The sequence below is a fragment of the Doryrhamphus excisus genome, chromosome 16, assembly GCF_030265055.1.
Source record: "Doryrhamphus excisus isolate RoL2022-K1 chromosome 16, RoL_Dexc_1.0, whole genome shotgun sequence".
Lineage (NCBI taxonomy): Eukaryota > Metazoa > Chordata > Actinopteri > Syngnathiformes > Syngnathidae > Doryrhamphus > Doryrhamphus excisus.
In genome coordinates, this window is record NC_080481.1 from 1558153 (window position 1) to 2100000 (window position 541848).

The 541848-nt window shown below is 42.2% G+C and overlaps 34 protein-coding genes and 1 long non-coding RNA gene across 72 annotated transcripts in view; 20 read left to right on the forward strand and 15 right to left on the reverse strand.

Moving 5' to 3' along the window:
* The first annotated feature begins 8287 nt into the window (after nt 1–8287).
* LOC131104468 (receptor-type tyrosine-protein phosphatase V-like) lies at nt 8288–15434 on the forward strand. 2 transcript variants are annotated; one of them, XM_058051677.1, is made up of 11 exons: nt 8288–8416; nt 8628–8698; nt 8936–9035; nt 10836–10926; nt 11011–11087; nt 11183–11317; nt 12523–12645; nt 12720–12880; nt 12968–13103; nt 14776–14837; nt 14967–15434. In XM_058051677.1, the coding sequence occupies exons 2-11, from the start codon at nt 8694–8696 to the stop codon at nt 15145–15147; spliced, it is 1071 nt and encodes a 356-aa protein (XP_057907660.1). In that variant the 5' UTR covers nt 8288–8416; nt 8628–8693; the 3' UTR covers nt 15148–15434. The 2 variants fall into 2 exon arrangements, with proteins under 2 accessions (XP_057907660.1, XP_057907659.1); XM_058051676.1 differs by lacking the exons at nt 8288–8416; nt 8628–8698; nt 8936–9035 and having other exon boundaries at nt 9263–10926.
* A 957-nt stretch (nt 15435–16391) lies between these two features.
* On the reverse strand, nt 16392–23996 carry LOC131104245 (transcriptional regulator QRICH1-like). The gene is made up of 12 exons (XM_058051226.1): nt 23756–23996; nt 22900–23189; nt 22724–22819; nt 22231–22371; nt 21360–22142; nt 20183–20366; nt 19951–20105; nt 19766–19880; nt 19439–19547; nt 19203–19351; nt 19038–19128; nt 16392–17596 (listed from the first exon to the last, which is right to left on the reverse strand). The coding sequence occupies exons 2-12, from the start codon at nt 23152–23154 to the stop codon at nt 17410–17412; spliced, it is 2265 nt and encodes a 754-aa protein (XP_057907209.1). The 5' UTR covers nt 23155–23189; nt 23756–23996; the 3' UTR covers nt 16392–17409.
* Nucleotides 23997–25579: 1583 nt separating this feature from the next.
* On the reverse strand, nt 25580–32942 carry qars1 (glutaminyl-tRNA synthetase 1). The gene is made up of 23 exons (XM_058051203.1): nt 32746–32942; nt 32328–32478; nt 31988–32097; nt 31847–31922; nt 31691–31755; nt 31071–31124; nt 30568–30628; nt 30413–30487; nt 30233–30318; nt 30070–30156; nt 29907–30006; nt 29758–29836; nt 29446–29685; nt 28324–28416; nt 28114–28251; nt 27912–27999; nt 27683–27829; nt 26913–27014; nt 26729–26821; nt 26524–26651; nt 26385–26451; nt 26181–26306; nt 25580–26085 (listed from the first exon to the last, which is right to left on the reverse strand). Exons 1-23 carry the CDS (start codon nt 32854–32856, stop codon nt 26035–26037), a joined length of 2328 nt encoding a protein of 775 aa, XP_057907186.1. The 5' UTR covers nt 32857–32942; the 3' UTR covers nt 25580–26034.
* Nucleotides 32943–34133: 1191 nt separating this feature from the next.
* Nucleotides 34134–36642, forward strand: ogg1 (8-oxoguanine DNA glycosylase). The gene is made up of 7 exons (XM_058051606.1): nt 34134–34362; nt 34451–34779; nt 34857–35036; nt 35160–35338; nt 35414–35561; nt 35655–35704; nt 35779–36642. The coding sequence occupies exons 1-7, from the start codon at nt 34253–34255 to the stop codon at nt 35968–35970; spliced, it is 1188 nt and encodes a 395-aa protein (XP_057907589.1). The 5' UTR covers nt 34134–34252; the 3' UTR covers nt 35971–36642.
* A 3067-nt stretch (nt 36643–39709) lies between these two features.
* On the forward strand, nt 39710–55133 carry LOC131104763 (proline-rich transmembrane protein 3). Of its 2 annotated transcripts, XM_058052267.1 has the most exons (4): nt 39712–39885; nt 48563–49325; nt 49395–49646; nt 52777–55132. In XM_058052267.1, exons 2-4 carry the CDS (start codon nt 48614–48616, stop codon nt 54762–54764), a joined length of 2952 nt encoding a protein of 983 aa, XP_057908250.1. In that variant the 5' UTR covers nt 39712–39885; nt 48563–48613; the 3' UTR covers nt 54765–55132. The 2 variants fall into 2 exon arrangements, with proteins under 2 accessions (XP_057908251.1, XP_057908250.1); XM_058052268.1 differs by lacking the exon at nt 49395–49646 and having other exon boundaries at nt 39710–39885; nt 52777–55133.
* Nucleotides 55134–58024: 2891 nt separating this feature from the next.
* On the reverse strand, nt 58025–62528 carry LOC131104349 (cytosolic sulfotransferase 3-like). Its single transcript, XM_058051420.1, has 7 exons — nt 62390–62528; nt 61814–61942; nt 60269–60369; nt 60061–60187; nt 59894–59991; nt 58272–58446; nt 58025–58137 (listed from the first exon to the last, which is right to left on the reverse strand). The coding sequence occupies exons 1-7, from the start codon at nt 62526–62528 to the stop codon at nt 58025–58027; spliced, it is 882 nt and encodes a 293-aa protein (XP_057907403.1).
* Nucleotides 62529–69297: 6769 nt separating this feature from the next.
* LOC131104253 (cytosolic sulfotransferase 3-like) lies at nt 69298–73592 on the reverse strand. 2 transcript variants are annotated; one of them, XM_058051241.1, is made up of 8 exons: nt 73383–73412; nt 72281–72419; nt 72060–72188; nt 70477–70577; nt 70225–70351; nt 70045–70142; nt 69805–69979; nt 69298–69718 (listed from the first exon to the last, which is right to left on the reverse strand). In XM_058051241.1, the coding sequence occupies exons 2-8, from the start codon at nt 72417–72419 to the stop codon at nt 69564–69566; spliced, it is 924 nt and encodes a 307-aa protein (XP_057907224.1). In that variant the 5' UTR covers nt 73383–73412; the 3' UTR covers nt 69298–69563. The 2 variants fall into 2 exon arrangements, with proteins under 2 accessions (XP_057907224.1, XP_057907223.1); XM_058051240.1 differs by lacking the exon at nt 73383–73412 and adding an exon at nt 73425–73592 and having other exon boundaries at nt 69299–69718.
* A 411-nt stretch (nt 73593–74003) lies between these two features.
* Nucleotides 74004–81312, forward strand: wdr46 (WD repeat domain 46). The gene is made up of 14 exons (XM_058052319.1): nt 74004–74140; nt 74274–74366; nt 74882–74965; nt 75042–75154; nt 75251–75338; nt 75448–75509; nt 75783–75887; nt 75990–76140; nt 77302–77537; nt 77679–77832; nt 77920–78070; nt 78664–78854; nt 78923–79036; nt 79120–81312. Exons 1-14 carry the CDS (start codon nt 74084–74086, stop codon nt 79237–79239), a joined length of 1719 nt encoding a protein of 572 aa, XP_057908302.1. The 5' UTR covers nt 74004–74083; the 3' UTR covers nt 79240–81312.
* On the reverse strand, nt 80087–82797 carry b3galt4 (UDP-Gal:betaGlcNAc beta 1,3-galactosyltransferase, polypeptide 4). The gene has a single exon (XM_058052320.1). It carries the CDS (start codon nt 82625–82627, stop codon nt 81521–81523), a length of 1107 nt encoding a protein of 368 aa, XP_057908303.1. The 5' UTR covers nt 82628–82797; the 3' UTR covers nt 80087–81520.
* A 1496-nt stretch (nt 82798–84293) lies between these two features.
* Nucleotides 84294–93908, forward strand: nr2c2 (nuclear receptor subfamily 2, group C, member 2). 3 transcript variants are annotated; one of them, XM_058052284.1, is made up of 15 exons: nt 84294–84666; nt 86028–86054; nt 86234–86327; nt 86407–86607; nt 87603–87708; nt 87801–87980; nt 88279–88435; nt 88525–88615; nt 88726–88871; nt 89695–89854; nt 89949–90070; nt 90171–90310; nt 90600–90737; nt 90837–90942; nt 92033–93908. In XM_058052284.1, exons 3-15 carry the CDS (start codon nt 86259–86261, stop codon nt 92205–92207), a joined length of 1791 nt encoding a protein of 596 aa, XP_057908267.1. In that variant the 5' UTR covers nt 84294–84666; nt 86028–86054; nt 86234–86258; the 3' UTR covers nt 92208–93908. The 3 variants fall into 3 exon arrangements, with proteins under 3 accessions (XP_057908267.1, XP_057908266.1, XP_057908269.1); XM_058052283.1 differs by having other exon boundaries at nt 84295–84666; nt 85970–86054; XM_058052286.1 differs by lacking the exon at nt 84294–84666 and having other exon boundaries at nt 85995–86073; nt 86242–86327.
* Nucleotides 93909–94504: 596 nt separating this feature from the next.
* On the forward strand, nt 94505–96232 carry mrps25 (mitochondrial ribosomal protein S25). The gene is made up of 4 exons (XM_058052643.1): nt 94505–94746; nt 94833–94939; nt 95013–95100; nt 95225–96232. Exons 1-4 carry the CDS (start codon nt 94613–94615, stop codon nt 95415–95417), a joined length of 522 nt encoding a protein of 173 aa, XP_057908626.1. The 5' UTR covers nt 94505–94612; the 3' UTR covers nt 95418–96232.
* On the reverse strand, nt 95064–102302 carry LOC131104931 (rabenosyn-5). The gene is made up of 12 exons (XM_058052629.1): nt 102170–102302; nt 101600–101832; nt 100275–100409; nt 100093–100193; nt 99969–100014; nt 99729–99890; nt 99348–99607; nt 99190–99260; nt 99032–99118; nt 98851–98953; nt 98661–98765; nt 95064–98580 (listed from the first exon to the last, which is right to left on the reverse strand). Exons 2-12 carry the CDS (start codon nt 101754–101756, stop codon nt 97474–97476), a joined length of 2334 nt encoding a protein of 777 aa, XP_057908612.1. The 5' UTR covers nt 101757–101832; nt 102170–102302; the 3' UTR covers nt 95064–97473.
* Nucleotides 97470–104515, forward strand: LOC131104937 (uncharacterized). Of its 3 annotated transcripts, XR_009119850.1 has the most exons (6): nt 97472–97581; nt 99468–99568; nt 101318–101506; nt 101607–101898; nt 102210–102324; nt 104319–104515. It is a non-coding gene; the product is annotated as an uncharacterized LOC131104937 (long non-coding RNA). The 3 variants fall into 3 exon arrangements; XR_009119848.1 differs by having other exon boundaries at nt 97470–99568; XR_009119849.1 differs by having other exon boundaries at nt 97470–99568; nt 101318–101487.
* On the reverse strand, nt 103148–104735 carry trh (thyrotropin-releasing hormone). Of its 2 annotated transcripts, none has more exons than XM_058052640.1 (3): nt 104585–104735; nt 104285–104516; nt 103148–104072 (listed from the first exon to the last, which is right to left on the reverse strand). In XM_058052640.1, exons 2-3 carry the CDS (start codon nt 104508–104510, stop codon nt 103504–103506), a joined length of 795 nt encoding a protein of 264 aa, XP_057908623.1. In that variant the 5' UTR covers nt 104511–104516; nt 104585–104735; the 3' UTR covers nt 103148–103503. The 2 variants fall into 2 exon arrangements, with proteins under 2 accessions (XP_057908623.1, XP_057908625.1); XM_058052642.1 differs by having other exon boundaries at nt 104285–104496; nt 104585–104730.
* Nucleotides 104736–106230: 1495 nt separating this feature from the next.
* tmcc1a (transmembrane and coiled-coil domain family 1a) lies at nt 106231–164187 on the forward strand. 7 transcript variants are annotated; one of them, XM_058052631.1, is made up of 7 exons: nt 106231–106312; nt 133881–133939; nt 134225–134604; nt 157607–157864; nt 157969–158663; nt 160636–160771; nt 162209–164187. In XM_058052631.1, exons 3-7 carry the CDS (start codon nt 134350–134352, stop codon nt 162521–162523), a joined length of 1659 nt encoding a protein of 552 aa, XP_057908614.1. In that variant the 5' UTR covers nt 106231–106312; nt 133881–133939; nt 134225–134349; the 3' UTR covers nt 162524–164187. The 7 variants fall into 7 exon arrangements, with proteins under 7 accessions (XP_057908614.1, XP_057908617.1, XP_057908613.1 ...); XM_058052630.1 differs by lacking the exon at nt 106231–106312 and adding an exon at nt 126101–126191; XM_058052633.1 differs by lacking the exon at nt 106231–106312 and adding an exon at nt 126199–127311.
* A 2602-nt stretch (nt 164188–166789) lies between these two features.
* On the forward strand, nt 166790–268322 carry plxnd1 (plexin D1). Its single transcript, XM_058052627.1, has 36 exons — nt 166790–168230; nt 173618–173794; nt 180974–181105; nt 181682–181782; nt 191620–191749; nt 193865–194042; nt 196417–196525; nt 204638–204737; nt 208380–208478; nt 211015–211104; nt 211286–211385; nt 215028–215185; nt 220627–220772; nt 226090–226195; nt 230081–230220; nt 231473–231652; nt 231814–231898; nt 231986–232255; nt 238091–238237; nt 242381–242495; nt 244303–244410; nt 247069–247181; nt 248726–248830; nt 249678–249808; nt 251373–251571; nt 251644–251790; nt 253703–253859; nt 254233–254336; nt 256044–256107; nt 258990–259024; nt 259509–259613; nt 259710–259873; nt 260441–260588; nt 263790–263930; nt 264012–264086; nt 266732–268322. The coding sequence occupies exons 1-36, from the start codon at nt 167022–167024 to the stop codon at nt 266846–266848; spliced, it is 5685 nt and encodes a 1894-aa protein (XP_057908610.1). The 5' UTR covers nt 166790–167021; the 3' UTR covers nt 266849–268322.
* On the reverse strand, nt 267599–274469 carry LOC131104934 (rhodopsin-like). Its single transcript, XM_058052639.1, has 5 exons — nt 273875–274469; nt 273625–273793; nt 271193–271358; nt 270542–270781; nt 267599–270467 (listed from the first exon to the last, which is right to left on the reverse strand). The coding sequence occupies exons 1-5, from the start codon at nt 274233–274235 to the stop codon at nt 270333–270335; spliced, it is 1071 nt and encodes a 356-aa protein (XP_057908622.1). The 5' UTR covers nt 274236–274469; the 3' UTR covers nt 267599–270332.
* Nucleotides 274470–274653: 184 nt separating this feature from the next.
* On the reverse strand, nt 274654–298727 carry ift122 (intraflagellar transport 122 homolog (Chlamydomonas)). Its single transcript, XM_058052628.1, has 29 exons — nt 298351–298727; nt 297775–297841; nt 297614–297698; nt 297452–297530; nt 297285–297361; nt 297125–297191; nt 296888–297034; nt 294848–294923; nt 293590–293781; nt 293119–293257; nt 291794–291996; nt 290977–291114; nt 290722–290886; nt 290419–290616; nt 289358–289498; nt 289144–289197; nt 288712–288873; nt 288019–288185; nt 286164–286335; nt 284275–284377; nt 282007–282147; nt 281823–281920; nt 279623–279726; nt 278407–278572; nt 278127–278241; nt 277930–278055; nt 276251–276327; nt 275954–276118; nt 274654–275850 (listed from the first exon to the last, which is right to left on the reverse strand). Exons 1-29 carry the CDS (start codon nt 298392–298394, stop codon nt 275764–275766), a joined length of 3555 nt encoding a protein of 1184 aa, XP_057908611.1. The 5' UTR covers nt 298395–298727; the 3' UTR covers nt 274654–275763.
* On the forward strand, nt 298701–302275 carry mbd4 (methyl-CpG binding domain protein 4). Its single transcript, XM_058052638.1, has 8 exons — nt 298701–298843; nt 299083–299195; nt 299281–299873; nt 299953–300018; nt 301475–301609; nt 301687–301836; nt 301914–302017; nt 302141–302275. The coding sequence occupies exons 2-8, from the start codon at nt 299095–299097 to the stop codon at nt 302213–302215; spliced, it is 1224 nt and encodes a 407-aa protein (XP_057908621.1). The 5' UTR covers nt 298701–298843; nt 299083–299094; the 3' UTR covers nt 302216–302275.
* Nucleotides 302276–304640: 2365 nt separating this feature from the next.
* On the reverse strand, nt 304641–313878 carry LOC131104617 (protein disulfide isomerase Creld1). 2 transcript variants are annotated; one of them, XR_009119807.1, is made up of 12 exons: nt 312752–313878; nt 311864–311995; nt 310708–310790; nt 310440–310550; nt 310158–310249; nt 309250–309429; nt 309067–309162; nt 308902–308985; nt 308725–308820; nt 307066–307206; nt 305194–306989; nt 304642–305117 (listed from the first exon to the last, which is right to left on the reverse strand). XR_009119807.1 is itself a non-coding variant. In XM_058051979.1 (11 exons), exons 2-11 carry the CDS (start codon nt 311981–311983, stop codon nt 306769–306771), a joined length of 1224 nt encoding a protein of 407 aa, XP_057907962.1. In that variant the 5' UTR covers nt 311984–311995; nt 312752–313878; the 3' UTR covers nt 304641–306768. The 2 variants fall into 2 exon arrangements, 1 of the variants encoding a protein (XP_057907962.1); XM_058051979.1 differs by having other exon boundaries at nt 304641–306989.
* A 155-nt stretch (nt 313879–314033) lies between these two features.
* On the reverse strand, nt 314034–324167 carry LOC131104616 (interleukin-17 receptor E). 2 transcript variants are annotated; one of them, XM_058051978.1, is made up of 17 exons: nt 323862–324167; nt 322038–322053; nt 321831–321920; nt 321643–321722; nt 321444–321521; nt 321158–321260; nt 320734–320882; nt 320629–320658; nt 320438–320504; nt 317800–317981; nt 317673–317720; nt 317535–317580; nt 317307–317458; nt 316333–316398; nt 316197–316248; nt 316012–316119; nt 314034–315028 (listed from the first exon to the last, which is right to left on the reverse strand). In XM_058051978.1, exons 1-17 carry the CDS (start codon nt 323952–323954, stop codon nt 314151–314153), a joined length of 2238 nt encoding a protein of 745 aa, XP_057907961.1. In that variant the 5' UTR covers nt 323955–324167; the 3' UTR covers nt 314034–314150. The 2 variants fall into 2 exon arrangements, with proteins under 2 accessions (XP_057907961.1, XP_057907960.1); XM_058051977.1 differs by having other exon boundaries at nt 320590–320658; nt 323862–324165.
* A 330-nt stretch (nt 324168–324497) lies between these two features.
* Nucleotides 324498–340392, reverse strand: brpf1 (bromodomain and PHD finger containing, 1). Of its 5 annotated transcripts, none has more exons than XM_058052010.1 (16): nt 340081–340392; nt 338298–339082; nt 337941–338130; nt 335964–336251; nt 335022–335539; nt 334743–334932; nt 334516–334647; nt 334301–334429; nt 331877–332246; nt 331477–331767; nt 331115–331360; nt 329223–329370; nt 328870–329003; nt 328659–328774; nt 328428–328582; nt 324498–325565 (listed from the first exon to the last, which is right to left on the reverse strand). In XM_058052010.1, the coding sequence occupies exons 2-16, from the start codon at nt 339035–339037 to the stop codon at nt 325382–325384; spliced, it is 3831 nt and encodes a 1276-aa protein (XP_057907993.1). In that variant the 5' UTR covers nt 339038–339082; nt 340081–340392; the 3' UTR covers nt 324498–325381. The 5 variants fall into 5 exon arrangements, with proteins under 5 accessions (XP_057907993.1, XP_057907989.1, XP_057907991.1 ...); XM_058052006.1 differs by having other exon boundaries at nt 331115–331387; nt 340081–340346; XM_058052008.1 differs by lacking the exon at nt 340081–340392 and adding an exon at nt 339815–340038 and having other exon boundaries at nt 331115–331387.
* Nucleotides 340393–340647: 255 nt separating this feature from the next.
* On the reverse strand, nt 340648–372995 carry LOC131104556 (serine/threonine-protein kinase WNK2). Of its 8 annotated transcripts, XM_058051865.1 has the most exons (30): nt 372540–372995; nt 371547–372302; nt 360497–360669; nt 360191–360411; nt 359587–359744; nt 358363–358451; nt 357556–357775; nt 357199–357457; nt 356920–357035; nt 354565–355575; nt 354175–354369; nt 353150–353557; nt 352787–352945; nt 352425–352468; nt 352078–352237; nt 351878–351994; nt 351629–351796; nt 351491–351542; nt 350703–350798; nt 349106–349851; nt 348972–349029; nt 348364–348431; nt 348122–348259; nt 347616–348016; nt 347229–347476; nt 346870–347088; nt 345454–345552; nt 343506–343550; nt 342842–343110; nt 340648–342767 (listed from the first exon to the last, which is right to left on the reverse strand). In XM_058051865.1, exons 2-30 carry the CDS (start codon nt 372120–372122, stop codon nt 342507–342509), a joined length of 6774 nt encoding a protein of 2257 aa, XP_057907848.1. In that variant the 5' UTR covers nt 372123–372302; nt 372540–372995; the 3' UTR covers nt 340648–342506. The 8 variants fall into 8 exon arrangements, 7 of the variants coding, with proteins under 7 accessions (XP_057907848.1, XP_057907846.1, XP_057907845.1 ...); XM_058051863.1 differs by having other exon boundaries at nt 347616–348259; nt 354577–355575; XM_058051862.1 differs by having other exon boundaries at nt 347616–348259.
* A 13632-nt stretch (nt 372996–386627) lies between these two features.
* Nucleotides 386628–396473, forward strand: ccm2l (CCM2 like scaffold protein). 2 transcript variants are annotated; one of them, XM_058051277.1, is made up of 11 exons: nt 386628–386848; nt 387720–387887; nt 387975–388058; nt 389642–389825; nt 389889–390442; nt 390511–390640; nt 392262–392325; nt 393197–393353; nt 393474–393612; nt 393754–393901; nt 395599–396473. In XM_058051277.1, exons 1-11 carry the CDS (start codon nt 386819–386821, stop codon nt 395732–395734), a joined length of 1794 nt encoding a protein of 597 aa, XP_057907260.1. In that variant the 5' UTR covers nt 386628–386818; the 3' UTR covers nt 395735–396473. The 2 variants fall into 2 exon arrangements, with proteins under 2 accessions (XP_057907260.1, XP_057907261.1); XM_058051278.1 differs by having other exon boundaries at nt 395602–396473.
* Nucleotides 396474–398783: 2310 nt separating this feature from the next.
* cables2b (Cdk5 and Abl enzyme substrate 2b) lies at nt 398784–420943 on the forward strand. The gene is made up of 10 exons (XM_058052182.1): nt 398784–399449; nt 408014–408109; nt 410224–410301; nt 411797–411899; nt 411986–412154; nt 415240–415337; nt 416877–416983; nt 417117–417236; nt 418542–418626; nt 418738–420943. The coding sequence occupies exons 1-10, from the start codon at nt 398797–398799 to the stop codon at nt 418882–418884; spliced, it is 1656 nt and encodes a 551-aa protein (XP_057908165.1). The 5' UTR covers nt 398784–398796; the 3' UTR covers nt 418885–420943.
* Nucleotides 420944–421999: 1056 nt separating this feature from the next.
* LOC131104438 (uncharacterized) lies at nt 422000–429556 on the forward strand. 2 transcript variants are annotated; one of them, XM_058051607.1, is made up of 6 exons: nt 422000–422972; nt 423101–423418; nt 425111–425431; nt 425537–425629; nt 426493–426530; nt 426651–429556. In XM_058051607.1, exons 1-6 carry the CDS (start codon nt 422936–422938, stop codon nt 426783–426785), a joined length of 942 nt encoding a protein of 313 aa, XP_057907590.1. In that variant the 5' UTR covers nt 422000–422935; the 3' UTR covers nt 426786–429556. The 2 variants fall into 2 exon arrangements, with proteins under 2 accessions (XP_057907590.1, XP_057907591.1); XM_058051608.1 differs by having other exon boundaries at nt 426654–429556.
* A 2886-nt stretch (nt 429557–432442) lies between these two features.
* LOC131104169 (monocarboxylate transporter 1-like) lies at nt 432443–450733 on the forward strand. Its single transcript, XM_058051057.1, has 5 exons — nt 432443–432624; nt 441370–441700; nt 447793–447936; nt 448016–448825; nt 448917–450733. Exons 2-5 carry the CDS (start codon nt 441484–441486, stop codon nt 449189–449191), a joined length of 1446 nt encoding a protein of 481 aa, XP_057907040.1. The 5' UTR covers nt 432443–432624; nt 441370–441483; the 3' UTR covers nt 449192–450733.
* An 815-nt stretch (nt 450734–451548) lies between these two features.
* Nucleotides 451549–459393, reverse strand: avpr2ab (arginine vasopressin receptor 2a, duplicate b). Of its 4 annotated transcripts, XM_058051055.1 has the most exons (7): nt 458577–459389; nt 456527–456810; nt 454884–455129; nt 454671–454817; nt 453361–453577; nt 453061–453285; nt 451549–452979 (listed from the first exon to the last, which is right to left on the reverse strand). In XM_058051055.1, exons 1-7 carry the CDS (start codon nt 458704–458706, stop codon nt 452795–452797), a joined length of 1434 nt encoding a protein of 477 aa, XP_057907038.1. In that variant the 5' UTR covers nt 458707–459389; the 3' UTR covers nt 451549–452794. The 4 variants fall into 4 exon arrangements, with proteins under 4 accessions (XP_057907038.1, XP_057907037.1, XP_057907036.1 ...); XM_058051054.1 differs by having other exon boundaries at nt 453061–453577; nt 456527–456832; nt 458577–459393; XM_058051053.1 differs by having other exon boundaries at nt 453061–453577; nt 458577–459392.
* Nucleotides 459394–460248: 855 nt separating this feature from the next.
* On the reverse strand, nt 460249–466193 carry LOC131104834 (isocitrate dehydrogenase [NAD] subunit gamma, mitochondrial-like). Of its 2 annotated transcripts, none has more exons than XM_058052391.1 (12): nt 466057–466193; nt 464703–464750; nt 464496–464510; nt 464300–464397; nt 463754–463869; nt 462845–462905; nt 462539–462671; nt 462334–462467; nt 462161–462263; nt 461949–462095; nt 460585–460740; nt 460249–460499 (listed from the first exon to the last, which is right to left on the reverse strand). In XM_058052391.1, exons 1-12 carry the CDS (start codon nt 466123–466125, stop codon nt 460398–460400), a joined length of 1182 nt encoding a protein of 393 aa, XP_057908374.1. In that variant the 5' UTR covers nt 466126–466193; the 3' UTR covers nt 460249–460397. The 2 variants fall into 2 exon arrangements, with proteins under 2 accessions (XP_057908374.1, XP_057908375.1); XM_058052392.1 differs by lacking the exon at nt 466057–466193 and adding an exon at nt 465943–466018.
* A 1220-nt stretch (nt 466194–467413) lies between these two features.
* On the forward strand, nt 467414–484337 carry fam120c (family with sequence similarity 120 member C). Its single transcript, XM_058051468.1, has 17 exons — nt 467414–468961; nt 472383–472629; nt 472781–472863; nt 473107–473235; nt 473358–473460; nt 473771–473844; nt 474090–474364; nt 475243–475387; nt 475461–475544; nt 475629–475800; nt 475884–476133; nt 476260–476374; nt 476449–476658; nt 477595–477832; nt 478791–478926; nt 479053–479116; nt 479200–484337. The coding sequence occupies exons 1-17, from the start codon at nt 468446–468448 to the stop codon at nt 479449–479451; spliced, it is 3093 nt and encodes a 1030-aa protein (XP_057907451.1). The 5' UTR covers nt 467414–468445; the 3' UTR covers nt 479452–484337.
* A 5782-nt stretch (nt 484338–490119) lies between these two features.
* On the forward strand, nt 490120–493528 carry hsd17b10 (hydroxysteroid (17-beta) dehydrogenase 10). The gene is made up of 6 exons (XM_058051469.1): nt 490120–490192; nt 490600–490764; nt 491032–491196; nt 491269–491397; nt 492503–492611; nt 493120–493528. The coding sequence occupies exons 1-6, from the start codon at nt 490169–490171 to the stop codon at nt 493308–493310; spliced, it is 783 nt and encodes a 260-aa protein (XP_057907452.1). The 5' UTR covers nt 490120–490168; the 3' UTR covers nt 493311–493528.
* A 338-nt stretch (nt 493529–493866) lies between these two features.
* Nucleotides 493867–499346, forward strand: sarnp (SAP domain containing ribonucleoprotein). The gene is made up of 11 exons (XM_058051464.1): nt 493867–494002; nt 495150–495249; nt 495422–495465; nt 495563–495633; nt 496053–496104; nt 496722–496795; nt 497348–497385; nt 497467–497492; nt 498187–498255; nt 498340–498426; nt 498510–499346. Exons 1-11 carry the CDS (start codon nt 493970–493972, stop codon nt 498549–498551), a joined length of 636 nt encoding a protein of 211 aa, XP_057907447.1. The 5' UTR covers nt 493867–493969; the 3' UTR covers nt 498552–499346.
* A 660-nt stretch (nt 499347–500006) lies between these two features.
* On the forward strand, nt 500007–505830 carry ccnt1 (cyclin T1). 3 transcript variants are annotated; one of them, XM_058050659.1, is made up of 9 exons: nt 500007–500222; nt 500889–500970; nt 501060–501188; nt 501689–501749; nt 502312–502374; nt 502461–502506; nt 502665–502828; nt 502943–503013; nt 503104–505830. In XM_058050659.1, exons 1-9 carry the CDS (start codon nt 500050–500052, stop codon nt 504343–504345), a joined length of 2031 nt encoding a protein of 676 aa, XP_057906642.1. In that variant the 5' UTR covers nt 500007–500049; the 3' UTR covers nt 504346–505830. The 3 variants fall into 3 exon arrangements, with proteins under 3 accessions (XP_057906642.1, XP_057906639.1, XP_057906641.1); XM_058050656.1 differs by having other exon boundaries at nt 502312–502373; nt 502451–502506; XM_058050658.1 differs by having other exon boundaries at nt 502312–502373; nt 502454–502506.
* A 147-nt stretch (nt 505831–505977) lies between these two features.
* Nucleotides 505978–513598, forward strand: kansl2 (KAT8 regulatory NSL complex subunit 2). The gene is made up of 10 exons (XM_058050660.1): nt 505978–506076; nt 507550–507810; nt 508011–508183; nt 510403–510517; nt 511505–511668; nt 511756–511919; nt 512053–512149; nt 512747–513000; nt 513079–513285; nt 513361–513598. The coding sequence occupies exons 2-10, from the start codon at nt 507557–507559 to the stop codon at nt 513418–513420; spliced, it is 1488 nt and encodes a 495-aa protein (XP_057906643.1). The 5' UTR covers nt 505978–506076; nt 507550–507556; the 3' UTR covers nt 513421–513598.
* A 305-nt stretch (nt 513599–513903) lies between these two features.
* nckap5l (NCK-associated protein 5-like) overlaps nt 513904–541848 on the forward strand; it is a 40185-nt gene continuing 12240 nt past the window's right edge. Inside the window, exons 1-8 of one of the 3 annotated variants that reach the window (XM_058050655.1) lie at nt 513904–514073; nt 528859–528943; nt 536115–536255; nt 537467–537535; nt 537625–537663; nt 537741–537860; nt 539050–539142; nt 539306–541848. The exon at nt 539306–541848 is cut by the window's right edge and continues 231 nt beyond it. In XM_058050655.1, the coding sequence (XP_057906638.1) occupies nt 536115–536255; nt 537467–537535; nt 537625–537663; nt 537741–537860; nt 539050–539142; nt 539306–541848 (3005 nt within the window). In that variant the 5' untranslated portion in view covers nt 513904–514073; nt 528859–528943. Of the gene's footprint in view, nt 514074–526812; nt 527310–528858; nt 528944–536114; nt 536256–537466; nt 537536–537624; nt 537664–537740; nt 537861–539049; nt 539143–539305 lie in introns of those variants that run through there. The other 2 variants (XM_058050653.1, XM_058050654.1) reach the window with 2 other exon arrangements.

The following is a 541848-nucleotide window of genomic DNA, read 5'->3' on the forward strand; positions in this document are numbered from 1 at the left end:
CCGGTAAATCTTCAATATTGATGAATGAAAATCATGTTTTTAATCAAATACCATATTGTCATGTATCCTCATCAGAATATTGTTATATTATAATAACATAATAATGTAGGCGAGTCCGCGCCCATAAGAAAAAAGGTAAGAATAAGTACATTTGCATGAACGTGATGACAGAAAATCCGAAAATCTTGAATGCATCTACCTCTTAACTATATGTAAGTGTGTGTGTGTGTGTATGAAAATAACACACTCATCTATCTATACTTGTCTTACGTGCTTCCAATTGAAGGGATCTTTGGCGCCTCTGCAGTATTTGCCGCTTTTGCAACCCCCCCCTCTCTGTGATCTCTCTACCTGCTTTGGTTTACGGCTGCTTTGAGGAACATACAAAGGAAAAAACGGTACAAAACAGTTGGACGGCTTCAATCAGACAGTTGGCTGAAACCGCACAAGAGAGAGGCAATGGTGATGAGCCGCTAATGACTCAAAGATGATGAAAGCGAGGCGCCACATGTCGACTTGCAACAATGCACCAGTGAATTCGGAGCTTGTTTGACGGCACATTTTGTCAAAACATGTCAAAAGGAAAACTGAATCACGGTTAGGATCAAATAAGGGATGGTCTCCCCCCCCCACCAGGCAGGCAGTCGTGGTGTTTAGAACCTTATGCAAACATCCTGTTGACGTAATAGTCATAATAGGTGGGACCTCACAGACCTCTTGGGTATCATTTCATTTTCTACCGCTTTTCCTCACGAGGGTCGCGGGGGTGCTGGAGCCTATCCCAGCTGTCTTCTGGCGAAATATAAAATAAATATAAAATAAAACAATGTTTGCATTAATGATGTGCCGGATACTTGTTATAAAACTCGTTATGAATGCCTCTCATTGCCTTTGAATGCGCAGGGCCCACTGGACTGCGCATCAGAGGACACAATGTGCGTCACCATGTAGACCACCTATTTTAGGAGAGATATATAAATAGGAGAACATTCATTCATTCATTTTCTACCGCTTATTCTCACAAGGGTCGCGGGGGGTGCTGGAGCCTATCCCAGCTGTCTTCTGGCAAAATATAAAATAAATATAAAATAAAACAATGTTTGCATTAATGATGTGCCGGATACTTGTTATAAAACTCGTTATGAATGCCTCTCATTGACTTTCAATGTGCAGGGCCCACTGGACTGCGCATCAGAGGACACAATGTGCGTCACCATGTAGACCACCTATTTTAGGAGAGATATATAAATAGGAGAACATTCATTCATTCATTTTCTACCGCTTATCCTCACAAGCCTATCCCAGCTGTCTTCGGGCGAGAGGCGGGGTACACCCTGGACTGGTGGCCAGCCAATCACAGGGCACATATAGACAAACAACCATTCACACTCACATTCATATCTATAGACAATTTGGAGTCGCTAATTAACCTAGCATGTTTTTGGAATGTGGGAGGAAACCGGAATACCCGGAGAAAACTGGAGAACATGCAAATTCCACACAGAGATGGCCGAGGGTGGAAACAAACCTTTTCTTTTAAATAACCGAACACACAGCCAACATAAAACGACAAAAATAAAATGGCTCTCACCCTGGACACCATTGTCTCGCCTCTAGACGTAACATGTCTGTTCCCATGACAACATGTTTGGGATGTCACCTTTAAAAGGGGACCTATTATGCTTTTTTCCACTTTTTCTGACCTATAAATGTAGTTAGAATTTTGTATCCTCGTGTGAAACGATACCAAAGGTTTGCACATCTGGAAGTGAGCCCTTAAAAGACGTTTAGGATGGATCTGAATGCTCGGTTTCAGATCGTTTTGTGACGATTCATAAAATAAATCTCTGTTTATTATCAATTTTTATGACGCTAAAATTAGAAAGTGGGGTTCGGCAGCTGTCCGGAAGTCCTTGGGAGCGATTTGGAGTGTGACCAGATGGCATGCCTGGGTTTAGGGTTGTGGATGGGCTTAGGGTCACAGGCGATGGTGGGTTTTGGGTTGAGATTGGTGTTTTGGTTAAGGTTACATTAGCGGTTGTGCTTGAGGGTTTGATTTCGAGTCAGGGTTAAGAAAAGAATCGTTCATAAAACATCATGTATTCTCCCAATTAAAAAAATAAACAGGAAATTATTCAGAAAATGAAAGAAATGATTCTCTCTGCAAAGACAGTCAAGGACAGAACCGATCACAAACATCACCAGTCGGCAAATTAATGACATTAATTCACTGCAAGCGTATTTAATTGCCCGCGCTAAGTCAAGTGATGTAAACAGTATTGAGCAGACAACACTGACATGCAAATACGTGAGCTCTGATGGGATTTTTTTATGTTCATGAAATCATTTACACACACATACACAGTACACATATGGCAAAATAATCATAAATACAGCTTATATAACTTATGATCAATCCAGGCTGCACGGTGTAGAAATCCTCCCCCTGAGGACTCTAAGTGGGTTTCGAATAGAGGATAAGGAAATCTTAATGAACCAAATCACAGAATGAGAACCAGATTGTTTATTCCTGACAACAATACCTAATACAAACGTCCGGCCTTATCTGCAGTCCCTGTATGCCTACAAGTAAGCGGGTCTTTGAGAATCAGATTGTTTATTCCTGACAACAATACCTAATACAAACATCCGGGCTTATCTGCAGTCCCTGTATGCCTACAAGTAAACGGGTCTTTGAGAATCAGATTGCTTATTCCTGACAACAATACCTGATACAAACATCCGGCCTTATCTGCAGTCCCTGTATGCCTACAAGTAAGCGGGTCTTTCAGAACCAGATTGTTTATTCCTGACAACAATACCTAATACAAACGTCCAGGCTTATCTGCAGTCCCTGTATGCCTACAAGTAAGCATGTCTTTGAGAATCAGATTGTTTATTCCTGACAACAATACTGAATACAAACATTCGGCCTTATCTGCAGTCCCTGTATGCCTACAAGTAAACGGGTCTTTGAGAATCAGATTGCTTATTCCTGACAACAATACCTAATACAAACGTCCGGGCTTATCTGCAGTCCCTGTATGCCTACAAGTAAACGGGTCTTTGAGAATCAGATTGCTTATTCCTGACAACAATACCTAATACAAACGTCCAGGCTTATCTGCAGTTCCTGTATGCCTACAAGTAAGCGGGTCTTATTACAGCGCAGCTGCAAAAAAAAAGCACCCTTCTTTTCCCTGCTTGGCCTTTTATGCTAGGTTAATTGGCGACTCCAAATTGTCCATAGGTATGAATGTGAGTGTGAATGGTTGTTTGTCTATATGTGCCCTGTGATTGGCTGGCCACCAGTCCAGGGTGTACCCCGCCTCTCTCGCCCGAAGACAGCTGGGATAGGCTCCAGCAACCCCTGCGACCCTCGTGAGGATAAGCGGTAGAAAATGAATGAATGAATGATCAATCCATGTCAATTTCAGACTTAGAAATAATGTACAGATATAAGCCCCACCCATTTGTTGTTAAACCACACCCACTTCCGGTTTATGTGTGAAGAGATACAGATAGTGGTGTACTCACTCATCCGTACTCGGTAGGTCACCAAAGTGCTGACTACAGCATAAAACCAACATTATAAAAACACAATAAAAGCAGTCATTCTTTGGTTCCTCCTCATCTCCTCAGTTTTGACTCCATCGCTGTGGTGATCCATCATCTGCTGCTGTGCTCCTCACCGTGAGTTTGGGGGCAGCCAAGAAATGTCTGCAAAGCTTTAATTTCGGATCGCTGGGCTGCACTAAAGCAACAATGTGGATCTAATGTTCTGTTCTGCTGTACAAAGCCAATCTACTTACTGAAATAACAATCTTAATAGAAATTTGGGGGATATTAAATATTCATGACAGTATGCAAATATAAATGAAGGACCAGAAGAGGGTAGAGATTTTGGGGCTTCTGTGAAATCACATAACATTGGGGCTCATTAACCATTTATGATGATGTTTATTTTGTCAGCACCTGTCAGTTACTTTACCGCAGGGGTCTCAAACACGCGGCCCGCGGGCCAAATGTGGCCCGCAGGACACTAGTTTGAGGCCCCCGCCTTGATATGAAAGTTTAACGTCAGTGCGGCCCGCGCAAGTTTGATATGGATGCTGTATGGTATCATGTACCCAGAAAAAATTATTACGTTTGATTCATGTTCATGTTAAAGGTTAAATAACTGTTAATAGTTATCCTCACTATCCGTGTGGAAGTGGTAAGTTTTTGGCGATTTAAGTTGAAAGGAAATAACTTGAAGGCTACCGTTTTAGGTCGCTAGCTTTCTAGTTTGCGAGTTAGCATGTGTCTCAAGACGCTGCAGTTGCGCAATATGTTGTAAATAAAAAGAGTATAAATGCGACTATAGTCGTGTTTTGTCATGTCTACAGGGCTCTAATCATGCTTTGTTCATTTTAATCTGAAAAAAATCATTTGTCTACCCACCAACTATATGTGCTTTCTTAAGTTTTTATTATTTGCCGTTTTATTATTATTATTATTATATTTATTTATTTATTACTGATTGATTGATTTTCTTTATTCTTGATTTGTTTATTTATTTTTCATCTTATTTTGTGCAGAAAAATAACAATTAAGATATTTGAGAACAGTGGAATGTTTTATCAGAGCTTTTATTGTAGAAAATCGAAACCAAAGCACTGAAAAAGTTTGTATATTTTTCTGTTTTTAATAAATGCGTTTTTTTTTTTTTTTTTTCTCGTTTTTTTGGGGGGGAAAACCTGATGCGGCCCAGTCTTGCCCGGACCCTAGCTTGCCCGGACCCTAGCTCCAAATTGAGTTTGAGACCCCTGCTTTACTGACTGAGCGATCATTACCATTGGACTGGGAATCAGCCTCTACACCCTCCTCCCCCCTCCCACCCCAACCCAAATATTTTCACACAGCAGTCACAAAGAGTGGGGCTTTGCTTTGTGAACATGTCCCTGCTGGAGGTGCAGAATAAAAATAAACATATAGTAGCTGGAAAACAAATATACCTGTTATATATATACTGGGTTTTTTTTCTATGGTTTCTATGGCATCCACCTAATTACAAAAACAAGTATTGATTTAGAATAAAAAGCCAAGCGGAATGTGTTGGTATTTGAGACTGCAGTATCCCCGTGAAACCAAGAGCAGTGGTATTGCTCATTATATATATATATATATATATATATATATATATATATATAGAGCAAGCTCGTCTCTCTTATATACACACAAATCAGCGATGAGTCACCATCATCGCACCATCACTGAGGAACACACATAAAAACCTGTTCCACTGTCACACATACACAAAACACACACCTCCACAGTGCTGCAGTGTGTGCACTTAAAAAGCCCGAGTACAAGAGAAGCCAAGGTTTGAAGTTAAGTACATGGATTATAGCACATCAATGATATGGAGCATACACATACATTATTGTTATTATTGTTATTATTGTTATTAATGACCATTTTATCCAAATCACTGGATTGTTGGCATAATAAATGTATTATGTCGAGAAAAACTTTATTATGTAATACTAGTTTGTTTCTAGATGGAATGTACACCAATGCTGGCTTCTAAATATTTGCAATAATGCCTTACATTGATGGGAACACTAGACCTCAGTTTGCTTACACTGCCACCCAACGGCTAAAGGGTGAATTGCATATAAATGCTGCAAAGTATGCAGTGTACGTATACAACAGGGGTCTCAAACTCTGTTTACTTGGGGGCCACTGGAGCTAGGGTCTGGGTGAGACTGGGCCGCATCAGGTTTTACAAAAAAACCCAAAAAAAACGTATTTATTAAAAACAGAAAAATATACAAATTTTTTACACAAAAATTTAAAAAACTTCGCTTTGGTTCCAATTTTCTACAATAAAAGCTCTGATAAAACATTCCACTGTTCTCAAATATCTTAATTTTTATTTTTCTACACAAAATAAGATGAAAACAAATCAATAAACAAATCAAGAATAAAGAAAATCAATCAATCAGTAATAAATAAATATAATAATAATAATAATAATAAAACGGCAAATAATTAAAATTTAAGAAAGCACATATAGTTGGTGGGTAGACAAATGATTTTTTTCAGATTAAAATGAACAAAGCATTATTAGAGCCCTGTAGACATGACAAAACACGACTATAGTCACATTTATACTCTTTTTATTTACAACATATTGCGCAACTGCAGGGTCTTGAGACACATGCTAACTCGCAAACTAGAGAGCTAGCGACCTAAACGGTAGCCTTCAAGTTATTTCCTTTCAACTTAAATAGCCAAAAACTTACCACTTCCACATGGATAGGGAGGATAACTATTAACAGTTATTTAACTTTTAACATGAATCAAACGTAATAATTTTTTCTGGGTACATGATACCATACAGCATCCATATCAAACTTGCGCGGGCCGCACTAACATTAAACTTTCATATCAAGGCGGGGGCCTCAAACTAGTGTCCTGCGGGTCTCATGTTTGAGACCCCTGGTATACAACATGTCTGATTAGTGGCTTATTAGTGGACACATTGTAACACACAGTATTGAATACATTGATCCATTTTACGTCTGCTGAGTTGTTTACTGTGCAGGTGCGTCTTGTGTATTGCATAATAACAACATGTACTGTACAGTAGTCAATATTACACTCTGTTCTGGGGCTGATGTATTATTCACCTATTTCAACTCTTCTGTTCGTGACACAGTATTTCAAAAATAACACAACTTCCCAAATACATTTGCTTGAAGTTAATAATTATAGCTTTTAGCTATGTTATGTTTCCCCTCCCAAGTGGAACAAAAACTGGTGAAATAAAGGTTCCTAAGAGGGGAAACTAACCTAAACTGCATGTAAATCAAAACTGGGTTCTGTTGACTCTCACACACTCACAAAAAAAGAAAACCAGAACAGAGCAGCAAATGGTCCTTATATACCCGCCCAGCCCTGCTGATTACTCAGACCTTCAGCTGGGGGGGGAGGTTAGGGCACCACAGGTGCTTCCACTTCCACTTCCACTCCTAACGACATTCTAAGGTGATTCTTGTGGGGAAAAAACAAAACTCATAACAGCTATATCAGTAAATAATTATACTAACTACTGACAGAAAGGCGTCAACAATAACCCATTTTGGCAACAAAGGTTGTGTATTTTTAAAATCCACTGTTTGCATTATTTGCAATTACCACTTTAGACGACATATATTTATAACACAATAAAAATGGGATTGAGAATGCTGGAATGAGTCTAAAGTACAGTAAAATGGATCCCAGATGCTGTTTATTTTGAAGGCTTTAACAAACTGCCTGTGGCCTATTGCCTAATTTTGGAATATAATATGTGGAATTACAATTATTCAGTAAGCATTACTTAAAATAAGCTTTGAGTAAAGAGGAAAAGCTAATTCGTGCAACGCAATTTTGTTTGTTGGTTCAAAGCAATTTCAAATTAAGTTGTCATAACTAAGAAAGACGAATGGAAAATGTTGTGTTGATTTTTTTGTTGTGTTGAGGCTAAACATTTATTTTTTGAGTGTAGACAAACAACCATTCACACTCACATTCATACCTATCTATGGACAATTTGGAGTGGCCAATTAACCTAGCATGTTTTTGGAATGTGGGAGGAAACCGGAGTACCCGGAGAAAACCCACGCATGCACGGGGAGAACATGCAAACACAGAGATGGCTGAGGGCGGGATCGAACTCGGGTCTCCTTGCTGTGAGGTCTGCGCGCTAATCACTCAACCGCACACATACATGAATAGAAATATATTGTTTGTAAATTAATACTTTTTTGTGTTAAAAACACTAAGTCACACAATATGACATGTCTTAGTAAGTTAATAAGAGTGTTGTATTATTTATATTTACACTAGCGACTTCAAACTGTAGGGAGATACCAATTTTGCTTCTTTAGGAACTAGCCTCAGGTTGGATTTTTTTTTATTTTTTATGAAAGAAAAGGGCGCTTAGATGTTTTTATGTGTTTGTTTTACAGACTAGCTCACAGGAAGAGAACGAGGCCTCCACAACATTGCACCAAAACACATCGTTTCTTCAGTGTGACTACGGAAAATCAATGCAATATGTAGTAGAAATTCTTGGGTGTAATCAATATGATTCATAAGATGATGATTTTCCAGGAACCACGACAAATATGCATAAATATCATCACGATGGAACACTGTGAATTTCCCAGGAGGAACGACATCGCTGACAAACAGCGCTACCCTTCATTTCCTCAGAACTCCAGTCTCCACCCTTTGCTCCACCCTCCTCAAGACTCCCCGCCTCAAACTGGGCCTGGAGGAGAATTATTAAAAGCAGAAGTCTTACAAGACTTGGAACAGTGTGCTTGTTTGTCTTCGTTCGGTGGCCGTCGGAAAAAGCCTCAACAGCACGGTATCCAGAAAGGTAATGGTTCAACAACAATACAACTCGAAACCTTTTGTCCTTAAAACCGGGACAGTGTTTTTGTGTGTTTGGGGCTGGGAAGTCGTTGGAGCAGGTTTTGGTTCTTGCTGGGGCAGTTTCCTAGCAAGAATGCAGTTGTGTTTCACAAAACGTTGCTGTGGGACGGGGTCATTTTCTACCCCAATGATGTTGACGTTTGCATTTTTGACAGCATCCATTCTGAAACTGGTAATAATCAGCACACTGCAGAAGCTGGTGGTCAAATGCAAGACAAGACATGAGGTGAGACCGCGAGAACTTAGCATTTTAAGAATGTGACAACGTAGAATTGGATGGATGGATTTTTGTGTTGTCATTATTCAGTGGTTGTGAAAAGTAGAACTAATTAATTCCACTGTGAATGGTTGTTTGTCTATATGTGCCCTGTGATTGGCTATATGGAATATGGAAAATCAACATATCAATATATATATCAAATCAATATATGGAAATCAAACACTGAATATTCCTACTTTTCAGGTTACAGACTTTCTCAAGAGCGCAGATCCTCCAGGAGTTCGATTCTGCATGCCAGGCACTCTCTGCCTTCAACAACAGAGGCTTTAGACAGGAATTTGAGGTAATTGTTGTTGGGCTGCATGGTGGTCGAGTGGTTAGGGCGCAGGCCTCACAGCTAGGAGACCATAGTTCGTGACCATGTGTGGGTTTTCTCCGGGTACTCCGGTTTCCTCCCACATTCCAAAAACATGCTAGGTTAATTAGCGACTCCAAATTGTCCATAGGTATGAATGTGAGTGTGAATGGTTGTTTGTCTATATGTGCCCTGTGATTGGCTGGCCACCAGTCCAGGGTGTACCCCGCCTCTTGCCCGAAGACAGCTGGGATACGCTCGTGAAGATAAGCAGTAGAAAATGAATGAATGAATGTTCTCCTATTTGGTGATGACAGAGAAGAAGTGGTCTACATGGTGACGGACATTGTGGCCTCTGATGCACAGTCCAGTGGGCCCTGCACATTGAAAGGCAATGAATGAATGCTTGGCTACTTTATTCAGATGTTTTCCAAGGAATTTTTTCCCTCCACAAGCTGAACAAGAAGCATTTTAAGTCTTAAATCCGACTCTAAATTGTCCAGAGGAGTGAATTTTGAGTGTGAATGGTTGTTTGTCTCTATGTGCTCTGCGAATGGCTGGGGGTAAGTCCAGAGTGTACCCCGCCTCTTACCGGAAGACAGCTGACATAGGCTCCAGCACAAGGACAAGCAATGTAGAAAATGGGCGGATGGATGGAAGTCTTAAATTCCAGCTAGGAGACCAGGGTTCAATTCCACCCTCGGCCATCTCTGTGTGGAGTTTGCACGTTCTCCCTGTACATGTGTGGGTTTTCTCCGGGTACGCCGGTTTCCTCCCACATTCCAAAAACATGCTAGGTTAATTGACTCCACTCCAAATTGTCCATAGGTATGAATGTGAGTGTGAATGGTTGTTTGTCTATATGTGCCCTGTGATTGGCTGGCCACCAGTCCAGGGTGTACCCCACCTCTCGCCCGAAGACAGCTGGGATAGGCTCGTGAGGATAAGCGGTAGAACATGAATGAATGAATGTTCTCCTATTTGACGATGACGAAGAAGAGGTGGTCAACATGGTGACGCACATTGTGGCCTCTGATGCACAGTCCAGTGGGCCCTGCACATTGAAAGGCAATGAATGAATGCTTGGCTACTTTATTCAGATGTTTTCCAAGGAATTTTTTCCCTCCACAAGCTGAACAAGAAGCATTTTAAGTCTTAAATCCGACTCTAAATTGTCCAGAGGTGTGAATTTTGAGTGTGAATGGTTGTTTGTCTATATGTGCTCTGCGATTGGCTGGGGGTAAGTCCAGAGTGTACCCCGCCCCTTACCGGAAGACAGCTGACATAGGCTCCAGCACAAGGACAAGCAGTGTAGAAAATGGGCGGATGGATGGAAGTCTTAAATTCCAGCTAGGAGACCAGGGTTCAATTCCACCCTCGGCCATCTCTGTGTGGAGTTTGCATGTTCTCCCCGTGCATGCGTGGGTTTTCTCCGGGTACTCCGGTTTCATCCCACATTTGACGATGACGGAGAAGAGGTGGTCAACATGGTGACGCACATTGTGGCCTCTGATGCACAGTCCAGTGGGCCCTGCACATTGAAAGGCAATGAGAGGCATTCATAACGAGTTTTATAACAAGTAAGGACAGCTGGGATAGACTTCAGCTCTCCCCGCGGCCCTCGTGAGGATAAGCGGTAGAAAATGAATGAATGAATGAATGAATGAATATTCCAAAATGACAGGAATATTTGAATATTCCTGTAATGTTGTGTACTTTACCTTTATAAGAACCAAAGGTTCAGCTAAATACTTCACCTTTCTCGATGTCAATAATGTCTTTTTAAAGGAGCTAAGTGATGTCGGTAAAGGTCTTTCATCCAAAGTGGGGGACTTAGAGGCTAACAGAGAAAAGAACCGCTATCCGTACATCTTACCGTGTAAGTACAGAATAAACATAAACGTATGTTAGCCAATCTTTGTGTTCACCTGCTTTTCATGTTGTCATTCCCATGTGACTACAGATGACCACTGCCGGGTGAGACTGTCCAGTCAAAACTCCTACCCTAACTCTGACTACATCAATGCCAATTTTGTACCAGTAAGAGCTCGTCCACGACCTGACCTACGATGATGACTTTGTGGTTTGACTTCAAGTAATTTCTTCCTGGATAGTTACTGTGAATTTGTACACAGGGTGGAGGATCAGAACGAGACTTCATCTGCACCCAGGGTCCAATGCTCAACACGATAGTTGATTTCTGGAGGATGGTGTGGGAGCAGAACGTTAGGATAATTGTCATGGTGACAGCTCTGAGACACAAAGACATGGTGAGACATATTTACTCTGTCTTAAGATCTCTCTTAATATGTAATATGGTAATGGTAATGGTAATGCTAATGCTAATGCTAATGCTAATGGTCTTATTTCATTTGAACATGCATCAGATTACAATTGAATGCATCACATAATCAGTTCCCAGTTCCACATGTCCAAAAGGAGTAGGAAGAAGCAAAGCTTATTAAATCCTACCCCTCCATCTGGTACTTTTACATCTCTTACAAGTATGCCTTCGTAACCTGTGGAACATTATTTTAGGACAATATGTCAAACATGGGCTGCAGGGTGATTGAGCGGTTATCGTGCAGGCCTCACAGCTAGGAGACCCGAGTTCAATTCCACCCTCGGGCATGTCTGTGTGGAGTTTGCATGATTTTTCTGGGTACTCCGGTTTCCTCCCACATTCCCAAAAACATGCTAGGTTAATTGGCGACTCGCTTGCTGACGGAGAAGAGGTGGTCTACATGATGACGCACATTGTGGCCTCTGATGCACAGTCCAGTGGGCCTTGCACATTGAAAGGCAATGAGAGGCGTTCATAACGAGTTTTATAACAAGTAAAGACAGCTGGGATTGGCTCCAGCACCGCCGCAACCCGCGTAAGGAAAAGCAGTAGAGAATGAATGAATGAATGAATGAATGTCAACCATAGGCTGCACAGTGGATGACCTAGGAGCTAGGAGACCCGAGTTCAATTCCACCCTATATGTATAGATATGGATGTTGAGTGTGAATGGTTGTTTGTCTATATGTGATTGGCTGGCCACCAATCCAGGGTGTACCCCGCCTCTCACCCAAAGACAGCTGGGATAGGCTCCAGCACCCGCCGCAACCCTCGTGAGGAAAAGCCGTAGAGAATGAATGAATGAATGTCAAACATAGGCTGCACAGTGGATGAGCGGTTAGCACGCAGGCCTCACAGCTCAGAGACCCGAGTTCAATTCCACCCTCGGGCATGTCTGTGTGGAGTTTGCATGTTTTCTCCGGGTACTCCGGTTTCCTCCCACATTCCAAAAACATGCTAGGTTAATTAGCCACTCCAAATTGTCCATAGGTATGAATGTGAGTGTGAATGGTTGTTTGTCTATATGTGCCCTGTGATTGGCTGGCTCGCCCCAAGACAGCTGGGATAGGCTCCAGTATCCCCCGCAAGAACTGAATGAATGAATGTCAAACATCTGCTTGAACGTTGCAGGTGCTATGTGACAAGTATTGGTCTCTGCAACCAGGAACAGTTTACCACGGATCGTTCCAAGTGACAACAATGACTCGGAAACAAGGCCCGGACTATTTTACCTCTACCATTAACCTCAGACAGGTTAGAGACATTTATCTTCTCCTTTGGTTGTTTTTACTTGTGCGGCATTAAAGGCTGGTGTTTTATGTTTTTAGCAAGACTGTCCCACAGATAGGATCATAACCCACTACCACTATCCGTCCTGGCCGGACCGCGGCGTTCCCACAGATCCGTCCTCACTCTGTGCCTTCACAGACCAGGTGCGGCAACATTTGAATGCTATTCCGCGTCTCGGTCCGGCTGTCGTGCACTGCAGGTTTGACCTCCGACCTTCTGTTTAACATGACGTACGCTCCATGCCAATCGGAATCAGCTTATGGTTCCTGTGTGCTGTGTGTATCAGTGCAGGCGTTGGACGATCGGGGACATTTGTCACGCTGCTGTGGCTAATGCAGCTGTGTGTGAGGGGCATCCGGCCCGACATCCGAGCCGCCGTGGCTGACCTTCGACTACATCGAATGTGGATGGTTCAGAATCTGGTTCGTTATGTGCTTAAACACAAGAATGAATGAGGAACAGTTAACATTAATGTTACACATAAAAACATAAAATGTGCTGAAAAAGAGCTAAAATGTGGAACAGTGGAACGTAGGCCTTGGTTAGCATCCGCCTTGGTTAGAATGTTTTTCAGTTCATGTAAAACCAGAATTTTGACTCAATTTGCGTGGATTCTTCGGTTAGCGTACAACATGACACACATCTTGCCATGCTGTTAATACACTGGATTAGTCCAACTGTATTCTTGATGTATTTTTAAAAATCACAAAACCTCCTTCCTTGTTAGCATGTATAGCTCGCTAAACAAAATAACCTGTCTATACATCAGCAAAACACGTCGACAAAACACGTTTTTTTAAAATAGTTTTGAAAATTTTAGCTTGATATGCATAAAACAATTCTAAACGCATATAAATGACATATTAAAGGGATAATTTCACTTTATCATTTATCGTTATTTACATTGAAGACCCAATTGTTCCCAAAACCTATTATACATTAGCAGTCAACAAAACACGTTTTTTTTTTTATAGTTTTACAATTATAGCTTGACATGCATAAAACAATTCCAAAGGCATATAAATGACGTATTAAAGGGATAATTTTATAAACTTTATCGTTATTTACATTGAAGACCCAACTGTTCCCAAAACCTATTATATACATCAACAGTCGACAAAACAAGTTTTTTTTTTTTAATAGTTTGGTAATTATAGCTTCAGATGCATAAAACAATTCTAGAGGCATATAAATGACATATTAAAGGGATAATTTCACTTTATCGTTTATCGTTATTTACATTGAAGACCCAACTGTTCCCAAAACCTCTTATACATCAGCAGTCAACAAAACACGTTTTTTTCAATAGTTTGACAATTATAGCTTGACATGCATAAAACAATTCCAAAGGCATATAAATAACATATTAAAGGGATAATTTCACTTTATCGTTTATCGTTATTTACATTGAAGACCCAACTGTTCCCAAAAACACTATATTTTGGCATAAATTGCTTCTTGAATTCAACAGTATTTGAAACCTTTTCCAACTTTATATGGCTCCATTTTGGGTAAAAAAACAAACAAACAAAAAAAACAATTGAATGGAAGAAATAATTTATGGTCAAACAGCAAACTACCATATTGTGTAACCTTAAAGGTTCGTTTATCCCTTTCATAAATTATATGTATTTTGAACTGTAATTGTGAAACTATTTAATTTCTAACACGCTTTGTTAACATATTTGACTTTTTTTTGAAGGGACTAATTAGATTCATATTATTTCTTATAGGAAAATTCCTTTCGGTTAGTCTGACTTTTGGATCTCGAACGATTTAATGACACTAACCAAGTTAGTTATACTTTCATGTGTCTTTCTAAAAATGACAATAATTTTAATGACTGAAAACAAAATGCCACTATTAGGCTTTACTACTGCAATATTGAATGCAACATTGACATGTAGTTGGTATCTCAAAAGGTAAACATAAATGAATGTTGTCAACAAAGGAATGGAAGGGTGACTGGAAATCTGATTTATCCCAGAATACGCATGCCTTGTACTTTGTACTTTGAAGAAACAAAAGCATATCTTTTGTTTTTGACTGTGTCACAAAAGTTTCTTATCGAGCCCCTCTTCCTGTGTCTATTAGGAGCAGTACATCTTTGTTCATCAGTGTCTGCTATATTGGATCCGAGGGGGAGCATCTCCAGGGTAAGAACAACACAAACAGGAAATTTGCATGTCCAGCAAACATGAACTCATATTTCAAACCCCCTGGAATTGGTTTGTCAATCACACATTATGACCTTTTTTTTTTCCATTGATTCTTATTTTTACCAGCTTTATTCAATCTGAACATGCAAGTCATGAGGTGAGGAGAAGAAATCGCCATCACGGACGAAACGCTCCACCACACCAACAACCTCAGAGCACATTTCACCAGATTTTACAACCTGGGAAGCTACTACGGCGACTGCTACCTTCTTCATCACCGCTAAATTCAGGATCACATGCTTTGTGAGAGCCGTGGTTGGCATGTTGGCCACGCAGTCAGGAGATCGGGAAGACCTGGGTTGGAACGGGAGGGTTTTCTCTGTGTACTCCAGTTTCCTCCATGCAGAAACATGCATGTTAGGTTCATTGGGCGAGTCCATAGCTATGAATGTGAATGTAAATCAGGGGTCTCAAACACGTGGCCCGCGGGCCAAATGTGGTCCGCAGGACACTAGTTTGAGGCCCCCGCCTTGATATGAAAGTTTAATGTCAGTGCGGCCCGCGCAAGTTTGATATGGATGCTGTATGGTATCATGTACCCGGAAAAAATGATTACGTTTGATTCATGTTCATGTTAAAGGTTAAATAACTGTTAATAGTTATCCTCCCTATCCGTGTGGAAGTGGTAAGTTTTTGGCTATTTAAGTTGAAAGGAAATAACTTGAAGGCTACCGTTTAGGTCGCTAGCTCTCTAGTGTGCGGGTTAGCATGTGTCTCAAGACCCTGCAGTTGCGCAATATGTTGTAAATAAAAAGAGTATAAATGTGACTATAGTCGTGTTTTGTCATGTCTACAGGGCTCTAATAATGCTTTGTTCATTTTAATCTGAAAAAATAATTTGTACCCACCAACTATATGTGGTTTCTTAAGTTTTTATTATTTGCCCTTTTATTATTATTATTATATTTATTTATTACTGATTGATTGATTTTCTTTTTCATGTTATTTTGAGTAGAAAAATAAAAATTAAGATATTTGAGAACAGTGGAATGTTTTATCAGAGCTTTTATTGTAGAAAATTGGAACCAAAGCAAAGTTTTTTTTAATTTTTTGTTTTTAATAAATGCGTTTTTTTTTTTTTTTTTGGAAAACCTGATGCGGCCCAGTCTCACCCAGACCCGAGCTCCAGTGGCCCCCAAGTAAATTGAGTTTCAGACCCCTGATGTAAATGATTCTTTGTCTATATGCGTCCTGTGATTGGCTGGCGACCAGTCCAGGGTGTACTCCGCCTAAGTCAGCTGGGATAGGCTCCAGCATACCCCTAGTGAGCATAAGCGGCATAGAAATAGAAAAATGTACCACCTTCAGCTGGCTGAACTGCCACTGATAAGGAAACCAAAGAAGCAGCAACATGGAACCTGCCAGGCGGGTCAAACCCGTTCCCGAGTTGCAGGTGTCATGAGAACAATGTGGCTCCTATCATGCGTACACGTCCACGGTTTAGCTTCTCATAGAACATCTCAGCTGCCAGGCACAGAACATATGACAAGTTTTTCCAAATGGTTATTTGTGTAAATGTTTTATACCGTCACTTTTATTGAGATTTGTTCGGGGAAAGGGGTTGTCACTGTGCATCTTTTTATTCGTACACAATGTCGGCTACCAGTAGTTATGGATGCATGTGGACAACTCATACTGGACTCACTAGAAAGGCAAACACTTTGTATAGCGGCTGTACAAAGAAAAGGTTATTTAAAAAAAAAAAAAAAAAAAAACACAGGCACTACCAGTCTCCTTGGACACCAGGACAGATATATATTTTACATTATAGAACATTAAGGGCTTTATCACCTTCATCGGTCCTCTTTTCCTTAATAAACTCATTTTGTAAATGAATCTTCTGAATAATTTCGGGCTCTGTGATTGGAGGAGAGAAAGCAGCATCCCATTGATGACCACATCACTGGTCATCACTACAAGTCCTTGAAGCTGCAGTCAAGATGGAGATGGTTCTATTCCAATGATCCATTGCTGTAGCACAAGCAGCATCCCTCGGAGTTTCAAGTCGTTGTATGAACTCGACTCAAGAAAGACAAACATACGAGTCAAGAAGCAGGGATGTCACACCGTTTAAAACTACTGCGCCATCTTGTGTCAACTGCGAGCGACGTAGATAATAAAAGGCAAGGCGCAAAAAGCAAAACATCGCCAAAGAATATAGGAAATATATTACAGTTTTGTTTCCAGAAAGCATATAAATAACTAACGCAGAGTAATGGTTAAAAATAACAATGGTTAAAAATATTTAAATTAATAATGAGCAGATCAAGTACAATCATCCTTTGGCTAAGTAAAAAAAAAAAAAAAAAAGGTGAGGAACTCCTGTGAGTCTTGATCGTGTGTGGTATGTACATTGCACACGGACAAGATAGTGTATATAGAGCCATAACAGGAACAGGAACTTGAACATGCTGCCCTTAGAGCCCACGAGAGGGTTTGAATAGAAAACTACTAGTGATTGAAGACAATGAGGAGTCAAGGTTCATGGTGCTTTGTTCTCCGGGGCCACTTATTGTACGCTGTCCGACATGTGAATGGCTTCATGGATTTCACGGACAACAAGAATTCGGGCCAGCATCTGCTCCAACTGCTCTTTAGGGATTGGCTGAGTTGAGTACCAGATGGGGCTGTTTGGAGCCACGACAGGCTCCGGAGTCAGGTAGAAGGTGTCGTTACGTCCTTTGGCACTCTGCGGACTGACGGAGAAACAGAAGGGACACATGAGCATCTAACATTTATGGTAATGCTAATGGTTTTATTTCATTTGAACATGCATCAGATTACAATTGAATGCATCACGTAATCAGTTCACAGTTCCACATGTCCAAAAGGAGTAGGAAGAAGCAAAGCTTATTAAATCCTACCCCTCCATCTGGTACTTTTACAATGAGTAACTGTTATATTTGTTCACTTCCTGTTTTTTTGAGGTGATATGAGCATCCAATGCCATAATGTGTACCATAGTAAGTGCCAATATAGAGATATATATAGCACATCATGACTGGTTCAAGACTCATTTATTCAAATTTCATATTTGTGTGTGTGTGTGATGTCCATGAATGCCACATGAGGCAGAACTCCACTGAGTGAAGTAACTTTTTACCTCTCCGCCAGTCCCAATTTCCAAATTATATTACTCAGCATTTGACAGATTGTTGCATGTCAAGATAAGAAATGTACGGATGTTTGTTAAAATGTCGACTGTCAAAATATTTGTCCCACTCCACAGAGAAGTCTGTCTGAATCCATTTCAGGGATTAAGGTAGGTAACAATGGTTTTCCTAATGAAAACATTTACCTAAATGTCAATGATGGCATCATGTATTCTTAAATAAACATTGATTCATTTTCGCGAGGGGTGCTGGAGCCTATCCCAGCTGTCTTTGGGCAAGAGGCGGGGTACACCCTGGACTGGTGGCCAGCCAATCACAGGACACATATAGACAAACAACCATTCACACTCACATTCATACCTATGGACAATTTGGAGTGGACAATTAACTTAGCATGTTTTTGGAATGTGGGAGGAAACCGGAGTACCCGGAGAAAACATGCAAACTCCACACAGAGATTAGCGCTAACCACTCATACGCCGTTCAGCCTCTTAAATAAACAATACATAAATAAAATAAATCTGTATTAATAAATTAATAAATATTCACCTAAAGGAGTAAATTTCAATATGGCAAAGTATTACAATATTTAACATTATGAGAGAAGTCGCAAGTGTATTAATTAAAATTGGGCTAATATGGTAGACTCGGGCGGTGAAGTTTGCATTTCTATTTTAAATAGACCAAATTTGATTTAAATGCTAAATATGTATTTTTGTATTTACCAGATTTACTCTATTTGAGATATGTGATTGTGTTTTCTACATAAGTTTAAAAACTACATAAAAACCGTTTGTCAGACACCCCCCCAAAAAAATCCTGCTATTTTGCTAATATGGACATATTAACAAAGCTAGCAAGCTCATTTGTTCCTTTGTGGAGCATGTCATCCCAATGTAATTTTCATTTTAAAAAAAAACAGACATTGATATAAACCAATATATTATTTTCCGGCCCATAATATCGTGGGGAACCCTGACATTCTCAAGCCGAAATAACCCTGACAGTTTTGTGTTTTATTTACCATTTGAAGAGGTAGAAATCATACAGCTTGATGGGACATCGCAGAGGATTTTCTGAGTCTTCCAACTGCTCTGAGTACATGTCATCGGAAACTAAAAACAGTAAAAAAAATATTTTGTTTAAAAATGAGACATGATTTCCTCAGGTGCGAGAGGTGCACTCTTACCTTTCTGTCCTGTGAACCGTTCTGTTGACTTCAGATATCGGATGCTGGTGTTCTTGTCTTTGGGATTGTTTAGACTCTTTCTGGTGTGTCTTAACACTTTAGAAAAAGCAACCTTCAGATGCTGGTCGACTGACTTCAGATGAAAATATCTGTAAAACATACAATGAAAGATATGGTCATTTTGCATCAGAAGACATAGTTACTATGTAGCAGCAAAAGGATCCATTACAACTCACTTAGTGTTGAAGAACATCAAAGTTGTCAGCAGCGTTGAGGGCGAATGAGCCCCCAGCTGTTTACATTCCCACAACATCTCCTCGGTCACGTGACTGGGAATGATATAACCTGGTGGTAGGGAACACTATGAGGATACAGTGTGCTACTGCTGAAGAAGACTGTACAGAAATAGATGCTCACGTAGAAAATACAGAGAATGAAAAACGCCCAAATAAGATGTTTGCTCACATCTACTTTACACCTCATTCAAAATATTTTTTAAAGTGAATTCCACAATTACGTTAACATCAGCAAGACCAACTATAAATCCACATTGTTGTTCTCACCGAGTGGGTGAACTGTTGGCATCCAGGGTTGGAGAACCAGGTGTAAACTTTGAGCAAAGCGAGTGTAATATTGGTCTGAGAAGATGTCATCCACACGACTATTATCAAACAAATACTGCAAGAAAAGAGTATGGTTAAAAGTTGTAGTCGATACAAATAGATATATTCTATTCAAGCAAACCTACTTTTTGTATACACAGAAATACATAGTAAAGAACATCAGCGTCATAAGGCTCTCCTTCAAGCCCCCGGGCCTCTGTGGTCATTAATGAGAGTCCCATGCAGAGCTCAGCTACAGCACACGACACCAAGTCCTCCTGGAAGCGCAGTGCTTGGCGTCCTGAAACATACAGACATGCATCTCAGTTAGAGACACCTGAATATAGTATTAACATGACAATGAAGACTTGTACTCACGGCCAATTGGAGCTAGTTTATTTTTATTTTTATCCGATTTGTCCAATTCTGCGTTTTTCCGTTGAGCCCAGGCACGCCAAAGATCCAGTCCCTCTTCTGGTTTGAGTGTGGCAGGGAGCAAAAGCTCCTGAACTTGAACTTGCTGCGGGCCTTGGCCATCGACCTCTGCTATCACTGTCTGACCCTTAAAAAAGGTGAACAAGCAGACGATATTATCTTTGTTAATAATAGCAAGTAAGGTTGGTGTTTAAGGAAGATGGAGGAACGGCGGAACTGGGCTTGTTTACATTTATAAGTCTTATCACAGGAAGACTCTATATTATTCATTCATTCATTCATTTTCTACCGCTTTTTCCTCACGAGGGTCGCGAGGGTGCTGGAGCCTATCCCAGCTGTCTTCCGGCGAGAGGCGGAGTACACCCTGGACTGGTCGCCAGCCAATCACAAGGCACATATAGACAAACAACCATTCACACTCACATTCACACCTATGGACAATTTGGAGTCGCTAATTAACCTAGCATGTTTTTGGAACGTGGGAGGTAACCTGTGTGGCCAATATGCTACCCACTTGTCCACCGTGCCGCCAGTGTGACAGGGCACATATAGACAAACAACCATTCACACTCACATTCATACCTATGGACAATTTGGAGTCGCCAATTAACCTAGCATGTTTTTGGAATGTGGGAGGAAACCGGAGCATCCGCATGCACATGCACAGGGAGAACATGCAAACTCCACACAGAGATGGCCGAGGGTGGAATTGAACCCTGGTCTCCTAGCTGTGAGGTCTGCACGCTAACCACTCGACCGCCTGACTCTATATCATATGTAAAAAATATTGCCCAACCCACAAGTGTCACTCCTCCATCTATACATAGATTGTATGTATATTCAAATCGAATACGACTGTCAGTATACTTCAAAGAAGTATATTGTGTACAATGTGTACTTAGTTCTCAAGAGCGCAAATTATGAGTGTTGTGCTGCACCAAATAGATTACTGTTGTTGCTCACAAGAAATAACGATCACAGTATGTACCCAATCCCAATCAAGAGTGCAACCTCAGGGTACCAACAGAGCACAGCATTTTACCATACTTCTCAGTGTAAATGTAGTACTTTTGCAGTATAAAGTGTGACACAGTATGAGTAATGAAAAAAAGTTCTGTACCTGTAGCTGCTGTCCTGTCCCATCCTGCACAGATAGTCCCTGTGTGTGCAACACCTGCTGCTGTGGATCCCAAATGAGGGACTGCGTAGCATTGGAGTAGCCCTGCACCGCAACCGGGATGTGGATATTTCCATTCATTAGCTGGGCAGGGAAAAGCGTGTTTGCAGCCAACGTATGCACCACTTCTTCGTGGCCTCCCATTCCTCCAGCGCTGGTAATGCTGGAGACGGCCTGAGCGGTCTGACTTTGACTGGAAGAGCTTTTCAACTTGTCATTCTCGACCGTGACTTGTGTTGGCATTGTTGTCATGGTGGTCGTATTTGTCCCTGCAACCTGCACAGTTCCATAGGCTTCCTGGGGGATGGCAATGTGTGTGACCTGTTCCCGACCTCCGGCCCCAGAAGGAGCAGAATAGACGGGAATCGTCCAAGTCTCCCCTGTGGGACTGGTAATAGTGCCAGTAGCACTGTAAAGATGGGAGCTGTCCACTGTTAAGAGGTCTGGCCGCAGGGAGACATAACTCTGCTGCTGACCCTGTCCTTGGGGAATTGCTAGAACCGTCGCCACCTGCTGACCGGGCAGGGCATAAGAGACGGTGATGGGCATGTCCACCTTGCGTTTCTTAGCTGGCTGAAGGACGCCCGCCCCTTGGGATGTGGCACCAGCGGTGCCAAGAGCCCTCCTCTCTGTATTGTCCTGTTGCTGAGTGGGAGAGAGGGCCCCCACTGTTTGAATCTGGATCTGTTGTCCCCCTGCAACAGCTGCCACCAACTGTGCCTGGAGCTTAGAAGGAAATTGATCTAAATCGGTTAAGTCTGAAATATTACTTGCAATTGTGACATGAAAGCGGTATGCGCGTACATGTCAGTACCTGTTGGTGCTGCTCCTCAGTTAGATCTCCTGGCTGAATGAGCTGAGCTGTCGTCACGCCTTGAAGCTGCTGATGGGAACCAGAGGGCACTTGGAGGACTTGACCCAGCATCTGACCAGCCTGCTGTCCTTGAATCTGCACCTGAAATATGATAATGGAATGGCATTTATTGTCATTATACAAGATGTACAACGAGATTGGAGAGCTTCTCCTTTCAGTGCAGTAGTCAAGTTTAAAAAAAAGTATATAAAAGTAGAGTAAAAAAGACAATTTAACAAGCTATATACAAGATATCCAAAATATACACATAGTATTGCACAGGAGCATATGCAGGAGCAGACATATTGCAGATATATTAATTTTAGTGCAACGATAAATGGGTCATACTGCAAATCATGACTGGTGTATACAGATGAGTAAAGTCACATATGAGTGTATTGTATCAGTTTGGTTAGTTGATAAAACTAAGTGACGGAAGACAAAAGCAACAAACCTGTACAATCTGTTGCTCTGTATTCTGCTGAACGGTTTGCGGCTGAGTTGTTGACTCCTGAATCGGTTGCTGCTGAGGCTGAACGTGCACCTGAACCTGCATCAAAAATATGGAGCTCTACGCTGTTTACTTGTTATTTTTTTCCATTACTTAAAACATGAGAATGAATTACTTACAGGGCAGGCCAGTTCCAGAAGTGACCCCGCCACTTCAGTGCTGTCTGTATAGATGCAATTAGCCTCTTGCTGATACACCATTGTCGTAGTGGTTGTTGTAACATCTCCACTTTGCTGGCTGAACTCCTGCAATGCATCTGGACCCTTACTGGCCAAAGACTCCAGAAACTCTTTCATTCGATGCTGGGGGATGCTCCGAGCTTTCTGTCGCACAAGCTCCTCATAAGTGCCTGTACTATCCAGGGAATTATTCATTGTTGCCCACAGGATCCACTTTTATAAAGGAGAAGCTATGAAGGAAAAGTTGATAAATATTGAAGGTTTATCAAAACGCGAAACATTTTTTTAAAGAAAGATTGCACCTTAAATGAGTAATTAAGCAAATGTTATAACAGTGTGCTGCACAGCAGTGTTCGATTTCGTCTCCGACACATAGTAATAGGAAAGGGTTAATTCTTACTGCGTGTAGACAAGCTGGGACAAAAGCGCGGTCAGTTTCCAAATCGAACACAGCAGTCATAGGAATATATGTTTAATGAACGTCTTTCAGGGTGCAGTCAATTCGCAAGAAGTATGACAATGTATTTCTATATGTCATTATTGCAATGTTATTCTTGCAGCGTACACGATAAGCTATCTTAGCCAACTGCACTGCTAATGCATGTTGTTTACTAAAGATACTGCCATATATAGGAAGTGGAGCTAGCTCAGCCATGAACTGCAACATGCTATTTACTCGGCTACGACAACACAGCAGTGCGTTGATGCGACATTTGTCTTTTGTAATGCTACACATCTAGTGCATTTTATTTTAGCTTCACTGATAGCAGGCTAAGTATACAAAAGCAATACCTACCTCTCTTCCTCAACCGTGGCGAGTCTCAGGTCACTCACTTCTGTACCCACGACGCAGCGCCACTTTTCCTAAGCACACGGAAGCTAAATTTTACTTTTGTGCCTCTTTGGCTTTTTCCTTTTTAAGTTTTCTTGCTATTGCTAGTTAGTTTTTTTCTTTTTCTTTACCACATATATTTAGCTGGGCGCCATCTTATAACAGTATCTCCAGACCAATAGGCACGCGATTTGTCAACCTGCCTTGCTATCGCGGGATTTCCCGCCGATAGTCTCACGGTATTTCGGAGTGGTGACGTTCTTCTTTAAAGACGCAATACATACTATGTGTACCAGACACGAACCGCTGGATAGAAGTCTACCTTAAAACCCTCGTATACCAAGATAGTCACTCCTAGTGGTTCAGTGGTTTCTGGAAGTTTTAAGGTCGTCCTTTTGAGATGCCGTGGTACTCAGGAGTGAAACCGACAAGCGCTTAGCAATTGAGGGTTAATTCCGACGCGGTACTTGGTCTGCACCAGGCAGTGACTTCATATGTGCATATGAAGTACACGTTTACTCCAGTAAACGTTCATTTTTGCACTGGTGTCCACAAACTACACTGACACAAACAATCTTGTCGGCATATATTAATATGTTAATATATTTGCTTGTTTTATATAATGCTGAGAGATGACAAGTTATAACCATGAACCATAAATCATCAAAATAGGGCAAGATACTGCAACAATTACACAACTATTATCAGTGTATGTGTTAATGAATGGACACAGCATGTATAGCAAACTATGCAACGTTGTTTTGAGTATTTTTTAGAGGGATTCATAGTCGAAATAGGTGTGTCCCAATGACTGTGTTGTAAACTAGCTGAAATTGACTAGTTTTATTGTGTTATAATGCACACAAAAGGGAAAGAAATGTGTTCATGTTTCACATAAGTATTGTGAATGATGGGCAAAATTGTGCAAAAAGTGCAGTTCCCCTTTAAAAACACCATTTTATGAAATGTTGCACAGCATGTTACGAAACAAGTCTACCAAGTCACTTTTGATATTAATCAAAAGCTGAAGAAATAAAGCGGAGGTATTGTGACAAACGCAGAGTCGGTTTTGCACCTTGTACGTGAATGAGGTCCTGTGTGTCTGACGCTTGCAGAATCTGTCTAGGTCAGGGGTGGGCAAACTACGGCCCGGGGGCCACATCCGGCCCGCCAAGTGTTTGAATACGGCCCGCCCAATCTTTCAAAAGTATTTAATTTAAACTCAACATACAACCTGGCATCATGGCCTGAGCCAACCTTTTGATGGTTGTATCAATTTCGTTGTTTGACATGGTCTGTTGTTTACAAAGTGCTCCTGAAAAAAGAGACACAAGCACATAATAATAATAAAAAATAAAATAATAATTATTATATTATTATTATAACAATTATGATTATTATATTTATTATATTAATGCTAATTATTATATTAATTATATATAATAATATTGTTATATTTGCATATTTTACATAATAATAATATAATAATTATTATTTTAATTTTATTTTAATTATTATAATATTTTATTATTTTTAAAATATTTAAATATAAATATAAAATAATAAATAATAATAGCAGATTGCATGACAATTTTACAGATACAATAATACCAGGTGGACCGTTACGTGTAAAATATATAGTCTGCCCCCCCGGAAATTTTGTTATAACAATGCGGCCCGCGAGTCAAAAAGTTTGCCCACCCCTGGTCTACGTAGATGCAAATTAAAAGAAACCAAAAAGTCCAGGATGTTGACATGTGTAGTGTTTTGTCATTTAATTATTTAAAACCAGACAAACTATTGTCTTCTTACAATTTTTTTTATTTTGCCTGATACATGAGCACCGTTGTGACTTAAAAAAATGCTTTCCTGTATTTGATAACATCTCCATGTCAGAAGAGTCGTGACAATACCATGAGGTACAATAGATTTTTGATTACTACATATTGTATAAAATCAAAGAGGAAACACCAATTTAAAATATTCATGAAGTGACAGACTGGCAAAGATTGACATTTATGAAATACTTACATATTTTGTCACAGATTTCTTCAATCAGGGTAAAAAAAAATGCATGTGAAATGAATGAAGTTCAACTATGGTCAGTATCCCATATGTTTAAATCTCAACCAAAACAGTACGTGCCTTGCTGGCTTTATACGTGATGTGGACCAAACAGATGTTTGGCGTGTATCGGTGGGCTCTTGGGAAGCAGAACGCATAACTTGATCGCAGTCAGACACTTAAATCTTCCCAGGGTCCTCTTTGAGAGTAACCGTCCTGTTAAAGACCAGCTGCACAGATGGAAAAGACAGTCAATTAATTTCATTATATGAACGTTATATTTCATATTATATTTAGTATCTGGTGGCAGTTTCAGTTTTCATACCTTGTCCTCTGTGCTGTCAGGGTCCAGAGAGAAATAACCAACTCTCTCAAACTGGAATTTGTCAAAAACTTTAGCTCCTTTGACAGAGGTATCAACGAGGGCACTGGTGATCACTTGCAGCGAATTCTACACAAAAAAACGTTTGATTAAATTTAACCACCGATATGAAATTAGGAAATCCAATCCCATCAGAAGGTCACTCACAGGGTTGATGTCACTCAAGAAGCCATTGGGCACCTCAGCTGGGTCCTCGGGATGTTTGTGCAGGAATCTGCAGAGACGACGAAAGGACTATAATTATCTTCATCGTCACTAAAACTGATTGCGATAAATGACAACTTACAGTTTTTCATAGATGCGCACTTCACACACGAGCGGCTGGCAGACCCAGTGGATAAAGGCCTTTGGTTTCTCAGCTTTATCGGAGCTACAGCAGCTTACCTCCAGTTCTACCACTTTACCCTGAGCATCCTAAAAAAAAACATTTGTCTCTAAACAAGTCAGAGGTATGAAGTGTTGGAAAATAAGTAAAACATGCTGAAACGTACCTTGATGACCTTCTGGACAGAGATAACAAAACCAGCATGCCTTAGTCCTACAGGCTGTTCTGGGGTTAGGCGCTTGTAGCCTTTCTCAATCACCTGAGGGGTAAAAAAAAAAAAGTCTACTATCACTTTCTATAAACATGCAATGTAATGGCACAGTTAATGACTCGTATTCTATGCGTCTAACCTCTCTGAAGTCACTCTGTTCAATGAAGATGGTGCTTGTAAAAGGCACTGTGTGGCTTCCCTTGGCCTCGTGAGCAGGAAAGTCTGGCACTTGTATGTTTGACTGGAAGAGACAGATGAGAATATAACATCCTGAAGACAGAACCTTAGAGACATAAGTCCCCGGGTACACTACAAAGGACAAAATGTTTGGGTCTCCTGACGTTGTGCAGCTATAATGGCTTCTGCTGTTGAAAAACATTCTATGAGATTTTGTTGTCTCTTTAGGGAATTCTTGTCCATTTAGCCAGAAGAGGTGTTTAGGTCAGGAGTCACCCGTGTTTGATGAGAGGTCATGCATATGAGGTTCCCTAAGATGATCTAACAAGTTATGCAAAACAATTAGCGATATTGGAGGTGAAGATGCTCAATGTGGAGGTCCTCGGCTGGTAGGGTTATACGTGGTCTATATGCGGACAGTTGGATGTACTGATAAATTCTCTGAAATGTCTTTGGAGAGGTCTTATGATAAAGAAATTTAATTAAATTCAGGGGAAACTGCTCTGGTGGACATGTTTCATCAAAAACGTACAACATCTGTCACAACCCTACTATTTGGAATCCACTACACTGGTCAAGGATGTAGTTTTAAACTATTTTTCTTTAGTGAAGGAGGGGGTAAAATGACTTGTTAGTGAAGGTTGCCGACTCCTGGTCCAGCCCAACCAAAGATAGATTAGGACGTGTGCTAAATAATTTTGTCCATGTTATCCATTTCATTATTGAACACACCTTTACGCCCTCAGGAAGGTCGACTATTGTGACTTTGATCGGTTCCAACACAGCCATGGCTCGCGGGGCCGTCTCATTCAGCACATCCCTCACACAAGCTTCCAGAAGATGGGGCTCGGTCGTCGTCTGGGAAACTGTGACTCCCACCTAAATGGAGAGGTTACAGAAGCTTACAGTCAATCAGACGTGAGTCCATTTAACGATACCCGAATTGATTATTATTTCTTACCCGAGCACAGAAGTTGTTAATTGCCACTGGTGGGAAGCCTCTCCTCCTAAGAGCAGTTAAAGTAAAGAGGCGAGGATCGTCCCAGTCTCTGCAATCAGACACAATATGTCAAATCATTTGTTAAATTTAACAAAATAAATCAGCACATACTGATTGGTCAACCCTATTTTGAACTTAAACAAAAACATAAATTCCATTTTACCTGACTGCGCCACTCTCTACCAATTTGATGATCTTCCTCTTGGACACGACAGTGTAGGTGAGGTTCAGGCGGCCATATTCCCACTGAACAGGGCAGTATAGGTCCAGAGCATTACATAGCCAATAATAGGATGATCGCCTAGTAATAAAGAAAGCAGATTGGAGAAAAATGAGGGCCCATTTCAGAATTTTCAGAAATCTTTTTGTTTACCTGGCCTGAAACTCTTTGGTGCATAGCGAGTGTGTGATATTTTCAATGGAGTCACACAGGCAGTGGGTGTAGTCGTACGTGGGGTAGATGCACCTGAAAGGTAACATTCAGAAATCAGGACTTGAGTTTTTTTCTTCAATTTTTAAAAATATATTAGAAGGATAGACCTGTCATGAAAACAAATTTTGCTGGTCAATAATTGTGCTACTATTTATATGATATTCGATAATTTCAACATTTTTTTAAAAGAAAAAAAAAAAACTTTTTCATTAAAATTGTCATTCAAAGATTATTGTGTCATGTCACGTTTGAGCCACTCAAGTCCATTAGCTACGAATCAAAAGAACCACACACACACACACACACACACACACAGCAACATAAGTGGATAATAAGTGGATAAAAACAGACAATACACTACCAACGTATAATGCAGAATATTAACCAACTACTATGTGAGCTCTAGCCATGTGCTTTCCGGCCTTTTTTTTTTTTAAACAAAAACAGCAAAGCACTCTGGGAAACAGCGACACTACACAATATATATCTTAAGATAGTCTCTTAAGAAAAAAAAAACACTTCAATAAAACCTACATACACTGTTATGTAGTATATTGTTATGAGTATATTATTGTAGTAAACTATCGTAGCAGGTCATATTTGAGATGTGTACAATAATGGTTATGACACAACTAGAGTGAGTTTTGATGGTGGCCATCTTTTTACGTATGCGCATCACCGCTTCTTGTGCATTACAAGGTGTACGACAACGCACACGACACTGAACGCGTACCATTTTGGCTTGCAAACTATAGCCTTTGTGCCTTCATTCATATTCGCGTCTGCTTTGCTAACTGCTAGCGCTCGTGTAGCCACGCTACAGGCACAAAGAGGTTTAACGGCAGAGAAGATGCTCACTCTCTTCTGTGTTCATTTCATATAGAGCCAATGCGCTCAGACACATGCAGAGTGAACCCTCTTGTCATTCAGTCTTTGTAGCACAGAGAGACTAACTGATGACGTGCATACTCTTATATATACGCCAATTTATCGAGGTCTCATATTCACCAAACTGTTCGCTATATCGATTATCATGACAGGCCTGTCAAGGTGTAAGTCTACCATTCATCTCCTGTACAATGATGCGGCGTATATTTGATTCTGTACGCCACAGGGTCCATTTTCCCGTCCTCCATAACCATCTTCATCCTTAATGTAGCTTCACCCTCGGCAAACAATCCTTTTTTCATCCTTTCAAACAATACTAGCGATTCTTCAACGGGACGATCCCGCCACGGTGACGGAGGAGCATTATGGCCTTTGAGTTCCTCCCCCTTCTGGTGGCACACATACGCATGACCCCTATCAAAAAGACAAGAGTGAGAATCTTCCAAAGCAAGTTGTGTTTTCAGGATTGGACTTTCTGACACTCGCCTGCGAATGAGATCCACGGCAAGATCGTACAGTTGTTGGAAGTTGTCAGATGCATGTGTGACTGCATAGGGTGTGTAGCCTGTGGAAGACAATGTACAGTTAAAATAACTTCTGCAAATGGAAAGATCTGTAAAAGCGGAAAAACTCACCAAGCCACTCCACCATGTCTTTGATGGCAGTGAAGTATTTCTCCTCCTCCTTCTCTGGATTTGTGTCATCATATCTCAAGTAACAAATTCCATTGTTTGCCTGGAAATGAGTGCAAGTTTAAGAGGAAGGCATTGTTTTGCACCTAAAGTAGAATAAAGATACCTTTGCATAACCAAAATTAAAGTTAATGGCTTTGGCGTGTCCAATGTGAAGAATACCATTTGGCTCGGGTGGGAAACGGGTACGTATCTAAAGAGAGAGTTAAGACATCAGTCAAGATCTATCATTATTTTCAGGTTTTGGCTCTTGATCAATATGATCTCACCTGTCCACCAAAGAGCTCCATGTGCTTTTTGAGCAAGTTCATAGTGTTGGGTGTAACCACGTAGCCCTCCGTTTTATAGTTCTCTCCTGCAGATTTGTTAAAAGTTACAACGGGTCACAATTTGTTGCCATTTTTGAATATAAATACACAAACTCATATTTTGTAATTTCCCCTCCTGACCTGGTTTATGGAACTTTAGGGCCTCCCCTCTGAGCTGCTCCATTAGGGACTTTCCTTCTATAGCTGTATCCTCACCTGAGGAACCAACACACATGACACATGGTTACAAACAACACAAACAAACAACAACAAAAATTTACTGCAGTTGCTCTTACCATTCAATACTGCCTCTTCTTTTTTGGCCTTCACTTCATTCTCAGGTTTAGCTTTCTGGGGCTGTGTGGCATTCCAAGAGAGAAGGAAACGTTTGTGGAAAAGGGTTTTAGTGAGACAGTATCATTTGTATTATTTGACACCCTTTCATTGTACACAAAAATGTACAATATTCAGCCCCTATAGAGTACTCCTGTATTCATGTGAGGAAAAGACTAAAAATGACAGGCACTCTGCAAACTTGCATCATCCATAATTCACTGGGATTGGTTGAATTGGTGCTTTGCGAAATCATGGTGGCTTAAATTACTTATGTATCAACTGTACTCATGTATTTTAATTTTTTTTAAAACACATTAATTAAATAACATGTCTTTTTGTTGTTTTCTGGACTAATTTTTTGTCTTCTATTGAGCTACGGAGGGACGATAGCGATGGCATCAGCTGCTCCGAAAGCCTGATGAAATACTGAATTTGTTGTGTTTCAAAATTCTTTGTGAGTTACCTTAGATTTCTTCTCCAGGTCAGCTTCAGTCTTGGGTCCCAAGAGGTGCAGGACCTTTAGAAACAAAACAAGACTTAGTTTAAATAAATTGATCACGTAAATACTAAAAGGGTGCTCTGATCGATCGGAAACAGATTGATATCAGATGACGGTATCGACTTTGGCCAATACTTGCTTTAAAACATCCCCTCTGTTGATGAACTGTGCCCCCGCTGCAGTAATGTCGTGTGCGGGACTTCCTGTCTTTGTGAGAGTGGTATAACTTTTGCACCCTGCAAAACGCGCCTCAAAAATGTCTCACCGGGGTGGCGCTTTGAAAAGCTTTGATTGGTGTGACATTTGGGGCCGAACACTTGGTAGGGTGTGGTGAGTTTGAGGCTTTCGATGTGATCATCCGTCCCGGTCCCGACACGCTGTACTCGCGAGGGTAGGCAGAAGTTGGGGATGAGTACGTTCTCAATACGGAATTGGGAGCATGCAGACACTATGTAGAACTTTTAGTGCAGGAGGAACTTTGATTGTGTGCGGGGCTGCGACAAACTCCGGATGACGTGTGCCGCGCGATGAGTGTGATGAGTGAGCGTTTCCGCTGCGTACTCACTATCGCTTTTTAAACCTACCTGCATGTCCACCTCATTTTTGAGAGCTTTCCCATCAGCCCATTTCAGAGCAAAGCGCACATCCCCTGCAAAGAATAAGAAAAAATGAGATACACATGCAGTGTATTTACCTGACTATTTTTAGAAATGCCCGTGTAATTAGACGAGTGATTCTACCCATTAGCAGGCCCATGTTGAAGTGGTATCGCTCCTTTACGAGCTGCTCTTTGTGCTTCTTGATCACAGACTCCACCTGCACAGGAATGCGCCGTCACCCAAACACGGTATGCATTAAAACATGCAAACTCCTGTACTTACTGCATCTTCAATCTGCTCTGGTGTTATAACCACGCCCACTCCACAGGCTTCATCAAAGTCACTCTGGCTTAGGGGGTCCTGGGGGTGAGTCTTCACAAATTCTAAAGCAGCTGTGGATTCAATAATATTTTCGAATGAAAACAGTTCAATGTGCAGCAGGTTGTTTAACTCATTGCATTTTGCATTATAACTCAGCAATGCGAATTGTTATTATTAAGAGCATGCTGTATAACTGGTCATTAAAAAAACTATTGAATTGTTTACATGGCTGAGGTGATCATACAGGTGAGTGACATGTTGCAGCATGTAAAAAAAAAAAAAAAAGAATGTATGGCATTACCTGCAAGTTGTTGCTCTGTGCATATTTTGCGCTGAGCTATATTTTCTGTCAGAAACCCCAGGCGTTTTGGGTCTTTGAGGCGAGAGGCCAAGCTGTACAACAATGTCCCCATGGCTTTATCCACTTCTGTTGCTCCACGGATATTACAGGCCTTTGGAAGTAATTCATTGACAGCAGACAAGAAATAATGAACTACAATTAATAAAAGTTAATATTGTGATAAAAATGTATTTTTTGAGATTCAGTCATATAATTGACACTGAAGGAGAGGACGTGGTAATCAAGGCAGTTGTATGGCAATCACGCAAAGTAGTAGAAATTAAAAATCACAGTTTGTTTATAGACACAAGGAGAGCTTCGAATGCGTGGCTGTCACAGCTGTCCCTGTTGAGAATTCGAAAGTAGACGTGTGTCAAACCTGAGTAATTGCGTTCTTCAGGGCAGAAGTGAGAGGTTCGTTTTTCAGCGTTTCCTTCGCCTTTTGCTCACTGAGCCCAACGGAAATGAAAAGTGTCGTCAAATCGCCCATTTCTCCACTTTTTCCAACAAGTTCAAGTGAACACTCGCACGCCGTCGCCACACACGAATGCCGCTGGCCGGGAGAGACAAGCTTCCGGTTCTCGTCAAGGGGGAAAAAATACGTGCAAAAATATTACCCAATAGGAATGAGCGAGATTGGATCGCATCAGCCAATCGTGTAATCGTTTAGTTAAAGTACCGCCCCCGAAAAGAACGTAGCCAATCACAACATTTGTGTTGACATCTGTCAGGACGGAGTAGCAAGGATCAGAGAAATATTGCATCAGATTCCCATTTTAGACATTTTATATAGTAATAATCGTGAATATAAGCCCAAAACACAGTTATTTTAGAGGCAATTGGACCAAGTGAAAGGAAAACAAACTAATTGTCTTTCTGTACCGTTACTCCTCTTAAACGTGCCTGTGTAAGTCTGTGCAAGATTTTTGTTGTTGTTTTGTTGTTGTTAAAAAGAGCAATTTAAAGGAAAACTTCATTTTTTTAAATTTATTTTATCCACTATCCACAAATCTTGTGAGGCAAATGTCTTTCTGTTTTCTGCATGTTCTAAAGTGAAATGATTGCGCCCAAAAAAGAAGTTCCAGCAATATTTAAAATTATGATAATACACCAACATACTAAAGTACAAAGTACTACATTATTATCATTATTATCGCCATAGCACTTGTTAGCGCATGGTCACAGCATGTGTATAAAACGATAAACCATTGCTGAAGATTTTTTTAGAGGGCTTTATAGTCGAAATAGGTGTGTCCTATGATGTGCATTGTTAGCTCCCTCATGCTAACTGTTTTTCTCTCTTCTCACATGTTTTCTCAAATTGTAGATGAATTTTGTAGGGAAAAAAATCCTTCAACAATGCATCAAAAATGGCTGACTAAACAAAACCCTATCTCACAGGTTTTGTTATATTTTGAAATTTTCAAATGTCTTGCTTAATCATTTTAAATCATTAGTCCAATGAGAGATATCGTCTACTCTGATGAATGAAACATTTTCCTAACAAAAGAACATTATTAATAATTATTAATAATTTCTAGATTTATTGTTATGTATGTGAATATGTATGTGTGTGTGTGTGTGTGTGTGTCAATACTATTTTGTTGCATTTATCTGGTTTCAGTTTCAAGTTCTGTCTGTACAGTACAGAAAAAAAATATTTTTTTCTTTTTTACTTTAATCTTTTATTTTATTACTGGAAAAGCGATTACATCATACTTGGCCAATTATTTAGTTTCGAGAATTACAAACCTCATACCGTCTACAGGAAAGCAGAAAACTTCCGGTGTGACACCATTAACTTCCGGTTCACTGGATGTGGTAAACAAATAATGAATTTAAGCCACATTCACATTCATAAGTATTGCCAATAAGTACCCAAAGTTATGGCACGACATGCAATCCTGTCATTGGGAGAAAAAGTGTGGAAATCTATAGCCTGTGAGAAGTCAGGACTGCGTCTGGATCTCACTCTTGCTTGTGGACAATCATTCCGGTAGGAACTATATATATATAATATCAATAATAGTTCTTTTTTTCAGTTTTAGCCACATTCAATAAGATTTACCACCGTATTCCCATAGTTGGAGAGAGACATCCGAAGGCCACTGGACTGGAGTATTTGGAGGACGAGTGTGGACTCTAACCCAGACAGAAGATACTTTGTGGTACCATGTGTACGACAAAAATGGTGGCGTTTCCCACAGTGAGGAAAACAAGCCACAGATGAAATTAGGAGGGATTGTAAAGAAGGAAGAGAAGGAGTCAGTGTCTGTAACCATCCAGAATGACGACGAAGAAGAAGAGGCAATGCTGAGAGATTACTTCCAGCTGAATGTGAATCTGGAGGATCTGTACAGGAAATGGGGAGCAGCAGACCCCCATTTCAAGAAAATTGCAGACATCTTTACTGGTCAGTGTGTGCTTGCATGCAATTACTTAATTATGACTGACTAAAAGTGATTTTTTTTTTCCACTGTCTTTCCACAGGGGTGCGAATGATCCGCCAGGACCCCACCGAGTGTCTCTTTTCATTCATTTGCACTTCCAACAACCATATCTCTCGGATCCAAGGAATGGTGGAGAGGCTGTGTCAGGCCAGGGGGGACCTGCTCTGTCAGCTGGATCAAACATATTACTACGACTTTCCTTCTTTGTCTGCATTAGCAGGTACAGTACAGTTGCTTCTTCTTGCTTACTTATATTTGCTCTGTTATGCTCTGTCACACAGGAAATATTCATTAGCTATTTTTGGTTGCTGTATAGCAATAGCATCATTTTTTTAAATTTTAGACAGCAGTGTCGAAGCTTGCCTGAGGGAACTTGGCTTTGGATACAGAGCTAGGTTCCTGCAAAATAGCGCAAAGCAGATTTTGGACAACCATGGTCCTAATTGGCTTGAAGGTCTACGCAATGTCCCATATGTGGAGGCCCGTGATGCCTTGCGTGCCCTCCCTGGAGTGGGCACTAAGGTAAAGCAGCAATATGACTAGTTATGTTTGTTATGATCATCTAAAATAGAGCTTGTGCTGTGTATCATCCTGCAGGTGGCCGATTGTGTATGTCTGATGTCCTTGGATAAGGCTGACGCCGTGCCAATTGACACACACGTGTGGCAGATTGCTAAGCGTGATTATAAATACACTACTGTCAATGAACCAAAAAGCATCACTGAAAAACTTCACAAAGATATTGGTTTGTGTTGTTTATAACTTAAATGTTGGAAGTATCTACACAGGTCAGACACACCGAATAAGAAGTTAATATTTGGTTCTACTTGTACAACAGGGGATTTCTTCAGGAAGCTGTGGGGTCCTTATGCTGGCTGGGCGCAGTCTGTATGTACATGTATTGTTGAACATGAGTGTGTATTCTGGTTGTCCATTTTAACCACAACCTGTCCATTGTTTAGGTGTTGTTCTGTGCAGATCTCAAGAAATTCCAAAATCTGAAAGAAAGGCCGCATTTGAGGAAGCCAAAGAAAGAGTCAGAAGGTGAAAGTATGGTAACATGCCAAAAAACAAATAGGACTCTGCAAAATGGAACTGTGAAGAAAAGGAAACCCGAGACAGCATTTCACAAGAAGGCAAAATTGAGTAGGTAGTATAACACATTTTTCTAAATAAACATTTTTGTAAAGTTTGTCTTAGTAACATATTTAGAGGATGAGTTACTACAGTAAACCTCGGATATATCGGACTCGGATATATCGGAAATTCGTTCACAATGGACAGATAAAAAAGAACCAATTTTTCTGTAATGCATTTCCAATAAAAATTCATTGCATATATCGGATTTTTTATAACGGATTTCGCCTATTTCGGACAAAATCTCCAGTGCCGTTCCAATGCATTTCCATTAAATTTCCCTCGCATATATCGGATGGCCGCATCGTGGCGCTCCGATTCGCCGAATCGTGACAGGCCGCTATACGACGTCATTTGCAGCGTTTGCAGCGTTGCCTGCGCGCCCAGGTACATTGGAAACATAGTCAAGGAAGTGCCTTTTTATAACGGATAAAATCCGATTTACGCATATACCGGATATAAATCCGATATATGCGTAAAACGGACATTTTCCGGTATACGCATATAACGGATTTCGCTTATATCGGACAAAACCAGTGGGAACAATTGAATCCGATATATCCGAGGTTTACTGTACTTTTTAATACTAATATTTAGCCTCATGATATTTTGTAAATGGATGTCATTATGTAACTTGAATGTCCCATGAATGTAATAATTCGGCACTGTGGTAAGTTTTGAAATAAACATTAAATAGCTTCTACACTCCTTTTTTTAATATTATATATCCACATTAAAACACACAATTAGGCTGCACGGTGGTCGAGTGGTTAGCGCGCAGGCCACATTCCCCGCTCGGGCATCTCTGTGTGGACTTTGCATGTTCTTCCGGTTTCCTCCCACATTCCAAAAAACATGTTAGGCGACTCCAAATTGTCCATAGGTATGAATGTGAGTGTGAATGGTTGTTTGTCTATATGTGCCCTGTGATTGGCTGGCCACCAGTCCAGGGTGTACCCCGCCTCTCATCCGAAGACAGCTGGGATAGGCTCCAGCATGCCCGCAACCCTCATGAAGATAAGCGGTAGAAAATGAATGAATAAAAAACACAATTACTGCAATTTCAGAATTTAAGTGTAAATCACAATAGCACTGCAGTATTCAGAAGTGGCCACTAGGAGGCAGTATGGATCAGGATATACAGTTACTGGATGACTTTGCATGTTAATGCCACATATGGGTCATCATTTGCTTTGTCCAGTCTATTTTAAGAGCACATTAAGGGCAAGTTGGAGTGTTTTACTTGGGGGGTATGTGGTCTGCCACAATCTATGCCATCTTGTGTTTTGTGGTTATGTCAAACATAACGATGCTAATAATGCGTATGTTGTGTGTCATAGTGTAGTTTATAGGTCAGCTGGTCTCTTCACAGCAGACATGATTGCTGACTGTTATTGAGCACAATAACAATATATTGGTATAAATACAGTCAAATGTGGTAATATAATTAAAAATAAGGTTCCAGATTGCATCAGGTGCATCATTTATGCAGCTGCATGTGTCACGTTTATGTGGTACAACCATAGGCGTTTATTTCTGGAAGCGTGTGTAGCCATGTGTGTTAATGAATATGTGAGTCAGCGTTCATGTTCGCTCTTGTTAAGCTGGACACAGGCTGGGGCCCTGCTTTGGGGCAGAGTGAGCCCAAAAACAACAAGAGCGTCAAGAGAGTAACCAAATTGAAACAAATAAGGGAGGGTTTGATGAATGTATGCCCGTCTATGAATTTCAGAGAATACACACAAAACTGCGCCTTACTGTATGGAAGTGATGTTTTGTCCCCAGATGGAGGATATCTGCTCATCTGGCTGTGTTTTGTAGGGTGAATTACTTGAATGAGACCAGAATGGCTGAGAGACAGAATCCTCGTTGGTTTTCATGGAGAGATTAATCGGTTTATTGCATTGAGATCCCCTAAAATGGTCATGACATTCACCATCGAGCTTTAAAACGGTTGTCATTACTGCTGGATAGTAACACGTATGTTCCAGTGTCAGACACATGTATCAGGCATGTGTGCGTTCACCTTAGATGGGGTTACATTTGTGAAACCTTTTGGAGAGAATCTCCACATGGAGCTTTCGACGTTGGCATATTAAGTTCTCAGCTATTCCTGATAACAAGTTTAGGCTTATTTCCCTAAGGTGATTAATACTTTCTTCTATCTGATAGAGATAAGGCTTGGCTGGCAAACGATGAAGGTTTAGTGCCTTGTAGAGCTGAGGAAGAACCAGTTTTGTCTGTTCCAGGGTTGAATTTCACAGAACATATGCCAAGATCAATTTAAACGACTCTATGGAATGTAGACGAAGATGGTAGAAACATAAATAAATTCATTCATTCCTTTATTTTCTACCGGTTATCCTCGCGGGGGTGCTAGAGCCTATCCCAGCTGTATTCGGGCAAAAGGCGGGGTACACTCCGGACTGGTGGCCAGCCAATCACAGGGCACATATAGACAAACAACCATTCACACTCACATTCATACCTATTGACAATTTGGAGTGGCTAATTAACCTAGCATGTTTTTGGAATGTGGGAGGAAACCGGAGTACCCGGAGAAAACCCACGCATGCACGGGGAGAACATGCAAACTACCCACACAGAGATGGCCGAGGGTGGAATTGAACCCTGGTCTGCTGTGAGGTCTGCGCGCTAACCACTTGACCACCGTGCCGCCTACTATGCTTATATTTTATGATTTATTATGGTTTAATGGCGGGGCTGCACGGCGGTCTAGTGGTTAGACCTCACAGCTAGGAGACCAGGGTTCAATTCCACCCTCGGCCATCTCTGTGTGGAGTTTGCATGATAATGGTTGCATCAGGTTACAATGGAATACATCACATAAATTAATCCACACTTCCACATGTACAAAAGTGTGTGTACACCTCTTGCCTGAAGACAGCTGGGATAGGCTCTAGCATACCCATGACCCTAATGAGGATAAGCGGCATAGAAAATGCATGGATGGAATATTTTTGTATAGGCTGAATAGCAAATATGTGGGGATCCACTTGTACTATTACTTCTGCATAGGCCCTCCTCCCCCCCACTTGTAGTATGTGTACAGTATTTCAGATTAGATTGTACTTTATTTATTTAGATTTTTAAATGTAACCTGCCGATTTCCATCCTTGCCATCTCCTTCATGTTCAAAGCCCTGGTGGAGTTTTCTGCTGGCTTAGATACAATGTAATGGCATTAGGGCAATCCTGTGTCATGCACATGTTATTTTGGGATTACGCTGTACAGTGCACAGAAACTAATAATGACGGCCATGGCCGCCTGCTGCGTGTACTGCACGATACCAACACAAGAGTAGCTTCTATGAGGTTTTATCACACAAAGTGTGTATTTTTATTCCCATAGCAGGAGTGTTATTATTGCACCACAGAGGACAAGTAGACTGTGGGTGAAGAGCAGGCACAGGGCCAAGATGCAGCATGAGGATGCAGTATGATGGAGGGAGGGGGGGGGGGGGGGGGCAGCTCATATTTCTCACCTGCAACCATATGAACCAGTATGCACCAAAATGTTTGCTTGTACTAAAAACAACACAAAAAAAACACCCTAGTTAGTAGTTTTGTTGCTGTGTGATGACGTCAGTGGTAGTGTGTTATCACGTTAAAACTGCATGTTATATTGTCTAACGGACATGCAGGCTACGGGTAGAGGTGAGCAGGGATGGAGGGAGGGGGGACACACGGGGAGAGAGATGGGCGTTCTGAGGGGGGCGTCTCTTTTTCTTGCTCTCTTTATCCTTCAACCTCTCTCGCTTTTTTCCTCAGCGCATAAGAGAGGGCTGGGTGTCGCAGCAACACACAGCGGAGCACATTCACTTCTTCTTGCTCCAATCATCGGCGGACTATGGATGTCTTCCCCGGCAGCTAACATCCCCGAAGCCGGAAGAGCGGCAGCACAAGTAGCAGGTACGTCCACCGGTGACTTAGCTTCAAATATTTATATGGAGTGCGGCGTCCCTTTGCGCAGTGATCCACAGTGACGAAGCGTCGTGCCTCAAGTGTAGTACTTCGTGTCCAATGCCCCCCCCACACACACCACCACCATACAATAGTATTTAACAGTTTGCTGTTAAGTGTGATGATATGTATATTCGCTATTAAGGGAAACACGTTGAATTGCGTGACAAGGGAAGGCGTATGGGCCTCCAAATATAATAGTGAAAACTAGTAACATAGTAATTATTAAAAATATCTGAAATAATGGGAAAACTGAATTAAAATATTTAAAAAATAATATTAAAATAATTTATATTATATTTATATTTTATTATTATTATATAATATTGTGAAAAATTATTTAATATTGGAAAATGTGTCCTCTATTTTTAAAAATTATTTTATATATTTTAATTTTATTATTTTTTTATGTTTCCAAGTAGTATATTAGTAGTATTTCTTTTAAGAAGTTAGTGTTTTTGTGCATGCTGTAGATATTTTTAACAGTTAAATACTAAGTAGTTGACTGGCCACCAGTCCAGGGTGTACCCCGCCTCTCGCCCAAAGACAGCTGGGATAGGCTCCAGCACCCCCCGCGACCCTCGTGAGGAAAAAGCGGTAGAAAATGAATGAATGAATGAATGCTAAGTAGCATACTGTAGCTAGTGTGAAGTTCTTTGTGAGAGTGAAATTAAACCAACAGCGCCCCCGCTGATTAAAACCAAGTAATGCACTTTGTCTCCAAAGCTTCAAGAGATGATTGAAACTCATTTCAACAGTATTGGTGGAATTCATTCATTCATTTATTTTGTACCACTTATCCTCACAAGGGTATCCTCACAGGTATGCTGGAGCCTATCCCAGCTGTCTTCGGGCGAGAGGCGGCGTATACCCTGGACTGGTCGCCAGCCAATCACAGGGCACATATAGACAAACAACCATTCACACTCACATTCATACCTATGGACAATTTGGAGTCGCCAATTAATCTAACTCTACACAGAGATGGCCGAGGCTGGAATTGAACTCCGGTTTCCTAGCTGTGTGGCCGGAGCGCTAACCACTCGTCTGCCGCGCAGCCCTGGCGGAATTCAATTCACCTCAATTAATTGAAGTAATAAATAAATAATGACAGTGCAGCAGCGGGGTAAGAGCAGTGGTTAGCTCATCTGCCTCATAGAAAGGAGAACTCAAATATGTTATGAAACATATCGATGTGGAATTTACACGCGCTCCCTGGGCTTTTGTGGGTTTTCTCCAGGTACTCTGACTTCCTCCCATATTACAAAAAAAATAATGTTAAAGGAGAACTGCACTTTTTTGGAATTTTATGAAACATGAACACGTATTTCTTTCCTTTTTTTGTGCATTCTAGCGCAAGAAAATGAGTAAATATGAGCTAGCTAACAATGGATATCATGACAAGTACATACAGTATTTTGACTCTAAAATACATTTGTGTTTTGACGTTTTCACAAAACCCCTCAATAAAACGGCAACAATATTCCACTTACATAACGGAATTCTATACTATCCAAGCTACACCGATATTGTTATTGTAGCAGCTAACACGAAAAACTATATTTATCTGGCAGATTAATGCAACGCCTCACTCGGTGCTCGTGTCAGCGTCACTTAAAGACGGAAGAGTGGATACCTAGCTCTCAATTCACGATGAAGATTGCTTGTTTGAGGACTGGAGCACACATCAATGCTAATGGACCAGCATAATTTTCATGCTGGTCACCAGCAAGGTCTCAATAATGATGCTGGTCTACCAGCATGATCTTACGAGTGAAGCTGGTCCACCAGCAAGTTTTCTTTAAAGGGGACCTATTATGCTCTTTGTTAGAATATTCTCTTCTCTTGCCAAAGTCTTTGATAATGTGTCAGGGCGAGTGTGGGCAACATAGATGGATCCCAGGATGCACACACAAGGTTCAAACACAGTTCAAATGGTTTTATTACCGATGCAAAACAAGGGAGAAAAAAAACAGGAAGTGAGAGCGATGGTGAAACAGGGGATTCACGTGGGAAAAACAGAAGACGAGAAAACCAACCAAAAGAAAGCATGTAAACTGGTTATTCCGAATGTTTCAGAAACCGGAATATTGACCTTAACTGGAATATTGGCTGCATGTAAACAGAGTGATTAAGTTTCAGTAGTCTTCTTTCTCTTTTGGCTTTTTCCCTTCAGGGGGTCAACACAGCAACTCTGTCTTAGGTTTCAATAGATTGAATGGAAAACTAGCAAAAAATAGTCAAAATAATAAGCCAGGAAATTGAAACGAAACTGTGGAGATAGCTGTGCACTTAAAGCAGCAACAATTGGTAGTACTTTTATGTTCAGTTTACACAAACAGATGCATAACAGGTTGTATGCTGTTGTAACATATCCACACAAAGAGCTTGTCTGGTATCAACGTGTGGAGGATTCCTATTCAGGGACATTTGAACTCATCCTGCAGGGAAAGGAAACTGGGCTAATGTGCTACTGGACGTCATACAGAACCCGCCAGATGAACTCAATTCACAAGAATAACAACACACCCTGATCCTGGCAGGACAAAAAGGCTTCATCCTTCCCGAAATGCAACTCAAGAAGTTTTCTTTGATAGTCCCGCCAGAGTTAGGTTGTCTTCTAAGTAAAGGGTGTATGTAGTAAGACGATGTAAAATATTCCATACAACCATGCATTTGCATTGAATTGCATCGTTTAACTACAATAATGGCTTACCTGGGGCAAAAGTTCAATATCTTATAAGATTACAGGCATTTGTCAGTATTTCTATGGCAAATATTTTCCCCGCAACACTTCATCTAACACCTTTTATTGCGTCCAGCTGCAACAGAGTGAGAGTTGTCACTCACGCCCCTCTACAGGGCTAGTAGTACTTTAGTACTTGGGATGTGGCTAATGTCTTTTCCTGGCCGTGTTTTGTGATTGGATATGATTTAGCAACTGTCTCGCCTGTGGTGCGTCACTGAGAGTGTGGGGCAGGGGTCGGGAACCTTTTTGGCTAAGAGAGCCATGAAGGCCAGATATTTTAAAATGAGAGCCATATACATTTTTTTAAACATTGAATGCAATAAAATGTGTGCATTTTTATGTAAGACCAACAGTTTTACATATAATGGGCTCTAATTACATAGACCAGGCACACTACCCCACGCCAATGGGGTGTGGCCAGCACACTTTCGTGAGCAGCGCAGTGTCTAATAATAAATCAAATACTTGTTGCCATTAATACAACTTCTGCTGCTGCATGGTTTTGAACCATACTCCGTACATGTATTTCATTCTTTTGGCCATCTTCGTCAGAAGGCTTGGTTCTGCAGCTTTAGCTAGGTGACTATTTGACTAAAGGAGGAAAGTTTATATTTACATGTTGACATCTCAATGACCGAGACTACCGCATTACCCAGTAATAATCGAGTTTTGGTGTTTGACCTGGAAAATATCATCAAGAAAGATGGATATGGTCAGCCGTATTGCAGTAGAAAATAGATATATAGATAAAGATATATGCATAAAAAAGTTGTTGATTTTGAATATTATTTTTAACAGTCATTTCTGTGATGGTTTACTTTACTTTACTTAAATGTTAGCAAAAATGCATTTTTATTGTGGTAAGAAATGCTCGAGAGCCAGATACAGTCATCAAAAGAGCCCTACCTGGCTCCCGAGCCATAGGTTCCCTACCTCTGGTGTGGGGGGTGCTAATTATTTGAACACCTGAGTATACAGTATGTATTCTTACCGGATATGTGTAGACAACAAAGGCAAAACTTCTATATACGTAGGATCACTGGTGGATGAAATATTTGCCAAATGGGATGGAGTTAGTTGTAGCTCTGTGTGTGTGTTACCCTCCACTCTGACCTTTGGCTTTTGATCTGAGGCAACAATCTGGCAACTGGCAAGAATCAACGACATCCCCTGATCTGAACCCCCATCTGGGCAAGAAAAACTCAAAACTCCATAGACGTCAAGTGGGCAACATATGACACATTATAAATGTATTCAAATAATAATAGTCCAGTTCATAGATGACGTGACATCAGGAGAGTTAGTCAACCGCGGGATGATCATCAACCAAACGGGGTCTTCCGTGGTAAAAACAGTCCGATTCTGTTGGGTATCAGCTCTGCTATTTTTCCACATATTAAACAGATGAACAGAAACTGGATTATTAGCTGCATGGAGATGACCCAATCTGTAAAATAAATAGGAGAACCCGGAGAATATTATTGAGGCAATCCACATGTTATTCCAAGGTGTGGAATTTTTAACGGTCATACAGGGCCCGGGAACCCCACCCCCCACCCCCACCCTTACATACCAAGATAACCACACATACTCTCCCTCCCATTTCCCCGCTCTGTGTGGTTCTCACTTGCTTCATACGCCACTTCACAGCCTCGTGTGTCCACCTGCGTGAGGCCGTGCAAACAAGTCGTGGATCTGTGTGGCAAATGGACGGGCCGGCAGTAATACTTAAAGTGCTCTGTTTGGGCCGTGGAACCGTTACACACAGCCGCTTTCATGTAGTACGTTCTTTAGCTTTTTTATACACAAAAACCGTCTTGTCACAAGATAACTTTATTTAGATGTAATATATATTTTTTTTTTTAATTCAAAAGTTTTGGAGCTGCTGTTGCTTTTCCCAAAGACTCGCTCCATGTTCCTCCCCGTCCTTAAAGAAGCAGCTCTCCCTTTAAGCCGACTAATTTTCTGACCGTGACTTCTAATCCCGATGTCACCTTGATAACGAAGAGTCATTTAAGGAGATGGGCACTCAGTCAAAAACACTGCGTTGGAAACCTGCATGCACAATATCTACTGTATGTACAGTATCACTATCAACTCATCGTTTTTTGTCCATAGTTAACTCATAATTAATCACCTTTTTATGTGTAGTAAGTAGGGATTTGAATCTGTTTGGGGTAAACCAACCACAATAATAATTTACATCAAATTTTATGTAAAAGAATATACATTTTGGCAACATGGACCATTTTCTATTGAAAAAAACTCAGTTAGAAATCACACATTTTGAGGAAATATTCATATTTAACGTCTTCTTCTTTGTCTTTGGGCTTTTCCCTTCAGCAAATCAATCTCCTCCATCCAACCCTGTCTTCTGTATCTGTCTCTCTCACGTCCTCCTTCACGACATCCGTAAACCTCCTCCTACCTGGCAGCTCTAAACGCAGCATCCTTCTACCAATATATTCACTATCTCTCCTCTGGACATGTCCCAACCATCTCAGTCTGGCCTAAAGGACTTTATCTCCAAGGCCTCTAACATGTAATGTCCATCTCATGTACTCCTTCCTGATCCTATCCATCCTGGTCACTCCCAATGAGAACCTCAGCATCCTCATCTCTGCTACCTCCGGTTGTGCTTCCTGTCTTTTCCTCCTTTTAGCCGAAACTCTTTTATCACACTATGACACTTTTCTCCACCCCTTCCATCCTGCCTGCACACGCTTCTTCACCTCCTTTCACAATCTCCATTGTTCTGAACTGTTGACCCCAGGTACTTAAAATTCTCCACTTCTCTCCGTAACCGTAACGAATCGTGATACAAAGCACCCATTTATCTATCCGCTGTACCATATATGCCAATCAACACTGCCTAGTCATTTTAATACATTATCATAAACTTTACATCTTTATTGAAATGATGAAGAGAAATGATGTAATCTTGCAGGGGGGTTTTGTGACTTTCATCATTCCATCTTGTTTGCAAGCATTTCCTGCTCGGGATAATGAACGTATTGTACAAGAGTGAGTGACGACATCTCCACAACATGCGATCCCACCCACCCCCTCTCCCCCTCTGCAAGTGAATGAGCAGAATGATGTGTTTTTTGGCCCCAGGGGGGTCAACATGATAAAAATAAATAGACGGGCTGCACCCATCTGCCTTCTCCCCCCATGGACTGTCATAGAGAGAGACACTGTCTTCTATGTGAGACTCTAATTTGTGTTCTGATGTAGGCTGTGTAAAAATGTGTAATTGGTGCACTCCTACTTATAAGATTTTATAATATAGGACCTTTAGTGGAGTTAGGAGACCAGGGTTCAATTCCACCCTTGGGTATCTCTGTGTTTAGTTTGCATGATCTCCCCGTGCATGCGTGGGTTTTCTCTGGGTTCTCCCACATTCCAAAAAAAACATGCTAGTTTAATTGGCGACTCCAAATTGTCCATAGGTATGAATGTGAGTGTGAATGGTTGTTTGTCTATATGTGACCTGTGATTGGCTGGCCACCAGTCCAGGGTGTACCCCACCTCTCGCCCGAAGACAGCTGGGATAGGCTCGTGAGGATAAGCGGTAGAAAATGAATGAATGTAGTCCTATTTATATATCTCTCCTAAAATAGGTGGTCTACATGGTGACGCACATTGTGGCCTCTGATGCGCAGTCCAGTGGGCCCTGCACATTGAAAGGCAATGAGAGGCGTTCATAACGAGTGTTATGAATGTGAGTGTGAATGGTTGTTTGTCTATATGTGCCTTGTGATTGGCTGGCCACCAGTCCAGGATGTACCCCGCCGCTTGCCCGAAGACAGCTGGGATAGGCTCCAGCACCCCTGCAACCTTTGTGAGGATAAGCGGTAGAAAATGAATGAATGTTCTCCAATTTATATATCTCTCCTAAAATAGGTTGTCTACATGGTGACGCACATTGTGGCCTCTGATGCGCAGTCCAGTGGGCCCTGCACATTGAAAGGCAATGAGAGGCGTTCATAACTTGTTTTATGAATGTGAGTGTGAATGGTTGTTTGTCTATATGTGACCTGTGATTGGCTGGCCACCAGTCCAGAATGTACCCCGCCTCTTGCCCGAAGACAGCTGGGATAGGCTCCAGCACCCCTGCGACCTTTGTGAGGATAAGCGGTAGAAAATGAATGAATGAGGACCTCTAGTGTCCTAATACTTATTTTCCATGTATTGAAGTTCCCCAGTGGCTCTTTATATATTTTTTCTTTTAACCATAACACCCCTCCTGCTCTATATATAATCCCTCACTATTTGTCAGGATTTTGTCCCTCCATCCCCTCAAGGTACCCTCTGTTGTCAGCTTCATTCCATCACTAAATCTCCTCCACATTCTTAGCCACCTTCACCTGCCTATACATCCTATCAAGGAAAGGACTTTAATCTCCACATTGTTAAAACTACTACCTCTATTTTTGCATCACTGAGATGAGATTATACCGGCTGAATGGAGGAGAAAAGGAAAAGAGGAAAGGAAGGGAGTTGAATTGGATAACAGTCAACAACCGGGCTTAAATGAGAAGAAGTGACCGAGACCGGAAGGAAAATAAACATTGAGGCTCCTGTTATTGGGTGGAGGTGAAGGACTTATATTTCTGCACTCGTTGACATTTGCCTGGATTGCTGCTTTCCACCGCATGGGTTGATGTAAAATGGTGATTCTCTGATCATTGCTCTTTGGCGTCCTACTTAGTAACTGTTTGAGCCATCATTTTTTCCTAATTCAAATTGCTCACATGTAAAAAAAAAAAAAAAAAAAAGCACATTATATGAGCTCATCAGGCAGAGAGCCGAGGGAGTCGTAGTAGCTCTTATTTGCTTTTGAGTCCAGAGGCCTAGACACACAAACATTTCTGCTCCTAATATTCCATGCTGAAGTTGCAGTGTTCATTCTACTGCTCGGGGGTTTCTCCCATTGTGAGTCATAGATAGAGGCTTATGTAAGCTACATGCTAAAATAAGAGAAATGATAAAAGGGTAGTGCAGCCGGTATCTGTTTAGCTACATGAAGATTTTTAATACTTGAGGGTCATAGTGTTTCTTTGAGTATCACCATACATGACAATGATATGTTACACAGCAAGTAGTATTGCTATTCTTGTTACAAGCCAGAATACTATCAAAATTGTAGTGATAAAAAGACACAGCATAACAAAAAAAACAATGTGAGAACTAAAAGGGGTTCAAACAGATACAAAATACAATACATTACTGGTCACATAATACACAAATATACAATAACATGTGTACAAATTCGTTTTCTTGTCATTAAACATTTATTTACAATAGTGCAAATAAACTTGCCACATTACATACATTTCCATCAACAAACAACCAATACATGTGCAACACACTCATGATTAACATTAGCTGGTACAGCAAACTGTAAACTAAGACGCTAAGAGACTGAAACGAAAATAATACACATATATTATAATAATAATAATAATAATAATAATAATAATAATAATAATACACATATACTGCACCTTAGGGAATTATAGAGATGATCTTTAACTTTTAGCACCTATTAGCTTTTGAGCTCTAAATAGCGTGGCAAACAACGGAGCTTATTTTCTATGGGTGTAACGACTAAACGTGCACGTGTGGGAACGACGATTCCACAGACAATTAGTTCCGCCTCATTAACTTATATGCACCTAGGTAGGAACCAAAAACGAAAATAGGTAGGAACTTAAAACTGACAGCATTACACTAACTGCTGTGTGTTAAAAACCATGAAATCATACACCTGACATTACCCTGCATGACGCTGGTAACAAGACGAGAGGAGTTTCACTAACCTGACCTTAACTTGACCCCTTTTTGTTTTGTTTTTTTTTCCTGTGTCAGCAGAAGCCAACTGTGAGGATGATGTAACCAGAGTCGCTGCTCACTACTCAGGCCATGGCTTTCATGCTCCTCCTTTTATTAAGCGTCCTCATCGCCTCCCTCCCTTCCTGTGATGCCCAGGTCATCATCGGCACATCCTCTTCCTTTTCTCCCCTTCATCTTCCTAAAGACTCTGAACCTCCCGAGGAGACGAATGGATCCCGGTCCTCTATGACTCACAGCGGACACACTGTGCCAGCTAAGGTTACACCGCGGGATCGGTTGACAACAACAAATACAGTGCAGCAAGGACAAAGAATACAACCGACTGCCTCCGCCATGTCAACCCTTCCCTCTCAGATACAAAGTGGTGGAACAAATATGAACCGACGCAGCATCACCAGACCCAAGATAGACCCAACTAACCTGATTCTCAGTGATGGTTCAGCTAAGGAAGAATCAACCACAAAAGGCTTGTCAGCACCTGTGCTCACTTTATCCTCCGGCGATCTTTCCAATAAATCAGTGACAGCCATCAATCCACTTGCAGGAACAAAGGATGTGCAGGGGCTAGGATCAGGAAGTGCAACATTGATGCTTGAAAAGGAAGAATTACTTCCTCCTGTGCCGACATCCGAGGATGTCATGGCGCATTATAAACCACAAACACAGACTAAAAGATCCGAGGGACAGAATTCATCAGCTGTGGAGACGCGTGTGTCGGCACCGACACCAAAAACTGGATCAAAATCCTCACAGGCTACACTTCCTGTATTCGTAACAACAGGTGAGAAAGATCTACAAATTCATATCTGCTCTTATAAATGACAATTTATGTATTTGCTTCCAATTTCAGGTGATCCTACTGCAAAAACCCCTCCTCCGAAACCCCACTCGGGAGTTGTAGTGACTTTACACACTCTTTCCACTACCACACTCTCACAGACTCCTGCACAAGCAGTCACTAATACAAGGAAGAACAGTTCACATTCATCGACAGAGAAAGCAGCTACAACAACCACAGCTAGCATGCTTACAAATAAACACAATCAAACTGCACATGTGGGAAAAAAAGGAACAAGAACGAGTGTGCAGCCAGTACCAAAAGGTGTGTATTTTAATACTTTGTGGTAAACTAAGTATTTACCTGGAAAAAAAAAAAAAGTGGCGAGGTGATATTTTATGTGAGGTATATACATACACAGATGGAAAAATTATAAGCAGGAGCAGGAAGTCGTGAAGAAAGTGGAGTAATAACGGAATCACAAGCAGTTATGCATACATGAGGAAAGTGGGTTCAGAAAAAAAAAAAAAAGGACTGCCGGGAATACAGACAAGAGAAGCAATGGGTAGGGTGAATGTGGTGAAAGAAATCGGTCCAGAAATGTAGCGAGTCAGTTGGGTAATGAAAAGCAGCTGTATAGAAAACGAATCAAGGGAGGGATTGAGGAAAAGCACCTCGAAAAGGGAACGTGTGACATACGGGCAGAACGGAAAGGAAAAACATTGCAACGACCTCGACGACAAGTCTCTCCTTCTGGAGAAAGTCCGTGAAATGTTCCGTAATGTTAGCGTCTGTACTTTTGACGGCTGTCAGCATTTTGGATCAGTTCGTTGATGTTCGTCGCGAGCGGCGACTCTACGGTAGAAGGAAGTTAAGCCTATCCAGCTGTGCAGTCTGGAATGTCTGGATCACTCCTGGAAGGAATAGGCTGAAGGAAGGAAGTTGAGCAGTTTGACATAAACAAAGAAGTGTTAGCCTTATGAGTTGTTCAAGTAATGGGATGAACTGAGACAAAAGATGGCTAATTCAGCCCCCCCGACCCCCCCTCCCCCCACCATCCATCATACTTAACATATGTGGAGGAATACAGAGATCTTGGAATTAAGGAATTAAATATGGAAATAGCTGCACGGCGGATGAGTGGTGAGCGCACAGGCCTCACAGCTAGGTGACCCGAGTTCAATTCCACCCTCGGCCATCTCTGTGTGGAGTTTTCATGTTCTCCCCGTGCATGTGTGAGTTTTCTCCTGGTATTCCGGTTTCCTCCCATATTCCAAAAACATGCTAGGTTAATTGGCCACTCCAAATTGTCCATAGGTATGAATGTGAGTGTGAATGGTTGTTTGTCTATATGTGCCCTGTGATTGGCTGGCCACCAGTCCAGGGTGTACACCGCCTCTCGCCCGAAGATAGTTGGGATAGGCTCCAGCACGCCCATGACCCTCGTGAGGATAAGCGGTATAGAAAATTAATGAATGAATGAATGAATATGTAAATGTGTTATTAAATGTGTCATTAATTCATATAATAGATCAATACATCCATCCATTTTTCTATACCGTTTATCCTCACAAGGGTCACGGGGGGTGCTGGAGCCTATCCCAGCTGTCTACTACACCCTGGACTGGTGGCGATCCAATCACAGGGCACATATAGACAAACAACCATTCACACTCACATTCATACCTATGAACAATTTGGAGTCTCCAATTAACCTAGCATGTTTTTGGAATGTGGGAGGAAACCGGAGTACCCGGAGAAAACCCACACATGCACGGCGAGAACATGCAAACTCCACACAGAGATGCCCGAGCGGGGAATCAAACCCATCCAACATTTGTTTGTGTTACGGCCTCGTTTTTGACAGTTCCTCCAGTTACATCATAATGCTTCCAACCATAATTTAATCAGGTTAGAGGTTTCATTAGATTATTTCCTTTTTTTTTCCTTTGCAGAAATCATATTTATACACAAGGTGATTAGCAACTGTACCAGATGGTTGTAAGTCATTACTAAAGTCATTACTATGATGGTGAATTGTACGCCTCTAGTGGCGTAAACACCACATCTAATGTACACAAAGCCCTGGCAGATGGCTATTTGTGTCTACTGTTGCTGTTAGGACCCAGCAGAGGCTGACAAACCTGCTTTTCATTCAGGTTTTCAGTTGTGGATACAAGCATTAAGTTCATGTTCTGGTAAAACAAGCATATTGGTTTTGTTTGGATTGAAATATAAGCTATGAAAATATCTCACAAGTATCTCTCACAAGAAATAAACCTTGGTGACCCATAATATAGCCAGTAGTACATTTAAATATTTACACTTATAATATGATCTCAAGGAAGAAATAAACTCTTCTATGCTAGGACTACTTTAAAAAGCCATAGCATTTCAGTATGTGGAATCAAACTATGGAATGGATTGAGTAAGGAAATCAAACAATGCACAACGATGAGCCAATTCAAGAAACAATACAAGCAGTTGATGTTTGCTAAATACAAGGATGAAGAGTCTTGAACCAGTCATGATGTGCTATATATATCACTATATTGACACGCACTATGGTACCCATTATGGCATTGGATGCTCATATCATCTCATACTTCAGTACGAGGTGCATTATTAAAAAAAAAGGGGAAAAAAACCCTTAAACTGTATTTTGGAAAGCAGGAAGTGAACAAATGTAACAGTTACTGATTGTCATATCACCTCGTACTTTGGTACAGGACAAAAATGACTTTTTTTTTAATTAAAAAAATTACTTTTATGTCTTTGTATGGTCATATCACCTCGTACTTCGGTACGTGACAAAAATAAAAACAAACAAACAAAAAAAAATTTTTACCAAAAAATTTTTTTTTTTAAACTTAAACTATATTAGGAAAGCAGGAAGTGAACAAATATAACAGTTACTTATTGTAAAAGTACCAGATGGAGGGGTAGAATTTAATAAGCTTTGCTTCTTCCTACTCCTTTTGGACATGTGGAACTGGGAACTGATTATGGGATGCATTCAATTGTAATCTGATGCATGTTCAAATGAAATAAAACCATTACCATTACCATTACCATTACCATTACCATTACCATTACCATTACCATTACCACTGCATGTATGGGATCTGTATTGATATCGGCAGCATAAAACCCTGATAGGAACATCCGATTAAATGTGATTAATTCTGAGTTAACTATGGACAAAATGCAATTAATCCTGATCAAATATCAATTGCCAGCCCTTAGATAGATACAGTAGATTGGTTGTTCGTTGTGTGTCCTGCGATTGATTTGCGACCAGTCCAGGGTCTACCTTGCCTCTCGCCTACAGTCAACTGGGATAGGCTCCAGCCTACCCCCGCGACCCTAGTTAAGCACAAGCGACATAGAAAATGGATAGATTGATGTATTCATTCTGTATAATAACACTAATACTTTTTTTTGTCATCCCCAGCGACCTCGACGTTCCTGCCGACCAGCGTTGCACCGGTTACCCAAAATCCCCAAATCTTTGAAGAAGAACCGCAGAAGAACCGCTCCATTTTGCTGGGTCATCCTCATCAAGCCCCTCACTCCACTTTCAACCCGTCCCCTTCTCCCAGCACCGACCTGTCGCTAAACGGCAGCCGCATCTACTGGGGCGACCTGAGCAGGACTTTGGCTTTTGCTTGGGAGCTTCATGTTTACGGCTCAGCTTGCCTTTTCCTGCTCTTGTTTGGCGGATCCGCACTGGGACTCATGTTGTCACCTGGGTCCAACTGTCCTCAACGGGGGGCTCTTGCTCTCGCCAATGCGCTTTTGTTTCTGGTTGGAGGACTCAGGGCATCTCTCTTACTGATTGATCCCTACGGGATGCAGAAAACCCTTCCCCGCTCCGCAGTTGCGGCCATTTATAACTTGCCGCTACACTTACTGGTATGGACCCAGGCCGCCCTGGCCCTGCTGGCCTTGAGAGTAACTGGAGTAAGAGTTTTACCTCCAACGTTGGAGCGCCCCCCCCTGGTGGCTGTGTTGGCTGTGCTGCAGTGCACTCTGCTGCTGGCAGCAGATCTTCTCTCCCCAGCGCTGTCACCCGTGGTCCCTGTTACCCTGCAGGTTTTGTCCCTGTGCTGGGGTCTTGGTCTCTGTCTCGGATTCCTATTCTACGTGTTTCCGCGCATACGTTGTCCTGCCGTTCCTCACCCTGGAATCACCGAAGAGGCCAGGAGGAAGGCTTGGACAGGAACCAGGAGAGAAGGGGTGATTCTGGGAAAAGTGCTGGCAGTTTGTGCTGTTTTAGGGGCGCTGTGCTGCGGGCTCCACGTTCATGCCACCCTGTGGCTCTATGGACTCCTCGGAGACCGGATAAGCTTCAACTGGGATTGGTGGCTGGTTCATTTCTGGGCCAGACTCCTGGAGCTGGCCTGGGGGTTATCGCTGCTACTCTTAGCTTCATGGGTCTTCTGGAGGCCTCAGTGTTGTCAGCAAAGCCAGGAAAGTGGAGCAGGAGAGAGAAGAACAACAGGTGAGATGCCGTCACCCGGTCATTCTGGAGGTTCTTCTCATCGACACACATGCTGGTCCAAGATAGTCCAGAGTTTGACAGGGAAGCCTTGCAGGAAGTCTGATAGTAACGGCGTCGGAGGAGGAGGTCCAGCCGAGGTTCCTAACAATTGGCCCGGCCAGGAACGTTCCGGAGCCGACATCACAAAGAGTCTAATCAGGAACCAGAACCACGAGCAAAGCATCTCCCAGCCGCAGTGTGTCAAAGATAGCAACCGGGTCCGAAACCACCGGGGCCACTCGGCTGAACGTGGCGTATCTGATGGCTCCGCGGGTTCCTTGCTGAGACTGCAGGCGATGGGCCTGCCTCCGCAGCGCTCGGTGAGCGGAAATCTGGACCAAGACCGGGACACCTCCCTCTCGATGTGCGAGTTCGACTTAAGGCCCCCGTCGCCCATTAACCTCACCCGCAGCATTGACGAGGCGCTGCACAGAGAACACCTTCTTGAAGGTGGCAGCCTCTTTCATCCTTTAAACTTAACCTCACAACCCCCCTACCCCGGATCGGGGCTCAGTCCTGGGGCCTGGCTGCGCAGGAACAGTGACCCCCAGTTTTCTGAAAGCAGCGACGCCCCGACAGAGTCCTCCATGCCTTTGGGGGGCAGCATTCTCAGCAGCGTACCCAGCAGGCAAGTGACTGCTCCGCCCACGCCCTCCCATCAGGGTCACAGGTGGGCTGGGAACGAGCTGGGGAACGTTCCCTCGTCAGTGTCCTGCCCCGTGTCGCTTCATCCGTCGAGAACATCAACAGGGCAGCTGGGGGAGAACGGCGTGGACGACACGCGACCTTTCATCACACCGGACTCGGACCGAAGGCGGGGCGGGGCTTCGCGTAGTTACCTTGAGGTCAGCCGACACGACGACTCTGCTAGCGTGAGCAGTGAAATTATTGACTTATGAAGCAAATATTACACATTAAAACTCCCATCAAAGCACAGATATTGGAATAATTAGACAGTATGGCAACATCCGCCATTTTATTTACTTTTCTTCATTGCTCTGGGAATTTTATTCATTCCTTCATTCCTTCATTCATTCATTCCATCATTCTAACTTTTATGTAGTGTAAATATGTGCCATATTTATTTGAGTTCAATTGGCCTTCATGTCCTATCAAGGACACGATGACGCTAACTATTTTTAACATGCTACTGCTGTCCTCTTTGCTTTAGAGCTGATAATATATTGATAACGTAAACAAAGTTCAGACATGCAGATGCCATAAATGCCGTGCTTCCATGCTCCATGGTATATATGTATATGTATATATGTATATGTATATATATGTATGTATGTATATATGTATGTGTATATATATGTATATATGTATGTGTATGTATATGCATGTATATGTATGTATATGCATGTATATGTATATGTATGTATATGTGTATATATATATGTATATGCATATATATGTATATGTATATATGTATATGTATATATGTATATGTATATGTATACGTATATACATATATGTATATATGTATATATGTATATATGTACATATATGTATGTATATGTATATAGTATATGTACACATATGTACGTATATGTATGTATATGTATATATATGTACACATATATGTATATGTATGTATATGTATATATATGTACACATGTATGTATATGTATATATGTACACAGATATGTATATGTATGTATTTGTATATATATGTACACATATATGTATGTATACGTATGTATGTATACGTATGTATATATGTATATATATGTACACATGTATGTATATGTATATGCATATATATGTATGTATATATATGTATATGTGTGTATGTATGTATGTGTATGTATGTATGTATGTATGTATATGTATATATGTATATGTATATATACATATATGCATATGTATGTATGTATGTATATATATGTATATATACATATATGCATATATGTATATATGTATGTGTATATATGTATATATACATACACACACGCACACACACACACATATATAATATACATTATTAGTCCTATAGGATGACATTTTATCCTACAGTATTTTCTTGCATCTGTTACAATACAATACAATACAATACAATACAATACAGTACAGTATAATACAATACAATACAATGCCTGTGACTGCATTTTACAGGAGTTAGTTAGTAGTATTGAATTTACATGAAGCACTGTTGGACTCGCCGACTGCTTTGGTAAATTTAAAATATGAAGTATTTTACTACTTAAGAGAAACGTATCTTTCAAATACCGTAAATTGGAACAATGTAAATATTGTTATTTTCATGTGAAATGAAGGTATATTTGAAAGTCTTATTCGTCACTGTGAAAGACAATCAAAAGTGTTTTTGCTGATGAATTGTATCAGATGTTGACTTTGTTCAGATGAGTACAGATCAGGATAAAAAATATTGATGCAGGTATTACAAAAATACCAAATTAGAGTTTTTGCTTGTATGTGTTTATTGGAATATTACCTTTTCCCGACTGATTTCAGGTTCTGATTTAGTTTCCACTCACTGGTTGTTTTGGAATATCATTCAATGTCTCTATTATGTATCATATCATATCATATCATGACCCAAGACAATAATCTGCAGCTCTTCCCACCAATACGTAATAATTGTTATTTATGGTATTTTTAGTCCAATGGCCTTGTGTTGTGGTCAACATTCCAAACAATCTGTAATATTTAGTTGTGTTGCTATTTGATGTTATTATATTTCTTCCTGACCAAAGTGGAACATCCAAGTGTGTTAAGTGTTGCCCCCTCGGCAAAACATATGTGCCATAGAAAATGCACTCTGTGTGCTAACCCTGGTGTGTAGTCACAGTGGAGAGATTCAGTATTTTTGGCTCATTGAGCATTTCTTATCTTCATTTTTTGCAATTGTAATTTATGTCTGCATTCAAATAAACATGAAAAGGTCAAATATCACTGTTGTGTTTGCTATATGTGACCGCTAATTTGTTTTTATGTTACATTATACAACATGGGGCGGCACGGTGGTCGAGTGGTTAGCACGCAGACCTCACAGCTAGGAAACCAGGGTTCAATTCCACCCTCGGCCATCTCTGTGTGGAGTTTGCATGTTCTCCCCGTGCATGCGTGGGTTTTCTCCGGGTACTCCGGTTTCCTCCCACATTCCAAAAACATGCTAGGTTAATTAGCCACTCCAAATTGTCCATAGGTATGAATGTGAGTGTGAATGGTTGTTTGTCTATATGTGCCCTGTGATTGGTTGGCAACCTCGCCTCTCACCAGAAGTCAGCTGGGATAGGCTCCAGCATACCCCCCATCACCCTAGTGAGGATAAGCGGCATAGAAAAAGCATGGATCGTTTTCCTTCAGTTAACTTCATTAAGAGCTGCACGGTGTTCAAGTGGTTTGTGCGCAGGCCACACAGCTAGGAGACCTGAGTTCGATTCCACCTTCGGGCATCTCTGTGTGGAGTTTTCCTCCCACATTCCAAAAACATGCTAGGTTAATTGGCCACTCCAAATTGTCCATAGGTATGAATGTGAGTGTGAATGGTTGTTTGTCTATATGTGCCCTGTGATTGGCTGGCCACCAGTCCAGGGTTTACCCCGCCTCTCGCCTGAAGACAGCTGGGATAGGCTCCAGCACCCTCCGCAACCCTTGTGAGGAAAAGCGGTAGAGAATTAATTAATTAATTAATTAATGTCAAACATAGGTTGCATGGTGGATGAGCGGTTAGCGCACAGGCCTCACAGCTAGGAGACCCGAGTTCAATTCCACCCTCGGGCATGTCTGTGTGGAGTTTGTATGTTTTCTCCGGGTACTCCGGTTTCCTCTCACATTCCAAAAACATGCTAGGTTAATTAGCGACTCCAAATTGTCCATAGGTATGAATGTGAGTGTGAATGGTTGTTTGTCTATATGTGCCCTGTGATTGGCTGGCCACCAGTCCAGGGTGTACCCCGCCTCTCGCCTGAAGACAGCTGGGATAGGCTCTAGCATGCCCGCAACCTTTTGTGAGCATAAGCGATAGAAAATGAATGAATACCTTCATGAAGAAAATAATCTAAATAAAAGAAAATGACCAGATATGATGGCAGCAAAGGCAAATGTTTATTACAGTACCTGCATTTTGATTGGATACCACCAGCCTATTGAAAGAAAAACATCAGTAGAGTCGGTTTCTTCAGTTTGACATCTAAACTTCAGTGCGGAACTGCAGTGCGGGGTTCCTAATTTTCTGCTTGTAGTGTTCATCACACTCTTCACTCTGGGCCACGGTGAAATGGTTCTTCCAGTCACCGACTTTCCCTTTAAAGGCAGCAATCAGGAATCAGGAATCAGGAATCAGGAATCAGGAATCAGGAATCAGGAATCAGGTATCAGATCAATTTGACATGGTTGCAAGCGCTCAGCCAACTCGGTCTAGTTGTCTCATTCTGTACCTTTTCTCATGAAAGGAGACAAGGTCAGATTCATCAAGGGAGCGTTGGTAAAGTTGGTCAGCTTGTTGTCTTTCATGCTGTCGAATTTGACAGCGGAGATGATGCGCTCCTTCTCCTCCGCTGAGGGAGTCAAGTCCAGGAACCTGCACAGCTTGTCGATTTCTTCTGCCAAGTTCTATGCACAGCAACACATGTTGTGTTAATTTGACAGAACGCTCAAAGAAAGGAGATCAAATAGAACTTTCAGGTGTACTTTGGATGGTTAAACAAAACTGGGCGTTTTGTTGGGCCCACTGGACTGCACATCAGAGGCTCAGAGGTTCCTGACAGTCACATTAAACACAGCAGCAGGCTAATCCAGGCATTGTGCTTGTGATCCACCTGCATTCATGCTCTGTTGTCGGCAAATAGGAGAACTTTTCATGGTAAATTCTCGGGATCTCGTCATCCTCCTTGAATGTACTCCATCTTTACAGATCACGTGAACAATATAAATCGGATGGGCTCCATGCTAGGTCGAGTGGGACAACGCCCACCTAAGTAATATGGTAAATATTACTCTAATTTTGACACCTATGAAGTTGTCCCTCGCCACATTACATCACTCATCTTCAAAAATACTTTCATTAACAAATCATGCAGTTTTGTGGTTGTCTAAGGTGTATTATTAGTCAAACTGTGTATATTTAAGCAAATGTTATTTTGCCTTTGGGGATCATTAAAGTCTGTGTAAGTCCCTGGCGGGTGGCGCCCCCTAGGGGGGTATATTTAACATGGCTGCTTTCTATGAAATTAGGGGAAACAAGGGGAAGTGTATTCCCCCACACCATAGCAGTTTTTGATCACCTCGTCATGAATCTTCTGGGGCGTCTCTTCCTGCCACCCACAACACGGTTAACCTCCAAAAAAGTGCTACTTGGTCGACTTGGTGGATTCAGCCATGCGGGTCCGTGTACAGTAGAAAAAATGTTTCAGTTTTTGGTGGCTTGGTCAACTCGTCAGTGTATTTTTTGAACAGTGAAGGTGACCTCTGCAGTGATTATTTGTCATTTGGTCTCCAAAAGATGGTGCGCTGCAAAAAAAGTTGAACTCAAAATGAACTAAAAATACAAATATAAGGTATTCAGAAGATGCATTCAAGGACATGAGGCTCTATTTACGTAGACCATGCGCTCCAACAGGGTGTGGTCAGCACTGTGATCCGGCGCACCCACGCCTCCGTCCCTCCCACCGACGCAAGTGGCAAAGAGGGAGCACAACCGAGTGTAATCTTAACCAATCGAATGTGGCCTTTAAATGCGCAGGGCCCACTGGACTGCACATCAGAGGCTCAGAGGTTCCTGACAGTCACATTAAACACAGCAGCAGGCTAATCCAGGCATTGTGGTTGTGATCCACCTTTATTCATGCTCTACTGTCGAAAATAGGAGAACTTTTATGGTATATTCTCGGGATCTCCTCATCCCCCTTGTAAGTACTCCATCTTTACAGATCACGTTAAGAATAAAGATCGGACGGGCTCTATGCTAGGTCAAGTGGGGCAACGCCCACCTAAATAAATGGCTTGTCCCCCCAAAATAACAAAAGAAACTCTACATATGAAGAAACAGACGGTTTCTCACCTCAGTCAAATCTTCATAGAAAATATAATGAAGATTGGGATATGTTTTTTTCTTCTCCCACCAGCCGATTACGTGATCATGCCAGGGTCCGTACACCACTGAAACCACATGACAATGCAGTCAGGTACGATGAATAAGAAAACAAAACGTTTACACTTTGACCTCACTATTCCCATCCATGAATCTTTGCAAAAAGCCTTCCCAGTTTCCTGGTGCAGGATGGATGCTGTTCATGCGACAGAAGTGGAAATGGGACACAGCGACATCCTTGGGGTTACGAGCCACATAAATGACCTGCACCGAGAGAAAGATGTCTCCATCAGTCCATTACAGATCGTATATATTCAGATTTTGTGTGGTGAGCCGACGCTTTACCCGACAGTTACGCTCCCAAAACGTGTCTGGTACAAGCTGGACCGGCAGATGAGTTTTAATGAGACGGGGAGTGATGGTGAGCTGGTCTGCCAGGTCTTTTCCTTATTGAAGGAGAGCACAATGGGACGCCATTTAAATCCACAAACACGGTCATGTGGGAGGGGTGTGGAGGGTGTCATAATAATGATAATAATGATAATAATGATAATAATGATAATAATGATAATAATGATAATAATGATAATAATGATAATAATGATAATAATGATAATAATGATAATAAGGATAATAATGATAATAATGGTAGTAACTACATGATAATGGTAATAATGATAATAATGATAATAATGATAATAATGATAATAATGATAATAATGATAATAATGATAATAATGATAATAATGATAATAATGATAATAATGGTAATAACTACATGATAATGATAATAATGATAATAATGATAATAATGATAACAATGATAATAATGATAATAATGATAACAATGATAATAATGATAATAATGATAATAATGATGATAATAATGATAATAATGGTAATAACTACATGATAATGATAATAATGATAATAATGATAATAATGATAATAATGATAATAATGATAATAATGATAATAAGGATAATAATGATAATAATGGTAGTAACTACATGATAATGGTAATAATGATAATAATGATAATAATGATAATAATGATAATAATGATAATAATGATAATAATGATAATAATGATAATAATGGTAATAACTACATGATAATGATAATAATGATAATAATGATAATAATGATAACAATGATAATAATGATAATAATGATAACAATGATAATAATGATAATAATGATAATAATGATGATAATAATGATAATAATGGTAATAACTACATGATAATGATAATAATGATAATAATGATAATAATGATAATAATGATAATAATGATAATAATGATAATAATGATAATAATGATAATAATGATAATAATGATAATAATGATAATAATGATTATAATGGTAAAAACTACATGATAATGATAATAATGATAATAATGATAATAATGATAATAATGATAACAATGATAATAATGATAATAATGATGATAATGATAACAATGATAATAATGATAATAATTATAATAATGATAATAATGATAATAATGATGATAATAATGATAATAATGGTAATAACTACATGATAATGATAATAATAATAATAATGATAATAATGATAATAATGATAATAATGATAACAATGATAATAATGATAATAATGGTAATAACTACATGATAATGATAATAATGATAATAATGATAATAATGATAATAATGATAATAATGATAATAATGATAATAATGATAATAATGATAATAATGATAATAATGATAATAATGATAATAACTACATGATAATGGTTTCACTGTTTCAAGTATACTTCAAGGTAATCAAAGGGAATCGCAACATGTTTACACTTACACAATTCACTTCAACATGCACTGTGAACTTCACCATGATGGAGATCACCGACATGTTCTAACCTTTGGGGTGACCAGGTATGCAGAGCTCCAGAAACGGTACTCTGATGTACAGAGGTAGGGACGTCTCTTCCTCTGGATGCGTCTTTCCAAAGTATAGACGGTCCAAGAGGTAGCAGACCCATGTGGTTCCTGGGGGGAGAATAACATTAAATTCAGTATAGCGTATATTAGAGCTGTCACGATACACTCATTGGGAGTGACCAGGATGGATAGGATCAGGAATGATTATAAATTGTGCGTGTACCTTAACTCACAAGTTCCAACTAAATGTGGCAATAACTGGTACTTGTGCTCATTGAGAGTGACCAGGATGGATAGGATCAGGTATGATTATAAATTGTGTGTGTACCTTTAACTCACAAGTTCCAACTACATGTTGCTGTAACTGGTACTTGTGCTCATTGAGAGTGACCGGGATGGATAGGATCAGGAATGATTATAAATTGTGCGTGTACCTTAACTCACAAATTCCAACTAAATGTGGCAATAACTGGTACTTGTGCTCATTGGGAGTGACCAGGATGGATAGGATCAGGAATGATTATAAATTGTGTGTGTACATGCTTACAATCGTACCTGATTTAGGATAAGTGGCGATGACAATATCATCCGCTTTGGCCTCGAAGTTCGTCACATTGTCCCAGTTGTCAGTGAAGTATTTTGTCATTGGGATGCCATGGAAGTCAAATAGTTCTGGGCGAGGCGGCGTCTCCATCTAGTCTTCTTTTTAAACACAATACGAACATCTCTGTAAAATAGAGCTATCATCATGGCCGCTTCCTATTGATCAACAGGGTAGCTGCACATTTTTACTGTAAAATTACTTTAGTAAACATTCATTTTCTACCGCTTATCCTTACAGGTGTCGTGGGGGTGCTGGAGCCTAGAGGCGGGGTACACCCTGGACTGGTGGCCAGCCAATCACAGGGCACATATAGACAAACAACCATTCACACTCACATTCATACCTATGGACAATTTGGAGTCGCCAATTAACCTAGCAATTAACCCGGAGAAAACCCACGCATGCACAGGGAGAACATGCAAACTCCACACAGAGATGGCCGAGGGTGGAATTATAAAAATAGCTGTGAGGTTTGCGTGTTAACCACTCAAACACCGTGCCGCCATTTTTGCAAATATTATTTTTTAAATTATATTTATTGTAAAATATTTAATGATTTGAACCTATTGATGCATGGATGGATAGGATCAGCAATGATTATAAATTGTGTGTGTACCTTAACTCACAAGTTCCAACTAAATGTGGCAATAACTGGTACTTGTGCTCATTGGGAGTGACCGGGATGGATAGGATCAGGAATGATTATAAATTGTGTGTGTACCTTAACTCACAAGTTCCAACTAAATGTGGCAATAACTGGTACTTGTGCTCATTGGGAATGACCAGGATGGATAGGATCAGGAATTATTATAAATTGTGTGTGTACCTTAACTCATAAGTTCCAACTAAATGTGGCTGTAACTGGTACTTGTACTCATTGGGAGTGACCAGGATGGATAGGATCAGAAATGACTATAAATTGTGTTTGTACCTTAACACACAAGTTCCAACTAAATGTGGCAATAACTGGTACTTGTACTCATTGGGAGTGACCAGGATGGATAGGATCAGAAATGACTATAAATTGTGTTTGTACCTTAACACACAAGTTCCAACTAAATGTGGCAATAACTGGTACTTGTGCTCATTGGGAGTGACCGGGATGGATAGGATCAGGAATGATTTTAAATTGTGTGTGTACCTTAACTCACAAGTTCCGACTAAATGTGGCAATAACTGGTACTTGTACTCATTGGGAGTGACCGGGATGGATAGGATCAGGAATGATTTTAAATTGCGCGTGTACCTTAACTCACAAGTTCCAACTAAATGTGGCAATAACTGGTACTTGTACTCATTGGGAGTGACCGGGATGGATAGGATCAGGAATGATTATAAATTGTGTGTGTACCTTAACTCACAAGTTCCAACTAAATGTGGCAATAACTGGTACTTGTACTCATTGGGAGTGACCAGGATGGATAGGATCAGGAATGATTTTAAATTGTGTGTGTACCTTAACTCACAAGTTCCGACTAAATGTGGCAATAACTGGTACTTGTGCGCATTGGGAGTGACCGGGATGGATAGGATCAGGAATGATTTTAAATTGTGTGTGTACCTTAACTCACAAGTTCCAACTAAATGTGGCAATAACTGGTACTTGTACTCATTGGGAGTGACCAGGATGGATAGGATCAGAAATGACTATAAATTGTGTTTGTACCTTAACACACAAGTTCCAACTAAATGTGGCAATAACTGGTACTTGTGCTCCACACAGAGATGTCCGAGGGTGGAATTGAACTCGGGTCCCCCGTGGAGCCCGTAAAATTGTTTACTCAAAAAAATTTAGTAAACAATTATTTACTAAAAAAATATTTTTTAAACAATAATCTGTAGTAAACAATTGTTTACTGCACATATTTGATGAACAATGTGGTGCGTTATGCGGTGCTGCACGCCCGCGACAAAAACGCCCGTGATTGCTTGTGTTTAATTCACAGATAAATGCATAATGCAAAAAAACTTTTCCTGTCTTTGACTTTTAATGCGTAACGCCTTCTCGCTAAGTTGTCTGTTCTGCTACATCTTGTTCTCTCACAAACCAGGTATGCATGAGGTGTGTCCTCAAGCACCATAGTTATTATTTATGAGCGAGAGCAAACAGGAAGCAGTAAATCTATTCTGTGGTGGGGTAGTTTTAGTGAATTCATGTATGTGAAAACACTAAGAACTTGTGTAAAAAAAAAAACACACAATCGGACATTTCGCCTGTTTGGTCAAATATTCAATGAAATGTGAAATTTGAACATATTCCAGATAATTTAAGACTTGTTTTTAGGCCTTAAAAAAACAAATGTTATATTTTATAAATTAGACTTTTTAAGAACACGTTTATATATATATATACATATGCAGGAGAAGCATACGAAAATACCAAATTTGCAAAAGAACAGTTCCGGACAACTGTTGGGGGATTTTCTGGCTTTACCGGTTTGTGCAATATGAATGTCTTAAAGGTGCGGTCCCTCTCCTGATGATCCAAACCACACTGTTTTTCAACCAAAAAGCAGCAGATAGAAACACCAGCAGATAGCATATGTTACCGATGGAGTTGTATCAAAGAATACATTGAAGAAAATAAATGTCGAAATTTGTCACAATTTGAAGTGAAACTAAAAATGTGTTTCATTCAGGGAATGAAAGACAAGGAAAGTTTTCCAAAAATGCACCTTTGCACCCCTTGCATGTTTTTTTTTGAGGGTTAGCGCTCGGGATGAGTGAGTACACCACTATCTGTATCTGTGTCTGTTTACTCATTTAAATTCAGTATTTGTACTCGGAGTGGGCGGGGCATTAACCGGAAGAGGGTGTCATTTAACCAAAAATGGGTGGGGCTTACATCTGTGCATTATTTTCAGTCTGAAATTGCCATGGATTGATTAGACGTTATTGTACTGTGTATGTGTGTAAGTGATCTGTAAGACATATTTTTTTTATGATACGCATTGATGGCAAACTAAAAAAAAAAATTTAGCATTGTATTTTTCAGAAAAAAATTAGCCAAATTAGACGAGAGCAGATGGGAAAACAAAAAACCAAAATACTCAGTCTGTAATACTCTGCACTTACAGTACATGCATACACTCATACACACCCCGAACGTACAGAACAAATGGTCAAATGCCAGCACCGAAATAAAACCAAAATAAAGCAAAATAAACTGCCAATGTGTCTAATAAACGATATGACAACAAACGTGGTAAAACCTGTTGGATTAACAGGATGTTGACAAATTTAACAAATTTTCAACACTGAACTTTAATCAGATATGTTGATTTTGAAACATCGGGTATTGAATCTACCAAATATTACCATAATACCCAAAATTAACAATTTTTTTGCCAATTATATGACACAAATTGCCTTAATCTAGTCCTGTCAGAAATGATCTCACCTGGAAAGGAAGTTGAGATGAACGCAGGAGTAACTACCAGCATAAATCCTAATTAAGCAAAACAGAAGAAACAGTTAATATTTCTTATTAGACAGTTTAAAAAAAAAAACACACACAAAAAAAAAATGTCATATCATACCTCCACTCACACTCAGCAAGTTAAAGTTACTGAGGTGTTCTGCAAGCAAGAGCACGTTTAAATTATTCGTCGAGCCACACCTTTTTTTTCAGCAGTTTGTACAAAGTAGTTGAATATACACATTTGACGTATGTGCTGAACCTGGGGGCTACAGACCCCCTCCCTCCCCCAGACTAAATTCTACATAGGCAAGTTAGGCAAGTCCATAAGTTGGTGTAAGTTAAACCAACAATGTGGTACTTCACAAAGTACTATTAAGGAACTGAGAAGTAAAATCTCAAGGTGCACAAGCATCTAAAATACTCAAACGCTGCAATTTTAAACACGCAAATGAAATATTAAGTTTGCACAACATAAATAAAATGTAGGGATTCCAGATGTGAATGTTCAGTAAGAGAGGAGTAAAAGAGTAAAAGAGTCTACTAAGGAATGATGAGCATTTATTGAACGAGCCTGCTATGCACGCAACAACAATTACATGACACCACACCTTCACGTTCCAGCAGTACAAACCAGTTCAAAATGTAAGTTCACACTATATATATATGAACTCATATGTTTTGGGAACAAGGACACCAAAACCAGAATTCCTAACGTAATCAAAGTGCTGCTTTGGTGTCTGTAATCATTCAGTGATTTTTATCAGTGGCAATTTATGCTTTATAGACATTTAGAGGTGAGGATTAGGTATTAAGTCATTAGGTTCTTTTGTGTTTACTCTTCAGATTACAGGACTTTACGGGGCGGAGCTACGGTAGCAGATGTCCCTCATCGTCTACATCAGGGGGTCCCAAACAATCAGGGCCCACTTGAAAATCTAAAAAAAATGTCAGCGGCCCACCTTTGTCCTATAATAATAATAATCATAATTATTATTATTATTATTATTATTATTATTATTATTATTATTATTATTGTTATTATTATTATTATTATTATTATTATTAGAGAGATTATTATTATTATTAATAATTATTAATAATAATAATTATTATTATTATTATAGGACAAAGGTGGGCCGCTGACATTTTTTTAGATTTTCAAGTGGGCCCTGAGTTGGTACAGTCTGGGACCCCCTGATGTACATAATAATAATAATAATAATAATAATAATAATAATTATTATTATTATTATTATTATTATTATTATTATTATTATTATTATTATTATTATTATTATTATTAAATAATTATTAAATAATAATAATTATTATTATTATTATTATTATTATTATATTTATATTTATATGTTATTATATTTATAATAATTTATTTATGATAATAATTATTATAATATAATAATAATGATAATATAATTATTATAGTAGTATTATTAATATTATGATTATCTTGTGTATAAAATATATAATATATCATAATACTACTAATATATATGTATATATATATTAGTATTATTATTATCTTGTATATAATATATATATATATATTAGTAGTATTATGATTATCTTGTATATAATAATATATATTAGTAGTATTATGATTATCTGGTATATTTTATACACAAGATAATCATAATACTACTACTATTAATAATTATATTATTATTATTATATTGTTATAATAATTATTATTATCATAAATAAATTATTATAAATATAATACATAATATAATTTATATAATAATACTTATTATTATTATTATATTTATATATATAGGTATATAAATAAGATAAGATAGTCATAATAATACTACTAATAATTATTATTATTATAAATTAATAAATAATAATAGTAATTATTGTTATTATTAGTGGTAGTATTATTATTAATTTTTTATTATTATTATTATTAAGTTTCATGATTGAAATGAAAGCAGGGGGATAAAGGAAGCCCAAACTTTTAATCTGTGGTGTGCACACAAGACAGAATTAATAATATTTAATACATAATTTTCATAACTGCATCCAAGACTGGCATGATGACCACAGAGCGACGTTCCAATCATAATCTGTATAAGGTTCCTAAGGTTCCTCCTATTGTGACAGGTCAATAACACTCAATCGGTTATTACTTTTTTTTTTAATCGTGCATTAAATATTTTACAATAAAAATAATAATAAAAATAATATTTGCAAAAATGAATCACATTTTTAATGACCTCTCATGGCCCACCTGCAGTACCACCACGGTCCACCAGGACAATGTTTTTGTCCTGTTGATTTCCTGGCCACTGTCCCATTTTATGTTGTTGCGCTGCAAGATCATTTCTTCTCACACTGGTTTTGCTTCTTGCATACCAGGATCCGGACGTGTACCACAAGCCCTCGGGTGCAAGGATGTATTCCCACGTTTACCAGGACCTGTTGACATGGAAGCGGCATTGGAGAAACCTGTTTTGGAGACAGGGGTGGCACAAGCCCCAAGCAGATAGTCCCAGCACAGCATAGGTTGTTGTAAGACATCATTAGCATATTAGCAGAAATATTTGTAGTATTTGTTTTCATCAAATTCCTCTGTAAAATACGAGTGAATTATTATCACCGCCCAGAGGAGTATTTTGAGTATTGTGAGTATTGTGTTCACTGCCTTTCTTCCAGCAGCACGATGTCATCTGGACGGGGCGTTGGACTTGATGACTCGGCACAATTGTTGACCTGGCGTGTCACATTCAGGAAGCGGATGGTCATCCAATCTGTGGTTCCTCGAAGGCGGCCCCCAGGTTGGCAAGGTCTTAAGCTGGACTGGTCCCTCTCCTATAGCTAATAGTATGCTGTATGCTATGGTGATCTGTTGCACTATTTACATACTGTGTACTACGAAGACTTTACTGCAATCTTTACTATGGGTGACAGTGTGATAACTGTGTAATTGTGTATTATCAATGTCAGCAGCTAAAATATTGAGTACTACCTCATTTATACCATACTAAGAAGGTTGCTGATTAACTGATTGACCTGAAATAGTCAAAAAAAATTCAAGTTATTTCCTTTAAACTTAAATAGCCAAAAAATTACCACTTCCACACGGATAGGGAGGGTAACTATTAACAGTTATTTAACCTTTAACATGAACATTAATTTTTCTGGGCACATGATACCATACAGCATCCATATCAAACTTGCACGGGCCGCACTATCATTAAACTTTCATATCAAGGCGGGGGCCTCAAACTAGTGTCCTGCGGGCCACATTTGGCCCGCGGGCCGCGTGTTTGAGACCACTGTCTTATACTCAATAGTTTGGCCTTGTGAAAGCATATGTTGATGATGTGAGTGAATGTACAGTGGTATGAAAAAGTTTGGGCACCCCAGATAATTTTCAAAATATTCCTTTATGAATAACTGGTTGTTTGGATCAATCAGTTAAATTTTAAAAAAATATTTAAAATAAATTAATTATTAGTTAATTAATCCAGTTAAATATATGACATAGCAGACCAAGACAGTAATAGATGAGAAGTGAAATTAATTTTTTTAGGATTTACAGAAAGTGTGCAATAATTAGTTAAGAGTTAAAAGTACGCAGTGCATACATTTGATTTGAATATTTAGTACTAATTATTGGAACACAAACACTTATTTGATAAGCTCATTGACCCTTGACCTTCACGCACAGGTGAAGGCAATTATGAGCATGGGAAACTTGATTCGGTTGAAACAGCAGCGATATCAATTTCAGTGCGGAACTTCAGTGCGGGATCTGTCATTTTTCTCTTGTAGTCTTCGTCAAAGCGTTCGTTCTGAGCCACAGTGAAGTGGTCCTTCCAGTTAGCAACTTTTCCTGCATGCGGGCATCGACAATACATCAGTATGATCTCGTTTCGATATCATACAAAATACATACTATTATTTTTTTGATGCAATTACCTTTCCGCATGAAGTGTGAAATTTTGAAATCCATAATTGGAATTGATGAGTGGTTGGCCATGTTGTTCTTTTTCATATTATCAAATTCCACCATGCTAATGATGCTTTTCTTCTGCTCCTCTGAAGGAGACAAACCAACAAAGCTGCAGAGTTTGTCCATTTCACGTCCGGTATCCTGCAAATACATTGTTTAATGAATGAAATCTGGCACGAGCAAAAGCCAAAAAACAAGTTCAGTACCTCAGTTAGATCTTCATAGAACATGTAATGGATCTTTGAATATGTCTGCTTCTTCTTCCACCAGCCGTTCACATGATCATACCAGGATCCAAACACCACTGGAAAGCAGAAAAAAAAATACATATGAAGACCGTGGAGTAATATGTATCATTCATTTATAATAATTTATAATACACCTACATTTTCCTTGCATAAATCTCTGGAGGAATACGCTCCAGTCTCCGGGTTCAGGCTCCGCCATGTTCATGCGATCAAAGTGGAAATAGGAAACCGCACTGTCTTTAGCGTTACGAGCCAAATAAACGATCTACAGAAAAAGAAAAAAGGATTTTTTTTTGTGAAACAAATGTTACGCATGCTTTAAATATTTCTGGGAAATATGTATTGTTAAATTCCCTTAATGTTACATCACGTGAATAACAGACAAATTACCCGGCAGTTTTGCTCCCAAAAGGATTTTGGCACAAACTGGACTGGAAAATGAGTTTTGATAAGTCGAGGTGAAGTGACGAGATTTTCTGCCAGTTCTGTACCTGTGGAGGGATACAGACAAGAAGGTGACAAATCATAACTTTTCAAATGTCATCACCAGAGCCATAAGACAATTAAGCACCTGCTTAGGGCCCTGTGACCACTAGGGGGCCCCCAAGAGCAATTAACGTTTTCATTCATTAATTAAAGATACTTTTTTTCCCCACTTGCTCCAAATTATATATTGTAGCGTTGCGTGTGTGTTGTATTCCGGGCTGTAGTTCCATGCATGGACGCTGGAGGGCAGTCATGTTTAGCTCGCGGTTTTGGAGCGGGCGTTTTTGGAACCAAAGAAGAAGAACGAGAGGATAAAAAGGGGGAAGTTCGGTTGCCGTGCGCCGAGTTAGTTAGTTAAGTCTGCAACAGGCCAGTAAGTTGTTTTTCATGCTGCCTGGGAAATAAAAACCATGCAACGATAGAGCCATCCTGACTGTCGTCATTCTACGACGTTACAATATTTTTAGACATGTTACCGACTGTTGTTTACATTATACAGAAACTATATTTATGTACATAACTATAAAACCGGAAGTCCCACACATGGCAGACATAGTTCTTCTTGGAGGCGGCGGAGTGAAATTCCATTTTAAAGCAAGTATCAGTCTATGTCGATACCGTCCTTTATCACTGATATCGGCCGATACCGATCCGTGCCCGATCGATCGGAGAAGCCCGAGTTACAATGTTCTATTTGAATAATGGAATATTTTAAAATGCTACATGTGGTTGTGACCACTAGATGGCGGTATTTTGTGTATGATGAGTTTTGAGTGTTTATTGCTCCACAAAATATAAGAAGACTAACGGGTTGAGTACATATGCATGTACTTCTGTGACATTTAGAAAGGCTAAAATTAATATTTGCATTTTATTACTGATGTTTGCTTCAAAAAGTGAGCATATCTACCATATTCCTTTGGTTGAAAATCTATATTGCTTATAGAATAACTTTATTTTGTTTGTTTTACAACTTAAATAAATTTTTTTTAAAATATTTTTGTCATTATTTCTGTAAGGTTGATGCTGGTTAAATTATATTGGGCCACATGCCAATGAAAAAAAAAAAACAGTGGGACGGAAACGCCCCCCATGCTGCACTTTGGACATCCCTGTGGTAGGCTATACATTCAATGCTAGCTAACGTTAGTAGCTAAAGTTTGCCAAACTTTTACTATCATTAGCTGACAACCAAAAGAACATGTTCATGTGTGTGTTTTACATCAGCATAACATGCAAAAATCAAATATGTGCTTAACTAATTCAAATATAATATAAATATAAGTATTCAAATTCATGCTTTTATACTACTTATTACTACTCATTACGGTTACAAGGGAGCTGAAGCCTATCCCGGCCGACTTCAGGCAAGAGGTGGGGTACACCCTGGACTGATCACCAGCCAATCACAGCACACATATGGACAACCAATTAGCTATAAATAGATGTTTTTGGACTGCGGGTATATTTTAGTATATGAATTTAACCTTTTGGCACAGACGGGACTGCCATCTCCAAAAAAGGCACTCTGTCATAGATTGACATGGACGTGTGGCGCTCTGGAGAGGTTTGGCCAAAATGAAGGAGATCTAGGATGCAGGAGACCCATGTGGTTCCTAGAGGAGAGCGAAAAAAGCCGATGTCAAAGCCGTTTTATTACAGTGTGTACATTTCTAGGAGATTTACATGCTTATGTTTGTCAGGTGACCTGCTTTGGGATATGTCGCAATAAGTATGTCATCCGGCCTGGCTTGAAAGTTTTGAACATTGTCCCAGTTGTCTGTGAAATAGCGGGTCATCGAGACTCCGTGGAAGTCGATCAGTTTTGGTCGGAAGGATGAATCCATCTTTGAAAAAAATACAAATAATCAAATTGGTTATAGACAAAAACAGACACTTTTTTTTTCAGTTTTTACACTTTTGCATGCAATTGCTGCAGATGTATATGACATATTTCAAGTTATTATCTATGTTAACTCCAAACAAACATTCCAAAACTTGAGTCAACTATTTCTTTTCTCTCCTTTCTGCTGCTAGAAGCGATGTTATTGTCCAGCCCCTTCCAGCTGCATAGTTTGGACAAAATTCAAAAACACATATAACATTTCTATTGAAAGTCTTCAACAACTTAGCAAGCTTACAGTATTTATAATTTCTCAGATTTGCATGTTTGTTTGGGGTTTTTTGTGGGGAAAATGCAAGTTATACATGGTTAGCGAGGTCGACTTCCCCTTGTGAGTCTTGGCGCATTTCCAGAAATTCTTTCTGTGGTCGTTCAGCGGAAGCAATGGGAGGGAAAGCCCATACAAAAACACCAAATACAAACCACATCCTGTGTACAGCAAAACATGTAGCAATATTTTACCATTGTTATTGTCCGTTCTCGCACTAAAACTTTATTAGTTTGTCTGAATTACAAAGAAATGACCGTTATAATGGGCCGCTCCACAGCTGGACTCCATCTGATATTTATAGCTTATGGCTAATTCAGTCATGGACATTCATCCATAGATGCCACACATCCAGTGGGTATGCCCATAGTCAACATCACCGCCATATTGGATGTGGCAAGGCTACATGCAAGTGCTGTAAATATACTTACTTTATAAAAGTTTTCTACCGCTTATCCTATTCCTATTCCCACAGTACAAATATTGTTTGTTTGCATACAATATTAATTATGAACACATTATAGGCAAATCTCAAAAACAATCATTGATAACGTTTTCTAGTAAAAAGTATGATGAAGAAAGAGGCTCAACAAACCCATGATTTGTGCTCAATATGCAGCTCAACAAAACTTAAATTACCTGAACATAATTCAATGTTTGTAATGGTGTTGATAAACTTACTTGCTAAAGTCCGGTCCTCTGCTTTGTGCTCGATGCGCGTTCACGTAAAATGAGGACTGTGACGTAATTGTATTCTACTTCCGCTCAAAAACTGAAGGGAAAATAGTATTATTTATGGAGCCACCGAGGGGACATGGAGGGGAAAATGATGTATAAAAAAGAACGAATGTTTGCGAGACCTTGCGAAACTTTACTTATGCGAGAGAAAGCAAAACTATTTACATTAAGAGCATTGTACTTGTTGTGTTGACAGCGGATGTTTGAGGTGAAATTTCAAATTAAGAGCAGCACATTCGTTGAGTTTTTGACATGACTGTTTACTTATAGGACAAACAGTACCCAGAGTGAAATAATCCGATGTATGTATAATCAATGTATTTCCTTTCATTTGCCAGTACTGAAAGAGATGTGTTTCGAGCAACATGAACTCGGACCGGATGTTGAGCGTTTTATTTTCAAAAGACGACCCAATCTGAACCATCACTGAATTGAAAACGTATTTCAGTATCGATTTATAGTTCTACGATTGTGCGAAATTAAATTAGGCATTTCCACCTCTATTATACGCCTTGTATTTACTTAGTATCCGATCCATAGTGCATTTCCCAGAACCGCTACTACCAGAAGTGACGTCACCACAAGGCGACGAACACACAAAGATGGCGGCTGCCAGCGAAAATACAACCAAAGATTTACACGCGGTGAAAAAGAAAACGGTAACCATAGTTAAAATATGTGAACGCTGTAGTCACTGTTTAAGTCGATGGTTGTTGTCGATTGAGCTAGAAATACTTTTGCGATATACCTTGACTTAAAACCATAGCATCTAAACTTACTTCTTTTTGACAGACTCCAGTTCGTTACTGGCACCAGCTGAAAGATGGCAAGGAAAAAGGAGAAAAGAAGAACAACCAAGGACGCTGGAAAAAAATCATATCCGGAGTAAGACTGTTACAGTGTCCTGTCGAAATGCTTACCATGTGCTTTGATATACGAAATGATGGTTGACTAATACAACAAAATAGCAGATTGTCACACCAAAATGTAAATGCATCATTGTCCTATTCAACATCAGTACCAGAACCAAAACATTCAATTGCTAGTAATTATACTGTATTTTAAAACGGTGGCAAAATGGTGAGCAGTATTGATGTATGCAAATGTGTACAGTCTGTATAAAGTACAGAAGGTAGGTTCAAGTACTGCAAAGCTTATTTATTCTTTCAGCTGGAAATAAATACTGCAAGCCGTGATTTTATGGGGTGGCTAACACACCCTTAGTGTCTGCTTCAATATGTTAATAAATTATTCAAAATGTGTGGTCTTTTTAAAAAATTGAATGAGGCACATATTGGCATATATTATTATTCTGTGATTGTATTTCCCAGCTCCACTTTTGTTTGTTTGTTTGTGCCCTTAAATATTTGTCTTAACCAGTTCTCATCACGCTCTTTCAGAAACGGGATGTTTTCCCAGGATCCGCTCCTATTCCAAAGGCCAGGATGAAGAAATTTGCCAGGAAAGAGAAATCGAACGAGCAGGTCAATAATCTAAAACTCCTTCTGAATACGCCAGTTTAGCCGTTTCCTGTTAATCACATAATTGTTTTTGTTGTAGATCTCAAGACACTTTTCCAAGCTGAAAGCTGCCGTTGCTCAATCAGATGAAACCTCAGAATTGGCTCAAAAACAAGCAGCCCGGTTTGACCTTTTACTCCCGGAGGAAGCAGGGTAAATCCATTCAAGGTTTCTTCATGTCTACATTTTTCAGACTTTAGTCTGAAAATATATATATTTTTAAAAGCTGCTACAATTTTTCTCTATCAGATTTCTGGAAGGAGACGAAGGCGAGGACACGTGTTCAATCTCACAGTGTGACATTGCAGAGGCTGTGGATATAACGTCTGGGGCTAAGGTGGGTAATGCCCTTCTGTGTGTAGTTGGTCTTGATTGTGGTCGATAGAATTTGTGACCCTGAAATTGTGTAAATTGTATTTAAATATTTATTCTAACTTTGTTTGCAGTATTTTAACTTGAACCTGGCTCAATTTGGACCGTATCGGCTGGATTACAGCAAGACTGGACGGTCAGTGCCCCACTTTCTATTGACATATTGTGACAGTTTTTTTAACGTATTGATGTGATCAGTTTTTATCAAATAGCACAAGGCAAAGGAAGGTCGCTGGTAGTGTAGTGGTACTCACAGCTGACTTTCGTTTTAGTACATCAACGTACATACAGTTAAACACCGAATTCTAATCAAACTTTTGAGTTAAATGAATTTTATTTAGTAAATAGGTAGCTTTTGTGTACATGTTCATATTCTTGCTCATTCGTGCTCATCAATGTTTTGTTTCAGTCACCTGCTTCTTGGTGGAAGGAGAGGCCATGTCGCTTGTCTTGACTGGCAAACCAAACAGCTAATGTGTGAGATAAACGTGATGGAGTCCATCAATGAAGTTAGGTAAGGCTTTTGTAGATTCACAAGCACAAAACTCATTCATTCGTTCATATTTTGTCCAATTCTCATACTATACAATAATTGATATAAACCTGCACATTTCAGATGGCTTCACACTGAGAGCATGTTTGCGGCGGCTCAGAAGAAGTGGCTGTACATCTACGACTCAAATGGAATAGAGCTTCACTGCATTCGCAAATTCAACGATGTCCTTCGCATGCAGTTTCTGCCCTACCACTTTCTGCTTGCTACAGCTGTAGGTTTTTGATGTTTTATAAATTAGCACAAGCACTGAAATGTACACTAAAAGGACAAAATATGTCAGAAACTGATTAAGTTATAGTTTAAAGGGGACCTATGATGCTTTTTCCATTTTTCTGACCTATAAATGTAGTTAGAATGTTGTATTCTCGTGTTAAGCGATGCCAAACATTCAGATAATGAGATTTGTGCATTTGACAGTTAGCCCTAAAAGAAGTTTGAGAAGGCTAAAAATGCTAGGTTTCAAAAGGCGTGGTAAAACTTCCCCTTTGTGATGTCACAGAGGGTGTACTTCCTTAAATGGGCGTAGCTGTAAGCCAGCAAAGCTCTCTGCCCAAGCTCTGCTCCTCTGTTCACTTGCTAGCAATAGCTCGTACAGGAGTTCCTGATTCCCTACCAGCAAAACAAATGCATTTAATCTGTCAACAGCATTTCACACTGGACTGTTTTGTCAACATGGGCCAGTATGCAGCTAGACTAGCAGACTAACCTTCCAATGTTACTTGGTCGTGTTGAAGAGTCAGAAGTGCAAGCAGCAAGTAGTCACGGAGCAAAAGCCCTAGCATACGGGGAGCGGGGTTGCTAATAGCCGTTTCCCACCACAATGCATTCGGTTACTAAAAGTTACTTACCATTGAGAGACGTCTTGAAGTAACCACTTTTCTTTAGAAACGTCGGACTGTCCAGTCTTTGCTTCCAGATCAGATCTGGAATCTAACACATACATGCTGTATGTTAAAAGCCCACATTTTAAAAAGATACATCACCGTTCATCAACTATATCGTTTACAGCTAGTGACCACAGAGGACTGGCCGTGGGTGCAATAAATTAAAACCGACTTTTTGCGGAAAATCCACAAAATCCAGAGAAAGACAGCCGAATAGGTGCAGATTCTATAGAACTATACAGCTTTGTGTGGAGGTTATTGTGTGTAGCTGCTCTACAGGAGTCCACAACTCTATACAAAGAGCCGCAGCTTCCATACTAATGCTCTTCTGCGGAAAATGGACAGAAATTCCAATAGACCACCATCTTGTTGAAAGAGTGGACGCTGCAAAGGGGGCACAACACCATATTTTATTTTTTTTACTTTAGTGTTTTTATTCTGAAAAGCTTGCCGTGATGTGTTGTGGTGAAGTTGTTGTCTGTGTTTAGAGCGCTACAGGTTTCCTGCAATACCTCGACGTGTCTGTGGGTAAAGAGGTGGCGGCCATCGCCACCAAGATGGGGCGCCTTGATGTGATGTGCCAGAATCCCTACAATGCCATTATCCACCTCGGCCACCCTAACGGCACAGTCAGCTTCTGGGCGCCCAATCAGAAAGAAGCCGTCGTCAAGATGCTCTGTCACCAGGGTGGAGTACGCTCTGTCACCGTGGACAAGACGGGAACGTGAGTCACAGATTTTGTCACGGCATTGCTACAGAGGCTCACTCTGCCACGGAATTATATTGTGGTATAACGGTAGCCACAATCTGCAGTTTCTTCCATATCCGCTAGAAGACACCATTGTCATGTGATCTGTTTTGTCAGATATATGGTGACATCAGGCATGGACAAAAAACTCAAGGTGTTTGATGTCAGAACATTTAAAACCGTCAAGTCTTACTTCCTGCCTGGCGGAGCTTCATGTTTGTCACTGAGCCAGCGAGGGCTGTTGTCCGCAGCCACGGGGGATGTCGTCCAGGTCGGTCGCACACCGCGTTGCATGAGCGGCCAACACTTTTCACCGATATTGTCGCTAATTTTTTACTGTTAAATCTCCTTCCTGCAGGTTTACAGGGACGTGTGGGCTTCTGAAACCGTGACTAAACCCTACATGGCTCACAGAGTGCGGGCGCCCGCTTGTGCGCTGCACTTTTGTCCCCACGAGGACGTGCTGGGGATCGGGCATGGACATGGCTTCACTAGCATGCTGGTACCAGGTCTGACCTGCCTTTGATTTATACTGAACGTTAAGCCTTGGAACAGATGGAAATCATTCAAAAAGTCCAATATTGGTCAAGCACGTTCTCAGTAGTAGTCTCTCGTAGTCATTGAGTGACGTCCGTTTATGCAACAACGGTTTTCAAAACAAAGGTCTGAACTTTATTTACAGAACAGACTAGCTCATATGAATATCAAATGTGCGTTGGCTCAATTTGCTATCACGTCAAAGATGACTCCTATAGAGTCACACATTAACGCCAGAGCGTCCAAATTCTGCACCTCTTTCTGCAGTTTCTATGGACTTCTGCTTCCGACCCTGTTGAATTAACTCCACTCCGGGCCCTCCTTTAGATACGCCCACTTCACTGTGATTGGTCACACTCTCAAGTATTCCCGAGAACTTCTCGATGCGTATATTGCAGGCAATCTGCAGCCCATATAAGGAAGTCTGGATCACATTGACATCAGTAGAACTATGCATAAACGATTCATGCAGAGCCATCCCAAACTACTTTCATGTCTCACTTCCAAATGTGCAAACCTCACGATCCCGTCACATAATATTTACATTTCTTGCTTATTTTTCCAGGAGCGGGCGAGCCGAACTTTGACGGCCTGGATTCAAATCCATTCCGCAGTGCTAAACAGAGGCAGGAATGGGAGGTCAAGGCCCTGCTAGAAAAGATCCACCCTGATCTCATCAGTCTGGACCCCAGAGAACTGGGGAAGGTGGATGTCGCCACCTTCCAGCAAAGACACCAAGACCGAGTGGAAGCGCTGGTCAGTTCCAGGAGGTTCAAAGCGTTAAGATACAATGTTGTAGGCGCTAACCGTTTTTGTTTCCTCAGGGCTTCGATCCTCTTGCCAAAGAAAGATTTGTCCCCAAGCATAAGAAAAAAGGTCGCAGCTCAACTGGCAATTTGGAAAGGAGAAAGAAACAAGTGGCTCACGGCGAACAGAGGGTGAGAAATCGCATTAAATCCAGCGTCTTTCTGCTTTGCGTCCACTGAGTCTCGACATTGATCAACTTCTTCCCACCTTCCAGACTCTAATAGCTCAAAGTATGGAGGACAAAATGAAGATACAGAAGGAAAGAAAAGCAAAGCAATTGAAGGCATCGGCATTAGCAAGCCAAAAATCGTCTCTGGACCGATTCAGGAAATAACAGCGGACGATGCATTTTGGCTGCCAAAACCAGGTGACGTCCTGTGAGCATCCCTTGTATGAGAACAAAACACATCATGTCCCAAAACCAGATAGAGAAAATTAATTGGATGAGGAATGTTCATTGGTAATCAATGTTGAGTGCTGTGGTGGTGGGGGGGGGGCGACCTTTTTTTAATGCCTTTACCCCATGGCGCTTTTTTGTCAGCATGGGCGGCTATTAAATGGCACGTGCTCTCCTGACCTTGACCGTGTTTTCATACGTGAACAAACCGGATTTGTCAGATAAAAGAAGACAAGATTGAAAATTAGTACAGAAAATAATACAGCTTGGCTTTGTAGGTTGTGGGTAATACCACAGAAGTATTTAACATGGGCTAATTAACATCTAACAGCCCCACCTACATGATACTAAATACTGTATGTTTTGCCTTGGAAAGTAGACATTAAAACCAGACACCAGATCACATCTCACGTGTTAATAATATATAAATACTATTTTTTTAAAATCTAATTCCAATAAAATTCAGCATTTTTATAAAGTTAGAATACTCAAGGCCTCATACTTCTATCATTTTTTTTATTATTGTGATTGTAGTTTATTTTAACGGCACAACCAAGTCACAACATAAAGTCATGTAAAGGTGTCAGTAAGTATAAGTCAAAGGCCAGCCACACCTTCATCACCTTATGAGGACTTTGACAGGCTTTCTTGTGTTTCCTGCAGCTGGTTAATTATTAATTATTGCACACTTTATTTTCAGTACTCGGAAACGTAGCATATTGAAACCTAGCATATTGAAATAAAGCAAGGAAACGAAAATACCAAAAATGTTTATTAACTGATTGCATTCCATTCATCATATTTCCTGAGTGTAAACATATTCTCTCCTGTCGTGTAGAAAAGCTGCTTCGGTTACATTAACCCCACCTCATCAACGCAACGCCGAGCTCATGTTTACCCTTGCCGTAAAACACATTATAAATACTGCTGAGAGTGAGACGAGAGGGTATCATGTTATTTCTCTTCCCTACTGCTTCTAAAGTAAGATTTTCTCTTTTAACATTCTATTTAATTAAAAGTATACTGTGCTTACACGTACTTGATACAGATATCACTTTAAACAGTTAATTACATAGTACATACATGGTCACATTTTGCTTGTCCGGGAAACATTAAGCATTAAACAAAAATAAGTCAGTGCTTTAAAAGTCGACACAATTCCATTTCCAGTTGAGATGAAGTACAACGTAGTACATGTTACACGTATGAAGGCATGCAGCCTACAGGGGTGACATAATTCTATTACGTAGCCAATAAAGCCAGATATTGTTTGCCATTGCTTCTTTTTAGCAGTTGTGCGACCTGCTAATACTTTTTTCCTAACCTTTTACAATTTTTAATCAAACATCAGGGGTGCAATAATACGTGTATCGGCATCAAACCGTTCGACGCAGGCATCACGCTTCGGTATGTAAGAAATCCGTGCTGAAAGCTCAATGTATCTGCGATCGACTACTATGGCTTAGGTTGCATTGTCAAGCGCTGAGCTGTGCCTTGTACTATTTTTATTGGTAATTTCAGTCATTCATTCATTTTCTATCACTTATCCTCACCGGGGTCGCGGGCGTGCTGGAGCCTATCCCAGCTGTCTTCAGGCGAGAGGTGGGGTACACCCTTGACTGGTGGCCAGCCAATCACAGGGCACATATAGACAAACAACCATTCACACTCACATTCATACCTGTGGCCAATTAACCTAGCATGTTTTTGGAACTCACCGGAAAGAACCCATGGAGAGAGATGGCCCAGAGTTGAATTGAACTCCTAGCTGTGAAGCCTGCGGGCTAACCACTCGTCCACCGTGCAGCCTTATACCAGCCATTAAATTCAAATTAGAAGAGGCAATTTTGTGAAAATATTGAACCTTAAGACAAAGGAATCGAACTGCGATTTGTGTGCATCATTGCGCGCCTGTAAAACGTGTTCTTTAGCTCTCATTATGAAACTTGCTCAAATCAGCAATGCCAAATAAATAAGGTAATCAATGCTAGTCACTCAGTAGTATTCATATTGTAATGTCTACTTTGGTCACTTATTAATAAATATGGTAATATTGTGTGCCAGTGCAAAAACAAAAGATGCTGGGATCACATTTCCAAGCTTCTATGACGTGTTCCTTTTCTGCAGAATATTTTATGATCTTACAAAAATAGACATTTTTTCATGTTTGCTATTAGCAGCATAGAACTGAAGCGCAGCCCCCCCCAATACGTCCCGGTCACAAGAGGCCGAGAGCCGAGCCCAGCAGCGCCCTGACTTTGCACAAGCTGAGTGACGCTCGCATGCTCAGCCAAGGGCAGGGCGGCGATGCGTGGATGTCAGCCCAGTAGTGCAGCATATCTCTGGGCGGGACGTGGTGCACAGACACCATGGCCTGATAACAGCAACGGCCGTACGGTACGCCGGGGCCACCGGAAAACAGGGGGCAGTGCGTGGGCAGTATCCCGGCTGCCTGGGCGCACAGACCCACAAACACGTCTTCGGGGGGGAGAGGCGTCGATAGAGGTGATGCCGTGGCTGCCAATGATATTTTGAGCAACGCAGAGCGGGACAGAACATAAGCAGTACCGCTGCAGTAGTCTGGGAAAACCGACAGCGGGTATGCCCCCTCAGGGAGGTACTGCTTGCTGTCCGGATCGCGGTTTGGGGCCACACGGAGATGTACCCTACCCAGGTATAAGTCTACTTGTTCGTAGGGGCTGTGGCTTTTATTCAGGAGGTGCAGCAGAGCACTGGGATTGAACATGACATCATCATCCACTTTAGCCATAAAATGAGCCTGGGGGCAGAAGCGGCGGACCCAGCTCTGCATGGATAGAGTCTTCAGTGTCAAGTTGGAGTAAGTGTCCAGGAAGTGCCCCTGAACCAGGTCTCCTCGCTCCCTGGCCTCCTGAATGAGCAGTTTGGCCAGTATGGTGTCAGATGGCACACCTAGCATGAAGAGGGTCATAACCCTGAGCCCCCTCACATTGGTTTCTCCACCCCATGTGTCCCTGATGTTTTGGCGTGCCCTCTGGTTCGCGGGAGCGGTGGTAACCATGGTGATGAGGTAAGGCTTTGCACGCTGGCACACCAGAGGACTGGGCATGAGCAGGAACTCCTCGGGTCTGGTGGGAGGGGCGCTCTGCGGGGGGAAGACGCCGGCATGCGGCTCCAGCATTGCATTCATACGAATGGACGTGATCCAGGACTCGATGACGTCTATGATGAGCAACGCGAAGACGGCTACGCTCAGGGTGGCCGCGCAAAAAACCGAGAAAACGCCAAAGCGGCTACTCCGTTTCCCGAACCGAGGAATACATGCCCAGAGCCCTCTGACGATCATCGTTGCTCGCTGCTGTGTTTCCGCAAAAAACAGCGGCTCTCCTCGGTCTGTCCCTCCTCTCTCCTGCTTGCTTGGGAGCAAAGCCGGTGCGGATCCTGTCTGTGGATGCTGCGGTCGCCCTCACTCGAGTGGGCTACGCGGCTGCGCACGATCCTGCAACCTGCACTCGAATCGATTTCAGTACATGTCATTTAAAAACCACACCCACTTCCGTACTTGTGTTAAACGGCGACACTTAGCGGATGAGTGGTGGTACTGCAAGAGAGCTTCGCCTTCAACGTAAGGTCATGCATTCAACCGACCTTTTATGACTCAGTGATGACCCTTGTGGGACTAATAAAGGCATAGCTGATCTTACCTCTGGTATTGCATCAAAAACAATAGGATATTCATGAGGTATCACATGTAAAACACAGGGGTAAGTTTTGGCTTCTTACTTCCTGTTCTTCCCAGCTCCATTTGAAACCCTTTCTTAAGTTTCCAATAAATGTCATCTGTAAGACTAGTTCTTTAAAGGGAAACTATTATGCTAATTTTTCAACCCTTTGTATCGAGTTGTGTTTTCCTGTACAGCAGCTACACACAATAACCCGCACAGAAAACTGTTTAGATTTTCCAGAATCTGCACCTATTCCAGCTGTATTTCCTTGGATTTGTGCTTCCTGTCTGTTTTAATTTATTCCACCCATGCCCACTCCACTGTGATTGGCCACACACTCAAAGTGCTTCCTATAATGATAAACAATATAAGGAAGTCCGCCCTCTGTGACATCACAAAGGGTCAGTTTTACCACGCCTTTTGAAACCGAGCATTTTGAGACATCTCAAACTTCTTTCAGGGCTCACTTCTAAATGTGCAAACCTTATTATCTGAAACTTTGGCATAGTTTAACACGAGAATACAACATTATAACTACATTTATAGGTCAGAAAATTTGATAAATCTAATCTGTCCGCCTTGTTGACTGTATTTTTCTCAAAAGCGCATTGATACTAGCTCGCTAACACGATGCCTCGCTAATCGCTAGTTTCAGCGTCATTTACAAACGAAGGCGTGTATACCTAGCTCTTGATTTCGCCACAAAGACTATGGATTCATAGTCAAAATAGGTGTATTCCAATGACAGCATTGTAAGCTAGCTGAAATTAACTAGTTTTCTTGTGTTATTATGCACAGAAAAGGGAAAGAAATATGTGTTCATGTTTCACATAAGGATTATGAATAATGGGTAACATTTTCCCCAAAAGTGCAGTTTCTTTCAAGATACACCTTTTTCTACCTTTGAAAACAATAACAGGATACTTTTAATAATTTATGGCACTTCTCATGATTGTGCTCACAAAACATGCTGGTTGATTTGGAAGCCATTTTGGAAAGACAGAGCTTATATTTCAGGCCTCCCCTCAGAAAACATAATACAGTTGGTGTCCATCCATACATACATACATACATGCATACATACGTACATACGTACATATATACATACATTGTCTACACCCTGAAAAACTGCTATGGGAAGTTGGGCTCACACTTTGAAATATTTGTTGGACATACTCCAACAAATCATGTCACTGTAAAGAAGATGGTTTCCTCTTCAAAGCACAACAGGTTTTTATTCTTACAGTGTTTTGCATGTGAAATAAGTCCATGAAACTTGTGCAAAAATGAATGGCTGGGTCTGAGGAGGTGAATAATTCATATTTTCTCCCTCTGCCAGTGTGTTTTAATTGCTACAGTTTGCCGTTTGAAACAAGTAACTGTAATGTGGTCAATTACAAGGTGGACAAAGAGAAAATAATTGCATGTGTTTGTAATGCGAGCTGCAACGAGTAGACATGATGACGTCATGGCTGTCTGGCTTGCCCGCGCTAGTGGGAGGTGTGCGAAGACTCGACCGAGGAAGAAAAAAAAAAACCTCCAACCAACAACGCGCTGATGGTGCGGGGTCACGAACTATGACCTTTAACTGCACGAAAACAAAACAATTATTTTATAAAATTGCCGAGAGCCCCAATTCTCCGTTCGTCCACTCTTAGAGGTAAGTGTCTGTCTGGGTTTTTTTTTTAAAAGCATAGAAAGCCGTGGGGTATAACGCTTGATAAATGAGCGAAGATAATCTCCCGGCTTGTACGTTAGCTAGCCGATGCTGGGTTCCATTCCTGGTAGTCTCTGTTAGCTCGCAAATGACAGTGGAAGACATTTGCTAGTGTACATTGAACTGACGTGTATTAACACACAGTGTGAGGCCACTTGAATACATGTTCGCTACAGCTCTGGTTGTGTTATGCTAGCTTAGTGAGCTAATGGTAGACGAACTCGACCTCTTTACCTTTGCCTTCCCGGGCACAGGAATTGAGAGGAAATGTCTTGGGACCTTTTCACCTTATCAGCGATTTGAATTCCTACCAGCAACATCGTCAGTAATCGTTTACGTATTGAAATGAAAAGACTGACATATACTGTACTCATCATATATATATATTCGCCTCCTGTGTTATTGGCGTATTGCCAAATTCTCCATTTTGTACTGTTGTGATTCGCAGTGTGGAAGGGAAAGGAATTTTTGATGGACTACTGTCCGACCAATCACAAAGGAGCGTGTAGCTCTAGGCCCCACCCCCTATTCGTTTGATTGGCGATGCTGCTACTACAGTTCTTTGTGTACCAATTTACAGTCAACCCTCAATGTAATGTACCTGCATACTTTTGTGATTACTGGTACTTAACTGCAAATACTAGTGGTATTTGTGACCCCTCAAAGGCAATTTGAGTGATGACTGTTCCGCTGAAGACACAGTATTTCATTAAAAGTGAGTCCACACCTTTTGGAACCAAGCTTCTTTCAGGAATCACTTCCAAATGCGCAAACATTTCACAACTCATTATCTGAAACTTTGGCATCATTTATCACGAAAATACAACATTCTAACTACATTTATAGGTCAGAAAAGTGGAAAAAAACCACAATAGGTCCCCTTTAAAATATTGAATTTTTGACCAAATTTCTTGAGATACTGAATTTTCGTGTTTATTAGCTGAAAGATATAATCATCAAAATTATAAAGCAACACATTTCTAAAATACTGTGTAGTAAGTCTATGGAGTTAATCGTTATATTCTCTGAATAGACTGTTTTTATCTTCAAAATGTTTCCAGATTTGTCATAGATTCCAGATTTGAATGCCAGTTGGAAATGGTTTGTCGCCTACCCAGTTCACCATTTCATTAATACATAAAATCAGAAATCGATCATGATACGCCAGCACCAATATTGTCTCATCACGTTGTTATTGTACAGTTGTATTGGGGATTAATTATGCACCTTGCATCGTTCCAAACAGTCCTCACTAATGACCTTACATCATCATGACGGCCAGCCTGAATCTGCTCTCTCAGCAGAAAACAGACTTTGAGCACAAGGCAGAGGTGAGCATGGCTTCTAGTATGGATTGTTTCATGTGATTAGTTTTGATTTAATTAACATTTTGTGTTTTATTGAGACTAGCTTCAATGTTTCAACAGTATGCAAGATAATTAATGCTAACTGTGTTTGTATATTTTGCTTGATGACAATCAAGAGTGTTAAATTGTCTGTCACAATATAGGTGTCATTGTCCGCCACTGTCGGTGATGAGTCAGTCACCTCAGCGCTTTCAGGTTGTTTCTCGTGAGGCTTCGGCAACGTCACAGCAGATACAGGTAATGTCACACTTTAATAGTTTATTTCATTATCCACCTTCATAATTGTTTACTCCACTGCCGCACTCTCCATTATCAGATTGTAACTGAGCAGAAGACGGGTCCGAAGATTCAGATTGTGACAGTCATGAACCCTTCTAGCGCTCCCAAGCAGCGATTCATTTTGACCACAGCTGATAGCTCCGGGGCAGGCAAGGTTATTCTGACCTCTGCAGACAACCACAACACCAAGCAGCTCATCTTTACTTCTGCAGACAGCCTGATGCCCGGAAGGATACAGGTGAAGTTTCCATTGTGAAATTGTCTCACGTGAGAATAATACCTTAATGATAATTTATTCATTCATTCATTTTCTATCGCTTATCTTCACGTGGGTCGTGGGGGGTGCTGGAGCCTATCCCCAGGTTAATCGGCAATTAACCTAGCATGTTTTTGGAATGTGGGAGGAAACCGGAGTACCCGGAAAAAACCCACACATGCACGGGGAGAACATGCAAACTCTACACAGAGATGGCCGAGGGAGGAATTGAATTTGGGTTTCCTTGCTGTGAGGTCTGCGCGCTAACCACTCGAACGCCGTGCAGCCCATCATCATATACGTATATATACGCATACATTCATTCATTCATTCATTCATTTTCTACCGCTTTTCCTCACGAGGGTCGCGGGGGTGCTGGAGCCTATCCCAGCTGTCTTCGGGCGAGAGGCGGGGTACACCCTGGACTGATGGCCAGCCAATCACAGGGCACATATAGACAAACAACCATTCACACTCACATTCATACCTATGGACAATTTGGAGTGGCCAATTAACCTAGCATGTTTTTGGAATGTGGGAGGAAACCGGAGTACCCGGAGAAAACCCACGCATGCACGGGGAGAACATGCAAACTCTACACAGAGATGACCAAGGGTGGGATTGAACTCAGGTCTCCTTGCTGTGAGGTCTGCGCGCTAACCACTAGACCCCCTTAATGATAATGTTCATGTAAAAAATCTGATTCTTCTTTTTGGTGATCAATGGTAATAATGTGGCATTCCTGAATGACTTACCATTTTTCCAAGAACTCGTCCCAACGTTCCAATTTTGTCTGTGGGAAATAAGATTCCAGTCCAAACCAAGTCTGAAAAGGCAGAGCTACTGTTGGGGGGCTTGTGGTGATTGCCTGCACTCATGATGTTCTCTAACACACTGCTCTTGCTCTACCTATCCCTAATACTGACATTGCATCCCGATAACGCTTGACAGTAACAGCTGTATCTCTTTTCCCTCAGATTGTCACAGATCCATTGTCAGTGGAGCAGTTACTTGGGCAACCCGGTGATTTGAGTCGGGCACAGACAGTGGAGTACTGCGTGGTGTGTGGAGACAAGGCTTCAGGTGCACACATTTTTTCATTTTATTTTTTTCTTTGTATCTCTGACATCCATATCAGTTGTCCAAGAACACACAAAGTCACTCTCGCACTTCAGGCCGTCACTATGGAGCCATGAGTTGTGAGGGCTGCAAAGGTTTCTTCAAGCGGAGCGTGAGGAAAAACCTGACCTACAGCTGCCGCAGTAAGCAGGACTGCGTGATCAACAAGCACCACCGCAACCGCTGCCAGTTCTGTCGGTTGAAGAAATGCCTTGACATGGGAATGAAGACTGAGTGTGAGTCCGCTACTCTCAAAATACGAGTCAGGTTTGTTTAGATCAGTGTTATTAAGAGAGGGAAGAGGTTCCATTCACTCTTCTCGTGGCCCTCGGCAGCTCTCAAGGGGACAGGGAGAGTGAGGAGGAATTGTTGGCCACCAATAACCTGTCCTTGAGCAAAATGGAAGTGTTTGTTTGTGATGCAGCTCATAAAGTAAAAAAAAAAGCCTTAAAAACAATTTATAAATGTAATATATTTTTGGCGCAGCTCTAATTTTATGATGAAAAGAATATATGTTCTGTTTTTTGTCCCCAGCTGTTCAAAGTGAAAGGAAGCCTGTTGAGATCGTGCCCAAAGAGAAGCATGTCAACTGTGCTGCCTCCACCCAGAAGATCTACATCCGTAAGGATATTAACAGTCCGCTCATCGCCACGCCAACGTTCATCTCAGACACAGAGACAAATGACTCCAGGTTGGTTCGTCGGAACCTGACTTCACATATATAGTATATGTTCGTTTGTATTTGCTAATGTGGTATTGAACGCTGCATGTTATATGCAGATCAAGCATGCCGGACCAGGGGATGCTGGTTAACATCCAGCAGCCTGTCATGTCCAGTGACGGAACGCTGCTGTTGACGACTGACTCAAAGGTACAGCGCTACTTGTACTTGTACTTACTTGTAAGGATATATTGCCTTTGTTTGTTGTTGATATGCTGTATTAGTAACTGACTGAACTTTCTGGTTTTATTCGTCGTTAGATGGAGTCCAGCCATGGCGACTTGGGGACGCTGGCGAATGTGGTGACATCACTGGCCAACCTGAGTGACTCATTGAAGCAGAACTTGAAAAATGGAGATTCATCAGAGCGCCAATATGTGGAGAATAACACTACGGAAATAACACGGTCAGTCCTGGAAGCAATTCACGTGATTAGAGTTATTATTAGGAACCTCCCAGGGCTCTACATTAAATTAAAAAATGACTTGCCCATGGGGAATCCTTAAGGTGAGAACTACTTGCCCGAACTTGCCCCATGTAAAATGAAAAGACTGCCATAATGATATCATATATCAATATATGCTGATAATTCATCAGATAATAGTACTGATGCATTGTATTTGGAGGAATATCTGAAAAATGGTGGAGATGTATGTTAACATGGCATGCCATACTACCTTACACATCGTAGTCGTAGTAAGCAGTACTTGTTTAGGAGGTTCATCAGTTTTTGTTGTTTTCCTTCAGAAGTTGTTGAAGAATTAAACGATGTTGGCAGGGACGCCATGATAGATGTTTTCCTAGTCAAACAATCACTGATTGGTTGATCGCGAACAACAACGGGTGTGGGTAAAACGCGGACTGTGGACTACGGACTGCGGTCTAAAGAAACGATTCTGATTGGTCCATTTCAAGATTTGCAAGGATTGGTTTGCGAATTACCACCGGAATTACGCAGTCCATGTTTTACCAACACCCAATAAGAACCGCTTTAAAAAAACTCTTGGCAGTATGGCATGCCAAAGTGCACTTGCCCGACGGGAATATCACTGATTGGATTTACTTGCCCCAATTTTGTTTTAACTTGCCCCGGGCCATCGGTACATCGTTATTGTCGAGCCCTGCCTCCTCAAGTGGGGCCATAGTTTTTGGTAGTGTGCAAAATCAGACAATACTAACTAGTATGCCAACGTGCAGCCTTCTTTGATGTGGAATAATCTTGTGCACAGTGCCTTTGACACCCTGGCCAAAGTGCTCAATCCACCCGAAGCGGTCGTGGCTGATAAGTGTGTTAGCGGAACAGCCTTTCAACTCATTGGCCGAGATCAGGAAACAACAATCATTGAGGTTGAAGGGCCGCTGCTCACAGATGGCCATGTCGGCTTTAAGGTAGGATCGTACATCTCAGCAGTATTTGCAATAAAAATAGTTTCTATGGAAAAGGAACCTGAGATGCCCTTGTCTATTTCCGTCTTACGTTTAGCTGACCATGCCCAGTCCCATGCCTGAGTACCTGAATGTGCACTACATCTGTGAATCGGCCTCCAGGCTCCTCTTCCTCTCCATGCACTGGGCACGATCCATCCCTGCCTTCTCAGCTCTCGGGTGAGAATGTACTCCGTGCACCGTTTGGTCAAAAACACATCAGCAGCAACGGTGTGGAGGAGCCATCACGCTCTAGTTCACTGTCATGTCTCCGTCTTAGTCAGGAAGCAAACACCAGTTTGGTGCGAGCCTGCTGGAATGAGCTGTTCACTCTGGGTCTTGCTCAGTGCGCTCACGTGATGAACCTGGCCACCATCCTGGCTGCCATCATCAACCACCTTCAGAGCAGCATCCAGGATGGTATAGACCACCGACCTCTTCATCTCACAGTAGGACACACACACAAAAAACATCATTTGTAGTTGCCTCCTTCCAAGCTATGCAAAAATCACACAAATATGTTGAAGAAGAAAGAACACAGGATAAAACATAATAATCTTAATACATATCTCATGAATGTCATAGATGAGCAGAGGTGTCATTTCTCACGCCAGTTTAAAACTGGTTCTATCAAACAACACTATATGATATTCTGTCTCTTGCTTGTTTAAATAAAGTTGAAGTTCATACAAACATTATTGTTTTGCAGACAAGATGTCAGGGGAGAGAGTGAAGCAGGTGATGGACCACATCTGGAAGTTCCAGGAGTTCTGCAACAGCATGACCAGGTTGGAGACCGATAGCTATGAGTACGCCTACCTGAAGGCCATCGTGTTGTTCAGTCCAGGTGAGTGTTTTTTTTTTTTCTTCTCATTACGGCTGTCAATAACCAAATGGTGCGGATTTGAATACAAAATAAACAACATCAATTCTACGGCCCCATCAGATCACCCAGGTATGGACTGCAGTAGGCAAGTGGAAAGGTTTCAAGAGAAAGCCATGATGGAGCTGCAGGACTATGTACAGAAGACATATCCAGAGGACACATACAGGTACAAAGGGTCTTTACACCTTTTAGGAGTTCAAAAATTCAGCCTTGTTCTACGGCTGGGCGATATATCGATATTTCTTTTAAGCACTATATCAAAAAGTATATTGTCCATATCGATGTAGACTGGATCTGATGTTTCAAGATGGCAACCGTGCAAGTGCAAGCTGCGTTTTTAGTATTTAACAGTGCTTTATTTGTTACTTTATTTTTTTTTTGTGCCATCCCGAGCTATGTTCATCTTGTTACATTTGTAGCTTTGCCGCATCGTTTACACTTGGGAGCAGCTGTTAGGTTCGAGCACCTCTTCGCTACACCAAGAAAGCGGAGATACGGAGGAAGAGAGGCTGCACGGCGGGAGTGAAAAGCAAAAAAAGACTTTATACCGGCTTTTTAATCAACCACGTTTACCGTCTGTCATCATGGAGAACGTCTAAACGTGAGATGGAAGCGCTAACGGTGCTAACCCGGCTGCAGAGATGATTGCACTGAAGATTTTATTATTTTAAAAAGAAAATATGCAATTTTATTTCAGCGGCTCTTTTTCTAAAAGATTGTTTCCATTTTGCACTTTTTACGCAAATATTAGGCTTTGACTTTTGTCTAAACTTAGTTTGTGGGAAAAAAATATTAATTAATTCATTCATTTTTACAGCTTATCCTCACAAGTTTAGCGCGCATGCTGGAGCCTATCCCAGGTGTCTTCAGGCAAGAGGCAGGGTACACCCTGGACTGGTGGCCAGCCAATCACAGGGCACATATAGACAAACAACCATTCACACTCACATTCATACCTATGGAAAATTTGGAGTCGCCAATTAACCTAGCATGTTTTTGGAATGTGGGAGGAAATCGGAGTACCCGGAGAAAACCCACGCATGCACGGGGAGAACATGCAAACTCCGCACAGAGATGGTCAAAAGTGGAATTGAACTCGGGTCTCCTAGCTGTGGGTCCTGCGTGCCAACCACTCGCACATTGTGCAGCCCCGGAAAAAAAATATGGGGATATATAAATATATCGGGATATGAGTTTTGGTCCATATCGCACGGCTCTTCCAAGTTGGAAAAAACTGCTCCTGTGTTCATCTCCAGGTTGACTCGTATCCTGACTCGTCTGCCAGCACTGCGCCTCATGAACTCCAACATCACAGAGGAGCTCTTCTTCACTGGCTTGATCGGGAACGTTTCCATTGACAGCATCATTCCCTACATCCTCAAGATGGAGACGACCGAGTACAGCAGCCAGGACGCTGACCCCACAGACTGACAACCTCAAGAAATGGCCACTTCAGGTACTCTGGTGTCCCTCCAGGGTTGTTTGTTGAAGCCCTGATGGGGTGTCCTGCAGTGGCCTCGTTTTCTGTAGTCACGATTTACAAGTCCCTCTGGGTTTATAGACATAGCTAATAGAAAAGCTAATGCCATGTCAACCTAAATTGGTCTTATTGGATTATTCTTTCACTATAATGACATGCATGCCTCATTGAAAATGAGGTTCATGAAATATGATATTTAAATTTCCCCCCATCCCTGCATTTGAAATGTACTTTATTATTTGTGTAGTACATACTGGTATGCAATACCTGGTACTGTGCAGTTTTTTTTTGTGGCGTTATGTAATAAGGAATAGAAATATGCATTGCAATGCCTTTTACTCGTGTGTTTTATGTTGAATACATGGAACTAACAACTGGAAAGAGAACATCCATCAGGTACTCGAATCTACTCAATGTAACAGCAGCAGACCTCAGTCTAAGTGTAAGTAAAGTGCTTTAATGGCTCATTTATGTGATTAGTTCATGTATTTATTCCATATTGTACTTCTAGCTTTCTCTCACACAATAAGCCAAATGAGCAGATTAGATTGTCTTTATGTATTTTTTTTTATTTCTATAAGAAAGTTAAGATGTTTTTTGTTGTTTTTATGTTTATGTACACTTTTTATTTGTGGCCTACCTTGAATATTTTGATGATATCCTGTGCAATCACCTCATCACTTTTCCCTTTATGACAATCATTTGTTTACTCCCGAGCTCATCAGTGTCGCTCTCTTTTTTTATTTATCAAAAACATATTGTTTTTTTTAACAAGTATTACATACATATTTTGGTGTTTGTATTTGTACTGTGCTCAGTACACGTCAGTCAACTTGAGTGGTGTTCACTCGCATCCATTCGGACTAAATTGAACCTTTGTGTTTTTTTTAATGTTTTCTGAAACAACTTTGCTTGTTGCATACTAAGTGTACTTAAAACAATTTTGGGCGGGTATCCCTAATTTTAAGAGTAAAAGAAAAAAGGAAATATTTCCTAGGAAACAAGACTGTATTGCATTGTCCTGAGGACTTTATATGCAGCAGCTTCAAGCTTGTATAACGATTGATAGAAAATGTATCCATGAATGAGAATGGGAATCCAAATAAGTGAAATGAGTTTGTAATGTGGAATATGTTCATTGTAATTTGGGTTGAACCCCATTTCAACAGTTTGTAAAGTTGTATGTGGAAATTTAACTTTTACATGTAATTTCATTAAGATGAGTGCATGTTTGTTTTTAAGCAATTTTATAATGTTCTTGCAGTCTGCCCTATTAATCAACATTTTTATAGTGCATTGCCGTGCATGAAGAAGTGGCTAATTGCATTTTATTAAATGCTGTATGGAAAAACGTTGGATTAAATGTTGTGACTTTAACATATTACAATGAACACCTCCACTTTTGAACATATTTGAGATTTTTTTTTTCATCTTTGCGGTTTGACTATTCCAGGGTTAACCGTTTCTACAGTGTATGTTCTGATTTTTTTTTTTTGCTCACGTGTTAGTTCAAAATGAGTCATTTTTTGACCAAGATTAATTGCAACTTTACATGTCTACCTCACAGACGAAAAATGTATTAACTGAACTCCTGTATTAACATTCCGGTCTCTGAGGCTGGCTTCGTCAAAGCCACACATATGAAAGAAAATAAAACATTATTCATCAAATGTGTCTATCACATTTATAGTTCATTTTGACTTTACACTATAAATGCAGTAACCAATGGACCAACTCTGGTTGTGCCTCCCATAACGTAACATCTGTTTTAATTGAAATTCATTTTTAGTGTTCATCATTAACGAAGAATAACAAATTGAAGGATTAAAAAGTTACATAATAGGCAATAATAAATATTATATTTATCTGGATATGGTATGGTACATTGAAATTTGAGATTAATCCATCCTCATTAGTGTAGTGGGGGTATGCTGGAGCCTATCCCAGTTGACTTTGGGTGGGGCTCGCCAGCCAATCACAGGTCACATATATCATTCACACTCACATTCATCCCTAATTTGGAGTCATTTAACCTAACATGGAGAATAGGTGGACGTTTGGGGTTTATACATGCTGTATAAATTTATATAACAATAAGTGTATACATTTATACATTTGGTGGGGTTAATACACACCAAAAGTTGATTACCAACCGCCAGTAAAAAACAATAAGAAGCAGAAGCAGCAACACCGCCGAAAGGGGGCGGTAATGCACCAAACTGATGGATGTCAACCGCCATAACACCGAATAAGATTCGCGCTGTTGACGTCATCAAAACGCGCTGAGAAAACTATGCTCGAACGACTCGAGAGATAAGCTACGAATGGTAATTTGTATCCAAATAAATAGTCGACAATGCCTATGAAAGGAAGGTTTCCGATCAGGAGGACTCTGGAGTACCTCGGGAAGGGCGACATCATCTTTAAAAACCGAGTGAAGATCATGACGGTCAACTACAACACAAGAGGAGAGCTCAGCGACGGGGCAAGGTCGGTGTTAACATAAAGTAGAACTCCAGCGTCGTCAGCTTGCTCGTCTCTTTAAATTGCCTCTTTTATTTTTTTTTGTTTCGCAGGAAATTTGTTTTCTTCAATATTCCTCAAATTCAGTACAAAAACCCGTGGGTCCAAGTAATGATGTTCAAAAACATGACGCCATCGCCGTTCTTGAAATTTTACCTGGGTTTGTTGCCTTGGTTTTTTTTTTTTTTATAACCCGGAAGCTACTTTGATCTGACATTACTTATCTTCTCTAGATGATGGTGAACAAGTGCTGGTGGATGTTGAAGGAAAGGACTACAAAGACATTGCACGACACATAAAGAAGATTTTGGGCAAGTCAGAGTAAGTATAATGAAGGATGTATTCTGTGCTTCATTACCGATCAAATCATTAGGTACAGCATGCAATTCCATCATGTCCAATACAATAGCAGTAACACATTTATTCTTAACACTTCCTTGCCCAGGACCACGTTAAAGGCCGAGGCACAAGCCAAGATGCAGGCCTCCAACCCTGCTAACTTTGGGCCAAAGAAGTATTGTCTGAGGGAGTGTATCTGTGAGGTGGAGGGCCAGGTGCCTTGTCCTGGAACCACACCTCTGCCTAAAGACATGACTGGCAAGTATCGTTCCCAGATGAGTGCGGAACAAGAGAGCTGAGACAGAGAGACTGGTTCTCCGCTGTAGGAACCGGTGATGTTATCTGATCTCCCAAGTAAGAGCAATCTGACATCATGCTTTGAGTTTGTATGCGATGTTGAATCCAGAAATGTGGATTCGCATGTCGTGACTTCATCCGGTAATGTGCACATCATAAAAACAACATACAGGTGGTCCTCGGGTTGTAAACTGTACCATTATTAAGACTCACATTGCATACAGAACATTACAGGAACAAAACACCAAATACAAGAATTAAACTAATAAAAAATTAGCATCTTGATAATAAAACCGCTTGGTTATTACTGTTGTTATCAGATGATCACTGACCTGGCAGGTATGTCTACTGCAGTGTTAATATTTGACCGATGTCCAACAGTCTGGGATCAAAACAGTGACACATAATTCCATGAACTGAGGACCACCTGTAGTTATATTGAAAAACAATACCGTATTTTCCGGACTATAAGTTGCACTTTTTTCATAGGTTGGCTGTTCCTGCGACTTATACATTAAAAAAATTGTTACATAAACACTGAATACACCTTTTCTGTTTCTGTTTATTTTTTTTTATAAGCATTGTGTTAGCATATCTTACACCTATTCAGCCTGTTCTCTATTCTTTTATTGTTAGAACTTGCCTTCCAAGAGGACATAATGTCTGTTTTGGTCAAGTAGTTTGTAAAATAAATTACCCGCAAAAAATGCGACATGTAGTCCAGAAAATACGGTATATAATTTTTATATTGAGGCAAAAAAACAACAACAATTTTGTTTAGTTTTGCTCTGATGTTAATAAATTTGTCCAAATCTTATCAGTCTGGCATTTTAGCATAAAACATAATAGTGTGAGTGATAATACTTGGCATTCATTCAGTGTTCATGCATCGCAGTAAAAGCAGTACGTTTGTGCAATGTGCGGCCATACCGAGCTGGAGGGAAGTAAACACTGGACAGATGCTAGTCACACAGATCACTTGACAAAAAAAAAAAAAAAAAAACCTCGGTTGTGACCTCGGCTTTGGCTCTGCACTTTAGAAAGCGGACATACACACAAAAGTGACAAAATATCCCCCCCAAAAAATCTAGTGCGGTTAATCACAGAGACGTTGTTTAAAATGTGTCAAAACTGGTCATAAAACGGACACCAACAACTTGAAATGCAATTGGATATCAGTTGGATGACATCACCATCAAAGTACTTGTATATAAAGAGTAGTAGTCACATTTTGTGTAGTGTCTTGAGGAGACGGGGGAGTGTGTGAGTTAATGTCATGATTCCGATCATCCCTTTTAGACTAGACCAGGGGTCAGCAACCCGCGGCTCCAGAGCCAAATGTGGCTCTCCAGTCTCTTTGTTGCGGCTCCCTTTGCAATGCTTGAATATTTTTTAGCACTTGTGTGGTGAAAATGCACGTCTTTGTTATGAGTTTACAAAAATCCAACTTTGTGTGAGACCATGAATGCATCCTGACTGAGTTCTGACTGGTGACTGAATGAGCAGACAGGATGCTATCCAGTTCTCTCTGACAGGTTAACATGAAGGGAAATGAGTAATACTTTGAGTTATTTGAGTTATTAATTATTAATTATTATTAATGAGTTATTTGACGATTCTAAAAAATAAATTAGAGCTCATTTAAAAACAAAAGTTTATCTCCAGTACTAGTAAGAGTAGTCCAACTCGACTTTTTTTTTATCTGAACTACTTTGACACCCCCAAATTCCCTCCAATGTTGTTTTAAACATACAACGTTTTGCGGCTCCAGGCTATTTTTCTTTAGTGGGCAAGTGGGTGAAATGGCTCTTTTCATAGTAAAGGTTGCCGACCCCTGGACTAGACCCTGAACTGGTTGCTAGTAATTCACAAGGCAACACACGATTCCTTTGCTTCAAACAGTCTTTTCCAAATATGATCACAATTGTGCAATATTGTGGCATTAAAAGTGGTTTGAAAACCCCGCAGAATGTGGACAGTGGTGAACCCATCTGTAGTGCTCCAAACAGGGGCCTTTGCAAGGGGATTTGGGGTAAGGGGGGTAAGGGGGGGAGCATGTCACTGCTTGTTTCTCTTCTGTTCCTGCAGAGTGTGCTGTAGCTCTCTTAGGTTTTCCGACAACAGCTCCACTTCATCAAGCCGACCGCTGAGTTTGGCGTCAAAAATGTAAGCCCTGATGTTGTCGATCTGCTGCAGCAGCAGCTCTTCTTCTATCATGTCCACGTCGGGTGGCACCTCATCATCATCATCATCATCATCATCACAGTCAAAGGGGTTGGTTGAGGTGGTCTTTGAATCCTCGGAGGCCTCAATGAAGGGGTTACCGCACTCTGTATCGTCTTCCTCAAAGGGGTTACCGGGAACGTGATCGGCCTGTGTGTCGTCGTCATCGTCCTCATCATCATCAGCCTCGGCTTCATCAAAAGGGTTGTATTCTTTCTTTTCAATGGCCACTTCTTTGTGTTCCCTCTTTACGTCCTCACTGAAGGGATTGGACGGATCCTCCTCAATTGGAGTTGAGTCCTCTTCATCAAACGGGTTACGGGAGGTGCTGTTCTGGCTGTCTCCACTGGGGGGCGTTACCTGGCCGCCTAAGCTTCTCAGTCTCTGAGATTCCTCCTGGTTTGAAGCAGGGAATGCATTGATGGTGTTCTCATCTTTGGGTGTTAAATCATCTTCTCTTGAGCCTGCTTGCAAGCTATCACTGGGACTGATATTCAAAGTTCTCTCCCAGGTGAAGGCTGCCTGAATGGGGACCACAATGGGACCCCTGTGATCCCTGTCTTCCTTCCCCCAAGCCCCCAGACGGCTCAGCTCATCCTGCTGCAAGGTCTCCTCTTCGGCCAGCTTCTGAGAGAGCGCGATGGCGAGGCTGGTCTGCTGCTGGTCATATTCATCCTGCAGCTGACGCAGGTTCTCTTCCAGCATGGCCACCTCGTCTGTTCTCTGGGCTTGACGTGCCTGCCGAAGGAACGACTGGATGTTGTCGATCTGCTGCAGGAGGGGGTCCTCGAGCTCGCTGCGTGCATTGCCAGACTCAGAAGAGGGTAACCAGCCTCCGGCTTTGGTCATGAGAGGTGCTCTGGTCACTTGAAGTTCTCCGTTGGTGCTGGACAGATGGTTCTTTTCAGACTCCTGCCTCCTCTTCAGGGCCTCCTGAACTGTCTGTGAGCCAAAAGAAAATAGAAACACAAGTAGCATCGCCAGTAAAATGTCCGACAAAAAGTGTGTGATTTCCATCTCACCAGTCTCTCCAGCTGGAGTTTCTTCTCTTGCTCCTGTTTTCGCTTTTCTTTCAGCTCTTCGTATTTCTCTTTAGTCGGTAAGGACATGAGCCCCAAAAGCTTCTCCTATGAGGAAGATCAAATGAATGGTATTATTTGTATTAATAACACAATGATTGATAATGTTATTTTTCTGAGCGCTTGGCTTCACCTGGACAAATAGTGTGGCTGTGTAGCGGACCATCCTCTGCAACTGGAGCACCTTCGGATGTGGCTGTGGTTCGTCTTTAATTCCCAGAGTTAGAATCTTTTTACTGAGAAAAGAACACAAAGGGCCAGGGTGATGAACGGTCTTGAAGAGTTCCATTTTCAAGCATAGGACACATTTCTACCTTAGAGCATCAATCAGTTCGTAGTATTTCTGTACTTCCAGTCGAAGTCCACCTGCTGTGTCTAGACTGTATGTGGTCTCCCCAGCACTAAGAAAGAATGTCTTTGACATTAAAATATTGTCGGGAATTGCAACGTGATGAGCCTAAATGGATCTTACTTGAGAGACTCCGCAATTTTGATGTACTCTGGAGCCTTTTCATCCACCTTCTCCATGCACATCCTCAGCCTCTGACAAAAAGACAAACAGGAAATATGAGGGTGACAGAAAAAAAATCCAAAATACTACATTCCTCATATTTTAATACAAAAACCGACCTCATAAAGTTTGACTATATCAGGCACAAATTCTTTCTCCTCCAATTTCTGCTGCCTCTTCAACAGCATGTCCATACAATGATGACAGCAGCGAATCCTCTCGTCGTCCTTCTCTTCCAGCATGGAGGTGACGCTGCTCAGGCTGCTGATGCTGCCTCTCCTGGACCCCATACCACTGCTGGTGCCAGTCGGGGGAGACTGGGAGTGACTGCGGCCCCCAGGTACACTCAGAGCCTCGTGTGTCCCACTGATGAGCCGTTCTATAAGAAAGCCAATAAAAAAGAAAGTGCCACTTTATATTTTCATAATGACAACAATCTAATAAGATGCAGAAAAGTTATGTAGTTCAACACAAGTATTTTTTTTTTAGTTAATACATACGAGCAAGAGGTAAGGGCACAAACTCCATGCACTTCCTGCACATAATGGAGCCACACAGACGACAGTGGTGTCTTCTGTTCCGAATGTTGAACTTGTTTCCACAGTCGGGACAGAAAGGGACATCGGAGTCATTGACCCAGGACACAACTGACTTCTCAATGGCTGTAAAGGAAGACACCGTTATCAATACTGAATTCCAAACATTTATTTAGAGTACACAAACTTGCCACTTTCACAAACCTCTGATTTTTGCCGTGTCTGTGTTGGTTCTATCGAAGGATGTTAGCTGAAAGGACATGTTTTTATTTGAGCGAATTGGAATTCCAGTGGTGGGAAAAAGTATGTTCTGAGGACGCAAGCGCACCTTTTCCAGTCTGATGATCAGCTTGTTGACCTCGATGACGTAATGATCTATCCTGGCAGCACGTTGTTTCCTAAAAAGGTCCAGGTGACTTCTTGTTGCTCCTGCAAAAGAAGGGCATATTTATCGACAATCACGAGACACGTGTATTCTAATTTTTTTTTTTGTGAGTTCGAAAGTCTCACCAAGCTCCTGAGGCTCCCACATGTATGGGTCCACTCCACCATAATAGAATGACTCATAACTACTTGCATCTTGTCTGTCATCTCCATCCCTCTTCAGTAGCTTGTCTTTGGCTTTAATTGCCTTCTGGACCAAACCTATAAAAACGCAGATATTTATGATTTATTAAAATATTGACCCCAATATATAAGCTTAATAACATCTTCGGAAGGTTTGAAGCTCTGAACAATAACCTTGTGAGGAAAGCTACCCCCCTACCCCGATGAACAGGCACTCGGACTGGATACCACTGCAGTGCGGACCGTCCTGAGGAAGGTCAAAACGGAGAAAGCTGCAAGCTCTGACAACATTCCAGGACGACTTGATCAAGGAATGTGCAGACCAGCTGGCCCACATGCTCAGAGACATCTTGACACCCAACACCTCATTGACCCAGGCTGTCGTTCTACCGTGTTTCCAGTCAAGAAACCATCCGTCACATGTCGAAATGACTTTTGCGCCATTGCGCTCACATTAAGGACCACATCACCTCCATACCCGCCCTGTCATTCGACCTGGTTTGCAAATTGGAGCCCCTGGGCCTCAAGACCTCCCTGTGCAACTGGACTTCCTCACCGACAGAACTAGTCTGTCCAAGTAGGTAACAACACATCCAGAACACCGGCTCCCCCCATGGATGTATCCTGAGCCCCCTGTTAAGCCCCGGGTACAGCAGCAACCACATCCTGCCAACAGTTGTGGTCATTCAAGACAACAATGAACTGGTTTACAGGGAGGAAGTGCAACATCTTGTGGACTGGTGCCAGGTGAACAACCTGGTTCTGTACGTCAACAAAAACAAGGAGATCATAGTGGAGATCAGGAGATCCAAACCCAGCCACAGTCGCCTCCGCATCAACGACGCAGCTGTAGAAGTCGTGAGCACAACCGAGGGTGCATATCACACACAACCTCGTCTGGTCGCTCCACACCTCCTCCTTGTTAAATAAGCATTTTCTGATGAGAAGAGCCTCCCTCCTCATCCTGTCCTAACCACCTTCTACAGAGGGACCATCGAGAGCTTGATCACCAGCTGCATCTCCGTCTGGTTTGGGAGCTGCAGTGAGTGGTGAGGACAGCGGAGATCATCGGGACCCCGCACCCCCAACCACCCATCCAGGACATATCCAGAGCCCACCGGATCATCTCTGACCCCACTCACCCCCAGCATGGACCGTAAGACCATCTATCTCAGGTCTATAAATTATGATTAGTACATATGATCTGTTGCCCCGAACACAATAATATCATATTCAAACTATAACCACCAGCACAGTAAACCACCTACTTTTCAGTTGTCCTCGAACGTGGCCGTCATCCCCAGAATGCTCCTCTTCGTAGTGGCCTTGGAGCTGGTAGAAAGACTGCAGGTCCTTCAGGCACAGCGGGCAAAGGAAGCCCTCCTTCACCTCACCTGTGGCCTCAAACGGGTAACTCGAAGCCATGATGGCGGAGGCCAGTGCTGTTGTCTACTCCTTGTGCCACAGGAAGTGCAAGGTGTGCCATGATGGATCCATCACACTGGAAACCAACGATACAAGCGCAAATGGAGCAACTAGTCATTGACACTTGCTTATGATCGCTAATGTAAGTAACGACCCCCGTTGTCATACAAACTACGTCAGATATTTCTTTCACACACTGTGAGCGACAATTTACTGATTAATTGTTATATACATATCAAGAAACCGCAGTTGTGTTGGCTAAAACGTAGTTAACATGTTGGTAGTAACGTTAGCTTAAAATGCTAACGAGGAGTCTTGCTATATCTCGCTGTCACCGTAGCAAATAAACAGCACGGTCTCCTCACGGCAATATTTAAACTGAAGAATAATCGCAATGCACCGTTTATACTTACATATACACGATTCAATAACAGTTTGGCTTCTGTTTGACAGCTCAACATCAGTGGCAGCGAACCTTGGTCATGTGACACTGGCGGTGGTAGTACGGAAAGCAATGAGGAACAAACTTACCCGAACTCGGAACAAACGCTACGTAAATAAAATACCGGTAAGTTTTAAATACATTTATCATTTTACATTTATCAGGACTGACTTTTGGATGAGAGATTTCTGCCCTCAGCCAGGAAACTGAATGGGTCGTAGTTGGGTCCGCCATCATGACATATTGACCCAAAACATGTGACGTGTTGGGAGGTTCATGGCTGGTGTTTTTTTAGATTGTGTTCTTACCTTTTTTATGTGTATAATATATACTGTGTAAGTACATTGTATATTGCAATTGACCTGTATGTAAATCTAGCTCTAATGATGGCTTTTTTCTCTGTGAAAGCACAGCTGACAAGCCTTCCAGCAAGTACTAAATTCTGATATTCGGTCTTTTGTTGACATTGGTAAAATAAATCTACCATAAAAATAGGTATTGTTCATGTCTTTGTAAGGCTATTTTAAAAGACAACATTTAATACAACATATATATTAAGCCCTTTATGGGAAGCTGTGTTGCATCTCTGCAGTTCCTGGTTCTGGGTTTGATGCCTATATTGTACATCGGTGATCCAATAATCTAATTCAAACAAGCTAGAAATGTTCCTTTCCATTGGGGTGGCCAATGTGAGACCATCACTCACATTTAGGGGTGGCCAGTGGGGTGGCCGGAGAGTGACCAAGGGTGGCCACGGCCACCACGTTGCATGGAATGACTCTCACACAAAAAAAGCAGAGGCAGAAAATCACCTCCTATAATTGACTCCGATCAACATTTATAGTCATACACTTCATGAATTTGATTTTTTATTGTTTTGACTGCACTTGTTGCCGTCCGCCTTTAGGAAAAAATGTAGTCAAAGAAGTTAAAATAAACTTGGACAAACTATATTTGCATTGTATTTATTAGCATTTACATTTCTAAATAGAAAGTAAATAAAATAACTTGTTCTATTTCTCAATGCATCCATTCCGACAGGGATGCCTCACAGAGACACGCCTTGTCAGCATCATTGTGGACAAAAAAAAACAAAAAATATATATGACGAATCAGTCAATAATTATGATAATTCCTGATGAATCATCCACCCAACACTCACTCTTTAATTTACAGTCCTACAAGTATTACATTTATCCACAAGTTCTCCAAAAAACAGGATTTAACACAAAAGGAAACGCGGCTAACGTTGTTTACATTCTAAGTTACATAGACATTTATATGATTTTACAAATTCTAACGACTCTACTCTCCGTCCACGAAATCCTCCCCGGGTGCAAACCTTTTCCCCGGGTGTTGTCTCTTCTCCTCGGTGTGCTTCACACTCATGTTGTCTAAAAAATCGAGAATCAGATTCGTCTTGGCGCATCTCATAGGGTCCAAAACGCCTTCACACGGACTCACGGTGGCAAAATCTGGATCCGAATGATCCCAAAACCGTTTCCCGGGGTGCTGACGCTTGTCCAACTCTGTGCGGTACTCCTCCTCCTCATCTCCTTCTTCTTCCTGCCGCTTACCGGGGTGCTGGCGCCGGCTGCGTAACGCCGAGTTGCGCTTGCCTGGGTGCTGCCGCTTGGAAAGTTCACCCAGGACGATGATGGGGGCGCCGGAAAGGTGTCCGCTTGTGGAGCGCCTCCCCGGGTGTTGCCTTTTTTGCAGCTCCAGCAGCGAGCGCATGTCTTCGTCGCGTTTGCCCGGGTGTTGTCTCCTTTCCACGCTCAAGTACTCTTCATCACCGTCATCGGATGACTCGCTGTATCTCTTGCCTGGATGCTGCCGCTTTGTTACCCATTCTGGTTGAGAAGAAAGTCCCTCTGCAGGGGGGAGTGGGGGGGGGGGGGGTAGGGTGCGTTAGTCTGTTTCAAGGGCTGTAAAAAGTTGAAATATGTCGTGCGTAATTTCCCATTTAAAACGTATACAACCGATTATTTGTATACGTTTTAAAATACCATGCAACCACATGAATTATTAACTGTGTATGTATTCAAAAATATTTATTTGTAAAACTAATTTAGGATTTGCTCACCATATCCGTCTTCTTCTCCCTGCATCTTTTGCAGGATAGAACGCAGTAGAAGGCTCTCTGCTCCATGGTGAAGCAAATCGTCTACAGTCCTCTGGTCCGGCTCCTCCTCAACAGATATGCTCTGTCCTCTACATACCATCTTCAAGTTGCAAACCAGGACAGAAGCCAGGATGAAAAGACATGTGGACTTCATGGCGGGACACTGGCGTAGCCTTGCGGGAGACATCGAAAACTGAGGCAAGTCAAATGTCTCTCCGGAAAGATGAGATGTTTTTATATGTTGAGAAAGCAAAAGCTCACCTCTTAGGTCCTAGATGCTCCTCTTGTAGTGGATGGTGGTGAGCATACGTCTCGTGGATGGATGATGTCGGTGACGGCGGTGGTCACTGACTGACCTGTAAGGCCAACGTTGTATGTGTGCACAACATCGCCTCTCGTCTTTTATATTTGCTGCTCTCTGTCGTCACGCTTGCGCCGGAGTCCTCTTTCAGGATCCCTCATCCCCATTGATGTCATTGAATGGTGCGCAGACGGTAATCCTATGAGGGCAAATGTGTCATTTGATAAGCAAATCAGTCATACTGAGGCAAAAAAAACAAGGTTATCATATCTTGTTAAGTCAGTCCTAAACATTTGGGCAGTTTTACTCCATGTTGAATATGAATTGATTGCCACTTATTACATTTGTTTTTAATTTATACTCAGCCAATTATTGGGATACTTTATGCCAGGGGTCTCAAACTCAATCTACCTGGGGGCCACTGGAGCTAGGGTCTGGGCAAGGCTGGGCCGCATCAGGTTTTCCAAAAAAACCCCAACGCATTTATTAAAAACAGAAAAATATACAAACTTTTTCAGTGCTTTGGTTCCGATTTTCTACAATAAAAGCTCTGATAAAACATTCCACTGTTCTCAAATATCTTCATTTTTATTTTTCTGCACAAAATAAGATGAAAAATAAATAAACAAATCAAGAATAAAGAAAATCAATCAATCAGTAATAAATAAATAAATATAATAATAATAATAAAACGGCAAATAATAAAAACTTAAGAAAGCACATATAGTTGGTGGGTAGACAAATGATTTTTTTCAGATTAAAATGAACAAAGCATTATTAGAGCCCTGTAGACATGACAAAACACGACTATAGTCACATTTATACTCTTTTTATTTACAACATATTGCGCAACTGCAGGGTCTTGAGACACATGCTAACTCGCAAACTATAGAGAGCTAGCGACCTAAACGGTAGCCTTCAAGTTATTTCCTTTAAACTTAAATAGCCAAAAACTTACCACTTCCACACGGATAGGGAGGATAACTATTAACAGTTATTTAACCTTTAACATGAACATGAATCAAACGTAATAATTTTTTCTGGGTACATGATACCATACAGCATCCATATCAAACTTGCGCCGGCCGCACTAACATTAAACTTTCATATCATATCAAACCCGCATGTTTGAGATCCCTGCTTTATGCATTGTAACAGCTCATAATCCATTTATCCTCATTAGAGTCGCGGGTATGCTGGAGCCTATCCCGGATGTTTTCCGGCAAGAGGCGGGGTACACCCTGGACCGGTGGCCAGCCAATCACAGAGCACATATAGACAAACAACCATTCACACTCACATTCATACCTATGGACAATTTGGAGTCGCCAATTAACCTAGCATGTTTTTGGAATGTGGGAGGAAACCGAAGTAAACGCACGCACGTATGAGTAGAGAATCGAACCCAGGTCTTCCCTATCGCCTGACTGTGTGGCCGTGCGGCCCTATTCTCATTCTTGTAATCCATCCATCCATTTCTATAGCGCTTCTATACCACAAATTAATGTTCAGTGTCCATGTTTTTTGTTTTTTTGACCCCTCTCCATATGAATTAATGACTTACATACTGTTCTTTAATACTGACCACACGTGTTTGTTTCTGTACAGAATAAAGAGAGAGCCCCACTGAGCACACCTGAACACAAATGGAGACAGGACAGAGTGTTCCACTTCCCATCTTGGCACAGGTCAGAGGTGAACCCGTATTTCCAGTCAGCACGACATTTACTCGAGTGATCCCTTGAGAGCGGTGATCTTATTACTACTGTAAGCTGTGGTGCATAATGGTATGCACGCGCTAAGGTACATGTCCCATACGATCTTATTCATTTTGATGACATTAACTGTTGAATTGCCGGGATTGCTCGCAGAAAGTAACCCACCGATGTTGAGTCGAAACAAGTCAGAAACAATGTGATAGTAAGGATGTGGAATCGCATCCCCGCACCAGTGAAGTGCTGCGTTAACATCCGCTGTGAACTGACTGCCTAATACTGTAATGTCACGCTTTCGATGTGCTGTCACGTCCAATACTTCAAGCCGGTCTGGACTCCCACTGTGTCAAACACGGAAGAAATGTTTTACTGAGTCTTATTTTACGTGGATCATTCCCCCTTCAGATGATACACTCTGATCAAAATCTTAAAACCAGGTGAACAATTGCTAGAATATACGTCAGTGGGGTTTTAAGTAGAGCTAAAATATCAATGTCAGAAGGGGGAGGGAGACAAAAACATTTCAAATTTGTGATTTAAAAGGAGGTGGGAGGTCACAAAAGACCCCACAACAACATCCAGAAAACTGCAGGCCATGCTTGCCTCAGTTAAGGTCAGTTTTCATGACTCAACCATAAGAAAGACACAGGGACACTGAGTTCCAAGATGAAAACCACATTAAGGCTGGTCTCAATTTGACCAGAAAACGTCTTGATATGTGATGTGAAATACTAATATGGTCTGACAAGATATTTCAAAAAAAGAGCATCATACCGACAGTAAAATATGGTGGTGGTAGTGTGATGGTTTGGGGCTTTTTTTTGCTGCTTCAGAACCTGGAATACTTGCTGTGATAAATGGAACCATAAATTTAGCTGTCTTGTATTTAAAATGTATTTTTGATATTTATATTTAGCATTCAGATTTAAATGTGATGTTTTGGATTTGATTTATTACTTATTCTTATTGTTTCCTGTGGGACTATTAATTTTGAAAAAGGATCAGTCTGCCAAGATATTTCAGAAAAAGAGCATCATACCGACAGTAAAATATGGTGGTGGTAGTGTGATGGTCTGGGGCTTTTTTTTTTGCTGCTTCAGAACCTGGAAGACTTGCTGTGATAAATGGAACCATAAATTTTGCTGTCTTGTATTTAAAATGTATTTTTGACATTTTTATTTAGCATTCTGATTTAAATGTGATGTTTTGGATTTAATTTATTACTTATTCTTATTGTTTCCTGTGGGATTATTAATTTGGAAAAAGGATCAGTTCAACTTAATTTTCAAAACCAACTTACGTGGAAATGAAATATTCAAAAGTTAAGTGCAAGAAAATTAAAATGTTACTACAGAGAAAAAAAATCATAAAAAATTAAAAAAGGAAAGGATGTACATGTCAGGAGCTCAAATATTGCGACTAGAGTTTTGAACTATTTTAGTGCTTTTCCGACTACACCTCAGGAACAGATCAGAACAGCTTGCTGACACCCTCAACTTTAACGTTGACAGGCGAGAGGTACAGATTCTTTTGAAATAAACTCGTTACAAGTGCTGACAGAACGCAAAGCAGTTGCCTAGCAACAATGATACCACACCTGGAAATCCGGGTCCAAAACCAGAAACAGGGCGAGTCCGTCAGTCGGATAAGGAGGATGCGCCTCAAATGTAACTGATATGAAATGATTATAAACTGTTAGGAAACTAGCACAAATAAGACAAGACGTATATATATATTATGTTGAAATGGTGGCGGTGGAAGTTCAGCAAAGACGAGTTCAATGTTGAACTCTAGAACCTTAAAGTTGCTCCACTCGGTGATGACTGGAAGTGATGTCGATGGTGACAGCAGCTTGTGTAAGAAGCAGACAAACAGACAGCAGGTAGACAGAGCAGACAACAAAGTGACAGAAAAGCCACACGGTCCATCGTGACACGGACCTGGCAGGATCACTGAAGTAGGGAATGAATGGCAGCTTACAAGGTCCAATGCTTCAGATGGCTTGTGTGTATTTGTCCTGAACCGAAGGGGGCAAAGTTCTTGTCTGATGATGAAACCTTTGTTGATTGGCAATCATGCTTGCTGTGTATACTGTATGTGGTTTTGGGGTGAAGTACCACAGAACATAATATCAGTACATTTCATAATTATGCGGACGAGTTGTTAGCATGTTGGCCACACAGTCATGAGATTCGGAAAACCCGAGTTTGAATCTCTGTGTGGAGTTTAAATGTTCGGTTTAAATACGGTTTAAACACGGTTTAAATGGAGTTTAAACCATGTGTGGTGGCGTTTTCTCTGGGTATATTATATTGTATATGTATGGACAGGCTGCACGGTGGTCAAGTGGTTAATGCCTCGGCCACACAGCAAGGAGACCCGAGTTCGATTCTACCCTCGGCCATCTTTGCGTGGAGTTTGCATGTTGTTTTCTCCGGGTACTCCGGTTTCCCCCCACATTCCAAAAACATGCTAGGTTAATTGGTGACTGCAAATTGTCCATAGGTATGAATGTGAGTGTTTTTCAAACTTTATTAGAGCCCTCTCGACATGAACTAACACCCCTACAGGCATCTTTACGCTCATATTACTCGATAACATAACATAACTAGATTGGGTTGGGCTGCACGGCAGGTGAGTGGTTAGCGCGCAGGCCTCGCAGCTAGGAGACCTGAGTTCAATTCCACCCTCGGCCATCTCTGTGTGGAGCTTGCATGTTCTCCCCGTGCATGCGTGGGTTTTCTCCGGGTACTCCGGTTTCCTCCCACATTCCAAAAACATGCTAGGTTAATTAGCCACTCCAAATTGTCCATAGGTATGAATGTGAGTGTGAATGGTTGTTTGTCTATATGTGCGATGTGATTGGCTGTTTTTTTTTTACAGTTAAAAGACTTTCTACAAATCCAAATAATCTAAAAAATAAAAATAAAAATAAAAATAAAAATAAAAATAAAAAAATTAAATAAATAAAATAATCATGTCATTCTCCATTTGTCGTACCTCAAAATTGGTTGCAGTCAAAGTCATTCCACTCCCCCCTCAGTAAAATGGGATTTTGCATTGTTTATCATTAGACGTCTGTGTCTTTAGTTGTGTGTCTGCTGCACGGAGAATCCTATTATTTCTCAATAACCTGCCAGGTGCTGTGTGTTCCTTCACCCGGAGTCCTGATTAAGAGAGCTACGACCGCACAGTACGCCTCACTGATCATCGTCCGCTTGCACACATGCCATCGCAGTTCTCCGTGATCCTTCAATATCACGGCCGCTTGCAATGACACAAGGAAGAGAAAGAGGCTCTATAAAGATTTTACAACACAGTCCACAAATAACATGCAACATGCCAAATGTGGCCCGCAGGACACCAGTTTGAGGCCCCCGCCTTGATATGAAAGTTTAATGTTAGTGCGGCCCGCGCAAGTTTGATATGGATGCTGTATGGTATCATGTACCCAGAAAAAAATATTACGTTTGATTAATGTTCATGTTAAAGGTTAAATAACTGTTAATAGTTATCCTCCCTATCCGTGTGGAAGTGGTAAGTTTTTGGCTATTTAAGTTGAAAGGAAATAACTTGAAGGCTACCGTTTAGGTCGCTAGCTCTCTAGTTTGCGAGTTAGCATGTGTCTCAAGACCCTGCAGTTGCGCAATATGTTGTAAATAAAAAGAGTATAAATGTGACTATAGTCTCTAATAATGCTTTGTTAATTTTAATCTGAAAAAAATAATTTATTTATTTATTAATAATTTACAACTATATGTGGTTTCTTAAGTTTTTATTATTTGCAGTTTTATTATTATTATTTATTATAATAAATAAATAATAATAATAATAACCATTATAACCATTATTATTATTATTATTTATTTATTATAATAAATAAATAATAATAATAATAATAATAAAATGGCAAATAATAAAAACTTAAGAAGAAAATCAAAAAAAATCAATCAATCAGTATACTGATTGATTGATTTTCTTTATTCTTGATTTGTTTATTTCCATTGGCCCCCAGTTAAATTGAGTTTGAGACCCCTGCGCTATACTGTTTAAATTGTACACTTAATAATAATACATGTTTTATTCCGACCACAGTTTTACGGATTATATCTCTCAGAGGTTCCACCCAAGTTCTCTTTAAATGTACAGTTGTTTACTTCTTTTCTTTGGTGCATTGATTTATGTCTTGCTCACTTTGAGGCAAACCATCTTCAGACACGCCAGTTTGAACTCGTCCGTGTAGCTTTTTTCAGCTCTCGGTCTGAGGTAAACATCAGGGGTCCATGCCAAAGATTGCTTGATTGTGTCTTTTTATAGCGGACTGTTCGATTGACGGGCTTGATGAGCCTAACAAGACATACTTGTTCCACCCCCCCCAACCCCCCAGTAGGAATATGTGAAAGCCACCACTCACGGGAGGACAAAGCTGTCTCTAACTAGCATGTTTAGTTCGTGATAAAGAATAAGAGATTTCTAAAACGGAAATTAATACGAATAAAAGAAATGTAACTTTTTGCTGTGTCAGGATGGGAAAGACCACGTGGACTGTCAATCATTACATTGTCCCTGGGTGCACCAGATGGTGGTCCTCGCTATTGACCTTTTCCCAGGAGAAGGGAGCGGGGTCAGACTATCCGCTCGGTGGGTTGAGGTCAAGCCGTCGGTAGACAACAAGATGCACCTGCATCGGTGCTAATAGCATTCCTTCCATTAAGTAGGATTCAATCCGTTTCCTCATAACCATTGTCCTCTTGCTTCGACTTTGTTAATAAGGTTGTCTTCTGTCCTCCGCAGCCGTCGGCATTCTATCTGAATTTGGGCTGTATTGTATCACGGTAACATCCCATGAATCAGCGCTCTCCTGGGATGACAAAACAGTCGTTTACAGTAAAGAGCAGCCCTGACAGGCTCATTCATCCCACCAATCTAATTGTCCACGAGCAGGAATGAAGATGTAAAGTGTCTCTGTGCTGTTTGGGGAGTCTTTAAAGGTCACGGTATAACTGTTATTTGAAAATCAGGGACTAAACTCTTGTTTAAAAAAAAAAATTCCACAGAATCGAACAGCCCTTTAAGTGAGACGGATGAAGAAACAGAATCTTCCATCCTTAAAATAAATCAATTACTCCTAAGTTTAAATATTTAAAGTATGTCGTTTGGTGACTGCAGGGACGCCGTGAAGGAACAAAAATGTGTACAATGAAATATATTTTTACTTTGCAGCTTTATATTGTTACAACAAAGCAGATGGTTACCTAATATTTCTTGAAACCAAACACCGGACCTCATACAGTAATGGTAATGAATGCTAATGGTGCCATACACGGATACAGCTTCTGTCTCTTGCATGTCTCCCAACACCTTTTGTTAGGACAATTAGCATTTTAGCGTAAAGCCTTGTTGCTTTTTAATCTAATTTATTAGGAAACTACAGCGCAGCTTGCAGTGCATTGAACATAATTCTGCAATCTCTGGAACGCAGCCAGAACGACCATCGATTTCTCAGTCACCTCCTTTACCTTCAGCCATTACTCGATGGGAAATTCAGAACTTGAATGAAAAAAAATACGGAAAAGACGTTATGAGGTGATTATAGACAGATACAATGGCCAATACGGATTCAAAGAGAAAAGTAATTAAAAAGAAAAAAGTTCAATAACTTGCAGATAACCATTAAAAAGGACTTTTTTTTAGCTCCTCATGGTTACGATGACTATGCTTCTTTGGTCACAGTAATCTTCAAATTTGTCACAAACTAGCGTGTACGGTATTTGGACCACAAGATGCAGAGAAATACACAAAAAATAGTGGGAAAAAAAGTGTGCTACAAACATGACCTCCATAGAGACAAAAATAATACAAAATTATGAAATAATACAAAAGTCCAAACAACAAAAATACGGGTCAAAGCCACAAGGAACAATCTGGCACTGAGCAGGTGCCGTCAACCATCTTAAAGGGGACCTATTATGCCTTTTCCCATTTTCTGACCTATAAATGTAGTTAGAATGTTGTATTCTCGTGTTAAATGATACCAAAGTTTCAGAAAAAGAGGTTTGAGTATTTGGAAGTGAGCCCTGAAAGACTTTTGGGATGATTCAAAACGCTTGGTTCCAGAAGGCGTGGTAAAACTGCCCCTTTGTGATGTCACAGAGGGCGTGACTTCCTTATATGGCTGTGGCTATAAGTCAGATAAGCTCTCTTCCCTCCCCTAATTACTCCTAATCTCTTTACTTGCGGGCAATGGCTCGTTGTTTACAATTCCTAAAGACGCCACCATCAGGCACAAGTGGTTGGAGTTCCTGATTCTGGACACACTGGACTGTTTTTTGAGGACCAGTATGCAGCTGGACTAGCCGACAAACTTACTGAAGCCCTACGCCTTTCCGATGTGATTTGGTTGTATGGAAGAGTCAGAAGGCACTTTTCTGTGTAGCATTATAGAGTGTGCATACACAAAGCGGGGTTGCTAATAGCGGATATAAATCCCCGGTCTCAACCCACTGTACTTTCAAGTGTTGGTCAAATTTGGGGTTGAGTCACCGACCAGTTATGAAACCATAACTCTCATATTGTTTTTAGTATGACAAACCCCCGAGGATTCTGTGATCCTGGGGTGTCCTTGGCTCAGTCAGCACAACCCAAGTTAACTGGACAGGTGGGGTCTGGGGGGCAGGATCCTGGCAAGAAAGGCTTTTTTAAATGTGGGTATTCTCACTGGTTTTTCGTCAAATATTTGTCAAATATTATAAGAATGGCCACCTGATACGCAAACGATTTTATACAGTAAACCTCGGATATATCGGACTCGGATATATCGGAAATTCGCTCACAACGGACAGATAAAAAAGAACCGATTTTTCTGTAATGCATTTCCAATAAAAATTCATTGCATATATCGGATTTTTTTATAACGGATTTCGCCTATTCCGGACAAAATCTCCAGTCCCGTTCCAATGCATTTCCATGAAATTTCCCTCGCATATATCGGATGGCCGCATCGTGGCGCTCCGATTCGCCGAATCGTGACACGCCGCTATACGACGTCGTTTGCAGCGTTGCTTGCGCGTCCAGGTACATTGGAAACATAGTCAAGGAAGTGCCTTTTTATAACGGATAAAATCCCATTTACGCATATACCGGATATAAATCCGATATATGCGTAAAACGGACATTTTCCGGTATACGCATATAACGGATTTCGCTTATATCGGACAAAACCAGTGGGAACAATTGAATCCGATATATCCGAGGTTTACTGTATAACATTATAACATTGTTACGTAGGACTGATATTCACCAGCTATGTCCAGCAACCGCTAAAACAACCCCATTGTGACCACCCCCCTGGGACGTATCAAATACATAAATAGGGAGACTCCACACTTAAAATGAAGAAATGAAGAAATGGATAGATAGATTATAGGTGAAACATCTCCAACAAACAAGTTCCAGTTGCCTCAATTCAAATGTTGTGGTTACCCGGATGACTGAGAATCTACACAGGTATTCAGTCCTGTTAAGTTCAAAACACATAAAAATGTGACACTAAAAATAAATCCCGGTTCAGTCCAAAAAACCCCCAAACTATTTAGTATTCTTGCAGTGTTTTGCCTCCGGTGTCTTTTTATAAGTCCTGTGAATGGGGCTTTTGGCCCTAAGGACACCCAGATGATTCTCTGCACTTGATGTAATTTTGCTTTCCCAGATAATAGCTTTGTGATTAGGTTCAGACGTCCAGTCTAAGGCTAACACTTTAGCGCACACGCCCAGCGAGATTGATCCTCACTCGGCAGTCAAACTCTAATGGACTTTTGGAGTGCAGAGTTTTGATGATGGCGCTGGGTTCGTTTTATAAGCGGCTTCAACAACAGCTGCACATTTAACTTGAAAATGTGATCACTCTAAACAATGACGCGCACACACACACACACACACACGTGGCTCATTTCACAGACCCCGACCGGTTTGGATTCCAGGACTCTGGCTCTCTGGTCTCCTGTCAGTCAGATCGCTGACCCGATGGCACAGCCTTTATTCCCCATCCGACAGCGATGGAGCACAAGCACGTCGAAATACAGTGACAGGGTGACTCACCAGACCAAAGTGGATTCTTTAGAGACACTCTAAAAATACACGCAGTATTAGGATAGAAATCAGCTTGGAAAGTCTCATTCTCAAGAATAGTTACCTCCTGCGTGTGTGTGCTTCTTTATTATATACTTTATCAGACTTCTTTACCTCTTTTGAGATACCTTTTATTTTTATTTATTAGCATATGAGGCAAGATGGATTTCTCATACCTATATTTTCATTCATTCGTTCATTTTATACCGCTTTTCCTCACAAGGGTCGAGGGGGTGCTGGAGCCTATCCCAGCTGTCTTCAGGCAAGAGGCGGGGTACATCCTGGACTGGTGGCCAGCCAATCACAGGGCACATATAGACAAACAACCATTCACACTCACATTCATACCTATGGACAATTTGGAGTCGCTAATTAACCTAGCATGTTTTTGGAATGTGGGAGGAAACCGGAGTACCCGGAGAGAACTCCACACAGACATGCCCAAGGGTGGAATTGAACTCGGGTCTTCTAGCTGTGAGGCTAACCGCTCACCCACCGTGCAGCCCATGTTTGATATTCATTCATTCATTCTCTACCGCTTTTTCCTCACGAGGGTCACGGGTGTGCTGGAGCCTATCCCAGCTGTCTTCGGGCGAGAGGCGGGGTACACCCTGGACTGGTGGCCAGCCAATCACAGGGCACATATAGACAAACAACCATTCACACTCACATTCATACCTATGGACAATTTGGAGTCGCTAATTAACCTAGCATGTTTTTGGAATGTGGGAGGAAAACCGGAGTACCCGGAGAGAACATGTAAACTCCACACAGACATGCCCAAGGGTGGAATTGAACTCGGGTCTTCCAGCTGTGAGGCTTGTGCGCTAACCGCTCATCCACCGTGCAGCCCATGTTTGATATTCATTCATTCATTCTCTACCGCTTTTTCCTCACAAGGGTCACGGGGGTGCTGGAGCCTATCCCAATTGTCTTGCATGTATTAGCTGCATTCAAGTATTAACAATATGTATATTTATATGTGTTGGGTGCTGGAGCCTATCACAGCTGTCTTCGGGCGAGAGGCGGGGCCAGCAAGTCACAGGGCACATATAGACAAACAACCATTCACACTCACATTCATACCTATGGACAATTTGGAGTGGCTAATTAACCTAGCATGTTTTTGGAATGTGGGAGGAAACCGGAGTACCCGGAGAAAACCCACGCATGCACGGGGAGAACATGCAAACTCCACACAGAGATGGCCGAGAGTGGAATTGAACCCTGGTCTCCTAGCTGTGAGGTCTGCGTGTTAACTACTCGACCTACCTATATTTTATTTCTTAAAAAAAGATGATTATGGGTTCAAACCTGTGTGAATTTAAAAAAAAAAGAAGAAATACAGCTGAATAGGTGCAGATTCTGGAAGACCTAGAATGCTTTATGTGCTGGTTATTGTGTGTAGCTGCTCTATAGGAGTCCACGACTCAATACAAAGGGTATAAATTGAGCATAACAGGTCCCTTTTAACAATTACCATCACAAAAAAATAATGATTATTTGAAATGATCTTCAGCTAAACATTTCCTCGCTACGGCATAACGTTTCCCGACATAAAAGATGATTTGGACGGCAGTGTTGTGACATCAGCAGGAGAGAATTAAAGCGTGGTTGTTATTCTGTGTGTGTGCGCGTGTGTGTGGGACGGCTGTGCGCTGTAATAGAGAAGAGCGAGCATCAGGCACATTCACACTGAGGCAGCATGAACTTGCAGCAGAACTCCACTGAGTCCTCTCTATCTGTAATCAGTGGAGCGTGAGGGGAGTCACACCCTCTTCCTCCATGGAAACAAGCTCATTTTCCTCTTCTTTTTCACTTTTTCATTCACAATATCTGCCATTTAGTCCCAATTTTGGCTCCTTGAATCAGTATTCAGACGCTCTTTTTATTAATGCAAATTCAGTTTCCACGCCGCTTTTCCTTATTAGGGTCGTGGGAGTATGCTGGAGCCTATTCCAGTTAGGCGGGGAACACTCTGGACTGGTGGCCAGCCAATCACAGGGCACATATAGACAAACAACCATTCACACTCACATTCATACCTATGGACAATTTGGATTAACAATTAACTTGGCATGTTTTTGGAATGTGGGAGGAAACCGGAGTACCCGGAAAAAACCCACGCATGCGCGGGGAGAACATGCAAACTCCACACAGAGATGGCCGAGGGTGGAATTGAACCTGGGTCTCCTAGCTGTGAGGCCTGCGTGCTAACCACTAGTCCACCCAATATCATTCATTCATTCATTCATTCATTTTCTCCCGCTTTTTCCTCACGAGGGTCGCGGGGGTATGCTGGAGCCTATCCCAGCTGTCTTCGGGCGAGAGGCGGGGTACACCCTGGACTGGTGGCCAGCCAATCACAGGGCACATATAGACAAACAACCATTCACACTCACATTCATACCTATGGACAATTTGGAGTGGCTAATTAACCTAGCATGTTTTTGGAATGTGGGAGGAAACCGGAGTACCCGGAGAAAACCCACGCATGCACGGGGAGAACATGCAAACTCCACATAGAGATGGCCGAGGGTGGAATTGAACCCTGGTCTCCGATGTGTGAGGTCCACTAGACCGCCATTGCCGCCGCAACAGGAACTGTCGATAACAGACGATAATTTGATATTAAATATATTGATATTTGATATTTTGAGGGTAATTAAGGTGTAAGACCAGCGGTGGGCAAACTGCAGCCCACGGACCACATCAGGCCCACCAAGCATCATCATCTGGCCCACTAAGCATTTTCAAATTGTTTTTTAAAACCTTTAACAAAACGAAACTGTAACCGGCACCATGACTTTCAATGCCATAATAGCATTGAAATATCTACATATCGCCCTGTGATTGGCTGGCGACCAGTCCAGGGTGTACACCACCTCCCGCCTGAAGATAGCTGGGATAGGCTCCAGCACCCATGCGACCCTCGTGAGGAAAAGCAGTAGAAAATAAATTAATATCTACATATCTACACAGAATACCCATACAAAAAAAAAAACACTGGACTACCCAGCATGCTTTGCGGGCATTTGGAAAGAATACCTTGAAGCTACATGCTACATTTAGCTCTTATTTGTTGTTTATCACCTACTTAATAGTTTTGTTTATTTATATAATTCATTCATTTGCTGTGGATGTGTTGTTTTTGTTTTGTCGCACCGTGAGCAAGTATGCCGTTCTGTTTTATAAAAAACAGAAAAAAAATTTCCACCACCGCCATTTTTTTTTTTTTGTGGGCCCCAAGTCAAAAAGTTTGGCCACCTTAAGTGTTAAACCAAACAACCAAAACAACAAAAGAAAGTCATGACATAAAATGAAAGCAATCGTTCGTTTGCTGCCCTAATTGCTACACAATTAGAAGAGAAAAGGTGTGCATTGACAGTGGCAGGAAACTAGTAATGATCTCGGACAGAAGTGCTTGACGTGTTTCTCTCTCCTCACACACAAACACGCACTCCTATAGACTAAACATGCGGATTGTCTTTGCCTCCTTTTAATGGACTGATTAATAGCCAGCCTTCGCTGTCGTCAATGGAAAGGCCAGACCTGTCTTTTCGAATCCAAACAACCCTGCACGAAATTTAAGTTCACATTCATTTTAATTTCACAAGGCTGAAAATCAAGCCAGTAAAAAATACCTAAAGAGTAACAAAAAGCGCTGCTTAGAACCAAGCAGGAAATTATTCTTTGCAAAAAAATACAAGGTTTGATGCTGCTGGAAGAAGCCAAGTGGGGAAAAATACTCACAATACGAGTATATGCAAAGGCCCAGAAAATAGATAGATAGATAGATAGACTCCCTTTATTGTCATTGCACAAAAACACAGTAGTGAAATTGCCAACGAAATGTCGTTGCCTGGCTCCCATATAATAACAGACACAAAAGAAGATAAGTATTAATAAATAATAATAATGTGGAGAATAAATAGACACCAAATATGAACAACATAATGTAAAGTGCAGCGTGAACAGTAAATTGCCCAAATAATTTAAATAATTTAAATAAATAATAATAATGTTAGTAAAGGTAGAGGGGCCATCTTGAAAAAAAAAAAAATAAATAACACACAAGCAGGGATAAATGAGGCTAGGGGAAACAGGAAGCAGGCAAGGAACAGGCAACAATCTGGCAACCGACAACCATCTTAACTCATTCAATCTCAGCCATTTTTCAACGATAAGAGCCATTTTTTATTATTTTGACAGATTTTTCAAGGCACACAGAATATTGTGTTCAAAGATTAGACTTTAATATTTGATCAGAAAAAAAGTTTCTAATTTTTTCCATTCTTTAGTCGTCAGTCGTACAACATAGGTAAGCTTCAGCAAATATATCAGTTCTCAACAAAAAAAGAGAGAAAAAAGTATTTTTGAGAAAACATACATTTCAAGCATAACTTTGCATACTTTGACCCAACAATGCTACAACATAATCAACACAAAAAACGGTTGTGTTACATGAATATAAGAATATTTATTTACAAATATAACACCATGAACTAGTTACATTTTTTGCATGCGTCGACATTTCCCTTCATTGCATAAGCTCCATCACAACACGGCTTTAAGCCTTGTCACTTCCTGGTTTCTGCCAGCTCTTTTACAAGGCAAAAATGCTGGCCGTGTGTTTATAAATAAATGCACTTTTGCCACATTGTGGCCGCTTTTCCGGCTTTAAACTGCACCAAACGTGCTCTTCTATTGTGGAGTTTCATCATCACCTCTATGTGCCTATTCGCTACCAAAGACTCATTTGTATTTGGAATCAGTTAAGAAGGCTAGGAACCCTAATTGTCTGCAGATGCGCTCCAGCTAGCAGCTAGCAACTTTTGGGACCAACCAAACCTGTAAATATTTGGATTATTTTAACTCTCTAAATACCCACTTGATTCAATTATGTCACTGCTTTTTGCAAAATGATATATTTTCCATATCAGAAAAGTCAAAGATAAGGCTGAACTCTACACTGTCTTGGCTTTTAATTGCTGTTCCCATTATGAAGTGTCAGAACAGGAAGTTCAATTCCACTGAATCTGGCTTGAACTGAAATGGAAGGTGTCCTATTACACGTAGCCTAGAGAGAGCGTGTCACATAGCGAGTGAATATGCTATATTAGCCACTTTGTCCCCGCTCACATCTTGTCTGTCGTGGTGAGAACCACCAAAACCAGATGACCACATTCACACCAAGAAAAAAAAAAAAACACAGCGACATGGAAGATTCAGGAAGTAGTCAAATGTACAGTAATGAGCAATTGGATTTATATTGGTCCTTTCAAGATACCCAAAGAGCTATACATTACATTTATATTGACACTAATGTTCATTATATTGGTTTTATGCCAGATGCATGACTTTTGTTCCTCCATAATCTCTCATTAAATTATCTCAAATCAATATGCTGCTCCTTGTAACTCCAAACGTTGCACTCAGGGGTTAAAAGCCAGTTCAAAGCAGTTGGCAGAAAGTACCAACTAGAGACCAATAATACTTTACATTACCACCAGTCATCGCAATGTTTCGGGTAAGAGGATGCATATTTACCCTGTACACAACTTGGGATTTATGCAGTAGCATACTTCTACTACTTGCTGTAGTGTCCCATCGGAATCCACTGATTACACAATATTGTGGGTTTTCTCCAAGTACTCCGGTTTTTACCCCCGACATTCAAAAAACACGCATATTTGGTCATTTTCTACTGCTAATCCTCACAAGGGTCGCGGGGGTGCTGGAGCCTATGCCAGCTGTCTTCGGTTGAGAGGCGGGGTCCACCCTGGACTGGTCGCTAGGGCACATATAGACTGTTCAACCATTTATGGTTGTTTGTCTCTATGTGCCCTGTGATTGGTTGCCAACCAGTGTACCGTCAAGAACGTGGTCTGGAAACCAAGATGCAGAGGCAAGACTTTGCAACAAAATTTATATATTTATTAAACAAAGTGTGTCCACTCAGGGAAAAAGTACTTAAATCTACACAAGTTCAAGAGCAAAAAATCCGAAACCCCAAAACACTGTAGTAAAAGGTTGAAAACGAAAAACACAGATGACTAAAGATCAGCGGACAAAAAGTACAACAGAGGATCACCAAAAAACGAAGAGTTAAAAACCATTTAGCAAGGGAACAGAGAGAACATACGTGCAGCATGAGCTACCTGTGGCGGCTTCAGGGACAATCTGGCGTTGTGCTGGACAGTGAGTGCAGCTTAAGTAGTCCACGAGATAATAAAACACGGGTGTGTGTAGGAGCGTCCCGTCAGGGTGCACTGCAAGAAAAAGGCAGCATGGCGACAACAAAGATTATGACAGTACCTCCCCCCACCCCCTCTTATAAGGTGCCATCTTGCAGCTTACCTGATTTACCAGGATGGACAGAGTGGAAGTTGCGAATGAGATTGGGGTGGAGGATACAGGAGCAGGATACCCAAGGGCGCTCCTCGGCTCCATATCCCTCCCAATCAACCAGGTACTGCACCCCGCTACCTTGACTTCTCACGTCTAAAATCACCTTCACTGTGTAGGCAGGTGGCTCAGCCGGAGGTTGTGTCAGGTTTGACACATGAAATGTGGAAAATTGGGTGTACCTTAAGTGACGGCGGAATCTTGAGCTTGATGGAGATAGGGCTGATGATGGAGTTGATGACGGAAGGTCCCACGAATCTAAGTGCCAACTTCCGGATGGAGACTGCCGGCGGTAAATCACAGGACGATAGCCACAACTCCTGGCCGACTTTGTACTCCGGTCCCGGGATTCGGTGGCGATCTGCCACCCTCCGATTCTGGACATTGGGCTGATGATGGAGTTGATGACGGGAGGTCCCACGAATCTAGATGCCAACTTCCTGATGGAGACTGCCGGCGGTAAATCCCAAGATGATAGCTACAACTTCTGGCCAACTTTGTACTCAGGTTCCGGGACTCTGTGGCGATCTGCCACCCTCAGATTCTGGACATAGGGCTGATGATGGAGTTGATGACGGAAGTTCCCACAAATCTAGATGCCAACTTCCTGATGGAGACTGCCGGCGGTAAATCCCAGGACGACTCCCACAATCCCACAACTCCTGGCCAACTTTGTACTCAGGTTCCGGGACTCTGTGGCGATCTGCCACCCTCAGATTCTGGACATAGGGCTGATGATGGAGTTGATGACGGAAGGTCCCACGAATCTAGATGCCAACTTCCTGATGGAGACTGCCGGCGGTAAATCCCAGGACGATAGCCACAACTCCTGGCCAACTTTGTACTCAGGTTCCGGGATTCGGTGGTGATCTGCCACCCTCTGATTCTGGAGATAGGGCTCATGATGGAGTTGATGATGGAAGGTCCCACGAATCTAGGTGCCAACTTCCTAATGGAGACTGCCGGCAGTCAATCCCAGGACGACTCCCACAATCCCACAACTCCTGGCCAACTTTGTACTCAGGCTCCGGGATTCGGTGGCGATCTACCACCCTCTGATTCTGGACAGCCGAGTGTCTGCCCTTTGAAGGTATGCCTGGACAGCGGGCACTGCCCTTTCTTAGGCTGGAAGACAGTGGCGGTTGGTAGCTGAATGCCGCTTTGAATGGGGGCATACCTGGTACCTGAACCAAGCGGAAGGGTGCCGGTGGTGGACGCAACATAGTGTAGCCTCCAAGTCCTGATTTGCCTGCTGTGTCTGGCCGTTCGTCTGTTGGTGGTACCTCGACGGCGCCGCTAGCACCTTGCAAAATTCTCTCCATATTTGTGACAGTGGGGGCGGGGGACCACTGTCTCACACAATGTCCATAGGAATGTGATCAACAATGTTGAGAATGACATTGTTACCGTTGCGTACAGGAAGTCTGGTGATAAAATCGAGAGCGATATCGGACCAGGGGTGGGGACGGACCATCAGTCACTGAAAAAAAACAGCAAGGCGACGATGTGAGGGCTTGCTCCTGGCGCAAAGCATAATAGGCCCCTTTTAAATAATGGTATTGTAGCGACCTAGCATATATCTATAGTGTTTTACTTTATTTTTGTTAGCGATGGCTACATATGCTAGCTCATACTCTTTTAACTTTGATTGTAAAATATGTAAAGCGCAATCTTTAATGTTGTCCTTTGAAGAAAAAACAAGCATATTGCCTGAGGAGTGCATTTTAGTCCATATTTCTTTCTCTATAGTTAATAAGTAAACAATTGACCTCTGCATTTAAAAATACCCAGGACGTTTGAATGCAATTGTGCATGACACCAGCAATACACCAAAGGAGTACTCATCACAGTGAAGGACCCGAGACACTGCAGGTGAAACTAGATGTTATTGAAATGGGATTCAAAGTCAACGCAAGATGTCAAATCAAACATATTTTTCGTCATTCTACAGGTATATCTAGTGGAAATTAACTTGGGGGGGGTTACATAGTCCTTGACCCAACAGCTCATTGTGCTGCTGTACTTCCCAGTGAAAGATAAGCCAAGCATGTGGCCTAATTAGCAAGCTGAACACAGCGTAGACGAAGCAACACTTGACCTTATCAACTCCTGAGCGATAGTTGCATGCTTGGACTTTAGAGTGTATGCATTTATTCTAATAAGGTGAGAATATTTTCATTATTGAAAACCAGGACACTCAACTCAAACTCGAAGTTTGCTAAGTTCAATTAGGGATGCCCCCGATCACGTTTTTTTTTTTTCTGTCGACCGCGATCATCCGTGAGTGAAATCGGCCGATAGCAATACTGATCACATAGATTGTGGAAATTCATTTTCTAACGCTTTTTCCTCACGACGGTCGCGGGGGGGAGGGGGGGGGGGTGCTGGAGCCTATCCCAGCTGTCTTCGGGCGAGAGGCGGGGTACACCCTGGACTGGTGGCCAGCCAATCACAGGGCACATATAGACAAACAAGTATAAAAAGGGTGTGGCAAATGAGGAAAAGGTTGCACACATCTCCTGTAGAGCCGCCCAATTAGGGAACCCCGGAATCTAAACCATAAACAGCAGAGGCACTTAAGAGATTTATTAACTTTAATTACTGCTTATTAAAGCTTATCACAAGCACCTTGATATAAAGCAGGGGTCTCAAACACGCGGCCCGCGGGCCAAATGTGGCCCGCAGGACACTAGTTTGAGGCCCCCGCCTTGATATGAAAGTTTAATGTCAGTGCGGCCCGCGCAAGTTTGATATGGATGCTGTATGGTATCATGTACCCAGAAAAAATTATTACGTTTGATTCATGTTCATGTTAAAGGTTAAATAACTGTTAATAGTTATCCTCCCTATCCGTGTGGAAGTGGTAGGTTTTTGGCTATTTAAGTTGAAAGGAAATAACTTGAAGGCTACCGTTTAGGTCGCTAGCTCTCTAGTTTGCGAGTTAGCATGTGTCTCAAGACCCTGCAGTTGCGCAATATGTTGTAAATAAAAAGAGTATAAATGTGACTATAGTCGTGTTTTGTCATGTCTACAGGGCTCTAATAATGCTTTGTTCATTTTAATCTGAAAAAAAATAATTTGTCTACCCACCAACTATATGTGCTTTCTTAAGTTTTTATTATTATTATTATTATTATATTTATTTATTTATTACTGATTGATTTTCTTTATTCTTGATTTGTTTATTTATTTTTCATCTTATTTTGTGTAGAAAAATAAAAATTAAGATATTTGAGAACAGTGGAATGTTTTATCAGAGCTTTTCTTGTAGAAAATCGGAACCAAAGCAAAGTTTATTAATTTTTCTGTTTTTAATAAATGCGTTTTTTTTTTGTTTTTTTTTGGAAAACCTGATGCGGCCCAGTCTCCAGACCCTAGCTCCAGTGGCCCCCAAGTAAATTGAGTTTGAGACCCCTGATATAAAGTGTTCCCAAATACGGAAGCATTCACTTAAGCCTAAGCCTTCTTGTCATAAGACTCTTTGCCAGCAACTGATCAAGAAGAAAAACACTAAATATGACCAGAAAAGTGAGTACAATGTTGTGAAAAGCTCACATTCAAAAATGGAGTCACGTCTCCATGTGGGGAATCTCAAAGAAAAGGATACAATCCCTCAATCCGCAGGCATTCCCTTGTGGGCCCTGCAGCTGGGCCCTCAGCAGACCCAGGATCGATGCCTGCCTACTATCCTCCACTCCCATGTTCTGAACCCTTCATTAGCAGCCAGGCCTGCTGCTGTGAAGGCTCTAATTGGCAAGGGCTACTGAGAGCCGACATCCTCATCCGCAGTGCATTCAGTGAAAGGGTCGCTGGCATCAGCCGCTCATACTAATTTTTTCCATTATCCTTTGCTCTCGGAAAAAAAAAAAAGCAGCCTACCTGGTGTTTGCGTGCTTTTGATATTATATTTCTGTATATCGATGCTGCGTTTGGTTACTCTGGCTAATGCGCGTATGCACAGGCTTTTTTTGTGTAACACTTGTTGACAGCTCACTTTCTGGACATGTTAGCGTGCTAATGTTTTCAATTCCGCAGGATGTTTTTCCACGTGAACTTCTTGTTGTCCGCTCTGACGCACTCACCGTGAGCTTCCAAAAACAGAGTTTCAGACACAAATAACTGATCTGTGTCTTTCCCATCAGAGATGTCTTAGTTTCCACTCAATTCTGAATCCTACTTGATGTCATTTTGTTCTAATTAATATCATTGGGCGTTTTGATTAAGCAATCAAACCGATTTTCACCGTGGCGATAATAATTTGAAGGGTCAATTACAATCTGTATGAGTCTAATTGGGGCTATGATTTCTAGACAGGAAGTGCAAAGTGGATAAGAAATGTCAGACAGCCAAACTATCAAAATTGATTTTCATAACTTTGACACTATTTTCTGACTAATAGCCCTTGCATTTCAGATAAACACACATTTACATTCAATTATGTGGTGTCAATGTTTACAATCTGAATCTCACACAGAGTTGAATAATTACAAATGATGACATAAGATTCTTAGCAGAGCAGGTAATTAAAAAAAGAAAAAAATGGCAAAATTTTTTCAACATGTTTAAAGTTGTTACAGATGTTATCTCAGCTCATTTCATTAATCTATTATGATATTCATGTGATTGTAATAAGAAGGTTTATATAGATAACTAAATATTAAATTCAATTAAAATATTTTCTTCAATAATTCTCAATAGTATTTCAATTCAGGGGAAGCATGGAAAAAATATTTCAGTAGGGGCTGAGAGAAAATGTTGCAAGTCAAAAGCAGTAGATAGTCGAACCAGCATGTCTGCACCAATGCTTCCATCCAGTGGTCAAATGAGAAATAATGTCATTTGCTGGTATAGAAACAGTAGTTGTTCCATGTCGCCCCCTGCAGTTTAATTTAAAAGGTTGTTTTGATTGATTTTGTACACAGGGTTTACTTCATAAAAAATATGATATATTGGTGTTCCTCTACTAAACCTAGCTGAATGGCTTTCACACATAATGGTTATATTGTTATTGTTTAATTACCTACATGCTGAATATAATAATAATAATAATAATGTTGCTTGTTAATCCTTAGTAACACTGTAAAAGAGGACAAATATTAAAAAATATTTTAATTTTATCATTTGCAGTTATTCATTACAATGAAGATGGCATAAATTTGCTGAACGAAGTGAGCCCTCTTACCAAGCCATTTCTCTTTACGTTCTACGTAATGACGTCAGAGCACTATGGGCGGGCGGACCGAGTAGCGGACGCACAGTAGAGCATAGGTGCTTCTAGCTGGACGTCACCCCCAACACTTTTTTTTAAACAACCCACGTAAGTGTGCATATTAACAGTTTTGGATCGATATATTTCTGGGATATGTGTGCGGGTGAGTGTGTGATGAGCTAGGAAACACAACCAGAAATACCTGCTGTTGATATTTTCTCGTGTTAGCTGCTGTGTGGGCTTAAACTGACTAACGGGACTGTCAACCTGAGAGCGTTAATACTCATCGGTGTTTTCCCACCGACTGTACCGACAGGTCCCGGGGTCACTTAAATTGCTTTATGTGTTGTTATTTTCAACTGTTTTGATCATTCGCTATGTATTTAGACGTGTGTTTTGTAAAAATATATTTGCACTGCATTGACGTGTTTACGTATGAGGTGTTTACTTTCTGTTAGACAAACTCCTGAAGTCAATGAAACTGCCATAGTGAACATGTTTATGTCGAGTTAGCTCATATCCTTTGCGATTACTGCTTGTTGCCACTATGTGGTGCTAGTGAGGCCGCCTGCACGTGTTCCTATGAATTAAGCTTCACTGTGTTTAAAAAGCCATATGTCATACTGTGGAAGCTTTGGACATTTATATTATTAATGTTTTAATAAAACGGAAAATATAGTGCTAGGTAACATAACATGACTGTTGTGTATTGGGGGGGTTTTGCGCACCCTGTCTGATTCCATCTTTTCATCCCTGACCTGTGAGTGTTTTCTCATGTACAGCACATGTACATTGTACACAGATTGAGGATGTGAATGATCTGCTGTGACGTGAAAACTAACTGAGTCAGTCCAGAGTTGCTCCACTCACGCTTCAGGGCACTATACTAATGCAGCCATTCATGTCTCACTCTGATGGTCAGACCACCACGATGACGCTGCCCTCCACTCCGTCCCCTACTCCTCCTTCTTGTCCTTTTCCCCGCCGCACTCATGTTGTTTTTCCCCCTCCTGGGTCTAATTTGAGTGTATGCATTTATATTGATGTGAGTCTTGTATTTAGAAAAAAATAGACGATCTTCACAATCACATGCAATGAAGATGTGTTTGTTCTATAGAAAAGATCACAAGATGAACATCTTGCTGGGTGTTTGACTGTCAAAGGGTCTAGTTAGCTTCAGGTACTGGACTGTAGATACTGACTTGGATGGCCGGATGACTCTTCTATGGTATGATTACATCTTTATGTCTGATTTTGGATGTGTTGTTATTGCATAATTGCATAACATTATTGCATATAATGCACCAGTCAGCTGTGGTTATGTTTTCAGGCTGGGACCAAAAGCATATGACAACTGGTGGATATGTTTTTATATGGACAAACATGTCATTCATTCATTCATTTTCTACCGCTTTTCCTCACGAGGGTCGCGGGGGGTGCTGGAGCCTATCCCCAGGTTAATCGGCATGTTTTTGGAATGTGGGAGGAAACGGGAGTACCCGGAAAAAACTCACGCATGCACGGGGAGAACATGCAAACTCCTCACAGAGATGACCGAGGGTGGAATTGAACTCGGGTGAGGTCTGCGCGCTAACCACTAGACCGCCGTGCAGCCCATCATCATATATATATACACATACATTCATTCATTCATCCATTTTCTACCGCTTATCCTCATGAGGGTCGTGGGGGTGCTGGAGCCTATCCCAGCTGTCTTCAGGCGAGAGGCGGGGCCAGCCAATCACAGGGCACATATAGACAAACAACCATTCACACTCACATTCATACCTATGGACAATTTGGAGTGGCTAATTAACCTAGCATGTTTTTGGAATGTGGGAGGAAACCGGAGTACCCACGAAAAAACCCACGCATGCACGGGGAGAACATGCAAACTCCACACAGAGATGGCAGAGGGTGGAATTGAACTCGTGTCGCCTAGCTGTGTGGCCTGCACGCTAACCACCGTGCAGCCCTGATATACATTTAAGATGATTTTATCAACACTGCCTGTTGCCATCGTGGTTGAGCAAACTAGCAAGCTACTCCTCCCACAGCGTTGATATAATTTAATGAACCAACTAATTAACATTATGTACTTTAATTACAATGTAGTATGCACAAAGTGAGAAAACTGTGCAGTCTTTGAAAATCAAGGGTCGCCCATCTCCATTGAGCTCCACGGAGCTCCAGTGAAGCTCAGCCTCCCTAGTCCTTCCACAAAAGTGATCCCAAACTTGGAATTCATCCGCTTAGAGGATGAATGTTTTATGGTATCTTTTCTGGTCGTGCAGCTCCATGCACACCATTTCATCGCTGCGGTGATGTGAAGCAGAAGTGACGACCGACTGTGGGTCCCGTCACATTACACAGAACCAGGCTCTACCGGTACTGAAGCACCTTTGTTTAAGAGACAGCAACCTAATGAATCATTCACCATGCGCGGAGGCAGGTTCGCGTTGACTGCGTCTTCGCTCAGACTCTAACGTCTCATGACTTCAGGGCCCGAGTCTGCACTCAAAGGACAACGGCAATCATCTAGAAGAGCATTCGATACACGTCGAAGTGGTGACCATGTGAACCCGAGAGGTGTTTAACAGTTGGAAGAAGGTTGGCCGACGGCTCATATTCCATCGTCAACTGTCAACAAGCCGGGAAGCACCTACACTCCATCTGAAATCCCATACCGGAGATGGCACGAAAGGCGCACGCGGATGGAATTGGAAGGGGAATGTATGACGGGGTGGCGGGGGGGCACAATACGCTTTAGGTGGCTGAAGTCTGCAACTTCACGGGCTTGCAAATCTATGGACAGCAATCTGCGGAATCATGTCATTATTTGGAATCAGCGACTTCGCTGCCGTTAAAAAATCAAAAGTGGCTAAAGTATTAGACATTCCTGCAAGAATTGACATTTTGCAGTGTTGGGAGGGCTGCACGGTGCATGCGTGGGTTTTTTCCCGGGTACTCCGGTTTCCTCCCACATTCCTAAAACATGCTAGGTTAATTAGCCACTCCAAATTGTCCATAGGTATGAATGTGAGTGTGAATGGTTGCTTGTCTATATGTGCCCTGTGATTGGCTGGCTGGCGACCAGTCCAGGGTGTACCCCGCCTCTCGCCCGAAGACAGCTGGGATAGGCTCCAGCACGCCCGCGACCCTCGTGAGGATAAGCGGTAGAAAACGAATGAATGAATGTATGTCAAAGAACAGCAGTCGCCATTGCTTCAAGCCCATCAAACACCTTTATAGATGAACTAGAACATTGTGAGGCAGCTGGTACTCTATTAGGCTCAACATCAGTGACCTCTGACCTCTTGACAATCCAGATTTCCATGTAAAGTCATGATCTATGTAGGAAAACATAAAACTTTATTTAAGATTCTCATGTGATGCCACAAAAATGAGATGATATCATTATGGCGGTCTTTTCATTTTACATGAGGCAAGTTCGGGCAAGTAGTTCTCACCTTAAGGATTCCCCATGGGCAATGTAGAGCCCTGACCAGTACCAGTACCAGTACCAGTACCAGTACCAACCGCATTGTTTTGTGGACAAACACTGAGTAATTGTTGTAGTTTTCATGCCGGGATTCTACCCAAACTAAACCCAAACAAGATACACTGCGTGTTTACAGTCGCCCTTTCACGGAGGTACGACTTCTGTGATTGTGTACCCCGTCTCGTTTGTCTTTGTTCCTGGAAAAAGCGAGTATTGGTCATCTGGATAGTTTGTACTCGCACAATGGGACATTCATGGCGCCCGCCTCTGTCAGGGAAGTACCTTTCATTCAGCTATTCATTCAGACACACTCGCAGAGAACGGGCTGAACCTGACACAGCCGGGGTGAAACCACACGGAGGGCTGCCGCCTCCGTCACCCCCCATTCTTGACGCTCCCGGTCACTTTCCTCTCTCTCTCTCTCGCTCTCTCTCGCTCTCTCTCTCTCTCCATCTGATACAAAGAGCTGCATCTCTTATCACACTTTTTGCAGCGTGCTGAAGTCATCTCCTCCGCTGTCACAACCGACACAGCTATGCTATTCTTTGCTCTTCCAGGCCCACTAACACACACGCGTGTGCACAAACACACACACACACACACATAACCACATGATTGTTCACGTTTCCTGCCTATGCAGTTTTGATGCGGCTGCTGAATGAGATATGGTTCTGTTTCTTTTGGTTGACACACAAATACTTTTACTTTTCCACACTGTTTAATTTATTATCTATGTCCTTAGTTATCATTTTTGTCCATGTGTGTCGCACACACACACACACTCACACACACACACACATGTTTGTGCAGCCTCTTGCATCCAATCACTCCTGCCAGAACTCTCTGGCCTAATTCTCCTCTTATTGACGTGTGTGTGTGTCTGTCAGCAAAAGTGGCGTTGCACAAAGCGATCTGTCTGTGGGGAGAACAAAGAGAGGTTTACTCCTCACAAACGCTCAGATCCTTCTGGAACATCGGGATAGTTTAAACAGCGCATGCAAACTAAGACCACGTTACTTTTTACAGTGCTGATGCAAACAACATCCAAATTTGCAGAATGACTGTTGTAACCAGGTAACGATACATCGGCCAATATATCTAAAAAAGAGCACTGATATATACACAGGATGCAGTATATGCTGTACACGAAGATGAATTCTTCTAATACCCAAAATACCATTCAACGATTCAAGAAGCAGAAGACTACCAAATGATAATAAGGAAGTTTAATTAGCAACATAAGGACGTGACTCTGTTATTTACTTTTAGGCTTTGCTGGTGCTGGAGGCCAACTACTGAACATGTGGAATCTAACATAACATAACACCCCCACCACACTTTACTCTTCCCGTCTACTTGTCTAATAAAAATATATCAATTGAGTGTATTTTGCTCACAGCACAGTTTGATATAATACTTGAGCATTTTTTAATAATAACAAGTGGCTGCATTGGGCTGAATGATAATAACATGATAATGTCAGGTGCTTTTCAACTAATATATGATGTGTATATAAAAGACAACATCAAATGCGCTTCCCCTGCGCCCTGAGTAGACCAGGTCGGAGCTGGCGAGTTTTCTCCTCATCTTTTGCGCGCTGTTTTGTCACAAAATTATCACTGCGCCAAGCTGAAAATGTGGACTCCTTCCCTGGTGCGCTGCGCTTCACCTGCGCCCCGAGTAGACCAGGTCGGAGCTGGCGAGTTTTCTCCTCATCTTTGGCGTGCTGTTTTGTCACAAAATTATCACTGCGCCAAGCTGAAAATGTGGACTCCTCCCCTGGTGCGCTGCGCTTCGCCTGCACCCCGCCTACGCCCCGAGTAGACCAGGTCGGAGCTGGTGAGCTTTCTCCTCCCCTTTAGCGCGTTGTTTTGTCATAAAATTTTGACTGCGCCAAGCTGAAAATGTGGACTCCTCCCCTGGTGCGCTGCGCTTCGCCTACGCCCCGAGTACACCACGTCGGAGCTGGCGAGCTTTCTCCTCACCTTTTGGTGCGCTGTTTTGTCACAAAATTATCACTGCGCCAAGCTGAAAATGTGGACTCTTCCCCTGGTGCGCTTCGCCTGCGCCCCGAGTAGACCAGGTCGGAGCTGGCGAGCTTTCTCCTCACCTTTTGGCGGGCTGTTTTGTCACAAAATTATCACTGCGCCAAGCTGAAAATGTGGACTCTTCCCCTGATGCGCTGCGCTTCGTCTGCACCCCGAGTAGACCAGGTCGGAGCTGGCGAGCTTTCTCCTCACCTTTTGGCGGGCTGTTTTGTCACAAAATTATCACTGCGCCAAGCTGAAAATGTGGACTCCTCCCCTGGTGCGCTTCGCCTGCGCCCCGAGTAGACCAGGTCGGAGCTGGCGAGCTTTCTCCTCACCTTTTGGCGGGCTGTTTTGTCGCAAAATTATCACTGCGCCAAGCTGAAAATGTGGACTCCTCCCCCGGTGTGCTGCGCTTCGCCTGCGCCTCGAGTAGACCAGGTCAGAGCTGGCGAGCTTTCTCCTCACCTTTGGTGCTCTGTTTTGTCACAAAATTATCACTGCGCCAAGCTGAAAATGTGGACTCCTCCCCTGGTGCGCTGCGCTGCGATGTGCTGCGCCCATCTCGGCACAGTCTAGTTCACCAAATTGGCTGCGCACAGAGGTACACTGCGCCATGCTCTGCCACCCTGCGCCACGGAATTAGAGCCCAAAATGTCTATTTGAGCTTACGTCATTCCCTTTTGTCTCGCTTAAAATAATCATGTTTGTTTAATAATGATAATGGATGTGATGCTTGAGTGCCGCTTTTTAAAATGAGTATAAGCTGCTCATTGCAATAATCCAGTCTGTTATTTACTCTACTCTATTGTCTGTCTGCATGGAGGTCGCTCAAATGAAGCAATGACTGAATGCCAGGTATGTCAGCTAAGATGCTCCACCCCGTTGAGTTTTAATAGCTTTCATAAAATACAAATCTTTCTGAGATTTAATGTCGCTTGATGAGGTGCGCCAAAGCTCTGCTGCTTTGGCGCCATCGCCGTCATTCAGACGGCCGGAGACAATGATGGCAGCTATAGATGGTCGGCAGCTCACTATGCATGCGTTTGTGTGCATGTAGCGGCATTAGCCAGCTTGACATGTTTCCAAAAGGGGCCTTTGTCCACAGGATTTTTAATCAGTCACCTTTTCACTGTGATGTTTTCATGAGAAACATGCTGACTTACCAAGCCTGCTGTTTGTTGCTGATGATCACAGACAAATTTCCACACAAACTTCACGGTTCGATATGTAGCTTGGTTTAATATAATATTTAATATTTTTTTCACTACATGAAATAGCTTGTGCTGTGACTTTATTAGTTGCAGATTTTTTTTTGTTTGAATTAAAAAAATAAACATAAATAGTAGTATGGTCATTGATTGGCTGCAATGAAAACTACATTTTTTTTTTACTTTAGCGTGAGCAGAATGAACCAAAGAGTTAAAAAAAAAAGTTCAACTTTTTATCATTGTCGCCCAGACGAGGACCAGTCAGCGGGAGTTTCATTGATTGACAGGATGCTAATCAGTACGCTAGACTTGCCGTGTCATTTTCCCGGAGCTACTTTGTATTTGACATTTCTAAAAAAAAGAGAATATAGAGATATAAAGAAAAAAAACAGGAAGTTAAATTAGTTGGCCCCAGAGTACCGAATTATAAGGCACAGGCACAGTCTCAATCACGGGGTCCATTTCTGTAGTATTATATTATATATATTATTATTATTATATATTATTATATATTTCTGAAGTATTATAGGGCGCATGCTAAAACAAAACAAAGGCAATGGAAGCGAAACAGTGAGTTCAAACAATACATTCACTGTATTTTGATTAAAAACCATCCCGCCCATCCATACATTTTCTATACCGCTTATCCTCACGAGGGTCGCGGGCATGCTGGAGCCTATCCCAGCTGTCTTTGGGTGAGTTGTAGGGCACATATAGACAAACAACCATTCACACTCACATTCATACCTATGGACAATTTGGAGTCGCCAATTAACCTAGCATGTTTTTGGAATGTGGGAGGAAACCCGGAGTACCCGGAGAAAACCCACGCATGCACGGGGAGAACATGCAAACTCCACACAGAGATGGCCGAGGGTGGAATTGAACCCTGGTCTCCTAGCCGTGAGGTCTGCACGCTACCCACTCGACCGCCGTGCCGCCCCAACATATTTTGATGAATTAATTTGAAATTAACTATCATTAATATTAATAAAATGTGTGAAAATTTGACATCCCTAATATAGACGTTCATAGTTGTCTTTGCTGTCTGTTTTAGGTGAGCCATCAGAGTGTGGTTGGTCCTTGACTGTTGTGAGGCTGACAGTTGGACTCATGGTAGGTTTTGAAAAAAATATTTAATTTTTTGTAGAAATGTGATGTAACCCCCTTCCTCCTTTTATTTGCTGATGAGACAGTGGTCCGTTTGAATATAGCTTTATTTACACTGACATCCAGTATGTGTCAGGTGCCCTATGACATAACAACAAAAGTGGCATTTTCAGTCTCAGTTGTATTTTATGATATCTGAATTTATATTTCTGAGCCCTCTCAACCCTCCATCATTCCTCAGACACACCGTTCTCTTTTCTTGTTCTTCCCCCTCCTCATCTTTCTCTGTAGTTTCAGCAGGTGACCCCTCGTCCTCTGCCTCTGAGGGCTCCTCATGGCCCTGCCTTTCTGACTTTGACCACGCCGCTGCTTCCGTGGATCCTTGTGCAGCCAGCCAGGGTTCTGCCGCTGCGGGCATGATGAGGCGTGGGACAAGCCTCCAGAGTCGACGTACAAAGGGGTCGGGATCCGGGAGTGGCGATCGTGATCCTCTCCTGAAAGGCAGCCCACAGGTCCTGCATCGCCGCTACACGCACGACCCGCAGCTGCATGTCAGCCGCCCGCGATCCTCCTCTGCCACTGATACCGCGCCCGGTAACCCCGCCCCCGGGTGCACGGGAGGTGATGCTGTGCCGTCATCGGGTCACCAGTCCACGGATGAGACGGACAGGGTGAGTAAACATGTTAATGTTTATTTTTGGACCACGGAGCTGTCAGTCCAAAAGTCACGTTTTAGCACGTAATTCCTTCTGTAGGATCCCTGAAATATAAACACTAGTATACACAAACTCATATTACATGTGTTCTCACATTTTGTACACAGTAACAGCATTGAAAACAATTAGTAGTTGTTAATAAGATAAAATTAAAAAATTAAAAAAAAACATAAACATAAGTCAAGCACAAATACTTCATATTCTGGCCCAATATGACAACATTTATATAGTATTTACTTTTTACTGTTGTAACATTTTTTTGACAGTATTGTTTAATATAGATAATAACAATACATTATTTAATACATATTCTATTGTAGGGCTGCACGGCGGAATAGTGGTTAGCGCGCAGACCTCACAGCTAGGAGCACGCGGGTTCAGTTCCACCCTTGACGATCTCTGTGTGGAGTTTGCATGTTCTCCCCGTGCGTGCGTGGGTTTTCTCCGGGTACTCCGGTTGCCTCCCACATTCCAAAAACATGCTAGGTTAATTAGCGACTCCAAATTGTCCATAGGTATGAATGTGAGTGTGAATGGTTGTTTGTCTATATGTGCCCTGTGATTGGCTGATGACGGGGGGGAGGTCCAGGGTGTGACTGAAGACAGCTGGGATAGGCTCCAGCACCCCCCCGCAACCCTCGTGAGGATAAACGGCAGAAAATGAATGAATAATAATATATTATTTAATACATATTCTATTGTAATTGTGTGAATGCTGAGAAGCGTTTACATCATCTGGACACTAGAGGGCGCAGTTACACCAATTAAGTTGCTTTGAGTAACAGCGGCCTTGGTTCTTGTGGAGGTTCCTGTGTCCAAACTGTGCATGCACGACCAAGTTGCATGTTTTTACTTTCTCAATTATTTAATTTATGTCGAATTGATGCCCATCCCGGGATGTCACTTTTCCTCAGCTTCCAAAATGAGGCTCGTGTCCGGATGATGTGACACATGTAGTGAAGTATGATGGAGGGAAGTAGGGATGCATTAAGACTCCCGGTCTCCTGTGGTGCTCTCAGTCGTCCGTTATCAGCGCTCCATTCCTGTGCACAGCGCAGCACGGCAACAAAGCAATGTCAGCCAGGTCATCGTCGCGGTCGCCGTGGTTACTGTCAAACTTGCACCTACACCCTGATGTGGTTGCCATAGCAACAGAGCAGACACCCGTGTGGAAATGATTTTACATTCTGTTAGCAGAGGTTGAGGCTGGGGGGTTGGGGTTGGGGTTGGGGGTGGGGGGGTCCATGTCTATATTTTCCAGCATGTCATGACAATGTCAGGACTGCACTTTGTTTTTCTTTCTTTCTCTTCCTCAACAATTTCCTTCCCTTTGCTCCACTTGTTTTTATTTCCTCTTTCAACCTTGTGGTCCCCCCCCACCCCCATTACAGACAGTCAGCTGGAAGCCCACCCCACCCCTTCTCCTCCTCCTCCTCCCCCCGTCATCTCACTGGCAGGAAGCAGGAGGCAACCTTGCCTCAATGGAGATGAGTGCGAACAAGCAGTCTTGTTATCAGCACCGTTTAAGAGGAGGATGTGGTGAGGTGTGTTTCTGTGACTCCAGCGTGTGTACCAAATGAAAAATCATTTATGCACGCGTGTCGGCGTCTGCGGGACTTAGGGGCGGCAAACTGAGCTGTCTTTATCTCTGCTTGCTCTCCCTTTTTTTTCCCATCCCTCTTTCTTCTTCTCACTTGCATTTGCACCGTACACGAACGCAGCGTGGACTTTAAATGTGTGTGCACGTGGATGTCTGGAGAGGACGGGGGCGCCATGTGTGCGCCTCCGATGTGTGATTGCGGGGCGGCCGATGAGGGGTGGTATGTATTTTAGTGGTAAATCAGTGGCGGAGGACTAAAGCAGAGGCTCCAGCTGTGCTCGGGCAAGATGGTTCAGCGCTTCAGTCTTCGTAGACAGCTCTCCAAGGTAAGATTGGCGCCATGACACTTTGCTTTACCTCAACTTTGCTGAGAGCTGTAGTCAAAAAATGCGGTGAAAAATGCACTCAACCTTTAGGTCATTTGATGCATACAGTTAATGAGTAGTTTTCAATGCGTGTTATCTGGAGTTTTGTTAAACTGTAACTTGTGCTGCAGCAAGCATGGCGGCCTATGACATCAGTCGGGGTGGTTGGTGCAGATGTAATTATTAGAATTGTGAGCAATTAGGACTCATCAACTTACTGACTGTATTCATCCCCTGGTAGTAGTTCTGTTAAAGAGCTGTGGGGTTTATTAATTGGTAATGGTAATGGTTTTATTTCATTTGAACATACATCAGATTACAATTGAATGCATCCCATAATCAGTTCCCAGTTCCACATGTCCAAAAGGAGTAGGAAGAAGCAAAGCTTATTAAATCCTACCCCTCCATCTGGTACTTTTACAATCACTGTAAAACTGTTACATTTGTTCACTTCCTGCTTTCCTAATATTGTTTAAGGTTTAAAAAAAATAATAATAATAATTTTAATTTTTTTTTTGTCCCGTACTGAAGTAGGAGGTAGTGATATGATGATATGATATGAGGAGTGATATGAGCATCCAATGCCATAATGTGTACCATAGTGCGTGTCAATATAGTGATATATATAGCACATCATGACTGGTTCAAGACTCTTCATCCTTGTATTTAGCAAACATCAACTGCTTGTATTGTTTCTTGAATTGGCTCATCGTTGTGCATTGTTTGATTTCCTTACTCAATCCATTCCATAGTTTGATTCCACATACTGAAATGCTGTTTCAGTGTAAATATTTCAGTATTTCAGCTAATTGACTATGACCTCCCCAGTCATGTCAAAGGACAACTGTATTTTTGTCATCCACAATCCTCATGTGAGATGTGAACACATATATTTTCTTTTTCCTATGTGTTCGAAAGATATAAAAACAGATAAAACTTATTCTGCCTATAAAGCTATCTGAAAAAGTCTCCAAAAAGCGCCAACAATGCTCCATTTATAATGTGACGTGCATATTAACCATATTAACCAATATTATTATTATCAGTAGTAGTAATAATAACATTGTTACACCACATTACTGGTGCATTGAGGCTTAGCCACCACAGTGAGTATGTACTAGTCCAGGGGTCGGCAACCTTTATTATCAAAAGAGCCATTTTACCCACATGCTTACTAAAGGAAAACAGACAGGAAGCATAAACGTAAGCCAGAGAAGACGAAGTAGAATTAAAAACTCCAATGCTCCTTTTGGGGGCGGGGGGGGGGGTCTGTAGCAGCCAAACACCCCTCCATTCCTTGAGCTCATCCAATCACGAGTCAGAACTCATTCACTTCAATTCATTCAGGGTCTCACAGAAAGTCAGATTTTTTAAAAACTCATTAAAAAAATGCATATTTTTTTCCCATTGAGGTGTTAAAAAAAATACAGGGAGCCACAACAAAGAGGCCGAAGAGCCAAATGCGGCTCTGGAGCCATGGGTTGCTGACCCCTGTACTCGTCGGACCACAGATTTACTCGCAAAACATCAGCGCCACGCTCAGTGTAACGCCTCAGACCACGACCAAAAGATTCCGCCAGTACTGTACCGCCAGTGCGTTGTTTTTTTTTTTTTTTTTTTCTGGTCTCTTTTTATCTGTTTTTATAACTTTCGAACGCACAGATGTGAATGATGAGCAGTATTCCCAAAAGTGCAGTTTTCCATAAAATTCAAATAAATGTTAATACTGTAATATTGCATGCATGGATATATACATGGACACTCAGACTGGAGTACTGTGAAAATATAAGAAGTGTGTAGCCAAAAGGTACAAAATGTAGGAGGGTTAGCTGCTGTGAGATAAAACAGAAACTAAGCCTTAGTGAGTCTTCTCACACTTCAAAATCTTTGTGTGTTAGTGCGTTCGAGTGGCGAAAACTGTTTGTGGAGATAAGGATCTCCTTTAATCACTCTGGCTTCTAATGGCCACCACCTCTTTTTTTAATTTAGTGGGTTGGGTTGGAAAAGCATCTGCTTCCCTCAGGCAAGATCTCATCCCTACCTGTCTTTCTACTCATCCTTTGTCTTCTATTGTCAGTCACTTTGCTTTGATATCCATGTCAGACGGAATATGCTGTCTTACACAGCAGCACCCCTCACCATCCTCAACCAGACTGACCACATCCAGAGAACAGTATTGCGTTTCATGGAGCGGCATGCAAATCACGGTCCTGATGTCCAAATGCCCAAATGGTCTCCTTTCCCTGTTTTCAGTTGCTTAGCACCAACCAGGATGGCTTGACTACATCAGCTAAATGAACAAGATCAGCAGATCACATGCTTAAACTTTGATTTAGTCAATGCATGGCTGTACGGTGGTGGAGTGGTTCACATGCAGGCCTCACAGCTAGGAGACCCGAGTTCAATTCCACCCTCGGCCATCTCTACGGGTACTCCGGTTTCCTCCCACATTCCAAAAACATGCTAGGTTAATTGGCTAACTCCAAATTGTCCATAGGTATGAATGTGAGTGTGAATGGTTGTTTGTCTATATGTGCCCTGTGATTGGCTGGCCACCAGTCCAGCGTGTACCCCGCCTCTCGGGATAGGCTCCAGCACCCCCGGCGACCCACTACTCAATATTGAAGACAGCAAACTTATTTATTACAGTATATCTTCTCAAAGGAAATCAAAATGAAACATGAATATACTACAGTAATCGTTGTACGTGTACAGCTTATATACTGTACATAGCAGTATAGATTTGCTATCCAACAACATTATTTCTGTGGTCTTTAGTGTAAAGCTATTTGAGTCACTGTGGAATCATAATAACCCAACTGAATTGTTGGCTCTGAAAATGGAAGTAGGTCGTGACCCAACAATTCAGTTCTCCTCTACCCTGGGGGACCTGAAAGACAGGCGGACAGGAAGTGATGTCAGGGTTTCAGAGTTGAGTTTCAGCCTTGTGTGGGTAATTGCTGTAAAAGTCAGCCATATTGTTTATTTTTTTAGCAATGATTGTGCCTGTTGTCAGGTAATTGATAGATAATGTACTGTATTGACAGATAATACCTCGTGACCAGTGTAGAATACTATATTTTGTATACTATGACATCTGTGAATGTGTCTTGTGAATACTTCATATTGGTATTTTAGTTCATTTATCGATTGAAAATACTTCGTTTAAGGAGAACAGAACTTTTTTGGGGGGGATTTCATTCACAATCCTTTCCCTTTTCTGTGCATTCTAGTGTGGGAAAACAAGTTAATATAGCTAGCTAGCTAGCAAAAGGGTGACATGAGAAATACCTATTTTGGCACGAAAGCCCTCATAAAAAAAACCTAGAAAAAACCCCAACAGTGTTCCATTTACATAACAATACTACAACAATATTATTATTGTAGCAGCTAACATGAAAAACGATTTTTTTAATTTAATGGACTAACACGGATGGTTTGTTAATCACTAGTCTCAGCCTAGCGCTCAATTTTACTACAAAGATTGTAGTAAAACAAGATCGTCAGAATTTTTTACCTGAGAACTGGAACACGCGTCTTGTGCTGGAAGACACAGCCATCCCAATGAGCGCGTAGACCGTAAGTGTTGTAGCTGCTGTTGTTGACAGAACTCGCATAAATCGGCGTATCAACACGCCAAGAAAAGATGTTTCGGTAGTTTTTTAAATCATCATAATACTGATAGATACTGCAACTATTACATGTTATCATCAAGTGTACAACGTTGTTAAAGGGTTTTTTAACAAAAACTTCATCGTCAAAATAAGTGTATCCCAATGACGGCATTGTAAGCTAGCTCAAATTAACTTGTTTTCTGGTGTTGTAATGCACAGAAAAGGGAAATAAATATGTGTTCATGTTTCACATAAGCATTGTGAATGATGGGCAAAATTAAAAAAAAAAAGTACAGTTCCCCTTTTAAGAAAAAAAAAAGGAACATTTGCTTAAACACGCATGTTTTTGTATTACTGAAAAACCGGGATAGAGTCCGTGTGACTTTAACATAAACATTGCTAAGCTTCCATTTCCTCATCGAGCCACTTGTACATATACGAATTAAAGTCAGACGCCGCGACTTTTAGTTTAATCTTAATCACATATGCGCTTTAACTCTCAAGCACAGCAGACTGCCCTCGGGTCATTGTGAATACCGTCACAGACGCACACAGTCAAACCCTTGTCAAATCCAACGAGTGCGTTTCGATTGATTTGGTCACACAGAAGGACGGACAGAGAGAAGGCCTGTCGACGTTTAACTTAGCCACACTGGAGGTGACCTTGAGCCTGAGGCTAATAGTTTTTTTTTTCTGTATGTCTCTCTGTGTTGACTATTTGTGTGGAGTCGTTCACATCGTTTCTGAGAAACATTTTTCAATGTTCAAGTCAGACCTTACGAACTCATCATCAGCGATCCCGCTAATTAGTTGCGCACTGATCCAACATTCTCTCTGCACAGCAAATCCACGACTTTCCCGCTAATGAAAAGATCCCGTTGGTACTTATGTACAGGGCTGTACAGTGCGGCTAATTTACTTACATACGCACCAAGACATTAGACTCCAAGTGGAAAAAATAAATACATTTTTCAGCCGTATTGCATTTTGTTCCTGAAATAAGTCCATACGAACAAAAAACAGTATGCATCATATATACTGTAAGTCTACAAGTCTCATACGACTTTTCTCAGCACTTATGTTGACGCTCGACAAGCTAGCATGTACGGCTAGCTGGTAGCTCTGTTGTCGCCTGTCACTCGCAATGCTACAGAGTAAATAGTTGTGTGTTTATTTTATTTACAGTTCACGTTAGATTTTGGAATGTCGGAGCAGTAAATGTGGACATGTGTAGCTTAGAGGGAATATTAGTGTAGTGTAGCGTGTGGGTGTGGTAGGGAGACAGTTATTGATTAGCAATGCAAACACCAGTATTGATTTGTGAATTTAAGACAATGGTCTTTCTCTTTTATCTCGGCTTCAATCTAGTCTTGTTTTTCAACTGCAGACTTGTAGTCAATCACAGTTCCACATGTTTTCCAAAAGGAGTAGGAAGAATTTTCCGGGTACAGCCAATCACAGGGCACATATATAGACAAACAACCATTCACACTCACATTCATACCTATGGACAATTTGGAGTGGCTAATTAACCTAGCATGTTTTTGGAATGTGGGAGGAAACCGGAGTACCCGGAGAAAACCCACGCATGCACGGGGAGAACTTGCAAACTCCACACAGAGATGGCCGAGGGTGGAATTGAACCCTGGTCTCCTAGCTGTGCTAACCACTTGTCCGCCGTGCAGCCCTACAATAGAATATGTATTAAATAATGTATTATTATTATCTGTATTAAATAATACTGTGAGAAAAATGTTACAACTGTATAATACTGCAAATAAGTGGCAAAAACTAAATACCAATTATATAAATGTTGTCATAGTGATACTAATATATATACTAAAAGTAATATTAATACATAGAAAAGTAATGTGACGATGATGCAAATACGATAGATGTTCCAATCAGGGTTTTATGCTGCAGAAACTGATAATACGATAATACGATAATACCAATCACATACATGCAGTATGAATGTTTAAATCTACTACTGGTTACTGTGTATTTGGGGTCACAAATGTTTTTTTTTTCTTGTGAGAGCCACTTTTACTAAATGAAAATAGCCAAGAACTACTCATTTACTACTCACTTTCGTAGCTCATTTCAAGCCAAAAAAAAAGCCAATATGCTAGTTTTACCAGAATGTGAACAAAATACCGGTATGCACAATTAAAAGTGGTTAGCGAGTGGTTAGCATGCAGGCCACACAGTCAGGAGATTGGAAAGACCTGGGTTTGATTCTCTGTGAGGAGTTAGTACGTTTTCTCCGGGTACTCCGGTTTCCTGCCACATTCTAAAAAAACATGCACGTTAGCTGCTACAATAATATTATCGCTGTAGCGTGGTTAATATAAAAGTCAGTTATGCAAATGTGACGGCTTTAGCGTCAAAATAGGTATTTCCATGAGATAAAAGTTTGATGTTTACCCTTGAAAGACATTAATATATCTGCATCAGTGGAACAGTGCTTCAATTTAATATTAAAATATTAAAAATAGGGCAGCACTGCGGTCTAGTGGTTAGCGTGCAGACCTCACAGCTAGGAGACCAGGGTTCAATTCCACCCTCGGCCATCTCTGTGTGGAGTTTGCATGTTCTCCCCGTGCATGTGTGGATTTTCTCCGGGTACTCCGGTTTCCTCCCACATTCCAAAAACATGCTAGGTTAATTAGCCACTCCAAATTGTCCATAGGTATGAATGTGAGTGTGAATGGTTGTTTGTCTATATGTGACCTGTGATTGGCTGGCGACCAGTCCAGGGTGTACCCCGCCTCTCGCCCGAAGACAGCTGGGATAGGCTCCAGCACCCCCCGCGACCCTCGTGAGGAAAAGCGGTAGAAAATAAATGAATGCATACTTTCGCGACATCATGTCATGAAGTTTAAGTTTTTGTTTATTAATGCATCACGACTGATTTTAAGAGGAAATGTAATAACTAAAAGACATAAAATGTACTGTGGACGATGATTTTAAAATTGATTGCTTCAGCACAAAGTCATGTGCCTGAACATGTCAGCAGTGAGTCACTTGCGGGCATCCTTTGTGTTGTTATTTTGGGCCTGCAGCTGGTTCTTCCTCTTACTGCTCGCGTGCGTTTTGGACTGTGAGAACACGAGTGTGTGAGTGGACGTTTATGTGTCTGTGTTGTTTTCACAGCCGTTCTAGGATTGTCACACATTGGGTCACTAAGGATGTTGAGCTTGACCTTGACCCGCTTAGTCGCTGTCCTCTACATGAATTCTGTCCTTGCTGTCTTCAATCCAAAACCAATACCATCGCAGAGCCTTATTGAGAGGTGCTACAGTGGAACCTTGGTTAGCATCATTAAAAATGCTCATTTTTGGGCCCTTTGTATAGAGTTGTGGACTCCTATAGAGCAGCTACACACAATAACCTGCGCACAAAATTTTATAGTTATTCCAGAATCTGAACCGATTAAGCTGTATTTCTTTGGATTGCGTGGTTCCCGCAAAAATGGTCTGTTTTAATTGATTCCACCCGCGGCCCGCCTCCAGACACACCCACTCCGCTGTGATTGGTCCAACTCGCCGCTACCAGCTAACGTTATAGAAGTTGATAACAAACACATACAACCGTACGTGTTTGATTCAGAATCCGATCTGGAAGTAGAGACTAGAGACGGGGTCTCAAACACATGGCCCGCGGGCCAAATGTGGCCCGCAGGACACTAGTTTGAGGCCCCCGCCTTGATATGAAAGTTTAATGTTAGTATTTATACATTTATACATCTTGTATGTTTTTTGCACGAGAGGCACAGAGAGGTGATGATGCAACTCCACAATAAAAGAGGGCGGTGCATAGGAAATCCCATTGAAATCAGCAACCAGGAAGTGAAAAGGCATCTTCCCCGTTAGGAGGAAGTTCCACATTGAAGGGAAATTTTAATGTGTGCACACACAAAAGTTCACTTGCGAATGTCCTGTCCGTCTATTTTCTGTACCGCTTATCCTCACGAGGGTCGTGGGCATGCCTGGAGCCTATACCTGATGTCTTCGGGCTAGAGGCGGGGTACACCCTGGACTGGTCGCCAGCCAATCACAGGGCACATATAGACAAACAACCATTCACACTCACATTCATACCTATGGGCAATTTGGAGTTGCTAATTAGCCTAGCATGTTTTTGGAATGTGGGAGGAAACCGGAGTACCCGGAGAAAACCCACACATGCACAACATGCGACAACATGCAAACTGAACACAAAGATGGCCGAATGTGGAATTGAACTCGGGTCTCCTAGCTGTGAGGTCTGCACGCTAACCACTTATCCTCCGTGCAGCCGACAGCTAGTTTGAATGGGGAGATTTGTTATGGCCACATTGTCCTATAAATGGATGGATCTCGAACAAATTCAGATTCTGGAAGAACTAGAACGTGTTCTGTCCTGGTTATTGTGTTTAGCTGCTCTATAGGAGTCCACAACTCTATACAAAGGGTAAAAAAAATAGCATAATAGGTCCTGTTTAAAAAAGCCTCCTTTTTTGTCTAAATGACTCACATTTCGGCTGCACGGGTTTGTGCGCAGTCACCAATTAACCTAGCATGTTTTTGGAATGTGGGAGGAAACTGGAGTACCCGGAGAAAACCCACGCATGCACGGGTAGAACATGCAAACTCCACACAGAGATACCCGAGCGGGGAATTGAACCCCGGTCCCCGTAGCTGTGTCACTTTTACAAAATTGTAAATAGTTCATCGTGTTCATGCTATCGTTTCCTCGTAAAAAGCACGAAGGTGGTATGCGTGTTCATGTCACTGCCACGTTGTGTCTTAGGTTGAATCTGATGAATTATGTACTGTATGAGGCTGTAGATCACTGAGCTCGGCACTGCCCCACTGACCCACTTAAGGACCCACGGGCACCTCAATGTGATGACAAACTCTTAGGAATATTATCACATTTTCTCTCTACTAATAACCAGAGAGAGTCCCTGCATTCTCCTGGGTGGAAGTCAGAAACTACGGAAGACATCTTTCCTGATGTTAGCCTATCATGCACTCACACACAAAGTTTTCACACTTCTTTTTCGATGTCATCTCATCTTCTCTTAATGTGTGCTCTCATAAAAAAAGCAGTCATAGGGAAACGCCAGTACATCAGTAATGACTATTATGTCAACTATATTGGGTAATACAGGTGTAAAGGTGACTGTAGGGGTGTTAGTTCATGTCTAAAGTGCTCTAATAATGTTAAAATGTATTTAGAAGGGCCACACACAGGCCACACAGCTAGGAGACCCGAGTTCGATTCCACTCTCGGCCATCTCTGTGTGGAGTTTGCATGTTCTCCCTGACCTTTTATACTCATATTACTTAATATAGTTGATGGAATCAGACAAGTTGAATTTCAGATGGGACGGCTGCACGGTAGTCGAGTGGTTAGCACACAGGCCGCACAGCTAGGAGACCTGTGTGGGTTTTCTCCGGGTACTCCGGTTTCCTCCCACATTCCAAAAACATGCTAGTTAATGTTAATAGGCGACTCCAAATTGTCCATAGGTATGAATGTGAGTGTGAATGGTTGTTTGTCTATATGTGCCCTGTGATTGGCTGGCGACCCGAAGACAGCTGGGATAGGCTCCAGCACCCTGGTGCCCCTTGTGAGGATAAGCGGTAGTGAATGAATGAATGAATGAATGAATTTAGAAGGTCATAAACACGTTTTCTGTGGTCTAACTACAAAAATATTGGATTTATAAATAAGAAATCCTACTTTGCCGATTGTTATGGCTGTCTGGAACCAATTTACTGCAATAAACGAGGGGTTATTGTATCATATACAAGTTTTAATGCATGGTTCTGATTCAAAGACGTTCATGGCTAGTGAGACAATAATTCATTCAATAATTTCTAAACACTTCTCATCCGGTTTATTGTTTTGCTCTCACTTTGCTTTCACAAAATCCAGTTTGGATACATATTTTTAGCTTGGATATAGTATATAATCCTCCATTTTGGCAGTCAGTCATTGATTCATTCTTTTATACAAACTTAGTGTGACTTAAATATGTTACATATGTCTCTGAGGACCCTTTTTTAAAGTTAGATGCACCACCATTGAGCGTAGCAGGCCACGGAGAGGCTATTGTCCATCAAATAGATGTCACATAATATACATTGAGCTCTAGCACCCCCTGGTGGAGCTTAGGTGTATTATTTTTCTGAGTTGTAATATGGGTTTGTTAGAATTTGTTCCTATGTTTTCTTGTTGTGTTCATTTTAATAGCAAATCTTTCTCATAGCAGGAATAGTTTATGTGTTTCATCACAAAGGATGTGTTCCATGTTTCCAAACAAGGAAAGGTGATCATGTAACTGACACATTATTAACGGGAGGAATCCGTGCCATTGTGATGGCAAATGAACGCTACGAGCGAAGGCCAAAGTGAATCGTGCGGTTCTATTTAGTCGCTAGTTAAATGCCAAATGGGCATTACAGTTGTGAAATGAAAGTGCTTGCAGGTTTGAGAGCGCTCTATTATTTTGTTCAATTACGAGAGTGACTGATGCATGAAATTCATAGTAAGAATTCCATTGCCAAGTACTGATAACGACTTTCTATTAGAACAACTGCCATTTTTCCATATCTCACCTCCTGTTATGAAAAACGGGCTGCTTCTCATTGGCTTCATTCAAGCAATTGTATCAGTCCCAAAAAGCATCTGCGCTTGAAAGAAGAGAGCCGGTATTCACGCGAAACGGAAACGGGGCCACAGGAAATAATGTATCAGGGCCAAAGAGCTTGAATTGATTGTTCTGGACTCTTCCGCCTTATGAATAAGCTGGATGCGCGTCCAGGGTGGCATCCTGCCCCGTGGCACTCTGGGTATAGCTTTGCGTTTTGGTCCAGTGCCCTTTCTGTTTCAACATTTTGGAAACACACATAACAAAGTATGAACAAACTACACCAAACACCAAACTTCATTGATGGAGAAATGTTGTTTTCTTTTTACGTTCCTGTTGTTTTCATTCCTCATAATACCGTATACGCATGCTAGTTGTCAGTATATAAACACATAGCACATTATAGCACATTATAGCACATTATAGCACATTATAGCACATTATAGCACATTATAGCACATTATAGCACATTATAGCACATTATAGCACATTATAGAATGACCCAGAAAGAAACATGTCTGATGGTATGACGTTATTTTATGTTTTCTTTATTAATCATACTGCATAAACTTCTCATAATGACATTTCAAGGTCAGATAAGGTTACCGTTCATTCGTCATTTACTTCACCTCTCTTTTTTTTTAAGATTATTGATGATGTGTGAGTCAAACTTATGCCAAAAATATTCTCAGTAGTAGGACCCTATCAAATCCATTTCCAATTATTTTTTTTTAATTACTTTTTTGTTCAGTTTTTTTTTTTTTTACATTTTTTTATTATCCAGCTTAATATTGGCCGTTGACAGATGACAACATTGTTCCCTAGCTGTCCGGCACGAGCTAGTTGGGATGCAGTTTAAGCCACCTCACGCCACTAGGCTCCTCATTGGCGACACAAGGCGCCACAGCAAATTGCATTGGCGTGAACTGGCACCAGCTGGCGCCGGCCCAGTGAGGCCCCCTGAGTCACGCTGAAAGATTGTGTATTCGTCGACTGACAGGAACTTCTGGGGTGCACACCACACAAGAAAGACAGTTACGGTAAGGCTGGCTGTTGAGTGAACAATGTTTGGAATTCATCTCGGAAAGGAACCTGATAGTCGGAGGCCCACTGTCTGATCCCCCTATTTGAGGAATAAGGCCTGGTTGCTAAGTACAATACAGTGTAGTACACTGTTACATTTAGTAGAGGTTTGCTACATGGAAGCCTCTGCTGTGAAAAAAGAATGCTAATGCTAATGCTAATGCTAATGCTAATGGTTTTATTTCATATGAACATGCATCAGATTACAATTGAATGCATCCCATAATCAGTTCCCAGTTCCACATGTCCAAAAGGAGTAGGAAGAAGCAAAGCTTATTAAATCCTACCCCTCCATCTGGTACTTTTACAATCAGTAACTGTTACATTTGTTCACTTCCTGCTTTCCATAATACAGTTTGGTTTTTTTTTCGTTTTTTTTTTTAAATAATGTACCTCGTACCGAAGTAGGACATGATATGAGCATCCAATGCCATAATGTGTACCATAGTGCGTGTCAATATAGTGATATATATAGCACATCATGACTGGTTCAAGACTCTTCATCCTTGTATTTAGCAAACATCAACTGCTTGTATTGTTTCTTGAATTGGCTCATCGTTGTGCATTGTTTGATTTCCTTACTCAATCCATTCCATAGTTTGATTCCACATACTGAAATGCTATGGCTAGCATAACGTAGTCCTAGCATAGAAGTGTTTCAAATGTACTACTTCTTCCCTGAGATCATATTTCTCCTCTCTTGTAGAGAAGTATCGGATGACATTTTTAGCTAATTGCTTATTTTTAGCCTTATGCATTATTTTAGCTGTTTGAAGATGAACTATATCAGCAAGTTTGTGATTTTAGAAATAAGGAGTTAGTATGTTCTCTGTAGGCGGCATTATGAATTATCCTTACTGACCTTTTTTGCAGTACATTTAGCGAGTGAAGATTGCTTTTTATAGTTATTAGCCCATATTTCCCACACAATAAGTAAGATATGGTAGAACCAGAGAGCAATAAAGAGTGTGGAGTGATTTCCGATTGAGAACAAATTTTGCTTTGTTCGATACTGAAATATTTGATACTGAATATTTGTAATATGAGGTTTCCAGCTCACATATGAAAAGTTCTATTTACTGGAGAATTACACTGCCGGCAGTTGGTGTTTTTTTTATGTTTCATTTAAAAAAAAAAAAAAAAAGAAATCCTGTGAGTCAAACCTACATGCATAATCTACAACCCAAGCTCATTTAGTTCTTACATAAGTGGCCTTTTCCCTAATTCCGTCCTTCTCTCGTGTTCCGCTTACTCCTCTTGCTCACTCATTAAAGCTTGTATTCATGCCCTGCGCCTCCCCTCCCTCCTTTTTGGCTGTGAAAAAGGAATTCAGTAGCCTTGTGTATAATTTAGCCTGTGATGTCATCATTGACTTTTTGCATTAGGACCAATAAGCCTCATGTGGTCATAGGAATGCAAATGTCCATATGCTTCATGTGATAGTTATGACTTGTGTTGATAGTTACTTTTGGATCAAGTGAAAAAAAAAAAAAAAATTCTTGTATGATTCATTTTATACTAATTGACTTGGTAAACGATGATGCCAACAAAGTTTTTGAATGCCTCCCTTGCAATCATCATGTGATCCCATCCATCCATCCATTTGCTATGCCGCTTATCCTCATTAGGGTCGCACGGGTAGGCTGGAGCCTAACCCGGCTTGACTTCAGTCGAGAGGCGGGGTACACCCTGGACCGGCCGCCGGCCAATCGCAGGGCTCATCATGTGATTATAATCCTGTAGTCTACTTTTTTCCGACCAAACACGTTCATTGTGTAGCATCTTTCATATTCAATATACTCTAATTGACACTCAAGATCACTCGGGAAACTTATTGGCTGTGACGATCGGCGTAGATTCTTGAAACGGACTTTGTATTCTTTCTTTGAACCTAACGGAGTCTCTGTTTCGGAGCCGAGCTGGACTGGGACATCCGACAGAATAAAAGCCCCTCCGCCCCCCGTTTGCGTGAGGCTTTTCTCACAAACCCCTCGAGCTGCCTCACTCCGTCACCCTTTCAGTGACAGCTCCCGGTGGGATTCCACCCCCCCAATGTGTGGTGCTGCACTTTCCTCACATTTGTTCTCTGAGTTTCTGCCCCTTTTTGTGAGAATTTAATGTCAGAAAACTCTCGGGAACTTTTTTTTCTTGGGAATTTTTTCCTCGTTTTAACTCTAGAAGACTTCATGCTTCATGTTAACCATCAAGGCTTCAAGGCAGCAGACGCGGTCCTTACCGTTGATGCAAGTTGTCTACCGTAGGTTTAATTTATAGCAAGGTGAAATGTGGACTTATGTTTGTTGGTTCCAATCCTACACACCAGGCAGTTCTAATCTAATCTATGGAAATCCCCGAGTTCCGATACTTTGTAGTCGAGATGAGCTTTCGCCCAGTGGACTTGGATTCAATCGGACCCCAAAGTGGATTCATCCGGAGTGTGAGTGATGAGTGCTCACCCGGAGCTGCGATCTTCCCCTCATCCCTACCAAGGACACGCTCAAGGAGAGATTGACCGAACGGAATTCCACTTCCGGGCGCGCACGCGTATCTTCCCACCATGGAGGTTATCGTCAGCCTGGTAACCGCTGACATCTCGCCACCTTCCTCTCCCACGACCGTGAGTCTTCATCTTCCGCCATTTAGGTTCTGTGTTTCCTGTTAAGCTCAGACTTAAACCTGTTCAGTATAATTTAAACCCGACTACGTAAACTTTATGTTGTCAGGTAAATAATGAGTATACATTTGTAGTGAACTGCCCCCCCGCCCCCTTCTTTGTCGAGCCTCAAATGGTGTTATGTAAGTTGTTACATCTAATGAATGGGGTATATTGTTGCCACTTTGGAGCCCCTTATAAGGGCAAAAAAAAAAAGCAGATTTAGATTTCATAAACATGTCTTTTGTGAGCGTTTCAGCCCCGGCATGTTGTGTGGGAACTAAATCTGGAACTGGGGCATCAGACAATAACTGTTGAGGATTAAATCTGGCATGGTTTGGTAATGGTAACGTATTCAATAGCGAGTTACATCAGCATTCAGATGATTGAGTCATTCAATGTTATATTATTATTATTAATATCATAATCTATAAAGGGGAGTTCCTCTATAAAGTAGGATTCCTTTTTCATTCATTCATTTTTTTACCACTTATCTTCACTAGGGTTGCGGGGGGTGCTGGAGCCTATCCCAGTCTTCGGATGGACAATTTGGAGTCGCCAATTAACCTAGCATGTTTTTGGAATGTGGGAGGAAACCGGAGTACCCGGAGAAAACCAACGCATTCACGGGGAGAACATGCAAACTCCACACAAACATGGCCGAGGGTGGAATTAAACTCATGTCTCCGAGCTGTGAGGTCTGAGCGCTAACCACTCGGTATTTTGAAGAGCAGAACCTTCTAAATACAGACAATAGTCACAGAGTGACCTTTATACTCATATTACTTAATATAGTCGATGGAATCAGACAAGTTGAATTTCAGATGGTACGGCTGCACGGGAGTCGAGTGGTTAGCACACAGGCCGCACAGCTAGGAGACATGTGTGGGTTTTCTCCGGGTACTCCGGTTTCCTCCCACATTCCAAAAACATGCTAGGTTAATTAGCCACTCCAAATTGTCCATAGGTATGAATGTGAGTGTGAATGGTTGTTTGTCTATATGTGCCCTGTGATTGGCTGGCCACCAGTCCAGGGTGTACCCCGCCTCTCGCCCAAAGACAGCTGGGATAGGCTCCAGCACCCCCGCGACTCTCATGAAGATAAGCGGTAGAAAATGAATGAATGTATATTTTTATTTTTGTATTTTTACAGTGTGTTGGCATAACAACCACGTTCACCTGCCGCTACGCAGACAGTGGGGTTAAAGTTCAAAGACAACTAATCAGCTGAGTGAAGTTCATTTCAGCGGAGACGATTAGCATTCAGGGCAGCCGAGGGCCAGTGATGAAGTCATAGATAAAACTGGTGTAAAACGGAGACACAAAAAGCAGACTGGTTTTCAAAAGGAAAAAGGATGAGTCCACACGAACTTGCCTGTTTCCATCGTCCGCCATTGAAGCATTGAAGGTCCTGTCCTTTTGTGGACGTTCAAGCTGTTTGTCCGTATTTGCTAAAAACAATCATGTTCGGTGGCACGAATGCTGCCGTTGCCCACTTTTTTTGTCCTTGCCGACTCAGCAGGAATGCGCGCCTTAGTAACCAACTAAGGTACAAGTATAATTGCGCTCAACGGATTTGTACTAATTGACTAGACTTCATCTTTGAGAAGAAAACTCAACCCCCAAAGAAGGTTAGCGTCTTTGCGGAAGAGTGCAGCGTATACCTCTAAGAAGGGTCTAATCCGTCCATGTTTTCAACGGATTGAACGGATCTGGAATTCGGTACACACATATGTTCTATTGTGAGGGGGGGGGTGTAATGGGTCAGCACAAGGTGTTGCTACAGAGTGTATCCCATTGTGTGTGACACATAATCACGTTAGTTAGACTGGGTGTCTAAGTGCTTGTTTATGCGACACGCTTTGCCTGTGCAATACAACTGCAGGATGTGGCAACAATAGAGGTATAGACATACGGGGAAAAGGATCGGGATGTACGGAGAAAAGGATCGGGACATATGGACGTTACATGTGGGAAAGGGAACAGGGAAACGGAATATAGATTTGGAAGCTGTAACAATTTGCACGGTTCAGGATACCCGAAAGATCTGGGTTTGAATCTCTGTTGGGCATCTCTGTGTGGAGTTTGCATGTTCTCCCCCGTGCATGTGTGAATTTTTCCCGGGTATTCCGGTTTCCTCCCACATTCCAAAAACATGCTAGGTTAATTAGCCACTCCAAATTGTCCATAGGTATGAACGTGAGTGTGAATGGTTGTTTGTCTATATGTGCCCTGTGATTGGCTGGCCACCAGTCCAGGGTGTACAGCCGGGATAGGCTCCAGCACCCCCGCGACCCTTGTGAGGAAAAGCGGTAGAAAATGAATGAATAATAAATAATTACATTTGAATTATTATTTTATTTTGAGGGCTGCACGGCGGTCGAGTGGTTAGCCTCAGTGGTTAGACCTCACAGCGAGGAGACCAGGGTTCAATTCCACCCTCTCTGTGTGGAGTTTTCATGTTCTCCCCGTGCATGCATGGGTTTTTTCCGGGTATTCCGGTTTCCTCCCACATTCCAAAAACATGCTAGGTTAATTAGCGACTCCAAATTGTCCATAGGTATGAATGTGAGTGTGAATGGTTGTTTGTCTATATGTGCCCTGTGATTGGCTGGCCACCAGTCCAGGGTGTACAGCTGGGATAGGCTCCAGCACCCCCGTGACCCTTGTGAGGATAAGCGGTAGAAAATGAATGAATAATAAATAATTACATTAGAATTATTACTTTATTTTCAGGGCTGCACGGTAGGCGAGTGGTTAGCCTCAGTGGTTAGACCTCACAGCGAGGAGACCAGGGTTCAATTCCACCCTCGGCCATCTCTGTGTGGAGTTTTCATGTTCTCCCCGTGCATGCGTGGGTTTTTTCCGGGTACTCCGGTTTTGTCCCACATTCCAAAAACATGCTAGGTTAATTAGCGACTCCAAATTGTCCATAGGTATGAATGTGAGTGTGAATGGTTGTTTGTCTATATGTGCCCTGTGATTGGCTGGCGTCCAGGGTGTACCCCGCTTCTCGCCCAAAGACAGCTGGGATAGGCTCCAGCACCCCCGCAACCCTCGTGAGGATAAGCAGTAGAAAATGAATGAATTATAAATAAGAACATTTGAATTATGACTTTATTTTCAAGAATTTCGGCATCCTTCTTGGTACAGGGTGTACCCCGCCTCTCGCCCAAAGACAGCTGGGATAGGCTCCAGCATATCCATGACCCCTGCGAGGATAAGCGGTATAAAAAATGGATGGACGTAGGTTAATTGGCGACTATTAATTGTCCATATATATACATGAATAGTTTTGTCTATATGTGCAATGTCATTGGCTGGGTTGACCCTGCCTCTTGCCAAAGTCAGCTGGGATAGGCTCCAGCACACCCACGACCCCGGCGAGGATAAGCGGAGTAGAAAATGGCCAGCTAGACTTGTCACTACAGTATGTTTGTGCGTGAACTTCAGTTGAACAGCTCTAACCAGCTTTACTCGGATCAAAGGTTTGTTGCGTAACCTGACCCCGACAACAGGTGGACCCAGGTTTGGACATGGGTGGAGTCAGAGGATGCATTCAAGGAGCCAGGGGGGCGAGGGAGGATCTCTTTGGTGTCTCTTTTGTCTTTGACCGTCTTATCTGAGTACTGCTTGCCGTTCTGACACGTTTGCTCCCTCGCTCGCCATGTTTGATTCCATGCAGGATCTGTCACTGAAATAACTTAAAGATGACTCGTCTTGTCCTCGCCGTTGTAAGAAGGTGATGAAGTGTCGCTTTGCTATGTGCTGTCGCATCAGAACTGGAAAAAGGCCAAGGAAAGCACCTAAATGACCAATTACTGTTCCACTTTACATAAGTATGCGATAATGTGCCATCGCTGATGTGTGCAGGTCACCAGACCTCGCTTATCACAGTCCCGCCTCTATCTCCTGGAGCTTGAAAGGTTCTTTGCCCTCTTTATCTACTGTACAACTTCAGTCCGAGGGCATGCTTTTTGATTTTGCAGATAGCCGGAAGGGTTGGAGCGTCCTGGAAAAGAACCGCTGATCGTCACAGGCTTGTCGTCACAGCGCTATTAATACGGTTTTGCTTCTTGCCAAGAACCGGCCAGGTGCAAATCTGAGGTGTCACTTCTCAGTCCTCCCACTTCACCAGCGTACCGTGCTATTCTTACTCTCTGATTCAGCAGGCTGCTTGTCAGTGCGATTCAACAAAGATTAGATTTATTGTACACAACATGGGGCATGCCAGGTAAAGGTAACGGTATCATTGACTTCCAACATGCTTAGCAATGTTACATCAATGGACATAATATGGTTGGACTACACAATCCAACACGCTAATAAGTTAGCAGAACTCAAAAAAAGTGAGGCAATCGTTTTTTTTTTTAGTTCATAAACTCAAACATTTAATATTTGGAGTTGATATTAGATATACTTTTTTAATTTTGGTGAGAAATAGCTTTCTTTTTTGCGTTCTCTCTGCCATGCATTCTCCATTCTTTAATTTTCCTTCTCGTTTCAACTCTTTCCATAGGAAGGATTTATTCTTCATTGATTATTGCTTTGATTTATTCATGTTTAATAGATACTTTTTTTATAAGTAACTACGAATTATTTTAAGTAGGTTACACAAATCTGCAAAAAGTTCATATTAATCAAAAATGACTAGTTAAATAAACAAAAAAGATAGACAATGCATTTATAAGTGGAACTTTTAAGAAAATTTCAAGTTAACTATATTTATACCAATTAATTATTTTGAGCATTGGGATTTACAGTGTCTTAAGTTGTATGTAAAGTATGTTTTTAAATTAATCTGACTTAATATAGTTCCATAGTTCAATTTAATCCAAACATATTAGTTAAAAGTACTCACAATGGAACAACATGTTAAATAAACTCAACATAATTAAGTTATTAGAACTTTTTAAAGAACTTTGAGTACGCATAACTTCATTTATTTAAGTACTTTGAACATTCGGGTTTATCATGTCATGCTAAAAGAATGAAGAATGTGTTATTAATATATAACTAGAGGAGGAGTAAATACCGTCAAAAGCATTTAAAAATGATTACATATACGTATACATAATTCATTCATTCATGAATTCTGGAATAAATAATATCAGCAAACAAATGCAAAATATACCAACATAACATGAAGGTTTTTTTCTGCTAAAAAAATTCCAATATGGTGTTTCCCCCTGAGAGGAATGTCGCAAAGGTTAAAGGTTAAGCATGCGTGCAAGTGATGTCAGACTGGTTTTTCCTGTCCGCCATTATTTTGCTTTTCTAATTGGCTGCCACAGGATATGCACTGACTGGCTACATGTTGACTGGCAGTCCTTACAAGTATTATTACCATAGTCTTTGTTCATTTAGACTTATTAGGAGATCTTTTGTGTTATTATTTTTTTTACTGGGTTAGTTTGTTGAAAACTGGGATGTACAATTGTTTCCCTGGGCCTCAAATCTACCATCCAAGTCTTCAACATTGCGTATTTTTGCTAATTTGTGACCCCGATTCTTTAGATGTGTATTAATATCTATATTGGTTCTTAAATTTGCAACCTAATTGGTTCAGTAATGCGAATTAGCCGTGCTGCTTTTGTCGTGTCGTTTATCTGTTTATACACGATGACGTCATTGTAAGCGGCGGGGTGGGCGGAACCCGGAAAAAAAAAAAGGAACCGAGGGGGCGTGGCTTGGCCCTGAGGCCCAATTGAGTTTCAGGTGAGCTTCAACTTTCACAACACGCCGGTCGTGGCAGTCCGCGGATAGCAGCTGACGGCAACGGACGGCTCGCACACACTGGCGACCCTTTGTGCCGTCAAAGGGATTACATGACACAACAAAGATCGTCTCCTCGTAGGGTGAAATGCACTGGGAGCAGCTCCTCCGTTTGGGAAACGGAAAGGTGAGCGTCGATGTCGTTCGTGCGCTATTTTCGCCGACACATCACAACCGTATCTTTTGTAAATACATCGTCTTTAACAAAAAAATTAAAATACTTTCTAGTATTAGTCCTATTTTTACAACCCGCCAGCACAATGAGCTCCTACCTGGTACTAAAACTTTGTAAGACGTGTGCATGTTCTGGGGAGACTGAGTTACTACACAGTGGTATGCAAGTGTGATACTTTATATGTACTATTAAGATATATTCCAAAACATGCTAGGTTAATTAGCCACTCCAAATTGTCCATAGGTATGAATGTGAGTGTGAATGGTTGTTTGTCTATATGTGCCCTGTGATTGGCTGGCCACCAGTCCAGGGTGTACCCCGCCGCCTCTTGCCCGAAGACAGCTGGGATAGGCTCCAGCACTCCCCGCAACCCTTGTGAGGAAAAGCGTTAGAAAATGAATGAATGAAAGTATATTGTGTGGAAATAATGCAGTGGTTAGCGCACAGGCCACACAGCTATAGGAGACTTGAGGTTCGATTCCCCGCTTGGGCATCTCTGTGTGGAGTTTCCATGTTTGCATGTTCTCCGGTTTCCTCCCACATTCCAAAAACATGCTAGCTTAATTGCCGACTCCAAATTGTCCATAGGTATGAATGTGAGTGTGAATGGTTGTTTGTCTATATGTGCCCTGTGATTGGCTGTCCAGGGTGTAGGTCCAGCTGGGATAGGCTCCAGCATCCCCCGCGACCCTCGTGAGGAAAAAGCGGTAGAAAATGAATGAATGAATGAATGAATGAGTATATTGTGTGGAAAGTAATGCAGTGGTTAGCGCACAGGCCACACAGCTATAGCAGACTTGGGTTCGATTCCCCGCTCAGGCATCTCTGTGTGGAGTTTGCATGTTCTACCCGCGCATGCGTGAGCTGTGACCCTGATGCGAAGATACATCTTCACTGTGTGACACCGAGTGGCCCTTTCGACTTTTTTTAAATCTGTCAGCAACAAAAACATCACTGTACTACTCATAGTAGTAGTAGTACTCGTAGTATTATTCCCTTTGCTCCAATGACACTTCACTTACCTTTGCCTTCTTGTTTCTGCGCCGCAGATCGAGCGGTTGGAGGTTAGCGGGCTGGTGCAAACCCCTCTTGCGGCGGCGGCGGCGGCGGAGTCGTCGTACCCGGCGGCCGAGGATGCCGCTGTGGATCCGCAGCGCACGAAGCAGGCGATTGCCCAGCTCCAGCAGAAGATCCTCAAGCTCACGGAGCAAATTAAGATTGAGCAGACAGCCCGGGACGACAATGTGGCCGAGTACCTCAAACTGGCCAACAATGCGGACAAGCAACAAAGCACACGCATTAAGCAGGTATGATCACGTATGAGTCGTTTGAGCGTAATCCTATTCAAGCTATTGAGTCACTGATTCGTTCATGAAATTTGACCAAAAAAAACCCGTGTTGTGGTTTTCAGGTGTTTGAAAAAAAGAACCAGAAGTCTGCCCAAACCATCCAGCAGCTCCAACGGAAGCTGGAGCACTACCACCGGAAGCTGCGGGAAGTGGAGCACAACGGTATCCCGCGGCAACCCAAGGACGTTCTCCGGGATATGCAACAAGGCCTGAAGGACGTCGGCGCCAAAGTCACCGGCTTCAGCGAGGGTGTGGTGGACAGCGTCAAGGGAGGCTTGTCCAGCTTCTCGCACGCGACGCACTCGGCCGCCGGCGCCGTCGTCTCCAAGCCGCGGGAGATCGCCTCGTTGATTCGAAACAAATTCGGCAGCGCCGACAACATCCCGTCTCTGAAAGACTCGCTGGACGACCCCTCGGGGGACGACGGGGTCGGAGCGGTCGTGAGCGCTCGTTCGCTGGGGAGTGCTGGCCATCACTTCCAGTCCAGTCCAAAGTACGGCAGTGAAGACGATTGTTCGAGCGCCACGTCCGGCTCAGCGGGAGCGAACAGCACCACGGGAGCCCCCGGAGGCCCCCCCAGCTCCAAGGGCAACACGATGGAGAGGGCTCATACCTCCAGCCTGGACGTGCTGCTGCAGGAGGTGCAGGACCTGAGAGAGGGCCAGGCCAGATTGGAGGAGAGTCTGGACGGCTTGAAGAGTCAGTATCACGGCGACTACACGGTCGTGATGCAGGCACTGCAGGAGGAACGCTTCAGGTGAGGATCTTTGGGGCAAGAATGAGTGTACCGATCTCCTTCTGGGGGGGTGGGGGGGTATGGTGAAAGCCTGGGGTGCTTTCCGGATCAGTGTCTTCATGCGTTGTCTACATGGGATTCATAAGTGATCAAAGTAATCATCCCACTAGTGCAGAACCGACAGAGGAAAAGAGGGAAAGTGATGTTTCTGACAGAAATCAAAAGAAAAAACAAGCAGATGTCAGAGGCAAGGAAATCAAGTGACAATAACCACGATAAAAATACCAGGAGATATGCATACAAAGCATAGAGTTCACCATGAATACAGTAGGAAACGAGGAAAAACAAAAATAATAGCGAGCCACTGATCCATCACAACACAACAAATCTCTGAAAGTGAAAGGCTTCTTTAAAAAAAAAAAATCCGCATTAATCCGGCAAAACTTCCAAACTTTGAAAAATTCTATCTTGCTCATAAATCATAGATATTTTGTGATTTATCATCACAGGCAACACTTGAGTATGCTTGTGTTTAGTACAAGGGTCAGGCAAAATAATGTGACACATTTGTAGCTTAAATAAAAGGCAAATAAAGTAAAGTAACAAAAAAAAGTGTTTTTATTTAGGAAAAGTACATGTAATACCATTATGTTTCATGACGGTACGGGATCACGTCTACAAAGATTGAAGTGCAAACCGAACGCTCGTTGTGTTTCGTTTGTTTTGATAAACGTTTCCACAATAAAAGCGCGACGCTCGCCAGTCCAATTCATGGCAGCAACTGAAAAAGAAACGAAAAACAATGGCATTATATGAAAAAAAGTATTTTATTAAAAAAATATATTTTCAAAAAGTACATATAATGTCATTTTTTTTTTACATAATGCCATAGTGGGGCGGCACGGCGGTCGAGTGGTTAGCGCGCAGACCTCACAGCTAGGAGACCAGGGTTCAATTCCCACCCTCGGCCATCTCTGTGTGGAGTTTGCATGTTCTCCCCGTGCATGCGTGGGTTTTCTCCGGGTACTCCGGTTTCCTCCCACATTCCAAAAACATGCTAGGTTAATTAGCCACTCCAAATTGTCCATAGGTATGAATGTGAGTGTGAATGGTTGTTTGTCTATATGTGCCCTGTGATTGGCTGGCCACCAGTCCAGGGTGTACCCCGCCTCACGCCCGAAGACAGCTGGGATAGGCTCCAGCACCCCCGCGACCCTCGTGAGGAAAAAGCGGTAGAAAATGAATGAATGCCATAGTTTTTCGTTTCTTGGACTGGTGAGCATTGCGCTTTTATTGTGGAAGCGTTTATCAAAATAAACGAATCTCTAACTGCAACACAACGAGCGTTCCGTTTGCACTTCAGTCTTGGTAGACGTGATCCCGTACAACACTTGAGTGTGCTTGTGTTTAGTACAAGGTTTCAGGAATTTCGTCATCCTTGGTACATCACAGTGGTTGGCACTTCTTCCTTTCATGGAAGAGGGCGTGGCTTTAGTTCACAGCCAGGGTTGCGTCGGGAAGGGCATCCGGCATCAAAACGAAAGGTTGATAAACGAGTAAATCCGTACTGAAACATCCGACTACAAATCCACGTACTGATACACTCAAGAGTCATTTAAAGTCGTTCAATTAAGCATTTTTGAGATATTTTACTTGACCTTTTGTTGCACTAGTACTCAAACACGTACTAGTTAGTGTATGTACTATTAGTTGTTCATATCATTGTAGATCTCCTTCCAGACGAGGTGACTAATTCCCAATAGTGAGTTACTTTCTGCAGATGCTGTGATTGGCCGCTCGGATCAGGAGATCAGGAGATCAGGATATGGGTTCGCATGTCCCCATAATCTTGTCCCCATTTCAGTCAGGTGCCCCGTGGCCAAGATGGCGGCAGGGTCTATTTCGAGTGACTTTTTGCGTGCGCGCCCGTGTCTAATCTTATTAAGCCTCTAACGCACGTGTGTGGTTTTTTTTTCTGCCGACGTGTGTTCAGGTGCGAACGCTTGGAGGAGCAGCTGAACGACCTGACTGAGCTCCACCAGAATGAGATCCTGAACCTCAAACAGGAGCTGGCCAGCATGGAGGAGAAAATAGCCTACCAGTCGCACGAGAGAGCGCGAGACATTCAGGTTTGTTACGTCGTCAGGTTGGGATTTTTTTTTTTTTTTTTTCAATGACCAGATCCCATTCCTGCGTTGTGAAGTTTGCTTCAATGAGGGAGCAAAACACGTCCAGGCAGCTCAGACAAGACATCATGGTGTCAGGTTCATCTGGTAGTTCCAAGCAGTCAGTTAGTTTAAGGTATCATCTCATCGGCCATGTTGACACTCGAAACAGGAAGATGGTCATTAGACCAAATTGTCTCTTTATTCATAACAGAAGTATTTTTTGTCTAAATGACTCACATTTCGGGTTCGATTCCCCGCTCTGGCATTTCTGTGTGGAGTTTGCATGTTCTCCCCGTGCATGCGTGGGTTTTCTCCGGGTACTCCGGTTTCCTCCCACATTCCAAAAACATGCTAGGTTAATTAGCCACTCCAAATTGTCCATAGGTATGAATGTGAGTGTGAATGGTTGTTTGTCTATATGTGCCCTGTGATTGGCTGGCCACCAGTCCAGGGTATACCCCGCCTCTCGCCCGAAGACAGCTGGGATAGGCTCCAGCATACCCCCGCGACCCTCGTGAGGAAAAAGCGGGAGAAAATGAATGAATGAATGACTGATATTGGGTGGACTAGTGGTTAGCACGCAGGCCTCACAGTGAGGAGACCCAGGTTCAATTCCACCCTCGGCCATCTCTGTGTGGAGTTTGCATGTTCTCCCCGTGCATGCGTGGGTTTTCTCCGGGTACTCCGGTTTCCTCCCACATTCCAAAAACATGCTAGGTTAATTAGCGACTCCAAATTGTCCATAGGTATGAATGTGAGTGTGAATGGTTGTTTGTCTATATGTGCCCTGTGATTGGCTGGCCACCAGTCCAGGGTGTACCCCGCCTCTCGCCCGAAGACAGCTGGGATAGGCTCCAGCATACCCCCCGCGACCCTCGTGAGGATAAGCGTTAGAAAATCAATGAATGAATGAACGACTCACATTTCGGCTGCACGGATTTGCGCGCAGCTAGGAGACCCGAGTTCGATTCCCCGCTCTGGCATCGCTGTGTGGAGTTTGCATGTTCTCCCTGTGTGGGTTTTCTCCGGGGGAAAAACATTCCAAAAACATGCTAGGTTAATTGGCTAACTCCAAATTGTCCATAGGTATGAATGTGAGTGTGAATGGTTGTTTGTCTATATGTGCCCTGTGATTGGCTGGCCACCAGTCCAGGAGACAGCTGGGATAGGCTCCAGCAACCCGGCAACCCTCGTGAGGATAAGCGGTACAAAAAATGGAAAGATGGAGGGTTCACTTTCAGCTAGTTTCCCCTTGGCTGCACTTCCTTCCTTTGGAGGCAGGGGGTGCTAGAGGTCTTTTTTTGGGAACAGAGCGTTCTCGGTTGAGCTGTAATTTATGTGAAGCCTCAAGAGGCTTTTTGTTTGTTTTTGTGACTTATTTTCCATTCTCTTACGCAGGAGGCTTTAGAGGTGTGTCAGACCAGAATTTCCAAGATGGAGCTCCACCAGCAGCAACAGCAGGTGGTCCAGTTGGAGGGGCTGGAAAACGCCACGGCCCGGATGCTCCTGGGAAAACTGATCAATGTGCTGCTGGCCCTGATGGCCGTCCTTCTGGTTTTTGTGTCAACCGTGGCCAACTGCGTGGTCCCTCTGATGAAGACGCGCTCGCGCTCGTTCTCCACTCTCCTCCTCATCATCCTGGTGGCCTTCTTGTGGAAAAACTGGGACGCTCTCTCGAGTTACACGCAGCGCGCCCTCCGGCCCCCGGGATGACCGCACTGGAACCAGCACGTGTTCCTTCACTCACACCAAGGTGATGAAAGCGTCGCTGCTGTCATGCTCGGAGTTTGACAGGAGAGCCGTGTGTGTTCGGCACTGAGAACTCGGCGGAGTTCATTCGGGACGTCAGAGAGGAAGAAAGCGGGTAGTGAACACACCGATCTCAGTTTGGAAAGACGAGACTGTTTACATTTTTTTTTTTTTTTAATGATTTCATGTGTTGATATCTTTTATCTATTTTTATCTTTTAAAGTTAAATCCGCGATAATATTTCTAATGAATATTTTCTTTGTCGATGTTATTTTATTATTTCAGTACCATGTAGCATCCATGATGCTCCTCGCGCCGCCTCAGGAGGAGTTTAGTCAGGAAACTGGATTTGGGACTCGCGTCACAAGAAACGATTGCCTCTCTAACTGGTGGACCTCTAGACGGGGGGAACCAAAAACCTCAAACACGTTACTTTGCTGTGAACACGCGTGTCAGGACCGCCGATGGGGGTAACTGCATTTAAAAATAACGCCGTTACTAACGCTGTTATTGTTTTCCAGTAGTAAGTACAGTAAACCTCGGATATATCGGATTCAATTGTTCCCACTGGTTTTGTCCGATATAAGCGAAATCCGTTATATGCGTATACCGGAAAATGTCCGTTTTACGCATATATGGGATTTATATCCGGTATATGCGTAAATGGGATTTTATCCGTTATAAAAAGGCACTTCCTTGACTATGTTTCCAATGTACCTGGACGCGCAGGCAACGCTGCAAACGCTGCAAATGACGTCGTATAGCGGCCTGTCACGATTCGGCGAATCGGAGCGCCACGATGCGGCCATCCGATATATGCCAGGGAAATTTAATGGAAATGCATTGGAACGGGACTGGAGATTTTGTCCGAAATAGGCGAAATCCGTTATAAAAAATCCGATATATGCAATGAATTTTTATTGGAAATGCATTACAGAAAAATCGGTTCTTTTTTATCTGTCCGTTGTGAGCCAATTTCCGATATATCCGAGTCCGATATATCCGAGGTTTACTGTACTTTCCCTGGTAACATCCATGGAGGAGCAATTACTTAAAAAAAAAAAAAAGTAACTAGTAACTATAATTACTTTCATAAAGTAATCCGCACGCTGGTTTTAGAAAGATTAGACCAGGGGTGGGCAAACTTTTTGACTTTTTTTAACAAAATTGACAGGGGGGGGGCATACTATATATTCTACACGTAACAGTCTACCTGGAATTATTGTATCTGTAAAAATGTAGTGCAATCAGCTACATGTACTTGTACCACGGTGTACCGAGGTTGTACCATGATGCCAGGTTGTATGTCAAGTTTCAATGAAATACTTTGGGCCGTATTCAAACACTTGGCGGGCCGCATGTGGCCCCCGGGCCGTACTTTGCCCACCTCTGGATTAGACTGAAGCCTCGGTTGCCACGTCGATGACGTTGTTGTCGTCGCCACCGTTTCTAATCGCATCATGCGCTTTTAATGATTTCCTGTTAAAGTCACACTGTTAAAAACAGGGTATAAGGATACGCAATGCGCACGAACGGAACATGTGGACACGCTGAAAATATTTGCAATATTTGCGGCGTGCATCCGTGAAAAATGACACGTGAGCCACACATTTTTTTTTTTTTTTTTTTTAAATACAAGTCAATACAATTTGTTTCCACTGCCACACCAGTCACGTTACATTACCCCCCCACCCGCTATTTTTTCATCACCCAGTGCCAAACCCGAGTCCACCCAAACATGCCTGACACCCGGGTGGCTGTGGTCAACCTGCAGTTCTTGTCATGAATGTCATCGGACAGGAAACCAGCTTTAACCCTTTTTAGAGCGTCGATATAAAACAAGAGTGAGCATCGTCTCGGTTTTGCGTCTTTGCCTTCTTTTCCCTTTTAGTCCACCCAAGTTCATCAGCTCACCACTTTGTCGTCTTGTCAAGGACACGTCAAGATGACCCCCCGGCACAGGAAATAGGCCGGCCTGTATTTCAGGCCGACCGGCTGATGAACTGCGTAGCCGCACTTTAGCACTCGATTAGATGTCACGCGGGTCAAGGCCTTTTTGATTGCGACGCCGGACTTCATCGTTCAGTCGTCACGTTACGCTCACATTACGCAATGAAATTATTTCACTTTTGACATTTTTGTTGCGGAAAAACTAGTTGGGGAGTGAGTTTCTATTTGACCTCAGCTTGACCTTGATGTTGGTTTATGTAATAAACCACTCCAGTGCCTTCTGGTGTGCTTTTTTTCCAAGTGTGGAATAAATAAAATGCATTCCTAACTCATTTGATTATGTTTTTTTTTACTTGTTATGACATCCTGTTTGTTGAGGTGATTGATTTAAGAATATGAATGGACCGGATGTTCATCTTGTGGCCACTAGATTGCGCTCTTACGCCTTATATGGTGATGCAAGTTACACGGGCGTGGATGTCTGTGGACAGTCGGAATGGTGGTTTACTACAATTGGGGTGGGTTCTGTCCTTTAAGACGTTGTTATTATGTCATTAACCAATGCCTTGCATCTGACGGATATATTGAGCAGCATCCGGGTGATATCAGCTGACAGCTCTGACCCACATTCACCCTGAGCGAAACTCCTCCACGTCACACCACGCAGCTATCAGCCGGGCTGAGCACTTGACGCTCATTATGTTGCACTTTATCACGGTGCTTCTCCAAACTGCCACATTTGATGCGCAATTACCCAAATGGAGAGCGTATCTGCTCTGTGTGCGTAAAGAGAGATAGAGGGGGGGGGGGCTCAACAGGAACAATTTGCATCAACTTTTAAGTATTGCATTTATTCCAGGATGAGTCTTCTTAACATTAATTTCCATTCTAATGTGCGAGCAGCCATCCAGAGACAAAAAATAAAACACACACACACACACACCACCATATCCTCACATTGTTGAGTGGGAGCGCATGTGTTGTTCTTGAATATTTATGAAGGTACACAAAAAGATAGAAACGTCAGGCGAATGAATGAGTGGGGTAAAAAAATAAAAAAAAATAAAAAAAAAACTGTAAAGGTGTGCTACTGTGCCCATCTGGTTGCACTTTTACGCTTCTTACTGTGCCCAGGAAGGACCGCACCGGATCTGCAGAACTAATCCGAGAGCAGAAGGACTGAGGATCTTGGGATGCTGACCTGTCATTAACCTTCAGATGAGCGAAACCAAGTACGATTTATGTTCTTCAAAGTGACTTTAGATGTCATCGCAACTTCACAAAAGCAGATTAAATCATCCAAGGTATCTGATTTTAGGAGAATATAGGTGGGATTATATGCTTGTTGTGGATTATTTAACTCCGTGTCGTTTTTATTTACAGCAGGGGTCTCAAACTCAATTTACTTGGGGGGCACTGGAGCTAGGGTCTGGGTGAGACTGGGCCACATCAGGTTTAAAAAAAAAAACAAAAAAAACACATTATTAAAAACAAAAAAAAATTAAAAAACTTCGCTTTGGTTCCAAATTTTTACAATAAAAGTTCTGATAAAACATTCCACTGTTCTCAAATATCTTACTTTTTATTTTTCTACACAAAATAAGATGAAAAATAAATCAAGAATAAAGAAAATCAATCAATCAGTAATAAATAAATATAATAATAATAATAATAAAACGGCAAATAATAAAAACTTATAGTATAGACAACATATAGTTGGTGGGTAGACAAATTATTTTTTTCAGATTAAAATGAACAAAGCATTATTAGAGCCCTGTAGACATGACAAAACACGACTATAGTCACATTTAAACTCTTTTTATTTACAACATATTGCGCAACTGCAGGGTCTTGAGACACATGCTAACTCGCAAACTAGAGAGCTAGCGACCTAAAACGGTAGCCTTCAAGTTATTTCCTTTAAACTTAAATCGCAAAAAACTTACCACTTCCACACGGATAGGGAGGATAACTATTAACAGTTATTTAACCTTTAACATGAACATGAATCAAACGTAATCATTTTTTTTCTGGGTACGTGATACCATACAGCATCCATATCAAACTTGCGCGGGCCGCACTGACATTAAACTTTCATATCAAGGCGGGGGCCTCAAAGTAGTGTCCTGCGGACCACATTCGGCCCGCGGGCCGCGTGTTTGAGACCACCAATTTACAGCATCAGCGGTAATTCAAAGTTGCTTGCGCTTGTCAAAAAAGTTTTTTTTGTAACGCAACAGCCGCTCGTAAAGGTTCTTGCCGCGCTTGGAGGTTGTGCAGAGGCGCACGGAGGGCAGAGAGAGGGACAGACCAGGCAGCCTGCAAAAAAAAAAAAGGAAAAAAAAAAAAAAAGGAAGCACGACTCGCCTTATCGCGTCACTCTGGGTTTAGGCGTGAAGCAGGAAGCAGCCTTTCCTCCCGGATTGTCGCCCTTGGAACAAAAACACGCAATTTTGTCTTTACTCAATGCAACCCTCGGCCCAGAAGACGCGCAAGCCAGCCAGAAGGAAAAATGCCTCCTCCGATGGAGATAGCTCTTCTGCTCCTCGGCGTGCTCGCTTTGGAGGCGCGCCTGAGCGCCAGCGCGCTACGCATCCAGCATATCTTCTGGTCTCCGAACCACACCAATAATTTCGTGGTGGACCCGGCGTCCAGGAAGATCTACCTGGCTACCGTCAACAGTATCTACCAGCTGAACGGGACGCTGAGCGTCGAGGCGGAGAAGAGGACCGGTCCGGTGGAGGACAACCTGTTGTGCCATGCGCCACAGCTTCCACAGGCTCCGTGCGAGCATCCCAAGTCTCTCACCGACAACCACAACAAGCTCCTGGAGCTCGACCACGAACAGAATGTGGTGGTGGTGTGCGGCTCCGTGTACCAGGGCTTCTGTGAGCTCAGGAGAATGGGGAACATCTCCGAGATAGCTGTGGAGTTCCCACCCCATGGGGAGAAGACTGTCTTCCCCAGTATGCTCAACATCGCAGCCAACCACCCCAACGCCTCCACAGTGGGGCTCATTTTGAGGGGTCATGGTGGGAGCACCCGGCTCCTTGTGGGGGCCACATACACAGGAGCCGGGACGCAGTTTTTCCCCAAAAATCACAGCAAGGAAGACCTGCGTTTTGAGAACACCCCGGAAATCGCCATCCGATCCTTGAACATCCAGGATTTATCCCGACTTTTCACCTACGACATCAACCCCTCTGAGGATAATGTCTTCAAGATTAAACAGGAAGCAAAAACCAAAAACAAGCTCAACTTTGTTCAGGCTTTCATCCACAAGACCTACTCCTACATCGCCTTCAACAATGACGCCAAGATGGGCCACAAGGAGAGCCAACCCAACAGCCTCCTGGCCAGGATCTGTTTGGACACCAACGGCCGAAAGCCCACCGGGCCGGAGAGCAGGAAGCTGACCGAGTCCTACATCCAGATGCCCCTCCAGTGCGGATACAACGGGGACATTTATAACCGCCTCTTGTCCGTCTACATGGCCGACATCCACACCCAGGAGGCCCGGGGCTCGGAGCCCTATCTCTTTGGGGTGTTCTCCAAGGGGGACAGGAAGTCCGCACTGTGTGCCTTCAAGTTCGGAGACATCGAGGAGGAGATCCGACAAGGACGCAGGAGCTGCTCCAACTACCCCAGCAGGGATGTCCAGGTGCTGGACAGTGTCATCCAGGGCTCGGGGGCAGCCTGCATCCAGAAATGGAACCTTGTGGTAAGACGTCAGACTCCATCTTTGTCATTTTAAAGCTCTTTAAAGATTTCTATAGTTTGTTTTAATATGCATACTACCAACATCATGGTAATGGTAATGGTAATGGTAATGGTAATGGTAATGGTAATGGTAATGGTAATGGTAATGGTAATGGTAATGGTAATGGTTTTATTTCATTTGAACATGCATCAGATTACAATTGAATGCATCCCATAATCAGTTCCCAGTTCCACATGTCCAAAAGGAGTAGGAAGAAGCAAAGCTTATTAAATCCTACCCCTCCATCTGGTACTTTTACAATCAGTAACTGTTACATTTGTTCACTTCCTGCTTTCCTAATATAATTTAAGTTTTTTTTTGTCACGTACCGACGTATGAGGTGATATGACCATACAATGACATAAAAGTTAAAAAAAAAAATTTTTTTACATTTTTTTTCATTTTTGTCACCTACCGAAATACGAGGGGATATGACCATACAATAACATAAAAGTAAAAAAAAATTTTTTTTCTGTTTTTTTTTGTTTTTTTTTTATTTTTTTCATTTTTGTCACGTACCGAAGTACGAGCTGATATGACCATACAATGACATAATTTGTTCACTTCCTGCTTTCCATAGGTCATCTCACATAGGTGAAATGACTAAATGTATACTTTATATTCTAAAATCACAAATAATTGAACTTGCTGATATAGTTCATCTTCAAACAACCTAAAATAATACATAAGGCTAAAAATAACCAATTACCTAAATACTTACTTAATACTTAATACTTAATACTCATCCAATACTTCTCTGACAAAAATGAAAAAACATTTTTTTTAAACTTTTATGTCATTGTATGGTCATATCACCTGACAAAAATGAAACAAAAAAATTAAATAAAAAAACCCAAAACAAAACAATTTTTTTTTACTTTAATGTCATTGTATGGTCATATCACCTTGTACTTCGGTACGTGACAAAAACAAAAAAAAAACAAAAAAAAACTTAAACTATATTAGGAAAGCAGGAAGTGAACAAATGTAACAGTTACTGATTGTAAAAGTACCAGATGGAGGGGTAGGATTTAATAAGCTTTGCTTCTTCCTACTCCTTTTGGACATGTGGAACTGGGAACTGACTATGGGATGCATTCAATTGTAATCTGATGCATGTTCTAATGAAATTAAACCATTACCATTACCATTACCATTACCATTATATTGATATTCATTGGACTTCATTCCATAAATGAAAGTATGAGGGCCGGTGTGTCTTACAAAAGGATAAATGCACCCGTGACTGCTGTCTTCCTCTGACAACACAAATACTGTATTTATGATCATGAGTCTCCTCGTGCGTAAAGCAGGAATCTCCCTTGTCACAAAGTGAAGATGCTCCATGGCCAGCCTCCGAGGTTATGGACTCATCCTTCAGCGCACCCAGTAAACAAATATGAGGGCAGATAGGGGTCATTACTTTGTCTTTGTTTTTTTTTTTTCTGTTGTCTTTTTATTTTCCCGAATCTGTGGCTTGAGTGTTCCCCGACCACAAATATGGTGGAGAAGAAAGAGTTGCTTTGTCGCACATACATTGTCAGATATGATCTCATAGTTCTAAGTACTCAGCATTGAGTTGATTCGGTTTGTTTTTTTTTGTGTGTGTGACTTGAGACGCTGGTCACATGGTTGAGAGCACAAACGGAAAATACATAGCAACAAAATGAGCTCTGCTGCTGGTTTGTTAGTTGAAGTGCAAAACAAAACAAAACACTTTTAATTCATTCATTCATTCATTCATTTTCTACCGCTTTTTCCTCACGAGGGTTGCGGGCGTGCTGGAGCCTATCCCAGCTGTCTTTGGGCGAGCGACGGGGTACACCCTGGGACTGGTGGCCAGCCAATCACAGGGCACATATAGACAAACAACCATTCACACTCACATTCATACCTATGGACAATTTGGAGTTGCTAATTAGCCTAGCATGTTTTTGGAATGTGGGAGGAAACCGGAGTACCCGGAGAAAAACCACGCATGCACAACATGCGACAACATGCAAACTGAACACAAAGATGGCCGAATGTGGAATTGAACTCGGGTCTCCTAGCTGTGAGGTCTGCACGCTAACCACTTATCCTCCGTGCAGCCGACAGCTAGTTTGAATGGGGATATTTGTTATGGCCACATTGTCTTATAAATGGATGGATCTCGAACAAATTCAGATTCTGGAAGAACTAGAACGTGTTCAGTCCTGGTTATTGTGTTTAGCTGCTCTATAGGAGTCCACAACTCAATACAAAGGGTAAAAAAAATAGCATAATAGGTCCTGTTTAAAAAAAGCCTCCTTTTTTGTCTAAATGACTCACATTTCGGTTGCACAGGTTTGCGCGCAGCTAGGAGACGGAGGTTCGATTCCCCGTTCAGGCATTTCTGTGTGGAGTTTGCATGTTCTCCCCGTGCATGCGTGGGTTTTCTCCGGGTACTCCGGTTTCCTCCCACATTCCAAAAACATGCTAGGTTAATTAGCAACTCCAAATTGTCCATAGGTATGAATGTGAGTGTGAATGGTTGTTTGTCTAAATGTGCCCTGTGATTGGCTGGCCACCAGTCCAGGGTGTACCCCGCCTCTCGCCCAAAGACAGCTGGGATAGGCTCACCGTGACCCTGGTGAGGATAAGCGGTAGAAAATCAATGAATGAATGAACAACTCACATTTCGGCTGCACGGATTTGCGCGCAGCTAGGAGACCCGAGTTCGATTCCTCGCTCTGGCATCTCTGTGTGGAGTTTGCATGTTCTCCCTGTGTGGGTTTTCTCCGGGGAAAAAACATTCCAAAAACATGCTAGGTTAATTGGCTAACTCCAAATTGTCCATAGGTATAAATGTGAGTGTGAATGGTTGTTTGTCTATATGTGCCCTGTGATTGGCTGGCCACCAGTCCAGGGTGTACCCCGCCTCTCGCCCGAAGACAGCCGGGATAGGCTCCAGCATTCTCCTGCAACCCTAAGGACAATAAGCTGCATAGCAAATGGATGCAGGGACGTTTCAACAATAAAATAGCAATATTTATTTAAGAAAGCAGTTTAAGTTAGCAACGCTCGCATAGCCACATGAGCTACAGAGCTCATATGGATGTTCTGAGCGCTTTTGTTATTGCTCAACAGTAAATTAAACCTGACGAATGTGATTTGCCTAGTGATTATGCACACAGTATAAATATACTGGAGCCTCTCTGATGTTTGCACACAAGAACCATGCAGACAGAGCTCGTCATTGAGCATTGTCCAACTAAGTGAAGCTTGCCTCCAGTCAGCCTGCCCCCGTCGACGGCGTTGCAGAATAGTCATCTCCACAGCTCCTCGTTGCAAGTTGTGCCTAGAACTTGCAACAGATGCTGGATTTTTGCCTGATGTGATATTTGAGAGTGTTTGCAGGGTTCCCCCAAGGATTTTTTTTTGAAGCCCTGGTGGTTGGCTACACGGGAGGGTGGAATGCCACCGCTAAAATTTTGCTGGATGTGCATTTGTTTTCAGCGGCTTTGTTGTTTATTATCAACTCCTGTACCGTTGGGTTCGACTGCTAGCAGCACAACACTGAAAGTCCTCCTAAGCAATAGTAAGTGTGACCAACCACAGCGGAGTAGGCGTGCGTGGAGGCGGTCCGTGGGGGGAATAAATCAAATAAACCGTTTTAACAGGAAAACACGAAAACACAAAATCCAAAGAAATACAGCTGAATAGGTGCAGATTCTGGAAGAACTAGAAAGCTTTCTGTGCAGGTTATTGTGTGTGGCTGCTCTATAGGAGTACATAACTTGATACAAAGCCGAAAAATGAACATAACACTTAAAGGGGTACTGCAGTTTTTGGGGGAATTTTACAATTTTGCCCATTTTGCCTGTTTTAGCGTAAAACTCATCTATATGGGAAATGATTTATTGTTGTGGCGCTACTTGCTAATTTCAACAAAAGTCAGATATTATTGTGCAAACCGGTCTCTAACATAACATACAGTAAACCTCGGATATATCGGATTCAATTGTTCCCACTGGTTTTGTCCGATATAAGCGAAATCCGTTATATGCGTATACCGGAAAATGTCCGTTTGACGCATATATCGGATTTATATCCGGTATATGCGTAAATGGGATTTTATCCGTTATAAAAAGGCACTTCCTTGACTATGTTTCCAATGTACCTGGACGCGCAGGCAACGCTGCAAACGCTGCAAATGACGTCGTATAGCGGCCTGTCACGATTCGGCGAATCGGAGCGCCACGATGCGGCCATCCGATATATGCCAGGGAAATTTAATGGAAATGCATTGGAACGGGATTGGAGATTTTGTCCGAAATAGGCGAAATCCGTTATAAAAAATCAGATATATGCAATGAATTTTTATTGGAAATGCATTACAGAAAAATCGGTTCTTTTTTATCTGTGCGTTGTGAGCGAATTTCCGATATATCCGAGTCCGATATATCCGAGGTTTACTGTAATATAATTATTAGTAATACCGCTACGTATAAAGGAGTCTTTATGTCACCAGTACTGGTAGAGTCAGGCATGGGAAAGTCAAGTGACTTCCATCGGTTTGGCTTTAACATCAATTCCTCATGCATAGCTAATATGTAAACATTTGCCCTTTAGGACGTTCATGGTGCGTTATGTTTGCTAGCCTTGTCTTCGTACGGATGTCCCTCAAAGTGTGTCTCATAGCGGAATGTGGCCCAATTCCAGTGTTTCATTGTACATTTGACTGACAGATGAGAGGTGAAGAGGGGCCATCCCTTGACGATTGTGTATCGGGTCACAAAGTCAGCCACCATGTCCCGTTACGCTGCTGAAAATGCTTTATTTGTATTTCCTGTGTAGTAGTAGTAGTACTGGTTTTACAGAATAAAGTTAACCTTAACTTGTGATTATGATTTAAAATACGGTTGCGACAGACGTGTGATCTTTTTTGTTGTCTGCAGTCTCAAAAAGCCAGCATCGAGGGAGCGACAACACAATTTATGATAAGAGAAATGCGGCTGCCAGTATAAGGGCCGGTGGGAAACAATTCTGCAAATATCCACCCTGCTTAATTCCCTTTTTTTTTTTTTTTTACTTTGTGTTGTAAAATATTCAGAAAATTCCCAAAAGATCCCAGTGCTCATTCTAGCATGGCACTGATGGTTTATCACTGCCTGCTTAGCATTTGACAAAAGCAGAGTTTGATGAGCGTTGAAGACCCTTTTAAGACCTTTTTAACTATTGAGTGGTTCTGAAGCACGAGCAGTAACATTGTTATCACAATTGTTTTACATTGGACTTCCATCCTTAGCCTCCTTGTTCTATTCATGGAGGATCTGACTTGGACTGATGTCATTCATTTTATATATGTGTGTGTGTGTGTGTTCTAGCTGCAGCCGGAGCAGCTGGACTGCGGTGCGGCCCACCTGCAGCATCCTCTGGCCCTACGGAAGCCCCTGAGGGCCCTTCCTTTGTTCGAGTACACGGGCCTCAGCTCCGTTTCTGTGGACAACGTTCTCAACCACACTGTTGTTTTTCTGGGAACAAGTAATGGACGACTCCGAAAGGTATGACACAGACACATTCGTTCGTTCGTTCATTCATTCAGTCATTCATTCATTCATTCAGTCGTTTGTTCGTTTGTTCGTTTGTTCGTTCGTTCGTTCATTCAGTCATTCATTCATTCAGTCATTCGTTCGTTCGATTGTTCGTTCATTCATTCATTCATTCAGTCGATTGTTCGTTCATTCATTCATTCATTCATTCAGTCGTTTGTTCGTTCGTTCATTCATTCATTCAGTCATTCATTCATTCATTCATTCATTCATTCATTCAGTCATTTGTTCGTTCGATTGTTCGTTCATTCATTCATTCATTCAGTCATTCGTTCGTTCGATTGTTCGTTCATTCATTCATTCATTCAGTCGATTGTTCGTTCATTCATTCATTCATTCATTCATTCAGTCGTTTGTTCGTTCGTTCATTCATTCAGTCATTCATTCATTCATTCATTCATTCATTCATTCATTCATTCATTCAGTCATTTGTTCGTTCGATTGTTCGTTCATTCATTCATTCATTCAGTCATTCGTTTGTTCGATTGTTTGTTCATTCATTCAGTCGTTTGTTCGTTCGTTCGTTCATTCATTCATTTTCTACCGCTTATCCTCACGAGGGTCGCAGGAGGTGCTGGAGCCTATCCCAGCTGTCTTCGGGCGAGAGGCGGGGTACACCCTGGACTGGTCCAGGACCAGCCAATCACAGGGCACATATAGACAAACAACCATTCACACTCACATTCATACCTATGGACAATTTGGAGTCGCTAATTAACCTAGCATGTTTTTGGAATGTGGGAGGAAACCGGAGTACCCGGAGAAAACCCACGCATGCACAGGGAGAACATGCAAACTGGGGTGGAATTGAACCCTGGTCTCCTAGCTGTGAGGTCTGCGCGCTAACCACTCAACCGCCGTTTGAATGGGGATATTCGTTATGGCCACATTGTCTTATAGATGGATCTCAAACAAGTTTAGATTCTGGAAGAACTAGAACGTGTTCTGTCCTGGTTATTGTGTGTAGCTGCTCTATAGGAGTCTACAACTCAATACAAAGGGTCTGCGTGCTAACCACTCGACCACCATTTGAATGGGGATATTCGTTATGACCACATTGTCTTATAGATGGATCTCAAATAAATTTAGATTCTGGAAGAACTAGAACGTGTTCTGTGCTGGTTATTGTGTGTAGCTGCTCTATAGGAGTCTACAACTCAATACAAAGGGTCTGTGCGCTAACCACTCGACCGCCGTTTGAATGTGGGATATTCGTTATGGCCACATTGATGGATCTCAAGTTTAGATTCTGGAAGAACTAGAACGTGTTCTATCCTGGTTATTGTGTGCAGCTGCTCTATAGGAGTCTACAACTCAATACAAAGGGTTTGAGCGCTAACCACTCAATCGCCGTTTGAATGTGGGATATTCGTTATGGCCAAATTGTCTTATAGATTGATCTCAAGTTTAGATTCTGGAAGAACTAGAACATGTTCTGTCCTGGTTATTGTGTGTAGCTGCTCTATAGAAATCTACAACTCAATACAAAGGGTCTGTGCGCTAACCACTCAACCGCCGTTTGAATGTGGGATATTCGTTATGGCCACATTGATGGATCTCAAGTTTAGATTCTGGAAGAACTAGAATGTGTTCTGTCCTGGTTATTGTGTGTAGCTGCTCTATAGGAGTCTACAACTCAATACAAAGGGTCTAACCACTCGACCAACCGTGCAGCCCGTCCTCCACTTGAGTTTGTGTTAACGTTCAAACAACAGCAGATTTACATGGTGCAGCTGAGTGGCCTAATAAACCAAACAACGGCGTCAAATGAAACTTTAAACCTCATAGCAACACGCAGGAATGTCTGCTTTCTTTCCTCGGAGCTTCCCAGTGCCACTGCCACCAGCGCCACCCGACCCCTCTCTGCTCTGCTCACCCGTGACCCATCCTTGGCCCACGATGCGGTCCCTAATAACGGGGCTATATAATGTCTGACACACCAGCAAGAAAAGTTGTTAACTATGCGTCTTCACCACGTATGAATCACGTTCTGCTTTGTTGTGGATTTCGACTCACCTACTCAGACATCTGCAGTGGGTCTGAGCTGTAAAAAAAAAATAAAAAAAAATCACAGCATTCCTTAATTCTGTCTCAAACGCATTCCTAGTCACCCCTGACTGGGCTGTTTTGTGGCACCTCGCAGGCAGGCTGGGGGTTGGGGGGGTGGAACCAAACATGAGTGCACTCTAAATGCTTCCTGACCTTTTGCATTAAAAACAACTCACAACTTTTGCAATGCTAAAAAAAAAACAAAACAATCCAGCTGCGGGGTATTTTGCTGGGGTTCTGTTAAAAGAGCAGCTTGTTTCCTTTCTGGAATGACAACGCTGCTTTAGCCACGCTTGAGTATACAATAATTACTTTTTGGATGCACGGTGCACAGTAGAGGATTCAAGGGTTCAAGCCACCGGGTACGTTTTTGTACTTTTGTATGTTTGCTCGATTGTAGTTTTGTCTTTCGGTGTCGGATTTTGTCTCTTGGACAATGGAAGCAGTTTGGTGATTTCACATGGTTACCCCACGGACTGTGAACCCGGTCATTATGTGCTAGTGTTCTCTATCTATCGGCTATCTGTGGGACTACCCTGGTCATTGTGTGGGACCTTGAACAATGCGTTTATCGCTTTATACACGATATAGACAAAAGTCACGAGACACCAGACAACCAAACTTCTATATTTCCACTGTGGAAATTGTTGTCCATTCATCCATAATTCATCTTTGTCATCCCAAAGGTCTCCCAGGCTCTTCCACCCTAAACTAATCCTTTACGGATCTTGTTTTGTGGACTAAGGAACAATCATGATAGAACAGGGATGATAGTTTCTAGTTATGTGATGCTCTCCCGGACATGGGATACCGGGGCCTCACCCTGGAGCCAGGCCCAGGAACGGACTTCTAGGCGAACGCTTGGTGGTCGGGTCTTTACTCGTGACCCAGTCTCAGCCCCAAAAAAGCCACACAGGATCTTCCTCTTGTAGACCCAAGATTGTATGGATAAAAAGGATAAGGGCATTTTAGTTTGGGTGGTCTCTGAGGGCGGGCGGTTCTAGGGCCAAAGCTGGTTCTTGGGACAGGGAATGTCACTTCTCGGGTGGGGAAAGAATCTGAACTAGTACGAGATGTTGAAGTCTTCCGACTAGATATAATTGAGTTTGGGTTCTGGAACCAAACCCCTCGAGAGGTGCTGGACCTTGTTCTACTCTGGAGTTGCCGCAGGGGAGAAGCAGCGAACTGGTGTGGGCTCATTAATAACCCCCCGGCTTGGTGTCTCTGTGTTGGAGTCATCCCCGATGAACCAGACGGCCATTTCCCGACGCCTTCGGGTTGGGGAAAAGGTCCTGACTGTCGTTTGTGCGAACGTGACAAACTGATCCGAGAAGGGCTGATCTGTCAACCGTTCACCACCTGGTGATGAATTGGATTAGATGGCGGGGGAGGACGCCAGACGGACCTTGTAGACCCAAACGTATAGGGAGGATGTGCTGGGAATGTCTGGCAGAATCTCCCATTTTTCAACTCTCACCTCCGGCAGAGTCTCTCACCGGGATATTGGAGAAGAGAAGAGAGTTGAGGTGACTCAGGGATCTAGTCCGGGTGGCTTCCGGACGCTTCAAAGGTGAGGTGTTCCGGGCACGCCCAGTTGGGAGAAGGCCCTGGGGCCGACCTAGGACACGCTGGGGGGATTATGTCGCATAGCTGGCCTGGGAACGAACGCCTTGGTGTCCTCCCGGTGGAGCTGGAGGAGGTGGTTTGGGCTTCCAAACTGAGACTGCTTCCCCCCGCGACCTGGACCCGGTTCATCGAATTCATCAAACCCCTTCACAAAACTATTTCGGGACAGTTGCAAGAATGAAATTGTTCTCTATGCCCTTATTGACTAAGAAGTCTCGCCGCTTTTGTCGATGTCGTGTTAGTCTGTTTTGTTTCCGAGTGAACATATGCGTGTACCTCGGAGGACGGGGGCTGTTGCTGAGGTTAATGGTGCTGTTAGCGTATGTAATGTGATTCTGACGGTGAGTTTGGTTCAGACTAAACACAGGGGAACAGTGGCTGAGATTAAGTTATGGCTCTTTGACTGTGTTGGAGAGAGCCCTCGCTGAAGTCATTTGTAATTATAGGATTTTTATTTTTTTTAATGAATTAATGAAGTCCTCCCCTCTCATCATCATAGCTGGATTCAATTTGTCTGCTTTTGTCTCACACACAAATTCTTAATTTATTGCATACTATGTTACATTAATGTATCGCACATATACACTTACAATACAATACACTTACAATATATATGTATTTATATACTTACATATATATATATACACACATATACACACACACACATATATATATACATACAGCATACATACACATATTCATACATATACATTCCAGTCCAGGGTGTACCCCGCGTCTCGCCCCAAAGACAGCTGGGGTAGGCTCCAGCACCCCCGCGACCCTCGTGAGGATAAGCGGTAGAAAATGAATGAATATATACATACATACATACATACATACATACATACATACATACATACATACATACATACATACATACATACATACATACATACATACATACATACATACATACGTACGTACATACATACATACATACGTACGTATGTACGTACATACATACATACGTACGTACATACATACATACATTAATACGTACATACATACATACGTACGTACATACATACATACATACGTACATACACACATACATACATACATACATACATACATACATACATACATACATACATACATACATACATACATACATACATACATACATACATACATACATACATACATACGTACATACATACATACATACATACATACGTACATACATACATACGTACGTACGTACATACATACATACATACATTAATACGTACGTACATACATACATACGTACGTACGTACATACATACATACATACATACATACATACATACATACATACATACATACATACATACATACATACATACATACATACATACATACATACATACATACATACATACATACATACATACATACATACATACATACATACATACATACATACATACATACATACATACATACATACATACATACATACATACATACATACATACATACATACACAACACCTCATTACTACAAATGTCTGAAAAGGAGCAGGAAGAAGCAAAGCTTATTAAATCCTACCTCTTCTCCACGACAGAGCAGTTACCAATTCAATAAGTGATTTTTTTCCACTCATATAATCACAGAATCTTCATTCATTCATTCATTTTCTCCCGCTTATCGTCACTAGGGTCACATGGGGTGCTGGAGCCTATCCCAGCTGTCTTTGGACTGGTGGCCAGCCAATCACAGGGCACATATAGACAAACAACCATTCACACTCACATTCATACCTATGGACAATTTGGAGTGGCCAATTAACCTAGCATGTTTTTGGAATGTGGGAGGAAACCGGAGTACCCGGAGAAAACACAGAGATGGCCGAGGGTGGGATTGAACTCTGTGTCTCCTAGCTGTGAGGTCTGCGCGCTAACCACTCGACCGCCGTGCAACCTATCATTGAATCTTCCATAAGACAAAACAACAAAAGAAGAGCGGGAACATCGGACACCCCAGCAAAACCAACATTGCCATAGCACACCACCAACCCCCGCCAGCCAACCCACCTGGCCCCGACCCCCCTAGCCCCTGAGTGCACCCACCCGGTGCCCAGCATCCCACTGCCCTCCAATTGGATGGCGGTTGGATTGGCGGGCCTACATTTGGATGGATTCTTTGTTCTGTTGTTCAACACCTCTTCCTCGTGCCACCGACGTGTCGCTAGCATGTCACTTTACTTCACTTCACCCACTTCACATACCCACCCTCCACCATTTTGTGTCCCACCTTCACCTGCTTTGATTATATCTCCCTTACGCAACACACACTCAACACGGAGCAGCTGACAAGTCATTGAGTTGAATGAGCTCTTTCATCCATGGGGGCACGTCGACACGGGATGGACTTGGAGCGACCTGCCAGACCAGCAGGTGTTTTGTTGCGTGACCCCCCACCCCCCCCACCCACCGGTGCCGCATCTCTGCTCATCACTACTTCTTCTTCTCTTGCTTCCGCCCTTTTTGTTCAGGTGTGGGCTGCTGTTTACTCACGGTGTCACCCTAAGTCTATTTACTTCCGGGAATGTTTGGTGAAGACAGGGTAGCTCGCTAGGCGGTAGAGCTGTGTGTGTGTTTGTGTGTGTTTGTGTGTGTGTGTGTGTTTGTGTGTGTAAACAGAGCTGGAAAAACAGTAACATTTGGAAGATGAGATAAAGCCTTTAAGCTTGGATTTAACATTACCCATCATGTCTTCGTGGGTGGTAATGTTTTTGGGTGTCTTTTTGGTTGTGTGCTTGCGGGTGGGAAAACGACACAGGAATGATTGTCACCGAGTGTGTTGGTCCATCAGGACTTCTCCAAGGAAGACCCTACAAATGGCGGGGATGAGAGCTTTCGCTTTCAGTGCGACAGGAAGTCTCACTCAGCATAGTTTGTTTTCCTCTGTGGCCCCTCGGTGTGTTTTTTTTTTATTTTTTTTTTAACTTGGCTACATGAACATGTCATCCATTTTATTTTCCTGAGCTGCAGGGAAGCCTGTGCTGGGATAAATCATTTTTCTGGAACACGATTATGGACGCCGCAATCATTGTGTAGAAATTCCGTGTACAGGCGCTGAAATATTCCCAAGTCGATAATAGGAATATTAATTGCAAAACAGATCTGACAGTTTTTGTAGTGGTATTCATAGATACTACTGGGTGGTGGTGATGTGGGGGGGGGATTGGGGGGGGGGGCATGATAACAATAAAGACAGGCGTATGGTGTGTTTGAGCAAAGGCTCACAGGGACTTCCTGGTAAAATATTTACTTTTCTAAATGTGTGATTAGGATGTGGAATGGAATCTTTCGACAAGCACCACAGTGGGCTTAAATTTAAATGCTGCTGGTCAGGCGGCGCTAATATATCAGGATATTACCCCCCCCCCCCCCCTCACTCACCCCTCCCGAAAACATCAGCGTCAGCTCTCAAACTGCATTTATCTTATATACACTCTCTTTTCCACAGCTGACCCTCACGCCAAACATGACTTTGGCTAATCAGTCCACGCTGAAGCTGCCGGCCGGTGAAGCGGTCCATCACATCATGACCTTTGACCCCAACGACAAGACCTTCCTTTATCTCATGACATCGCACCACGTAAGATGACGTTTTTGCTTGTTTATTCTCTCTGTTTTGAACATGAATCAAATCACGGATATTACGTCATGTGACAATATCTCCATATCAATACCCGTACCTGTGATTGACAGTCGACGAGTCCAAAGTCAGCAGTGCTTTAATTGAATAGATGGTGCTTTTATACCCTTTAAAATGATATGAAGAGCTAATCTCTTCAGGTCTAATATAGGTTTGCTTCATTAAATTGTATCCTGAGAGACAGAACTGATCTTCTCCTGTATGCAAATGAACTTTGTGGTAACATCATCGTCTTTTTCAGATGTTCGTCTTGTTCTTATTTTATCATCTAACAGAACCCCAGAATGCAAATGATGCATTTTCTCCCTCGCAATTTCCCCAGAGCCCAAGAAAACATATTTTAATTTATGTGTAAACAAAAGAAAAAGGGGGGGAAAAAAGTCAGATATCGCTCAACAAAAGATGAAATTAGTAACCATATTTCATACAGTAATTGCCTTTAAACTTCACGTAGCTGCTGCAAGGACAAATCTTGACTGCTTTGAAGTTTGATACCAGGGTTTTATACTTGAGTAGATGCTGAGGGTGAAAGTGGCCGAATGTGACCAGTGGACGAGCTGCGAGGACTGTTTGGGAGCGGGGGACGCCCACTGTGGATGGTGTACCCTGGAGAACAGGTAAGGGACGACACACACGCCATGACACCTGTGGAAATGCTGTCATGTTTTACAGTCAGTCCTAATAGAAAGGCCAGTAAGGATAATTCATAATGCCGCCTACAGAGAACATACTAAAATAAATAAATTTCTGGGGATCACAACAAATGAAAATATGAGCCGGAAACCTCGTATTACAAATATACAACATAAGGTGGCCAGAAATATTTCAGTATTGAACAAAGCAACATTTCTTCTCAATCAGAAATCACTCCACACTCTTTATTGCTCTCTGGTTTTACCATATCTTACTTATTGTGTGGAAATATGGGCTAATAACTATAAAAGCAATCTTCACTCGCTAAATGTACTGCAAAAAAGGCCAGTAAGGATAATTCATAATGCCGCCTACAGAGAACATACTAACTCCTTATTTCTAAAATCACAAATACTTCAACTTGCTGATATAGTTCAAATAATGCATAAGGCTAAAAATAAGCAATTAGCTAAAAATGTCATCCGATACTTCTCTACAAGAGAGGAGAAATATGATCTCAGGGAAGAAGTACATTTGAAACACTTCTATGCTAGGACTACGTTATACTAGCCATAGCATTTCAGTATGTGGAATCAAACTATGGAATGGATTGAGTAAGGAAATCAAACAATGCACAACGATGAGCTAATTCAATTCAATTCATTTCCTATGGAAAGCAGGAAGTGAACAAATTATGTCATTGTATGGTCATATCAGCTCGTACTTCGGTATGTGACAAAAATGAAAAAAATTTAAAAAACAAAAAAATTTTTTTTTACTTTTATGTCTTTGTATGGTCATATCACCTCGTATTTCGGTACGTGACAAAAATGAAAAAAAAAAACATTTTACTTTTATGTCATTGTATGGTCATATCACCTCATATTTCGGGACATGACAAAAATGAAAAAATTTTTTTTTTACTTTTATGTCATTGTATGGTCATATCACCTCGTACTTCAGTACGTGACAAAAAAAACAAAAACTTAAACAATATTAGGAAAGCAGGAAGTGAACAAATGTAACAGTTACTGATTGTAAAAGTACCAGATGGAGGGGTAGGATTTAATAAGCTTTGCTTCTTCCTACTCCTTTTGGACATGTGGAACTGGGAACTGATTATGGGATGCATTCAATTGTAATCTGATGCATGTTCAAATGAAATAAAACCATTACCATTACCATTACCATTACCATTACCATTACCATTACCATTACCATTACCATAATAAAGTTGAAGTTTGTTTTGATGAAATAAAAGGTCAAATTGATGGCTTTCCAGATGGGGGTTGGAGAATAACCAGACTGGGGGTGCGGAGTGATGGTGAGGGGTATGGGGGGGGCGTGTTTGGAACACTCCCTCGGTTCTTTGCTAGTTTGGCTGCAAAGCGACAGGCCGGGAGGCTGTTTACTGGGGCTGAGCGAGATGTGTGCTGTGATTAACACGGCTCTGTAAGGACGAGCTCTCTGGCTCCATGTTCTCTGGCTCTCGGGAAGAATATTGTTTGGCTGAGTGTGTGTGTATGAGTGTGTGTGTGTGTGTGAGTGTGTGTGTGTGTGTGAGAAGGAGAGAGAAAGCGCTCGGGATACCAAGAGAGTTAGTGGTGATTAAAGCGGAATCAGATGAGATAGAGTATTTTGTGATGAGTTGTGCAGCAGCTCTTAGATGCTGCGGCTCTGCTATGGGCCTTTCAGAGCTGCAGGAGTGGAACTGATGAAGAGCTGTGTGTGTGTGTGTGTGTGTGTGTGTGGCCAGACAGTCTCGCTGTCATCTCCATGTCTCCTCATCGTATTTATCTATCCGTCCTTCCTTCATCCCATGCCCTCTTCTTGCTTCATGGCATTGTTTTTTCACCCGTGTGATTCTTTTTCTTGTCTTTTTTCGGGCTTTCATATTTTCCACTAGCTTGAAGAATTTCGTTATCCCTCACTCCGCCGCCGTCTCTGTCCCCGTAGACCTCGTCTGCTCCTCCCCCTGTGCCCTTGTCCTCCTCTCTCTCCGTCTACAAAGGAGTGTTGATTGTGCCGATGGTGGTGGGAGGGGAGGGAGAGGACACACTGGCTCTTTTGACAAGGAAATGTCAAAGTGTGTAAGGCTGTGTGTCTCCGTCAGTGGGAGAGTGTGTGTGTGTGTGTGGGTGTCTGGGCGCTGATGTCATGAGTGTGTCTTTTGATGTACCGTGGGGCCAGTCATGTTGGCCTCTGGGGTGGCTTTTGTAGTGACAGCGACTCACTCAGTCGTAGGGCAAGAATCTGGCGATACGATGCGTATCACGATACTAGACTCATTCATTCATTCATTTTCTACCGCTTTTCCTCACGAGGGTCGCGGGGGGTGCTGGAGCCTATCCCAGCTGTCTTCGGGCGAGAGGCGGGATACACCCTGGACTGGTCGCCAGCCAATCACAGGGCACATATAGACAAACAACCATTCACACTCACATTCATACCTATGGACAATTTGGAGTCGCTAATTAACCTAGCATGTTTTTGGAATGTGGGAGGAAACCGGAGTACCCGGAGAAAACCCACGCATGCACGGGGAGAACATGCAAACTCCACACAGAGATGGCCGAGGGTGGAATTGAACCCTGGTCTCCTAGCTGTGAGGTCTGTGCGCTAACCACGAGACCGCCGTGCCGCCGATACTAGACTCACGATACGATATATCACGATACTGTTAACAAGGCGATATTTTTTTTCGTTTTTCTTGAAGTTAAAGATTATTTCCTGGAAAAACCTGAATTACACCAGCAGTATGCACGTACTAAACACATTTTTATTCGATCAGAACAGTACGTTATACTGTATCACAAACTTTCCTCTGTAAAAACTTAAAATGTAAATAAATGGATAAATAAAGCTTTAACATCCAGCTTTAAATTTACAAAAAAAACATAAAAAGAATTCATTCATTTTCTACCGCTTTTCCTCATAAGGGTCGCGGGGTATGCTAGAGCCTATCCCAGCTGTCTTCAGGTGAGAGGCGGGGTTACACCCTGGACTGGTCGCCAGCCAATCACAGGGCACATATAGACAAACAACCATTCACACTCACATTCATACTCTATGGAGAAATTTGTAGTCGCTAATTAAACTAGCATGTTTTTGGAATGTGGGAGGAATCGAACCATGGTCCTCCTAGCTGTGAGGTCTGCGCGCTAACCACTCATCCGCCGTGCCGCCTCTAAATAGTGATATCAATTTGGAAAACAAAATACCTGCAATATCACAGTACTACTTTTGTAGTATACAAAAGGACCTAAGTGTACTCGCGGATTTGTCGTGTTTCCCGAATACTTTATTCGGAAACATATATATACATATACATATATACAGTCTATGATAAATGCCTAAAAATATCCATACCATACTTTTTAATATCGATAAAGTATCGTGGAACGAAGTATTGCGATATACAGTAAACCTCGGATATATCGGACTCGGATATATCGGAAATTCGCTCACAACGGACAGATAAAAAAGAACCGATTTTTCTGTAATGCATTTCCAATAAAAATTCATTGCATATATCGGATTTTTTATAACGGATTTCGCCTATTTCGGACAAAATCTCCAGTCCCGTTCCAATGCATTTCCATTAAATTTCCCTGGCATATATCGGATGGCCGCATCGTGGCGCTCCGATTCGCCGAATCGTGACAGGCCGCTATACGACGTCATTTGCAGCGTTTGCAGCGTTGCCTGCGCGTCCAGGTACATTGGAAACATAGTCAAGGAAGTGCCTTTTTATAACGGATTAAATCCCATTTACGCATATACCGGATATAAATCCGATATATGCGTAAAACGGACATTTTCCGGTATACGCATATAACGGATTTCGCTTATATCGGACAAAACCAGCGGGAACAATTGAATCCGATATATCCGAGGTTTACTGTATCACCGAAACGATATTTTCTTACACCCCTACTCAGTCACCTTACTGTCTTTTTTCCACAAACACCGAGGGGCATTGAATTGAGCAACAACCCCCCCTGCCCCCCCCCCCAACTATTGGAAGCTGCCACTGTCTCTGTGGAGGTCTATTAGATGTTATGCATAACTCTGACGTCTCGCAGCATGTCGCCACGCAGTGCGAGCACAAGAACACGTCTGTCTGTTTGCCGGGGTTGGTATTGTTGTCTGGGAAGGGAGCTAGTACCCCCCCCCCCCCACCCCCACCCCCCCCCCCCCCCCTTGCCAAAGATAAAGCTCAGTCCTTGATCACGTTTCATGCTGTAGCGCTTTTAATCTGCCGTGTGTCACAAGAAAGCACTTAAATACATTTGAATCAAATCATGCGTGATGTGCAGTCTTTGCTATTCATAAATTATCATCCTTATCCCTGGCTCCGCATGTGTGTGTGTGTGTGTGTGTGTGTGTGTGTGTGTGTGTGTGTAGGAGCTCATATGTTCTCGTGCTGTTTAGCAGTCTCAGTCACTTCCCACCTTGTCCGACACACACGCCAGTTTTGTCAGGTCATATTTTAGCTCCATATGTTAACTCTGTTTATTTTAAGACGCTGTATGAAATGCGGCTGCGCGATGTCGGAGTGGTTAGCGCGCAGGCCACGCAGTTTGGAGACCGAGGTTCGATTCCAGCCTCAACCATTTCTGTGTGGAGTTTGCATGTTCTCCCCGTGCATGCGTGGGTTTTTCTCCGGGTACTCCGGTTTCCTCCCACATTCCAAAAACATGCTAGGTTAATTAGCGACTCCAAATTGTCCATAGGTATGAATGTGAGTGTGAATGGTTGTTTGTCTATATGTGCCCTGTGATTGGCTGGCCACCAGTCCAGGGTGTACCCCGCCTCTCGTTCAAAAGACAGCTGGGATAGGCTCCAGCAACCCCCGCGACCCTGGTGAGGAAAAGCGGTAGAAAATGAATGAATATTTGAAATGTGGCTGCACGGCGTTGGAGTGGTTAGCGCGAAGGCCACACAGTTTGGAGACCGAGGTTCGATTCCACCATTGGCCATCTCTGTTAGGAGTTTGCATGTTCTCCCCGTGCATGCGTGGGTTTTCTCCGGGTACTCCGGTTTCCTCCCACATTCCAAAAACATGCTAGGTTAATTAGCGACTCCAAATAATCACAACTTTCAACTATGGGTGATATGTGTTCATTTTTACTGTATTTTATGAATAAAAACATAAATGATGAAAAAGATTAATGACAGGACACAATTCCATATACATCTGCATGTATGAATAATGTCAAATGAAAATATAACCAAAGCTAAAATATGTCATAGATGTCTGAAAAACTATTTGTTTCAGTCGAATGCGACAAGGCAATGAAAGAGAAGAAAAACAAAAAAGTTAGAAAACACTTTAAGTGCATGTGGTAGGTGCTGCTGTTTTGGTTAGCAACATAGTTTAAATGGGCTTAGCGGTTAGCTGTTTAATGTCATTCCCCCCCCCCCCCCAAAGAGGACAGTATCTATACATTCCTTACATTGACAAAGTACCCACGGTTTAATGGACATGTGAGTGTGAATGGTTGTTTGTCTATATGTGCTCCAGCTCCAGCATATATAGGCTCCAGCACCACCGCGACCCTGGTGAGGATAAGCGGTCGAAAATGAATGAATGAATGAATGAATGAATGAATGAATGAATGTTTGAAATGCAAACATCACAATGTTTGTGTCTGCCTGCTGCTCCTCATATTTTGATTCTCTATTTCGGAACTGAACCTTGAAGAAATTCTAATCATGTTGCAGGTTCACAAGTCTCCATATTTGTGCACGTTCTGCCTGCTGTCGCTGAATGTTTTGTTCAGTCGTGCATTCTTTGCGATAAAGCAGACTGTTTACTTCGTCACGTGTTCTCAAATGAAAACAGGGGAGGCAATGTTTGCCCTTCACCCTCCAGTGGAAGTTGTTTTTCCTCCCGGATTTCAACATAAAAAGAAGATCAATCTCAAAATGTGTGCGGTCTCTTAATAAAAATCAGACCTGCTGTTGAAACATACTTTTAAACTCTGATACAACTTGAAATGGGGGAAATACTCAACCCAAGGTAAGGAAATAGATGATGATATGGTAATGGTAATGGTAATGGTAATGGTAATGGTAATGGTAATGGTAATGGTAATGGTTTTATTTCATTTGAACATGCATCAGATTACAATTGAATGCATCACATAATCAATTCCCAGTTCCACATGTCCAAAAGGAGTAGGAAGAAGCAAAGCTTATTAAATCCTACCCCTCCATCTGGTACTTTTACAATCACTAACTGTTACATTTGTTCACTTCCTGCTTTCCATAATACAGTTTAAGGTTATTTTTTTGTTTTTTTTTTTATTTTTTTAATTTTTTTTTTTTATTTTTTGTCCTGGGCGGCACGGCAGTCTAGTGGTTAGTGCGCAGACCTCACAGCTAGGAGAACAGGGTTCAATTCCACCCTCGGCCATCTCTGTGTGGAGTTTGCATGTTCTCCCCGTGCATGCGTGGGTTTTCTCCGGGTACTCCGGTTTCCTCCCACATTCCAAAAACATGCTAGGTTAAATCCTACCCCTCCATCTGGTACTTTTACAATCAGTAACTGTTACATTTGTTCACTTCCTGCTTTCTTAATATAGTTAGTTTAAAAAAAAATTTTTGGTTGTTTATAATAAAAAAAATATTTTATTTTTGTCACATATCGAAGTATGAGTTGATATGAGCATCCAATGCCATAATGGGTACCATAGTGCGTGTCAATATAGTGATATATATAGCACATCATGACTGGTTCAAGACTCTTCATCCTTGTATTTAGCAAACATCAACTGCTTGTATTGTTTCTTGAATTGGCTCATCGTTGTGCATTGTTTGATTTCCTTACTCAATCCATTCCATAGTTTGATTCCACATACTGAATGACGATGATGATGGAAGCAGTCATGAGGCGGCTGCAGTTGAACAAGGTTACATTGTAATTGACTGTTGGAGGGGGATTGTTTGCGAAAACTGCACTCAGAAGTGATGAGAATATTCATGGGGATTTTTTTTTTTGTGGCTTTCAGAGCCACTTAGTTCTATTTTTAGCACAGACGCTGACCTCATGGCCATTCTCAGCCCCCTTAGTCCCAATGGGACCAAGAATCTTGACATTCATTTTCTTCACACACACTTTAAAACAACTATGAAAGTGAGGAGGGAGGGAAGGGGGGGAAAAGTGGGATGTGCCACTCTCATTATGTGGTGTGTTAGGATGCGGCTTAAATGGGGGCCTCTTTGGTCTCCTCCGTCTGAGGTCACTTTGTCCTGCAGTCGTGTGCTCTGCAGATGAACTGAGTTTGATGCCAGCAGCCGCTGAAGTTCATTAGTGAAGCACAAGTCAAAGTATTGGCCTGTCTTGCTTAGTGAATGTCTCGTCTCTTCTGTCCAAGGGATTCATTAATGCTCACACACACACACACACACACACACACACACACACACACACAACCATAGATGCCCACATATGCTTTAAAAGTGTGTAGTTGTCTAGTGCTTCAATGCTATCAAGCAGTCTATGATGGAAGCGCCCCTGGGATGGGTTACCATAGCGATACATGTGACCTGGTGTCAAGGCTGTTGTGGTGCACCACACAAGCTGTCAGGTAAGGAGCGCCTTATAAATTTAAGACAGACATTCATTCATTCATTTTCTACCCCTTATCCTCACCAGGGTCGCATGCATGCTGGAGCCTATCCCAGCTGGCGAGCCAGCCAATCACAGGGCACATATAGACAAACAACCATTCACACTCACATTCATACCTATGGACAATTTGGAGTGGCCAATTAACCTAGCAGGGCGGCACGGTGGTCTAGGGGTTAGCGCACAGACCTCACAGCTAGGAGACCAGGGTTCAATTCCACCCTCGGGCATCTCTGTGTGGAGTTTGCATGTTCTCCCCATGCATGCGTGGGTTTTCTCCGGGTACTCCAGTTTCCTCCCACATTCCAAAAACATGCTAGGTTAATTCATGCTAGGTTAATTGGCGACTCCAAATTGTCCATAGGTATGAATGTGAGTGTGAATGGTTGTTTGTCTATATGTGCCCTGTGATTGGCTGGCGACCAGTCTAGGGTGTACCCCGCCTTACGCCCGAAGACAGCTGGGATAGGCTCCAGCACCTCCCCCGCGACCCTCGTGAGGATAAGCGGTAGAAAATGAATGAATGAATGAATTAACCTAGAATGTTTTTGGAATGTGGGAGGAAACCGGAGTACCCGGAAAACACCCACGCATGCACGGGGAGAACATGCAAACTCCACACAGACATGGCCGAGGGTGGGATTGAACTCTAGGTCTCCTAGCTGTGAGGTCTGTGCGCTAACCACACGACCGCCGTGCAACCAAGCACATGTGTTTTTATTAGGTATTTTTAGTACTATAACATTGGCAATTGACAATTTGGAGTCGGCAACAGGCAGAGCACTAAAAAAAAAAAAAATCAGTTTGAATTTGTGAAGTTTGATAGCTGACTCCATCTCAATTACAAGCTGCTGACATATGGTGGTGATGATGATGATGAAGCTTTGAGATAGGACGTGCTGATGACACCAGTTACGCAACAGTGCCAAGCCAGCGAGAAAATGCGCCTTTGGTCATATAATTTTCATTTTCAAAAAAACTCTTGTTCCGTCATCTGATCCGGGGATATTATTTAGACCAGGGGTCTCAAACTCAATTTACTTGGGGGCCACTGGAGCTAGGGTCTGGGTGAGACTGGGCCGCATCAGGTTAAAAAACGCATTTATTAAAAACAGAAAAATGAATAAACTTTGCTTTGGTTCTGATTTTCTACAAGAAAAGCTCTGATAAAACATTCCACTGTTCTCAAATATCTTACTTTTTATTTTTCTACACAAAATAAGATGAAAAATAAATAAACAAATCAAGAATAAAGAAAATCAATCAATCAGTAATAAATAAATAAATATAATAATAATAATAAAACGGCAAATAATAAAAACTTAAGAAAGCACATATAGTTGGTGGGTAGACAAATGATTTTTTTCAGATTAAAATGAACAAAGCATTATTAGAGCCCTGTAGACATGACAAAACACGACTATAGTCACATTTATACTCTTTTTATTTACAACATATTGCGCAACTGCAGGGTCTTGAGACACATGCTAACTCGCAAACTAGAGAGCTAGCGACCTAAATGGTAGCCTTCAAGTTATTTCCTTTAAACTTAAATAGCCAAAAACTTACCACTTCCACACAGATAGGGAGGATAACTATTAACAGTTATTTAACCTTTAACATGAACATGAATCAAACGTAATAATTTTTTCTGGGTACATGATACCATACAGCATCCATATCAAACTTGCGCGGGCCGCACTAACATTAAACTTTCATACCAAGGCGGGGTCCTCAAACTAGTGTCCTGCGGGCCACATTTGGCCCGCGGGCCGCGTGTTTGAAACCTCTGCTCTAAACTGTATTGCGGTTTTACTAGCTTAAATTGAATACATGAAACTAGTTGTATACATTTAAATATGTACCCAGCAGATCGATTTTTTATTTTTTTTAATCAAAATATAAAATAAGGTATGCTGTATTGACTGGTGGCCAGCCAATCACAGGGCACATATAGACAAACAACCATTCACACTCACATTCATACCTATGGACAATTTGGAGTCGCTAATTAACCTAGCATGTTTTTGGAATGTGGGAGGAAACCGCTTTCATATACCGCTAAACTTTCATATCAAGGCGGGGGCCTCAAACTAGTGTCCTGCGGGCCACATTTGGTGTTTGAGACCCACTGATTTAGACTGAACCCCGTATATGAACGGATCATTTTCCTCGTTTTATCCAGGTGTACCATCCAGAAGGAGTGTTCCCACGGGCTGTTGGCACGCTCCTGGATCACGATGGGCGAAGGCCCCCAGCAGTGTCCCTCCATGACACTAACACCCTCTGAGATCAGCATTTCTGCAGACATCAAGGTACACGTCGTGGACTTCATATCCCACAAATAGATGTATGACTATTATTGCTGATCAAGTTATGATTGTAATGGGAACGGCCTATTTCTGACGCTGTGGGGGACACCTTCACAGTCTAACACCTGACTTTGCTGAAGTCAAATACTTATAGTCTATATTCATAATCATGTCACGCTGAGCGTATTGCGGCTCCGATGTGGCTGCCGGAATCATTTCATAAGATTGAAATCCCTGTTGTGGGTTCACACAATCTACGGTGGCCGTACGGCACAACGGAAAAATCCGTTTTGGGGTCTATCTTTTTTTTTTTTTTTTTCGGACGCCCCAGGGAATATTGTGAGTCATATAGCTTGAGGTTGAAACTTCCGGCGACAGGTGATCACATGACATATTCAACAATGGATGACGAGAGGCTAATTTTGGATGGACACAAAAATATGCAGGCAAATACGTTTAAATTGTTTATAAGAACTTCCTGTATGCCAGGATAAAAATGTGTTACCTAGGGGAATGGAGTGACGGGCGGACAGGAAGTGACGAGCACGTGTTTTTCATTCATTCATTCATTTTCTGCCGCTTATCCTCACGAGGGTCGCGGGGGGTGCTGGAGCCTATCCCAGCTGTCTTCAGGCGAGAGGCGGGGTACACCCGCCTACACTGGTGGCCAGCCAATCACAGGGCACATATAGACAAACAACCATTCACACTCACATTCATACCTATGGACAATTTGGAGTCGCTAATTAACCTAGCAGGGCGGCACGGTGGTCTAGGGGTTAGCGCACAGACCTCACAGCTAGGAGACCAGGGTTCAATTCCACCCTCGGCCATCTCTGTGTGGAGTTTGCATGTTCTCCCCGTGCATGCGTGGGTTTTCTCCGGGTACTCCGGTTTCCTCCCACATTCCAAAAACATGCTAGGTTAATTCATGCTAGGTTAATTGGCGACTCCAAATTGTCCATAGGTATGAATGTGAGTGTGAATGGTTGTTTGTCTATATGTGCCCTGTGATTGGCTGGCGACCAGTCTAGGGTGTACCCCGCCTTACGCCAGAAGACAGCTGGGATAGGCTCCAGCACCCCCCCGCGACCCTCGTGAGGATAAGCGGTAGAAAATGAATGAATGAATGAATTAACCTAGCATGTTCATACCTATGGACAATTTGGAGTCGCTAATTAACCTAGCATGTTTTTGGAATGTGGGAGGAACCCGGAGAAAACCCACGCATGCACAGGGAGAACATGCAAACTCCACACAGAGATGGCCGAGGGTGGGATTGAACTCTGTGTGGTCTGAGCGCTAACCACACGACCGCCGTGCAGCCGAGCACGTGTTTTTATTAGGTATTTTTAGTACTGTAACATTGACACACTTGTTAACGGTAACACTTGGTATCTGTGATATTGCTTTCCACGTTCTGGGACATATCCTTCATACGCTCCTTCATTTGTTGTGCAGACTAGAAGAAGAAGTAGAAGAAGAAGAAGAAGATGTGAAGAAATGCAAACGTTTGACTTTAATGCAACGCGGCATATCGATAAAGGCGGCGTGGATGTGCGCCAGTTGTGTCTGATTCCTAATGCAGCAGTGTACCTGCAGCATAATAACAATGTGACAATTAGTGCAGTGAGACTTTGGACCGGTGGCCTTTAATTACAGCCCATAATTAGACGAGCCCCAAAGTTGACGGATCGTTAATTGGTTCATTACATGTGGATTAGCTCGCTATGTGGGTCAGTTGAGGCGGTCTTGACTATACTACCAGGAGTCTGACACGAAGTAAGCCTTTTGGATCTAGAGGAAGTCCTGCTCAAGGTTGCCCCCCCCCCCCCACACGCTCCTTCCTCCACCAAACAGGAAGCAGCAGGCAGGAAATGATCAATGCCACTGAACAATAGAAGAGATTTTTAAGACACGTTAGCACGTTTGCGGTCGCTTCTATTCATATCTGTTCAACCGTAAAATATTTCGTCTCGCACTTCCTCCCGGTGTTCCATTTTTTAATATTTATGTCATATTTCATCACATTTAGACAGGAATCGAGCTCACTGTCTTCTGGTTCTTCTGATAAACTCTTAGCACTAAAACCCATAACACTTTCTCTTTCCGTCACAGGATGTCGGTATTCTAATAAACGGCAGTGTTCCCGATCTGGTCGGCTCCCGGGTCCAGTGTGAATATGGCCCGGGTTTGTCGACTGATGCTACCTTGCACCTGGACCATGGTCCTGCTCAGATCCAGACCTGTCCGCTCCTTTCTCGGGAAAACTACCAGCCGATCCTCCCAGGCACCGGTGAGGAAGACGTGTGTGTTTGTGTGGGTTCCAGCGCTTCCAGCCTGTTACTGTCCTCAATACAGTTACACTATACGACTACCTGTTTGTTGAAGGTGTGCTAAGCTAAACACACTGCTCAATGCCAAATAAGCCCCTCTACCTTTACTTACACTATTATTATTTATTTATATTATTTAAATTATTTGGGCAATTTACTGTTCACGCTGCACTTTACATTACGTTGTTCATGTTTGGTGTCTATTCTATCTATTTATTCTCCACATTATTATTATTATTATTATTATTTATTATTACTTATCTTCTTTTGTGTCTGTTATTATATGGGAGCCAGGCAACGACATTTCGTTGGCAATTTCACTACTGTGTTTTTGTGCAATGACAATAAAGGGAGTCTATTTATCTATCTATTATTCATTATTAATTAGTATTGAAAATAATCTGTAAAATGTTTCTATTCTAGCAATTATTTTAAATGTGACTTTTAAGTGCGGCTTTTAACTGAAGGATATTTCAATAGCATATATACATTGAGTGTTGAATCTGTACCGTTCCGCACAATGTGGCTCCCAAACAAAGCACCCGATGTGTTGCTGACTCACTGTCCATGCATTTTTGTTCCGGCGATGGCCCTTTAAGGACCCGTGACCAATGAATGTGAATGGGAAATATAATAACGTATAATTACGCTCGCGGGATGATGGCAGCGGCGGCGTGCAGGTGTATTTACGGTTAATGTGACAGCAAACCGCTAATCTTCAAATAGAAGCGTAGCTTCCTCAGAAGGAAGACGTCGATTGAGAAACTGAGCAAAAAAAAGCTAAATAAAAAGCAAAAGAACGAACCAAAAAATACTTATTATTTCAGAATCCAGTGCTAAAGCGTTGTGTATTTGATTGAAAGTGCTAAGTATGGCTAATTTACATGTCATAGCACATTTATTTACTGCACTGCAACATGCAAATGAATCTTTACTAAGGATTGTACGGATATTGGAGCAAAACAATCTTTAACTGACGGGAGAGTTGTGTTTTTTTTTCTTATAGACACTTATTCAATTATTAGTTCATGTTTTTTTTCAGATAATAAAATTGCAATTTTCATGAGCAGCGCAGTCAGGCGCACCATGGCGCAGCATGGCGCACCCAAGGTTTGTACAGTCAAAACTTTTATTAATTATGTGAAATTCGGTCCTGTTTTCTTTTAAATGTAATTTAGGTGCCAAAATAAGTCTTGTATTGTAAGGCAGTGGTTGTTAATTATTATCTGTCCTACCCCCACTGGGGGTCAGAAATATTTCCGAACCCCCCAATTTGAAACGCTATCAAGAAACTGGTAATATCTATTTATTTATGTGAAGTGAAGCATGCAAGCGTATTCAAATTGTATGCTAAGTACGACAAATTCAGACGTGTTGGCAGGTCTGCACTAATATTGACATTCGTCCCCGGTTGTTGGTGTGGTTTTGTGGGGTTTTTCTAGCAAAAAAAAAACACCAAGATGGCCTTTTCCAGATATTCAGGGTGGACATTTAATTAGGGTAGAGTAAATTGGAACGGCATTGAATCATTATACTACATACAACAAGGTAGTTGAGTCTGAAACACAGTGAATAAAGTAAAATAAATTTGTTTCATCACTCTAAATATTCTTTGTAAATACTTACATTTTTTGGCATTTTTTCAGATTTTTGTACACTTTTTTTCACTAGCGAAAAAAATAAACACACAAAAAAAGTCCTTTTTTTTTTACTCTTTCCCCTCACTGTTCTGATGGGCTTGCAGTCAAACCACTCTAACTACTCTAATCCTGGGTTAGATTGTCTAATTTGTGTCCTGATACTACAGTATGGGTTTCAAACATGGGTTTCAAATATTCTTTGTAAATTCTTACATTTTTTTGACATTTTTTCACATTTTTGTACACTTTTTTTCACTGGCGAAAAAAAAAAAACACTAAAAAAAAGTCATTTTTTTGACTCTTCCCCCTCACTGTTCTGATGGGCTTGCAGTCAAACTAAGCATCAACCACTCTAACCACTCTAATCCTGGGTGAGATTGTCCAATTTGTGTCCTGATACTACAGTATGGGTTTCAAACATGGGTTTCAAATATTCTTTGTAAATACTTACATTTTTTTGACATTTTTTCACATTTTTGTACACTTTTTTTCACTGGCGAAAAAAATAAACACTAAAAAAAAAGTCCTTTTTTTGACTCTTTCCCCTCACTGTTCTGATGGGCTTGCAGTCAAACCACTCTAACTAAGCATCAACCACTCTAACCACTCTAATCCTGGGTGAGATTGTCTAATTTGTGTCCTGATACTCCGGTATGTGTTTCAAACACGCTGCATTCTGGCTTTATTTTGGCAGATCATCTGGCTGTTTCTGTGGCAATAAAAGTGAACGGTACATCGGTGGTGTCTGGGAGCTTCATCATTTATGACTGTGAGAGGACTGGAGCAATAAACCCCAAAACCTCGTGAGTCACACCTCTGCCGTCTCCTTTCCTCTGTACTGTGAAACTGCTTCCTACATGAGAATATCACCACCATGTCTCACCGTCTCTCAGTCACTACAACTCATATCACAAGGAAGGTCCACAAATATAGAATGAGCAGCAGCGGTCGAATACGTGAGGTGACTTTGTGTCTGACTTGGCTAACAGTAGGCTTAGTAGTGATTTAATCTTGGATGGAAAACACATAGCTCACTTTAAGATTTATAACATCCACATACAATTTCCTAAGTTTCAGTTTCATCCAAATACAATAAATTTATTTTGGTCTTTTCTTCGGCTGCACCGTGAACAAGTGGTTAGCATGCAGGCCACACAGCAAAGAGACCCAGGTTTGATTCTCCGCTCGGGCATATCTGTGTGGAGTTTGCATGTTACGTGAGTGCTCCGGTTTCCTCCCATGATTCCAAAAACATGCTAGGTTAATTAGCGACTCCAAATTGTCCATAGGTATGAATGTGAGTGTGAATGGTTGTTTGTCTATATGTGCCCTGTGATTGGCTGGCCACCAGTCAATACAGCATACCTTATTTTATATTTTGATTAAAAAAAATAAAAAATCGATCTGCTGGGTACATATTTAAATGTATACAACTAGTTTCATGTATTCAATTTAAGCTAGTAAAACCGCAATACAGTTTAGAGCAGAGGTCTCAAACACGCGGCCCGCAGGACACTAGTTTGAGGCCCCCGCCTTGATATGAAAGTTTAATGTTAGTGCGGCCCGCGCAAGTTTGATATGGATGCTGTATGGTATCATGTACCCAGAAAAAATTATTACGTTTGATTCATGTTCATGTTAAAGGTTAAATAACTGTTAATAGTTATCCTCCCTATCCGTGTGGAAGTGGTAAGTTTTTGGCTATTTAAGTTTAAAGGAAATAACTTGAAGGCTACCGTTTAGGTCGCTAGCTCTCTAGTTTGCAAGTTAGCATGTGTCTCAAGACCCTGCAGTTGCGCAATATGTTGTAAATAAAAAGAGTATAAATGTGACTATAGTCGTGTTTTGTCATGTCTACAGGGCTCTAATAATGCTTTGTTCTTTTTAATCTGAAAAAAATAATTTGTCTACCCACCAATTATATGTAGTTTCTTAAGTTTTTATTATTATTATTATTATATTTATTTATTACTGATTGATTGATTTTCTTTATTCTTGATTTGTTTATTTATTTTTCATTTTATTTTGTGTAGAAAAATAAAAAGTAAGATATTTGAGAACAGTGGAATGTTTTATCAGAGCTTTTATTGTAGAAAATTGGAACCAAAGCAAAGTTTTTAATAAATGCATTTTTTTTTTTTTTTTGGAAAACCTGATGCGGCCCAGTCTCACCCAGACCCGAGCTCCAGTGGCCCCCAAGTAAATTGAGTTTGAGACCCCTGGTTTAGAGGCAAAGAGCCAACTTGTTGACCAAACTTGTTCATTCATTCATTCATTCATTCATTCATTTTCTACCGCTTATCTACAGCCAATCACAGGGCACATATAGACAAACAACCATTCACACTCACATTCATACCTATGGACAATTTGGAGTCGCCGATTAACCTAGCATGTTTTTGGAATGTGGGAAGAAAACCGGAGAAAACCCACGCATGCACGGGGAGAACATGCAAACTCCACACAGAGATGGCCGAGGGTGGAATTGCACCCGTTGTTGTGACATATTTTTTGGGTGCAAATACAATCATTACAAGCCAGCACAGGGAGAGTTTATCCACATTTAGGGCATATTTGTGACAGCTCCAGATTACCCGTAGCGGAGCGGATATGGATATGAATAAATGTTCCGTCTCTCTCTCTATTTGAACCCTTCAAATCAAATGTTATCCCACGATGCTTTGTCTTGAAATTACATCATGTTCCAAAAGCCAGACGCTCTCACAGCACTGAACTTTACATTTAAAGATCATGCATCCAGTCGGCGACTCCATTTGCCAAAATAAACCCTCCTTAAATGGATCTTGAATACCAATAAGCTAAGATTAGCATCATCCGCTAATGTAGGCTGTCGACTTGCAGCCTCACATAAATGTCATGCCGGCATTGCGGCGCACGGCTCGACGGTAGCGCTTCTGTTTGCCTTAAAGGCCTTTCCACTTTGTCCCCAGCGTCCTTCTCTTTCCTCTGCTTACTATTTCAGCCTCGGCGGGTAAACAGTACCGTCGCGTTCCCTCGCAGGGCTTATTTTATATTTGGCCCGCTCTAGGTTTTCCCGGCGCAGGATCAAACGTGCGATTAATATGCTGTAACGCTAAGCCAAAGGAAATTGGATATGTATGTCTGGCCGGTCATACTGATGTTTGTTTTTGTGAAGGACTGAACCTCGTAGGGCTCGGTCACAAAAGAGGGTTTTTCTCATATCTGGAGGCGATCCAGCTGGCTTCCGCTCGCATGTTGGACCATGTCAGAGGATCCACTTTATCTGATGGGCAAGATTTGAGGCTCAGAGGGGCATCGGCGTGTGTGTGTCTTTGACCGAAGCCGTCAGATTGGAACCGCTTGGGCGCGTGGCTTCTCTTTGCTTTTGTGTGAATGGTGTGAAGGTGCGAACGCGGCAGTCACAGGTGGATGTGAGCGAGACTTCACCCAATTTGTGCGCGCGAGCCTCCCGTGCACGGTGAGGCCGGGGAGTGTGAAATTAGATGACGGGTTTGCCGAAGGTGATAATGAGCCAAGTGCCACTCTCACAGGATGAGCATTGGGTTGCAAAGTGCCGAGCTGCTGTATTCCATCTGATTTTAATCACTTCAAGCTGTTTTTTTTTAATAATCCCTAAAGAGAATCTCATGACCCACTTCCACTCAATGAGGCCTGAATGTGCGCTTTCTTCGTGTGACCATCACTCTGCTTTTAATAAATGTTCTTGTTTTAAATTCCGCATTAATGCAAATAATATTAATGCAAATCTGCCGCACGGGAAGTCTCACAGCGCCGGCGATTGTATTATTATTACCGTGCAAATTCTATCTTCCGACTTGACTTTGTGATTTCATTAAATGAGCACCAGCGAATCATCGAAGCTTAATGAACTCTTTACCGTGTTTTATTTACTTATATCACATTTAAATTGCGATACAATTAAACTCAGAGTGGAAACACGCGAGTGCCAAACAAAACAAGTCAATCTGAAAAGGCAATCTTAACCACAAAGCCGCAGCCTTCAGTAATGACCTTTGTGTCTCTGAGGAGAGCCTTTAAAAAAAACAAGACAAAAGAGTAGTTGCTCAAAATGATCTTGAGAACCTATACTGCTTTTTCCACTTTTCTGACCTATAAATGTACTTAGAATGTTGTATTCCCGTGTTAAACGATGCCAAAGTTTCAGATAATGAGGTTTCCGTATTTGGAAGTGAGCCCTTAAAAGAAGTTTGGGATGGCTCAAAACGCTCGGTTTCAAAAGGCGTGGTAAAACTGCCCCTTTGTGATGTCACAGAGGAGCGGCATTCCTTATATGGGCATGGTCGTAAGCTCTCTTTCCTCCCCCGAGCTCTGCTGCTCTGTTTACGAAACAAGCTCAAGCAGAAGTTATTGTAGTTGGTGATTCCCAGCAAGAGAAAAATATTGTCATCTGTCAACGGGATTTCACACGGGACTGTTTTTGTGAACATGAACGTAAAAATATCCGTCAAACTTTTGCTGGAGCCAGAAGCAGTGCAGAAAGGTGCATTAATTTTGGACACGCTTTGCAACCAACGGCGCCTCTGACAAAGTGTGTAGGACAATGAGCACTCTTCCTCGGGCAGGCAAGGTTGCCACACATTCGGCTTCTTCTGAGCTCCACCGCACCAGCGGTGCTATGCTACGACTCCGAGTTCATACACAAAAAATCAGGGGTCTCCAACCAGTAGATCATGAGCTGCCAGTTGCTCTTAAACACTTTTCAATTAGCTCTCCAAAGACTTTATTCATTTATCATCAAATCCTATACCCACGAAATTAGAAAGTGGGGTTCGTTTATAGTTAGGAAGCACTTTGGGCATGTGACCAATCAATGAAAACTGACCGTTTTGTCCAGAAGCACAAATCCAAGGAAATACAGCTGGAATAGGTGCAGATTCTGGAAAATCTAAAAAAGTTTCCGTACAGGTTATTGTGTGTAGCTGCTCTATAGGAGTCAATACAAAGGGTCGTAAAATGAGCATAATAGGTCCACTTTAAAAGAAAAAATCACTTTGATTATTTGTGTGTAATCTATTGAATTACTTATTTGTAACGTCACAACACATTTATTGTGAATCAAAAATATGAATTATTTTCCATACTGCAAAGGTTTGGTATGAAATTACATGTAAGAAGTAGTAATTCCATCATTACAGTATATGCATGCATTACGGTGTGTGTTTGTGTGTGTGTGTGTGTGTGTGTGTGTGTGTGGCGGACATTACATTATGGGCCACTTGTAAAACAGATGTAGTCATAAAAGACATTAATGTTTCAACATTTTCACTGTCAAGATGACTCTGATCATGAAACTCCTCGTGTGTATCATTCTGTGTGCACAAAAGCGTAAATGTGTATGTTCAAAGAGTTTTCTCTCAGTGTGTTCCAAGTGGTCTCTAGGCAAAGTCTTAATGGTAACCAGACCCCTGCATTCCACTCACACCAATCAGCCCAGTAGGACAATCACCCAACTTGCCTCCCACTCTCTTTATATTTCACACACTCTTAAACAAACGTCTTCCTTGTTTTGCTTCTGGGTCTGTGTCTCAGGTTTTGGCACCTCTTTATTTTTTCCCCCCCTTTTTTTTTTTGTCTCGCTCACTTCGTCTCAGCCTCACTTTGTCCTCGTGAAAGTGAACTTATATTATATTATATTTCGCTCTGACAGACGTGATTGAAGATGTGTGTTTAACCGCAGTGTCCACTGAGAGGCCCTGAGAGTGCAGACCTGCTTGTGTATTTAGTGTGTGTGTGTGTGTGTGTGTGTGTGTGTGGTCATTATGACAGCAGGGGACCCGCAACCACCCTTTGGTTACCAGAGTTAGACAAAAAGAGTACAAATCTGTATGTGGACTGTATGTCATGTAAAGTAAGTAAGTGACATCTTCTGTCATGGGGCTCTAATTTCATGGCGCAGCGCAAAGTGGCGCAGGGTGGCGCAGCGTGGCGCACCCCACGTAGTGATAATTTGGTCCAGCGCACCACCGTGAGCAGCTAGCTAATTTGGTAGAGTGCATTGACAATTTTGTGACAAAAGCTCGCCAGCTCCGACCTGGTCTATTCTTGGCGCAGGTGAAGCGCAGCTAAGGGGTGAGGGTGGTTAGCACTCCCCTAAATAAATAGCTTCCCCAAGAAGAAGACAGATCCACTCATCATTTCATAGCCCAGGTCGTACCTCCCTAACCTCCCCTCGGTAACCATCCAATCACTGTTAGTATGCAAATGAGCAAGTGAGTCATTAGACAACTAATAATTAATAACAACAAAACAAGGATTAATATAGAGTTGGTTGTTAAAATCTGGCTATAAGATCAATTTTTTTACTGTTAATTTTTTCTCAAGGAGAATATACCATCAATGGTTCTCCCATTTGGTGATGTAGAGCAGGAATGCTGGTGGAAAAACAAGCGAGATTCCTGGATTAGCCTGATGCTGTGTTCAATGTACCTGTCAGGAACAGATGACGTGTCCCACGAGGTGGCGTATGTACGTATGCGGTGCATGATGTGCACGGTGGCCTCTGATGCGCAGTCCAATCCTGCGCAGGGACGGGTGCGTGGGTGCGCCACGCTGCGCCTGACTGCGCTGCTCATGAAAATTGCCAAGTCCGCCTGCGCCTGGTCTACAAAAATAGAGCCCACGCTCTCTAATGTGGAGGGGTGTCCAAACCTTTGGCTGCTATTACTATGTGTGTTTGGTATACTGGAGGGGTTATAGTATGACGCAAAGGGATTCAGTGAAAACACAAAAGCTGCAGCTGATAAGAGCCTTGAGGAGCCCGTCTGCTTCTAATCAGTTCACACACACACACACACACATACACACACATACAGACATTTTTCCATTACATTTTGTCAGTCAACCCCCAACACACACAGGCGCACACACACCTCAGTCCCTCCAATCTAAAACCTTATGAGAGTGTTGGTATTACTGGAGGCGCTATCATTCCTGGTGTGGGACATCTGTCTCTTCCTGGAGGCAAAACAGTCACACACACTCTTGTTTCCTCACACATATTGTATAGTGGGGGTGTCCCACAGCGGGTCGTAAGACACACACCTCAGAATCAGCATAACACAAAACTGTGGACGTTTTCTTCCATTGAAGGTGATGACAGAAAATATGCACTGGATTTTTTTTTTCTTCTTCAGGAATCAGAATGCATTTATTGTACAGAAGATAATCTCCATTAAACCGTGGGTACTTTACAATGTAACGAATGTATAGATACTGTCCTCTTTGGGGGGAAAATTGACATTAAACAGCTAACCGCTAAGCCCATTTGAACTCTGTCGCTAACCAAAACAGCAGCACCTACCACATGCACGTAAAGTGTTTTAGAACTTTTTTTGTTTTTCTTTTGGAACGGGGGTGGAATTGAACCCTTGGTCTCCTAGCTGTGAGGTCTGCGCGCTAACCACTTGGTCCGCGGTGCAGCCAAGTTGTGATTAATCAGGATGAATTAACTTCAAACCTGTGATTAATTTGATTACAATTTTTCGTCATTTGACAGTCCATGATGTACCCTGGTGATGTTTAGTATTTAATATTATTATTATATATTAACCCTTGTATTATGTTACGGGTCAATTAGACCCGTTTCAGTTTTTGTGTTGACCAAAGTACTGGTTATCCTTTCTTTTTCTTCATGAAATTTTGTGACTTTTCCTCATCTAGGGTCATGAACACAAAAACTGAAACGGGTCAAATTGATCCGTAACATAATACAAGGTTAACTAGCATGATTTGTTAACCCTTGTATTATGTTACGGGTCAATTAGACCTGTTTCAGTTTTTGTGTTGACCAAAGTACTGGTTATCCTTTCTTTTTCTTCATGAAATTTTGTGACTTTTCCTCATCTAGGGTCATTAACACAAAAACTGAAACAGGTCAAATTGACCCGTAACATAATGCAAGGGTTAACTACCATGATGCTAGCATGATTTGGTAACAAATCATGCTAGTTAACCTTGTTAACCTTAACTGAAACGGGTCAAATTGACCCGCAACATAATACAAGGGTTAATATATAATATATAATATTATATTAATATTATTATACTATTATTACCATAGAAAAACTTCTCCCCAGGACTTTAGTACATAAAAAACATGGATACTGGGATCTTTTAAATGTAAACATGTTTACATGCATTATGTGTTACATATTTTATTTATTATACTGATGGGGAATTGAATTCATTCATTCATTTTCTACCGCTTATCCTCACGAGGGTCGCGGGGGTGCTGGAGCCTATCCCAGCCGTCTTGGGACGAGAGGCGGGGTACACCCTTGACTGGTCGCCAGCCAATCCCAGGGAATTTAATTCAAAATATAGTAAATAAGTTGACTGATCGTTGACCTGTCAATCACAGGGCAGATTTAAACAGCCAACCACTCAGCCAAGTGAACCACTACACTATCGGTGAAGTCATAACCAAATGACTTCATTCAAAATGAACAGAAAACCTGAACACATGTGGACCCCCGCAGAGAACAATGTGTCACCACCAACAATTAAAAAGTAGATTAGCATGAAATCAGTTTTGTACGTGCCGCTATTTTGGCAACCTCATTCCAAAGTCCCTTCACCGGGAAGGGAGGGACCTGTTATGAATGGGTTATGTATCATATTGTCATACAAAGTATGTGAGGATATGCACACAATACAGTACATTATCATCTCTCAGATGTGAAATACATTAAGAAGAAGTATGGTGCCTCCTCCTTTATATGCTTGAATGTCATCATTGACTGTTTGGTTCCATGTGCTCCATGACTAATCATCACATCCTTTTTCTGTAGCTCAGCTTTGGGCTTTGCAATCACTTCAGCTTGTGCAACAAATGAGGTGAAAGGTCATTGTGCATCCACATGATCTGACCTTTGCCTTTTGGCGTCCATCAGGTGTATTAGCTGCCTGAGCACAAGGTGGAAATGCTACTGGGACCAGGAGAACCACCGGTGTGTCTCCAGCAAAGAGGAGTCAAAGCATAACCTGCTGGAGGTGAGTTACGCAGACACTCTGAGGATCTGGTATTATCACAAGTCCGCCGCCCACAGCCTGAGATAGAAGCCAGACCTTCTCATGTCCGATATTTCAATGTATGCCGCCATGATCTGGCTCAGTCGGTGCCTGACGAGAACAAGCATGTCGAGTACCGGGGTAAGGTTATGAGGATTATGAATGCAGTTTTTATTGAAATGAGAAAGACAGCCATAAAATCTACCGGAAGGTTCTGCTATTATCTCTTTTTTGTTTTGATATGTCAGCACGTGGATTAGCCATTATCCATTATAATGACATCCTTTATTAAATAAAACGGGTGCTTACACTGACGTCGAGTACAACGCTACCTGAATATGAGACTGTGCTTTTTCTCCGCTATTGTACAGTGTTCAGTGTCGAGATATTTATTCATGCAAATCAACAAGAGCCGCCAAACGACCTCCCCTCCAAGAGAGTCAGAGATTTTTTTTTTCCTATCCTTGACACATTCGAGTGAGACATTAAAAAAGCAACCTATGAAATTGGACCAAAATGAATGAAAAAAGACCTCAAACGTACCAGTTGTTATTTCACTGATATTGAAAAATATTGTATTGTTTTGTATTTAAGGCTGCACGGTGGATGAGTGGTTAGCGTGCAGGCTAGGAGACCCGAGTTCAATTCCACCCTCTGTGTGGAGTTTGCACTCCGGTTTCCTCCCACATTCCAAAAACATGCTAGGTTAATTAGCGACTCCAAATTGTCCATAAGGTATGAATGTGAGTGTGAATGGTTGTTTGTCTATATGTGCCCTGTGATTGGCTGGCCACCAGTCCAGAGTGCACCACGCCTCTCGTCTGAAGACAGCTGGGATAGGCTCCAACACCCCTCACAACAGTCAGTACACCTGTAGTTTTAAAAGTATATATTTTTCATAGATTTTGTATCAAGCATTTTTTAAATCAAGTGCAACTGCAAAATAATCCACCATGGGGCCCATACCTGCATACCAATAGTAGTGGATATACCATAATAAACAATAAACATGCAAGCAGTGCAGCTGCTTTTTCCTTATTAAGTCATTAAGGGGGGCTACATGGTGGATGAGTGCAGGCCAGGAGACACATGTTCGATTCCACCCTCGGCCATCTCTGTGTGGAGTTTGCATGTTCTCCCCGTGCATGCGTGGGTTTTCTCCGGGTACTCCGGTTTCCTCCCACATTCCAAAAACATGCTAGGTTAATTGGCCACTCCAAATTGTCCATAGGTATGAATGTGAGTGTGAATGGTTGTTTGTCTATATGTGCCCTGTGATTGGCTGGCCACCAGCCTGAAGACAGCTGGGATAGGCTCCAGCACCCCCAACCACCCTCATGAGGATAAGCGGTAGAAAATGAATGAATGAATGGTTTTAGTAATGATAATAGAATATTTAGAAATTATGTCATTATATATTTGCGCAGACCTCACAGCTAGGAGACCAGGGTTCAATTCCACCCTCGGCCATCTCTGTGTGGAGTTTGCATGTTCTCCCCGTGCATGCGTGGGTTTTCTCCGGGTACTCCGGTTTCCTCCCACATTCCAAAAACATGCTAGGTTAATTAGCGACTCCAAATTGTCCATAGGTATGAATGTGAGTGTGAATGGTTGTTTGTCTATATGTGCCTGTGATTGGCTGGCCACCAGTCCAGGGTGTACCGCGCCTTTTGCCCGAAGACAGCTGGGATAGGCTCCAGCACTCCCATGACCCTCATGAGCAGGGGTCAGCAACCCACGGCTCCAGAGCCGCATGTGGCTCTTCAGCCTCTTTGTTGTGGCTCCCTTTGCATTCATTCATTCATTTTCTACCGCTTTTCCTCACAAGGGTCGCGGGGGTGCTGGAGCCTATCCCAGCTGTCTTTGGGCGAGAGGCGGGGTACACCCTGGACTGGTGGCCAGCCAATCACAGAGCACATATAGACAAACAACCATTCACACTCACATTCATACCTATGGACAATTTGGAGTGGCTAATTAACCTAGCATGTTTTTGGAATGTGGGAGGAAACCGGAGTACCCGGAGAAAACCCACGCATGCACAGGGAGAACATGCAAACTCCACACAGAGATGGCCGAGGGTGGGATTGAACTCGGGTCTCCTCGCTGTGAGGTCTGCGCACTAAACACTCGCCCGCCGTGCAGCCGCTTTGCAATGCTTGAAGATTTTTAAACACCCGAGTGGGGAAAATGCATGTCTTTGTAATCCAACTTTGTGTGAGACCATGAATGCATCCTGGCCGAGTTCTGACTGGTGATTGGATGAACAGACAGGATGCTATTCAGTTCTCTCTCACACAGGTAAACATGAAGGAAAATAAGTAATACTTTCCCAGAGCTATTTGACAATTCTAAAAAATAAATGTGAGATAATTTAAAAAAAACTGCTGCATGGGAACCTGTTTGCGGCAGAGTAAACAAATCAAGTAAGTTCACACGTACATTTATGTAAGTTTATCTCCAATACTAGGAAGAGTACTCCAACTCGTCTTTTCTTATCTGAACTACTTTGATTCCCCCAAATTCCCTCCAATGTTGTTTTAAACATACTATGTTTTGCGGCTCCAGGCTATTTTTCTTTAGTGGGCAAGGGGGTAAAATGGCTCTTTTCATAGTAAAGGTTGCCGACCCCTGCTCATGAGGATAAGCGTTAGAAAATGAACGAATGTATTGTATTCATGTCAATGACTGAAAAGTACTAGAAAGGACTAAAGACGCTTATTTCTAATGAAAAAAAACATATTTAAAAACAGCAATCTCACTTTCAGGCCCAATTCCAGTGACCTATGACCCAACTCTTTCATAAAGTATGTCCACCAGATTTAATTCAGCTAATATGCTAGCATTCATATTGCCTCCAGTCTGGCCGAGGAGGTCAGGAGTTTGGTGGTAATGTCCAGTCACACTTCTTCCCAGTAAACAGGAAACATTGTGACTCACGGTGCTCTGATCACATGATGATGATAGTCAAACTGCTCATTGTGTTAAGAACTAGAAGGCTTTCTTACGGTGGATGTCCACCCTTTGAAAAAATACACTTCCAATTAGTTAAGTAATGGATGTTTGATATGGATCATTGGATATTTGGGAGCACATTCGTGTTTACCTTTTAAAGCAGGGGTCCCCAAACTTTTTCCAGTGAGGGCCACATGACTTTTCTTTCCTCTGAAGGGGGCCAGGGTCAGGGTCGTATGTTTGTTTATGTTCTATGACTGGGGCAAGGTGTGGTTGTAGTCACGTCACAATAGGTTACCATTTCCAGTTCTATGACAGAAAAATGTACATGCTTTATTGTTCAGGGGGCCGGGTCAAATGTGGAAGTGGGCCGTGTCCGGCCCCCGGGCCTTAGTTTGGGGACCACTGTTTTAAAGTCTCAAAGCCCATAAATGTCTTAACATGCCGGGTGTTTTCTGTTCAGCTGTCCAGTGGGTCTGTTATTCTAATCCCTCATCGTCTTTCTATTTGAAGCCATTGTTGTTTTTCCTCCGAGTGAGACTTCACCCTCTCATTTCCTCCGACCTCCTCCAGATAAACAGGAAACTTATTTTAGTTTGCGGATGCATGCTGCAAAGCTATTGTCTTTTTCCAACTGCTCAATGTCACTTCCTGCATAAACCCCCCCAGAATGCAGCTTCCTGTCCCAGCTTGGTGGCCGCAGAGGTTCCTCCATCGCCATCGGGGGCGGCCCAAGACTTCACCATATCCCTGAGCAACCTCCAGGAGGTAGCACACAGACACACACATGGTCTACCTCTGAAGTTGGACCCGGGCCAACATACATGTTGTGAAAATAAGTGGAATAAAACAGAAGCATATGGTGTGTTTGCTTCAAGCTGAGGGAGGCACAGATGGAAGTTTGTGTGCTGTGATTTTTGGTCTGTAAATGAGCAAACGCCGAGGCTGGCTGATGTGTACGTGGTGAGAATGAACAACAAGCAAGGATATTTTTTTTTGTTTGTTTATGTTGCTCACTGTCCACTAAGTTATGTCTCCGTCAGCAGACAGGGCAACCGGGCAGAACAACACATTACATTTCAAAACTCACATTCTCATCCTTAATCCTAATCTGAATGTAGGCACGGTCGCTGATAAGGACATTTAAAAAAAAATGTTTCCCAGACAAGATGTGTAGATTCTAAATCATCCAGTTCATGGTAATCCACAAAGGTTGAATCGAGGCCGGGAGAGCTCTTGCGTACGCACAAAATATGGCCGAAAAGTTGCTTACGCCGTTTTCTTTGACCTGAGAATATGCGCACTACTATGACACTTTTGTGGTTGGTGTACGCCAGGGGTCTCAAACTCAATTTACTTGGGGGCCACTGGAGCTCGGGTCTGGGTGAGACTGAACCGCATCAAGTTTTCCAAAACAAACAAACGAAAAAAAAAAAAATTAAAAACAAAAAATAAAAAAAAAAACTTCGCTTTGGTTCCAATTTTCTACAAGAAAAGCTCTGATAAAACATTCCACTGTTCTCAAATATCTTACTTTTTATTTTTCTACACAAAATAAGATGAAAAATAAATAAACAAATCAAGAATAAAGAAAATCAATCAATCAGTAATAAATAAATAAATATAATAATAATAATAAAACAGCAAATAATAAAAACTTAAGAAACCACATATAGTTGGTGGGTAGACAAATTATTTTTTTCAGATTAAAATGAACAAAGCATTATTAGAGCCCTGTAGACATGACAAAACACGACTATAGTCACATTTATACTCTTTTTATTTACAACATATTGCGCAACTGCAGGGTCTTGAGACACATGCTAACTCGCAAACTAGAGAGCTAGCGACCTAAACGGTAGCCTTCGAGTTATTTCCTTGAAACTTAAATAGCCAAAAACTTACCACTTCCACACGGATAGGGAGGATAACTATTAACAGTTATTTAACCTTTAACATGAACATGAATCAAACGTAATAATTTTTTCTGGGTACATGATACCATACAGCATCCATATCAAACTTGCGCGGGCCGCACTGACATTAAACTTTCATATCAAGGCGGGGGCCTCAAACTAGTGTCCTGCGGGCCACATTTGGCAAACAAGCTATTGTTTTGCAGGACCATTGTTCATCAGCCACGCCTTGCAACAACCACAACAACAACTCTATTGCGACCATGGGACAAAAAAACGAAAATTCCACACTTCAAATTATATAATTGAAGAATCTTTTTGGACGGAAGGTGAAACATCTTCAGCAAACAAAAAGAGTCCCGTTCCTCAATTCAACCGTTGCTGATTGTCTGAAGACAAGTTGCCAGGCAGTCCCTTGTCTAACCTCGCTGGCCCTTCAGGCCATGTTCCCGGGTGTTGTTATGGTGACAGACTTTGGGTTACACACACTTTGGTGTACACAACACACACTCAGGGTAGCTGGAATAGAACTGAATGTTCACACGACTTCTATAGGTTTCATTATGGAAGTTCATCCATACTGACATCCAATCGGCATCGCAGTGAATTTATGTCACTCACGCTTGTTCTCTGTGGTGAAGGCGTCACCAAGTCACAGATGCTTGTGGAGTTCGGGGGAGTAAAACTGGATTGGGTTCTCACACGGTTCTTAGATAGCATTTAAATAAACTGTGATAAACATACATATACTATCTGTTGATTCATTGATCATACTGTTTATAATTTATATAATCTGCAATAACCATACTCTACTCTAGTCACTTCACTGCAATACTGTACATATTACTGCTATTATATATTGTCATATCCATACTGTTTATAATCTGTATAATCTACAATAGCCATATTATAGTCATTTCCATACCCTAGTCACTCCATTGCAATACTGTATATATTACTGTTATTATATATTGTCATATCCATACTGTTTATAATCTGTATAATCTACAATAGCCATATTATAGTCATTTCCATACCCTAGTCACTCCATTGCAATACTGTATATATTACTGTTATTATATATTGTCATACCCATACTGTTTATAATCTGTATAATCTACAATAGCCATATTATAGTCATTTATATCCCTGTACATATCCTCACTGTATTATAGTCATAGCCTGTATAGTTTTATTTACATAGATCTGTCCATACTAATGTACTTATAAAAATTGCACTTCTGGTTGGATGCTAACTGCATTTTGTTGCCCTGTACAAGTGACATGAGCAATAACAATAAAGTTGCATCTAATCTAATCTAATCTAATAAACATTCTCACCGAATGCAAGAAAACTCCAGTTTCTAAGTCGTAAAAAATGATTACAGGGGGAGGAGCTGATGTGTGACTTGGGGACGGAGCAGCGCTACAAAGCCGTATGGCTGAACAACTCTACTGTCAAGTGCAGTGGTGTGACAGTAAGTGGCGACAATTACCTACCACAAATAGCCAGTAAGTCAATTTAAAACAACAATAGCACTTTAGCGCACGCTGCGTTCCAGTAGCTGTGGTTTCATTGTTACCGAATTGAAGCTTAATCATAAGTACAAAATACAAAAAAATGTCATACTGCTCCTGACTAACCTTGTCTCCATGTAGCTGTCCACCAATCAGAGGAGTCACATTTACCACCTCAACCTGAGGAGGACAGGATTCCTTAGCGAGGGCATTTTTGTGGACAGCCCTCAGCCGATGCAAGGTAAGTCGTGATCATTATGTAACACTTCTAAGTACAGCGGTGCCTCGCTTTTCACCTTACGAAGGCTCCAACAAAAAAAACAAATTTAATATTCTCACCTTCTTTATCAAAGTGATGGCACTTGCAACGTTCTTGAGCTGTCTATTTTGCAACCATAGTCGATAATAAAGAAGCATAAAAATACAGAGTTGACTTCAGGGTGGGAGTGGAGAGCAGGCTAATAGACATGTTTAGTAACAAAAACACTTTACGTATACAAAACTGTGGTGAGACCAGCCATGTTGTTTGGTCTAGAGACAGTACCACTGAGGAAAAAGACAGGAAGCAGAACTGGAGGTAGCAGAGATGAGGATGCTGAGGTTCTCACTGGGAGTGACCAGGATGGATAGGATCAGGAACGAGTGCAGATGGTTGGGACATGTCCAGAGGAGAGATAGTAAATTCTCACCTTCTTTTATCAAAGTGATGGCACTTCCAATGTTGGTGGTATATTTTGCAACCATAGTCGATAATAAAGTAGCATAGAAATACAGAGTTGACTTCAGGGTGGGAGTGGAGAGCAGGCTAATAGACATGTTTAGTAACAAAGACACTTTACGTATACAAAACTGTGGTGAGACCAGCCATGTTGTTTGGTCTAGAGACAGTACCACTGAGGAAAAGACGGAAAGAAGAACTGGAGGTAGCAGAGATGACAATGCTGAGGTTCTCATTGGGAGTGACCAGGATGGACAGGATGAGGAACGAGTACATCAGAGGCACATTACATGTTAGAGGCCTTAGAGATAAAATCAGAGGGCAGACTGAGATGGTTGGGACATGTCCAGAGGAGAGATAGTAAATTCTCACCTTCTTTTATCAAAGTGATGGCACTTCCAATGTTGGTGGTATATTTTGCAACCATAGTCGATAATTAAGTAGCATAGAAATACAGAGTTGACTTCAGTGTGGGAGCGGAGAGCAGGCTAATAGACATGTTTAGTAACAAAAACACTTTACGTATACAAAACTGTGGTGAGACCAGCCATGTTGTTTGGTCTAGAGACAATACCAGAACTGGAGGTAGCAGAGATGAGGATGCTGAGGTTCTAATTGGGAGTGACCAGGATGGATAGGATCAGGAACGAGTGCAGATGGTTGGGACATGTCCAGAGGAGAGATAGTAAATTCTCACCTTCTTTATCAAAGTGATGGCACTTCCAACGTTGGTGGTCTATTTTGCAACCATAGTCAATAATAAAGATGCTGAGGTTCTCACTGGGAGTGACCAGGATGGACAGGATCAGGAACGAGTACATCAGAGGGACATTACATGTTAGAGGCCTTGGAGATAAAGTCAGTTATCGGCCAGACTGAGATGGTTGGGACATGTCCAGAGGAGAGATCGTAAATTCTCACCTTCTTTTATCAAAGTGATGGCACTTCCAATGTTGGTGGTATATTTTGCAACCATAGTCGATAATAAAGAAGCATAGAAATACAGAGTTGACTTCAGGGTGGGAGTGGAGAGCAGGCTAATAGACATGTTTAGTAACAAAAACACTTTACGTATACAAAACTGTGGTGAGACCAGCCATGTTGTTTGGTCTAGAGACAGTACCACTGAGGAAAAGACAGGAAGAAGAACTGGAGGCAGCAGAGATGAGGATGCTGAGGTTCTCATTGGGAGTGACCAGGATGGATAGGATCAGGAACGAGTGCAGATGGTTGGGACATGTCCAGAGGAGAGATAGTAAATTCTCACCTTCTTTTATCAAAGTGATGGCACTTCCAATGTTGGTGGTCTATTTTGCAACCATAGTCAATAATAAAGATGCTGAGGTTCTCACTGGGAGTGACCAGGATGGATAGGATCAGGAACGAGTACATCAGAGGGACATTACATGTTAGAGGCCTTGGAGATAAAGTCAGTTATCGGCCAGACTGAGATGGTTGGGACATGTCCAGAAGAGAGATCGTAAATTCTCACCTTCTTTATCAAAGTGATGGCACTTCCAATGTTGGTGGTCTATTTTGCCACCATAGTCGATAATAAAGAAGCATAGAAATACAGAGTTGACTTCAGGGTGGGAGTGGAGAGCAGGCTAATAGACATGTTTAGTAACAAAAACACTTTACGTATACAAAACTGTGGTGAGATCAGCCATGTTGTTTGGTCTAGAGACAGTACCACTGAGGAAAAAGACGGGAAGCAGAACTGGAGGTAGCAGAGATGAGGATGCTGAGGTTCTAATTGGGAATGACCAGGATGGATAGGATCAGGAAGGAGTACATCAGAGGGATATCACATGTCAGAGAGGCCAGACTGAGATGGTTGGGACATGTTCAGAGGAGAGATAGTTTTGCCACCATAGTCAATAATAAAGATGCTGAGGTTCTCACTGGGAGTGACCAGGATGGATAGGATCAGGAACGAGTACATTGGAGGAACATTACATGTTAGAGGCCTTGGAGATAAAGTCAGAGAGACCAGACTGAGATGGTTCGGACATAGCATCGAGATAGTGAATATATTGGTAGAAGGATGCTGCGTTTCGAGTGGATGTAATGAAGGAGGACATGAGGTTAGTTGGTGTGAGAGAGACAGATGCAGAAGACAGGGTTGGATGGAGGAGATTGATTTGCGGTGACGACCCCTGAAGGGAAAAGCCGAAATTGAAAGAAGAAGAAGTAACAAAGATACTTTACAAGCACAGTTGGACTTATGCAGTATATTAATAACTCAGCAAAAAATACATTAAAAATACAGGTTTTGGTCGTATTGTACAAACTAAGTATCGTGCGATTTGGTGTTGGGCGTGTGATCAATGACACCAAAATATCCTTACCAAAGGATATACTGTAAAACAACACTTTTTACATGCAATTTCGTATGATAACCAAGACAAAAACGTTTTGGTTAACATTTTTGTTGACAACCGAATCGTGAAACTTTGAAAATCCGAGCTTTGATTGCATTGTATTCTTCATGCTGCGTTCACTGTATAATTATAGACTTTCAAGAATAACTGCCACCTCTGCTCCCAGAATGCATTTCACCTGTGTTAAAAACAATGTCTGCTGAGATTGTTGCGTTTAATTAAACCAGGAGACAGATTCAGATTGAAAGACAAACACTATTAGGCTGTCAATCTCTCGTAATAATCATACTTTGGGTATTCCAGCATATAATTTGACAACAATTGTTAATTTACCGTAATTTTATATTCAGTCTGCACCTAATTACACGTAATGACTGTCGGATATAGATGCACTTTAAAGTGTCCAGTGGCTCAAACGCGCTCAGATCGCCATGACAACAGAGACATGATATGAAGTGCTGTTGAACTTGGCGTGCTGGTAGCGGTAAAGTTACAAGCCAGGCCCCTCCCTCTCCCGGGCCCAGATGTGAGCCTCAAAGGCCGTGTGAACGCACAGCCGATTTGGCGTGGTTAACGGACATGACGATTGCTTCATAACAAGCTGAGTCATCACAAGTGGAAAAGAAAAACAAAACAGACTTAATGGGATACATACATAGTTTGATATGCAGATGCACAAACAGCGAGACAGTCTTTTTACAGCCATGTATGCATGAGAATAAAGAATAAAGAAACATGTAATAAAAAAAAGTTGATTCATCTTCTCTGTATGTCCCGCTAGTGGAGGTGTACAACTGCGGCGTGGGTAGCAGTGATTGTTCTCAATGCTGGGGCCGTGAGGACCAGGGGCATCTTTGTGGCTGGTGTGAAAACAGCTGCAGACTGAGCGATGACTGTCAGCCAATCAAAGATCAGTGTCCGGCTCCGGAGATCCAGAAGGTAAGAGCACAGTGGATTACAAGCAGGGATCGACCGATATGGTATTTTTCGGACCGATGCCGATACCGATTTTTTCCCATCATCCTTAGCCGATGGACGATTTTGCTTGGGCTGATATTTATGGCCGATACTTGTGGCCGATACTGCTTTTGCTGCCTCAATTTACATGAAAAAATGATAACAATGATAACAAATACGTATATTGCATGCACTTGGCGTTCATGTTTCCTATTTCAAAGCAGGTGCAAATATAAGTAATATAATATAAAATATAAATATATAAATATATAAATATATAAATATATAAATATATAAATATATAAATATATTAATATATTAATATATTAATATATTAATATATTAATATATTAATATTAATATTAATATAATATTAATATTATATAAATATATTAATATATATATAAATATTTATATAAAAAATATAAATATATATATAAGTTATAAATAAAGTTTAACTGTTAATTAAAAGTTGAACACGTACCCTTGTTGTGATTCACCACTGTTGCGCAACACAAAGCTGCCCGGCGGATGCCTGTCTGTAAATCATGCGGCAGAAAAATACATCATATATACACACATACACACACACATATATATATATATATATATACATGCAGCATACAAACAAATATTCATACATATACATACACATATATATACACATATATAGTATACACACACACACATAATAATCCACCATGGGGCCCATACCTGCAAACCAATAGTAGTGGATATACCATAATAAACAATAAACATGCAAGCAGTGCAGTGGATGAGTGCAGGCCACACAGCCAGGAGACCCGTGTTCGATTCCACCCTCGGCCATCTCTGTGTGGAGTTTCCATGTTCTCCCCGTGCATGCGTGGGTTTTCTCCGGGTACTCCGGTTTCCTCCCACATTCCAAAAACATGCTAGGTTAATTAGCCACTCCAAATTGTCCATAGGTATGAATGTGAGTGTGAATGGTTGTTTGTCCTGTTATATGTGACCTGTGATTGGCTGGTGACCAGTCCAAGGGTGTACCCCGCCTTTCGTCCGAAGACAGCTGGGATAGGCTCCAGCACTCCCCGCGACCCTCGTGAGGATAAGCGGTAAAAAATGAATGAATGATGTTAAGACATTGCTAAATTGTTGCCGTACACTCTATCGTGCTGCCTCAGTAGGATCAAGGGAATCACGCCTCACATGAGACCCAATCGGGCTGAACTTCCTGTAGATAAAAAACTCTCCACGGCTCCGGAGAATAAGCATGTCGAACAAAGCGCGTGGACACACACACACACACACACACACACACACACACACACACACGCAGGTACACAATCTGTCATACAAGCGACCCTTACGGAAGAATTCCTGATTATCTCCCGTCCTTTGTAGCTGTCAGCATAGTGTGACTAAAAGGATACTGGCACAGTAACTCTTGTGTGACTGAAGTTAGATTCCTCCGGCGTGGGTAGACCATTGTTGCAAGACTCCCTCCCTCACACACACATATGCAAACGCTAACTATAACTGGCTGCCTCTGGAGAGGGGCGGGCGGCTGGAAGGATAGCACCGCTCTGGCTCTGTCGGCTCCGTCGGCTCCGTCGGCTCTGTAGGGTGTGTGATGCAATGTGTTGGCAGCCATGTTTTCCCAGACAATTCAACAAGGTTAGAGCTTTGGCTCCTTGCATTACCAAGGAACGGATTAGCTTTTCCTGAACGCATTTCCTTAGAGAGGGATATTTTAGCTTGTTGACAACTTAGACATGCTGGAAGTCATTTGATCCATCCATCAAGCTGGAGCCTATCCCAGCTGTTAGGGCACATATAGACAATCAACCATTCACACTCACATTCATACCTGTGGACCATTTCGAGCAGGGGTGGGCAAACTATGGCCCGGGGGCCACATACGGCCCACCAAGTGTTTCAATCCGGCCCGCCAGTTGCTTTCTAAGTATTTTAACTTTTAACACACAAACTGGCAATATGACATTTCGGATTTCTTATGTAGTAAAAAAAAAAAAAAAAAAAATGTAAAATTAAATGACAAAGTTTGATGTGTTCTGATGTTTAAAGTGCGCCCGAAAAAAGGGACATGAGAACATAGAGCTAATAGTATAACACTTTTGCAGATAAAATTAGACAAATAATTCATAATATTTCAATAATAAAAAAAGGAAATTTATGAGCATAAAATTGTGTGTGTATGTGTTTGTTAAATATATGTTAAATATATATAGAGTCTCCAATTAACCTAGTATCCTAGTATTTTAAAAATATGGGATCGGTTGTATAGAATACAGTGAATGAACCTACACAAATGGAGATACAAACCTACGACCTCCTGTCTGTCATTTCAATGAAGTCACATGCATTATGGCCTATTATGCTCATTTTCCAGCCATTTGTATTGAGTTGTGGACTCCTATAGAGCAGCCACACACAATAACCAGCACAGAAAGCTTTCTAGATCATCCAGAATCTGCACCTATTCCTATTCCATTTCATGCTACCTGCATGCTACATTCATGCTGAAGGTTGTGGTGAAATGAAAATCAAATCAACGACAGTTTTATCTGATGGAGCTTGTGGGGCACTTCTCAACTTGCCCCTAACACAAGATTTAAGTGTTTTTTTTTCGTAGTGCTAACTGTGGGTGTGTCCACTTCTTAAAACAACACTGTTGAGAACTATTTGTCTTGGCATCCAAAACAGGAAGTGCTAAACATAGCTTATCTATAACATGAAAATGGGAGGAGGCGTTACAAGGCTAGGGGGGGGGAAAGGTTGGTCAGACAGAGCGTGGAGAAACATCCACTGTCATCGGAATGCTTTTCCTGTATTTGTCCTCAGCTTCTCTTTATTTTGCATGCAGGGACCGCACATGAAAGCCAAAGCAATCTATAAAAACAACATTTGATCAAGGTTGTCGCGACATCCGAATGCAAGGAAACAATGCAGTCATCATTCTGAGCTGAAGTCTGTGTAGACACATTTCCACCCTGTGATCTCCGCGGAGGCCCGGCGGAGGCTGAGCTGTAAATCAAACCTCACGGACTTGTAAGAGGTGCAAATGAACAGCGCGCCAGCTGATGTTGATGTCAGCGCTCCACAACACCACAGAGACGTACATTGTGATGATAATAAATAGTCTTATTTTCTGCTGAGCTCTGTAGAGAAGCCAACGCACCAGCATGCTACATTGTATGCATTTAAAATTAAAGTGTGGGCGTCACATGTGGAAGCAGGAATGTGGATTTGTGTTTATGAATGGGAACAACGTGTATGCGGTGGAGGTAACAGCCTGGTGGCCTCCCAGGCTGGTGTAATGTAACCACAGAAACATTACCACCGTTTCCTGTGTTGTAGTCAAAGAAAACGTGTGGTTTTGTTTTTCCATCCACAATAAAAAAAAAAGCTTTACTCACTGAACCAGCTGAATATTTCACCCAGCTCCACATTGTCACTTTTGGAGGCATCAGATTATCAGTATGCAGAGACTTACCTTCCTTTCTCACCTTGACCAAACAAAAATGCTGTTTTCATTCTTCGGCGCGGCTTCTAACAGGGCTGGAGCCAAGCTAATAACACAGAGGTGTCACAGCGACCGCAGCTCGGCCGGGGGTCATTAAAAAAAAATAGCTCTATTGGCAAGATCATGGATTTCTCCCGTTCGGGTGTCTGAGATGCTATCTTTAACCGAGATGTCCTGTCCTTCCTCCCGGAGGCTGTGAATATGGCGATTTAAAGATTTAAAGACAAGGGCTCAATGACGCGCGAGAGCGGGAACAACAGCAGAAATAGCCGGGCGAGGAATATGTCACATATATGAAAACATGACAGCGAGTAACTCTTTGCATTCGTTCTCCTGTCGAGGCACCGCACTCTCTCTCCCGGAGCGCCATCAGCATTCACTGTGCTTCTCTGTTCCCCAAATTGGCTTCACACTCGTGCACCTATCTGCCGGGCTCTCCAGCGCGCCTCCCTCATTCTGCCGTCTCTTGTGGGATGCGAAAGGGGGCTCTTAAGCCGCTCTTTATTTGCATGCGCTTTAGAGGAGTCGAGGCTGGAAAAGCTCAGACAGTTAAAGAGTCGGCTTTGTGTGCGTGTACGTGTGTGTATACCGAGATTGTGGGTCCTTTCAACTGGCTCTCGGTGTTGAGTAGGTAAGCGCTTACATTAAACCAGTGGTCAGCAACACACGGCTTCGGAGCCTCGTGAAGCCACAACACTCACACGGCGAGCTCTGTAATTGGAATGAAAGGAAATAGAGTTGGAAATATCCGACTCACCGCGAGTCCGTGAATACGTCTACACTGCGTTCTGACTGCTGATTGGATGAGGAAGGGGGAAGTGGTCAGTTTGTTCAGTCAGTGATACATGAAAAAGAACCGTCAGTCTTGACAGTATGCTATCTCTGTGGGAAGCTATCCATAACTATTCATTCATTCATTCATTTTCTGCCGCTTTTCCTCACGAGGGTCGCGGGGGTGCTGGAGCCTATCCCAGCTGTCTTCTACACCCTGGACTGGTGGCCAGCCAATCACAGGGCACATATAGACAAACAACCATTCACACTCACATTCATACCTATGGACAATTTGGAGTCGCTAATTAACCTAGCATGTTTTTGGAATGTGGGAGGAAACCGGAGTACCCGGAGAAAACCCACGCATGCACGTAGAGAACATGCAAACTCCACACAGAGATAGCTGAGGGTGGAATTGAACCCTGGTCTCCTCGCTGTGAGGTCTGCGCACTAACCACTAGTCCGCCGTGCAGCCTATAACTGGATGCTCATATCACCAAGTACTTCGGTATGGGACAAACCCCCCTCCCCCCAAAAAAAAAAAAACTTAAACTATATTAGGAAAGCAGGAAGTGAACAAATGTAACAGTTACTGATTGTAAAAGTACCAGATGGAAGGGTAGGATTTAATAAGCTTTGCTTCTTCCTACTCCTTTTGGACATGTGGAACTGGGAACTGACTATGGGATGCATTCAATTGTAATCTGATGCATGTTCAAATGAAAAAAACTGGTACTTGTGCTCATTGGGAGTGACCAGGATGGATAGGATCAAGAATGATTACAAATTGTTTACCTTAACTCACAAGTCCCAACTAAATGTGGCAATAACTGGTATGTACTTGTGCTCATTGGGAGTGACCAGGATAGATAGGATCATGAACGAGAACTGATTATGTGATGCATTCAATTGTAATCTGATGCATGTTCAAATGAAATAAAACCATTACCATTACCATTACCATTACCATTACAATGGTAACGATCCCTGCATTAAACACTTGGCCTTCAATCTCTGCTTATAATTTATAGCTGTAGTCCGGTTTTCGCCTGAGGTTGATAACTGGACTTGTGAACCGGACTCATCTATCTCCTTGTTCACAGCTCCACTCTGTCTTTTTCAGATCTTCCCCATGAGGGGTCCAGTGGACGGAGGCACCCGCTTAACAGTGCAAGGCAAGAACCTGGGCCGCCGGGCAGAAGCAGTTCAAGTCTCCATCGGAGAAGTACCCTGCACTCTCCTGTCTGAGCTTTACACCATCTCTACTGAGTAAGAGTAAAAACAATTCCACAGTGACGCATATATTAGCATGTGCCATCTCCAAATGTTGAAATAGTATAGACTCGGGATGTTCCCATATGGGTTTTATACTGCCAATACCAGTACTAAATGTACTACTGGTTATATTGAGGGTCACCAAGCGTGGAAACCCACCCTGATGTCTGGCAGGTAAGTGCTCAGGGGCATTAAGGGCATTGTGAGTAGTGAGTCTCGTTATCTGAAAAAGAAAATACAAAAGAAAAGAAAACTCAGGTCTGAGTTTGACCTACTTCATTAATTTCATCAGCCACACTGCGAGCCGCACTTATTGACTGGGTGAAGCAATAGTGATAAAACAGCTACACGATTCTACTAGAGGTTACATTCAGCTGAGCAATGACACTGTCTGCTTGATTAAAATAATGCAAAACAGGTCACATGACATGAAGATACTGATCGGTTTGTTATTGCCTAGACAAGATACTGATGAAGGACACCTATTTTAGTTACCTTTTGTAGATACATGATAGTGGCCCACCAATAGGAACACCTCTAAATATCCCGTCATGCACTCTCTCAAGTCTATAGTGTTTCTTATCTTTTTTTATAAAGTTGCTCGTAATCACAATTTTTTGGGCCCCATGGTGGATTATTTTGCAGTTGCACTTTCTTTTTTAATGGTAATGGTAATGGTTTTATTTCAGTTGACCATGTATCAGATTACAATTGAATGCATCACATAATCAGTTCTCGTTCATGATCCTGTCTATCCTGGTCACTCCCAGTGAGCACAAGTACATGCCAGTTATTGCCACATTTAGTTGGGACTTGTGAGTTAAGGTAAACAATTTGAAACCATTCTTGATCCTATCCATCCTGGTCACTCCCAATGAGCACAAGTACCAGTTATTGCCACATGTGGTCATGGTAATGGTTTTATTTCATCAGATTACAATTGAATGCATCACATAATCAGTTCCCAGTTCCACATGTCCAAAAGGAGTAGGAAGAAGCAAAGCTTATTAAATCCTACCCCTCCATCTGGTACTTTTATAATCAGTAACTGTTACATTTGTTCACTTCCTGCTTTCCTAATATAGTTTTTTTTTGTCACGTACCGAAGTACTAGGTGATATGATATATATAGCACATCATGACTGGTTTAAAAAAGTTTAAAAGATTTAAAAAATGCTCAGAGTTTTGTTTGGTTCTACGAAATCTACAGTACAAAAAAAATCTACGAAAAATATATACATTTATAAACTACAGGTGTACCAACTGTCGCGGGGGGTGCTGGAGCCTATCCCAGCTGTCTTCAGGCGAGAGGCGGGGTACACCCTGGACTGGTCGCTAGCCAATCACAGAGCACATATAGACAAACAACCATTCACACTCACATTCATACCTATGGACAATTTGGAGTGGCCAATTAACCTAGCATGTTTTTGGAATGTGGGAGGAAACCGGAGTACCCGGAGAAAACCCACGCATGCACAGGGAGAACATACAGGGTGGAATCGAACTCGGGTCTCCTGGCTGCGTGGCTTGCACTCGGCCGCCATCATTGACTTAATAAGAAAAAAGCCGCTGTGCATGTTTATTGTTTATTATGGTATATCCGCTACTATTGGTATGCAGCACACCTCTCCCTTTAAATGACTCCATAGCTCAGGGACTATCACACCGTTACCATGGAGACAGCAGAGCCAGCCGTCATAACAGAGCCGGGTAGAAGTCAGTAACTCTACAGACACGTGCAAACTTCCCCTCGCTATGAAGAGCTCAAATGGAACTGTTTATCTGGTCGCGCTCCAGTGAAGCCAATCATTGTGTTAAAACCAGCGTGGGTGTGACCCGCAGGTCCAAACTGTCAATCCAAACGGCGAAAACATTCTTTCAGAATACACGGCGAATCACATTTCACTCCTGGGATGATCTCATCTTGTGTGATGATTTCTCATTGGCTACCTGTTATGACAGCAAAGCGTATCAAACAAATCCTAACATGTCAGCGAATCCAACACTGTCAGCAAAGCTAGCATGGATGCTGTCGGCTTGATGTAATTGGATGGGATAGTCTGTCATCACATTATTTTCAAGCCTCGGCTTTAACAGTCAAACTTTAAAGATCAACCTAATATGTGACCTCATCCGGCGTGGCCGTGGAGGCCTGCAGAGACGTGACCGATGCGGAGAGGTTCACCGATGGGTACCAAAAAAGGGAAACGCACACTTGTGAGGTGTCAACATTGTAATTAATGGCGCAGTCAAGTCGAGATGTACCTCATTTCTTGAAGTGCTCCTCTGGATATTCGCCGCAGATTGCTCTCATTATCGTCCTCATCGAGGTACCGCGGCCATTTAGTGAGAGTCACACAACACGGCATCGGCCACATACGTACACACGGACCGCATTGTTGATGATCCTCATCATCCACTCCAGGGAAATGATCAGAGACAAAACTAGCCAAAACATCGCCCTCTGAAGCCAGTAACATCTCAGCAGTGGGGACGGTGGGTGGGTGGTTGGGGGGGTGGGGGGTGTAGGAATGTGGCTCAGGGGTCAGTCATGGTCCTGTCTGCTTCTATTTGGAGTGTGCCTGTCCTTTCTCTTGGCTTCTAGGGCATTATCATCACGCTCGGCACACACAGTTTATTCACTAAAGATTTCACCATAGCTTCTATGTGTTTCATTACATTCGTGTATGTGTAGCATACACCTGCTTGGATATATATTTAATACAGATGGGAATACATATGGTAATACATATGGGAATACATATGGTATCAAGTATTGAAATGATGCAGCCACCCTTGTGTTTGCATGGTCTCCCTGTGGGTTTTATCCGGGTACTCCAGTTTCCTCCCACATTCCAAAAACATGCTAGGTTAATTGGCGACTCTAAATTGTCCATAGGTATGAATGTGAGTGTGAATGGTTGTTTGCCTATAAGTGCTATAAGTGGAATGATGCTCTTGTAATTAATAAGTACATATGGTAATGGAGGGCGGCACGGTGGTCTAGGGTTTAGCGCGCAGACCTCACAGCTAGGAGACCAGGGTTCAATCCCACCCTCGGGCATCTCTGTGTGGAGTTTGCATGTTCTCCCCGTGCATGTGTGTGTTTTCTCCGGGTACTCCGGTTTCCTCCCACATTCCAAAAACATGCTAGGTTAATTAGCCACTCCAAATTGTCCATAGGTATGAATGTGAGTGTGAATGGTTGTTTGACTATATGTGCCCTGTGATTGGCTGGCCACCAGTCCAGGGTGTACCCCGCCTCTCGCCCGAAGACAGCTGGGATAGGCTCCAGCACCCCCGCGACCCTCGTGAGGAAAAAAGCAGTAGAAAATGAATGAATGAATATGGTAATGGTTTTATTTCATTTGAACATGCATCAGATTACAATTGAATGCATCACATAATCAGTTCCCAGTTCCACATGTCCAAAAGGAGTAGGAAGAATATAATTTAAGGGTTTTTTTTAATGTTTTTAAGTTTTTTGTCACGTACCGAAGTACAAGGTGATATGACCATACAATGACATAATGGGTACCATAGCAACCGTCAATATAGTGATATATATAGCAATATTAGCAAACATCAACATACAGAAATGCTATGGCTAGCATAGCGTAGTCCTAGCATAGAAGTGTTTCAGATTTAGTTCTTCCCTGAGATCATATTTCTCCTCTCTTGTAGAGAAATATTGGATGACATTTTTAGCTAATTGGTTATTTTTAGCCTTATGCATTATTTTAGCTGTTTGAAGATGAACTATATCAGCAAGTTGAAGTATTTGTGATTTTAGAAATAAGGAGTTAGTATGTTCTCTGTAGGCGGCATTATGAATTATCCTTACTGGCCTTTTTTGCAGTACATTTAGCGAGTGAAGATTGCTTTTATAGTTATTACCCAAAAATTTCCACACAATAAGTAAGATATGGTAGAACCAGAGATCAATAAAGAGTGTGGAGTGATTTCTGATTGAGAAGAAATTTAGCTTTGTTCAATATTGAAATATTTTCTGACCATTCGTAATATGAGGTTTCCAGCTCACATATCTGAAGACTGTCGGTGCAAGTTGGCAAAAATGATTTTTATCGGTTTATTTCTTGTATTATTTATGTATGTGGTTTGTTTTATGCTGCCGAGGTTCTGGTTTGGATGCAATTAGAAACACATGTTCCATCTTTGTTATTTTAGTTGAAGCAGCTTAAGGCTTTAACATTAGAGAGAGATTGACCACAAACATCAAACCGTGTCTGAGACTAAACTACAACACGCAGCAAGAAAATGAGCCAATATCAACCAAGGCGGAAAGAAATGCCAAATAGTGGTAGACTTGTGGTTAATAATAAGAATTTTGAAATTGTTGTCCCCGCGTGAGTATATAGAAGTATACAAAGCAAAAGTCCATAAAGACATGATTGAATGAATTTGCTGTGGAAGAATGTGACCTTATCAAACAGAGATGATGAACCCTTTGTTTGACCTCATGAATGTTATTCTGGATACAGAACAACAAAGTGCATATTTTCATCCATTTTCGTTTCCTGCTCCGGAATAACCACGTATGAAGAAGAAATAAAGAGCCATAAATATAAAAAAAAAAACGTCATTTCTTTGTGCCAAAACCGGGACCACGGGTGCCCAGTAATGGCAAAAACAGCGCTCCCATAGTCTAACTGTGAGCTCAGCTCGTCAGAGGTCTAAAAATACTCCTCCTGAACAGTGCCGCTCTTAGCCTCGACAGCTCAACCTCAGCCAAACCCCGTTCGACGCTCACCCGCGTGTCTTTCTGCCCCTCCCACATGAGCCCCAGCTCCGCCACATATGTAAATCCCCCACAATTCTTCTGTCAATCATCCGATGCAGGCACCTGACTAAATAAGCCTACAAAGTGTCAAATAGAGACTGGATTCAGTAAGGAAGTACTGTTTTGTTTTTTTTTCACTCACCCCAGTAGAGCAGTGGGGTCGCCCCCGCACTGTCGGTTGCCGTTCCTGGGTGCAGCACGTTGTCATTAATATTAGACGAGTGCACACTCATGACACAAGGCTTAATCACAGCCAGAAGGCAAGCCGACAAGCCTCCTGTGTGGCTCCACACATCTGGTCCGAGATCCTGTGAACTTTACATCTCTTAATATCGCAGGGATTATTGGATTTCACATGTAAATGCAATATGGTTTGATGAATGACTTCATAAGCGCCGGCGTCCCACATTTGTCATGTGTCTTTGTTTGTGTTCTCGTGTTGTATCTTTTTTATTAAGTTTGTAAGACTGTATTAAAATATGATTTTATATTGTTGATATCGTGCAGGCTGGTGTGTGTCACTGGGAGATCTACACATGAAAGGACGGATATCGTACAAGTGGAAGTGGATCAGAGTGGGACCGGGATGTCAAAGGAAGGCTTCTCATACTTGGTAAGTATTTCCCTCGTCTGATCTTTGTTCTCTTCTCTCCCCTCCGCATTCTTCTCTTCTCTCTTGTTTCCTACTCCCCACCGGGAGAAACGTCCCCAGCTGAATTCAGTCAGTCAGTTGAATGCTAACAGATGCGCTTCATGGCTGTGGAGAACGGGGAGGGTGTGGGAATCTTCAAACATTTATCCGAGCAGCAACTATAAGCGCCATTGTCATTGTGACCAGGCTGCCAGTAAAAACAAATAATGTCGGCAGGCAGGCCTCGGCAGTCAAAGTCAGCTCGCCAGCATTGTGTTAATTGACCTCGACCCACACTGGTTTCTCAGGAAATACCCGCACTGTAAACCCGAATCTTCAAAGTACTTCAATACTAGCGCATAATAGCGCATACTGCATTTGTTTGCTGGTATTATTTATTCCAGAATCCATTAATGAATGAATTATGTATACGTATATGTAATCATTTTTAAATGCTTTTGACAGTATTTACTCCTCCTCCTCTAGTTCTATATTTAGATCACATTCTTCATTCTTTTAGTATGACGTGAACATTAGGATTAAATAATGCTTGCATGCACTGAAAAACCTGAATGTTCAAAGTACTTAAATAAATGAAGTTATGCATACTCGAAGTTCTTAAAAAAGTTCTAATAACTTAATTATGTCGAGTTTATTTAACGTGTTGTTTCATTGTGAGTACTTTTAACTAATATGTTTGGATTAAATTAAAACTATGGCTATATGAAGTAAGATTAGCTTAAAACATATTTTACATACAACTTTATTCATTCATTCATTTTTACCGCTTATCCTCACGAGGGTCGCAGGGGGTGCTGGAGCCTATCCCAGCTGTCTTCCAGCGAGAGGCGGGGGGAAAACCCTGGACTGGTGGCCAGCCAATCGCAGGGCACATATAGACAAACAACCATTCACACTCACATTCATACCTATGGACAATTTGGAGTCGCTAATTAACCTAGCATGTTTTTGGAATGTGGGAGGAAACCGGAGTACCCGGAGAAAACCCACTATAAAAACCGCTTAGGAGGAGGTTTTAATATTTGGTGACGCAGACCCAGTCCATCATCGGAGCAGCACCTCGATCTAGAGCAGGGGTCTCAAACACGCGGCCCGCGGGCCAAATGTGGCCCGCAGGACACTAGTTTGAGGCCCCCGCCTTGATATGAAAGTTTAATGTTAGTGCGGCCCGCGCAAGTTTGATATGGATGCTGTATGGTATCATGTACCCAGAAAAAATTATTACGTTTGATTCATGTTCATGTTAAAGGTTAAATAACTGTTAATAGTTATCCTCCCTATCCGTGTGGAAGTGGTAAGTTTTTGGCTATTTAAGTTTAAAGGAAATAACTTGAAGGCTACCGTTTAGGTCGCTAGCTCTCTAGTTTGCGAGTTAGCATGTGTCTCAAGACCCTGCAGTTGCGCAATATGTTGTAAATAAAAAGAGTATAAATGTGACTATAGTCGTGTTTTGTCATGTCTACAGGGCTCTAATAATGCTTTGTTCATTTTAATCTGAAAAAAATAATTTGTCTACCCACCGACTATATGTGCTTTCTTAAGTTTTTATTATTTGCTGTTTTATTATTATTATTATATTTATTTATTACTTAAGATATTTGAGAACAGTGGAATGTTTTATCAGAGATTTTATTGTAGAAAATCGGAACCAAAGCAAAGTTTATTCATTTTTCTGTTTTTAATAAATACGTTTTTTTTTTTTTTTTGAAAACCTGATGCGGCCCAGTCTCACCCAGACCCTATCTCCAGTGGCCTCCACGTAAATTGAGTTTGAGACCCCTGATCTAGAGGCTTTACTTGATACATAACGATGAGGGACATCGTCAAGTTTTTAAAGCTTTTGACTGAAAGGTTGAGTGGAAGCGAGTAGAAGGAAGGGAAAATAGTTTGTTCGACAGGATATTTGCCTCTATCTCCTTCCTCAAAGCTTCGGACGGAAACATCTGCCTCCTTACACCCGCTCAGGCGCCCAAACACATAATAGGTCTCCTCAATGAGTACGCTGAGGAAGTGAATCCTGTCAGTGAGGATGAGAGGTTTCCCCCGGAGGCGAGGTTCATGAAGGGGGTACAGGGTTCGGACTCAGCGGAAATGATGACGCAGAGCTGAGTATTCATCTTTAGCCTGCAACTCGTGTCCCTCGTGGAATGAACGCACTTGGCTTCTTTAGCTGTGAGGTGGGAGTTGAAACTCCTTCTTAAAGGGGACTCTGCCAGTCTTTCCCTAGCAGACCCTCACAATAGGGTCTGACCGGCATCCTGCCTCACGATCGGAAGGAATATATCGCCACAAGTCCGATTGATACGACCACAAAGTCAATCATTGAACTAAGGGTCTTGAACCTGAATACCCTTGAACATGGTTTTAGTTATTAACGATCTGTGACAGGTACAGAAGTCCAGCAACTCGGGTACAGATCGGTGGGCGGCATTCCTCCCAAACATGCCTCTCCAAGTCTCACTGTCACTGTCAACATGAGCGTTGAAGTCACCCGGGACAACCAAGGGAATCCCCGAGGTAGTACTCTCCAGTACTCCCTCTAGGGACTCCAACAAGGGCGGCTGTTTTGAAGTCAGGGCCCGACAATAGCAAGAATAGGAACCAAAAAAAAACAGATGCAGCTCACCGGTAAATTGCATTATTTGAGTTATTTTAGGCGAGGCTGGCAGGCGACCTGTACACTGGAGACCACTTAATGGTTGCTGGACAGATTACGGTTTTTGCTGTACTCTTGAGCAAGACAACCCAACCTCTCTGAATACGCCTACGTATGTATACTATGTGATACAATGTGATGGAAGTAACTATGAATTCTTTTAAGTAGGTTACACAAATCTGTAAAAAGTTCATTCATTCATTTCATTCGTTTTCTACCGCTTATCCTCACTAGGGTCTCAGGGGGGTGCTGGAGCCTATCCCAGCTGTCTTCTACACCCTGGACTGGTGGCCAGCCAATCACAGGGCACATATAGACAAACAACCATTCACACTCACATTCATACCTATGGACAATTTGGAGTCGCTAATTAACCTAGCATGTTTTTGGAATGTGGGAGGAAACCGGAGTACCCGGAGAAAAGCCACGCATGCACGGGGAGAACATGCAAACTCCACACAGGGATGGCTGAGGGTGGAATTGAACCTGTGTCTCCAAGCTGTGAGGTCTGTGCGCTAACCACTCGACCGCCGGGCAGCCCCAAAAAGTTAATTCATTCATTTTCTGACACTTTTCCTCACGAGGGTCACGGGGGGTGCTGGAGCCTATCCCAGCTGTCTTCTACACCCTGGACTGGTGGCCAACCAATCACAGAGCACATATAGACAAACAACCATTCACACTCACATTCATACCTATGGACAATTTGGAGTGGCTAATTAACCTAGCATGTTTTTGGAATGTGGGAGGAAACCGGAGTACCCGGAGAAAAGCCAGGCATGTACGGGGAGAACATGCAAACTCCACACAGAGATGGCCGAGGGTGGAATTGAACCTGTGTCTCCAAGCTGTGAGGTCTGCGCGCTAACCACTAGATCACCGTGCAGCCTCTTCCTTATACTGTGAAATTTTATTCGCCGTTATTTGATGTTTTTGTTATTGGAATTTGGAGTGGCCGGACCGGAGCAAGAAGAAACACGGAGAGAAGTTTTGTGTAGAGAAGCACCCATGTGTTGGTGTGCATATTCATATATGTGTGAGTAAGCGGAAAAGTATTTTTAAGTACTTTTGGCAGCAGTTTCTCCAACTGATTTCACAAGGAAGTCTTGTGGGATGGAAAGAAGTATTTTAAAACGGGGAGTTACTTTTCAATCACCGTGTATATAATTAGTTTTTTTCCTCCTATTCAGGTCCCAAAGATGCTCTCCATGCACCCGGAAAAAGGCTCTCGTGCCGGGGGAACCAGAGTGACCATAACCGGGGAGAACCTGGGTATTGGTTCTCGGGTTCGAGTGACAGTCAACAACACGCAGGAATGCAGCATCACGGAGTGAGTACTCGTTTTACACGAGTCACAATTTGTACTCTCAAACCTTTGAAATGACACTTAAATACAGTGGAACCTTGGTTAGCGCGTCACAATTTTGCCTTGGTTTGCATTCACTCCCTGGGTAGCATCTTGTCATGATATTAATACTACTGTGTAATACTTTTAGTGTACCGCTACTGTATTTGTATGTGTTTTGAATAATTTTCTGCATGTTTGTGGAACCATAAAAATATGGTTCGTGTTATTATTGACTCAGTTAACATCCATTTTGGTTAGAGTCCAGCCTTCTAGAACGAATTCAACAAAGTTCCACTGTGCTAAAGTATTGTTTTACTTCCAAAATTATTAACAAGTTATGCTATATTTACTATATTGATATGTTATCTCATATGTAATCCTATTTATCATACATTTCCATCATTATTAGGGTTAATCAAGCGATAAGTTTGACAGTTTGACTCTAAAGATAAACTATAAATATGTAATAATTTAAATTGAATGGGGCGGCATGGTGGTCGAGTGGTTAGCGCGCAGACCTCACATAGGAGACCCGGGTTCAATTCCACCCTGGGCCATCTCTGTGTGGAGTTTGCATGTTCTCCCCGTGCATGCATGGGTTTCCGGTTTCCTCCCACATTCCAAAAACATGCTAGGTTAATTAGCCACTCCAAATTGTCCATAGGTATGAATGTGAGTGTGAATGGTTGTTTGTCTATATGTGCCCTGTGATTGGCTGGCCACCAATCCAGGGTACAAAGACAGCTGGGATAGGCTCCAGCAACCCCTGCGACCCTCGTTAGGAAAAGCGGTAGAAAATGAATGAATATTTGAAATGTGGCTGCACGGCGTTGGAGTGGTTAGCACGCAGTTACCACACAGTTAGGAGACCGAGGTTCGATTCCACCCTCAGCCATCTCTGTGTACAGTTTGCATGTTCTCCCCGTGCATGCGTGGTTTTTTTTTCCAGGTACTCCGGTTTCCTCCCACATTCCAAAAACATGCTAGGTTAATTAGCCACTCCAAATTGTCCATAGGTATGAATGTGAGTGTGAATGGTTGTTTGTCTATATGTGCCCTGTGATTGGCTGGCCACCAGTCCAGGGTGTACCCCGCCTCTCGCCTGAAGACAGCTGGGATAGGCTCCAGCACCCCCGAGACCCTCATGAAAATGAATAAATGAATGTTCTGAATGGACACATTTTCAATCCTGATGAATCCAATTCATTAAAAATGGTCTCCCTCCTTCTTTTAGACAAACCGATGACAAGATGGAGTGCACCATGCCTCCGGCTCTGCAAGCAAGCAGTGAGCTAGTGGTGGTGTGTGTGGAGTTTGAGAACGTCCCCTGTCACAGTGAAGAGCTGAGCACCACGTACATGTACGACAAGAACCCTACTATCAGCTTCATCAAGCCAGATAAGAGCTTTCTCAGGTTGGTGAAACATCTCAGCCCGGTCGAGTACCGGTTCTCCATTTCTTCCCACTCGCTGTCATAGTATGTGTCGGAGCAGTGGTGTACAGTATGTGGATATTTTTTTCTTTAGTATTTCTTAGTATTTGTATAACGGTGTTGCTGTGCTGTGTGCGTTGCAGTGGTGGCAGGACCATCACAGTTACAGGTCAGGGCTTTGACCTGGTGCAGAGAGTCACCATGAAGGTGCTGGGAATCGGACAAACTGTGAGTCATCAGCCACATCATAAAAAATAAAAAAATTTCAACTTGACCGTCAGACTTATTTGGTGTTCATGATGTGTTTCTTTTCAGCTATGTGCCGTTCTTTCACCTTCCATGATTACATGTCCGTCCCCACCGTCCACCCAGTCCAAGCAGACCTCAGTCCAGTTCTACCTGAATGGAGTTCTCTACGTAGGAGACCACCTCTCGTCCTCTGACAGTGAAGCCGAGGAGGAGGAGGGCGAGCTACATAAAGGTCACTTCTTGTTGGAATATGTGGAGGACCCTCAGTTTTTCACCGCCAACAAGGAGAAGCTGATTAAACATCACCCGGGAGAGCAACTGACACTCATCATCAATGTGAGTCAGATTAGCGCTTCACTAATTACCCTTCTTTAATTAATCTTCTTTACAAACGTATACATATGTTGTTTGGATATATTTGTTTCCATGGCACTGCAATCAACTCAACTCTTAAAGGGCCCCTTACACGATTAATCATTTTCTACCACTTATCCTCACGAGGGTCACGGGGGATGCTGGAGCCAATCCCAGCTGCCAGCCAATCACAGGGCACATATAGACAAACAACCATTCACACTCACATTCATACCTATGGACAATTTGGAGTGGCTAATTAACCTAGCATGTTTTTGGAATGTGGGAGGAAACCGGAGTACCCGGAGAAAACCCACGCATGCACGGGGAGAACATACAGAGATGCCCGAGGGTGGAATCGAACTCGGGTCTCCTGGCTGTGTGGCCTACACTCGGCCGCCGTGCAGCACCCATCATTGACTTAATAAGAAAAAAGCAGCTGCATTGCTTGCATGTTTATTGTTTATTATGGTATATCCACTACTATTGGTATGCATGCGATTTGGGGTACACCCTGGACTGGTGGCCAGCCAATCACAGGGCACATATAGACAAACAACCATTCACACTCACACGGTGAGTGGCCAATTAACCTAGCATGTTTTTGGAATGTGGGAGGAAACCGGAGGAAAACCCACGCATGCACCGGGGAGAACATGCAAACTCCACACAGAGATGGCCGAGGGTGGAATCGAACCCTGGTCTCCTAGATGTGAGGTCTGCGCGCTAACCACTAGAACGCCATGCACAATTAATCAACTTTGCTTAGATATATTATACTTTGTTCGAGTTTTGAACAATTCCGGTTTCCTCCCACATTCCAAAAACATGCTAGGTTAATTGGCCACTCCAAATTGTCCATAGGTATGAATGTGAGTGTGAATGGTTGTTTGTCTATATGTGCCCTGTGATTGGCTGGCCACCAGTCCAGGGTGTGCCTCTCCAGCATGCCCATTGACCCTAGTGAGGATAAGCAATATAGAAAATAGATTTATGGATTGTATATGTAGCCTCCGCCATTCCCCCCATAAACATATCCCTAAAATATATAGTTTATATAATATGTATAATGCTTTGCAGCCTTGTCGCTATCATGGAATAGTGTTTAGAAAACATTATGTAACGAGTGGTCGTTCTTTGTTGTCTTGTTTTGTTTTCTGTGTACCGGCATAATAATAAGATAGTTATAAACCATAAATAACATATTCAAGCAAAGTTGATGAATCACGTCAGGCATGTTGTATTTCACCATCTATTTTGTTGCGTTTTCCTGGTTTCGGCTTTGGGTTCAATTTGTACAGTAGAGATAAAGAAAAGATATAATCAGTATGTCAATAGTATTTTATATTGGGGGGGGGCGTGACAGAAAATAACTGAAAACCTCTGCTCTATTTTACTCTTATCTAACTGTATCTTTGCTGGATATTGGTAGTATTCTAAATGGTAGTTTGCTAGAAGTTGAATTTATTTCTATTCATAATAGATGAATCAAGTAATAATATAAAAAGACATCCATGTGTAGTTGTAGCTGAAATAAAGCAGGATCTGCTAACCAAAGCTAGTGATAATAAACAGAAAGGGACATTTGTTTATTATTTGTCTGCAAAGGAAGCTCAGCTGGAAACCTGACAGGGCTCCTTGTGGCATGACATGTGTGTGTGTGTGGGGGGGGGGTTGTAGGGTTCCAACAACACGTTCCTGTGTTGTTGTGGCTCATCCAGGCACCTGTCTGCACGGATCCATCGACCCGGAGGGCTGACATGCACATGCTAAGGGCAGCATCTCAGGATGGCAGCGCTGCCCTTCTGTTTGCATGTTAGTGCACGTGTCAGGACGGGGGGCCTTAGCGGGAATCTAACCGTCTGCATGGGCAACTCTTGTATCGTGTACCTTGTGGCACATGTGTGGCCACAAAGTAGCCACAAAGAGAGAGCGTTTGTTTAAACGTTGTCGTACATATTTGACAATTTTGTATCACAGTGTGAGATGCTCTTTGTGTCAGCATTTTTGTGTGCGTTCGGAAGTATTTGTTGACAGAGACCTGGGAGGTGGCATCCTGCTCTGGAGACAGGACAGAGTCCTAAGGGTGTAATCAAAGCAAGGAAGCGCAGTCGGGATAAACACACACATACACACACACACACACACACTTCCTCAGTTGTCATGCCTTTAGAACAGGGGTGGGCAAACTTTTTGACTCGCGGGCCGCATTAATTTAACAAAATTGACGGGGGGGATTATGTAGTATTTTACACGTAACAGTCCATTTTTACACCTATATTTTTACACATATTTTACATGTAAAAGTGTCATGCAATCTGCTATATGTGCACTTTGAAATCATTTATTTGATGTAAAGTGTGTTATAAATGTATTATTATTATTATTATTATTGTTATTTTTATTAGAATTATTATTATTAGTTATAGTAATGTGATTATATTATTATTATTATTTTGTTAATAATAATAATATTACTACCATTATTATATGAATATTATTAACAACAATATTAATATAATAGTAGTATTATTATCATTGACATTATTATTATTATTATTATTATTATTATTATTATTATTATTATTATTATTATTATTATTATTGTTATTTTTATTAGAATTATTATTATTAGTTATAGTAATGTTATTATATTATTATTATTATTATTTTGTTAATAATAATAATATTACTACCATTATTATATTAATATTATTAACAACAATATTAATATAATAGTAGTATTATTATCATTGACAACATTATTATTATGATTATTATGATTATTATTATGATTATGATTATTATTATTATTATTATTATTATTATTATTATTATTATTATTATTATTATTATTATTATTATTATTATTATTATTATTATCAAAAAGTTGGCCCAAGCCACGATGCCAGGTTATGTGTTGAGTTTAAATGAAATACTTTGGAAAAAACAGACTGGCCATATTGAAACACTTGGCGGGCCGAATGTGGCCCCCGGGCCGTAGTTTGCCCACCCCTGCTTTAGAAAAATAAAATAAATGAAATAAGGGATATTGCAATTCCATCCAAATTGGCTCTCACTTTTGTTATCTTGGCTTTCTTCCCTGTTGGTAATCCCATCGTTTTAGTCGCCAAGTTAATTGCTGAGAAAAGGAAGTGCATAGAAACACAAACAGTAACACAGTAAACGCCTCACGTTAGCCACTCGACTGCGGAGAAATCACAATGAAATTGTATTTTTCACTTCCTTATCAGATAATTTAACAAAAGACACAAACATCTATGACTTGAAGTGTCTGGAAGGCTTCATTTGACATTTTATACTGAGGTTTGTTGGAATCGAATGTTAAGGGAGAGAGAAACAAAAAAGCAATTTGTTTATGCAATCCTATGGAACGATGCACAAAAATGGGATGCACAAAAAAAAAACATAATTATACTGTGGCTGTGTACTTTGACTGCCAATATTGTGATTTCGACCCTGTGTGTATGTGTTTCTCATTCTGCACCGTGACTGGAGTGATGCTTTTTTGCCCAGATCTCATTCATCCCCTTTAAGTCTATAAACTAGACTTAAAGCTGAGATATTTCTGTTAGTAGTTAGATATTATGACTATTTCAAACGCATCCTGGAATTTTAACCGCTGTTATCCGAAAGCACTAATAATTTTGACGACTGCAGCAAAACTACCACTGCATTTGCAACTTTATTCCCAAATAAATCCGCCCTGTGAGAGTCTGTGTTAAAGAAATTCAGATGAGGATTACACAAAAACTTGAAGCTCTTATAAACCCCCATCCCGCTGGTGGATTATGTACTCTATTATATATACGCTTTCCCAGAAAATGTTCAGAACTTTTAGTAGATGTCCTCCAACTACCGTATTAGTAGGTGCATGCTAAAACATACGGACTACAAATAAAGGCAGCGGAAGCAAAACAATCTTCTTTTCAACAATTCTCTCTCACACCAACGACCCTCGTTGTCCTCCTTCACGACTTCCATAAACCTCCTCTTTGGATGCAGAATCCTTCTACCGATATATTCACTATCTCTCCTCTGGACATGTCCCAACCATCTCAGTCTGGCCGATAACTGACTTTATCTCCAAGGCCTCTAACATGTAATGTCCGTCTGATGTACTCCTTCCTGATCCTATCCATCCTGGTCACTCCCAATGAGCACAATTACCAGTTATTGCCACATTTAAGATTAAGATATGCCTTTAGTTGGAACTTGTGAGTTAAGGTACACACACAATTTATAATCATTCCTGATCCTATCCATCCCGGTCACTCCCAATGAGAACCTCAGCATCCTCATCTCTGCTACCTCCAGTTCTGCTTCCTGTCTTTTTCTCAGTGGTACTGTCATTAGCCTGCTCTCCACTCCCACCCTGGGGTCAACTCTGTATTTCTATGTTACTTTATTATTGACTATGGTGGCAAAATAGACCACCAACGTTGGAAGTGCCATCACTTTGATAAAAGAAGGTGAGAATTTACTATCTCTCCTCTGGACATGTCCCAACCATCTCAGTCTGGCCGATAACTGACTTGATCTCCAAGGCTTCTAACATGTAATGTCCCTCTGATGTACTTGTTCCTGATCCTATCCATCCTGGTCACTCCCAGTGAGAACCTCAGCATCTTTATTATTGACTATGGTGGCAAAATAGATGGCTAATGAACGTTTCAAGTGCCATCACTTTGATAAAAGAAGGTGAGAATTTACTATCTCTCCACTGGACATGTCCCAACCATCTCAGTCTGGCCGATAACTGACTTTATCTCCAAGGCCTCTAACATGTAATGTCCCTCTGATGTACTCCTTCCTGATCCTATTCATCCTGGTCACTCCCAATGAGAACCTCAGCATCCTCATCTCTGTTTCCTCCAGTTCTGCTTCTGTCTCTTTCATAGTGGTACTGTCTCTGGACCAAACAACATGGCTGGTCTCACCACAGTTTTGTATACGTAAATTGTCTTTGTTACTAAACATGTCTATTAGCCTGCTCTCCACCACCAACATTGGAAGTGCCATCACTTTGATAAAGAAAGTGAGAATTTACTATCTCTCCTCTGGACATGTCCCAACCATCTCAGTCTGGCCGATAACTGACTTTATCTCCAAGGCCTCTAACATGTAATGTCCCTTTGATGTATGATCCTATCCATCCTGGTCACTCCCAATGAGAACCTCGGCATCCTCATCTCTGCTACCTCCAGTTCTGCTTCCTGTCTTTTCCTTAGTGGTTATCGGCAAAAAAGCCAATATCGGACATTCGTAGTATTCATGAAGGATTCACTAACAACGTCACACTTAATTAAAAATAGTCAAACCTGCGTGATAACTTAATGTTTTCATTTTAGTTAATTAGTTCATTATTATGTATTAGTTCATTTTAGTTCATCAATGATGGTGACTTTGTGTGAAGCATTTAAATGTATTGCTGATAGACACGGGACGTGGACTGGCTAGGTCCTTGGTTTTCCAACCAACTCCAGTAAAGGCTCTGAGAACGTTACTTTGGGTAGGCGGGGGTCGGGTAGGGGAGTCCTTGTCGGCAGATTTGTTTGTATAGACTAGGCCATCCAAGTAAGAGAGTCAGCGGCTTTGTTTGCTTCTTTAAGAAGAACTTCCATCCCGACGAGATGGACGTCTGCGGGCTTCCTCCGCATGACAGCTGTGTGACAAGCCTGCCACGGTTCACTTAGGAGTGCATGAACCAATGTGTTATCTCACCCTGTTCGAGACCCCCCTAGCGTCTCTTAACACTCACGGAGTGACAGCTGTTTGTGTTCCTTCCTGTCGCAGAAAGGGCCCAGCGATCTGAAGCTGATGCCAGACGAATACTCCGTGATGATTGGTCCATACCCGTGTAACATCAGCTTCCATAATGACCAGCTCTTCCACTGCACCATCAGCGGATTACTACCCCGGGAGAGAGAGATGCCCGTCACTGTGAGTATGCCAGCATGCGAACATCATATTGAACATCCCATAACATAGGTCATATAGATTATGTACGCTTGGTGCAATATTTATTTATTATTTCTTCAGATGTCTAAAAACATCCTGTGTAAATCTGGGAATTGTAGTCCTATCAAGGCAGTGGGACTACAACGGGTGGAAGTATCTTTTTGAAGTTTTGAGCCAAATCCTCTTCTTCCGCCTCCAGGGATTATTTCCTATACGCAAGCAAGTTTCATATTTATTTTGAATCATGTCAAACATGTTCAAAAAAAAAAACGCATAGGGATTATTTTTCTATGTCATGACAGGAATAATCAAAGTACATTTTTACCCAATATCTAGCTCAACTTGCAGTGGTTAAGCTCTTTAACATTGAGCAACGGCCAATCAGTGAAATGCAACATAATCCCTGTAATATAAGTAATTAGCCGAGTGGTTAGCGCGCAGGCCACACAGCTAGGAGACCCGTGTTCGATTCCACCCTTGTGTCCATGTCTGTGTGGAGTTTGCATGTTCTCCCCCGTGCATGCGTGGGTTTTTTTCCGGGTACTCCGGTTTCCTCCCACATTCCAAAAACATGCTAGGTTAATTAGCGACTCCAAATTGTCCATAGGTATGAATGTGAGTGTGAATGGTTGTTTGTCTATATGTGCCCTGTGATTGGCTGGCGACCAGCCCGAAGACAGCTGGGATAGGCTCCAGCACCCGCAACCACCCTCATGACGCTAAGCGATAGAAAATGAATGAATGGTTATAATAATAATAATAGAATATTTAGAAATTATGTCATTATATATTCACGCAGACTTCACAGCTAGGAGACCAGGGTTCGATTCCACCCTCGGCCATGTCTGTGTGGAGTTTGCATGTTCTCCCCCGTGAATGCGTGGGTTTTTTTCCGGGTACTCCGGTTTCCTCCCACATTCCTAAAACATGCTAGGTTAATTAGCGACTCCAAATTGTCCATAGGTATGAATGTGAGTGTGAATGGTTGTTTGTCTATATGTGCCCTGTGATTGGGTGGCTGGCCACCAGTCCAGCGTGTAGCCCGCCTCTCGCCCGAAGACAGCTGGGATAGGCTCCAGCACCCCCAACCACCCTCATGAGTAGAAAATGAATGAATATTTAGAAATTATGTCATTATATTCATTATAGCTTTTAAACAGTTTTATCATTATGTTTTTGCTGATTGGCAGGTGTCAATCACATATGTTGACTTATCATGAGCTATTAACCATGTTATCAAATATGGTTCTTTGACAAAAATGTGCGTCTGTTGACTGTGATCTGGAGACTTTACCTCAGTTGCACGCCCCCCCACAACCCCCCCCCCCCACATGAGATAATCATTCCAGCAGCTTTAATCAGTTCCCTTGTATCTCTTTAATCCCTTATCAATGTGCCATTTTTAGCATGACAATTTGTCAATAAGACACAATGGGCTTATGGCGGCACGCAGGTCGTGTTGTTCAATGTCCCCACTCCTCACTGATGTGTTTGTTTTGTCTCCCGGTTGTCTGCGGGTCCAATTACGGTCGTCTTAATCAAGATGTAGCCAAGTCCTTTGCTGTCCTGATAAAAGCAGACATTCCCGTGCGTCCCTGCTGTTTGCTTTCCTCCACCCCTGCTCTGTTTCTACGGGGGGGGGGGAAGTATTCATCAATATTTAAATAAGAGCCTGAATGTGAGTGGTTTGCTGAAAATGCTCTGGAACATATGTCAGTCTGTCGCTAGAGAGCTGCTGCAAAAACCCATTTGCCTTTTTTTCCCACACAGAAATAGAAGCAAAAGCTTTCTTTATATATTTGTTTTGTGCATGTTTGCTGCTGCGCCACCACTACCGTGTCCTCCACCATTATCTGAGAATAAACACTGACACAAAGCAAGGTCATTGGTTCAAAGCAAAAACCATACCATATCACGTGGTGGCCTCTTCAAAGTGAAGATGACATTGGACATGAAGATAATCACCGGGTGCGTGTTATTTGAACTATTTGAATAAATGTATACAAGTTTGCTCGGTGCGTTGCTCGTGGCCTTTTTGTGTTTCGTCGCTCACTTTCCAGTTAGCGCTAGGTCTATTTTTACAAGCCTGTGTTTAGTTTGGCTGTGAAGGAGACAAGAGGATACTACGTATGCGTCGTACCCTGAGCGAAACAGGAACACGCAACAATGGCATTTTACCCTCCATTACACCCGATCTGGTTGCTCGGCAAGAAGGCGCCGGCTCTTTCTAATAGTGCAAATAAATGCCCGCACTGCAAAGATGGGGGAAGCCCAGCCCACACTGAGGGAAAGCAGTGTAAAAGGGATTTTGGGATGAGGATTGGAGGCTTTTTTATCTCTTTTTGTGAATGTTCAGACCGGCTGGGGAGAGGGAAGGATGTGAGGAAGGACAACGGAGATCCTGCTGACTCCTCAGAAGGCAGAAGTGAAAGTCCTTTTCTTGTCACATCTGGGTTAGGCTGAGTCATGTGACTCCCGCTCCATGTCGCCGGGGCCATTTTTCACATCTGCATCGTTTCCTCTCTGCACCTGTGTCTTAACACAGGCTTAGCATTTGTGCTTAGCATCACACATTTTTGCCCTCGTTTATGATTGCACAAGTACCAGTTCGCCACAGCAAATCGTCTTGTATCTGGTAGCTCTAAACTCAGCATCCTTCTGCCGATATATTCACTATCTCTCCTCTGGACATGTCCCAACCATCTCAGTCTGGCCTCTCTGACGTTATCTCCAAGGCCTCTAACATGTAATGTTAATGTAATGTACTTGTTCCTGATCCTATCCATCCCGGTCACTCCCAATGAGCGCAAGTACCAGTTATTGCCACATTTAGTTGGAAGTTGTGAGTTAAGGTACACACACAATTTATAATCATTCCTGATCCTATCCATCCCGGTCACTCCCAATGAGCACAAGTACCAGTTATTGCCACATTTAGTTGGAAGTTGTGAGTTAAAGTACACACAGAATTTATAATCATTCCTGATCCTATCCATCCTGGTCACTCCCAATGAGCACAATTACCAGTTATTGCCACATTTAGTTGGAACTTGTGAGTTAAGGTACACACACAATTTATAATCATTCCTGATCCTATCCATCCTGGTCACTCCCAATGAGCACAAGTAGCAGTTATTGCTACATTTAGTTGGAACTTGTGAGTTAAGGTACACACACAATTTATAATCATTCCTGATCCTATCCATCCTGGTCACTCCCAATGAGCACAAGTACCAGTTATTGACACATTTAGTTGGAAGTTGTGAGTTAAGGTACACACACAATTTATAGTCATTCCTGATCCTATCCATCCTGGTCACTCCCAATGAGCACAAGTACCAGTTATTGCCACATTTAGTTGGAACTTGTGAGTTAAGGTACACACACAATTTATAATCATTGTCTAAATGTATTCTTGATGAAATTGTGGTCTCCACAATGCTGTCAAAACATGTCTTGTTTTTAATTGATGTTTTTTTTTATTTGAAGCTTGTTTTTGAAAACAAGCATTTTGTCTTTTTTGACATTGTCAATTTTTGTTTTTTATGTTTGATTAGGGGCATGCTTGTTTGTTTGGGTTTTTTTTTTTAAAACAAATGTTTCCCCACAGGGACGTATATGTAAATCCATGTCATAAGCCGCCATTGTGCTGTAATACTGTCAACGGACTGATTAGCAAAGGCAAGAGGGAAAACGTGTTACATCTGCCTCTTAATTCAATGTGACACTTTGTCATATTGTCAGTAAAAAAAAAAGAAAAAAGTTTCTCTGTGAGCCGCAATGAGACTTTAAACCAAGCGATGATCAAACCCCCTCAGCTGTTTAAATATCAAGTGTAAAATCCAAAATGAGTTAGGCGTATCATTGAAAGAGGGACAAGGCTCGTGGACACTTTTGATAGGCTCTGTTCTTTTCGACATCAATCTACGGGCCTGACATTCCAAATATTACACAAGCTGAATGTTGTCTGTGGTTGACTCCGATATGTTGTTCCTCCAATACAAATCTTCTTAAATCCCATCAACAATTTGACGTTTAGCCGGTTGGCTTTGTTGCTTGGGGTTGTAATCCTGCAGACGAGCACTCATCTTCACGCATTTGCACTCTTTTTCTCGCCGTTTCCAGGTACAAGTGGGCAACTATCGGCACACCATCGCCAAAGTTCAGCTCGGCGGCAGCGAGCTGGCCATCGTGGTGTCCATCGTGGTGTGCTGCGTCCTGCTGCTTCTCTGCACCGTGGGTAGGTCGCCGTCGGCGGTGATAGATAATCCAGATGTGGAGCACACAAACATACTTTATGGATTTCAGTTTCCTGCGCTTGCTGGCTGGCTTGCTCGAGTTGTCTTCAGGGCCCGCAGCACAAAGACATCATTGTTTGTTACCACATGGTTTTACAAGGTCGCTGACCAAATATGTCACTCGTTTAAATATGATAAGTAACATTTATGTACTCTATATAGATCAATATTAACATAAAGTAAACACTGTGACAACTCCTAAATACATGCAGCAGATTCAGATAGCAGTTTGACTAAGTTTAGCGACTCAAATTAGCATTGAATGTACAGTAAACCTCGGATATATCGGATTCAATTGTTCCCACTGGTTTTGTCCGATATAAGCGAAATCCGTTATATGCGTATACCGGAAAATGTCCGTTTTACGCATATATCGGATTTATATCCGGTATATGCGTAAATGGGATTTTATCCGTTATAAAAAGGCACTTCCTTGACTATGTTTCCAATGTACCTGGACGCGCAGGCAACGCTGCAAACGCTGCAAATGACGTCGTATAGCGGCCTGTCACGATTCGGCGAATCGGAGCGCCACGATGCGGCCATCCGATATATGCGAGGGAAATTTCATGGAAATGCATTGGAACGGAACTGGAGATTTTGTCCGAAATAGGCGAAATCCGTTATAAAAAATCCGATATATGCAATGAATTTTTATTGGAAATGCATTACAGAAAAATTGGTTCTTTTTTATCTGTCCGTTGTGAGCGAATTTCCGATATATCCGAGTCCGATATATCCGAGGTTTACTGTATATATAGCAGGGGTCAGCAATCTACGGCTCCAGAGCCACCTGTGACTCTGCAGCCTCTTTGTTGTAGCTCCCTTTCTAATTCTCAAGAATTTTTGTAATGTGTTTTGAAAAAATTCTGACTTTCTGTGAGACCCTGAATGTATCCTGGCTGAGTTCTGGCTTGTGATTGGACGAGCTGGAGAAATGGAGGGGTAGCGGGGGTCCCACAAAAGGAGCATTGTCGTCTTCTCTGCTTCTCTGGCTTACATGTATGTAAGGATGAGTGGTTAGCGAGGAGACCCGAGTTCGATTCCACCCTCGGCCATGTCTGTGTGGAGTTTGCATGTTCTCCCCCGTGCATGCGTGGGTTTTCTCCGGGTACTCCGGTTTCCTCCTACATTCCAAAAACATGCTAGGTTCATTAGCGACTCCAAATTGTCCATAGGTATGAATGTGAGTGTGAATGGTTGTTTGTCTATATGTGCCCTGTGATTGGCTGGCCACCAGTCCAGGGTGTACCCCGCCTCTCCCCCGAAGACAGCTGGGATAGGCTCCAGCATGAATAAATTAAATAATTAAATTAATAAATCAAATTAATTATTAAATTAATACATTCATTATGTTTTACGACCCCAGTCTATTTTCCTTTAGTGAGCGGGGGGGTAAAATGGCTCTTTTGATAGTAAAGGTTGCCGACCCCTAACCTATTGTATGAACGACCTGACTGAAAATTGTGATTAGCCTGTCTGAGACTACTTTTGTGTGTTTGTGTGTGTATTCTTATTTTATTCTGGCTACACAAAAGTTTTCCACATGCTAACCAACGGTGGTGCTGTTATATTTTTTGGCTTAAAAAAAAAAAGTAATTAAAAAAAAACATACTTAAAATAAAAAGGCAGTAAAAGTTGCCAGACCAAGATACTTTTCACAACGGCTCTTTATTTATTGTACTACTTTCTATCCAACTGTCTGCAGATTGAAACGTATCTAAACTGTTCTCTTTCCGTCCGTTTCAGCCCTTGTCGTTTACTGCACAAAGAGTCGAAGGGCAGAACGCTACTGGCAGAAAACTTTACTCCAAATGGAAGAAATGGAGTCCCAGATCAGAGAGGAGATCCGTAAAGGTGTGTTTAATGTACACACTTACACTTACACACACACACACACTTCTATTCGATCCGTGTTCGGATCCCCGATGATGTTTTGTGTCAGTTTCCAAGAAAAAGGATCACGGAGGGTAGACGGAAATATCGACCACCTTTGTTGGTGTTGTTTTGTGTACTCCTGCTGGTGTTTATTAGACGTCCCTTTCCTGTTCGCGATGTCTCGATGATACATCTTTTGACGGATTTGTGCCTAATGAACGTGACTCGTAAAAAAAAAAAAAAAAAAAACCCGGCGCCTGACAAGCGATCAGTCATATGTGGTCGCAGTGATTCGGTGACATGGCCTCTAACGGTAGCGTTGGGGTTTGTGTTTCTGGGGCATGCCAGTAAAGCTTTGTGAAATGCCACTTCATGTATGAGGAGCCAGATTTATGGCTTAAAGATGGCGGGGGGGTGGGGGGGGGTGATAGAGAGAAATGTGCGAGGAAAAGCAGAAGTTTCAAAGAAGGAGGCGGAAGGAGGAGTTGCTCGGTGGCTGGACACAGATTGATTTGTGACCTATTTGAGATTGAGTGTTGAGAGACGAACGTCTGCCGAGACTAAAGAGGAAACAAAAGAACAGGAAGTAAAAGAAGATGGCGAATGAACACGTTCCAGCTCACAGGAAAGGGGAGCTTTGCTATTTGGGCCTTCTGGGGCTAATCAGGAGTCGAGGGTGTGAGCTGACTCGTGCTTAAGAGCACATTAGTGAGCGGCAGAAGAGATAACTCAGGAGAATTCTTTTCCTAAATCCCGCAGGTCTTGTTTTCCTGTCTTTCCAGGCAAACACGGCGTGAAGAAAGCAGCGTTTTTAAAAAAAAAAAAACCAAATATATCTGACGCGGTGCAGGCAGGAAGGGCGCTGCAGTGTAGAGATCAGCAAGTCCGATTAGAACAGGACATTATCTTCTCTTATAACACACTATCATTACTACATGCTGGAACATGACATTTCCACTGGAGGTCACCTTGAGCCTCAACACGCTTATGAGAACATTTCAGTGCTGGGCTTCATTTTTGCCAATACGGTTGGCAGTTCAAATCTACTCTGTTAAAATTAGGTCTGTTTTTATATACGGATCTGGTCTGCACGGTGGTTGAGTGGTTAGTACGCAGGCCACGCAGCTAGGAAACCTGGGTTCGATTCCCCGCTCAGGTATCTCTGTGTGGAGTTTGCATGTTCTCCCCATGCATGTTAGGTTCATTTTACCCCCGTCCTTAAAAACCTCCACTGGCTTCCTGTCCCCCAACGTATTTATTTTAAAGTCCTTTCTCGATCTGACCCCACCATACCTGACACACCTTCTCCATCCCAACATCCTGGTACTTCCCTGGAAGACCAAGCTCCGAACCTGGGGTGACAGAGCCTTCTCCGTCGCTGACCCCATCCACTGGAATTCTTTGTCCCATTCACTCTGTGCTTGCCCCGACTTTCCTACCTTCAAAAAACAACAAAAACAATTTTTTTTTTAATTAAAAAATTTATAAAAAAAATTAAAAAACTAACAAAAAACAACAAAAAACCCACCTATTTGTTTTTAATGTCTAACTTTTTATACCTGACTGCTGTGCCCTACTTTTAGTCTTGTTTTTAGCTCTGAATGAACATATGAATGTTGTATTTTAATGCATCTTTTACTCTGTTTTTTACTCAACTCTATTTTTCTTTACTCTAAAGCGTCTTTGAGTATTTTTAAACGCGCTACACAAATTCAATGTATCATTATTATTAATTGGCGACTCCAAATTTTTCATATCTGCACATTTCCTCTCCGCACCTGTGTCTTAACAATTCAAATGGGGGTGGGGGGGGGGGGGGGGGGGGGTGCGGCTTAGCATTTGTGCAAGCATCACACATTTTTGTCCCCGTTCATGATTGCACAAGTACTGGTTCTTCTTCTTTCTGGTTTGGCTTTTCCCTTCAGAGCTCTAAACGCAGCATCCTTCTACCATATATATATATTTATATATATATATATATACATATATATATATGTTCCAACCATCTCAGTATGGCCTCTCTGACTTTATCTCCAAGGCCTCTAACATGTAATGTCCCTCTGATGTACTCCTTCCTGATCCTATCCATCCTGGTCACTCTCAATGAGAATGTGAGAATGTGAGTGTGAATGGTTGTTTGTCAATATGCGCCCTGTGATTGGCTGGCCACCAGTCCAGGGTGTACCCTGCCTCTCGCCTGAAGACAGCTGGGATAGGCTCCAGCATGACCATGACCCTTGTGAGGATAAGCGGTATAGAAAATTGATGGATGGATGAATACACGGATCTTATGCTTTTGAAAATATTTTGCTCGACAGCTATCCTGTCTAATTGTAAGCACGGACTAATTAAACCTAGCATCTAAGATAAGCTTAAAAGTGCCCTGATAATACATTGACTCGGATGAATGACAGTAGTCACGGACAAGAGCACTCAGTGGAGCGCAGTCGCCCGCTGATGGTAGATTCTTAGATACTAAGGTTCTTAGTGTTGGTAAACCAACGAGCCTCTTCTGTATGCCTCTTATGTATTTATAGGACAGGTATAATTTGTGTATTTTTGGCTCTTCACGATGATAAATAAAACATTTCATGTGTCCACCATGCAAATCTTGCTTTATTCCATTTGTCCTTTCAGGTTTTGCAGAGTTGCAGACAGACATGACGGATTTGACCAAGGAACTCAATCGCAGCCAGGGCATCCCATTCCTGGAATATAAACAGTTTGTCACGCGCACGTTCTTCCCAAAGGTGAGAATCTCACTTTATCTTCTGCATCTGATTTCTGGAGACATGATCATTTTTGTCTGCAGCCGCTGCTGCCGAGCTAATCTGTCCTCCCTGCATGTCCCATTTCATACTCCCTGCCTTTTAGAATATGCAGGCAAATTCACCATGGGGCTTTAAATACACAGTAGGTGTAGCCAAATGTCGCATAAATTGGCACCCTGGCGGAGAGTTAATGCGTTCGCTATAGGTAAGCATTTTTCTGACGTGTGATCCGCCCTGAAGGGGTCCATCAGTGCGTGGGTATTTTTTTTTTTTTTTCCACAAATACACAAGCGCACAACTCAGCAGGCTTTATCTTGCAACCACAGGCATGGACTTTCAAGGAGACAGAACAATGGCGGGCACTGAGACAAGGGAACTTTTCCCTCTGATTTGTCAAATCGTAGTCACCTCACATGCCCACGTTCCTCTCCCAGTGTGCAGCCGATGGCGGCCGTGTTGGACATTGGACGCTGGTGTGACTCCAAGGAAAAACAGTGACAGGGGTCTCAAACTCAATTTACTTGGGGGCCACTGGAGCTCGGGTCTGGGTGAGACTCAGGTTTTCCAAAAAAAAAAAACAAAAAATGCATTTATTAAAAACAAAATTTTTTTTAAAACTTCGCTTTGGTTCCGATTTTCTACAAGAAAAGCTCTGATAAAACATTCCACTGTTCTCAAATATCTTACTTTTTATTTTTCTACACAAAATAAGATGAAAAATAAATAAACAAATCAAGAATAAAGAAAATCAATCAATCAGTAATAAATAAATAAATCTAATAATAATAATAATAAAAACTTAAGAAAGCACATATAGTTGGTGGGTAGACAAATGATTTTTTTCAGATTAAAATGAACAAAGCATTATTAGAGCCCTGTAGACATGACAAAACACGACTATAGTCACATTTATACTCTTTTTATTTACAACATATTGCGCAACTGCAGGGTCTTGAGACACATGCTAACTCGCAAACGAGAGAGCTAGCGACCTAAACGGTAGCCTTCAAGTTATTTCCTTTCAACTTAAATCGCCAAAAACTTACCACTTCCACACGGATAGGGAGGATAACTATTAACAGTTATTTAACCTTTAACATGAACATTAATCAAACGTAATAATTTTTTCTGGGTACATGATACCATACAGCATCCCTATCAAACTTGCGCGGGCCGCACTGACATTAAACTTTCATATCAAGGCGGGGGCCTCAAACTAGTGTCCTGCGGGCCACATTTGGCCCGCGTGCCGTGTGTTTGAGACCTCTGGTCTACATTTTTAACAATCCAAATGTGTGGTAAAATGACAGGCCGACGTCGGTTTGCTCCCGAAACCATTAAGTCTGGGGATGTTTGGCGTCACGGTGTCATGTTTCCTCATTCCGAGTCCATTCAAGGACTGCGAACTGCGTAATTCTGCCCTTTGGATCCGGTTTTCATTTACCAGAAGATTCCTCTTTCTCTGCGGATCTTCTCATAGTCCCGTAATTACGATTCCAGCTCTCTCTCTGTGTGTTTTTCAGATGTGCTCCGATTACGAGCGAAGCCTGGTCCAGCCCGCCTATGAGTACGATTCTATGGGCCCTCGAGCTCTGCCGGAGACCCACCCGCTGCTGCAGGAGTGGCAGGTGAGGGGTTAAACCATTAGGAAGTTTGCTTGCGTACTCTTCTGTCAGAGTGCCTTGATTCGGGTCCTTATTCATTCCCCGCTTTTTTTCAACTGGGTCACACAGAAGCTTATTAAGGCTCTACTGTGGGGTTGTTGATGAGAAGTAAAAAAAAAAAAAAAAAAAAAAAAAGCATATTGTGCATTTTGTTCGTGTGTGTAGTTAATGCTTAATGCATGTTCTGCCTACACTCCTACTTAGTAGATTTTGGACACTTGGGTTCTCGTGGAAATTCTTCTTGTTCTATGAACGCATGCGATGGAGGGGAAACCTTTTAAAGAAGGTGGGGCGGGGTAAGGGGGGGGGGCACGCACTTTCACATTTTCCCTCTGCATGCACGTACGTATGTGTGTGTGCACATTAGCGGAGAAAGCAAGAATCCCAAGCTAGTTTTGGGGTCGGGAGCCGGAGGGGGGGGGGGTCTGTCTAACTGTGATGAAGTGCCCTGGATCCGCATGGTCTTCCCAGGAAGTGTTTCCAGGTAGCAGCAAATAAATCTCACAGGCGAGCATTTATCTTAATGGACAACTCTGTTCCCCTTCTGTCAGCGTGCAAACTGCACCATATGGTTGCGGTCTGGAGGGAAGACTTTGTCACCCGGCTGCATAGTCGCGTCCATTGATAGACCAGACTCATTAAGTCAACTCTGCACATTTAGGGACCGGAGTGTGAGCTCGGAAAAGCGATGATGGAGGAGGAAGCACCCGAGTGGGTGCACACTCGGGACCTGATAAAGAGAATGAAGTGGATGAAGAAAGATCAGCAGGTCATGTAGTGAAATAATTATTTTCCGCCCTTTTGCCACCAGGCCACCAACCCGACCAGACCGAATGTCGAGGAAGGCATCACTTTGTTCGCCACCCTTCTCAATAACAAGCACTTCCTGGTTACCTTTGTCCATGCCTTGGAGCAGCAGAAAGACTTTGCTGTACGAGACAGGTAACCATCTTTGTTACTTTTAGTGTACGCCATTCCGACACTGTCACAGAGGGGGGCAATATGTTTATCACTGTGGTATGTTGTTTGCACTGGGGGGGGGGGGGTGCACTACATTATACTGAAAGCTGATTATGTAATATTTTTATGTAATATAATTCTGGAAATAGCCTTGTTTGTCTATATGTGCCCTGTGATTGGCTGGCCACCAGTCCAGGGTGTACCCCACCGCTCACTCGAAGACAGCTGGGATAGGCTCCAGCACCCCCCGTGACCAGGATGGATAGGATCAGGAATGATTATAAATTGTGTGTGTACCTTAACTCACAAGTTCCAACCACATGTGGCAATAACTGGTACTTTTGCTCATTGAGAGTGACCGGGATGGATAGGATCAAGAATGATTATAAATTGTGTGTGTACCTTAACTCACAAGTTCCAACTAAATGTGGCAATAACTGGTACTTGTGCTCATTGGGAGTGACCAGGATGGATAGGATCGAGAATTATTATAAATTGTGTGTGTACCTTAACTCTCAAGTTTCAACTAAATGTGGCTATAACTGGTACTTGAGTCACTTGAGTGGGAGTGACCAGGATGGATAGGATCAGGTATGATTATAAATTGTGTGTGTACCTTAACTCTCAAGTTCCAACTAAATGTGGCTATAACTGGTACTTGAGTCACTTGAGTGGGAGTGACCAGGATGGATAGGATCGAGAATGATTATAAATTGTGTGTGTACCTTAACTCACATGTTCCAACTAAATGTGGCAATAACTGGTACTTGTGCTCATTGGGAGTGACTGGGATGGATAGGATCAGGTATGATATACATTGAGTGTGTAACTGGTACTTGTGCTCATTGGGAGTGACCGGGATGGATAGGATCAGGAATGATTATAAATTGTTTACCTTAACTCACAAGTTACAACTAAATGTGGCAATAACTGGTATGTACTTGTGCTCATTGGGAGTGACCAGGATGGATAGGATCAGGAAGGAGTACATCAGAGGGACATTACATGTTAGAGGCCTTGGAGATAAAGTCAGTTATCGGCCAGACTGAGATGGTTGGGACATGTCCAGAGGAGAGATGAATGAAGGATGTAGAAGGATGCTGCGTTTAGGTAGGAGGCGTAGAGGAGGACCAAAGAGGAGGTTTATGGATGTAGTGAAGGAGGACATGAGGGTGCTGCAGCCGGCGTATCCTAAAAGCAGACATTGTGCATCTTCATGAAGAACTTCCATGAAGAACTTCCATAAGCAAGACTAGAGTATGGTCATTTCCTTAATGATGTAGCTTATTTCTGCTAGCTCTTTCTGAAGGAACCCCCCACTGGTGGTTTAGTCATCCGTACACTCCCTGCATTAGAGCGGGTCCTTAAGGCACCTCTTCTTCAATCACAGATTCAGGCGGGGATGACAGACAGCTTTGTTATTGTTACACTAATGCAGCTGTGTTCAATTCCCCCCGGACCGCACACGGGGGGGGGGGGGGGGGGGGGGGGCATGTTTGCGAGGTTTAACTCATCACTAGTCCTCCTGTGTTGTCTCACCGCGTAGATGCAGTCTGGCATCCCTGCTCACCATCGCCCTCCACGGCAAGCTGGAGTACTACACGAGTATTATGAAAGATCTGCTGGTGGACCTCATCGACGCTTCGGCCTCCAAGAACCCCAAGTTGATGCTGCGTCGCACTGAGTCTGTCGTCGAGAAGATGCTGACCAACTGGATGTCCATCTGCATGTATAGCTACCTCAAGGTGAGGGCAAAATGATTCTGTGGCGTTGTTCTGTAAACATCTCTCATAATTACTCTTCTTCTTCTTCTTCAGGAAACAGTAGGCGAGCCCTTTTTCCTTCTGCTGTGTGCAATCAAGCAGCAGATCAACAAGGGATCCATTGATGCCATCACAGGGAAAGCACGCTACACCCTCAATGAAGAGTGGCTGCTTCGTGAGAATATCGAAGCGAAGCCACAGGTTGGCTACCCTCTCAGTAAAACACGCTGATGTTTTTAGGAGGTTCATGACGGAAAAAAAGCCATGTTTGATAACGTATTGCAGTGATTTTCAACCACTAGTGTACCTTGAGAAACCGTCAGGAATTATCCAATATCACTTTTTATAATTAACATTTATTAATCATCATTTGCAAATATTATGTCAATAGCCATTATGTCAATACAGTAAAGTGTCGTTATATCGATATTGTCAGGAGTCTGAAAAAATATCTATATAACCGCACTGTCGATATATCCGATCCTGCGCCAAACTGCATTAAAAGTGGGCAATAATGCACTAAATCAAATTTAATTTATTAAATCAATCTTTGCTTAAGGATTTCAATACCAAAAAAAAGAACACGGCGAACGGCTGCTTCCAGTCAACTTTTTTTTTCACACTTCCACCACCAGAGCGCAGCACACACACCGATTCCCGCACTTCCTGGTTCACAGGTCATGCTCAACCCGCCCCACAATAGCTGGCCAAACACATGCCTGCAACAGAAGAACCAACTGCGTTCGTGGTTTCTCTCGTGTGTATAGAATAAAAAGATATCTGAATACAACACAATTAAATACATGTATTTGTACGCTTGTGTCTTCGTTGGAATAGGTGTGTATGCTATGTCAGTTGGTTCTTCTGTTGCAGGCATGTGTTTGGCTAGCTATGTGGGGCGGGTTGAGCATGACCTGTGAACCAGGAAGTGCGGGAATCGGTGTGTGTGCTGCGCTCTGGCGGATTATCATAATAACCGGGTATCGTACTAACTGAACTAATTATATCATAAAAGACTAGAAATTTGCCGGGGAATGAAAATAGTATCGTAATAAGCAGTAATTCGTTATAACCGATACCGATATAACGAGACTTTACTGTAGTATACATGGACCCAAATATTCCAATTGCATTTGGTTTATTTGCTCAAACGGAAAGAATTGAACAGGGATGGAATATTCCTTTAACCGATCCGATTGAGGTATCTTGTACCCGCTCAAACGGAAAGTTGTCAGGGTGCGTTCTTCGTCTTCTTCTGTTGTTTATTGGCGGTTGGCAAGCAGCTTTCGTATGCATTAGCGCCATCTAAACCCTTCTATACTTTATTCACAAGTCCAGTTTTATTCATTCATTCATTTTCTACCGCTTTTTCCTCACGAGGGTCGCGGGGGGTGCTGGAGCCTATCCCAGCTGTCTTCGGGCGAGAGGCGGGGTACACCCTGGAGTGGCCAATTAACCTAGCATGTTTTTGGAATGTGGGAGGAAACCGGAGTACCCGGAGAAAACCCACGCATCCACGGGGAGAACATGCAAACTCCACACAGAGAGGTGGAATTGAACCCTGGTCTCCTAGCTGTGAGGTCTGCGCGCTAACCACTAGACCGCCGTGCCGCCCTCCAGTTTTATTAAAAAAAGAAAATATATTTGTTTTTGATTCAAACTAAATTCCAAGACTGGACAGACGAAAAACCGGCAATACGGAGTTATTCCGACAAGTGAAAGGAAAAACTCGGGGAAGTCGGTATCACGTGATGTTGATGTTTACGTTTTACTGGGCATGCCCTATTGACTATTCTGGTTGATTTTCACGACGCATGTAGACAAGAGATTGGAATATTCCTTTTCCCAAAAGGTCATTCGGAAAGAGAAAAGGTGGTGATGTAAAAACGTGGCTACTGTGGAGTGTCTGTGGCGTAAAGACTAGCATAGCTATGTAATATTGGTCCGTGTGGCAACACCTAGCTTGTTCCTCCGATAGGCTTATTGATGCACGTGTGAGGTCGTGGTGACATTTTGGAACATTTTTCCAGATTTTTCCAATGTAAAAAAACGTGCCGTGGCTTAAAAAAAGGTTGAAAATCCCTGACGTATTGTTCTGTATTTCTTCTTGTAGAACATCAACGTGTCCTTTCAGGGCTGCGGTATGGACTCGCTACCTGTCAGGGTCATGAATACGGACACCATCTGCCAAGTGAAGGAGAAAATCATAGAAGCCTTTTATAAGAACCTGCCGTTCTCCCAGTGGCCACGAGCACAGGATGTAGACCTCGGTAAGATCACCGTCTCGCTAATTATTGTTTTCATTCTTTTCTCTTCCACGGCCGTCAGAGATTTGACAGTCACCTTTTACAAAAGGTCAATTCCTCTCATGAAGCTCCACTAACCTGGGGCTGCAATTAAATAAGTGGCAGGATGCATTGAGGACATTGTACAGTAATAATGACAAGAATTATTGCTTCGAAAAAAGGCTGTGCAGCCTGCGGTGCCGATTTGATTAATGGCCCAGGAGTATTTCTACGGGCCGTGACATCCGTAGTCACAACACGGCTGTCGTCTTTTTTTTTTTTTTTATATTGGACAAAGATTCTCTCATTTCTTTCTCCTGACAACCGACTTCACTGGTCTCATCTTCTGCCCGTTCAGAGTGGTTTGACTCTGGAAGCAACAGCAAACTTCTGCAGGACTTGGATAACTCCTCGTTGATGGAGGACGGGCGAAAGAAACTCAACACTGTCTTCCATTACAAGGTGTGTGTTGCTGTGCATGTGCGTTTGTGTGTGTTTCTCAGCATCAATAGCCACATTAGCATGAGGAGTTTTTCCTCTTTCCGAATGGAATCTTTCCGAATGACTTTTCCGAAAACAATGGTATCCATGGAAAGGAATATTCCAATCTCTTGTCTACATGCGCCGCTATAATCAAAAAAAAAAAAAAAAAGCACATGTTTAGAGCTCACATGGTAGTTGGTTAATATTCTGTATTATACGTTGGTAGTGTATTGTCTGTTTTTATCCACCTATTGTGTTGTTGTGTGTGTAGTTCTTTTGACACTACGAGTGGGAATTGTGTGTGACGTGACGCTCCGCTAATATTGAACGCCTCACACAGGTACACTACACTTGAGTACCGTCTAGGGCAGGGGTCTCAAACTCAATTTACTTGGGGGGCACTGGAGCTAGGGTCTGGGTGAGACTGTGCCACATCAGGTTTTCCCCCCAAAAAACAACAAAAAAAAATGCATTTATTAAAAACAGAAAAATATACAAAATATTTCAGTGATTTTCGACAATAAAAGCTCTGATAAAACATTCCACTGTTCTCAAATATCTTAATTTTTATTTTTCTGCACAAAATAAGATGAAAAATAAATAAACAAATCAAGAAAATCAATCAATCAATAATAAATAAATATAATAATAACAATAAAAAGGCAAGTAAAACGTGACATGATCTTTGAATGATAATCTTAATGAGCTTTTTTTTCAAATTCGAACATAAAAAAAACTAATTAATAGTACAATTATCGACCAAAAACATTTGTTATCCTGACAGGCCTAAATACGCTCCTTTTTTGTGGAGTAACTAATTGACTGGTTAAGTGCAAAAAAAAAGTGTTTATAACGACTTGCATAGTTAAGCGACTACCACGGTATAGAACACTGCTATGGCATTTTTTTTCATTGTATAATTAAAATGAATTAATTTAATTGTATAAGGAAAAGCGGTAGAAAATGAATGAATGAATGAATAATGATATTATAATATTGCAATGATAATAATAACAGGGGAAAACAAGACTGTGGCATGAACATGATTGTATCTTGCAAAAAGTTTACAAATATACACATTTTCAAAGGTAAATAATGGAATATTATATTTTGATTGATGTAAGAAATGCTCTGTAATGTTTCATATATTTGCCCAAGTAAAATAAAAATAAAAAACTACTCAAATAATCGATTTATTTATTTACTAAGATTGTTTTGACATTTACCAGACAGTTGTTTTGTACTTCCATTTCAACACAAACATAACCAACACCTGTTATCGATCAGCAGATGAAAACAGCTAAAGAAAAAGCGTACCGGAATGTCTTGCATGTTTGCTTATGTCTACACTCATTTGTGTGGGAGTAAACAGACACGGGGCGACCCTCGACCTTTGACCTTTTACCTGTACTGGTTAAGTGCTCTGTTTAGTTTTGCTGAGCTGCCGAGACGCAGCGGTGAAAGCGTGGCGCTGCGGTCCTGGTCCAGTGGTTCAAGTCCCACAATCCCTTTCAGGGTAGACTTAACCAACACGATGTGGTAGATGCAGCAACACATAAACGTGCACCCCTCAAAACCACACACACTCCTCAGGGGGCCGCCTAGTAATGACACTTCTATGGTGCACCGGCGATGACCTCTGACCTTGTGAACTCCTCTCTCTCTCTCTCTCTCGTTCTCCTCCAGATCCCAGAAGGGGCATCGCTAGCCATGAGCATGCAAGACAAGAAAGAGAACACCCTGGGGAGAAGTACGTCACCTTCAAACACAATCCTGTCACACCAACACTCACTCGCGTAAATACGTCTGCTCACTCCGGCACGGGAAAAAAAAAACGTGTAAATCACACGAACACGATACTCTCGTGTAAACACACACAACTCGCCGTCCTCACAAGACCTTAAAGATCTAAAACCGCTTGCACCTCATAAATCTCATCATGCACAGAAGTCATCCCAACACTTCATTCATGTCCGAAAACCTCCATTAGTACGGAAAAACACCCCTTTGCGTTTAAATCAGGGGTCTCAAACTCAATTTACCTGGGGGCCACTGGAGCTAGGGTCTGGGCAAGGCTGGGCCGCATCAGGTTTTCCAAAAAAAAACAAACAAAAAAAACGCATTTATTAAAAACAGAACATTTTTTCAGTGCTTTGGTTCCGATTTTCTACAATAGAAGCTCTGATAAAACATTCCACTGTTCTCAAATATCTTAATTTTTATTTTTCTGCACAAAATAAGATGAAAAATAAATAAACAAATCAAGAATAAAGAAAATCAATCAATCTGTAATAAATAAATATAATAATAATAATAATAATAACACGGCTAATAATAAAAACTTAAGAAAGCACATATAGTTGGTGGGTAGACAAATTATTTTTTTTCAGATTAAAATGAACAAAGCATTATTAGAGCCCTGTAGACATGACAAAACACGACTATAGTCACATTTATACTCTTTTTATTTACAACATATTGCGCAACTGCAGGGTCTTCAGACACATGCTAACTCGCAAACTAGAGAGCTAGCGACCTAAACGGTAGCCTTCAAGTTATTTCCTTTCAACTTAAATAGCCAAAAACTTACCACTTCCACACGGATAGGGAGGATAACTATTAACAGTTATTTAACCTTGAACATGAACATGAATCAAACGTAATATTTTTTTCTGGGTACATGATACCATACAGCATCCATATCAAACTTGCGCGGGCCGCACTAACATTACACTTTCATATCAAGGCGGGGGCCTCAAACTAGTGTCCTGCGGGCCACTTTTGGCCCGCGGGCCGCGTGTTTGAGACCCCTGGTTTAAATGCTTGTCATTTGTTTCATTGTCTGAGTCGTACCGTACACAATCAGGACCAGACCAGAGCTGTGTTGTGTTCAGGCTCCGTCCATCACAGCGTCTCTTCTCATTCATACCGAGCCAAAAAAAAAAAAAAAAAAAAAGCTTATGTGAACAAAAGCTGGCTGTGACTTCAAAGCATCAATGGGGTGTTACGAGCCTGCAGAGCTCCCCTGGCTAATATAAAAACACCGGGATCGGTGTGGAGGGTCTGGATGGAGGCCCGCCGGGCAGCTGCCCCACCTGGCAGGGTGGTACTCACTCACCATGACAATAAAGCAGCGTCTTATGTTTGTGTTTGTTGGCATCCACATGTGATCACATCACATTTGTTCATATCGGGGCATCTAAATATAAAATGGTATTAGCATCGCTGAAGCATTAGCATGTCATGCTAATCACAGACTCGGGATGTTTGTGTCTCTCCTGATTTCTTGCTCATTTCTCCCGTTTTCACTGTTTTTTTGTTTTTTACATTCATTCATTCATTTTCTGCCGCTTTTCCTCACGAGGGTCACGGGGGTGCTGGAGCCTATCCCAGCTGTCTTCGGGCGAGAGGCACATTCATACCTATGGACAATTTGGAGTCGCTAATTAACCTAGCAGGGAGGAAACCGGAGTACCCGGAGAAAACCCACGCATGCACGGGGAGAACATGCAAACTCCACACAGAGATGGTGAAGGGTGGAATTGAACCCTGGTCTCCTAGCTGTGAGGTCTGCGTGCTAACCACTAGACTGCCGTGCCGCTCTAGAGTTGTAACAATTTTTGGATTTTTAAAAAATTATTATTAAATTTTCCAGACGGGCGGCACGGCGGTCTAGTGGTTAGCGCGCATACCTCACAGCTAGGAGACCAGGGTTCAATTCCACCCTTGGCCATCTCTGTGTGGAGTTTGCATGTTCTCCCCGTGCATGCGTGGGTTTTCTCCGGGTACTCCGGTTTCCTCCCACATTCCAAAAACATGCTAGGTTAATTAGCCACTCCAAATTGTCCATAGGTATGAATGTGAGTGTGAATGGTTGTTTGTCTATATGTGCCCTGTGATTGGCTGGCCACCAGTCCAGGGTGTACCCCGCCTCTCTCACCCCAAGACAGCTGGGATAGGCTCCAGCACCTCCGCGACCCTCGTGAGGAGAAGCGGTAGAAAATGAATGAATGAAATAACAAAGTTGGCTGCACGGTGCAAAAAGTGGTTAGCGTGCAGGCCACACAGCTTGGAGACCCGAGTTCGATTCCACCCTTGGGCATCTCTGTGTGGAGTTTGCATGTTCTCCGGTTTCCTCCCACATTCCAAAAACATGCTAGGTTAATTAGCGACTCCAAATTGTCCATAGGTATGAATGTGAGTGTGAATGGTTGTTTGTCTATATGTGCCCTGTGATTGGCTGGCCACCAGTTCAGGGTGTAGACAGCTGGGATAGGCTCCAGCACCTCCGCGACCCTGGTGAGGAAAAAGCGGTAGAAAATGAATGAATGAATATTCATATGTGTGTGCTCGTGTGTATGAATGTGTAATTGTCACAAAAGGAGAAAGACCGTTTTCACCGCTAATCTTTCTCTTTCATTCCATCTGACAGCCCCCCCCTCCCCCCTCCCCTTCCGGCCCGCCGTCCACCTTAATCACTTGCATGGACTCCATCTACCTTCCTCTCTTTTTAGTCTATTTGTCTTTTTCCTCCCTCCCGGTTGTCACATCCTCCCAACGTTCATCCGCCCGTCTGGTCCCATTGTCTCAGTTCTTGATGGAACATTGTTTCTTTCTGTGTCCCCCTTCCAGTCAAAGATCTGGACACGGAGAAGTACGTCCACTTGGTGAGTAACTTCTTATGCATTCCATAAGTGCTCTCTCTCTCTCTCTCTTTCTCCGTGGAGATGGAGAGAATGGAGGGGAAAAGGAAAGCCGCTACGGAGGACGGGAGCGGCGCTAATGCAGCTTAAGCTCTTTTATAAGCGTCTGCCAAGATACGAGACCTTTGACTTTACAATAATGACTTCCTCTGAACGTAATTTGCCGGGTGAATAGTCCATTTTCGAGACACATTGGTAGTTTTTTTTTTTTTTTTTTTTTTTGACACTCGGCTGTAAATTTACATGAAGGCCTGTGTTTACAGTATGATCTTCAGTATGGCCTTTACTCGCTTCTTTATTATGCGGTCGGGGGGGGGATCATGTGACTAATGCATGAAACAGAGAAATTCCTCTCGGTTCCACGCAAACACAGAAGGGGTATTCATTTAGCCTCCTCGTGATCGTCTTATATGCTGAATGTTGACTTTGAGGGTCTGGTTTTTTTCAGGTTCTTCCTCATGACGAACTGATGGAGACCAAGAAGTCTCACAGGCAAAGCCATCGCAAGAAGGTGCTGCCTGAAATCTACCTGACACGCCTCCTGTCCACCAAGGTAAGACCCCGTTCTGAAGTCTTTGATTACAAGGTTGCAGTTTTCGGTGCTTAAACTTTATGTATTTATGGAGCTTTTTTGTCGTTGGTACCAAAGGGAACCCTCCAGAAGTTCTTAGACGACCTCTTCCAGGCCATCCTCAGCATCCCCCCAGAGCAACCCCCACTCGCTATCAAATACTTTTTCGACTTTCTGGAGGAGCAAGCAGACAAACGAGGCATCACAGACCCGGATACGCTACACATCTGGAAAACCAACAGGTACCCTACCAAAGTACAGTAAACCTCGCATATATCGGACTCGGATATATCGGAAATTCGCTCACAACGGACAGATAAAAAAGAACCGATTTTTCTGTAATGCATTTCCAATAAAAATTCATTGCATATATCGGATTTTTTATAGCGGATTTCGCCTATTTCGGACAAAATCTCCAGTCCCGTTCCAATGCATTTCCATGAAATTTCCCTGGCATATATCGGATGGCCGCATCGTGGCGCTCCGATTCGCCGAATCGTGACAGGCCGCTATACGACGTCATTTGCAGCGTTTGCAGCGTTGCCTGCGCGTCCAGGTACATTGGAAACATAGTCAAGGAAGTGCCTTTTTATAACGGATAAAATCCCATTTACGCATATACCGGATATAAATCCGATATATGCGTAAAACGGACATTTTCCGGTATACGCATATAACGGATTTCGCTTATATCGGACAAAACCAGTGGGAACAATTGAATCCGATATATCCGAGGTTTACTGTACTGTAGTTACAGTATTGAAGTTGTGGAAGTACAAGATTGTAAAAAGTTGTTTCCTTGTGCGTAGTTTACCGTTGCGCTTTTGGGTCAACATCCTGAAAAATCCGCAGTTTGTTTTCGATATCGACAAGACGGACCACATGGACGCCTGTCTGTCGGTCATCGCCCAGGCCTTCATAGACGCCTGCTCTATTTCCGATCTGCAGCTGGGCAAGGTCAGTACATATCCATTGAATTGTTAACGAGTAGGAGATATCGGTGTGAATATCGGAGTGCCCTCTTGTGGCTGTTTGTGAAATTATATATATATATATACGTTTTTTCATTTTTAAGTCGCTCTGGAGTATAAGTCGCAGGAACAGCCAACCTATGAAAAAAAGTGTGATTTATAATCCGGAAAATACGGTATATTCGTATAAATCCAGTATAAAGCGTGGCAATGACCGAATCAAGTGTAGCATATAATTATGATATAATTATTATTATTATTATTATTATAAAGATTCAGGATTGAAATGAAAGCAGGGAGATAAAAGAAGCCCAAACTTTTAATGTAATTAATTCTCATACTTTTCATAACTGTATTCAAGACCCTCAAAAGGCTATTACTTAGGCCTATAAGTATTTTTTTTTAATCATGCAATAAATATTTTACAATTTAAAAAATAATATTTGCAAAATTTATCATACTTTCAAAAAAAATCATATTTCATAATTTCAAAAAATTATCATATTTTTAATTACCTTTCATGGCCCACCTGCAGTACCACCACGGCCCACCAGGGGGTCTGTATTCAAGACCCTCAAAAGGCTATTACTTAGGCCTATAAGTATTTTTTTTAATCATGCAATAAATATTTTACAATTTAAAAAATAATATTTGCAAAATTTATCATACTTTCAAAAAAAATCATATTTCATAATTTCAAAAAATTATATTTTTAATGACCTTTCATGGCCCACCTGCAGTACCACCACGGCCCACCAGGGGGTCGCGGCCCACACTTTGGGAATCACTGCTGTACAGTATATACACACATAGGGCTCTATTTTTGTAGGGTAGGTGCACTTTGCAAGTTTTTGTGAGCGGCGCAGCGTGGCGCACCCACGCCTCCATCCCTCCCACGGCCGCAAGTGGCAAAAAAAGGGAGGAGAGAAATTGTTAAAACGTTAAATAAGCGCCTCTCATTGCCTTTAAACGCGCAAGGCCCACTGGACTGCACATCAGAGGCCATGTTGATGTATTTCATATATTCTTTGTCGGCATGTAATCCAACCCTTGTTGAGGTTTAAAACCTTAAATAGACTAACCTGCTGTGAAGGTTTGGCGCTTTAGTCCCCCCCAAAACTGTCAGACTCCAACATAAACAGTAAAAAAAGATGGCGCTTCTCATGGATTATATAAAAAAAAAAAAGTCCACCCACGCTGACCTCCAGAATCCCTGTGTGTGAAACCCCAAGCCATCAGACTGTCAGCTCCATCTACCTCCCCCCCGTCTTATTTCCGACATGTGGACTGATCCAAGGTCATAAGCTCCGGGGATGTCGCTTGTGGATGTGCACTAGTGTGTTGTGTGTTGTGTGTGTTCGAGCATGCATACAGTACGTCTGTCTGCTAGCTCAAATGTCACCGTCTTCACTGTTCACAAATCTGTCTCATCCCTCAAACACCGCGACCCCGTGAACACGCTCCGCTTCCTGTCTGTTTCTGACCAGCTTCCTTCCCTGGGGGGACTCAAGGACTGTTACTCTTTCACTGATTTATACACTTGGCTTCGTTTCGAAATACGGAAGCCAAGTTCACGTGTGCACCAAGCAGAAATGTGCATCTGCTGTCTCATCTGCATTAAGGCTACGTCAGAACGGTCGAGGATGTGATTACATCTTCTCCTGCAGGTGAAAGAGTTTATGAAAGGAAAAAAAAAATACACATTTTCCTCAAGTGTTTATGTAACGCAGGGGTCTCAAACTCAATTTACCTGGGGGCCACTGGAGCTAGGGTCTGGGCGAGGCTGGGCCGCATCAGGTTTTCCAAAAAAAAACAAAACTCATTTATTAAAAACAGAAAAATATACAAACTTTTTCAGTGCTTTGGTTCCGATTTTCTACAAGAAAAGCTCTGATAAAACATTCCACTGTTCTCAAATATCTTAATTTTTATTTTTCTGCACAAAATAAGATGAAAAATAAACAAATCAAGAATAAAGAAAATCAATCAGTAATTAATAAATATAATAATAATAATAAAACGGCAAATAATAAAAACTTAAGAAAGCACATATAGTTGGTGGGTAGACAAATTATTTTTTTCAGATTAAAATTACCAAAGCATTATTAGAGCCCTGTAGACATGACAAAACACGACTATAGTCACATTTATACTCTTTTTATTTACAACATATTGCGCAACTGCAGGGTCTTGAGACACATGCTAACTCGCAAACTAGAGAGCTAGCGACCTAAACGGTAGCCTTCAAGTTATTTCCTTTCAACTTAAATAGCCAAAAACTTACCACTTCCACACGGATAGGGAGGATAACTATTAACAGTTATTCAGTTATTTAACCTTTAACATGAACATGAATCAAACGTAATAATTTTTTCTGGGTACATGATACCATACAGCATCCATATCAAACTTGCGCGGGGGACGCACTAACATTAAACTTTCATATCAAGGCGGGGGCCTCAAATTAGTGTCCTGCGGGCCGCATATAAGAAAAAAGGGCAAAGAGTCAGGATTAGCAGCCGCATTGCAGGTGAGGAAGAGAGGGGGCATCTAATGAAGCCCCCCCCCCCCCCCCCCCCCCCCCCCCCCCCGTTTCCACAGAGACCCTCTTATCTGGCAAGATGCACACACACACAGAGGTGAGGGGTCATCGGGGGGTTGCCAAGCAGATGGGCAAACGGCAGGAAGTGACCTTGCAAACAGGAAGCGAGTCTTTCCTATCCGGAGGAGCGACTTTGGACATTTAGACACCACGCAATTATGTGACACAAATAAGTCATGACACACAAGTTGTGTTGTAAGCACATTTGCTGCGGCTGCACCCCCATCCCCCCCATCCAACCCCCCCCCACCGTCTACTTTGTCCTACTTTTTTCCTATACTCCCTTTCGTGGGCATGCACACTCACACTAACACAACTGTAGTCGCCATTATAAAACCTGAATGTGGCCGCAACCGCTCAGCCCGGCGACTCTTATTTCCGCTTAAGTGAGCACCAGGGTGAGAGCGAGGCAGGAAGTGGAGAGAGTGGCATGAAGGAGGATTGCTCACTCTGGGATGTGAGCTCGGAAAAGAAAAAAAAAAAGCGTTCCCGCCCTCCATTGTCTCCGCTCATTTGGTCGGAAGGTTGATGAGATTCCATGTTATCGGACTAATAAAGTTGTGTTGTGATGATTTATTCCCGCAGGATTCTCCAACCAATAAGCTGCTGTATGCTAAGGAGATCCCGGAGTACAAGAAAAGGGTACAGTGCTACTACCAGCAGATTCAGGACATGGCGCCTCTCAGCGAACAGGAGATGAACGCTCACCTCGCCGAGGAATCTCGAGTGAGTAACACAAACTTCGACTGTCAAAATGTTTTTGTTGTGGATTTTGATCTGATTGGGAAAAAAAAACACATTTTGCAGAAATACAGGAATGAATTCAACACCAACCTGGCCTTGACGGAGATCTACAAATACGCCAAGAGATACAGAAACCAGGTACCGATCAGTTTCTTTTAATGTGATCGGAGGTCTTTCTTTTGGCTGAGTAGTAGCGATGAGCCGAGTACTCGTTATTAACGAGTAACTGTTACGGGTTAATTTTGAAAGTATGAAAAGGTTTGGGCAAATAATAAGAATTATGCAACAAATCAATTGGTCTTTCCAACATGATGTATCACCATCATGGTGTATTATTATTATTATTATTATTATTAACATTGTTATGGAATGGAGAGGTGTGCAAAATCAAAGTTTCTTATCACCGGCATCAATGTGTGTGTGTGATGGATGGATGTAAAGTATTTGGCCGTGTTCAAGTGCGGGTCGGTTCATGTTTTCTGTAAACGTAAACACGGCGATATCAGATAGAAGATGTAAATAGACACTCGGGAAAAATGAGATCACTCGCTTCCTCAACAGGTACTGTCTCTGATGACTGTCACCTCTTGAGGCATCAGACCTCAGAAGGTCATCAAATATCGCGGCCAGATACCTAGACTCCTCAACCGCTTCCACCATGTCATTTTCCTCCCCCTGAGGACTCTAAGTGGGTTTCGAATAGAGGATAAGGGAATCTTAAAGAACCAAATCATAGAAGGAGAACCAGATTGTTTATTCCTGACAACAATATCTAATACAAACGTCCGGGCTTATCTGCAGTCCCTGTATGCCTACAAGTAAGCGGGTCTTTGAGAACCAGATCGTTTATTCTTGACAACAATACCTAATACAAACGTCCAGGCTTATCTGCAGTCCCTGTATGCCTACAAGTAAGCGTGTCTTTGAGAACCAGATTCTTTTTTCCTGACAACAATACCTAATACAAACGTCCGGGCTTATCTGCAGTCCCTGTATGCCTACAAGTAAGCGGGTCTTTGAGAACCGGATTGTTTATTCCTGACAACAATACCTAATACAAACGTCCGGGCTTATCTGCAGTCCCTGTATGCCTACAAGTAAGCGGGTCTTTGAGAACCGGATTGTTTATTCCTGACAACAATACCTAATACAAACGTCCGGGCTTATCTGCAGTCCCTGTATGCCTACAAGTAAGCGTGTCTTTGAGAACCAGATTCTTTTTTCCTGACAACAATACCTAATACAAACGTCCGGGCTTATCTGCAGTCCCTGTATGCCTACAAGTAAGCGTGTCTTTGAGAACCAGATTGTTTATTCCTGACAATAATACCTAATACAAACGTCCGGGCTTATCTGCAGTCCCTGTATGCCTACAAGTAAGCGGGTCTTTGAGAACCGGATTGTTTATTCCTGACAACAATACCTAATACAAACGTCCGGGCTTATCTGCAGTCCCTGTATGCCTACAAGTAAGCGGGTCTTTGAGAACCGGATTGTTTATTCCTGACAACAATACCTAATACAAACGTCCGGGCTTATCTGCAGTCCCTGTATGCCTACAAGTAAGCGGGTCTTTGAGAACCAGATTGTTTATTCCTGACAACAATACCTAATACAAACGTCCGGGCTTATCTGCAGTACCTGTATGCCTACAAGTAAATGGGCCTTTGAGAACCAGATTGTTTATTCCTGACAACAATACCGAATACAAACGTCCGGGCTTATCTGCAGTCCCTGTATGCCTACAAGTAAGCGGGTCTTTGAGAACCAGATTGTTTTTCCTGACAACAATACCTAATACAAACGTCCGGGCTTATCTGCAGTACCTGTATGCCTACAAGTAAATGGGCCTTTGAGAACCAGATTGTTTATTCCTGACAACAATACCGAATACAAACGTCCGGGCTTATCTGCAGTCCCTGTATGCCTACAAGTAAGCGGGTCTTTGAGAACCAGATTCTTTTTTCCTGACAACAATACCTAATACAAACGTCCGGGCTTATCTGCAGTCCCTGTATGCCTACAAGTAAGCGGGTCTTATTACAACGCAGCTGCAAAAAAAAAAAGCACCCTTCCTTTTCCTGTCCGGCCTTTTATACATTCAAGAGTGTGTAAGAGGCTGGAGTCCTGGACCAATCAGCTTTCGCCACCGCCCTTGCTTGAACCGCATCAAGAACATCCTGTTTTTCCTTTGTAGCAAAGCAAGCTGTCGTATGCGTACTCGTCAGTTGTCACGTTAGTCCTTTTTTTGTGTGGATGCGTGTATAAGTTTCATGTGTTTGTTTTAGCCTTCATCTTTAGCTAGCAAAATTGAGCAAATACCTTCACATGTTATCGTGACACCGTAAGGCGCCCGCATTCAAGCTCTTGTTGCGTCGATTCATGCAAGTCATCGCCGAGTCATCGCCTTCAAGGACCTCACCTCGTGACAATGACATCTAGCCGCTCTCTCTCTGCGCTACAGACTCAAGCTAGGGGCTGAGCCTGCAAGTCGCACAGCACTTAGTGAATGGCCTCTGATTGCCTATTCTCTCGCCCCAGTTCAGTTGACTTCGCAGGCTGATGCTAAGAGCTCTAGACATCCCAGCGACTATGGAGACCACCAGGCGTGACAAACTCAGCAGATGTTGGTTTTGTAAATATGTGAAGGGCTCTTTGTTGTGCGGAGGCAATGCGTGAAGGCAGGAGAGGCGGCTGAAGTACCTCACTCTCCTCTTGAGTACACGAACGCATCGCAGCCACTCAAAAAAAAGTCCGCTTTTGTTACCCTCTGCGTTGTCCAGGTGGTGAACGCCCTGGAGTCCAACCCCACCGCACGTCGCACGCAGCTGCACCACAAGTTCGAGCAAGTCATCGCGCTGGTGGAGGACAACATCTACGAATGCTGCAGCGAAGCCTGAGTCCTCTCTCCTCTGAGTCTCCGTCGCCTCTTTTCTCCTGCTGCCTTGCTCATTCCTGCCCATGGAAGTCAGACACCACGGAATTAGCCTTTAACCCCCCCCCCCCAAGCGTGAAACATATTGCATTTGTGAGGTGGAAATGCAGGGTCATTTCAATCTGGCTCAGCGATGCTTTAAAGGGAAGTGCGGAGACGAGGCTTTTTTTTTTCCCGGATGTCTGTACAGTTAGTTGGACCTAAAGCCCTGGTGGTTGTCCGTCTTCACGCACTGAACCCTGTCCTCAAGGGAACGAGCCAATGATGCACTGTATTGTATAATAATGTCCATAGCAATATTTATAGAGGTGTCGTAATGCTTTTTGAGTGGCCTGTCCGTCTGGAGGAAAAAGGATGGTTGACAACATCCTCCTTTGTCTCGCTAAAGCCTTCTCAGGTGTCACTCACCACCGTCGGTGCTTTGAACATTCCGTCCCAATGTGCTTTGCGGCGGGCGGATGAGGGCTTGATGGCCTAAAAAGTCAAGCGGCTCACTGGGAAGAGCTGCAACGACAGTATGGAAGTGATCCAGGCGCCGGTAGATCAATCATTGCGACCAAACTAGAGGGAAATATCACATGTTGATCTCAAATATTATGACAAGTGTCTCCTATGACTGTATTGTGATGCCAAATGATTTGTCAGTCCTGGTGAAATAAATAACAGTATTTAGGAGTTTATTGCGTTCTTGACCATGACGTAGTTTATTCGACTAAATATCTTCTGGTGAAATGTTGCAACATTTGATAACCATCAACGCTTGGCTCGACTCTAAAAAAAAAAAGCCAGTCGGCATCTGGAACGTTTTTAGATTGCCTCGTAAAATGAAAAAGTAAAGTAAAAGGAAGGCTAGACAGACATTGAGTTGAGATTTTTTTTTTTTTTTTATTATTATTTGCAAGACATTGAACAAAGTCTGCAAGGTGTTGAACCGTTCCCCAGTGCACCAAAGTATCATGTCCATATTTCTTTGATCAGCATCCAGTTACCCCCCCCCACACCGAGATGAATTCAGGTCCATCTGCTTATGTTATGTTCACCTCCCAGTCAGTATACGCCTCACCTTCACCTTCACCCCCCAGTAAGACAAGAGGAACTAAACAAGATCTCTATAATGTGTTGAGGGAATGCTTAGTGGAAGCTAAAATTGAAGGTTTAATTTGAACATACATGCATGTTGATTTCGTTGCCATAGCAAGGGCTCTCTGTGAAGTCAAAGTGAACATTTGGGGAGTAACGTAATGACGATATTTTTGCAATGCACTGGCTTTTAAAAAGGTAACCTGTCATTTCCTCCAATGCATGCTGGGAAACTGCCCTTTCAGCATTCATGATGTCTGGCATCCACAATGTCTGCCTCCCAGATTTCTCTTACAGGAACGTTAACTTCAGGGGTGTCTATAGTGAGGCAACAAATTCATTTATTCATTCATTTTCTACCGCTTTTCCTCACGAGGGTCGCGGGGGTTGTGCTGGAGCCTATCCCAGCTGTCTTCAGGCGAGACTGGTCGCCAGCCAATCACAGGGCACATATAGACAAACAACCATTCACACTCACATTCATACCTATGGACAATTTGGAGTCGCCAATTAACCTAGCATGTTTTTGGAATGTGGGAGGAAACCGGAGTACCCGGAGAAAACCCACGCATGCACGGGGAGAACATGCAAACTCCACACAGAGATGTGCCGAGGGTGGGAATTGAACCCTGGTCTCCTAGCTGACTCACATTCATACCTATGGACAATTTGGAGTCGCTAATTAACCTAGCATGTTTTTGGAATGTGGGAGGAAACCGGAGTAACCGGAAAAAACCCACGCATGCACGAGGAGAACATGCAAACTCCACACAGAGATGGCCGAGGGTGGAATTGAACCCTGGTCTCCTAGCTGTGAGGTCCGCGCGCAAATGAACCAAATGACCACTTTGTGGACTGCGCCGTGCTCCGCCTCTAAATTAGAGCCCAACGTCTAAAATCGTTTGCCACTTCCTTGTGTCATTTAAGAAGCACTGTAGTTCATCATGTGACTGTTGTATGGATACTTTTGGACTTAACTTAGGACAAGTGGTATAGAAAATGGACGGGCGGGAAGTTTAGCGTAGTTGAATGATATCAATGAATTCTGGTTCATCTTTGAGTTGATGCTTTAAAATGTACCGTGCAAGAAGAATTCCCCTGAGAAGTCCGAAAAACACACCTTCAACTGATATAAAGGTGTGAATACAGTAGAGTAAATATAGTACAGTAAACCTCGGATATATCGGACTCGGATATATCGGAAATTCGCTCACAACGGACAGATAAAAAAGAACCGATTTTTCTGTAATGCATTTCCAATAAAAATTCATTGCATATATCGGGCGGCACGGTGGTCTAGTAGTTAGTGCGCAGACCTCACAGCTAGGAGACCAGGGTTCAATTCCACCCTCGGCCATCTCTGTGTGGAGTTTGCATGTTCTCCCCGTGCATGCGTGGGTTTTCTCCGGGTACTCCGGTTTCCTCCCACATTCCAAAAACATGCTAGGTTAATTAGCGACTCCAAATTGTCCATAGGTATGAATGTGAGTGTGAATGGTTGTTTGTCTATATGTGCCCTGTGATTGGCTGGCGATCAGTCCAGGGTGTACCCCGCCTCTCGCCCGAAGACAGCTGGGATAGGCTCCAGCACCCCCCGCGACCCTCGTGAGGAAAAAGTGGTAGAAAATGAATGAATGAATGAATGCATATATCGGATTTTTTATAACGGATTTCGCCTATTTCGGACAAAATCTCCAGTCCCGTTCCAATGCATTTCCATTAAATTTCCCTCGCATATATCGGATATATCGCATTGTGGCGCTCCGATTCGCCGAATCGTGACAGGCCGCTATACGACGTCATTTGCAGCGTTTGCAGCGTTGCCTGCGCGTCCAGGTACATTGGAAACATAGTCAAGGAAGTGCCTTTTTATAACGGATAAAATCCCATTTACGCATATACCGGATATAAATCCCATATATGCGTAAAACGGACATTTTCCGGTATACGCATATAACGGATTTCGCTTATATCGGACAAAACCAGTGGGAACAATTGAATCCGATATATCCGAGGTTTACTGTATCTACTGTTAGATACTACTGATTTTGTACTACTACTACTACTACTACTTTATTAGTTACCGTTCTCAACTCTTGATACATGACGGCTAATGGCATGCAGCTTTGTGGCGCTTGATAGATTTGAGACACTTGAGAAGGCTTGAATGTGCACACCTGCAGGGTGAGTGGGTGGGTGGTTGGGGTGGGGAGTGGGGGGGTTGCCAACACATGCAGAGGTAAGTGGAGAAGGTTGGCCAAAGAAGAAGAAAACCATGATGTTTGCTGCTAGGTGTTGGTGGCTCCCAAAGTGGAACAGATGGGACAGCGAGGAGAGGGGGGGGAGAGGAAGGAGGGGGTTAGAAAGGGTTAGGCGGGGGCCACCTGACTGGAGGCCATGGATGAAGTCTGGGTTTTGGAAACCACGCTGGTGGCGGCGGCGGCGTCGTCATCTGCAAACGGGTTCTTACCGCAGCACACAGTGGTGATCATGCAGTTTCGGAACTGAAATATGAAAATAAAATTATGAAATAATATTTGTATACAAGCCATCCACATCTTTCCCCCCCCCCGCACACCTGCTTATTAAACAGGATGTAGATGACCGGGTTGTAAAGGGCGGAACTCTTAGCGAAGAACGCCGGCGCCGTCATGAACACCGCTCCAAAGGCGACTCCCTGGTTGGCGAAGATGTACCAAGCGACGCTGGCGTACGGCACCCAGCACACCAGGAAGGAGATCACCATGACGATGACCATGCGAGTCACCTCTCTCTCGGCTCGCTGGGTGGTTTCAGACTCCTGCTGTTGAGCTGCAGCCTGCCCACACATACGCAACAGTCAAGAAACAAAACGTGTGATTCACATGGAAGAACCAAAGCACGGAGCGGGAACAGGAAGCCGCGTGCTTCGTCCTGCCGTTTCATGTGGAACATAAGTCATTGACGGTGACTAAATGAATTATTAATGCTCCTGGTTATTATTCATCAGGATGACGCGGTGAGGTAGTGGACAACTTGGCTCCGAGCTGCCTTGCTGGCAATGATTTGCTCTCCTGAAGTGTCCTTGAGCCATTAAATCCTTCTCATCTCCAGTGGCACTGTGATGTGATGTGATGCTCCTCGCCTCCCTTTTACTAAGGGTGTGGACCGATAAGAAAAAAAAAAAAAAAAAACCCTCCATCGATAGGGAAGGTGTCACATTATGAATGTTGCAGGGGGGGAATCGTACCGCTCGCACGGTGCAGAGCAGGCGACCATAGCAGAAGAAAATGACAACGAGCGGGATGCAGAAATGCAGGACAAACATATAGATGACAAACGAGGTGTTGTTGAACTCGGGTTTGGGTGTGTAGTAGTCAATGCCGCAGGAACACTGCATTCCCTCTGGGATGTACCTGAAAGTACACAGTGTACGGTTAACAATCATTCAGGAAATAAATTACTTTTTTTTTTTTTCCCGAACCAAAAAAAATATAACACACACTAGCGTCTAGCATATGTTACCAATAGCGGTTGAACAGAAAAATTGCTATATTTTTCACAATTATGAGTTAAATCCCATGAAAAAAGGTGTGAATACAGTAGAGTAAATATAGTACAGTAAACCTCGGATATATCGGACTCGGATATATCGGAAATTCGCTCACAACGGACAGATAAAAAAAGAACCGATTTTTCTGTAATGCATTTCCAATAAAAATTCATTGCATATATCGGATTTTTTATAACGGATTTCGCCTATTTCGGACAAAATCTCCAGTCCCGTTCCAATGCATTTCCATTAAATTTCCCTGGCATATATCGGATGGCCGCATCGTGGCGCTCCGATTCGCCGAATCGTGACAGGCCGCTATACGACGTCATTTGCAGCGTTTGCAGCGTTGCCTGCGCGTCCAGGTACATTGGAAACATAGTCAAGGAAGTGCCTTTTTATAACGGATAAAATCCCATTTACGCATATACCGGATATAAATCCGATATATGCGTAAAACGGACATTTTCCGGTATACGCATATAACGGATTGCGCTTATATCGGACAAAGCCAGTGGGAACAATTGAATCCGATATATCCGAGGTTTACTGTACTACTGAATGTTGTTTTCTTCTACGAGGAAAGGTAATCATCATTTATTACATGACGGCAATAGGCGTAAACCGAATGAAGTAAGTGGTATTCCCACAGCGCAGGGGTGTCAAACTCAAATTCTACTTTAGGTCGCATCATTACCTTTTAACCAAAATGCACACGACAGCTGGTGAATGTTTTTTTTAAAACTTTACATCAAAGTGAGGCAAATTTTTTAATGTTAACGTTTTTTTCCTGCTTGAAATTTCTACTTTCCGATCAGATATCTGCAGCTCTCCGACTACGGTTGTTTGTTTCAATAAAGTGATTATTGATCAACAACACTTACACTATTTTATATCAATACAAAAACATTGCAATTCTTGAATAAAATGTGTAACCCGGAAAAGAGTGCAGGTGGGGAAATGGGCGGCTTATGCATTTTGCAGCATGCTTTTCTGTCGTTAAAATGAAAAAAATCACTTCTGACTGTCTTTGAAGTGTTATTACAGTAAACTTCGGATATATCGGATTCAATTGTTCCCACTGGTTTTGTCCGATATAAGCAAAATCCGTTATATGCGTATACCGGAAAATGTCCGTTTTACGCATATATCGGATTTATATCCGGTATATGCGTAAATCGGATTTTATCCGTTATAAAAGGCACTTCCTTGACTATGTTTCCAATGTACCTGGACTGGGCAATGAAAAGAGACGTAAGGTAATGAGAATTTAACTTTATTGGACTCTGAGCATAACAAATAGTTAATTAAGCTAGGCCCTGTTACGCCCGTCAGGCCTACGTTATTTCCAATAGTGAGGTTAAGATCTCATTCACTGCTGTGCTAGTATTATTGACGTCACTCACTTTTATATTTGTCCTAAATCTGGAGCCAGGAGAAAGACAATAGCCAGTGACATCAACAAGATTAGCATAACGATGCGGCCATCCGATATATGCCAGGGAAATTTCATGGAAATGCATTGGAACGGGACTGGAGATTTTGTCCGAAATAGGCGAAATCCGTTATAAAAAATCCGATATATGCAATGAATTTTTATTGGAAATGCATTACGGAAAAATTGGTTCTTTTTTAGCTGTCTGTTGTGAGCGAATTTCCGATATATCCGAGTCCGATATATCCAAGGTTTACTGTATATACAGACAGGGTGTAATATTTAAAGCGCTGCCATTTTTTGTCGTCAAATTATCTTGACTTTTGGTCTGAATCTGGCACACTTGTTGTGAATTTCATGCTATACACCGTATTGTTTCCACTATTAAACTCAGTATTCCAGGAGTAAGGTCCACAAGGTGAGATAACTCCATGCTAAAATTGCAGCACGGTCCAGAGTATGACATGTAGTACTATCATATAGTATTATTATGAGCTAGCAACAATGTAGTACTGTAATGTAGTGTTCATGAATGTGTTACGTTGAAGATTAGTGTCCATATACAGCAGGTTTAATTTACGGGACCTTTTGAATTGGACCTCAATTCATGTTTCATTTACTAGTCTTAATCAAGACTTAAGCTAATCACAGCACCCTGGGGGGGGGAACGGTATCGTAAAGTTTTTCCGGTTACCGTGACCATCCAAGCAGGGGTGGCGCAGCACAGGTCAGAGCCATGATCCATGTCAATCCCAGCCCGGCGATGGCGTGTTTTTCTCCAAAGCGGAAGTTGGACATTGGCTTACACACCACGACGTAGCGCTCGATTGCCAAAACCACCAGAGACCAGAGTGCAATCTCTCCTATGAACAGCAAATAGTTCAAACCCGTTTCATGAAAAAAAAAAAAAAAAACATCAACACATTCCCGTCTCCCCCGCTTACCTCCTAAAGTAGCAAAGAAACCCTCGATGTTGCAGCCGGTCACACCCAAGCTGAAATATCCGTGCAGGGCCGTGTAGAGCGTGACGGTGAAGCCTCCGACCACCATGAAGAGGTCAGCCACGGCCAGATTGAGCAGCACATAGTTCAAAGGGTTCCTCAGCTTCTTGTGATGCACGGTGACGTAGAGCGTGAGGAAGTTGATGGGGAACGCAGTGACGATCAGGAACAACATGTAGGCGGCCACCAGAGAGAACTTCCAAGGCTCTGCCAGGTAGTACTGAGGGTATTCGAAGGGACTCCGGACCACGCCAGTCTTGTTGGACATGGGGATGTAAAAGTTGGGTCCTTCGGTGCCGTTCATGGCTGCTCGGGAGTACTCGGGAGTAAATCGGAATAGGAGTGCCTCTTTGCTTGTCCTTCAAGGGTTGAGTTGAAGATGCGCTTTGCAGCCCCCCCTGACGTGCACCTTTTAACTGGCCAGACGGATTAGGGATAGCGTTATCAGAGGTGGAATTAAGACACTCTCAAGCCTGGCCTCTCAACTCTCTACGGGAAAGAACGTGACCTTTTCAAGGTCAGAGGTCACAATCACAATCATTACTCTCACATACACTTAAAACATTAGAAAAGCGCTATTAAAATGCACGTTTCATGCCAAGCTTTCATTAGCGTGCACTGTATGTATCAATGTATTAACATCCTTTACATCCCAGAATACTACACAATACTACATGATTTACTCCTAAAATATTCATGTCCAAGTTGATGACATGAAAATCAGCCAAATCTTTCCAAAGTGTTTATTGATAACAATATAAATAATATAAAAATATGTTCTCATGACTAAATAACAAACTATTATGAAACATATGCTACAGTTCTAGAATACACACCTGAGGAATGCAGGTTTTCTACGGATAAATGCGATGATTTAAAAACACACAAGTACAATAAAAGTATGACGATAGATCAAAAATAGTGTTCTTGTCTTACAAAAAAAAATGTGACATCCATTTACATTCCCTTTAAAGCAGGGGTCGGGAACCTTTTTGGCTAAGAGAGCCATGAAGACCAGATATTTTAAAATGTGTATCTGTGAGAGCCATATACATTTTTTTAAACATTGAATGCAATAAAATGTGTGCATTTTTATGTAAGACCAACAGTTTTAGATATAATGGGCTCTAATTACGTAGACCAGGCACACTACCCCACGCTAATGGGGTGTGGCCAGCACACTTTCGTGAGCAGCGCAGTGTCTAATAATAAATCAAATACTTGTTGCCATTAATACAACTTCTGCTGCTGCATGGTTTTGAACCATACTCGGTACATGTATTTCTTTCTTTTGGCCATCTTCGTCAGAAGGCTTGGTTCTGCAGCTTTAGCTAGGTGACTATTTGACTAAAGGAGGAAAGTTTATATTTACATGTTGACATCTCAATGACCGAGGTACAATACCGCATTACCCAGTAATAATCGAGTTTTGGTGTTTGACCTGGAAAATATCATCAGGAAAAATTGATATGGTCAGCCGTATTGCAGTAGAAAATAAATGGACGGATTAAAATGCATAAGAAAGTTGTTGATTTTGAATATTATTTTTAACAGTCATTTCTGTCATGGTTTACTTTAAAATGCTAGCAAAAATACATTTTTATTGTGGTAAGAAATGCTTGAGAGCCAGATACAGTCATCAAAAGAGCCCTACCTGGCTCCCGAGCCATAGGTTCCCTACCTCTGCTTTAAAGTGATGGAATTCATTTGATTATATAATATAAGTGGCTAATTGTGTACAATCTACAGTGGTGATCCTTCGGAAATAGGAAGGAATAATATGTACCATACCGAGACAATAAATACAAATCTGCAGACAATGCAGTGACTGATCAGTTTGGTTCATCTATGGGTCTTCGACAGAAGGGACAGCAGTTGTGCTGAAGCACAAGCAGTTCATAGTCTTCGCTGTGGAACATCTGGTAAGAATCAGACAACGGAAGTGTGATGTATGTAATGTATGCTTCAAAATAAAATGAAAGCCTGAAGTAAGGAAGGTTTTGTGTCTTATAAGCGGTGTACCTTGAAGCAGGTGGGACACATGGTGATGCTCACGTCAGGAAGCAGGGAGCGGAAGTATTCCCATTGGAGCGGCGCGGGCCAGCGTTTGATCAGGACGTCCCTTCTGCTCATGAAACGCAGCACAGAACGATTCACCTTGACGGGGACAAAGTGCGAGCCACCCTGCTGTTTGGGTACACACACACACACACACACACACACACCAACACATCCGTGTCCGATTGTGAGCCTCATCCTTTAACCTCACCAGCTGGTGCAATATGTAACGCCTTATGTCCACGTTCTCTTCTTACTTACCTCAAAGATCATTTTGGGCGTGAAGGGGTCTTCCACTGGATCCTCCAAACCGTCATCCATCTTTAGAACTTGTATATCTGATTGGTTTCGAGTCAAACACAATTAGTAATATGGCTATAATGTAAACCAGGGGTCTCAAACACGTGCCCCGCAGGACACTAGTTTGAGGCCCCCGCCTTGATATGAAAGTTTAATGTCAGTGCGGCCCGCGCAAGTTTGATATGGATGCTGTATGGTATCATGTACCCAGAAAAAATTATTACTTTTGATTCATGTTCATGTTAAAGGTTAAATAACTGTTAATAGTTATCCTCCCTATCCGTGTGGAAGTGGTAAGTTTTTGGCTATTTAAGTTGAAAGGAAATAACTTGAAGGCTACCGTTTAGGTCGCTAGCTCTCTAGTTTGCGAGTTAGCATGTGTCTCAAGACTCTGCAGTTGCGCAATATGTTGTAAATAAAAAGAGTATAAATGTGACTATAGTCGTGTTTTGTCATGTCTACAGGGCTCTAATAATGCTTTGTTCATTTTTATCTGAAAAAAATAATTTGTCTACCCACCAACTATATGTGCTTTCTTAAGTTTTTATTATTTGCCGTTTTATTATTATTATTATTATTATTATATTTATTTATTACTGATTGATTGATTTTCTTTATTCTTGATTTATTTATTTTTCATCTTATTTGGTGTAGAAAAATAAAAATTAAGATATTTGAGAACAGTGGAATGTTTTATCAGAGCTTTTATTGTAGAAAATCGGAACCAAAGCACTGAAAAAGTTTGTATATTTTTATGTTTTTAATAAATGCGTTTTTTTTTGTTTTTTTTTTGGAAAACCTGATGCGGCCCAGCCTTGCCCAGACCCTAGCTCCAGCTATTTAACTCCATTTTCTGTAAAGTGTCTTTGAGTATTTTGAAAAGTAAAGAAAGTAAAGAAAATAAAATGTATTATTATTAATTTAATTTTCAAACCAATGGCTAAATTTTTTTATTATATTTTTTGAAGGCAAATAAATTATGAGTTCATGCCATGAGACAAAAGTGACGGAAACAAGCCCCACAAACCATTTCAATTATTTAAGGTGCTTGAATGAAAATAATTTTTAACTGAAAAAATGCAATTTTTCAAGTGAATCTTGATTTTTTCTTCCCCCAAGTCAGTTGTGGTTATGTATACAGATAAATTATACATATTTTTGCCATTATCCAAATACTTGTGGACGTGACTGTATGTTAAACATAGTCCCTGTCTATCATATTTCTCTCATATTTTGCTGTAATTAAGCGTACACTGTAAAACCCTCGCCTTTAAAGAGCTTATGTGTTGAAATTGCAACATCAGTTGTTTCTGTCATTGGCAATGCCCCCTCTGCAACAACAGAGTGCCTTAGTGCCCTTGAGTGTCTGCCGGCTAATGCAGGTTAATCCCGCCACTAGGCCTGTGGCTGTAGCTCTCAGAGGGTTAGTGTCATTAAGATGAGACAGGAGAGCCTGGCTAACCCTATTAGCTCCAGCGCTAAGATGACTTAGCGACGACAGCTTAACTACCGACGCAGAATCGAGGCCACAGCCGACTATGAGAAGTGTCACAAGAATCGCGATTGGTCTGAGTGCGTCAAGGCAGAAATAGAAGCTCCCCAAAAATGGAGTGTCAAGAATATTAACAGCTAACGTGTACCATTGTCCATATGCTGCCAGCGGTCATCCGTTAGCTCCGTGTGAGGAACTTCCAGGTCAATAAGAGACACAGCCTCCTCGTCGCTGATGCCTTCCTCCAAGTAGAACTGCACTAGCGGCAACACCTCTGCACACAATAAACATTTGTTAAGTTAAACACATAAACTGATGGTGAACATGTGTTTACACTCCACGCACCATAGGATGAGGCTGAATAAATGAAAGGCTGCTTGCAGTTGAGGCACTCGGTGCCCTGGTTGTTCAGCAGGGGCTTGTTGGAGCAGCGGTAACACATCAAGGCTTCAGTCAGTTCCTACAACGTAAATACAAGAGGAAAACAAAACAAACTGTCATTTGTAGCGATAATAAACTATGAAATGTTTTCAAATGAATTCAAAACCACATTCAAGACATCTGTAACGCATTTGAATATTGAGGATGTGTGATGTTGCGGTTCACCAATGTGTCTTTAACGCACCTCGCTGTCGTGGAATGGTTTGGCTCGGATCGTGAGGCTGTCCAGTTCTATGGACTCCTGGAAGCGAGAGGGTATGTACAACTTCTGGAGCTTCTCGTAGCAAAGCCTGGCCAGTTTATATGCACCGAGTTTTCGACTTTGCTTCGCCAGCGCGTACAAGGTGTTGCTTGTGGTCGGGTGAAGGAAACTAAGGCGGACGGTTGTGTAGATGAACCTGCTGATTAAAACCTGATTTCAAAAAAGGCCAACATCTGAAGTCGAGGTACACTCATTCATTCACTCATTCATTAATTCATTCGCTACAGCAGGGGTCTCAAACACGCGGCACTAGTTTGAGGCCCCCGCCTTGATATGAAAGTTTAATGTTAGTGCGGCCCGCGCAAGTTTGATATGGATGCTGTATGGTATCATGTACCCAGAAAAAATTATTACGTTTGATTCATGTTCATGTTAAAGGTTAAATAACTGTTAATAGTTATCCTCCCTATCCGTGTGGAAGTGGTAAGTTTTTGGCTATTTAAGTTGAAAGGAAATAACTTGAAGGCTACCGTTTAGGTCGCTAGCTCTCTCGTTTGCGAGTTAGCATGTGTCTCAAGACCCTGCAGTTGCGCAATATGTTGTAAATAAAAAGAGTATAAATGTGACTATAGTCGTGTTTTGTCATGTCTACAGGGCTCTAATAATGCTTTGTTCATTTTAATCTGAAAAAAATAATTTGTCTACCCACCAACTATATGTGGTTTGTTAAGTTTTTATCATTTGCCGTTTTATTGTTATTATTATATTTATTACTGATTGATTGATTTTCTTTATTCTTGATTTGTTTATTTATTTTTCATCTTATTTTGTGTAGAAAAATTAAAAGTAAGATATTTGAGAACAGTGGAATGTTTTATCAGAGCTTTTCTTGTAGAAAATTGGAACAAAAGCGAAGTTTAAAAATTTTTTTTGTTTTTAATAAATGTGTTTTGTTTTGTTTTTTTGGAAAACCTGATGCAGCCCAGTCTTACCCAGACTGGCCCATTGTTTAGATATGAAAATACACATTTAAGTTAAGCAATCAAGTCTGATGTTGAGACAACCTGGGCCACTGCTTGCCACCCCCCCCCATCTTTGTCACCATCTTTCTCTGAACAGAACACTTTCTAATCTGGCTAACTCAAGTACACTGGTATGGATGATATAAATAGAACCACTTTGTCAAAGGGAAGGATACATTTTAAAAATGCCTGGTGGTGGATTGTCCTTGGGGAGGTTGCTCAAGAGGAACCTACAGATGTTGAACAGCGTCTCTGGCATGAGGGAACTGAATGGCTCATCCTAAAGACCAAAACAATGACATAGATGAAAGATAGAGTAAAGACAAGCCTACACTTTATCACTAAGGTTGCAAAGAAGCATGAGGTTTCTGGCTCAAATCACAGCAATAATGGAGGGGGGTGATCACAGCCAAGCGGAAAGCTGTAACAACAAACTGTGGACGGTGACACACGCCAGGCCACCCATAAAGTGCTCAAGGAGAGAGGGAAGCTTTGTCATTATGATCAATCACACAGCTGGTAGCCATGGCGATGGCAGTCAGGACAGTTTCAGAAAATGACCTCTTCACAAAATCATAGTTATCCGTGTAATCGCCTGTCATGTAAGTTCATGAAGTTTGCAGGAAGCACATTTGGAAAAGTATAATGATGTTAGTGCTCTGTGATTCGTCGTAATTTAGAACACTCCTTTTTTCCGCTCAGTTTATCTCCTCCAGTCAAGGTTCCTACAGATTTGACTTTGAAATATTCCAATATCTAACTAATCCACAACTATTTTGGCATTCTATTCAATGATCCGTGTGGCACTATAAATAGACAGGCGGAACCACGTGACATAAAAACTACAGAGGATTGCGTCTTGGTTCTGTCGCTCGTCGGTTGGGTTGCACTGTGGAGGGGTTTATGCAGTTTTCAGAAATAGATTCCATTGCACGGCAGTACAGAGGCGGAATTTGACTCCTGCTTGCCTGCCAGGCAAATACTTGATCTTTGTTGACTTTGTTATGGTCACTACAGAAACTATTAATTTTGATGGTGATTAATCATAAAAGGTGCAGAAAAGTCCAAACCTCTACAAATATATACAGTAAACCTCGGATATATCGGACTCGGATATATCGGAAATTCGCTCACAACGGACAGATAAAAAAGAACCGATTTTTCTGTAATGCATTTCCAATAAAAATTCATTGCATATATCGGATTTTTTATAACAGATTTCGCCTATTTCGGACAAAATTCCCGTTCCAATGCATTTCCATGAAATTTCCCTGGCATATATCGGATGGCCGCATCGTTATGCTAATCTTGTTGATGTCACTGGCTATTGTCTTTCTCCTGGCTCCAGATTTAGGACAAATGTAAAAGTGAGTGACGTCAATAATACTAGCACAGCAGTGAATGAGATCTTAACCTCACTATTGGAAATAACGTAGGCCTGACGGGCGTAACAGGGCCTAGCTTAATTAACAATTTGTTATGCTCAGAGTCCAATAAAGTTCAATTCTCATTACCTTACGTCTCTTTTCATTGCCCAGTCCAGGTACATTGGAAACATAGTCAAGGAAGTGCCTTTTTATAACGGATAAAATCCCATTTACGCATATACCAGATATAAATCCGATATATGCGTAAAACGGACATTTTCCGGTATACGCATATAACGGATTTCGCTTATATCGGACAAAACCAGTGGGAACAATTGAATCCGATATATCCGAGGTTTACTGTATTAAGTAAATTTGATCAAATGTAGATTTAATCCAACATTGCAACAGCAGTCACACGTCACTCACTGATGCCGACAACACCAGGTAGTTTGAATTGCAAGATTTATACACAGGTTAATCAGGGCATTGTTTGTTAATTGCTGTTATTGTTTCTTTTGTTTTTATTAGTGTCATTACTTTGTGCACCGTTTTTACCTTCAGCTGTACAATTTGCAAGCTGTACAAAAAAAAGTGCTATATAAATAAATTTGACCTTGACCTTAAAGTGTGCATAAAGCACTTAAGATGCCGTTCTAATCCTGCCTCGGCCAACATGGCACTTCCATGTTATATTGTATTATTATTCATAGTAGTAAAGCCATAATTCACAGTCTGATTGGTCTTTTTTCACCAAACGAAAAATCTTGTCATGTTTTAATCTCACCAGATCTCGTGACACCCCTTGTAGGAACCCTAGGAACCCTGCCCAGCCCATACAGAAAACAGAACGTTTATTTGAACTCTCCTCTCATATATTGATGTGTTTAGATCTGAACAGAAACCTGAGGACAAAGCATCTATTCAATCAGGTTGTCCCTTTAATCTGACGTCATGTAAAACGGCAGGCATGACAATGTTGTTGTACAAAGTACTGGTATGTTCTTACCGTGTAGCGCTGAATAGGGTGATAGACGTGGTAGAGCTCGGCAAGATTTTGAAAATTTTCAAACTTTTTCAGCATTTCATCTCGCTGATCTTCATTTTCTATTTCACCAAAAAAAAAAAAAAAAAACAGAAATATGCGTGAAGAACTAGTTTTTGGTTTTGTTTTCTTTCAGTACAGGCCTCACCTCTGGCAATGTCGAGACACTGCATCGACAGCATCCAGTAATAATATCCAGCGTCATTGAACCTCCTCTCCACCACTGCGTTCTGGGTAAGCTGCTCCAAGACTCTGACAGCTTCATTCTGTCGCCCGGCCTTGTGAAACGCTGCATTCAAAATGACATAAGACTGTATTGACTGTTATTTAGTATTACCGTGTTTAAAAGTAGCAAACTGAATGCACGTCAGAATGTGTTTCATTACTTATGAGTTGAGGTTGTTTGTGCAAGGAGTCATTCGAGTAGTGTTGTACTACAAGTGCCAACATACTCTAATATATCAGCACAAAGGCATTTGGCAGCGGGGAAAACAGACTTTAAAGCCTTAATAAACATGTGTTCTATTCTTCGTGTTCCGATCAGAGGGTAATTTGAAGCAGCTTTAAAGGCTACAGCCCACCAGCAAGTCTGCCTGGAAAACTACAGCAGGGGGTCCAGCTTGAGTAATGGCAGTTATTTAGCAGTCCAACGACCTGGGTAAAAACAACACCAGGAAAGCACTAAAGATAGATTACAGATATATGTATTTTCATAGGATGGTACTATGGAGCAATGGAAAAAAGGTCATGTGGTCTGATGAGTCAGATGAATCCAAAAGAGAGGTGGAGGTATTGTGTATTCATGATGCCTAAATTGTAGCATACAACTCCATCCATCCGTCTTATATGCCAGTTCTCCTCACTAGGGTCGTCGGTATGTATGCTTGAGCCTATCCCAGCTGACTTTTGGGTGAGAGGCGGGGTACACCCTGGACAGGTACCATTTAAGGCAGTGGTCTCAAACATGCGGCCCATGGGCCAAATGTGGCCCGCAGGACACTAGTTTGAGGCCCCCGCCTTGATATGAAAGTTTAATGTTAGTGCGGCCCGCGCAAGTTTAATATGGATGCTGTATGGTATCATGTACCCAGAAAAAATTATTACGTTTGATTAATGTTCATGTTAAAGGTTAAATAACTGTTAATAGTTATCCTCCCTATCCGTGTGGAAGTGGTAAGTTTTTGGCTATTTAAGTTTAAAGGAAATAACTTGAAGGCTACCGTTTAGGTCGCTAGCTCTCTAGTTTGCGAGTTAGCATGTGTCTCAAGACCCTGCGGTTGCGCAATATGTTGTAAATAAAAAGAGTATAAATGTGACTATAGTCGTGTTTTGTCATGTCTACAGGGCTCTAATAATGCTTTGTTCATTTTAATCGGAAAAAATAATTTGTCTACCCACCAACTATATGTGCTTTCTGAAGTTTTTATTATTTGCCGTTTTATTATTATTATTATCTTTATTTATTTATTACTGATTCATTGATTTTCTTTATTCTTGATTTGTTTATTTATTTTTCATCTTATTTTGTGCAGAAAAATAAAAATTGAGATATTTGAGAACATTGGAATGTTTTATCAGAGCTTTTCTTGTAGAAAATCGAAACCAAAGCAAAGTTTATTCATTTTTCTGTTTTTAATAAATGCGTTTTTTTTTGTTTTTTTTTGGAAAACCTGATGCTGCCCAGTCTCGCCCAGACTCGAGCTCCAGTGGCCCCCAGGTAAATTGAGTTTGAGACCCCTGATTTAAGGCAACAGTTCCACCATACAAGACCGTAAAAGCCACAGAGTGTGGAAATAAAAGCTACATTCCATGCATGTAAATATTTTGAAACATGAATGATTCCCTTTAGTCGGTGAATGCATGTTTTTTTAAAATAAATGTAAACATTGATTTGCATGTGAGGTCCCCAACTATGTGAACTGCGGTGAGGTGAAAAAACCAGAGACTCAAACTTAATTACAATCAGTCGTGACTCAAAAACGGCATCACTTCCTCTGTAAAGTACACAAAATCAGCAAAATGCAACATGCGGGACTGTCGGCAGGCTCCACAACAATCACACCAGCTCAGCCATGTATTCCAAGAGATGGGTGAAGGAAGATTATGTACAAGAGGAAATATGCCTGCTGAGATCATAATTATAAATCTATGAGCTGATTATAAAGATAGGTACAGTTGGTAATCATCATCAGAGCAGCTTCAGAGGCCCTGTGATTAGAACCATGTATGCATGCCATTCATTTAGCTACCAGGTGAAGCAGCAGCTCTGGCAAAGAAGATCATGTATTGCAATGGATGCACACCACTTTGTAAAACGAATGAAAACAGTCCATTCGGGCTTTGTGATTGCGTCATGTGTAAACATTGGTTGCTTCACTCTCACGTTTACACGGGACACAAGAAAGAGCAAACTCACCTTTTTGCGCCTCCTCAAAGCGGTCATTCTCGGCCAACCACTGAGCGTAAGGCACGAAGACATCGTTTTTAAACTGGGGATGCTTCTCTGCCAATGAGAAGGCCTGAATAACAAATAACAAACAGGAGAGCAGATTTTAGTTATGATAATTTGAAACTCTGACAGTACTTCCTGTCAGGACGGTCCTGAAAGATACATAGACTCCCTTTATTGTCATTGCACAAAAACACAGTCGTCGTTGCCTGGCTCCCATATAATAACAGACACAAAAGAAGATAAGTAATAATAATAAATAATAATAATAATAATAATAATAATAATAATAATAATAATAATAATAATAATAATAATAATAATAATAATAATAATAATAATAATAATAATAATAATAATAATAATAATAATAATAATAATAATAATAATAATGTGGAGAATAAATAGATAGACACCAAATATGAACAACATTTAGTGTAAAATGTTACGACCAGGGTACTTGCGGCCATTTAGGGACTGAAAGATTACAGAATATCCCCAGTCAAAATATGGCTGCGGCAATTATTAATTAGCTGAAAATAAAGAATGTAATCTCAGTGGATTTCACGCTTAATTAGAAGTGCAATTACACCTCCTGTGCTGTTGGATGACGCGGTACGAAGGATATGTTTGTGGTCTGACAGCGACTAATGAGTCGAAATATCTCGTAGGGGAAAAACCACAGCCAAAAAACACAAATGGGTTTATCCATATAATAAAAGGGGAGAGCGGGTGTTCCAAAGTTGTAAGCCCAAGGTTGTCTGAAGAAATTCCTTGTTTTTAGCAAAGAGTCAATATCTTCCATATGGGCCTTGCTGAAACTCCCTCTGTGCTTTGTCCTGTCTGGCTCCACCTCCCACAGTGAAAGATATAAAACAGTCCTCTAATAAATAGTAAATTCCTTACTTTTTGTCATTGAGGATCAAATAGTAGGACCCTTGCAGAACAGTTTGATGCTGTTCTTGGCTGATCTGTTTCAGCATGCAAATCAACTATGTGTCTCAGCATTAATGACAAAAGATGAAGTATTTCCATTAAAGCAGCATCTGCTCTGATGGTGAAATGTGATTACAAGATGCTACAATGTTGCGGTATGCTTTTCTTTTTTTTTTTTTTTTTTTTTTTTTAATGGTAGCGTGCTAACACCGAGCATGAGCAAGTGCTAAGTGTTCATATACTCCATCTACCCATGAAAACAGCTTAAATAGTCTCTGATAATGTACTGATAATTGTTAATATATCCAGTAGGTCTGGCGTTGATAACTGCCCATATTTGTAAATGCAACAAATAAGTTAGCAATCATTCTTTTCCTTGTAATAATAACATTTGCTACTAGTTTTTACTCATTGGCTATGAATGGAAAAATGCTCCCAATGTAATGCTTTTTGCAATATTTGGAGTGAAATGACACTTTTAAAATGCATTTTTGAATGAAAAGGTTTTCATTAAATTACATTTTGTCTTACACAAGCAAATAATAACTGTACTGGCTCTTATCATTGTTCTATTTTGCTGACTTGTATACTGTTTGTTTTCAATTTTTTACATTCTCATTCAATACAAAATGTTTTTTTTTTTGTTTTTTTTGCGGTATGCTTTTCTAATCATCATGTGGGTGTGGATTCATAAAACTCCAAGTTTAATGACTAACTCTGGAGTGTGAGCATGGTCTCAATTTGTCAGCAGCATAAAACATTGTAAAAATTCAGCTTCCTTTTCAAGAAACTTGACCATATATTTCTTATTGTGTACATGTGCCTGACAACATATGAATGGCTAAAGGCTGCGTACGCAATGATGAGCTCAGCAGGTACTACTGTATGCCTCCTGTGAGAAAAAAAAAAATGTGTCAGACCTCCTCCCAGTGCTGGGTTTCCACGTGCAGCTGCACCAAGGCCTGCAAGTCCCCCATCTTGGAATAAGTCTCAGAGGCATAGCCGTGGTGCTTCAGCTTCTTAAAATAGAAAGCGCATTTCGCCAGTGGTTCTCGTTCAGCCTTGTCCAGCTTACGAGCCAAGTCTATCAGCCTGGATAAAAGTAGAGGGGGGGGGTGAGAGGGGGGGGGGGGGATTAGACAGATAAAGCATGATTTTGTGGTCGGAAGTACTGTATATTCATGATGACAAAATGATTGTGATCACTGGCTGATTGTAATCTGGTTGTGGGTCGGTTTGTTGTTTTAATTACAATAAAACAAACTGCGTTTGTTATGCTGACCCACTGGTGGAAAATCACAAGTCCATGCAGCACAACGAGTGGGCGGGGTGATCTTATGGGAGCCCACATATAATGGCTATTCAAATTGCTCACATTTGGCTTTTTCAATGATCGGCATGTACGAGTGAAAGCTAATAGAAATTGCAGAAAGTAGTCAAAATATATGCAATATAGTGTAGTTTTTTGTGCAAAGCTAAAAAAAAAAAAGAGGAGAGCTAGAGATCAACAGCTATATTTAGATATGATCCCTTGTTATTTGTCAATCTAACAGCTACTTCTGTTAAAGCTGTAATGAAAAGGTACAGAGTCCTTTCTGGCTAACATTTCAAAATGTAATATTATTGTATGATTGCAGAGATCAAAAGTATGTTCATTTATTCTTCACTGCAATAGAACTTCATCACATTACAGAGTGAGCTGGTACTAAAGTGTTTTTTTGTAGAATATTATGATGCTACACTGTCAATAGCCTGGCTATATTTTTATATAAAATGTCATCACTTGATTATTCTTGTGAACATTTTGCCATTCTGGCCCAAAAATCGATTGCAGCCCTCCCAGGGAGCTCGACCTTTGACAACCAAAAATCGAATCAGATGATCCTCAGTCATGCATCATTTGTACATCCTTTTATACCAGGGGTCTCAAACTCACAGCCCGCGTTGGCCCGCAGGACACTAGTTTGAGGCCCCTGCCTTGATATGAAAGTTTAATGTTAGTGCAGCTCACGCAAGTTTGATATGGATGCTGTATGGTATCATGTACACAGAAAAAATTATTACGTTTGATTAATGTTCTTGTTAAAGGTTAAATAACTGTTAATAGTTATCCTCCCTATCCGTGTGGAAGTGGTAAGTTTTTGGCTATTTAAGTTTAAAGGAAATAACTTGAAGGCTACCGTTTAGGTCACTAGCTCTCTGGTTTGCGAGTTAGCATGTGTCTCAAGACCCTGCAGTTGCGCAATATGTTGTAAATAAAAAGAGTATAAATGTGACTATAGTCGTGTTTTGTCATGTCTACAGGGCTCTAATAATGCTTTGTTCATTTTAATCTGAAAAAAATAATTTGTCTACCCACCAACTATATGTGCTTTCTTACGTTTTTATTATTTGCTGTTTTATTATTATTATTATCTTTATTTATTTATTACTAATTGATTGATTTTCTTTATTCTTGATTTGTTTATTTATTTTTCATCTTATTTTGTGCAGAAAAATTAAGATATTTGAGAACAGTGGAATGTTTTATCAGAGCTTTTCTTGTAGAAAATCGGAACCAAAGCACTGAAAAAGTTTGTGTATTTTTCTGTTTTTAATAAATGCTTTTTTTTTTTTTTTTGAAAACCTGATGCGACCCAGCCTTGCCCAGACCCTAGCTCCAGTGGCCCCCAGGTAAATTGAGTTTGAGACCCCTGCTTTAGACATTACATGGAGTTGTACTCTAGGTATCAATGTGTTCTGTGCAGTCCCGAATCTAAAAAGGCCGGCACCTACATGTCTCCCCATCCGTGCTCTCCTAAAACATCAATGGCTTTGAGATTCTCCCCGGCTGAGATGTACATCTCGGCTGCCACCTGAGGTTCCTTGCTGCACTTGGCCCAGTCTGCCTGCTTGGCCATCAGTATTCGAGAGGTCTTAGGGTCTGCTGCACCGACATAGTCCTGTAAAATGGAAAAGAAATACTGTAATATAGAAGATGGCTGAACGTGTGTCATGGTTAAAGTGGAAATTGGAATGCTTTGTCCCGTTTAGACAAGACGCATGAAGGTCAAATCCGAGACAGGAATAGTAGGCATCTGGGGATCCGAAGGTTCCGGTGTGCATCCGACTTAAAATATACAACCTCTCGGAGCAGATGGGCGCCAAGCCATATCAAACACATGTACAATCGGATACACAGTCAAAAAAATAGACATGTATTTTTTTTTGTGTATGTCACCTGCTTAGGCAATACAAATGAGCTGGTGAAGATCAAAGTCTTCGGGTGCATTAAAAACGCAAAAAATAAGATTTATGTGGAGATTTCAGTGATGTATGAAGACTACAGGCAAAATTGAAGCTTTTAGGATGACATAACAGCACCTGAAAATAATTACAATGAAATACCTTCCGTACAACTAAAACCCTTCTGGCAAAGTCATCATTTGTGCACATTGTCTGTCTTTAGGATCCATCACTGACAATCACCTTTGCATACTCGAACATGCGGAGGTCAGTGTACATGCTCAAGGCTTTGGGTTCCTGACCGGTACGCTTGTAGAGCTTGGCCGCTTCGTGGAATTTCCCTTGGTAGGCGTAGATGTCTGCCAGGAACAAGTCGTTGTCGTTTTCTCCTCGTTTCTTCCTGGCCTACAAAATCAGACAAGACACATCCAAGCGCTAGTGCAGAGATACGTACGTCCATGTGTGACATGCATTCATGACCTATATAGAAATACACTGCAAAGATACAAGTGACTCCAATGTTGGACTTCCATTTAACTCACACAATTTGAATCTCCGTACAATTAGTTCACATCCAAATACAAATGTGTCTCCTTATATCATGAACATTGTGTAATGTAATGATGTCAATTTTGGCTAGGAAATGACCTTACAGAATATAAAAGTGACTTTTACCTCAATACTATTAATGAGCTCCAGGTAGCGTAGGTCTTGTATTCTAATAAAGGCCTGTATGGGAGAAAAATGAGAGCTGATTTAGGAAAGCCCCCGGGGAAACTGCTATTACAGTACATGAAGAAAAATATGACTCAAATATTGAACTGCAGGTTAATCCTTGCGTCAGTCATATACAGCATGAAATGTGTGTATGTGTGTGTGTGTTACTTGCCTTCTTAGCAATGTCAAAATCAAGACCCTCTAGAGCTTCTGTAGCCAAATCCCTCCAATCGCTGTCTGTCACACCTAAACAGGCGATCTGGTGGGCCTCTTTAAACATCTTCCTCTCCAGATACTGGTACATGGGTGCTGACTGGAAACATTTGGAAAGATAATAACAAGAAGGGGTCAGCACCATACACTCAAACTCAATTTACTTGGGGGCCACTAGAGCTGGGCCGCATCAGGTTTTCAAAAAAAAAACGCATTTATTAAAAACAAAAAAATTTAAAAAACTTCGCTTTGGTTCCAATTTTCTACAATAAAAGCTCTGATAAAACATTCCACTGTTCTCAAATATCTTACTTTTTATTTTTCTACACAAAATAAGATGAAAAATAAATAAACAAAAAATAAAGAAAATCAATCAATCAGTAATAAATAAATAAATATAATAATAATAATAAAACAGCAAATAATAAAAACTTAAGAAAGCACATATAGTTGGTGGGTAGACAAATTATTTTTTTCAGATTAAAATGAACAAAGCATTATTAGAGCCCTGTAGACATGACAAAACACGACTATAGTCACATTTATACTCTTTTTATTTACAACATATTGCGCAACTGCGGGGTCTTGAGACACATGCTAACTCGCAAACTAGAGAGCTAGCGACCTAAACGGTAGCCTTCAAGTTATTTCCTTTCAACTTAAATAGCCAAAAACTTACCACTTCCACACGGATAGGGAGGATAACTATTAACAGTTATTTAACCTTTAACATGAACATGAATCAAACGTAATAATTTTTTCTGGGTACATGATACCATACAGCATCCATATCAAACTTGCGCGGGCTGCACTGACATTAAACTTTCATATCAAGGCGGGGGCTTCAAACTAGTGTCCTGCGGGCCACATTTGGCCCGTGGGCCGCATGTTTGAGACCCCTGCTTAATATTGTTCTGATAGTGTTATTCTTGTTTTTCTCAAATTTATATTACAAATTGTCCTTTAGCTTTAGCATATGTTTGCTGTATCGACTCATTGCTACCACGCTGACATACCCACCTGAGGTACCTCCACAGCAGACATGGAATAGACGTGGAGGCAGAAGATTTTGGAGCCATTGAAGCCAACCATGAACCCTTGCATCTTCTGCTGGTGTACAGGGAAGTTACTAGCCTTGATGTTAAGGTAGCCGTTGCCGGAGAAGCACAGCATGACCTCACACTGAGTATTCCAGGCTACGCTGTTAGCATTAGGCTCCTGGGGGGAAAAGCAAAAAAATAAATTAGCAACACAGCTGTGGAAAATGTGTGGATTCTCCAATAATGGAGAACCGCTGCCTTAACAAAATGTCCACTTAGTGACCTGAAAAAGCAGTTCTTTGCTGTTAATGTCGTAGACCAGGAGAGTGTTGTGCTCGTCGACCACAGCCAGTTTTTTTCTCGAGGCGCTCATATCCAGGCATCTCACAGATGTCGACAACTTCAGCAGCGTAATGGGAAATGGATTGTCTACAAAAATCTTTAAGATCTACAGAAGAACACAGCGTATCCGGTGCATCATTGCATGCTCAATCGGTATTGTGGGAATTCATCTATTTCATTATCTCGGACGACTCACCGCTCCGTTTTTTAACCCAACCAGGAGGCCTTCTCTGCCCGGCGGACCACCGATCACTTTGATGTAGCGAATGAGGGACTCCATCACCCATTCTTTCTCTTTAACACTGGAAAAGGACAGACACTGCAGTCTCTTCTCCTGCAAAACAGAACAGTTTGAAGTGCTTCGATTGCTATTGTGTCATAGTGTAAAAAAAACTGCTTTATTTCCTTTATGCGTCATTTTTTATGTCATTGAGTAACACTTAACAAATCTTAAGACTGTTCTTTTTTACAGCAAGTAGTACAAACAGGATGCTGCAAAACATGAACAAAGATTTTCTTTGACAGAGAGGCCCACATCCCATATGGACACACTCCATTCTGACTGTGTAAAAGCTGTCTGAAGGATGAAACATGAGCATGCCTATTTGAGGAAGATCTGAAAGATCTCCGTCACACGCAGGCACATTTAAAAGGAAATAACCTGTGTGTTATGGCAGCTCCTCCTCCCTATCAGTGTCTGTCAAACAGGGGGACAAGAAACAGAGGCGTGCGCCGGATCACCACCATATGGCCCTTTTCTTTCAGTCAAATGACTTACTTTATCGAGTTTAAGAGATTGAGAGTAGTAGATCGACATAGCCTGTAGAACATTTAAGAAACACACAAGTCCATGTTTTTTTTTTTTTCTCTCTCTGGGCTCATACTGAATGATTGAACACTGACTCGCACTCTGCATCCTACATCCAGCGTCTACCAAAGTCTCAAGAACCGTGAAGATGTGTTGAGAATGAAGGTGTATGTAAGTTTTCTGTGATGAAAAAGGTCTTCCTAACCTGACACAGGACAATGTGATTGGAGCAGACCACTAGCAAGTTGCAGTCAAATTTCTTGCAAATCTTCTCTTTGATGCGGTAGCGCATGTCTGAGGAATCGTCTGAGAACAGCTCGTAGATAATAATCTTCTCTGGCAGCTGGATGGCAAGGCGGTTTTTGTAGATGGCGATTTTCTTCACCAGCTCGCCACACCTAATCCTCACTGAAGGGGAACACAACAGAGGGAGAGAGTGGATATTCGGAGGTCGGGTTTTTACACTGTTGAGTAAATCTAATGGTGTCATGCTACTTTTTACAGAGGGAAATATTACATGCACCACTGCAAGGGATCTTTTACAAAAATATATACTGTATACTGTACTAGTAGTATCCCGACATATTTCGGTATATTAGTTTTGGTCCATATCGCCCAGCAATGTGTACTGGTATTAGATATGCAGGTTCACAAATGTTTTAAAATGGCACACATTTTTATAGCAGGGGTCTCAAACACGCGGCCCGCGGGCCAAATGTGGCCCGCAGGACACTAGTTTGAGGCCCCCGCCTTGATATGAAAGTTTAATGTTAGTGCGGCCCGCGCAAGTTTGATATGGATGCTGTATGGTATCATGTACCCAGAAAAAATTATTACGTTTGATTCATGTTCATGTTAAAGGTTAAATAACTGTTAATAGTTATCCTCCCTATCCGTGTGGAAGTGGTAATTTTTTGGCTTTTTAAGTTTAAAGGAAATAAATTGAAGGCTAACGTTTAGGTCGCTAGCGCTCTAGTTTGCGAGTTAGCATGTGTCTCAAGACCCTGCAGTTGCGCAATATGTTGTAAATAAAAAGAGTATAAATGTGACTATAGTCGTGTTTTGTCATGTCTACAGGGCTCTAATAATGCTTTGTTCATTTTAATCTGAAAAAAATAATTTGTCTACCCACCAACTATATGTGCTTTCTTAAGTTTTTATTATTTGCCGTTTTATTATTATTATTATTATCTTTATTTATTACTGATTGATTGATTTTCTTTATTCTTGATTTGTTTATTTATTTTTCATCTTATTTTGTGTAGAAAAATAAAAAGTAAGATATTTGAGAACAGTGGAATGTTTTATCAGAGCTTTTCTTGTAGAAAATTGGAACCAAAGCGAAGTTTTTTACATTTTTTTTTTTTAAACCTGATGCGGCCCAGTCTCACCCAGACCCGAGCTTCAGTGGCCCCCCAAGTAAATTGAGTTTGAGATCCCTGTTTTATAGTTTTGTTAACAAAACATTTACAGCCTCTATACATGAACTGTTCAGTCATATCATATTGGGTGGCTACAACAAAAGCACACCTTTTCCTTCAGTGATGAGGTGCTGGACAATGACATCAGTCATGTTGTCTCTGTAGGCATAGCGATCCTTGTAGAGGCCGTGAACTGTACTGAAGTTAAGCTGGTAGCAGGCAATTGTCCCGTCTTGGCAGCCAATCACCTATGGAAGAGAAAACAATGTAGCAGTGCATCTTATTAACACCTCTAAGAAAAGACTGCGAGAGTGGGAAAATGTTCCTGTGGCTGGAACATCCACAAAGAAGAAGTGAAACCTTTAGCAACCCATTTTCTCTTGCCTCATCACTTACGGTTAAATATAGTGGAAGGAAAGCTGTAAAGTGTTAGTAAGAAATAAAATGACTTAAAATAAAATGAGTGTATTTAAGAGGTGTCAGATTATGTACCTGAGTACTTCAGTTCTTATTCTCAAATAAATGACTACTACACATGTCAATGCGGGCATGGAAATAGACTCCTAAGCAGCAAACGCACCACAAAGTTGGAGTCAGGCTTGACCCGGCACGTGCACACCCTGGAATTCTGCTCTCCGATGACCCCCAGTCGCACACCATCTTTGGTGTAGAGGGAGGCCTGTTTGTCGGCGCCGCCCATGACGATGTACTCGCCCTTCGAGAAGTAACTGACACAACACGGGTCGTAGCTGAGACTCCTGTCCTTTCCAATCTAAGAGACAAGAATGAGATTTGAAAATGCATCCTTGTTATTTATTGCCCCCCCCCATGCATTTAAGATTAAGATATGCCTTTATTCGTCCCTCAGTGGGGAAATTTGTATTGCACAGCAGCAAGAGTACAGAGTCAGTTAAGCAGTAGAAAATACACAATATAGAAAAATAAACAATATAAACGACCCAAGTATTAACAAATATCAACAGTTTTTCCCAGAGTTATATACAATACAGTATGTAGATAATATGAGACGAGATGAGATATATGACCAGTCTATACACTGAGATCTTGTTAGAGAGTTAATATGAGGCATTATGGAAGTATTTCACATAGAACTTCGTATATTGCATTTCCCACTGTCTGGACAGGAACCGTTCAAAGTCGAAACCAACAGTGATTTTATTGGCAAAAAAAAGAAGTTGCATCTGTGTTTGAAGGTTGCTTCTGTCATAGTATTCATAGTCCATGTGCACAACTTCATGTTAATTACACACCTCTATACATCTGTTTCTTCTCTCTGCGGGAAAAAAAAACAGCCTGACGACACACAGATGATTCTCATTCTTTGTACACAATTCCTGGCTTTGTAATCAAAGCTGAATGTTCAGTGGAAAAAAAATAAATAAGTAGGCCAATGACAGTATATAGTATAGGCCTGTGGCATAAAGGGAGAGTAATGAACAGTGCATATTTGTGCACAATAATGGAGCTGTCCACGGGGCGTTTAAGAGGAAGGAGAAACAGCAAGGGGCCGTTAAATCATAGCGGGGTCATAGCCAATACAATGTAGGTGCTGTAATACTAAATAATAAAATCCAGACTATTAGATTTAAAATAAAAAATAAGCACGTGTGTATTTTGGACAACATGACGTAAAGCACGTCACAGCACATTCATTCAGGAGGCTTGTGGTTATCTAAAACACCATTAATCCCAGTCAGTCTGTTTCCATTCAAACCAATGAGACCTTATCATTTTAGTCATTTTCTTCCATAACATGGTACTGTAGAGTACTGTATCAATATGCAGATGCGGATGTGAAAGTTACTTGGGATGATCACCTGCTTTCCACTGAGTTGATAGAAGGAAAGCTTCTGACCCCAGTCGGCAACGGCCAGAATGTCATGTTGCTCATCCCTTGAAAAATACAAGACAAAAATTATTCAGGCTTTAATATACTAGAAATACTATAATGAGTACATATTGTAGTATACTACATTCACTGAGAAAGGTGCTGATTGTGCAGACATTAAACTTTGCTATTTTTCATTCATTGTTTACTGCTCGGGCGGCATGGCGGTCTAGTGGTTAGTGCGCGTAGACCTCACAGCTAGGAGACCAGGGTTCAATTCCACCCTCGGCCATCTCTGTGTGGAGTTTGCATGTTCTCCCCGTGCATGCATGGGTTTTCTCCGGTTTCCTCCAACATTCCAAAAACATGCTAGGCTAATTGGCAACTTCAAATTGTCCATAGGTATGAATGTGAGTGTGAATGGTTGTTTGTCTATATGTGCCCTGTGATTGGCTGGCCACCAGTCCAGGGTGTACTCGCCCGAAGACAGCTGGGATAGGCTCCAGCACCCCTACGACCCTTGTGAGGAAAAAGCGGTAGTGAATGAATGAATGAATGTTTACCGCTTATCATCGCGAGGGTGTGCTGGAGCCTATCCCAATCCTGACAGTTTTTTATAACCTTTTTTATTGATTTTTATTAATCTTAATAATTTATATTTTTTATGAATAAGTCTGACTTTAAATTCCATGGGTTTCCCATTCTGAAATGAGTGACAACAAAGAGTGACTTTTTCATGATTCTATTTTTTTTTTAGCTGTACTGTATTAGCATACTGCATTTATATTTTACAGCAATTATCCATTTTTAGGCATGAAAATGTTTAATTTGTCCAAAAAATTGTATGCACAATTTGCTCGAATATGCATATTAGTATATTGTATTTAATTGTAGCCGACATCAGACACACCTGTGCAATGATCATGCTGTCTCATCAGCATCCTGACATGCAACACCTGTGAGGTGGCTATAGCTTATAAATCATGAATGACGAAGGCTTGCTTACACAAATTTAGACAGATTTATAAACATTATTGGACAGGGATAGGCCTTTTGTGTACACATAAACTCAGATATATGACTTCAGCTCACTTATGTTTAGATTTTTGATGAGTGTAATATAGTGAGTGTCCTATGGTTAGCAGCTGCCCCCTACTGGCCAACATAAAACTGCCGCCTCATAATAATAATAATAATATTCAGAAAGGCGGTACACCCTCAACTGATGACTAGTCAATTCCAGGACACACATAGACACCTATGGACAATTTTGAGCATCCTAACTATGGATGGGTATGATTCATTTGATATGATACCAGTGAAACAGTGCCGGTGCACTAACTGGTTCCTTTAAAAAAAAAAAAGGAAAATGTAAATTTTGACCAAAATCCATGTATTTTTACTTTTACAGAATCTTGTGTCATGCAAGTTGCACAGAATAAAAATTGAAATACTTCTATATTATAATACAATTATGATTTTATGTAGCACTTTTCAAGGTTCACAGTGAAGTAAAGCCATTATTCATTACTCAGTCACACAGTGGTGGCGCTAATTTGCATTTTACTGACGGCAAAGTGACAGCTAATTCGCACCTGCGGCCTCCAAGCAGCGCTGGAGGTAAGGTGGTTAAAGTGTCTGGGTTGAGGGAGCAAGGATCAAACTACCAACCTTTCTGGACGACCTGCTCTACCTCCTGAGCCTCCTGTGAGGGCACCTCGATTACAGTGACCGTGATTGGTTGATAATAATGAAGTTGATGTGTTGATGCGATGAACCTCGCTAATGTGATGAAACTGAGCATTAACGTTGGCGTATTAAGGTCAGCAATAAAGTTACAGAAGAGTCAGACTGTGTTCCTCTGTCAAGTCTTACAAGAGATTATTTGCATATCATCACTTTTTTGGGATGTGCAAGGATATCGGCATACCGTGAGAATAAACAATGCAAGCACAGTGAAAAAATCCAAACTTACAGTGACGTGGGTCTAACCATGTTTTCATCAAATCCAACAAAATGTGATACTAACTTGGAGGGGTTCCAAGCTATGGACCAGATTGGACTGGAGGAGTTTCCTGAACGGTCGATCTTGACCTTCTCCTCGCCATTCTTGTTCCGAATGCTCACCACTCCATTCATCATACCAAGGGCAAGGTACTGCCCATCATTCGTCCACCTGTTTTTTTTTTACATGAAATTGTAGAAACCCTTTAATGTAAATTGTGTTTCATTGAATAATTAAAGAACTGAGGCAGAGTTGACTCACCCACAACATGTTATTTTGCTGCTCACTTTGTGCTTATTCACTGACTTTTGCTCTGGTGACCACAGACCTACAATATGAACAAGTATTCTGATGCTCTCAGATCGATAATATGTAATAATTATTAAAAAGCTCAGTGCATCGGTACACTCAAGGTACTTACCAAAGTCACCAGAGGAACACGATGCAAGTTGGTGAGTGACTGGGTTGTAGGCAACACATTGGATAGAGTCATAGTGTCTATAAATAACAAAAACAATTAATATACACATTATAAACACCTCTACAGTATATGAGTGGCTACTGTGTAACTTCAGACTTCATACTTACGTGTACTTTAAAATACCCTCCAATTTAGATGTCCAAATGATAATGCTTTTGTCTGCAGAGCCAGAGGCAAATCTTTTACCTGTAAAAAAATGCAGTTAGAAATACAATAGCAGTGGCCAAACAGAGAAAAAAACTATACAAAAAAGGAACATTTTTTATTACCATCCTTGGCATAGGCTACACAGTAGACTACATCTTTATGTCCTTTTAAAGGTTGAATAATAGTGCCATCTGAGGTATCGTAGACCTACAAAAAAAACATGATTTGGGCATAAGAAAGAAATATTGACATGCATTCCTTAAATAAGTAAAGCAAGTCTTACCAAGACATGTAGGCCTGCTGCAACAATTAGCTGGCTGCCATCTGGTTTGAATGCAAGGTCATAAACACTGCAAAAAATACATGGAATCACAACTTCAGTCCAAAATAAATAATTGGGGTGATTTGGGCCCCAACACCCAAGAGTCAAGCAGAAATAGAATTTCAATTGTTACTTTACAAAATTAAGAAATCAGAGGCAGGTGAATGTTAGTGTTCAATTAAAATCTATCATGTTTATTGCAACCAAATTGATACTAATTTAGATGAGTTCATTCACTGTATTCTGTAACCCTGTTAGCTTATGAATTTAGCATTGCTTGGACGTCTTGTTGTGTCATAAACATAACATAATGTTGGAAACAAGTATTGTGTAGTTATGTAAGATGGTCTAGAAACGACTATGGCGTTTTATTGTCTGTGTCGTTTTTAAGCAAAATCGCCAGTTGTATATGGTGTGGTGCAAATGTGAGCTAGCTTGCTAACACTGGTTGACATAGCAACCAGTTGCTAATCACGTATCGTAGCATCCCACTACACCGCCTTCCGCTAGTATAAACGCAAACGTATACATGCTTACCAATGTTGACGTGTTGTTTCTTTCCATACCAGAACGGCTCTCATTTCTTGACAGGTATATTTTTTTTAATCAACAGGTTGTTTTGCCTGATCAGGTTCTCATCTTGGTGCTTGTTGTCATTGCTCGCTCTGACCGCGCAGACTCGGATTGGACTTCCTGCTTGCGACGTTAAAGCTAACTTTGCTAGCAGCGAGATGTTAAGCCGACAAATAGATTATCGTACAAATGATTTAACGCTTCAATTAGTTATTTAAGTGGAATGTGTCGCTGCCTTGCGTTGCATTTTTTTTTGCAAAGTAATGTTTGTCAAATGAATTTGAGGCATTTTACTGAAGACTTCCCGCCCCCATGCGTTGATAGCGTCGTATAACAGTTGAGCACCATTTCCTGTTTAGGATTGCGCATGCGTCGGCGGCACTACAATTTCCGGTTTATGAAACCAACACAATATCGCACACGGAAGAGACGTCATCATTTCACATCAAGTGTGGAGGTATTTTCTAAACATTATGTGAAATTATTACCAACGATCTGCCTGTAAACTCTGTTGCGACCGCATACATTGTTTGGATTTATATACCATTTAGACAAAGAAGTATTTGAAAGCTGTTATGATGTAAACATGAGAGGCCAGTAGAACCATATCCGAGCATCTAAACCTGGACAAGCGTAATCACATTTCACTAGCTGCTTTATAGGGTTAACGCACCAATTCTGATTAACGCTACTTAGAACATACAGTAGATGGATGCAAGTGAGTCCTGCAGCTTCTCCAAAATACCTCCTGGTTGGATCAGAGAGGTCAGGCAGCGACAAACAGGCAAGCTGGATGTCCATGTCATGAGGTAATCATTTCTAACCACCCAGAATTTTTCTCATAACTTTGCTAACTAATTTAACTAATCAGCGCCTAAATGTTTGTTTTTAAAGCCCCCAGGGCCAGATATTCCGATCAAGAGCTTCTCTGAAAGCATTTCTTAAGAAAAATGGTGAAGACATCAACATCAACGTCTTTGATTTCACCGCAACCAAAAGTGATGTCACCTCTCTGCATTTTCTTCCCTTTCGGGAGGAACGGAGGAGACAGAAAAAACAGAAGGAAACAACACACATACTGGATCCACTTCCAGATACATTAAAAAGAGCAACCTCCTACAGAAGCGTTGATGATGACGATGTGAAGGAAGATCCTCCAGAAGCAAGTGATGAGAGTCTGCAGCCTGAACCTGAACCTGCCGGGGTGCATGATGATGCCACACTTGAGAAGAGACCTTTGAGGGTGGGGCTGCTGAGAGCGAAGCTTCTCAGACTGGATCCTCTCATGGCGCCACAGGAAGTACAGACATATACGCCATCTGTGTTTTTGGAACCTCCCCCTACAGATGAAAATGAGGCAGGTGAAGATGGAGTGCAGATTGACAGAGTTGATAACGGAGTACATCCTGAACTGGAGGCTGACAACTGTGAAGAGGTGGAGGAGAAGTTGTCATTGTCTGATGAAAATTCCAAGAATTCCAAGAATAGTATGTTCACAGAATTATTAAGTACAATTGTTCTGTGCTGCTTTTTATAATATGTTGCTTTTTTCCCTTATCTGTCCAGAGTCCAAAAGTTCATCAGACAAACGGAAAACAAGTCCTTATTTCAGCAGGAGACCTTTTGCAGATGGTAAAGTTATTAAGCAAATTTACACTTTGCACTGTTGGATCTTAAGAAGGTCCTAAGCGGAGCTTCAAAATGGACAAACTTGGGGAAAAAAGTTCAGTAAGCCATTTTTTTTTACAAACAAGAATGAAAATGAAATGGCAAAAGCAAAAAAAGCTTTCTCTAAATGAACATGGTCGGATTGAGAAAATGTCACCGGCCTTAAGATGGAGGAGCCGATTGGCTGTCCGTCAACACGGTAAGAACCTGAACCCAAATGAAGGTTGTTACTGGTGCCGAATGCAGTCCAATAACCATCAGGTGGCATCTCCAAGAGAAGGCTTTTCATTCATTTTCTACCGCTTATTTTCACGAGGGTCGCAGGCGTGCTGGAGCCTATCCCAGCTGTCTTCAAGCAAGAAGCGGGGTACACCCTGGACTGGTGGCCAGCCAATCACAGGGCACATATAGACAAACAACCATTCACACTCATATTCATACCTATGGACAATTTGGAGTCACCAATTAATTAACCTAGCATGTTTTTGGAATGTGGGAGGAAACCGGAGTACCCGGAGAAAACCCACACATGCACGGGGAGAACATGCAAACTCCACACAATCGAACCCGGGTCTCCTAGCTGTGTGGCCTGTGCACTAATCACTTCTTCACCATGCAGCCGAGGTACAATCAAAACGTGTTTTTTTTTTTTTGCAGTGTTCAATTACTCCCACATTATTAAAAACACCTGTAATTAGCATGGAATCGAACTCAGATCTCCTAGCTGTTAGCCTGCGTGCTAACAAAAAACAACTTCACAGGCCTTCAACGCCACAAAATTGCCCGATTTTGCCAGAAGGCCTCACAGCTAGAGGACCCGAGTTCAATTCCACCCTCGGCCATCTCTGTGTGGAGTTTGCATGTTCTCCCCGTGCATGCGTGGGTTTTCTCCGGGTACTCCGGTTTCCTCCCACATTCCAAAAACATGCTAGGTTAATTAGCGACTCCAAATTGTCCATAGGTATGAATGTGAGTGTGAATGGTTGTTTGTCTATATGTGCCCTGTGATTGGCTGGCCACCAGTCCAGGGTGTACCCCGCCTCTCGCCCGAAGACAGCTGGGGTAGGCTCCAGCATAAGCGGTAGAAAATGAATGAATCCATCAAAGTAATGATACATGGCATAATAATATGAGTACAGTGTATCAAAAGCAATAAACAAATTTTTATTTTTTAATTTTAAATTTTTATTCTATCTAACTTTTTATTATTAAGGGTGAAAAAAATCCAATTGGACTTTTGAGTTATGGTGTTAAGATCAGCTGACAAACAGCCTATTTCAGTTATTGGTCACTCAAAACAAATTTATAATGTTTGCATTAGAATCGATCCTTACAATCCAACAGTGCAATGTGTCAATTTTTATCATTTTTGCAAGTGTTATTAAAATTTTGATGAGGAGTACCGGTTATATGTGTGCAGGTCTCAGTCCTCCTCGCAGGAAGGCCTTCAAGAAGTGGACACCTCCTCGTTCCCCTTTTAACCTTGTACAGGAAACCCTCTTCCATGACGCATGGAAGCTACTGGTGGCCACCATTTTTCTGAACAAAACCAGCGGTAAGTTTCAACACACAATACACACAAAATACACACACAATACACAGAGTGTCATTATTTTCTGTCAAATACTCCAGGTAAAATGGCCATTCCACTCCTTTGGCAATTCTTTGAGCGTTACCCATCTGCAGAGGTGGCCCGCCAGGCAGACTTGAAGGCCATGTCTGAACTCCTGAAGCCACTTGGTCTGTTTGAGGTGCGGGCCAAAATAATCATCAGGTTCTCGGGTGAGTGATCTCGATTGCGTTATGCTGAGTGACAATAACTCAACACAACTCAAACGTATCATCTGCCTCGCTTGCAGATGAATATCTAACCAAACAATGGCGATACCCCATCGAGTTGCACGGAATTGGGAAGTACGGCAATGATTCCTACAGGATCTTCTGTGTGGAAGAATGGAGACAGGTTAGTTTGAAGTTTTTCACTTTTTGTTGAAATGAGTTTCATGTGGATGGGGGGCTAATATGTGGGTTTTTAATGGATATATTAGAAATATTTTAACTTTGTTATTGCTGTCTTTTGTGAAAGGTGATGCCTGAAGATCACAAGTTGAACAAATATCACGCCTGGCTTTGGGAAAACCACAACACACTTGGAATTTGAAGATGTTCTCTACAAGCTGCTCATTATGTATACACACTGAAGTTTTAGCCTTACTTTAACATAATGTAATAAATGTAAAATGTAATAAAACTAATTCTTATAGTAGCTTCATTATGTTTGAACTTTGGGCAAGCATTCTGGCTCCCACACAAATGAAGGACACAAATTAACACACAAACACATTGGGCTCTCATTTCGTGACGGAGTATGGCACAGCCCACACAGTGGTAATGTGGTCCAGCGCACCACTGTGCGCAGCCATTTTGGCAATTTGAGATGGGCGTGGCGGCATACCAGGGTAGGTCTCCACATTTTCAACTCGGCGCAGTGACAATTTTGTGACAAAACAGTGCGCCAAAAGGTGCGCTCAAATCTCGCCAGCTCTGACCTGCTCTATTCTTGGCGCAGGCGAAGCGCACTCTGTACAGTGGTAAAGCAGGTTTTTCAGAGTGCCGTGCACATTTCAGTGGAAAAAAACGACAGCAACCACTAATGTAAGCGTCTAAACCAGCATGTACATCTGACATCACATCTGATGACGGCAGCTGAAAGTATGACGCCTCTACACTGGGTCAGGGTAACGCCCCCTTAAATAAATGGCTTTTGTGTCCTCACAAATCAGCATTTTAGAAGTGAAAACTCAGCCAGAAAAAAAAAAAGCACAAAACAGCTCCAGTCATCGCTCATCTCTATGGTTGTTTCTTCAGACGGCAGATCGCCCCTCCCTCCTATTGTCAGACGAGACAAAAATTGAGCTGTTTTGCATGAAGCTGACTCAACGTGTTCTCAACAGAGAAATGCTAAATATGAAGCCAGAAACACCGTTCCCGAAACATGGAAACATTCTGCTTTGCGGCCATTTCTCTGATACAGGGAGGCTTCACCACATTGGGGCCCTGCACTGCGGAAGCTTGGATTAGAACGTCCTGTCTGCACCTGGAACACTTAACATGGGTCATGGATGGGTTTTCCAGCATCACATTGACCAAAAACATGGTATCAGGGCACAAATTAGTGTTCACATATTAAGTTCCCAGAGTGGCCTCGACTAAATGTACGGTGGGAGCTTACAGGGAAAGTTTCACAACTCTAAGGAGGAGTGAACCGAGGGTAATTTTAATATAGAATATATCAATATGTATATTTCCCGACAATGTCATGACTAGAAGCGGAAACATTCCAGTATATTTTGACAACTTTGTCAGGGTGAGCGACGATGGCTTAACACACTTGCATTGTTGAATCTGGTTTCCATGGTTACAGTTGCCATTGTAAAAGATTCCTTGAGAAGAGGCATGCCGGTTTAATGTGTAACTAGAACCGACTGATTTGTCTATATTTACATTAGAAATAAGATTTATTTCTAATGTAGATTAAGTTGGATTTCCTTTGCGTATTGTTTTGTTTTGTTGAGTTGCTTCCGACAAAGATTGGACTTTTCAGCAGGAAACCAGAGGGACACAATGAAACTCCGTAAGAAAACAGCTTTTTCAAAATCATTCTCTTCTATTGTTTCTATCGTGAAGATCTCAAATACAAATCTGCTCACTTTCGGTTCCAGCTGCTATTTACATAGCCGCCACGGCGGTACGCCATCCTTCCCATACGTGCTCCATCCAGCAGAGCCGCAGTCAGGTTGTCAACCCCCCCACCACCACATTTCCTCTCATCTCTGGGGCCTCTGGACATCAGGTGAGCAGGCCACGCTGGCTGATTTGTGTGCTTTTATAGTTTAAAGACTAAAAACATTCATTCATTCATTTTCTACCGCTTTTTCTCACGAGGGTCACGGAGGGGGGGTGCTGGAGCCTATCCCAGCTGTCTTTGGGCGAGAGGCGGGGTACACCCTGTGTACCCCAGTACGATGCTAACTTGCTAATTGGGTCAAATTATTACGTTTCATTAATGTTCATGTTAAAGGTTAAATAACTGTTAATAATAACGTTTTTCTTATTTGCTGTTTTGTTATTATTTTACTTATTTATTACTGATTGATGCATTTATTGTCTTTATTCTTAATTTGTTTATTCATCCCAGCTGTCTATGAGCAAGATGCGGGGTACACCCTGGACTGGTCGCCAGCCAATCACAGGGCACATATAGACAAACAACCATTCACACTCACATTCATACCTATGGACAATTTGGAGTGGCTAATTAACCTAGCATGTTTTTGGAATGTGGGAGGAAACCGGAGTACCCGGAGAAAACACGCATGCACGGGGAGAACATGCAAAGGCCGAGGGTGGAATCGAACCCTGGTCCTCCTAGCTGTGAGGCCTGCGCGCTAACCACTCTTACACCGTGCCACACGACTAAAAACATAATAATTTCGGAGAACATGCAAACGCCGAGGGTGGAATTGAACCCTGGTCCTCCTAGCTGTGAGGTCTGCGCGCTAACCACTCGACCGCCGTGCCACCCGACTAAAAACATAATCATTTCCATAGGTTATTCCAAGGCTGAACCCTCTGTGCCCCCCGCTTGTCAGTAAACGCACCGTCAGTCTGGAGACGCCGGTCGCTCACCACCACAACCAACAAAGGACACTGATCATGCAGAAGAGAGAGTACAACAGGTTGGCACCCTTCTAACCAATGACTGTTTCATTTCTATGCTAACCGCTAGATCGGGGGCTTCTTTGTTGACGTGACAGGTACCATCAAGTGTGGCAAAAACCCTTTTATGGAACCATTACGGAGAAAGAGGAGTACAGGTACCAATGAGTCTTTGCTTCGCATCTTCTGACCCTGACCCTGAGTATGATTCCATCATGTCTCGTAGGAGGGACTTGCGTGAGCAGCTCAAGAGACAGATCGAGGAGAAAAGCGTCCCACGGAAGCTCCAGCTGGCCAGCAGGGTAAACGAAGCACAGTATCTGCGTGAGGTGGACCGCCTGGCACTGTTGGCAGAAAGAGAGCAAACACTCCAACACAGGAAAGCGATGTCATACTATAGAGATGAGAACAAGCGGGTACCTTCACAAAATGGGGATAAAACACCGGCCACTCAGGTGAGGTCTCATCCGTGATCTTATTTCTGTAGCTAATGGAGAAGACGTGGAGGGACAGAGCACTGAGACACTCCCGGGAGGTCGCGATCGAGAGGGAGATGCTACGCCTCAACCCCATCAACTGGAGTGGAACGCTAAAATAGGTTGGAACCCAGCATCCACAGAACAATTTCTGACAAAAAAAAATCATTCAGAACAACCCATCACTAAAAAAAAAAATATTCCACACTGTCTTCTTTTATGTAATGATAAAAGGATGGCCGACAATAGAGTACAAATAAAAATCGTAGTGAAAAGTCAGACAAACAGGTGACATTTTTTTTTCACTGATGCTACAGTATGCCATGAAATGACTATAATAAATAATTATAACAACAGTATACACAGTAAACAGATATGTGGACAGAAAAGAAAAATAAGTGTCGCTTTACAAATAATTTAATTGCATCATCATAATAGGAGCTAGTGCAGGGGTGGGCAAACTTTTTGACTCGCGGGCCGCATTGATATAACAAAATTTCCGGGGGGGGAGACTATATATTTTACACGTAACAGTCCACCTGGTATTATTGTGTCTGTAAAATTGTCATGCAATCTGCTATTATTATTTATTATTTTATATTTATATTTAAATATTTTAAAAATAATAAAATATTATAATAATTACAATAAAATTCAAATAATAATTATATTATTATGTAAAATATGCAAATATAACAATATTATTATATATAATAAATATAATAATTAGCATTAATATAATAAATATAATAATCATAATAGTTATAATAATAATAATAATATAATTATTATTTTAATTTTTATTATTATTATGTGCTTGTGTCTCTTTTTTCAGGAGCACTTTGTAAACAACAGACCATGTCAAACAACGAAATTGATACAACCATCAAAAGGTTGGCTCAGGCCATGATGCCAGGTTGTATGTTGAGTTTAAATTATATACTTTTGAAAGATTGGGCGGGCCGTATTCAAACACTTGGCGGGCCGGATGTGGCCCCCGGGCCGTAGTTTGCCCACCCCTGAGCTAGTGTTTACCTCGTGGCGTCATTCTATATGTCATCCATGCCCAAGAAAATAAATATGTACTTTCTTTCATTTCAGTGTCATGCATCGTTACTAAAAATAACGTAATGAGGTAATAAGGTAATTTTTGAGGTCAAACATACGCCATACAATACAAGCATTCACAGCATAGAACAATAGGCATGGTAGTGTGGACGGAGGAGGGGGGAAAAAAAAAAAAGGATCGGTTATATAGTAGATTATGTGAACAATCTGTAGTGGTCTTCGCCCTTGCGCCCAACAAATGTTGAGGTACTGAATTTTGTTGTATGTTCCTTTAAAAGTCAGTGCAATGTAGCTTCATTCGTCAGTTATCCATCCGGTGAATAGAAATGTTCTAAAAACCTTTCCAGTGACATCCCAACACACTTGAATCCCACTAGGACTCGTATCATCCGGCATTGGTTCACACTTACATGCAGCAACTCCAGACTCGGGACCCAAACCTCCAAACGGCCTACCTCCCCTTCAGGAATCCGTCTAACATGTAGTCCCCCTTCTCAGTCAGCCAGTAGCCTGCCATAGCGGCGACGCCGCCGATAAAAATGGCGGTGAAAACCATGTCGCCTTTTGCAGCCAGTGTCGCCAGTGCGCAGATCACGACGCCGAAGAACATCTGTTGCAGAACAAGAACCTCGTCGTCGGTCATGTCGTCAAAGAGTCCCTTCTCCGGACCGGCTAAAAAAAAGGAAAAAGTTGAAAATATCAAAATTTAGTGAGCGTTTGCATAACATTGTTTATCATGGCTGCTTACCGGGAGGTTTATTCTCAACACAGATGCTGTCTCTTCGGATGAAGCCGTCAGCACAGTCACAGTGGAAGGAGCCTACCTCATTGATGCAGGCCTCGTTGAGACCTGGGCATGCTATTGCACGTTCGCTGCATTCATCTACATCTGTCAGAAGAAGCATATAAATATATATTATATATATTACTGGACTACTGTAATGCACTTTACTCTGGAATTAGCCAAAAGTCTCTCTCCCGCTTACAGTTAGTCCAGAACTCTGCGGCACGGCTTTTAACAGGAACCAAAAAGGGGGAGCACCCCAATTCTGGCCTCCCTACATTGGTTGCCTGTTCGTCGTTTTAAGATTTTATTGTTTGTTTTTAAGGCGTTGAATGGGCTGGCCCCCAAATACATCTCGGACCTCATCCAAGTTTACTCTCCAGCTCGGTCTCTGAGGTCCGAGGGCCAGCTCCAACTTGTGGTGCCCAAGACGAGACTTAAGACCAGGGGGGACCGAGCCTTTTCTGTGGTTGGCCCCAAACTATGGAACTCTCTGCTCTCCCAAGTAAAAAAGGCCCCCAATATCGAAAGCTTTAAGTCTCGTCTTAAAACCCACTTTTATTCTCTGGCTTTTAACTCAGAGTGAGTCGTATGGTCCTGTGTCTTTTAGTTCTTCGTTTTTATTGTAACTGGTTCTATTTTTTATACTTTTATTGCTTTGTTTCTTGTTTTTAATATTTTAATATCTATTTTATTATTTTATTTCTTAAATGCTCTTTTAGTTTTAGATTATTACTTTTTATTTTTACTAGTCTGTGCAGCACTTTGGAAACTCTGTTTATAAAATGTGCTATATAAATGAAGTGGATTGGATTGGATTGGATATTAGGGTGCATCAAATTTGAATGGGAAATTTTAAATTCATAATATATATCAATTTGGCTGGCATTCCATTTTTTTTCTAATGAACATAAAAATGTCTTTTGCAAAGTTTTGAGGAAATCCATTGAGATTTAGAGGTGCCACCTCACACATAAACTTTTGTATAATTTCGGAAAATGTGCAATTTCTAGTCTAATTGCCAAAAAGTTGACGTGGAAATGTTGAGTACAATGAACTTCTATACAGCATCAGTTTCTATAGGGTTATCAAAAGGGGCCCAGACCAAAGACCAAGCTGCGACTGCTAGTCTGGAAGGAACCAGCATCTTAGGAGAGCTGGTGGGTTGTGCTGCACAGTGCCTAAAATAATACATGGTATAGTATAGTATAGTAAAGTGTATATCAGATTATGTAGGACTGCAGTATTACTCTCAATAAATATGAGGCATCAGCAATACTGTCTACTCGATATTACTGTTGTTCATGTTATGCTTGCTCAGAAAACAAACAAAATAAAAAACAAAAACATAAAGATCACCTCAGAGTTCTTGAGCTGCAGTCTTTGCTGACCTCAAATCTCCATGGCGACCATTGAACTGTTCACCACTTTATTCCACAAAAACAGATGTATGGTGGCACCCCTAAATTATCACGTATTGGAAAAATATTTTGTATGTGTAGTTTCTACACTTTTAGTACCCAGCCATATCAAAATTCAATAAATGTGTTTTTTTGATGGACCCTAGTATATATATTATATATTTTCATAACATTAGTGGTTTATTTCAAGACAAATCCTTACCGAGACACTTGGCTCCTTTCAATTTGTAGCCGCGTGCACATTTCTTACAGCGGGCAGGACCGCTACCCATGCAGCCCACACATGCCTGGTCACATCCTAAATCATTAGAGAACAGGAAGTGTTTTCAAGTCAAAAACAAAAATGCAGAAAATGTGATCACCGAGTGGGAGAGCATACCTCTGCACTCATGGGATCCGTCCGTATTGTGACAGTATGTGTTAGAAGGACAACGAGACAGCTCCGTACCACACTCGTCAATGTCTAACGGGACACAGAGATTAGTCAAATGATGTCCCGTGATTGGCGACAAATGCATCGCATGCCCTCAAACGTCACACTCACCCACGCACTTGTTGTCGTGAAGCATCCAACCAGGTTTGCAGTCAAGACATTTGTAGTCCTGCGGCCCGGCGCATTTCTTACACGAGTGGAAGCAAGCTGTGACGTTAGCGGGAGGGAACGCAGACTGGGGTCAAACATAAATGAAAAACAATAGTTGGATGAAAAGGTCTCAATATGAGGCACCTGCACAGGCTCCAGTGCTGCCATTAACGCTTTTCTCTCTGTAGTAGCCGTCAGCGCAGTTCTGGCACAGGGGGCCGGAATATCCAGGATTGCAGACACATTCTCCATCTCCGATGCGGGTCCCCTCGCCTTCACAGCGGCCCAAACCTCCACACACACCACCGGGGCCTAATGGACACTCTGTATATGATAGTAATGGTAATGGTTTTATTTCACTTGAACATGCATCAGATTACAATTGAATGCATCCCACAATCAGTTCCCAGTTCCACATGTCCAAAAGGAGTAGGAAGAAGCAAAGCTTATTAAATCCTACCTCTCCATCTGGTACTTTTAAAATCAGTAACTGTCACATTTGTTCACTTCTTGCTTTCCTAATATAATGTAAGTATTTTTTGTACTTTATTTTATTAATTTTTTGTATTTTTGATTTTTTAAATTTTTTTTTGTACATTTTACATTTGTTCACTTCCTGCTTTCCCAATATAATGAAGTATGTTTTGTACTTTATTTTATTATTTTTTTGTATTTTTTTGTATTTTTTTGTACATTTTACATTTGTTCACTTCCTGCTTTCCCAATATAATGTAAGTATTTTTTTGTACTTTGTTTTATAATTTTTTTGTATTTTTGATTTTTTGTATTTTTATTTTATTTTTTGTACATTTTACATTTGATCACTTCCTGCTTTCCTAATGTAGTTTAAGTTTTTTTATTGGATGACATTTTTAGCTAATTGGTTGTTTTTATGCATTATTTTAGCTGTTTGAAAATTAACTATATCAGCAACTATATGATAGTAATGTATATAAAATTTTATGTGCACATCTTCAAATGTTTTGAAACTAAAGAACCGCTTTGAAGAACTGAATAATTCCGCATAAATGTTGACAGATAGGTTGTCCCACCTTTGCAGTCAGGTCCAAAGTGTCCGGGTGGACAGCAGAGTCTCAGCTCCTCTATGCACAGCCACTCCCAAAGGTCTGGAGACTCTTGCTGCCTATGGGTCACATAGTCACAGACATGTAGTGGGGATCATACAGTCATGGAAACAAAGTACAAAGTCACAGTTGATTCATTAAAAAATTTCCACTAATTGTATCACCGATTTTCATTGAAGAACCACTCCTGTGGATCATCACAATATGTTCTATACTGTGAGACATTATGCACATGTCGTGGTACGTTACCTGTGGAACCACCATGTCTCCACCTGGTCCTCTATCTGCTCCAGCAGTTGGTTGCATTCAAAGTCTGTTTTCTCACATGCGCTCTCCACTATCTCAAGGAGACGAGTCTCGCTGCAAGAAGAAGTTTAAATCGATAAACGCAGTCGATGCTGACATCCTGTACAGGAGCCGCATCACAAAGTCTGCTTAGTCTGCAAGGTTCTCGTTATACCGTATGAAGGTGTACTTAAGTGTGACCTTTGCTGTTTTCGTCTGTATATCTTCTTACCTGCGTGCATACTTTGCCAACTTCTCTTCCTCCCACGCGGTGTTACCTCCCCCAAAGTTCTTGTTAGCCGTTCTCTCCAAGCCCTACAAAGGAATGGAATGGAATGGTCATTATACAAGATTGGAGAGCTTCTCCTTTCAGTGCAATAGTCAAGTTAAAAAAGTATACAACAAGTAGAGTAAAAAAAGACAGTTTAACAAGATATATACAAAATATATACAAAATATCCAAGATATACACATAATATTGCACAGGAGCATATACAGGAGCAGACATATTGCAGATATATTAATTTTAGTGCAGTGATGATCTGTATACAGAGTAAGGAGTATTGCATTATGCCCTAAACCAGGGGTCTCAAACACGCGGCCGCAGGACACTAGTTTGAGGCCCCCGCCTTGATATGAAAGTTTAATGTTAGTGCGGCCACCACAAGTTTGATATGGATGCTGTATGGTATCATGTACCCAGAAAAAAATTATTACGTTTGATTAATGTTCATGTTAAAGGTTAAATAATTGTTAATAGTTATCCTCCCTATCCGTGTGGAAGTGGTAAGTTTTTGGCGATTTAAGTTTAAAGGAAATAACTTGAAGGCTACCGTTTAGGTTGCTAGCTCTCTAGTTTGCGAGTTAGCATGTGTCTCAAGACCCTGCAGTTGCGCAATATGTTGTAAATAAAAAGAGTATAAATGTGACTATAGTCGTGTTTTGTCATGTCTACAGGGCTCTAATAATGCTTTGTTCATTTTAATCTGAAAAAAAATAATTTGTCTACCCACCAACTATATGTGGTTTCTTAAGTTTTTATTATTTGCCGTTTTATTATTATTATATTTATTTATTACTGATCGATTGATTTTCTTTATTCTTGATTTGTTTATTTATTTATCTTATTTTGTGCAGAAAAACAAAAATTAAGATATTTGAGAACAGTGGAATGTTTTATCAGAGCTTTTATTGTAGAAAATCAGAACCAAAGCACTGAAAAAGTTTGTATATTTTTATGTTTTTAATAAATGCGTTTTTTTTTTTTTGGAAAACCTGATGCGGCCCAGCCTTGCCCAGACCCTAGCTCCAGTGGCCCCCAGGTAAATTGAGTTTGAGACCCCTGCCCTAAACAATTAGTACAAAGTAAAGGCATTTAACTGAAGTACCTTCACAAAACTGTCAGCGAGTTTCTGGCAGGTCTGGCACGGCGCCGTCTCAACTGTCACGACGGAGAGTTCTGACAGAAGCATCAGAGCAGGCAGGAATGGCCAAGCTCTCCACATCATGCTTTGAAGAGACTGTACACACAGGAAAAACACAACCTAGAGATGCACCATAGATAACCACAATGTATATCACACATATCGTCATATCTTCTGGAGGATGACTGAAAACTGTTGACTGTATTTGTGTGTGACCAGTCATTTTGTTTGGGGCGAATGAAAATTTGCCTATCTCTATTTATCTCTAAAGCAGGCCTGGCAGCTCACCTGTAAGTTTACAAGAGCAAACCAACATATGACATACACTTACATCACCTCACGAAGCCTCCCTCTTTTTACATTGGTATCGCTCAATGTAGATATCGACGTTAGGATCGACATTTGGATCGATCTGACCACCACTAGTGTACAGCACTGGTAGTCTTGTGTATAAAGCATTTAGGTGGGGTCAGGAAATGTTGAGATTAATATCAATGATTTAATGTAGTTGTTACTGTACTGAAAAGCAGAACGCACACAGCAATGTTGCTGTTTAAGGCTGTTTTAATACTTGAATTCATGAACATGAACATACCACTCCTACCCAGATTTAGCCAGCTCAGCATCAGCACCAACGCTAAGTTAGCATAAGTAGCAGCTAAGGTCAGGAGTTAGCTTGTAGCCTCGGCTAACATGATTTAGCTCCATCGTCATGTGTACTTTTTAAAGTACATTCTGCAATGAACGTCGTCGTTTTACTATAAAAAAAACACCACTGTTGTCGCTTATTAAAATAGCGAGTGTCGAATTAGCTAACAGTTAGCCAAACTGCTTTCGTTGTCGGGCTGTTACCTCAAGTCAAGAGAGCCTCTTGGTCCGCTGCACCACCGAAGATGTCCCTTCTTGCTCCACGCACAGCAAGCACAGCTTCATATTTTTGAGAAGCCAAATTAAATGCGTTTAGCTTGCCATTTTTGATTGGCGAGTATCGCTGTGTAAAGCTACGTTGACACGCAGTGACGTTGGATTCCGCGACTGAACGAATGAAATTCTGAATGAATGTGAGCTTCGAGTTGGTTCTGGGCAAGGACGATACAGTTATAGAGGACTGCTGAGCTACACCACTTCCGTAGTACGCCCTGCTTGGGTTTGGCCTGTTTTCGGCACAGATCAGCCATTAATTACTCTAATCATCAGAATAATTATTTTTTAAGTTCAACCCAAAACAAAATCAGGTACGTGTCATAAAAAAATGTTGTCGATTCATAACACTGGTAGTTGTAAATAAACAGAATAATAAGCTAAGACTCACTAAGTGTACATTATGTGGGACTGTACAACTGTACTGTTGAATTGACGATTTAGGCGAAAGCAGGGGTCTCAAACTCAATTTACCTGGGGGCCCCCGCGACCCTCGTGAGGATAAGCGGTAGAAAATTAATGAATGAATGAATGGTCTAAAGCAGGGGTCTCAAACATGCGGCCCGTGGGCCAAATGTGGCCCGCAGGACACTAATTTGAGGCCCCCGCCTTGATATGAAAGTTTAATGCTAGTGCGGCCCGCGCAAGTTTGGTATGGATGCTGTATGGTATCATGTACCCAGAAAAAAATTATTACGTTTGATTAATGCTCATGTTAAAGGTTAAATAACTGTTAATAGTTATCCTCCCTATCCGTGTGGAAGTGGTAAGTTTTTGGCTATTTAAGTTTAAAGGAAATAAGTTGAAGGCTACCGTTTAGGTCGCTAGCTCTCTAGTTTGCGAGTTAGCATGTGTCTCAAGACCCTGCAGTTGCGCAATATGTTGTAAATAAAAAGAGTATAAATGTGACTATAGTCGTGTTTTGTCATGTCTACAGGGCTCTAATAATGCTTTGTTCATTTTAAGCTGAAAAAAATAATTTGTCTACCCACCAACTATATGTGCTTTCTTAAGTTTTTATTATTTACCGTTTTATTATGATTATTATATTTATTTATTACTGATTGATTGATTTTCTTTATTCTTAATTTGTTTATTTATTTTTCATTTTATTTTGTGTAGAAAAATAAAAAGTAAGATATTTGTGAACAGTGGAATGTTTTATCAGAGATTTTCTTGTACAAAATTGGAACTAAAGCGAAGTTTTTTAAAATTTTTGTTTTTAATAAATGCGTTTTTTTGTTGTTTTTTTTAAAACCTGATGCGGCCCAGTCTCACCCAGACCCGAGCTCCAGTGGCCCCCAAATAAATTGAGTTTGAGACCCCTGGTCTAAAGCTTCTCTGCTGTCCATTGCAAGCAAGCCTCATGCTCTCGCTTTGTTCCTTGTATATTCCGTATAGACGTCATTTTTCTGAATGATGTAACCCCTAACCTTTGACCTTTCGTCCTCTGAGTTTGAGGCAGCTGTGTCTGCAGCTTGAGTGTCAACTGCCGCGCCAGCCACGCCGACATCCCTTTTGACACGAGCCCGTGCCAACAGTGCCACCATAATCTGCTACTCGTCCTTCTCATGCTTCCCAGCTCCTGAATTAGATCACTGAAGTCCTGAGGTATGCAGTAGCGAGGAACGTCTCGGAAGATCTTTGGGATGTCCCTGCTGTGGCTGAATCCCTGGAAGTAAACAAAGGCAACTTCCTGACCTTTGCGCTCACGTAGCGCCCCCTCCAGGCAGGCAAGAGCGGCTGTGAACACTGGTTCGATTACTGCAGAAGCTTTGTACCGCGTTCCCCAGTCCATGTCTTTGCATGGTCTCGCACAATCCTCCTCATTCAGTTTTTCCAGTAGTCTTGCATCGTGTTTGGAATCATCTTCGACGTTCTCACGTCTCACCTCGTCTTGACAATGTCTTGTATGCTTCCACCACTTCTGATACGTCCTCTGGGCTTCTGTACTCCAGATGATTAACACTTTCCCCTGTGCCTCGCACACAGTCTCCCATTGCCCGTACAGCCAAGGAAGCGGGCCCAGATCCGCCACAGTGGTCCCGACGTCTGCGTGCCTTTGTGAGCTTTGGGCGCACAGGGCCATGTGGACCGTGGCACTCAGATCCTCCCGAAGCAGTGAAGCCAGGGCGCACACAGCAGATATGTGCGCCGACTGCTCCGACGAACACACCAGCAAAACTGGCTTCTGGACGTACAGCCAATCTGTAGACGTAAAAAAGAGGGTGGGATTATACACAATTATAAAACAAACAAGTCAAAAGTAAAAGTAATTACGGATAAGTTTGGGTTAGGCGGCACGGCGGTTAAGTGGTTAGCGCACAGACCTCACAGCTAGGAGACCAGGGTTCAATTCCACCCTCGGCTATCTCTGTGTGGAGTTTGCATGTTCTCCCCGTGCATGCGTGGGTATTCTCCGGGTACTCCGGTTTTTCCTCCCACATTCCAAAAACATGCTAGGTTAATTGGCCACTCCAAATTGTCCATAGGTATGAATGTGAGTGTGAATGGTTGTTTGTCTATATGTGCCCTGTGATTGGCTGGTGACCAGTCCAGTGTGTACCCCGCATCTTGCTCATAGACAGCTGGGATGAATAAACAAATTAAGAATAAAGACAATAAATGCATCAATCAGTAATAAATAAGTAAAATAATAACAAAACAGCAAATAAGAAAAACGTTATTATTAACAGTTATTTAACCTTTAACATGAACATTAATGAAACGTAATAATTTGACCCAATTAGCAAGTTAGCATCGTACTCGGCGTCGTAACTTTAACAACATGTTCGATGAGATGCTTTATCTTGGCGTGTATTTTCTGTTTTTATTCCAAATCATTTCCTGCATTTATTCGTACCCAGCGTCATAAGCCTTTAGCTTCATTGCTAATCCAAAGCAAAACAGGGCGGGGTAACAGGGGTAGGGTAACAGTATGGGCGGGGCAAAATCACGTTAATTGTGTCCGGTGTGCACAATAGTACACTTTGGTATCAAGGTGGGGGGGCCTCAAACTAAGTTTCGTGTACCCCGCCTCACGCCCGAAGACAGCTGGGATAGGCTCCAGCAACCCCCGCGACCCTCGTGAGGAAAAGCGGTAGAAAATGAATGAATGAATGAAGTTTGGGTTAGTCGGTAGCAATTCAATAAAATAAAAGCGTCTTCAGCGTGTGAATGATCTCACTAACCTGTAGCTCCCGTTTTGGTGAGAAAGTGGATGAAACATCTCAAAAAGGCGACGATGCCAAGAAGAATCAACGCCGCCGCAGCTTGCACGCCCCATCGGATGCGTTCATCTGCATGATTAAATTGCATTTATTTGTGTAGGTCATACATGGGATGAGTTGAGAGTTAGAATCTTCAGCGTACTCACAGTGTGGACAAAGAATCCTGCGTCCATTGAGGGCAGGATGGGACTGCCACACCTACGTATGTTTAATGAATGTGAAGAAGAGGCGTCATTGTCAAGAAAGGATCTGTGCACAGCAGGGAGACTTGATGAAAACTACCTGCACACATGGTCTCTCCGCAATCAAGTGAAGAGGAACACTTATTTTGGTTTCCAAAGCTGCTTCCTGAGTGTTAAAACAGAAGTATTACTTGTGTAAAAGATGTGCATACATACTGTGATTAGTTAATATTTGCATCCAAATGGGAACAGATCACTGGATGTAAACAATGCGGTGATGTGAGAAGACCATTTTGGAGTTTGAGGATGTCATGGTCCATGAGTCCATGAGTTTGCACGTGTGACGGTTCTTCAATTTTGGTTTCCATACTTTAATTTTTCTATTACTTTAGTCCTGGGGTTGTGCCACAAATCCCCCAAAGACAAAATATGACCTCTTCTTTCTCTTTTTGGGTTTTGGACCCTTCAGGGGTCGCCACAGCAAATCAATCTCCTCCATCCAACCCTGTCTTCTGCATCTGATTACACCTCATGTTCTCCTTCACTTCATCCATAAACCTCCTCCTTAAACCTCCTCTAAACATGTAATGTCCCTCTGATGTACTCGTTCCTGATCCTATCCATCCTGGTCACTCCCAATGAGAACCTCAGCATCCTCATCTCTGCTACCTCCAGTTCTTCCTTCTTCCTTCTTCTTCACTTCCTTTTCACAATTTCCATTGTTCTGGATTGTTGACCCTAAGTACTTAAAATTCTCCACCTTCTGTATCTCTTCTCCCTGTAACCTCACTCTTCCACTTGGGTCCCTCTCATTCACACACATAGTATACTTTGATGGACATGACCGAGACAACAAAATATCAGGCTCAAAGCTCATTTTGGGTCACGTGACGATGACGGGTTAGTGATGTCATAGTTTTCCAAAACAAGCGAGTCGCTTGTCTACACAAAATATCGTTTCACGTTACCCATGTGGATGAAAGGCTGAAACGCTAAAGTACTTTGCCGTTTTGACCTGAAAATATTTGCATGTTGATAGCCCCTGAATGAACCAAGTTGCTGGTCAGCAATTACCGCTCTCACTGAGCCCACGCGGCCTCTGGGTGCACATTCCGTCTCGGTCAGGACGCAGAGCTGAGCTGAGAACGTGGCCGGGAAGGTCGAATTGACATGCACAAACAGGGTGAAGCGGTGTGGTCGGATGGAAGCCCACCAGGAGGACATATCTGCAACACAGGAAGGTGTTCAAACTCATCATGGCCCAGCTTGCGTCAACATCAGCGCCCGTTGTTTTCGACTCACCAGCCTGGAAAGGGCAGGAGATGTTGTGGCTGCCTTTTAGAGAAAACTACACGGGTAAAAGTTAGTTCAGTCAATGGGCGGGACTTGGACCTTTAGTGGGGACTCGGAATGAGCATTTTTCCTATGTTGGATCCTTACCTTCACACACATTTGAGGGTGTCTGTCCACAGACGATGTGTCAAATATCTGTAATGACACAAAATCAGGTTATTTATTTATTACATCAATAAAACATATGTCCCCAAATGAACTCTGTAAAAAGTACCAGGTTCAGACCATCTTCATTCCCTTCCAGCGTGGAGTTGGGTAAAGGGGAGCAGAGATGTTTGTGATGCCTCCAACAGAGGGAGGCAAAGAGGTTCAGGTCTCTGGCCGGACACAGAGAGCTCCAAGTGATACTGGACTCGAACAAGTGCACCTCAGAGGAGAGCCAAACATCTTGTACATCTGTGGATGGAGACATAATAGCAAGATCATTTTACATGGATCTTCATGTGTCTAACGTTGATAGAATCCATGTGCAGCAAGTGAAACATGATATGCAATGTCTGACTTCGCTCTATTAAATTAATGAAGACATTATCACAGTTTAGTAGTTAACTATATTATTAGTAAAAGAAATATGCATGTTTAAGCAGATTTGGGGCCGCACAGTGGAGGAGTGGTTGGGATGTTGGCCACACAGTCGTTCGATTCTACGCTTCACATTCGAACAATATGCTAGGTTAATTGGCGACTCCAAATTGTCCATGGGCGGCACGGCGGTCGAGTGGTTAGCTCGCAGACCTCACAGCTAAGGAGACCGGGGTTCAATTCCACCCTCGGCCATCTCTGTGTGGAGTTTGCATGTTCTCCCCGTGCTCCTCCGGGTACTCCGGTTTCCTCCCACATTCCAAAAACATGCTAGGTTAATTGGCGACTCCAAATTGTCCATAGGTATGAATGTGAGTGTGAATGGTTGTTGGTCTATATGTGCCCCCAGTCCAGAGTGTACCCCACCTCTCGTACATATATATAGAGCGTCATTTCTATACTGCATGTAGGAAGGACCCCGGATTCAAACACAGCCTCTGTCACTATTCCTGTGTGTGTCTGTCTGTGCTGTTCCCTGCCGAGTACCTGGTTCCTCCCCGCAGACACAATCACACACAGCTCTTCCTGTCTCACTCCACTCACTCACTCACTCACGGTGCAACCAGAAATAACAACAAGTACAAGTACTCACTCACTCACCAGAAATAACAAGTACAACAAGTACTCACTCACTCACTCACTCACTCACTCACCCACGGTGCAACCAGAAATAACAACAAGTACTCACTCACTCACTCACTCACTCACGGTGCAACCAGAAATAACAACAAGGACTCACTCACTCACTCACGGTGCAACCAGAAATAACAACAAGTACTCACTCACTCACGGTGCAACCAGAAATAACAAGTCCTCACTCACTCACGGTGCAACCAGAAATAACAAGTACAACAAGTACTCACTCACTCACTCACGGTGCAACCAGAAATAACAAGTACTCACTCACTCACTCACGGTGCAACCAGAAATAACAACAAGTACAACAAGTACTCACTCACTCACGGTGCAACCAGAAATAAGTCCTCACTCACTCACGGTGCAACCAGAAATAACAAGTACTCACTCACTCACTCACGGTGCAACCAGAAATAACAACAAGTACAACAAGTACTCACTCACTCACGGTGCAACCAGAAATAACAACAAGTACTCACTCACTCACTCATGGTGCAACCAGAAATAACAATAAGTACTCACTCACTCACTCACTCACTCACTCACTCACTCACAGTGCAACCAGAAATAACAACAAGTACAACAAGTACTCACTCACGGTGCAACCAGAAATATTAACAAGTACACTTTCATTCCATTCCAAAAACATGCTAGGTTAATTGGCCACTCCAAATTGTCCATAGGTATGAATGTGAGTGTGAATGGTTGTTTGTCTATATGTGCCCTGTGATTGGCTGGCCACCAGTCCAGGGTGTACCCCGCCTCTCACTCTAAATTGATAGGGTCCAGCATACTCCCACGACACAAATGAGGATAAGCAGCAGAAAATGGATGAATGGATAAGCAAATTTGACGTATTTTTGGCTTAAATTAAGCATTTTTAAGCATAAAACTGCTAAATAAAGTAAAATACAAATATAAGGCCTATTAAAAGACTACATATGTGGTATTCTACACTAGTCACTCTGAATCAGTAATATTATATTGATGAGCCAACTCTCCGACAACTCTCTCAATGCTCTTTCTCTTTGGGCTTTTCCCTTCAGGGGTCGCCACCGCTAATCAGTCTCCGCCATCTGTCTCTCTCACACCAACTACCCTCATGTCCTCCTTCACTACATCCATAAACCTCCTCTTTGGTCTTCCTCTACGCCTCCTACCTGGTAGCTCTAAACGCAGCATCCTTCTACCAATATATTCACCTTCTCCCCCCATCTCAGTCTGACTTTATCTCCAATGTTTTTGTTCCTGATCCTATCCATCCTGGTCACTCCCAATGAAAACCTCTGCATCCTCATCTCTGATACCTCCGGTTCTGTCTTCCTGTCTCATCGCTGTGCATCCCAATGCTAATGTGAGAGTCTATGAAATGTCGTATTTGCTGTTATTAAGACTACTGTATTGTGTAACGCGAGTGTAAAGGTGACTACATGGGTGTTATTTCGTGTTTTGGAGGGCTTTAATAATGTTAAAAGTGTATTTAAAATGTTGTAAACAGGTTTATCATTCACCATACATCAACTAACCCTAACCATAAAAATTGTACTAGAACTATTCAACAAGGCTGTTTGGCCTTTTTAAAATGAAATTTTTAAAAAATTGGAGATATCTCATTGAGCCTCCATCTTAGTCACCTGCCACAGTATCAGTATGAAGAGGGCACACTGTTTTTCTCAGTGCATCCGGGTGTGTGTAATATACCTGCCAACACAAGACAAGACATTCAGAGGCATGAAGAACAGACTCATATACCATTACATTACCAAATATGTATCATGTGACATACTTGTACACAGAGACATGGAAGCAGGTATGGGAATCTTACAAGAGCAGAGTGCGATTGAGCTGGATCAATCTGAAAAAAAAAACAGGATATATATTTTTTTGTTATGGATATGTGCAGAATTGTAATTGTGCCGCAGACTCTTACGGTAGTTAGGTTGGAATGTGACCCTTGGACGCAGTAGTCGGCACTCTGCTTATAGCACCACCTTGCATGGACTTCATCCTCGGACTCTACCGTTATAGCGAAGGATTTAGATGCATGGTCTACAGACAAATTAAACTTTGGTACGGGATCTAGAAAAAGTCACACAGAAGATTACGGTTATTTGAAAATGCCGTTATACTCACTGCTGACTGCAGACAATTGTAGTACTGGAAGACATTATTCTATGACTGGTTAACTCACTAACTAAATAACAAGTCTGACTTTTATAAATAGAGCTATTATATGCCAAATTGTCTCTTACGGACCACCTTATTTTCTGGTTGTGGCACACAGTGGTGTTCAATCACTGGCCCCGTTCGGTGTGCCGCATCAGATTCCATGACATCAGTATTAGAAGTACTACCTGGTATGGCGTAAGTGACGCTGCAGTTCATTGACGTCGTGCTGTAGGAAACGGTGACAGGATGTTGCACCTCAGCAGTCACACAGTCATAAATAAGCTCCCACTGGAACAAAACAAACATCTTTTTAACATTCATGAAGAATGATTACATTACATTTAATTGATATTACCATGGTTACGGTTATTTTTTGCCCCATACAGCCTTTTGGGCAAATAGTATTGTAGATCCAGAAATATAGCCCCACTATTTGAGAAGCACTGGTCTCAGTCAACAGAGAGATCTTACCAAGGTTAAAGAATTGTTAATGTGTGGCAGATGTTTTTGAGTGACGTCATTACACCGGACTTGGATTTCATCTGGATTCTTTTCAACATGCCACAACAAAGAGAAAACACAGATCATCACATTGTTAAAAAAAAAACAAAACATTGTACTGACACAAAAAAGTGTGAAAAAGTGAGTGGGAAAAACACCCAGCATAAACCTTTTCTTTGTATTTCAGGACAGGCCGGATGATCTCTTTTCCCAATGAACGGACTTCAATGGTTGGGGCCTGACTAAACACTGGAAGAATGGTAACTTTGATCAGACAAGCAACACAAATATTCACAAATATTCATTAATATGTGCTGTTCCCTCTTTAAAATCAACAAATAAATAAATAAAGGAAACCTTCATCTTTTATCCCAGCGTGGACGATGACACAGTTGGTGTTAGAGTCCCGACGGATAGTCTTCACAGGGCAGAGGTCCCTACCGTAAGCTGAGCACACAGAGAAAGTCAAGTATGAAAAGATCATCATTATTACTACATCTACTATTACTACATCATGCAGTAGTAGAATTTGCACACAACTTGAGTTAGCTTATAAAGACTCACCATTTTGGGCTGCCCTCTAAAGTGGAGTTGGAGAAAAACAAATAAAAAGAGGTTAGCAAAAGTGCTACATTATTTTGACTGATCATGCAGATAGAAATAACCACATTATAGTGTTAATTAGGTGTTAACCACTTCCTGTTGTGTAGTGTAATGACCAGATTGACCAGATGTACTTCATTCATTCATTCACTACCGCTAGGCGGGGTACACCCTGGACTGGTGGCCAGCCAATCACAGGGCACATATAGACAAACAACCATTCACACTCACATTCATACCTATGGACAATTTGGAGTGGCCAATTAACCTAGCATGTTTTTGGAATGGAATGAAAGTGTACTTGTTAATATTTCTGGTTGCACCGTGAGTGAGTGAGTGAGTGAGTGAGTACTTGTTGTTATTTCTGGTTGCACTGTGAGTGAGTGAGTGAGTGAGTGAGTGAGTGAGTACTTGTTGTTATTTCTGGTTGCACCGTGAGTGAGTGAGTACTTATTGTACTTGTTGTTATTTCTGGTTGCACCATGAGTGAGTGAGTGAGTACTTGTTATTTCTGGTTGCACCGTGAGTGAGTACTTGTTATTTCTGGTTGCACCGTGAGTGAGTACTTGTTGTTATTTCTGGTTGCACCGTGAGTGAGTGAGTACTTGTTGTTATTTCTGGTTGCACCGTGAGTGAGTGAGTGAGTGAGTACTTGTTGTTATTTCTGGTTGCACCGTGAGTGAGTGAGTGAGTGAGTGAGTGAGTGAGTGAGTGAGTGAGTGAGTGAGTGAGTGAGTGAGTGAGTACTTGTTGTTATTTCTGGTTGCACTGTGAGTGAGTGAGTGAGTGAGTACTTGTACTTGTTATTTCTGGTTGCATCGTGAGTTAGTAAGTGAGTACTTGTACTTGTACTTGTTATTTCTGGTTGCATCGTGAGTGAGTGAGTGAGTGAGTGAGTGAGTACTTGTTGTTATTTCTGGTTGCACCGTGAGTGAGTGAGTGAGTACTTATTGTACTAGTTGTTATTTCTGGTTGCACCATGAGTGAGTGAGTGAGTACTTGTTGTTATTTCTGGTTGCACCGTGAGTGAGTACTTGTTGTACTTGTTATTTCTGGTTGCACCGTGAGTGAGTGAGTGAGTGAGTGAGTGAGTACTTGTTGTTATTTCTGGTTGCACCGTGAGTGAGTGAGTGAGTGAGTGAGTGAGTGAGTGAGTGAGTGAGTGAGTGAGTGAGTACTTGTTATTTCTGGTTGCACCGTGAGTGAGTGAGTGAGTACTTGTACTTGTTGTTATTTCTGGTTGCACCGTGAGTGAGTGAGTACTTGTTATTTCTGGTTGCACCGTGAGTGAGTGAGTGAGTGAGTGAGTGGAGTGAGACAGGAAGAGCTGTGTGTGATTGTGTCTGGGGGGGAGGAACCAGGTACTTGGCAAGGAACAGCACAGAGAGACACACCAGGAATAGTGACAGAGGCTGTGTTTGAATCTGGGGTCCTTCCTACATGCAGTATAGAAATGACGCTGTATAACACATGTGGCGACTGAGCGCCGAAGCACTGCAGGTTTTCTTTCCAATCAGTTTCTCCGGCAGGTGATTTAATTAACGAGCTCCCTCCCGTGTATACAATCTAGTCGGACCACGTGACTTTTGGTCGGTTGAGATTTTGATTATCGGACCGGATAACATCGGCTATACAAACGCACGCGCACACTCACATACAACATGAACGAAGGCATGGAAATAAAGCAGGTCATTTGTTGACGCTTCCTAAATGAAGTTTAGTGGCAGCCCTGCTCGGTCCAGCCAGGTGAAAGCATATCAACATCCACTCTTGTGTGACACTTACCCGGCATGAGAATCTCCTTCTGTCCAGACGAAGCTGTGACGCCACCGCCATGGCGATAACCCCTAGCCACAACGTGTACCTGAAACTTTGCATTGTAAACTTTCAAATAAATCTAACTAAGACGACGATGACGTCGCTTGGTCCATTTTGCTCGACTGTTGGGTGTATGGAACTGGAGATTGTAATCGTAATGGGGGAGGAAGGAACCCTTTGCCAAGTAAGTAGGTGCCGCCTATCACGCCATCATGCACGCGCTCTTTGATCTGATTTGGGAACCACCGCGGTGACAATAATACAGATTTAAAGGTATACACACCTTTTATTTTACAATGTGCTAGTTTGATTATATGTACATTTATAAACCCACCGATCTTACGAACGGTATATTTCATGTAATATTTTTCTTATAAGAATACATAAGTGGCTGTACATGTGACTAGAAAGCCCAAACAGGCCATTAGGTAATTTCCTGTGTTGACTGTTTTTGTGCAGGAAACAAGCCTCACCAGGCTGCAGGTATGTTTTGCAGTAAAAAATATATTTAGTACATCTGTATATGTGTATTTAAACCAATGAAAACGTTTCCAAACAGGTACTAGTATTATCAGGTAGTAAACACAATTGCTCTGGTGACAGTCGACCAACTTGTAAAACCAGTGTGCAGGGTGAGTTTATTCTCCTAAAAATACTTTACAGTGAGCGGAGTACAGTATGTCGTTACCTGTTGGGAGGAACAAGGAAGAACACTGAAAAAGGTTGACATACACACAAAGCACACCACAAGTTTTTAAAAAAAGCATGTATTCATTTTTTTTATTATTAAACTTCTATGCTTAAGCAATCTGTATTCATATAAAAGTTTTAAAGCGATCAGCCCAAGACGAGGAGACGGAGCATCTCAGTTTGGTCACTGACCTGTGCCACATTACAAAATCCTAAAAACAGGAGTGTGATTGTGATTATGAGTGACATCCATGATTACAAGTGACGGACAAAATAATAATAATAAAAAAAAAAAACAGTAAAGTGTTGAAGCCAGCTTGGGAGGGAGGGGGAGCAGTACACAATAAATAACATGAAATTCACCCACAGTTTAGGCTGCAATAGTCTCTTAGTTGTGTGTAAGGGACTGGACGTTTAGCACCAGGCCTGTTTGTGGGATAGGATGGTGATGAATGTGAACGTGTGATGGGTGATGGCAGCTATTCCGATGTGTGCACTTCTTTGTACACTCAATGCATTTTCCTTGTTAACCTTTTTAGTTCTAGTTTCTGTAAACCATGACGTAATTGTTTTTTAAAATAAACATTTAGACCCACATTCATGCGTTCCTGTCATTCATGACTGCACGTTATAATTTTTCCATGATTATTATTATTAGTTATTCTCTTAAATACATTTATTTATTTCACACGTCAAGGTGAATCACAGCTTGGTGATACCTATCATGGCTTCCATGATGAAGTGGGGAATTCTAGTCCACGGTACCGATCATATTCATTGTATGTGTTTGTGTAGTTTTAGTCACTGTCGCTGGTCTCGCTGCTTGGGTCTCCTTGTACTTTGCTGCGGTGCTGCATGGCCCGGTGGTAGGCAACCTGCACGGACTTGCGGATGTTGGATTTCCTGCCCTCTAGCATCTTCTCCTTATCCAGCTCTTGGTCCACTCCGAGTGGTACCAACTTGGAGCGCGGGAGCCACTGCCTGCATGCACACACACACATGTATGTATTAGAAAAGTATTTTAAGTAAAGTATCCCTTTAGAGACACCAAATTTAGGGATATCAAAGTAGTTCAGAGGAGGAAAAGTGGCCGGTGTTGATGAAGGACTTTTGCTAGGACCAGATCTTGCTTGTATTGAAGATTAACCTACAAGGCTTAGGCTCGTTAAAAACGTTAAGTAGGCTAGACGTAGTTATTGAGTACAACTCAAACCAGAGTACAATTACCAATTGAGTGCAGTGGTATGAAAAAGTTTGGGCACCCCTGATAATTTTCAAGATTTTCCTTTATAAATCACTGGTAGTTGGGCTCAGCCATTTCAGTTAGGTTTACAGAAAGTGTGTAATGTTTTTTGTATACAAAAGTAGACCTAAATATAATGATGTTTTATTGATTTGAATACCTTTAGAACACAACATTTGTTTGGTAAGCTGAAGCCAATCATGAGAAAGGTGGCCAATTGCATGTAGCATGTTCTCTGAAGAACACCTCGTACTTTGGTATGGGACAAAAAAAAAAATATATATTATAAAAATAATATATTGACAGTTATTATGGTACCCATTATGTCATTGTATGGTCATATCACCTCATACTTCGGTACGTGACAAATAAAAATAAAAAAAAACAAAAAAAAAAACTCAACCCATATTAGGAAAGCAGGAAGTGAACAAATGTAACAGTTACTGATTGTAAAAGTACCAGATGGAGGGGTAGGATTTAATAAGCTTTGCTTCTTCCTACTCCTTTTGGACATGTGGAACTGGGAACTGATTATGGGATGCACTCAATTGTGATCTGATGCATGTTCAAATGAAATAAAACCATTACCATAAAGGAAAATCTTGAAAATTACACTTTGAATGGGCCCCAGGCCCCACTGTCCTAGAAAGGTTAAGAAGCCCTGGCCTAGAAACAAACACGTGTAGTCAATGGTCAAAACATGTATGCGAGCATAAAAAAAAATGTTACATGTTTGCAGGTCTGCGACTCAATGTCACACAGCCCTTGCAGCCCACGTTCAAAACCGTTATTTTTAGCAGCCCTGTAGGGATCACCCAGACTCATTAGTTCGGAATCACTGCTCTAAAGTATATAATTTCACAGTACTGTGATATAGCTATAGATATAGACACTGTGTGTAGTGTCATAAAAATGGTTTCCGGACGAATGAGGTTTCCATCGATCGGTTGTTACGACAGGTCGGTGCCCCCCCCTCCTCTTCAGTTCTGACAAACACGTTTGGCCTATTTCTTTGAACTGTTCTTTCATTGTTGACTCAGCTTCCGTTGAACCACAGGCCACAAACTGAGACAAGTGTGCCGACTCAGGAAAATCACAACGCCAACTGAAAAGCACTTTATGAGGGCAGTGTGGCTCGGGTGGTAGAGTAAGTTCCAAGATTGCTAGTTTGAATCTAGCTGGCTGCCTTTGATGATAAGTTCAACCAGTGACGGCTAGACAAAGCGTGTAAACAAAGATGCCGGAATAGTTGGAACCGCAACCCATTTGCTGCCACACGCCGGTCGGTGTTTGTGAAGGTGTCGGTTTTAAAAGGCGATTATCGGCATATGACGATACCAGCCGAGCGGCCAAATCTACAGCACATCCTGAGTTGAATTTGAATTTCAGTCTGCATATTAATTTAATACCAAATTGCATCTGCTATTATTTTCAGATGGCAAATATATGAAGAGCTTGCAACCAAAAGGCGCTAAATCCAATTTTCACTAAGTTGTATGTTTTTCATGAGTTTAATAGACCTCTGTCATGTGTATCCAAATCACATATTTTGGTCTTGAAATCATTTTAAAAAATATGAAAAAAAAGTGATATGAAATTTATGCTTTCAACCAAAAGGCGCTATTTCCATTTCAGATTTCAAAAGGAGCTAAATCCCTTTCTTTATTCTGATTGGCCCAAGTTTCCCATCTATTGAAAATCTGACCAATCAGAGAGAAGAATACAATTGGCACTGCACATACAGAAAGCCAGTATCAGTGCGCATCCTGTTTTGTTTGTGTACATTAAGTACACGTATGATAGTTACGGTATGTTATGCAATTCAGGAGAACACAAATTGTGTTTTTACAGTATTCTGTAACATGGAAGTTTTTTTTACGCCATAAAAGGCATGTCTCTACCTTGACACCTCCAACTTTCATGAGAAACATTATTTTACTTGTACTAAAAAACATACAATGTAAAGAGTTTGTAATGAGATGATTTTTGTCACTGTCACCTTCATGGTGCAGTCAAATATGAGCACTGCTTTTAATAACATTTTTATTATTGTCTGCAAATTGTTATTTTTCATGTGTCGCTCGACTGCAGCCTACATTAAAGCACCTTACATTCTTTTACAACAATGCCATTGAAGAAGTTAAAGGTGACTTCAAATTTATTTCAGCCAAAAGGCGCTACATCCGAAAAAATTTTTTTTTTAAAATATATATAAAATACATGGTGTGTGCAGGATTTTTATAGCATGCATTTTTATGACCTATATTGATAGCTCTTTCATTTGCAATATAGACTTGATGACCAAATAAATTGATATGTGCGTAATTAAAAATCATTGATTTTCTCGAAATCAGTCAAAATGGATTTAGCGCCTTTTGGTTGCAAGCTCTTCATATATGGGCTGTGTATTTATCATTAAAGGTAAAACTGCCCAATTTAGTGTGCTATTCATTTTAGGTCATATAGCTTCTGTGAAAACAAATATTTCATCTTTAAGATTTTAGAGCTTATGTAACGTGGGAACATATGGAGTGTCAGGTGGGACTTATGTCGCCATCAATACAGTATACTGAGAGAGAATAATCAAAAAAAACACTCACCAGGTTCTCTTATTGTCAAAGAAGAGGACCAGGAATAAGTGCTCCCTGGCTTCCTGGGTCATTTGCTCACCAAGTTTCAGAACATCCAATGGGGGGACCGGGATGGGGACACCCCGATGGAACACCCCCTCTCTGGGCATTTTCGGATCAATGATCTGCACACAAACATCACACTGTTTAACCCGCTAAGACCACTTAAGTGTCAAATGCTCTTTTTGACTTTGGACTCACCAGAGCAGGATACGAAGGGTAACCTCTGCACTTGGCCCACACCAAGTCCAGAGCCTCCAAAGAAGAGTAATCATCCGAGGTCATCCAGCATCCAGACCTGGCTCGGCTGCGAACCACTGATCGATCGGAAGGGGACGCAACAGCTCAGTCACCACCAGGTTTGTGGTTTTAACAATGGCTAAGTTCTCTGAACCGAGTTGGTCTAACTCACGGTGTGAAACTCCCCGTGACCCTCCGACTGAGTAGGACTCATTTTCAGTGCCCGACGTCTCCTCGCTGCTGTCCTCTTGGAAGGCGGAGCGAGAGAATGAGGCCTTTCCTCTGCCTTGCTTTGAGGGCGTTGTACTGTAAGGAAAAAAAAATATGAGTGTTTTCATTTTAAAAGGTACAGTCGGACGACAAAAATATAAGTGATTTGGGAAAAATCAAGAAACCCATGATTGTACATACTGTCATTATGTGAGCCAATGCTGTATGATGTGTCTGCAGTCATATTTACCGTACCCACCAACATGTTATTCATCACTATGTAATGTAACTGACTAGAGAGATGGGACACATCACCTGGTACGGTCAGAGGCAGCGCTGCTGCTGCTACTGGTGGTGGACTCCGAGTCCGAGCTGGAACGTGGAAGACGGGTGTCATTTCTATATACACGAAAGCTTTCCGTAACGGGCTGGTTGCGCCCGTCAAAACCGTTGCTTGGCAAACCTGTGCAGATAACACACACATAGTAGCGTGAAGGAAGACGTGATATTAGTTGCCTGTTGTACATTCGGGTTGAAAAATTGCAAGAAGTTTTATTTTAAGATTCTAAGTAGAGCTTCAAAATGCAAAAAGACAAAATGGGAGCTTATCCTCACGAGGGTGGCGGGCGGGTGCTGGAGCTTATCCCAGCTGTCTTCAGGCGAGGTACACTCTGGACTGGGTGCCAGCCAATCACAGGGCACATATAGACAAACAACCATTCACACTCACATTCATACCTATGGACAATTTGGAGTCGCCAATTAACCTAGCATGTTTTTGGAATGTGGGAGGAAACCGGAGTACCCGGAGAAAACTCACATGCACAGGGAGAACATGCTAACGCAGGGGTGGGCAAACTACGGCCCGGGGGCCACATCCGGCCCGCCAAGTGTTTGAATACGGCCCGCCCAAGTATTTCATTTAAACTCAACATACAACCTGGCATCATGGCCTGAGCCAACCTTTTGATGGTTGTATCAATTTCGTTTTTTGACATGGTCTGTTGTTTACAAAGTGCTCCTGAAAAAAGGGACACAAGCACATAATAATAATAATAATAATTATTATTATTATTAGATTATTATAATTATTATTAGAACTATTATGATTATTATAATTATTATATGAATGCTAATTATTATATTAATTATATATAATATTATTGTTATATTTGCATATTTTACATAATAATAATATAATTATTATTTTAATTTTATTGCAATTATTATAATATTTTATTATTTTTAAAATATTTAAATATAAATATAAAATAATAAATAATAATAGCAGATTGCATGACAATTTTACAGATACAATAATACCAGGTGGACTGTTACGTGTAAAATATATAGTCTGCCCCCCCCCCGTAAATTTTGTCATATCAATGCGGCCCGCGAGTCAAAAAGTTTGCCCACCCCTGTGCTAACGCCACACAGAGATGGTTGAGGGTGGAATTGAACGCGGGTCTCCTAGCTGTGAGGCCTGTGCGCTAACCACTTGATGAAATAATAATGAAATAACACCGCTATAATGCCCCCCCACATGCGTGCTTGGCTATATAGACATGCTACATACCAAAAGAAAGATTATATTCTCATTTTTCATCAGAATTAAAAAGTTAGTTTCTACCATTTTAGTAATCAGCAGTACAACACAGGTATGTAACAAAAGTGAATCTCAAGGGGCGGTCTAGTGGTTAGCGTGCAGACCTCACAGCTAGGAGACCAGGGTTCAATTCCACCCTCGGCCATCTCTGTGTGGAGTTTGCATGCGTGGGTTTTTTTCTCCGGGTACTCCGGTTTCCTCCCACATTCCAAAAACATGCTAGGTTAATTAGCCACTCCAAATTGTCCATAGGTATGAATGTGAGTGTGAATGGTTGTTTGTCTATATGTGCCCTGTGATTGGCTGGCCACCAGTCCAGGGTGTACCCCGCCTCTCGCCCAAAGACAGCTGGGATAGGCTCCAGCTCCCCCCGCGAGGAAAAACGGTAGAAAATGAATGAATGAAGATCATCATGACTATATGATGAACAGCCTTTTTTACTTTCATGGATCTTATTAAGCAATATATTGCTTACTCGAACACATTACTCGTCACATTTCTTCTTTTTGCATTTTAAGCTGTACTTAGAACCTCGTGAAGATCCAACAGTGTCAAATATTGCACTGGTCTTAAAATCAGGAATCAGTGTGCGTACAAGTACCTGGCAGCAGGTCGTCGCTGTCGCTGTCAGAGCTGGAGCTAGTGTGGGGGCTACGCGGACGCTTCCTCTGTCTGCTTGGCGACAGCATGGGTAACTGGGGCGGCCCGATCGGGCTGGGGGTTACTCCCGTCGTGGCATAGCCCGTGTCACGGTTTTTTGGAGGGCGCCCCGGCCTTTTTGGAGGTCCGGCCATTTTTGGGTTCTTCTTGGAGAAAAGAACTGATGTCCGTCGACCCACTTCTGGAGCTAAGGCAGACGAGGACATACTCAGATCTTAAAGGGGTTTAAAAAAAAACAAAAAAAAGTATATAGTGAACAGACACACGGGCACAACAAACAATCCATAAACACCAGAAACTGACCTTTTCCACCAAGCTCCTGACTGCTGCTTTCTTCTCCTTCATCGTGGTGTCCTGCAGATGTGTGATGGGAGTGGGAACCCCGATCTCCTCCTACTGACTCCCTGGACCCCAGACCTTCTCGCTGGTGAGCCAGCTTCCTCTTAATGACGCTGAGCTCCTTCCTTAGAGCTTTGGCTCTGCGAGACTGGCCGATGGTGTGCTTCCCCGAGATGACCTCCTCAAGACGCGCCTGCACGTAATGTAACTGCTCCTCCAAAGGTAGGCGACGCCTGTTTTCTGGCAGGAGGAGTTCTGCGGGAGTCACAGGGTTAGAGAAAAAGCACAGTTTATGAAGTACAAATGTCTTCTAAAGTGTCATTTTGGAAGATGGTACCATCTTCAAAGTGAGAGACCCTCTCACCATCTTCATTTGAAGACAATTGCCAGTCAGTTTCTCTTTCTCTGTTTCGCTCCCGTTCCCGTTCCCTGTCTTGTTCCCGCCGAGTGTCTGGGCTTGGCTCTCGAGGAAGGTGCATGCCAGTTTCGTAGTCAAAGCCGATCCGCTCCGCTTGCCGTCTGGCAGTCCTGATGACCGGTCCCCCCATTTCTCTGAGCCGCAGGGCAGCGCGGTAGAAAACCGTATCCTTAGCGTTGTATTTCAGGCAGTTGTTGACTATGAGGCCAAAGTCGGCCTCAAACGCCTCAAAAGTGAGGTAGCGGTGGGACTCGAGAAGGTTCCACATAGTCTGGAAGTCCATGGGAGTGTCAATGTGGTCCAGGTAGTCTGGAACCTGCAGCCGCAGTGGATGAAAGTCACAAAGCAAATGACAAGTTAGCATAAAGAAATTCAGATTTGTGTAATATTATGATTCATTGTGTGTAATATTATTGGCCAGCCAATCACAGGGCAACAGGGCACATATAGACAAACAACCATTCACACTCATATTCATACCTATGGACAATTTGGAGTGGCCAATTAACCTAGCATGTTTTTGGAATGTGGGAGGAAACCACCTGACCGGGTCATTTTTGACCCATTTATGGAAGGTTGGGGTAGTAACACAAAAACTAAAATTTCTTAAAATTTATAAAAGGTAAGTTAAAAAATGTGAATGGCATGATAGCAAAAACATGTTTTTTGAGGAATACCTGGAATATGAAATGATGAAAAATTTTCATTACCAAGATATTTCAAGAAAACAACCTGATCGGGTTATTTTTGACCCACTTATGGAAGGTTGGGGTAGTAACACAAAAACTAAAATTTCTTAAAATTTATGAAAGGTAAGTTAAAAATGTGAAATGGCATGATATTAAAAACATGTTTTTTTTAAGAATACCCGGAATCTGAAATGATGAAAAATTTTCATTACAAAGATATTTCAAGAAAACAACCTGACCAGATCATTTTTCACCCACTTATGGAAGGTTGGGGTAGTAACACAAAAACTGAAATTTCTGAAAATTTATAAAAGGTAAGTTAAAAATGTGAATGGTATGATAGCAAAAACATGTTTTTTGAGGAATACCTGGAATATGAAATGATGAAAAATTTTCATTACGAAGATATTTCAAGAAAACAACCTGACCAGGTAATTTTTGACCCACTTATGGAAGGTTGGGGTAGTAACACAAAAACTAACATTTCTTAAAATTTATAAAAGGTAAGATAAAATGTGAATGGTATGATAGCAAAAACATGTTTTTTGAGGAATACCTGGAATATGAAATGATGAAAAATTTTCATTATGGAGATATTTCAAGAAAACAACCTGATCGGGTCTTTTTTGACTCACTTATGGAAGGTTGGGGTAGTAACACAAAAACTAAAATTTCTTAAAATTTATAAAAGGTAAGTTAAAAATGTGACTGGCATGATATTAAAAACATGTTTTTTTTAAGAATACCTGGAATATGAAATGATGAAAAATTTTCATTACAAAGATATCTCAAGAAAACAACCTGACCGGGTCATTTTTGACCCACTTATGGAAGGTTGGGGTAGTAACACAAAAACTAAAATTTCTTAAAATTTATAAAAGGTAAGATAAAATTTGAATGGTATGATAGCAAAAACATGTTTTTTGAGGAATACCTGGAATATGAAATGATGAAAAATTTTCATTACGAAGATATTTCAAGAAAACAACCTGACCGGGTCATTTTTGACCCACTTATGGAAGGTTGGGGTAGTAACACAAAAACTAAAATTTCTGAAAATTTATAAAAGGTAAGTTAAAAATGTGAATGGTATGATAGCAAAAACATGTTTTTTGAGGAATACCTGGAATATGAAATGATGAAAAATTTTCATTACGAAGATATTTCAAGAAAACAACCTGACCGGGTCATTTTTGACCCACTTATGGAAGGTTGGGGTGGTAACACAAAAAGTAAAATTTCTTAAAATTTATAAAAAAGTTACTTCAAAATGTGAATGGCGTGATATTAAAAACATGTTTTTTTTAGGAATACCTGGAATATGAAATGATGAAAAATTTTCATTACGGAGATATTTCAAGAAAACAACCTGACCGGGTCATTTTTGACCCACTTATGGAAGGTTGGGGTAGTAACACAAAAACTAAAATTTCTTAAAATTTATAAAAGGTAAGATAAAATTTGAATGGTATGATAGCAAAAACATGTTTTTTGAGGAATACCTGGAATACGAAATGATGAAAAATTTTCATTCAACAACCTGACCGGGTCATTTTTGAGCCACTTATGCATCTAAGGGTTAAAGATTGTTCATCTTCAGGAAAATTCTAATGGCCGCACATCTACTGGAAATGTATTTAGTGGTTTCATTTTCCGAGCGCGAGTTTAGAGTTCAGTGTACCTCTGCAAGGGGCACAGGCTCAGTGAAGAAGTTGCTAGTGTCTCTTTCCTGTAACTGCTCCAGTGTGCTCCTCAGAAGCACCAGGAGGGGCGTCAGCTGGATCTCCAGCGCCATCTGCTGCATTTTGATCTAAACACAGAAATGCTGCCATTTTCATACAATCACACAAAAGCGGGTTGCGTCGATGCGGTCCCAAACGTGTGTGTGTGTCTCACCGTTTCCCTCTTGAGTTTTTCCCTCTTCCGGATGAGTTCCACGAGCAGCCTGGCTCTCTCCAAGTCGTGTCTTAGTCTCTGCCATGCCTTCAGTTGCTCCTTTAAAGCACTTTGTTTCTCTTCGCTGTCCCTCTGTCGCATCACAATCAGGTGCAAACATACGAGGCATCGTAAGGACATGAAAGACCGCGGTGAATTATGAATTAAATACTTGAAACATAACATACCACAGGAACTTGGGCTGAAGGCTGTGGTGGGAGGGGGTCAACATGTCGTTGCGATTGCAGGTGGGTTTGCAGACGTCGCAGCAGAGGCACACCATTGCGGCTTTGCCTCTTTAGTGTCCAGTAGCTGTGAAGTCGCTGCATAAACTGGCTCTTTCTGGGTACTGTTAAGTTACTGGTGATTTTGCTTAGCCTATATGGAAAAAAAAAAACTTAAGTATTGGACACATGAATGCATCATTAAATGTGGGGTGTAGGTCTGTGTATTACTGCAACATTTACCTATGGGGGGGTATACAGGGGACAGACACAACTGGAGCAGCAGCTCTCCTCTCAGCCAAGATCTTCCTCGCTCTCTTCATCTTCAGCCTGGACTTGGCCTTGGCCCTCTTGGCACGCTCCGAGCTCCAGCCCCTGGAGTCCTCGTCATGGCCGATGCTGGGCTCGTCGTCCTCCTCTAGTTCCCCTTCACTTTGAGACGACGCCATGCTCGCGCCGCCGACTCCTCCCAACGGTCGGGCTGATCCCGGCGGAGTGTGGATATCACAATAGGCCGTCTTACGGACGCTGAACGAGGTTCCATTGGCTCCGGTCTCTCTGACCGGCTCCATTTTCATGTAGAGGCCTGCTTGTTGGGCGCACGTGACGTGGAAGGCGGTGTAACAGTTGGCTTTGTGACACTGGATGCAGGCGCCCGAGCCCCGCTGCTTGCAGATGTAGCAGGTTAGCTTCCAGCGCGCAGGAGGGATGTGCTCAATGCTGTCTATTGGCTCCAGAAAGACGGTGTTAGCAAAGCAGACCTGAGGAGCAGCAAAGTTCACTTTTATTACTAGACAGCGATAAACTGCGGGGGTGACACAGGAAAGTACAAAAAGCACGACACATTGAATGCATCAGTGGGAACAGAATGCAAAAACAACTGAAAATATTCACTTTCACTCACTCATTCACTCTATGAGCTTTTCTTCCTGGCATTCACTGCACCAGTGACATGGAGGGATGCGTTTCAACAGAGATGAAGTCGGCGATTTTGCAAACAACAGAATTTCCTAATTTATCGTTATTTTTGTGGCGATCACTAAAGCAGGATATCCCTTTAACTGCAATCTACAAATTCAATATGCAAGCATCAATTCAATGCACCAGAGCTGCATCACAACATCATGGAGTTTCAACAACAAAGAACCCACAACAGAACCGCATATGGGAACAGTATGCCCTCACCTCTGGAATCCAAAGGGCGCACACGACGTGAGCCCAGCGCGCGTCGTCCGTCTGTTTGAACGCTCCTCCCTTGTTGGGGCAGAGAGCGCAGTCCACCGCTCGACTCGGCGACTGCAGGCAGCGACGACACAGCCACTGGCCCTCCGGGATGTACGGCACTCCATAGCACTCTTGGTGCACCGCCAGGTTGCACATGTCACAGAAGAGGATCACGTTGCTGTTCTGACACTCGCCGTCGTTACAGATGCAGCATACAGCATCCTCATCAATGAGGGTGCTGGGGTCTGCCTGTAAAAAGGAGGATAGTGGGGTATTTTATTCTTATTGTGGCGCTTTGCAGAGAACAACTTTTTATTGAGAGTGAGAACAAATTTTTATTGGCGTTGAATGAATGGGCTGGCCCCCCAAATACAACTCGGACCTCATCCAAATTTACTCTCCAGCGCGGTCACTGAGGTCCGAGGGCCAGCTCCGACTTGTGGTGCCCAAGACGAGACTTAAGACCAGGGGAGACCGAGCCTTTTCTGTGGTTGGCCCCAAGCTATGGAACTCTCTCCCCTCCCGAGTAAAAAAGGCCCCCAACATCGAAAGCTTTAAGCAGGGCTCTCAAATACGCAGCCCGTGGGCCAAATGTGGCCCGCAGGACACTAGTTTGAGGCCCCCGCCTTGATATGAAAGTTTAATGTTAGTGCGGCCCGCGCAAGTTTGATATGGATGCTGTATGGTATCATGTACCCAGAAAAAATTATTACGTTTGATTCATGTTCATGTTAAAGGTTAAATAACTGTTAATAGTTATCCTCCCTATCCGTGTGGAAGTGGTAAGTTTTTGGCTATTTAAGTTGAAAGGAAATAACTTGAAGGCTACCGTTTAGGTCGCTAGCTCTCTAGTGTGCGAGTTAGCATGTGTCTCAAGACCCTGCAGTTGCGCAATATGTTGTAAATAAAAAAAGAGTATAAATGTGACTATAGTCGTGTTTTGTCATGTCTACAGGGCTCTAATAATGCTTTGTTCATTTTAATCTGAAAAAAAATAATTTGTCTACCCACCAACTATATGTGCTTTCTTAAGTTTTTATTATTTGCCGTTTTATTATTATTATTATTATTATATTTATTTATTTATTACTGATTGATTGATTTTCTTTATTCTTGATTTGTTTATTTATTTTTCATCTTATTTTGGGTAGAAAAATAAAAAGTAAGATATTTGAGAACAGTGGAATGTTTTATCAGAGCTTTTCTAGAAAATCGAAACCAAAGCAAAGTTCATTCATTTTTCAGTTTTTAATAAATGCGTTTTTTGTTTGTTTTTTTGGAAAACCTGATCCAGTCTCACCCAGACCCGAGCTCCAGTGGTGCCCAAGTAAATTGAGTTTGAGACCCCTGGTTTAAGTCTCGTCTTAAAACCCACTTTTATTCTCTGGCTTTTAACTCGGAGTGAGTCGTTTGGTCCTGTGTCTTTTAGTTCTTTCTTTTTATTTTCATTGGTTTTATTTTTTTTATACTTTTATTGCTTTGCTTCTTGTTTTTAATATTTTAATATCTATTTTACTATTTTATTTCTTAAATGATCTTTTAGTTTTGGATTATTACTTTTATTTTACTAGTCTGCGTAGCACTTTGGAAACTCTGTTTCTAAAATGTGCTATGTAAATAAAGTGGATTGGATTGGAGTGAGAGAGAAAAGCTTGCTTTTAACCGCTATGCACAGCAACTAAGTCATGGTGTTACGACAGGCTATGCCGACAACATCGCATAACGACACAAGCACAGGCAAAACAAAAGCGCTCCCGCTGGTTGGACAGAACCAGGATGCAGATATGCAGCTCAAACTACAAAACGGACGAAACCATCCACATCGGCAGCACCGCAAAGCACGCTGGGAACAAGGAAGTGCCACGAGTGACGCCACAATATGTAACATTTACTCGTGCTAACATGCACTCTTGTCACAATGCTTTTAACATGACGTACCTTGTTATGGCTCTCAAAATATGATTCTTTTTCTAGACGGTCCATGAGGTACTCAAAGACCTCCTGAGGGATGGGCGTCACACCGTCAAGCCGACGTTTGTCGTTCATGATGTCGAGCCAGATGTAGTCCTCCTCGTCGATGTCGTACTCCACTTCCTCATCCAGCTCCTCTACAGACTTGTCGATGTACCTGGATAGAAAGACACAAGTGAGGAATTGTCGCATTTTCACGAGCAGTGAATTATTTTTTTTAATGACTTGATGTCTTAGGGAAGCATGAGTATTTTTGGGGGATGGAGATACTGGTTAGAATTCCAGACTAGGTCAATAAGCACAAAATACCGTTCTTGGTCTCACCTGTAATAAGACGAAGGCCGAACAGGGGCATCGGGTCTCTCTTGGTCCAGTTCTCGAAACACTGCCTCGGGCAGTTTAACGGCAGGTCCCGACTGAGTGCTGTGTTGATGAGAAAAGCCATCCTTCTTCTTTTCCTTACTTTTATGTTTCCCGGACTTTGGCGTGGCTTTGCCCCCATTAGATGACGACATATCAGGCCTGTCCTTACCAGTGCCTCCTACTTCGCTGCCTCCAGCTCCGCCGTCGCTACCGTTACACACCCCTCCGGCGCTTCCACCTGTGACAGAAGGCGGGCCATTCTCTGCATCGCTGTCCTCCTCTGAGACGACATCGATGTTCTCGAAGATGCTGATACGGTGAATACGTCCTTGAATCTCCAGTTCTACCATTCGCTGCGCTTGGGCGTAGGTCATTGTGTCCCTGCTAGGGGAATGTGACAGCTCAGACCGATTGGGGCTACAAGGTGTATTTCCACCATGCCCCTGCCCTCCTCCACTACCGCCGCCATCATCCATATCCATTGACCCAACTAGTGACGCACGAGGAGGCCGTCCCTTGCGTTTCTTCTGGGGCATAGCCTGTGCAGGAGGCGGGTTGTCGTGGTCATAGTGGTAGAGGTGGTACTCAATGCCGCTGTAGCTCTTGTACACCTTGCGACAGCTCTCCACAGGACACTCATAAGGCGGCTTGGTGGCCCGCAAGTTGTGACAGAAGGTCTTCACGTCAAAGTCCAGGCCCATATTGCCAACAGCCGCGGCTGGGTCAGATGGTGTTGACGTTTACATCTGAAAGAAGGTGACGGGAATAATAAACATACAGGGATCCATACTGGAGATTTGAAGTTTCTATGTGACGAGATCTGTTTGCACACAGTGCACCTGCTACAGTGCAGTCACGTGACTAACATTCACCTAAACAAAACAAAAGGTTCTATACTGTACTGATGCCTCTTAATTTAATACCAGTGTTATAACATTTACGGACCATTAATGTGACTAGTTAAACCTCAGCTTCATACAGCGTAACACTACAAAATATGCATGCTAGGACTGACTTCCCCAGCTGAAAGCATTATAATGGAGCTAACGTTAGCTTAGCATCGTGCTGCTATTTCTACTCACAGTGGAGCTAGCACACACACAGTACAAAAATGTGAACCACTCCTCCGAAACGCAACAGTAAGGAGGACAAAATAGCGAGTTAACTACACAACTTACTTTATTTGCTCGTCTTGTAGGAGGCTCTCTACGTGAGGCAAAAAGCGAAAGCTACAAGCTAGCTGCATTGGCGATACTTTTAAGTTAGCGAAAGAAGGGTGCTATGGCTGTAACGTTGCATGTTACTACATCGGATGAACAATAAAAAGTATTATTCTAATCTACGTTTGCTTGGAGACTCACTGGAAGTTGACGTTCGTTCAACTGGCCATTCAACCCGACGCTAGCGTTTCCCTCCACAAACGACCCCACACTCTGAATCTTGTCACTTAGCATGAAAATGACAACAACATAACTTACTTGACTAATAAAGGCCTCTAATCAAATTAGATCAAATCTGTGGTCTTGTGTGTGAGGGGGGGAATGCATCCAAAGGACGAGAACTGCTACACTCTTGTCTTGTTATGGAGGTTGAACACGAACGTTCCTACTTTATGTTGGAATGTATAGAAAAAAAAGTGGACTACAATAAACATAATTCCCATACAACTTTGCTTGCTAACTTGAGCCAATCTCCCACGAAACCAGCCGTCAAACATCACATTTCTGGACTAATAAACACTTACTACTCCACGTTCCTCAAGATTGGCCGCTTCGGAAGCCTCACATCGAATCGGAAGGATCGCAAATCGACATTAATTGGTTAAGATAGTCCCAGTTGAAGCCATGTGAAGAGATGAGACAGTGAATTGTTTTATTAAACGATATAATCCACCGATTATTTCATTGTGGGCTGATTCGGGCATTCGGTTGAACAAAAGGCGCTGCCATTGCTCTAAAGCTACGCCTTGAACGCGGGTTGGCACATTCGACACACAAAAGGAGCTTCCAGAGCTTGCGGCTTTGTTACTAAAATACGTCCTTGGTGTTCTCTTGAAAACTGTTTCGTAGATATACAGTATTTTGCCTTTACGAGTTTTATAAAGAGATAAATTATTTATTAATATGTTCTTTTTTTTAATTCTACGCGAATCTGTCGATGTGTTTCCACAATTTGACGTATTGTTGAAATGCGCCTGTTTTTAATGTATCCGTGTTTTTTTTTTGGTCTTACATAAATGTCAACCGATTTTAAATATGTCCGTTGGAGAGATTTGAATCGAAGAGAATGAAACGTGAAGATAGGACTGAAAATAATATTTATTTATCTCTCACATAGTCATACAGTGCAGCAGGGTGAGTGATGCAGTAGGAAAGGTGGCAGGCAGAAAGCAATCCCACTCACTTTCAATACAAGTTTCTCCACAGTCTGAGCATATACTGCAAGGGAATGTTGGTCAGAGACATGCAGGAAGAGGGAAAAAAAAAAAAAAGTCATAACTGGCACTTGAGCCTTTTGATCTCTGCCACCAAATGAATTGGTCAACAATAAGTACCCTTACTCTGCTCAAAACAACAAAACACCAGATACAAATGCCAGAGAACAGAAATCTCTTACAACTGGAATCATTTCCCCAAAGCAGAGGATTCTGCATAAAGTACTATAAAAGTCCAATTCAAACTGAATTGATGGTATACTATACATCATACCAACCTCTCCACAATGCATACACAAAATACCGTTTACAGTAACACAAACCTGTACAGTTCACAGCTTGGGAGGACCACGGTCCTGAAACCTTTCATGTGTTGTGGAAATATGGAAACCGTAAATTAACTTCTTGCTCTCCGTTGTGTGAAAAATCAACTGTTGACCACACTTTGGTGATTTTTAAGAACCATGACAGCCAGTCAAAGCCACTGCATACACAAGGAATTACAACATAAAATACAATTATGGGACTCAATATATATGTAGTGCAAATCTCCCTTATTAGCTATTATTTCAAATTGACCGTTTCCGCAACTGAAACCAGCTAACAACATTTTGAAGGCGATGTCGTTTGTCCCTTGCCATCTCAATTGAAGGACTTTTTTTTGGTACCATCTAACAGCAATAAAAGGCTTCATTCAGTGTTCAGCGGAACCCCTCACACGGTAGCAGCATCGAAAATCAAATAACTTAAAAAAAAAAAAAAACGTCCAGTTAACTGGTGATTGCACACTACACTTGACGCTCGATAATAAGTACATTTAGTAGGGAATTGAGAGTTTCATGTTAATACTTTGTTCCAACATATCGGATATAAGGCTTGTGGCAACACCACAATCAAAGCTTTTGTCAAAGTATTCAATTGCACTTTAAAAGCCTCGAGCCTTCACATGTTCAATTTGCTACATTCGGACCACAACTGAACCCAGAGGCAGTACCTGTAGAAAGAACTATGTACATCATTTATGGCTCTGGACGCTGCCTTTCCCCCCCACACACCGCGGGGCTACGACACTGTCTAACCTTGTGTTGCATCCGACAGAACCATTTGACCTGAAAGAGGGGGGGTTTCACCTGCTGGCGTAATTCGTCTTTCTTTTGTCATTAGTAAAACATGCACCATTTTTCCTTCACAAGGCAACAGTGCATTTTACCCCTATGGCATACAGTAGTCATGGGGTGGAAAGTAAAAAAAAAAAAAAGGATTAAAAGTTAATTTTTAATGAGAATATGAGCAAATATTGTGTTAAAAGTGCAGTGCTACAATGTCATTCATAAGTAAACCAAAAAAGTGTCTGTAAGGCATATAAAGAAAAGACTGCACTCAAAGTGAAAAGGACGTGTATGCAGACGGGAAAATGTTCAAGGCACTACATTCCATCAATGATAATACTGTTTGCTTGGAGAAATTATTTGTTGGGGGGCCCCAAAGTGTACATTTTGTTTGGTCTAAACAAATAAAAGTGCCGTAATGTATATGAAAACGACCAGATTTATGTCGGTGAGCATTAAGTCTTCATACATAACACACGCGCATGATATAATCTAAACCAAATCGGTAAGGGATATCAGAGTATCAAACTTCCTTTCCTTACCTAAACTTATAATAAGTGCTTGTGCAGTTGTGGTGACTCAGCAAAAATACAAGTCGCCTATGCAATTTCACAACAACTGCAGGTTTTAGGTAGTCCTGGTAGATTTCGGACAGAGGCCGTTCTCAGTGTTGCACATCTCCGCACAGGAGGCTTGGATTGCAGGTTTTGCCGCGGTGGCAAAGTGGCCAGGCCATTGCTGAGTGTAACCGGGACCAGGGACCACGCCATCATAGGAACACGTGGGCAACAAGTAGCCAGGGGGCAACACTTGAGGGGATTTGAGACCTTGGCTTGTCGTCAGAGGGAAGTCGGGAGGCAACCCGGCGGGGCCGGGATGGGATTTCATCTGGAAACGAATTGTTCAACATGAACCGGTGAGTAAAACATTGTATTGAATGATACACCTCGATTCCAAAGTACCTTATACGTAGCTGCGCCTTTCAGGTCCAGTAAGCGCTTCTGCTGTTTGATCTGGTTCAACGACGGGGATGACTGATGGCTCGCCGCTATCGTCTCCTTTGCCCAGTCGTCGACCAATTTGTGCAGGTCGTCTGTAAAGGTGCATCTCTTATTGTTGCTGTTGTTAGTCTGGACCTGAGCAAGATGACCGATTGAGCGAGGGGACGGCGGTGATGTGGCCGAGGCGAGCGGCGGCTGCGTTGGCGCCGTGGCAGCACTGAACGAGGACCCTGAGAAAAAGACAAAAAAAAAAAAATCAGATAAATTTGCTCGGTTGAAAAGCTTAAAAATCAATCATCTGGCTGATTTATGGCACAATTTGAGGAAAATTTAATCAGGACTATTATGGACTATAGCCAATTTTACCAACGTATCAGCCAAAGGATTACATACAGTACAGTACGACTGCGACAAGTTACTATAAAATGTTTCATATGCAAGCAATGACAAATAATAATTATAAAATCTGTCATGCAAAACAAATAACATCTGTCAAATGAATAATCTGCACCAACTACTAAATCACATTTCCAAGTGCTGACAAAATAGAGAAGGAAAAAAAAACACAAGTGCAACAAAATAAGACGAGACGGAAAGACTACAAGAAAGTAAATGAGATAGTTACTACTACTGCGTTCTTTGCCTAGACATAGTCGTTTCAGAGTGGACCCTATGAAGAGGTAAAACAACACAAGACACAAACAGTTAGGCCAAAGACGGATGTGGACAAACTGCTTCGACGGCACATTCAGCTATGAAAACAAATCGGTGGGAGAAAGAGAAAGAGCAAAGGAAGGTTTTAAATTTGGGCGGTAGTGTGTTTTTAAAAGGTGATATATTTGCATTAGCTTTATTTTGGTATTTTAGTAAAATGTGTTCTCCATTATCAGTATTTTTCCTAAGTAAGAGCGACGTGGTGGAAGATATATCGGTGTTCTCAAAAAGGAAGACTGGAGCCTTGGTGAGTGTGACGATGCCTCTTCAATCAAATCAAATTTCAAATATGAAAGAGCACACATAGCTACTTTCAACTCAAAGTAAAAAAAAAATGCAGGTAAATTAAAAGGGAAAAAAAATTAAAGAAAAAGCAATATTGATGATACAGCCCTTCATTTGGCGGTGCAAGTCTCCCACAGTGCCCTGATTGGCGCCTGCATCATGCACGTCTTCTCCATCCAAACATGAGGGACAGGGAGAGGGGGCTGGCTTTCTTCTCGCTAGCAAAAGGGGAGGGCTAGTGTTCACATGATGACTGAACTGGGGGATGTTATATAATTACAGTGAAACAAAGTCCATAACAAATAAAAAAATTCGCACACACACGCACACACACACAGTGTCACTAATAAAAGCCCCATGTTTGGAGAGATTGAGCTGCACTGTGTTTGTGGGGTTGCTTTTTTTTTTATTTTTATTTTTTTATTTTTTTAAGCCAGAAGCACTGCATGAAGCATCCTTAGGTGAGGGTGGATGCTATACTCAGAACAAGTATGGTCATGAATGTGGTTCTGTGAAAAGTGAATGATTGGAAATGATTTTTTAAAAATAGCTAACAATAATGTCAACGTTACTACTAGACTATTGTTTCATGAATTTGAGGAACATTTTATAAGGCTATCATTAATAGGTTATTTGGGCCTATGAATAATGCCAAAAAAGTGACTTATTATTTGACTTGAAATTCTATCATATTGTTCTAATGTCACTGTTCCAATTGTCATATAGTGATTGTTATGATATGGGATAATGTATTACAACTCGACAACAGTGCAATATTAAAAGTTAACTTTAACCTTAAACAGCAATTGTCCCTTATTCTCATACATATCTTCTAGTGCAGGGGTCGGCAACCTTTATTATGAAAAGAGCCATTTCACCCCCTTGCTCACTAAAGAAAAATAGCCTGGAGCCACAAAACATAGTATGTTTAAAACAAAATTGGAGGGAATTTGGGGCTATCAAAGTAGTTCAGATAAGAAAAAAAAACAAGTTGGAGTACTCTTGCTAGTATTATATTAAATATAAACTTACATAAATATATGTGTAAATTACTGTAAACTTACCTGATACCTGAAGTTCCAATGTCGCTGTTTTATATGATCTCTAATTTATTTTTTAGAATTGTCAAATAGCTTTGGGAAAGTATGAAAAGTATTTATAAAGTATTTTCCTTAATGTTTACCTGTGAGAGAGAACTGAATAGCATCCTGTCTGCTCATCCTTGTACTCATCCAATCACCAGTCAGAACTCAGTCAGGATGCATTCATGGACTCACACAAAGTTGGATTTTTTTAAACTCATTACAAAGACATGCTTTTTCCCCACTGTGGTGTTAAAAAATATTCAAGCATTGCAAAGGGAGCCACAACAAAGAGGCTGAAGAGCCACATGCGGCTCTGGAGCCGCGGGTTGCTGACCCCTGTTCTAGTGTAAAGAATCTAAAAATGAATGTAATTGAAATGCAAGTCCGATGGAGCTAATGTAACCATGTCAACTTGGCTGACAGTGAGTCATGTGAAATAAATATCATGAGAATGAGAGGGTGAGAAAATAGAAAGGAACAAATACAAACAGATGGACAGAGACACAGGTCCACTGAGGAATCTAGTGCGTGGTTTGCTACTGGATTTATAGGTGACTCTCTCTGATGTTTGGTGGTAAACCGTCCAGCCTGTAAAAAAATGAATATAAGAGGGAAGAAAAGAGAAGAGAACAAACAAGAGAGATACTTTGAAAAAAGGGTACAGAGATATAAGAAATGAGACACCCCCACAATTAGAAAGCACTTGCAAATGATGCAGACAAGGAGTAAACAATATTGATGAATGGCAACGACACCTGCCAACCTGAGTGATGTCTTTTATGGTACGCTACTACTGTACATACAAGGTACTCAAAAGCCTACTCTTCCACATAACGCACATTCAAAACGCTTTGTGAAAGATGTTGACGTTAGCCAGTGTGTAGAAATCTTATTATGGGATGTACTCAAAACCATATTCAAGAGTGAAATTGCATGTTGAGTACTATAAATGTGTACATGTTGGTAGGTCTGCATTGAAATCAAAGCTTCTTGTGACCCCCCCTCGGGGGGGGGGGGGCCCCACTATTTGAGAAGCATTGCTTTAAGTAAAGTCAGAGCTGGCAATTAGGCAATTAAAAAGGAACCTTCAGTATACAGTAATTAGTGTATACTAGAAGTAGTTATAGTTATTACTACTAACTCTTAAAATAGAAAAGCTCACATTGATTCAACACAATTCCCAATGAATATTACTACAACTTACAATACATACTTGTGTACAGGTGCTGTATTTAATCTAAATGTAGTATATACCGTAGGTACAGTATGTTATTTATGGTAATATTTGTCATTTATTTGAACATGCATACATCACATAATTCATTGCATTTATAGCTATTACGCCATATAATAGGTTATATACGGAAAGAGCAATAAAGAGCATAACATTTTTGATCAAGAACAAATTTACCTTGATTCAATATTGAATCGTGATGTTGTATGTTTTTTTTTTTATAAAGAAGATTTCCAGCTTATTTTTCCCCATCTATCTATTATGATCCCTACATATTAAATTTTGTTCACCCTTCCAAAATTTACTCCGTTTATTAGTATTTAGTGTTTGTATGCAATTATTGCATTGAGTAAACGTACTGTAGCTTAAGTGTTCAGGTTATTTTGTGCAAGCTGTGGTAATTTAAATTGTTTGATGTGGATCGTTGCACTGAATTTATTAATTTGTGATTTCTTAAGTATGTAAATTGGGTGACACGTTATGTTATAAATTAAATGCAACAGTAAAAATCTCGCCTCGGCGCCATGTTGGATGAAAGCCAGCTCTGAGTCATGTCCTCCTCATAACATCATAACAGGCTACATCTCTTCAACATTGCCCAGTGTTTTGCAGATGTTTTGCATATTTGTAACAAATAAGTGATATTATGTATGCTCCTATAATGTGTGTACCTTGACTTGCTAAGTTTGTCATCCCGTCAACGTGTTGCCCGGTGTAGATGTTGTCCGAGGAGAAAGAGCCTTTCAAAGAACAGGGTTGCTGGGTGTAGACCTGCTCTGGGACTTGGCTGCACTGATTGCCCGAGCTGGAGCTGCCACCGGAGTGGGCAGAACCGTCAGACAGAATGGAACTTTTAGCAGGGGATCCGGATGAACTGCCGGTACTTTCACCTTCATGCAAAAAAAAAAAAAAGAAGAAACTGATGACAAATTGTGGAAAATGACTGAGTAACATGATGATGTCATCCACTTCCATGCACATGAATCATGAAACGGACCCACGTATCATCATCACGGCTTAACCCACACACCTTTTCTCTCTGCTGCGGCGGCGGCGGCGGCGGTGGTGTTGCTGATATTGCTTTTGAGCTGCTGCACCATCGGATTGAGCAATTTTCCGGGCTTGAGTTTGTGTTTACTGGCCCTTCGTCTTCGTCCGCTGGGTGGAGCAGCGTGAAGTAGGCCAACATTGTGGGGCACAGACTTTCCCAGCTCTTTGTACAGACGTTCAATTTCACTCCTCTGAAACGCTTGCAGTTCCGAGATCTCTTTCATGTGTCTAAAATGTCAAAAGCAGTTTGATATAAATTTTCCATCTTTCTTTCAGAGATTAATAAACGATCTATGTTAAACACCCAAATAATTAGCTTATCGGTTCTGTATTTTTATGTACATTGGTGTTGTTGTGAGTACTTTACTTTTCTCTCAGCTTATGTAGCTCTTTCCTCACGTCGGCATCTTCAAACTCTGAGTCATTGTCGCTACTGATGTAGGATGAGTGGGCGTGTCCTGCAGGAGGCGAAGGAGAGTGACCGTTCATTTCCAATGGCTGCCGGCTTGGTGATTCCGTGCTCAGTTCGCTTTTGCTCCGAGCAGATCGTTTCAGAAAGGCGACCGCCCTCTTCATCAGGTCACTTCCGCCGTGCTCGGATAAAGCGTGAGCCGGGGTTTGAACGTGAGCCGGAGGAGGGGCTTTGCTGCTGCTGCTGTCCTCATCCGCAGAATCAGAGTGGCGGTAGTGGCGATGGCTTGGAGTGCCTATAGTCATGGCCCGCGGTATATGCTGCGGTGTGACGTCGGCGCTGGACGCCGGTGTAGCCTGGAAGAGGTTTGGCGGGGCAGAGAAGCGGTTACTAATTTGGGGTCTAGAAGCACCGGTACTTTTATCAGCTGCAGCTGTCAAAGAGGATCTTCCGGCACTAACATAGTCTTTGTTATTTCTATCTGGTCCGTGGTTGTGGGACCACGGAGAACCAGTAGAGTGCATCGGGGAGAAGCAGGTGCTGCTGCTAGTCTTGTTTTTTTCCACTTGGCATATTTCATTTGGTGATGTGGGTCTCACCTGGAAGAAAGACATGATCTTCAGCCAAACATAAGACAACACTAACATCAACCAAACTGCATTACAAATGAGAAGCGAGAGATTTGAGATGAATCAATTCTTACTTCCAAGCAGCTTGTGTAGTTATATGAACCGGAACTCACAGTCACATCTCTTCTGTTTGAATTAGAAGCTACACAAGTAGAGAGAAAACAATGAATTATACAGTAAACCTCGGATATATCGGAAATTCGCTCACAACAGACAGATAAAAAAAGAACCGATTTTTCTGTAATGCATTTCCAATAAAAATTCATTGCATATATCGGATTTTTTATAACGGATTTCGCCTATTTCGGACAAAATCTCCAGTCCCATTCCAATGCATTTCCATTAAATTTCCCTCGCATATATCGGATGGCCGCATCGTGGCGCTCCGATTCGCCGAATCGTGACAGGCCGCTATACGACGTCATTTGCAGCGTTGCCTGCGCGTCCAGGTACATTGGAAACATAGTCAAGGAAGTGCCTTTTTATAACGGATAAAATCCGATTTACGCATATACCGGATATAAATCCGATATATGCGTAAAACGGACATTTTCCGGTATACGCATATAACGGATTTCGCTTATATCGGACAAAACCAGTGGGAACAATTGAATCCGATATATCCGAGGTTTACTGTAGTAATATTGAGACAAATATATGACACTAAACATTCATTACCTACCTGCCAAGATGGACGCACCCTGTGCACCTCCACAGTCTGGGCTTTCAGGAATCTGAGGCTAAGAAAAACACAAACGTGCATGTAAGCCCCCAAAAAGTCGCGCACACACACACACACACGATTGTAGTATTTACCAATGGGTCCCCCTGTTTCTTGGTAAGTGGCCCCTCACTGCTCTTGCCATCTGACACGGATGTTGAGCTGACAACGTCTGCGTTGGAGCTGTGAGGGTCCGACACGGCACTGCAAGGCTGGGAGTGACCATGTTCCTGGTACAACAGATTCCTCAGCTTCTCATCCAAGGTCTTAATGGTGCGATCGACAAACTCCACGCGGCGTGGCCCCTCGCCGTCCGACTCTCCAGGCCCCCCGCCGCCTGCCGCCTGCGGATGACCTAATGAGACGGAGGAGGTCTGATGCGCGGGACTCTGGGGTTGGGAAGTGACAGACGACGGCGCTATGGTTGTGGGATAGGGTTGCTGGAGGACCACGGACTGGTGAGTGGTCTGCTGTAAGGGGGGGTCCCCGGTCGGACTGGGATGATTGCCGTGGCCGCTTTGTGTGGCCAAAACGGCTACTTTATCGATTGCGTTCACATCCAGGGAGACCGGTGGCACAAAAGCACAACAGGGGATATCAGTTACTAAAGACACAGCAGAGATGCAAGGTTCTTCAACAGGAGGGGCGTCACCGCTGTGGCTGATAGCCAAAGCACTGGGTTTTGTTTTAATGACTGAGGACTCTGGCGGAAGGACTTGGGCTAGGCCAATGTTTTGGTTTTGAAGTTGCACTGATGTGGACAGAGGGCCTTGTGAAGTTAAAGACGTGTGAGCAGTAGAACATGGAGGTGTGTTGCTGTTGCTGGCAGACGTTCCAGATTCTGTAAAATGTAAAAGCCAAGAGTTAATGAAGAGCTGACGAGGTTGGGGTTGGGGGCAGTTTAGGCCATAGAAAAGTGGAACCCGGTCCTTTGTGCCCAATAGCGTTACATCTTCGCCCATAACGCCCTGTCAGCTAAAGTCTTGTCTTCTTTGCTGCCATGGACCACTGCAGAGGATCTCTATTATATAACTGACCTCCCCAGAAGAAACAACATTGCTGTATCTTGTATATTGCATGTTCTTGGATTTTCTCCAGGTACTCCAAATTGTCCGTAGGTATAAATGTGAGTGTGAATGGTTGTTTGTCTATATGTACAATGTATACGTACAACCCAAATGAGGATAAGCGGTACAGAAAATGGATGTAGTTTATTTGCTCTCCAAAAATATTGGCTAATATTGAATCTTTTAGCGTCAATTTGTGGTACAATAATCACACCTGCCTTGTTTAATGACCTGGTTAAATTAAAAAAAAAAGTCTGTTTGTCCAGTCATATTTGTCATTGCACTTTTCTTAAAACTGTGTGTTTTAAGAAAACTGCTGTGTTTCGATGATATAACAGATTATATAAAATAATCCAATAAATCCTGATACCCTACCAGCAACAGAAATGCATTTTGGAATACATCAAAACAGGCCGTTTTCGCAGGAAGAATGAAATCCCCCAAAATACAGCCGAGTAGGTGCAGATTCTGGAAGAACTAGAAAGCTTTTTATGCTGGTTATTGTGTGTAGCAGCTCTATAGGGGTCTGCAACTCAATAGAAAGGGTCCCCTCCCCTTTAATCTATATCATATGAGCATCTAAGAGAGAATGACTACTACCGAGTCTTCGGTGTGCCCAACGTACCATTGTCTGCAGAGTTGAGAGGAGTTTTCTTCTGGTCTTGGATTGGCATTTCAGCAACTGGGCAGATGATAAACCAGCGCTTGCCTGTGTGAAGGACTTCCAAGGACAGAATGGAATAGTTTAATATTAAGATTCAGCACAAGCAAAAAGGGACTCACCCACTACAAATTTCTAATTATTAGGCCTGTCACAATACCAAACCTTGCTGGACGATAATATTACTATTAATTTTTGACCGCTATTCAATAATTTAAAAGATCATTGTGTCATGTCATCCTTGTGTCATGTCCCGTTTGAGCCGCTAGATGGTGCTCAAGTGTAGTGTACCCGTGTGAGACATACCATATAAGCCATGAATCCAGAGCATCACCACGTCACACACAATTCCTACTACAAAAGACAAGAACTACACACACAGCAACACAATATGTGCATAAAAACAGACAATACACTACCAACGTATAATGCAGAATAGGTATTAAACTAATATGTGATCTCTAACCATGTGCTTTCCAGCCTTTTTTTTTTAAATAAAAACTGTACACTGCGCATCACTATCTCTTGTGTATTACAAAGTGGATTTATCGACGTCTCATAATAATAATAATAATAATAATAATTTTGATATATCCATTATCGTGACAGGCCTAGTTCCAATGCTATACCATACCACAGTATTGAGCATATACTATACACAGCACAGGACTCATGACTGGTGTAAATTCATGTAAACCTCATTAAATTATTTTGGAGAAAACACACAGTATGTTCTAAGAGTACTGCCATACCATTTTGTTGGTAGACCTGCTGTGGGGTTCTTGGGACACAAGACTTAATTCCCTAAAAAAAAAAATAATAAGAGAGGGTTACTAGAAACAGGTTGTGCACTCTCTAAAGAATTATGTGAAAAATTAATCCTCGCTCACCTCCGTTGGCAATGTGCCGGCTCCGTCACTCGCGGGACTGCTAGTCTGGTCCGAGTTCCTCTCACCCTCGGTGTCTTCGCTCAACAGGTCCTCAGCCTTATCTACGATATCCTTCAGCTGTTCAATGAACACTTCTTTCTCTAAGGGGAGTATAAAATCGTTCTCCACCTAAAGAGAACATTTTTATATAAAAATAATGAATTCCACATAAGGTAACTAAAAATACTTGCAGTGTTTTTTCCTACATACCATATATGTAGCAATCTCTTCAGGTGCGTCGCCATCCAGGTCAAATTTAAACGTCACCATTTTATGATTGTGAGTTTCCAGTTGGCACTCCACCATCTTGTCCCCCGTGTTGCATACCTGCAATCAGATAAGCCACTGCTCATATTGTTGAAATGGAGAGCAGGATATTTCACTTCTGGAAGATCTATAAGTCAACACACGTTTAACATGCTGAGCTTTGGCCTGCTAAACTTCTCCTGGCGAGACCGAGTTCGTGTTGATCTGCGGTGGTGCTTGCGGACTTTCACCTCCCCTTTACCGCTTTGTGCCCCGTCATAGCCATCACTCATCTCCTTCCCTGATGTGGCATCAGAGTTGACACTGTTTATAGAGGAAAAAAAAAAATCGACAAGTCAGTATTATTGTATTCATTATAAATAATTTTAGGTGGGTTATTGTTGTTTTTAAAATAAATAAGATATGTAATAGTGCAGACAATGAAAAAGGGTTTGGTAAAACGATATAATCACCTGCAAATATAGCTTCAAAATAAAGCCTTAATTAGTACCTGTCATAGCTTTGTCCACCAGTGTGTTTTTCTGCAGCATGATCCTGCAAAAAAACATTTTTAAATAAATTCACATTTAATTGAATGATGGCTAAATATATCAGCATCAAATTATTTCTGACAGTGAATTTGGATTGGCAGCAGAAAGGACATTATCTGCTGTTGAATGAGGCATATCCACATCTTGGGGATCGAAATTCAGTGCACGTCTTAACGTTGGACACATGCCAAGTGTTTGCAGAAGGTATGTCCGCATGCAAGTGTGAAACTGACAACGTAAAGCTAAAGTTCAGCATACAGCCAGTTGTTGTATTGGCAAACATAGGGAGACCTCCAGCCACGTGAAAAATGTCGATATTCACCTCTCCGTTGGCGTCAGTCGGACCGTTGAGCTGTTGCTGTGTCAGGCTGGAAACCGCGGACCCGGAGGAATGAAGAGGTGGGACCTGGTTCTGAACTTGACTTTGGTTTTGCGTTTCCAAATGAGCATGGGAAGCAGGCGGGCCCTTGTCTGACGCATTCTGTGCAGGTGTGAAGAAGACAGTCGGCTGTGTGAGAAGGGTTGGCTGGACAAGGGTGGGATGTTCGAACATTCCAAAGACAAAATAATTTTTTTTTTTTAATAAAAAATTTGCTAACTAAAACCAAACATTCATACATCCAAAACGTTTCTCAGGTCACAGCTGCATTGTGAAATGACACTTAGTTCCAGGCATCATATTTACCTGTGTAAGAGCGCTGTCGTTTGTGGGTGGGTGTGTGCTCAGAGATGTGCCGTTCTTTATGGGATGTGTGCTTAGAGCTGTTACGAATGAAGGTTCTGAGTAATAGACATCGTGCTGCAGAGCAGCTGTGCCCTGATCATTTGGAGAAGCGGGTGTTGGCATTTTACCCAGCACAGGTGAAGGTTGAGGTTTCAGCGACATTGGCATGGGCGGAACTAAGACATTATCATTGTGAATAGGGGAAAGTGGGGAGACAGCGGGGGTTATAGGGAAAGTATAACCGGGGGAAAGGAAGATGGGGTTGGGGGAAGATGCTGAAGAGTGAGGGGCAGTGGGTGAATGATAGTTGGTGGCTTGACAGTCAGGAACAGCTGCCATCACCCGGACAGTGGGATGCTGTGAAGTAAACTGAAGGGGGAAAGAAAGAAACGGAAGAAAATCATAGTCTAAACAAAGATGACTTATAATTAAGTCCAAAAATACTGTATTACAAAGCATGAATGAAGTAAAGATTAAAGGGGACCTATGCTTTTTCCCACTTTTCTGACCTATAAATGTTGTTGTTGTTGTTGTATTCTCATGTTAAACAATGCCAAACTTTCCGATAATGAGGTTTGCACATTTGGAAGTGAGTCCTAAAAGAAGTTTGGGATGGCTCAAAACGCTCCGTTTGAAAAGGCGTGGTAAAACCGTTCCTTTGTGATGGCACAGAGGGGAAGACTTCCTTATATGGTTCATAGTTAGGAAGCTATTTGGGCGTGTGACCAATCACAGCGGAGTGGGCGGAATAAATTAAAACAGACCGCTTTGGCAGGAAGCACAAATAAAAGGAAATACAGCTGGAATAGGTGCAGATTCTGGAAAATCTAAAACGTTATTGTGTGTAGCTGCTCTATAGGAGTCCACAACTCAATACAAAAAGGGTCGAAAAATGAGCATAATAGGTCCCCTTTAAAGTAAATGGGGCAAAAAAACTACAACGTAATTGAACAGGTAGTATTTGTAGTACGGCGGATTGACAGTACCTGGCATGTGTGTGCTGGTTCTGGTGGTGATGAAATCTGCAGGGTTTGCAGTTGCTGACGGGCGGCTGTTTCAGCTAGCGGCTGCTGATCGGACATTGTCTGGGATGTGAAACTGCACGCTGAGTGGGGGAGATTTTGCCCATGGTTCAATTCATCTTGCTCAACCAATGTAATGCTCTGACCGCCAGACATGTCCTACAGGAAATTAATAAAACCAGGAACGAGAAGACAGAAGAAATTCAGTGAAATGTGTAGTTTACAGTTACAGTAAATACATAACCATATACATCATACCTACATAGGAGGTATAGTATGGACGCAGGAATTTATTTTAGTGGTTTCAATGGTACTGTCTAAAACTGGATAGACTGAAAAGTAAAAGAAACTCGCATTCTTATTCACCTGAGCAGCTTGGCTGTGTTGTGAGGAGGCCGGAAGGCTCTGACGAGTCAGCACTTGGGGAACGCCTCCATAAACCTGCTGTGTACCAGATGACTGTGCAGCTAGGTACTGATTCTGAGCAGGAACCCCCTGTTGCTGCACCGCACCGAGGGCGGAATGTGCGTAACTTTGAGAGCCCACATCAGGTAAACCGGCGGTAGAATAGTGCTGGTTTGTGGCTGCAGCCTGGTCTGGTTGGACATTGTCCTGGCTTGATCGTGGTACTGTTATCGGAATAGAGTTCTGGTTTTGTTGCTGAAGGGCTGGGGTGTGTACTTCTTGTTGAGCAGACGATTGAAGATTTTGCGGATGGCGAAGAGGCTGCGTCATTTGCTGTATTGTATGCATTTGTTGTATACCGTGAAGTTGCGGCTGAATGCAAGTCTGCGCACCATTTTGGGTTTGCTGCATACTGCATTGAGCATTTAGCATTAAAGACTGTGGATAGTCTTGAATGGGTATCTGTTGGCCATAAAGCGCTGTTGCAGAGGAGCTCAGGCCAATCTGCTGATTTGGCAGTTTATACAGAGTTTGAACCTGCTGCAATGCACTGGGAGCGTTTGCCAAATGACACTGCGCCATCGGTGCCACAGTCGAGGACGCGCATGTAAGAAGGCAACTCTGCTCCGACTGCTGTGCTGGTAGAGACGTCGGAGCAGCTGCAGTTTGTTGATGAAGTGAAGTGGGACAGTTCAAAGTCGCTTGGTGACATTGTGTGTGGTAGCATTGCGCAACATGCTGCGGCCCGGCTGACGCCGAAATAGTTAATGTCGACTGCTGTTGCGCGCAGCCGCAGCCGCTGGTTACATGATGGAGACCGACTGAGCATGAGCTAGCTTGACTTGGTGTTGCGGCACCCGGTTGGCAAGCATGTAGAGCAGAGGGGTAACTTTGTCCGGGATGGAGGTACTGATGAGATGCGAGCTCTGCTGATTGATTCTGGTGACCCACAGAGCTGTCCTGAAGGCATAAAAGAAGGCATATTTAAATACATTATTAGGATTTTTAAAAACTGTAAACAGGTTTTTAATGTGATTTGACAAAAGACGGATGTAAGCAAGCTAAAATCTAGACATAAGGCAAAAAACAACTTCAGGAAAAGAGTTAAAATGCAGGTGTTGCATTGGACCGCTAAAGAAAATGCGTTCATTGAAGAGAAAAGCAGTGACAGGTTAATCAGCCTGGGGATACTAACTGTTAGACAATCAACAAGAAATTCTTGTGCCGATTGCGAAGACTTTGGTCAGCTTGGGGAGCCTACACAGGCAAAAACAAGACTCAGCAAGTGGATAGGAGATCAGGTCCCCTCCAGACAGAATAACGCTGGGCATTGCGAAGGCAGGCAGACATCAGCTAGTCTACGGGTTTGGACCTACCACTCCAACAGCACCGGCAATTTGCTGCTCTCTTGCAAAGAATCTATCCTCGCGGACATGAGGAGGCTCTTTGTCCCCCAAAAAAACGCCACTCGGGAGCCGATTCTTCAGGTTGCAAACTTGAGCGGCACAGGGTATTATTCTGTGGGAAGCTGACGAAGTTGATGCGGTACGACACACTGTTCCTTTTTGATTGATGATATTGAAGAGGGACCTCTGCAGCAGTAGGAAATCTGAACAATCGTTTGAACCTTTAAGGTTTCCCAAACCCGTGCTTGGCAATGTTCCCGTCAAGGAGTATTTTGAATCCAAGGATGGATGGCGTTGCATCACTGCCTGTGACCCCAGATGAAGCAGGGAGAGCGAGGCCTGCCACAAATGACCTCTTTGCTTTACAAAATGGCAGGTTAGATCGCTAGTGTCAGAGTGTCTACGGCCGCTTGTCACGGGCGGCGTCATATTCCCCCTGGTGTCCTCAGCTTCCGAGTGATGTTCCCATTGGTTTTCCATCACTACATGGGTGGGGCTAACTGATCTCCAGGACTGTTTCACTTGAGCAATGAGTTCTGCATGGTGAGTATCAATGACGGGAGCACTTCCTCTGCGGGCCGCAGCTCCGAAACGAGTACTAAGCTCTGGGCTTAGCACCCCTCCCCATACTTCACCTGTTTCACAGGAGTGAGGTCGATCTGTCTGAAAAGGTATACTTCGGTGGCACTGATTGAGAAGCAACCCAAAAGGCAAAACACACATTCATAATTAGCGGGTCACAAAAAAATCTATGAATGAAATAAAATTAAAAAAAATACATGTTCAATTTGGACTTCTTAATACAACACGTGTTCTCCTCTGCGTCAACACATTTGTGTATTCTTACAAATCTGAAATGTACAGGGTCAACATGGGTCTGTATGCTCTGAATACAAACCTGTTGTGTTGCCATAGTGACCGGCTCCAGTAGGGACTGATAGAGGACACTCTGCTGGCTGCTGTGGGAATCCGAGTACACAGTGGAGCCTTTGCCGCTGTCAAAAGTGCTGTCTGCTACAGAGGCACAAATGAGGCAATAACAAAGTCAAAGATCAGGTTTTACCTCATTTTAACAGACAGCTGTATTCAGGGTGATTTTGTCAGACAACCCTCAAGTGCGTGTACGTAGTGTTCACGCTCAATAAAGTGTCAAACATGCTGTATATGAATGGCTTACACGTGACTGAGGTGACACTGGCTGGTTGGGTTTGCGGTCGGTTGTGCTGCTCAGAGTCTGCTGGCTCTGGTTCCAGCCTTGCATGCCCATCTCTGGAAGAAACGCCTTGAGAAGGCGCCGCCTGGAGCCCATTTCTCCCATCCATTTGATTAGCAGTTGATACGGTTCTCTCTCTTCTCCATTTGATCAGTGCCACGCGATCCCTAATAGATTTTCCAACAGTCTTGGCGTCACTTTCATGAAAGAATCCAGACTCCACCTGATTTGGGGAAAAAAAAAAAAAAAAGAAAAAAAAAAGAGTAAGACTCCCAGAAGAAATGTAAAAGTGAAATCTAACCATATCTTATTTTCACATACCATCTCTTGCGCCACCACTTCTGGGACTTCTTTTTCCAGGTCAAACATGAACTCTATGGCTCCGCCTTCCTTATACTTTCCTTTCAATTTCTTATGGTCTTCCACCCATAATTTCAGGGCTATTGAGGTTTTTTTCCCATCATCCTCCTCAGCGAGCTCCACCCTCACTCCTGTGTCCTCAGCAAAGAAGGCGTGGTTCAGTAGGTCTTTGATGGTATACCTGTTGGAATGTACAATCAAGACTGTGGGAATCTGTTGCTTGAGTACATAGACCGGTGGTCCTCCAATGAAGTGACTCTGTCCCAGTAGAGCAGGGGTGGGCAAACTTTTTGACTCGTGGGCCGCGTTGAGTTAACAAAATTGTCCGGGGGGCACCGGAAAATATATTAAACACACACAATATTTTACGCTTATAATTCTATTCTAACATTCTGCATTGAATTTGTTGTGTAATTTATTTGTAAAAGTGTCATACTATCAGCTGTATGTTCTCATGTTCCTTTTTTCAGGAGCACTTTAATCATCAGACCACATCAAATCACGAAATTGAATTTTACTTTTTTTTTTAAATCCGACTTGTAAGTCATGTTGCCAGCTTGTATGTCAAAAGTTGAAATACTTAGAAAGCAACTGGCGGGCCGCATGTGGCCCCCGGCCCGTAGTTTGCCCACCCCTGCAATAGAGCATGTTTTATGTTACGAGATGTAAAATCAGTATTATTGTTACAAAATTCAACTACTACATTGCTAAACACTTTTGTACCAAAACGTGTTATGAGCCGTGTTTGTTACGTTTATGGTAACGTACCTCTCCTCTCTCGTTTGGCAGATGCACTCCCCAATAATCTCCTTGATTTCTGGATCCACGACCTTGTTGTAACTGGCTGGTTTGACTCCCTAAAGGAAGATAAATATAAACGTGAAATATTGACATGTCACAGACCAACAAAGACCGAGAAAGTACTTTGTTTTTCAGTTAACATCAAAAATGTATACCAAACCTCGGTTTGCATACACTTTCCGGTTAGCATACAATACAGCGAATGAGTTGTTGTCACGACTGATATTCACGAGGCTGCTAACGTCGGTGCCATCTATCTATGCTAAGTTTCCCGACTTTTGACTTTTTTTACCATAGTTTCAGCAACATTGAAGCCCAGTTCCAACTGCGAGGTATAACACAGGATGGAGCAAAGTATTTCCACGTGGTGGCCGCTAGTATGATGGACAATTTTAGCGCTTTTGAACGCATGACTTTTTCATAGCGTTGTATACCTTGAAACTACCTAGTCACCACCTGCATGTTTTACTATGAGTTATTTATTGAAATCAGTGGTGTGACTTGAGGTGAGAAACATTATTGAATAAAAAAAAATAAAAAAAAAACAAGGCTGCCACATCATGTCTTTGATGTCTCTGGGATAGGCTCCAGCATACCCCCACGACCCTAGTGAGGATAAGCGGCATAGAAAATGGATGGATGGATTTGAGTGATGGGACAGTTTACCTTACTATTGTCTACTTGTACATTGTGCTTGTTTTTATACTTCGAGTTCATTTTGTGTGAGCTGATTAAAAGAAAACAGAATGTTTAACAAAGAAACATTCGCATAGAGCAAACGTATTATCCAGTCTCATGTTGGCTGAGCTTTGGCGAAAGCCGGCATCATTGCTGAAAGACAATGACAATGACACTGACTCCGACAATGATGAGAGGGAATCTGGAATGTTTGATGGTGAAATTGTCCAGCTTTTGAGGACTTTGATGGATTTGTGGGAGAATATGTATTAAAAAATAGGGTGGGTGTATTGTTAAATAGTAGAATCAAGTTCATTTAAACTCACTGTTTTGCTTCTGTTGCCTTTTTTTTGTTTTTTTTGCACGTGTTTTAGCATGCATTGCTTTATAATACGGTGCACTTTATGTTTGGATTAAGTACAGAAATAGACGCCGGAATTGAGGCCGCACCTTATAATCCGGTAAAATACGGTACATTGTTTCGATAAACTGGTACATACAAGTCGGACTTACACTTGTGACTTTACGGTAAATCTGTGCAGCATTCTGACATTCCGAATAGGGGTATTCCGAGGTGGCCATTTCTAGCATGCACATGCCGAAGGCGTAGACATCTACAGCTTCATCATAGTGTTCTTCATACATCTCTGGAGCCATAAACTCTGGAGTGCCTGAAAAGAGAGTTTGAGTTATATACATGTCATTTGCCGCTTTGTTGTGATCAACATATTTACCGTATTTTCCGGACTAGTCACACTTTTTTTCATAGGTTGGCTGTTCCTGCAACTTATACTCCAGAGCGACTTATAAATGGAAAAAACTGTTTATGTTACATAAACACTTGACACCTTTTCTGTTCATGTTTATTTTTTGTGTAGCTAAATAAGCATTGTGTTAGCATATCTTACACCTATTCAGCCTGTTCTCTATTCTTTTATTGTTAGAACTTGTTAGAGGATGTAATGTCGGTTTTGGTCAAGTAGTTTGGAAAATAAATTATGCACAAAAAATGCGACTTATGTATGTTTTTTTTCTACCTAATTATGCATTTTTGGTCTTGTGCGACTTATAGTCCAGAAAATACGGTAAATCCAATCCAAGAACTGCTGTGCCTTACCTATGACACTTTTTGCAAAAGAGGCTGCTTTCAGTGTTGCCAGTCCTAAATCGCCGATCTTGACAGACCCTGTAGGTCCGGTGATGAATATGTTATCACATTTCAGATCCCTATGAATAATTGGAGGAGTTCTGGTGTGGAGAAAGTGAAGGCCTTTCAGGATCTGTCTGCACCAGCTTCTCAGAACCTTGGGCTTCATTACTTTAAACCGCTTCAGGTAGCTGCAGAAGTGAGAGAGAGAGAGAGAGAGAGCAGTTTTCAGACACTTTTTGTCTCACGTCTGTAAATAAGATATTGTTAACTTACGTTTTTAGCGTCCCCGATGTCATGAGTTCTGTTACTAAAACAATGCACTTCTTCCCTTTGAGCGGAGACTCCCAAAAGTCATAAAAGCGGACAATGTTTGGATGTTGAAGACCTTTCAACATCTCAGCCTCTTCCTTGAAGCGCTGACGTTCCACTTTTGACAGCTTACGATCCTGAGGAAAAAGGACAGTTTCTATTAAGAAAAAAATTAATGCGATTGTGTCAGCAAAACCTCTATGAGTGACATATAACATTCATTTATTATTTTAACCTAAACATTTGTATCTGCAATAAATAAATTCATAGAAGGGTGGTGTATGTCTGTTCAGGATCTCATTCATCACAGTGGTCACATCCTCTCTACACTGCAGCGAGAGGACCGGTGTCATCGATCTCTTCCATCTTTTCCCATTTTCTTCAATATCTTGCCGTCTCATCCACCACCTTAAAGCGTCCACCCTTCCCCCACAAGCTGCAACCTGTCTGCCGCTCGACACCCCTCAAACCAACCACTCCCTTCTACATCAGCAACAATGCCCTGCACACAAAGAGCAGAAGCCCATCTTGTGGAAGCAGCACTATGTTCCATCCCCTGCAAGGATGCTGCAAGGAGCAAATTGCTCTCGGGAGTGCCAAATGTTGCTTTACTGCATGTTGATTTTTTTTTTTCCCCCCACCTCATAGCAGCAGTGACTTACATAATGCACAACCCCACCCTCGCAGAGACGGACGACAAATTTGAAAGCTATAAGACATTCAATTATTTACCCACAATAAACTCCAGCAAGATAAAACAGCACAAGGCTGCAGTGATGTAAAAAAAAATAATTTCAAAATGAATCATCATGTGCTCTATCGCTGTGTGAAATGATGAGTGTGAAGTGTGAACCTGAGTGTGCATATCAGGTTTTGTGTGTGGAAATACAGGACGGGGATTTTCACTGCACTCTTCTGAAGAATCATGAATAATTCACCTCTGCAGAAACCCTTTTTCTACTGAGGCAAGCTGAGCAGCGGAGGGCTGGGTCTGCCCAAGTTGGCCCGGGTTATCCCCAAAAAGCACTGCACAGTCGGACCACACGCCTTTTTAAAAGAGGCTCAGGGATGACCCGTATTAAGCAAAATAAACAAAATCAAGCAAGAACTGCAGTTTTCCTGTTCCTAATTAGCAAATACCTAAAGAGGAGTCTACTTTTCATTATCTCCGTTACAGAAATATTTCTTCTGGCCTCCCAAATGCACGACACACATCTCCATTTGTTTTGTAGCACAGCAGGCAGTGGTGCTTTTACATAATTCAGACACCACATGCGGGCACTGAAGTGTTGTATACAGCAGGGTGAGACACTGAGCCGGTGCAAATGTCGCATAGGCATGCATATGTGCTCTCACACCCATGTGCATGCACACTAGACAAAGGAGCATCAATACTAAACACTTTCTCATTCATTACTTCATTCGTTGTCATATTAAAATTCCAAATCTGGTTGAAATTACATTTAGGCACAAATGCAAAAGTGACTTAGCAGAAGGGAAATATGGAAATAATGTATAAAGCAGCCATAAAAAAATGGCGACCCTCGGTCCGGATCCAGACCTAGTCATGGCCCCCTTACGGACATGTGACCAATCACAGCAGTGTGGGTATGACCGGAGGCACGCCGTGGGTGGAATAGATTAAAACAGACCGTTTTGGCCGGAAGCACATTAAAACCCCTTATCTGTCAAATAAATGTTAATGCATACAAATACTTCATTCATTCATTCATTTTCTACCGGAGGGTCGGGGGTGCTGGAGCCTATCCCAGCTGTCTTTGGACAGAACAAGATTTGACTGGCAAAACCTTTGTCAAGAAAAAAAGTGAAAACATTCTACTGGAAACATTTGTCTCTTTGCAGAGCAAACTCCACTTGGCGTGCTGGAGCCTATCCCAGCTGTCTTTGGACAGAACAAGATTTGACTGGAAAAAACCTTTGTCAAGAAAAAAAGTGAAAACATTCTACAGCACACATTTGTCTCTTTGCAGAGCAAACTCCACTTGGCGTGCTGGAGCCTATCCCAGCTGTCTTTGGACAGAACAAGATTTGACTGGCAAAACCTTTGTCAAGAAAAAAAGTGAAAACATTCTACTGCAAACATTTGTCTCTTTGCAGAGCAAACTCCACTTCGCGTGCTGGAGCCTATCCCAGCTGTCTTTGGACAGAACAATATTTGACTGGAAAAAACCTTTGTCAAGAAAAAAAGTGAAAACATTCTACTGCACACATTTGCCTCTTTGCAGAGCAAACTCCATTTGGCGTGCTGGAGCCTATCCCAGCTGTCTTTGGACAGAACAAGATTTGACTGGCAAAACCTTTGTCAAGAAAAAAAGTGAAAACATTCTACTGCACACATTTGTCTCTTTGCAGAGCAAACTCCACTTGGCGTGCTGGAGCCTATCCCAGCTGTCTTTGGACAGAACAAGATTTGACTGGAAAAAACCTTTGTCAAGAAAAAAAGTGAAAACATTCTACTGCACACATTTGTCTCTTTGCATTGCAAACTCCACTTCGTGTGCTGGAGCCTATCCCAGGTGTCTTTGGACAGAACAAGATTTGACTGGAAAAAACCTTTGTCAAGAAAAAAAGTGAAAACATTCTACTGCACACATTTGTCTCTTTGCAGAGCAAACTCCACTTGGCGTGCTGGAGCCTATCCCAGCTGTCTTTGCACAGAACAAGATTTGACTGGCAGAACCTTTGTCAAGAAAAAAGTGAAAACATTCTACTGCACACATTTGTCTCTTTGCAGAGCAAACTCCACTTGATGTGCTGGAGCCTATCCCAGCTGTCTTTGGACAGAACAAGATTTGACTGGAAAAAACCTTTGTCAAGAAAAAAGTGAAATATTCTACTGCACACATTTGTCTCTTTGCAGAGCAAACTCCACTTGGTGTGCTGGAGCCTATCCCAGCTGTCTTTGGACAGAACAAAATTTGACTGGCAAAACGTGAAAACATTCTACTGCAAACATTTGTCTCTTTGCAGAGCAAACTCCACTTCGCGTGCTGGAGCCTATCCCAGCTGTCTTTGGACAGAACAAGATTTGACTGGAAAAAACCTTTGTCAAGAAAAAAAGTGAAAACATTCTACTGCACACATTTGTCTCTTTGCATTGCAAACTCCACTTCGTGTGCTGGAGCCTATCCCAGGTGTCTTTGGACAGAAAAAGATTTGACTGGCAAAACCTTTGTCAAGAAAAAAAGTGAAAACATTCTACTGCACACATTTGTCTCTTTGCAGAGCAAACTCCACTTGGCTTGCTGGAGCCTATCACAGCTGTCTTTGGACAGAACAAGATTTGACTGGCAAAACCTTTGTCAAGAAAAAAGTGAAAACATTCTACTGCACACATTAGTCTCTTTGCAGAGCAAACTCCACTTGGCGTGCTGGAGCCTATCCCAGCTGTCTTTGGACAGAACAAGATTTGACTGGCAAAACCTTTGTCAAGAAAAAAAGTGAAAACATTCTACTGCAAACATTTGTCTCTTTGCAGAGCAAACTCCACTTGGCGTGCTGGAGCCTATCCCAGCTGTCTTTGGACAGAACAGGATTTGACTGGCAAAATCTTTGTCAAGAAAAAAGTGAAAACATTCTACTGCAAACATTTGTCTCTTTGCAGAGCAAACTCCACTTCGCGTGCTGGAGCCTATCCCAGCTGTCTTTGGACAGAACAAGATTTGACTGGAAAAAACCTTTGTCAAGAAAAAAAGTGAAAACATTCTACTGCACACATTTGTCTCTTTGCATTGCAAACTCCACTTCGTGTGCTGGAGCCTATCCCAGGTGTCTTTGGACAGAAAAAGATTTGACTGGCAAAACCTTTGTCAAGAAAAAAAGTGAAAACATTCTACAGCACACATTTGTCTCTTTGCAGAGCAAACTCCACTTGGCGTGCTGGAGCCTATCCCAGCTGTCTTTGGACAGAACAAGATTTGACTGGCAAAACCTTTGTCAAGAAAAAAAGTGAAAACATTCTACTGCAAACATTTGTCTCTTTGCAGAGCAAACTCCACTTCGCGTGCTGGAGCCTATCCCAGCTGTCTTTGGACAGAACAATATTTGACTGGAAAAAACCTTTGTCAAGAAAAAAAGTGAAAACATTCTACTGCACACATTTGCCTCTTTGCAGAGCAAACTCCATTTGGCGTGCTGGAGCCTATCCCAGCTGTCTTTGGACAGAACAAGATTTGACTGGCAAAACCTTTGTCAAGAAAAAAAGTGAAAACATTCTACTGCACACATTTGTCTCTTTGCAGAGCAAACTCCACTTGGCGTGCTGGAGCCTATCCCAGCTGTCTTTGGACAGAACAAGATTTGACTGGAAAAAACCTTTGTCAAGAAAAAAAGTGAAAACATTCTACTGCACACATTTGTCTCTTTGCATTGCAAACTCCACTTCGTGTGCTGGAGCCTATCCCAGGTGTCTTTGGACAGAACAAGATTTGACTGGAAAAAACCTTTGTCAAGAAAAAAAGTGAAAACATTCTACTGCACACATTTGTCTCTTTGCAGAGCAAACTCCACTTGGCGTGCTGGAGCCTATCCCAGCTGTCTTTGCACAGAACAAGATTTGACTGGCAGAACCTTTGTCAAGAAAAAAGTGAAAACATTCTACTGCACACATTTGTCTCTTTGCAGAGCAAACTCCACTTGATGTGCTGGAGCCTATCCCAGCTGTCTTTGGACAGAACAAGATTTGACTGGAAAAAACCTTTGTCAAGAAAAAAGTGAAATATTCTACTGCACACATTTGTCTCTTTGCAGAGCAAACTCCACTTGGTGTGCTGGAGCCTATCCCAGCTGTCTTTGGACAGAACAAAATTTGACTGGCAAAACGTGAAAACATTCTACTGCAAACATTTGTCTCTTTGCAGAGCAAACTCCACTTCGCGTGCTGGAGCCTATCCCAGCTGTCTTTGGACAGAACAAGATTTGACTGGAAAAAACCTTTGTCAAGAAAAAAAGTGAAAACATTCTACTGCACACATTTGTCTCTTTGCATTGCAAACTCCACTTCGTGTGCTGGAGCCTATCCCAGGTGTCTTTGGACAGAAAAAGATTTGACTGGCAAAACCTTTGTCAAGAAAAAAAGTGAAAACATTCTACTGCACACATTTGTCTCTTTGCAGAGCAAACTCCACTTGGCTTGCTGGAGCCTATCACAGCTGTCTTTGGACAGAACAAGATTTGACTGGCAAAACCTTTGTCAAGAAAAAAGTGAAAACATTCTACTGCACACATTAGTCTCTTTGCAGAGCAAACTCCACTTGGCGTGCTGGAGCCTATCCCAGCTGTCTTTGGACAGAACAAGATTTGACTGGCAAAACCTTTGTCAAGAAAAAAAGTGAAAACATTCTACTGCAAACATTTGTCTCTTTGCAGAGCAAACTCCACTTGGCGTGCTGGAGCCTATCCCAGCTGTCTTTGGACAGAACAGGATTTGACTGGCAAAATCTTTGTCAAGAAAAAAGTGAAAACATTCTACTGCACACATTTGTCTCTTTGCAGAGCAAACTCCACTTGGCGTGCTGGAGCCTATCCCAGCTGTCTTTGGACAGAACAGGATTTGACTGGCAAAATCTTTGTCAAGAAAAAAGTGAAAACATTCTACTGCACACATTTGTCTCTTTGCAGAGCAAACTCCACTTCGTGTGCTGGAGCCTATCCCAGCTGTCTTTGGACAGAACAAAATTTGACTGGCAAAACGTGAAAACATTCTACTGCAAACATTTGTCTCTTTGCAGAGCAAACTCCACTTGGCGTGCTGGAGCCTATCCCAGCTGTCTTTGGACAGAACAAGATTTGACTGGCAAAACCTTTGTCAAGAAAAAAGTGAAACATTCTACTATACACATTTGTCTCTTTGCAGAGCAAACTCCACTTGATGTGCTGGAGCCTATCCCAGCTGTCTTCGGACGAGAGGCGGGGTACACCCCGGACTGGTCGCCAGCCAATCACAGGGCACATATAGACAAACAACCATTCACACTCACATTCATACCTATGGACAATTTGGAGTCGCCAATTAACCTAGCATGTTTTTGGAATGTGGGAGGAAACCGGAGTACCCGGAGAAAACCCACGCATGCACAATGAGAACATGCAAACTCCACACAGAGATGGCCGAGGGTGGAATTGAACCCTGGTCTCCTAGTTGTGAGGCCTGCGCGCTAACCACACGACCGCTGTGCACCCACGTACAAATACTTATATTTGACCCAAACATTTCTAATTATCGTTACGGTGCATACTTGCTACAGTTACTAATACTGATACAGTATCCAATGGCCTTAACAGCAGGATGAGGATATGATTGCTTGTTAGCAATAACGTGTACCTCAGACAGCAGCAATGCACATACAGTATATGAGTTACATAATACATAAAACTATACCCATTTGTCCCTTAACAAATAGTACAGGCCAAAAGCTTGGACAACCTTCTCGTTTAATGAGTTTTCTTTATTTTCATGTTAGCTTTACTTCCTATTAGCTTCAACAAAGCCTCCGGGCTTCTGCTCCGCCCCTTCTCCCTCATTCGTGCAGGCATGGGAGAGATACAACTCAAATCAATATATCAATATCAACCATATGGATGGTTTTGATATCGTGCTTAAAGCCCTACTTCATAGATTTTTTTTTTTTTTAAAAAGCACATATTTCTCTAACACTCAGAAATATGCGGTGCGCTTGAACGCCTCATCGGCGCACGGCTCAGTGCTTGACGGGGACACATACGTAGGCACACGTGGCACATCATTCTGTGTGCATTCTATAAGTACAAATAAACCACCTACATACGCACTATAATGATGATTAAAAGATTCCCTGGCAGGAATTTCTCTGTCGTGTCCCAAGAACCACGATGCATTCGTCACAGAGATTGAGTAACCAATGCTGGGATGCTTTGTTACTGCACGGTAATTTCCGTTGAAAACCAAACCCTATGAAAAAGAGGTTCCGCTGTATTAGCATTTTAGCCTGATATCATCAAATAAAGACTATCCTAATACACATTAAGTATTTGTCATGGAAATAAAGGAAAGCAAATCAGTAATTAACTTAATATTTTCCTTTTTTCACTGACGAATCGCATTATGTCTCAATATGCGAGGATGACAGTAGCAGATTTGTGCAGACCATCTATGCAGAATAGTCATTTTCATTACTAAGCAGCAATTCAAAGCGGAATTCCTGTAACCAGCAGAACCTAAGGAATGACAGCTGGCGGTGATGTCATTAACGCACTAACGCACACACAAAACTATATAATTAGCAATGAATAGCTGTGGTGCTGTGATACAGAGGGTGGTCATTTTAACCATCTGCTTCGATGATGACACCAATTTTGTCTCCAAAGTGTAAAACAACCAACATGGAGTTGTGCAGGTTAGTGATGTGAACCGGAGAGGACTGTTTTTCACAGGTACAGTAACTCGAAAACGCAGGTAAGTGTTGATTAACATAAACATGAACCTGTTGTTGTTACATAAATAGCTTAGCGACAAGGTCGTCAACCATTATTTCATAACACAGCTTAAGCAGGAGGACCCCATAGGAAAATAGCATTGCTTAAATACGATTACAGAAATGACTTAATACACAAAGGAATTCCTAGTAGCCTACTACCTAATTGCTTATTGCGCAATCTGACCAAATGAAAAAATGTCAATTTTGTTCATTTTTTTATTAACTATTTAAATTAACTCTCCATTATGACTCCCGAGACAGCGACGCAGACACGACAGTGGCGGCGGCGTGTAAAAGTGAATGTCAAATTAGACATCGTAAGATGCTAAGTGGAGGAATCGAAATTGGCCGTATGCCCAGCCCAAACTACTGGAATGCGGCGACCATCATTAACTCATTCACTGCCGGACGCTTTCAGAAAAGAGTTTCAGAGAGTAGAAAAGATAGATGCTGTTCATCCACATTTCCGCCATTATCGAAGACTATTATACAGTAAAGTAGGGCGGTCACGATTATGTCTAATTTAATAGTGGACTAGTCATTTTTTTGGTTTTTCTTAGAAAACCCGGACGTTATGCCAGACAGGCTCTGGTGTCATGGCTACCCAGCGGAATTGGTGCTCAAAAGTGTGGGAGAAGCAGCACAACTGCGATGCACGAGCACCTGTGAAGGGAGCACATTGTGGCGAGTGACAACTAAGAGGAATCAGCTACTAACTGGCTAGTTAGCTGGTAATGTTAGCGCAGCAATGTGTAAACATTGACATTAGCGATGATTATTTGATTCAATAGCCGCGCTTCTTCTTCAATTGACTCCGTGCTTGTCCTGACCTTCCCAGTTTCAAAAAACAACTAAAAACCCACCTCTTTAAATCTGTTTTTAATGTTTTTAACTTTTTATATCTGACTGCTGTGCCCCGCCCCGCTTTTTCTCATGTTTTAACTGTGTATTAACGAATGAATGTTGTATTTTGGTGTGTCTTCTACTCTGTTTACTTGCTTTTATTCAACTCCATTCTTCTGTAAAGTGTCTTGAAAAGCGCTATACAAATAAAATGTATTATTATTATTATTATTATTATTATTATTAAAACCAGCAACATGCACACCTCGGCAAATCCACTCTACATTGATATGAACCATATGCTTGTTTCTGATATCGTGCTTAAAAGAAATATCAATATTTTATAAATATTGATGCTGTATATCGCCCAGCCCTTAACTCACCCATACGTCTCCGCAATTCATGCGGTTCATGTCTAGTGACTACCATGGAGCATCTTGACCTTCCTCAATATCCAGAACACTCAAGTATGTGAAGGAGTGCCCTCGCTTGTGATTTGGGATGCAGTTTAATGAACGGTTCATCACCGAATTACAAGAGTGGGCAAATTCTTCAGCAGGGTGGCACTCCTTCTCACACATCAGCCTCCACGTCAAAATCTTTGATGGTGAAGAAGGTCAAGATGCTCCAGGATTGGCCGGCCAGTCACCAGACATGAACATCACTGAGCATGTTTGGGGTTATGTGTAGGGGGAGACTTGGAGGATGAAACTAAAGAATCTTAATGAGGCCTGGGAGAATGTAAGAACGCGTTCTTTGCCATCCCACATGATTTTATCAGTTAGTTATAGTATTAGCGCAATTGCTAAATTAAAAGCGGTTTAAGCAATTGCTAAATTGGAGAGTATGGATGGGGGAGTCATTTATAATATTAACTATTCTTACACTGACTTTATTTTCTGGAGGTTTTTGTAGCACGTTTGTGTTTTCAAAGGAAAATATAATTTGATGACTTGGTAAATGTTCAAATAGCTAAAATTATGCAAAAAAAAATTACACTTATTTGCACGGACAACGCTGAGAACTTTCAGCTTTTCAGTAAGTGGAATCAAATTATGTAACAGATTGAGCAAGGAACTCAAACAATGTACAAAAATGAGTGATTTTAAGAAACAGTAAAAGCGGAGGATGTTTAAAAAGGAATGAGGAAGATAGATACACAATATTAAAAATACAATACTAAGCCTATCACTCTTATGGGGGAAAAAAGAATGGTATAGAAATGAACTATACAATGCTAAGAGTCTAATTACTCTCCCATTGACCATTAATTCTCCATCCTGGTGTGTAAATCGTCTGAACTTAATCATTATCACATTGTTGCCGTTATCTATAAAGTTAGCATCAGTTAGCATCATTTTCCAATGCATTCACACTTAGCAAAAACTGTATCTGGAAAAACAGGAGGTGAACAAATGAATTGTAACTGATGTGAAATGGAGTAGGAACTCTTATTATATGATGTACTCTGTTTTGTAGCTTTTTAACCAAGACTGCTGAATGAAAATTTGGGGGAAAATGCTTTAAATGTCTGTAAAGAATGAAGAAGATTGTGCTCGAGCATGGACACTGATACAAGAATGCTGAAAGAATAACATTTACTGCACGTTTTCCGTCTTGGAAAGGACCGGTCATGCCTTGCCCTAAACCTCCTGAGAGAGAGAAACCAAGCAAAATCCCAATAGTCGCCAGCCGGAGCCCCAAAAGACTGAAATAATTATCATTACTTAATATGCCGATGAGGTGATTTTGCTGTCTGACCAATGCAACAGTACGCAGTTTCCTATATCCTGTATTGAGTGTTGCTAATGGTTATTGCTGAAATCCTTTGCTGTGAATACAAGTTTACATTTCATCACTTGCAAGTATGCCTGCCAAAGTATTGAGTGAGGGATAATTACATATTATGACAGAGTAGAGCCGCTTGAAATGCATGCTAATATTTTGAGAGATTTGTGTCAACTTTGTCACATAACAGACGTTTTTTTTTTTTTGGCTGTTCCTTACTTTACCCAGGTTGAGTTACTGGTATGTTTTGGATACATAAAGGTTAAATAGGACTGCACGGCGGATGAGTGGTTAGCGTGCAGGCCGCATAGCTAGGAGACCGGCGTTCGATTCCACCCTAGGCCATCTCTGTGTGGAGTTTGTGTGGATTTTCTCCGGGTACTCCGGTTTCCTCCCACATTCCAAAAACATGCTAGGTTAATTGGCGACTCCAAATTGTCCATAGGTATGAATGTGAGTGTGAATGGTTGTTTGTCTATATGTGCCCTCTGATTGGCTGGCCACCAGTCCAGGGTGTACCCCGCCTGTCGCCGGAAGACAGCTGGGAGTTACTGGTATGTTTTGGATAAATAAAGGTTAAATAAATGTGGTCTAGGACTGCACTGCGGATGAGTGGTTAGCGTGCAGGCCACACAGCTATGAGACAGGCGTTCGATTCCACCCTCGGACATCTCTGTGTGGAGTTTGCATGTTTTCTCCGGGTACTCCGGTTTCCTCCCACATTCCAAAAACATGCTAGGTTAATTAGCGACTCCAAATTGTCCATAGGTATGAATGTGAGTGTGAATGGTTGTCTGTCTAAATGTGCCCTGTGATTGGCTGGCCCGAAGACAGCTGGGATAGGCACAAGCACCCCCGGACTCACATAGACAATGAATGAATTACTGAATAAATGTTGTCTACTTTACCTGCAACTCACACCAAGCAACCTCCACCCAGGTTTCAGTGTCCAGGCCCTTGTAGACAGTCTTAAAGGACCCTCTCCCAAGCTCGATGTCGAATTTGAGGAAACGTCCTCCTGGAGATGTGGAAACAGCCTTCATCTCTGCCTCTTCCTCGGCCTCCTCCTTGGCTGCCTTGATAGCGGTTTTGCCCACATCACCACATGTGGCATTGGGTACATCTCTCTCACTTCTCCCCTGTTCTTCCTCAGCACTGGCACTTTCTGTAGCGCTGCCTTTGTGCCCACCTTGACTCTCAGTGCTGGAGTCCTCCTGTATCCCACCAGCCCCTCGAGTCCTGCCTACAATTGTTCGCAGGTTTATATTCAGGAGCCTGTGATCACATTCGGGGACCTCAAAGGACTGCTCATCTGTGTCCGAGAACCAAAGACTCCTCCTGATGAATCTCTGATGCACAATCTTCTGATAACTGAACAAAGGCTCGCTGCCGCCTCTCACCATGGAGTCCACATGGCTTCCACCATCCATGGCTTCGGAGATTCCTGGGTGGTCCTGTGAGTTTGAAGTAGCTTCCGGTTCCATGGCGATTCAAGAGTTATGTCCCTTTGGCTTGCATGTCGTAGGTGTCATGGGTATGTTTCCCAATATGCACCTTAAAGATGAATACCTACAGCTTCCACTCGGTGACGCAGTTGCTCAACAGACGCCTTCAACAACACTTTCATGGGTGATACAGGCGAGATGTATCCACTATGAAAAGAGCTGCAAAAGAAATAATCCCAGGGAGTGAAAAAAAAACAGTTGGTATTACTTTCATTCAGCCACAAACTTCACACAACTCAGTAAGTGTAACGCAGGTGATTAAATTAAGCGCACCTCGACAGGAGCCATCATGTGCAGGCTGTAGCACGAATTAGCAATAGCGCTAGTTTTTAAATTACGCCACAATTATCATTTGGACACAGTATATTCGTATTAAATGATATAGATACGACTTACCTTGGTAAGAAAAGCATACAAGACCGCTCCAATATCCTGCTTTTAAGTGATGCTAACCATGGGCGGCATCATCAAAGATGGCTCAAGATAAATTAGCCATTATTCCGCGACGAAATGTGGATTATCTGCATATCGTTCTCATTTCCTCAACGGTTACTCGACGTTTCCTGGTGAAGTATCTTTGAACCCCTTTTTTGGGGAACTGAGCCCAAAAACATGCCGACTGAAAAGAAATAGTAATAGTGCTCGTATATATCCGATTTCCCTTTCGTCGCATTCCCCCCCACCACACACACATACATACAGCGTCACTTGGAGTCGTGCCGCTTTAGACCGCGGAGGACAATAATAGTCCCCACGACAGATACACTATACGGACTAGTGTTCCCATCCTCTGTCTACGTTGAGGTTCGGCAGCACCGGCGTGGCACACAAATGCCCGCCCCTCTATTCCGCTCGCTTTGCACCACGCCCCTGATGACTGACAGATGAGCGGTCCAATCACACTGAACCGGAGATGGACTGGATATACAGTACATTTGAATCCACCGCAAATGTATACAAATACTCCCAGTTATTCTAGGTGACTGGTATTGACTTTAGTTTATTTTAGTCCACCCTTAGCCCAATTCCTTCTAAGTCAAATTCCACCAGATGCATCATATTGTGGAGCCAATTTTTAGAGCTGCAAAAGATGTGTTTTAGTGCTGTAACCTCTATAATTGGTCCTTTCTTTCTTTCTTTCTTTCTTTGCATACTATGTTATATTAATGTTTCTCACATATACACTTCATTTTCAACCGCTTATCCTCACGAGGGTCGCGCGGGGGGTGCTGGAGCCTATCCCAGCTGTCTGGGTACACCCCGGACTGGTGGCCAGCCAATCACAGGGCACATATAGACAAACAACCATTCACACTCACATTCATACCTATGGACAATTTGGAGTGGCCAATTAACCGAGCATGTTTTTGGAATGTGGGAGGAAAAACCGGAGTACCCGGAGAAAACCCGTAAACTCCACACAGAGATGGCCGAGGGTGGAATTGAACCCGGGTCTCCTAGCTGTGAGGTCTGCGCCCTAACCACACGACCGCCGTGCAGCTAGAATACACTTACAATATCTATTTATATACTTATATACACACACATATGTATATATATAGCATACATACACATATATACATACTATATATATATATATACATGTACATATATACATACATACACAACACTTCATTACTACACATTGTCTTTGAAATATGGTACAGGACCCCTGGCCAGGGAGTACTTCAAAGCATTGCAGAGAGTACCTACATATATACAGATACTGTATATACAGTGTGGAAAATAAGTATTTGATCCTGTTGCCATATAATTATCATTACAAAGATGAGCACCATGGAATTGTTGTTTACTGTAACTGACAGGAAAAAACTATATTCAATCATATCAGTTAATTTGTAAGAACACATTTTGCTATAATAACTAAATACAGCACTAAGTATTGATTTGTTTACAAATGTTTAATGTTAGTTTTTACACTATATTACCCTGTTTTCCTAATAAGAGTTTTCCACATAAGAACAGGTCAATGATAGAGGCATTGAGAACTAATCAGACCGGCTCGGATTACAGTCTGGTTCAGCTGAGCAGTAAAGTAATCGTTGACACCTGAGTGACGTTTTAAATAATAGATTCTCTACTTAGTTTTCACTTGGCTGGGTAAAACGCACACTTTGAATAACAACCATTGTGTTTTACGTGTCACTTGAAGTTGCCATTTGACTCGTGTGTCTGTGTTTTACAGGGATGGGAAATGGGCCGTAGCAATAGACATCACATTAAAAGCACATTTTAATTTCCAATGGCTGCGCTGGAGTTAGACGGGAGGAGACGGAGATGCTCCAGTAGTCTTTATTCTTTGTAACAACGGTCAGAGCTCAGCCAACGGATGCAAAATGTGAATCTCTTACGCGCAATAAAATGAGCAAATGGTCTCGTGTACAGTATATCTCCTGTTTCAGGATAGAGCGAGCGTGTTTGCTTTGCTCTGTGTAAGGTTGTAAAGTAAAAGCCCTACTGACAATCATGGAAATTAGATTTACACTCGGGTCGATCCGTATCTGGAATAGAGCCAGCAGCTGAGGTGAGTGAGAGTTGACTTCTCATCGGACATGATGGATAGAAAGCATAGTGCTGACGTTTTCAGGAAAAAAAAAATAGAATAAAAAGAATCCCCACCTCAATTATGAGACAGTGTGAGGAAATTCACTTTTCAATCAAGTTAAGAGACGGCAAGTTTAACTAGCTAAATAATAAATGCCTCCTCCCACCATGACTTAAGTGGTGTCCTGCAAAGTGCTTTTCACATGTCAGACACTCATCATACAGATATCGTTCATGTCAAGTGGGAATGTACCATCAAAGTAATGGACACCGCAGACGTAGGTTTCTGATGATTTGGAATCATTTACACCAGGGGTCTCAAACTCAATTTACCTGGGGGCCACTGGAGCTTGGGTCTGGGTGAGACTGGGCCGCATCAGGTTTTCAAAAAAAAACAAAAAAAACGCATTTATTAAAAACAGAAAAATTAATAAACTTTGCTTTGGTTCCGATTTTCTACGAGAAAAGCTCTGATAAAACATTCCACTGTTCTCAAATATCTTAATTTTCATTTTTCTACACAAAATAAGATGAAAAATAAATAAACAAATCAAGAATAAAGAAAATCAATCAATCAGTAATAAATAAATAAATATAATAATAATAATAAAACAGCAAATAATAAAAACTTAAGAAAGCACATATAGTTGGTGGGTAGACAAATTATTTTTTTTCAGATTAAAATGAACAAAGCATTATTAGAGCCCTGTAGACATGACAAAACACGACTATAGTCACATTTATACTCTTTTTATTTACAACATATTGCGCAACTGCAGGGTCTTGAGACACATGCTAACTCGCAAACTAGAGAGCTAGCCACCTAAACGGTAGCCTCCAAGTTATTTCCTTTCAACTTAAATAGCCCAAAACTTACCACTTCCACACGGATAGGGAGGATAACTATTAACAGTTATTTAACCTTTAACATGAACATTAATCAAACGTAATATTTTTTTCTGGGTACATGATACCATACAGCATCCATATCAAACTTGCGCGGGCCGCACTAACATTAAACTGTCATATCAAGGCGGGGGCCTCAAACTAGTGTCCTGCGGGCCACATTTTTCGATGTATCAGTCGATCCTTAATACTAATTAATATACAAGTTAATATACAAGTCAGTTATGTAAATGGTACACTGTTGCCGTTTTTTGAGGGTTTTTTTTGTGAAGGCTTTAGCGTCTAAATATATATTTCCCTTGATGCCCTTTGCTAGCTAGCTTCTATTAACTTGTTTTATTGCGCTAGACTGCACAGAAAAGGGAAAAAAAATATGTTGATGATGGGCAAAATTCCACAAAAAGTGCAGTTCCCCTTTAAATCACACGCTTGTAACTAAGTTGTGCTAAAATCAATTTTTTTTTAGTGTTCCTCTGCTGTCAAATCCATAAGTGCATTATGCTAACTCTATTGGTACGTGTCACTTGATTCACGAAACATCATTAAAGGAGTTTTTATCCGATAAACCGACTTCCAGATAATTATATTCTGTTCTTTTTTTTTGTTATTGTTACTGTTGTTACTGTTTGCCAAAGACTGCTCCCTATGGTTTAAGTGGCAGCTGATAAGATTCTGCAGACAGCATTAGGTTAGTTAATATTGTTAGAATCTATCCACTCATCCACAGTGTTGCCGTTCTCTTCCCTCGCATCGACATCCTCCGATTTCTCTCTGCTCAGCATCCCCTTGTGTCTGTTTCCGATGAGGAATGGAGTGTGAATTATTATTCATCATAAAAATAACACCGAAACCTTGCACAGAGCAATTGAACGATTGTTTAAGATGCCACTGCGCTGATTGACAGGGTCTGTCAATTTGTCAGCAACCGGCATTACTTCAATGCGGTGTGTTGACTGGACCGTAAAGATACAAATTCTAGATTGGCAGCTCTGTGTTTTTTGAAAGTTTTAAGGATTTACCCCAAGACCGTGTACATCATCTTGGAACAGCAATCACTAAACTCGCAGAAACGGATCCCAAACATGTGACTCCTTTAAAAACATGGCCATTTGACTGTGTTTTCTTTCTCATTCTTGCTATCCCATGAAAGAGAAGAAACACAGCTCAAATCCCCTCACTGCTTTTGGCTAATCCACAGCTGCAGGTGTGTGTTGTGAGAAAAACAAAAAGGGACGCTCCAGCAGTGAGGGAGAGATTTCTGATTGTTTTGTGTTCACAGAAGATTTTGGCCTTCAAACCGTCAGTGTTGTCATTCAAAGAGACAGAACAAAACAGAGCAAGATTTGACTGGCAAAACCTCTGTCGAGAAAAAAGGGAAAACGTTCTACTGCGCACATTTGTCTCTTTGCAGAGCAAATTCCACTTCAGAATCAGAATCAGAATCAGAAACGGTTTTATTGCCAGGTATGATCAAACACATACTAGGAATTTGTTTTGGTGAAGTAGGTGCAGACACATCTATTAAAAAAATGAAAATACTAAATATACAGAATACAGTATAAATATATGTACACAGTCTGTTTGTGATTGGCCAGCCAATGACAGGGCACATATAGACAAACAACCATTCACACTCACATTCATACCTATGGACAATTTGGAGTGGGCAATTAACCTAGCATGTTTTTGGAATGTGGGAATAAACCGGAGTACCCGGAATGGGTACCCATGCATGGGGAGAACATGCAAACTCCATACACACATGTTCGAGGGTGGAATCGAACTCGAGTCTCCATAGTTGTGAGGCCTGCACACAACACTCGTTCGCCGTGCAGCCTCAAACATGATTTACGAAGAAAAACTAAGTCTTGTAGATCAAGCAAGAATAGGCATTGTGTGATATGAAAGTTTAATTTGTTTCATTTGTTTTTTTATTTGCTTATTTATTTTTTCCATATTATTTTGTGTGGAAAAATAAAAATTAACATTAAACATTTATTTAATAATTTAATAATAAATAAAAATGTATTTGTTAATTTGTTTCATTTGTTTTTTGATTTGCTTATTTATTTTTTCCATCTTATTTTGTGTAGAAAAATAAAAATTAACATTAAACATGTATTTAATAATTTAATAATAAATAAAAATGTATTTATAATAATTTAATGTTTTATCAGAGCTTTTCCAAAGAACCAAAGCACTGAAAAAGTGGAGGGTATAGCAGAAGCATTGAAGACTATTATATTATATATATTTATTAATATTTAATATAATTAATATTTATTAATCTTTTTATTATATTTTATTTTTTTCTGTGTATATATATATTTTTTAACCTGATGCAGCTCCAGTGGCCCCCAGGTAAATTTAGTTTGAGACCCCTGTTCTATAGAAACCATTAGGTGTGGTTGAAACGAGACGTATCTGCGTCTGATTTTTTTGGGTCAAAAAAGTGATCCACACTAATCAGATGGAATTGTGTCCAGATCGAGATATCCTGCTGTGAACATCTGACTCCATGTGCACCCTTGGACCCTTAGCATAGTGGATTGTTGAAATGTTTTACTGTCCATCTTCCCTTTGCCGCCCTGATGGATCTGTTTTCAAAGGTCATTTGTGTATAATGGGCTGTTTGCTGCGCTAATTGCCTCAGAATGCTAACCAGATGTTAACGGGCTCCTCACTACTGTATCGATGCAAATGCAAACAAAATGCAATATGTACCTGATGGTACCAGCATCTGGTGGTATCTACTCCGTAGGTGACCACCACTCAGTCCTCTGTGTTTTATCCTTAGAATCCAGGCCTGCAGCGAGTTAGAAACTGTTGCCCACCACTAATCCCCCTTCCTCAGCGATGTCAACTCCATCGACTCCTGTCAAACAACCCATTACCAAGGATGCATCTGTTACCATGAGAACCAGGTCTGACACCAGGTCAGAGTTCACTCGGTTTTAGTGCTGTTGTCAGCTCTCGTGGGAGCGTCCTGTGCATGGCGTGACATAAATGTACTGTGCAAAAAAAACGTATCCCAGGGTAGGATTTGGTAATGGTTAATGGTAATGGTTTTATTTCATTTGATTTATTTCATCAGATTACAATTGAATGCATCCCATAATCAGTTCCCAGTTCCACATGTCCAAAAGGAGTAGGAAGAAGCAAAGCTTATTAAATCCTACCCCTCCATCTGGTACTTTTACAATCAGTAACTGTTACATTTGTTCACTTCCTGCTTTCCATAATACAGTTTAAGGTTTTTTTTTTTTGTTTGTTTTTTTTTTTACATTTTTTGTCCCATACCATACGAGGTGATATGAGCATCCAATGCCATAATGGGTACCATAGTGCGTGTCAATATAGTGATATATATAGCACATCATGACTGGTTCAAGACTCTTCATCCTTGTATTTAGCAAACATCAACTGCTTGTATTGTTTCTTGAATTGGCTCATCGTTGTGCATTGTTTGATTCCCTTACTCAATCCATTCCATAGTTTGATTCCACATACTGAAACGCTATGGCTAGCATAACGTAGTCCTAGCATAGAAGTGTTTCAAATGTACTTCTTCCCTGAGATCATATTTCTCCTCTCTTGTAGAGAAGTATTGGATGACATTTTTAGGTAATTGGTTATTTTTTAGCCTTATGCATTATTTTTAGCTGTTTGAAGATGAACTATATCAGCAAGTTGAAGTATTTGTGATTTTAGAAATAAGGAGTTAGTATGTTCTCTGTAGGTGGCATTATGAATTATCCTTACTGGCCTTTTTCTGCAGTACATTTAGCGAGTGAAGATTGCTTTTATAGTCAAAAGAAATTTCTGTCATGGAATTTTGGTTGCATTTCGCTTTTCTCAAACCAAAAAAACAGGAGTGAATTTAATTGTCCCGCAATGATCATACACAAGTTGTAATTGCTTGTTATTCATCCATCATGGTGGGCCTCTGATGCTTTGCATTTCAAAGGACCACGTGTCAGAAAAGAGGTCAGTCAGCATGTGAGATCAGTCAGCATGTGAGAGTCATTAAATGCCTGGACCTTTTGATTCCACCTGACCCCCCCATCCCCCCCCGCCCCAACCCCCCTCCCTGCTCCTAGCCCCCGGCGGTCCCCCTCATCTCCACCGATATATCAAACACAGGCAGCATTCTTCCACTTCTCTCACTTCCATTGGTTATTTTGAACCCCATTGCTCCATCCCATAGCCTGTCACCCCCTTTCTGTTGTGTGGATCCATCTGAGTCAAATGGAGCCAGTGGTGCGTGATCCCGCTGGCCTACATACACAAACCCCTCCCGAGCTCGCTTGGCGAGGGCAGATCGGACACAAACACAACCAGGCAGGGTCCGAATACCGTTTAACCTTTGTTAATCATGCACGCACACAAACGCACACAATCTTCCTTTGATGAGAATCAGTTTTAAAACGCTTGCTTGCTTGTTTGTAAGTAGAAGAGTCTTGAACCAGTCATGATGTGCTATATATATCACTATATTGACACTTACTATGGTACCCATTATGTCATTGGATGCTCATATCACCGAGTACTTCGGTACGAGGTGCATTATTAAAAAAAAAAAAAACTGTATTATGGAAAGCAGGAAGTGAACAAATGTAACAGTTACTGATTGTAAAAGTACCAGATGGAGGGGTAGGATTTAATAAGCTTTGCTTCTTCCTACTCCTTTTGGACATGTGGAACTGGGAACTGATTATGGGATGCATTCAATTGTAATCTGATGCATGTTCAAATGAAATAAAACCATTACATGTACTTGTTCCTGATCCAGGAGACCAGGGTTCAATTCCACCCTCCAACCTTACTGTTTTTTTCTCAAGGAGCATGAGGAGGAGATACCGAGAATACAGAGATACTGAGTTTTATTTGGTGATGTAGAGCATGCTGGGTTAGCCTGCTGCTGTGTTTAATGTAACTGTCAGGAACTTATTTGTATTATTATATTGGCCAGAGGCGGCATGGCGGATGAGTGGTTAGCGCGCAGACCTCACAGCTAGTAGACCAGGGTTCAATTGCACCCCTTGGCCATTTTTTTCTCCAGGTACTCCGGTTTCCTCCCACATCCCAAAAAGATGCTAGGTTAATTGGTGACTCCAAATTATCCAAATGGGTTAGCCTGCTGCTGTGTTTAATGTAACTGTCAGGAACATATTTGATATTATTATGTTGGCCGGAGGCGGCACGGTGGCCTCGCAGACCTCACAGCTAGGAGACCAGGGTTCAATTCCACCCTTCACCCTCGGCCATCTCTGTGTGGAGTTTGCATGTTCTCCCCGTGCATGCGTGGGTTTTCTCCGGGTACTCCGGTTTCCTCCCACATTCCAAAAACATGCTAGGTTAATTAGCGACTCCAAATTGTCCATAGGTAAAGGTTAAATAAATGTGGTCTAGGACTGCACCCACCGTGAGTGGTTAGCATGCAAGCCACACAGCTAGGAGACCGGCGTTCGATTCCACCCTCAGCCATCCATCTCTGTGTGGAGTTTGCATGTTTTCTCCAGGTACTCCGGTTTTCCTCACACATTCCAAAAACATGCTAGGTTAATTAGCCACTCCAAATTATCCATAGGTATGAATGTGAGTGTGAATGGTTGTTTGTCTATATGTGCCCTGTGATTGGCTGGCCACCAGTCCGGGGTGTACCCCGCCTCTCGCCCAAAGACAGCTGGGATAGGCTCCAGCACCCCCGCAACCCTCGTGAGGAAAAAGCGGTAGAAAATGAATGAATGAATGAATGTTCCTGATCCTATCCATCCCGGTCACTCCCAATGAGAACCTCAGCATCCTCATCTCTGCTACCTCCAGTTCTTTTTCCCTGTCTTTTCTTTAGTGGTATTGTCTCTAGACCAAACAAAATGGCTGGTATCACCACAGTTTTGTATTCCTTTACTTTCATTTTAGCTGAAACTCTTCTATCGATCATCACGTCTTTTTTCGCTCGGTGAAGTATGCAAGCAAACACTTCTTCACTTCCTTTTCACAATCTCCATTGTACTGAACTGTTGACCCCCAGTACTTAAAATTCTCCACCTTCTGTATCTCTTCTCCCTGTAACCTCACTCTTCCACTTGGGTCCCTCTCATTCACACTAATGATTCATTCATTCATTCATTCATTTTCTACCGCTTTTTCCTCACGAGGGTCGCGGGGGTGCTGGAGCCTATCCCAGCTGACTTCGGGCGTAAGGCGGGGTACACCCTGGACTGGTCGCCAGCCAATCACAGGGCACATATAGACAAACAACCATTCACACTCACATTCATACCTATGGACAATTTGTAGTCGCCAATTAACCTAGCATGTTTTTGGAATGTGGGAGGAAACCGGAGTACCCGGAGAAAACCCACGCATGCACGGGGAGAACATGCAAACTCCACACAGAGATGCCCGAGGGTGGGATTGAACCCTGGTCTCCTAGCTGTGAGGTCTGCGCGCTAACCCCTAGACCACCGTGCCGCCACACTAATGATGATTATGGGAAATTTGTCCGTACGCCTTTTTTAACATTCAATTCACTCAATATAAACAGGTATTTTCTCTCCCGCTCCACAGTAGACGCCCACGCAGTCAGCATGTTTTTTGGCCGTGCCCTGATGTGACCTTTGCGATCCCCTACCTGACCTACAAGCACACTGACCACTCCAGCCTCTCACAGAAGGTTCCACCGGAAAACGAGTCTCACACATGAAAACAAAACAATTGCGGCTTATTTACTCAAACGTTATTGTCCCGCAGTGTTGCAGACATCGGGGGAAAAAAAACAAGGGTGATGAGCGAGCCCATGACAAAAAAAGGTCTGATGCATAAACAACACCATATTTGTTCCCAATGGACAAACGGGAATGTGGAGACAACAGTCGGGCACACGTGACCTGCGTTGCTCCAGTGACCCACACTGGCGTGGACTGCTGGACCACAGTGTCTCTCTCTAACACACACACAGCAGTTTGGTTTCAATTTTTAATTACATGGATATCACGTTTTTTTTCCACACTGCTTGAACCGGTGGCTCTCATATTGTGTACCCAGCCTAACTATCAAATTCAATCAACTTTATTTGTATTGCACTTTTCCTGCAAAGACATGCAACACAAAGTGCTTAAAAAAAAACAATTACTACAATTAAAAGGAAAACCTCACAGCTAGGAGACCGGGGTTCAATTCCACCCTCATCCATCCATCTGTGTGTGGAGTTTGCATGTTCTCCCCGTGCGTGCGTGGGTTTTCTCCGGGTACTCCGGTTTCCTCCCACATTCCAAAAACATGCTAGTTGACTAACTTACTTTTGCATAAAAACTTTATTTAGAATATAAATAAATATATTTATAATATTTATATAAATATAAAATATTTATTTTATGTATTTAGACTTTACTTTAATTAATATTCTACACACAATGTCTATTCTTGCTTGATCTACAAGACTTAGTTTTTCTTCATAAGTCATGTTTGAGGCTGCACGGTGGACAAGTGGTTAGTGTGCAGGCCTCACAGCTATGGAGACTCGAGTTCGATTCCACCCTCGGGCATCTCTGTGTGGAGTTTGCATGTTCTCCCCTGTGCATGCGTGGGTTTTCTCCGGGTACTCCGGTTTCCTCCCACATTCCAAAAACATGCTAGGTTAATTGGCGACTCCAAATTGTCCATAGGTAAAGGTTACATAAACGTGGTCTAGGACTGCACGGTGGTTGAGTGGTTAGCGTGCAGGCCACACAGCTAGGAGACCGGTGTTCGATTCCACCCTCAGCATAAACGTGGTCTAGGACTGCACGGTGGTTGAGTGGTTAGCGTGCAGGCCACACAGCTAGGAGACCGGTGTTCGATTCCACCCTCAGTCACCCATCTCTGTGTGGAGTTTGCATGTTTTCTCCGGGTACTCCGGTTTCCTCCCACATTCCAAAAACATGCTAGGTTAATTAGCAACTCCAAATTGTCCATAGGTATGAATGTGAGTGTGAATGGTTGTTTGTCTATATGTGCTCTGTGATTGGCTGGCCACCAGTCCAGGGTGTACCCCGCCTCTCGCCCGAAGACAGCTGGGATAGGCTCCAGCACCCCCGCGACCCTCGTGAGGAAAAGCGGTAGAAAATGAATGAATGAATGAAAAGGAAAAACAAATACTAAGAAAGCCCCTCCCTCCCACCCACCATACTAGACACACACACACACACCCACACACAATCACACACAGTAGGAAGACATGGCATGGCGCTGAGGATCAAGGAAATGCCACCTTTGGGGCCGTCCACACTGGGAGGAGCCGCAGGGCGACCCCTGACTCCGACAGACGGGCAGACCCCCACATTAAAGGGAGGAACCCCCAGTCAGCCGGGTTGAAGGGACCCAAGGATGGCACCCCTTCAGCAGACCCGACACAGCCCCCAGTGTGGAGTGTGGAGGACCCCCCCCTGAGGAAATACTGGAGTTAAAAGAGCATAAAATAGGACTAAAAAGATAAAAACATAAAAAAAAGTTTTAAAATATGAGTTAAAAGCCTGATTAAAAAGGTGCGTCTTTAATCTTTTTTTTTTAAATATCAACAGTCTCCACAGTCCTGAGGCTCTCCGGCAGTGCTGTTCCTCAGGTGGGGGCCATAGTGGCTAAATGCTACCTCACCGTGGGTTTTGGTCCTGGGTTTTGGTATTGTTAAAAGGCCAGTGTCGGAAAACGGCAGGGTCCGAGGGGGCTTGATATGGTAAAAGCAGATCAGATAAATACGAAGGTGCCATTAAGGCTGTTAAGACATTTAAAAACCAGTAAAAGAATCTTAAAATCCATCCTGAAGTGGACGGGGAGCCAATGTAGCGACTTGGTCTAAAAGAGTTCTGTAATAATTGGAGATTTAAAATACTTTTTTTTGGGGAAGACCAAAAGAGCAAGGCATTAAGGTCATCTAAACGACAGGAAATAAAAACATGCATTAGCACCTCCACACTGGCCTGACAGAGAAAAACGGTCGGATTCTGGCTATGTTCTTAAGGTGATAAAAACCTATTTTTGTTATATTTTTGTGATACAATGTTTCCTTCTACCATGATTTTTGTGCGCCCGTGGTTGTGTGGTCCACAAGCAAGTGAGTCAGATCCCACACAGCAAAGATCCAGCTGCACACAACAGCATGTTACAACAAACTTAAGCTGTAATTACTTCCACCAGTGACACTGCTGCAAGCCTAACAAAAGCCTAATGAGTGCCCAAGAAAATAAACACTTATTTTCTCCACATGAGTGGCTTATAGCCCACGAGGACAAAAGCCAATTTAAAAATTGTATAATTCTATTTGCAACAGTAGCGCCTGCACAACACCATCTCTATTCTTCAACATCGTTTTCTGAATAACCTTTTCCGATACAAAACCCACATTGTAGCCCTGTCCTCCTCCACAACTATCACTGGTAACCATAGCGATGACCAGACAAGCAAAGAACTACATTGATGACACACAGCTCCATTCAGGGTAGATCTGTATAGACGGATGTATAAATAACGATGTGTCATAAACACCTGTGGGTCCTCCACTTGTTGACCGGCATCATTAATTCATATAGTTCAGGGGTCTCAAAATCAATTTACTTGGGGGCCACTGGAGCTCGGGTCTGGGTGAGACTGGGCCGCATCAGGTTTTCCAAAAAAAACAAAAAAAACGCATTTATTAAAAACAAAAAAATTAAAAAAAACTTTGCTTTGGTTCCAATTTTCTACAATAAAAGCTCTGATAAAACATTCCACTGTTCTCAAATATCTTACTTTTTATTTTTCTACACAGAATAAGATGAAAAATAAATAAACAAATCAAGAATAAAGAAAATCAATCAGTAATAAATAAATATAATAATAATAATAAAACGGCAAATAATAAAAACTTAAGAAAGCACATATAGTTGGTGGGTAGACAAATTATTTTTTTTCAGATTAAAATGAACAAAGCATTATTAGAGCCCTGTAGACATGACAAAACACGACTATAGTCACATTTATAATCTTTTTATTTACAACATATTGCGCAACTGCAGGGTCTTGAGACACATGCTAACTCGCAAACTAGAGAGCTAGCGACCTAAATGGTAGCCTTCAAGTTATTTCCTTTAAACTTAACTAGCCAAAGACTTACCACTTCCACACGGATAGGGAGGATAACTATTAACAGTTATTTAACCTTTAACATGAACATGAATCAAACGTAATAATTTTTTCTGGGTACATGATACCATACAGCATCCATATCAAACTTGCGCGGGCCGCACTAACATTAAACTTTCATATCAAGGCGGGGGCCTCAAATTAGTGTCCTGCGGGCCACATTTGGCCCGTGGGCCGCGTGTTTGAGAAAATGAATGAATGAATTTAAACTGGAAAGTCACTTGCAGATGAAGCAAGTTTGTAATATGAACAAAGCAATTGCAGTCCTTTGCATGCAATGTTGTTTTTAGGGCGACAGCGACCTCTGCTGTTCTATTTGATGATTACAGAATTGCAGAGCTTGACAGTTGAGAGGATCTGGATCAAATGTTTTCCTATAATCTATTTTCTATGCCATTTATCCTCACTAGGACTATGCTGGAGCCTATGCCAGCTGTCGTTGGGCGAGAGGTGGGGTACACCCTGGACTGGTGGCCAGCCAATCACAGGGCACATATAGACAAACAACCATTCACACTCACATTCATACCTATGGACAATTTGGAGTCTCCAATTAACCTAGCATGTTTTTGGAATGTGGGAGGAAACCGGAATACCCGGAGAAAACCCACGCATGCACGGGGAGAACATGCAACATCACAGCATATCATAGCAATGCAACATACTATCCAAACAAGCCACACAATCCACTGGTGGGTTATTTAGTGTGTGTGTGTCAGTTCAACAGTAAAACTGACCCTTATCAGCTTCTGGTGGAGTTTCCTTTTGGACAGGAAGTGGACTTCCTTTAGTTCCTGTCCGCTCCTCCTTGTGTGTGTGTTTGTGCCCCCCACCCCCACCCCCACCCCCACATAGAGCACAAAACAATCAGTGTCGAGAGGCAAAGAAGGAGAATTCAGATGCTGAAGTAAAGCTAAATATGAAATATTTAAATATGAAATATTGAGCTTTACGACAAAGTTGAAGAAATGATCCAAGTGGTTGATAATGCGATGATACCACTTAGCTGACTCAGGACCAGAAGAGCACGCGGTGAGATCACAATGGATTATGAACCTAAGAAGTCCAGAAAGGTAATTCCGCATTTCATTCTGATTATTTAGACATTAAAATGATTTTTCCAGTGAGATTTAAATGTTTTTAAATATGATATATTTCATGTAATGGCAGTGAAAATGAAACAATGACATTGTAAGTCATCAGTAACTTCAGAACATTGTTGCTGTACAGAGGAATCACAGAAAGAAAAACACATGTATTTATAATCCAAGCCAACATTATTTGTACTTGTAGGACGAGTGGTTAGCGCGCAGACTTCACAGCTAGGAGACCAGGGTTCAATTCCACCCTCTGTGTGGAATTTTTCATGTGGTTTCCTCCCACATTCCAAAAACATGCTAGGTTAATTAGCCACTCCAAATTGTCCATAGGTATGAATGTGAGTGTGAATGGTTGTTTGTCTATATGTGCCCTGTGATTGGCTGTACCCTGCCTAAAGACAGCTGGGATAGGCTCCAGCATAGCGTCCCCTAGTGAGGATAAGCGGCATAGAAAATGGAGAACAAGATCTGGTGGTCCACTGTATGAAAAGATGCAGTTAAGTCTAAAAGTACAAGTACAACACAGTCGCTAAAAATAGCTAAAAAATAGCTAAAAATAGCTTAAAAATAGCTAAAAATAGCTAAAAATACATGATTAAAAACTCTTAGAAGTACTAATTCTCTGCTGTGAAATGTTTTAAATCCAGATTTAAAATATCGTGTTCTTCCAGAAAGTTCTTCCAAAAATTATTGGTCCAATTATACTTTTCTTAAAATTAATGTAAAAATCTCTCATGTAACTTTGCGTCTCATTGGTTGCGTGTACGACACCCTAATGTTTATTTTCATTTTTCTTTAATAGAACCTGATTGTTTGTTCTCCATGACGTTATGTGTCTCCAAAGGGTTTTGTCTCTCCCATTAAGCGTCTGGTCTGGTCCAAAGCCAGTCGCAGGCCTGTGGACCGAGGCAGTGTTTACCGGCGTCCATTGCACACGGTCCCCCTGTACGCTCCTGACTTCCTCATCCACCCTGAGAGACTCATCTTCGACTACCTGGAAAAGGAGGTTAAGGTAGAAAAAAGTACAAAATCCAATAAAAGACAGTGAAATATATTATGGCACATTTCTGATCACCAGTTGCTTATCCTTTCCAATTAGTTCCTTGGTCACCTGACCTGGGTGTCCGTTTCTCTGAACCCGTCCAGTCGAGATGAACTGCTGCAACTCCTTGACACGGCTCGGGTTCGTAGTCAGACTCTTATATCGATAATCAGCAGGGATTTGTTATTATGTAAAATCACCTTTGACTTGGTTTAGCCCGGATGAGTGGTTAGCGTGCAGGACACACAGCTAAGAGACCAGAGTTTGATTCCACCCTCGGTCGTCTTCTATGTGGAGTTTGCATGTTCTCCCCCGGGTTTTCTCCGGTTTCCTCCCACATTTCAAAAACATTAATTCATTCATTCATTTTCTACCGCTTTGCCTCATGAGGGTCGCGGGGGAGCTGGAGCCTACCCCAGCTGTCTTCGGGCGAGAGGCAGGGTACACCCTGGACTGGTGGCCAGCCAATCACAGGGAAAACCCACGCATGCACGGGGAGAACATGCAAACTCCACACAAACATGGCCGAGGGTGGAATCAAACCCTGGTCTCCTAACTGTGAGGTCTGCACGCTAACCACTCACCCACCGTGCCGCCCACATTCCAAAAAACATGCTAGGTTAATTGGTGACTCCAAATTGTGCATAGGTATGAATGTGAGTGTGAATGGTTGTTTGTCTATATGTGCCCTGTGATTGGCTGGCTCGTCCCAAGACAACTGGGATAGGCTCCAGCACCGTCCACGACCCTTGTAAGGAAAAGCGATAGAAAATTAATAAATGAATGAATAAATGTGCCATGTGATTGGCCGGTGACCAGTCCAGGGTGTACCCCGCCTCTTGCCCGAAGACAGCTGGGATAGGCTCCAGCACCGCCTACGACCCTTGTGAGGAAAAGCGGTAGAAAATGAATGAATGAATATTATGGAAAGCAGGAAGTGAACAAATGTAACAGTTAGTGATTGTAAAAGTACCAGATGGAGGGGTAGGATTTAATAAGCTTTGCTTCTTCCTACTCCTTTTGGACATGTGGAACTGGGAACTGATTATGTGATGCATTCAATTGTAATCTGATGCATGTTCATATGAAATAAAACCATTAGCATTACCATTACCATTACCATCACCATTACCATTACTATTGCCATTACATTACCATTACCATTACCATTACCATTATCATTACCATTACTATTACCATTACATTACCATTACCATTACCATTACCATTAGCATTACCATTACCATTACCATTACCATTACCATTACCATTACCATTACCATTACCATTACTATTACCATTAGCATTACCATTACCATTACCATTACCACGACCCTTGTGAGGATAAGCAGTAGAAAATGAATGAATGAATGAATGAAGCCCGATCACCAAAAACTGATACCGAGTTCAAGTCCCTGGTACGGTTAAACACTAAATCGATCTATTGACAATCAATGACGGTAATGTCAGGGAAGTCTGGAGTGAATTCCTGATCAATGCCCCATTAACTCTGCCCATTAACGCTCCCTGTGACCTTGATCAGGATGGACGGTATAAAACTGAACAAGATTTATAGGCTTAATAATCATTATTATGGTTGATAACTAATATCCAATAATGTGTGTTTACGTCTGTGGTGAATTAAATGTAAACTGCGTTGTCATGGAAATTTAATTTGAGTTGAGTTTAATTTCTCAGTTGAATTGAGTTCTGTTGCTCAGCAGCAGTTGAGGGTGCTGCCTTTAAAGACCAGCACGGATCAGGACTGCATCCTGAGTCTGTCCGCTCGTTGCCTGCTGCTGACGTGGCGAGACAACGAGAAGCTGTTGATGAGAATCCCCACGCATGAGATCGCCGCCGCGTCCTATCTGAGAGATGACGAGCTGCACCTCCTGGTCCTCAAGACGGGTGAGAACCGATCAGCCTGGGCGAGCTCGGGAGTTCATGATACAGGAAATGCTTCTCTCTCAGGTTTAAATGTGGACACTGTGGTTGCCGGGGACAACAGTCTGGATCGAAAGAAGCCGACGGGCGCCGATGGACGACGTCAAACCATGAGCTGCAATGTTGACCCGCGACCTTCGGGCGGGACGATGGAACGACGGCACACCATTTGCGGAGTCGACTGGAGGCCCTCTCTGTCCAGGGGTAACCATGACAAGAACCAGAATTTGGACAGAGGAAGTGGGTGCGACCGAGGGGGGGGCGGAGGAGGGGGGAGTTTAGAAAGGAAGCGAGCAGGAGGGAGCTGGGAGAGGAGACAGCCGACACGCAAGACGGGTGGAAGCTGGGAGAGTCGCCGTGCGAGGCCCGTGAACGGTGTGGGGCCCGGAGGGGGCGGAAGCTGGGAGAGGCGACACGGGGCAGGTCCCGGAGGAAGCTGGGAACGACGGCAGGCTTGTACAGGGAGCTGGGAGAGGGGGAAGAGTTACGGCAGCTGGGAAAGACGGAATCACAACCCACTGGAACCGACGCCCTGCCCTGATGCGTACTGCAACCTGGTCATCCTGGCTGTGGAGAACCGGGTGGGACACTTTACTCCAACACGGATTATGGAATCATTTTGATCTGTGTACATGTGTACTGTGTGTAGGATGCTGCCGAGGAGTACTGCTCCCTCATCTGCCAGATGTTCCAAATCATTTACGGCCATCAGACCATTGAGTGTGTTGACAGAGCTGGGTTCCATCACGCCATGCCAGACCGCTACTGGCTGCAGAGGAGTGAGTTATCTTTAAATCTAATCTAATTCCTATCCTTCACGGAGGGACACAGTCATGCGTTTATTTTATTTAGACACTTCTAAAATGAATCAAATCCACAGTTACATTAAACACAGCAGCAGGCTAACCCAGCATGCTCTACATCACCAAATAAAACTCAGTATCTCTGTATCTCCTCCTCATGTTCCTTGAGAAAAAATGAATGGGATATAGGCCAGCCAATCACAGGGCACATATAGACAAACAACCATTCACACTCACATTCATACTTATGGACAATTTGGAGTCGCCAATTAACCTAGCATGTTGTTGGAATGTGGGGGAAACCCACGCATGCACGGGGAGAACATGCAAACTCCACACACAGATGGCTGAGGGTGAAGGGTGGAATTGAACCCTTGTCTCCTAGCTGTGAGGTCTGTGCGCTAACCACTCGCCCACCGTGCCGCCTCCGGCCAACATAATAATATCAAATATTACGTTATTAACCACTCCATATTAATATGTTACATTAAACACAGCAGCAGGCTAACCCAGCATGCTCTACATCACCAAATAAAACTCAGTATCTCTGTATTCTCTGAAAAAATGAGCGGAATGAAAAAAAATGAGCGGGATATAGGCCAGCCAATCACAGGTCACATATAGACAAACAACCATTCACACTCACATTCATACCTATGGACAATTTCATTCATTCATTCATTCATTCATTTTCTACCGCTTTTCCTCACGAGGGTCGCGGGGAGTGCTGGAGCCTATCCCAGCTGTCTTCGGGCGAGAGGCGGAGTACACCCTGGACTGGTTGCCAGCCAATCACAGGGCACATATAGACAAACAACCATTCACACTCACATTCATACCTATGGACAATTTGGAGTGGCCAATTAACCTAGCATGTTTTTGGAATGTGGGAGGAAACCGGAGTTCCCGGAGAAAACCCACGCATGCACGGGGAGAACATGCAAACTCCACACAGAGATGGCCGAGGGTGGAATTGAACTGCATTAAAACTACAGCTGTTCTTCACATGCTAAAATCAACATTCTTAGCATAATTTACCATACATGAAAGTGACTGAACAGAGTAGGTAATGAGTAGCTCTGTCGACCTCTGCTGGACGAATTGAACATTTCACTTTGCCACCAAGCTTTACCACGGGAATAGTTTAATTAGAACAACACGGCAACATACGAAATAGATTGATGGTCACGAATAATAAAATACATCACTTAATATGTAAATACAATACAGAACGTTTATGTATGTATTTACTCACAGAGAAAGATCTGACCACGTTTGATGATAAAGCTCTCACATGCTGCAGTTTGTCTGACATGTCCGTCACCCAAAATGTTCCGACAGAAACGGAACTAAAAACGCGGAACATCTTGAGTCATTGATTTTTTTGTTTTTTTTTTTGTTGATTTTTGTTTTTGTTTTTGTTTTTGTTTTTGTTTTTGTTTTTGTTTTTGTTTTTGTTTTTGTTTTTGTTTTTGTTTTTGTTTTTGTTTTTGTTTTTGTTTTTGTTTTTGTTTTTGTTTTTGTTTTTGTTTTTGCCATTGTTTTACAAACTTCAATTGTACAAAACTCTGCTGAATTGTTGTTTGTATTTATGTAGGTGACAGCTGTCTGACGGACACATCCTACAGTTATGATCCAGAGTGCAGTTGCAGCAGTTTATAGTAAGTCATATTCCACCGTGATAAGTAAGATTTAATATTAACTAACAGATTTGTCTCTTCTAAATACGGGTTTTAGCATTATTAGAGCCCTGTAGACATATTCACTTTTACACGTCTATTATTCTTTGTTTACATCGCATTGCACAGGCTGCATAGCATAGCAAGTTGCTAAGCTAACACGTTAGCCTCTCCAATTTCATCCTTTCATTCATTCATTTACTACCGCTTTTCCTCACGAGGGTAGCGGGGGTGCTGGAGCCTATCCCAGCTGTACACCCTGGACTGGTGGCCAGCCAATCACAGGGCACATATAGACAAACAACCATTCACACTCACATTCATACCTATGGACAATTTGGAGTGGCCAATTAACCTAGCATGTTTTGGGAATGTGGGAGTACCCGGAGAAAACCCACGCATGCACGTGGAGAACACGCAAACTCCACATAGAGATGGCCAAGGGTGGAATTGAACCCTGGTCACCTAGCTGTGAGATCTGCGCGCTAACCACTCGTCCGCCGTGCAGCCCCCTCTCCAATTCACTTATTCTAAACTTCAGTGTTTCAAATGGAGTGGTTAAGAAGTACAAAAAAAGCCAACAATCTACCACTTCCACACAGAATGAGAGGAGAACGTTTTTTTCACTCAACCTCAGCCATTGCATATTATCTCGGCAATGCAGTGTGAAAGCGGCCTAGTCAAAGACCTCTAAATGTGGTTAAAATGTTGTATTCTCGTGTTAAACGTTGCCAAAGTCTCAGATAAGGAGGTTTGCAAGTGTAAAAATAAGCACAATAGGGTCTTTTAAAGGGTTCCGGTCATTTGTGTGTTGTCGTTTTATTGTTTTTACCACGCCTCTGTCCCCTTTTAGTGATGGATCCCAGGACGCGTTTGAGCTCTACAACAGTGAGACTTATAGCGAGAGTTCATCCCTGTCTCTGCAGGAATCCCACCACAGTCTGGCGTCGGCTAACGACGTGGGGGAGAGCAACCCCACCCTGCAGCTCATGCAGGAGTACATGATCACCGTGTGTGTTACACTCCTTTGTCACTTGATGAGAAAACGTCTTTCCTGAGAATCCGTTTGTGGTTCCATGTGGTATTCCATAGGTTTATTAGTGAGCGTGTTTTCATGTGTTTTCCCGCAGCTGAGGAACAAACTGAACGCTGTGGAGTTGCAGCACTTTGCCGTCTTGCTGAGAGAATACAGGCTGGGGTCCAACATAGAACATTTCTGCTCCAAGCTGCTGCAGTTGTACGGAGACAACCGCAAGTTTCTGCTGCTGGGTGAGAAAGGCAGACCCCCCCCCAAAATTTTTTATTAATTAATTTATAATTAAAAATTATTTTACACGTGCATATTTGTGTGAAAAGTTCTGCAAGAATACAGTAATATACGTACATAGCACCAACCTGTTCTTATTCCAGGAATGCGCCCGTTCATCCCAGACAAGGATGTCGGAGTGTTTGAAAGCTTCCTGGAAAGTATTGGAATCCGCGAGGGTGGGATTTTAACCGACAGCTTTGGACGCATCAAACGCAGCATGAGCAGCACATCAGCCACCGCCATGAGAGGGTACAGTTGTCTATAAATGGGTGGGGCACATATAGACAAACAACCATTCACACTCACATTCATACCTATGGACAATTTGGAGCCGCCAATTAACCTAGCATGTTTTTGGAATGTGGGGGGAAACCGAAGTATCCGCACGCATGAAAACTCCACACAGAGATGGCCGAGGGTGGAATTGAACTTGGGTCTCCTGGTTGTGTGGCCTGCTGCTAACCACTAGTCCACTGTGCAGCCTCCTGTGTTACAGTGTGTATGTAAAAAGTGGATAAAATGCATAGTGAGGGGTAGGGGTTAGGGTTAGGGTTAGGTTTAGGGTTAGGGGTTAGGGGTTAGGGGTTAGGGGTTAGGCGTTAGGGGTTAGGGGTTAGGGGTTAGGGGTTAGGGGTTAGGGGTTAGGGATTAGGGTTAGGGATTAGGGTTAGGGGTTAGGGGTTAGGGTTAGGTTTAAGGGTTAGGGGTTAGGGTTAGGGGTTAGGAGTTAGGGGTTAGGGTTAGGTTTAGGGTTGGGGGTTAGGGTTGGGGGTTAGGGTTGGGGGTTAGGGTTAGGTTTAGGGGTTAGGGGTTAGGGGTTAGGGGTTAGGGGTTAGGGGTTAGGGGTTAGGGTTAGGTTTAGGGTTAGGGGTTAGGGGTTAGGGGTTAGGAGTTAGGGTTAGGGGTTAGGGGTTAGGGGTTAGGGGTTCGGGGTTCGGGGTTAGGGGTTAGGGGTTAGGGGTTAGGTTTAGGGTTAGGGGTTAGGTGTTAGGTGTTAGGTGTTAGGGGTTCGGGGTTAGGGGTTAGGTTTAGAGTTAGGGGTTAGGGGTTAGGGGTTACGGGTTCAGGGTTAGGGGTTAGGGTTAGGGTTAGGGGTTAGGGGTTAGGGGTTAGGGGTTAGGGGTTAGGGTTAGGGTTAGGGTTAGGGTTAGGGTTAGGGGTTAGGGGTTAGGGATTAGGGTTAGGGATTAGGGTTAGGGGTTAGGGGTTAGGGTTAGGTTTAAGGGTTAGGGGTTAGGGGTTAGGGTTAGGGGTTAGGAGTTAGGGGTTAGGGTTAGGTTTAGGGTTGGGGGTTAGGGTTGGGGGTTAGGGTTGGGGGTTAGGGTTAGGTTTAGGGGTTAGGGGTTAGGGGTTAGGGGTTAGGGGTTAGGGTTAGGTTTAGGGTTAGGGGTTAGGGGTTAGGGGTTAGGAGTTAGGGTTAGGGGTTAGGGGTTAGGGGTTCGGGGTTCGGGGTTAGGGGTTAGGGGTTAGGGGTTAGGTTTAGGGTTAGGGGTTAGGTGTTAGGTGTTAGGTGTTAGGTGTTAGGGGTTAGGTTTAGAGTTAGGGGTTAGGGGTTAGGGGTTAGGGGTTAGGGGTTACGGGTTCAGGGTTAGGGGTTAGGGTTAGGGTTAGGGTTAGGGTTAGGGTTAGGGTTAGGGTTAGGGTTAGGGTTAGGGGTTAGGGGTTAGGGTTAGGGGTTAGGGGTTAGGGGTTAGGGTTAAAATTGTCCGCCAATCACATTTTGGCGGAATATTTTAACCCTATCAGTCTCTCTCTCCCGGTAGAGAGAGACTGATTAGCATTAAAGCTGACACACAAAACGCTGTGTCATGATTTGGGGCTTTTTAAATGCAGGCCTAAATTCCATCATCAAGGCTCCATACTTCCAACACCTTATGATGGGACCTCCGAGACTTACCTGAGATGACTGCACCGACTGTGTTTCGATTAACTGTTTATTTTCCCAGCAGGTACAACAGCTGCTCTTCGGCCTCAGGATCTCAGGAGTTCAACCGCCGCATCAGCGACATCACACATGACATACAGGCACTTGGCTTCGAGGACGCACATGAGGACATCGAGGAGGAGGACTACTACCTTTAAGTAATCCAGATGAAAAGAACCCAAAAATCAAGCTTAAGCAGCCGAGTGCCTTTTTTTTTTTTGACCCATTATCCAGGCCATAGTTCCATGACCTTCCCATGATGCACTGCTTCCCTGCCTCTGGCCTTTTCCTCTGCCAGCCTCACTGAACATCAGCAAGATCCAGAGCGCTCACAGAGTCAGAGTCCTCTCACATATCAGTGATATAGAACAGTTCATGTGTTTGATGTCATTCACACTTTGTCAACAGCGGCATTGAACACGAGGTAACAGTGGTGCTTAATGTGCCTTTGTGAGAGCTGACGGATGTAATGCTCATCAGCGGATCAGAGCGCTGTAATAATCTTTGTAATGATCCATGTGGTAGGATTTACTGTGGCATCGTACCATCGGCCTACTGACATATATAAACAAATCCCAGGCTAGCTCCAATTGTTTCCTCCTGTATTATCCACATGCGCTAAAAATGATAAAACATTTGAATATTGAATGATTTGTTTCAGTTTCAGTTTCAGATTAGGACTGTTGTCCACTATGTAGTAGTCAAATTACCGTTATCGGAGCTCTGTGAATAATACCTGCATTTTATACATTTGTTGTCCAAAAGCCGTCAATATAAGATGACTGGAGGCAACACACCAAGGCCAAGGACTATTGATATAAAATATCAATATGATATCACACAAATATGCCTCTCACAATAACACATTTTACTGGAGTGTCAATAAACAATTTTCTTGTCAACATTATTTTGTTGTAACCATTTCTTTCATTAATAATATATGGTGAGGCTGCACGGCTGTTGAGTGGTTAGCGCGCAGAGCACACAGCTAGGAGACCGGAGTTCGATTCCACCCTTGGCCATCTCTGTGTGGATTTTGCATGTTCTCCCCGTGCATGCGTGGGTTTTCTCCGGGTACTCCGGTTTCCTCCCACATTCCAAAAACATGCTAGGTTAATTAGCCACTCCAAATTGTCCATAGGTATGAATGTGAGTGTGAATGGTTGTTTGTCTATATGTGCCCTGTGATTGGCTGGCCACCAGTCCAGGGTGTACCCCGCCTCTCGCCCGAAAGACAGCTGGGATAGGCTCCAGCACCCCCCGTAACCCTTGTGAGGATAAGCGGTCGAAAATGAATGAATGAATGAATGAATAAAAATAAAGTGATGAGTCTCTTAGTCGCCTTTTCTACTTTTCTGACCTATAAATGTAGTTAAAATGTTGTATTCTCGTATTAAACAACGCCAAAGTTTCAGATAATGAGCTTTGTACATTTGGAAGTGAGCCATGAAAGAAGTTTGGGATGGCTCAAAACGCTCTGTTTCAAAAGGCGTGGTAAAACTGCCCCTTTGTGATGTCACAGAGGGGCGGACTTCCTTATATGGTTCATAGTTGGGTTTGTGGCCAATCACATCGGCGTGGGCCTGCCCCGCAGGTGGGCCATGGGTGAAATTGTTTTTAATTTTTTGTATTTTTACAAATACACTTTATTTATATAATTAATAAATTAATACAAAATTAATAAATTAAAACAGACCGTTTTGGCAGGAAGCACAAATCCAAGGAAATACAGCTGGAATAGGTGCAGATTCTGGAAAATCTGAAAAGTTTTTTGTGCGTGTTATTGCGTGTAGCTGCTCTATGGGAGTCCACAACTCAATACAAAGGGTCGAAAAATTATCATAATAGGTCCCCTTTAAATAAAACCCCCAACCAATCACAATATTTAACTCATTGTCACTTTCTTCATTGTCTGAATATTGACAATAAAAAACAAAACAAAGAAGTAACCCGGAAAAATACACACCTATTGTGTGTATCATAGTTGAGTTCATTTGTCATGCTTCAGATATGTGCGATCAGAGAGCATGTGTGTGATAAGCTCCCATCATACAGAGGATTACCGGGTGGACCGTTCTCCCTCCGGCTATATTTAGCAGCTTGCAAGTCATTCTACACTGCATGGCGCACCAGGCTCAGGGATGGTGTCACTGGAGGGATCAGCGGCGAGAAAATCCGGTGAGGTTTCATAACAAAGTGCCAACAGCCAATCAATGGTGCTGTCAGGCAGAGGTGCAATGGCGGTGTTAATGCTCTTGGCAGACTGATCCATAGATGTGCAGCAGGGGGACTGATGAAAACAATATCGAGCTTTTTGAAAGTAAATAAATAAATAAATACAGTTTTACCGGTCAGAAATAATGTTCCGTATTAAAATACATACATAAATAATGTTTATTTTGTCATATTTGGTGTTTTGGTGTTTTCTCTACTGTAGGTGTGTATATATATATATATATATATATATATATATATATATGTATATATACTGTAAATTCTATTCATTTTCAAAGTTTATAAACTTTTTTGCAATGTTGGTACTTAAAAATAATAAATGTAATTTACAATGGGGGTTGTATAATTCAACCCCACAATATTATGTATATTGTGTAGTTGTTATGTTGTTGTAATAATTTTGTGATATAACAAAATAATGCATTGTTACTGTTATTATACTCTTTTTAGATATTCGTTTTTATTAAATAAAAGTAAATGTGCCATAAGTTTATTATTATTTTTTATATTTTGTTTATTTATTTGTATTATTTATTTATGTATTTTTTTTTAATTTTTAATTTTTAATTTTTAATTTTTAATTTTTAATTTTTAATTTTTAATTTTTAATTTTTAATTTTTAATTTTTAATTTTTAATTTTTAATTTTTAATTTTTTATTTTTTATTTTTTATTTTTTATTTTTTATTATTATTATTTATTATTTTGGCGCCATAAGTTGAAATATTTTTTGTATCGGACAATTGTAATCTTAGAGACATTCCCTTTTTTGTATCTTTAACAACCATAAAACACAACTTTATAAAGTAAACTTCACGATATTGTTTATCCGTGAGTATACAGTATAGTATAGCCAAAAGGTGGCGTCATGTCCTCCCGGAATACTCCGTGGCGCGACGTCATGACGTCACCACATTTTAACCAATGGGAGGACAGAAGGGCTTAAAGCCGTCTCGCGCCGGGTAAAAGGGATTTGACAGTTGTGAATGTTAACTGCTTCCCCGCTTGTCTTCCTCCGTGGGACACGCACCATGGCGGCGGCCGCGGCTGCTGCTGCTGCTTCCGCCTGCAGCCAGCACAGCACCGTGATATCGGCCTCGAAGAAAACACAAACCGGGGAGCAAATACGGAGGAACCGCGAGAATTCAAACCGGAGACAGGCTGCTCTTTTGTTCCTGAGTAACATCTCCTTGGACGGGCGGCCGGTTCAGATTCAGAGCAGCTCGTCCGAGAATGGAGGGAACCGCCAGCACAAAGAGACCGACCGGGAGGGAGGCGGACTCGGTTCCGCTGCTGCGGGACTCTTCGCGGAGACTTGTAACAACAATGACAGCTCCGGGACGTTCTCTGGTTTGTCGGCTTCCGTCACTTGCGTGGACGTGAAAACATCCACGACGCAGCGTGCGGGCGCGGGGCTCCTCGCTGTGCCGCCTATCCTGGTCCTGCCCTCCGACACGGGGAGCGCGGAGCTGCTGCTCGGCCACCGCAGAGACTCGGTCTCTTTGGCCGCCAACAGCAACCTTCTCTCGCCTTCAGCGTCCAACAGCAGCCTTCTGCCGTCGCCAGTGGGACCGCGGAAGTCTTCCACGTTGTTGTCGGTAGCGAGCTGTAACTCTGTGTCCTCCGAACTGAGGCAAAGGTGAGTGGGAACACCTATTTTTTGTCTTTGTTTTTAATGTGCGTTATATCAAATATTTCCACATTTTATCTTAAAGTTTTAGTGTACTAGATCTCTTTCTGATGTTTCCCTGACGGAACAAACAACCATTTATTCTCTATACTGCTTATCCTCATGAGAAATACAAGAGTACTTTGGGTACTCTTGACTTGGGTACTCTTGAGGCGGAATACACCTTGTACTGGTCACAAATGACCATTCACACTCACATTCACCCTATCTTTCTACACCGGTTCAAACCAGGATTCCCAGACTTGTGAGTCTATGAGGCCAGACAAGATGGTAGAAATAACTGCAGTCCACTACTAGTCAGTCACTGGTTTGACATTTGACCTCCGCTATCTCGTTCATCTCGTCTCAGTTTAGAGGTCTTTGTTTTGATTAAGACACATTTTATTGACAAGTGTATTGAATTCACATTCACACATTGTAGCCAAATCTGCACCAATTCAGGTGTTTATATTCGTGCTTCCCGTGAAAACGGTGTGTTTTGATGTATTCCGCCCACGGCCTGCCTCCAGGCACGCATACTCTGCCGTGGTTGGTCACACTTCCGAGTACTACAAAGGACTTCCGGTTTGTGCCTCTATCTGCGAACCCAATAAACGCCGATGTATCTTTTTAAAATGTCGGCTTTTAACAAACATGGGCCGGTATGCAGCCGAAGTAGCCGACAATCTTGCTGAAGCCTGACGCCTTTCCAACGTTACTGGGTCGTGTGGAAGAGTCAGAAGAGCAAGCCGTAAATAACAATTTATCCGTGTCCTAACTATTTATTTTGTGTAAGTCATGGAACAAAAGCGCTTGTTTGTGTAGCATTATAGAGTGTGCATACAGGGAGGTAGTTGCTGATAGCCATTTCCCACAACAATTAATGTTTTTTTTAAGTTTTTTAAACACTGGTAGTCCCCACGACATTACATGTTACCGATGTTGTACAAAACGCTAATATGCTAAAGCTACTTATCACTGAGAGATGTTTTGAAGTAACCTCTTTTCTTGATTAACTTCGCACTGTCCAGTGTCTACTTTCGGATCGTATTCGGGATCCAACACATACGGCTGTATGTTAAAAGTTGACATTTTTAAAAGATAAATTATCTATTGTCTATTAACAACTCCTTTAAAGTTGGGTTTGCCGCTAGCGGCACAACACCGGAAGTCCTTCGAAGCACCTGAGAGTGTAACCAACCACAGCGGAGTGGGTCTGCCTGGAGGCGGGCTCTGGGTGGAATACATTAAAACAAACAAATTGTTTTCGCGGGAAGCACGAAAACCAAATAAATACAACTGGGATAGGTGCAGATTCTGGAAGAACTAGAAAGCTTTCTGTGCCGGTTCTGATTGTGGTGCCGTGTAGGAGTCCACAACTGAATACAAAGGGCATAAAAATGAGCATAATGTGTCCCCTTTATGAGATTTATGATAACACTAGCCAGTTTTTTGTTGACAGCAGTGAAGCGTGTCGATGAATAACACACAATCTATAAAATGACAGCTTTGTAGCCAGGAAGTGAACCTGGGGGGGGGCGGTTAAAAACCGCACAGACACAACATAAAGTCAGACAATGTTTTGTGGCGCACAAGTGCAAAATATTTGGGTTATCTTTGCTAACTGAAATAGTCCAAATATAAACATACGACATGAGAATATGAGTATAAACCCAGTGAATCTGTTCACCATATAAGGACGTATGCGAGTACACGTGTGGCTCAGACGTGCTGTCCCGCCGCGGGAGCCGATGGATCAGTTTTGTCACCATTTTGGCTGGGTATCAACCCTACGGCTCTAAACACCGCTTAACCTACTTATGCATAACACGAGGCTCTGAAAATTAGCTTTGCATAACAGCTCATCAGTCAAATGGCTAAATGTTCCACCAGCTGGCATCTATTTTTCTCGCTTGCGTCGCTGTTGCTAATTACGTTGTCATGCGTGCTTGTAAACGTGTACCATGCACGATATAGGGTCAAAGTCATATCTTCACTATGCAAATATTTTCAATCTTTTCACCACAACTGAAAGACTCTCACACTGGATATAAACCGAAGCACATCTGGCTTTTATCTTGAGTTGGAAACGGCACAATTGGCATGGATTCGCCGGCCCAAATGATGCTGCTATTGTTGTAGCGGAGTTCCACATTCGACCCATTGATCGACGTGGTTGGTTGTGTTAAACTTCCCTCGTTCTGTACCACCACAGGAAAACATATTTTTCTGACTGCCACACACATTGCTACTTTGTTAGCATGATCACAACACGCTGTTTGTTGTGATCCCGTGGGCTCGATCTGGGCACTGCTGGATAGAATTGCTGAGAATTGGAGAGACAGGAATGGGACTGCTTTTATCAGAGTTTCTGAGATTTTAGATGCAGGCCAAAATAATACAATACATGTTTTTAATGCTGATTAATTGGGATGAGGACAGCCTTATTCAATATCACGGAAACTGTCAGTGGTTAGAGGATATATATGTGTGTGAGTAGAATTAATAACTATGTTGCCTAGATCAGAAAACTGATTGGGTTAAAGCAGGGGTCGGGAACCTTTTTGGCTACAAGAGCCATGAAGACCATTCATTCATTTTCTACCGCTTTTCCTCACGAGGGTCGCGGGGGGTGCTGGAGCCTATCCCAGCTGTCTTCGGGCGTAAGGCGGGGTACACCCTGGACTGGTCGCCAGCCAATCACAGGGCACATACATATAGACAAACAACCATTCACACTCACATTCATACCTATGGACAATTTGGAGTCGCCAATTAACCTAGCATGTTTTTGGAATGTGGGAGGAAACCGGAGTACCCGGAGAAAACCGGGGAGAACATGCAAACTCCACACAGAGATGCCCGAGGGTGGAATTGAACCCTGGTCTCCTAGCTGTGAGGTCTGTGCGCTAACCCCTAGACCACCGTGCCGCCCCCATGAAGACCAGATATTTTAAAATGTGTATCTGTGAGAGCCATATACATTTTTTTAAACATTGAACGCAATAAAATGTGTGCATTTTTATGTAAGACCAACAGTTTTAGATATCATGGGCTCTAATTACGTAGACCAGGCACACTACCCCACGCCAAGGGGGGTGTGGCCAGCACACTTTTGTGAGCAGCGCAGTGTCCAATAATAAATCAAATACTTGCTGCCATTAATGCAACTTCTGCTGCTGCATGGTTTTGCACCGTACTCAGTATATTTCATTCTTTTGGCCATCTTTGCTGGAAGGCTTGGTTCTGCAGCTTTAGCTAGGTGACTATTTGACTACAGGAGGAAAGTTTACATTTACATCTTAATGACCGAGGTACAATACCGCATTACCCAGTAATAATCGAGTTTTGGTGTTTGACCTGGAAAATATCATCAGGAAAGATAGATATGGTCGGCCGTATTGCAGCAGAAAATATAGATGGACGGATTAAAATGCATAAGAAAGTTGTTGATTTTTAATATTTTTAACAGTGATTTCTGTGATGTTTACTTTAAAATGTTAGCAAAAATACATTTTTATTGTGGTAAGAAATGCTTGAGAGCCAGATACCGTCATCAAAAGAGCCCTACCTGGCTCCCGAGCCATAGGTTCCCTACCTCTGGGTTAAAGACACGCTCCTGACAACAACACACTTTTTTTTTTTTTACACATGTAACAATGACAAGCAACTTGGAGAGCATGGAATCTGTCTGACATCATCTGTATGTCTTGGTGTGTCTAAACACGCATACCCCTCCTCCAGTGAAAACACAACCGAATTCCCCTCCACGCCCTTAATACACACTCCACACAAACACACACTCGTACACACTGCTACATTATTCTCCATTGAAGGAGTATTTCCTTAATATAGTTGAGCAAAATACACTTAACAGTACTATGTACTATCTAGTATCGAACCTGGGGTGACAGAGCCTTCTCCATCGCTGCCCCCACCCTCTGGAACTCTTTGCCCCGTTCACTCCGTGCTTGTCCTGACCTTCCCAGTTTCAAAAAACAACTAAAAACCCACCTCTTTAAATCTGTTTTTAATATCTAACTTTTTATATCTGACTAATGTGCCCCGCTTTACTCTTGTTTTAGCTGTGTATTAACAAATTAATGTTGTATTTTAATGTATCCTTCTAGCTTTTATTCAACTCCATTCTTCTGTAAAGTGTCTTTCAGTATTTTGAAAAGCGCTATATAAATAAAATGTATTATTATTATTCATTCATTCATTTTCTGCCGCTTTTCCTCACAAGGGACTGGGACAAGGGGGGTGCTGGAGCCTATCCCAGCTGTCTTCGGACGAGAGGCGGGGTACACCCTGGACTGGTGACCAGACAATCACAGTGCACATATAGACAAACAACCATTCACACTCACATTCATACCTATGGACAATTTGGAGTCGCTAATTAACCTAGCATGTTTTTGGAATGTGGGAGGAAACCGGAGAGAAAATGCAAACTCCACACAGAGATGGCCGAGGGTGGGATTTAACTCGGGTCTCCTAGCTGTGAGTCCGCGCGCTAACCACTCGACCACCGTGCAGCCCCGAATAGCACTCATCATAAACAAATGTCAAAACCTACACTCAATCTACATGATCGGTATCGCCATATTTCACCCCTGATTGTATGTTGTAGCTCACCAGTTTGCGCCAGAATGCATCATCCAAGCTCCCAGGATCCTCGGGGATATTTGTGTCCATGTTGCCAGTTTGCGTCGTTATCAAAACAACAGCCGCAGAGATTTTTCCATTCTGACGGAAACTTTCCACAACATCCTGGAGAAATGTAGGCGGTTGGTTCTCATGAAAGAGGTCCGCTGCCGGTTATGCTGATTAGAATGTGGCTACGGATCTGCTGATCAGATACTGGGACAGATTTAGACAGAAGCTATCACACGCTCAGACACTTCTTGTAATGTATGACCCCCCCCCCCCCGTAGCCAAACCGAAGTAATGCGGAGTGCAGCGTGACTGTTGATCTGTGACGGTAGACTTCTCTACAAAAACAATGGTTCTCAGTGGAACACAGACACTGTCGTAGAAACTCACATCATTGACTGAAGGAAGGAGCCTCCATATACTATATACTGTACTATATGTACAGTACCAGGGGTCTAGTAACATGTCGAAAGGTCACACACTCTGACACACATTTATTCATTCATTCATTTTCTACTGCTTTTCCTCACGAGGGTCACGGGGGTGCTGGAGCCTATCCCAGCTGTCTTTGGGGCGAGAGGCAGGGTACATTCACACTCACATTCATACCTATGGACAATTTGGAGTTGCCAATTAACCTAGCATGTTTTTGGAGATGATATACGGTATTATATAGCGCTTTTCCACCTTCAAGTTCTTTGACACTGTTAGCACATGAGACCGAAGTATTTTGCCCAAGGATGCTTCGACATGATGACAGCAGAACAGAGGATTGAACCCACAACCTTCAGGTTACCAACTGAACCACATCGTAAATTCATTCATTCATTCATTTTCTACCGCTTTTCCTCACAAGGGTCGCGGGGGGTGCTGGAGCCTATCCCAGCTGTCTTCAGGCAAGAGGCGGGGTACACCCTGGACTGGTGGTCAGCCAATCACAGGGCACATATAGACAAACAACCATTCACACTCACATTCATACCTATGGACAATGTGGAGTGGCCAATTAACCTAGCATGTTTTTGGAATGTGGGAGGAAACCGGAGTACCCGGAGAAAACCCACACATGCACGGGGAGAACATGCAAACTCCACACAGACATGGCCAAGGGTGGAATTGAACCCTGGTCTTGTAGCTGTGAGGTCTGCGCGCTAACCACTCGACCGCCGTGCTTAATTGGCGACTCCAAATTGTCCATAGGTATGAATGTGAGTGTGAATGGTTGTTTGTCTATATGTGCCCTGTGATTGGCTGGCCACCAGTCCAGGGTGTACCCCGTACAAACAACCATTCACACTCACATTCATACCTATGGACAACCTATGGACCTAGCTTTCCTAACCTTCCTAACGGAGTACCCGGAGAAAACTCACGCATGCACGAGAGATGGCCGAGTGTGGAATTGAACCCTGGTCTCCTAGCTGTGAGGTGTGCGCGCTAACCACTCGGCCGCCGTGCCGCTTGACTGCTTTCTTGAAACACTTGTTGTCATACTGGATTTCAATACTTCACAGTAATTCTATTTATTTTATTATAATTTATCGTTATTTGTGTATTTGCTTAGTTAGTGTTAGCGCCTCGTACACACAGTAATGTTTTGTTGTTTTTTTTGCTCAAAACAAATAAAATAACTATAATACATCCTGGAAAAATGTTGGAAAAAGTCATGTACAGGCTGATATCTGCGTTCTAATAAAAACGCGACATATTTGTAGTAACTTAAGTGGAACATTCCTGAGCCTCCTGTGGAATGATGATTGATTCCCGTGGAAATATAATGTGTGAGAAAATTTTGGCATGTGACAAAGGTTACGGGAAACGCCAAAGATAGAATCCTCAAACATAGTTTTGGTTCTCTTAAGGGGAGAAAGGTGACTGCTAAGACGCTAAGCAGCCGTTATAACATAACTTGAAAAAACATGTGGTGCACAATCTCTGGGTCAGCTACAGAAAACAGCGACAGATGACGCTTGTGTGTGTGTGTGTGTGTGTGTGTGCGCGCACGTGCGCGCATGCGTATAAGTGATCACACTTAGTTGTGTAACAGTTCTAGCAGAAGGTCATGCACTTCCCTCTGGTGTCTCTGGGCTCTTTGATTGTCTGATAATTATTATTTTTTTTCGTGTTTGCAGAAAATGTGCAGAAATATGTATTAAGGTATGCTAAAAATGATAGTACTTGTCGTGAAAAGGTCACTCCAAAAGTAGCCGATACCATTAGTGGAGTACAGATTGTATTACCAATATTAGCTATCTACTGCTACTGTGAAAATAAACGTGCAATCGTGATGCTGAGATGTTTTGAACATTAGCAGGAAATGCAGTATACCGTGTACGCCGCGCGGTTTGACTCAATGCAGGTGCTGTTTGTTTGTGTGCGTCTGTGTATGTTGTGCTGATGTCAGGAATGTTACATAACAGCCGTGATGTCATTGAGCCGATTTCCTTGGCCTGATTTTGTGTCAAGTTCTGTTTTAATCCACGAGTTCAGCACTGTGATCAAACGTGGCTCCGAGCGCGACCTTCAGCAGACGGTCACTTTTAGTTGGAGATGAGAACGATGCCGACACAGCAATAAAGCTTTTTGCATTGTTTCATTGACTTGCAATGCAAAACAATAGGGGTGTCTGTAGACACCCAACTCACAAGACTGGGTCCACGAGAATGAGACAAGATGTCTTTTTATTTTTAACAATAATTTTAAGCACTGCTGTTTTGAGTCTGCTCAAAACCACTACATAGATAGACTCCCTTTATTGTCATTGCACAAAAACACAGTAGTGAAATTGCCAACGAAATGTCGTTGCCTGGCTCCCATATAACAACCGACACAAAAGAAGATAAGTAAAAACAAATAATAATAATAATAATAATAATGTGGAGAATAAATAGATAGAATAGACACCAAATATGAACAACATAATGTAAAGTGCAGCGTGAACAGTAAATTGCCCAAATAATTTAAATAATTAAAATAAATAATAATAATGTAAGTAAGGCTTATTTGGCATGACAAAGGTGGAACATAACAGTTACACCCCCAAAACCTGGAATACAAACCATGGCCCCAAGCTTCAGCTTGACTCCCTCGCTACCATATGGGCTGAAAAATGACCATAATAGATCCCCTTTAACTGATGCCCGGCGTGGGAAAAATCGCCTGTACCTTGGAAGGCAATGGAATCGCACCCTGTGATGAAATACGGTGACCCCAAAAAATGTACCACCGGCAGCCAAACTGGCATTGGGCGTGTTTTAACGATGAAGCCGTCTTCATCGAGATGGCCGAAAACCTGTGCGAGGTGCACCAAGTGTTCCTCAGCTTGAAGGACGCCCCACCAATATGTCGTCTAAGGCCAAAAGCTACAAACGGGGTAATTACTGCAGTCTTAGGAACATCGTCAGTGTGCAAAGGAACCTGGTGATAACCACGGACCAAGTCCACTTTGTTGCGAAAATCGCCACACGGCCGCCAAGACCCATCCACCTTGGCCACCTTGTTCTGGGGTCATGGCCCACAGGCTGAAATGCGACTTTGGCCTTATTGTCGATACGATGCACCCATATCAAGGAACATCTTGCCGATCTGTTTCCTTCCTGCTGCCGTCTCCTCACGCTGTGTTCAGGCACCCTTGTAATTTTGAGCGTTCAGCGATAATTATTTTTTCATTTGTATCCATGTACCCCCTTATGGCAATATGCGTACCACTGGGAGTGTTCCGCGACTCGGACAAACACCTCATTGCACCTCTTGTAGCCGATTTTTGACTAAGGGTCGTACCCTGGATTAGACCTTTCACATATGCCAGTTATTTGGGACTGTTCTGGTGCTTGGTCTGGGATTTGAAAGTGGTTCATTCATTCGTTCTTTTCCTTCAGGACTCGTAACCTGTCAGGCGGGTCTCCCAGACCACGGCACGCCAAGAAGATCCACTTCATTAAAAACATGAAGCAGTACGACACGAGGGGCAGCAGGTGAGACGCACAAACACCGTCTCAAACATCCCAAACCGTCTCACACACTATCAAGACAATGGTGCGTTTAATGTCATTGGCATTGTCCATCTGCTCCAAGTGTGTCGGTGCATCGGAGTATGTTGTTGATTTGAAATAGACAAAAAAAAACGGCATTCAACAAGAAAGTCGCCGGTCCTACTATAGTACAGAATATGTTGTCATATAAATATTATATACACTATATTGACACTTACTATGGTACCCATTATGTCATTGGATGCTCATATCGCCTCCTACTTCGGTACGAGGTACATTATTAAAAAAAAAACCCAAAAAAACCTTAAACTGTATTATGGAAAGCAGGAAGTGAACAAATGTAACAGTTACTGATTGTAAAAGTACCAGATGGAGGGGCAGGATTCAATAAGCTTTGCTTCTTCCTACTCCTTTTGGACATGTTCAACTGAAATAAAACCATTACCATTACCATTACCATTACCATTACCATTACCACATCAATCCTGTATTATGCTTGTTTGAAGATCTGAGCGGTTGCTTTGTCTATTTCCATTATGTTCAGCTGAACTCTTTATCCACTATATTCTATTATTGTCCTTCCTTGCAGAGAGAACAAATCAGACGTCTGGGTCAGAGTAACAGGAATTACTCGTTCGATAATAATAGACTAAGGCTAAGGCCCGATTGTTCTAAAATAGATCCGGCAAACGAGCAGTGGCGCTGCTGTGAATCAGTTGTCATTACATCGTCACAAAGCGGGGATGATAATGCACACAAAAGACACTGAAAGTGGAACAGACTTGTGAAAACTATAAAGTACCAGCCTCGGGGGGGGGGGTGTAGGTAGGTAACGACCCTCGCCGTTCAATACGTACGTACCTCAGGTCATGGTTTAGTTCATTTTCAGTCAGGGAACAAAATGCAAAACTTAAAACTGCTTGGATTTTGTGTTTAAGGGTTTTTACATTGAAGCATGAAAATGCAATTGCAGTTGGCTGGCAGGTAATTCATTTTCCAATAAATACAGTTAGGGTTAGGGGTCAGGGTTAGGGGTTAGGGTTAGGGGTCAGGGTTAGGGTTAATTCATTAATTCATTAATTCATTCATTCATTCATTTTCTACCGCTTATCCTCACAAGGGTCGCGTGGGTGCTGGAGCCTATCCCAGCTGTCTTCGAGCGAGAGGCGGGGTACACCCTGGACTGGTCGCCAGCCAATCACAGGGCACATATAGACAAACAACCATTCACACTCACAGGGTTAGGGTTAGGAAAGTCAAATTTCAAAAAAAAAAAAAAAATTATTAATTTACGGCGTGGGGCGGCACAGCGGTCGAGTGGTTAGCGCGCAGACCTCACAGCTAGGAGACCAGGGTTCAATTCCACCCTCGGCCATCTCTGTGTGGAGTTTGCATGTTGTCCCCATGGGTTTTCTCCGGGTACTCCGGTTTCCTCCCACATTCCAAAAACATGCTAGGTTAATCGGCCACTCCAAATTGTTATGAACATAGTTAACATAGTTATGTAAAATGACCCCAGAAAAGTTACTCAAACTCAGTACTCAGTACTCAGAGTTTTCTATTAATGTGTGAATATGTGTGTTGTGTAGTTCCTAGGGTTAGATTGTTATTCTTCATAGCCTAAAATGTCCCCAGTGTCACATCACGACTTGGACTAAAATGACCGTGTGGATGGATGGCGTGCCCGTCCAAGTCACATCAACTCCCCAGAGACCGCCTCCTCTTGACTTTCCCATGCATCATGGGAACTAAGTGCTTCTGTGTGTGTGACCGTGTGTGCGTGTGTGCGTGTATCCACACCCACGTTGGTATTGCTCATGATCATACATTTTCTTTTGCGGTTCTCACTCGCCCAAAGAACCTCTATAAATTTGGACTATGGATGAATGAATAGGAGTGAAAGGTTACCCATCATGAACATCATCCACTGTGTATGTTTTCACACACTATTTGGATTATGAGCGTGAACATAATGACTGCAAACTTTTCATCAAACACACATGTGCATGTTATGTAATTGACTTTCGTGACAGCGTGTTGTGGTATTGACACCACGAAGCTAAAGGAACCGCTAACGTTCGTTTTGTTTATTGCAGGATTGTGCTGATATGTGCTAAAAGGTCCCTCTGTGCCGCCTTCTCCGTCCTGCCGTACGGAGAGAGTTTTTACCTCAGGTAGTCAAACACACACATGCACACACACACACTCTCATCAGATATGAGGCTAAAAGGAATCCTGTCCAAACTGTATGCTAACACCCGCTGCGTATCAAGACCCCGTCGGATCTACTCTGACCCCACACACCCCCCCAGCATGGACTGGTTTTCTCGCCTGGCGTCGGGGAGAAGGCTCTGCAGCATGCGCTGTAGAACAACCAGGTTTAGAGACAGCTACTTCCCCCTGGCTATCAGACTGCTCAGTGCCAAATAAGCCCCTCTACATGTCCACACGCACAACCAAAACTTTAAATTATTGTTATTTATTCTAAGTTATTTGTACCAATTACTGTTTACGCTGTACATTGTTCTTATTTGATGTCATCTATTTATTCTCCACATTATTTATTTTTTATTTTTTATTATTATTTATTATTAGGTATGAATGTGAGTGTGAATGGTTGTTTGTCTATATGTGCCCTGTGATTGGCTGGCGACCAGTCCAGGGTGTACCCCGCCTCACGCCCGAAGACAGCTGGGATAGGCTCCAGCACCCCCCGCGACCAAAGCGGTAGAAAATGAATGAATTTATTATTTATTATTTATTATTTATTATTTATTATTTATTATTTATTATTTATTATTTATTATTTATTATTTATTATTTATTATTTATTATTTATTATTTATTATTTATTATTTATTATTTATTATTTATTATTACACGGGAGCCAGGCAACGACATTTCCTGTTATTGTGCAATGACGATAACGAAAGTTATGAATGTCTAACTACCTGGTAGGCACATATTTTGGTGTTATGAAACACATCATTCATCAGGTTAATGTAATGAAATATAATTAAGGATACATTTTAGGGTAAAAGTAAGCATCTGGACACACATCTGGAGTTTATGTATCATCTCCACACAAGCGCCACGGCCGTCGTGCAAGCGGGACAAATGAGGCTCATTTGACCTTGGTGCCTTCCAAAGTGCAAGCACCCCCACAAAGCAGGTGGAAACTGCCGAGGTTGTTACATTGACTCAAGACTTCAAGATATGATTTATCACAGTCTGAATCACCGAATTGTCCTTTTTTTTTTTTTAGCATTGCTGAAGGTGCAGGCAGACGATTATGTTGAAAGAGTGTCAGACATTTTGAGAAAGGACAAGGTTATCATTACAGTCTTTAAAGGAAGAGGAGAATGGAGAATTATAATAAGAATGACGTTCATTAAGTTAAAAGTGAACTAATATTCAAACAACACGACAGGAAAATGCTAATTGTGTGGAAAAAAAATGATCTTCACAGTTAGTTAGAGAATTTGCCCTTGAGGATCATCAGCTTGTTTACATCAAAGTACAGTCATCCAGGACAGCTTCACACCTCCGAGTGTAGAAACTGCTATCATGTGACAGGATGTGGATGTTTTGTGAAAGTCTAAGACACTTTTTAAAGGCAGGCTCTAAAAAAAAAATGACTGAATGTTTTTGTTTGCTTTCTGTCTCTAGCGACCCGATGTTGAACCACCCCAGGAGGAGACATTCATCTGGGAATATTTCCACCTCCTTGGAGATGGGACTGGAGGGTTTCCACTTGGATACTTACGGCAGGGTACATCAACACCCAACACAAAAACATGGCTGCCGATACTGCATCAGACTAACCGGTTGACCACTCTCTCTTTCTTTGTGCCTCAGTCTGTGTCATACGCCCAGTTCCTGTACCCCACTAACGCCCTGGTGAGGCAGAAGCCGTCTTCCACCAGCGACCTGACGCTACAAATCACCCTATCCAGGAGTGCTCACAGCATGCCCGGCAGGAGCTGTCCTCCGAGTAGGCTGAACAGCACCGTGGGATTGGACCTAGGTAAAAAGAAACACAATGTCTCCATCAGGGGCCTCAAACTCAATTCCACTGGGGGCCGATGGAGGTAGAGTCTAGGTGAGGGTGGGCCGCATCGAGAATCGGATGCAGGGCTGAGAAACTCACAGTAGCTCACAATACGATACGATTTGCGATGGCTCAAAATAACGATAACATCTTCATAGGGTGCAGTCGCGATCCCCATAGACCAGTGGTCTCAAACTCAATTTACCTGGGGGCCACTGGAGCTAGGGTCTGGGCAAGGCTGGGCCGCATTAGGTTCCCCCCCCCCCAAAAAACGCATTTATTAAAAACAGAAAAATATACAAACTTTTTCAGTGCTTTGGTTCCGTTTTCTACAAGAAAAGCTCTGATAAAACATTCCACTGTTCTCAAATATCTTAATTTTTATTTTTCTACACAACATAAGATGAAAAATAAATAAACAAATCAAGAATAAAGAAAATCGATCAGTAATAAATAAATATAATAATAATAATAAAACAGCAAATAATAAAAACTTAAGAAACCACATATAGTTGGTGGGTAGACAAATTATTTTTTTCAGATTAAAATGAACAAAGCATTATTAGAGCCCTGTAGACATGACAAAACACGACTATAGTCACATTTATACTCTTTTTATTTACAACATATTGCGCAACTGCAGGGTCTTGAGACACATGCTAACTCGCAAACTAGAGAGCTAGCGACCTAAACGGTAGCCTTCAAGTTATTTCCTTTCAACTTAAATAGCCAAAAACTTACCACTTCCACACGGATAGGGAGGATAACTATTAACAGTTATTTAACCTTTAACATGAACATTAATCAAACGTAATAATTTTTTTCTGGGTACATGATACCATACAGCATCCATATCAAACATTAAGCTTTCATATCAAGGCGGGGGCCTCAAACTAGTGTCCTGCGGGCCACATTTGGCCCGCGGGCCGTGTGTTTGAGACCCCTGCCATAGACACTCTCCAACATCTTAATCAGAAATTCTACCCATAAGAACCTAAGAATTCTACCCCATTCCTCCATTTTTTTCTTCCTGTAGGCGCATTGATCACATGGCCAAATACTTTTTTCCCCCCCGAGTGTATTTTTACAATACTTTCCTGAGTCAGACCAAAATTTGACATTTAAGCAAATGCAAATCGTTGAAGTTGTTTTCTTTTTTTTTTTTTTATTCCACCAAAAGCACCGTGTGATCGCTGTGTGAAAACACAGGAAGGATGGTAAGAGCGAAAACAAACAGAATGGAGGGATGAATAGAAAGTAGTGCTGCAGCTGTGCAGGGGCGTAAATACGCCACACGTCTCATTTGGTACATGCAAACACACCGCAGTGACAGAGCCTCATATTAGTCTGGCTTTAGTCTAATCTCGTGTATGTCCTCACTGTCACGCCGTTGCTTCCATTACATGTCTGCTATTTTGATAACTCGTTACATTCAGATATTAACTTACAGTATTATGTCACCGGAACCATTTCTACTGAGTACTGTGAAGTACATTATTTTTTTTTTGTATTGGTTTGGCTCATTTCGTGAAACAGAAATTACCTTTAGCACTATTTTGCTTATTTGCAAAAGTAAGATGAATTATACAATGAAATGGTGCTGACGTGTTTTAAAGAGAACAACCCTTAGATCAGTTTAGATCAACAAGATCTGATTGAAAATTGTGCTAAACATAGATTAGCTATGCTAACTGTAGCTACCTTTACTTAATGGGGAGCTATTGTGCTCATTTTACGTCCCTTTGCATTGAATTGTGGACTCCTGTAGAGCAGCTACACACAATAACCAGCACGGAAAGCGTTCTAGTTCTTCCAGAATCTGCACCTATCCACCTGTATTTGCTTGGATTTCGTGCTTCCTGTGAAAACGGTCGGTTTTAATGTATTCCCGGCACGCCCACTCTGCTGTGGTTGGTCACACCGACTTCCGGTTTGTCTCGCCAAGAGTTGATAAAACAGCGATTTATCTGTTTAAAATGTCGGCTTTTAATTTCAAATCCAGTACGTAAGTGGAGACTGTTGGAAATAAATGAATATAAATAAATGTAAATGTAGGACAGTGCGAATTATAGTGTTTAGGCCAGCAGAGAAGGCCTTGCTGGCTCTGACTGCAAACCACTTAATAATACAGTAAACCTCGGATATATCGGATTCAATTGTTCCCACTGGTTTTGTCCGATATAAGCGAAATCCGTTATATGCGTATACCGGAAAATGTCCGTTTTACGCATATATCGGATTTATATCCGGTATATGCGTAAATGGGATTTTATCCGTTATAAAAAGGCACTTCCTTGACTATGTTTCCAATGTACCTGGACGCGCAGGCAACGTTGCAAACGCTGCAAATGACGTCGTATAGCGGCCTGTCACGATTCGGCGAATCGGAGCGTCACGATGCGGCCATCCGATATATGCCAGGGAAATTTAATGGAAATGCATTGGAACGGGACTGGAGATTTTGTCCGAAATAGGCGAAATCCGTTATAAAAAATCCGATATATGCAATGAATTTTTATTGGAAATGCATTACAGAAAAATCGGTTCTTTTTTATCTGTCCGTTGTGAGCGAATTTCCGATATATCCGAGGTTTACTGTAGTATAATTTTACAGAAATTCAGCACATCATCAATATATCTGACAAAAGTATAAATATAAAAATGGATGTAAACACAGAAATCAAGCCTCGTATTTTCTGACGGGATTCTGCTGTTTTACAGGACTAGGAAATCTCCAACAATATTTCTTTCTTGACTTTTAATGGCTGGGTTGCTTATTAGTGCTTATCAAAAATTTGCCATGAGAATTTTTTTTTGAGAAATTTTCTTGAGAATTTTTTTTAACTGTATTGATAAGTTACATTCATGTCCAATAAGTGTAGCAATTACTACGTGATGCACGCTGTACTTTGCTATATTGTTGACCTTGTCACATACATTGAACTAAATAATCAGTTTTCCAATATTGCGCTCAAAATAGAAGACAAACATGCATAGTAATATTAATATTATCTGTGTATGTGTCTGTGTGTATGTGTATGTTCGTGTGTTTGTCTTCCAGGACTGGAGGATGTGACTGACTATGACCCTAATATTCTCAGTGACCCCCAGTGGCCATGTGGGAAACACAAGCGGGTGCTGATCTTCGCCTCCTACATGGTAAGACCATGTGTATTCCAATATGCTGCTACTAGAACGCAGGTTCATCCACCGGAGCTCGCTTATACGCTTATACAGTTACAAATTTTACTTGAATAGGAGTACGTAAATGAAGTGAAAATGACATTAAACACAGCAGCAGGCTAACCCAGGCATCATGCTTGTGAGACACTTACATTCCTGCTCTGCCATCGCCATACAGGAGAACCTTTGATGGTATAGTCCCGCCCGGTATCGCCTCCTCATCCTTCTTGCAATAATGTACTCCATCTTTTCAGATCATGTTAAGAATAAATATTCAAATTCTTTTTTCTTTTTCTCTTTGAATGAGATTCATGAGAGAAGCCAAATGTATGCTCTGTATCAGATGCCGTGGATGTTTGTGGTTGGCTGAGAGATGTGAACTCATTATACTTTGAGCTGCTGTTAGGTTCCCATTATGCATGATAAACGTTTTGGATCGGGTTAATTCATATAGATACAAATGTAGACACTGGTCCAGACGGTTACATGAAATATTTACTGTGATTGTTTATTGCATTGGAATGTGCCTGACACGCTGAGTAAACCTGCCTGTGAGGTTTCGGTGATGTGTGTGCGCACCGCGCTCATGCCAAGTGAATTAACATCGCGCCGGGCGCGCTTCACCTGCACCGAGAATAGACCAGGTCGGTGCTGGCAAGCTTTCACTGCACCTTAAGCGCACTGTTTGTTGCAGCCAAGTCTACCACATTACCAAAACAGGCGGCGCACCACAAATTAAATTACCGATGCGCAGGTGCGCCGCGCTGCGCCACCAAATTAGAACCCTCTGCGTTGCCGTTGGTAATGCCTAAAAGCACCAATATATAAAAAAGTACTGTAAATATTACCTGTTAATACATGGGTATAAAATAATGTATATAAAAGCATAAAGCCTCGTTGCAGGTTTTTGGAGCTGTTTTAATAACGTTCATAGGTGTGGCCCATAACATACAGTAATGAGCTGTGTCTTTTTATCTGTTTTTGTACCTTTAGAACGCACAGAAAAGAGAAAGACCTGTATTCATGTCCCACATGAGGACTGTGGAGGATGGGCAAAAAGTGCAGTTTTCCTTTAAGCGCCCTACAGGCTGCAGCTTAGTGTGAGCTAATCCCTCAAGTGGAATAAATTCAAATGTACGAAGACACACGCATCCATCACGGAGGATTTTTACTAAAGTGGGTTCTGTTGCCACTGATGGCCACTTTGTTGTTCCTGTTCTCGTGTGTGCATGTGTGAAATATTCACATTTATGCACATTTTCTGTCTCCCAAATCTCTGAAAATGTTCAAAATTCAAAATTTGCGACGCAGAGTTCAACTCCTGAATGCTAAATAGTCAATAAACAGAAGTAAAGGCTCTCCAATATGTGGACAGATGCGTTTAATGGCTCGCTCTCCACCTCCGTGTGGTGTTCAATTGGCTGTGAAATGATGCCTTCAAACCTTCACGCACCGCACCGAGCGTGCTTTTGTCACGCTGCTCCTTTTCATAAGCTCTCCTCTTTAATCTCTCAGACTACCGTCATAGAATACGTGAAGCCTTCAGACCTGAAGAAAGACATGAACGAGACCTTCAAGGAGAAGTTTCCTCACATCAAACTCACCCTCAGTAAGATTCGCAGGTATCCAGAATGATTCTGTCTTGGTAACCGAACCTCACATCTCACGTATGATCTCATCCGTCTGGTGAAGGCGATTCGTTCGTTCGTTCGTTCGTTCGTTCATTCGTGACCCTTATGCTTCTCTGTGTGTCAGTCTGAAGAGAGAGATGCAATCGGTTGGCGAGGACTGTTGTTTGCAGCCCGCCACCATCGCGATGGCGTTTGTCTACTTTGAGAAGCTGGTCCTGCAGGGGCGACTCAATAAACAAAACAGGTACTCAAAAGTTGTTTTTTTTTATAATAGAAGAACATTTAATCGGAATATTAAATAATTAGATATGATTTGTTTTAGTATATAGATGAATGTGTTTGCTGTGATCATGTCTAGCGGTGCCACCAGACACTCAGGAAGACCATAACAGGAGACACTATGAGATTTTGGGTCGCCAGCCAATCACAGGGCACATATAGACAAACAACCATTCACACTCACATTCATACCTATGGACAATTTGGAGTCGCTAATTAACCTAGCATGTTTTTGGAATGTGGGAGGAACCCCTCGCAAACTCCACACAGAGATTCCCAAATTAGGTTTTTTTGGTCTTTTTTTTTAATCTCTGCAAAGTCAACAGTACATTGATCACGGTGAATCGTTGCCGCCCTCTAGTGGTGGCATGCAGTAATAAAAGAAAATGTGATCCTAGTGCTTAAACCAGGGGTCTCAAACTCAATTTACCTGGGGGCCACTGGAGCTAGGGTCTGGGCAAGGCTGGTCCGCATCAGGTTTTCCAAAAAAAAACAAAAAACGAATTTATTAAAAACAGAAAAATATACAAACTTTTTCAGTGCTATGGTTCCGATTTTCTACAATAAAAGCTCTGATAAAACATTCCACTGTTCTCAAATATCTTAATTTTTTATTTTTCTGCACAAAATAAGATGAAAAATAAATAAACAAATCAAGAATAATAAGAGTAATAAATAAATATAACAATAATAATAAAATGGCAAATAATAAAAACTTAAGAAAGCACATATAGTTGGTGGGTAGACAAATTATTTTTTTCAGATTAAAATGAACAAAGCATTATTAGAGCCCTGTAGACATGACAAAACACGACTATAGTCACATTTATACTCTTTTTATTTACAACATATTGCGCAACTGCGGGGTCTTGAGACACATGCTAACTCGCAAACTAGAGAGCTAGCGACCTAAACGGTAGCCTTCAAGTTATTTCCTTTCAACTTAAATAGCCCAAAACGTACCACTTCCACACGGATAGGGAGGATAACTATTAACAGTTATTTAACCTTTAACATGAACATTAATCAAACGTAATAATTTTTTCTGGGTACATGATACCATACAGCATCCATATCAAACTTGCGCGGGCTGCACTAACATTAAACTTTCATATCAAGGCGGGGGCCTCAAACTAGTGTCCTGCGGGCCACATTTGGCCTGCGGGCCGCGTGTTTGAGACCCCTGGCTTAAACCGATTTACTGATTAATTTGTACCTTCGTTCTAATGAAATAAACATTTTGCTTTTGTTTTTTTTTCTTTTTGAACAGGAAGCTGGTCTCGGCAGCCTGCATCCTATTGGCTGCTAAGATTAGCAGCGATTTTAAGAAACAGGAAGTGAAACACCTGATTGATGTAAGCCCACACTTTTTATTTTGAAAGTCCTGTTGCACCTCTATATCACCATCAGAGTACTCCGCATGTACTGCACCGTACTAATCATGTTTCTTCATGCGCTGCGTGCAGAAGCTGGAGGAACGCTTCAGGATCAGTAGGCGGGAGCTGATAACGTTCGAGTTCACCATCCTGGTCGCCCTGGAGATGGCGCTCTATCTCCCGGAGAGTAAAGTCATGCCACATTACAGACGGCTGGTGCAGCAGCAACAGTTATAGCTTCCTGGGCACACCTACCGTTGATGTTGTCTACAAGTTCTCAGGCGGCCGGAGGGTGATAACCAAGCGGGGGAAAAATCACAGCGTCACGTAATCTTCACGTCCCTGTGTGAGGTCCTGAACCTGAAGCCAGCAATACAAAAGCCTCCAGAGATTCCACAGGATTCCTGTGAAATGTTCAGTGTTTGTTGTAGTGGTGTAGTTCTCCTACTGAGGATGACTTTCTTTCTACACGGTTGCCGCTTTCCTTCAAAACAAGTGTTGGTGAGGTCCGCCGCGTACGTCCTGAAGGATTCCAGACAGAACCAGTTTTTCGAATCTTGACTCTAAAAGGGACACTGTGCCACATCCATCTAAACAAACCGGTTCTTTATATTTTGCACTCCAAGCCAGCAGGGGACAGCAGATACCAAACCCTCCATTTATTGTTGACATTGGACAAACATGCTAGGTTAATTAGCCACTCCAAATTGTCCATAGGTATGAATGTGAGTGTGAATGGTTGTTTGTCTATATGTGCCCTGTGATTGGCTGGCGACCAGTCTAGGGTGTACCCCGCCTTACGCCCGAAGACAGCTGGGATAGGCTCCAGCACCCCCCGCGACCCTCGTGAGGAAAAGCGGTAGAAAATGAATGAATGAATGAATGAATTGGAACGGGACTGGAGATTTTGTCCGAAATAGGCGAAATCCGTTATAAAAAATCTGATATATGCAATGAATTTTTATTGGAAATGCATTACGGAAAAATCGGTTCTTTTTTTATCTGTCCGTTGTGAGCGAATTTTCCGATATATCCGAGTCCGATATATGCGAGGTTTACTGTAGTTGAATTGAAATAGTGTTGACCAGCGGTCTCTGCTCTTTCTGCACTTTGCCTCGTTGTCCTGAGTTTTAAATCGCAAAAAGAAAAGCGATGATATTTTTCTATAATGTAGTTTTGTACACTCTAAGATTTATTATTTATTCACGTGAGGAAATGTCAAACTTTCAGATGACGTTTCTTGTTCCAAATGTCTAGTTTTCTTCTCTACATTAGAGACTTGATACTATGCAGCCTTCCCCTATTTTATTTAAAGGGGACCTATTATGCTTTTGTGTTCGACTCCCTGAGATTTCCATTTTATTTTTTCCCGTCTCAGGCACGCCCACTCCACTGTGATTGGTCACACCCCCAAAACCAAACAGTGCAGCAGAGTCGGTAGTAGGGCAGGCCTACAGCTTGTACCACGCCCGTATAAGGAAGTCCGGTTCACTGTGATGTCACAGAGAGCCGCTGTTAAAAAAAAAAAAAAACGAGCAGTCAGAGACTTTTTTTCAGAGCTCAGTTCCAAATGCGTTGTAACATTTACGGGTCAGTAAAGTGTGGGAAAACATAACAGGTCCCCTTTAAGACTGACCCCGTGTTTGATGTCGGACGCCATTGCACACTTATTGTTATTAACGTTGTCTTCCATTTATTTATGAATATTGTGACATTTAAGTCAATTCTAGGCTACATTTCTATTGTTTTGTTTTTGAACTGACAATGTGTATAGCTAAAGTATAGTATAGTTTTCCTACTTTATTAGCCAGCACAGACACTCTAAACCAGGGGTGGGCAAACTACGGCCCGGGGGCCACATCCGGCCCGCCAAGTGTTTGAATACGGCCCGCCCGATCTTTCCAAAGTATTTAATTTAAACTCAACATACAACCTGGCATCATGGCCTGAGCCAACCTTTTGATGGTTGTATCAATTTCGTTGTTTGACATGGTCTGTTGTTTACAAAGTGCTCCTGAAAAAAGAGACACAAGCAACATAATAATAATAAAAATTAAAATAATAATTATTATATTATTATTATAACTATTATGATTATTATATTTATTATATTAATGCTAATTATTATATTAATTATATATAATAGTATTGTTATATTTGCATATTTTACATAATAATAATATAATAATTATTATTTGAATTTTATTTTAATTATTATAATATTTTATTATTTTTAAAATATTTAAATATAAATATAAAATAATAAATAATAATAGCAGATTGCATGACAATTTTACAGATGCAATAATACCAGGTGGACTGTTACGTGTAAAATATACAGTCTGCCACCTCCCCCCCCCCCCCCCCCCCCCCCCCCCCCACGGAAATTTTGTTACATCAATGCGGCCCGCGAGTCAAAAAGTTTGCCCACCCCTGCTCTAAACACACAAACTGTATGCCTGGAACACAATATGATAATGCAGTATGACATATAATTATGTGTAGGACTTTAGAAAATGTGTATTTTATATTTTGGTAAAAATGAAAACCCTTCCATTTAAGACGACTGCCAATGTTTATTTTTTTTAATAAAAAATGTGACTTGCTGTCTTTTGAGATCCGTTGAGCAGATGAGAAATGTTCCCGTAAAAACTGTGACACAACTTTTTAATGCCAGTGAGACGTCTCGCATCCGGACAGAAAGCGACGCTTCCGCTTTCCACTTCCTGTTGACTTTTTCTTGACCTTCATGGAAGCAGTTGTTGCCAAGACTGAGAGAAAAGAAGCATTCAGATAAACTAATCATTAGATTATTCCTCTTAAACAGTTTGGATTTATGAATATCATCCAACATATCTTGGCTTGTCCCAGCTGTCTTTGGACGAGAGGCGGGGTACACCCTGGACTGGTGGCCAGCCAATCACAGGGCACATATAGACAAACAACCATTCACACTCACATTCATACCTATGGACAATTTGGAGTGGCCAATTAACCTAGCATGTTTTTGGAATGTGGGAGGAAACCGGAGTACCCGGAGAAAACCCACGCATGCACGGGGAGAACATGCAAACTCCACACAGAGATGGCCGAGGGTGGAATTGAACCCTGGTCCTCCTAGCTGTGAGGTCTGCGCGCTAACCACTCGACCGCCGTGCCGCTTATACATATATAATATATGAAAATGGGAAATAATTGACAAAGACAAGTACTGTCTCGGTGGCACGGTGGTCGAGTGGTTAGCGCGCAAACCTCACAGCTAGGAGACTAGGGTTCAATTCCACCCTCTTGCATGTTCTCCCCGTGCATGTGTGGGTTTTCTTCGGGTACTCTGGTTTCCTCCCACATTCCAAAACATGCTAGGTTAATTAGTGACTCCAAATTGTTCATAGGTTTGAATGTGAGTGTGAATGGTTGTTTGTCTATATGTGCCCTGTGATTGGCTGTCCACCAGTCCAGGGTGTACCCCGCCTCTCGCCTGATGACAGCTGGGATAGGCTCCAGCACCCCTGCGACCTTTGTGAGGAAACGCGGTAGAAAATGAATGAATGAATGACGAAGACAAGTATTGTCTCGGTGGCACGGCGGTCGAGTGGTTAGCGCGCAGACCTCACAGCTAGGAGACCAGGATTCAATTCCACCCCTCGGCCATCTCTGTGTGGAGTTTGCATGTTCTCCCTGTGCATGCGTGGGTTTTCTCCGGGTACTCCGGTTTCCTCCCACATTCCAAAAACATGCTAGGTTAATTAGCGACTCCAAATTGTCCATAGGTATGAATGTGAGTGTGAATGGTTGTTTGTCTATATGTGCCCTGTGATTGGCTGGCCACCAGTCCAGGGTGTACCCCGCCTGTTGTCCAAAGACAGCTGGGAGTTACTAGTATGTTTTGGATAAATAAAGGTTAAATAAATGTGGTCTAGGACTGCACGGCGGATAAGTGGTTAGCGTGCAGGCCACACAGCTAGGAGACCGGCGTTCGATTCCACCCTTGGTCATCTCTGTGTGGAGTTTGCATGTTTTCTCCGGGTACTCCGGTTTCCTCCCACATTCCAAAAACATGCTAGGTTAATTAGCGACTCCAAATAGTCCATAGGTATGAATGTGAGTGTGAATGGTTGTTTGTCTATATGTGCCCTGTGATTGGTAGAAAATGAATGAATGAAAGTCCGGTATAGTTAAGGATCCAGCAAAAACACAGTAGACAGTGAAGGAGGCGTTCCGTGGAAAATGAAGTCATTTCTAGATGTTGACTAAGAGAGTTGGGCAATGATTTTCCGGTAAATTCAAGATGAACACGCAGCGTCTTCTTTTCTGCTTTTGTTCAGGTGAAGTCTCTAAATTTTACATTTTTTTTGTCATTTCTTTGGACTGAATGAATGAATGAATGAATGAGCATTTGACTTTAAAAAGTCCAGAATCCAAAGATAAAATGTCTTTCTTGTCTCTGTTTCAGCCGTCCTTTTCAATGGAGCCGTGGGTGCCGTGGTGACTTACCATAAAATGGCAGGCGAAGACTTCAGACTTCCGATTGAGGTCATAATGTCGCCGCAGAGCCACATACTTTTGTGTAAGAATTCGTGCGCAAAGAACGGCACCCTCATTAACACTAAATTGGGCAAAGGTCCGAGTGGCAGGTACCTCTTGGATTACGACGGTAAAATGAACTTAGTCATCACTCAGCTGACCCGCGCTGACTCGGGATTTTACCAGCTCGCCGTAAGCAGTTCCTACAACATCTCTGAGGAACGCTACTTCAAGCTCTTCATCAGAGGTGAGTTGACGTGGCTCTTATCATGAAGATTAGCGGAAATGCTAAATTATGTTGTATTATTGTATTATATTGTATTGTATTATTATTGTATGGGTTGAACTTTTTCCAAGACATTACATACAGTGGAACCTTGGTTAGAGTACGCCCTAGTTAGCATTTTAGGTTCATTCTAGGTTCATTTATTCATTTGCTGGAGCCTATCCCAGCTGTCTTCAGGCGAGAGGCGGGGTACACTCTGGACTGGTGGCCAGCCAATCACAGGGCACATATAGACAAACAACCATTCACACTCACATTCATACCGATGGACAATTCGCATGTTTTTGGAATGTGGGAGGAAACCGGAGTACCCGGTATCCCACCCTCGGCCACACAGAGATGGCCGAGGGTGGGATTGAATTTGGGTTTCCTAGCGGTGAGGCCTGTGCGCTAACCACTTGACCACCATGCAGCCCCTTGCTTTTAGGTTAACATTGAAAATGAATTGCGGTTCCAGTCGTGTAGCTTGCTAACACATGGAAACGGAAACTTAGATCGATTAAACCGTTGTTAATCGTCGTCTATTAAAGCATTCAAAATGTCAAAGTAAAATATAATTTTAAAAAATGAGACATAACAATAAAGTAAACAATTATTCAGGATTTTTTTTGCTAGACAGCAGAAGTTATAGTTACATTTATCACAGCAAGTCTTCCCGGTCCTGAAGCAGGAAAACAACCCCAGACCATCACACTACCACCACCATATTTTACTATTAGTATTAGGTTCTTTTATTCTGAAATGCGGTGATACTATGACGCCAGATGTAACGGGACACATACCTTCCAAAACGGTCTTGGGGATCATCAAGGTGTTTTCTGTCAAAATTGAAACGAGCCTTAATGTCATGAACACTGGCCTTAACTGAGGCAAGTGAGGCCTGCAGTTCTTTGGATGTTATTGGTGGGGTCTTTTGTGACCTCTTGGATCAGTCGTCCCTGCGCCTTTGGGGTCATTTTGGTTGGCCCGCTACACCTGGGAAGGTTCACCGCTGTTACATGTTTTCGCCATTATGGATAATATGGCTCTCACTGTATTTTGCTGGAGTCCTAAAGCTTTATAAATGGCTTTATAACCTTTTGCACTTGAACTCAGGGTTATATTTTAATGGAAGGGGGGGGGGGTCACTTTTTCACACAGGGCGTAGTAAGTTTGGATTTTTACTAATTTTTCACTAATTACTAATTAATTACTAATTACAATATTTTCTACTAATTAATAATTATTAGTAAATAATAATTAGTAATTATTTATTAATTATAATTTTTAACTATTTAATTAAAAACTAAAGTTTAGATTTTTTACTATTTTTTACTAATTAATTACTAATTACTATATTTTTTACTAATTAATAACTATTAATTAGTAAATAATAATTAGTATTTATTTATTAATTATAATGTTTAACTAACCAATTAAAATAATAATTAAATAATTACTTTTTACTAATTAATCATTTACTTACTAATAAAAATCTTAAAAATTCATTCTAATGATAAAAATGTATCAGTATTGAAGAATAAAATAATGTCATTTTAGCAGCATAGAGTTGAAATATTAAAGAAAAAAATTTGTTTGTGGCTGCACGGTGGACGAGTGGTTAACGCACAGGCCACACAGCTCGGATACCCTCATGATTCCTGTTTTTCCCAGATTTGTGTGACGGTGGAGTGGTCCAGGCCGATCCTCGTGTCTACAGGGGAACAGAAGGCGGGAACGTCACCATCCTTTGCTCCGGCTTTGTGACACCATGGGACAGGAAGTTCCTCTGTCAGGGGGAATGTAACAAATTTCTGTTTGAGACCACAAAGGACTCCACCTCGGGCCGATACAGCATCCACTACGAGGATACCAGCTACTTCCTAATCACCGTGACACAGCTCACGGTGTCGGACTCGGGACGGTACAGGTGTGCTGCAGGACGGGCACACACTTTCAACGTGTGTCAGGAGTTTGAGATCGCCGTCACGCGCGGTGAGTTCCTACGTGACCCCCCCAAAGCTCTGATCCCTGGATCCTAATATATTAATAATATCGATGCAACCATTTTTACTTGAAATGTTTGAATCTGTCAATCAGACTACACCGTCCCGCTGTGTGTGGCTGCTGCTGTCGTGTTGTTGGTCTCCCTTTTTCTACTGCTGCTCTACAGATGGAGGTCCACTGTCCATGGTGAGTTTTTATAAATATTTGGAAGTTCTCCTTAAAGGTGACCTGTTATGCTTTTACCATTTTTATGACCTATAAATGTAGTTATAATGTAGTATTGTCGTGTTAAACGTTGCGTTGAAAAATGTTTGGAATGCCTCTGAACGCTAGGTTTCAGAGTTTTTTTTTCTTATATGGGCATGCCCGGGTACAAGCTGTAGAGCAGGGGTCTCAAACACGCGTCCCGCGGGCCAAATGTGGCTAGTATAAATGTGACTATAGTCGTGTTTTGTCATGTCTACAGGGCTCTAATAATGCTTTGTTCATTTTCATCTGAAAAAATTTTTTTTTTTAACTATATGTGGTTTCTTAAGTTTTTATTATTTGCCGTTTTATTATTATTATTATTATTATATTTATTTATTACTGATTGATTTTCTTTATTCTTGATTTGTTTATTTATTTTTCATCTTATTTTGTGCAGAAAAATAAAAAAATTAAGATATTTGACAACAGTGGAATGTTTTATTGTTTTTTTCTGTTTTTAATAAATGCGTTTTGTTTTTTGTTTTTTAAACCTGATGCGGCCCAGCCTCGCCCAGACCCTAGCTCCAGTGGCCCCCCAGGTAAATTGAGTTTGAGACCCCTGCTGTAGAGTGAGACCAATCACAGCAGAGTGGGCATGCCTGGAAGCGGGGGCATGTGTGTGGAATAAATTAAAAACAGACCGTTTTGGAAATCTGAAGGAAATACCTCTGGAATAGGTACAGATGCTAGAAGATCTACAAAGCTTCCTGAGCGGGTTATTGTGTGTACCTGCTCTATAGAAGTCTACAACTCAATACAAAGGGCTGAAAATCGCTTTTGCTGTTACGTCTCTTCCACAGGAAAAAACGGAAGGTACCCCGAAGACAGCAACATGGAGGTAAGATGTATTCCCTGCCATCGTTTAACAGGCCTGTGCTTCACGTGACAGCATATAGCCACCGGTATTGGACCGTACTTGCTCATGGGTTGTTGTTGTTGTTGTTTTTTATTTTTTTAGCAGGTTGCCAGCTATGAAAACAGTCCACCAAATCCCGGAACAGAAGAGCGCATCTATCAGAGTATCAATGAAGCCACCAGGGACTTTGGAAGCTACGAGACACTTTCAATCGCACAACAAGACACAATGAACTGAACATTTGGCATTCACGACCCCCCCGCACCCCCCTCGATTTGAAATACTAGAGAAAACAATATGTATTCATTTATCTGTACTGTACAGACCGAAACCAGGAGAATGCAACAAAATAGAGAGCATACAAGGATGTTCAAGAGTCAAATTGCATGTTAATAAATTTATAATGAAATTAAAGCGCCCCCCCCTACCCCGATAGTGTCCCACGCCCCGCTATTTGACAAGCACTGTTTTACATTAAGATGCATAATGTACAAGGCTGCATAATTTGAAGAAAAAAAAATACAGCTGGACTCAAAGCGCCCGTTGCAATGTCATTGCTTGTCCACTAGATGGCAGAAAAATCAAAATAGACTCGACATTCACGTTCCACAATTAGTACAATATTAATGTTCTGTTTTTTCATTGTTTTTTCATTGAGAGTGTCAGAAAAGTAGATATTGAAATATTTAATCATTTTGAAAACTCATGATAGTGAATGTGTGACATTTGAACTAGTGACGAGTGTACTTATTTTTTAGTTATTTTGCATATTAGCCATCTGTTGAAGCAAGTTGGTATAGTGTATTGATGCACTTTGCTAGCATGCTAGCTGTTTGCATTTTTATTTAAAAAGCCCAAAAGTCAAGTCAATGTCAAACACTGGCCCCGAGTTGAACAAAAAAAGCATTTTCCTAGTTCAAAATGCTACTTTTGTGGTTTCTAAAAACAGCGCCCGTTGCAATGTCATTGCTTTTCCACTAGATGGCAGAAAAGTCGAAATACATTCGACATTCACGTTCCACAATCTAATATTTATCTGCATTGACTTGTGCCTTTAGTACAATATTAATGTTCATTTTTTCATTGAGAGTGTCAGAAAAGTAGAAATTGAATCATTTTGAAAACTCATGATAGTGAATGTGTGACATTTGAACTAGTGACGAGTGTACTTATTTTTTAGCTATTTTGCATATTAGCCATCTGTTAGCCAAGTTGTCATAGTGTATTGATGCACTTTGCTAGCATGCTAGCTGTTTGCATTTCTTTTTAAAAAGCCCAAAAGTCAAGCCAAGTCAAGTCAATGTCAAACACTGGCCCCGAGTTGAACAAAAAAAAAGCATTTTCCTAGTTCCAAATGCTACTTTTGTGGTTTCTAAAAACAGCGGCCGTTGCAATGTCATTACTTTTCCACTAGATGGCAGAAAAGTCGAAATACATTCGACATTCACGTTCCACAATCTAATATTTATCTGCATTGACTTGTGCCTTTAGTACAATATTAATGTTCATTTTTTCATTGAGAGTGTCAGAAAAGTAGAAATTGAATCATTTTGAAAACTCATGATAGTGAATGTGTGACATTTGAACTAGTGACGAGTGTACTTATTTTTTTAGCTATTTTGCATATTAGCCATCTGTTAGCCAAGTTGGCATAGTGTATTGATGCACTTTGCTAGCATGCTAGCTGTTTGCATTTCTTTTTAAAAAGCCCAAAAGTCAAGCCAAGTCAAGTCAATGTCAAGCACTGGCCCCGAGTTGAACAAAAAAAAGCATTTTCCTAGTTCCAAATGCTACTTTTGTGGTTTCTAAAAACAGCGCCCGTTGCAATGTCATTGCTTTCCCGCTAGATGGCAGAAAAGTCGAAATACATTCGACATTCACGTTCCACAAGCTAATATTTATCTGCATTGACTTGTGCCTTTAGAACAATATTAATGTTCAGTTTTTTCATTGAGAGTGTCAAAGTACAAATTGAATCATTTTGAAAAGTCATGATAGTGAATGTGTGACATTTAAACTAGTGACGAGTGTAGTTATTTTTTTTTTTTAGCTATTTTGCATATTAGCCATCTGTTGAAGCAAGTTGGCATAGTGTATTGATGCAGGTTGCTAGCATGCTAGCTGTTTGCATTTTTATTTAAAAAGTCCAAAAGTCAAGTCAAGTTAAGTCAATATCAAACACTGAACAAAAAAGAACAAAAAAAGCATTTTCCTAGTTCCAAATGCTACTTTTGTGGTTTCTAAAAACACTCCAATGTTAGTTTGTAATATTAAACCACTAGGACGTGTCCAGATGCAACTTTAAAGCAGTAAAATATATATTTACATATCATAATATATTAAAACAATATCATTTCTATGAACGTGTTTGTAGCCGGAAAATGAAAGTGAAAGAAAAAAGAAAAAAAAAAAACTAGAATAACAAGCACACATAAACACACAATACATACATCTTTCCATGTGCTAAAGTAAAAAAAAAACGACAACCCCTGAGCCCAAATAAAAACTTCATGACCTCGGTAGCCTCTCTGACCCTCGGTCATAAAAGTGTAAAATGACTTTGAGCCAAACAACCCCCTTACCCCCTCCCCCAAAATGTCTAACTTCAAAATACACACAGTTTCGACTTTAAACTGGTGATGGTCCAATTCCTGACACTGTTGTGAAACGAGTCACATACCAACAAGCCAACAGTGGTTATATGTACATACATACAATCAGTCATACGTCAGTCATGTACGTATATCCAGTCTTCTCCTAAACGGTCCAATCTCAACGCGGACATCCTTCATCCTTCAGAGAGCCTATAAAGAATTCTTGTGGCCCCCAGATGGTCAAAGAATTTAAACAAGCGCTTGTGCAAGTAATGATGTCATCCATATGGAACTTAAAGAGCTGAAAAATCTGGTATCAATACATCAGCCCATATAGTGCATGTTTTCCAAACCCCTATGCAAAATGTTTAATAAGTCATCTCCATATTTGTATTGTAAAACTATATTCATGTAACATACATAAACACAACAAACTGTACGAGTAAAGAGTGAGTAGGACAAAGGTAAGAGCGTCTGTCCCAGTAGTCAAGGACACATGTGAGGAGACGAAGAGTTCAATGACATAGTGGGCATGATAAAAAACATCAATATTGACACTTTAACCAGTTTGCACTTTTGACATATTGCATGCATAAGTGACCTAAAAACACAACTACTCATCTTTTGATCTGAGGACCGAAAAAGATCCTCAGTCATTCCTCTGAATTCTGAAAATACGCTCATCTGTCGTTTTATAGCGGTTAATAATATAGGATTCAATGTTAATGATGTTAATAAATACAATATTTCATATTTTTGTTAGAGCAAAGACAAGCTAACCATTCATTCATTTTCTACCATTTATCCTCATGAGGGTCGCGAGGGATGCTGGAGCCTATCCCAGCTGTCTTCGGGGCGAGAGGCGGGGTACACCCTGGACTGGTGGCCAGCCAATCACAGGGCACATATAGACAAACAACCATTCACACTCATATTCATACCTATGGACAATTTGGAGTCGCTAATTAACCTAGCTGCACGGTGGTGGAGTGGTTAGCGCGCAGACCTCACAGCTAGGAGGACCAGGGTTCAATTCCACCCTCGGCCATCTCTGTGTGGAGTTTGCATGTTCTCCCCGTGCATGCGTGGGTTTTCTCCGGGTACTCCGGTTTCCTCCCACATTCCAAAAACATGCTAGGTTAATTAGCGACTCCAAATTGTCCATAGGTATGAATGTGAGTGTGAATGGTTGTTTGTCTATATGTGCCCTGTGATTGGCTGACGACCGGTCCAGGGTGTACCCCGCCTCTCGCCAGAAGACAGCTGGGATTGACTCCAGCACCCCCCCGCGACCCTCATGAGGATAAGCGGTGGAAAATGAATGAATGAATGAACCTAGCATGTTTTTGGAATGTGGGAGGAAACCGGAGTAAGGATGGAATCAAACTCGGGTCTCCTAGCTGTGTGGCCGCCGTGAAGCCTCTATTTTGCTATGACTGTGAAAACGTTTGATACCTTTGCTAGCTTAGATAAGAACTTTCCTCTCCTTATGGAATCAATACGCGCATACACAGTCACATGGAATAGTCCATTGCGGCCCAAATAATTATAATAAATTACACATTTTGATTTCAGTTTTAAAACCATGACTTAAGACTAAAATAATAATATGTACTTTAAATTGAATTTAAATTAAATAATTTTTGGGGACTAAAGACCATCGTCCGAGTCCGTTCCTGGTTTAGATGAATCACAGATACACACAAAGCAGAATAAGGTCAGTTGGCCTTTCCCGTTCAGTTGGTCCATGTAAACATGGTCATAAAAGAGTTTGGCAGTGACTCCCAGAGACAAAGAGCATACTGTTTCAGAACGGGACATATCTTGTTAGTTCCTGTTACTTTAACTCGGTCAAGTGTGTGACGACTCATCGGTTTTATGTCCATCATTAACATTAACATTAACACGCACGATTAAAATGAATCATATCCTTTCTTGTATGCGGAGAAGTTTAAGCAAACACGTTGTCAGTCAGCCCGTGTCCACATCCCAGCTGAAACTAAATCTGGTTCTAATTAACTGCAGAAGCTTCCTTCTTCGTCTTGAGACGTCCCGAGATGGAGCGTTGAAGCAGCAAAACAAAACGTGGATCTCCCTCCGAACTGTTTATTGATTTTAGGAAGGCCTGTGAGCGGACTCCAATAACTCCAAGAACCGTAAGACAAACAGGATCACTGTTGTGCCTGGTGAAGGCTATGGGGTCAAATAAACACGGAGATGCCTATGGAGTCCAGCGAGGCTCCCGGGAATCGTGGAGGTCTGAATGGATCAATGGGACCGTAGGCATCGGTACTCGGATACTTTATGGCGATATTTACCGTTTTGATCCTCTTCCTTATTAGTAGGAGAATTGGAAACCTTCCAAAGAGTCACACAACGAGGCCTCACTTGTCATCTGGAAATATTTAACCGAAGATGCTGACGTGTGAGGAGTGGAGCTAAGTTGGAATTCTGACTTCTAAAAGAAAGCGTCTTGTTCTGGTGGATGTTCCTGCAGTCATCACGCCAATAGTATGCTCCCGAAACAAACAAAAAAAAAACACATTTATTAAAAAGACATGACAAAACACGACTATAGTCACATTTATACTCTTTTTATTTACAACATATTGCACAACTGCAGGGTCTTGAGACACATGCTAACTCGCACACTAGAGAGCTAGCGACCTAAACGGTAGCCTTCAAGTTGTTTCCTTTCAACTTAAATAGCCAAAAACTTACCACTTCCACACGCATAGGGAGGATAACTATTAACAGTTATTTAACCTTTAACATGAACATTAATCAAACGTAATAATTTTTTCTGGGTACATGATACCATACAGCATCCATATCAAACTTGCGCGGGCCGCACTAACATTAAACTTTCATATCAAGGCGGGGGCCTCAAACTAGTGTCCGGCGGACCACATTTGGCCAGCGGGCCGCGTGTTTGAGACCCCTGGTGTATACTGTATATAATTGACTTGAAACGTATAGCTAATGAAATGAAAGATGAACTAAAACTCTGTTGCTTTATCGTGTGAAAGCTACCTTCTTCATTGTGCCCTTACAAAATAAAGCAGTCACGCATAACTAGAAATACGAGTTCAGCTTTAATGAACGGTTACGGTAAAAAACAAAAAAAGCCTATCTGAGTGAACAGACAGCAATAAAGCGACAATAACGCGAGCAAGAACGTAACCTGTGACGTCATTACCATCCATATTTGGCATTCGGTGTTTTGCTTGCCACCACGCGCTTGTCGAAACGCACGTGCAATCAGATTCCTCCAGTGCTGGTGAGCTTTTGTACGCATGCGCGCTGACTGTGGCGTCGTCACACCATCATCTGGTTGGGCGCTCAAAATCGTCCAGTCTGGTCCCGCTAGCTCCACAAGGACTAACGCGCAAGGGCATCCCCGACAGGCGGGTTGTGTATTTAGCTAACATACTGTCGCCCCCCGGGTTGTACCACCAAGACGCCGGCGGAACCACAGCAAGGTGAGAATAGATAGAGACAAAAAAGAGGCTTCCGAGACAAAGCCGCGGTGGCGGAATAAAGCGACTGTTGAACTGTAAGCTAATTTGGGTTCCAGCAACATTCGCTGGCTGTGTTTAAAATACAAATTGTTGCTGTTTGGTGAACTAAGTCAACTAAGGCGGCTAGCTTCCATCCAAAGTAGGTACTGTATAACCGAGGAGGGTATTCATGGCGTGATGCTGGTGCTTCAGTCACCCCCACACACCACCCCCTACTACCCCCTTTGGGCGCATCTGAGCAGTCGGCGTGTGGCCGACCTTGTGGCTCAACCAGTGGGGTCGGCGCCGAGCCAGACTTGGTCCACATGGCGTGGAAGGGGACTTGATGTGCATTTGATTGTGTCGTGTACCTCCCAAAAGTATTGCATCATGGCTGTTTTTTTTTTTGCAGGGGGGCTTACTGTGGGGTGGTGTGTTAAATGACCATCTTGGGTCAGCATGTAAAACTGAATAGTTGCATTCAAGTTCCTAAACATTGTCAGTGAGCCTCTTGAACTTTGTGTTTACTGGCCTGTGTGAGTTAGTGTTGTGTCACCAAATGTTCCTCTTGGATGCTCCCATCATTGTGCAACACTACACACTCGTGTCATGTTCACAGAGTCCAAACCAGTCGTAAACTGGCAATTTGAATATGTAATGTGTGTTTGGATTCTGACTTGTTGCTTTCTTGACTTCTGTCAGGTTGTTGGTGCAAATTGTGCTAAAGTTGTGATTGGAATTTGTTCAACCAAACCAGCTACCATTGGGGGGTGAAGATGGATGGATGTATAGATATGGAACAGATAACTTTACATTGAAGTGCTAAATAGGGATGAGCTCGTACACCACTATCTGTATCTGTATGTGTTCGTATCCTTACTCATAGTGGGCGTGGTATAAACCAGAAGCGGGTGTGGTTTAATTTGGAATGGGCTTAAACCTGAGCTCAAATCTGCACATTATTTTTTTATCTGAAATTGACTTGGATTAATCAGAGGTTGCTATATGTATTGTTTATTATTCAGCTATATGTGTATGTGTGTACGTGATCCTTGATACTTTGACTATTTATATATTATTATATATATATATTTATATATTTATAAACAATGCACAACGATGAGCCAATTCAAGAAACAATACAAGCAGTTGATGTTTGCTAAATACAAGGATGAAGAGTCTTGAACCAGTCATGATGTGCTATATATAATAATAATAATACATTTTATTTATATAGCGCTTTTCAAAATACTCAAAAACACTTTACAGAAGAATATTCACAGTTATTATGGTACCCATTATGTCATTGTATGGTCATATCACCTCGTACTTCGGTACGTGACAAAAAAAAAAAAAAAAAAAAAGAAAAACCTTAACCCATATTAGGAAAGCAGGAAGTGAACAAATGTAACAGTTACTGATTGTAAAAGTACCAGATGGAGGGGTAGGATTTAATAAGCTTTGCTTCTTCCTACTCCTTTTGGACATGTGGAACTGGGAACTGATTATGGGATGCATTCAATTGTAATCTGATGCATGTTCTAATGAAATAAAACCATTACCATATATATCATAATTACTTCATATATATATATATATATAGGAGCTGTGTGAAGTTGCAAACATGGCAATAAACATAACAATAATACGTCAGCCTTGCTGATTGTATTTTTCTACAAAGCGCCGCGTTCAGTACTACAATCGGTTTTCCAACTGACTTTATACCACGAGCCAAACCACCCGAAATAAACCCTAATAGGTATGAGAAAAATGGACCTATTTATTTTATTATGTACCTGAGGTATAGTTTTATTAGCAATGTAAAATACGCACAGCCTCCTTGCTAAGATGTTAGCACACGCTGTTGTAATAATGTGGGCTCTATTCATCCCCTGTTGGATTGGTGTACTGGGACAAAGTCTGGAATTGATTGTTTGCATAGCCGCGCCCCCCTAGTTACTGTACAGTTATTTGACATAGTTTGCTAGCACACTGAGTCTAAAATCATCATTAGGATGCAAATATAAAATGTTATGTATAATTCATAATGTTTGTCCAAAAACTTGTATACAAATTTCGAAGTTCTGAGCCGAGTTCTCTTCCATTCACCGTCTATATTCAACTCAACCTGTTTAGGTTAACCTTGGGCATGTTATCGTGCATACGCTGCCTTGCGAATCTCGATGCAAGTTTTCATGGCCGTCGACCCGACAAGGACATATCAGTGGGAGTTTTATTGACTGACCAATGAGCGCACAGGATGCTAAGTTCTTGTATGTAAACATGGGAAGAAAATAATATTACTGTGTCAGATATCCCAGATATATGGTAATGGTTTCATTTAATGGAACAAATTTTGCATTTGCATATTTATACATTCATTCATTCATTTTCTACCGCTTTTTCCTCACAAGGGTCGCGGGGGTGCTGGAGCCTAGAGGCGGGGTACACCCTGGACTGGTGGCCAGCCAATCACAGGGCACATATAGACAAACAACCATTCACACTCACATTCATACCTATGGACAATTTGGAATCGCCAATTAAGCACGGTGGTCAAGTGGTTAGCGCGCAGACCTCACAGCTACGACACCAGGGTTCAATTCCACCCTCTTCCACATCTCTGTGTGGAGTTTGCATGTTCTCCGGGTATTCCGGTTTCCTCGCACATTCCAAAAACATGCTAGGTTAATTTCGCCACTCCAAATTGTCCATAGGTATGAATGTGAGTGTGAATGGTTGTTTGTCTATATGTGCCCTGTTATTGGCTGAGGGTGGAATTGAACCCTGGTCTCCTAGCTGTGAGGTCTGCGCGCTAACCACTAGACTGCCGTTCCGCCCCATCTTTATATATTAGTAGCTTAATTTTTAATTTACTATCATATTACAAATCATGGAAAATTCCACTGCCAAACAAGTCTTGTTTAAAAGGTTTCTGGGCTCACATGCCGCCATTGTTTTTGTCCCCCAGCCGAAAGAGCACCAGTTTGTGCCCGGGTCGTCCCTGAGTGTGTGGTCACCCAACGACTCACCTGGACCGTTCCCAGTAGGCAACTAAATATGACATCTGGAGTGTACTGAGGATTACACGTGTGTGTGTGTGTGTGTTTGTGTGTGCACTCTTGGGATAAATGGCGCTCCACCAACACAAATGTTCAAGAGGTCAGTTATGTTAAGCTGGTTAGCGCCACGCAGCCTTTTAGCCGTTAAGTGGACTTAAGGGGTATCAGAGGTCCTCTTTGAGCTATTAATCCAACTGCAGCTGATTGAATGAGTGAAATATCCGCTAATGTTCTTTGTTATTCTCTAAAAGCCGGCTTGCTAAGTCTTTCAAGGTAATTATAAGGGCAACCCTTGAATAGTCAGGCTGACATATGACCCCCCCGCAGTGCCCAAACGAAGAACCTCCTTGTCATTTTCCGTCACTTCTGCACATCTGCATGCTTTTGCAGCCAAATGAATGGCCTCATTGATAATTCCTTCAGGGGTTGCCCTGCTTTACTGGTGCCCGCTCACACAAAGAGACACATACACATCTAACGGAGCTCCTGAGCGGCATAGGGATCTTGTGACAGTCTCATTTGTAAAGCATGCTTCCAATTTAAGAGTTGTGTGTGTGTGTAAGAGAGAGAGAGCGGTTTCAGCGGCCTAATAAGTGAAACAAGAAATTTCAGGCATCAGAAGAGTACATGGTGACGTGAAAGGGTAACCAAGCATGGGAAGTAGAGGGCTTGTGGTGAAGCAAAAGAAAACACAAGTCCGGATGCCAACCGTTGGAGTTGTGATAGTACTTTGGTTAGACCTCATTAGCTGACCTTAAGAAATGTGTTTTTTTTAGATCACTCAGTCAGTGGACTTACTGTATGTGGTCGTGGGTTCGAGCCCAACATGTGCAGGGCTGGTCTGTAGAGATGACCGCCATTGCACATGCTAGGTCTACACTACCGGTCAAAAGTAGGGATGTTTGGATTAGGATTTTATGCTGCCAATACCGATAATCCATGAGTGATCCAACACCGATGACATTACTATTGCAAGGACACATCATCAGTAGGGTAAAACTAACCTAACCTAACGGTGGTCTAAACCCAGCTCACATTCCCTATTCATCTGTGAAAAATCCAACTTTTGGTTGAAATGTACTACTAGCTACATATAAGTTTTTTCTTGTGAGAGCTACTTTTACAAAATGAAAATAGCCAAGAGCTGTTACATTTTTTGTAACATTTATTTTCTTACCGTATTTCATGCTTGTTTTACCAGATCATGAACAAAATGCTGGTATTCACAACTCACTTTTTTTCACAATGCATTTATTGCATTTATTAATGCAATTATTTCTAGTCTTGGAAAATGGAAATTGAATTGAGGTGTTTTAAACAAGTATTGGTCGATGTCGATACAGTCATCTTTCACTGATATCTAATACCGATCTGTGGCCGATAAATTGGAGCAGCCAGAGTCAAAAGCTTTTGAACACCTCTATTTTTCCAGTTATTTATTGGAATTCCAGTTGTTGAAGTCCAATGAATAGCTTGAAATTGTACAAAGGTAAGTAGTGCGGAGGCTAAAAAAAAAGGTAAAGTTACCCAAAACTGAAAAATAATATAATAAATGCCTGTTTCAGGGACCACAAAATGGGTCGTGCGTAGAAGGAATGTTCCTGTGGGAAAGTATTCCCTCAACGGATTGCTCAGTCGTGGTGTAAAATCACTGCAAATACTCAACCGATTCCTCCTGAAATAAACAGTTTGAAATGGCGATATACACCAGCAAACGTTGGTCTGAATGGAAGCTAGCGGGGTTAGTTTAGTTTAGCATGCTACAGTGTGGTTGTGTGTGCGACTCGGGCCAAGCGCCATTTGCCATCTAAATGTGTAAACAAAATACTGTCATAAAAAATTATCTCCATATGCTGTTTGGAATTGCATGGGCGACTACATCTTCCTTAATCAATAAGCTGACATCCCAGAAAAGTGTTGCATTTATATTTTTGTTATGCATTTGTACTTGATAACTTCATGAATTTATTACCAGAAAAAATCATTAAGCCCCAACTTATGGCTCCTTGGACCCCAAATTGAGAATCCCATATTCCGTGTTCATTCCATCAAACAAGACGTTCCATCTGGGTTTTCACATATTTTTGCTTCAACCAAAAATCTATGATCTCTCTTGTATAAGAAGAACTTCCCGACACTATGTCTTAATTAACCTGGGCATGTTTGAAACCTGACCCGGGGAAGCTTCAGAAACCGGTTGCAGGTGTCTGGTGACTTTGACACCCCGCCTATCATTAAATAGTCGTTTCCAGGACCAGATTGTGGGTGTCTAATTTTAAACACCTTAGTGTTTGCAGTTCATTTGGAACTCACTTCCTCGCAGTTAGTTTCAGACCAGGGTGCTTCTTTGGACTCAAAACCAGAGTGCATGGAAGCACATTTTGGAAGAGGAATTTGTTTTGATTGGTTCAAGTCAATGTAACGTTCTAAAACCTTCTACTACATTAAGCTTTGTTGCTGCATATAATTGTATTCTGTCATGCAATATATCTCAGAACCTTTTCTCGAGTGTACATATAATTATACATTCCTAAGTTCTTTTGAGGGCCAAGAATCTTGGTGTCCAAAGACCAGTATCCCAATGTATTTTATGTATTGTGAACGCTTTCTGTTCCGTGGAGGCCTCTGAGAGATTGCTGGTATAACTAAAGCAGTGTCATCACATTCCATTTTGAGAACAGGAAGAGCAAGCTGAGGTTGAGCTCCAGACCTGATGGTCTCCGTATTCCTTGCTTGACTTTGATCTGACGTGGCAGCGTTTTAATGGGTTTGCCTGGTTTTTGACATTCATTCGTGGCTGTGCTGTGGTGGAACAGGTCAATAACGGTGGTAGCGGAGCAGAGCTTCAGTGACCAAAACTAATGTTTGCACAAGTGTGTGAGAGTATGCATGACTGTGTTGGTGAGGTCCCGTGGGGGGGAGGGGCAAAGGGATTTTGTTTTAAGATATTTCGACATGTGCCCAAATTGATGCCACGGGCTGTAACGTCCTCACACGTAGTTTTCCAACAGTGATTTGAAATACTTTTATGTTTATTCTCCCTCGGGCCTTCATAACAAACCGGTTATGTATGCCAGTCTTACATTTAGATGTCATCATACAACATGGAATTATGAAACCGATCCAATGATCCAATGTGCAGAAGTCCAAGTATTGTTTGAGCTTTGTTGGTTAAGAGTTAAGAGAGAGGAGCCTATCCCAGCTGTCTTTGGGCGGGGTACACCCTGGACCGGTCGCCAGCCAATCACAGGGCATATATAAACAAACAACCATTCACACTCACATTCATACCTATGGACAATTTGGAGTCGCTAATTAACCTAGCATGTTTTTGGAATGTGGGAGGAAACCGGAGTACCCGAGGAAAAACCCACGCATGCACGGGGAGAACATGCAAACTCCACACAGAGATGGCCGAGGTTGGAATTGAACCCTGGTCTCCTAGCTGTGAGGTCTGCGCGCTAACCACTCGACCGCCGTGCCGCCCTTATTCAAACTCATTAATTAAAAAAAACAGATATATCGCATAACTTGATTGGATCTTGGATAGTCAACCCTAGACAGTTTATTATGATAATGGACTTTCTAAAGAGTGAAGAAGTGACACAAATGCAGACTTCTCGTAGCGCTAACGTGTTTCTGTTCATTTCAAGGGTTGGTTGACCTTGAGTGCTCGCTGAGTGTTGACTCTGCTCTCAACCTTCCTTGTTTATGGTAGAAGATAGTGTATGACCTGCTGCGGGTCATCAAGTTGGTCGTTGGTTTTTCCCAAATCTCCTGGAATGATGTAGAGCTGTCTGAAGAAAAGTACTACATCAACATTGACATTGTTCAAATGGTGCAAAACAGCCGGATGTTATGCTTGTTGGGGAAGGTGGAAAGTAAAGCTCCGAGCTGCCAAGTTAAATGACCCTAGTAGCGGCAGCTTATTGTGGTAATGACACAGGAAGCAATCAAGTGAGCTGGTCCAAGGGACAATAGCTCCTTTTCCACCATAGGAAGTTTACTCCAAAATTTTATGCAGGAACTGGGCGTATTTGCAACACCAATGCCACTACTAATTTCATTGGTCCATAGCATGTGTATTACTGCGTCTACGAGCATTCTACATAGCAACTATAATTTTGCTTTAGGAATATGAACTGACCACAGAGGACAACAGGCTGTCGGTGTAATGATTGCTCAAGTCTGGTTATTGACAACTAAATGCCTGTAGGAGAGCACCAGCATTGCTTGTTAATTAGTTACCACAAGCAAGGCTGAATATGAACATTTCCCAAACTTAATAAATAGTACTTTCTTTATACATGTTTAGTATGACGTTCTTGTTTGTCCCGAAATGTAAATGATGGTAACAGTAATGATTTTATTTCATTTGAACATGCATCAGATTACAATTGAATGCATCCCATAATCAGTTCACAGTTCCACATGTCCAAAAGGAGTAGGAAGAAGCAAAGCTTATTAAATCCTACCCCTCCATCTGGTACTTTTACAATCAGTAACTGTTACATTTGTTCACTTCCTGCTTTCCATAATGCAGTTTAGGTTTTTTTTTTTTTATTATTAATGCACCTCGTACCGAAGTACAAGGTGATATGACCATCCAATGACATAATGGGTATCAGAAAAGATGGCTGGGTGTCGTCACTGAAGGAACGCCACTGTACAGGTAGTTTGGAAGTTAAATTGAAATATAAAATAAAAGCTGACTACTCTAAAATGACAAAACCCTGTCCGCACAGAAAGTGACATCTGCAGTCTTAGGAGTGAAGCCCGTGTCTTGACCAAACCGTTACTTACAAGAGAGTACACTTGAATATCTTGAGTGGGTAGTTTGGACCGTGTTGACCACCTATATGAGGGCGTTCCTCTACCGGGAGACAGAGAATCCCCGGGAGAATAAGATGATGCATCTCAGTGGCTTGCCTCCTACAGGATAAACCCCTCCTGAGAGGGGGCTGGGGTTGGGCGGTGGTAAATGTGCTTTGAGAAAAGTGTATTCAACTATAAGGACTAAAGTTTGTAGCGTTTTATAGACTCTGAATTTAAACAAAACACCAAACATGAGCTCTTTTATTGCGGTTGCAATGTTGGGGTGACCTTTTATTGTGGCCAGTCTAAGACACATCCATGCAACGCAATCAGGCCTTTTGTGTACATACAAAAACTTTTAGATCTTTCAGTTCAGTTCATGAAGCAACAATACAAGTGTTGCATTTATATTTTTGTTGAATCTGGTTATGCATTTGTACTTGATAACTTCATGAATTTATTACCAGAAAAAAATCATTAAGCCCCAACTTATGGCTCCTTGGATGCATCTCAGTGGCTTGTCCCAATGAATATACAGTGAAATCTCACTCACAGCTGTTTTGCATTAACTGTAAATGCTCCGGACTCTCTGCAGAACATGCAGTTCTTCTCCAAAAAAGATATTTCCATATCAAAATCAGCCGCTTTCAAGGCTCTATAACTTTTTTTCCTAATTGATTTATTTATTCGTGAACCACCTTCCCCTTGCATGTTTTTCTTCCCAGCGGACCACATATGAGATAAAGCACTTGGAATTAGGAAAGCAGGGAACATGGTGTCTTCGTTATCTCTTTGACCTTCCCGAATCATCCCTGTTGACTAACTAAATCCCTGCATTGTTTCTTCACAGGTCTTGCTTTTAAGCTCAGATTTGAGCCCCCCCCGCCCCTCAAGTCCTTCAGAGATCATCTTGGGTTCAACTACAGCAGGATTCGTTCTTCCAACGTCTTCTCCTTGACCAGACATGCCTCCACCAGCAGGTGGCCCTGCAGGATACACCCCTCCCGAGGGGGGCTGGGGTTGGGCGGTGGTAGTGGGGGCCTTTATTTCCATTGGCTTCTCCTACGCGTTCCCAAAATCTATAACGGTCTTCTTCAAAGACATTGAGGTGATCTTCGAAGCCACGCCCAGCCAGGTGTCATGGATTTCGTCCATCATGTTGGCTGTCATGTACGCCGGAGGTGAGTGCTGAGCATGTAGACCAGGGGTGGGCAAACTACGGCCCGGGGGCCACATCCGGCCCGCCAAGTATTTGAATATGGCCCGCCTGTTCTTTCCAAAATATTTCATTTAAACTCAACATACAACCTGGCATCATGGCTTGAGACAACCTTTTGATGGTTGTAAGGGCTAAGTAGCTAAGTAGCTGTTTTATCAATTTCGTAATAATAATAATAATACATTCATTTTCTACCGCTTACCCTCACGAGGGTCGCGGGGGTGCTGGAGCCTATCCCAGCTGTCTTGGGGCGAGAGGCGGGGTACACCCTGGACTGGTCGTAATAATAATAATAATGATAATAATAATAATAATAAATAGTAGTAATAATAATAATAATAATAATAATAATAATTCCTTTTCTACCATTTATCCTCCGAGGGTTGCGGGGGTGCTGAGCCTATCCCAGCTTCTTGGGGCGAGAGGCAGGGTACACCTGGACTGGTCGTAATAATAATAATAATGATAATAATAATAATAATAATAATAAATAGTAGTAATAATAATAATAATAATAATTCATTTTCTACCGCTTACCCTCACGAGGGTCGCGGGGGTGCTGGAGCCTATCCCAGCTGTCTTGGGGCGAGAGGCGGGGTACACCCTGGACTGGTTGTAATAATAATAATAATGATAATAATAATAATAATAATAATAATAATAATAAATAGTAGTAATAATAATAATAATAATAATAATAATTCATTTTCTACCGCTTACCCTCACGAGGGTCGCGGGGGTGCTGGAGCCTATCCCAGCTGTCTTGGGGCGAGAGGCGGGGTACACCTGGACTGGTCGTAATAATAATAATAATAATAATAATAATTTTATAATGCACTTTACATCAAATAAATGATCTCAAAGTGCACGTATAGCAGACTGCATGACACTTTTATGTGTAAAATATGTGTAAAAATATATGTGTACAAATGGACTGTCACGTGTAAAATACTATATATTCGACCCCCCCCCCCCTGTCAATTTTATTAAATCAATGCGGCCCGCGAGTCAAAAAGTTTGCCCACCCCTGATGTAGACTCTTTGCTTTTATGTCATGTGTGAAATATGTCATGTCGCTACCAAGCACTCTTCGGTTGTCATAACAACCTGGCTTTTTTTGAGCCGCTGCAGATACAGAAGCAGGCTGTTTTTACGGGAAGGCAGGATTATGCATGACAATGAAGTTGCACTGGATTAGATCAACTTTTTGCCCCAAATCCTAATTTCACATTTTTTCCCTTTCAAGATAGTCAACACAAAGCTACATGATATCATCTGTATGTTCTCTTTTTGAATCCCGTTAAGAGTTTTTTATTCAGGACATGAAAGCTTCAGGGACCACTGTTGAAGGAATACAAGAAGTAAAACGCATTACAGGAGACAGATGTTGAACCAGTTATTTTTTTTTTTCCTTCCTTCTCACTTTGTTTTCACTTTCCCTCCCCTTCCTGATTTCACAATTCATCCGTGTTGCCAGGTCCACGTCGGGTTGTGTAGCCGACAGATGATGCCTGCTTTCACTGATATAAACTCGGTATTTGTTACTTGAGCATTATAGAGTCGTGTTCCTCAGTTTTTAGCCACTGAAATTTCAGGATCACGTTAGTAGACAAAAGCCTGTTTGTCTCCGGTGAGAGCCTTGAGCAGTCGAGTGGGAGTGCCGACCGTTGACTTGTATTTCACTTCTTGTGGACTGTGGGAAATCCAATGCTTTAGTGTGTGGGGTGTGAAAGAAACGGAGCCAGGGTAAATACGGAATGTGCATACTTGTCTTCTTATCAGCCTTTTTCTTGGCTGGGTTGTACCGGATCTTGACTGCTTACATCAGGGATGTCCAAAGTCTTTCCACTAAATTGTGTGGGGGGGGGGCAAACCAACCCCCAATGGGTAGGTCAATATATGATAAGCTTTCTAAACAAAATATAAACATCTTGATGTCATTGGTTACAAAGCCAATAAGTGTACCGTAGGGATGTAAGGATTTTTCGTATCGGTATTTCTGGTTGCCGATACCATTCAAGGACGATATTAGTTTATTTAGAATGATACGATCTGAAATGATTCAGTAACATTTTAGCCAAAAACTGAACAAGTGTGATCGTGAAATAAATACGTGGACATTAAAATCATTTTAAAAAGCCTCTGTGCTTAAAACCAATGCTTTATTTCCGAGTATCGATGCAATCGATTGAGTACCTTTTAAACAATATTAAATATGTCATCCAGAATGGCAACTTTCCGAACACAGATCGATGTAATTGGATTATAGAAATATAAATCGATACATTGTTACACCACTAGTAGACAGTAATCCCTCGTTGATCGTGGTTAAGTTGTGATAAGTGAATTCCCGTGAAGTTAGATACCTTATTTATAAATCAAATATTTTCATAGTAGCATAGAAAATCTGTTTACGGACTCCAAAAGAGCAGCTCCACACAATAACCCGCACAGAAAACTTTCTAGATCTTCCGGAATCTTTACCTATTCCAGCTGTATTTGTGATTCCCGCCGAAACGGTCTGTTTTAATTTATTAAAGCCCTTATTAAAGTCTGCTGTTGAAGCTAACAGGCTACCGCTTCAGTCAGCAACGCCAACTCAGTAGTTAGAATCCAGAGCATCAAAAAAATAATTTTGACCACCTCAAAACTTGGCACAAACTCCACTTTGCACATTTGGTTTTGATTTAGTTTTGTGGAAAAAAAAAAAATATTGTGATATATATATCATATAACGATATTTCTCTGTACATCTGGTTTCACTCTCTGGTGGCTCGCTGACTGTTAAACTGCAAGAAGCCAGAGAGAACGCAGCCACATGATGGAGGGAGGGAGAACGCATGGTTTATATAATACCTCTGAGAACCCTCCTCACTGCCCTCTTTGTATTTTGCCAAATAGCAACAAAGACCGTCGCTGGCCATTCGTTGCCGTGTGCGTGAATGTCAATCTGTTTCTGAACCAAGAGTCTCAGCTTGCGTGTCTTTATGGTGGATTTGAGATCTGATCTGAGAACCTTGCCACCTTTTACATATAACAACCAATCAAATCCTGTTTTGGTTTCAGTATTGGCCTGCAAGGATATTGTGTTACTACAATTTTATGGTGTCTCTTTTGTTCTCTCAACAAGTTTCACCACCATCTGCTGACACGTTTAGTAAATCCAGCTGCGTCCTTTTCTCATGAGACGTTGGAATACAATGGCTTCAAGTATTTGCACACAATGTGTAAACACAATGTGCAATATAATCAATAGTTTCCCATTTTATAACCTTTATGCATAACTGGAAACAATGTCGAAGTCTACAGTCTCTTTCATTTCTCCCGTAAACACACAAATAAACATTGCTCTGAAAGATTGTAATATTTGGTATAGTATTTTTTTTCTCCAATGGTGCATCCAGAGTGGCCAACCCCACCCAACATTTGCACACATCCTGTACTTTGCAGCTTTAGTATAAACAGAGCTTTAGTGTTGATATTCAGGATTTGAAAAGTTTTAATCAATTATTGATTAGTTAAGTAGTCAAACTGACACTTTTGTCTATCTACTGGCTCCAACCCCAAAGTAGTATTCAATATTAATACATTTAATATTTTAGCATAGAAAACCCGCTTATGACTTTCTTAATGTGATTTTTTTTTACTATTATTAGAGCCCTCTTGACATGAAGTAACACCCCTATAGCTACCTTCACACTGTTTCTTTCTTTATTGGAAGAAATCCCCAATAAAATAGGGAGATACTATACTGAGTAAAACCCGTTGTAATCGGCAGGAATCTTCAAAATAATTTCTGAATCAACATTTAACAGGGTTAGTGCGCAGACCTCACAGCTAGGAGACCAGGGTTCGGTCCCCGCCCTCGGCCATCTCTGTGTGGAGTTAGCATGTTCTCCCCGTGCATGCGTGGGTTTTCTCCGGGTACTCCGGTTTCCTCCCACATTCCAAAAACATGCTAGGTTAATTAGCCACTCCAAATTTGTCCAAATTGCATTCAATTGGAAGCTAAATAAGCATTGTGTTAGCATATCTTACACCTATTCAGCCTGTTCTCTATTCTTTTATTGTTAGAACTTACCTTCCATGATGATGTAATGTCTGTTTTGGTTAAGTAGTTTGGAAAGTAAATTACCCGCAAAAAATGCAACTTATATATGTTTTTTTCTACCTAATTATGCATTTTTGGCCTTGTGCGATGTATACTCCGAAGCCACGTATAGTCCAGAAAATACGGTGTATATATATATATATATATATATTAAAAAAATTATATCAGAAAGGCAGGAAGTGAACAAATGTAACAGTTACTGATTGTAAAAGTACCAGATGGAGGGGTAGGATTTAATAAGCTTTGCTTCTTCCTACTCCTTTTGGACATGTGGAACTGGGAACTGATTATGGGATGCATTCAATTGTAATCTGATGCATGTTCAAATGAAATAAAACCATTAGCATTAGCATTAGCATATCATAGTGAAAATATTGTACATCCTGACAAAGCTTAGCTTGAAACGTCCTCATCACTCGGTGGTCTTTTACTTTGTATTCACACCCTGCAGAGATGCTTAGCCTGGATCCATGTGAGAGTCCATTCATAGGGAGCTTGGCACGCAAGGGAGGCACGAAGGATGATTTCTCTCTCTCTCCTTCTCTTCCTCTGCTGTGCTCTTTCTCTTCAACCGCCGCGTCATCTGTTAAATGTGGAGCTGCTGTCTGCGCTGAGTACTTTCATTGCCAATAGAATCTATGAAGTGTTTGTTTTCAGGCCGAGCTCTCCACGTTGCCTCACTCTTTTCCTTCATCCCTCCCTTCTTCCTCTCTGTCCATCATCTAGCCAGCCAGCCAAGCAGTCATGTTACACAAGCAGACTCTCTTTTCTTAGACTGTAGCACCACCTGTTGGTGACAAATGAACAGCTCTTTAATTGTCTTTGCTGCTGTCTGATTTATTTATCGCTGCTGCAACAATTAATTGATGATTAATCGATTATCCAATTAATCCACAACTATTTTAGTATTTAATGGATTGTTTTTTTTAATTTGTTAATGTCCATTTAATGTGATTACAGCCTCTCAAATGTGATTTTTTTTTGGCAACACAAGATCTAGACTAGCACTAGAGTGGTTAGCGCGCAGACCTCACAGCTAGGAGACCCGAGTTCAATCCCTCCTGTGTGGAGTTTGCATGTTCTCCGGGTACTCCGGTTTCCTCCCACATTCCAAAAACATGCTAGGTTAATTAGCGACTCCAAATTGTCCATAGGTATGAATGTGAGTGTGAATGGTTGTTTGTCTATATGTGCCCTCTGATTGGCTGGCCACCAGTCCAGGGTGCCTGAAGACAGCTGGGATAGGCTCCAGCACCCCCGCGACCCTCATGAGGATAAGCGGTAGAAAATGAATGAATGAATGGATTCCGGTTGAAGGTATTTCTGACCATACCTCTTACCAAAACATCTCCAGTTGAGTCGGGTTCGATGGTTTCCAAGCATGGTGCTGGAGCCTATCCCAGCTGTCTTCGGGCGAGAGGCGGGGTACACCCTGGACTGGCGGCCAGCCAATCACAGGGCACATATGTATAGACAAACAACCATTCACACTCACATTCATACCTATGGACAATTTGGAGTGGCCAATTAACCTAGCATGTTTTTGGAATGTGGGAGGAAAACCGGAGTACCCGGAGAAAACCCACGCATGCACGGGGAGAACATGCAAACTCCACACAGAGATGGCCGAGGGTGGAATTGAACCCTGGTCTCCTAGCTGTGACGTCTGTGCGCTAACCACTCGACCGCCATGCCGCCCACAACACAGATTTTTAATAGTATTTAAGTCTGGGGACTGAGATGGCAATCCCGGAATTTTAATGCGAGTGATCTGGGATCGAGCGGGTGTGCGTCCGTGTGACCAAGTCACAGAGTAAACCAGTCGTGATGTTGGTTGCATCCATGAAATGGTAGCTCCGGTATTGACGCTGTAACATGTGACTGCACGAAAACTGATGATCAGTGAATTCCTCTGATGGCGTCCTACTCTTCCTTTTATTCAGGTCCAATCAGCAGCATCCTGGTAAACAGATTCGGAAGTCGGCCAATCATCTTCCTTGGTGGCTGCCTGGCGGGGTCGGGATTGGTCGCCGCCTCCTTTTGCAACACCGTGGAGCAGCTCTACTTCTTCATCGGAGTTGTCGGAGGTCAGCAGTCGGATTTAAGATCTCGGAATGTCAATGTTGTACTTCTTAGTTCTTATTCCTGACTTTGGAACTTCTTCAGGCTTAGGATTGGCGTTCAACTTGAACCCAGCCCTCACCATGATCGGGAAGTACTTCTACAAGCGCCGGCCCATCGCCAACGGCATCGCCATGGCCGGCAGCCCCGTCTTCCTGTCCACTCTGGCGCCCCTCAACTCCTGGCTCTACGACGAGTTTGGCTGGAGGGGCAGCTTCCTCATCCTGGGGGGGCTTCTGCTCAACTGCTGCGTGGCCGGCTCGCTCATGCGCCCCATCGGACCCAAAGCCCAGCCCGCCAAGCCGGACGCAGAGGTGGGTGAGGCGGGGGATTCGGCGCAGGCGCCGCCCAAGAAGACGGTCCTGCAGACCATCAACTCCTTCATCGACCTGACGCTGTTCAAGCATCGCGGCTTCCTGCTCTACCTGATGGGCAACGTCATCATGTTTCTGGGGCTCTTCGCTCCGCTCGTCTTCCTGTCCAACTTTGCCAAGAGTAAAGACATCAGCAAGGAAAAGGCGGCGTTCCTTTTATCAGTGCTGGCGTTTGTGGATATGTTCGCCAGGCCCTCCATGGGCCTCCTGGCGAACACCAAGTGGGTCCGACCCAGAGTGCAGTACTTCTTCGCCGGCGCCGTACTCTACAACGGCGTGTGTCACGTCTTGGCGCCGCTTTCCACCAACTACACCGGATTCGTGGTGTACGCCATCTTCTTTGGCTTTGCATTTGGCTGGCTGAGCTCTGTGTTGTTCGAGACCCTGATGGATCTGGTGGGGGCGCAGAGGTTCTCCTCGGCCGTGGGTCTTGTCACCATCGTGGAGTGTGCGCCGGTGCTGCTGGGCCCGCCGCTAACGGGTAGGACTTTTCATTTTAATCCGCGCCGAAGCTGATTTTCGTGGCGTCTTATGTGCTTTTTTTTTTTTTTTGTACCGTGTCCATCATGCAGGAAGCTTCTACAACTACTTCCACCACTACGACTACACCTACATCTCCTCCGGCGTCACCCTCATCATCGCCAGTATCTTCCTCTTCGTGGGAATGGGAATAAACTACAGACTCTTAGACCAGGAGAAACAGCGGGAAGACAGTAAAGAGCCCAAGGAGGAGCGCGCGGCCATGCTAGCACCCGCCTCGCCGTCAAAGTCCCACACGGATGGCAACGACGCGGCGGACACCGTCAAGCCGGAGGAGGATTCCAAGATGGCCGAGAACACGGTGTAGTACCACAACAGAACACACGAGAAACTAGTACTCAATTACTTCATGGAGCGCCGCGCTCACATCTTTTTATGTAGTTTTTAAAATGATGTGCCTGTTGGGGGGGGGGGGGCGCACCCCCCGCCTGCCAACACACGACGCTGACAGGAGGGTTCAAATCCAAGTCATCATTAGCCACGTATACATGGACACAAATATTCCAATTCCATTCGGGTTATTTGCTCAAACGGAAAGAATCGAACCTTTTGTATACGCCTCATTCCCAAAGAAAAATGAATATATAATGGAATTCCCAGGGGTGGAATATTCCTTCCCCCAATCCGATTGAGGTATCTTGGACCCGCTCAAACGGAAAGTTGTCCTACTGCGTTCTTCTTCCTGGTGTTTTTCTTCTTCTGTTGTTTATTGGCGGTTGGCAAGCAGCTTTTGTGTGCATTAGCGCCATCTGTGGAACACAATCTAAACCAGGGGTCTCAAACTCAATTTACTTGGCTCGGGTCTGGGCGAGGCTGGGCCGCATCAGGTTTTCCAAAAAAAACAAAAAAAAACGCATTTATTAAAAACAGAAAAATGAATAAACTTTGCTTTTGTTCCGATTTTCTACAATAAAAGCTCTGATAAAACATTCCACTGTTCTCAAATATCTTACTTTTTATTTTTCTACACAAAATAAGATGAAAAATAAATAAACAAATCAAGAATAAAGAAAATCAATCAGTAATAAATAAATATAATAATAATAATAAAACAGCAAATAATAAAAACTTAAGAAACCACATATAGTTGGTGGGTAGACAAATGATTTTTTTCAGATTAAAATGAACAAAGCATTATTAGAGCCCTGTAGACATGACAAAACACGACTATAGTCACATTTATACTCTTTTTATTTACAACATATTGCGCAACTGCAGGGTCTTGAGACACATGCTAACTCGCAAACTAGAGAGCTAGCGACCTAAACGGTAGCCTTCGAGTTATTTCCTTTAACCTTAAATAGCAAAAAACTTACCACTTCCACACGGATAGGGAGGATAACTATTAACAGTTATTTAACCTTTAACATGAACATGAATCAAACGTAGTAATTTTTTCTGGGTACATGATACCATACAGCATCCATATCAAAGCTCCAGACGTTCTTCCATTTTAAAAAATGGAGGCGAGCAATCGGCATTGGACTGCTGCGGAAAGTTTGTTTTTGATCCGAACTAAATTCCAAGACTGAACAAAGGAAAAAGTGTCAATACGGAGTTATTCCAACAAGTGAAAGAAAAACTCCAGGAAGTCAATATCACGTGATGTTGATGTTTACGCTTTACTGCGTATGCCCCGTTGACTATTCCGGTTGATTCTAGTATAGCGGCGCATGTAGACACCCGATTGGAATATTCCTTTCCATGGATACCATTGCTTTGGGAAAGACAAAAAACCCTCATGTAAACGTGGCTAGTGAGGACGTCACTCTCAGGGTCTCCAGTTGCCATAATGCACCACATACATGATTACCAGGCATGCTCCAATCTATGGGATGATTTACTTTTTTTTTTTTTTTTTTTAAATATCACATGATCGGCAAATGCCGATTAATGCCTTTCAACGCCGATCCCAAAAGCCGATCTCCTGTGGCCCACAGCCATCCTTTAGTATCATGTAGTGTAGTCACATGGAACTTAACTGCCAACATGTACCACAAAAACTTCTAATTCAATATGTGACTATTTCAGTCTTGATGATCCGTATGGGAATCGGCAGCATAAAAACCCTGATGGGAGCATCCCTATTTATTACTCTGTACTCCTCGAGTGCTGGGCAGCAGCTAAAATAAAAACACACGTTCATGTTAGCTTAAGTCGTTAATAACGTGCTGCTTTTTACACTTTATGCACAAGAACAAAAGAAGGATGCACTGACCCTAACTAATGGAATGAAGATACACAGTACTGTATGATGTATGATGTATGATCGCCAAGGATCATTTGGAAGGCTCGGTAAATGAAGGTCAGTGTAGGTCATCGCAGCATTAAAGCCGCCGTATCGTGTACTTGTGGAAAAATGTGTGTACACTGTGTAGTATTGTCCCAATCAAAGTACAAAGAAGGATGAGACCACTCAGTATTAAATGACACCACGTTGTCTGTTTGTGGCAATGGTGACATTACTGTGTGTGTGTGTGTGTGTGTGTGTGTGTGTGTGTGTGTGTGTGTGTGTGTTTCTTTCTATCCAACCAGCTGTGCTGCCAAAATAGGACCCACTATCACAGATACGTTTTTCCACAGTTGTTAGATGTTAGACATTTTTAAAAGTGTGATGAGTTACAAAGTGTATTAGCTCATTGGATGCTGACAATCGGCTGTAAATGTGTGATCAAAGTGTGTGTGTGTGTGTGTGTGTGTTGTTTTAACATTTCCATCCATTACAGTTGTTGTTCATATATGAAGCACGAAACTTGGGAGGAGCGTTTTACCAGCAGTCATTTTGTCTGTTTTTTTTTTATTAACCTAAACGCAAGCCTTTTCTTTTTAAGATTTTTTTTTGTTTTTAATGACACATAGCCCGGCTGTTTTACAGTCGTCCCTCAAAATATCGCGGTTTGATTATCGTTCCATCGCTCTATAGGGTTTTGTTGCAGAAATTTATCTTTTTTTTTTGTGGTAGACTATGGTATATTATTGGTAATGTCGCATTACACTACAGCCAGCCAGTGAAAAAAAAAAAAAAAGGTTATCCTCCTATTGTGTGTGGAAGTGGTACATTACTTTGTCTTTTTTACATGAAACAAACCGTTCATGAAAATATCATAGCATCTATTCTCCCGATTAGAAATGTTATTTTCCATTTTAAACAAATTACCTAGAATTTTCTTATAACAGGTAACTTTTTAACTTTTTTTTTTGTTTTGCAGCTCCAGACTTTTAAAAAATATTTTTCTTTTCTTAATGGAAGAGGCAAAATGGCTCTGATGCTAAAGGTAGCTGACCTCTGTGCTAGCTTGCCGTCCCGCTGCGCACTGTGTCGCAAACAGGGATGAAATAATGATTAGAAGTGTTCTATTCCATCTCTACAGGGCTCTAGTAATGTTAAAAAAACATATTTAGAAAGTCTATGAAAATATTCAATTTATTAGCATCACAGAAATAATTTATTGCGGTGGCGTCAGGAACCAATCAGCCGCTATAAATGAGGGACGACCGCATTACAATAAAAGTCTCAAATACCAAAACTAGCAAAGTGTTTTCTCTTCTCTAAAGCACATACTAAACCCTTTATTATTATTATTATTATTATTATTATTCTATAGCAATGCAGTATTAACCATTCAAATGTGCATTACGTCCTATTTTGAGCATCATATATTTTGGGATATGATACAGGAGGGTTGATAGTTTGCTTGCGTTTTTTTTCCATCAAAATGACCGATATTTCACGCTATGTCACACTGACTGTAAGCCAATGTGGGAGATTTCATGATGAGTGACGGAAAGAATTAAAGGTTTTCCAAACAAAGTGTACGTTTCTTCTCTTCTGTCTGTACGGTATGGTAATATATATGTATATATATATATAGTAGTGCATGTTTCTCTGTGATGCGTTTGTGTGCACTCGTCAGTAGTTGGACGTGTGTGTGGCCGTGGAGTCGTTCGGCAGGGAGCCTCTGCGTTGTGTGTCCGTGCGACACAGCAGCAGAAGACGGAGCTCTGGGGAGATGCTGCTGGAGAAGGCGGAGTAGATCCAGGGATTGGTGCACGAGTTGAGGCTGGCCAGCAGCATGAGCAAGGTGAACAGTGCTCCTGCACACACGGGTCACAACCCTCAATGAAGCTGTCACATGACTCATAAAAAAGATGATGAAAATACTCTTAAAAAAGCACCACTTTGAGGTGGATCGGGGTCCCACGCTGCCCACAGCTGAACACTGAAGAAGGGGGCCCAGCAGAGCGAGTAGATGACCACTATGACCAAAGTCATCTTCACCGTCTTGGACATGGCGGCTGTCGCCTCGCATCCTCCTTTCTGGGAGGAAGATTTGACCTTTGGAGAAGCAGAGACGGTGGGGAGCGTCGCAGGCTCAGGTAGAACATCAAGTTGAAGCTCGGCTGCAACATGAAGAAACAATAAAAAGATGGAGGAACAAAAACAAAACAACCCTTGTGTCCACATGTGCCTGTTACCCGTGTGTACATCCATTTCAGTATGGACGCCACAATGGGAAGTGATGCTGGCGGGATGGCTGTTGTTCAATATGATTGGCGGAGAGAGACAGGATGTTCGTCTACCGACTCCTCCCCTCTGGCTGTCTCTTCTGGATGGAGGTACGGACGAAGAAGGGGACAAGCGATGCTCCGACTTCAGGTAAAGATTGTTATGGATCTCCATGAAGATTCGCACCTGTGTATTACAAGTTATTAGTTATAGTATCTACAGTAGGATATATAGTATATACTATAGGATCTACTTGTATACAAGTTATAGTACTTATTCATTCATTCATTTCCGCATTCTACCGCTTATTCTCACGAGGGTCGCGGGGGTGCTGGAGCCTATCCCAGCTGTCTTCGGACAAGAGGCGGGGTACACCCTGGACTGGTGGCCAGCCAATCACAGGGCACATATAGACAAACAACCATTCACACTCACATTCATACCTATGGACAACTTGGAGTCACAAAGGTGATTAATCATGATTAGTTAATTTAAAAACTGTGATTAATCTGATAAAATTTTATATCTTTTGACAGCCATAGTTTGACCATAATACCATTCATTCAATCATTTTCTTATTCTCATGAGGGTCGCGGGGGTGCTGGAGCCTATCCCAGCTGTCTTGGGGTGAGAGGTGGGGTACACCCTGGACTGGTGGCCAGCCAATCACAGGGCACATATAGACAAACAACCATTCACACTCACATTCATACCTATGGACAATTTGGAGTGGCTAATTAACCTAGCATGTTTTTGGAATGTGGGAGGAAACCGGAGTACCCGGAGAAAACCCACGCATGCACGGGGAGAACATGCAAACTCCACACAGAGATGCCCGAAGGTGGAATTGAACTCGGGTTTCCTAGCTGTGAGGCCTGTGTGCTAACCACTCGTCCACCGTGCAGCCCTAGTTCTAGTTATATATTTTGTTCCCTAAAAACAACAAAGTGCTCTAGTTGTACTATGGAGGTTCTCTATGGAATTTTTGCAGTAGATCCTTAAAAACAGCCGACCCCCAACCACCAGGAAACTTTCAGTTGTAATAATAAAAGTCTAGTTTTTGCACGTGTATCTTGTCCTTTGATTGATGGTCCCTGAATGCACCATATAACTTTTTCCCACTCTACATAGAAAGACTACTATACTGTATTTTCCTCGTTTATGTCATATTTGCTCTCAAATGCTGATGCTATCTGGGAATGCTGATGTTAGCTCATGTTAATTCATGCTAGCACATGCTAGCCGGTTACGACACACGTCAAACGCGTTATCTGTATACCTGACACACAGTGATGATGAGGACAGGGATGATGAAGACCGCCAGGGTCATCCACGTCACGTAGGCCTTGAGGCCCCAGGATTCAGCAAAGGTGCCCCAGCATTCATAGACCCCGGGTGCCACTTCTGAGCGAGAGAAGATGAAAACCTGGACACAAAGATGGAGGACAGGTACGTCACCTGGGCTGTCAAGTCATGACTGATAGATTCCTACCTGTGGCAGACTGAGAAGCAGTGCCAGCCCCCATGCTAGCAGTATGAAGGTGTTCCATCGATGGGTCGCCCAGCTGCGATGCGCCAGCAAGGGGCAGCAGATGGCATAATGGCGATCCATTGTCATGGCAACGATCATGTAGGAGGAGGCGAACATTCCCAGGACTTGAAGGTATTTGACCAGGCGACACAAGACGTCTGGGCCAGGAAAGCGTCCCTTGGCGTCCCAAACGAGCTGGGGCAACACCTCCAGTGGGGAAGGAAGGGAAATGGAGATTGAGATCATGTATTGGTTTGGTTCGTGTTCAGGGCAGAGCTTTGCGGTGGGTGGCCAGACGTGGCCACCCTTGGCCACCCCAAACGCGACTCAGGTATTAATTGCTCTAGTAGATAATTAAAGGCACTGTCAAATCCATCTGTTAGGATATGAAAGCGGGCGGCACGGGGGTCGAGTGGTTAGTGCGCAGACCTCACAGCTAGGAGACCAGGGTTCAATTCCACCCTCTGTGTGGAGTTTGCATGTTCTCCCCGTGCATGCGTGGGTTTTCTCCGGGTACTCCGGTTTCCTCCCACATTCCAAAAACATGCTAGGTTAATTAGCGACTCCAAATTGTCCATAGGTATGAATGTTAGTGTGAATGGTTGTTTGTCTATATGTGCCCTGTGATTGGCTGGCCACCAGTCCAGGGTGTACCCCGCCTCTCACCCAAAGACAGCTGGGATAGGCTCCAGCACACTCGCGACCCTCGTGAGAATAAGAAAATGAATGAATGAATGGTATTATGGAAGAAAAAACTAGGGCTGTCAAAAGATGTAAAAAAATTTGATCAGATTAATCGGTTTTTAAATGAACTAATCATGATTAATCACCTTTGTGACTCCAAATTGTCCATAGGTATGAATGTGAGTGTGAATGGTTGTTTGTCTATATGGGCCCTGTGATTGGCTGGCCACTAGTCGGGGGTGTACCCCGCCTCTCACCCGAAGACAGCTGGGATAGGCTCCAGCACACTCGCGACCCTCGTGAGAATAAGAAAATGAATGAATGAATGGTATTATGGAAGAAAAAACTAGGGCTGTCAAAAGATGTAAAAAAATTTGATCAGATTAATCGGTTTTTAAATGAACTAATCATGATTAATCACCTTTGTGACTCCAAATTGTCCATAGGTATGAATGTGAGTGTGAATGGTTGTTTGTCTATATGGGCCCTGTGATTGGCTGGCCACTAGTCGGGGGTGTACCCCGCCTCTCACCCGAAGACAGCTGGGATAGGCTCCAGCACCCCCCCCCCCCCGCGACCCTCGTGAGAATAAGAAAATGAATGAATGAATGAATGGTATTATGGTCATGGTATTATGGAAGAAAAAACTAGTGCTGTCAAAAGATGTCAAATTTTATCAGATTAATCAGTTTTTAAATTAACTAATCATGATTAATCACCTTTGTGACTCCAAATTGTCCATAGGTATGAATGTGAGTGTGAATGGTTGTTTGTCTATATGTGCCCTGTGATTGGCTGGCCACCAGTCCAGGGTGTACCCCGCCTCTCGCCCGAAGACAGCTGGGATAGGCTCCAGCAAAAAGCGGTATAAAATGAATGAATGAAAAGGATACGAAGGCGAAAGCAGACATTTTCGTCACCTGGAACAGCGCCACCACCAGGTCAGCCAGGCAGAGGTTGAGCATGAACTGATGGAGCGGGTTGTGATGATGTCTCCTCCTCAGCAGCACCACCAGCACCAGGCCGTTGCCAAGTAACGCTAGAACCAGGATGACGGCCAGCACCATCACCTCAGCCGCTGCCAGCAGGGTATCACGTTGCCACTGAGTGTCGTTGGCGGTGCCGCTCGCCGGGGGGGTCACGTAGACCACCGAGCGCTCGTAGGACGGTGAGGAGTCTGTTGCCGTGGAGACTAACATGCTGACTGGGAGGGAGGAGGTATCAATCTAACATTTTGACAATGACATTGTTACGTGATGATGCGTTCAAGGGCATTGGGAACTTTGGAGAAGGAATAGGCTTTCAGACATCAACCAGAGGACGAAAAATTACTGCTTGGATTACTGTGGGCCTGCTGGCTGGCTTTGTGAGGTGAATCTGAAAACAGCCCGGTCGAGTGGTTAGCGCGCAGACCTCACAGCGAGGAGGACCAGGGTTCGATTCCACCCTCGGCATGTTCTCCCCGTGCATGCGTGGGTTTTCTCCGGGTACTCCGGTTTCCTCCCACATTCCAAAAACATGCTAGGTTAATTGGCCACTCCAAATTGTCCATCGGTATGAATGTGAGTGTGAATGGTTGTTTGTCTATATGTGCCCCGCCTCTTGCCCGAAGACAGCTGGGATAGGCTCCAGCACCCCCCGCAACCCTCGTGAGGAAAAAGCGGTAGAAAATGAATGAATGAATGAACAATGAGGATGCTGAGGTTCTCACTGGGAGTGACCAGGATGGATAGGATCAGGAAGGAGTACATCAGAGGGACATTACATGTTAGAGGCCTTGGAGATAAAGTCCTTTAGGCCAGACTGAGATGGTTGGGACATGTCCAGAGGAGAGATAGTGAATATATTGGTAGAAGGATGCTGCGTTTAGGTAGGAGGCGAGGAGGTTTACGGATCTAGTGAAGGTAGTGGAGGACGTGAGGTTAGTTGGTGTGAGAGAGACAGTTCCAGAAGACAGGGTTGGATGAAGGAGATTGAGTTGCTGTGGCGACCCCTGAAGGGGAAAGCCCAAAGAGAAAGAAGAAGAAGACTAGAAGCTCTTGGTTGTGCTGCTCTGAAGAGACACACTACAAAATGGAGATAATAATATCGTTGGGAATAACAATAATTAATACAAATTATGATTTAAAAAAAAAACAGAATTCAGTTGTAAATGCAGGTCAGTGTTTAGGCCAGCAGAGAAGACTTTGCTGGCCCAGACTGTGCACCACTGCATCCATTGATAGCTAACATTAGTAGCTACAATTCACCACGTGTCACATCAGTCAGTAGTTTACATACATAAAGCAGGAAGAGGGGGGCGGGTCAAACATTTGAATTCTAGCGCCCTCTAGCAGCCTCTCTCGGTAACATACACTGCACTGACAGACATTGTGGATTTGGATCGATTCCAATATATTCCTGTTGGTTTATTCCCACACATGATGCCCCCCCTCCCCCAGTAAGACTTCCACGAATGTGAAACAGAGGAACTTTTGTCAGTAAATACTAAGAATTCCTGAACTCTACTGTATGTCCAACGGCATTCTGTGTACTTTTACTATCTTCCAGTTAGGGTGTAATGTTGAGAGACGATTCAAACAGCCGTGACCTTATTTTTGGGACGTGTCCATTTAGATCGTGCCACATGAGGGGCCCTCTCCGCATGCCTCTGCGATTATGTGTGTTGTGGACTGTAAACATTGCTTTTAGAGCACACTATATTTTCCTATTTGATTGCTGTCACAATGACTGGGAGCAGTGTTGCGCAACATCAACATATAAAACACGCAGTGTTCACCCAGCTGGTGTGTATATGGATTTCCGAGTAACGATGCACGTCTCGACTGCTGATTCCTTAAAATGGTTCCGCCCATTGAAATAATCAATACAGCTTTGTTTCTAAACGTGATTGTGCTTTTAAAAAATGTGCTAAAGTAGGAATATCTCAATCTTAATATTCATTTTTAAAAGTAAGCAAGAAAGACTCACCAGCGTCCTGGGAAGCAAGCGTAAGGGAGCCGGGACAACCTGATCTGATACACACACCGGCTGCACCATGCTGTGTGTGTGTGTGTGTGTTCTTCTTGATTATGACTGATGGTGACCTCGGCCAGCCCATGCTGTTCCCTCCTGACGCCCCATCGTCCACTCTCTTTCCACTCCGTCCCCTTCTTCTTAGACGGTAAATCACACCCTTTTCACTCACGCCGTCCTAATCTACCTAATCTACCTTGCCTCCATCCATTCCGCCTTTTGGAACTTTTCTCTTTCCCTTGACGGTTAATCTCTTGGCTTTCTCTCAATTTGCGCCCGTCTCATTTGGAGAAAGCTCTCTAATTAGCGAGGGGCCTGCAGAGCAACCATAAACATGCACACAAAAACACACATTCACACACGACGCTGCTAAACAGTACAAGCGCTTCTGTTACACTTTGGGACATGTGAACATTTGTCATGTCAAACTGAACCCCCCGGGGGTTCAGGTCCAGGCCACGGGACCGTTGCTTCAAAACGACCAGATTACAAAATCTCTGATTCATTGTCTCTCCAAACTGAGCAGAACATTAAATTTATACAATGTTTCTATTTAATAAAAAAATCAGGCCTCGACGTCAAAAAGGTTAAGAACCCCTGGTCTATGACATATTTTAAACAAGGCAGAAGACAGAAAACAAGACAGAATAACCAACACCAATGTTCTACAGAGGAATTCCCAGCAAATGACATTCTTTACGTTGGTCTTTCTTTGACAGGAGTAGTCAATCATGAGCTACGTATGAAAAAAGTCACGACAAACTTGTCAACCCATTGGAACTCACAGGAGGTCATTATTCAACATAATAGTCTGACTCATAATGTCATCTTACAAAGCATGCTAAAATCATCACTCTGCAACTTAACGTTCCAAAGGGAGATAATGAATAAAATATATATATATATATAAAATATATATTTTTTTCAAGTGGTTAGCATGCAGGCCTCACGGCTAGGAGACCCGAGTTCAATTCCACCCTCGGCCATGTCTGTGTGGAGTTTGCATGTTCTCCCCGTGCATGCGTGGGTTTTTTCCGGGTACTCCGGTTTCCTCCCACATTCCAAAAACATGCTAGGTTAATTAGCGACTCCAAATTGTCCATAGGTATGAATGTGAGTGTGAATGGTTGTTTGTCTATATGTGCCTTGTGATTGACTGGCCACCAGTCAAGGGTGTACCCCGCCTCTCGTCCGAAGACAGCTGGGATAGGCTCCAGCACCCCCCGTGACCCTCATGAGGATAAGTGGTAGAAAATGAATGAATGAATGAATGGGTGCAGGGATTTCAGTCTCCCTCTGGTGGACAGAAGCAGCATTGCATATTACAGTGTGTGTGTGTGAGTGTGTATATACTGTAGTAAGAAAAATTGGGCACCCATGATAATTTTCAAGATTTTCCTTTATAAATGACTGGTTGTTGGGATCAGCCATTGCAGTTAAATATATCATACAGCAGACCAATACAGGGATAGATGAGAAGTGAAATTAAGTTTACAGGATTTACAGAAAGTGTGCAATAATTACTTAAACTAGTAGTAGTCTGGTGCCTAAATTTGGGCACCCCAAGAATAAAATAACATCAATATTTAGTAGATCCTCCTTTTGTGTTCCAATAATTAGTATTAAAGGTATTCAAATCAATAAAAAAAACAAAGGTGCCCAAATTTATGGCCAACTTTTGAAGTTTGAACCGTTGAAGTTACACGAAGGACTCGGCTGGACACACAAAAACAGTAAGGGGGGGGAGCAGAGGATGTTTTTATCTTTGGCCGTGTTCTACATGCTCACTGTGAGCGGTCCAGAGCTCTGAATGGTATTCATGATGAACTGGACCACTTCAGAGGTGGAGCCTTGGCCTCCCAGGTCCTTCGTGTGAAGCTAGGACAATAAAACATCCCAACTGTATGGCACGTTCTTATATAATATTTGATGTGTGTGTGTGTGTGTGTGTGTGAGGCCATACCCGAATCTCAGTCAAGGTGGAGAGGATGGCTCTGCGGATCATGCTGGCATATGAGTGGAGCTCCAGGTGATCCAGCAGCAAACAAGAGGCCAGCAGCATGGCCGTTGGGTTGGCTATGTTGCAATGGGCGATGCTCTTCCCAGTGTTCCTGGTGCCCTGGGTCAGGAAGATACAGGTAAATATTACGGTTGATGGAAAGTGCTGATATTCCTCCATTCAGATAGAAAAGGGCTACAGAAAAAGGTCAAAATCTCAATAAGACTCAGGATCAGGACTGACTCCAAAGTCTTCATTTGGTTTTTCTCAAGCCATTCAGAGGTGGATCATTGTTTGGATCATTGTCCTGCTGCAGAACCCAAGTTGGTTTCGGCTTGAGGTCAGAAAAAGATGGTCGGACATTCTCCTTCAAGATTTTATTTTTTGTAGACAGCAGAATTCCTGGTTTTATTTACCACAGCAAGTCTTTAAATATAAAAACAGCCCCAGACCATCACACTACCACCACCATATTTTACCGTTGACGTGATGGACTGGAATTACTGCATTTTCTCATTAACAGCAATATATATTTATAGAAATGGTGTAATGGATGGGACTTTGTGTGTTTACATACTGTACGCTCTTAGCTTGTGAGGTTTATTTGACATCATGTTTTCTGTTCCTCCTCTGTTTGCGCTCATTGAGATACTGTTTACATTTGGTCTCGTCTGCTATGCTCCTCTTTCATTATGTCTTTACCAGCTGTCTCTGGTCCTGCTCCTCTCCATTATGTATCTGTCCGCAAGTTTGATGGTGGGGTCGGGGATAAAACCTGCAAACAGTTTCACACTGCTCGATATTTATGTAAATTTGCCAAACTTAACGCATTCGATACTACCCAAGATGAAACAGAAGAGATTGGCTGACAATGGTCTACAGTTCCTTAGCCGACCGAGGCCATAGCAAGTCTCTCCCGGCTGCTCGCACTTCCTTTTTTATCTTTTTGTCAGAAATTTTGTCAGTGTTTGGCCATCCTATTCAAAGCAGTTGAAGAAGACGGTGCTAAGTAGCAGGCTTTGCTGTAAGACTTCAGAGTTTTGGAAGCTGGGATCAGGTATGACGATGCAGTTCACGTCAATGTTTGTTGTTATCTTCATGCTAGCAGTGTTTTGTGTTTAGTATTAGTATTATTATTTCGTAGTACTGTTACTGGTGTTTTTTGTTGTTGTGCTTTTCTTTTTGTCAACTTTTTTTTTTACACTTTGTATTAAGCGCCTTTCCTGACAGTAGCAGTGATCGTCAGCTGGGATAGACTCCTACTTCACTGTTCCGTTCAACAGGATGGAGGGGTACAATGTTTAAAACTGAGGTTCTGATTGACTCACCGACTCAAACACGGCATAGTCCTCGCCATAGTTGGCTCCAGGCACGAGACCTGGTCCGCCGACCAGTCCGGCGCATATGTTGCTCACCACGTTCCCATACAGATTGGGCATGACCATGACATCGAATTGCTGGGGCCTGGAAACAAGCTACGGCGAACACAAACACGCGTTCCAATTTGAAGATGCGGTTTGGGTTTTCACCGCACATTTACCTGCATGGTAGTGTTGTCCACAATCATGCTGTCAAATGTTATTTCAGGGTATCCGCCGGCCACCTCCTGACAGCACTCCAGGAAGAGGCCATCACCCAACTTCCTGCTCCAAACACAAAGTGAGAAATCCAAACATACGAGATTCTTAAAGGCGTGCACACACAAACACTGACATGATGTTGGCTTTGTGCACAGCTGTCACTCGTCTCCGCCCTTTCTCACGAGCCGTTCTGAAGGCGTAGTCGGCAATGCGCAAAGATTTGCTCCTGGTGATGATCTTGAGACATTCTACCACTCCGGGGACATTCTGCATGAATACGGACAAAAGTGTAGACGCTTGATTGGACAGATTGGAGAAAACGACAAATAGCGGCGTACCTCATGCTCTAGGCTGCTGTACTCTCCTTCCGTGTTCTCCCTGATGATGAGTATGTCCACGTTGTGATGTCGTGTTGGCACCCCCGTCAGAGTTTGACAGTGCATCACATTGGCATATAGATCTAAAGTGGTTCTGCAACAAGTGTGATATACAGACCGAAGCAGTGTTTAAACATACAGAGCCTACTTTTAGTCACAATGACATTTGTAGCCTAAAACATCAACAAAAAGGCTGTTTATTTGGGATCATTTCATTCAAGATACAGTATGAAGTCTGAGTTTTGTTCTAAGTATATTCAGACTCACCGGAGCAGGTTGTTTCTGGATATGTAGGAAGGTGGTAAGTTGTGGTTGGTCTCAAGATTACCTGGAAAAAAAAATTCACATACAGTTAAACAACTGGACAACTGGGTCATTTCTAGTCGGAACACTTAAAGGGTGTAGTTCATCATTAGTGACTTACCCCACTTCCTCGCATGAGCCTAGTTCTGGTCAGATTTTGGTGATGAGGAACATAGTTCCGGTTTGTTCCTGGGGCCACTTAGGTAAGTTTGGCTTTTCAAAACATTATACGTTCAAAAAAGTTATGCATTTGCATGACAAAAATGCCTCGTATTTGTGCATGGCCGCGATGCTCACATCTTGATCCACTGTGGCATTCATTCATTCTACCGCTTATCCTCATAAGGGGTGCTGGAGCCTATCCCAGTTGTCTTTGAGAGCACATATAGACAAACAACCATTCACACTCACATTCATACCTATGGACAATTTGGAGTCGCCAAATAACCTAGCATGTTTTTGGAATGTGGGAGGAAACCGGAGTACCCGGAGAACATGCAAACTCCACACAGAGATGGCCGAGGGTGGGATTGAACTCGGGTCTCCTAGCTGTGAGGTTTGCGTGCTAACCACTCGACCGCCGTGCAGCCTATCCAGAGGATCTAAATACTGATGTCATTTTTCTGTTGGGGTGTCCAAATGTACGCACTGATTATTGCACACTTAAATCCTATAATGGAATTGAACTCGGGTCTCCTAGCTGTGACACCTGCGCGCTAACCGCTCCTCCACTGTTGCACATGTACGTAAATAAGATGGCTGCCACACTCCTGTCATCTTTGTTTTAAAGCTTAAGAATAATGTCTTATTTTAAGAAATCCTGCTTAGCCCATTATTTTGCAGATGTGATACCACTCAATTAAAATCATTTACCTTTTAGCGCCACTCCATTGCGCCTGATTGCCATTATGGCGTTGTTGATGTCATCCTCCGAGGCCATAGACGAGTCCACATGAACAACTTCAAAGTCCACCGGAACACAACAGAACCTGTTATGAATAAAGTGCACATTTGTAAATAAAATATATCACATTAGTAGAGGATATGGATTATTGCGCAAGCATTATTATATTGATTCATTTAGATTAGGGGCTGCACAGCGTTTGAGTGGTTAGCGTGCAGGCCTCACAGCTAGGAGACAGAGTTCAATTCCATCTTCGGCCATCTCTGTGTGGAGTTTGCATGTTCTCCCCGTGCATGCGTGGGTTTTCTCCGGGTGCTCCAAATTGTCCATAGGTATGTATGTGAGTGTGAATGGTTGTTTGTCTATATGTGCGCTGTGATTGGCTGGCCACCAGTCCAGGGTGTAACCCGCCTCTCGCCCGAAGACACACTGGGATAGGCTCCAGCAACCTTGGCGACCCTTGTGAGGATAAGCGGTAGAAAATTAATGAATGAATGAATTTTAGATGATCTCACCGAAAAACCTCCTGCACGTGGTTAGCCAACTCTGGCCCGATGCCGTCCCCAGGAATCAATGTCACAGTGTGCCTGCCTCCGTATCGTGCAGGTGGGGGCTAGAATACACACACGGACCCACGCTGTCTGACTCGAATGTATTACTTGTATTACTTATTACTTATATATATAATACACACTCATTAGACATACTCACAATCATCTGGCGTGTCTGGATGGAGAAATAATGGATTTATGATGGAGGACAAAACAAAGAAGACAACATCACAACTTTCGAACACAGTAATGGGAAAAAACAAAGACATGCTGGTGGGGGGGTGATGTTTATGCTTCACTGGAGATGTGCAAAATTGTGAAAATCAGGTCGGTCAACTTAAGACTGTCTTGTGTGTGCGTTTCTCACAGGGTAAGTGGAGTTGAGTCTCCGGTGGTATAGAGCTGATCCACACACCTACAGAAAGAGAGAGGCTCTGAAAAAAAGAGGAGGGGGTACACCCTGGACTGGTCGCCCAGGCAGGGCACATATAGACATATGCCGAATAGGTGCATATTCTGGAAAAACTAGAATCCTTTCTGTGCTGGTTATTGTGTGTAGCTGCTCTATAGAAGTCCACAACTCAATACTGCTGCCACTTGGCTTCAGCACACATATTACCAGAAAGCATTGTGTATTTACAGAGTAACCAACAAGAAACAAGGTTTTTATTTGTTACCTATGTCTCAATAAGATGATTGAATCAAAGTTACAGTATATATAAAAAGGTTTAATTTTGCAAGCTGTGCACTGACTACTCTACGTTATATCAAGGCTTATTTATTTTCCTATAGGAAGCTAGGATAGGCTCCTTTGCTAACTACTCTACTATAGCAGTTGATGTTTGCTAAATACGGATGGATAAGGATGAAGAGTCTTGAACCAGTCATGATGTGCTATATATATATCACTATATTGACAGTTGCTATGGTACCCATTATGTCACTGTATGGTCATATCACCTTGTACTTTGGTCTGTGACAAAATACATAAAAAGTAATAACTAAACTTAAACTATATTAGGAAAGCAGGAAGTGAACAAATGTAACAGTTACTGATTGTAAAAGTACCAGATGGAGGGGTAGGATTTAATAAGTTTTGCTTCTTCCTACTCCTTTTGGACATGTGGAACTGGGAACTGATTATGGGATGCACTCAATTGTAATCTGATGCATGTTCAAATGAAATAAAACCATTACCATTACCATTACCATTACCATTACATATGTATATGTTTACTATTACTAGCTTACAGTGCTACAGGTTATTTCTTGGATTACACTAAACCAATTACAGTTACTTTATGTTTCCATATAACCGGCAAATGGCATATGTATTTTGTGTGCAATGTTAAGTTTTGATAATCGAGTTTTAAAGATGTGTTCGATTAGCTTTTTTCCTTTTCTGAGTAGCTTTTGAGTGACGTCCAAAGGTACATTGCAGATGCTTTGAATAATTGAGAACTTTGGTGAGGATACATTTACAACAACAACTCGTTTCTGGCATAAGAGGCAGTCAAAATTCCAAACGTTGACTTTATCCCGAAATAATATAAAGTTCAACAACAGGAGAGCAACATCAAAGAGGCTAGCTTGGTGAGCCCACTAACCGTTAATCCACTTTAGTTACCGTCGTAACTCGTCGTTAAATGGACGGCAACAAGTGCTAAAAATGTAAGCTTTGCTTATTTCACAGGTATCTGTACATTTATTTGAATGCCTACCCTGGACAAACGGTTGCCAAACCGACCCTTCAGCGCCGTGAACAGTGTTCTCGTTAACAGGACCGTCATGTTCTCTCTGAGCTCAGGTGGATGGGATGCGTGTGGGCGTGCGTGTGTGTTTGGAGCGCAACACGGGGGCGTGCTGCGCGTTCGCGCTTAATCTCTCGAAAGAGAGAGATTTACTTCCGGGTAGATACGTACATCACGACATAGCTTTCGGTGGCTTCACGTCTCCGCGTAGAAGTTTGAAGAGACTTCAAGATGATGATTGTTCACTTTTCCTGCATTGTGGTAGACAGTTGCTTTTGTGGCCACTGGGGGGCGACAGACACAAAGATTCCCATATGCAAGTTGAAATGGTGGTGGGATTCTACAAATGTGGGCATACCCATGAAATTGTGTTTTCAGTTTTCAGAGAAACCAACTGAACCCCACATGATCAAGCATTTTGCAAGCAAGTTAGGAAAAACTCCCTCTGGGGAAGTAACCTTGAACAGAACCCATAATTATTGCGTTGTGGAGTCCTATAGAGCAGCTACACACAATAATCAGCACAGAAAGTGTTCTAGTTCTTCCAGAATATGCACCTATTCAAGCTGTATTTCCTTGGATTTGTGCTTCCCGACACCGGAAATGTCTAGATGGCCAGTTGGGTGGCCAAAGAATGGCGTCGCCTCAGACCATCAACTCATGCCGGAGCATGATACGACCCATGTTGCAAGGATCTGTACACGATTCCTGGAAGCTGAAAACATCCCAGTTTACAATATGTGGCAAATTGTGGTCGCCCCTCTTTACAGCCAGACGGGGCGCTGTTCTGCCAATAGAATATTTGTTTTTTTTAACAACCATACCAATGTTAATTTATTTAATGTGAAACAACATTATAAACTATCCTGTACACGATATGTGTTAATATTTTACTGTAGCAGATGGTACATCGTGTATGTACAATCAATTTCCTCAAAAGACAATCATTTTAGGGTTTTCTTACTATCATATTTTTGATTTCCTGTCTGGTAACACTGTACCTGTTCCTCTATTGACCATGAACGAAGTGATGTTCAGCACTACTAGTTTATTTTATGTGAGAAACGGCACGTACATTTAACATTGTTAATGTTGTTTTTATTTCACATCCTCATGCTGAGAAAGACACTTGTGGAACTATACTTTGAATGGACAAATAATGGCTTTTGTACATTCATTCACTTTTGTAGCGATAACCACTAGCTTCATCCAAACCGTAACTACCAGATTGTTGGTATTTGTAGTTCTTCGCCAAGGTTCCTCCTCCATTTCAAAATGGATACTATATCGTATTGCCACTACATTTCCCAGCTCCTCTCGCGGCCGCGCCTCCTCTCTCCGCTTTCCGCCCCCCGCCTTCTCTCCCACTCCACTGGGCCGCGAGGAAGTCGCAAGATGGCTGATGTCGCTTGGAAGTAATGTTCCCCCTTTGCAACATGAAGCCGTGAGTGTGGAAGACGAGCGAGGGAGGCATAATCGGGCTTTTATTTTTCATTTTCTTTTAGTTTATTTTCTTTTATTCCGTCAAACAGTCATCTCATTCCGCGTCGTATCCGCCCCGGACTTGTCTTCGGGAGTTGACGCGTCAAATCACGCCGGGGACCCTGCCAGCAGCTAGCCACACAGTTAGCAAATAGAAGTACAGCTAGCCAGACAGACAGCCGCAGCGTTTGTTCGTTTATCGCTGTTAGCGTTTTAACCCTGGCGACACAACTGATCACTGCTATAGACACATGCTCAAATTTAACCCGCTCCTCAGTTTAAAAGACGTCGAAACACCAGCACTGTCATTTGGAACAATTTTGCTAGCTGCTCGGGTTAACATGTCCGCGAACTGGCCGTCCAGTCTGCGGTTTGCTAACTAGTGCGCAGTATTTGATCTATTTCATGTGAGCGAGCGGGCCATTTCTGGAGGGATTGTTAATATTTAGCACGCAGAGGGATTGCAGTTTTACACCCATAACTGTATATTTTGGAGTACGGTTATGTGCTAGTCAAATTATGGCTGCAGCGCAAATTGACAACTAGTTGTAGCCACACTGGCCTTGTTGGCCTCATCGAAATCCACAGCAATGGACACTCAACTCCGCAGCCACGTCTAAATCTGATAAATTGGAATTTTTCGGGGGAGAGTAACTACAGCAGGCCCAAATCACACGACCGTATATGAATGACCAGTTGATTATCAGGGTGTCAGCTACTTCGAAGGGTTAACTAACACACTTGTCAATCACTACTTGGGAGACAGTTAGCTCGCTGTTAGCTAGCTTGTCTCGCTCCACATCACTTTACAAACACGGCGTACAGAACGTATTCAGAGCCCACTCCCGGCCAGACACACAGGCTCAATAACACCGTCATGGGAGTGCAAGGCTTTCAAGAGTATCTGGAGAAGCGTTGTCCCGGGGCCGCTGTCCCCGTGGACCTGCTTAAGCTCGCGCGGACCGCGGCCCGTCAGCCCCCTCACCACCATCACCCACACCACCACCCACACCATCCCGGGCCCATGCCTCCCCCGCCTCCACCTGCGAGGATCCTCATCGACGCCGACTCCGGCCTGCAACGCCTCTACGGTGGCTACCAGACAGATTGGGTTTGCGGTGGCCAGTGGAACGCCATGCTAGGCTACCTGGCCGCGCTGTCCCAGGCCTGCCTGTTCCAGGGTGGCCTGGAGCTGGTAGTGGTTTTCAACGGCACACTTGGGAAGGAGCGCTGGCCGGAGTGGGCGCGGCGGGTTCAGGGCCAGCGACAGACTGCTCAACTGATAGTCAACCACGTCGGCAGCAAGGCTACCCCGCCTCCCCGGGCATGGTTCCTGCCCCCGGCCTGCCTCAGCCACTGCGTCCGCCTCGCCATGTTCCGCTTCCGAGTGCGGGTGAGCAATTTCATAATCGCTGTTACGTTTTTTTTTGTATTTTTTATTTTATCATGGTCATTTGAGATTCACAGCCATGTCGTGCCCCCACTCGTGGAACGCCCACTTAGTGCTTCTAGTTTGGAAGAAAGCGATTCCACACTCAATTTGAAACGTTTGAAATAATTGCCACAAACCCGGTCTATTCCGGGTAAATGTACAGTATCACCCGAAAGGAAAATTCCTTCAGTCTTGTGTTTTCCTAATTTAAACACAATTTAAGAGAGGTTAGAGCTTGCCTTAGGGTAGCACATGAATTACATAACATATGAACTCTGTGAACCTTGTATTTTTGAAGAATTGCTGAGTGGTTAAGGAGACGTATTTATAGATCTGTAGTGCAGGACACTCATGTATTTTTATGGACTTATTTGACCATTTCATATGTTTGGAGATGACCGAGTGAAATTAATCAGGCTTTACAGTCCTTTACTAGCATTATTTAGTTACATTTCATTTATTCTATAAATGGGAACTGCACTTTTTTGGTAATTTTGCCCATCATTCACAATACTTATGTGAAACATGAACACATTTCTTTCCCTTTAATATGCAGAGAAAATGAGTTAATTTGAGCTATCTTACAATACTGTCATTGGGACACACCTATTTTGACTATGAAGCCCTCTTAAAAAAAACAACCTCTAACAACGTTGCATTGTTTGATGTACATGCTGTGATCATGCATTAACAAGTACACTGACGATAACATTGCAGTATCTTGCCGTATTGGGATGATTTAAAACACTAGTGAAACTTCTTTTCAAGGCGGATTGATACACATACTTATGCTAGCCTGTCAAATGGCAAGACGAGCATCTTGTTGAATTCTTGTATCCAAATGGAGCGCTAGGTATCCACTCTTCCGTCTGTGAATGACGCCGAGACTAGCGAATAACGACGAGATAAAAATAGTTTTTGATGTTGGCTGCTACAATAATAATAATATCGCTGTAGCTTGGTTAATATACAAGTCGGTTATGTAAATGGAAGCTGAAATTAACTCGTATTCTTGTGTTATGATGCACAGAAAAGGGAAATAAATATGTGTTCATGTTTCACATAAGGATTGTAAATGATGGACAAAATTCCCCAAAAAGTGCAGTTCCCCTTTAAGTGCTTTGTATTCACAACATCTATTATGATGTTAAGATTGTGGGGGGATTGACAATTCTTATTTTGCATTTCAGTTTAAATTGCAATCAGTATTTTTAATTAAAAAAACAAAACATAAACTATATTAGGAAAGCAGGAAGTGAACAAATGTAACAGTTACTGATTGTAAAAGTACCAGATGGAGGGGTAGGATTTAATAAGCTTTGCTTCTTCCTACTCCTTTTGGACATGTGGAACTGTGAACTGATTATGTGATGCATTCAATTGTAATCTGATGCATGTTCAAATGAAATAATACCATTACCAGTTACAGAGAATTGTAGTTGTTTGCCATTTGCTATAAGGATTATTATCAAATATCGTCATGCAGCTACAAAGACTGTAGAAGACTTCTACTTTACACAGAGTATCATTTCACAGGAAGCAGGAAATGAAACCCAGAACTGTTTGATCAAAGCCTGTTATGAATGCACTCAAACCAGTGATAGAGAACGTTGCCTCCAATTTGCAACCAGCATCCCCTTGTATGCCAACATAAAAATTAACTTTTGAACTCTTTGAAAATAATTAAAGAGTCAACTTCATGTGTTTACATACAGTATGTTTTCCCACAGGTCAGCTGTATAATTTTGGTGGTGACTTTGGGAGTGGGGTGAATCTCATTGTTTAATTTGCACAACAGTCCATGTCCCAAAATTCTGTGTTAGAGGGGAACTGCACTTTTTTTATTTTGCCCATCATTCACAAGCTTTATTTGAAACATGAAGACATACTGTGTTTATTTCCCTTTTCTGTGCATTCTGTGACAGTACTGTAAGATAGCCAAAATTATATTAAATTGCGTATAATGGGCAAAATCCCCCCCAAAGTGCAGTTCTCCTTTAAGGAAGATGTAGCAGACGAGCCTAAGATATTTTTTTATGTGCATCTTGCACGAAGCTTTACAATTTAAAACAAACAAAAAAACATCCTCCTGTTAAAGGGGATCTGCACTTATTTGGGAATTTTGCCCATCCTTTTGTGAAACATGAACACATATTTTTTTCCATTTTCTGTGAATTATAACCCAATTTGTGGGGTGTTGACCTTTTTATACAGATATAGTACATCAGTGGTGTTCTGCATCTCTGCTAAACAATATAAATAGATTAACTGGCTGCACCATATCAGACTTAAGTCTCTTCTTAAGCAGTTCAAAAGTCTGGGGCATCCCTGCTCTAAATTGCGTTAAGTTGACTACTGTCTGTCTCTGCAGAAACATTTGTCAGTTGGTCAATTCCACAACTTGTGTGATCGCTCACGTTTCAATCTCATTTGACTTTCTGCCATCTTTGTTTACACATTTTGCCTCTGACTGCCTCTGAGGCAGGAGCTGCCTTGCTTGTTTTTGTCCCACAGCCGAGCTACAAGTGGCTATGTTTATGCTAGGTTACTTTTTCTTAAAGAGTCACTTAACAAGCTCGCTTTGTTATCATAATACTTATGGCTTGTCTTTAAAACAGTAGATTTTAAAGAGATTTTAAAAAGTTGTGTCATTGTAGATGTGGAGAAAGCCTATGACAGGGTGCCTGGAGAGGAACTGGGGTATTGTATGAGGAAGTCTGGAGTGACAGAAGTATGATCAAGTGGTGCAGGACATGTATGAGGACTGTTGGACAGTGGTAAAATGTTCTGTTGATGTGACAGAAGAGTTCAAGGTAGAGGTGGGACTGCATCAGGGATCAGTTCTGAGCCCCTTCTTGTTTGCTATGATGATAGACAGGCTGACAGATGAGGTTAGACAAGAATCTCCACGGACTACGATGTTTGCAGAAGGTAGGGAGCAGGTGGAGGAGATGCTAGAAGAGTGGAGGTTTGCCCTGGAAAGGAGATGAATGAAGATTAGCCACAGCAAGGCGGACTGTGTGTGTGTGTGAGAATGAGAGGGATCCAAGTGGAAGAGTGAGGTTACAGGTGGAAGAGATACTTCAATACTTGGGGTCAAGAATTCAGAACAACGGATATTGTGAAAAGGAGGTGAAGAAGCGTGTGCAGGCAGGATGGAACGGGTGATAAAAGTGTCAGGCGTGATGAAATGAAAGGAAACGTATACAAAACAGTGGTGAGACCAGCCATGTTGTTTGGTCTATACAGCTTACTGATATTCATGATGGACCAAATGCACCTCATTGAACTACTGCTTACTGATATTGAAGAATAAAACCTCTCAGTCACGGTGGCTACTCCATCAAAGCGGTTCTGATCATTTTGTCTGCTCCGTCTACAGGTTGTACAGACTTTGGAAGATCATCACCAGGAAGTGCTGTCTCTCTACAGGGACTTTGGATTTGCTGGCCTGATAGCTCAGGATTCTGAGTTTGCACTCTGCAACGTACCTGCCTATTTCTCCTCACATGCACTCAAGCTGAGCTGGAATGGCAAAAACCTGACCACACACCAGTATCTGCTGTCTGAAGCTGCCAGGCAGCTCGGGCTCAAGACTCAGCACCTGCCCTGCTTCGCTGCTCTGCTGGGTAAGGCCCACACAAACATAGTTGAGCTTATTACGCCATATCAAAAAAGCACACATCGAGCTCTTTGACATGATCTTACCGAAGCACACATGCCTGCTCCATAGTTGTTTTCATTGACAGAGCAAACATTTGAAAGAGTATCTTTTTGAAGGAAATCATATTCTGCCTGATGAAGACCTGGCTGCCTTCCACTGGAGTCTGCTGGGACCAGAACACCCACTAGCATCTCTCAAGGTGCCGTATCCCTGTAAATCTAAAGTAGTTATGGAATGTAGCTTTACCTAACAAAATATTGTCTGTGATGGTAATAGTATATATTATATAACATTTCTTTAAAATTCTTTAAAACTTAATATACAAGAGTGCTGCCAGGACTGAGACGCTTGTACACATGTTATTGTTGCAATAAGTTACATTTCTTGCTAGACTTAAAAGAACACTTTATCCAACTGCAATGCATATCTTCTTGCCTCTTAGGTGCGAGCCCATCAATTGGTGCTGCCACCCTGTGAAGTGGTGATCAAGGCCGTGTCAGAGTACGTCTCCTCCATCAAAGACCTTGGAAACCTGGATGCAATCGCTAGCGATGTCTTCAAACAGTCACAGGTGGGCTATGTTCACTAACAATGTTGATTGGGGAACATCTCTAGTGTAACAAACAACAAATAGACACCAGCCGTGGCTTAATGGTGTGCTCTCGTTGATCTCCCCGATTTGTCTTCTTTCAGTCTCGCATGGAGGACAAGGTGGATCGATTCAAGAAAGCTGTGGATTATTTCTCAGCTGCCTCCAAATCACGATCGCCTAACATGGGACCCCCGTCTTTCATTTGTGAGTAACTATTCGGGCAACAGCAAACACCAAGTTACTGTGTGTGGAAATCATCACTTGACACCATAATGGATCTCATTAGCTTACCTATGGACAATTTAGTGTCCAATTAACCTAACATGCATATTTTTGGACCGGGGGACCCGGGAAAAATGTATGCACAAACTCTAAAAATAGTAAAAATGCAAACTCCACACAGAGACGCCCAAATAGTGATTCTTCCCGATCTCATAAGTGTCAATATGCTTCAGTTGCGATATATTTCTAAAAATAATACATTCATGCATATATTTTGCCTTTTCTTTCTCAGTACCTGGGTTTGGGCCCACTCCATTTGGAGGACCACCTGGCCACATGGGACCGATGCATCTTGGAAAAAATCAGGTAGACACCTTTAGTTTCGTGATGGCATCCTGTTTGCGTTGCAACTTTTGTGCATCTGTTTTCAATTCTGGAGAGATCCATGTATAGCAGATGTGGTTTGTAGCAGATATGCTCATAACAAAGGGAGGAGGAAGATATAGTTTTTTGCCAACTTGAACCCTCCCATGAAATGTAATTAGGTAGAAGAAGCGATTGAACATTAGCAGTAGCCCTAAAGTCCTCTGTTCTGTCTCTTTCCCCATCAGTTCCCTCCTCCTCAGATGCCTGGCTTAAAACCACCTTTTCCAAATGCTCCATTTGGACCTGGGTCCACCCCCCTGTTTCAGGACCCACCGCCTCCATCCCAAGACTGCAATGATTCACCAACAGGAAAGATGGGCTTCTCTGACTGGTCAGCGCCATACGATTCCACTCAGGGCGGAGGCCGTTTGCCAAATCACCACGCAGGCACTCAGTCCGGTCCTTCTCCGTCACCTTCCTCATCATCAGATGGTGATGAACCCAATGACAGCAATGCAAAGTAAGTCACAAACCAAGTGGTTTGGACTAGGGATGTTCCTATTTTATGCTGCTGATACTGATACCGATCATCCATGAGTGAAATAGACCGATACCAATAGCGAGCAAATAGTTTGATATGACTATAGTGGTTAACTACTATAGTGGTTAAAGGGACGTGAGTGTGAATGGTTGTTTGTCTATATGTGCCCCGTGATTGGCTGGCCATCAGTCCAGGGTGTACTCCGCCTCTCGCCCAAAGAAAGCTAGGATAGGCTCCAGCATACCCGCAACCCTAGTGAGGATAAGCGACATAGAAGATGGATGGATGGATGGTTAAAGAGAGAGTTTAGATGTTTTGACATTAAGTTGTCAGCTGTGCACTACAGCAACTGTGGAATAAAATCCAATTATCCTTTTAAACGTGATGTGCCATGTTGCAAAGCAGCAGGCAATTTCTCTTAAACTTTCAGGAAACGTATGGGAATTTATTTAGGAAATTTTTAATTGGACAAATTGTGTGTTTCTCATGGAAATTAAAAGGAATTAACAGGAATATGAAGGCGCAAATTGTTCTTGTATCCTCATATGGAAAGTCGATTTTCCAAATCCACGATGCCTTTGAGAAACACCTTGCAGACAGCGGCTGTCTGATTGGCTTCTTGTCAGCAAGCGTCATTTGTACAGTTGTGTAGCTTTAGATTAAAGGATTTTCAGCTCCCAGGGAGAAGGTTGGACGTACGGGCTGATCATCTACAGAGGATATGCTTCCGGATTTAGATGTTTTGGCTCGCCATATGTTTTGACAACTGCCATAATCGGTTCTAAAAATGTTACAGTATTAATCATGACTGTAGTGTAGTAACGTGCGCTTGGCTTCACTCTCGCCCGTTCTCACAGCCATTTGACGGACAAGCCCTCACGCTGGGAGGGCCCGGTCTCTGGAGACGGTTCCCAAGGCAACGGGAGCGGATCAAACATTCCGTCACTGCTGTCTATGGCGACGAGGAGTCACATGGACATAACCACACCCCCATTGCCTCAGGTTTGTCATTGTGGTGAAAAAAGTTTTGTATGTATGTATAATGGTGTTGATAGAGAATGTAACCTGATTTTAGGTCAGTGCTGAGGTTCTTCGTGTAGCAGAACATAGACACAGAAGAGGGTTGATGTACCCGCAGATTTACCACATTTTGACCAAGGTTGGTTTGACTGCATTTAGTCATTTTTAATATCCAAATATGCCAAATTTGTAATATCTCTTGCGGGCCTTTCCTTGCCAACAGGGAGAGATGAAAATGCCAGTATGTATAGAGGATGAGTGTAACTCTGAGCTGCCCCCTGCCTCTCTGCTGTTCCGTGCTGCCAGACAATATGCCTATGGCGTCCTCTTCAGTCTGGCTGAGACACACCGCCGCCTGGAAAGACTCGCCCTCCGCAAGAGAGCTCCGCTGGAAGGTAGAGGCTGGGACTTTAAAGTAGTCGTCAATATCAAAGAAAGAGACCCTACTAGAAGATTTAACAGTCGTACCCACTCTCAGTTCCTCCAGTGATTGTCAAAGAGTGGAGCAGTGGGAAAGCCAAGTCGGCTCTGACTCCCGAACTGGTTCCGGCTCTGTGTTTCCGGGAGTGGACCTGCCCAAACTTGCGTCGCCTGTGGTTGGGCCGTGCCAGTGAGGACCGCTCCAGGAGAACCAGGGCCTTCTTGGCCTGTCTACGCTCTGACTGTCCAGCCCTCCTCAACCCAGCACAGGTCCCACAGCATCTGCTGCTCATGTGCTGCGTGCTCAGGTAGGATAATCACCAGCGCTGCTTCTAAGAGTCCAGATGAAGTTATTGAGCGCTTTCTCTGGAAGCCTTAGCCATGGAAAAGCTGCAGGTAAGACTTCCTGCTTTGAAGAATGCCATGTTTCTCAGGTATATGATGCAGTGGCCTGGAGGGAGGATCCTCCAGAGACATGAGCTGGATGCCTTCTTGGCCCAGGCGGTTTCCAATCAGCTCTACGAACCAGACCAGCTACAGGAGCTCAAGGTAAGATTGTTGAAACCCGCTGCATTTTCTCCAGTTTTCTACTTTTGACTGATGTTCATCTGCGTGGCTGTCAGGTGGAGAAGGTGGATGCCCGCGGCGTGCAGCTGGCTGCTCTCTTTATGGCCGGTGTTGACACAGCACTTTTCATCAACGATGTATGCGGCCAGCCATTGCCATGGGAACACTGCTGTCCCTGGGGCTTCTTTGATGGCAAACTGTTCCAGAGCAAACTGGCCCGCGCCGCCCGTGATCGTGCTGCCCTGCTAGATATGTGTGAAGGCCAGGTATGAAAGAACGCCACTCCAGAGCATTTCCACAGGGGTTTAGGATTTTGACATTCTAGAAGTGGAACGAGACACCAATTTGATGAGGCCCTCGACTCTCATGAGCAGGGGTCTCAAACTCAATTTACTTGGGGGCCACTGGAGCTCAGGTCTGGGTGAGACTGGGCCGGATCAGGTTTTCCAAAAAAAAACGCATTTATTAAAAACAAAAAATTTAAAATAACTTGGCTTTGGTTCCAATTTTCTACAATAAAAGCTCTGATAAAACATTCCACTGTTTTCAAATATCTTAATTTTTATTTTTCTACACAAAATAAGATGAAAAATAAATAAACAAAGAATAAAGAAAATCAATCAGTAATAAATAAATAAATATAATAATAATACGAGAAATAATAAAAACTTAAGAAACCACATATAGTTGGTGGGTAGACAAATTATTTTTTTCAGATTAAAATGAACAAAGCATTATTAGAGCCCTGTAGACATGACAAAACACGACTATAGTCACATTTATACTCTTTTTATTTACAACATATTGCGCAACTGCAGGGTCTTGAGACACATGCTAACTCGCAAACTAGAGAGCTAGCGACCTAAACGGTAGCCTTCAAGTTATTTCCTTTCAACTTAAATAGCCAAAAACGTACCACTTCCACACGGATAGGGAGGATAACTATTAACAGTTATTTAACCTTTAACATGAACATGAACATGAATCAAACGTAATAATTTTTTCTGGGTACATGATACCATACAGCATCCATATCAAACTTGCGCGAGCCGCACTAACATTAAACTTTCATATCAAGGCGGGGGCCTCAAACTAGTGTCCTGCGGACCACATTTGGCCCGCGGGCCGCGTGTTTGAGACCCCTGGTCATGAGCATACATACTGCTGAGGGATTCGATGCAATGTTTCTTTCTCCTTGGCAGGAGGAGCTGGTGTCCAAAGTGGAGAAGATGCGTCAGGCGATACTTGAGGGGATCAATCTGTCTCGTCCTCCTCCACCACCTCCCCCGCTTCCACCCCCTGCCTTTTTACCACCTGCCATGGTGCCCCCTTTTTACCCAATGCCCCCTCTCTATCCGCCGCGGCCCATGGGTGGCATGCCTCCTCATCACCCGCATCATCCACACCACCCTGCCCAGCACAGACCCAGAGCCTTCCCAGGTACACAGATGAAGTCTTTGCTTTTTCTTCATCTTGCATAGACATGGATGTTTATGAATACTTGAACTAGGGAGCTGCCAAAGTGCGGCTTGGTGCTCATCAGTTCATTTTTATCTCGGCCTTCCAAGGTTTCTCACATCTAAAAATATACCCCTGAAAAATCTAAATGCGTATAGTCTTTGGGTCTTTCACAATACCGCCTTGTCTGTCTGAAGTACAAATAAATTAGTCATGGTGTCAGTCATAAAACCAGCATATCGGTTGTTGGCGGTGGCTGAGCATTATTCGATATTGCTACTGTCATAGCTTGAGAATTGTGCGGCCACTCTTGAACTTAGTGGACCCCCGTACAGTGCAGTGGTCCCTTGCTAATTTGCGGTTGGAACCTCACACCCTCACACTATCGTTGTTAAAAGAAAAAAGAAGTAAATGATGAATAAGACTGTTTGGTGGTTGAATGTGGTCTTTTATTGGTAAGCGTCGTATGGTCATTGTTGCCTGTTTCCAGTTGTGGAGGATCTGGAACATCAGGAAAGGCATTAGCCTTCTTGTAGCTTCTCTCAGCAGCAAGAAACGAGTCGGAAACAGCCGATACCAATACTGATCCCATAGATGTAACGTAAATATTGAAATGTACTATTGACTATATTAGGAGTCACCAAGGTTTTTTCCTGGTGAGAGTGACTTTTACAAAATGAAAACGGCCAAGAGCTACACATTTATTTTCATAGCTTATTTCAAGCCAAACAAAGCCAATATTTTTAGTATTTTATATAATTCAGCATTTTATTTCTTGAATTGACATTGTGTGTAGTGTAGCTGGTTGTTATTTTTAGGGCTATATATACACTATATGCTATTTCACCTAACTCAGAAAAAAGTTCTAGGTAGGGAATCTAACTGGTGCAAATGAAGCAGTATATCTAAAAAAAAATCAACTGTTTTTTTTTTCTCCCAGGCATCCAGTCCATACCTCCTCAGGGAGGAAAACTGGAGATTGCAGGCATGGTTGTCGGCCAGTGGGCTGGGAACAAGCCAATACGCGGCAGAGGAGGGTTCAACATGCAAGTGGTTTCAGTGGGAACAGGGAAAGGGTACGTCGTATTTGTCTTTGTTTGCGAGACACTAAACAGAAATACACGATTGTAGTCCGCCGTTATGTACAGAAAATTACGGGAACTCTTCAATACAATAAGAATTTCTTTGTTTGCTTTCACCAGGAGGGGTAAAGATATTCCAGCAAAGCTGCGGGGAGGGAAAAAGGCAACTCCCAGCAGAACACAGGTAGACCAGTAGAAAACACATTTCCTGAATTAATAGAACAAATCTGAAATGAGCAATTCCTCCAAACTTCTCCATTCCTCCAGACATCGTCACCCCCTCCATCCAACAGTCCCCCAAAGCCCCCAGAAGAGGTGGGCTCGACGCCAGAGGTTGCGACTCAGCAGCTGAATGGCAGCTCAGCAGCCATCGGGCAGCCCTTGGAGCTGGTCCCCCTGGCCCAGCCAATCCAGTGTGCCTTAGCCAGCAGAGACAACCAATCACAGGGGGTTGAAGTGGAGGCCCCCTGTTGCCTTGACGACTGCCCGTCAGATGGAGCGCTACAGAAGGAAGAGTGACGACGTCTTTAGGATGCGCTGCTCGGAAAGAGTTATGTGTTTGACTGCCTTTCCCTGTCTTTGTAGCACTGATTGCTAACTGTGCATGTTATCCCATGGAGCAGGAAGCCTTTAGAGTATCTGTCGGATATTCCGTTCTGTTCCATGCGATGCATCCAAACAGTTGGTCGTCAAAGCAGTTAAACCCCATTTTTAGTTTTCTCATGTGCTTTTATGTTTTTATAAAGAGATTTTCTCGAAGTTTGTAAACGCCCCACCCCTCCAAAAATAGCCTCCCTTGCCGCACACAAAGTAAAGTAAGCTTCAAGTTCCACCCCCAGTTACCACCCGCCGCTTAAACAAGCCCCCCTTCCAAGTACGGTCATCCGTAAAGTTTTGAGTTTTCTATGTCGTTTTAACGGTCCCATTGTTTGAGAAACTGCGCACACATTGCAGTTCCCGGTGACAGATTGGATGTGGTTTCCATGGTTACAACATCTCGGCCTCGTCGCCATGGTCTGTGTGTCGATGCGATTTGTGATTGTCATGTCATGTAAGCTTTGATCGATGGAGCTCAAAGAGACGTTCAGAGGCTACCTCTGAATTTGTTGAAAATATTCAAAAGTCACTTTTGTCTGCACAGTATCTCCCCCCCGCCCCCCTCGCCCCCCCCGACTGTGCAAGATAACCTGCTAAAAAAAAAGAAGTTAGCATTTTTGCTAGCCGTACCCCTCTTGATAGTTGAGTTGGTTATCTAGCACTGGACTAGCATGTCTGCACCACCATATTAGGATGCTATTTGACTTTGACCTACAGTATGTAGCATAGCCCAGAGCTTAGCTGTGCTAATAGACCCCAGGAATTTATGCATCTTAATCCCTAAAGTATGCAAGGTTTTACCCTGCTCCTTAAAAAAAAAAATCTATTAATTCCCCACCCTCCTGCCCCTTTTTCCCAAAGTTTTGATTGTACTATTCCAACAGAAGCACTTGATGTTGTATTTAAATGTAAGACATTTTTAAATAGGCCCCTGATACAGATTGACTTGTGTGTGGGGGGGGTGTGCGCCTAATTAACGATAATGACATGTAGAACGACATTTAAAGTTAGAGATCTATTTGAAAGACGTCAGAATGTGTACAGAGTGGTGCCAGACAAAGACGCACTTTGTTTTTTTTTTTTCAAGATGTTTAAACCACACTGGAAGGTCCTCTGCCAGGAATATAGAGAAGCGAAAAACACTCTGAGGCACCTTTCTAGAGTTAAAGGCCAAAAAGAAAAAGACTGCTGCCCATGCAGATAAACACAGAAGGTCCCATGCAGACTCTCTGCAACGCGACGTCATTCACTTAAGAACTTTCTTAAGGACACCTGATTCTCCATGTTTCCAGGGAGTCACTTTCAGAACAGTAACGTCCAAAGTGAATTTTAACGCATCCGGCTGACATGCGGTCACCGATGTCATATATGGGTGCGCCAGCTTTGGCCTCAAAGATCCCTCCATATCCTTTTGGTGGCGAATGACGAGCCGTTGTCTTGACAATAGAGCGACGTGCGCCGCCAAGCTCTAGTGTGTCACTTTAAACCAACAGAATGCTCTTCTCTGCCGTATGGTAACTGCCAACGAGGTGGCAACTTTACGGGTCGGAACACGCGTCACGAAGAGAGGGACCCCTCACAGTGCCCCCTAGTGTCCCACTCAATAGGATAGTGAATTGTTTTGTGAAAGCACTTATGTTTGTATTGAACAAAATGTCCCCCTCAACAAACAATGGAAATAAACATATGTACTTATCAGTTCTATATACCGAACAACTGCATGTTGCAAAGCAGTAGACATACCCGAGAGACGCTGGCCACGAGCGCGGAAAATACGCTCTGTACAGCATAAAAGGCAAAAGTCAACAAGAAAGCACCTTATTTTCATACCACGTTGATGACTTGTGCTCTTTTGCGTGCCACAAAATTGACATGGGAACGCCGTTTTAAAGGAAAAGACCGTGACTATATGTAAGCGTTAATGTAGTCTCGTCAGACATCCCCCATGTTATGAACACAACCATTAACAGCGAGATGCCGATATCTGACCCAGTGACGGGCGCAGGCTTGCACTCGTCACATGGCTGGGATGCGCCGTCGTCTCCTAACACGTAACGACAGGAAAAGAGTTTATTGGTCAGAAGTAAACCTACACCACTGGGTGCTGTGTTTTTTTTTGGCGTCTGGACTCAAAAAAAAAAAAAACACTTAAGACATGAAGACTAGGCTAGAGAATATGGCTCCACCGGCTGAAATACCAAGTCTAGACTTTGTAGGAGTCGCGTACTTAACTGCGTTCAACCGTTTTGACATTAGGACATGTATTTCAAAGTACATTGTTAGAGGATGGCTTTTCTGTGGCGAGCCAATGTGATCAGGTATATAATGCCCTCTACGGATTTGCTCGCCACTCACGAACACACACAAAAATAGTACTCATATAACGCAAACACAGTACACACACACACACACACACACTTTCATTCTCTCTGCTTTCGTACTGAAGTGATATATTTGTGCAGTTTCAGTTGCCAGTGGAGTGCTTGTCAGTTCATTGGAGATCATTTAACACATTTGACTGACTCTGAATCCCTTACACTCGTGTTTGCATGGACATGATTTAAAAAAAAAAAAAAAAAATACACGATACAGCTTTCAAGGTAGTCGAGTACCACGCTGATACATGCACATAGCCACACAACACATGCACATACATAGATGTTAAACCCTGAGTTTCACAATAGCTAGTATGGATTAAAAAAAAACAGCAACACAATACATAATTTAGTGTCCCTCTTTTGTCTGGTTTTAGTTCAATAGGGATTTCATTAGTGATTTTTTTTTTTTAATGCTTGTTAAACCAACATCAACCTTTCCCTGCTTTTTTGACATGTTGTCCCCGCTATCCCTACGCCGTTTTTCTTTTAAATGCTCTTCCTTTTTCAGCACGTACACATACACAGATCCCGCTCACTTCGGTCCCCACAAAGCAAGAACTTTGGATTCGGCACAAGGCCATCACCGCTAGAGATATTTCTCTAGGTCACAACAGTTTATTTTGAAACATACAAAAATTACAATCAGGAAAATAATACAATTACACTTGCACAATTCAAGACGTCTACACAAATTTTATTGACCTTAATCAAAGATTCCAAAAGTCAATTTCTATACGTGATCTTCAAATTTGAGTATTTTAATGATACAGTAAACCTCGGATATATCGGATTCAATTGTTCCCACTGGTTTTATCCGATATAAACGAAATCCGTTATATGCGTATACCGGAAAATGTCCGTTTTACGCAGATATCGGATTTATATCCGGTATATGCGTAAATCGGATTTTATCCGTTATAAAAAGGCACTTCCTTGACTATGTTTCCAATGTACCTGGACGCGCAGGCAACGCTGCAAATGACGTCGTATAGCGGCCTGTCACGATTCGGCGAATTGGAGCGCCACGATGCGGCCATCCGATATATGCCAGGGAAATTTAATGGAAATGCATTGGAACGGGATTGGAGATTTTGTCCGAAATAGGCGAAATCCGTTCTAAAAAATCCGATATATGCAATGAATTTTTATTGGAAATGCATTACAGAAAAATCGGTTCTTTTTTATCTGTCCGTTGTGAGCGAATTTCCGATATATCCGAGTCGGATATATCCGAGGTTTACTGTACATGCCCTCAAAGTGTTCCAACCTTCAACCGTTTGGCCTTACGGGTACTTGGCTACTCCAGAGATTTCCTCATCGGGGACCACACACACACACCGTCACTTCAGTTTCCGAGTGAACATACACATACACACACACACACAGTCACAATCGGATAAACTTTCCTTAAGTTCTTCCTTTAACTCCACCGCCTCCACGCTTGTCCCCGTAGCCCTAGGATCATTTGCATTGGCCGCCTTTCTCTTTTCTTTCTAAGCTGCCCCGCCCCCTTTTTAATCAACCCAACTAACAGTAAAGGTTCTCTTAACGTTAATAATCCGTTTCTGTATGTATCTAGCCAGTTTGAAAAAAAATTCCGAAAAAAAAAAACTTCAATTCAGTTGTGCAAAATTGTGTTTTCTTACTATTTTAATGTTATTACATCTAATCTAATCCTTCTACCATTGCTTCAGTTAGTACTGAAATACGCTTAGCCAACCTAGAGATTTTTAACTGTAACGATTGCGATTTTCCTTACCTTTTTGTATGGCATCTTTAGATCACTTCACCATTAATGTACTTAAGTAAATATTGCCCGTTACTTAATGAGAATCATTGTCTGCACTGTTGATTTTCATAATATCCCTAATGATAATTTTGTGGTCGACTCTACCAATCTAAGCTGAACTCTGCGCCCTTGCACAAAGCAGCCGAACATCTCCCCTAAGAACCAAAGTATCTACCTAGAGTCCCCCACATTTTTCCTGCCCCCCCCCGTCCCCCCTACCCAAAGTTCCCATAGTCTTATCCCTGCCTCCTACAAATATTGACAGCTTGCCGAGTTTATAGATGAGTATAATTATATATATATATGTATAATGACATTGCAGCACATGTATTTTTAAGACTGTGAGGTAACGGTGGATGTACACTGTGGTTGTCGTGGAGACGCAAACAGACGGGGAAGCAGGAAAAGAAGTGCGAAGAGCGAGAAGTAGTCGATAGAGCACCAGATTGCGTCTCGCTCTCGTATCGTTCGCGCAGATTCAGCAGTTCCGCATTGACTGAATTTTTTTTTTTTTTTTAGGCTGTGTGAACCACTGCACACACATCAGAGCCGGTAACGCTTGACAAATACGCTTGTCAGTCGCCGACGGATTTTTTTTTTTTTAGTGCCCTTCCCTTTTCCCCATTTTATTTTATTTTTTTCTAACGTTGTGCTTTCTCAAACTTGCCTTAACTCCCTCGACTGGGGGGTCAGTAGGCCAGCTTTCCTTGAAACACAGCTTAGAGATGAATGGAAATTATGTCTGCTAAAACTGAGGATTTTATAGTGTTTTTTTTTTTTTAATGAGACCTCAAACATCATTAAGAGTAACCAATCATGCAGTAGATTCGACTCTTTTTAAGCTGATGTTTTGCAAGGAAAACTTGCACTCCTGTTTGGTTAAAAGCCCACCCTTGTCATTGCCCACCTATACTGGGAGTCTCAAAAGAGCCTGACAACGTTTAGACAAATCCCGGGGCAAAAAAACGTGCTGTGCAGTGTAGGTGGTAAACAGTATTATAATCTTTGAATGGGGGGGGTGGGGAGTTGAGCCTCGTCTTGTACCTGTTCTGACCTATCTGCAGGATTCTCACAGCATTTTATCCAGATTGAATCAAGGTCCCCATCTGTCTGTCTCTACACTGCCACTCCCCCCCCCCAACCGCCCTCCTAACTCCATCATATTAAGCCCCTCCCCTTTGCCAAGGTGCTCCATTTGATCAATGTCGGCCATCTCCTTGCCACTTTGTTCAAACATGCCTTCAGCAACACGTTCAGTACCCACAACCACCTAAAAAAAAAAAAACTACCTGTGCAGCAAAAAGGGTTCCAGTATATCCATAATATTATTGTTATAGAGATATTATCATCATCATTATTGCTGTTATAATTATGGTCGGTATAATTTGTCATCATTGTTAGCATTATGGAAGCACCAGACTGTTTGTGGAAAGATGAAGAAGAAAAAAAAAAAGTGACATTTTTTTTTGTCTGGCTGATGGTGGTCTGATCTCACAGAGGGAGGGGAGGGATGGTTCAGAAAGAGACAAAGATGGCAGTCATGTTTGTACTGGTTGGGAAATGACTTACAGTGCTGAAATAAAATTTATTCTTTTAGTAAAAAAAATTGTTTTTCAATGTATTAAGATTGGGAAGCTAAAACATCGGTGCTACATTATGTATTTGAAATGTTATAATAACACTTGAGTCTTATGAAAGAGACACTATTTCCATATTTGTAATACTAGGATGCAATGTTTTAGTCATGCAAGTTGCAATTATACAGACAGAGAGCAACAACTCTGCAAAAATATCACTTTCATAAATATCTGCATTTTATTAAAAAAAAAATGTCCATACCTACATTATTTTTGTATAATACCAGGATGTATCGGTAACTACCAAACTTAATAGCAATGATATTACTCCATATAGATAATGGTAAATATACTGCATGTAGTACTATAGTCAATTTATTCATTCATTCTTTTTCTACTGCATATCCTCACAAGGGTCACGGGGGGGGGGTGCTGGAGCCTATCCCAGCTGTCTTCCGGCGATAGGCGAGGTACAACCTGGACTGGTGGCCAGCCAATCACAGGGCACATATAGACAAACAACCATTCACACTCACATTCATACCTATGGACAATTTGGAGTCACCAAGCTAATTAATCTAGCATGTTTTTGGAATGTGGGAGGTACCCGGAGAAAACATGCAAACTCCACACAAGCCAGGAATCGAACCCCGATCTTCCCAATCTCACTAGTCACTGCATATTGATATAAACTCTAACAATAGTCTTGATCTACCCACAATAACATCCATCCATCCATTTTCTATGGGTTGTGGGTATGCTGGAGCCTATCCCAGCTGTCTTCGGGCAAGAGGCGTGGTACACCCTGGACTGGTGGCCAGCCAATCACAGGGCACATATAGACAAACAACCATTCACACTCACATTCATACCTATGGACAGTTTGGAGTCGCCAATTAACCTAGCATGTTTTTGGAATGTGGGAGGAAACCGGAGTACCCGGAGAAAACCCACCCATGCACGGGGAGAACATGCAAGGAAAAGTCAACATAGCAGAAGGTCAAATGCATTAATATTTTTATGCTCTGCTGAATACATGAATGGGGGATTATTCACCCAAATTCATCATTAAACCTTTTTCATGGGGAAAGAAAGGCTGCATGCACTTAATATACAGATAAAAGCTAGTGTCTGAAAAGGTAAGCTAATGTTTTCCAGTTAAAATTTGACTTTTTAGAGTCTGCCTCACCAACCGTGAACCTCACCGCACGTCAAAGTACATTTATTATATTTTGTGTTAGAAGAATTTCACTTTTATTTTATGTATTTCAATTAAATTGTGCTCTTATATTTCACAGAAATATACTACCAACTGCAAAGTACGGTCCCAAATCAAGAACGGTTAATGCTGTACGTTGATTCCGGTAGACGCTTCAAGTCTCGTTCTCGTCCCCTTAAGATCTCGTGAGATTTCCTCATGTCAGCAACCGCTCAGCCTGCAGTAACCTCAAAAATCTTTCTACGAGAAAGACGACGACGAAGAGGAGAATCGGAACCAAACGGACTAGGTAAATTCCGAATAGTTTTGTCACCACGGGAAAAAATGAGCGAAGCACGGCCATTAAAAGGTAAAGACAACCGCGTCTCCGTATGCTTCTCGTGGACGGCGGATGTAGAGGCGGTCGGACTGAGAGGTCGAGAACCGCCAATTCCTGCTAGCTAGTCGTTTACTGTACTAGCTAAATGATTTGTCGTGCCTGTTTGTGGACTTTCTGTTTAAAAGCTAGTTGGTCGCTTCGCAGGAGAATAAGCCAGTATGGGTAGGGTCTTTGTTATTTTTGTCATGTATTTTATCACAGCGGCTAACTTAGCCATACAAGGCTCAGATGGTAATCAGGTTAGGCCAGGGGTCAGCAACCCGCGGCTCCAGAGCCGCATGTGGCTCTCCAGCCTCTTTGTTGCGGCTCCCTTTGCAATGCTTGAATATTTTTTAGCACCCGTGTGGTGAAAATGCACGTCTTTGTTATGAGTTTACAAAAATCCAACTTTGTGTGAGACCATGAATGCATCCTGACTGAGTTCTGACTGGTGACTGAATGAGCAGACAGGATGCTATCCAGTTCTCTCTGACAGGTTAACATGAAGGGAAATGAGTAATACTTTGAGTTATTTGAGTTATTAATTATTATTAATGAGTTATTTGACGATTCTAAAAAATAAATTAGAGCTCATTTAAAAACAAAAGTTTATCTCCAGTACTAGCAAGAGTACTCCAACTCGTCTTTTTTTTCCCCTCCAATGTTGTTTTAAACATACAACGTTTTGCGGCTCCAGGCTATTTTTCTTTAGTGGGCAAGTGGGTGAAATGGCTCTTTTCATAGTAAAGGTTGCCGACCCCTGGGTTAGGCTTTAGCCTCACCTGAGTTAAAAGGAAGGAGACGTTAGCATGAACGTGGATGCTTGCGGTTGAAGTGTAAACATGATTCTGCTCGTCGTGCTACGTTGCATCGAGTAAAAGGGAACTAACGCGACATTTTGACAACATTTATAACAATTTAACAATTTAATTCTAATTGTAAATGCATTCTCTTGCTAACAAGTACACATGGCAACCCGGATACTTGACAGCAATCATTAGAAGTAATGGCTATTGCCTTATTATGTGGCATTTTCTCTATCTTGTTCAAATATTAATACTCATCAGTTGTTTTCTTTTTCCCAAGGGACTTGTTTGCTTCTGGTGTCACTCATGAAGCAAATAAAAGCACCCAGAGGATGTCTGCATTGTTTGTGACAAGATGGCTGCCACTCTCCTTCCCATAAAATGACAATGGTGCTGTGGGATGAGGTAGTAGTTTGTATAGTTTTAGGATCACACCAGATCTGGGAGATAACTATACAGCCTACTGTCTTTCTCACGGCAGCCAAAACCATCCTCCACATGACAAGAGGCCAGCATCCTGTGTTGGGTTGCCATGGAGACTGGCTGCAGACTTTGATGCTGACATGGCGGCAATGATTACTAATTCCTTCAGCTGCTGAAACGTCTCTTGTGAAGGTGTCAATGTCATGCACCGAGATGACTTTTGATGCATTGATGTAGCTGTGCTGTCGTGAGGTAGTAAGTTGTGTTGTTGTTGGGATGTGGGATATTCCATCCCCCTTTTTGGAGATGCAACTATACAGCTTACTGCCTTCTACAATGGCGCAGCTTGATGCCCTCTGCAGCTTTCAATTTTTCATATAAAAATGCTGTGTAAAAGCTTGTGTAAATAATATTATATGCAACCTTGTCAAAACCAGTAACTCCCCTTTGTTTATTGGTACAGGACCTACTTTACATGTAACACCTTCAGTTGTTTAAAGATTAATATTTTTATACTGGCACAAATAAATGTCCAAAAATGAAAACATAAGCTTAACTATTTGTTATTGGAGTACATGAAACCACTTGTTTTAAAAGGAGGGAAAGCGCTTAATATTAGGAGAGGCTGAAATTCAACATTTTATTGGATCAAAATAACGTAACACAACATCCACTTGCACTTAAATATTTTTCTTCCTATACAATTGTGAAATTTCACTGTTGTTCAAACCGTAGGCTTTGGACAGCATCCATTAGAAGGTCTGTGGCGCATACTCAGGCCATGTGGAATTCCACAACAGATTGTCCTACTAAGTGTTGAGTGGGGAAACTACAAGTCCACCTTGCCTATGACGGATGTGAGTGAGTATTATGTAACATCCATTCATCCATTTTCTATGCTGCCTATCCTCACTAGGGTTGCGGGTATGCTGGAGCCTATTCCAGCTGTCTTTGGGTGAGAGGCGGGGTACACGCTGGACTGGTTGCCCCAGCCAATCACAGAGCACATATAGACAAACATTCACACACATACCGATGGAATTTGGAAACACCAGTCAACCTAACATGGACATACAAACTCCACACACAGATGCTCAAGCAGAGATTCCAACCTCATGGTCCTCATTGTCTAACAATTTGTGCATGATTATTAATTTTTATAAATTTAGGGAAAAATAATGCTATTACTGATGTTTCATGAAACAAGTGAGTTAGCATAACGCAGTTATATATTTGACAGCAGAGGGACACTCATAGAGTTTAGTATAACTTCATTTAACACAGCAGTCATTGTACATGTTTACATTTTACAAGTGCCTCAAAGTAAGTACAGTACAGAAATGACTGACCAAGTAATCTATCAAGTGGGTCATTACAAGTAGCTCATAGGAAATACTGCAGTATTAATCAGCAATTGAGTAAAAAGGACCAACTGTTTAAGTGAGTCAAAGGTCATGCAATAGTACAGTAAGTCCATTTCAGCAAAGACAAGCAGGCGCCGCCAACCAGATGCAAAGGACACATGCAAGGTCGGGCCTTGGGGACAAGATATGCTATGTGCGTAGAAACAATCTCATCAGCAGAAGGACCGAGATGTCACCTGTGGATGTTGACATACAACTGTCATCACAGGATGCTGGAGACATCTTGGATCGTCTGAGACTACTTAAGGGGAATGGAGATATCGTTTGGGAGTGAAGACTCACTGCGTCAGGAGCTTTGGAAGACAAGGAAAAAGACTTTGCCATGGGGGGGGCAGGTTATGAAAATGTGTACAATTAGCACTCAGAAGAAAAAGGTTCAATATTGAACTTAAATTTCTTTAAAAATGCTAACCTGAATGTTTACATAAACATTCCATAATTTTCAAACTTTTATTAAAACAATAAGGCATTTTAAAAACGGTTGCAAACAAGTCATACAAACCTACATTAAAAAGGGAACAACAACATTTTATTTTACAATCCTATTTGAACTTGAACAGACGCTCCCTCCAGGTCAGAGGACGTAAGGATTTACGTTTGGTGATGCGTCTGTCAAATACAGGATCTTTGCTTGACCGTGACGTCACTTCTGCCTCGAGTCCAACATGGCGAACATTCGGTGTGTCAAGGTGAGGAAAGGAAAACAATAAGCCTTTGTAATACATTGCTATGCACGTAATCATAGTCATTTTACCTAAAATTTTCTTGTGTAATATGTTTCCCACAGATAATTGTCTGTTCTTGTATGTTACAAGTTGTTTAGCCACGAACTGATGTTCGTTGTGCGAGTTGCTAGTGTGCTGGCCATCTTCACGTAATGTTGACACAACCTCTCCTCCGTCCTAGCAAAATAATGAAGGTGTATACTTCCTTATCTTATCACAGTGGCTTTATTTATTAAACTTACTTAGATCGTGAAGTTTAGCAGTGATCAATATGAACACAAATCTGGCCTGTGCCTGTCCTACCATTAGATTAATAGTTTTTTAATCGTGTGCTAACACCCTCCCCCATGGTGTCCGTCTCTGTGTTATAGGGTATGGTTGGTCTGGTGACAGGTGGGGCTTCAGGTCTGGGACGGGCCACAGTGGAGCGTCTGGTGCAGAGCGGGGCATCTGCTGTGATTCTGGACCTGCCCTCCTCTGATGGACAAAGTGTGGCGGCCAGTATGGGGGACCGATGTGCCTTTGCCCCAGCGGATGTAAGTACAGTGCCTGACAACATTCTTGCTTAGCAACCAGTAAAGAGACAATAATTTAAAAAAATTAACAGCCGAAATTAAGGTAACACAATAAAAATGGAATCCAATGACACCACTAGTCATTTAGTCACGTAATAATGAATTAGCAAACAAGTAAATGTAAAAAAACACATTTCTTCAATGGAGTTCATGGCGCGATAAGGCCACTTCAGACGTCACTCCACTTGTCCACATAGTTGTACTTTAGTAAGCTGTGTTCTCCTCCAGGTGACATCAGAGGCCGACGTTCAGTCAGCTGTCAACTTGGCGAGAGAGAAGTTTGGCAGATTGGACCTGGCGGTGAACTGTGCCGGTATTGCCGTCGCGGTCAAAACCTACAACTTTAAGAAGGATGTCCCTCACAGTTTGGAGGACTTTCAGCGCGTCATCAATGTAAGACGGACAGACGGGTGGGGGTACATGGAGACGATGTTACTATGACTTTTGACTGCGTCGTTCGTGCAGGTGAATATCGCAGGAACCTTCAATGTCATTCGCTTGGCTGTGGGAGCAATGGGCAAAAACGAGGCCGATGCTGATGGGCACAGAGGATGCATCATTAACACCGCCAGCGTGGCAGCCTTTGATGGACAGGTAATTCAAAGTAAACACACAAGAAAGTGTGCAATTATTATTTAAAAGTAGGCAGGTGCATAAATTTGGGCACCCCAACATAAAAATGACATCAATATTTAGTTGATCCTTCTTTCTGCCGATACTGACTGGAAATCAACTTGAACAAAATGTCCAGTACCTGCACTGGCCCCACAGCCCCACAGCATGATGGAACCACCACCAAATGTTACTGTGGGTAGCAAGTGTTTGTCTTGGAATGCTGTGTTCTTCATCCGCCATGCATACCGCATACCTTGTTATGTCCAAATAACTCCATTTTAGTTCCATCAGTCCACAGTATCGTATTCCAAAATGAAGCTAGCTTGTCCAAATGTGCTTTAGCATACCTCAAGGGACTTTGTTTATGACATGTGAGCAGAAAAGGCTTCTTTTGCACGACTTTCCAAGAATAGCTGAATAGCTGAAGGATGCACAGTGACACCATCTGTACCAAGATCATGTTGTAGGTCTTCGGAGTTGGTCTGTGGGTTGAGTTTGACTCTTCTCACCATCCTTGGACTCTGTTTATCTGAGATTTTTCTTGGCCTGCCATTCCAGGCCTTTACGAGAACTGTGCCTGTGGTCTTCCATTTCCTCACAGCTGAAATCTCTGACATTGCAATTTTTTTATCCTTCCCCTAAACCATGATGTCGAACAAGCTTTGCTTTCAGCTCATTTGACAGTTGTTTTGAGGCTACCATGTTGCTACTCTTCAGAGAAGATGCAACTTGCATTGACTTCACTCGTGTGTGTAGGTCAAGGGTCAATGAGCTTACCAAACCAATTTTGTGTTCCAGTAATTAGTGTTAAAGGTATTCAAATCAATAAAACAACAAGGGTGCCAACAATGTAGGCACCTGCTTACTTTTGTTTAAATAATTATTGCACACTTTCTGTAAATCCTATCACTGTGTTTGTCTGCTGTATGATATATTTAATTGAAATATAGTCATTTATAAAGGGGAATCTTGAAAATTAACAGGGGTGCCCAAACTTTTTTTATACCACTGCGTGTAGATAGATATGTATGTCCTATACATGTATATGTCGGCTTCCAATAACACATGTGCGGATTGGCTGTAGGTTGGACAAGCAGCATATTCAGCTTCGAAAGGTGGCATTGTTGGAATGACCCTTCCCATTGCAAGAGATCTGGCCCCGATGGGGATCAGGGTGATCACCATAGCACCTGGTAAGTTGCATGTCACCCTTTTCATTAGGGTTGGACGATATGGATTTTAGCATATATCACAGTATTTTTTAGATTAGAAAATTTTAATTCAGTGGTTTATTGTATAAAAGCCACAAACCTTAAGGCACATAATGAAATACACTTGTCTTAAATTGTGAAGCACATTTATTTATTGGTAAGAAATTGGCTAACTTTTCTAATAGGATGTCATCCTTTGCATACATTGCTACTACATCTTCAACAAATTAATTTAGTAATGCCTGTGATTGTCATTAAGGAAGATGTAGTCACCCATTGACACTCTTGACACTCTTATTTTGTTTTCGCAGACATGGGGCAAACGGTGCTCTTATACCCATATATATATAAAAAAATATCACCCAACCCTCCTTTTCATACTCATTGGTGGTACTTATAGTGAAAGTTCCATCATGTATTCATAAGCATGAATGCTGAAGGAAAAAAAAACACACAATCCATCTGCTACTATTACTTTTAATCCTTCCAGGTCTGTTCTCCACTCCCCTTCTGGCCGGGCTTCCAGAGAAGGTGCGCTCCTTTCTTGCCCGCCAAGTGCCCTTCCCTTCCCGTTTGGGTGACCCAGCTGAGTTTGCCCACCTCGTGACGTCACTAGCAGAGAACCCCATGATAAATGGAGAGGTCATTAGACTTGACGGAGCCATTCGCATGCAACCCTGAGTGTCTGTGTGTGTTTGTATGTGTGTGTGTGTGTGCGTACAAATGTAATTACATTGTAAAAAAAAAGCTGCAAGATTGAATAAAGGCCACCATATCGTCTCTGATTGGGAATAGATGTGTAAAAATGTTGTGCAGCATTCAGTACATACTGTAGCAGTACTTTTTACTATCCAGTTTTGTAAACAAATGCACATTTAAATAAACCTGTAATACCTGCATTTTGAGTTTTCAAAAGTTTTTGTCTTGAAAGTATAAAAAAACACAAAGATATAATGAGAAGCACTGTTTTTGTTAACATTTTTTCTCATTCATAACTATGGTGTACTTGTTGGTCCAACATGTCAAGAAATACATAAAAGTCATAGTTTTGAATATAAGACTTGCACGACTAGTTTTTAGAGATGGTGATTGCAAATAAATAATATTTAATGCCATGAATACAGTTTTAAAGTCAAACTAATAAACGCAACATTAAACAACTCCCGTTTAAATATTGGCTTGAAATAAATGAGCCTGGGAGCTATAATAGGAGATGTGTAACAAGTGCAGTTAGTCTATCCGTCCACACGGTGTCGCTGTGACAAAGTGAGTAAGAGTTTCAGCGCTGAGAAAGAGCAGCGCGTGTTTGATTGGAGGAAGTCATTCATCAACAAAGAAAGATGGCTGAAGTCATAGAGCTGCAGAAACTCAAGGTTGGTAGTCTTACTTGAAATCGATTATTTCACTCCCAATTACCGGCTTTCACAATGACTGTTTTATTTCAATGATTGTTAGCTTAAATATCCATTAGCAGAGTTGCGACCGGTTGAAGAGTACAAGCGTGGCCGCCGGCTGCTAAGGCTAACAATTAGCGTGTGTTCACGTTGTCACGGTGTACCGCTCTTCGCTCGCTCGCTACAGCTATAGCGTCTAAGTTTAGATTCACCGGACTGAGAAAACCTATACCAACAACTACAAACGACACAATTAAAAATTATATACTGACGTTTGAAACGCAGGTGACGGCAGTGTGTTTGACGAACTTCGATTTTTACCCCCAGAGCCACCATTTTGACATTGTATCCTATGGAAGTGCTGTGCCCATGTAGCTAAATAGTTTACTTTTCAGTGTAACCGTAAGTACAAATACCATATAAATTGCTATGTTCTCCCTTAAACCTCCCATTAACTATGTGTAGTAATGTTACAAATTTTGAAATGTGTTAATTCTGCGTGACTTAACCCACTCACTTATCTACCCCAAATATAAAAGAAGTTAAAGCAGATATTACAATGGAAAATAGTGCTTTTCGTCACCATTGCTTTAACATTGAGTCAAGACAAAAACATTCATTCATTTTCTACCGCTTATCCTCACGAGGGGTGCTGGAGCCTATCCCAAAACATGTTTTTTTATAATAAAAAGTCCAGGGAAGAAAGCAAAGTGTATTTTCCATGTATTCGTTTTCTACCCACACTAACCACAATAAAAACACCACATGTAGTATTTCCTGGCAAAAAACCCCCACTAATTTTAGACAATTCAATTTTAATGACATTTAATCTGCAGATAGATATTAAAGTAAATTAGTATACCATATATTTTGTTGCTTTAAGCTGTGCTTAATTTTCCAAGCATTAATTGGACTTGATGTGGTCCAACACACTATAAATTGAAGATGAAGTTGTAATCTACCTAATAAAAATGTATATGAATGAAAATACACCCGATATATATGAAAAAATAGCATATTTAAAGATGTCCACATGGACTCTTCTTACAGTGTGCATGCTCAGTGTCCGTTTTTTTTAATCGCTAAAATATTCGAGGTTTTGTAACATTGCTTCTATGTGTTTCAGCTTGCTGAGTTGAGGCAAGAGTGTGAAGCCAGAGGGCTTGAGACCAAGGGAAACAAGGGCGAGCTCATCGCACGACTGCAGGCCTACCTTGAGGAGCAGGGTGAGACTCCATTTTTGTGCATAGTTTAAAATGTTATTATTTTTGTGTACGTGTCCTCCAAAAACATCAGAATTTGTGAATTTTGTCTAGAATGACACTACTTTCAGAGGTACTTATTACGTTATTTCACGTGACTTTCATTTTCTCTCCTATTCCATCGTGCAACTCTCAGATGAAGATGTGGACGTGGATGATGTGCTGGCAGACGATACAGTGGTAATGTGGTCATCTGTTCACACGTTAAGCCAGCAAACTGGTACTTTTGTTGTTGTTGTTTTTTTTTTTACCGTTGGTGTTTCCATTGTAATTTCAGGACTTTGCTAAGAGCGAGATTGTAGACAATGGCAAAGCTGTCAAGGAATCAGAATCTCCTGTGGCGGAGCTGTGAGTTTGTTCAAATTTATTTTTTTAAATGTCTATCTTTCCTTATGAACCAGTAGTAGAGTATAGACTGGTCATATATCTCATCTCGTTTCATATTATCTGCATAATGTATTTGTATATAACTGGGTAAAATTGTTGATTTTGTTAATACTCGGGTTGTTTATATTGTTTATTTTTTCTATATTGTGTATTTTGTACTGCTTAACTGATTCTGTACTCGTGCTGCTGTGCAATGCAAATTTCCCCACTGAGGGACGAATAAAGGCATATCTTATCTTATCTAGAGTATTAATACAATAAATGAAACTGTATCCATATTTTTTAAACTGTGTGTAGAATTATCAGCATAAGTTTCTTGTCATCTACACTGAAAAGAACAGTTCAATTTGACAGTTTTTTTTGCAATGTTTGTCTTTCAGGCCCGCTGAAAAGAAGATTGTGAAAATAACTCCTCCAGCGACTGCCAATGAAGTATGTGTAACGCTTAGATCAGCAGTTCAATTCATTTCAGTTGTACGTGTATAGCGTCAGTTCACAACAGAATTTATTTCAAGGGATTTTTCACGTGGCGCGCGTTTAGAAGCAAGATCGTCGTATATTAAGGAGAACCAATTGAACCGAGCGAGCACTTGGCCAGAGAGGCATGGTAATACTAAGTTTAGGGAGGAAATCTTGAATAGAACTCGGGCTCTGCGGGGTGGCCGTCTGTCGTGATTAGTTGGGGTGAGACAGGAAGACAGAGTAGAGGGACTGATTTAAGAGGGGGAACAAAAAGCATAGAGAGTTTGAGTGAAATTTTAGTATGAACTTAAGTGGATAGTTTGGATTCTTTAGACATGAAATTGTATAACATCCTCACCAGCGGTGACTTATGTCGTTCCGGTTAGTTGGTAGGGCCGCTGAAGTAAAGAATTTGGCTTCTCAACAAAATAGTAATGCATTTGCATCACAAAAATAACCCCCTCAATAAAAAATAAACCTCTACCGCTTGGTCTTACTTTCTCTTTCGTTCTTTTTTCCTCAGCCATAGATTTCTGCCAAAAAGTCTTGATTATTATGCTTAACCCTTTTTTTTTTTTTTTGAGCAGAGACTGCAGAAAAGAGCTGAACGTTTCAACTTGCCTACATCGGCTGATGACAAGAAGGCCCAGCGGGCGGCAAGGTGAGACTGGACGGCCGCTTTTGTCATGTGATCACATTACTTGTCTTAGTGAAGTTATTGGCATCAGTTGACCTTGTTTATACGTATATACAGCGGTGTGATCATTTTCCTTTTATTTATCACTGGTTGTTGGGATCAGCCATTTCAGTTAAATATGTCATATAGCAGACGAACGAACTGATTGATAAAGGAAAAAAAATATTGAAAATGATCAGGGGTGCCCAAACGTTTTCATACCACTGTAATATATTGTATGTTTAAACTGGAAGGTAGATCAAACCTCAGTCGCCCACAGGCTGAACAAGTGTGATAGCTGTGTAGCCTATTATTTATGTATTGATCGAGATTAAATTCACTACACTTTTGGTAAAAAAACATTTTTTTTACCGGAATCACCTGTCTGCCCTGTTGGCATTTGGCAGATAAGGAGTGGACGAAAAGGAATATAAAGTTAATTCATGCATGTTTTGTTCAGGCCTGCCTCCCATGCAGCCCACCACCACAGCTTCAAAAAAAATCCTAGGTGAAACCCTGATTGTTTTGTAATTTCAGGTTTGGCTTACCCAACAATGTCTCAAGTCCATCCACAGGTCTGTATGACTGTAGTTGCTATTTTGTTATGTAGTAAAAATACACAACAATTTAACATATTTGTTGTTTCTCCTGCACAGGCACCACTGCGACCAGCAAAGCTCCGGTAAGCACACCCACTTATGCTTGTCATCCGACCAGGCTTGTGTGGGACACAAGACGGACTCGATAGTTAAAGGCAAACGACAGATATCGTCATGTTTCAACGACACCCCCTACAAAAGAGCAACTTTGCACCCACTTCCACTAAATAAAAATAGCGTGGAGGCGGAAAACATAACAAGATAGAAAAATTTATTCTTTCACAAGGTTACCAGTTACGACAGAATACAACAAACAAGTACAGTGTGCACGTGTAATTGATGAAAACGAGTGGGGTTGTGATGGTAAACTTAACTACAATTAATATTCAGCACAGTGAATTGACTGCCTGTTCCTTTTACCTCGCTGGCTAACGCTTCTTGATGTAATTCCCAATCCGTAGAGCCGCGGGTTGCAGATTTCTGGACTTGACTTTTTTTTTTTTAAGTTTTTTTTCAAGATTGGTGGCCAATTTTGCTTCAGTTTTACAGAATATACTTGTCAGCTGATCAAATGCCCACAAATGATTTAGCTAAACATCCCTAAGGCTACAGTGGAAAGCACATTGAGCAAGTCAGTACAACTAATGGGGGTCAAACTTTGGCCTTTGTAGAGGCGTTAGCTTACATAAACAAACAATCGTGTGGAAAAAATGACACTTCATGTACTTAATTGGAATTGACGTGAACTTGAAGATTCTTGTGTTTTTTTTCCCGCAGTTAAATGTTGATCAGCTGAAGAAGAGGGCGGAACGATTTGGCATGAACGTCTCATCCGTTTCGCAAAAGGTGACTGTGTGCCATGTTTGGCGAAGTTGGAATAATTATTTATTTTTTTTTTTTTTTACTAATGTGATGTTTCCTGTTTGCCAGATGGAAGAGGACGAGAAGCTGAAAAAAAGGAAGGAGCGGTTTGGGATCTTGACAGGCGGCGGGACAGCTGGCTCAGCAGACGTAGAGGTAGCTTTTATTCTCTTTTGGACTCGCTCACAATTGTGGTTGTTTGTATCCGATTTAATTTTTTTTTTTTTTTTTTTCCACAGGCAAAGAAAGTGAAGCGTGCTGCACGATTTGGAATAGCGTGACCTGTGTGTAGGTTTTTCTTGTTTTTGGGCTACATTTTTTTTTAAACTAGTTCTTTCACCAAGATTCTAAATGCTTGCAACTGTCACTGGAGGTGACCTTGGTAATCAAAGGTACAGTTAAATACAAATGTTTGGTTGAGTTAGTCTATATTCATAGGAAATATTGACAAATTTATTTGAAGTGATTTTGTTTCCTGTCTGCTTATGTCATCATTTATTTCTTCATGCATGTTCACTGCTTTTTATGTTCATATTTCATAATTGTTAGACATGTTTGGTCATTTTTAAACGTTTTTGCGATTGGTCTATTTTTCCACACATGCATTCATGATATATCTTGCACAAATTTAAACATATTTCCAAGTGAGATGCTAATTCTTTACATTGGTCGTTACGTCTCTACCAAATTGACTACTTTTTTGGCAAAAAAATCAAATTTGCGTATTTAGGCTTGTGTCAAATGCACTTGGAGTATAACGTTGGAAATGTATTACTTAATTATGCCGGAAAAAAAACCCCTCCCATTGTGCATTATAGTCAATATCACCTGAAGAAAATCTTGGCCGGGGAAGTTGAAACTGTGTAATACTGTATATTACAGACCGAAGCATCTAAACAAGAAGTTTAGATTTCCTGAAATATCATCAGCTGATTGAAGGGTAAATGTTTCCAGATAACCCATTAAAATGATATAGCTTGCTTATGTTTTGATTGATTGTATTGAATTGTACTTTTGATGCCTGTAACTGTTTGGGTCACCGCTTCAGTTGTTTATAAATAAGAACTTTCCAATTTTGTGATATCGCCTCTGTTTCAATGCCATATCAGGGGTATTTGCGGACATTTTTTCAATTTTTATGTGTCCATCAATTCTCATCGCATATTTTTTTTGCCTGGTAATTAAAACAGTATAAAAAGTGACATTTGAAGTGAGAAAGAAAATGCCAGTACTTGTTATCTATAGCACTTTCAGACTATCCGGGTCATTTCCAGTCAATGAAAGTAAAGACCCAAGTCATTAGTCAAACCAATAACATGTGCATGAAGGTCTGGCAAAAGGATTTCCACAAAAGAAACTCTGAATTTGGTTATGTCCATTAATTCAGCCTGCAGACAGTTATAGATTGCAAAGTATTGCAATCCAAACCTGAAAAAATATTCTCTGGAAAAGACTGCTGTATTTGTATAGAACGGTTATATCTAAATCGGAAATGTAGTTTACACTTTAAGCACATGTACCTTGTTTAATTTAAAATATATTATGGTTGTGAACAGAGGTGGATAAAATCCCTTACTGTACACACGATCCAATTTTCCCATAAACATTGAACAACACACAACAAAAAATAAACATTGAACAACACACATTATCACGGTAGCTTATGTTAGCACGTTTTAGTGACACCTACTGGTGAGTAAAAAAAGTATCCCCTACTTCCTCGGTGTGTCGTCATTTCCTGTGACGCGCTGAAATTTTAAACTATCCTCCTCCTCAGTGATGGCGGCTTCGCTTCGCACTCTCCCTGCAAGCTGTAATAACAAATGGTACTACACTCGGCAACAGATCGACAACAACCCATCTCGGCGAGCTGGACTCGATCCGGACAAGGAGCTTTCGTACAGACAACAGGCGGCCAACCTGCTGCAGGACATGGGACAGCGGCTCAATGTGTATCTTTTGTCGTGGCCCAGCTAGCGGCTCTGCTAGCCGTGTTAGCCGTGTTAGCTACGTTAGCCGTATTTGCTTGTTGGCGACCAAAGTTATGCTTATTCTTGTCCGGGGCAGCCGTTACTCGTTGATATGTAGTTTAATTGAAATACCCTCGTTAAATGTTGCTATGTTCAAAACGCATATTGGTTGTTTTAGTGTTTTCCGGGGGCTTGGCGTGGATATCCGAGAGCGGCGTATTTGGATAAACCAAAGCCGTGCGGGCCTGTATTGTGGCAGGCCTTCGGGACGTTAGCATTAGCTTCAGCGCTAAATAAAAACGTGTATATTTCCCTGTTGCAAGTAGTATTGTACGTTGAGCATATTATTCAGAGTATTTAGCCTACCTTAAATTGCAGCTTCCGGCTAACTCGGCGACTAATAACGTGATTGTACTCGCCGCTTTGCAGGAATATAACATAACATAAAGCTGATTTCATACAAACCTGTTCAGTGTTTATATACTATTAACTAGAGATTAGGGATATTTCAGGGGAAACCTAAACTGTACCATTGCATTATAACCTTTACAGGTAAACGTAATTTAAGATGTAATTTTTAATGCATTTTGCAAGTATTATATTTCATAGCTCAAGTCTTGTCATTTGCCTGAACAACTCCTCCATTAGGTCCCAGCTTACAATTAACACGGCCATTGTGTACATGCATCGTTTCTACATGGTCCAGTCCTTCACCAGATTTCACAGAAATGTGAGTACTTCTTTACTTTGTGTGGATTCAAAACGTAACCCCATTTGAACAGAGTTATTATTATTATTATTTTTTTGTTTTACTCTCAGGTCATTGCTCCAGCAGCTCTTTTCCTTGCCGCAAAGGTGGAGGAGCAGCCCCGAAAGCTGGAACATGTTATTAAGGTGGCCCATGCCTGTCTCAACCCACAGGAACCCTCACCTGACGTCCGCAGTGATGTAAGTATTACGGTTTTTTGGATTCCTTTTTGATTGCCGTTAGCTCCTCTGTTTACTCAATGGGGTGAAATCGAGGTTTTTACATTGTCATCGGCTATTTTATTCACAAGCAGCAAATGTCAAAAATGATGCAACGGCAGCATTCTGCTGTTCTGTTGCTCTTGCATCAGTTCCTTTTTTTTTTTTTTTTTTACATCGAGCGATTTTGTGCGTACCTCAAATTTATTTTGAGGCTAAAGTGGACTTAAATGAAAGTGTTTGGTCATCTGGGGTTAAGATAAGATATAACATGAGAGCTATTTTTTAGAGTTCTCAGCATTAATTCCCTATTTGGGAGCGTTTCTCAGCTGAAAGACTGAAAGCGGGATTGAAGGAAGTCGAGACGAACTCAAGAAATCCTTTTGCACATGACCAGAATCAAAACTGCATGAACCAGTGGTGTTGTTTGACAACGGATACAGGCCTCTCAGTGAGTAATGTGCCTGTCCTCTCAACCTCAGGCCTACCTGCAACAAGCCCAAGACCTGGTCATTCTTGAGAGCATAATACTCCAGACCTTGGGTAAGTTGGGGAGGAAAGACATGGTGGGGGGGGGCCCTTGATTTCCCCTCCCTGTGATTCTGACGAAGTAACCTGTGTTTACTTTTGCTCAACAGAAACCTTTGCATGCAGTTTATAACGCTGCACAGTCACACTCGTGTGTCACTTTCAGCTCTGTGGCCGCCGAGGCCTCACAATCTGTGCTCTCCATTCGTGTTGTCATTTGAGGAAATCTGTTTAAGGACGCGATGAATCTCTGCGGTTTTTATCGCCCGTATTTTTCTTGTTTCTGCATAAGAAAAGCCCCCCAAGTGTTAAATCCACCGAAATGTAATGCAACCAAAATTATGTTTAATTGAGTCTGACACGCCATTTTATGTTCTTCACAACAAACTTTCAATCTTTTCATATAGGAAAGAATTTTTTTACCGGCAGACCCCCCCAGTGAAGTAAAATAAATTCTTTTATTTGGGCCGACACAGGACGCGTACCTTTACCGTCGAATTGGAGCGCGCCTTTTATCAACTTTTAACTGCTGCTTATCATTAATTATTATTATTATTATTTTTTTTTGTCTTTGCAGCGTTCGAAATCACTATCGACCATCCGCATACCCACGTGGTCAAGTGCACCCAGCTGGTTAGAGGTGAGCATGAAAAGGCATCAAAGTCTCGGCGGCGTTAAAAGTGTCTCAGATTTTAAGTGTGCTTCTCCATTCTCTTGTTGTTTCAGCAAGTAAGGATCTTGCTCAGACATCTTACTTCATGGCAACCAACAGGTATATGCTCACTTTACTTGCTGTAAAGTATTATTCCGCACATTTTCTGCAAATACTTGAAACTCAATATACTGAATGTCTGCTGTTTTTTTTTTCTCTCTTCTCTCGCCCCCCGTTTCTATTTTTATGTTCTTCCCGGGATGTACGCTGCCACATAGTCTCCACTTGACCACATTCTGCCTGCAGTACAGTCCGCCGGTCGTGGCTTGTGTGTGCATCCATCTTGCCTGCAAGTGGTCCAACTGGGAGATTCCCGTTTCTACGGATGGCAAACACTGGTGGGAATATGTTGACCCCACAGTTACACTCAAGCTTCTGGACGGTATGTACGCCAAAGCGCCCTCGTAGGCGAGTCGAGTGAGGAACGGTTCGGGCAAATGTCGCACACCGCTGACGTTGTTGTTGTTGTTCACATTCCTGCAATCACTGAATTCAGAGCTTACACACGAGTTCCTGCAGATCCTGGAGAAAACACCCAGTCGATTAAAACGCATCCGCAACTGGAAGGTACAGTTTTTTTTCCACTGTGACTTGAGAACGAGTGAATCGGTTTGTAACGAGCATATTATTTTTGTTGACTCACTTATTGGTTCTCAGGCTGGAGGTCAGACACCAAAAACCAAGCCAAAAGTCCAGGAGGAGGGCGACCAGAGGGACACCATGATGAACATGATCTCCATGGCCTCTTCAGAGAGCACCGTGGCAGGCCTGCTCAGCCTCTCGGCGCCGCCCTCCGCGTCGTCTTCGTCTTCAACGGCTGACAAGGAGAGGACGCCCGGCAGCGCTCAGACCTGGAGTGGTAAGAGCCAGACGGGGCCTGAGCAGCAGGCCAACCACGAAGTCCACACCCCCGCTAAGGTGTCCTTAAGCGAGTACCGTGCCAAGAATGCGGATGTGCTGGCCGCCCAGAAGAGGAAGCTGGAGAACATGGAGGCCAGCGTGAAGAGGGAGTACGCCAACGCCGCGCAGGCTCTCATTGGTCAGCAGCAGAGGAAGGAGAAACAGCAGCATCATCATCAGCAGTCAGGTTCGTCTTCCTCCGACCTGTCCAACCCGTCACCCATTATTCTGAAAATCCCCCTGGAGAAGGAGAGACACGATAGAAGTTCTTTGAAAATGAAGTTTCCTCTTGCCGGCGGAGGCAGCAGTGGGCACGGTGGCCGAGGACAGGACCAGGACATCAAAGTGCGTATTCGTATGCCCGAGAAGCAAAGGGGGGGTTCGGGCGAGGAGGGCAAGAGCAGGGACAAGCACAGGGAGAGGTCAAACCACCACCACCACTCCTCCTCCTCGAGGAGCGCGTCGCTTTCCTCCTCGCACAAACACTCAAGTTCCGGTGGTGCATTAGGAAGCGGCAAAAAAGTCCCAAATGACTCGTCTCGAACAAGCTCATCTTCTTCTGCATCACGCAAGAGGATACACCCCCAAGACCCCTCTGCGGGATCTCACCCCGCTTCCAAAGTCAGCAAGTCTTCTCGCAATCCCTACCAGCTACCGTCCCTGTCTTCCTCCTCTGGCCAAACACTGACGTCTGACATCCTCCCCGCCCTCGGCCTCCCCCACCACCAAGGGAGCTATTCACACCCCAAAGGTGAAAAGACGGACACCAACGGACACGGGGCGACGGGGGGCTCCCAGTCCAACGAGTACCAGGACACTTTTGAAATGTTAAACTCTCTTCTGAGCGCGCAGGGGGTCCAGCCATCCCAGCCGTCCATGTTTGACTACAGATCCCAGTACGGGGACTACAGGTACTCTGGCGGATCCAGAGGGGGCAATGCCAGACCCCCACCCCTGCCTTCAGACCCCCCTCCACCTCTTCCGCCATTACCCAAATGACTTTTTTTTTTTTTTTTTTTAATGTCTGTCGCTGTCTGTTACATAAAGTATTGTATGATTTTTAGATATTTTATAGGCGTTAAGAGCTGATGCAACTTTTAAAGGATTTTATTTTTACTGATCACTCGAGGCTTGAAAAGCTGAGGCTTGAACACGTGAGGGGAAACGAACGTTCACATAAAGGTCTGGATTCCATTTTGGCTGCAATGAAATTAATTTAGATTACGTAACATGTTTCCCTTTGACTGTTTTTGACACCTTTTTAGTTGGCACTTTTATAGTGTTATTTATTGATTTTTGTTCATAAAAATGTAATTTTTTTTTCCAACAATTAACTGTTTAGACGGCTTTGAGAGTCCATCTCCAAAACATTTTTTTTCTTTCTTCGAGCAGCCATAACCTAAAAAAAAATGGGCTTTCCCTGCTCTTTTTGGTGTCCTGTGTTTATATTGGATAAATGTATGCAAAGATTGTAAAATGTTTAAACCAGTACACAAAATATTTTTACATTTTAAGGAAACAAATGCAAAAAATCATGTAAATTTTTTTTTTTTTTTTTAGTGTTGCAGTCATTGTTTTAAATGGTTGTAAAATTGTCAGTTTTAAAGAGGTCATACTTATTGAAAAGAGACAGAGGATATTTGATACAGGTTTATTGGTAAAGGGATTCCAATAATGAATAATAAATATCCTGCTAATATGATGAGACTGATGGAGTAGGAAAAAGAAATGTACGTTCTTTATTTGGAATTGTCATTTGTTTGTTTCTCCTGCAATGGTGTACATTTCTTTGATGGTGGTTACATTGTGGGAACCATGTCTATCATAGCTCAGTAAAGGATAAAAATAATACTTTGTCATTTATTTAGACATGTCCTTTTTCGGGGGGTGTTTTATTTCTTCAGGTATAAGTCCCAGTGTACACTTGTGAGTTGATGCTGGTTTGATACAATCATTAAAGTTGTCTTGTTCCATTTACATTGTACATTTTAACAAACCTGTTCAATATTACGTATATATGTTATCCCTCCGCATTATCAACAATGCTTGCTTTTTTTGGCGGGGCAAATCCTACATTAGGATTTATTTTGTTGTTTGGAGCTTTCAAGCAAATCAGCCATATCCTCTAAATATGTGAGTAACCTGTGCTTCTACAGAAATATTTTTAATTCTGTAGAAAGAGTAAATGCACTGATTATTGACCAGAATGGTTTACGTACAGTACAACTGCAAATATAGAATTGACTGACAAATCTTATTGTGAGATCATAAACTAAAAAAAAAAACTGCCATGCAACTCTGCAATGCAAATCACTTCATTACGTTTTACCTGAGGTGTTTCTGAAAATTGTGGGTTTTGTAACTCAGTAGACTGGCATTTAATGAAAAATCTCAGTGGGATTTTGTTTTCCATTTAACATGTTCTATGTGAAGACTTGTTTTTAAATGAGATTTTTTTTTCAATTAAAGTTGCAAACTTTATGGAGAGACTGAAAATAATTTCGCCTCATTTTTTTATGTTAATGTTAAATTGTATTTAATGTTAATGCTGCAGTTAGATAATCGGCGGGCCTTCTTGATTGTCAATATTTTCGACAAATGACAAAGTCGGGTATTGGACCAATCAGAGCTCAAGGGGGGTGGGCTCTCGTAGACTGGCGACTTGGAGGTGGCTACAGGAAAATCGGCGCATTGTACTCCGGCAGCTTGGTTGGGGCGGGCTAGCTAAAGGTAGGTACGGTACGTTGTTACTCGATGTGCTAATGGAGGTAGACTCCTCCTTTATCGCAGAATCATTACATTTCTCTACAAAATCGACTGCGATTCACCGGACAACAAAATGCCCGGCTTTGCTACAAGTTGTAGATAATACGCGATAGCTACGGTTAGCAACTCCCAAACAAAGATGGCGACTCCATCAAAGAGTGACGCAGGCATTAGAGGCGGGCTAAAGCTCGGCGTGGTGGTCCGTTGCGTCGGTTGGACGATACCAACACGTCAAAAAAAATTAAAACTTTCTGTTGTTAGTTAGATTATACTGAAACTGTTGACAAACCCCTTATACGATGCCCTCTAGTCTTCAATACAATATGAGCATACAGGCAATGTACTCTTTGATAAGCAACCTGCAACAACGTCACCCCAACGGAAACAACCAAGGCAGCGTTAAATTAATAAAACTTATTGTAAAGTATGTTTTTGTGTGTCTTCTGGAATTTAGGTGTGTCAAGGGTTTTTTTTGCCAAAAATTTAAGCTGTCTTTCCGTGAAATACCTGTATATACCTGTAATACCTTTTGTTTTTGGGAGGGAATTATGTATAAATTAATTATGGCTATAAAACAAACAAGAAAACAACAATTAATGGCAATGCATTCACATTTTATATCACTTATATCACTTCAGTGTGAATTATCAATGAATGAATGATCAGTTTGAATTAAATAAAGTATGTGATTAATATCTGATGTACATGACATGACATTAAATTTGTACCCTAAGTATTAAAAAAGCTAAAGCAAATTCCATAGCGGAAAATAGAGCCTTTGGTTCCCATTGCTTTAACATTGAATCAAGACAAAGCTGTGATCAACCCACAGATCTTAGTAAGTACAACCGTATTACAAAATATATCATAACTTCGGTTGTGACATTTGTTTTACAAGCCAAAGAGTACCCATTAAAACATTTTTGATCACCAACATTATAGAGGAGAAAAGCAATTGTCATTTCATGTAGGCCTCACTCCAAACGCTACACTATTAATTGCATTTATACAGTAATTCTTGGACAACATTAACATATTTTCATCTGCAGGTAAATATTAAAATTAATTTATATACTACACCTTTTATGCTTTCCCAAAGCTATGATCCATGAGCTTGAAAGGCTTAACTTAACTTTTGATGTGACTTGATGTGGTCCAACATAAAATAAATGTAAAGTATGGAAGTATAAATTCAGTATCAAGTGTGGCCATGACATCACAGGCAGACTGAACTGAGTGTGGCTTCCGATGTGTAAGACGTCTAGAGTCAAAAACGCTTTGGAGAGGAACGCGTCGGCCCCAAGCAACCATACTGTAACCCTTGGTAATGTCGCCTTTACATGACGTCATCCATCGTCATAACCAACAAAAGTACAGAAATAATACATTTGTGTGGTACATCATTTTGTTAACACATTGTCATTAAACTCTTTACAGATTTGAAATGAACAGAATACGAATCCACGTTCTGCCAACCAGTCGGAACAGGCTAACACAGCAGGCGCCTCGTTCTCAGGAAGCTCAGACCTGCGCTTTCACACAGCGGCCGTGCACCCAGCCTCGCCTGGAAGGGCTGGATTTTTGCATCAAACACATCCTGGAGGATAAAAATGCCCCTTTCAAGCAGTGCAGTTATGTGTCCACCAAGAATGGCAAACGCTGCCCTAACGCTGCACCAAAGGTCGAGAGGAAAGATGGGTAAGTGTTGGAGGGAAAGCTCTTACAGGTGCAAGTTATACAGTGAAGTATGTCCCATTGATGTTGCATGGCATCGCTTTAGCACCCAATGCCTGCCGCAATTATAGTGTTCACCCAAGAGACATCCCAAATTACATATATACAGTGCAAGCAGCTTTCTCACTTGTTCATCCAATGTTTTTATGTTTTATATTTTGTAGAGTGACATTCTGTGCTGAGCATGCTCGCAGGAATGCCATGGCGCTTCGTGCTCAGATGAGAAAGGTATCGTCTGGTCCGTCACCAGAGATGCTGCTGTCTCAGCTTAGCGGGTACAGCCGCGCAGAGACACGCAGCCTCGATGGAGGTCGCTCTGAAGCAAGTCGTACTCTAGGTAAATAAATGTATGTGTCTAATGTGGAATACTGTCGCTGTCAGATAGCACACATCTATGCTTTTGTAGCCGTTAGGGCTTTTTTTTCCACCTCAAAGAAAAAGGCCAAAACAACCGGATAAACAATTTAACACGGTAGGTGCGCAAGAACGGTACCTTTCTATTGAATGACGCAAACAGTTCACAGATGGATAGTCCTTTATCTCTCGTCTTTTTTTGCGTGGCTGGCGGGCGGACAATGCTCGTGTTTAGTCACGTCTTGGTGAAAATTATGACGTTGCATTCCAAAGGTCTCGTACTGTGGGTGATGTGGAATCGTAAATCAATTATATTTAGTAAAAACTGCACATGAGCAAAAAAAAAAAAAATGCTCGCTAAAGGGAGTCTGTGCTGTGTGTTAGCTCGCATAACCTCCGTGCCTTTCTTGCCTCAGTTTATGTGCTTGCAAGCACTATCCCCGTGTAGTCGGAATAGTACAATCTTGATCACATGACTTTTTTATATGATTAGACAGCGAGACTGATAGTCCAATCACACATTTAGTACTGTGCACAGTTTGTTTTTAACTTTTAAATAAATCTGCGATTGGCTAGCGACCAGTCCAGGGTGTACCCCGCCTCTCGCCCAAAGTCAGCTGGGATAGACTCTAGCACGCGCCAGTTTATGTAACCTTGAGTTAAATTCACACCAGGCACGTACCGCGTACGTCCATGTAGCGTTTTACACAGGTAGATTTCAAAACTCTGCATCAGTGCAGCGTCGCATATCCTCCAGTTCTACCACTCCTTTGCTCATTTTACACTCGGTAATACAACAAAACAAGATCAAAACGTGAATTTGTGTAGTTAACTTGAGCTACACGTGGGCTACAAATCCAAGTCCTGTGCATCTTGTGTGTGAATTTCAGACTTGTAGGCAATGTATTTCTGTTCCAGCAGGGGTTACAAGAGGAGGACAGAGGTTGGTGTATTCCGCACTGAGAGAGTAAAATGGCGCCGTATATGAGGAAATCCAAGTACAGGCAGCTTACACTGGCACAGAGTTTGTCTGGCCGTGGATCTGTCGCGATTGCGAAGGCTAGGGGAAGACGTAGGTGGCGCCGTTGCTGTTGTTCGTCTATAAACAGTTTGCGCGCACACACATACACACGTCTATAGTTTACACACACATGCAGACATCTGTAAATAGATGATTATTTTGTGTTATGTTCCAAATCTGTGAACAAATGTAGTTATTTTGTCATCTAAATCTTTATTTCCTGTGTTGTTTCATAGAAGTAAACAACTCTTAAGATGTTTGAGGTGTCCCTAAAACAAAAAATATGGACGTCAGTCACCATTCTGCTTGAAAAAAACTCATTTTCTGTGTTTCTTGGTCAAAATCATGTGTTTTCGCTGAAACCAACCTATGTTCTACAACTAAGTTATAAAGACCCAAAAGGCTGGAAACAAACGGGTGATGAAAGAGTGTCTAAAGTTTCTTTACCTAGTTTTAATGTTTCTGCTCTAAAGCTTAATATACTGTGGGGCTTGAAAGTTCAGCAAAAATGCCCCAAAACTCTCTTCTCTGAAAATATCTAACAGTCAATTAGTTCATAGATGCGATTTAAAAACATATGACATGCGGCTACGCCTGCGCGATGTTACACGTCTGGTGTGGATTCGGGTTAAGATGCAGTATCCTACCAGAAAATTCATTCATTGCCTTCCTCCTCCTTGGAACTGAAAGCACTCATGTCATCTTGACTAGCATCACAATTCCTTCGTCACACACTTTGTCTCTGTATGTCTAGCTTTCCCTTTCTTTCCCCCATCACATCACTGCATGATTCAAAGGATGAGAAAGAAGTAGACGCGGATACACCTGAAATTAGGGCAATCAAAGTCAAAACCCAAAGCAAAAAGCAAAAATCCATGCATAGTTTATTCATAAGCTAACAGCTAATTTGTTGAGGTTCATTTTACGAGCACTTTGGTTTGTGAAATCAAAGTAAACATGATTGGCTTTTAGGTGTTGGCTAAAAACACCTTATGAGGTTTTCATTGGAGGTTTAGCTACACTCATCATGTAGCTATAACGTCATTGTGGTCATAAAGTGAGAATGACGTTTTCATCAGACTGCAACAATAGGTAAAATGTTTATGATTCATGTGTGCGCAGTCTTGAAATAAATGAATGAAAGTTCTGTGGGTTAATTTTATTTATTTTTTAAAATTCAGATGACGACAGTCTGAGTGAAGAGGAGCAGGGTCCCCTCGTACTGGACCAGACGTGGAGAGGAGACCCTGAAAGTGAGGCAGACAGCATTGACAGTGACCACGAGGATCCTCTAAAGTGAGAATTTTTACGCCAACTGGCTTTCAGTGTTTCTCAGTGGACTGTAATATATATATATATATATATATATATATATATATATATATATACACACACATAAATGAAGCTAATCATGGGAATTTAAGATATTTAAGGTGGCCAATTGCAAGTTGCATCTTCTCCAAAAAGTACGACCATGGTAGCCTCAAAACAACTGTCAAATGACCTGAAAGCAAAAATTGTTCAACGTCATGGTTGAACAATTTGTCCATAGGTATGAATGTGAGTGTGAATGGTTGTTTGTCTATATGTGCCCTGTGATTGCCTGGCCACCAGTCCAGGGTTCAGGCCTCTCGCCTGAAATTAGCCTGAATAGGCTCCAGCATACCCCTGCGACCCTAGTGAGGATAAGCGGTTTAGAAAATGGATGGATGAACAAAAACGTCACAGTCTGTGAGATGTCCAACCTGGAAGTGTTTGCATCTGTGGAATGGGCAGCATGTTTTTAATCATTGTATTTTTTCATGGATGAGGCAATTTTACATTTTTGTAAAATTGTGTACAAATGGTGCTCTGTAAATAAGCCGGCCATGCCCTGCCTTGCCATTTCCCTGCATGTAGTTAAAGTGATCACTTTTTACTGTTTTCTGCCTTTTTAAGGCATCATTTTGTCCAGACAGGGTCTAGTATCGATGCGTATTAGGAAAGTAGTTTTGGTAGTGTTGTAAATCATCCAAAATACGGCAAGATACTGCAACTTTTACATGTTATGATCAGTGTACGTGTTAATGCATGATCACGGCATGTATACATCAAACCATGCAACGTTTTTAGAGGGCTTCATATTCAAATTGGTGTGTCCCAATGACATGCATTTAATGAAATTAACTGCTTTTCTTGTGTTATAATGCACAGAAAAGGGAACGTGTTCATGTTACATATCAGGATTTCCCAAAAAGTGCAGTTCAACTGTAAAGGAAGTAATAACAATCCCGCTTCCCGCAGACATGCTGGAGTGTACACCGCAGAGGAGGTGGCGCTCTTCACTCGAGAGAAGCTCATTAAGCTCCAGTCCCTCTACATTGACCAGTTCAAACGTCTGCAACATCTGCTGAAGGAGAAGAAGCGCAGATATCTACAGAACCGCAAAGTCGAGCATGAAACTATAGGTAAACTTTTGTTTTAAAAAAAAACCTATTGACAGTGTCACATGTGTCCCAGTGCCAAACACTGTTTGCCTGTTGTGCTGCAACCAGGAGGCAGTCTTCTGACCGGGCCCGAAGGCCTCTCGCTGAAGGAGAGGGAGAACCTGAAAAAGCTCAAAGCTCTTCGTCGATACCGCCGTCGCTATGGAGTGGAAGCTCTGCTGCATCGGCAGCTGAGAGAGCGCAGACAGGCTGTTACAGAAGGAGCGCCTCATGTAAGACCTGCACACACACACACAGTACTGTATGTTGTTCCTTCTGCTCATTATAGTAGCTTTATTAAGTAGCTTTTATTTCATCTTTGAGCTGCTACTGCGACTTGATCTAACACTTTTTTATGTTTGATAGCCGCATGCAAGAACGGCGCAGGAGAAGTGTATTTCCTTTGTGGATGGAACTCGGTGCACCAATTCCTGCCTTCCCATGACCCACCACTGTGTCTCGCGTATCCTAAGCAGAAGAAAACTGTACACTTTGTGGTTTAAATGTGTTTTTTCCTGATTGTCTGGTTTTCTTGGGCCCCAATCAAGACCAGTTGTTTGCAGTAGCTGCTGGTTTTAAAGGGCGCCGACATGAACCCCTTCCTGTGGTCCGTTGATTTCCCTCCACTCGCAAAAAGGGACAATCGATTCAGTTGGAAGGGACAAATCGTCCGCATTTCAAGGTTTCTGCAGTCACGTGAAAAGCATTTCACTTGAGATGTTTCTGGTTTTCCATACTCGTATTTATTGGCTCGCAGTCATGTCAGACATTTGAACTTCATAATGGAATATTTTATGTGGAGTCGTATAACTCACAGTGGAAACTTGGTGGGCTTGAATTCTTTTTTTTTTTGTGATTTTTACCACATTGCCTTATGTGTCTCCCTAGGGTGTCAATTTAATAATCGCCCCACTGTTATGTTCTTATGAGGGGGGGGCTCATCATGCCACACCGGTCTACATTGCAGACTCTTCCTATGTTATATTTGCTCTGCTCAATTGTCATCTATAAGCGGACCGCTGGTTGAACACCATACCGTCCTTGACAGTCACGCATCCAGACATCTTCCAGGACAGCACCCAGGTGCTTTTCAAAACCTGTCCGGGCATGAAGGACGTCCCATGTGACCGCACGGTACACATGGGCCAGTCTGATGAACCCCGCTGCCCTCTTCACCTCACCCTGCCTCCTCCCATGTACCAGCCAGAGCAGCAGCCGCCCCCGCAGGAGCAGCTGACCCCGACAAGCAGAGACATGTACCTGAGTGCCGCTGAGCTCCAGCCCACCGAGAACCTGCCTCTGGAGTTCAGCGATGTGCGTGGAATCCGGTCCCATCTCCGTCACAGCTCGTTAAAGGTTCCGTTTTAACAGGCGATCACATCTGTTCCCCAGGACCTGGACGTCGAAGGAGATGGTATGCAGGGTCCTCCATCGCCCCTCCAGTTTGACACAGCCCTGGCTTTGGAGGACCAAACTATTCGAGCTATAGCCGAGGATCCCATGGACATCCTGACGGCAGATGAGCCGGATCAGGTGGACCTGGACACTTCAGGACAGGAGCTTTCAGAAAGAGACGTCAGCGACATTGTGGACAACCAGGTTCACTTCAGTCACTTTAGATGAACTTACTCTACTCTACTCGTTTTTGTAATGACTTTGTTGTTTTCTCCCCAGGTGGCGTCACAGGTGGTAGGAGGGGAAGACGAAGCCGCTGCAGTGGACGCACCAAGATGAATAAAGTCATCGAATAAACACGGAATTTCAATTTGCTTATCGTTGAGCTCTTGGATGAACTTGTCATGTTTGTTCTACAAAGTGAGAGCTGGCTTGTTCGAAGCTGTAAACCTGGGTTTGTGTCCATACGGTTTGGCCTGTCTAGTTGCATTAAACTGCAATCCACTGTTGTACAAAATACGCGTAGTCTGGTCGGTTTCATCTCTTCTTGCTGTGAGAAACAATCTGGCACAATCGGCTCAGTCCAAGTGAACTAAAAATGGTTGCTTCATTATTGGTGTCAAATTATTGGGATGTCATGAATCCAAGAATTGGAACTAGATGTCGTTCGTCACAGTGAGGAGTGAAATAAAGCTATGTTCAGGGTTTAAAAAAACAAAAAACTGAAGACATAGCCAAGTATGTGCTGAAGTTGTGTTTGGCAGCAAAAGGACAGCCCCTGAAAAAAAAGTGGGCGGGTAAAAGTAACAATGACATCACTTTTCCTCAACCTAAACACAGAGGGAGCTCAGGCTGCAGCAGCAGGAGCAGAAAGAGGAGGAGAAGGAGGAGGATACCGCGGAGAAATGAGCCCAGCATATTCATGATTTCACCAAACCGGCGTCTTGTCGCAAAGATGGTGCCCCTACGTCGCGCATCTCCAAGACAATGAGGTAAGTCTGCTCGCCGCTATCAAGACATTTCCTTCGACTTCACCGACGTACAAAATGTGTCTTTTCACGCCCGCCGAGCCAGCACGAATAAAAGGGTGGATGGCGGCGTGGAGGCTTCGCCAGTCCCTACCTTAGCAGGCGTAGGGCGGAACGACCGCCACCGGTCGGTCGACTCGGTTGCTTGTTGGTTGTGGGGGCCTAGAAACTATCGAGCAGGGCGCACATTGGTGGGCTTAAAACTCCACTTTTTTGACGGATAACTGCGTCAGGTGATGGCAGCTGGCACACGTCAGCTGATTGATTGTTCATAGGGAGCAGAAAGGCCCGTAGAGGAGGAGGAGGAGGAAAGTGTAGTCGGTAGTGTCTCAGCATCAAACATCACCGCATGTGTCACGTTGGAAAGTTTATTCTATTGTCATTTTAATTCTGCTGAATCATGAATTAATAGCAACTAATCACAGTTTAGCTTAGCAATACACCCAACATTCATTGTATAATGTTGCAGTTCATAACCTATGTCCCATAAATACTCTTTTAAATGGTAGAAAAGCTCCAATATATTACAAAGGACTGACTTTATTTGCAGTCATCACACAGGAAGTGCAACGGAAGCAGAAAAATAAGAGGAAGTCTGCAGTTGTGGTGTGTCATTGAAAGAAAAAAAAAGCTTAGTTTTGCCTGAAAATAACTAAAACTGTCTTTGTCGTATAATCCAGAACAGATTAGAATGAATTGTTTATGTGTCGGGCGGCACGGTGGACTAGTGGTTAGCGCGCAGACCTCACAGCTTGTAGACCAGGGTTCAATTCCACCCTCGGCCACCTCTCTGTATGGAGTTTGCATGTTCTCCCCGTGGGTTTTCTCCGGGTACTCCCACATTCCAAAAACATGCTAGGTTAATTGGCGACTCCAAATTGTCCATAGGTATGAATGTGAGTGTGAATGGTTGTTTGTCTATATGTGCCCTGTGATTGGCTGGCCACCAGTCCAGGATGTACCCTGGCCGAAGACTGTCTTTTTGCCCGAAGACAGCTGGGATAGGCTCCAGCACCCCCGCGATAAGCCGTAGAAAATGAATGAATGAGTTCTCCTCCTATTTTGTGTGGAAGTGGTAACTTTTTGGTTTCTTATTTTGTCTTTCCCCACCCTCGGCTGTCTCTGTGTGGAGTTTGCATGTTCTCCCCGTGCATGCGTGGGTTTTCTCCGGGTACTCCGGTTTTCCTCCCACATTCCAAAAACATGCTAGGTTAATTAGCAACTCCAAATTGTCTATAGGTATGAATGTGAGTGTGAATGGTTTGTCTATATGTGCCCTGTGATTGGCTGGCCACCAGTCCAAGATGTACCCCGCCTCTCACCCAAAGACAGCTGGGATAGGCTCCAGCACCCCCGTGACCCTTGTTAGGAAAAAGCGGTAGAAAATGAATGAATGAATGTTTATGTGTCTACAGGCTGATTAAGCATGAAGTTAGAATATGTTGAGATGGTGTTTTGTCCATCTGTGAAAGTGTCATCTCATTGGAGCGTTATTACATCCACACAAGGCTTCATTTGCAGCAAATGCGATGACCCCATTGCATTTTCCGAATGTCATTTGTCTCACAAGGGAGTGTTTCTTGTTTTGTTTATGTTTACATCGCGTAAACTTGGAACTCTGGAATACCTCAAATCAACATCTCCGTTTAATTACCCACGCGGGCCTTTGTTCAACTTAATGATCTGTGCCGGTGGATGATGCGCCAAAATGTACTCATCATCTTCTGAACAAAGACCAAGTCTGAGGTCAGAGGAATTAAGGCTGGGGAATTTGAACGCTTGCAGACTCGGAGAGAAAGAAGGGCTGTAAAATATTTAAGTTTCACTCAACATGGCTGAAGTGAGTCTCGATGAATCTTTCAGTGTTTGGAGACTGCATTTTCTTTCATTTTTGACTTGAAAAGGCACAGAGCTGCGTGCTGCTGCTCTTTTTAATACAATTTTACCGTACTTTATGTTGGCTTAAGTATGTGGACACTGATGAAAGAAAACAAGAGTTGGTGTCCAAATTGCAGCATCCACGGTTCTCCATTTGGGAGAACCAAACTCACTTCCTTTATAGTTGGAAGCATACAATATGTCCAACATTTGTGTTCATCAAGTGCAGGGGTGTCCAAAGTGTAGCTTGGGGGCCATTAATATACCCTGAGACTTGTTTCTTATTGGCCTGCTGCATGTTGTAGAAATAAAATTTAAAAAAATATTTTTTCCAGATTAAAATGAACAAAGCATTATTAGAGCCCTGTAGACATGACAAAAACACGACTATAGTCACATTTATACTCTTTTTATTTACAACATATTGCGCAACTGCGGGGTCTTGAGACACATGCTGACTCGCAAACTAGAGAGCTAGGGACCTAAACGGTAGCCTTCAAGTTATTTCCTTTAAACTTAAATAGCCAAAAACTTACCACTTCCGCACGGATAGGGAGGATAACTATTAACAGTTATTTAACCTTTAACATGAACATTAATCAAACGTAATAATTTTTTCTGGGTACATGATACCATACAGCATTCGTATCAAAACTTGGGGGCCTCAAATTAGTGTCCTGCGGGCCACATTTGGCCCGCGGGCCGCGTGTTTGAGACCACTGGTTTAAATTGTCCATGTTTGATTGTCCTTACGGGCCAATCCAATCGAACATCCCAGCAGTGCAGCATGACATCATGTGACTAAAAGTGACTATATCGGAGTATAATAGGCAGTAAGAAGTTTGGGGCTGCGTGTGTTCGCCTTTAATTGTTACCAGATGTGCTACACGCCTTTGTGTCCCACATCGTGTTACCGGCGGGTTCTCCAGACGCCACATATAGATATAGGGCGCTAGGCTTTCCACGATGGAGGGAAAACACGGCGTGGAGTGGCTGGCTTTTTTTTTTTTTTTTTTTTTTTACTCGGCATGTTTACTAGATGTCACAATGGGCGTCCATGTTGAATACACTCATTGTGACCCGGTGACATTGTCTGCTGCACCGCCACTCACACTTCACGCATTGACGCAAGATGGCTGAGTTAGCTTAGGTCAAAGGTCAATGTGACCAATCTGAGTTATGAAGTCATGTTTAAACTTGGAGGCAGTGTTATTGTATAATAGCACGAGAGCTTTATTGATTTGAAATGCTAGCAAGCTAGAGGACTGTCATGTGTTTCCTCACTTAATCAGTCCCTTCGTTAGGATCAGCGTAGTCCTCATCAGTCCTCATGGAGAGGACACTAAATCAATGAGACAGTCGCCATATTGTGTTAGTTGAGTGATGGCTCGTGTACAAAGCAAGCTTTTTGGTGATTTCATCATCCTGAGATCACTTTTATATTATTTGTTTGTATGCGGTCATAGTTTGGTGCCACAGGACAACAAAGAGAGGGGGGACGGGACGGGGGTCCAGACAGGTCAGAACCCATCGTAGTCTACTATCTCTCCTGTGCCTTGAAGATAGGCTCCTTATCAGGCCTTTATCGGTTTGATCTCTGAGGCATGCGGGTTCCGGTGTTACCATGGTGATACACCAAAGCAGCTTGCATCGCCTTGCATTACCATCTCAAAATATTCCTGTGTTACCCCCACGGAGGTGGCGCGCTATGAAAGAGGAGTTCCCAGCGGGAGGTGAGACGAGGTGCAAGACATCATCACGATGCGTGAAAGTGTGTTACTGTTTTTTTTTGTACATTCTTCCACACAGCTGTTTTCCACTCAGCTGCCCACTTCCTCTTTGTCCCCTCATTAAGTTAATCATATGATTGTCCACAACGAATCGAGATTACTGCCACATTATTTATTTTTGTCAAAAACACATTCAGTGCCGTGTTGTTTTGACACTGACAAACGGGCTGCTGTTTATACAAGTTTTGCCAACGGGGTTTAATTGTTCCGCCATTAAGTACTCGTTTTCTTGGCACCAAAACGAAGGTGAGAAACACGATTGAGTTGAAGAAATAAAACACTAAAGTGATTTCCGTGTGGATTTCCTGCCTTTACGTCAGTATGGTGTAAAAAAATAAAAATAAAAGTATATAACAACCAGAGAAAATCAACCAAAAATGCGCCACAACCTAATGAAAACTTTCCTTTCTTGTGGTGACGTCACTTCCTTTACCCGTTCCAATTTTTTTTGCACAGCAAAAATGACAAAATGGTTATCCATTGTGCCATTTCAAAAATGGCAAAATGACTAGCATGCTAATCTAAGCTAACCCCGCTAGCTTCCACCGATGTTTATCGCCGTGTTTTGTCAAAATAACATGAGTCCTATAATGAGCCATATAATGAAATTCACTTGTCTTAAATGGTCAAGCACTTTTTTTTAACTGTGTAAATAACACAGTTAGACACGCGCTCGTAACAACACTAGCATGCTAATCTAAGCTAACCCCGCTAGCTTCCGCCGGTGTTTATCGCCATGTTTAGTCAAAATAACATGAGTCTTGTATAAAAATCTAACCTTAAGCCATATAATGAAATACTCTTGTCTCAAATGGTCAAGCACGTTTATTTATTGCTAACAAACTGGCTAACTTTTCCAATGGGATGTCATCCTCGCCACACATTGCTACGAAATCTTTAACAAACTAATGTCTGTATTGTGATTAAGGAGGATGTAGTCACCCAACTACATATTGAATATATATTTTATGACTCTTATTTTCTCTTTTCAGACAGCCCGAGTCGCGCTCGTAACACTAGCATGCTAATCTAAGCTAACCGCGCTAGCTTCCACAGGTGTTTATCGCCATGTTTTGTCAAAATAACTCAAGTCTTGTATAAAAAGCTAACCTTAAACCATATATTGAAATACACTTGTCTCAAATGGTCACGCACGTTTATTTATTGCTAACAAACTGGCTAACTTTTCCAATGACTCTTATTTACACAGTTAGACAGCCCGAGTCGCGCTCGTAACAACACTAGCATGCTAATCTAAGCTAACCCCGCTAGCTTCCGCCGGTGTTTATCGCCGTTTCAACCTGTTTAGTTCGACAGGAGTAAGGTATGTAGTGTTTATAGTGAGAGCGGTCCGCCGATTAAATACTTCCCCCTACACAAACGTTCCTTCTCACGATGACAGCATTTCATTCATCTTGTGTAGCAACTCAGCTTGTTTACGTATATATATATAATTTTATAAGTCAGTATAAGTCATTTTTTTTAACATTTGAAGACTCTATACTGGTATATAAATATATGGCCCAAACATATACTGTATTTAAATACATTTAAGAGTTTGGTGGAACTCTAATTGTAAAACAGTCTTGACTGTCCTGGACTGGTTGCCAGCCAATCGCAGTTATGGGAAATATTGATGTGTGTAAATATCTTGTTTTGCCACAAATATAATACGTCTGCTTTCATGGATGAATTGGGAAATTTAAAAAATATTCATTCATTCATTCAAAAACAATTGATTGAATACAAACATAACTATGGGGCGGCACGGCGGTCAAGTGGTTAGCGCACAGACCTCACAGCTAGGAGACCAGGGTTCAATTCCCACCCTCGGCCATCTCTGTGTGGAGTTTGCATGTTCTCCCCGTGCATGCGTGGGTTTTCTCCGGGTACTCCGGTTTCCTCCCACATTCCAAAAACATGCTAGGTTAATTGGCCACTCCAAATTGTCCATAGGTATGAATGTGAGTGTGAATGGTTGTTTGTCTATATGTGCCCTGTGATTGGCTGGCCACCAGTCCAGGGTGTACCCCGCCTCTCGCCCGAAGACAGCTGGGATAGGCTCCAGCACCCCCGCGACCCTCGTGAGGAAAAAGCGGTAGAAAATGAATGAATGAACAAACACAGTTGATGAATTGGATGATGGATTGATGGAGTAGACCGCTAGATCAATGGAGGAAAAACTGTAAGTCGGTGTTCACGTTTAGGATCATCCCCAGTCTGATGGGATTGACGTGAGGGTCCGAGCCGTATTTTCTCTGACCTGCTTGATGAGTTCATGTGCTACTTTGGAAAACTATACAGTCCATAATGAGGCCGCACTGCCTTCTCCAAACAGTCTTCCTTTGTGCTCCCCTGCACTTTATTTTCATTTGCCTGGAAAATGGTTGTTACCGAGCGGCTTTTATTCACCCCCACCATCCTTTAAAGCCTCTCCCACTAGGTGTTTAGGGAGCACTTTACAGGCTCCCTTTCTTCCAAACCCCATCGGTTTCATCCAAAACATCAGTGTGCCTTGGACAAGCATCTCCATATTGTCTTGGATTTCCATATCGTAGATAGCTCCTCCATGTTTGATGGGATGTTACACGACGTGAGAACCTGTCCTTGACCGCTGAGAGATGGGTCTCTGCCAATGGTTTCGAGTCCATGCTAACAGACCGAAACGGCAGATACAAGTACGAGATCGTACTGTAACCATGCATAGCAACACCCACGAATATTAATAGTTAAATATAAGCGTACCAAAACGTAAATACAAGTACCTGTGTCACAAACATTTAAGATTTGTCAGTTCAAAACACGATCTTTGCATATGACTTTTAGCAAAACACGCAATACTAGCTTAGCGTGATGTAGCGGTTAGCGTTCTGGACTTTTGGATCCAACGCCCCGTGTTCGAATCTCCGCTAGTAAACATCATCGGTATTCGTCAGGAAGGGCATCCGGAAGAAAAAAAATCAGCTGTGGCGATTCCGTAATTAGGAAAAAACCCAAAAAATCAAACAAATGCGGTACTAGCTTATGAGCTAATTCACTGCTTCCTGGTTCGGCGCTCTAAGCATCATGTAGTTCTTTTAACGTAAACATAAAACTGCACTGTGCGATCTATTTTACATAGTGATTAATAGTCACAACTATTTTAACTTTTATGATTTTATAATTTTTTTTCAATTTGTGACAACCTTTCAAAACGTACTCGTTACAATCGCATGTGTCGTCGCGTATCGTGAGTTGAGCGTCGCCATTAGTCGTTTCAGTTTCCTGAAACTCCGTCTCCTAGCAACACATCTCCGGTAACCTTTTTGACGTCTTTGTATCATTGATTAAATGTCATCTGGTAAAAATGAAACTCTCGAGGTGTGACGTCACGCTTACATTAACGGTGAGTGTTAACGCTCTTTTCCGTGCGTTCTAAAGGTATGAAAACCGATAAAAATAGATCCGTCTGTCTTTGTGAGGTTGGGCTGTTGGGCTGTGGAAAAGATACCGTATGCTGCACTGTGCTATGTCGTGTTTCCTAACTAGCGTCACAGAGTTATGCTGGAGCCTATCCCAGCTGACTTCAGACTGCACCGCTCCTGCTCCGGTTGTACAAGGACCAAAACGGCAAATAGTACAGTAAACCTCGGATATATCGGACTCGGATATATCGGAAATTCGCTCACAACGGACAGATAAAAATCTTAACCTCACTATTGGAAATAACGTAGGCCTGACGGGCGTAACAGGGCCTAGCTTAATTAACAATTTGTTATGCTCAGAGTCCAATAAAGTTAAATTCTCATTACCTTACGTCTCTTTTCATTGCCCAGTCCAGGTACATTGGAAACATAGTCAAGGAAGTGCCTTTTTATAACGGATAAAATCCGACAAACGGACATTTTCCGGTATACTCATATAACGGATTTCGCTTATATCGGACAAAACCAGTGGGAACAATTGAATCCGATATATCCGAGGTTTACTGTAGTACGCCACCGATCCCGTCGAAAGTCCCCAATGCACATGTAGACCGGTTGGGCAAACCCCCCACGCACCCTCCACCCCCACACGGTGCCGTGCACATTACAGCCCATTAAAGTGTCCAACCCCTCAATTAGCATTTGTAGCCTAAGTCTGATTTACGGCTTTAATTCAAAGATGGTGTCTCACATTATGCGCCCCCAGAAACCATTCAAATGAACCATCTGCTGATGAACCGTTGCTTTTGTTCAATGCGGGCCGGGGGCTGCAGATATTGATTCTTTTGTTGTTATTGATTAACCCTTGCAGTTATTTTTGAAGTTAATTGTTGCATCATTTAGTCGGGGGTTGTAACGGTAGTTTTATTCATACTTGGATTTTTCTGTGGAAAAAGACACATTGTTTAAACTGTTAAATGAAACGTAGCGTCACCTTAAACCGAGGTACAGTAAACCTCGGATATATCGGATTCAATTGTTCCCACTGGTTTTGTCCGATATAAGCGAAATCCGTTATATGCGTATACCGGAAAATGTCCGTTTCGGATTTATTGGATTTATATCCGGTATATGCGTAAATCGGATTTTATCCGTTATAAAAAGGCACTTCCTTGACTATGTTTCCAATGTACCTGCACACGCAGGCAACGCTGCAAATGACGTCGTATAGCGGCCTGTCACGATTCGGCAAATCGGAGCACCACGATGCGGCCATCCGATATATGCGAGGGAAATTTAATGGAAATGCATTGGAACGGGATTGGAGATTTTGTCCGAAATAGGCGAAATCCGTTATAAAAAATCCGATATATGCAATGAATTTTTATTGGAAATGCATTACAGAAAAATTGTTTCTTTTTTATCTGTCCGTTGTGAGCGAATTTCCGATATATCCGAGTCCGATATATCCGAGGTTTACTGTACATACCGAACTGTGATTATAGCATATTATTAATAAATGTGTTCAACTTAATCATACGTCATATCAAGCAAAAAAAATATCCATGCTACCTTTCTGTCTTAGTTTGATCACGTTATGGTTAAATTGAATATGACAGCCACATTTAAAGATTTGAGTGTGTGTGTGTTGTTGTGTTTCGCATGACTTCTCTCGTGTCACTTCCTTTGGGAGAAGTTGTCCACAGACCCTTTTCTTCCGCGGAGGCGCTTTATTCTGCCGCCCGCTGACTCCCTCATGTATGGCTCTCAGTGACGTCCAACATTACATTGAGTTTGTCAAGCAGTCAGCGTGCATCCTTTGGCCAGGAAAAAAGAAAAAAAAAGGGGATGGCAGAACGCGTGACAATAGGCCTTTTTATCTCTCCGCATTCATCCTCTCTGGCTTGTGTTCGCTTCGGGGGAACCATGTGACTGTCTCTCATTCAGGTCAAGCCGGGCCTGTTCAGCTGCAGACCCTCTTAGAAGGGAAGGGAGTCCCTGGCTGTCCCATTCATCCCATAAGCATGTCGCTATGCATTAGCGTCTTAACGATCCCTCATTCACTCCTTTCAAGTTATTGCAGGGCTGCTGTGTTGCATACTTGCTTGGCAAGGCTTTACGTTTGTGATCAGTACATTTACACAACTTAATAAGGTGGTGCTTTTTTATAGGTATTACTGTCCTATGACCTTGCAACCTTGCGTACATCATATGTTATCATTGCAGTCATTTTCAGCACACTAAACAAGACAACCATAACCTCATTTAACAGTATGGTAAGGACTCATTGCAAGTCCTCGTAAGGAAGAGGAAGTCATTCACAGATGTAGAATATATGAACGAATCGGTCATAAAAACATTAGAACAGCCATCACCAAATGACGGATCTCGGACCGGACCCAGTGATGGCCCCTTACGCACCCGTGACCAATTCTTTACTCCCGTTTTTACGGTTAAAAACCAAGCCAATGAAGTTGTATGTTTACTTCGCTCATAAAAACATTAGAGCAGCCATCACCAAATGACTGATCTCGGACCGGACCCAGTGATGGCCCCTTACGGACCCGTGACCAATTCTTTACTCCTGTTTTTACGGTTAAAACCCAAGCCAATGAAATTGTATGTTGACTTGCCAGGAACCAACCATACATCCATTTCCGATGCCGCTACTCTTCGAATAGAACCATGGCTTGCACAAGTACGAAGTTGATAGAGAAAACCGAACATTTAAAAGTGAGGACCAATATATGTTCATTCTTCACAGAATCCGATGACAAAGGGCTCATATGCTCTGAAACTGTAATCCAAGAGTCATAATACATTTATTTACAGAACAGCGTCTTGCAAATGGAACTAAACAACATCTTTCACTGATAGGAGTAGTCCATCCATCCATCCATTTTTCTATACCGCTTATCCTCAGGACGGTCCTGAGGATAAGCTTTAAATATGCTGGAGCCTATCCCAACTGTCTTTATTTCATATAGACAAACAACCATTCACACTCTCATTCATAAAAATCCTCACGCTGATTGGTCGGATTGTAGAACATTATTTTCTGTCTGTATACGACTTGTTCAGAGGTTTTCACCAGGTACTCAGGTTTCAACCCGAGTTCGATCCCACCCTCGGCCATCTCTGTGTGGAGTTTGCATGTTCTCCCCGTGCATGCGTGGGTTTTCTCCGGGTACTCCGGTTTCCTCCCACATTCCAAAAACATGCTAGGTTAATTGACTACTCCGAATTGTCTATAGGTATGAATGTGAGTGTGAATGGTTGTTTGGCCACCAGTCCAGGGTGGACCCCGCCTCTCGCCCGAAGATAGCTGGGATAGGCTCCAGCATACTGTACCCCCATGCGACCCTAGTTGGGATAAGCAACATAGATGATGGATGGATGGACGGATGGATGGACGGACGGACGGATGGACGGACGGACGGATGGACGGACGGACGGATGGATGGACGGACGGACGGATGGACGGACGGATGGACGGATGGACGGATGGACGGACGGACGGATGGACGGATGAATGGATGGACCATGCTATAAAGTTGGCTAACAAGCCCAGTAGTTGACCAGATGTGTGGTTAGCTTTATTTCAGGAGGTTTCATGAAAACGTAACATTTACCAGTTAGGAATTATCGACACTTTGGGCAGATCCAGGGGCTCGAAAGTATTTGGACATCATACAGTATGCGTCTGTTCAATGACACAGGTAACCGGACAGCCAGGATGAGTCATTTTCAGTAAATCTCCATCCAGTATTTTCCATAAAAGCTACAAAGTTAAATTTCTATAGTATTATCCCACAATACTTATCTCTATAGTAAAACTGTGTTGGTCGTTAGAGGATAGTACTAACGTCTGGCAATTCTGTAGTCGTTAAGCGTTGTTTGACCCAGGCATACTGGTCAGGTCACTGGTCTTGTTAGGCTTTCAATATTTTGACCTAGCCACATGGGCTAAATCTGCGTGGACATTGTTGAAACCCACTCATTGAATCTGGGACGCTTTCTCGACTGGCCAGACTGCGTTGGCTGTTTTGGTTCGGTCTGAATGACAATGCCATGAAACGAGCGACATGATCATGTGATGTGCCCGAGGGTGTCTGATTTAGACTATAGGAAGTCTGCTTTGGTGTAATGTCAATGTAATGTCAGGTCATGACTCATGTCTGCTTAATTAGGGCCAATTGGACCAAAGTAGGGGGCGGCACGGCGGACGAGTGGTTAGCGCGCAGACCTCACCGTTAGGAGACCAGGGTTCAATTCCACCCTCGGCCATCTCTGTGTGGAGTTTGCATGTTCTCCCCGTGCATGCGTGGGTTTTCGCCGGGTACTCCGGTTTCCTCCCACATTCCAAAAACATGCTAGGTTAATTGACGAGTTGGTGTCCAAATTGCAGCATCCACGGTTCTCCATTTGGAAGAACCAAACTCACGTCTTCCTTTATAGTTGGAAGCATACAATTGTCCAACATTTGTGTTCATCAAGTGCAGGGGTGTCCAAAGTGTAGCTTGTGGGCCATTAATATACCCTGAGACTCGTTTCTTATTGGCCTGCTGCATGTTGTAGAAATAAAATTAAACAAAAAAAGGCAGTAAAAATACAGCAAAAAGGCACAATGTAAACAGAAATCGTGGGGGGGGGGTTCTCACAATTAATTGGTTCCAAACCCGACTGATAAGTACAGGATTCTTTTTTTTATATATATGGAATATTTTAGTAGTTAAAGCATAGAAAAACATTATTAGAGCTCTGTAGACATGAACTAACACCCCTATAGTCACCTTTACACTTACATTACCCATTATAATCGCCATAAAAATAGTAAATAAGCCATTAAAGACATACATGTTGCTATTAATGTGCTCCCAAGGGGAACGGCGTGCAGGCGGACAGGAAGTGATGTGTTTTTTTTTTCTATTAGGAATGGCGGACGAGTGGTTAGAGCGCAGTCCTCACAGCTAGGAGACCCGAGTTCAATTCCACCCTTGGCCATTTCTGTGTGGAGTTTTTGTGGGTTTTCTCCGGGTACTCCGGTTTCCTCCCACATTCCAAAAACATGCTAGGTTAATTGGCCACTCCAAATTGTCCATAGGTATGAATGTGAGTGTGAATGGTTGTTTGTCCAGTCCAGGGTGTACCCCGCTTCTCGTACCCCGAAGACAGCTGGGATAGGCTCCAGCACCCCCGCGACTTTCGTGAGGAAAAAGCGGTAGAAAACGAATGAATGAATGAATGAATGGACTTCATACGGTTATGTTGTCTGGTGAAAACGGTGCTTTCTTCTTGTTGCGGTGGCGGTAGACACGGTTCAGCTTGTCATGTGATGCGTCATGTTATTAACGACCAAGCCTCCACTAGCTTAAGAAGAAACCATAACATAACAAAGATGAGTCTTTAGAACAGTTAGCCGCCTCTTTGGAAAAACTATTTGGACAACAAAGCAGCGGCTCAGTTAGCAACCTTTCTTTAACGTTGACTTTCTGCACGGATCGACATCGATCAAAAAGTGATCAAGAGAGACAATCCTCTTAGCACAGAGCTACCCCCCCCCCCCCGTCCTCACCGCTTCTGTGCTGTACTGCTCGTCTGGTATCTTTTCTCCATTCCTCTCTCTAATGTTCCTTTGTGCTCTGCAATGGAGGGGTCTCAGCCAAGCGACACAACCCCCTTCTGCTCTTGGTTGGCCCCGAACCGGCAGTTGCAGGGTTAATGTTTAGCAGCACAGGCAGAGGCAGAGGCAGGAGTCGCAAGGGGCTGAGCCAAGGAGGTGTGGGGGGCTGGTCCACAGCTGTTGTAGTAGGCAGGGTCTGCTGGACGAGGAAGCTTCCCTCGCTTGTCCCGGGGAACAATGGGAGACATGGGAGTCTCTGCAGACGCATGCACGGCGCTCGTGCCCAAGGACGACGCCGTCCTAGCCGCGGCGTAGATAAAAAAAAAAAAAAGCGGCTTCCTTGCTGCAGATATTGAGGGAGGGGGGGGTAGAAAAAAAATAATTGAATCACAGAAATGTAAGGCTGTAGCCAGCACACTCTCTCTCTCTTTTGGTGCCTTATAATACCATGCTGCTGGGAGGAGACCCCTGCTGACTAGATGACAGAGAACAAACCAGCGCCAAGGTGAGATGCACATTTGGAGCCGCATGACCACGTTTACGAATGTCTTCACTTTGAAATACAATCAAAGAAACATCTGAACAGAGCTGAGTTGCTTTGATGGCTGCATGCTTGTAGCTTTTCGGAGCCGTAGCAGCAACCATGTTGTGTTTTTGGCCTGATCTGGTTTTGGTTGGAGTATATGTGAACAAAGCATTGGGAATCTGACAGGCAGCGGAGGCATGTGTGTATATATGTGTGTGTGTGTGTGAGTGTAAACAAAAACAAAAGGTATCACCAGAGATGGCGTGATACCTGGCGGTGTCTGTGATGCTCTTCCCCCCCCTACCGTGAGTATGATGGAGATAGTCTGAGATGTAAGATTCCCATTCCCAGTCGTACATGGACAACATCCAACCTTTTTCAGACCCTTTTGGGAAAAGAAGCTCCCTTCCCCCCACACCCCCACACCGCTTCTTCACTACCCCAAATATTGCTTGTGTACGATTGGTCTCGGTTCATGCAGCCAAACATCAGACAGGAAGCACTGCAGAGGGACCCCCAGCAGCCTGATTCTGTCTCCCCCCCCACACACACACACACATTTCCACAGCTCTTTGATGTTCATGGTAAACTTCAGCACGCAGACAATGGTTGGGGAAGCGCAGCGACTGACTTTGGCCTACATTTTTATTTTTTTTTTTACTAATTTTGTTCGGAGGTTCATATTTGTGTTGCATTGTTTACATACACTTAGAAGATGCGTTCAATGAAACCATGGCATTTGACTTCCAGTATCTTAACACCCTCGCCAGCCTGCACCAAATCCCTAAGTGCGAGCGACATGATTTAAGAAGCTTTTGTGTATTTCTTCCCACTTTTTTTTTTTTTTTTTTTTTTTCCCTCGGGCTTGCCCTCATTCCATGAAACTCAGCTGCTCATCCCAGTCTGCCAACTTTTCCTCAATATTTCATTTTCATACATAATCAGTGTTGCAGTCAATGAGGTCTCCTTTTTGGTTTTTGGAGTAGGGGGGTCGGCGCCTTTGTGATGGAGTCCCCCCCTCTGATACGGATCATAAATCGGCGTCTTCGTTTTGGTAGCGAGAAACCAGCCCAGATATATCCGCTCGTGCAATATAAAGACTCAGACCAGGAGGGCAGATGCTTCACACCTCTAATCCCATTCCAGTTTGGACATGATCTCCAAGGATCAAGCACCGCTTCCAAGCAGACAGCTATTGGGAAACGAGGAGTTAAGGCGCTAGCTTGCTGCCCAAACAAATCAGGGCTGATGAGACTGAAATGCAGCAGCAGACGCCATGTCCCATTTTAAGGACTCTAACAGGGCGATGAACATCTCGCATACGTGGAAAAATGTCACATTCAACCGTAAAAAAGGAGATCTTATTGAATTACTTACTGAATTATTCATTTGAGGAGAGGAAGTGTCCTTCTCACTGGTGGAGCACGGCCTACCAAGGTCGAGCTCGGAGTGACCTATAACGTAATAACAAAGATGTCGTTATGTCACATGCCTGAAATAACGATGTTTTTTTTCTTTTCCTTCTCAGTTCCTTGGTTTTGTCTTTGGAGAATCGAGGTGCCTGACGGGAGCGTGAATCCTCATCGCAGGTCAAACGAGAGGTGAAACCACAGGTTAGTACGTCTGTTGAAGAAATGTCCTGATTGAAACGGTCACATGACGTGACTGAATGGCATTTTTTTTATCCATTGATTGGTTATTGATTGAATTGGGAGAAGCCAGTCCATGTTAGAATGTAATAGTGATTCTGTATGTGAATGGGGCGGCACGGCGGTCGAGTGGTTAGCACACAGACCTCACAGCTAGGAGACCAGGGTTTGATTCCACCCTCGGCCATCTCTGTTTTCTCCGGGTACTCCGGTTTCCTCCCACATTCCAAAAACATGCTAGGTTAATTAGCCACTCCAAATTGTCCATAGGTATGAATGTGAGTGTGAATGGTTGTTTGTCTATATGTGCCCTGTGATTGGCTGGCCACCAGTCCAGGGTGTACCCCGCCTCTCGCCCAAAGACAGCTGGGATAGGCTCCAGAACCCCCTGCGACCCTCGTGAGAAAATGAATGAATGTTTTAACCTGGGCTGCATGGCGGATGAGTGGTTAGCACGCAGACCTCACAGCGAGGAGACTAGGGTTCAATTCCACCCTCGGCTATCTCTGTGTGGAGTTTGCATGTTCTCCCCGTGCATGCGTGGGTTTTCTCCGGGTACTCCGGTTTCCTCCCACATTCCAAAAACATGCTAGGTTAATTAGCAACTCCAAATTGTCCATAGGTATGAATGTGAGTGTGAATGGTTGTTTGTCGATATGTGCCCTGTGATTGGCTGGCCACCGGTCCAGGGTGTACCCCGCCTCGAGGGTCCAGCACCCCCGCGACCCTCGTGAGGAAAAAGCGGTGGAAAATGAATGAATGAATGACGAAGAAAGTATTGTCTCGGTGGCACGGCGGTCGAGTGGTTAGCGCGCAGACCTCACAGCTCGTGGTGAGGATAAGCGTTAGAAAATGAATGAATGAATGAAAGTATTGTCTCAGAAGTCCGGTATAGTTAAGGATCCTGCATAAACACAGTAGACAGTGAAGGAGGCGTTCCGTGGGTTTTTTCCCAGGTACTCCGGTTTATTCCCACATTCCAAAAACATGCTAGGTTAATTGTCCATAGGTATGAATGTGAGTGTGAATGGTTGTTTGTCTATATGTGCCCTGTGATTGTCTGGCGACCAGTCCAGGGTGTACCCCGCCTCTCGCCCAAAGACAGCTGGGATAGGCTCCAGCACCCCCTGCGACCCTCGTGAGGATAAGCGGTAGAAAATGAATGAATAAATGTATATGAATGTCCATAATACTGATTTTTTTTCCCCAAAAAAATGAGCCAGAGATGACAACACGTGACTTGTCATCCGGTGCTCATCATCAGAGAATTAAAAAAAAAAAAAAAAACTCTGGTTCTGTGTCAGTGACACCCACACCCACGAAAAGTTAAACCGCCCTTTGTGGTCTGTTGCTGCCGGCTAACTGGTTTTTAAAGGACTCTCCGCCGATGCTTTTACGGTACACGTCTTCCTCTGGTGTCGAGTTGCACTTTGTTTTTGTCTGAAGATGAATGCACATCAGCGTCCCGGCCGCTCGCGTTCTCCATGTTCAGGTATCCATTAGAGTCATTTTAGGGCCGACAAAAGCAACACATGCTGACTTGGCTGAGAGGCAAACACATGATCTGATCCGCTTTGTTTAAGTGATTTGCAAGGCGAAGCTGCCAACGTGATGCCTCGTCGATCTTTGTTTACTATTGGCCACATCTGAATTGTTCTTTTTTTTTTTTTTTTTACCAGAAATGGTTTCATAAATTGTTTATTGCCAGATAATCACACATAATTGTGAGTCCAGCCAAAATGGCATCTTATTGGAGGGCAGTGGGGTGTGCGGGGACTGCTGGGGCACTCGGTGGGTGCACTCAGGTCGGGGCCAGGTGGGTTGACGGTGTGCTTCAGCAATGTCCTGGGGTTTTGCTGGGGTGTCCGATGTTCCCACTCTTCTTTTGTTGTTTTGTCTTATGTATGATTCTGTGATTATATGTGTGGAAAAAAATCACTTATTGAATTGGTAACTGCTGTGGCGTGGAGAAGTGGTCGGATTTAATAAGATTTGCTTCTTCCTGCTCCTTTTCAGACATGTGTAGTAATGAGGTGTTGTGTGTGTGTGCATGTATGCATGTGTATATATACATATGTAGATATGTGTGTATGTATATACTATGTGTGTACAGTGCATCCGGAAAGTATTCACAGCGCTTCACTTTTTCCACATTTTGTCATGTTACAGCCTCATTCCAAACTGTATTAAATTAATCTCTTACCTCAAAATTCTACACAAAATACTCCATTATGACAATGTGAAAAATATATTTTTTTGACTTATTTTGAATTTATTAAAAATAGAAAACTAAGAAATCACATTTACATAAGTAAATGCACTGTATGTGTGTACTATGTATATATATATATATTTATATATATATATAAATAGATATTGTAAGTGTATATGTGAGAAAGAATAATGTAACATAGTATGCATGTCTGAAATAAATTAAGAAAAGAATACAGTAAACCTCGGATATATCGGATTCAATTGTTCCCACTGGTTTTGTCCGATATAAGCGAAATCCGTTATATGCGTATACCGGAAAATGTCCGTTTTACGCATATATGGGATTTATATCCGGTATATGCGTAAATCGGATTTTATCCGTTATAAAAAGGCACTTCCTTGACTATGTTTCCAATGTACCTGGACGCGCAGGCAACGCTGCAAACGCTGCAAATGACGTCGTATAGCGGCCTGTCACGATTCGGCGAATCGGAGCGCCACGATGCGGCCATCCGATATATGCGAGGGAAATTTAATGGAAATGCATTGGAACGGGACTGGAGATTTTGTCCGAAATAGGCGAAATCTGTTATAAAAAATCTGATATATGCAATGAATTTTCATTGGAAATGCATTACAGAAAAATCGTTTCTTTTTTATCTGTCCGTTGTGAGCGAATTTCCGATATATCCGAGTCCGATATATCCGAGGTTTACTGTACTAGGAATTTGTTTTGGTGAAGTAGGTGCAGACACATTTATTAAAAAATGAAAATACAAAATATACAGAATAAACAGTATAAATATATGTACACGGTCTTTTTTTGTTTTTTTTATTCCGGAAGTGCAGTCATTGTTTTTCCTAAGAGTCCAAAGTGAGCGTTAATATAACGCATATAGTGAGCTGCCATGGTCTCCAATCATCAATCATCGCAGCATAGTAGAGGGTCCTCTGCGGTACCGAGGGTCCTGTCACACCAGTCCAGTTCTACCGTACCTTGCTTCAGCACAATTAACCATCCGTCCGCCATATTGGTCCTTCTTTTAGGTTTCCTGGCCGTATTTGTTGGGATTGCACTCAATACAAAATTGACCCTCTGGTTAGCAGTCAGGTTGGTCAGTGGGGGTTTTGCAGCCCGTATTCAATAATCTTCCTGGAAAGACCCTTCAAACATCTCCGGTTACACGGTGAAAGAGTCTGAACCCTTCGCGAAGACGGTCTTGTACTCGTGCGTGCGTCTACTGTATGGCTGCTATAGTACGGTCTACAGAGGCTCTTTATCTACACTTTTATTGAATGTTATTTAAAATGGAATTAATAATGCATTTGTTGGTTGGGAATGATTACAGACAGATTTGGTTCTGTTCGCCGTTTATGGCAGTCAAGGGATAATCATGTACAATGTAAGCATACACACTACTCTCTCTCTGTGTTTAAGTATACAGTAGAACAATTATCCTCGCTACAGGAGGCGAACTCCAGCATGTAACGCCTCGCTACTTGTTAACGAGGCAATAAAATAGTTATTCGTGACAAAGAAGCTAGACTCTACAGCTGGTGACAACATCAGCTTTTGGGGTTCCTAATCAAAACTGAGGGTGTCATAGCTTACTTTAGCATGACATTGTGTTATTGTGGGTAGATCGAGACTCCATTTTTAGAGTTGATATGAATACGTAGTGACTAGTGAGATCGGGATTTACGTACTCAAAGCGAGGGCGGGATGTAATGTTTGCAGCATATTCTGATGTTGGGGGTTCTCTCTGCAGCTATAGTTCTATGAAAATTGTGAGAAAAAAGTATCAGGAAGGGTATTTTATCTCAATTTTCAATATTCTACTATGCTTTTTCCACTTTTCTGACCTATAAATGTAGTTAGAATGTTGTATTCTCGTTTCAGATTATGAGGTTTAGGCATTTGGAATGAAATGAAAGAAAGTTGGGATGGCTCAAAACGCTCGGTTTCAGAAGGCGTGGTAAAACCAAGCCTTTGTGATGTCACAGAGGGACAGACTTCCTTATATGGTTTATAGTTAGCAAGCACTATGGGCTCGTATGGCATTGTGAGACTCCATTTTTAGAGTTTATATGAATAGTAGTAGTGACTAGTGAGATCGGGAAGACCTGGGTTCGATTCTCGGCTTGTGTGGAGTTTGCATGTTTTCTCCGGGTACTCCGGTTTCCTCCCCCATTCCAAAAAACATGCTAGGTTAATTGGCGGCTCCAAATTGTCCATAGGTATGAATGTGAGTGTGAATGGTTGTTTGTCTATATGTGCCCTGTGATTGGCTGGCCACCAGCCAATCACCCGAAGACAGCTGGGATAGGCTCCAGCATACCCACAACCCATAGAAAATGGATGGATGGATGAATACATTTGCAGGGATGGGAATGTCAAAATTAACTAATAAATAAAATTAATAAATATTGTTGAAAACATCAACGCTAGTCCTCACAGCTTTGATACAAAATGAAGTGCATTCCTTTTGATTTCACTGTGAATAAAACCCTCAAGAGTGGGTCTTAACAGACTTAACAGGAAAAGACCAGAGAGATTACAGCCAGAAGATTGGACTACGCAGCGACGGAATACGGTCATGTGGTCTGATGAGTCCAGATTGACCTAGCTTGTTTTATTTGCTCAAGTTTAGGTTTTACGAATGTTTTGGAAATGAAGTCAGATAATGACCGGAACGTACTCAACGGATCGTGTTTTTCCATCAATGCAGTTCTTCTTCCCTAATGGCTTGGATAAATTGCAAAGTGACAATGCCAGGATTTATGGGGCTCCATGGTGAAAGAGTGGTTTAGGGAAAATGACTCAGCGTTATAATTTATATAAGAACTTTACCGAAAATTCTGATCATAAATTCACTTTATTAAGTCATGTCCTCAAGGGAAAATTTGAATTATCTCACAACAAGCACAATAATAACATAGTAACAATGAGATTAATAATCATAATAATAACACAGGCTCAGAATCCCTGATGTCACTTCCTGTCTGCATGTCTGGAAGACATTTATTGTAACACACACAATCATATTTATGTCTTAAATGGCTTATTTTCTCTGATTATATATTTACTATTTCTTAATATGAGTGAAAGGGGCCGCACGGTGGACGAGTGGTTAGCGCTGGCCCACACAGCCAAGACCTGGGTTCGATTCTCCGCTTGTGCATGGCTTTTCTCCGGGTATTCCGATTCTAAATTGTCCATAGGTATGAATGTGAGTGTGAATGGTTGTTTGTCTATATGTGCCCTGTGATTGGCCGGCTGGCGAACCCCGCCTCTTGCCTGAAATCAGCTGTGATAGACTCCAGCATAACCTGCACAACTCTAATGAGAAAAAGCCGCATACAAAATGGATGTTTAAAGTTGACTATAGGGGTGTTATTTCATTTCTATAGGGCTCTAATATTAAAAACATATTTTCTATGGTCTAGTTCAACAATATGTCATTTCAAAGCATTCAGTGAGACATTTTTCCAACAAAAAAAATGAAAATAATAATCATAATAACAACACGGGCTCAGAATCCCTGATGTCACTTCCTGTCTGCATGTCTGGAAGACATTTATTGTAACACACACAATCATATTTATGTCTTAAATGGCTTATTTTCTCTGATTATATATTTACTATTTCATAATATGGTGGTGGAGTGGTTAGCACTGTCCAAACAGCCAAAATGGATGTGTTTAAAGTTGACTATAGGGGTGTTATTTCATTTCTACAGGGCTCTAATATTAAAAACATCTTTTCTATGGTCTAGTTACAATGATATGTCATTTCAAAGCATTCAGTGAGATATTTTCCAACTAAAAAATGAAAATAATAATCATAATAACAACACAGGCTCAGAATCCCTGATGTCACTTCCTGTCTGCATGTCTGGAAGACATTTATTGTAACACACGCAATCATATTTATGTCTTAAATGGCTTATTTTCTCTGACTATATATTTACTATTTCATAATATGGTGGTGGAGTGGTTAGCGCTGTCCAAACAGCCAAAATGGATGTGTTTAAAGTTGACTATAGGGGTGTTATTTCATTTCTACAGGGCTCTAATATTAAAAACATATTTTCTATTGTCTAGTTACAATGATATGTCATTTCAAAGCATTCAGTGAGATATTTTCCAACTAAAAAAAATGAAAATAATTTGATTGCTTTGTCATATTCCCCACGGTTATTTGCGGATATTTAGTCAAACACCCATCCCCAATATTGACATTCCATTTTCTTCCAAAAAGAGCAAATATAGACACTGTATGACTTCCTTCTGGCAGTCTTTTATTTAGACCAGTTGGTTTGTGTGTCAGCTGTCCAAGTCAGGTTTAACCCGACTAGAAACTGTGCCACTCCCTGATTGGCCCCCGGCCCCCAGCCCCCGCCCGCGGTATCAAGACTCTCCTCATCCGCTCTAATGACTCCTCGAGGTGTGACGTTGGATCTGTGTACACACGGACTCACCTACTTCCTGCGGCCTGTCTTATGCCAGCCTGCTGGTTGGGACGCCCTGCAGACATGGAGGCTCAGTAAAGTGTTAGAATCTGCCAAAAGAGAGGAAGACGAGGCTTATCAATGCAATCCAGTGAGCGTGTCACACACACTGCGGGACTATTTAAGGCGGTCATGTGGAGGCCATTTAAAAAAATAAAAAAAAATAAAAAAAAAAGCACCAGACTTTGCTTGCGTGTAGACACCCAAAAAGCGATAGAGTGATGCTGGTGTCAGTTAGTTGATGACGCTGATAACAATGTCACGCTGTCTGATGTGAAACAGGCCACGCTCAGCCTTTTTGTTGACCTTCTCACATAACAAAGGACTCAATGTTAGCTTTCAATTGACATTGTTATTGTTATTGTATACTGTATTTAATCGAACATATAATTCCCATATGTGTGTTCCAGATGAGAACGATGTCTGATGAGACGCAGCAGAGAATGTGTGATGAGGACTTTGGCTCCGACGAGGAGGGGGAGGAGGCCGACGTGGAGTCGTACCTGGAGGACAACAGCAGCGAGCTCATGGACCGGCTGAAAGAGCTGGAGGTGAAGAAATGGCGCAGTCCAATAAGTTATTTGAACATTTCCTGCTATGAAGTTCCTGTTATGGTCAGGATTGTAAGCAGCAGGCTCAAGGTTACATGTTTTCGACCCCCGTCGGTTTGCATATGTAACACATATTTCAGAGATTTCAGAGGATACATTTTTCACAATTACAAGTTAAACCGAATAAAGATTTTCATAATTTTTTTGTTCAACCTGAATAAAGGAACCGCCCATCATGGCTGTCGCTCACAGCTGTATGTCATGAGGGACGTATTTACGTACTCAAAGCGGGAAGGGAAGAGAACGGGATGTAATGCTTGCAGCATATTCTGATGTTGGGGCCCTCTCGGCTATATTTCTATGAAAATTGCGAGAAAAAAGTAACAGGAAGGGTATTTTATATCAATTTTCAATATTGTTAAAAAGGACCTATTATGCTTTTTCCACTTTTCTGACCTATAAATGTATTTAGAATGTTGTATTCTCATGGTAAACGATGCCAAAGTTTCAAATAATGAGGTTTAGGAATTTGGAAGTAAGTCCTGGAAAAAGTTTGGGATGGCTCAAAACGCTCTGTTTCAGAAGGCATGGTAAAACCGAGCCTTTGTGATGTCACAGAGAGATGGACTTCCTTATATGGTTTATAGTTAGCAAGCACTCTGGGAGTGTAGACAATCACAGCAGAGTGGGCATGCTGGGAGGCGGAATAAATTAAGGAAGCACAAATCCAAGGAAATACATCTGGAATAGGTGCAGATTCTGCAAAATCTGAAAAGTTATTGTGTGTAGCTGCTCTATAGGAGTCCACAACTCGATACAAAGGCAGAATAAATTAAGGAAGCACAAATCCAAGGAAATACATCTGGAATAGGTGCAGATTCTACAAAATCTAAAAAGTTATTGTGTGTAGCTGCTCTATAGGAGTCCACAACTCGATACAAAGGCGGAATAAATGAAGGAAGCACAAATCCAAGGAAATACATCTGGGATAGGTGCAGATTCTCCAAAATCTAAAAAGTTATTGTGTGTAGCTGCTCTATAGGAGTCCACAACTCAATTCTAAGGGTTGAAAAATTATCACAATGGGTCCACTTCAAGATCTTGTGTGTGTTTTTTTGCATATTACATCATATTTTAATTTGAATGTTTGTACACAATCACGTCTGATAGATGATGATTATACAAAGTCAGATCATTTCTCTCCCACACAGGCGGAAAATTCAGCCCTGATGCTGGCCAACGAGAGTCAGAGAGAAGCTTACGAGAGATGCTTGGATGAGGTGAGTTCCTAACAAAGAAATATAACGTAATGTAAATGTTTATGTAATGTAAATCAGCAAAAGTACAAAAATCATGTCTTTGTTTTCAGGTGGCAAACCACGTGGTTCAAGCTCTGCTAAATCAGAAGGTAACAAACAGTACAGTAACATTAGCATTAGCATCAAAGTGTGTGACGATTCTGTGTGTTTTTATTTTAATGAACAGGATCTGAGGGAAGAGTGCATCAAGTTGAAGATGTTGGTGTTTGACCTGGAACGACAGAACCGAGCACTTTGTGAACTTTTTCAACAGAAGCTGCCCAATCATTCCACGGCTCACTACCAGGTGGGTGACTCTTCTAATCGCTAGGACTACGTTATGCTAGCCATAGCATTTCAGTATGTGGAATCAAACTATGGAATGGATTGAGTAAGGAAATCAAACAATGCACAACGATGAGCCAATTCAAGAAACAATACAAGCAGTTGATGTTTGCTAAATACAAGGATGAAGAGTCTTGAACCAGTCATGATGTGCTATATATATCACTATATTGACACGCACTATGGTACACATTATGGCATTGGATGCTCATATCAACTTGTACTTCAGTACGTGACAAAAATGAAAAAAAAGTTTTTTAAAATTAATTTTTTTTTTACTTTTATGTCATTGTATGGTCATATCACCTTGTACTTTGGTACATGACAAAAATGAAAAAGAAAATCTTTTAATTAAAAAAAAATAACTTTTATGTGACAAAAATGAAAAAATTGCTTTTCTAAATAAATTTTTTTTTTAACTTTTATGAAATGAAAAAAAAAATTTTTAATTAAAAAAAATTAACTTTTACGTGACAAAAATGAAAAAAAATTGTTTTTTCAAATAATTTTTTTTTTTAACTTTTATGTCATTGTATGGTCATATCACCTTGTACTTCGGTACGTGACAAAAATGAATTTTTATTTTTTTTTTATCAAAAAAAACTTATGTCATTGGATGGTCATATCACCTTGTACTTCGGTACGTGACAAAAATGGAAAAAATATATATTTTAATTAAAAAAAAAAACTTTTATGTCATTGTATGGCCATATCACCTTGTACTTTGGTACGTGACAAAAATGAAAAAAAAATGTTTTTATTTTATTTTTTTTATTTTTTTTAACTTTTATGTCATTGGATGGTCATATTACCTTGTACTTCGGTACGTGACAAAAAAAACAAAACAAACTATATTATGAAAGCAGGAAGTGAACAAATGTAACAGTTACTGATTGTAAAAGTACCAGATGGAGGGGTAGGATTTAATAAGCTTTGCTTCTTCCTACTCCTTTTGGACATGTGGAACTGGGAACTGATTATGGGATGCATTCAATTGTAATCTGATGCATGTTCAAATGAAATAAAACCATTACCATTACCATTACCATTACCATTAGCATCTTCTCCTTTTCTGCGGTGGTTGTTTATGTTGTGTATACAATGGTTTGTAGCGTATACACGATGCCTCCCTCATGAGTCTCTGGTTGCAGGTCCAAGCGGGACCCCTCCCAGACTACAATGCACAGCTGCACAATGACCCTGCCAAGCATTTGGAGGCTGCTCAGACTGAAGCACAAGCCAAGGTGATGATTGACGAGCAGACCGAAACGTGACGTCATAACAACCGGAAGTCTGACATTTGCTCCAGTATTGTTTCTAAAAATAGCCCGTGCCGCTAATCTTTCCCGTATGCGTGCAGTTAAAGGAGCGTTATCGATGCTGATAGAATTCTCCTTCTGTTCAAAGGGAAACGGCTACCCCACTCAACACTCCTCCCCGGGCCCCCGGGGCCCCGCCGCCTCCTCCATGGAGGCGCTTTCTCCGTTCTTCAAAAAGAAAGCACACATCCTCGAGGTCCTGCGTAAGATGGAGGAGACGGACCCTCTCAAGTTCCACCCGGCCACTTCGAGCTTGTCTTTCTGCGACTACAGCCAGGTGCTCATGTCCACGGAGGCCGTTCTCGCCTCAACGGACCCGCTGCAGTCCAAATCCCACCGCACGCACTGCCACTGCTCCCAATCGGACGCCGACGCACTCCAACATGTCAACGGCGACACGGCGGCGAAGTGCGAGGGCGGCAATGGCTGCTGTTTGCACTGCAAAAGGAGTCCAGACGCACCTCTGAAGCCGTGCGCCCACCCCTGCGCTCCCCCGGGCGCCGTCCAGAGCCACGGTGCTCCCGGGGCCGCTATGAACGAATGTCACAGTAAGAGACGAACAGCAGAATCGGTTTCCGTCGTACCGTCGAAGAACGACACGCAGCAGCTACCGGCCGTCGCCGATGGCAACCCCAATCGGAGTCGGGAGGAAGTGGAGCAGAAGGAGACCAGTGAAGAACTCACCGACTTCTTTCCCGTCCCACATGTGTCTAGTTCAGAAGCCGCCCCCGTCCCCGTCCCCGACCGGGAGTCAAGTGAAGTCCCTCTGTCCTCCACGGGCGGCAAGGACGCCGCCCCCGAGAAGGAAGAAGCAGACCCGGAGGCCCCCGATGTGAGAGCCGGTGCCTCGGTCAGCCCGAGCCCCTCCTGCCTCAGCGACGTAAAAGCCGCCGCCATCAACTCCCCGTCCAAACTTCTCAAGCTCTTGAAGATCCCGTCCATAGGGGAGAAGTGTCAGGGTTCGAGCCCCGCCGTCCGCCTCAGCCCCCAACTCACCCGCAGCTCCAGGATCCCATGTCGCACCAACAACTACGAGGTGTACCACTCCCCCGTTCCCACCCGTAGAGCCACGACCACCGAGCGGTGCCGGCAGCCGCCGCCCCCGCCCACCAGGTCGGAATCTTACCCTGCCACGCACTCTGCGCCGACGTCGCCGCCGCAGTCCCAAGACGCCTCCTCCACCCCGCCTGCTAAAGTCGACGACACCTATAGCAGCTTCTCCGCACCCAAACCTGGCGCTCCCTCCAAGATGGCCGCGCCCTCATCCGTATCTTCTCCCAAAGCTTCCCAGAGTATTCCACACTACGAAAACATCGGCGATTTGTCCACGAGCGCCCGAGACCAGGAGTCCACTCACGCTCAGGAGAAACGAACCACTCTTCCATCGCAACCAAAAACAAACGTCGGCGAAAGGAAGCTCGTGAAATCGCTTCCGGAGAGCGTCCTCACGACGTTCCCTCAGCGAAAGCAGTCATCGTCGTCTTCGTTTGAGTTGACGTCAGACGACGAAGACGACGAAGACAGTCTGGTGTGGGTGAACCATCACGGCCTCCCCGACTCTTTGCCGCTCGCTAACGCTAACCTTAGCTCCTCACAAACCCGAGAGGAGGTCGCCGTAGAGAACTGTGAGGTTGCCAAAACGCCACCGCCGCCGCCGCCAACACGAAGAAGTGACTCATCCTCCATTCCCAAGAGGCCTGCGCCCGGCCCGACAAGGTCTCAGGCCGATTCCAGTCACTACGCCTTCAAGGACAGACTGGCTGCACTGGGAAAGCTGAGGAGCTCCGAGGACTTGCAAGCGGGGTTCAAACCTGTAGATGCTAGCAACGAGGCCGCCGAGGAGAAAAGTAAGACCTCCGAGAGGCCTGTGGAGCTCCTCAAAGAGGAGCAGAGACATTCCAAATACACCGACTCTTTGGATGGGAAACCCAGAGGTCCCGGCGGGGGCTTGAAGTACCCGGGTTCCTCTCAGCTTCACGATCAAGGTGTCAAATCTCCGTCGTCTGGTGTTTGTGTCGGCAAAACGGAATGTTCCAAGAGCAGAATAGGCTTAGCGTCGCCCAACGCCGACGCTCCGCAGGTATTGCGCAATAACATAAAGTGTCCCGGATCGCTGAATCTCGCCTACAATCTCAAAAGCGGCAACAGTCCCAACAAAATCCCCCCTAAGTCCCCGTCTAAGCCTTGCCAGGGTCCGTCGGTCCACAGAGCAGGGAAACCTCCAGACGCTCCTCGTTACTCCTCCAAGTCGGAGGAGCGAACCAAGATCAGCGGCAAAGGGAAAAAGAATCCCATGTACGGAGATAGCCTCCCGCCGCCTCCTCCAAGACCTCCCGCATCGGAGTCGGAAAAGCCGCAGCCGCCGCAACCGCCGCCGCCGGTTCCCAGCCCGCAGTCAGCCATCGAGCAGAAAGTGATGAAGGGCATCGAGGAGAACATGCTGAAGCTCCAAGAGCAGGACCGAGGTCTCATCCAGGGCGGCGAGGTAAAGCAGAAGGCGTCCAACGGCATCGCCAGCTGGTTCGGACGCAAGAAGAGCAAACTACCCGCGCTCAGTCGCAAAGCCGACGCCCCCAAAGCGAAAGACGAGAAAAGGGAGTGGAAGATCAACATCCCCTCGGTGGGCAAGGA

Bases quoted from the DNA above. Each gene is read 5' to 3' on its own strand.
- nr2c2 (XM_058052286.1), top strand. From the start codon at position 85,995: ATGACGGCCAGCCTGAATCTGCTCTCTCAGCAGAAAACAGACTTTGAG. The intron at 86,074-86,241 runs TGGATTGTTTCA...ATAGGTGTCATT, and splicing joins GGTGAGCATGGCTTCTAGTA to GTCCGCCACTGTCGGTGATG. The intron at 90,738-90,836 runs GTGAGTGTTTTT...CGGCCCCATCAG, and splicing joins CATCGTGTTGTTCAGTCCAG to ATCACCCAGGTATGGACTGC.
- sarnp (XM_058051464.1), top strand. From the start codon at position 493,970: ATGGCTGAAGTCATAGAGCTGCAGAAACTCAAG. The intron at 495,634-496,052 runs GTGAGTTTGTTC...TTTGTCTTTCAG, and splicing joins GAATCTCCTGTGGCGGAGCT to GCCCGCTGAAAAGAAGATTG. The intron at 496,796-497,347 runs GTGAGACTGGAC...TTGTAATTTCAG, and splicing joins AAGGCCCAGCGGGCGGCAAG to GTTTGGCTTACCCAACAATG.
- LOC131104934 (XM_058052639.1), bottom strand. From the start codon at position 274,235: ATGAACGGCACCGAAGGACCCAACTTTTACATCCCCATGTCCAACAAG. The intron at 271,359-273,624 runs GTAACCGGAAAA...GTGTACTTTCAG, and splicing joins CCCCTGCTTGGATGGTCACG to GTACATCCCAGAGGGAATGC. The intron at 270,468-270,541 runs GTGTGCGGGGGG...TTCATATTTCAG, and splicing joins ACATCCTGTTTAATAAGCAG to TTCCGAAACTGCATGATCAC.
- LOC131104763 (XM_058052267.1), top strand. From the start codon at position 48,614: ATGGCTTTCATGCTCCTCCTTTTATTAAGCGTCCTCATCGCCTCCCTC. The intron at 49,326-49,394 runs GTGAGAAAGATC...TTCCAATTTCAG, and splicing joins TCCTGTATTCGTAACAACAG to GTGATCCTACTGCAAAAACC. The intron at 49,647-52,776 runs GTGTGTATTTTA...TGTCATCCCCAG, and splicing joins TGTGCAGCCAGTACCAAAAG to CGACCTCGACGTTCCTGCCG.
- mrps25 (XM_058052643.1), top strand. From the start codon at position 94,613: ATGCCTATGAAAGGAAGGTTTCCGATCAGGAGGACTCTGGAGTACCTC. The intron at 94,747-94,832 runs GTCGGTGTTAAC...TTTGTTTCGCAG, and splicing joins GAGCTCAGCGACGGGGCAAG to GAAATTTGTTTTCTTCAATA. The intron at 94,940-95,012 runs GTTTGTTGCCTT...TATCTTCTCTAG, and splicing joins GTTCTTGAAATTTTACCTGG to ATGATGGTGAACAAGTGCTG.
- cables2b (XM_058052182.1), top strand. From the start codon at position 398,797: ATGTTAACTGCTTCCCCGCTTGTCTTCCTCCGTGGGACACGCACCATG. The intron at 412,155-415,239 runs GTAAAAAGAAAC...TTTGTCTTCCAG, and splicing joins CACCGTGGGATTGGACCTAG to GACTGGAGGATGTGACTGAC. The intron at 416,984-417,116 runs GTATCCAGAATG...TCTGTGTGTCAG, and splicing joins ACCCTCAGTAAGATTCGCAG to TCTGAAGAGAGAGATGCAAT.
- mbd4 (XM_058052638.1), top strand. From the start codon at position 299,095: ATGGATGCAAGTGAGTCCTGCAGCTTCTCCAAAATACCTCCTGGTTGG. The intron at 301,837-301,913 runs GTGAGTGATCTC...CCTCGCTTGCAG, and splicing joins AATAATCATCAGGTTCTCGG to ATGAATATCTAACCAAACAA. The intron at 302,018-302,140 runs GTTAGTTTGAAG...CTTTTGTGAAAG, and splicing joins GTGTGGAAGAATGGAGACAG to GTGATGCCTGAAGATCACAA.
- qars1 (XM_058051203.1), bottom strand. From the start codon at position 32,856: ATGGGCGATTTGACGACACTTTTCATTTCCGTTGGGCTCAGTGAGCAA. The intron at 28,417-29,445 runs GTAGACTTACAC...GTTACCTTTCAG, and splicing joins CATTGTACAGGAGATGAATG to GTGCATCTACCCCACGTACG. The intron at 27,015-27,682 runs GTGTGTTCAATA...TGTCTCTTCCAG, and splicing joins ACCTTCCTGAGGGCGTAAAG to TCAAACATACAAGTGCCAGA.
- LOC131104438 (XM_058051607.1), top strand. From the start codon at position 422,936: ATGAACACGCAGCGTCTTCTTTTCTGCTTTTGTTCAG. The intron at 425,432-425,536 runs GTGAGTTCCTAC...TCTGTCAATCAG, and splicing joins TGAGATCGCCGTCACGCGCG to ACTACACCGTCCCGCTGTGT. The intron at 426,531-426,650 runs GTAAGATGTATT...TTATTTTTTTAG, and splicing joins CCGAAGACAGCAACATGGAG to CAGGTTGCCAGCTATGAAAA.
- LOC131104556 (XM_058051862.1), bottom strand. From the start codon at position 372,122: ATGGAACCGGAAGCTACTTCAAACTCACAGGACCACCCAGGAATCTCC. The intron at 348,260-348,363 runs GTAAGAATTGAT...TCTTTCTTCCAG, and splicing joins ACTACACAAGCTGCTTGGAA to GTGAGACCCACATCACCAAA. The intron at 347,477-347,615 runs GTAAAGTACTCA...TTGACATTTTAG, and splicing joins CTACATAAGCTGAGAGAAAA to ACACATGAAAGAGATCTCGG.
- LOC131104245 (XM_058051226.1), bottom strand. From the start codon at position 23,154: ATGAATAATTCCCTGGATAGTACAGGCACTTATGAGGAGCTTGTGCGA. The intron at 22,372-22,723 runs GTTTGTTGCTTT...ATCATATTTCAG, and splicing joins CAGAGCAACAGATTGTACAG to GTGCAGATTCAAGGACAGCA. The intron at 19,129-19,202 runs GTAAGAGTGCAC...TACTGTTTTTAG, and splicing joins ACGGTTCACAGGACAGAAAG to TTTCCGATGACATGTACTCA.
- LOC131104169 (XM_058051057.1), top strand. From the start codon at position 441,484: ATGCCTCCACCAGCAGGTGGCCCTGCAGGATACACCCCTCCCGAGGGG. The intron at 441,701-447,792 runs GTGAGTGCTGAG...CCTTTTATTCAG, and splicing joins GGCTGTCATGTACGCCGGAG to GTCCAATCAGCAGCATCCTG. The intron at 448,826-448,916 runs GTAGGACTTTTC...TCCATCATGCAG, and splicing joins GCTGGGCCCGCCGCTAACGG to GAAGCTTCTACAACTACTTC.
- wdr46 (XM_058052319.1), top strand. From the start codon at position 74,084: ATGGCGGCTGCCAGCGAAAATACAACCAAAGATTTACACGCGGTGAAA. The intron at 74,367-74,881 runs GTAAGACTGTTA...ACGCTCTTTCAG, and splicing joins GGAAAAAAATCATATCCGGA to AAACGGGATGTTTTCCCAGG. The intron at 77,833-77,919 runs GTCGGTCGCACA...TCCTTCCTGCAG, and splicing joins CCACGGGGGATGTCGTCCAG to GTTTACAGGGACGTGTGGGC.
- ccnt1 (XM_058050656.1), top strand. From the start codon at position 500,050: ATGGCGGCTTCGCTTCGCACTCTCCCTGCAAGCTGTAATAACAAATGG. The intron at 501,189-501,688 runs GTAAGTATTACG...TCTCAACCTCAG, and splicing joins CACCTGACGTCCGCAGTGAT to GCCTACCTGCAACAAGCCCA. The intron at 502,374-502,450 runs GGTGAGCATGAA...CTCCATTCTCTT, and splicing joins AGTGCACCCAGCTGGTTAGA to GTTGTTTCAGCAAGTAAGGA.
- kansl2 (XM_058050660.1), top strand. From the start codon at position 507,557: ATGAACAGAATACGAATCCACGTTCTGCCAACCAGTCGGAACAGGCTA. The intron at 507,811-508,010 runs GTAAGTGTTGGA...TATATTTTGTAG, and splicing joins AAGGTCGAGAGGAAAGATGG to AGTGACATTCTGTGCTGAGC. The intron at 511,920-512,052 runs GTAAGACCTGCA...TATGTTTGATAG, and splicing joins TTACAGAAGGAGCGCCTCAT to CCGCATGCAAGAACGGCGCA.
- LOC131104617 (XM_058051979.1), bottom strand. From the start codon at position 311,983: ATGATGTGGAGAGCTTGGCCATTCCTGCCTGCTCTGATGCTTCTGTCA. The intron at 310,551-310,707 runs GTAAGAAGATAT...TTCTTCTTGCAG, and splicing joins TTGGCAAAGTATGCACGCAG to CGAGACTCGTCTCCTTGAGA. The intron at 308,821-308,901 runs GTATGCTCTCCC...CTAATGATTTAG, and splicing joins CGGATCCCATGAGTGCAGAG to GATGTGACCAGGCATGTGTG.
- ccm2l (XM_058051277.1), top strand. From the start codon at position 386,819: ATGGATTATGAACCTAAGAAGTCCAGAAAG. The intron at 388,059-389,641 runs GTTCGTAGTCAG...GTTGCTCAGCAG, and splicing joins AACTCCTTGACACGGCTCGG to CAGTTGAGGGTGCTGCCTTT. The intron at 392,326-393,196 runs GTAAGTCATATT...GTCCCCTTTTAG, and splicing joins TGCAGTTGCAGCAGTTTATA to TGATGGATCCCAGGACGCGT.
- LOC131104834 (XM_058052391.1), bottom strand. From the start codon at position 466,125: ATGACGGTCCTGTTAACGAGAACACTGTTCACGGCGCTGAAGGGTCGG. The intron at 462,468-462,538 runs GTACGCCGCTAT...GTATTCATGCAG, and splicing joins ACAGCAGCCTAGAGCATGAG to AATGTCCCCGGAGTGGTAGA. The intron at 460,500-460,584 runs GTATGGCCTCAC...TTATTGTCCTAG, and splicing joins CCACCTTGACTGAGATTCGG to CTTCACACGAAGGACCTGGG.
- ift122 (XM_058052628.1), bottom strand. From the start codon at position 298,394: ATGAGAGCCGTTCTGGTATGGAAAGAAACAACACGTCAACATTG. The intron at 297,699-297,774 runs GTAAGACTTGCT...TTTTTTTTGTAG, and splicing joins CAGCAGGCCTACATGTCTTG to GTCTACGATACCTCAGATGG. The intron at 297,035-297,124 runs GTGAGTCAACTC...AAAAAAAAACAG, and splicing joins AGCAAAATAACATGTTGTGG to GTGGACGAATGATGGGCAGT.
- LOC131104468 (XM_058051676.1), top strand. From the start codon at position 10,707: ATGAATGAATATTCCAAAATGACAGGAATATTTGAATATTCCTGTAAT. The intron at 11,088-11,182 runs GTAAGAGCTCGT...ATTTGTACACAG, and splicing joins TCAATGCCAATTTTGTACCA to GGTGGAGGATCAGAACGAGA. The intron at 14,838-14,966 runs GTAAGAACAACA...TATTTTTACCAG, and splicing joins CGAGGGGGAGCATCTCCAGG to CTTTATTCAATCTGAACATG.
- b3galt4 (XM_058052320.1), bottom strand. From the start codon at position 82,627: ATGATCGTCAGAGGGCTCTGGGCATGTATTCCTCGGTTCGGGAAACGG.
- brpf1 (XM_058052006.1), bottom strand. From the start codon at position 339,037: ATGGGCCTGGACTTTGACGTGAAGACCTTCTGTCACAACTTGCGGGCC. The intron at 334,648-334,742 runs GTATGTTATGTT...GTGATGCGACAG, and splicing joins CTTCAGCCCAAGTTCCTGTG to AGGGACAGCGAAGAGAAACA. The intron at 332,247-334,300 runs GTACACTGAACT...CTGCGGCTGCAG, and splicing joins AGCCTGTGCCCCTTGCAGAG to GTTCCAGACTACCTGGACCA.
- LOC131104349 (XM_058051420.1), bottom strand. From the start codon at position 62,528: ATGGAGACGCCGCCTCGCCCAGAACTATTTGACTTCCATGGCATCCCA. The intron at 61,943-62,389 runs GTACGATTGTAA...TTCTCCCCCCAG, and splicing joins CGCCACTTATCCTAAATCAG to GAACCACATGGGTCTGCTAC. The intron at 60,370-61,813 runs GTTAGAACATGT...TCCTTCAATAAG, and splicing joins CATACCTGGTCACCCCAAAG to GAAAAGACCTGGCAGACCAG.
- plxnd1 (XM_058052627.1), top strand. From the start codon at position 167,022: ATGCCTCCTCCGATGGAGATAGCTCTTCTGCTCCTCGGCGTGCTCGCT. The intron at 173,795-180,973 runs GTATGACACAGA...TCTTTTCCACAG, and splicing joins GTAATGGACGACTCCGAAAG to CTGACCCTCACGCCAAACAT. The intron at 253,860-254,232 runs GTAAGATCACCG...CTGCCCGTTCAG, and splicing joins AGCACAGGATGTAGACCTCG to AGTGGTTTGACTCTGGAAGC.
- trh (XM_058052640.1), bottom strand. From the start codon at position 104,510: ATGTCTCCCGCAAGGCTACGCCAGTGTCCCGCCATGAAGTCCACATGT. The intron at 104,073-104,284 runs GTGAGCAAATCC...TCCCCCCTGCAG, and splicing joins GGGAGAAGAAGACGGATATG to AGGGACTTTCTTCTCAACCA.
- tmcc1a (XM_058052631.1), top strand. From the start codon at position 134,350: ATGATGAGGCGTGGGACAAGCCTCCAGAGTCGACGTACAAAGGGGTCG. The intron at 134,605-157,606 runs GTGAGTAAACAT...TCTGCGCCGCAG, and splicing joins CCACGGATGAGACGGACAGG to ATCGAGCGGTTGGAGGTTAG. The intron at 157,865-157,968 runs GTATGATCACGT...TGTGGTTTTCAG, and splicing joins AAAGCACACGCATTAAGCAG to GTGTTTGAAAAAAAGAACCA.
- ogg1 (XM_058051606.1), top strand. From the start codon at position 34,253: ATGGCACGACATGCAATCCTGTCATTGGGAGAAAAAGTGTGGAAATCT. The intron at 34,363-34,450 runs GTAGGAACTATA...GTATTCCCATAG, and splicing joins GCTTGTGGACAATCATTCCG to TTGGAGAGAGACATCCGAAG. The intron at 35,562-35,654 runs GTTTGTGTTGTT...CTTGTACAACAG, and splicing joins AAAACTTCACAAAGATATTG to GGGATTTCTTCAGGAAGCTG.
- LOC131104931 (XM_058052629.1), bottom strand. From the start codon at position 101,756: ATGGCTTCGAGTTACCCGTTTGAGGCCACAGGTGAGGTGAAGGAGGGC. The intron at 99,891-99,968 runs GTTTGTGAAAGT...CTTCCTTTACAG, and splicing joins AGACACGGCAAAAATCAGAG to CCATTGAGAAGTCAGTTGTG. The intron at 98,954-99,031 runs GTAGAAATGTGT...TTCTTTTCTCAG, and splicing joins GAACTGATTGATGCTCTAAG to TAAAAAGATTCTAACTCTGG.
- hsd17b10 (XM_058051469.1), top strand. From the start codon at position 490,169: ATGGCGAACATTCGGTGTGTCAAG. The intron at 490,765-491,031 runs GTAAGTACAGTG...GTTCTCCTCCAG, and splicing joins GTGCCTTTGCCCCAGCGGAT to GTGACATCAGAGGCCGACGT. The intron at 492,612-493,119 runs GTAAGTTGCATG...TAATCCTTCCAG, and splicing joins GGTGATCACCATAGCACCTG to GTCTGTTCTCCACTCCCCTT.
- LOC131104253 (XM_058051241.1), bottom strand. From the start codon at position 72,419: ATGGATTCATCCTTCCGACCAAAACTGATCGACTTCCACGGAGTCTCG. The intron at 70,352-70,476 runs GTAATTTGTCTG...CTTTTTCTGTAG, and splicing joins TTTGGGAGCAAAACTGCCGG to ATCGTTTATTTGGCTCGTAA. The intron at 69,980-70,044 runs GTACTGAACTTG...ATGTATTTGCAG, and splicing joins TCTATGAAGATCTAACTGAG to GATACCGGACGTGAAATGGA.
- avpr2ab (XM_058051053.1), bottom strand. From the start codon at position 458,706: ATGGGCTGGCCGAGGTCACCATCAGTCATAATCAAGAAGAACACACAC. The intron at 456,811-458,576 runs GTGAGTCTTTCT...CCTCCCTCCCAG, and splicing joins GCTTGCTTCCCAGGACGCTG to TCAGCATGTTAGTCTCCACG. The intron at 453,578-454,670 runs GTATACAGATAA...TGTAATACACAG, and splicing joins TCATCATCACTGTGTGTCAG to GTGCGAATCTTCATGGAGAT.
- fam120c (XM_058051468.1), top strand. From the start codon at position 468,446: ATGGGAGTGCAAGGCTTTCAAGAGTATCTGGAGAAGCGTTGTCCCGGG. The intron at 472,630-472,780 runs GTAAGGCCCACA...ATCTTTTTGAAG, and splicing joins CTGCTTCGCTGCTCTGCTGG to GAAATCATATTCTGCCTGAT. The intron at 473,236-473,357 runs GTGGGCTATGTT...GTCTTCTTTCAG, and splicing joins ATGTCTTCAAACAGTCACAG to TCTCGCATGGAGGACAAGGT.
- LOC131104616 (XM_058051977.1), bottom strand. From the start codon at position 323,954: ATGCAAAGTTTCAGGTACACGTTGTGGCTAGGGGTTATCGCCATGGCG. The intron at 321,723-321,830 runs GTTTCCTTTATT...CCATTCTTCCAG, and splicing joins CGCTGGGATAAAAGATGAAG to TGTTTAGTCAGGCCCCAACC. The intron at 316,399-317,306 runs GTAATTGCTGAC...TTTAACACTCAG, and splicing joins GCGTGGGCTCAGTGAGAGCG to GAAGCAGCTTTGGAAACCAA.